Source organism: Pinus tabuliformis, chromosome 2_2 (assembly GCF_031772625.1).
Source record: "Pinus tabuliformis cultivar Carrire ecotype Pingquan chromosome 2_2, CPIR1, whole genome shotgun sequence".
Taxonomy (NCBI): domain Eukaryota; kingdom Viridiplantae; phylum Streptophyta; class Pinopsida; order Pinales; family Pinaceae; genus Pinus; species Pinus tabuliformis.
The window spans coordinates 146,930,088-147,506,803 of NC_142300.1; the positions used below are offsets into that span (position 1 = coordinate 146,930,088).

A 576,716-nucleotide genomic window follows, 5' to 3' on the forward strand; every position below is an offset into this window, starting at 1 on the left:
AGGTGTAGGCAGAGGAGAAGCGGTATGGGATGTAGAAGGCGAACCAACTGTAGATTCAGGATAAGTGATTATAGGAGAAACAGAAATAAAAGGAGGATTGGTCTGCTCATGCGCCGTGATAGTGGACCCAATATGGACAGATATAGTTTCGACGAACTCAGCAAGATTAGTAGCGTGAATATCTGACTGGAGAGATCTTAGGATGAAATTTTCAACCAATTTATTATGTCTCTCGATTTCAAGAGCAGCAGCAAAATCAGGGTTGGGCACTAGAGAACCAAGTGCACTTTCAGATTTGGTTTTGAACAAGGACAACTCAAAACTCTCGTCAAAATCAATGTCTTCAAGATACTCAAAAATAGCTGGACATGAATGAGATTTGAATATGTGTTTAGAATCTGAAGCCAGTTTGGATATTGAGGAACAAATAACCGATCAGCCTGTGAAAACTCTTAACTAATCATCCAAAAGTTCAAAGTTTACAAATGAACTGGGGTCAAATGCAATCGAAGTGTTCGTATTCACAAGCTCACGGAGATTGACTGAAGCAACGTTTATCTACTTCCGCTAATGCAAAGCAAAAGCGTTTCGAAGGCTACCTGGCATAACTTCAGGCTCCGTCTAAGACTTATGAAACAAACACATCAATCCAAAGACAAGTTTGTTCTCCCCAGTATGGTCGCCAATATGTTAGCGCTTGAATTTGGCCTCAGGCTGAAAAAACAAAATCCAAGGCAACATCAAACCACTTAGCCTCGTAGCTAGCCCTACAGGGCAAGAGAGGGCTCTCTCTGGATCTATCTCGGCAAAGATCTTCAAAGGGCAGAGATAACCGATAAAGAACACTGATTTTAGGCTAGTAAACTGATAGAGAAGGTTTGATTTTAAATTTTTAGGGTTTTGGTGGAAAACAGGGGGAGAGCAATTTTGGGTGCGGGGATGAGACACAGCTTTTGCAGAGGTCTTTTTGGGGCAAGGTAAGAGATTGTCTTGATGCCTTTGATTTAAGTGAATGGATAGGAATGACCGATGAGGAGCTAAAGAGAGCAAGAAACCATCAAGAGTTCTCTTTAGACAGAGGAAAACATAGATATTAAGCAAACTTCAAGGCAGAGCATATAAATTATGAATTCTACCTTAACACTTCATTTACTTAATGCGCAGAAAAGAGAAATAGGAAATTGATACACATAACAAATCTTACAAGTACATGAGAGAAGCACACCATCAACACAAATAACCATAGGAAACCCAAATAGTGCTGCAAAACCCTGGTCTTTCCTTTGCCAAAATTGCAGAGATACAAAGTGTAATACAATAGAAGTTTATCCCTCAAGAGTCCAACCATGAAAATGACTAAGAAAATACATAATATAGGCAAGCTAACACCTTTCCTTACCTCTAGGGGTCGAGCTCATCATCCTAGGAGCTGTTCCAACCAATTCTAAACAAAGCACTACAATCTAGGCAGTCAAAACAACTTGCCTCTATAAGCTAGGAAACCAATTCATTCATTAAATGTTTGCTATTTCATGAATGAATCTTCTAGAATAGGTAAATAAGTGTCATGTCAACATGAAAATACATTAATTACATCAAAGAGGGTGAAAAATCCCATCATAAGTCAAAACTGGTCAAAGCTGGGCGAATTCCTGAGCTGTAGATGAAAAATTGAGAAAATGTACTGATGCGTAGCGCCCCAATCCTGAACGCGTAGCGCGCCTTTGAGCCAACTTTTGAGGCACTTCCCGGCATCCAAATGAGGCAAAAGTAGGCTTGTTGGAAAGGTCTGAATGTCTACTTTCCAACCCAAGTGTAATTTCTCAATTTCGTGGTCATTTGACCCTCCAAAATTGCAATCTCCCAAGACTGCTTCCTATGTATCCAAAAAGTGGCAGAAAATTATTTTTTGCATGTTTTTTGACATTCTGAGGGCTCAAAACCTGATGAAATGTCTTGGTCATTGCTGAACAAGTGTAATTTATCATGACAAATCCAAAAATGCTGAGTTTTTGAGAAATGGACTTGCCCATCTTCAGGGTAGCGCGCGGCGCGCTACGCGTTCAAAGCAAAAACCTGTGTGGGGCACAAAAAAAGTCAAAATTGATCAAAATTGCTCAAAATTTCCTTAAATTTGAGCTGGAAGTGCATCATTGAGCACCATGCTCCTTCAAGGTAGCCTCAGCCAAAATATGAAGGGGATCGGGCCTTTTCCTCCGTTTTAGTGCCTAGGCCAACCGTCCTTTGAGCACCTTCATTCTGGCCTTACACACATGCATTCGAGCCCAATAGTGATTCTTCATGTGTCGGAGCATGTCCTTTTCCATGTTTGCCTTGGCCAGCAACTTCTCCAAATGAGTATTGACCCGGATGAGCATAGCCTCTCACTCAATGGGAGTCAAATCACCGGGTCTCTTGCGAGCCAAGTTGCGGTCTTTATGGATCCTCCGCAACTCATCAAGAGAGTGTTCATCCTCTAATTGCTTGTTGCGCTGCTCTAGATAAGTAATTGTCCAGTTTGCCATCTCCAATTTTTGCTGCAACAAGTCATTTTCAACCCTTAGTTGCTGGATGATCTCCTTTGACTCTAGGCTAGGAGAAATAATATCAAGGTCAACAACATCTATGCCTGGAACACCTAATGGCCCCTCATCAATCTTGGGCTGCTTGCCTCTCTCTGGTACCTGTGCCGCTGTCGAAAGCGAGGCCCCTTCCACCTGATGTGGAGATAACACTCGCTGTGCTGATGAAGAAGGCAAGACCCCTTCCACCTGATGTGGAGATAATACTCGTCGTGCAGATGCAAATAAGACCCTGTGGCCTCTCTGATATGTAACATAAGGAGGAGTGCTGACATGCCCGGGCTCGGGAATATCAAACTGATGTGAAGGCCCTCCCTCATCACAAACAACCTCAGGAGGTGGTTGTGGCACTGTGAACAAGTCACGAGAAATAAAATCCTCCCATGGAATACCCTGTTGTGCCAACTGATGCATGACCACAATCTTGATCAGTGCATAATGATAAATGCTCTTGTGTTGCTGTGCTGGGCTCTTTCTTTGCACCAAGGGCACCATCCTCTCTATATTTCGGCACATGAAGAATGGAATGTTCATCATTCGTACCCGGGTGAAATGCATCAACAAACGGATATGGTACGAATACAAGCGTGAAAATCTGCCCTCACAAGTGAAATAGCGACTGATGATCTTCATCATAGGTGCATACTCGTCTCTTAAGAACCTGAAGGGAAAAACACCAGTTAGGTACCTCATACATGTAGGTTTGATATATGGATCATAATGAAATCTGTTCAACGACTGGTGCTTGCTCCATTCTTCTCCAATATTGGGTATCCCTGTTGCTTGAGCAACAATTTCAGGTGACAATGTGAAGTCCACTCCTGCAAGATTCACATGCCCATTGTGCAAATGTAGGATAAACAAGCGGGCCAATTCCTTGTGGTGTTGAATTTGGGAGATTCTTTCACAATATTCATAGCATGGTAGATATCGGAAACATGACACTGTAAGTGGACAAGCTTGTAGATAAGCCAAAGAGGTGGGTTCCTCCCTGACATGCTGACCACCCTTACCACCCCTGTGATGCCTCCTTGGCACCTCTACCTCTGGTGTTGATTCACGGTCATCACTTTGCTCATAATCTGTTTCGGTTTCTGACATGGTTTTGGAGGCAAGTGACTGAAAAATAATGTTGACTGTGCACCCAATGAATTGTTGTTTTGACTTGTTTGAATGCTGAAAAGATTTGGAGAGAAAAGCAGTTTTGGTGGCTTGCTGGAGATTTCCTGAGCAAGAAATCTAACGCGTAGCGTGCCCAGCCTGATGCGTAGTGCGCCTCCCAACGCGTAGCGCCTGAGAAAAATTGAACTGGAAATTGTGCACTGATGCATAGCGCGCCCTCCAACGCGTAGCGCGCCTCTTCTGATGCGTAGCGCGCTGCTGCAACTGCTCAATTCACCCAATGACCTTTGAAATCGACTTGACAACTATTCTCTTGGAGTGTTGAGAGGAAAATGAATTACCAATGAGGGATGGCATGCTTTTATAGGCTTCCTTTTAATTTTTCACTTGCCCAAAACCCACTTTGTTATGTTTGAATGTTGACATTTTTTTGCTTTAATTGGCCCTGACCTTTAATTTCATTTCTTTGAAAAATTGGTTGAAATGATGATTTCTTCTGAAAAATTTTGCAGGGATAGCTTCTGGGATGCTTTGGCAAAGGAGACCAAGGCTGCACTTCGACATTTGAAGAATTTGAAATTTTGAGAATTTTTACAAAAATGAGATAATGACCTTGTTTTCAAAAACAGAGTTTTTGAGAACAAGGCAAAAATTTAGCTGTACAATGATAAGAAATGTTTAATGAAGGACATCCCTCTGGCCTACTGGTCCTTGATGACCTCTCAAGACAAAATTAGACTCAAACCCTAGACCTAAAACCTAAAAACTTAAAGCAAAATGAATGACCCTTTAAGGACTTTATTTATTTGAACAAACCTGGACCAGCAGTGCCAAACAAGAGGGGAATGACGACATAAACTCCTTCCACCAAGATTATGGCATGCCTAACAGAATGCAACATGATCACACTGATGAGACACCTAACTATGAAATGCAAAGAGCTTCGATCTCTGGTGGAGGGCTACTAGACCGACTCTAACAGGGTCTATGGTTTTTTGGTTTCCCATGGTTTCGTGCCCATGGAATTCATGTAATGGAGCCTTTAAAAGGCTAGGAGGAACTCATTATAATGGGTTATGGGATGTGAGCAGTGAAGGTTCACTTGGATAACTTGGCCAAGGATTTGGTCAAGGATCTAATGGAATTTCGTTAGTTGGATTTTTCCCTAGAATTGGGGTTTCCCCAAGATAAACATGGTGTTATGTTTGCATGTTTCAGTTTTGTTGTTGTTAGTAATTTTAATTTTCCCTCTCAATAAATTTGTTTCTCTCACGGTAATATTTTAACATTTGGTGTCAAAGCAGTTTTGTCTTCAAGGGACATCTTTGTGGCTAAGGGATTTTGCTCGGGGCTGTGGTAGACCCTATTACAGAGGGAGATCTATCGAATCAATTCTTATGGTGAAAGGAAATGACAAACAATGGAAATATAGAGATCAAGAAATTCAATGAACATAGTTTTGAGTTATGGAAACTCAAGATGGAGGATAAAGATCAATGGATTATTGTGGATCCAGGTACTAAATCAACGATAATGTCGACAAAAAACTAGACCAAGTTAGATCGGAAGGGAAAGTGTACAATATGGTTGTGTGTCTTAGATTCAGTATTATTGAATGTTTCAGGAGAAGATACAACAAAGTATTTATGGGATAAGTTAGGGAATTTATACTAGTCTAAGTCCTCGATAAATAAATTGTTCCTACAAAAAAAGGTTGTATAACTTGAGGATGAGGGATGGAGACTCGGTGGCAGAGCATTTGAAAACATTCATGACTATGGTAAGTTAGTTATTATCTATTGATATTAAGATTTCAGATGACGATAAGTGCATTACTTTATTATGTTCCTTACCAAACTCGTGGGATAGTTTGGTTGCTTCCATAGGTAGTAATTCAACTACGTTAAAATTTAATGGAATAGTGTCATCCTTGTTGTCAAAGGAGATGTGATAGAAAAACATGGAGAACCAAAACAAAGATGCCTTATCTATATGAGAATGTTCCCAAAATAGAAATATAAATAATTCCTCGAGTAGGAGATCTACATATCTAGGAAAATTTATAATGGTATGCTAGAAACACATAGAAGAAGGGCATTGCTAGAAAGATTGTAGATCCAAAACAACTGAGAAAAGAAAGGGATATGACGATGCTCCTTTTGCAGAAGCAAAAACCACCTCAAATGAAGTTGTGGATGTGTACTTGGCTTCTTCAAGTACACACATATATCATGAGGCATGGTTGATTGACTCAAGTGCAACCTTTCACATGACTCCCCATAAGGAGTGATTTTATGAGTACAAGAGATATGATGGCGGTGATGTCTTCCTAGGTGATGAAGGGAAAACCAAAACCATAGGAAGAGGAAAAGAAAAGTTAGATTTGATAGGTGGAAGGATTAGAACACTTCTTAGCATTCTGCACAGCCCAAGATTGGATGGAAATCTAATTTCTGTGAGCAAGATGGATGATGTAGGTGTTAAAACAGTGTTTGAGAAAGATACCCACAAGATGGAACAAGGAGCATTGGTGTTGATGATGAGAGTTCATATCAGAACTTTTTACAAGTTGCTAGGTAGTATTGTTATTGATGGATGCAATAGTTGTGTGTTTTCCTAAAATTGGAGCAAAAAATCTTGTAGTCTCTGGAGAAAAGACTATGTTGTAGCATCAAAGATTGGGACATATTGCACAGAAGGGCCTTCAAACATTACATGGTAATGGTATAGTAAAAGGTATGTCTAGTTGCTCTTTATATTTTAATTTCTATTAACATTGTGTATATGGTAAGTAGAATTAGGTGAGGTTTTCCTTTGGTGCTAAGAGGACATAAGGAATATTAGAGCTTGTGCACAATGATGTGTTTGGATCTGTGTTGATTCCATCATAGGGTAAATATGTTATTATGTTTTATTTATAAATGAATTATCAAGGAATACATGGATATATTTACTCAGGAAGAAATCTGAAGTCTTTGTTAGGTTTACAGAATTTAAGGCTCTTAGTGGAAAGTAAGACAAAGAGTAAATTAAGGTGTTTAGGACAAATAATGGTGGAGATTTCTATAAGAAGGAATTCAAAGAGTTCCATAAGAAGTGTGATATACCATAGAAGAATGATACTCCATATACACCTCAACAAAATGGAGTTGTCGAAATGATGAATAGGACGATGATGGAAAAGGCAAGGAGCATGCTTAGTGGTGTTGGGTTAGGATAAGAATTATGGGCAAAGGAAGTAGATATTGCATGTTACTTGGTTAATAGATCACCTTCATCAATGTTGGAGGATAAGAATCCACATGAGGTATGGACTGGTAAGAAACCCTCTCTCTAAAATCTCATGGTATTTGGCTATGATGCATATATACATGTTCCAAAGGAGAAAATAACCGAGTTGGATATTAAATCTGAAAGGTGCATCTTTATAGGGTATAAATATGGCTTAAAAGGTTACAAGCTTTGGAACCCATAAACAAAGAATGATGTGTACAATCAAAATGTGTTATTTATGTAAGTGAAGTATGTCATGTAACATGAAGTCCTACCAAGGGAAAATGAACTAGATAAGATAGAGTTTGAACTGAAGGATGAAGAATCAAACTCCATAGAAGAACATGAATCAAAAGTAGAAGAACCACACACTCAGGTTTTGACAAGATGAGTTCAGAAAAGAAGGCAATCAAAGAGGTATACTCCATCTGATTTCCGTTCAAATTTTGCTATATTTGTTATTGATGATGATCTTAGAATCGTTAGGGACACAATGGATTCAAGGGATGGAAAACTCTGGAAAAAGACCATGGTTGAAGAAATGGCAGCCTTGGATGAGAGTGAGGCTTGAGATTTGGTGGAGTTTCTAGTTGAAAGAAAATCCAATGGCAACAAATGGGTGATTAAGAAGAAGACGAATTCAAAAGGAAACGTGGAGAAATACAAAGCTTGATTATAGCAATAAGTTATTCCAAGGTGCTAGGAATTGATTTTGGTGATATTTTTTCTCTTGTTGCCTTGTGAGTTTCTATTATATTACTTTTATTTGTTGTTGCGCTTTTGATTTTGAGGTAGAAAAGATGGATATTAAGACAACATTCCTACATGGGGATCTAAAAGAAGAGATCTACATGAAGCATATAGAAGGCTTTGTAGTGGAAGGTAACAAAGAATTAGTATGCAAGCTAAAAAAATCCTTTCAATGGGTTAAAGAAATCACCAAGGATGTGGTATAAAAAAATTTATGCATATATTAAGGGACTTGGCTTCACAAGAAGCAAAGTGATTCAATGAGTATATTTTAACTCAGTTGGTGATCGTGTTATTTATTTGGTATTATATGTGGATGGTATGTTGTTGATTGGAAATGATAGAGAAATTATTCAGGGTGTGAAGACCTAATTGTCCTCTAAATTTGACATGATGATTTTGGTGCCACAAATTTTATTGGCCATGGAAATTAAAAAAGATGCGACAAAGAGGAAACTCTGGTTTAATCAAAGGAAGCATTTCAAGAAAATATTGCAGAGGTTAATATGCAGAACAGTAAACTGGTGAAGGTCCACACTCTTGTAGGTGTAAAGTTACATGCAAAATAGTATCCCAAGACACACGAAGAGGAAGAGAACATCTATTGTGTTCCATATCCAAATGTAATTGGAAGTTTGATGTATGCAATGGTTTGTACTAGACCAAACATGGCACATGTAGTGGGAGTATTGAGAAGGTTTATGTCAAAACCAGGGAAGGAGCATTGGACAACAGTAAAACAAGTTTTCAAGTATTTGTGTGGCACTAGTGATTATGGTTTGTTCTACCAAAAAAGACCAATATTATAGAAAAAGTGTTGAACATATGTGGCTTTGTTGATGTAAATTGGGATGGAGGTCTGGATCATAAAAGATCTATAAGTAGGTATTTGTCTAACTTATTTGGAGGACCAATGAGTTGGATTAGCAACAGATAATTTGTAGTAGCACTTTCAACTACAGAAGTTGAATACATGGTAGCCACTCATGCAAGCAAGGAAGAAATTTGGTTATAGAGATTGTGTTTAGGTACGGGGTTGGTATATCAAGCTATAAGGATAGATTGTGACAGCCAAAGTGCAACTTTCTTGGCAAAGAACCCTGGTTATCATTTGAAGACAAGGCATATTGATGTTTAATATCACTTTGTGAGGGATATGGTTGAAGACATAAAGGTGTTATTGGTAAAGGTGGACACTTTGAAGATTGTTGCAGGTGCAATGAAAAAGTTTGTGAGCACTACGAAGTTTTCTTGGTGTAGAGAAATAATGGGTGTTATTACCTTGAATTGGTGACTATATACTCATGTGGCCCCTTATGTACAAAAGAAAACAACAAGTGGGAGAATGTTGGGTATGTGTTATATTATTTTCACGACTATGCACATGCACAATTTTTCGCATGGTTTGTTTATAGTTATGCGGATGGTTTTACGCATGGTTGTTTTGCCCATGGTTTTGTAGATCTTGTCAAAGGGACTATAGTTATATTCTAATCCAGATTTAATGAATTGGAGATTTTATGAATGCTTTGACATGTATATATTGTATTGTAACATTGAAAGAAAAAACAATAAAAAAATCAATACCTAAAAAAGACTGCATGGAAAGTTCAAATATAAGATGTCCTATATAAGGAAAAAGTAGTAGAAGCCAATACCAAGAAAATCATAATGAAACACCAAAACAATGAATTATTAAGCAAAATTTGACTATGTGAGAGAATTATTTGCTTCCATTAGAGATGTATGTTCCTATGACCATGAACATTGAAAATACAAAAACATTCAACAAGGGTCAAGGAATAAACCTTTAAAAGGAACAAGCTACAATTGTGGGCAAAATTTTATAAGGGAAGGGAATCGATCATGACTTATCAAAAGTCTCCAAAGTTCATGAAAAGTACCTATGCTCAAGGAAGGACCCATGGGTGTTGTTTCTTAAGGGACCATGAAATAAAGTTAATATTGCACATTGTTGAGAGAAACGTGAGAAACAAGTTGCAACCATAATCGAAAATAAGGTTGGAATTGCATATGTTGTTAATTTAATGGAATACAAATGCCAACAAGAAATCATGTCACAATTAAGAGTAGGAATAATTAGGAGCTATAAAATGAATATACAACTAGAATAATATTGTAACAAGGGAGATTTAAGCTATGGATACCAAAGGGCCATCCAAAATCCTTCACAAACTTAAATTACTTGACATTAGTGGATCAAGGTCTACTGTAACAAAAATAACAAAAGTGGCAATCACAAAGTTCAAAAAAAAATTAGAGAAAATTAGAGTGCTTTGAACCCTTTTCATGAGGAATACCATATCGACCATATCAATAACAACATCTTCAACCCAAGGCCACGGTCAAATGTTTTTTCCCGTGTAAAAAACATAGAATCATATATGACGAATGTTTGTTCACTGTATATGATGCTTGCTCATTCCATAAAGGTTATGGGAGAATAAGGAATTTAATTGGTTGAGAAACAATTAAATATCTCCATTTTTTCTTTTTCTTTTTCAATTTATCCTCTTTGAGATCAAATCATGTTGTAATTTACAGGTACAAGAGCACATGTAAGGCCAGTTAAACCTAATTTACGTCGAGTATAATATGTAAATATACCAAGTGAGTGATAATAGATGGGAACATTACTATCGTAAATCCATGTTTCATTATCCAAGTGAAATTGAACCAATACTTCCCCATCCAGAATCTTAGCACTTTAAAGCACATCTACTACAAAAGTGAAGCTCAAGTACTTTGCATTAGAGATCTTTCGCTCAGGAAATAAAAAGAGCAAAAGAGCATAGAAGGAAAGTTGAGTTTAGAAAAGGGGATTTCAAATAGTCAACCTCATCAAAGAAGAGGTTCAAGCCAAACAACAAAAGTTTCACCAAAAAACTATTGGGTATGGAGAATAGAAGTCCTCCTTCTAACTTGAAGGGGCAAGATTTAGTCCATTTTTTATTGTTATTGCAGAGCACATCGTAGGTCCTTAATATGGAAAAAAATGTTTTATCAGACTATTCTAAGTTTCTTTCTCCGATTTCACGGTTGTTATCATTTAAGAATGAACCTATCTTGGAAGTTGGGTATTCTTAAAGGGCATTTTTAAAAACCTTTAAACAAAAATATACATGTGTATATTCTTCCGTTGTTTTGGACTTCTCCCAAACTAGCATCTAATGTTGATCCGGTGTAGCCACTCCTAAGGTTTGTTGCATTCATGTCCACTAGGTGCTCTAGATGGCAAGAATGAGAATGTTGGTTTTTGTGATGATAGATATTGGAACCCTAAAGAAGTTGAACTTCCATTCGAGAAGAAGGAAAATATGGCACCCCTCAAACAGAAGGAAATCAATGTCTATAGAAATACATGTAAAGCCACATGCAATGCAAAAACCCTCGAGCCAAGGTTGCAGAGGAAGGAAGGTCGAGATGACTAAATAGCTTGGTAGGCTTTGAGGTAGGTCCTGTGTTTATTTTTATTTTTTTTGTTGGGGGGGGGGGGGCGCTAGGAAAGAGGCATGTGGGCCTCATGCAAACCCCAAGCATGCATGAGGTCTTGGGCAGTGTATTTTAATAATTTATTTTATTTAACATTATTTTCATTTATTTATTTTGTTTTATTTTTATTTTATATATCACAAATATTAGTTATTAATTGTTTGATTTATTATATTTATTAATCACTTTATTTATTAAAAAAATCATTAATTAACTTTAACTATAATGTTATGAAACCAATCTTAATTTAAATTAACATTAATTAATTAACTAACTAACTCATTGACTAATAAAATTGACTAATTAAGGTTAATTAATTACAATAAAGGATCTTCAATTAATGTTAATTAAATAAATACTTGATTGAAATTAAGGTTATTAAAAAGGGAATTCGACACTCTAGGAAGGTAACTAAAAGTATTGGTAGATACAACATGGCGCCAACCTAGCTAGCACTAGGAGAAATTTAGTAGGTTGTATAGAGCTCTAACATGAGAGGATTTAGCAAGTCCATGAGATTTGCTCAATATCAGGAATGCTAGTTTATGAGCATGGTATTCACAGACATAAAAATTCCTCCTGCAACATGTGATTATTTCCCTAATTAGACCTCTTTTCATTCGGGATGGCTATACTCTTCGAAACAAAGGCCCGATTGCCTATGTTTTTTTTGCGAGTTAAATATCTTTGTATTAAAGAAAAATTACAATAGTTACATTGTTGTGGATTTTAAGCCACAAACCCTTAGAGTTTACCTTGATATCACAAAGGGTGTGAAACATAAATACATAAAAAATTTCCATAGAAATTTTGTTGGGGGCCAAAGGCAAAGTGCTGGACATGTCACCAAAAATATGACAAAGGGGAGAGTACATAGCCGGTTGCATATTAAACCATAGAAATAAAAAGCTAGAAAGATGAGATGCAAGAACACTTGCTCAGGGAGGCCTCAACAAGACAGGTTCCTCTTCCTCAATGGGCACCGATCCAAAGTACTCATCATCTTCGAGCTACGAACTTTCGTTAGCCTGGAAGTCAACTTCGACTCTTGGACTCTCGGTAGGATGCACTGACATGGATGGGAGAAATGTTGCAGGAGGAGCTAACAAGGGCTATGGGTCAGTCCCAAGAGGATATGACTGGGATGGAATGTCAATGGTTGTGCTTAGCAATGACGAAGGTGACACTGATAGAGAAGACAAAAGCAAGTTGATGTGGAGGGAGTTGACAATGTCATTGATAGCTACCTTGAGGTTTTGTTTGAAGTGATCTAGGTCAAGAATGCGTGCCTCCATTACCAACATTTTCTCCTCGTGGTCTCAAAGGGAACGACCCAGGACATTTCTCAGGGCCTAGGGTTGATCATCCATGAAGTGCAGCTCAACAACTTCCAGGTTCGTGACCTGTCAACTATGTTTGTGTGGGATATTAGGATCAAAACAATCGATGCCCAAGCCATGCCATTGTGGGAGTGGAGGCCTACCCTGACCATCCCCATCACGGCGAGGGAACCCATGTTCCCTGACCATCCCCACCACGGTGAGGGAACCCATGTTCCCTAACCATTGAACTAGAGGGTGTGGTATTGTAGACAGAAAATGGATTGTGTGAACACAGGTAGTAGATGAAAGGAGTGTGTGTGCAAGTGGTAGAGGGATGGAGTGTACAAGAATAAGAGGGAAGTAAATCCACAAGGGAGATGGAATCATAGGCCAAAGAAGGCGCAAAAGAGTAGACAAATATGAAGGCTTGCTGACAATGACGGATTCAACTTTAAGACAGAGAAAAGCTTCACCCATTGAAAAGGATCATATGTGTTTCATGGCTCTCCAACCCATGTATCATAGTTGTAGAAATGAATGACAAGATCAGCAGGTGGATTGAGGTAGTTAATGCCTTAAAACCACGAGATGGCCACCTTAACTCCTGGCTTCAATGCCTGGCAGGTTCATTAGTTAGTACAACATGTAAGTGTTGCCAAGGGGTGATCTTGAGGCTCATGGATTTGTGAGTTATGGGAGCCCTAAGGGTACGATACTGGAGTTGATGTCACCCGCATCTGGGGGGCCCAATTTCCTATGTTATTCTAACCTAGATAAAGGGTAAAAAACAAATTAAAATAAGAAAATATATGACATAATAAAATATTTACAATATATTATAAACCATTTATAAAAATTGTTTTGTGTGTGAGATGAGCTTTAGTGATTTAAAGAACAACATAAGGAAAATCACCCAAATGCAAAGCTTAATAAGTACAACAAATGTTTGGGATAGTGATTTCCAAGACTAATATGTGGGCTCAATAAGATATATTTGGGCTCCCGTGAAAAAGCTTCTCGATGATAGTGTATTTTTTTTATATTTTAAAATTTAATTTGAATAAATAAACTAATAGATTTGTTAAGAGACGTAAATCTATCTCATAAATGGGAGCAACTCGTCAAGTTATATTTTTTAACATCAAAAAGGAAATATCGTTCGTTTTACTTAAAGACTCAACATAAATCATAATTCTTTAAATAATTCAATACTTCATTACGCATTGTTGTTTTCGAAGAAATAACATAAAGTGTATTCAAACATTCATCGGGAATTGAAAATGAATGAAAATATTTATCAAAGTAATAAACAATCTTTGAAAGCACATGGTATTTCAAACATGGAGTTCAAAGACATGTCAATTTTGACTACAACTTCTAATTAAAATATCAACATCCTCAAGTACAAAGATTTCAAATCCACATCCTCAGTGGAAAGTGAATTGAATTGTATAAATAATAGAAAGAAAAAAAATAACATTCTTCCTATCTTCCTTAAATCGATTCCTAAAAATAAAAAATATATTAACTTAAGAAAAGATTTTCTTGCAATTAAATCTCAATATATGATCCTCTCCTTAATTGCCTCTTTTTTGTTGCTTATCCTCATCTTGAATTGTTGGGATTTGTTATTTTTCCAATGAAATCACTTTCGTACTGTTTTAAATCTATACTTATACATTAATCAATCTAAAATAATAAAATTAATTACAAATGAAAATAATAAACTTTGTTAAACATAATAAAATGAAAGTAAAATAAATAAATATATGTGTACTAATTTCTTTGATTTTTTTTAGGCATTGTCAATTTAATAAGATTAACTCTCTCAAATTATTATTCACCATTTTATCTTCCCAACGAGCTATCATGCGCTTAATTCAGTGCTATAGAACTCAAGATATAGTTTTGGTAAGTTAGCGCTCAAAAACCCTTGATCAAATTTGTGAATTGACCCTAGTTGTTGATTTAAATGCTAAAATAGATATCCCACATGCACTAGGGAAGAGAAAACATAAAGGGTTTATATTGTTTTTTTCTCCTATCATGACTTATATAAGAATTTATGGTAGTTATAGAGTGTGAAGCCCTTGCTAAAATTTTGCATGCACACATATGCATAATCATGGTAAATCTGGATATCGAGGAGTTCAGTTGTGAACAAATGTTCAGGTGAAAACTAAGAAGTTGTCTTTAAGTGTGACTTTGTGGAGTTTCTAGTGGGCGAAATATTGATTTGTGTTGTTTAAACTTGTTTTTTAACTGCATATATGGATTCAGTACCCTGAAAAACCTCTAGAGCACTTCAATTGTGCAGAGTTAACCAATCAAACTTGTGATTTCAGTGGATCCCTTTCGGATTCTATACAGATTAAATAAAAAATAAACAAAACAAAACAAAAAACTTTTCAAAAAGTTGGACTTAAAGACAACTCTCAAAACTAATCCTAAGGTAATAAAATAACAAAAATCAAATCTAAAATCAACAAAAATAATATAATAAAAATTAAAATTAAATTAAACAAATGTAAATTTGGCATCAAGAGTCAAGAATTATGATGCATATGAGTGATCTTGGAGAAATAAAACCAGAGTTGAACCAATTCGAATCATGATGCATATGAGTGATCGAGGAGAAATAAAAATAGAGCTAAACCAATTCATCCAAGACTTTTGAATGACTGGATTGAAATCTAGGTCACCACCAGGTCAGTTGACACACAAGCAAGTATAATAACAAGGTTTGCCATGTGGCAACAATGACATGTCATACACCACATAGAATGACATGGCACACCATCATTCCCTGTCATCATGTCATGTAGGCTTCCACGTGCCATACCACCTTATCAAACCACTAAAAACACAAAAATTCAAACTACCATAACTTTTGATCTGGGGGTTAAAATAAGGCAAACTTTACATTGTTGGAAAGGTCTCAACGAGACAAAGACAATGGGAATATCAAAAATAAAAAATAAAAAATAAAACAAACCAAAAATCCCTCAAAATAGGAAACCAAATGCTAACCAAGGTGATATTTCCAAAATTTTATATGGAGGACCCTTTGTTTTTTAGAAAAACAATTGGAGGTTGTTGAGGTAACAACACATAGTCAAAGGTAAATTTTCACATATCATATGGAACAGATGTGTCGGCCAAGTAGGAGTTGAAAATGTCCTAAGCCACACTAATGAATCTTGTGTGTCATGCAGACATTTGACCAGTTCATAATGGAGAGGATGTGAGGGAATTGAGGTCAAGGAGGGTCATCCCAAGGGCCACCTCCACCAAAACCACCATTAGCATCATTGGAGTTGACTCCCATCTTTCACTCCCTAAAGGCAAGTAATGATACTTTAAGAGGGCTCCAAAGAACTAAGGTGGAAGTAGAGCAGCCTCCATCAAGGGTAGGTAACCTCAAAGGATCAAAGGACTTCGATATAGGACCTCCAATCGAGGATATTACTAGGGAACTCCAGAAGATTAAGCTCCTAGAATTTGTTGGAGGTCATGCCAACAAGCGATTAGAAGTTCGATTGGAAGGAATAACAAGATGTTTCACACTAAGAGAGCATACTTCCAATTTGAGGGCTAACATAACAATATTTCAGCTTAGAAATAATGTCCTGAATTTGTGGGATAACTTGAGGCAACAATTGCACCTCACTCCTGACACTGTCACCTAGGAGTTATTTGAGGAAAGGTTGAGGAAGAAGTACTTGCCATTGTATTACAATGAACAATAAATAAGAGTCTTCCATGCTTTGGTACAAGGAAACTACATGATAGAAGAATATGAGATGAGACTCAAGGAATCGGTTAAGTATGTCTCCCATGTGACATTGATTAACACTGGCCAAATCACTTTATTTATGGATTGAACCCTAAGGTTAGGGCAATGTTTCATATGTGAAAACCATGCTCATTGTGTAGAAGAACTCTTCGACTTGAAAGTGGGGGAAAGAGTTATTTTCCACTATAGATAAGGTTTGTGGGGAACGCCCCTCAAACCTTCTCTAGGGGATAAAGTTCGAGACCACCACCATATGGAAATAGGGTTGTACCTAAAACAATGAAAACAAGGGTATTTCAATGGTTACCATTGTAGCTTCATTGGCGACTTCAAGGACTCATGCAAGTCGAGGACAAATTTGTGGAGCTGCAAGCAGGGGTAGGGGTCCTTCGGGAAGGAGCTCATTCTAGAGGGCTCGAAAAAATTATTTCAAAGTCTACCATGCATCACTTATTAGGGATGTGGGGGACCTCACTACTAGTGTGACTTCCTTGAGTTGCAAACTGGTAACACCCATAGAGAAGGAAAAACATGGATAGAAGGACTAGGCAACAACTATCATATTTATGCAACATTTGATAAGCACCAAGATGAACACCAATCCACTATGGTAGAAACCTCGAATATGATAGATCATGTAAAAGTTAAAATTATGCTTGATTTTGGTGCTACAAATAGTTTCATTTCACCATTTGCATTAGAAAAACATGGGTCAATTGTTTACCAACACGATGAATTTAAACAAGTCGAAATGACATATGGGGTTAAACAAGTAGTAGGACTAATGTTGACCAAAGTTGAGTAAACCTCGGGGTGTGTACAACTAAGTTGAAGGCATAAGTCACTACGTTTGGAACATATGATGTAATCAATGAAGTGGATTGGCTAAAATCTCATTGAGCTTTGGTAGAAAATTTCAAATGGAAAGTGGCATACTTAGATGATGAAAGTGGGTCAATTCAAATTTGTGGTATCAAGAGAGGAGTGTCCCTACGTTTCATCTTAATGATGAAGGTAAACATTGCCTTTGACAAGGCTATACATTTTATTTGGTCGAGGATGTAAGTGACAAGAAGGGATCCCCCATAGGTCAAAACCCAATTTTGTCTGAACTTGAGGATGTTTTCCTCAAAGAGTTTCCAAGATCACCCCATGAGAGGGAGATTGATTTCCCAATCAACTTAAAACAAGTGTGGAACCAATATTTGAGACACCTTACAGAATGACAACTCCAAAACTTTGTGAGTCGTAGATGCAATTAGAAGATCTATTTGATTTGGGATTTATTAGACCTATTATTTCACGTTGGGGTTTCCTGGTGATTTTCTTTGATAAGAAAGATGGTTCCTTAAGTTTTTGCATAGATTACAGGGACTTGAATATAGGCCAAAATAAAGAATATGCACCCAATACCCATAATAAATGAGCTTTTCGATGAAGGGAACATCAATTTTCTTGAAAATCAATTTGCGATGTGAATACCACTAGTTAAGGATTAAGGAAGTAGACATCCCAAAAATTGCCTTTTGGACCCAATTTAGACACTATGAGTTTGTAGTAGTGTCGTTTGGTTTAACCAATGCACCAATAGTGTCCATGAGCCTCATGAACTGTCTGTTTTGAAGGTATCTGGACCACTTTATGCAAGTCTTTCTGGATGATATTCTCATGTATTCAAAGAATGAAAAGGAGAATGAAAAACACTTAAGGGTTGTGTTGACATACTCAAGGGAAAATAAGTTGTCTGGAAAATTTTCAAAATTCTCTTTCTTTCAAAAGGAAATTCTTTATCTCAATCATCATTTTAAGAGAAGAGATTTCAGTTGATTTGGAAAAGATAAAGGCCATAATGGATTGGTTGATGTCGAAAAATGCTCACGAGGTTTGTAGCTTCATGGGGTTAGTAGGTTATTATCGATTATTTGTGGAATGGTTTTTGAAGATTACAAAACCCATCACCATATTACATCACAAAGGAGTTATGTACGAATGAATAGACGAATGTAACATTGCATTCATTGAACTGAAGAGATTACTAACCAATGCATTGATCATTTGAGTGTCTAACATGGAGAAGGACTTCGCAATTTGCACAAATGCTTCGAAGCAAGGATTAGGAGTTGTGTTGATGCAAGAAGGTAGAATAATAACTTATGCATCCAGGAAATTGAACATGAAGAGCTATGCTCTACCCATACTTAGAATTAACAACAACAATGCTAACTTTGAAATTATGGAGACACTACCTTGTTAGGAGAAGTTTTGAGTTAAAAAATGATCATGAGAGCCTAAAGCATCTCTTCACTTAGAGGGATCTAAATTATAGACAGAGGAGATGGACTGAATTCATGAGTGAGTACAATTGATATTTTGTACATCAAGGGAGAGGGGAATGTGGTTGTTGATGCATTAAGTATGAGACCACAAACCTTCTCCTTAATGCTCTTGAGGGTCAATTTGAGGGAGTGTGTATAGGAAAAATTATTTGAATATAGTTGGTATATGAAGTTTACATCGTTGCTCCATAGTGGGAAGCAAATAGAACCAAAGTTTGAGGCCTATGCCCTTGAGTTAGATGGACTAATGATACTTCAAGGGAGAATGTACATCCCTGGGGAAGGGAGTATGAAGAACCATCCTTGAGGAGTCACATAATGCACTATATTATGCACATCTTGGCATGAAGAAGATGTATGTAAACATGAATAAACTCTTCTTTTGGGAAGTCATGAAGTGTGACATGGTCTAGTTTGTCGCCAAGTGTCTTGAATGTCAGCAAGTGAAGGTTGATCATCACTGCCCAAAAGGACTCCTACAACAACATGATGTCCCTATGTCTAAACGAGAGGTCGTTTTTATGGATTTCATCGTGGGTTTCCCACTCACATTACAAAGGCACGATGAAATCTTGGTTGTAGTTGATAACTGAAAAATCCCATTTCATTCTAGTGAGAGACACTTATGATGTTATCGATGTGGCACACGTGTTTATAAATGAAGTTCTCTGGCTACATGGGTTACCCACAAGGATAATCTTCAATAGAGACTCTTGCTTTACATCTATGTTTTGATAAGTCTACAATTGTTGTTGGGGACTTGGTTGAACTTGAGCACTACATATCATCTGAAAACAAATGCGCATACTAAAATAGAAAATCAAGTTATGGAAAACATGTTTAAAATGCATGTTATGGATAATTAAACTCAGTGGGAAAGGTACCTACCACTGGTAGATTTCGCCTATAATAACAATTACCACAGTTTGATTAAGATGCCTCCTTATCAAGCTTTTTATGGGAGGCCATGCAAGACATCATTAAGTTGGGAAAGAGTAATAACAGGGCCAAAATTGGTCCAAAAAATGGAGGAACAAGTAAGGCAAATTCGCTAAAGGTTAAAGGAAGCACATGATAAACATAAGAGTTGTGCTAATGCACATAGGACCGATCAAAGTTATGAAGTGGGAGACCATGTTTTTATTCATATACAACCCCAAAAAAACACTATTAGGTTTGGGAAAGGGATGAAGTTGTCACCTCGATTTATAGGCCCTTTTAGGATCAAAGAGAAAAATGGACCAATTGCATATCATCTTTTACTGCCACCCCACTTGCATAAAACTCATGATGTTTTTTCTGTATCTATTATACGACATTATGTTTATGATGAATATCACAAACTTGAATAGTGAGAATTGTAGGCCTTGGATGTGGAAACCATTATGATTGAATCGTTACACATATTGGACCATCGGTCAAGGTCCAACGGGACAAGAATACCCCGAGGTTTGTGAACAAGGAGGATGCAAAGACTATACGTTGTGACTGCCCCTCATTTTTTTACCACTTATGATGCCCATTTTTACGTAGATGGATACCTATGTTGAGGCCCTATTTATATTTACATCATGTTTTGTTTGTGAACACTATTTAATATTGATGTGTTTCAGTTGGATAAATGAACTTATTTATATAAAACACTTGATGGATTATGTTTCTATTAATTGATGTATCCGATGTATGACTTATCTGATGTGTGATAAGACTTATCAAAGCTATGATTTACTTCCAACATGCTAACGTTAAAATAATAATTGGGTATGTGGATATCAGACCTAATAACACGATGATTGTGATAATATATGTGTGTGCATGTGTGTGTGTGTGCGTGCTTTGTTGTTATGTATATGCTTGAATGAGAATTAACCTGTAGATTGGAAGGGTCTACGTTGTAGCCAAAGATCCATGTTAGTGATTGGTGGATGTCAAGACAACCAATGAGGAATGGTACGATGTACATTGTTCTATAATATTTTGTATCTACTCAATGTGCACTATTACGACATGGGGTAAGGTGCAAATTGTAGGTGACATGACTGTATGGTTGAATCATTTGATGCTAAACATCCAAACCAGTGTTGCAATGTTGTCAATGTTAGGGTGTTGACCCTAGTTCTTTGAGGAGGGGTGGAGGCATTTCCCACCATGTAACATCAAAGTCTAGAACCATGTGAGGTTAATGATAGACACACTCCCCTAAATGCGTGATGATGATTGCTAGTTTCCTGTTGGGGAAGTTAGGTTGATATAGTCAACACTTCCACCATCTTGTTTTTATGAGTGGTTAAATCAGTATAGTTGATGACATTGTATATTGTGGCAGAGGATGGATAGGATGGGAGTGGAAGTAGGTTAGGGAGGATGTGAGGCGATAGGTTAGTTGGGGACTCTAGATGGGAGGTGATATCCTCATTTGATTTACTTACTATGACTATTACATCTCCTCCTTGTTTTGTCATACTGCTTCTTGACCACTTGTATGCTCATGACTCGAACTTTGAGACAAAGTTTTCTGAAGGAGGGGTGTATGTGGTACACACATCCTGATCTTATTAGCTTATATTAAGTTATTAACCTACTTGCTAAATGATTTACTTCTATGACTGGCTCTTATAAGTACTAATAATATACGTATGAGGTATGTGTGTGCTAGCTACATACCCACACCTCACACGAATACGCCAATATCTTGTAGCCTATTAGGCTATATAATTAATTAATGATTAAGTTTGATTAGTAAATAAGCTAAAATTAACCTTAAGCTTGATTATTAATCAATCTTATGGTTAACCTTAAACTTGCTCAACAATTAAGCTTTATTAGTGTTTACTTAACCCTTTAGGCTGACTTATAATTAAATTATATTTTAACATGATTATTTGATATTTAAATTGATAGGATTCTTGTGAGTCCATAAGGTTAATTAACATAATAAAATATTAATATTTTATTGTTAATATATTATTGTCATTATTATTTTATTATTTATCCCTTTGAGGCCTTGACATGGTAGTTTCCTTTAATTAATTCGAGGATAAGGGAAAAGTGGGAGGGGCTCAAGGAGAGGCATGGGGGGAGAGTTGCTGACATAAGAAGAGTGGGTGGTATTTTCGTTTTTTTTTTGGGGGAGGCATAAGTGCGGAAGAGAGTTGGGAGGTCATGGGTTTTTCTTTTGGTTTTTGTCATGCATTAAGAAGTGGGAGAGGGAGAACCAAGAGAAGGGATGGAATTAGGATAGGGAGAACTTGGATTTGGAAAATGGAGTTTATAGTTGGGAGTGTCTTGGATTGAGAACTCAGACACACTACGATTGTGGCAGGGCTTGGGCTCAGAGGGATAGGGAACATGTGGAGGTTCCTTGGGCTAGGAAGTTGGTATGCTTTCCTAGTTGGCATAATGGCATATTCAGTTGGGTGATCCCAACATGAGCACCAAAATTGATTGATCGTAGAGAGGTGTTTTCTTATTAATTGTTATTATAAAAATTCTACTTAATTTTCATAATCAAGATTCTTCTCAATTGTCATTGTAAAATTGTTTGAATTGCATTATTACTAAAATTGAAAATGAAAGGAAATTGAAAATGAAAGCAAAGAAACAATAATAATCACAGTAAATATGTTGTTGTTGTTGTTGTTTTTGTTTTTGCTTTTGTTTTTTGCTTCTTTTTTGTTGTTGAAGTAATTCTTTATACAAACTTAAGACCTCCTTGAGAAGGCGGCCTTACATCCTTAGATCCAATGACCAACTTGAGGTCAAATGTTGGTTTTCAGGTGCCTTGACATAGTTTTTAAACAACCGAGAACATATCGAGGAACAATAATATACATATAACATTAAAGTAAATTTAAATAATAATAATTCATATTCGCAACCATGGTCTCTCTCTCTCTCTCTCTCTCTCTCTATATATATATATATATATATATATCAAAATCCATTCTACCATATGAATTAAAATAATGATTTGTATTTTTTATAACAAGAACAGAGAATAACTATTATATTAAAAGACACTAAGCTACAACATTAGTTTAAATACATGATTTACATAAGAAAGTTGAAACTAATGGACATGGTGGAAATGGAGTGTATATCAAAGACCATATATCGAACTTTGACCTTGAAGACTTTGAACAAAATGCTACAATATCTACATTATTCCACTTATACTCACCAATAATGACCTAACAAAAAACAAAATTTACAAAGCATCCACCCCTTTTGCTCCTATTAAGAAAGGGGGGCATACCACTTTTTCCCCTACCACCAAAGTTCACCTCGATTTATCCTTTACTCTAAATTAGCCATGTGATTAGCCTTGGAGTTGTTTGACCTAAGAACATGGAGAAATTTCTTTTCGGGGATAAACTGACACAACTGATAAGTCTGCTTGAAAATATGACTTAACTTTGTATCTAAGAAAGAGATTCTGAATATAATTGGTGAATTATATTAAAGGAACCACAAAAAATAATCACATCCTAAATTACCAAATTCACAAGTTGCCTCAAACCCTGATATAAGGCATAAGCTTCAACAACATTGTTGGAAGTGTGACCTAAAATCCTAAGCATACCTATGTTCTTCTTGATTCTCAAGGAAAAAAACCACCCCCCCTTCTACCACCCCTTAATTATTCATATTCATAACTATTATATTTCAAAAATTTAATTTCATAACTATTATATTCATTTTTTTGTAAGTTACTAGTTATATTGATTATTCATAAATATTCTCTATTTAGAACCATTCAAGCCTTTATTTTAGCCATGGTTTTCCACTTAGAAAACCAAACTGTGAAAGAGAAGGATCTTAGTCCAAAAAAAAGACAATAATTTTGTACTATTCTCTCCATACCATAAGCAAAAAATATAACTCTTGTACTATGATTAACATTGTATTTACAACAAAAAATACAATTGTTCATAACATAGAAGCTACACAACTATGTATGGAGAACATAAATGAAAAGCATTGAAAAGATAAGCAAAAGGAGCTAACAACTATGTATGGAGAACATAAATGAAAAGCGTTGAAAAGATAAGCAAAAGGAGCTAACAACTATGTATGGAGAACATAAATGAAAAGCGTTGAAAAGATAAGCAAAAGGAGCTAAGGATGCCCATGTAGCTGCATGAATATCGAGTAGAAGTGGAGATGTCTATGAGGGTTGTCGGAGTGCCTGGGGAGGTAGGCCCTATACCCATGAGATGAATGCTTTCAATGCTAAGTACGTGTGCTCCATGGATTGATCCCAATGCTCAGTGATAATGTCATTGAGTTGCAGTAAAATCTCTTGGGGAACCTCGTGTTTTTCCCAACACCTGAGCTTTTATGTGCCAGTAGAGCTCGACCAAGCAGATATATCGATTTTGTCGACCACGAGTATGGCCCAGGTTTGGGATCCACTCAGTAGTTGACGTCAAAATCTTTGCATCGACGAACTCATTTAGCTCCTCCATGGCTAATGCAAAGGCTTTGTTTAAATGTATCTAAGAAGACTCCAAAGTGAGGGCATGGAAGTGTAGGGTAGATGAGAAGGCTCTACGTCAAATGCAGACTTTGCTAGCTTCTCGATTCAGGGAGCCTTTGTGGCTTCACATGTGCTTGTGGGGCATGTTGTGGTGTGGTGAGTGAGTGAGGTGATTAATAGAGGTGTAATGCTGAGATAGAGACCCCCAAAAAGCAAGAAAGCAATGCGAGGGGAGGATACTAAAGTCATAGAGTTGCGATTGTATGGATTCAGCGGGAGGTGAATGGGAGTGTGACCAAGGAGGAATGCATGGATTAGTGCAATTTGCAAAGGAAACATCAATGCGTAAATGAGAATGGGACCAATTCCTATTCAAGAATTTGAGTAGATAAAATTAGAGAATAAGAAGGTTCTAAAGAAAAATGGAAATATAAGCTTGAACTATGGAATTGAAAGACCTTTTACAATTAGAAACACAATGGAGGAATACCTAATTACGGGTGTTAAATAACCAACAAATTCCAACGTATTCGTTGCAGTTGAGCCGTAAATCTCCTTGTAAAATCTTAGTGATGGATTGCTATTGGAATTCCAATTACTCTTCGTTGGAGTTGAGAAATGTTGGACACTAGTAGAAGGTGGTGAGTTTGTCGCTCATTCTAGTAGCAGAGGTAGTAGGGGTTTTGGAGGAGCTTGTATTTAGGGGAGAGCCAAGCTCCACAACCACAAATGAAACAATAGGATGTTAGCGAGAGCGAAGGATGCAGAGGAAATTCCACTGGCAAAGGCTTCCAAGAACTAGAGCATGAAAACTAGAACAATGTTGGGAGGCTGGTCAACCGTGGGAGGCGTCATAAAATTGCATGTAGGGATGTGAGATAAAGAAACATCTAGGCTCTCAAATTGAATGAAGGGATGGGATGTTGATGGTGCCATCCCATCACCACCCGCCTCGCTTGTGTGCACCTTAATAGGGGAATAACTATTATATTTTATCACTTTTTTTTACTAGGTAATGTAGGTCTTGAGATGACTCGCATAATTTCTGGCTTGCGTAGTCGCAACCTAGAGGCATCTAAGCCATGAAAATCACTTGAGGATTGCATCTGATCTCGCACCAACCCTTAGCATGGCTAGATTAATTCTCACAGAGTTTTGAATTAGTGACCTTTTCACCATAGAGTGCCTTAACAAAACATCGTATCATTGCTTGCTCTATGCCTCATGGGCTTATATTTCATAACGATTAATATAAATATGCAAGTGGGGTAGACTTCAATTCTCTCCACCAATGAAAAGATAAAAAATAAAATTTGAATATATCACATAAATAAAAATTTCATTATCTAATATTTTATACTAACAAATATATATCATCACTAAAAGATAAAAAACAAAATTTTAATATATCACAAAGATAAAATATTTATTTATCTAATATTTTATATTAACAAATATATAAATATTTATAATTAAAATATATATAATACACAATATCCACTCTAAAATATTTATTTATCTAATATTTTATATTAACATATATATAAATATTTATAATTAAAATATAAATAATACAAAATATCCACTCTAAAATTATTTCTGTTTGGCTAAGAGCTAGTCTTCCTTAGATCTAAAAAAAAATAGGTTAATCAGAAGCATATGACATCAGTGAGAGCTTATCCCCTTAGGAACCACCAAGACTCATTCCACATCAGTGAGAGCTTATCCCCTTAGGAACCACCAAGACTCATTCCAGATGGCGTGATTTTCCACCAACGATTCATTCCAATGGCGTGGTTTCCCTTGAATAAGGATGATGAGCCAACCTGAACCAAATATGACTATCCACATTGCTAGTTAGACAACTGAGTTATGATAAACTTTTCCCATTGTAAAAAAAAAAATACTTAATATTCAATAATTCTAATGGCCTGATTTCCCTTGGATAAGGATGATGAGCCAACCTGAACCAAGACAACTGAGTTATGATCATCATAACTTTTCCCATTGTAAAAAAAATACAAAATATTCAATAATTCCAATGGGGTGGTTTCTCTTGAATAAGGATGATGATATGACAATCCTCACTGCTGGTTAGACAACTGAGTTATGATAAACTTTTCCCATTGTAAAAAAAATTAAAAAAATGCAATGATTAATAGAATAGTCTTTTTAAAAATTTTTTCGTTTTATTTTCGGATTTAATTTGTCTAGAATCAAATAGAGATTCATTGAAATCACAAGTTTAATAAGTAAACTCTTCATAATCAAAATCTATAATATGTAGTAAAAAACCAATTTAAACACCACAAATAAAGATTTAACTACAATTTTTTTGACTACTCAAAAAAGTCAGACTTAAAACTACTCTGTATTAATTATATAATTCCAAAAAAATCACATTTAATGATACTCCGTAATTAATTATATAATTCCAAAAAAATCACATTTAATTAAAATAATAACAACGAGATAAATTCATGTTTTGATCAACCGACAAAATCATTTCATCCAAATCAAAATTATTGTGGTTATTATGCTTGTAAATTCTCTAAAGATATTTACTTCAAAAACACTTTCAACATGTATGTTGATGGATGAAATAAATACGTGGCAGTGATGAGTCCGCCTCCGCATTATCCTCGCTAATCAGGTCCTAACACACCAACCGGTGGGTCGGGAGCCCACATCAATACCTATATTTATTTTCTAAGACTTCCTCACTTCTCCGTCAACACCAGCCAGGAGTAGTTAAGAGTGCCCGCCTGAAAAGTTTTATTAAAACCCCTCCTGGTTTCCTAAGTTGCATTAAAACACTTCTGGGTTTTCTAATTTGCATCAAAACCCTAGTAGAAGTGGGAGGAAGCCAGTCGGTGACGATTTGAATAATGGCGGCCATGGCAATCAGCTCCAGCTCTGCGACAGTCCACATTGGTTGCAGGAAGTCTGTTTTCGTCTCCAACGCATCGTCGTCGGTTCGATCTGAGTTGGCTGGATTGCGGCGCCTGGATTCCGTGTTTAATAAGGGTACCAGACATTGCTTATTTGCCCAAGTTCAGAGGAATGCTCAAGCCGTTGGCAATGGCTGTCGCGGAGTTGTCACTATGGCGGGTACTGGGAAGGTCAGTCTGTCAGATCTGAAACTGTTGACGCCTTTCATAGCTTCGCTTTGGATCGATTCGTATATTTGCTCATTTTTAGTTACACAGAACTAAGAGGGCTTTTGGTATTTATGTAAGGCCGTCTTTATATATTTTCTGTTCAAGTATATTGTTGTCATGTTTGAAACGGCTACTAGTTAGAGTAACTATATGTGAAGCCGTTAACGAAATTTTCTCTTTGGTCTAATTAATCTTATGGTCAACTATCGATTAAAATAATCCCGTGTGAAACTGTTGGTTACTTACGTAAAACTAAATCTTAATCGAACAAGCAGTGGGAGAAGGCCCTCACTGATAGGTTATTCAAGAGTATCTTTACTGGACTTGTGATTTCATCTGACTGGGTTCTCTGTTACGCCAGTGTCTCAAATCCTCTGTTTCAGTAAATTGTTTGTAACGACATCCGCAATAATCGTTGTCAGAGCACAGTTGTGCTAAGATCCATTCTTCACCACTTAGCCAATATAGCCATATTTCTCTTTGAAATGAAGATTCACTAATTCATCCTCTCGTAAGGTGGAAAGGAGGAAGAAAGGGTTGCGTGTGGAGATGGAATTGCGCCACAAGTGGAAGTATCAGGGGACTGCGTGGAAGGATATCAAGTACGAGTGCCTTTAGCTTGTGGGGAAGAGATGGTAGAAGAGAGGGATGCCAATAAGAGCTAGGAATAGGGGGGGCTCTTTGCACTTGCACTTGGCCTTGCATGAACTACCTATTTGCAAAATGATGAGAGTCCATTCCATCTTACAACCTTCATTAAAGTTGTCTTCCAGCTCGTCTCTCAGATTGTGTTCTCAGCTTTCAGGATTGGGGATTGGAGCCACTTGGTTTTATCATTGATCTTGAGTCATGGTCACTTGTTTTGGTACCCTGGCCACCTATAATGGTAGGCTACTAGGAAGGATGGTAGGGTTGGGTTACTATAGTGTCATTGGATGCAGATCATGGAATGTGCCAGGGGAAATCATACAATTAAAAGGCATTAATTACTTAGGGGATGGTTATCGTGTACTCAGAAAAAGGTGCCTTCAGCTGCGACTCTTGGTCAGACTTTACCACCCTCAGTTCTCAGCAATAGTCAAGAAAAAGGTGACCTCAAGGTTAAGGTTTGGAGAAAAAGAGGTTAGGCTGCTAGTAATGGAATTGCTGAAGCGTCACTCCTTCGATTTTGGAGACATGATAAAGAGTGGGGACACAATACTTGAAAATTGTAGACATATTGTCAAAGCCCTTATCGCATTTGCAATGGAAGAGAGAGGAACTTAGCGCACATGAATTCTCCAATGGTTACTTGAGTTGGATCCCTTGCTCTTACAACATGGACTGTTGTAATTTTATTGGATGGATTTAATATGTTGATTAGCTAACTTACGAAAAAGAAGGTTCTCCATTTCAAAATGAATGCATTCCCAACTTTTTATAGTATGGAACTATTTTGCCCGAAGTGGCCAAAGTTTTCATATAAAGTATGTATATTGCTTTGATCAGACTGACTGGCCAAACGATGTGGCATAGCTCGCACAACACGTATTTGGGAATGACCAAAAACCACATATGGTTATAGTATGACAGGAATATCGTAATATAGTGAGTTACCGACATGAGTGATTGGGTGAGTAACTCTGGATTTACAGGGAAGCAAGTACGAGGGACCTACTAGTGTTTGTAGTAGGAGCTAATGCACAGACATGGTGGGGGGGTAGTCTCCATTGTTCAACTTCATTTAAGTTATTGAATTTTGCATGGCGACCCCATGCCCTGATCATTGGTGTAAAGCATGAAGCTACCTTGCACTTGTGCAAGTAATATGATATCAAGCATATGCAAGACAAAGAAAATGAAAGGATTTAATATGTTGATTAGCTAACTTGCGAAAAAGAAGGTTCTCCATTTCAAAATGAACGCATTCGCAACTTTCTATAGTATGAAAGTATTTTGCTTGAAAGGGCCTAATTTTTACATATATCTCCTTTGTTTTGGATTTTAATCCAAGTTACAAAGTTAAGTTATTGATCTTTGATCCTTGTTGCACATTACATTTTATACATGGGCTTACTATCATGTCCAATGAGGGGGTTTCTAATTGAGATAAAGGCTTCAACATGAAATGTAAATATAATAACATGGAAAATTTTATGGTTATTTTTTTAATTTGAGAAGCAAAAATTAGAATCTGAATAATGGTGGAAAAACTTCCCTTGCACAAACAAATAGATGATTTTAATTTTAATAGTGGCAACTAAGATGACCATTAAATGTTTGCTTGTTTAAATTACCAAAAATTTGTGTAAACCAAAAATGACCAAAAAATGACTAAGATGACCAAAAATGTTTGCTAGTCAAGGTTCCTCAAGAGTCCATACTCTTTTGCAATCTCAACATTGAATATGTTTGTCAAATTGTATCAACTTGACTAAAAGAGTTTATCCATACGTTCGAGGATTGATAGAGGGAGAGAAAGGTATTTGAACTTGCAACCTATATTCTCACCCTCGTGGGGGAGGAAGTAGTCCCTCCTTACACCATAGTTTTTGGAATGAATTCCAGAGAAAATAATCGCAAACCAGGCAACCATGTGCAACCAAAAATTAATTAGTATATCTCAGCCATGACTAAGGAACAAGGAGGAAGGGAAGGAAATGAAGTAAGCCCAAGAAATTAGTGGGGCAAAATACTAGGAAACTCAAATTTGGGGAGACATGGACCTAAAATTGTGTTTGAAGGGCTTCTTCAATTTTATCTTTAACAATGTTGAAGACAGGGAAAAGATATTCTAGGGAGGACCTTATTTCCTCAATTTTGTAGGGATCTACATGAAGCCTTGGGTTGAAACATTCAACTGTAACAAAGAAAATTTCACCTCAGCCCTTGTTTGGCTACACCTATACTCGTTGTCGCAGGAATTTTGGGAACTAGACATTCTAGAGGGCATAGGAAATGCCATCGGCTCAGTTTTTAAGCTCCCAGACACAATTAGATTTGGCCGATACACATTGTATGTCAAAATGTATATATTTGGACTTAATTGAGGCTTTGCGAGCCAACATCAATATCTGCTATCACGACTTGTATGGGTTACAACCCATGGACCATGAGTAAATTCCTTTTCACTATTGAAAATGCCATGAATATAGACATTTATTCAAAGAATGCCCTTAGAATCATACAATGAAAGCAACTTACAGTAGCAAGGAGATGAGGTAGGATTTACAAAGGTGACTAATAAAAGAAAAGCAACAAAAAGAGGAAATGCAAACCCATCTTTCTACAGGGACCCAAAAAAAAACAGATTCTCGACAGTTCAAATAGAGGAAGAAATGTAGAAAGATCAGGAACAAGAACAAGCAGATACAATAAATCAAGGGTTGGAAGTAGAGAACACCAATAGAAAAGAATAAGGTGAGAATCAACAAATGCAACCCATATAAAAAAGCATTGAGGAAGACATGGTGATGATCAAAGAAGAGCAGGAAGAATCAGAGAATGAAGATCTAGAAGACCCAAAACTAAGAAATGTGAATCTCCAACAAATAGCTCAAGAATGGAGAACGAAAGACCTAATCAGTATTCCAAAAGAACAGGTGCAGTTGATAGAAAGGGTTTACTTCAAACAACAAAAGAAAGCAAGCAAACAACCCTCAGGTAACAACTTAAAGCCCAATCATTCTTCTTCCTAAAATAAATAAGAGCAATATAAGTAAGGAACATTTGAAAGGAGTTAGGGAAAGGGAAAAAAGGGGGTAGAAAAACTAACCAACAATTAATCAAGGAAATCAAATTAGGCCAATGTTGGAGAGATTCTGGCCCTTCAAACCACAATACTAATGAAAATCACGCCATGTAACATAAGGGGTCTCAATGGAAACTCTAAGTAGAGGCTCTTTAAAAACAAAATAAAAAATGAAATTCTTGACATCGTCATGATGTGAGAAAACCAAGTGTTCATCTAATTCTTTAAAAAACATATTTATATCAATTTGGAAAATTTTCAAATTGTAGACAACGATGTTATAGGAGCCTAAGGAGGTAGTGCAATGTTATGGAATCCAGAGAGATTAACTCTAGAAAACCAATTGTTCATCAAATTCGTTAAAAATCGTATCTATAACAATTTGGAAAAATTGTCAAATTGTAGCCAACGATGCTATAGGAGCCTAAGGAGGTATTGCAATGTTATGGAATCCAGAGAGCTTAACTCTAGAAAATTTCTTGTCCACCCAACATACTATCATAGCTTAGTTAAAATTATTAGGGTTTCCCACGAAAGATTATATCACTAATGTTTATGGCCCCAATTTTGCCAGAGAGAAAAAACCCTTCCTAGACAACCTACAAAATCTTGAAAGGATTGTTAATGATCGTCATTGGATCATTGGAGGTGATTTCAACTTGATCAAATCTTTGCAATTTTGGATTTTTTAAAAAACTAGTAATTGTTTCATAATTTTGTAAGTGTAAAAGTAGAAATACAAACAACTGATGCACTTGAAATTCAAATTGCAAATACACAATTTTCTAACTTGGCTTGCACAACAGAAAATAAATAAATCAGAAGACAAACACATCTCACACAAGACATACCCAGGAAACCTCAACTATGGGGAAAACCTGCAACTTTGTGTGTCTTCTATATATATATATATTTTGGTCCAGAAAAATTATAGCAAGGGAGGACTTCCCTTTCACCATAGGAAAACAATTGAATAACTGTGACACAATTTGGTCTCTCTTTCATACGCACTTGATATGTCATATAACTATGTAGATTTAGCTATCTGCAAACACGTGTGAATAATACAAATGCGCAAGATTTTCTTTTTGTGCATCTGTGCAAATTGAACGCTGAGTTAAGGTTTCTGAGCTTGAGGCAATTTGACCCTCGCTCAATCTCCTTCTCTTGGATGTTGAATCATTGCGATCCATTGAACCCTAGTCTTTTCTTCTTGCTGATCTAACACACTGTTCGTGCTTGGCTGACTTGCCACTTGCTCTATCTCCTCTTATAATTTTGACCCAAACCCTAAAGCAATTTTCAACGGCTGAAATTAGATTTTGATGAAGGGATGAGATTAAATCACAAGTTATCTTAGGAATTTTTAATTTTTTGTAAGTCCAACTTTAAGTAGTTAAAAAATCAGTATTTTGCTAGAGTAGCTGTCTTGTGGGTCCCTCTACTAGCCTTAACACATAGGCAAGCAAAACCCTTACTGCTTTACTCCAATCAACACTCCTTCTTAAAGAGGAAGGTGTTCTACACTACACCCAACTTCTATTTGAGGTAAACAAATTTGGTTCCTAGCAAAGCCTTGGTCAGGACGTTTGTTGTCTGCTCCTCTGTTGGTACATACTAGAGTGTAACTAAACCTCTCTGAACAATATCCTTGATGTGATGATAACGTATGTCCTGATGTGCTTTGAGCGATCGTGAAACATGTTGGGAATCACGATTGCCGTTAGGCCAAAACGTGCAGGTGTTAGTCAACTATCCCATCGCTAGAGATAAGGATCCATGAGAGGCGGTTAGTCCATGTCACGAAACACACAGGGAGCGTTGGTTTATCCAATGTCCAACAAAACATTGGATTCTCAGAGAGCTTGATGCAACTTTGATTGTCACTATGGATCCGGTGGACTCCAACTCTATCCCAAACAAGCCCACGAGAAGCTTCCTCAACCAAATAGCTTTTCCCCAACCAAATAGCTTTGCACCTTGCCAAATTGGCAGCCATACATGCGGCCTCGACTGAGCTCAATGCAATTGGTCTTTGCTTTTGGGTGAACCAAGAAACAAATACTGATCCAACATTGAATGTGCATCTCGATGTACTCTTCATGTTTGTGGAGCTCCTTGCCCAATCTGCATCAGTGAAGCCCTCAAGCCTCATCTCATCAATCTACCTATACCACAATCCAAACTCTACTTTTCCTCTGAGATATCTCAATACATGCTTGGCAACAACCCAATGCGCTCTGGTGGGTCAACCATAAACTGACTCAAAGAGTTAATTGTAAAGCATATGTTTGGTTGTGTGCTTTCCAAATACATCAACAACCCAATCAATTACTGGTAAAGTGAGGGATCCACTTGCTCCGATCTGGATACATGCACCTTCCTCCAATTTGTGACTAGAGGCGTGGTCATGGGTTTGCAATCTTGCATGTGAAACCTCCTTGGAGTCTTCAGGGCATACTTGCCTTGCCCCAAGAAGATCTTGCCATCACCTCCAACGTAAGGAAATATTGCATTAGCCCTAAATCTTTCATCTCAAACTCGCCTGCAAGATGTCTCTTACACTCCTGGATGAGCTTATTTGCGCCTGTCAAAATCATATGGACGCATACTTCTTTACCATAAATCTCTCTAGACCTGTTGAGTGGCTGCTTCTTGGTAACTGGAAGGCTCGACATAAAAAACTCTGTCATAAGTGCCATATTCTTGTGTGCCTCTCTGACCATCTTCTTTATTAAACTGAAGTACTAGGAGCACCAACTTGCTCCTATGCCTCTTGGATCAACTGATATGCCCATCTTGTTCTCCTTCTCCTTGTGTTGCGACTCACTGCCTGAGTGGGCTCCATTCTCTCCTTCACCTACGTGTCCCTCTCATCCTCATATTGCTCGGCCTACCCATCAACTCGTACACCTGTAGTCTAAGGTGCTGGTCGAGCCTCTTGCTTGGGAGCTTGCTGCTCCTCCTGTACTATATCTTGCTCACGTTTTGAGGACTTACACAAAGCCCTTCCCTCCTCAAACATACATCTCTCTTGATGTTGATTTTCTTGCGTGCTAGTATATAAACTGTACGCTTCTGATGTCTCACTGTAGCCTATGAATATGCCCTTCTTTGCTGTGGGTTCCAAGTTCCATCTTCTTCCTTTTCTCCTCTGGTACATGGTAGTACACAAGGCTGTTGAATCTCCATAAATGTGATACATCTAATATCTTCCTTGTAAATGCCTCATTTGGTGTAACTCGCCCCAACACTTTGTGAGGACTTCAGTTCTACAAGAAAACTACTATATTGCATGCCTCAAGCCTAAAGGAACTTGGGTAGCCCCTGGTCATGCAACATGGCTTTGGGCGCTCCAACTATGGCCCTGTTCTTGTGCTCTACCACTCTGTTTTGCTGAGGATTATATGGTGTACTCAACTCCCTCTTGATGCCCTCCTTGGCACACAACTCCTTAAATGTGTTTGAGGTTTTCTCCCCACTATTATCAAACCTTATGCCTTGATTTTCTTGCCAGTTTGGTTCTCAACCAAGGCCTTCAACTTTAGAAACTTCAAAAAGACTTCATCATTCTTTTTCATGAAAAATATCCAGGTCTTTCTCGAGTGATCATCTATGAAGGTGACATAATACTTGTACCCACTCAGGGATACTATATAGAAAGGATCACAAACATTTGAATGAACAAGGTCCAAGATACCCGTAGCCATGTTATATTTGATAGGAAAATAGTTTTTAACACACTTGCCAAGTGTGCAACCCTTGCACACCTCATGCTGATCCATGTTGCACTGTGGTAGCCTTGTTGCTATCTCCTTAAGAATCTTTAGTGCACTATGGTGCAGATGCCCCATGCGTTTATGCCACAATTTCCCAAGGTCGTTGCCTAAGTAACTGCCCCCTTTGCTGGTCAATGTTGCGACTATCTCAAATTGCAATTTGTACAGGCTCTTGTGCTTAACCCTAATATGCTTAGCCACCTTGGAGTTTGAGGGTTTTATAAAAACCCTACCCTCTTTGAAGGTCACCTCGTACCCCTTATCCTTTAATGCCGAAATTGAAACGAGATTCTTCTTGAGCCCATGTACTTAAAGGACATCTCTAATATACAGAGGGTTTCTAGACTCCCTCTCAAATCAAATTGTACCAATGCCTTCGATCTAGTACATGCCATCATTTCCCATCTCTATGTTGAACTACATGTCCCTTTCTGATAGTTTGTTGAAACATTTCTTGTTTCCCATCATATGATAGAATGCATCGCTGTCCACTTACCACAAACTGGCAGCCACTAAGCTTGCCATGCTAGCAATGAGTGAAAACTTCTCATAATGAGAAGAGTACTCATCTATTTTGTGGAGGCTCTTACTTAGTCCTTCTTGAACCCTATGTTCTTGTTAGGGCATTTAGTAGCATAATGCCCAAAACTGGTGGCACGAAAACCATTTGATCTTACTGAGATCCTTTTTCTTCTTCTTTCCCTTGGAGCTCAACTCTTCTCCAACACTGCTCTTCTTACCCTTGGATTTTTGCTCCCTTTGCTGGTTAGAGCAAATTTTTCTTCATCTTCCACGGCCTTAACACGCAACCCAACTCGTCTAAGGATCTCCTCTTGGACATAGTCTCCCCATAATCGGTCTCAATCTGGAAGCTTTTCTTTGGCTCAAATCCCATTTGTGAAGGCTTGCCATGGCTTAGTGAAAACCAACAGAGCAAAATTTACCAAATCTCTATTTGGAATTGTCTCAACCACACCAGCCAACTCTTCCCTCACTTTGGTAAACTCGGTGAGGTAAGACACTATGGAATCTGACTTGGACAATTTAATATTTCTGAGCTTGTCCTTCAATAGCAATTTTCAGGTCTCGCTCAAACTTTGATAGAGACCCATAAGTGCTATCCACATGGATTTAACTGTCTTCTTCTAGTCAGGTGAGGAATATTGTGGTCTTTGATTCCTACCAAGATGACTCTCCTTGGCTAGGCTTTCTTCTTGTTATGCTGAGCTAATTGCTGAGGGTCAATAGGTGCAACTGGGACATTATTAACAAATCCTTGTTAATTTGGCAGCTTAGTGACAAATTCCATTCATGGGACTAGATTCCTGTTTTTGTGAGGACCAATTTCGACTTTTGAAGCACTTGATTTGGACAAGGGAAAGTGTATTTTTGAATTGAAGCCCACATGTGCACAAAAGGACAGGGCGACTCAAAAGAGGAATTGGACACCCTTAGATGGTTTTAAATACAAGTCGAGTGACCCTCATTTGGACATCTTCATGATCATTCTTCTTTCTTTGGTTTGGCTTGCACAGGTTTGAGGTGGTTCATAGAGATTGGTTCGTACAGGTTTGAAATTGCAGGGTTTCGAAGCTCACACGTGAGATCTAGGGTTTTGGTTTCTAGCTGCAGGGATGACACAAGCATTTTTCAATTACAATCGCAGGCACATATGCCCATGAGTGTGGTTGGAGGGTTTTAGCCACACACGCATACACTCTTTGCCTGCGGTTAGAAACAAGCATTTGATTTTTCAGGCTTCTGAATCAGGGTTTTGATTATTAGCATTGTTGGGTTCATCTCTTGGATGTTGATTAGTTGATTTTGCTGGATAGTTTTGTGGTTGAAGATATGGATCATTGTATTGTCTCTTTGCTCAACATTTTGACAATCTAATAAGAAGAAGAATTTGAGAGGGTTTTCCCCATAGTGGGTTTTGCCTTGGTCTCCGACCAATCCTAGTGTCTCTATGTGTGAATGCTTTTCTTCTATTGTTCCTTTATGTTCCACTGCATTGATGATAATATTGTTCTTTATATATAATTGCATATGTTGTTGAATAATGTTGTAAAACTAAATAATGTTATAATGTTGTGGAGTGAATTTAATATGTAAATGAAAAAATGCAATTATTTAAAGCAAAGAACAATATAGCCCTAAGAGAAATTTAACATTGTACCAGAGTTAGGCTGAAGAAAAGTCATTGAAGATCACCCCTAAGAAGACACCTTTGATGGAAACAAGAGAAGATGAATGAGACCTAAAAGAATGCTAGGGTTTGAAGGAAATCTTGGGAAATCTGGTTATTAGGGTTTGATCGATTATTGTGAGGTTAGGGTTTGGAAGAAACCCTGGATTATGACAAATATTTGAGATATTCAATTTAGAAATCCTAGCATGATTAGTGTGAAGATGTTCTAGCACTTGTGATAGACTCAATATAGCACTAGTGGTATCTTGTCGTTTGATTGCAAAATGGGATGGTTGTGATCCTTGCTTGGTAAGTGGTGTCTTGCTTATTGCTCGACATAGGTTGGAAGATGTATACTCCCCTATGAGATGACTTGGGGTGAGAGTGTCCCACAGGACCTTCCCCACTGTCATATACATGAGGTTAGAGTGTCCCATAGGAGCTTCCTCATTGTCAATGGATTTTGGGTTGAGCCTGAGCTCCCTGATGTGGTTGTAGGTTGAGATGTGCTCCATGTATTTAAGCTATTTGATGTTTCCTGGGTTGTAGCATTGAGCTCCCCGCTAGCAGATGATTTTGGGTGGTATCTTGGACTGCCCTCCGATGTCAAATTCTTCTTCTAGATTCGAGAATGTTCAACATATGAGCTGAGATAAACAAGAGATAAGCAAGGATAAGCAGAGATGAGCCGACATGAGCAATGACGACATTTGATGACGAGAAACTTGAGATAGGATATGATTTGATGACAAGATACTTGCGATGGTTACATGATGCAGTTGGAATTTCTCTCTAGCTGAGAGGGAGTGTTAATTTGGCAGCTTAGTAACAAATTCCAATAATGGGACGAGATTTCTCTTTTTGAGAGGACCAATTTTGAATTTTGAAGTACTTGATTTGGGCAGGGGAAGGTGTATTTTTGAATTGAAGCCCACATGTGCACAAAATGACAGGTCGACCCAAAAGAGAAATTGGACACCCTCGGATGGCTATAAATACAAGTCAAGTGACCCTCATTTGGACATCATCATTATCATTCTTCTTTCTTTTGTTTGGCTCACACATGTCCGAGGTGGTTCGCAAAGATTGGTTTGAAATTGTAGGGTCTGAAGCTTGCACGCGAGATCTAGGGTTTTGGTTTCCAATCGCAGGGATGACATGCATTTTTTGGTTACAACTGCAGGCACACAGGCTCATGAGTGCGGTTGGAGGGTTTTAGTCGCACACACATACACTTTGTTCGTGCGGTTGAAAACTAAGATTTGATTTTTCAGTTGACCACGAAATTCAACAGTTGATTGTAGACAGTGACAATTGATCGACAATTGACTGTAGATAGTGGCAGTTGACCTGATGAATGGGGCAACTTCGTATCAAGCATCTATGGTCATTATGTAAAATTGAAGAAACCAAGTTTAAAGCAAAGAGTGATGTTGGACCAAGCGATCGAGTTCAAGCATTTGTTGCCATGGCTAGGAGAAAAGGAAATTTTGGAAAATTTGGTCCTTAAAAAAGAAGAAGATCGATATGTCAAAGATCTAATGCTATGGCTGTCAAGAATATGGGCATTTCAAGAGATTGTCTGAAACTCAAGAAGGACAACAAGAAAAGGAAAGAAAGAAATTAAGCCCATGTCACCGAAGATGTGGAAGGATCTGAGAAAAAGAAATCAAAGGAGGAGGAAGTGAAAGATCTCTACTATGATTAAGATGACCTCCTTCACTTGGATATTTTCAGTTTTGTAAAGATCACTATCATGGTAGAAAACATTACAAGTATGATAGGATGCATCATATTGGACACATACCTTCACTTGGATATTTTCAGTTTTGTAAAGATAACTATCATGGTAGAAAACATTACAAGTATGATAGGATGCATCATATTGGACACATACAATTGAAGCAAAAAGTTTGAAAGGATAGCTGAAGTAGAAGTCTACATGGATGTAGCAGTCATCATAGAAAGGAAGTAGCTCTTGGAAAATGTTAGTAGTATATATGGTTAAAAGAAAGTCATCTAGCATGATAGAATATAGAAAGAAACCATCATACATCATCATCATCATTAGAAAGGAGCATTTGTAGGATGAGGATAATCAAGATCCTTTGTTAGAAATTTCATTAGAAGGTTCACTTCTCTTAGAAGAAGCAAGTGTCTCACTAAGAATTCCACCTTGTATGGGATTCATTGTTTAGAAGGATGATGGTACGATGACAAAGGAATGCAACATGTCAAAATGGTTCAAGAAATTTCAAGCAAGGAAAGGAAGCTGCCAAAGGAAGTCTAGATGACCAAAAGAGACAAGAGGTATGTATATGATTGATAGGCTAATTCATGTCATCATATAGTTGTAGACAACATGAGTAAATTCTCTACCTCATGAGCATGATCAAAGAAAAATAATCCCTTTCTTTGAAAAGATGCATGAAGGCATGGTTCATGTATTGACAAGATGAAACCAACATAATATGTCTTCATATGGAATATGAGGTGGTTGGCAAAGATGAAAGAACTATGGATGGAAGTTCTTGGGGAACAATCTGTGAAGAAAGAAAGAAGAGATCATGAATGATGCAACTATAGTAACGTAAGAAAAAATAAGATATCAACATCTGATGACGAGAAGAATTGGCTATGACATCTCCATAGAGAAGGTATAAAGACCTTGATAAGGTCTGTAAAGGAAGCAAACCCTTGACATTGAAAGTCTTGGAGATATATTAGTGAATATGCAAGATGTTGATGTTGTAAGCAGCGAATGTCATGATAAAAGGCCATCATAAAAAGGTAACTTTGATTTGATGTTCATTTTGATTTTTGAACAACATCTGGTTGGGTTGAAATAGGTCTATTGAAAGAGAGTTGTAGATGTCGCTTACAACGGAGAATGGATGGAAGATCCTAAAATTATTGCTCACATTCCAAAATATAGCAACTTAGGAACACAATGAAATGTTGTTGCGGGAAATCACCGTAGAAATGGAAGAAATAGTTATGAACATGCCAAAAATAAAGCCTTAGGCCCACATGGGTCGACAATAAAATTCTTTCAAGAATGTCGAGACACCATAGGAAAATATGTCGCTCAAGTAGTGGAAGACTCCAATCAGTGAAAGATAGTACCCACAACTCTGGATGCCACTATTTTTAGCCCTCATTTCGAAGCACTCTCAACCAAATCACCTAACAGAATTTAGACCCATCTCCCTCTTCATTGTCATCTCCAAAATAATTTCCAAGTTATAGCTAATAAACTTAAGTCTCTTTTGCCCTTCATCGTTTGTCAAAAGCAATCTGGATATGTAGAAGACAAATACTTGACAAGTTTATTATTGCTTAGGAACAAATCCACTCTCTTTTTGCCAACAAAATTCCTGGCATGATCATTAAATTGGATATGTCAAAAGCATTTTACAAGCTCAATTGGCATTACTTATGTAATATGCTGAAAGGCTATGGATTTGCGAACTCCTGGGTCTCACGGGTGATTTATCTTATTTCCAAAGCCTTTTTGTCCATCCTGGTAAATGAATCACCTTCCCCCACCTTCTTTCCCTTGAGGGGTATTAGATAGGGGGACCTTCTCTCTTTTTATTTATTCCTTCTAATGGATGAAGGCCTCGACAGGTCTATTAAACTTGTTGTCTCCTCTGTCTCTCTCAAAGCCTTGTACAACAACCCCAATTGTCCACCTTCTAATCAATAGTTTGTAGATGATACCCTTCTCATGGTTCAACCTTCCATCAAAGAAGCCTTTGCTTACAAATCCATTCATTCAGACTTTGTTGATGCATCGGGAGTTGACATATATTTTTCCAAATTGCAATTTTTTTTTCAACACCTCGTTGCCTATCAAAACTTACATTTTCAAATTTCTTGGCATTTAGGGAAGTTCCCTTCCATCCAAATACTTAGGTGTCCCGCTGTTGAAAACCTACGATGAATCAAAATTTGGGATGGCCTTCTTTCAAAACTGGAAAATAAACTATCTTGTTAGGTATTTAAAGCTCTTAACCTTGCCAACTGACTAGTTCTTCTCAATTCTGTCCTTCAAGCCATTCTGTTGTATCACATTTTTTCCCTCGCTGCTCCTAAAACTATCCTTGACAAAATTTTCTCCATCCATTGGAGGGACCAAACAAAAGAAGAAATGGGCACTTGTTGCATGGAAAAAATTATGCAAATAAAAAATAGCAAGGGGTGTTGGTCTTAGAGATCCATAAATATCAAGCAAAGTTACTGGAGCAAAGACTTGGTGGAGAATCTGGAAAAGCAAATGTGCCCCTGATATTGATAACAACCAAAGGATCAAACTGCAATGACTGATAAAGGGCTCCTGTCTTTGGAACAATAAACATCTCATAAAAAACCACAATTTTTGGGAGATTTGCAGCGGTAATCTCGCACTATTCTAGGAGGACTCATGGCAACAATGACCATAATTGGAACAAAAAGAAGACATAATTGGCATCAAGGTGGAATTACAACAAGAAAACAAGGTTGAATTAAGGATTATTGGAACAACAAAATATAATAATCTTAATGGAGGCTACGGGACAAAAGAAGACAACAGGCCTTCAACAACAACCTCGAATCTTATGGAGCCCTGAATAAGGAATTGGAGCATATAAAAATTAAAAGCTTAGGTGGGAATGACGTTCTCAGGTGGGGTCAAAACCACAAAAGAGATTTTAATCTCAAAGAAGCTTACAACATATTAGCAGGTATAACAAGACATAATGAGGATAACAAATGGAGAAAACTATGCAAAGTGTAGCTTTGGCCGCAAAGTAATAATATTCATATAATTTCTATTAAATAAGAAAACGTTAACTTGGGATAGACTCCAAAAAGGAGGCTTTTATGGTCCCGTCCAATGTCACCTTTGTTGTTCAAATATAGAGAGTGAAACACTTGCTAAATGACTACCTATTTGCTTTAGAAATTTGGGATAGGGTAATGATCTTTTTCACGTAGGATGATAGAAGTAGAACCATCATATAATACACGCCGCAGGATTGGAGATCCATGCCTTTCAAGAATGCAATAATAAACAAAGCCTGGTAGCTTTTCCCGGGCTTCATAGTCTAGGAAATTTGGAAGGAACACAATCAAAGAATTTTCGAAGACACTAAACAACATTTGAATTGGGTTTGGCAAAAAACCATTTCATCTCCTTGTGGAGCACTTGGGAATGCGAATCTGCTGAAGCATCCATCCTCAAATGTTAAATTTAGGTATGTTCTATGCTTAGAGCAATTTATTTCAATTTTCATAGTTAGCTCAATATTTTTTCCAGATTAGCAATCACATCAATGTTAAAGTAAACTGCAGATAGAACATAAACATAAATCGCAGAAGACATGCCAAGACAAGAGGACACAAGATGTGGCACTAGCTAGGGACAAACCCCAATGTGGGGAACCCTTGATCAATTCTTCTTATATGTTCTTCAATAGTTCAGCAGAGAGAGAGAGAGAGAGAGAGAGAGAGAGAGAGAGAGAGATAGTACATTTACAACATAAGTCAATACTTCGACTTTCTAGATAATATAATCGATCATCTCTACATGAGATCAATTGAAGACATTCTGCTTCACCTAATTCTTCAAGGTGACTCCTTCACCTATCATTGTGCTACATCTCGTCCATATGCTGCACCTCATCGTGCTGCACCATGCTGCACTCATCATCACAGTGTTGGACCTAGTGACCATGCTATGCACTTCATGTTGCTGCTCCTGTCACTGTGCTACTCCAATTACAAAGTTGCTCTTATCACGGATCTGCACCCAATGCTTCACTCATCACTGATCTGCACTCAATGATGCATCTCGCTGCTGTCTCTAATACCATGCTGCATCCAACTGCTGCATCTCACTGTTGTCTCTAATACCATGCTGCATCCAACTGCTGCATCTCACTGCTGTCTCTAATACCAAGTTGCATCCAACTGCTGTCTCTAATACCATGCTGCATCCAACTGCTGCATCTAACCACACTGTCTAACATGCTGACCACACAAGTAGTCACATCAACCTTCAGTCCTTATCCTTGTGCAACACCTAGCACAATATGCTGCTGGCTATGGCCTGCGGCCTAGCCCAACAACAAGCAAGGTTGTCATACAATACCCAACTATTACCAATGTCTATCGGTCTGCCTTATTGCTGCACAATCATGCTCATAACAAATCTCAAATGTGTCACACTGTCATCTACAACAATGTGACTTAGATCTGACTTTCCTTGCAGCCTCTAAGGGTTCCTTCCTTACAGACTTATGGACCTCTTAAACTTCATCCTTTGGCTGATAGGGTCCTCTCCAATTGTGGCCAAGATGACCTCCTTGAGGGCTGAGACTAGGGCATCATTGGCCCTACTTGGACAACGGTTTGTAGCACAAATGACAGCTGCTAGAGACCCTTTATTTCGATGGCTGTAACCTTCACCTTTCACTGCGGCTAGGGCAGATAGATGCCTCTTTGAAATTGCGGATTAGATTGAGTGTTTGGACAGTGGATGAGAAACCTTTTAGGTAGCGTATGATGGCTCTCTTTGACTGCTAGAGATCTCCTAGAACTGTGGCCAAGTCTTTCCATTATCAACAACTAGGTTAAGGCTATAGTCCTCCTAATAGGACTGTGGCTAGGGCTTGCATTTACAGCAGTTAGGGCACATAAGAACCCTCTTTAAACTGCGTCCTAGAACAGTTTGATAGGGCAGCGTTAGGGCAACGTAGAACCTTTCTTAGAGGGCTGTCCTCCATTACAGCGTTAGGCTTCTATCATACCAGCGTTAAGGCTTCTCCTTGGACTGTGTTATGAGACCTTCCTCCCTGACTGCGTGAGCCTTCTTCTTGCTGCATATGAGACTTTTCCATCAGGGCAATGTAGAGCCTTGTCCATGACAGCTTCTAGGACATCTTCTATTAGGGTAGCGTATGACCTAGAGCACGCCTTCTGGATCTCATCTTCATCAAATCCAAAACAAAATGAAGAGAGATCACAAGAGTGAGTGTGTGAAATGACTTGAAGGCCACCTCTATTTATACTAAAACGTTGAGCACAAGTGGGTTTATTTGGTTGCTGGCCGACCTTGACGAATTGTCCCATAACACTAATAAATTCATATCTCCATGAATACTTGTCAGAATCGGATGATCTTTAGATCAATCCTACACCTCTCGATGAGAGGGATCCAAGAAAAATATCCACTGCCATTAATAAGATGACCCACACAGAGTTTGGCCCTAGTTGCCAATTTTAACATCAAACAACTAGGGTTGTATTAATCAATGGTTACAAAACATCCTTTTACCAACCCTGCAACCAACCAAGGCCCAACCATTGGCAACGCCTAGCAAGTAGATTCATCAATTTAAACTTTGATGTTGCCTCTAATGGCAATCTAGGACCTGCCAGCGATGGAGGGGTGTTTAGGAATGAAAAAGGGGAAATACAACACGTGTATGCTGGACCCATTGGCCATGACACCAATAATGCAACCGGGCTTTATATTGTTGAACAAGGGATAACTTTTGCAAACTGATTAAGTATAGATAAGCTCATTACTGAAGGGGATTAAAAAATAATCATCAACATGCTTAAGAGAATCCAAAATGGCTCTAGTCCAGCCAAAGTTACAAACAATTGGAGTTTGCTAGCTAGCTTAGAGGGCATAGCAGAGCAACTAGCAAATTTCGATGCACTTGACCCCCATCATACATTGTGAAATGGCAATAATCTGGCAAATAAGCTTGCAAATGTTGGACTATAATATAAATGAGAGGTCCTTGACTCAAACTAGGAGCAACTCACTTCAAAGGAACTAAAAACCATGTGTAATGAAATTGCATAACAAGACACTTCTCCCCATGGAGGGTGCTAATCCAACAAACAAAAAGACAACCATGAATGAATTAAGGTTTAAAAGAGGGGCGGCGGGCTACCCCCACCTAGTAGTCTTCATGTCCACCCTGCTGCCAGGAAACTCGTCTCAGACAAGGTAAGTTCTCATCAACTTTGTGTGCGAGTGTGCAAGTGCTCAGGGAGGTACACATTGGCACCAAGAATCATTCATTGCCAGTTTAGGAAGGCAATTATGGTTTTGTAAGGGCGAGGATGCTGATATAACACTGTGAAGTGGGAGGAAGTTAGATGTACAATTGACTGTAAGAAATTGGTAGCCATAACTGCTCTTAAACTATGGTGACCATTCCCTGATTGGAGCAATCTCGGGCTAAAAGGCTAGGCAACCAGGAATTGTGCAATCTCAAACTTTAATGCTCGCAATCTATCTTAGCGGTCTGAGGATTTTTGTGGTTGTTTGGGCTTCTCCTTTGCGCGAATCTTCATTACCTAGGCATAACCTTTTATTTCTTCTTCCTTACAAGTCCTATCAAGACTTGCATCATTTTAAGCTTTTGTTATTTACTTCGGCGTGGTGTTTTGGGTTCTACGTTTGAATCCCCTACCTTGGTGCTACTTTTTTGGGGGGCTTTTACTCGCCTGTTTCTTTGTGTATTGGCCTTGTCTTCCTCCCTGTCTATTCAAAATTTCCTGTGAATGTACAACTCCTCTCCCTGACCCTTTGCTTTTTTCTCATGTGTGTTGTCCATCAACCAACCTTGTTTATCCTCCCTCAACTTCCCCTGTTTTTGCTCCCTCTTCTGTCATGGTGCGTTGTTCACTGATTAGTCCCTCGAGACGAGGCCATTGTGGTAGGCCTAGTCCGACCCCTTCTCCAACTTTCAACTCCCCCTCCTTGCACAACACCCGCGCCCAAACCTCATATAGGGCCACCATGCAGGGGTATAGACTTATTATCTTTGAAGCCGTCCAGAGTGCTATTTAAGATATTGAAGACCAAGTTAGGCAAACTCGTATATTTGTTACTGACTCTCATATGGAGTAGGAGACTAGAGATTGGATCCCTGATGTTCTTAATTCCACTAGGGCAAGGGCATCAACTTACATGTAGATGGCTAATCTGTATTGGCATGTTAAAACTCTTGCAAAGGTTGTCACTGACAGAGCAGACACTTAGTAGGGGCTTATTATTTGTATGGTTGAACTCATGGAGAAAGTGGACATTGTCAATGGCAAAATCGATCTATTGTTCAAGCGTATGATTGGCTCCAACCCCACATCGTCAGATATTAATGACGATTCTTAGCCGTCTGATCAGAAATACATCCTAGTAGCATGAAAACATTTAGAGCTCAAACTCTATTCTGTATTTTGTCTTATAACATGATCTTGCCTATCAATCTATGCACCACTGTTTATGTAATACTTTCTTTCTGTTTATGGTTTATGTTTTCAGATTAACGGATTAGAAACAATAGGGTCAACTTAAAGTTTTGAGTTTATGCTACTGGTTTGGTTTCCTGAGGGACAAACCAATAGAGACTACTATCTATGATGTAATTTTGCGTTTTCTGAATTAATTAACATCTCTGATCTTACAAAAAAAAACTAAAAGAGTTTATCCAACTTACCTAACAAACTTAATGATGCCATTGGTTATATTCAAGTTTTAAAGGGATGCCTTTGTGCATGTTCATTGTTGAGATGGGTTAGTTCTACTTATTTCATTCTCCTTGCAAATTATCTATATTTACGATATTGCCCTATTGAAACATAAAAACTGATAGCTTGTTGGCTTGAATGTAAAAATACACAAGAGATATTTGTAATAATAATTTATTATATATAAAATTGTACAAGTGATGGACCCGCATTTATACACCTAAGCAGGTGTCCTTTCGTGACTGGGCATGTTTTTTAGAGATGCCTTTTCACTTAACTTGATGACTATTTAACCTAATCAATATTTGATTATTTAATATTTACATTTATTTTATTTATTTTACTTGTTTTGAATTATATTCATAACATAGCCCCCTTTCTTCAGAAGCGTTGTCCTCAAAGCTTTAATGTTGTCGATTTTCTTCACTTAGTGTCTGTCACTTGATGTATATAATCTGGGAAGCGTTTCGTCATGTAGAATCTGTAATATTTCCTTGGATTTTTTTTCAAAATATTATTTTTTTAAATATTATTTTTTTCAATTTTATTATTATTTCTTAATAATATTTTTTTTCCCTTTTTATAATAATTAAATTAAATTAATTTAATCATATAAATTGTTTATTATACATATAGTTAAACCATCATATGAACCATTTGTATATAGTCTCGATTCTATTGACGTTTCACTGGAGGAACACATCGCTTGACTGCAACCCAAAAGAAACTCCATTGACAGAGCAATTGTAATTTCGTTTGGATCCTCTTTTAATCGCAAATAATCATTATGGTCATTACCTGACCAACCATTTTGATCATTTACATATGAAATATCATTGATTAGCAACTCGAGATAGTTACTTTTTCCAAAACTATAATTTGGCTTTCAAAGTTTTTCTCTTTGGAAAGATATTGCTGGCAGCCCCATAATATGAATTGGTTTTTTGCTTGTTTGAAGCACATTTCAGTTTGGCCCATGAAGATACTGAATCTAATACAATGGCTACCACATCACCTTCTACACCTCTATTTTTAGCAGCTACTCTGCTAATGAGGATGTTAGGTGGCACACCTTCTAATGTGCAAAATCCCTCCAGAGGATTATGCATATTAACACAGAATTTAGCCTTAAAAGATTTCCCTTTCTCTAAAGCTTCATTAATGGCCTTAGTCATCTTTGATGTTTCATTCAATTCACCAGCTAAAGCAATGAATATTTCCATGCCATCCACATCCTCAAACAATATTAATGCCTTGCTCTTATTTTGTTTGCAATGTCTTTCATCAACACCATAAAGATGTTTCTCCTTTTTAGTATTGGTGGTTTAGTAGCAACAGAAATTGCTACAGCCTGATTTTCATTCTCATTTTTATCCAACATCTCATACAATCTACGGATATTCTGTGAGTTTGTTGTCTCTCCTCAATGACGTGGTGAAAGCGCAACTGTCACAACCAATGAAGTCCTTGCAATTCCTCCAAATGAATCACAAAGCAATTTTTTGGTTCGCAGCAAAGGAACAAGCAACGTCTCAATTTTGCTTGAAGGTCAGCTTCAGTGTGAACATCATCCTACAACCTTGTTATTAGAGGTGCACCAAATGGTTTCCAAAATCTAGTACTTTGAGTACTGAAGTAATCTTCCTCCTCCAGACGATCCATAAATTCCAGCAAGGGTGATTTGTCTTGACAAAGCTTGTATGTTGCAAGGTGTTGATCATCCTTGATAGGGGATAGTGGATCAAATGGATTTTCTAAGAAACGAATTATTTTATTATTATATATCTCTAACATTAAAATCTTCTCATCTTTTTGTAAGGAGCACGCAACGCTTACATCCTTCACAAGATCCTTGCACTTTCCCTGCTTGGGCATAGTAACAATATAAGGTTTAGGTGGGGTAGTACCATCTGTACTAAATACTGTTATTTGGCACAAATCAACAATGTCTTCTTCTTCATCTTTCTCATGGTTATGACATTGTTCATTTTCTAGTTTTCCTAGATGGTACTCATCCACATCAAGATCAACATCATCTGGATTTTCATCTTGATCAATATCATCTACATCAGAATCATTATCTTGATCTAGATCATCCTCATTCACATCAAGATCATCTTTATCTAAATCCTCATCGTGATCTGTATAAGCTTCATTGGAATTATTATCTAGATCATTTTCCTTGTTATTGTTTTCCTTTTGACATGCTTTAACTTCTGCATATGATTTTTTTAAACACTGAAATGCTTCTTGAACTTTACTAAAATTCTCCATGGATTCAGGACGTGAACGTAATGGCATATTGTGCGGTGAACTACGCTCAAAGACTCGCATGATTATATTGTGCGCCATGGCTCTCATACCACTGAAACATAAAAATTGATAACTTGTTGATTTGAATGTAAAAATACACGAGGTATTTGTAATAATAATTTATTATATATAAAAATGTACAAAGGATGAATGTTACGATGAGGACCCGCATATATATACCTAAGCAGGTGTCCTTTCGTGACTGGGCATGTCTAACCTTTTCACTTAACTTAATGATTATTTAACCTAATCAATATTTGATTATTTAATATTTACATTTATTTTACTTGTTATGAATTATATTCATAACATAGCCCCTTTCTTCAGAAGCTTTATTCTCAAAGCTTTAATGTTGTCTATTTTCTTCACTTAGTGTCTGTCACTCGATGTATATAATCTAGCAAGCGTCTCGTCATGTAGAATCTGTAATATTCCCTTGGGATTTTTTTTTTTCAAAATATTTTTTTTGAACAATTCTTTTTTTAAATAATTTTTTTTTTTCAAAATTTTATTTATTTATTATTTTTTAATAATATTTATTTTTTCATTTTTTTAATAATTATTTAAATTAAATTAATTTAATCATATAAATTGTTTATTATATATATAGTTAAACCATCGTTGAACCATTTGTATATAGTCTCGATTCTGTTGACGTTTGACTGGAGGAACACATCACTTGACCGCAACCCAAAAGAAACGATGTTATAACGCAGGTCCGTAACATCGATATGAACCGACGTTGGAACTAACGACTCTCGGAACCTTCACAAGCAGTTGACCAAAGGCATAAGTGATAAGCATAGAGCTGATGAGGTGGACGACGACTTGTCGGGACAAGCGAGTACAATGTGTAGGCAACGATAGAGGTGTCGTTGGTTTGTGTAGCGGGGACAGGGAGTGTCGGGGTTGAAGGAGGATGAGCTACGGTGTGGTGGTAACAGACGGTAGACCACCGGCTGCAGATCGATCTGACGGGATGTTTGATGGCTTGTTGACTTGAATGTAAAAATACACAAGAGATATTTGTAATAATAATTTATTATATATAAAAATGTACAAGTGATGAATGCTATAATGAGGACCTGCATATATATACCTAAGCAGGTGTCCTTTCGTGACTGGCTTTTCACTTAAATTAATGACTATTTAACCTAATCAATGTTTGATTATTTAATATTTACATTTATTTTACTTGTTATGAATTATATTCATAACAACTATCCTGTAATATTTACATTTCATTCATGAATCTTGTCATTTTTGCAAATTAAGCCCTTGAGGGTTTACATTGTGCTTTGTAAATATGACAATTTGCATATCATTGCCATGGTTTACATCTTGCCTATATCATCTTTGTACTGTGGTGCCTTACCTTTTTTACTGTATTGTTTGTAGTATTCATCTTTGGTCTTCTTTCTTAGGATCTTTATGTGCACGTAGTGGTCCTACATACCCACCCACTTCATGCCCTTTAGAGCAAACCACTTTTTTGTGCTTTCCCTAGTCGATAATCATTTTTTAATATTTTTATAACATTTTACTGTGTCACATGGAAAATACCTTTATATTCCATATGTGGAATATACATGTTTTGGTCCTTGAGGGACTATTCATTATTGACCAATGTTATCAAAACTAGATTGCTTACCGAATTGATGGAGGCCAAAAATGTGAATCGGATCGACATCGAGAAAAAAGAACAAAGAAAAAATGAACCAAAAAACCAGTTGATCAAAACACACACACACACACATATAACACATATATTCATGTGCATCCACATGAATCCATACCATTATACACGAATGCACCAAGTTTATCATATGTATAGCAAGTAAGGGTGCATATAACCAAAATAGCATTGAGAAGAATCCATCTTTTAACCAAAAATACATCAATAAAGAGGCTCTATATGGCCTCTAGAGTCCAAACACAATCATTCTACACCAAATACATATACATCATCAAAATCATTGCTTATATTGGGATTCTCATCATCAACATCACCTTCTAGGCATTAAAATAAGATAGAAAAAACTTAACATGTCAAATTGAGATTTTAAATTGAGATTTTGTTTTGAGTGATGGGTACATTTTTACTAGGGCCATGACAAGAGTTCAACAATTAATGCTACCAACATCAAGGTACATAGAGGGTTGGTGCTCTTGATTAAATGCTAGTTTCATATTCTCATACATGGTAGAGTCCAATGGAAATGTTGCAATCTTTCCAATCTTGAAAACTATAAAGTTTGCTAGATTTTGAGTGGGATCTAAAATTCTACTTTCTCCATATGAAATCCAACGAGGTTGGAACCACTCTCAAACATCTTGAAACAATTAATAGGGCAATATTGTCAAATACTAGGCTTCCCCACTTGTAAATTGTTGCTTCTCTGTTCTTATTTTTATTTATTTTTAAATATTTTAATGTTTTTTTTTAAACACTGTCGGCATCAATAGAATTTGTCAGAGGATTAGATCAAACATAAAAAGTCTAAGAAAAATAACTCTCAAACATGTGTTGAGAAATCAAAACAAAGAAGCGGATAACTATGCTAATAAAGCAATTGAAAGACTAGTTGGGACTGTCAAGGAAAACAACGAAGTCTACTGTTTAAACCTACCATGATTTTCACACCTATGATGAGGTTTGAGAAAGGAGAAAGAGGAAAGAAGCATAACCAAAGGAAAGAAAAAGATGAACAAATCTCCACTCCCAGAACGAGATTTTCTACAGAATACAAAGAAGATTTGCTATCAGTGGATTTCAAGTGCAATTTGCAAGACTCAGAGTGCAAAATCAACTCAATCCCCAAAAAGCTTCATAGCACGTTTGACAAGGATCACAGGTGTCCTTTTCCTCTGAGCAAAGACGAAAATAGTCATATCAGTCACAAGCTTCAGGATCGAAAATGTCAAAAAAGCGAAAGGTGTTTTATCATGGGCAACTGTACAAGCACAAAGGTGATCTACATTATGACAACCATCTTCAATAGAAGGTTAATCTTCTACTCTAAGGTCAATAAATTCGCTGAAGGGCTTAGCCATATTCGTCATCTAGAAAGCACAACCTCTTTACATTCATGCTATCTCTTAAGTGATCAACTCTCTGTGTCCCCTCGCCTGCAGCCCTCTTGATGATCCCATTACCAGCTTGAAGCTTTCAACAACTCGTCCACTTCATTCTCTCAACCCATCAACCTCGCAGTTCATTCGTATACCCAGGCTCAACCACCCTCAGTGTGTTATAACCTTGCTGTCACTAGTCGCTCTTTAGTGCTCTTCCCCAACTGATTGCACCTTCTGTATACTCCATTCTCATATTTCAAGCACTCGGAAGCTCTTAATAACATCTTCCCACTTCCTCGCTGCCCCACTCTGTACAATACACAGGTTATGGTTTTTAAGACATACCCCCATCTCGAGAGCAGCTTCATCTCCCCAACATCCTCAGTTCTCTGTTTTTTTGGAGTCAAATTTTCTAACTACTCTTTACCTCTCGCATAAGCAGCCTCTTTCAGCCAGCTCCTCATTTCAAGACAATTCCTTAGATCGTTTTTGGAACACAAAGCATGATTAATGCTCTTTTGGTTCTGCCAGATCTTTGGGGATCATTCATCAAGTGGACTCCACCAGCCATAGTTTCGCCATCAAGAACAAAGGAACAAACAGAACGCATCAAAGTAAGAGGGCGAACACTGGGATAAAAAAAGACACAGCCTCCACAACAACTCAAAGCAATACAATGACATGCAACCCATCAGAAAGAGCTGAAAAGAACGACAGTTGCCCAACCTGTATGGCCAATAGGTTCATGATTGGAAGGTTTAATCAAGCTCTAAAGGATCTCAGGGCAGAAATGAAGACAACCAATGTGTATATGCAAAGAGACATAGACAAACAGAGAGCTGAAATAGAAGATCTAAAAGACAATTGCAAGCATCTTAAAGAAATAGTTGAGTACATCAAAACCCTCAATCAAAGCCAACAACGAGAAACCTCCACCAGGAACAGTAAGAAGCGCCGTCCTCAACAAGAGGAATCAGTAAATCAGTTCTGGTGATTTTGTCTTTTTTTAATGCAATGAAAATATAGTTTTTTCCTAGGATTGTTTGTAAGGCAATATGCCATGTCAGTATTTGATTTTCATAGAATTAAGGCTGCAAGTGCAGATGCTGGGACTACGCTTTCATTTTGTGCACTACACTTGAACCAGCCTCCTTGTACATCCAGAAAGAGCCTGATTCAAGTGTAGTGTACAAAATGGGAGCACAATCCTAACATCCGCACTTGCAGCCATAATTCTATGAAATTCAAAGACTAACATGGCATATTGCCTTACAAACTGTCCTAGGAAAAAACTATATTTGCACTGCATTAAAAAAGATTTGATCACTAAAACTGATTTACTGATTCCTGTTGTTGAGGACGACGCTTCTTGTTGTTCTTGGTGGAGGTTTCCTCTTGCTGACTTTGGTTCAGGGTCTTCACGTACTCAACTATTTCTTCAAGATGCTTGCATTTGTCTTTTAGATCTTCTATTTCAGCTCTCTGTTTGTCTATGTCTCGTTGCATATACACGTTTGTTGTCTTCATTTATACCCTGAAATCCTTTAGGGATTGATTAAACTTTCCAATCATGAACGTATTGGCCCTACAGGTTGGGCAATTGTCATTCTTTTCAGCTCTTTGTAATGGGTTACAGGCCATTATATTGCTTTGAATTGTTGTGGAGGCTGTCTTTTTTGATCTTAGTGTTGGCTCTCTTAGTTTGGTGCGTTCTATTTGTTCCTTTGTTTTTGATGTCGAAATTTTGATTGGTGAAGTCCACTTGATGAATGATCCCCAAAGATCTGGGAGAACCCAAAGAGCACTGATTCTCCTTTGTGATCCAAAAACGATCCAAGGAGTTGTCCTGAAATAGAGAACTGGCCAAGAGATGCTACTTATGCGAGAGGTAAAGAGTAGGTAGAAAATTTGACTCCAGAATAACAGAGGACTAGGATGCTGAGGAGAGGACGCTGCTCTCAAGATGGGGGTATGTCGTAAAAACCATAACCTGTGTATTGTACAGGGAGGTGCAACGAAGTGGTGAGAGGAAGCTGTTAAGAGCTTCTGAGTGCTTGAGATGTGAACATGGAGTATACAGAAAGTGTATTCGGTTGGGGAAGAGCACTGAAGAGAGGCTAATGACAACAAGATTATAAAAAACTGAGGGTTATTGAGCCTGGGTATATGAAAGAACTGTGAGGTAGATGAATCAGGAGAATGAAGGGGACGAGTTGTTGGAAGCTTCAAGCTGGAAATGAGATCATCAATGTAGAAATTTCTGTTTTCCCACCCCGGTTTTCAGTTTCTCCTTATTTCTCCCATGTAGTTAAATGCCCATTCCCATAACCATACATTTAACAGACTGAAAAAAATAAATATTGCTGAAAACACAAATTCTAGAAATTTTTCAGAATGCTGGAAATTGCAGAATTAAAAATCAGCAATAAAAAACAGCCATTAAAACACATTAAAACATTGATATTTTTGGTCAACTTGACCCTGGAAAAACCCCCTACAACTCTTGGGGAAAACCAGTTTGAGAGCTCTTCTTTATTTCTAAAAATTGCCTTTTTACAGTGAGAATTATTCAGCAAAAAATCAGCAAGCAAATTTACAACTTATCTCCTTTCCCGTGCCTCACAGCAATCTGGAAATTACAGCAAACAGGACAGCGATAAATGCTGTACGACCTTCGTTTTGTGTGCAGAAAAATCAACAAACTGCTCCTCGATTTTTGTGCAAAAATCTGCCTTTCACTATGTGCTGAATCAGCTGTACAAATCTGCTCAACTGTTGCCTTGGAATGTGTGCCAAGCTGCTGTCTCCTTCTCCTCCCTGCTCAGAAATCTCTCTTGCTCTCTTGCTCTCATTCTCCCAATCTGCTCATGAAAGAATGAACGACCTTTTCCTCCTTTTCCTCCTTTAATATAACTCCAAGTGACTTTTGGGTGATCCAAGTGACTTTTGGGTGATCTCTAAATCCAATGGCTGAAATAGATTTAGATCAATGGCTGAGATTAAATGCTCATTTAAATCTCACTTTTTATTTTTTAATTCACCCCACTTTAATAAAGACCCACTTAGTCATTTATTTCCAAAGTCACTTTTCCTTTCTAATTTTTCATTTACTTTATAAAAGTTACTTTAAAATTAGACTTAGTAACTTTATCACTTAAAGTCATTTTTAAATTAGATTTAACTTTATAAAATTATAAAGTCACTTTAGGAGAAAAATTAAATTCTTTTGGACACTTTTCCTTAGGCCAAAGATCAAAGCCTAAGGGAACCACCTGTCCTCCGGTACCAAATTTCAACACTCCCTCTTACCGAGGAAGGTGTTCCTCACCACACCCATCTTGTCTCTGAAGTAGACATGCTTGCCCCGTGGTGAGGCTTTGATAAGAATATCTGCAACCTGCTCATCAGTGGAAATATACTCAAGTTTCACAACTCCCTTCTGAACATAGTCTCTAATGAAATGATATCTGATCCCGATATGCTTTGACCTGTCATCAAATACTGGATTCTCCGTGAGTTTAATGCAACTCTGATTATCACAGTAAATCACTGAAGGTCTCAACGGCTGACCAAATAAGCCAAACAACATCTTGCGAAGCCAGATGGCCTCACAACTAGTTAGACTGGCTGCCATATACTCTGCTTCCGCTAAACTCAGTGCTACTGACTGCTGCTTCCGGCTGAACCATGACACTACTGCTGAACCCAACCCAAAACAACACCCTGAAGTGCTCTTCCTATCAGAAGCACAACCTGCCCAATCAGAATCAGTGTATCCTGCCAATCTCACTCCATCTCCCTGCCTGTAGTCCAGACCATAATCCACTGTCCCCTGCAAGTACCGCAAAATGTGTTTTGCAGCCACCCAGTGAACCTTCCTAGGCTCACACATAAACTGACTCATCGTGTTGACCGCAAAACAAATATCTGGTCTAGTGTTGACCAAATACATCAAGGAACCAATCAGCTGCCTGTACAATGTGGGATCCACCAACTCGGAATCCGAAGCATGAAGCTTCTTCCAGTTGGTGATCATCGGTGTCGACATGGGTCTACAATCCTCCATGTGGAATCTGCTAAGGATGTCCACAATATACTTCCCCTGCCCCAGGAAGAAATGCCCCTCCTCCTGCCACACCTCCAAACCCAAAAATTAATGCATCAAGCCGATGTCCTTCATCTCAAACTCCGCCGCAAGATCTCTCTTGCAGTGCTCTATGAGTCTCTCTGTACCTGTAATGATCAAGTCATCCACATACAGCACCAGAATGAGAGGCTCCTCACCAATCACAATAAAGTAAAGGTTCAGATCTGCCTCACTCTTTGTGAAACCCATCCCCTGCAAGTATGCATCTATCTTGGAGTACCAAGCTCTGGGAGCTTGCTTCAGGCCATAAAGGGCCTTCTTCAATTTGCACACATGGGACTCCTTCCCATGCACCTCAAAGCCCTGTGGCTGCTCAATGTACACCTCCTCCTGTATGAAGCCATTGAGAAATGCGGTCTTCACATCCATTTGGTGGATCTTCCAACCCATCTCTGCTGCTATCGATATAATGGAGCGGATCGAAGTATATCGAGCCACGGGAGCGAAGGTCTCCTCATAATCAACTCCCTCTACCTGGGAGAACCCTCTAGCCACAAACCTCGCTTTGAATTTCTCAATGCTGCCATCTGGAAGTAACCACGGATTTGCCCTCAGGCCTCGGCACCACCTCCCAAACATCATTCTTCATGATAGAAGAATACTCCTCCTGCATGGCCTCTCTCCAGACCTGCTGGCTAGCTGCCTCCTCATAGCTAGAAGGCTCAGAGTCAAGGATGCTGGTAACCATCGCCATATAACTACAAAACCTCTCAGGTGGTCTACTCTCTCTGACCAGCCTCTTCGGCTCAGCAACAGATGTGGCATCTCTCAAGGTGTCCTGAAGCCACTTGGGCTTCCTCTTCCCTGAGCATGCTTCTCCCATAGGAGAATGAAACTCCTCCTCCTCATCACCATCAGTAGCCTGAACTCCTGACTGTCTGTCTGTTGTCCTCCTGCCTGCACCTGAACCTGTAGAAGCTGAGGTACTGTGTGAACTGTCCATCAGTGGACTCCCTAGTGAACTGCTCTGTGAACAGCTCTGCATGCTGCCCGGAGCACCACCCCTCTGACTCGATGAGCCACTGCTCACTGACGGACCTGACATCCTCATAGATGAACCTCCGGATCCTCCTGATCCCTGCCCACTGGATCCCTACGATTGACTCAACTGCTGCTGAGGGTCTGGCTGATCCAGATACTCTAACTCCCGTGACCTCCTAAAGGCCTTGTCCTCCTCGAACTTCACATCCCGTCTGACAACAACTCTCCTCTGTGCAGGAATGTAAATCCGAAAGGCCTTTGAGGTCTCACTGTAGCCCACAAAGATACCCTTCTCTGCGGTGGGCTCTAGTTTGGTCCTCTTCTCCTTGGGTATATAGGAGTATGTTATGCATCCAAAGATATGAAGATGACCAATATCAGGCTTCTTCCCAGAGAAAGCCTCCTCCGGAGTCATGTGCACCAAGGCACGATGCGGACTCCTGTTCTGCAAGTAAACAACTGTCTTGCAGGCCTCTGCCCACAAGAACAATGACAACCCCTGATCATGTAACATGGCTTTGGCAGCCCCTATGATGGATCTGTTCTTCCTCTCTGCAACCCCGTTCTGCTAGGGGTTGTAAGGAACAGTGAACTCCCTCCTAATGCCTGCCTCCGCACAATAGTCAACAAACTCTCCAAGGGTGTACTCTCCTCCATTGTCCGACCTCAAGGACTTGATTTTTCGACCTGTCTGAGTCTCCACAAGAGCTCTGAACTCCTGAAACCGCTTGAAGACCTCACTCTTGGTCTTCAAGAAATAAATCCAGGTCCTCCTGGAGTGATCATCAATGAATAAAACATAGTACTCATATACACTCAAGGAAACATGAGACATCCGACCGCTCACATCGGAATGAATCAAATCAAGTATCCCCGTCACTCTACTGTCACTGCTGGGAAAAGGGGATTTGGTAAACTTGCCCATCGCACAACCTCTGCAAGTATCAAAGTGATCAGTACTGAAATCTGGCACACCTGTAGTGATCTCCCGCAATGTCCTCAAGGCTCCATGATACATATGTCCCATCCTGCGGTGCCAAATCTCACACAGCTCAGAACTGCTAGCTCTGCTGTCGGTACTACTGCTCAATGCCAAAAGGGGTTGGAATGCAAACTTGTACACCTTTGCATGGCGTACACCTATCACTCTAGCTGAATCAGCTGGAGTGCCCCTGGGATACATCAACACTTGTCCTCCCCTGAACAGTACCTCATATCCTCTGTCCTCCAAAGCTGAGACGGATATGAGGTTCTTCCTCATCCCTGGCACATAAAGAACCTCTGACACCTTCAAGGGAGGTTTGGACTCCCTCTGAAATGTCACTGTCCCCACCCCGACTGCTCTAACAACTCTGTCATCACCGAGTACTACCTCAATATCAGTGCCACTCTCTGAAAGCTCTGAGAAGTACTCACGGACTCCTGTCATATGACGTGAAGCCCCACTGTCCACATACCAGATACCTGAAGATGCTCCGCTAATCGAGGGAAAAGCATGCTCCCTCTGAACCTGTGTGGCAGGTGATCCTACACTAGAGGACTCACACGTAGTGAACGCAAACTCCCGGTCAAAACGACCTGCAAAGTCCTCAATCTCTGCTGAAGCTGCCACGTCCTGGTTCTTCCCCTTCTTCTTCTTCTTCTCCGGACACACAACTGCATAGTGTCCCATCTTTTGACAATTCCAACACTTCACCTTGGAATAGTCCTTCTGTGTGTTCCCCTGTTTACCTTTACCTTTGGCTTTGCCCCCACCACTGCTTGTGGAAGCCTGCTTCTTCCCTTTGCCTTTCTTGCCTCCTGCCACCAGTGCTACGTCCTCATCCTGCTCAACTGGCTTGGCTGCCCCAAGCTGTCCTTTCCTGATCTCTGTCTGAATACAATCATCCCAAAACCTCTCCCATGTGGGAAGGGTCTCACGTGCACAAACCCCATCAGCAAAGTTCAACCATGAACGGGGGAGGCCATTCACTGCGATACGCACCAACTCAGTGGATGGAATGGCCTCTCCAATCGCTGCCAACTCATCTCTCACATTGGTAATCTTTGTGAGATATCCAGCTGCACTATCATTCCCCATCTTAATGTTTTTCAGCTTCTCCTTTAGGACCATCTTCCGGTTCTCATTGGTACTCTGGTAGAGATTGGACAATGCTGTCCACATCTCATGGGCATTGCTCTTTCCTCTCACATGAGGAATGCAATGGTCTTTGATTCCGTCTAGAATCAGCCTCTTACCCTTATTGTTCTTCTTTTTATACTCAGCCAACTGAGTAACATCAGTGGGCACAACAACAGGGTTCTGTGCAGTATGCACCATGATATCCCAGACTTCTGCCTCCTCAAAGATACTCTGTATTCTCTCCTTCCAAACGCTGTAATTTATATGCCCATCCAGCCTATCCTCCACCCTCAATCCCAATGACATCCTGCTGTCCTAAAACTGAAAAATAGCACTGCTGTAGTAAAGATAAAACTGTTGTTTATGAAAAAATCAGCTTGCTGGAATTTTCTGAGTGAAAAATCAGCAACTGTAATTTTTCCTTTCGCTGTCCCAAACTGCCCTTCAGCACTCAAGCTCTGATACCATGTAGAAATTTCTGTTTTCCCACCCCGGTTTTCAGTTTCTCCTTATTTCTCCCATGTAGTTAAATGCCCATTCCCATAACCATACATTTAACAGACTGAAAAAAATAAATATTGCTGAAAACAAAAATTCTGGAAATTTTTCAGAATGCTGGAAATTGCAGAATTAAAAATCAGCAATCAAAAACAGCCATTAAAACACATTAAAACACTGATATTTTTGGTCAACTTGACCCTGGAAAAACCCCCTACAACTCTTGGGGAAAACCAGTTTGAGAGCTCTTCTTTATTTTTAAAAATTGCCTTTTTACAGTGAGAATTATTCAACAAAAAATCAGCAAGCAAATTTACAACTTATCTCATTTCCCGTGCCTCACAACAATCTGGAAATTACAGCAAACAGGACAACAATAAATGCTGTACGGCCTACGTTTTGTGTGCAGAAAAATCAGCAAACTGCTCCTCGATTTTTGTGCAAAAATCTGCCTTTCATTATGTGCTGAATCAGCTGTACAAATCTGCTCAACTGCTGCCTTGGAATGTGTGCCAAGCTGCTGTCTCCTTCTCCTCCCTGCTCAGAAATCTCTCTTGCTCTCTTGCTCTCATTCTCCCAATCTGCTCATGAAAGAATGAATGACCTTTTCCTCCTTTTCCTCCTTTAATATAACTCCAAGTGACTTTTGGGTGATCCAAGTGACTTTTGGGTGATCTCTAAATCCAATGGCTGAAATAGATTTAGATCAATGGCTGAGAGTAAATGCTCATTTAAATCTCACTTTCTATTTTTTAATTCACCCCACTTTAATAAAGACCCACTTAGTCATTTATTTCCAAGGTCACTTTTCCTTTCTAATTTTTCATTTACTTTATAAAAGTTACTTTAAAATTAGACTTAGTAACTTTATCACTTAAAGTCACTTTTAAATTAGATTTAACTTTATAAAATTATAAAGTCACTTTAAGAGAAAAATTAAATTCTTGTGGACACTTTTCCCTAGGCCAAAGATCAAAGCCTAAGGGAACCACCTGTCCTCCGGTACCAAATTTCAACAATCAAAAGGACTGCAGGTGAGGGGAAACAAAGAGAGTTGATCACTTGAGAGATATCCTGAACGTAGAGAGGTTGTGCTTTCTAAATGACGAAGATGGCTGAGCTCTTCGGCCAATTCATTGACCATAGTGCAGAGGATTAAACTGCTATTGTAGATCACCTTTGTGCTTGTACAACTGCCCGTGATAGAACACCTTTCGCTTGTATGACTTTTTTGATTCTGAAGCTTGTGACTGACATGAATATTTTCATCTTTGCTCAAAGGAAAAGGACGCCTGTGAATCTAGTCGAACGTGCTATGGAGCTTTTTGGGGATTGAGTTGATTTTGCGCTCTGAGTCTCGCAGATTGCACTTGAGAGCCACTGATAGCAAATCTTCTTTGTATTTTGCATACAATCTCATTCTGGGAATGGAGATTTGTTCATCTTTTTCTTTCCTCTTTCTCATTTCTCATTCTTCTTCATAGATGTGGGAATCATGGAATGTTTAAACAAAATACTTCGTTGTTTTCCTTGAAAGTCCCAACTGGTCTTTCAATTGCTTTATTGGTGTAGTTATCAACTTCTTTGTTTTGATTTCACAACACATGTTTGAGAGTGATCTTTCCCAGAATTTTTATGTTGGATATGATCCTCCGATAAATTCTATTAATGGCGATACTATTGAAATTATTATCATTGACCATTGTTGCTATAATGATTGCCTAGTCTCCTATAATTATAGGATCTTTGATCACTAGTTTTTTTAACAATCTTGTGCCTAAGAGAAGGCTGTATGCTTCCGCCTTGTTGTTTGTAGTTTCTCTGAGACTCCATTCATATGTAGTAATTGTTTCCCATTTGGGTCTGTAAGTACTCCACCTGCCCCTGCTTTCCCTTGGTTATTTTTTTATGCCCTGTTGAAGAAAAGACTAAATATTTTTTGTTTTTTCTCCATTCTTCAAATTCTTTATCGTCTAGCCTTAACTTCCATTTCTTGGCTGTGAGAGCTCTTTTTTTGTTGGGGCTTCTGTATTTTTTTCTAACGTTGCTTTGCTGTACCAATCTTTCTCTTCTTGCTGTAGGCTGTTTTGGTCCACATTTGTCATTCCATTGGAGTTTATTATTTCTGATACTAGGCTCCATGTTTTTGAAAGAATCTTGCCTATTCTTGGATTTTGTTCTTTGAATATACTTTTGTTTCTGGCTAGCCAAATCTGCCAACACAGAATTGAGGGGAGGCATTTCCACATCCTGCTTATTTTGTCCTTGTATTCTCTTTGAATACGGGTAGCTCTTCTCCCATGTGTTATGATGCGCTGATAACTGATTTGAGAAATTGATATTTATTTCCAGCGGACTTGTTAATTGGGTCCAACATTTTCTGGCCACCCTACAATCCATGAAGAGATGTTGAATTGTTTTTTCGTCCATTTGACACATGACACACCTAGATGGACCTTGTATTCTTTTTTTTTTTTTAACTTTTCAAAGGTTAGAATTTCCCTTTGAGAAGAGTCCAAATGAAAGCTTTGATTTTAGGAAGACATTCTGTTTTCCAGGTTACCTTCCATAGACTCCAATCTTGTTGGTTTTGTTGTTCTTGGAGGATGTTATACCCTGATTTCACCATGTATTCCTCTCCATTTGGATCCCACACATAGTCATCCTCTTCCTCTCTGTTTATGGGAGTTGCCCCTGTAAGGTGAGATTTTAGTTTCTCCCATTGGCCTTTTAATTTTTTTGGAATTGTTGGTATTTTCCATTCAAGTCAGTTATCGTGATCCCACTCAGAGATTGAATATAAAGTATATATCCTTCTTTCTTCCATCCAACTATGAAGTCCTCGTAAATCCCGCTGGACATTTAGAGGCTCTCTTCCCGGTATTCGATCCTCCCAAATCGCAACTGTTTTGCGATTCCTTGAATTTTTAGAAATGTGGTTTCTAATAAGGGGAATTATTTTCTTTACAAGTTTCCAAACTTGTGTGCATGGCCTGACTGGAATAGATTCTGTTATCAGTTTAGTTTTGGGATGATTCATATATTTCATGACTAGTACTTTTTCCCACCATTGTTCCTTTCCACTTATCATTCTCCATATTATTTTTATCCCTAAAGCAATGTTCATTTGGCCTGGTAAGCAGATTGCTAGGCCTCCCTTTTTATAAGGAAAGGTGACTTGATCCCATTTTACTAGGTTGAATTTTTACTCTCTTGCTTTCTTCCTTCCCATAGGAAACTTCTTATAATTATTTCCATTTGCTTATGGGCACTTGCGGGGCCAAAATAATCACATATTGATAAATAGGTGTAGGACTGAGAGGAGTGCCTTAATCATGGTCACTCTTCCTGCCAAATTAAGCCACATCACTCCCCAATTCTGAGTTTTATCCTTCATTTTTTCCACTTGTTTGCTCCATATTTCCGCTTTTACATTTTCTTGAGCTAGAGGCAACGCAAGGTATGTAAAGTGAGTCCATCTTGTTTGTGTTGGAATTTCCAATATTTGTGAGATGTGTTGCATAGTTCTTGGAGAAGTATTCGAGCTATATATTTTGCATTTAGTATTGTTTAGCATTCCTTCGGAGGCTTGAAAGAAATCATCCAACAATTTTTAAAATCTTCTAGCTACTATGCTTGATGCCCCCCGCATGAGAAGGGTATCATCAGCAAATAGTGAATGATTTATATTTTTGACCCCTCTTGCTATTTGTATACCTGTTATTTTTTTTTCCTTCTGATTTTCCAGCGCTGCACTTAAAGTTTCTGCCATGATGATATAGAGGAATGCAGATAAATGACAACCTTGTCTTAGCCCTCTTGTGCTCTGAAAGAATTTGTTGGGCTTGCCATTTATTAGAGGTGCTATCCAAGGAGTTGAAATGCAAGCCTGAATAGTTTCTATTATATCTTATGAGAAGCCAAATTTTTTAAGTACTGTTGCTAGATAATTATGGTTAACTCTGTCTAAAGCATTTGCCATATCTAACTTTACTATCATTCATTTCTTTTTCCTTTGAATGGTACTGTGAATAGCTTCCTGAACAATGAGTACATTGTTTGTGATTTGCCGCTTGGGTACAAAGTCGCCCTGATTTTCCGATATGATTTCCGGAAGAATTTTCTTGATTTTATTTGCTAGAATTTTTGTGATTATTTTATAAGAAGAATTGCAAAGAGATATTGGTCTGTATCTATTGAAAGTTGTTGGGGTGGACTCTTTGGGTATGAGTGCCAAATAGGAAGATTTTGTATTTCCTCCATTTTTTTTTTGAAAGCATTCTGATGCTGTTTGTAGAAAGCCATTGTAAACCCGTCTGGCCCCGGAGCCTTGTCAGGATGAAGACTCCAAACCGCTTCCCTCACTTCATCCTGAGTAATCTCTTTATTTATTTTTGCGTTTTGCTGGTCACTTATTTTTTTATTTATGTGCTCCAAAAAGTTTTCATTATCTGCTTGCTGTTCGTTTGTTGTAAGTAGATCTTTAAAATAATTGTGAGCTGCAATTTTTAAGTCTTTAGCTCCCTTTAACTCTTGCCCATCTACCTAGATTTGTTCAATCTGATTTCTTGCTCGTCTGATTTTCATTGAATTATGAAAAAGACTTTGTTTTTATCTCCTGAATTCAGCTAGAGACATCTGGACTTCATTCTACTTTCTTCTTCTTCCTTTTTATTTTGCTTGTAAATTTCCCAGAAGATTTCCTTTTCTTGCAGATAGTCCTATTTGCTTTCCTCTTCGTTTTCTTTTTCTTTGCGAATGTTGTCTATTTTTTTTTGTAATTCTATTTTCCTTGCTTTGTCTCGAGTATCATTTTCTCTTGCCCAAATTTTTAGATGCAACCTTAAATTCTTTAGCTTTGTTTCCCAAACGTATTGGGGAGATCCAATGATATTTTTTGTCCAACGCTCTTTGATTTGGTTTCCAAATTCTCCATTGCTGTCGCAACTCGAGTTGTATCTGAAAAGGACTGGGCCTTGATTCCTCCAACTTACCCATGCTCAATTTTATCGACTTGTGATCTGAAGCTGATGTGTGAGCAATCTTGCTTTTCAGAGAGGTGAAATTAACGGTTATGTTTTCTTGTACTAAGATTCTATCCAACCTTTCCTTAATGTTACTCTTCATTATTCTTTTGTTACTCCATGTGTATTTCCCATTGATTGGAGGGTTGTCGATTGGTTTGTGCTGCTCCATTATTTCTTAAAGGGATTCTCTTGACGGATCTATATGATAGTTCCCTCCAATTTTTTCTTCAGTGTTCTTTATCAAATTTAGATCCCCTCCATGAATTAGTTTCTCGTTTTGTCTTTCTGCTAGTTCTTCTTTTGTTGAATTCTAGCAGTGGTCTTTTTCTCTGTAGTGATTTGGAGAGTATACATTCATGAAGCTATACAGTTCTTTTGTGTTGAGATTTCTCAAATCTGTTCTGATCCAATGTTTGCTGATTTTTTGGTTTATTAATTCCGATTTTCTTTTTTCCCATAAAGTACATATTCCTTTTGATGCTCCTGTTGCCTCTAGCATTGTTCCATCATAATTTCTTAATTTTTGAATCAATTTTCTATTTTCTTGACTGCTTGTTTTGGTTTCTTGGATCATGTAGATGTCTGGTTTTTCTTTGGTTAGAATATCTCTCGTTGCATTGGCTTTGAAAGGGGTGCCAAGGCTGCGACATTTCCATGGGACCACTATCATTATTTAATATTGTGCTAGTGGGGACCTCCCTTTCCTCTTTGCTGACTTTTTTCATTGTTTCCTATATTTTTTCCCAGGAAGGATTCCATTGGTTGTTGAGTTCCTAATGCCATTTCTCTAGCCGTTGCCTCGTCTCTTATTTCCTTGTTGGATTTTCTTCCCACTTTTTTTGCTGATCCAAAATTTGGGGATTTTCTTTAGCTTGATTTCTTGTTAATATGCGGTCCACTGAGGGAGGGGGTAGGGGGGAAAGAGGAATAGAGGAAGAGGGTATGGGGGCAAGGGAGTTGAGGCTATATATTGGAGATCTAGGAGAAGGTGGATCATTTGGGTCTTCCAAGGGCCTAAAGGGATTCACATGTGTGAAGTGGGGAGATAACCTTCAATGATGGCTGGGAGGTGGTTTTATTTGGTTCTTAAGGCTAGGAGGAAATTGATATTGGCTGCTTATTGGTGGATTTTTTCCTTTTTACTTGTTCCCAAGTGTTTTCTTGTTCTTCGACATTTTCATTCTCTTTTTTCAAGACATCTATTAGCAAAATGACCATACTCATGACATACCTTGCATTTGAGTGGTAGCTGATCATAGTCCAACTGTTGTATATGCGTCCATTGATCTACCTTGATCTTCATTGCCTCTGGAAGTCTTTTCCCAAGATCTACTTCCACACATATTCTAGCACATGCATGCATGTTATCCTTTGGTGCACATCTGTCTATATACTTGCCCATTGCATTTCCTATAACTTTGACCAATTCGTCTTCCCAACAACGTAGAGGAAGATGAGGGAGTTTGACCCAGACTGGGATTGTGCTTGGCACGTCTATTTTTGGATCGAAATCTGGCATCTACTGATTTAGATATAATACTCTGGAATCCATGAAGTATAAGACATTTTTGAAGATCAGGTTTCTATCTTCCTTTGATTTGAAGAGAAAGGTGTAGTATCCCCTTCCACAAAATCGTATTGCTATTTTCCCTTGAATGGTTGCATTCCAGTTTCTTTCAACCCATTTTAGTACTGATTTGGGAGACGACCATATCCCCGTAAACTGTCCAACTAGTCTGTGTTTTGCCAAAGAAAGAGCTGCTCTTCGAGGAAGAGCAGGTGGGAGAGAGATCTTTGGTATATCCTCAAGCTTCTTTACAAATTTGTTGATTGTTGGCTTGTTCCTTGGAGCTCCATTCGCAGTAATGAGGGACGCGAATGCTTCTTCGTTTTTTTCATTTCCTTGATGCCTGATTGAGAGGGGGTCACCCTCCTCAAAGGGGTGCATGGTCATAGAAAACTCAGTAGCAAGAGGCTACTGAGAGAGGCCTGCGAAAACAGGGAGGCGGCTAGGTCTACACAGCTCTCAGATAGACTCGTGCGATAAGACACTTTTTTTTTAATAATAATTATTATTATTATTAGAAATTTGTGTTTAAAGGGTCGTTAGTAGCATTGTACGAAATTGGTCCATGCGGTGTATAAAGGTTGGCTTGGTACCAAATTGGCCTTTTCCGATCTATGACAATAGTTTAGATCAGTTTTCCCTCGAAAACAATCTGTTGGTTGATTCAGTTTAGCATGGTTTGGTTCTTATAACACTGATCTAAACAACGAGTCTTGAAGCTATTACATCAAAGCTCATCATGTCACTTTTTAGAATTGAACTTGGGTGGGGAGGATCTTAATCACTCCTCCCAACCACCTGAGATAAACCCAATTGATACCCTAATCAATAATCGATCTTAATCTCTTTCATTTAAAAATTAAAGCTAGATCTTATGTATCTCTACTTCATTGTGTTCCCCACGCGTTGTAATTAGGCGACCACATCATTAGTTAAGTGAGATATTGATACATTAAGCTAACTAGCTTGATTACTACATCATGTGAGGCTCACAACAAAGTCTATTACATGAGGCATGCAACAAAGCTAGTGTTATCCTCATACTTACATAAACAATCAGTAAGTCTAGATTGAATCACAAGTATTCACAAAATAATGAAATTATTAATCATGAAAGTAGACTTACTCTAGATAGTCTACGTATGACCAAAGATGAGGATAATGAGAGAAGTTAGGGATGGAGATACGGTTCGGTTGTAAATAAACAATTCTTAAGGGTTTTTTTTTGGAATATATTTGAACCCTACTCTAGACCTCTCTATGTAGTTGTTTTGCTAAACATTTCAACAACCTTAAGGATTAAATGCTTCAAAATGTTCTTGCTACCTTGTAATGCATTCATATTTACTCATCAATAGACTAATTGAAATACCAATTTATTAAAATAAAAGTGGGTCACAAATGAAACACCATCAGTGCTAAAGCTAAAACCTCAAGTTGGTTACACACCAGAATGTGCCCATTAACTTGGTATATTAACTCCTTAGGCAAATGTATAACACAAAAGTTCTCATAGTACCTTGAAAAGAACATATTCAAATGTCCCTAGTGTTGAAGAAAAGTGTAACTAGGTTCGTTATTTGTTAAAGTAATTTTTATCTTTGTACTTTTCAAGAAAAAAAAAAGAAATACTATTTTTGTAAATTATATTAGTGAGTTTCATGCTCATTCCATAGGTCTAGGAAAGTCAAAGAGTCAAAATCATGTTAAAGAGCTCTTCTTGAGCGTATTTGTAAATGTATATGAAGCTACATGTCTAGAACAACCCTCCAAAACCAACACAATCCTCTTGAAGACAAGCAAACAGAACAATGAAAAAATCTGTCACGTCGGCCAACAAAATAATCTAAATTGAAGTCATGTCGGCTAACTAAGGAGACAACGGATAACTTGGTTATGTCGGCTCATTATGGAGGCATGACCACTATATATACCCACCTAGGGTCACCGCAACTAAGATGAACAAAAACTCGCACTTATCTCTGAAGCAATTCGTTTGGGTATAGGAATTTCGGAAGTTTGATATGTTTCGTATGGATCCGCATTACAGGTGGAAGACTACTTTGTTGCTTTGATGACAATTACGATAATCTCTCCACATAGTCTCGACATACTTGTAACGAAAAGATATAATTGCAACACATCTCTGTCAAGGCATCATATAGCTGTAATAAGAGAACTTTGATGATCGAACAAATACATACTCTGTCTCATCACAATCATAATTGAATATAGTCATAACGAATCTCAGTACAATTGTGATACGCATTGTCACGGTTTGGATGAAAGCCATGATCTCAAAGTGCAGAGATGATTTCAACAAAGAAATAGTGAAGGTCTCATGAAAAATGTGACAATAAAGGATGCAACAGTGATGAAGCTCGGGTGGGGACAGAGTATATAATCTCGAATAGATGGAAAGGATCAATGAAGCACTCATTGTCTCAGCGTAAGTTATAATCTTAGTTTTGATGCTAAATTACAAGAGTAAGTCCCAGGTTCCTTACGATTGTGATCTCAGTGAAACAAAATATTGTTGAAGAAGACAATCTCTCTATACACAATCCATTTACTATTTCTGTCTATGTTATTCGTTGGCAAGTTCGGGCTCCACATCACAGTGCCTTTCTACGTACTTCGTATGTGCAATGCTCATAGGTACAATGTCATAGCGATATACTTTTCACAATTTAGAATCTTGTCTATAAACATAGCATGATGCTTGATGCTTGGATTAGAGTATGAATTTGCTAATGATGAATGTAATAAGGTCCACTTGTAGGATGACAGTGTCACGAGCATGTCAATAATGTGTTCAAATATAGGATTCGAAATTACCAAGAAGATGAATTAGGAATCAAGATGATCTCAAGATCATAAAGCAGTTTCGATGACGACAAGATCAAAAATGTCATGCTGCTAGAAGGTCTCCAAAGAAGTCTTGGTAAAAGGATACTAGCAGTTCATGATGGGCAGCTCAAGCAAAAGAAGCATCAAGGTGAAGATCTCCTCTTCACATGCCAAGTAAGCATCTCTCATGTTTAATCAATTCTTGATTTAATGACTTCGGTTTTGACGGGAATGGAAATGCTAGAGGATAGTCATAATCCTCATGACAAGGTCCTTGCATAAAATAAGGATGATAGTTATGGTCCTCATAGATGAGTGAAGTCATTGAACAAGGTATCCTTTGAATTCATAAAGGTAGACATTAGAAAAGTTGGTAGAGGAACCATGAACATTATGTGAAAATTCACGTCACCAAATAGGATGGAAGCCAATGGTAAGAGGGAGTAGAATTCATTGAATTAGTCTCTCTATAAGTTTACTTTTGGGCTCCTAGATATTGCGTAGAATGTATATATTATAGATATGATATGACATCATGGAAATATTAGAAACATGATCTCGTGACATCATCACGAGGGTGACTAGAATCTCAGGTATAAGTAAGATACCTGAGTCATCAACTTTGGGTTTTGATGAAAGAAGGCAAGTTGTAGGCAACAACTTTGCAGAACTCCAACACTTAAAAGAAGGCTCATCATGCAATAAAAGTGAAACATCTGCTAGATAGGGATCTTTACGATCCTCAAGATTATCTGATGGAATCTTCACTAGAAGATTCACTAATCCAGGGATAAAGTAAGTGTTTCTATAGTAACTCCAACTTGTGGGGTTCATGAATAATGATATGATGATGTAAGAGCAGTTCAAGGGGTTGAAAATCTTTCAATCAAGGAAGCTGTTGAAAGAAGCCTAGACAACCTAAAGGGAAAATGAGGTATGTGTACTTGTATTTAATTTTTATAATGTCACGTCGTATGGTTGCAAATCAATAACTCTATCTTAAGAAGCATGATCAAAGGAAAATGATCTCCTCCTCTGAAAGGATGCGAATGTTGAAATTTGATGACTAAAAGTTTCCTGCAACCCCAACCTTGTTTAAATTTCACCTTATCACTCCCATTCACTTAAATGCCCTTTCCCATAAACATACATTCAACATATAGAACTCTGGAAATGAAATTTTCAGATTAAAACACATGGGACTGTCAACACATGCTGAAAATAAATATGGACATAAACAGACCATCAACACATAAAAATACACAGATTTTTGGTCATCTTAGACCCAGGGAAAACCCTGCAGTCTTCTCTGGGGAAAGCCTGTTAGAGAGCTCTTCAAATTTATTTATCTTTCAAGTTCAGGAAAAATACATTTGCAGACAAACAAAACAACAAAATACAACTTATCTCTTCAGCCCAAAATTGCTTGAAAACCGTGCCCAATTTGCCTCGATTTCTGTGCCCACTTGAAGCTGAAAATATGTATTGTATGAATACGGACTGTACTGTACAGACTCCATACATACTGTACTGTATGGATTCCATACAGACTGTACAGATTTCCATACCACTGTACGGAATATACATATTTTTCATTTTTTTCTTCTCAAAAACTTCTCTCGAATGACATGCAGCTCACAACGTTAAATGCTGTTCGTACTGCACCTTATGCTGTCTTCTATGCCTTGAGTTCTTTGCCCAATTTTGCCTAGAAATCACTCCTTCAGCGTGCTACAACAAATTTTTCCATCAGAACTTTTCTCCAACTCTCAGCCTCCTTTCTCCAATCTGCTCATGAAGAATGAATGTGGTCTCTCTTTTCTTTTCCCCCTTTTGTTTCCCTAAATGACTTTTGGGCAACCCTAAAATGTAATGGCTCAAATTTATTTAGATCAAGGGATGAGAATACATGTGCATTTAATTCTGACTTCCTATTTTTTAACTCACCCATTAAATAAAGTAACCACATTGTGCTTTGTCTAAAGTCACTTTGCACTTTATAATTTAACATTGACTTTACCACTTATAAAGTCACTTTCACTTTATAAAGTCACACTTAGGAAAATAATTATTTTGGACACTTTTCCCTAGGTAGAGACTAACCCATGGGAAACCAGTTGTCCAAGGTACATAAAAAATCAACAACGAAAAGACAGAAGTCACGCCAGATGAAATGAACATAATATGTCCTCATAAGAATTATGAGGTAGTTGACTACAATTACATTACTCTGATTAGAAAACCCCTGGGAATGGAATGTGTGAGGAAGAGATCGTAAGATATGCAACCCTGATAAAGACAATCAACATCCTAGGACCAAGAAGAGTTGACTAGGAAATCTCCTGTAAAGATACGAAGAGTCTGATGGAATTCTGGAAAAGATAGAGACCCTTGACATATATATATATATATATATATATATATATTGGGAAATGAGTCAACATGTATGCAGGATGCTGACAGAAATGATGTCATGATAGAAAGCCATCTCAAAAGGTATGATTTGATATATTGTTATGCCTTGATTGCTTGAATAATGTTTGGATGAGTTCATGCAAGGCTATTGGAACAAGAGTTGTAAGTGTAAGGACAACTAGCATTCATGTGGTGGATGGAAATTCCTGAAAGAAGCATTAAGAGAAAGAAGTAGCCACATGGAGAAGGTTCCAGATATGTACCAAGAAGGCCACTTCCCATGAAGAAAGGAATGACATGACAAACTAAGGAGGAAAGTGATCAATGGTTGTTGCTCTACAAGAAAGAAGCTCAACTAACTTTCATGACATCAAGGAGAGAAGTTGGTCAAGCAGCTGAAGGACCCACGAAGAAGAAGTTGCTAATGTATAGAAGAGTCCCTATCTAAGAGGAAGCTCCGACAGGTTCCCGATCAAGAGGGAGCTTGAATTAGATCACCCTTGATTACAAAGGAGTGACAATTGTGTTTTTCTATTTCACGTGTCATGCACGTGACCAGGACTAACAACTGTAAGTCTAGGTGAAGGCCATGGATGGAATTGAAGGCACATGATAGACACAACATTCTTGTCTTCACCTGAGAATAAAGATTGGAGGGTTGGGTAATCATCTGGCATCTAATATTCTTTGAGGATGTGTAGGTCATCCAAGAGAAGAGTAGGCAAGAGGACCGATATTCTTTAAGGGCTGGGAACCCAAGATAAGAATAGTCCTACAAGGTCATACTCAGTGAACACCCTGGTGGGTATGTACCTTGAGAGACAATGATGAAGGTGTCTATCAATCATTGGTCTCGCTAGCATTGTAGCTCATGGTCTCGTGGAGAGATGGAGCTGTTAGTCAAGGCCTTGCATTGTGACAATGCTGGTTGATATGATGCTATACAGATGGGATTACCAAGTACTGTTGTAAATATCTCCCTAGTTAAGAGGGAGTGTTGAAGAAAAGTGTAACTCGGTTCGGTATTTGTCAAAGTAATTTTGATCTTTGTACTTGTCAAGAAGAAAAAGAAATATTATTTTTGTAAATTATATGAATGAGTTTCCAGGAAAGTCAAAGAGTCAAAATCATGTTAAAGAGCTCTTCTTGATCATATTTGTTAATGTATATGAAGCTACCTAGTGTCTAGAACAACCATCCAAGACCAGCACAATCCTCTTGAAGACAAGCAAATGTCAGCCAGCAAAATAATGTAAATTGAAGTCATGTCGGCTAGCTAAAGAGACACAACAGTTCACTTGGTTATGTCGGCTAGCTAAAGAGACACAATAGATCACTTGGTTATGTCGGCTCATCATGGAGGCATGACCACTATATATACCCACCTAGGGTCAATGCAAATGGTTGTTGCTCTACAAGAAAGAAGCTCAACTAACTTTCATGACATCAAGGAGAGAAGTTGGTCAAGCAGCTGAAGGACCCATGAAGAAGAAGTTGCTAATGTATAGAAGAGTCCCTATCTAAGAGGAAGCTCCGACAGGTTCCTGACCAAGAGGAAGCTTGAATTAGATCACCCCTGATTACAAAGGAGTGACAATTGTGTTTTTCTATTTCATGTGTCATGCATGTGACCAGGACTAACAACCGTAAGTCTAGGTGAAGGCCATGGATGGAATTGAAGGCACATGATAGACACAACATTCTTGTCTTCACCTGAGAAGAAAGATTGGAGTGTTGGGTAATCATCTGGCATCTAATATTCTTTGAGGATGTGTAGGTCATCCAAGATAAGAGTAGGCAAGAGGACCGATATTCTTTAAGGGCTGGGAACCCAAGATAAGAATAGTCCTAGAAGGTCATACTCAGTGAACACCCTGGTGGGTATGTACCTTGAGAGACAATGATGAAGGTGTCTATAAATCATTGGTCTCGCTAGCAGTGTAGCTCATGGTCTTGTGGAGAGATGGAGCTGTTAGTCAAGGCCTTGCATTGTGACAATGCTGGTTGATATGATGCTATACAGATGGGATTACCAAGTACTGTTGTAAATATCTCCCTAGTTAAGAGGGAGTGTTGAAGAAAAGTGTAACTCGGTTCGGTATTTGTCAAAGTAATTTTGATCTTTGTACTTGTCAAGAAAAAAAAGAAATATTATTTTTGTAAATTATATGAATGAGTTTCTAGGAAAGTCAAAGAGTCAAAATCATGTTAAAGAGCTCTTCTTGATCATATTTGTAAATGTATATGAAGCTACCTAGTGTCTAGAACAGCCATCCAAGACCAGCACAATCCTCTTGAAGACAAGCAAATGTCGGCCAGCAAAATAATATAAATTGAAGTCATGTCGGGTAGCTAAAGGGACACAACAGATCACTTGGTTATGTCGGCTAGCTAAAGAGACACAACAGGTCACTTGGTTATGTCGGCTCATTATGGAGGCATGACCACTATATATACCCACCTAGGGTCAACGCAAATAAGATGAACAGAAACTTGCACTTCTCTCTGAAGCAATTCGTTTGGGTATAGGAATTTTGGAAGTCTGATACAGGGCAATGTTTTGTATGGATCCACATTACAGGAGGAAGACACCTCTGTTGCTTTGATGACAATTACAGTGAAGTATCTCGGCATACCTCTGAAGTTTCGGATGAAAACACAGTTAAGAAAGATATCTGAAGCTTTTTGGGTGGCACAATAACTTAGAATTTTGAGTGAGTAAAGTAATCATGTGTTTCTCGGATGGTCATCATGTACTATAGCAGTTCCACAGAGATGGCAGTTGTGGCACATTGATAAGTATGATCTCAATGCAAGAAAAGCACAGTCATAGTCTCAATGAAAAGAAGAAGAGGGATCGTGGTGATCATTGTTATGAAAAGGATCTAAATAATCCTACAGTGATACTCTGTCTCGAGATGCAATAGCAGTCAAGATCTTGGTGGTGCAGACACAGTGTTGATCTCGGAAAAGGTGCAGTGATAATGATGATCTCAGCAGTATGAAGAAGAGGATTGGTGTCTTGCTTTTGGAGTGGCTCAGTCAGTCAAGGGTCATGGTCTTGGTGTTCGTCAATTGGAATCTCTATAAGAAGAATTGTGTGCGGGTTTTCCTCTCCAAGAGGGAGAGGTTTTGGCCCTGGCAGAATGACAACATCTTGTGTTCTTGTCTCTTTGTTATGATAGCTATTCAATGATCTAAAGAATACACACTAATGTTAAAGAATATGCTAACAAGTTAAACATTAATAGTTATCATGTAAAAGAAGAATCTCATTAATCTGGTGCCCCAGATTCTTCAACACCTAGACTCAAGAGTAAACATAAGTTTGAAAACATCAAGCATTTGGAGGGAGACTAGCACCAGATGCAAATAATCATGGTCCTTGGCCAACCCACACACCTCTCCCTCTTGAAATCGCAAGTGAAAACATGGGGAACTTATTGTTAGAGGAGTGCCAACCCAATGTCTTGCCATCTCTTGAACACAAGGAAATGTGCCTGTCGTTGTAGTATTAATACTTCAATACTGAAATGCAATGTATGAAGGTCACATTATGTTAAGTCACTTAAACAGAAGTATTACTAGTTATGAATGATTAGGTAAGGCAGGCATGATTAACTACCTCATGAATAAATATATAAGAAGATCTTGTTAATTGTATGCAATGACTCTATTTACAATAAATTTTATATTCCACAAACATTTAGGAATGATAGAAAATAACTATTCCCTAAGGCAACTACTTCAGTTGGAAAATGATACTATTTTATGATTTTCCAAAAAATGTATGTTATTTCTAATTTAAGTTACCTGATGTTCATTCAGGAATGAGAATGTGTACTTTTATTCTTGATACCTGATTTGCTCAAATGACTACCTTTTAGGCAGGGTTGTATATGGGATAGAGCATGCTTCTTAATTTTTATTGTTGTTTTTGAAGTTTCTTGCAAAAATGACTTTTACATTGATATGCTGTTATTCCTTTGAAATGGCAGTTCTTCGTTGGGGGCAACTGGAAATGTGTAAGTATCTTCTCATATCTCCTATACCTCTTTACATTTTCAGTTTTATAATCATAGTTTGTGTCTAATCTGTGTATTAATGCTTATGGCAGAGCCAAGATGATAACTTTAGGTACTTGAGCATGTGGCCTTTCCTTTGCTGTCTACTGTTGTCTATGGTCATTTTTGCAAGAGTTGTTCATTATAGTAGCCATGTCCTTGTTCGCAAACTTAGATTCAATTTATTTACAAGTTCGCATTGTAATTTATAAATACGATGCATTTGTTTTATTTCATGTATTTCTTTGAGCATTAAATAATTCTTCTGTTAAGATCTTGTATGCAATAAAATCCTATGAAAAAGGGGATCCAATTTGTTTATAAACCTATATATATATATATATATATATATATCTATATCTTGAAGAGAAATCATGAGCTATTTGTTAATGTAAGGAGGGCATTGTTGTACTCTAATCGTTAATCTTTCTCTGTCTTGATGCAAGTCATTTTTATCATTTCTAATCCAGAATAGTAGACCGACTGTTATATATAATTTTATCCCACTATTTCTTTCTGCTGATAACTTATGATTGTTCTGTTGAATCAACACAATAAAATCCAGATATTAGGCATCTCTTGATTAAAGCATTTGAGCTGTTATTACCCAAATATGTATTGGAAACCTGCATGAAACTTTTATACAGCCATTCCTGTCACAGTTGAAAGTCTCTACGTTTGGACTGATGTTTTCCAGTGTCTAGGGGGGTGTCCGTAGATGATGTATTCTATTATCCACTTAAAGATTCCTGTATAAGACTTCAATTTGATTAGCATACAACACAGTTTCTGTTTTCACTTGCCAATAAGTAACCAAAGGGGAAGTAGTTCTTGAGAATGAAATTTATAATGGTTGAAATTAGATTTCTGAGAGTAATAGTAGCAATGGAATTGAAGATGTGAGATGAATGTGTGCGTTGAGTGAAATAATTCAAACAAATTCACTTCAATACACGGTCACACTGCAAAAAGAATTCTTCAATGGCCCCCAATACATTCAAAGAGTTAGAATCAAACATAATCGAACGAAAACACAAATTACCCAAGAAGTTGGTTGCACGCTAATGAGTGCTGAGTGACAGGCTGCCGTGAGTTCTTATGCTTGCGCTGGAGGTATTGGTCTAAGAGACTAGAACGTAGAAAGTTGAGATCTCCATTGCTACCAAATCATCTAAGAAAAATTGTCCAAGCCTTGTACTTGTGCTCCAATATGCATATATGAAAGAAACATTTCTTCTCTCAAACTAGTTGATCCAATGGCAAGGAAAAGTTTGAAAGCCCAAAAGCTTTTGTAAGTAAATCCATCTTGCTTTTCCTCTAGCTTTACTCATGAAAACTTTTAGTGTAAATTGTATTAAAATTTAATTATTTCACAAATTATGACTTCAAAGTCATAATCCTTGAAAATTTACCCAGATAGATGCTTTAGATACACGCCAAGTGTCACGTCAATTCAGAAGCCATTGACAAAGATGCTACAACTCCTCACTTTTCCATGCAAAGGAAGCTCTGACCACCCCTCAGTTGCTAGCTAGGAACCACAACCAATACATGCACCTCCCAAATATATAAACTTGATAATTATATACATGCCTAAAAATGAAGTCTTCCCCCAAAAAACAAAAAAGCACAGAAGTACAATTTTTGGCCAAATGACATAATGGGCCATAATAGCAAAAAGAGAAAAAGCAAAAAACACAAAAGCAGAGGAAAAAGTGCCATTCCAGTTGTGAGTGAAAAAAGTCCCATTGGACTTGCTTTTTCACTAGGATCAAGAAGTCGTCAAATCTGATGTCTGGGCCCCTGATGGTCCAGACTCCAAATATCGAAAAAGCAGAACTGCCAAAATACTAGTTTCCCGGAAACTGACAAAACTGTATATATAAGTTCCTCTGAACAACTGTTATGCCATAAAGCGTCTGGAAATAGACCAGTGTGACTAAGTCTCACTAGACCTTAACACTTCAGTAGCAAGAAGTACTACTGGGGTTAGCAGGACCTAGACCTGTTAGCTCCTTCCGAAGTCATAAATAAAGTGGAGATTATTGATGCTCAGCTATTTTTATTTGTCATGAATTTTCTGTATTTCTTCTAGAAAGCTTCAATTCTCTTTTGTATTTAACCTTTCTTATTCTTATTTTATAGCATGATGATTCCTTTCTTGACAAGTACGAGGAACTCTTTCAAAGGGATGTTGTAGTTGTTGATTGACACCTGAAAGTTGTATACTCTACAAAACTTAAAAGGTGCTTGATTTTCACCGATAGGTCTGGCTAGAAGAAGAGTGGAAAACACTGATGGATGGAGGGGCAGGACTCTAATGTAGGGAGTTGAGGTTTAATAACAACCAATGTCCAAATTTAATTTAGAATTTCCAATTTACATTGATATTCAAAATAATCACTAGTTTAATTTCCATTTGTAGCTGCTGTCACAAACGGAAACCTTTCATTAATGTGTTTGACTAACAATGGTGATCAAAGCATTAATTATAGGCTCTTGAATTTTCAACAAAGGCAATGTGATTTGCACTAAATTTGGGATGACAGCATGGAATATACCATTGAAAATAATCACAGCCATTACTGACGCATGTAAAGTTTAAATATTAGTCAAGGTCACCTAAAATGTAGAGGTTATCAGTGGAATTAGCATGCCTGAAGTTAATCTTATCACGTGATTGCATTGAAGATAATCTTATTGGAGAATTATTAGTATGTTACATTCATATAAACATCTCTGCACAGTACGTGATTTTATCTTATTTCTTTTATTGTATTCCCTTTATGCATAAAACTGCTTGGCAATGGTTATTGTATTGCTCACCATGCCCGCATCTGTATGCATGAAATATGTGACATCAACCCAAGAATATTACTATCAGAGCATCACAGGCAAGTACAAAGCAGAAAAGAGAAGAGAGAGAACGTACTTGACTTGGTTGTTTCATGTTCTACTGTCTGAATTCATGATCATAGGCGGGAGGCATAATTTGAATATATTATGTAACACCATTCACCTCACACTTGAGGTATCCCAGACCCAGACCTTTTGAATATTCAGCCTTAAGGCTGATTTAAAATATAAATTACAACAGCAAACAATGGACAATATTTCAACTCATTTCAGCCTGATTCCACTAGGCAATTTAAGAGTAAGGATACCGAACATATGCCAATTTCAGCCCTTAGGGTGCACTTTTCCAAGCATAAACTAGATCTGAGATCACTTTAATTACTGCAGATTTATCACAGTAAATATGTTCTATTAACTTCAGGACGTTTGTAAAATCATTCAACAATTTCACCCCTTCATATGGCAAATCAACATGAACAATAAGTTCTGGAAATTACTCAATCAAGAAGAGAATGAAAGCTGAAAATCAATTTTGCAGTTACAAAAGTATTGGACAGCTGAAAACTTTGTATATATGTATAAGCATGAAGTGCATGTTCACACCACAACTTTATTACAGAGCTGGAAAATCTTTAAAAATTTCCAAAATCCCAGCCAGGGAAATCACAAAAACCCAAGCACAACCAGCAAAGATCTAGAGTTTTTCAGACTATTGAGTTTAGAGGTCATTCAGAGCCTAATTATGTATTTTTTTGATGATATGTTTACATGGTACATGCATGAGTGGACTTTGCATATTTTATCTCTAATGGTTTGAAATCTTATACATATATATATATATTAAAATTTTAATGTATTTTTTAGTAAACCAAGTCGCTGAAATCAGATCGGTCCAAGTCATTCTGAGTTTGAGTTGACCATCGACTGATTCTGAGATTTAAAACATTGACAGCAGCACTAAATTTACCCAGATTTTACCATCAATTTTAAAGAATGCTAAGAAGCTTCTGATGTAATGAAATTAAGAAAAGAAAGCAAGAAAAGCTTATACGTTGGTTGAAAGTAAAGTTGTCTTGACTCATTTTAGGGTTCACATACTTCTCCCAATAATCTATAAAGTGAAAAAAATTCTCATTCTGAAGGATAAAAAGTTCAAATCAGTAGCCGGGGATGAAATAGAGCAAGGAGGCCATCAAAGATTGAAGATCTGCATCATAACCACTTTTTCTACACAAGCAAACAATTATTGTTCTTCTTTCCTCCAAAATTCTATTTTTCCTCTGCATACTCAAGAGGAAGATTATAATAATTGTATTATCCCAGATGCTAGATTGGCTCATGGAAGAGACTTAGGTACCCCCTGACATCCTATGTATGTCATTTGGAAGAGTTTTATGAGGGAATGTTGTAGAACTAGTGGTGGATTAATGCCCTTATAGAATTCTAACTCGGTTTTCAAGGAAAGTGGGAGAATGGAGTTGAACCAATCCCCCATTGCCGTTTCCTTCCTTACTAGTAACATTTTTGATGGTAGTGGGTAGTCGGTAAAACCCTAGATTGTGAGCTAAATTAGTGCAACCACTGGTTCCCATTTTTTTTACTTGTTAGAATGGAATATTTTTTTGTGTAAATCAAGTTCTAGCTTTGTTCCACCAATGAAATAAAATAAAAAGTTAAAGACATTGCTATTGCAATTATTATGTTGGTTTGCTATATATGGGAATTTTCTATACTTGTTGGACCAATAATAACAAAATCTAGCACCTTAGTGCAAAGCCTTCCACAAGGTGCTAAGACTGGTGGAACATGAAAGTATCACCATTGTCCCCTAGGCAACAACTTCCCTCTTTTTAGTGAAGGACAATTCATATTGAAGGGAGGCTTCCCTAGTAGCTTCTAAGGTTCTTAAGGCAAGAGGAAATCAAGTCTCTCAAAATATCACCACCGAGATAGGATATTCAAGGCAAGGATAAGGTGGTTAATAAATGCAATTTCTAGATTTTGAATGAATGAGAATCTAAGTCGATTTTAAAGGCTTAGCAACTCAATCTTGGTCAAAAGAGGATCGCCATCCACTATAGAAAGAATAAAAAACTATGGTTGTTGCAAAACTTGCATGAAAGATGGTAAATGTGCAATGAGAAAATTATAACGACAACAAATCAAACAACCCTTGAATGAGTAATTATTAATGAAATCAAGGCTTAATCAATGGATTAAAACTAACCAAAGCCGAAAATTGAGATGCATATGACAACCCTAAATAACAAGACGTCTAGCCCTAATAGAACTGTAAATGAAGTCAACAAAAGAAAATATGGTCATACAATTGATTCTAGGTTGTTTAGATGCACAAATACCCAAAACGTTTAGCTTATTTGTGGCTGAAAATCTATGTAAGGCTGTTGTAAACCCTAATTCAACCCTAAAACTTATAAATAAAGGTTTAATATTAGACTTTGTGATTGAATGTTGGGAGAAGACGAGTGCCTACTTATGTTTTGGGGGCATATGGGTTCAACTGAGGTCAACCTTGGGAGAAAGTAAGTGAATCAAGAGTGAAAGTTGTGAATCCAAGGTGATAACTAGTTCTATCCATTACTAACCCTAGAGAATTCACCTAGTATCTTACAAAATCTAAGAAATTCAAGGGAAGTTTCTCCACTAGAAATATTCCTAGGGTTTTTAAGAAGATTTATCTAAGAAGAAACCAAGAGAATGCACCCTCTTCATTAAAAAAGTTCAATTACACTTAATATTCATTCATGAACAAATACAACGAGATTTAGAGAGACTACCTACTAAGAAATCATTTGCTTCCATAAACCATAGCCATGAAAATCCATGAAAGTTGCAAGATCATCTATAATACTATATCTCTAGTAGAAGGTCATCCTTCCATAGCCTTTTTAGAAAAAAAGAAAGTCGACAATTAATGATATATCTCGGCAAGTAGCAATGATTTACGAGTGAGGAGTGGTCTGTTATTTATATGACAAATCGAGCAACTCCTCATCCCCTAAAATGTTGCGTTTTGGTAGCTGTGGTTGGTATTCAAAAGGAAGAAACTTAAAATTTGAATTTTTGAATTTAATTTGCCTCTAAAAGGTCGTGTCGGCCCCAAAGTACAGGTCAGGCCAACATAAGGAGACGTGCCCTTGAGCATCTCATGATCACTATTTATTTTACTAGACCTCCTCATTTAGAGATCAATTTGGATAATCACAAGATCATCTATTGTTTTGTTCACATGTGCAAAGAAGTTGAGGAAATAGACAAAGATTTACAAGGATGATATTTTTCTGTGGTAGCCGAATTTACCTTGCATTTAAGTTGCGTTGACCTATGTTGACTGAACCTTCTTCTAGGTAGTTGACCACAAGTTACCAAATTTTAGAGGACTTGCAGGAGGCCGAAATTCGGCCCTGTTGACTGAAGTTGATCGAATTTCAGATGAGTTGAGCTACTGGAGGTCGAAATTCGACCAATTTCACCAAATTTTAGCAGAGTTACAGGAGGCTAAAATTCGTCCCTGTTGACCAGAGTTCACCGAATTTCAGAGTAGATGCATGAGGCCGAAATTCAGCCCTGTTGATGAGAGTTGATTGCATTTCTGAGGTAGTCGCTGGAAGGTCGAAAATTTGGTCTATTTGGCTAAGTTTGACTTATTGATTTTGTGGTTTGTTTGACCTAATTCGACTTATGAATATCAAATTGTAACTCTGTTGAACTGAGGAAATTCTCCTAGACAAGATTGTTGGGTGCCCTCCCGAGTTTGGGTTTCCTAGGTGAAACTTTATCTCTTTGCGTTCTTGGTTGTCTCTTTATGATGATACTGTCATTATTGCACTAATGTTGAGATTTTAAATGTATAATTGCCCAATGATGTATATGACATAAGTGAATTTGGTTAAAGAAATAATTGGATGAAATTGTCAGAGTAGAAGATCATGAAAAATCAATGTAAAAGCCCAAAAAACAAAAAAATATTCTTTTATCTCTTAGAAACCTTAGAGATGAGGCAAGTACACAAAATATCCATGATATAAGAGTTGATTGGTCTCAAGTTATCCAACTTGAAGATGCAAATAGATTACAAAGATATATAAACAGATGACACGCCTTGTCGGCAATAAGCTTTGAGGACAAAGCTTTTGAAGAGGAAGACAATGTTATGAATAAAATATAGACAAATAATATAGATAATAATAAATAGTATCAATGATTAATTTAATAGTAATTAGTTATGAAGAGGCATGTCTCTAAGGGACATGGCCATTCATGAAAGAGCACTTGCCTAGGTATATAAGTAGACCCTTATTTTTAACAATCATCATCTCACTTGTATTCAAATATTCTTATATAATATATTATATGTCCCATTATGGACATTCTTATATACTTGATATTCTGTTACATATACGAAGTTTGTTCATTACATTGGTATTAGATTGCTTACGAACTTTGTTTGTTACAGATGAGGCAAGTACACATAAGATATCCATGATACAAGAGGGGATAGGTGTCAATTTCTCCAACAATGCCTCATAAATGAAGAATAACAATCAAAATATCAAGCTATCCCTCATAAGTGCGTGCGACACGGACATAGGCGAGGCATAAATGCTCTCCAAAGTAAGTGACTCACTCCAAGTCGTGTGTAAGGGGTCCAAAAGGTGAATCGTTGCCTTCTAGGGTTGGAACATTTCGTCATCCAAAATTAATAACATACCCCCAGAGGTGTGATGTCATAATCAAAGGTGTCCAAAAATCATGAAGGACTTCTATATCCATCTTTAGGGTACAATATCCATCATCAAAAGGTGCAACATCTTATCATAAGGGTGCCACATCACCTCCAATATGGGCTAGGACATATCAAGAAGGTGCCATGTCATTACAAGGTCCAACATGTTGAAAAATGTGTAACAAGGTGTGGTATTCATAAATATGAAATGTACTTTTGATTCTTGTATATTGTAAAATGAAAGAAAAATTATTATTATTATTTTTGGAGCACGTGTTTCATGCTGAAGGTCTTTTATTTTATAGATCAAGCCCCCATTGTGTGCTTCTAGGGTTTGTCTTAGGTCATGAAGTCAAAAGAGTCATTGTCATATGTTAATGACCCCTTCGGGCACATGCTAACTGTATTATTTATGTATTTAAAAGTGTCAGTATACCCTCCAAGACCAAGTCGGCCTAGAAGTTAAGAAGTCAACCTATTTTGAGGAACCACGTCAACCTTAGAAGCCTATAGAAAGGAGGCTACTTGACCTCCTTTGGACACACGTTCAATTGTCATCATCTAAGCGAAAAATAAGCGTAAGAAGGCTAGCGAAGGAAGAGAAGGACGAAGGAAGAAGTGTTTTGGGCTATTTCTCTCTCACACGTGCGAAGAAGGAAGGCTTGGGTTTGACTGCTTCAAAGTCGTTGTTGGAAGAAGAAACTAATAGGTCACCTTCTAGGAAGGCCTTGGAAGGCTAAATTTCACTCATACGTGTGGAAGCAGTAGCAATTGCAGGGGCTGAAAATTTCAGACTTACAGTGGAGCTCAAATTCTGAAGTTGGGGGTTGAAGTTGTGTTGTTGGAAGATATTTGACTGCGTTTGACGTGGACAAAGGAAGGAAATCATTAGGAAGGTTAGACTTGGTCTTGGAAGGGTATTGGTCTTGGTCTATGTTAGTTTTTGTAGCAATTGGAGGTGCTCGAGTTTCGTAACTTTGTGGAGAGGCTAAAACACACGAGATCTCCAAAACCCAGATATCGTTTATGGAAATTCCACCTAGAGATGGCTCAATTAGATTATTAGCCGATTTTTAAGTATTTCCTAAGTCTAAACCTAGGGAATATGGTTAATTAATCAGTATTAATTGTAATAAGGTGAGAATTCTCTAGAAACTCACATGGATCTACAAAATATTAATTTTGGCCCTTGATTAAGCTCTAATCTTAGCCATTGGTGCTCCAATAGAGGATTATAAGAAGAAGTTGATGGGTAGATGGAAAATATACTTGTGGGGTTCTATTTCTTTGGCAGTTCGATTTCCAGAGAGCTGCAGCAGTTGCCGAAAATCCAGAGAAGGACGTAGAAAAGTGAGGGGCAAAGATAGTGAAGTCGGAGGAACAGGTTGTCTCTGCACTTCCAACATTTGCCATCCTTTTTCCTTTCAACACTAGTTTATTGTTTTCCTTCATTTCACATTGGTGGTGGAACGTACTTGCTAGTGTTCTCTGACGATGGTTTACTTGGCTTCCCCTTGGAATAGTTGTTAGTTCTCTCGTCACTGGCATATGGTGCCTTATGGAGTTTATATTTCCGCTCAATAATTATGGCTGCGTGTCTGGCCTCCTCAATGGTTTTGGGTTTATGCAATTTTAATTCTTTGCGAATTTAGTCTTTAAGGCCACAACGATACATTTTTAACAACTCTTTATCTGAGAACCCTCTCTGCCTTACTGCTAATACTTCCCATTCGTGAGTGTATTCACTCACTACTCCTTTTTGTTTCAGGTGAACGAATCTCTTGTAGACATCATCCTCCTCGTCATGAAACCTTTTTAGCAGGGCATTTTTAAAGTTTTTCCAATTGAACGAGCAACCCATACATTTAGATGACCACCACAAAAACCAATCGTATGCTTCTGCTTCTAAGTAGTTGGATGTAGTCATGACTCTTTCTTGCTCATCGAGTGGAGGGTTTGCTAAAAAAATGGCGTCCATCTTATTTACCCATACGACGACGCCCTTATAGTTCTTACCATCATACTTAGGTAATTCATTTTTGATATTAAGATGGTTCAATTCAGAAGATTTAGTATAATATTGGCTTCCTTCGAAGTGAGTTTGTGGTATTCACTGCTTCTCATGCCTCAAGAACTCATGCTCTGGAGAAGTCTCACCTTCCGGAGTCTTGGGACTCTGTGTAGCTGAAGGTGGATCAGTCCCTCCGAAACGCTGGCTCATCAAGTTTTTTAAGAAAGAGATATCATTGGCCATTTGGTCTTGCTTACTAATTGACTTCTCGATGTTATCCAGGCGTTTATTTAACTTGTTGATGTCCTCTTGAATTTTTTTCATATCGTCATTGTTATTGCTTGCCATTTTGTTTCGTTTTTCTTGAAGATCCTATTTTTTTTTGTTATATATATATTAAATAATAATAATATTTATATAATTATAAAATATATATATATATATTATATGATTATAATTTATACTATATACTTATAATTATAGTTTTAAATTGTCAATGGATCAGTGTATGACCGAACGACGAGAACCACGACCGTTGACCGTAATTGGGATTTATAGGATGATTCTCCCATCGCCCTGGACTCACACGCGCAGACAACGGATTTTCCACGGTGGGTGGTTGCTCCACGCATAACCTGTAGATGTCACCTATGCTGTTTCTCCACACCGATTTAAATGCGTAGACATTGGGTTGTTCCATGGTTGTCGACTGTTCCACGCCTACCTGCCAATCTCCTCCACAACGGCTGGGAACTGCACGACTCTTCCGAGAGCAACAACAATGCAACAACAAAACGATAGAGCAGGCCGAGGATGGGAGGCCCGTAGGGCCTGATGGCCAGCAAGACGTCGGGGGTGTCACCAGACGAATTATGGCTCTAATACCACTGTTAGAAATATAAATTTCTAAATTGCCGATTCACTGTTGGCACTACACACAAGTTTCTAAATGTAATATATTTTATTAATTAATAATATTCGAATGATGAATATAAGGCTGAGGCGGTGCTCCTTTAATAGGAGTTGATTGGCCATGCCTAATTAGAGAGACATGCCCCTTGGGACTAATGTCTTTTCGTTTAACTCATTAATTGTTAATTAATTGATTATTATTAATCATTTATTTTTTAGATAATATTTTAATAATTTTTATGAATTTAAATTCATAACATTGTAGTGAACATAAACCGAGCTTTCTTCTCGGTCTAAATTTAACCTGTTCCTTTTAACACTCTGGATGAAAGAATAAGAACTCCAACACCTCTCTGTAGAAGAAGTGTTTACCACTTGTGATAGCGCTGGCTGTGCCAAAGTTTGTAGAAGTGGAGTAGCACCTCCATGCATGTGCCACCACTCAAGAGACGAAAATTTCTCTCGATCTCTAATTGCATACATGCTCCCAAATGGACGAGTGCGAAGTGTATAGTTGCTCAAATGTTTTTGTACCATGGCAACCTCCTCCTCATCAGGGGCTAATTTATTCAATGCTTTCATATAACCATATAGAACCTCTGGATCTTGGTGTGGTTTTTCCTGCTCCCCCCAGGTGCTGGTGTTGAAAGCCAAGATGGATGATAGTATTTAGGTGTTAGAACATATGCCAAGGCAGGTAATTGAACGTTTAGCATATCACATCGTTTTTCCACCTCTGCACTAATATAATTACACAAGGTGATATATCTAGTCCCAACAATGTCTTTAATTTGTCCCAACATGCTATCCATATGATCATACACCTCCCCAATTATTGGTCGATTTGAATCTACAAACTTGACCATGTAATAAATTGGGTGGGCGAATTGCAAAACATATTTAATATGTGACCAAAAGTAACTGTCAAGAATAGTGTCCTTGGCTAAAATAGCACTATCTCTATCAGTGTTAATTTCCTACCATGGTTTAGAGGTCACTTTATTAGTTAAAGCTTGTCTCACCTTCACTAGTCGCTTAAAGGTGAGGTAATAACTTTTAAATCTTGTTTTTGCAAGTTTAAGCAACTACAACTTGGAGTAATAGCCATAAAAGTAGTTTACCCTTGTATGCCTTGTGATAAATTTAAGGAGTTACTTCCCTCTCTTGTAAAGCTCATTAATCCATGCACACTCTTGATAATATCATGCACTAAAAGGTTCAATGTGTTCACCAAGCACCTGGACCAAAAGATGTGTGGACGAGTACACTCAATAAATTTTCCTGCCGCCTTACTATTTGTTGTGTTATCAATGTTCACATGAACCACATTATTAGGACCACCATCTTTGATTGATTGCAATAGGAGATCTGCAATGTTTTGGGCAGTTGCACTGATGGAAGAGTCATGAGATGTAACAAATACTGCACCACTAGTAGAAACACCAAGAACATTTATCAAATGTTGGTTTCTAACATTTGTCCACCCATTTGATACAATGGATACCCCACAATCCACCCTCTCATTTGTAAAACGTGTTAGAGCTCTCTGAACCTTTGCTTTTTTTATAATAATACTATTCTAGCTTTATAATAGTTTCGGCTCTTGTACCCTTTTGGGGCTTCATTGATGGCCTTAACCATATCATGCCAATAGGGAGAGTGAAGCACATTGAATGGTACACCGCAAGCACAAAGAAACTAGACTATCTTTCCATGCACATCATCCCTCCCAACAACATTAAGGAAATCCCATATTGTTCTCCTACTTCTAGAGGTTGCAGAAGTACCATGAGGAGATGCGCTATCAAGTCTAGAGGTTGCACTTGATTTAGAATGAGTTTTTTGTTTCTTTTTTTTTTGTTGTGCAATCTCCTCTATTTGGAAAATTGCTATCCCCATGACACCCTTTGTGATATCACTGTCCAAAACCCCACAAAGATGCCTCCTCACACAGGTATATGAAACACTGTATGGTTTTCTTCCATGACAACCGTGACAACCATTAGGGCTCAAAAACTTGTAGCTTCCACCACCTTTTCCCCCTTCAAGTTTGGTCACCTAATTCCACAAGGTTGTCAATGCAACTTTCCCCTCTACCATTTCAGTGTTCTCATTATTCCATTCCTCTTCATCATACATTGTGTCACTCATATGGGGACCACTATTCTCTTGTTCTTCTTCCCTTCTATTCCTACTCCCCCTTGCCATCATGAAAAGCAAAAGTGGAATGATACATAGAAGCCAAAAGAACACCATTTTGGAATATGAATATAGGTGGACAACCTGCAATGAAATGAGAAAGAAGAAAGAATGGGAAAGAGTGGAAAATATAACAACAATGACATAAAAATGAGGGAGTTTGGGGTTTGCACTTACCTCTTTAGCTCTTGTAGATGGAAGCCTTTCTTTACTCCTCGAAGCTCCTCCTTCACTTCCTCTTCTCCACTCTTCTCCAAGCTCTCCAAAAATACAAGAGTGACGAAATGAGAGGGGGGAATGAGCTTTATCCCCATCTATCATTTCCCTAACTCAACCTAAACCCACCCTCAACTCAAGTTATTTTTTTTCTTGGGTCGGCTGCTCAAAATCGCTTGTCGGGCATCGGATCTACTTCGGATCCGTGCTTGATCTGCTGCAGATCCGAGGTGGATCCGATGCTAGATTTGCGGTCCGGAAATCCGGAACTGCGGATCGGGCCGAAAATGGCTCCGAAATTCCAGGAACCGTTATTTTTAGCCCGATCCGCGGCCACGGGTCCGTATTGGACACGGATCTCGGTTTAGATCTGGGGGGGGGGGGCATTTTCTGCAACACTGCTAAATACATTGTCAAGAGGAAAAACTTCTTACTTCGTTCAGCTTGGTGACAAGAACTATCTTGTGAGAGGAATTGGATCATCCTCGCTAGAACTGGAGAATGGAGAAAATATTCATCTCAACAACATCCTATTTGTTCCAAGTTTTCATAAGAATGTACTTTCCATTTCATGTCTAGAAGACAAGGGAGATAGAATTGCTTTCATAGATGGAAAGGTTGTAGTATGGGATAAACACTCGAGTATCGAAAATGCATGGATGATTGGAGTTCGTGAAGGAAGACTCTACATATTATTGACTCCCCTCGCTCAAGCTTTGGTTCACGTTGAAGTTAGCCCATGTGAACTTTGGCATAGAAGGTTTGGTTACCTTCACTAGAAAATTCTTACAACTTTAAATTCAATGGTGAATGGCATCCCCGAACTCAAAGAGGATCATGAAGGAGTTTGCAAGGGATGCACATTGGTTGAAAATTCCTAGAGACTATTTGGAAGCAGTGGAAAAGAAATTCTGGATCTCATTCCGATATCTGTGGTCCCATGTCTCCAAAGTCTCTTGGAGGTCATCTATATTATATAACATTCATTGGTGACCATTCAAGGAAAACTTGGGTTTATTTGATGAAATCCACAGATGAAGTATTCGTCAAATTTCAAGACTTCAAAGCTGAACTGGAGAACCTTACAGAAAGGAGAATAAAGATAATAAGGTATGATAAAGATTGGGCTTCACAAAGAGTTTTGCTGATCTGAATCTCTATATCAAGGTTGTGAAGAATGAGATTGTAATCATTTATCGATATGTGGATATTCTTCTCTTGACAGGTGTGGAAGGTCGAATCCGAGAGTGCAAAAAGCAACTAGCAATTAAATTCGACATGAAGGATCTAAGGCAGATGCACTACTATTTTGGATTGAAATTTTGGCAAGGACCTGACGAGATTTATGTAGGTCAAGGAAAGTATGTGATCGAGATGCCGGAGAGGTTTGACATGATGGATTGCAAACATATGAGTACCCCCATGATCATAAACTTGAAGAGGCTAAGAAGTTATGAATCGAACCTTGTGGATCCGACCAGGCATAAACAATTGATTGTCTCTCTGATGTACTTGGTGAATACCCGATCAGACATTTGTTTTGCGGTAAATGTTCTCAGTCAGTTCCAAGTTGAGTCGAAACATGATCATTTGATAACAACCAAACATGTACAAAGATATTTGCAAGGAACAATCCACCACTGATTGAAATATGATAAGAGGAATGGTGTCCACTTGATTGACACTTCAGATTCCCATTGTGGAGGCAATGAGCAGGATCGACGAAGCACTACAAGAGGATGTTTTAGTTTGGCATCCTCCATATGAGAAGAAAGGAAGAATCAATTGCTTTGAATAGTGCTAAGGCTGAGTATATTGTAGCCTGTGAAGTAAGCACAAAAGCTGTCTGGTTGAGGAAGTTGTTGTCTGACTTGTTTGAAGGACCAATGGACCCTACAGTGGTACATTGTGATAACACCAACTGTATAAGGTTGTCTGGAGACCTAATGTTACATGAAAAGTTAAAGCATATAAATAACAAGTATCACTACATTCAAAGCTGGTTCAGGATAATGTGTTGCAGCTATGATATATCTCCACTAATGAGCAGGTGGTTGATATATTGTCAAAATCTTGTTAATATATGTCAAAATATTGTCATATGTTGAATCCCCCACTGGGCACATTGAAACTTGTAAAAAGACTAATTTTTGTATTAAAAGTGTTAGAATACGCTCCAAGACCAAGTCGGCATGGCCACTAAAAGGTTGGCCTATTTTGAGGAGCCACATCCACTTTAGAAGCCTATATAAAGGAGGGAACTTGACCTCCTTTGAACACACATTCACTTCTCATCATCTAAGCGAAGGAGAAGCAAAAGAAGGCTAAAGAAGGAACATAAGAACGAAGGAAGAAGTGTTTCGGGCTATTTCTCTCTCACATGTGTGAATAAGGAAGGCTAAGGTTTCAGTGCTTCAAGGTTGGAATACTCAAGTTGTTGGAAGAAGAGTCTAATAGGTCACCTTTTAGCCCTAGACAAGGAAGCAAGTCAAGCGAAGTTGCTGGGAGGCCTTCTAAATTTTGCTCAAGCATGTGGAAGTAGTAGCAGTTGTAGGGGCCGAAAATTCCACACCTACAGTGGAGGTTTGAATTCTGACGTTGAGGGTCGAAGTTGTGGTATTGGAAGAGATTTGACTGGGTTTGACTTGGACAGAGGAAGCACATCATTAGGAAGGTCGAACTTGATCTTGGAAGGGTATTGGTCTTGGTCTAGAGGTCTTGGAATTCGTCAATTGAAGAATCTAAATAAGAGAAGAGATTTACGGGTTTTCCTCTTAGGTGGAGAGGTTTTGGCCTTGGCTTGCAACTTATATCTTGTGTTCTTGTGTACTATTGTTCTTCTTGTTTTGGTAGTTATTTTCTGATAAGAACAAACATAATAATAAGAGAATAAGCTAATAAGTAAGAAAAAGTAAAAAGAAATCTCAAGCATTATCAGGAAAATAGAAATCATCCTAACTACTACCCTATAGATTTCTCACCACAACATCCTCAAATATGTATAGAACATCACATTAAGTGTGGAAAAAGACATTATCAATGTCCTCCTAGAGGACCGTGTTTAAGTATCATAATAAGGGTGTGGGGGTGCTTGAAGCATTCAAGTGTGACCATTTGGCATGTGTACAAGAGTCAACGTAACATAAAAGGTGAGTCATGTCCAATGTAAAATCCCTTGGGTAGATCACATTAGGTATCTTCAAACTTCACACTACCCTATGACTTTGTGCAATTGGCAAGTTTACGTATGGGAGGATCATCATGAACCCTATTAGTTGTGCCAATAACAATATTGAGGATCATCATAAAACCTTATAAGGTAGTGGTAGCAAATATTGAGGATAGATATCCCAGCATATTCTCATTAGGATGTTTGGATCACCTAATGAACCTTTTGACACATGATATTATTAGAATGAAAGACCATGATTACAAATATATTGGTGCTTTGTATAAGAGAGGGAAGAAGGGGATCAAATTTATTACGAGTCATACGATGGCCTACTTCTTTTTTCGTAATCACTCCAAGTTGGATTTTTTTTGCTAGTTTGTCTCTGACTTGTGAAACTAGGCTATTGTCTAGTGAAATGCGACCTAGTGGCACCTTAGCCATCAAATCACTCAGTGAAGTCACATGGGCTAGGCCATATCGACTCTCGGCATGGGGTTTTTTGGTGTCTTCTAGCAACCGCTATGAGTTTCAAACCATGGTTACCATACAAATTGAAACCCTTGAAAGCTAATTGCGCTAGTAGGATTCTAGAGTTACTAAAGATTGCAAATACTAGATTTGCTAGCTATTACATCACCTTCAGGCACGTTCTAAAGTGAAGAGAGGCATTGGCTAGTATGGTCTCAATGTGTACATGGCACGATTTGAAAGATAGGGTTGCATCTTCATCTGACAGACATGAATTTTACGAGGTGGAGGATATAGTGGTTGATGGTTAGTTTTGGCAATAGATTAGATATATTTCGTTGTTCACCAAACCCATTTATAATTTAATTTAGTGTGCGGATATAGATACACCGGTGACCAAGGACGTGTATGTGCAAATGGATAACATGCTAGGAAACATCAGTGACATTGTTGCGCTGAGAGATGCCATTTTTTATGATCGTATCCATAAATTTGTGGTCAAATGGTGGGATAATCTTTAATTTTCCATTCCATGCCCTATATTATGATTCTTGGTTTCTCTAGACTGCAACAAATACTTGGAGGTGGGGTTAGGAGAAAACAACACAAAGATCTAGATGTACAAATTAGGTACAAGTTGGTTCATGATGAAGAAGAATGTGCTCATGTATGAAGCTAATTAACCAAATAAACCAGTGAGCATGTAGTCTCGGAGATAGGTTGAGTTCTATTAAATGGTTTGTGAATGTAGTGAGGCTGCATTCACAAGTTGTTAGCACTTCTTCTGCATAGGGGTGTTGGAGCATCTATAGCCTCATCCAAAATGTTAAAAGAAACAACTTGAATGTAGATAGAATAGAAAGATTGTTTTATGTGCACTACAAATTGAGGTTAGTGTCCCATTATTGTGATTCAACAGAGGATGATAGAACATATGTGACTTAGGGCAACAATATAAAGAAGGATAATGTGGAGGATGGAGCTATAACTTTAAAGTTGTTGGAAGATGAACATTTTGGTGATCATGATGATGATCATATTCATGGAGCAGAGATGCCATAAATATCCACTAACAAGAGATGCCTTTATCTGCACAACATCCAATGTTACGTGGGTTCCATGCTGCTTCTGTTCATGTTCCACAAACACTTCCACCTAATCCTCTTATGTATAGATCATGAGAAAATAAACGAGAATTTTCTTGTGGCAAGAGGAAAGCTTAGTAGATACAATATTTCTTTATGTTTATACTTAATACTTTATCTTTATGATGGCTTATTTTGTAAACATTATTGATAGTTTCAATTTGATAATTGAGTTTGAACCTACCTTCGAATTGTTGATTGAATCTTACAACTCACGAGTAATGAATATGACACTATTTATTTTCGTGGTTGGTATTATCTTTTACAATTAGTTGATGACAAATTTCATATGTTGAAACTTGAAGGTGATGTTGTGGTTGATGATTGATCATTTGATGATAATGTTATTACTACTAGATGATTGATGTTATATGTATACTAAATGGTTGATGCTTTATTGATCATCACTAATCCGATAGTTAAAATATATAATTCTTAACATTTAAATTGATGTTTTAATGTTATTAGCAATTTATTTGACATTCTTCATGTTTTTTTGGAATATATATGCATCAAAATATATTAAAATATATATTATATAATAAACTCTCCCGAAATGATTTGTTCCCAAAATCCTTTTTGAAAATTGTACTCTATGTTAACAACAAGCATATGTTGAATGTTTTTGGAAATGATATGGATTTGAATGAATTTGAAGTGCAACATGAAGAAGATATGTTTATGGTGATGATGATTGGTTGCCTTCCTGTACTTGTGGAAGTAGTTAGTAGCAAGAAGATGCATAATCCTTTATTTTGTGTGATTCCGGGTGTGTATGGTGAATCCCGAGTGAGAAAAAGATCACTATGGGATGTGTATTAGCATCTAGTGTGAAAAACTGGTCAATTTCACTGCACTGAAGGGGGAACCTGGGATAGATTTGTCACAAAGAGCTTAGGTTTTCCCTATAAATTTGCTTTGATGGGTGAGGATCATTAGGGCACACTTATTGAGGAATGGGTTATTTAGATGTAAATAGTTGTAAAAGGCCCATAATCCTCTTGACCAAAACAATTGATACAAGATATCTTTCAGTGGTAGAAAGTTCTTTGAAATTGGATCTTGTGCCAACTTCATTGAAAACATCAAATTAACTTGTGGGAGCATGTTGTTTGTGTTGAACCAGTCTTTGTTCTTTGAATCAAAATGCCTTTTCCTTGCCAACAACCACGATTAATCACTAGTATTGGAAGATTGTAATCACATGTTGCTTCTAGAAATTGAAGTTAAGGTGGGGTTCCATTATATATTCAAATAATTGCTGCATTCTTATAATAGTAAAATGCCAACTACCAATGAAAATAATTACACAACTTCAATAAAAACCAACATTAATCGAAGAAGCTAAGGCATGTTGAGGGAACACAAAAACATTGGAAAAACTTTAACTTGTACAAGAAAAAATTGTATAATGAAGATATCTTCCATTACATACATGTCATATTTTGACACAAAGAGGGAATTGGGTACTTTAGAAGATGTGTTAGACTAGGTTGTGACTAGTAAAAGTGCCACACAAATATGGACTTGCAAACTTGTAGGTTAACTTAGGTTCCAACACGATGTTTCAAAATCATGAAGATAAAAAAATGCCCATACGAATAATGTGAGGGTTATCACCTGGAAAAAGCTAGTTTGATATTGGATTTTTTTTGGTAGATTTCCGACTAGATTTAAATTGGTAGGGCATGGGAAAATCTATATATATATATTATTTTATTCTTTTTATTTTTTTTATTCAGTTACTCACAATGTTGAATTAAGAGAGACCTTGAAAGCGAATAGTTGTTGAATATAATTACATGAAGAACATGTCAAATATTGTTATATGAAGAATGTATCCCAACAACCACAAATGCTAGGAAAGGGTACATATGAAAACACATGTAATTGATTTATGGAAACAAGTGAGTACCCAAATCAACAATGAATGGAAGGGATAAATGTTAGAGTTTGTTTAGTTAGAGATAAAAGGGAAATAATAACATACAACGTGAAAGCATTGAATATAAAGGCATAGTGTAACATGACAATAAATGAGGAACATGCTCAATAATGGATTATCATCTGTACCCATTTCTAGCTGTCATGAGAATCCAACCTAGGTCGATGATCATAGTGATTACAGGAGTTTGCAATTTGCTGTCTTTATATTGAGAATTATAAAATATTGTATTGAAAATATGGACTATTCTTTGGTTTGAAGTATGTATTGGGTACTTGCCCTAGAAGTACATAAGAGATCAAGTTTTGTTGTTAGAGCTAAATTTTGTCGAAATTCTATTGCGTGTGCAATAGAATACAATTTTTTGATTCAATAATTACTTTCTAATGATTTTCAAACAACTTTGCTCATGCCACTCTTATCATTGAATAATTACACAGAAAAACTCGACAATAAATGCAGCGTAAACAATAAAGATCATAGAAAGACAACCATTTACAATAGACAAAATATTTTACCTTGGGAAACCCAACCCTGAGAGAAAATCCAACAGTCTTTTTTTCTCGAGAAATATTCTTTTCAGCAAAGTTTACAAATCAGTCGACGCTGGTCAACACGACCTTGTGATCAAATTACATGTGGGACGTTAGCTTGTGGTCAACAAGCACGCGTGGATCTGTACGGACTGTGGTCAAACTTAGTCAAACAGTTGTAGTCAAACTCGATCAAAGTTCAGTCAAACAATGACGGTCAATGCTAGAGACCCATAAAGAGGCACCTCATAAGAAGAAACCCCCTCACTTGCGGAGCCTACATTACAACTCAACTCTGCGTGTCCCGAATTGGTCGAATTAGACACGATTCGGTGGGACACGTGTCCTTCGATCGTGTCTGGTCGTGTCCGAGGAACGAGTCCATATTGTCTTGATTCTGGGACACGTGTCACTTGATTTGATGTCCCATTAAGGTTGGTTTTGGGTCATTTCTCACTCACTCTTCTTTGTCTCTCTTGCTGTGGGTGTGTGGGAGCGAATAACAAAAGGTTTGGGAGCATTTTGGAGGTGATTCGTATTATTTATAGGCAGAGGGATGAGTGGTTGAAGGGAAAGACATAGATGTGGAATGTCTTTCCTGATGATATGTAGTGTTGAGTTGGCATTGGCCAACTTAGATCTTAATGAGCCAATGCTAGAGACTGTCACTTTTGGTGATGGTGATATTGTTGAGGGGTCATCCTCCACATCAATAGATGCAAAGATGACATCAGATACATAGGAGGAGGTTGTAGTAGAGGAGAGCAGTGGTGACAATTATGATTATAGTGATGGTGATTTGATGATGATCATTGATGACTCATGAGCTACCTACTACCTTGAGGCTTGTAGTTGTTTTGTATTTGCTATTTCTATTTTGCATTGGCGTTTGTTAAAATTGGCAACTAGGGCCAAACTCCACATGGGTCATCTTATTTATGACAACTGATATTTTTCTTGGATACTTGTCTTCGAGAGGTGTAGGATTGATCTAAAGATCATCCGATTCTTACATGTACGCTATGTCACAAGGTTCGTCGAACTTTAACCTTGAGGTTCGAATTTTGGCGAACCTTAAAAAAAAATTGAGGTTCGGCGAACCTCATCGAACCTCATAGCCATTGACCAAGTCCATAGATCAAAAATCATAACTTCCTGTCACAACTCAAGCTTGTAATTTATCCTTGCAGTTTCCATGTTTGTGATAGCTTTTTTGATGTTCATTGATGTTGATTTCTTACTATTTTATAGTATAATTCATTTTAAATTAATATATATACGAACCTAATGACGAACCTCATCAAAACATTCGAACTCAAACCGAACCTAATCATTGTCGAACCCGAACTCGAACCCGAGCCATGTGACATTGCATGTACAAATGAAGTTATGAATTTATTTTGATTATGGTCAAATTGTCAAGGTCGGCCAACATTCTTATGTGGGCTTAGAAGCTCAACAGTCACGTCTATTCATCCTCAACATTGCATATAAATAGAAGGTGGCTTAGCCTCATTTGGACACACTCATCTTCACACCTCTCTCTCTCTGTCTCCTCATTGATTAGGTACGGATTTGTAGGCCCCTCGCTCTTCACACCTTTGAAATTTTAGGAGAGCGAAATTTCAAGAGGCCGAAATTTGAAGAGACCGAATTTTTGGATAGTTTGACCAAGCATTGACCAGCATGCGTTGACTTCCTTTGAATTTGTTTTTTTTGTGAGGGCTATCTCTGTTTGTGCAGGCTGCATTTCTGGGCACATAAATCGAGGCTAAACATTGACTCTTGACCAATGTTGACTGCAACTAGGGCTGACCAAAGGTGGGCTGTTTGAGCAAACTTTGACTAGGCTAAATTTGATTGTTTTGAGGGCTGTTTTATCTTGTTGTCTGGAGGCTGAAGTTGACTGAAGTTGATTGATTCACTGAGGGTCAAATCTGCCTTGTTGACCAACGTTGACTTTTATGGTTAGGGTTCTTTTGCTGCTGTTATAAATTATCATATTTGTAAATTGTACTCTCTCTCAGCGGAACTATTGAAGACTAAAAGAAGATTTGATCAAGGGTTTCCCCAAATTGGGGTTTGTCCCTCGCTGGTGCCACATCTTGTGTCCTCTTGTCTTGGCTTGTCTTCTACTGTGTATGTTAATGTTCTATCTGCATTTTACTATCATGTTGATGTGATTGCTATTCTGAATATTGACACTGGACTAATAAAGAAATAGAAGTAAAATTGCTCTAAAGCATAGAACATACCATTGTTGCCTAAAATTAATAGCATTGCTACTACCTATGTAACACATTTTGATTTTGATGACATAATGAGAAAACTGCAGTTTCTTGTCTTTCTCCTATTGGATCATTGATGAATCTGTCACAATTGTATTTGTATGCAAAATGCCACTTTGTGAAACTTACATCTAGATGAAGATCTATGTTTGAATCAATGAGTTTGTAGCGTGAATGAGAATTTTTGTAAGAAATATCTAACTTTTATATATATATATATATATATATATATTAATAAAATAATATATAACGTGTCCTAATGTGTCTTGTTCTGGGCGGTCAATGTGCCTGTGTTGGACATGTGAATCCTCGTGTCCTGCAGGTCCCGTATCCCTGTGTCAGGTGACTTAGCAACTTAATATTAACTAGAATTGTTTACCCCACTAATGGGTGAAAAACCCCATATGATAAACAAATCAAACCCACTTTATACAATAATATATCACTCCATCTTGGAGCAAGCAATGTGAGCATCGTGGGCCAATCTCCCCTAGCCAATTCAACATGGTCCCATGGGAGAAACACTGCCCCTAGGCCATTCACACCTACCCAAATTAGCATGGCACCATGGGTGAATATATCTCATCTCCCCTAGTCAAGTCAACATGACCTTATGGGAGAATGTTTGCCCGGTTTTGCAAAAACATCAACAGTCCCTCTTAGGAGGGAGACATTTTGCATCACGCCAAGCTTGTCTTTGAAGTATACAAACTCCCCCTAAACAAAGGCTTGGTGAGAATGTCTGCAATCTGGTTTTTTGCAGATATGTTCTGGAGCTTCACATCTCCCTTCTGCACCATTTCTCGGATGAAGTGATATTTAATCTCAATGTGCTTCGACCTATCATGAAATACAAGCTTCTCCTAAAGCTTGACACAACTTCAATTATCACAATATATCAAGGTCGTCTCTAGCCCTTGATCAAACAACCTTGCAAGTAGCTTCCAAGCCCACTTTGCTTCCTGAATTGCGGCACTGGTTGCAATATATTGTGCTTCTGCTATACTGAGTGTGCGGTAGTCTGCTTCTTGCTAAACCATGATATCATAGATGATCCTAAGCTGAAGCAACACCTCGAGGTGCTCTTTTTGCCCATTGTATGCTTGACCCAATCAAAATCATTATATTCCTGCAGCCTCACTTCACTACCTGAGACATATCTCAAAACCATATACAATTGTACCACGCAGGAACCTCAACACATGCATTGCTAAAACCTAATATACATGCCTCAGCTCAACCATATACTGACTTAGGTTGCTCATTGCAAAGATCTGTCTTGGGGTTAACCAGGTACATCAATGATCTAATCAATTACCTGTACATAGCGGGATCCACCAAATTTGATTTTGAAGCGAAATCACTTAACTTTTTCAAATTTGTCACCATAGGTGTAGCTATGGACTTGTAGTCCATCATACCAAATCTCTCCAAGATCTGAACTATGTACTTACCTTATGCGGGGAAGATCTTGCTTGGCCTTTGCCACACCTCCAATCTCAAGAAATAATGCATCAAGCCAAGATCCATCATCTCGAACTCTGAAGCCAACTCCCTGTTGCACCTAATAATGAGCTTCTCTGCCCCAGTAAGGAATAGATCATCAACATATAACACCAAGATCTAAGGATCACTATCAACAACCATGAAGTAAAGGTCAGTATCCACATCACTCTTTACATCCATCTGATGTAATCTCCAATCCATAACTGAAGCAAGAGAAATAGTAGATCTTGTAGAAGTCTACATGATGACTTGAGCAAAAGTGTGATCGTAGTCCACTCGCTCTTTCTGGGAGAACCTTCTCGCCACAAGCCTTGCTTCGTACTTCTTGATGCTGCCATTTGCTGGATGCTTGATGTTATAGATCCACTTAGAAGTCACCACTGACTTCCCTTCTGGTCTCAGATCTATCTCCCACACAATGATGGACTGATGCTCCTGCATCATTGCATCCTTCTAAACTTGTTGGCTTGCTGTGTCCTCATAACTGAAAGGCTCAAAATCAATGATGTAGCTCATCAATGCCATATAACTCGATAACCTCTGTGGTCGTATGCTCTCCCTGAAAGCATCAATGGGAGCTACATTCGTCTTTTCATCGTGCAAAGTATCAGAAAGCCATGTCAACCTCTTCCTTGCCTCAACAACATCTCTAGGTGGGTCCACTAGCTCTGCTAACTCCTGATGGTTTGGAGGATGAACAACTAGACTAGAGGGATCTATAGTTGCATCCGTTGGAGCCTCCCGCTCCTCACTATCAATCTCCATATGAGACTTTCTAGACCCTCTGAAGGCAACCTCCTCATCAAAAGTAACATCTCGAGTAACTTCAATCTGACGTTGTCTTGGGATGTAGACCCTGTAGGCGTTCAAAGTGTCGCTGTATTCTACAAAAGTACCCTTCTTCCCAGAAGGTTCTAACTTCTTCCTCTTATCCTTGGGCACATGGATGTATACTGGACAACCAAAGATCCTCAAATGACTGACCTCAGTGTTCACTCCTTTGAACGCCTCCTTAGGAGTTTTGTCCTCCAATATTCGGTGAGGATACATGTTTTGAACGTAAATTCTAATGATGGGTGTCTCTACCCATAAGAACATGGGTGAATCCTGATGATGAACCATTTCCTTGACAACTTCCAAAATGGACTTGTTCTTCCTTTCTGCAACCTTGTACTAAGGGTTGTAAGGAACTATCTACTCCCACTTTATCCCTACCTCCTTGAAGAAATCACTAAAGTCCCTGGAAGTATACTCTCTTCCATTATATGACTTCAAAACCTTGATCTTCTCCCTTGTCAAGTTCTCTACATGGGTCCTAAACTTTTGGAACTTACTGAAGACTTCATCCTTGGTCTTCATGAACTAGATCCTTGTCTTCCAGGAGAAATCATCAATGAATAATACAAGTAGCCACCCAAAGATTATATTGTAATCGATCCACATACATCTGAATGCACTAGATCCAAGATCCCCCTGGGTCTACTATCACTGCTCATAGAAGATCCCTTGGCATTCTTGCCAAGTGCACATCCCCTACATACACCATCATGCTCTACTTGGAGCTTTGGAAGACATGTAACCATCCTCGTCAATGTTGGCAAAGCCTTGTAATGCAGGTGAACAAATCTCCAATGCCATAACTCATATAAACTGATACTGTCATGTACCAATGCCTGGGTTGAATTTCATAACAATTTTTACAGTCCTCCCTTTCAAACAGTAATCAATCCTAGTGAGTCTATGCTCGAGCCCTTAGGCCATACAAGAACTTGACATCTACAAATGCAACTTGATAACCTCTATCCTCCAATGTCTAAATAGAGAGCTGTTTTGTCTTCAATCTTGATACATGCAATACATCTCTTCTAGTTGAAACGTTGTTGTCCCAACATCTTTCATTGGATACTTGGTATTATCTCTAAGTTCAACCCGCAATGCTGAATCTCTTCCTGTCAGATTTGTGAGAGAACCTCAGGAACTTGTCATGTCCTTAGAGGCACAACTATCCACCAACCAAATATCACTAGTATCTGTAGACTGTGATAATGCCAGTAAGTGCGAAGATTAAAAATAATTCTTTCCAAAGTCCATTTGCAATCTCATCAAGTTTAGATTCCTTTGTTTTTTCTATGATGGATGCTCATCATCATCATCAACATCGGTTGGTGATGCATACTGCTTTCCCTTCCTTTTGTTCTAAGGACATTGGGAGGCATAGTGACCAGATGGATGACATTTGAAGCACTTGATCTTTGAAAGATCCTTCTTCTTGTGATCTTGAACTGGAGCTGATCTTCTACTTGTTTCTTACAAGAATTTCTTTTTCCTTTTCTTGCATGAGCTGCAAGGGCTTGGGTTTCTTGATCCTGAGGTCTTTGCAAGCCATTCGTGGATAAAAATCAGGCCTTCCCTTGGACTCATTCAATCCAAAGCTGATCAAACTCGGGCAGCTCAGCACGTGCACAAATGCCCTATACAAATAAATCTATTGAAGAGGGGAATCCAGTAAGAGCCACTGTAACAAGCTCTACATCATCAATGGTATCTCCAATGGCTCTATGTTGATCTCTCAAATGGGGCAACTGAATCTAAACTAGAAATCACGATACTATGGAGCTAATGCCTCAAGTCTAACTTCTTGCTAGTGTTCTTACTCTCGAATAATCCCACCAAGGAATCATACATTTCTTTGGAAATCTTCATCTTAGCAACGTGAGGAATCAAATGGTCCTATATGGAACCTATCAAGATTCTCTTAGCCTTTGCCTCGTTCTTCTTATGCCTGGCTTTCTCCTCAACTCCCTCTAGTTCTGAGATATTTTATTTCATGTAATTCTGAAGGTTTCCATCCAAGGCAAGGAGTATCTGGTCTTCTAAGATCTGATATTAGTAGTACCATCCAACTTGTCTTCTGCTGTGAGGTTGGGCACTGTCTTGACAAGAGATATGAAATCTATACAAGTCGGTGAATATTGAAATCTAGATCTGAAATCGATGGCTGATCTTCAACAAAGCTTTGATGCCATGTCAAAATTCTACATGTGCTGTAGAATAAAAGTTTATGATCTAATAAATTACTTCCTAAAGATTTTCAATTATTCTTTATCTCATGCCACAATTATCATGGAATAATTACACATAGAAAATCTTGACAGTAAATGCCGCGGGAACAATAAAGATCATAGAAAGACAACCATGCACAATAGACACAATATTTCTACCCTCGGAAACCCAACGTTGGGAGAAAACCCAACAATCTTTTCTAGAGGAGAAATTGTCTTTTTAGCAAGGTTTACAAATCAGAAGTTTATCTGGAAATCTGTGCCAACTTTACAAATCAAAATTATAGTCAAACTTGGTCAAACAATTGCAAGTCGATGTTGGTCAACTAGTCAAAAAATTAGAAGTCAATGCTAGTAAAACTCGGCCTTGTCGTCAAACTCGGCTTGTTGGTAAAGTTTGCAACCAAACTACAAGTGTGTACTTTGGTTAATGTGCAATCAACTCGCTAATGTGGATATGCACGTATTTTGGTCAAACTTAGTCAAACAACCATGGTCAAAGTTTGATCAAACAACTACGCTCAACACTTGTCAAAGCTTGGTCAAACTTCAGTCAATGTGGCATGGTCAGAGTCGTCATTCTTCACACGCGTAACCTCCGAGAGAGAGCAATGTTAAAGATGATCTCCAACAATATGTATGTATGTGTAGTTTGTTTTTTTGACTCACATTATCTTGCAAGAAAACAAGAGTGACAAAATTTTAGAAGGGAAATCATGTCTATATTTACTCTCATAGATGATTATATTATGTAAATTCAAAATCAACTTTTCTAGATGAGGTGGTCCATCCAAATTTTAAAATGAGCCTTTATGTTGTTAATGATCTAAAACTGACCTTTACATATGGAGCTATATGTACCGACATAAAGACATATCCTTCTCATCTTCATCATCATCAATAAAATTAGAATAGGAAGTTTTTTAAACAAAACTTGAGTGTGGATTGGAAGAAGAGATTTCCTTTTGGGAAATATATATTTCCTATATGGTTCATTTAGGGTTTCCTAGAGAGTTCGTAAAGGAGTGTGTTTTATGGTTTTTGGAGATTTTATCTTTCCCTTTTTCAAAGGAATGCAAAAATCATTAAGTAGGCTTTAGAAATGAATTATAGTGTAATTTGTCTTTATTTTCGATAGATTAAGTGTTCTTACACTTAATTTAGGTGCCACACCCTTCATTGGTGCTTTGTTGGGCTTATAAGCACCTCAAGTTGCACTCTTTAGTGTTTCCAAATTGTGAAATGTTGTATGGTATGACTCAAGGTATTTTTGGTCTGTTACTTATCTGTTTGGAGAAATTTTGGTGAACTCGACTTTCAGATAAATTTGCAAGGGTTCAATAGACAAAAAAATCGTAAAAATCAAGAAAATATTTTGGTAAAATTGGCAAACATAGGAAAAATTAAAAGATACGAAATGTTCATTTTTTTTTTTCAAAATTTTTAATATCTAAAGCATTCACAATATCAAATAAATGCATTGCCACATAAATATGAAAAGAAAACTAAGATATAAGATGTATAAGATCTCTATGCTACATCACACATCAACAATGAATCATGTCTTCAATCCTTAATACTGGTATTATGAATATGAATAGGGAATAATACAAATAATAAATAATATAATTGATATATAACATAATAATAACAATTAATCATAATAATTAATGATCATGAAAAGGCATGTCTAAAAAAACACAACATCTTATGAAACAACACTCCTACCTAGTGTTTACACAGGGTCCATCATTATATTCAAACATATTATGTTTGTACTCAAAAACATTTATATAAAAATATTATTTATCCTATGATGAATATTCTTATATTCTAGATATTCTGAATGTTTCTATGATAATGAACTTTGTTGGTATCATTTGGTGTCAATACCTTGTTTTCTGACACGAACCATTGGCCATATCGACTTTTTAGCCATTCAATAATTATTTTGGAGTTTCTCTCTATTCTCCAGGTTTGTGAAAAAAAAAACATTCATATATAAAAGGGTTGTGAATTATTATTAAAAAGGTGCATGTGAAACTCAAAAGTTCCAAAGATCGTTAAAGCTTCACGTAAGAAAAAGAAGAGTAGATAAGATAATCTTCATTTCTCATTAATTCCCATTGATTGTTTACAAGCTCAAGGTTTTGGCCATCCATGGTATTTGCACGGTATGTAAGTGGACATATATTTAAAAGTTGAAGGAAATTATATATTATATATAACGCCCAAATATATTTTTTGAAAGTATTATTGTAAGAGAAGCTATTTAAAGTTTCTAAATTACTAAACTGTCCATCAAAAGTATATATATATATATATATATATATATATATAAGAGAATTATAAGAGGTTTTTCTACCAAAGATCATAGCCATCATCATTACAATAAATCTGATCATCGTTTTAGAAAATCGCTATCATATTTCATTCAACATTGGATGTCGGTTACATATGACCCTTCCATGAAAATATCGAACCATAGTACTGTTATATTGTTAGAATTCCGTGCACCCTAGGTTTGGTCTATGTTTTGGCAGTTTCACACAATAGAAAAAACAAACACACTGAAATAAATTTAAAACTTTGACACAATGGAATATGCCAACAATTAGATCATACACAATACACATTATTTATGTTCAAAAATTATTTCTTATTAGTCCTTCAATAAGAAAATTGAGGGCTTTCGTACCAGGGAAAGTGGCCCTTTACAATCCTTCGTAAACACCAAATACACAAAGAACTTACAGTTCTTTTGTCTCCTCAAACTACTGTCTTAGGACACCTTGCACATCTTGCACATGTTAGCCCTTTTGCTAGGTCACTTTAGCACCTTTCCTAGACCTAGTGGTCGTCCCTCCTAGCTCCTTTCACAACCAATTTTCATAGCTAACTCCTTTAGGCGTATGCATCCATGAGGGCACACTTTGCCCTCTCACCAAGCATGGGCTTTCATAGCCCTTCCAAATGCCACAACAAACTGCTTCTTCATTCCTTAACCCATGTCTGCCTCAGAATGACTGCAGTTCCTTCATAACAATATTGTGGCCTTTCACACAAGCTTGCGACTAGCTTACTGCTACCTCCTGAGAATGGCTACTGCCTCTTGAGAACAATTTTTTGGCGCTTCACATAGGCCTTTGACCTCATCAAAACTGTGTTGTGACCCTTCACACAGGTCTGCAGCCAACTTATTGGGACCTCCTCCAAGCTCCATGTCTTCTCCTTGGTTGCATACCTTGCCACACTCGTGAAATAAATTTAGAGTCTCCACCAAATTCGTCCAACACATTGGTGTATTTATGGTTGTTACAATGCCATGTGAAGGGATGCATGCCAAAAAGCCGTAAGGGCTTTTCCAACTAGAAATACCTTTTGAGCTACCAAATTTCAGCATTCCCTCTTAGTAAGGAAGGTATTTCCACGACGACCGAGAAGTGGCCTTGCCTCCGAATATGATGCGTAACTACATCCTTCTGGAAAACCTGGATCTTCGAAGACACCATCCTCTTAGAAGCCTCTCACTCTAGAGCATCTCGCATGGCCCATTGGCCATCCAAACAGTAACTTTCTTTGTTCTTAAAAATATCCAGCTCGATGAATTTTCCTTGCACGTCATGACTTCTTTGCATGTGCCATGATGTTCCTTGCATGTTCATGACTTTCATTTCATGTACCATGACTTTCCTTGCATGTACTATGACTTCGTTGCAAGGTCCATGCCTTTCTTTGCAGGCACCACGACTCTGTTGCATGGTCTGCTTCTTTGCATGTGCCATGATGTTCCTTGCATGTTCATGACTTTCATTTCATGTACCATGACTTTCCTTGCATGTACTATGACTTCGTTGCAAGGTCCATGCCTTTCTTTGCAGGCACCACGACTCTGTTGCATGGTCTGCGAGTTTCCTTTCATGGCTTGGAAGACTCCACTTTCTCACTTGAACTTGAAGTTTAGATTTTCATTGGGCCGCTGACTCTCCCTCTTAGCTCACTGATTCTTCCCTTTGAAGCCAAACTCCCTCTGAGCCCACACAACCTTCCCTTGGCTCACTTAGCTTTCCTTCTCATAAAGTAACCTCATGAAAACCTAGGGACACACTGCAACTGCACTTGTATTCTTTCAAGGTTAGTCCCGAACTATGGTTGAACAATTGGCCTAATCCACCCTAGACCACCATAACTCAACTCTGCAAGCGTCGTTATTCTCTTGGGTCAAAAACCTCATATGCACATGGTTTCATTGCCAATGTGCAACTCTGCAACTCAATGAAGATACTATCTCACGAAACTTATTGAAGCATCAAAAACTGATAGCTTGTTGACTTAACGTAAAAATACACAAAGGTATTTGAAGACTATGTATAATATATCCGCGATTTTTTTCAATTTGTAATCTGATATCAGAAGTAATTGATTTAGTAAGTCTAGCTATATGTTGTGTAGTATCAATTATTTTCACAGAAGGTGGTAATATGATATCTTGAGCAGTTACATTTCTGGGTCCAACAATATAAATAGAAGCTTCTCGGATTCCGAATAATTTATTATATATAAAAATGTACAAGTGATGAATGTTACAATGAGGACCTGCATATCTATATAAGCAGGTGTCTTTTTGTGACTAGGTCTTTTTAGACATGCCTTTTGACTTAACCAATGACTGTTTAACATAACCAATATTTGATTATTTAATATTTACATTAATTTTATTTAGTTTACTCGTTATGAATTATATTCATAACATAGCCCCTTCCTTCGGAAGTTTTGTCCTCGAAGCTTTAATGCTGTGGATATTCTTCACTTAGTGTCTGTCGTCTCGATGTATATAATCTGGCGTCCTCTCGTCATGTAGCTCATCAGTAACATTCCTTTGGATTATTATTATTTTTTTTAATAACTTTTTTTTTTTAAATATTTTTTTTATAACTCTATTTTTTAATAATAATATATAGATATATATTTTTATAATAATATATATAGATTTTTTTATAATATATATTTTATATAAATAATATAGATATATATATATATATATATTTTATAAACTATATATATATATATATATATATATATATAATAAAGTTATAAATAATAAGTAATTATATAATTTACATGTCAATTTTTTATGAACCCTGTACTCACCCAACGGACGTTGTTCAACGGTCACGTTGCCTCGTTGACCTTTTTACGAATTCAAGACAAGCTTCGTTCTCCACGGATTGGTTGACACCCGACACAGTGGTCAGCTACTCTTTGTTTACTGCCACAGTTGTTGCGGAGTGTGTTCCCCACGATGGTGGACGACGTTTGTACGTAGCGCAAAATGTTGAGTGTGACGTTTGTACGCAATGCAAAATGTTGAGTGTGACGTCTGTACGCAATGCAAAATGCTCCAGTCAGAGACCTGTACCCCAATTATTGATTTTCTAATTTGTTGCTCTCTACGCCAATTTACACCGCAGATAGGTGCAAACAATAGATCTTGAAAAAACATGCTGTGGTAGACAATGCAGAATTCTCAATGTTGTGACAATTAGTTTGGTAAAAACTAGGGCTTGGATGGGCAAGGGATATAACATGACTGATAGTCATCGAGATGCCTTGGCACTGCTAGTGGTTCTACCATGTCTCTGACTGCCACTATCTGAAAATTGACAGCTATGTCTATCTGATGAATCATCCTCCCACAAAAAGTATCCATCTCCTTCCCTAGGTGACGTGTAGTGTCAGTCCAACAGATGCATACGGTTCATTTTCAGGACGAACAATTGGCATCCTATTTGTACATGCAACATCCTCATTCGCTCCATATTTAATATTCTTTTTGTATGAATTTTTGCTACTTAATGGTCGACTGGAAACAATAGCAGCTGAGGGTCCAACTTGCTCAGGTTCCATCCCCAACAAGTGCCCACCTAGAAGCGAAATTGGAAGGTTGAACTGAGAAAGGTTCTGAACATCTTTTACAACAATCCTATTTACACCATGCTCCATTGGCCACATGTCCCCTCTAAGACAAGATCCCTGCTCCTCAAATCCAGTGCTTGATCTTGAAGCATATGTAGAAGAAGATCTGGAGAATTCATTAGCAAAGGAACTATTCATTTGAGAATCATGACCTCTCTTTGTACTTGGAGATCTCCTATGATCATCAAAGCTTGTACAAATTCCCTGAGGTTCCCTGCCCCCTATTCCATCTGCTGAAGATTGTTGCTTATCATTATTTGAGGTGTCAACACAAACCTCGTTTCTGTTTGCCTGGCGGTGCATCCCAATTGCACCACTTGTTGTTTCCAGATTCAGATTTGCTTTTATATCTTGTTTTATCGTACATCAAAGAATGATCCAGGTCAAGAATATATGATGGAGATTTTTGCATTTTGTTGATAGGAGAAGAAAACCTTCCATTAGCCTTGGGTGAGCTCTGAACATGACTCAAAACAGGAGAAGTTCTATCATCATAAGCAGAAGATCTAGCACTTCCAAGAGGAGATTCATCTCTATGGCCATCCAACCGCTTTTCAACCTTGTTTTTGTAGTGCAATCTACCTGGTTCTCTAGAATGGCCATGAATCCGATTTAGGTTCCTTCTAAGTTAGACATTTCTAGTCAGTTGAGGCTTTTCCTCAGCCAACTGACCTTTGGACTTAGAATCCAAGTGCTCGAATATAAATCTGTATTCTTCTCTATTAGTGTCCGAATTAATTTTGCAGAACCTTTTGATCTGTTTATCATCTAAACTGTCACTTGCCTGAGAGCTCAAAAGAACCAAAGATGGCTTTTCATGTTCTAGATTATCATATTTATGACCTGTATCCAATCCTCTACCATCACCTTCACTAACTGTAATTTTATTTTTGCAGCCCTTGGTCTCTCTAGAGTCTTCATGATTACAGCTTTGTCGGCCTTGGTCATGTTGATCTCTACTTTGGCTGAACTGATCATCATGATGTGAACTATAATTTGGGTCATTATCATAATGCTTATTTGACACCCTACTTCTTCCTTTGGATTGTTTGCTGTCATATTTGTTAGTAGGAACATCTTGGGATGGTCGTCGTTCCCTGTGTTTAGAATCTTGAAGTTTATCATCCTTGTAACGGTCCTCTGTATGTTTATCTTTCTCTTCTCTATTCTTGTTGCTATTATCTTCCTTATTATTGATTTCCTTTTAACATGCTTTAACTTCTGCATATGATTTTTCTAAACGATGAAATGCTTCTTGAATTTTACTAAACTACTCAATGCATTCAGGATGTGAACATAAGGGCACATTGTGCGATGAACAACATTCAAAGACCTGCATGATTATATTGTGCGCTATGGCTCTGATACCACTGAAGCATAAAAAACTGATAACTTGTTGACTTAACGTAAAAATACACAAAATATAAAAATTGTACAAGTGATGAATGTTACAATGAGGACCCGCATATATATATATCTATGCAGGTGTCCTTTTGTGACTGGTCATGTCTTTTTAGACATGCCTTTTCACTTAACTAATGACTATTTAACATAACCAATATTTGATTATTCAATATTTAAATTAATTTTATTTAGTTTACTTGTTATGAATTATATTCATAACACTTATCAAACTACAATCCATATGAAGCTACCTCGTCCATGCCATAGCACACCTTGTTCAAGGCACTTGAGCTGTTGCAACTTACCTTCATAAATCAATGGAGGTCCATCAACGGTATTGACAATGCGTCACTCAACAGATTATTGTGCACATAGTTCTCCACCAATCCACCATAACTCCTATCCTGCCACCCCAAGTTGCATTAATACACAACTCCTTGTACAATTTGCTCCATGTCTCGCAAGGCATACCTAACCAACTCTCTTGGCAATATTGTTGCTTCTTGCAATAGTCTCATAGCTTCCTCCTAGATTTTGAGACTCGTGCATATCCTAGATCCAATTGCTCTTCTCTGCAAGCCAATGCTCTATGTTTTGGCAGTTACACACAATAGAAAACACAAACACACTTAAACTGCTTAACATTAAAATTTTTGGACAACAAAATATACCAATAATTAGATCATACACAGTTCACAATTATCTATGCCCAAAACTTATTTCTTATTAGTCCTTCAATAACAAGCATAGGGCTCGCATACCAGGGAAAGTGGCCCCTTACAATCCTTTCTAAAGTCCAAATACACAAAGAACCAAATACACAAAGAATAACTTACATTGTTTTGTATCTTCAAACTGTTGTCTTAAGGCACCTTGCATAGGTAGGCCTTCTGCGAGGTCACTATGGCACCTTTCCTAGGCATAATGACCCTCCTTCCTTTGCTACCTAGCTCCTTTTAGACTGATGTTCACGTCTACACTACTAGGTGCTCCTTTAGTAGCCTTCAACCAAGCTTAAACAACCACTAATTTTCCCAACCAGCTCCTTTAGGCAGAGGCATCTACGAGGGTGCACATTGCCCGCTCACCTGTTGAATTTCCATGATCTTGGGTCTAGGATAGAATCTTCAAATCTCTTGACGCTACCAAACCAAGAATCTCAACGTAACTACTTTGCACAGTGGAAAATATAAAGCAGTAAATCACACATACACAAGTATAGACAAATTTTTACAAAATATTGTAAAAATATGTACAACCCAATCTTCATTATATTAAACCAATCTGAATAATACAACAGGCTATGGAATACAAGATATAATGACAATCTTGCTGTAGTCTCTACATTATATCTTGTCTGTTAGAAAATTAGAAAGGCAGAATTTTTTTCTTTATATTGATAAATACTTGTGATATTCTTATGTTTTCTTATGTTCGTTTTTTATCTTTTAGTTCATCAATCAATTACAAAAGCGATAACATAAAGATCACATACACTAGATGTAGGCGGACAGCAAGGGCAAAGCCCTTATCTAAGGGAAAACCCAATCAAGAACTCTTCCTTAATTTCACGAGATGATCCAAGACTCTTGACATAGACCCATACTTCCTACACACCATGTCAACCCTTTCTTCCTTTTGTAGATGATAACCCGTTCAACAATAACTAGCAGTGGTAGAACTTCAATCTGGTAGAACTTCGACCCAACAATAGCCCAACAAGAACTTTGACCCAACAGTTAGCCCAACAACTACTTCAACCCAGCAATTAGCCCAACAACAACATGCACCCAATAGTTAGCCCAACAACAACATCGACCCAATAGTTAGCCAACAACAACTTCGACCAAATAGTTAGCCCAACAAAAACTTTGACCAAACACTATTTTCGTCCTTCCAACAAATACCGCAGCAAATCCACACGAGTGAGAGAGATACAAACCCAGAAACCTCGATCTTCCTTCTTCTAGCAAATCTCCTCCTTTTGCAATTTCAGACTTTTTAGCTGCTTCTTATGAATAGAACTTGTGTGAGATATGTCTTCGAATGAATTTGAACTGCTCCAATATATAGTCTTCTAGTGAGGTTAAATTACCTTGTTTGAGGCCGACTTGTTGCATAGATGACAAATAACTTATTTGACACAATATTTATTATTTTTACATGATTTCAAAAGCCCAAGAAGGGTCTCTTTAAATGGAAAAGGACTTTGATCTAAAACATGATGACCCAAGCATGAAACCCTTGCTTTAATAAGTCATATTAATAATAATAAAAATTTCTTTTTCTTTCTTCTGATAAATACATTTCATTATGACTAAAATACAATTATGAAGACCGAACCTAGCTACATTCTTCAACATTGTCCTGTCGGTCCTTCGCTCCCGATCTGCTCTTTAGTTGCCCCTTAGTCCATCAAGAGACAACATATAGAGTGTCAAGGAAGGTTGCCACCGATCACTGCTGCAAGTCGCTTCTGCTACAATGAACACGACTGATCCAATCTGCTCTTCTACATTGGCCAATACCTGAGCTCCAGCCGTCCAATCTAGTAGCCTCTTCTGTCTATTAAAGAGCCACACATTAGGCTCCTATCTTCACCCAACCTTCAACTGTCACACTTCCTTTAGGACTGTTTGTCAAAGGCTACTTTGGGTAGCCAACACGCTGCCCTCCACCAGTCCAATGGCACTGAATTCAGTCACTGTGAAATCTGCTCCTAGGATAGACTATCATCCACCAGGATAAGCCCTCCAACTGGCTGCCATAGGCTTCTAGTCAAACCGATCCAATAACAAGGAAATAACACCTATAAGAACATACCAAAGTACATACCTTTGCTCACTATCTAAGGGTTTGTTTCTCTGCTGTTAAGCTTGGCTTGGTTAGGGCAAGACCATAGTCATTTCAAAGCCCTCGTGTTCTACCCAAACTTGCTCTCTACAGTTGCGGTAGTCCTTCCTTGAGAGGCCGTGCTAGTATGTTGCAATTCTGGGCTGTTCTAGCCCTCAAACAAATCTCGACTCTCTAATCACTGGGGCAGGCTTAAAAATTGCTTCAAAGTCCTGTGACAACCTCTTTTGAGGACTGTCCACCCGTAAGCATGCCCCTTGTAGACCTTGACACCTACTCCTTGACCCTCCTTCACAGCAATCCTGTCACCAAAACAACCCTAACAGGCCCTCAAATCCTCGCTGGTTTCCCTCCTTTGCTTGCGTCCAAGACAAAATAGGTCTCCTTCCTTCAACGAGCTCTTGTTGTGTTGTGTTTCTCACTTTTGGGTGTGTTCAAATGATGTTTAATCACCTCATATTTATATCCAATATGAGGGATCGAACGAATTGCAACAAGAGGGCTTGCCAACATGTCATTAGGCCCCTTAACACTAGGTTGACTTGACTTCTCATGCAAACCCACACGCTTACTTCAAAAATTCATATCTCATCAAGGACATCTTGGAATTCGACGATTCTCGAAGCATTGGATTCTCCTTTCTCACCCTATCACATGTGCAAAATGCTCCATGGTTTTCGCCCGAATCAAGATGGGTGAAAACTTCAACCTTGGGTTCCAAGCCCACAAGTGACTCTTGTGGTGCTCCACCCTCCAAACCTTGAATCCTAGGGCTTGGAGTACCTCCAAAGCTACTCAAAACTCAACACTCCCTTTTAGCGAGGGAGGTACTTCCATGACTAGGAAGTAACTCATCATCATCATCACTACTCGCAATACTCGCCCAACCCTTGGCGCTCATCACTGTAGTAATCCCTGTGGCATGCACTACGCCTCTCTCGGAAGTAATGCTGTCACTGGAAGCATCTTGCTTCTTCTTCTTCTTCTCTTGTATAACTTTCCAATCCCTCCATGATTCCTTCTTGGAAGATGTGGAAGCATCCTTTCCCCCTTGACCACATGCTCTTCTGGGCTGCAAAGTCTCGCTCTGAATCTGCAAGCTCCCGCTAGAAATCGACTCCTTATGAGCCTTTGGAACCTTGACCTTCTTTTCTGCAACCTGTACAATACCTGCAGAGCTAGAGCCTCTAGGCTCGAGTCTTGCCTTCCCATCTTGGAACAAGACCTCAAACCCCTTCTTGTCGATCATCGAGATAGATATCACGCTATTACTGAGTCCTGGTACAAACAATACATCCTAGACCCGCATCACTCGTCTTGTCTCCATCCTGAATGGCACAACTCCCAATCATCGGATCTTCTTGTGACTATTGTCGCCCAACACCATGTGCAACTTCGAGTCCCACTCAGCTAGAGTCTCAAAAACCTCCTGTGACCCTGTCATATGTTTTGACGCACCACTGTACATGTAACATCCATTCTCATCTATAGTACCCTGCGAGAAATGAAAGATCATGGCAAAGTCCTCCTCCTCCAACCTCCTAGTGAGAGCATCTATCTCTGTAGAGGTGGCAACACCATCGACTTGCTTCCCCTTCTTCTTGTCGTCATCTCCCTTCTTCTTCTTCATTGTACATCTCTTCGAAAAATGACCCATCTCGCCACAGTTGAAACGCTTGACTTTACTCAAGTCCTTCTTCTGATTACCCTTCATTCGTGCTGCAAGTGCCATGACATCATCTGAAGCCTGCTTCTTCGGATGAAGATCCTCGTCTCGCAACTCCTCCTGAACAAAGTTGTCCCACATCCTATTCCATTGTGGAAACTTCTCTCTGGCAATGATCCCCTTGATGAAGGGCTTCCATTCCTCGATGAATCCTTTAAAGGCGATCCTCACCATATCATTTTCTGAAATAATCACACTGACGATTGCAAGCTTCCCTTTGACATGAGACTATCTCGTTAGATACGAATTCACTTCTTCACCCTGTGTCATCTTGGTGGACTTCAACTTATCCTCCAATACCACTACCCGGTTCTTGTTCTTGTTCTAGAACCAATTCTGAAGAGCCATCCACATCTCATGTGCAGTGTTGTTCTCGGAAAACTAAGGTATTAGGGGATCCTTCACACCATGAAGGATGGTCAATCACACCATCGTATCCAAATCCTCATACACTTCCAACTCCTTTGGGTTAGTCGGCTTCTTGATTGTGTTCTCAGCAAACTCCTAGATCCTGTTGACTTGCAAGACCAACTTGATCCTTTCCTTCCATGGACTATAGTTGGACAACCTCGCCAAACTGTCCTCATACCAGAGGCTATCCCGCAACTTTGACATTGTAGTGAGTCCTTCACCTACAATGTGACCATCTCCCTCGTAAGCTGTACTTTCGTTGTGCATACTCTGATTCACCGTCTTCCAGAGCAGCTCAAACACGCTCTGATACCATGTTGAATTTCCACGATCTTGGGTCTAGGATAGAATCTTAGAATCTCTGACGCTACCAAAGCAAGAATCTCAATAGAACTACTTTGCATAGCAGAAAATATAACGTAGTAAATCACATATGCACAACTATAGACAAACTTTTACAAAATATTGTACAAATATGTACAACCCAATCTTTGTTATATTAAACCAATTTGGATAATACAACAATCTATGGAATACAAGATAGAATGACAATCTCACTGTAGTCTCTGTGTCCTATCTCCCCTTAGTCCATCAAGAGACAACACATAGAGTCTCCAAGAGGGTTGCCACCTATCACTGTTGCAAGTCACTTCTATTACAATGAACACAAGCTGATGCAATCTACTCTTCAAGGCTGGCCAATACCTGAGCTCCAATCTTCCAATCTAGTAGCTTCTTTCATCCATCAAAGAGCTACTCATTAGGCTCCAATCTTCACCCAACCATCAACTGCCGCACTTCTTTTAGGACTGCTTGTCAAGGGCTACATTGGGTAGCCAACACGCTGCCCTCCACCAGTCCAATTGCACCCAATCCAATCATTGTGAAATCTGCTCCTAGGATAGGCTATCATCCACCAAGATAAGCCCCCCAAATATCTCCCACAAGCTTCTAGTAAAAAATATCCAAAACTAATCCAATAACAAGGATCCAACATCTATAAGAACATACCAAAGTACATACCTTTGCTCGCTGTTTAAGGCTATGTTTCTCTGTTGTTAACCTTTGCTTGGTTAGGGCAAGACCACAACCATTTCCAGCCCTCATTTTCTGCCCATACTTGCTCTATACATGAGTAGTGGACGATGACACTTGAGACAACACACGAAGACACATGAGTGGAGGATGCAATGGCTCTGATACCACTATAATTAGGCAAACACTACAATGAGGGCCCCCTTGTATAAATATTAGGCGAGTGCTTGGTTTACATGGAGAGACATGTCCTTTAAAATAGGGCATGTCCATATATTCCTTAACTAATTATGTTTGTTACATTTCATCATGAGTCATCTAAAACGAAATTAGATACATCAACTACTGATTTCCTCTACCCCCTTTATGGACAAAGGTACTGGCTTTCCCTGTTGAGGGAGGAAGTCTAAGGGCATGAATTGGGCTTTGGGATCCTCCTTTCCTCTCCAAGCCCTTCTCATTGTTTGCAAAATGAAGAAAAAAAGTAAAAAAATTGACTAAAACCAATGTTATTAGAACTGGACTGTTCATTGAATTGGTAGAGTCCAAAATTGGAGTTGAACGAGAACTGTAAATTAACGTGATAAAATAAGAGCAAAAAATTGTTAAAATTGGCAACTAGGGCCAAACTCCACATGGGTCATCTTATTTATGACAACAGATATTTTTCTTGTATTCCTCTCTCCGAGAGGTGTAGGATTGATCTATAGATCATCTGATTTTGACATGTACAATTGAAGTTATGATTTTGTTTTGATTATGGTCAAATTGTCAAGGTCGGCCCACAAACTTATGTAGGCTCAGAAGCCCAACAATCGCGTCTATTTATCCTCAACGTTGCATATAAATAGAAGGTGACTTAACCCCATTTGGACACACTCATCTTCACACTGCTCTCTCTCTCCTGATTGATTGGGTACGGATTTGTGGGCCTTTCTCTCTTCACACGTCTGAAATTTCAAGAGGCTGAAATTGCAGTAGAGCGAAATTTCAGGGGGGCAAAATTCCTGGAGACCAAATTTCTAGACAGTTTGACCAAGCGTTGACCAGCATGAGTTGACCTCCTTTGATTGCATTTTTGTGAGGGCTATCTCTGTTTGGGCAAGCCGCATTTTTGGGCACAAAAATCGAGGCTAAATGTTGACTGTTGACCAATGCTGATTGTAGCTAGTGTTGACCGCAGGTGGTTTGTTTTACCAAACTTTGTCTGGGCTGAATTTGTCTATTTTGAGGGCTGTTTTATCTTCCTGTTTGGAGGTGGAAGTTGACTGAAGTTGACCGATTTGCTGAGGGTCAAATTGCCTTGTTGACCAGCGTTGACTTTTGTGGTTAGGGCTCTTTTGTTGTTGTTATAAATTATCAGATTTTTAAATTGTGCTATCTCTCTCTGTTGAACTATTGAAGACTAAAAGAAGATTTAATCAAGGGTTTCCCCACATAGGGGTTTGTCCCTGGATGGTGCCACATCTTGTGTCCTCTTGTGTTGGCTTGTCTTGTACTGTTTATGTTTATGTTTTATCTGCATTTTGCTATGATGTTGATGTGATTGCTAATCTGAATATTGATATTGGGTTAATAAAGCAATTGAAGTAAAATTGCTCTAAAGCATAGAACATACCATTGTTACCTAAATTTAACATGGGATCAGAGCTGAGGTGAAGACAAAGCCCAAGCAAGAGTGAAAGAGCAATCACCAAAGGCAGTTGGACAAGGACAAAAGGTTCAATGGTTTCCTCATCCTACTTCCTGACTGAAGACAAGCTCCATGATAAATCTGATTATCATGGATGCAAGATGTCCCGTGATTTGACCATGGAAGAAAAAGAAGTGATGGACTATGTGTAGGATAAAATCCATGAACCTCCTTCAAATGCACCAACTGCTGCGAAGACCAAGTACAATAGGGTTGAAGTCAACGCAAAGAAGATTATCAAAGATTCCATTGACAAGCATCTGGTGGCCTACATCTTCGAATTGATGACCTCCAAGGAGATCTACGACAGGTTGGTCGGCATGTTCAAGGTTAGTAATGCTAATCAAATTCTATTTCTCAAGAATAAGTTGAAGGATATTAAGAAGGGCAAGGACGAGGATATGGAATCCTATTTCTTGAGGATTATTGAGATCAAGAATGATCTACTTTCGATTGGAGAAGTCATTCTTGACAGGGAACTTACTCTCACGACCCTTGGAGGACTGCCACCCGAGGAATATGTATTTAGAACCACTTTCCTCAACAATGATTGAATTCTAGGGTTTGAAGAATTGATGTCGAGATGCATACCAGAAGAAACAAGAATGGTGGAGCAAGAAATGCCTTCTAATAGAAGCAACCCCACTGCATTCTTCGCTCATGCCAAAAGGAGAAATAGTGCAGGCTTTAAAGGTCATTTCCATGGAAAGCCTAGATCTAAGGGAGGAAGGAAGGGAAGGTGCTTTGTTTGCAATAAGTTTGCCCACTATGCAAGGGAGTGTCCAAATAGAAGGGACGCATTGCGTGATGATGATCACAATCATTCCTGGGGCAACTTCAACAACAACGATCAAAGGAATGGCAGGTCCAATGGCAAAGGAAAAAGGTATGCGGGACATCAAGGAAATGGTCGAACCTCCAAGAAATCAAGGAACTCCAGGTATGAAGAATCAAATGTTGTTAACAATAAGCAACAAGAGTACTATCTTATATTGGCCCTCTTCGTTGCCTCTCCTCCGGACACTTTGGGAAACTGGCTGATTGATAGTGGTGCCTCAAGGAACTTCACCGGATACAAGGAAGCCCTCTCTAATCTGATAAAAAAGGAGACAAACTTGGAGATCATCCTTGGAGACGATGCCACCTATCCCATGAAGGGAGTAGGGAATGTTACCCTTCAATTGAATCAAGGTAACACAATTCATTTGCAAGAAGTACTATATGTACATGATCTCAAGAAGAACCTGGTGTCCATTTCAACCATGAAGGACAAAGGATTCAAGGTGGCATTCATCGATGGAAAGGTATGTCTTTGGAAAAGAAATTTTAAAGATGCTTTTACTCTTGGGTTCAAGGTTGACACTTTGTATCAAGTTGGAGGAAGTCCATTGGGAGCCATGTCTTGCAACACATCTCTACAATCTGAACTACGAAACCAGAGGTTTGCTCATCTTCATTACAAGGCCCTACTCGATGTGAGACAGATGGTGACATGTATGCTCGAGTTCAAAGTAGAGCATGAAGGTGTATGTTCGGGATGTGACAAAGGAAAACTTACAAGGGGACCATTCCCCTCAAGTAATAGCAAGACCATAGATATATTGCAATTGATCCACTCCGACATATGTGGTATGATGCCCATAAACTCTTTGGGAGGATACTTATATTATCTCACATTTACGGATTATTATTCTTGCAAGACCTGGATCTACTTCTTGAAGAAGAAGGATGAAGTGTTCACCTGGTTCCGACCCTTCAAATCCTTGATCGAAAACCAATCTAAGAAGAAAATCAAGATATTGAGGATTGATAAGTACGAATCCAATGAATTCCAAGATTATTGCAGAGAAGCTGGCATTAAGAGGGAGACTACAACGCCATACATTCCTGAGCAGAATGGTGTGGCTGAAAGGAAGAATCACTCTATTGTAGAAGCAGTTTGTGCCATGCTTTATGATCAAGGCCTTTCAAAGTTCCTATGGGTTGAAGCTGCAAATACCGGTGTGTATGTTCAAAACCGATGCACTCATCAAGCATTGGACTCCAAGACTCCTAAAGAAATATTCACTGCTAAGAAACCTGATGTCTCTCATTTTAGAATTTTTGGAAGTCTCGTATATTTTCATGTGTCGAAAGAGAAAAGAAGCAAATTGGGTGCATTTGGGAAGAAATGAATCTTTGTGGGCTGTAGCGAAAATTCTAAGGGATATAGAATTAATGTGGCTCGTGAAAAGGAACTTGAGATAAGTCTGGTTGAGGAAGCTCTTCAGTGAGCTATTTGGACATGTGCTAGATACCACCATGATCCCGTGCGACAACCAGATAGATATTAGATAGGACTTTATCCTGGATATGGTACAACGAGGAGCAATAAGGCTCCATCACATTGGGGTTGATGAGAAGGTCGCCGATATTTTGACAAAGACCCTAGGGAAGGTCAAGTTCTTGGCCTTCTGGGAACGACTTGGAGTCGTGGAGAGACCCTCTTATGAGGGTCCTGTATGAGATGGACATTGAGCTCTGGGAGCTCCGGGGGGCTTGGGGTACTTCTTGGAGCGATGAACAACCATAAGGTGAGTTGTTCAGCCTTCCCCTAGTGGTTTGCTGTGTACAGGGTGGGTGGTTCAGCCTTCCTCTAGTGGTTTGCTGTGTACAGGGTGGGTGGTTCAGCCTTCCTCTAGTGGTTTGCTGTGTACAGGGTGGGTGGTTCAGCCTTCCCCTGCAATACCCCTTGGCGACATGTAGGCAGGATGAGTGGTTCATCCTTCTCCTGTTGAGACATCCTATCCATGCAGTCTGTGACTCATGAGAAATACCTCTCACCTGGCCAATGAGTAGGGAAATGAGGATAGGGACTGTAGTACTACAGATAGACGCATCGTGTACTACCGTACTCCCTGTGCTAGGACGACCGATATTGATCTGGGATCAATTGGAACTGACCTCGCGTTAGTAAGAGTGGTTTGAGACACTCTCTTTTGATTGGAACTAACTTCGGGTCAGTGAGAGTGGTATGACACACTCTCCTTTGATTGGGAATGACTTCGGGTCAATAGAGAATGGTATGATACATTCTCGATCAGTTCTTCTTCTTCATAGTTCAGCAGAGCAGAGCAGTGCAAAGCAATACATTGATGGCAAAGATAGTATAGATTGGCAGATGGATTAATAGATGGAGTTCCTCCTAGTTGAGAGGGAGTGTTAAAATTGGCAACTAGGGCCAAACTCCACATGGGTCATCTTGTTTACGACAACTGATATTTTTCTTGGATTCCTCTCTCTGAGACGTGTAGGATTGATCTAAAGTTCATTTGATTCTGACATGTACAAATGAAGTTATGAATTTATTTTGATTATGGTCAAATTGTCAAGGTTGGCCAATTTTTCTTGGATTCCTCTCTCTCTCTCTCCTCATTGATTGGGTACGGATTTTTGGGCCTCTCTCTCTTCACACGTCCGAAATTTCAGGAGACTGATTTCTGGACAGTTTGACCAAGCGTTGGCCAGCATGCGTTGACCTCCTTTGACTGTGTTTTTGTGAGGGCTATCTTTTTTGAGTAGGACGCATTTCTGGGAATAGCAATCGAGGCTAAACGTTGTCTGTTGACCAGCGTTGACTGCAGCTAGGGCTGACCATAGGTGTGTTGTTTGACCAGGCGTTGACTGGGCTGAATTTGACTGTTTTGAGGGCTGTTTTATCTTGTTGTTTGGAGGCTGAAGTTTACTGATTTTCCGAGGGTCAAATCTGCCCTGTTGACCAGCGTTTACTTTTTTGGTTAGGACTCTTTAGGGCTGTTATAAATGATCAGATTTGTAAATTGTACTATCTCTCTCTGCTGAACTATTGAAGACTAAAAGAAGATTTGATCAAGGGTTTCCCCACATAGGGGTTTGTCCGTGGTTGGTGCCACATGTTGTGTCCTCTTGTCTTGGCTTGTTTTCTACTGTTTATGTTTATGTTCTATCTGCATTTTACTATCATGTTGATGTGATTGCTAATCTGAAAATTGATACTGGGCTCATCCTCTAAAACATAGAACATACCTTCGTTGCCTAAAATTAACAAAAATTGATACAACTTTTGGAAAAAAAACATATATATTCATGTGCATCAATTTGAATCCAAAACATACACAAATATGCAAAGTTTCTCATATATATAGCAAGTAAAGGTGCATATAAGCAAAAGAGCACCGAGTGCAATCCATCTTCGAAGCGAAAATACATCAACAAATGATCCAGGTGGATGTTGGTGGCCACCCACCTATCCCATTTGGACCCCCACAGCTGTCTCTTTCAGTTTTTCAGTTTCCTTAATTATAGCACAGTTTACTATTTTTAGCAGTTTTTCGGGTCCTAAACTTCCGGTGCCGTTTTGAGGCCCTAAACGACGTTTTTTGGGAAATCCACCGCCAACGATTTTTTTGATAAAAATCATCTTTTCCGTCGTAGTCCTCGGAGAGATCTTTCCAACGGGCTATCATGCGCGTCAAATGGAGATAATACGACCAATTCGCGACCCCGGGAAGTTGGCTGTCCAACTCACCCCAAAACGGGGCCCACAATTTGGCGTTTCATCTTCTAGGGTTAGGTTTTGGAATGTGAAGGGTTTTTCCATTGTTCCTCAATAATAAATAGGCCTTCGAGCCTCATTGTGAACACAGTTCGAAACAGTTCAGAGGCATGTAGCCGACACATGTCTTCTCAGAGATAAGCTACCATCACCCTAGCTGGGTTATTTCTATTTGTAAGCATATTTCGATATTCTCCATTAATGAAATGAAGTATTATTTCCGCTGCATCTCTGTTTTTATGGTTATCGCATCTCTGTATTTATGGTTATCTCTGTAATCTATTGCGTTCCTGCTTAAATCCGGATCAACAAAGAGGCTCTAGATGGCCTCTAGACTCTAGAGGCCAAAAAAAAATCATGCTGCAACAAATGCATACATATCCTCAAAATGTTTGCCTATACTGGAATCCTCATTATTGATATCATCTTCTAAGCATTAAAATAAGATAGAGAAACCTTAACATGTCAAATTGAGATTTTGTGAGTGATGGGTACATTTTTACATGATAGTGGAGTTCAAGAATCAATGTCAATAACATCGAGGTACATAGAGGGCTTGGTGCTCTTGATTAAATGTTAGTTCCATACTCTCATTCATGACAGACTCCAATGGAAGGTTTGCAATCCCACCAATCCCGAAGTCCTAAATATTGTTAAGTCTACTGGATTTTGAGTGGGATTTAAAATTCCACATTCTCCATATGAAATCTGATGAGGTTGGAGCCACTCTGAAGCATCCTGAAACAATCAATGGTAATGTTAAAAATTTAAGTAACATCACCATTAATTACATAGAATTAGTATGGCTGTATGGTTGAATATCAGGATGCCCCACTCATAAATTATTGTTTGCAAATAAACAATTGCGTTCCTTGGGTCCAGTTTAGTTCGGTTGTTATAACACTAATTAAATCACCCATGTTTGTGGCCTTCCGATTTTTTCGTTTGCTTTATGAAAAAGTCACAACTTTTTTTCCCTTGAAAAAATCACAGATATTTTTGGCTGAAAAGATCAGCCAAGCCAAAACAATTGGGATTGGTTTGGAGAGTTGTGTACCGGTGCAGGTGTTGGATGGACATTTCCTGCAATCTATTCTAAACCCATAAGAGCTTATACAAGGGAAAATTTCTCAAAATGGTCCCAAAATTTTGCTTCTCACTTCCAACTTTCTATTTGCCCTTTCTACTTCTGCTCTGATAGGTCTTACTTATCTTATCCCTCTCATAATGCTTTTCATTTAAAAAAATCATAGAACCTGTATTTGAGACTTTAAGCGCTAAATGCACAAGAGCTTATACAAGGCAAAATTTCCAAGAGCTTATACGAAGGGAAAGTTGCCCAGATTGGTCTCAAAATTTAGGTTAAACTTCCAACTTTGTATTTGCTCTTTCTACTAATCCTCTGATACATCTTATTTATTTTCTCCCTCTTGTATTGCTTTTCATTGAAAAATGATACTAGAACCTGTCGGGGGAATGAGCGTTTGTACTTTTACATATATGTTTTAGTGGCTTTAAGCAGTGAATTCTTTCGTTCATTGTCTGCATCTTGCATTTGTTTTAATATTTTTTAAAACTTGTTGACCATAGAAATTAGAATTTAGGGATACTTTTGAAGCATAAATTGGGATATAATTACTTTCCTATTGTAAAAAGCACAAGCTTTGTGATCTAATTAATGGAGTCAATATTTTTTATATTGTACATATTGTTATCGTGTTGAATTCATGTGATATAGAGTTTCCAGCTTCCTTCGTTTCTTTAATGCATAGGGGGTTGGTTTATTGTCAACTCTGATGTTTTTTTTCTCCAATGCAGTAAATCTTTTTGAGTGCTTACTTCCAGGAAAATAACTGGTTTATGGCAGAACTAATTGTTTTCCTGTGGGCTTTGAATGGGTTACAGAATGGTACAAAGGATTCCATTGCAAAGCTTGTTACTGAATTGAACAATGCAAAACTTGAAGATGATGTTGGTAAGATTGGTTTCTTGGTGGGTTCAAATATATGATTTGTAATTACTTTTATGTGTGTAAGTAAAACAACTTTAATATGTTGTTATATTTTGGTGATATTAGATTTACAGCCTGTCATAATGCTATAGTTTTGCAAGGATTGTTGATAATCTTGTGTCTTTCTTATCCTATACTGCATTATGAATGATACAAATTGTGTGACCTTGCAAATTTAAGCTATAAGGTTATGTATTGATTGTAGATTATCATTTCATTATCCCTTTGAAATCAGGATATTCTTCAGGTCCCTTAAGATAAGAGCTGTTATAAGCTAGCTGCAGAAACAAATGCACAAGTTTTATATGTCATTACTTTTCTACCTTGGCAACACTTGTTGGGCTTATATAATAGGTGCACTCTATGAAGTTCAACACTAGGAAGAAAAAATTCTTTCTTTGAGATCAGTGGCTTTGCATTAAATGTCCTATTTCATTTCATCCTTTATTTTAAACTAGTGGATTTGAAAGTACTGCTACATGGCTGAACCTGTTTCTGGATTTGCAAAAATATAATGAGTCTTTTAAGATTGTCTTGAAAAGGTCACAGTCCAGTATCTATAAAACTACACGGTTATAACCTAGAAGTAGAATTCAATCGTCTGTGCTTGACTTATGGATTGGTTTTGGTGATCTTGGTTTTGAAAACCATAGAAATCTGAAAAGTGGATTTTTCTGGAAATGATAACCTTGTCATGAATGCTTCCCTAGAATACTATTGTTTAACTAATAGTCACTTGATACCAAGCTTACAAATTTGAATATCATATTACTGATAAGCCATATACACACTTCTGGTGCTCCGTATTTTAGTCAGGATTGACAGGATTGCCATTTCTTAGAAATCTGAAAAGCATATTTTTCTTTCTATGTTTACATTGTCATGAATGCTTCCGTAGAGTACTATTGTTTAACTAATAGTCACGTGATACCATGCTTACAAATTTGCAGATCATATTACTGGTATGCCATATACTATATAGACATGTCTGGTTCTCTGGATTTTAGCCAGGATTGTCATTTCCCAGAAAGATTTAGATTCTGTTCAAGTGGGGTAATATGTTGGCAGGGTTGTCATAGGTGACTTCTATTTGGCTTCTGGATGTCAAAGTCTTGATTTACATGTATATTGATTTATAATGTAATATGTGCTGCATTTGAATGAAATATTAGTGTTGTATTTTAATTCTCAGTAAGTGCCTAATATTTCAGTGTGTATTGTTTTAACTATCTGTTCAAGAATAAAGTAGGGACAATGCAAAACTTTGTTCCTGTCTCTATAACAATCATAAGAATTGCCATAAACCAATTGGATTCAAGCGAGATTATTTTTGACAAAGTTTTGATGTGGTCAGTTGATGTACAAGTAGGTGGCTGGTTTTAGTTAGGAACATTAGTAAATTTCAAATATACTTTTCCCGTACTTGATGGGTTGGATGCATGCTACTTATCTAGAATGTGTCTAAATCTTGGTTATGGCCTTGAGTTGATGCCTATTTATGAAGCAGCGACATTCTCGTAGTTTGCTCAAGCTTTCGCAGCTTAATTTCATTTTCATTGAAAGTAGATGTTAATCCATGGTAGATGATATAATCTGCAAAACCATGTGCTCAAATCTGGTATTTAAGGATGTTAAGATGGGATAATTAAGATTGAGAATACATATTTTCTACCTAATAGGCTTTGTTATAAAGTTAGGTCTATCACTCGTGAGGGTATAAGGTAAGCTCAATACGAAATGGATTCCTTATATTCATTGTGCTAAGAGGATGCTACATACATAAAGCCTAAAAGTGAATACATAGTAAATAAAATAAAAATACAATAAAAAACAAATAATGATAATGATGATGATGAAAGCTCATAGGTTAATTAAGTGACATTACTTCTAATGAAAGGACACCCTCTTAGAAATATTTATACTCTGCAAAACCATGTGCTCAACTCTGGCATTTAAGTATTAACCCTAGAACCTATGGTTATTAACTATCCTCCAAATTAATAAATGTTATCACAAAACTAATAAAACTGATACGTACATTAAACAGCAATATGAATAATCTAATCATATTTATTAAAAGAAGATCTATAAATATAAATATACTCAACATACTGACAGCCGACATAAAAATGTATATAAATATGATAAGGCCATACAACACAAATATTTATAAATATTTATAGACCTTTTAATAAATATGATAGAGTTTGTTGTTAAGTACCATGTGCTTAACATTAATATGTCATGTATGTTAATATAGGATAATTAAGATTGAGAATACTTAAGTTCAATTTAATTAAAATTGAGAATACATATTGTCAATTAAATAGGCTTTAATGTAAAGCTCGGTCTACCACTTGTGAGGGTATATGGTCAGTACAAAGTGGATTCCTGATATTCATTGTTCTAAGAGGATGTTACATTTTTTTTTTCCAAGGAAAAAAAGCGAACTTTTTTATAAGGAATAAAAAAGTTACAAAGCATATGAGTTAACATTCTGCAAAAAACTGCCTGATAAGGAGCAAAGGCTCCTCTGAGAAAGATCATCAGCACCCCTACAGAGCGCTAACAAATTCTCCTGTACTCGGCCTGAACAGCCATAACCAAAAAGGAGCTGAAGTCCACAGTCTCTCCTGGGCAATGTTGCACGAAGCGGGAGCGAAGCGGAAGCGCGGAGCGCGGAAGCGTCATTTTCCAAAAATCTAGGAAGCGAAGCGTCCGCGGAAGCGTCTGCTATATATATATATTTTTTTATATTTTTTTGCATTTATACTCAAAACAAACATCCCAAATACCAAATTAATTGTAGAAGACATGAAAACATGCATATTTTTGCATAAATCAAGATAGATATGGCATCCATGATTCCATTGTAGTTACTAGTATGTACAACAATCATCTATATTCTAGCTATTACAAACATACATCAAATTTTTAAGCATATTATAAAACATAAAACATTTAAGCATATTATAAAACATAAAACATAGAGCATATTATGATTTATCTAGCAAGTGAGCAACTGTCAACATTTGTCATGTCCAAAATTCAAATAATAATGTTTACAAAATATGTCACTTGGTCACCGCCAAGCCAAAAAGGTTCAAAATTCAAATTCACAAGTCTACAAGTCTAATGAGTAATCTATGACAAAAAGAAGTAGATTGTGAATATATCTACTAATCTCTCCTCCTTCCACCACGAATAGAACGTGATGGCGGGCCTCCACGTGGTGGCAATGAAGAAGATGGTCCCTGTGTAAGTCGTGGCACTGGAACTGATGAAGAAGAACCCCCTGCTGTTGGTGTTGAACCATGGAACCTAGGAACCAAGGGACCAGATGGGGGTGGGGGTGGTGGCATATCAACACGGTCATCATCATCCTAGAATCGCTCAAAAAATTCATGCAAAAAAAAAAAAACACTAGTTAACAAAAAAATTAAAAACATGAATTAGAGAAATGCTTTATAAGGGAAAATTGGAAAATTCATACCACAATGGACATACCTGGATAAGAGCATCCTCTAATTGCTCTAGTCGCAACACTCCATCCTCCAAATTGGGCTCCTCTGGATTCTTGTCCCAAGTCAACAAGTCTTTATTAGACTTTGCATCTTCACAGTAATGGGACAACAATCGCAAGTTGTAATGAACATAAACCAAGCTCTCTGCCCGGTCTAAATTCAACCTGTTCCTTTTAACACTGTGGATGAAAGAATAAGAGCTCCAACACCTCTCTGCAGAAGAAGTGTTTACCACCTGTGATAGCACCCGCAATGCCAAACTCTGTAGAAGTGGAGTAGGCCCTCCATGCATGTTCCACCACTCAAGAGCAGAAAAATGCTCTCGATCTTGAATTGCATGCATGCTCCCAAATGGACCAGTGTTGCTCGTATAGTTGCTCACCTGTCTCCGTACCAATGCAGCCTCCTCATTATCAGGGATTAATCTACTCAATGCAGCCATATATTTTTCGTGAACCTCTTTATCTTGGTGTGGTTTTTTCCTGCTTCCCCCCCCAGGTGCTGGTGTTGAAAGCCATGATGGATGATAGTATTTAGGTGTCAAAACATATGCTAATGCATGCAATGGAATATTTAGCATTTCCCATCGGTTTTGCACCTCTTCACGAATATAATTGTACAAGGTGGTATCTCTAGGCTCAACAATGTCTTTAATCTGCCCCAACATGCTATCCATTTGCTCATACACCTCCCCAATTACTGGTCGATCTGAATCTGCAAACTTGATCATGTAATAAATTGGTTTGGTGAATTGCAAAACATATTTAACCTGTGACCAAAAGTAACTGTCAAGAACAGTGTCCTTGACTGCATTAGCACCATCTGTGTCAGTGTTAATTTCATCCCATGTTTCAGCACACACCAGATTAGTTAAAGCTTGTCTCACCCTCACTAGCCGCCTAAAGGTGAGGTAATAACTAGCAAATCTTGTCTTTGCAATTTTAAGCAATTGCAACTTGGAGTAAGTGCCATAGAAGTAGTTTACCCTTGTATGCCCTGTGATGAATTTAATGAGCTGCTTCCCTTTCCTGTAAACCTCAGCAATCCACCCACAATCTTTGTGTTTCACAATATCATGCATCAAAAGGTTCAATGTGTGAACCAGGCACCCAGACCAAAAGATGTGTGGATGAGTACGCTCAATAATTTTTCCTGCTAACTTACAATTTGCTGCATTATCTGTGATCACTTGAACCACATTATTCGGACCAACATCTTTGATTGATTTCAATAGGAGATCTGCAATGTTTTGTGCAGTTGCACTGATGGAGGAGGAGTCATGAGATGCAATAAATACTGCACCACTAGAAGAAACACCAAGAACATTTATCAAATGTTGGTTTCTAATATTTGTCCACCCATCTGATACAATGGATACCCCATAATCCACCCACTCATGTGTAAAACGTGTCAAAGCTCTTTGAACCTTAACTTTTTCTCTTTCTAATAACACTGTTCTAGCTTTCTCGTAGTTGGGGGCCTTGTATCCTTTTGGGGCTTCATTGATGGCCTTTACCATGTCATGCCAATAGGGAGAGCGAAGCACATTGAATGGTACACCGCAAGCACAAAGAAAACGGACTATCTTTGCATCCACATCATCCCTCCCAGCAACATTAAGGAAATCCCCTATTGTTTTTCTACCTCCAGAGGTTGCAGAAGTACCATGAGGAGATGGGCAACTACCAAATTTAGAGGTTGCACTTGATTCAGAATGAGTTTTTTGTTTCTTGTTTTTTCGTTGTGCAGCCATCTCTATTTGGATGTATTTTTGTCTTTGTTCACTTGAAATGTTTGGGCAAATGGTTACCCCCACAGAACCCTTTTTTTCATCACTGTCCAGCACCCCACAAAGATGCCTCCTCAGACGGGTATATGAACCCGTATATGGTTTTTCTCCATGACAACCATGAGGGCACAAAAATTTGTAAGATCCACCACCCTTTCCCCCTTCAAGTTTGGTCACATAGTTCCACAAGGGATTTGATGTACCTTTCCCATCTTGTGCTTCAGTGTCCCCTTCAAGTTCATCCCCTTCCTCTTCAAACCCTTCCTCCTCATCATACATTGGGTCACTACTATTAGGACCAAGTTCATCCCCTTCCTCTTCCCCTCTATTCCTCACCCTTGCCATCATTAAAACCAAGAGTGGAATGATACATAGAAGCCAAAAGAACACCATCTTGGAATATGGATATAGGTGGTGGACAACCTGTAAATAAAGGAGCAAGTAGAAACAATGGGAAAGAGTAGGAGAGGGAGGAGAAAAATACAATTTTTTTTTCAAAAAAACAAGGGAGTTTGGGGTTTGAACTTACCTCTTTAGCTCTTGTAGATGAAGTCCTCCAAGCTCTTGCTCCAAGCTCCTCCTCCTTCTCCTAGCTCCTCCTTCTTCACTCCTCCAAGCTCTCCTCTCTTCTCCTCTCCTTTCCTCTCTTCTCTTCTCCTTTCCTCTCTTCTTTTCTCCAACTCTCATAAACTCAAAGTGAGAAAATGAGAAGAGAATGGGGGCTTTATTCTTTTCTAAACTCACCCTAAACTGACCCTAACCCACCCCCTAATGCTTAGTTAAGTTAAATTTTAAATGAAATTAAAAAAAAAATATGTTTATTTTGCTGCCCCGCGGGTTGCGTGCGGGTTGCGCCCGGGTGGCGTGCGCTTCCGGGCAGGTTGCGTGGCGCCACCTCTTGCCCGAATCGCCTTCCGAAGCGCGATTCCGGGGGCAACGCAACCTATATGGCAGGAATCGTTTTTAAAACCAGGAATCGCGCCACCTCAAATTCGGAATCGCGCTTCTTTTGGAGATTCCGGAACGATTCCGCACGGGTCGCGGTTCCGGGTTAGGATCCGGGGGGGGGGGGGGCGATTCCTGCAACCCTGCTCCTGGGTCTCCTTTCATGAGGAAAACAACCCAGAAAAAACCCATACAGTAAACAGTTCACAATCCGCTCTATCAATCCAGAGCATAACAGTATATAAAAGGAAAAAACACAGTTGACATATGCCACCGATATCATATGAAACACAGATAATCTAGTGCATATAAGTGGAAAACAAAAACATTATATATTTGGAGGGAGATCCGACACACGGATCTGATCCTGAAACTGTTCTGTTACTCTCCAAGTGCCCACAGCTTGCTGCAGACCTTCTTTAGAAAGCCGATCTGCCTCCTCGTTGCAATCCCTGTAGATGTGGTCAATAGAAAAAACATTAAACTGCTGTTTTAAGGTTTGTATTTCTTCTAGTAAAGGCATCAACATGTAGTGCTGGCATCTATATTTCCCATTAACCCAGTTAACAACATTCATCGAATCTCCATAAATCTGAACTGTAAGAATATTTTTGTGGATGAGCCAACAAAGGAGCAGCTTTAAGGCAGTGAGTTCAGCAAAGTTATTTGTTCCCATCCCGATTCCCACTGAGGCCTTTAGTGAGTGAGAATCACTAAGATGTATACACAACCCAGCACCCGTGGAATTGTTTTGGGTCGCCCCGTCAAAGAAAGCCCACGGTATCCCATCTCTAATGCGAAGCTCCTTTCGCAGATCAATTTTTGCAGGATCCTCCTTTACAGGAATGCTATCAAGAATGGCATTGCTTTGAATGGCAATAGCAGCCACAGGGGTCGACATTTCTCTAAAAATACTACGATTCCTTGCAATCCAAATACCCCAGCAAATGATGGGAGGCAAATTCCTCAGGTTCCTCTCTTGAAAATGGTTCCACCAATATTCCCAAGCTGTGGTCATACTATCTCCCTCCCACCTTAATTTTACATTTAAGAGCCTTTCCGCTTCATTCCAGACCTGCTTTGTAAAAGGGCATGATAGGAAAAGATGGTGAATGGATTCTGAATCAGCAAAACACAGAGGGCATCTTCCAGGTCCCTGCTTAAACCGGGCTTGTAGAATTTCCCATGTAGGAATCTTATGATTTAAGGCGCACCAAAAAAAGATTCTAGCTTTTTTAGGACACTTAAGTTTGAACAAAGGCTTTGACCACCAAACAGGAGGATTCCAGCCTTTATTCTTCATCAAGAAATTGTAGCCAGCCTTTGGAGAATATAGCCCTGTCTCAGCATGTGCCCAAACCAGAGAATCCGGCCTGTCCTTTATTCTTACATTGGATCTTCTAAGCTCCTGAAGGAATAGCTGCCATTCATTTCTCCAGGTGAGATCTATTCCTAGATCGGCTTCAGACTTCCAAGCCTGCCCCCATATAGATGACTGCTCCATATTTGCAATCTGCCTTAAGCTTCTTATTCCTATATCATCCAGGTGAGTGAGCATTCCAGGAGAAAGAGCAAAACCCTCACTACACCCTACCCACGGATCCCTACCGATCCTCAAACTTTCTCCATTTCCAACCCGCCAAGCCAGACCTTGTTCAATTACCTTAAAAGCCTCAGAAGTGGCTTTCCAGATGACAGAACAGTTTCTTCCTTTTTTGTTTGGGGTTCTAATCCAATCTTCGAGTGGAGTAGGGTCAATGTACTTTCTTTTAACTACCTTCGTCCAGAGATTCTCCATGGAGATGATTCTCCAACCTGATTTAGCTGCTAAGGCTAGGCTGAAGTCAGTGGGACTTTTCAAACCCCATCCACCCCAGTCTTTTGGTCTTGCGATCTTATCCCATGCCACCCAGGGGAGGACAGATTCCTCTTTGGACCCAGACCACAGAAACCTACTGCAAATCTGCTTTATTTTGTGGAGAATCCCTTTTGGGATCCAGGTCAATGCTGCCCAAAAAACCGGTATAGCCTGAAGGACTGAATTTACCAAGGTAAGTCTTCCTGCCCTAGAAAGCCACTTGAAACTCCAATGGGATATTTTTTGTTCAATCTTCGCTATTAGCCAATTCCAGTCCTGCTTTCTGTAAGAGGATGGTTTAAGCCAAAAACCAAGATATTTGAACGGCTGCTCCATATTACAGGTTCCAAAGGGCAGGTGAGCAGCAATCATAGTCTCCTCTTGTCTATTGAAGCCTTCAAAGATTAATTGAGACTTCCTTTCATTTATTTGAAGCCCTGTAGCTTTCAGGAACTGATCAAGAATGCGCTTAATCTCTAAAATTTCATTTAAGTTCCCATTTGAAAACAAAAGAATATCATCGACAAAAAGCAGATGTGTAATGAACAGATTAACAGCAACTTCCAAACCTTTTACCAAACCTGAACTTTTTGCCTTTGCAATAAGTCTGCTCAAGCCTTCTGCAGCAAGAAGGAAAAGCAGGGGGGAGAGCGGACACCCTTGACGCAGCCCTCTTTGACTTTTAAAGAATTGAGAAGCAGCTCCGTTTATCAGGACAACAAAATTTACATTTGTGATACATCCCATGATCCAATTTATGAAGCCCACCTGGAAGCCCAGATGTGTCAAGAGCAACTTTAAATACGTCCAACTGACCCTATCATAGGCTTTGGATAGATCTATTTTGAGCACTGCCCCCTTTTTGTTTGCTTGCCTGATACTGTGAATAGTTTCTTGAGCTACCCCGATAGCTTCATGAATTTGTCGCCCGTCCAGGAAACCAAATTGCTCGTTTGAAATACAGCAAGATAAAATGGGTTTCAGGCGAACCGCAATGATCTTTGCTATAATCTTGTAGATGGTATTGCACAGAGAGATAGGCCTGAAATCTTCGAAAGAACCAGGGTCTTCTTTTTTTGGAATAAGGGCTATGAAGGTTGCATTGAACGGACCATAGATTTCTCCTTTCACTCTAGATTCCTCCACTACTTCAGTAATTTCTCCCCCGATAGATTCAAAAAAGTGTGTAAATAGTTCTATGGTCCATCCATCGGGCCCTGGACTTTTATCTTTCGCCATAGACTTTATTACACTTTCTACTTCCTCCTTTGTCACTTCTCTAAAAAGATCTTCAGCTTCTTCCTCCTCCACAAACCGAGGAAAAGCCTGGGCAGTTCTGATTATTTCAGGCAATGATATCCCCCCAGGATCGGAGAAGAGAGACTGGAAATGATTCTTTCCCATAGAAGACAGATCTTCAAATGATGAGGCCTCCCTGCCTTCAGAGTCTTTCAGCTTCCAGATAGTATTTGCATTCCTCCGCCCTTTTGCATAATTATGAAATTTTTTTGTATTTTCATCCCCTGCTTTCAACCAAATAGCTCTGCTTTTCAATCTCCACTCCTCTTCTCTATCCAATAAGATCTTCGCTCTTCTCTTTTCCAGAGCCAGAATTCTTTCTTTCGATTCCTGAGATGCATAAGCATCAGTCTCTGGGTCTTCAAGAACCCCCAGAGCCTCATCAATGCTGACTAGCTCTTCAATTTGTTTTTTCCTTCTAGCTGAAGCCCATTCAATAGCTGCTTTCTTAAGTCTTTTAAGATTATCCATGAAGCGACCTGCTTTATTCTCCGATTGCTCCGAACCCGAATGTCTCCAGGTTTCATTGAAAAGTTTTATGAAAGAGTCCTCCTGAAGCCAAGAGGCATTGAATTTGAAAGGAGCGGCCGGTTTTGGAGGGGGTTTTGAGAATTCCAGCAGGATGGGAAAGTGGTCCGAGTTTCCACCTTCACCCACCCATTGCCGGAACAAAGGAATATTGGACGCCAACCTTTCACTGATGAGAAACCGGTCCAATCTTTTCGCAATTCTATCATCCCCCGTTCTTCTGTTCCTCCAGGTTGGTTTTGCTTTTATGATATTTACATCAATCAGCTGATGAGAAAGAAGGGCATTTGAAAAGAAATCTGTCAGGGGATCCTCCCTCGCAAGAGGCCCCCAAGCTTCGGCGGTCCCCAAAGAAAAATTAAGGTCTCCCCCAATTATTAGATTTTTATCTTTAATCAGACCTTTTGAGAGGAGATCATTCCAAAAAGAAACCCTTCCCTGACAAGGGCCGTAAACATTAACAATCAACAAAGGGATATCAAAATCAGGGGAAACAACCTCCAATCCCAAAACATTTGGTAATCCCCAGGAATTTAACACCTTCAGTCTTCCTTTCTTAAAACCCATGGCAAGCCCTCCCGAGTGACCTGAAGCATCAGCAGCTATGAAGACCCAACCCGGTAAGATAGAACAGAGAGACGATTCAATATCCATACTTTTGCCCAATGTTTCTTGAAGAAAAACTATATCCGGGTTATTACGCGAAATTAGGTCTTTTAGAGCTAGTTTTTTGGGTTTACTAGCTAAACCCCTACAATTCCAAGAAAAACAGATCATTTAATAACCATCTCAGGGGGTTTTGCTGCTCTAAGCGCCCCAGGAATTGTCATCTGTTTCCCATCAGCTACATCATAAACGGCTTTAGCTTGAGTTTTTGAAAGCAGGGATTTTCGCCCTCTACCCTTCTTAGAAAAACTCTTAGGAGTCTCAGCCCCTAACCCACCTACAGGCTCCATAATCTCATTCGAACAAACCGACTTCTTGCTGAGTGATCTAAGATTATAATGGCGAGCAGCAGAAGAAGGCCCAGCACCCTTACCCAATGGGGGAAAATCCTCACAGTTCAGATTTAAGGAGGGCATTTCGGCAGAGAGATTATCAATATTTTGCATAACATCCTTACAATTATTTAACAGAGAACTACCCCCGACAATAGATTCAGATATAAAGGCAGGATTTTTTAGAGAGGACTGCATACCCGTTTGTTCATCTTCGTTGACGGCGGCCGGAACAGGAGTAGGAGGATCCAGCATCGGTTGTTCATCGGAAGAAACCAGCGGGCCTCCGTCCTCCTTGGGCTTTCCTTCCTCTGACTGATGCAGGTGCTCTTCCGCAGCAGTCCCAAATGGAATAGACTCCTCCAGCGGGCTCTCAACATGCCTCCTAGGCCCTTCCCACTCCTCTTCATCTCTTTGAGTCCTCCTCCTTCTCCTTCCCAACGGGCAGTCCCTCGCCAGATGCCCATACTCATGGCATCGATGGCAGCGGAACGGAAGGAGTTCATAATCCAAAGGCTGTTCTACGACATACTCCTTATAGCGCAAAGTTATAGATTTTGCCAGGCCATCCTTGGGGTTGAGTCTCACCAGGATTCTTGCCACTGCTTTCTCATAAGTATGAAGATACGACCTATCGGCATCCAGATAGGTACCCAACAAGTTCCCTATAGACTTGAAGACAGAATCCGCCCAGAGGAATGGAGGTAAGCTTGGAGCCCTAACCCAGACAGGGAACTCGTCGACCTTTTCTTTGGCGGCATCGAAGAGCGGTGTCCATCTTTTGAAGAAGACCGGCCGGTTCCCGTACTCCCAATTCTGCCCCTCGACCCATTCCAATGCCTCCTTACTGTCGAAACTGGCCATGAACCATCCTTTAACCAGAGAGTTTGTTATGAAAGAGGCCGCTGGGGTACCCAACCATTGTCTCTCCGCCCACTGCCTGAGGGCTTTGCCTGATACAGGCCGCCCTCTGATCCTGCCCACGAGCGTGACCTCAGCTACCTCCAGAACGTCTTCCACCTGCACATCCATACCCAGAACCAGCTCCGAAAAGCGCTTTGTCTTCAGAGGTTTTGTCTTCTTTCTTTTTTCCCCTGTCCTTCTCAACTCCGGCTCTGCATTCTTGTCACCGAGATCTGGGATTTGTTCTCCAGGTCCCCTTTGCGCCCCATCTTCAGGCCCTGCTGCATGTTCACCCCCATTACTTGTCGGGGTTTCTACCAGCCCTTCGATTGGACTGCCCACCTCCCCTTCCTCCGAGGGGCCCTTCTCTAGTCCTTTACCTGCCCCAAGAGATGAAGATACAAACCCCTGCTTTGCTTGCCTACCAGATTCGATAACCAAACCCTCCGACCCTACGATACTCTGAGTAGAGTCCTTAGAGAAAAGTCCTCTGTTAACAGCCAACAGGTGAGAACTTCCCCCGACCTCATTCCCAGAATCTTTGAGTCCCCCTACGGGCCTCCATACCCCTATGTTATGCACTGAATTGATGATATCCTCTAAACCTCCGGACGGACATAAAATTTTAGATGGGGATAATGACTTACCGATCGACGAAGTGAAACCCTTGTCTCCCCAAGTGCTCAGCTCTGCTTTAGGGTTTTCCTTCTCAGGGCCCTTGCCAGTGATGCCCAGGTTGCCTGACAGGTCCCAACTCTCGTCCAACAGGCCTTTTGCAAAACTTGAAACTCTTGAAACACCAGCCGAGACCGAAACAACTCCATGACCATCAGGCTTTCCAAATAGCTCACCGAGGTTCTGCGCATTAATTTCCTTCCCCCATACCGTGAGTAAGTCTTCAGGAGATGGGTCAAGCTCCACCGACTCATTTGCAATTACCATGGTAAAAAGCTAAAAGTCCGTAAATAGCAATGCCTCCTCGCAACCGTTACCCGAGAAAAAACGCTGAAAAACCGCCTGCAGACAAAGGAGGCAGGCTATGCAACTAGACCGGGACAGCAAGACTCCAAGGAAGTTTCACGGGCTTAAAATTCAGGAAACCGCTCTCACAAACCCTCGACCGAGACAGGAAAACCGCCAGCCTGAAAGAAAAGTTTCCTTAACCCAACCGTCACTAACTCGTTTGACCCACGAAAGTAACCAAAGCTCGATGAGTCCGCCAGCGCTGCAACCCCGTACCTGCGTGTCATTCTGCAGAATCCTGCATCACCTAGGCCTAGGGCCTAGGGTTCCCGGATCGAAACCTACCCTCGCCATCTACTCCAAATTCCATTCTCATTTACATACATAAAGTCTAAAATCTAATAAATATAATGAAAATGCATTAAAAAGAAAATAATAATAATAATAATGAAAGGTCATAGGTTAATTAAGTGACATGACTTTTAGTGGAAGGAAACTTGCTTAGGAATATTTATACAGGTTGTGCCACATTGTAAAATCATAATCTTAGTGATTCCTCTTCTATACGTCAAATATTTATTATTTCTCAGATTTCATTAAGCAAATGAAGTGAGCATTTAATTGTTCCATTGTTGTTATAGCGAATACGTGCTTGTACTGTAAATTCCATTCGTACAATTGCCACCGTATTGGTGCCTCTATACAATCGCGATTTGTATTGTCATTGCTTAGCTGCCATTTGTACAACCACTGGCATATTGTTTCTGTTGTACAGTTTTAACCAATGTTCCACCAAGACTCCGGGACGGGGAGACGCACAAGGGGGACGTGTGGGAGTACCCTCAAATTTTATTGAAATTTAGGGGGGACGTCAGGGTATATAATTTTTTTTCTTTTTATATATATATATATATATATATATATTTCAAATTCATATTCAATAATGAAAGCATAAATAGAATGATACATCCATTCTTACTAATACATACATGATTCGTCCATAAACCATGAGATTCAATTATGAAATACTCTCATCCATATTCATTATTCATTATTCACCATTCTAGAATATACATTGATTTAAAAATTAAATTCATCATTCTAGATTCTAAATTGATTTAAAATTAAAATTCATCATTTATCATTCTAGAATCTGATTAGTACTTAAGCAAAATAGACTATAATAGATACTGAAATCTAAAGGCTGAAATATTAAATTGATATAACTAAAACTCGAAATCAATGGAGTGACAAGTCTAAAAATCACTCTAAAGTACACAGAGGGCTTGGTGCTCTTGATTAAAGACTAATTCCATACCTTTGTACATGACAAAATGCAATGGAAACATTGCAATCCATCAAATCCTGAATTCCCGAAAAATTGTTAAGTCTGCTGGATTTTGAGTGAGATATAAAATTCTACTTTCTCCATATGAAATCCAATGAGGTCGGAACCACTCTCAAACATCCTGAGTCATTTAATGGTAATCTTAAAAATTTCAGTAAAAAGATGAAAATGAAAGATAAATGAGAATGTAACTTTTACTTTAAGAATTTAACATTTAACATTACCATGAATTCAATAGCATTAGTAGGGAAATATGGTTAAATACTAGGTTTTCCCTGTCATAAATCATTGTTTTCAAGCAAATTTAAGGGGGGACACATAGACCATTTTGAGGGGGGATGTCCAGGCGTCCCCCTTTTGGGGAGTTGCGTCCCCCACACTGGGGAAGCGTCCCCCTTGCGTCTTCCCAAAAGGGGGATGTGGGGAAACGTTTCCCTAGACGTCCCCCTGTCTCGGGTGCATGGGGTGGGAGGGGTGCGTGCACCTGAACCTGGGGGACGCGTCCCCATGGAACACTAGTTTTAACTGATTTTCATATAGGTGTTTTTTGTATGCTACAATTCCATTGCAGTCGTCTGTCAACAATTAAGAAATACAACCATTAAAACTATAATTATTTTTATCAAGCTATACAGTTGGTGCCATTTGAATTAGTAGCCATACGATCTCATTTACACATCACTGTACTATATAATTGAGTAATTAATTATTAATTTGAGCAATTCCATACCACAACGATCATATTTGGTCATACAATTATGAAAAATTCAAGAAAATTCTTAATCCACACAGCAACAACTTAACCAATCAATATTGTGCATAAAAGTAGCCCACGAGTGACCGAAAAAATTGCTGATATAAATTCATGGTTGGAGTGATTAGAATAACAAAAACATGACCAATTAGAGAAACAAATTGCTCAGAAGCATAGTGAGTTACAACAAGAACAAATTGAAAGAAAAAATCTAGTTAACAAAAATGATAATGAACTTAAGGACTTCATTAAAAATATTTCATCATAGGTCAATTCTCTAGTTAGCACCATACCGCATCCATGTTCTTGAAGCTCTTCTAGTCTATCCCAAAGTCCTTTGTCTATGACAATCCCCCAACAACTTCTCAGTCAAAAAGCATTTTCCATCATATATGAATTAACCAATTTTTGCATACTCAGTGAGAGAAAAACTAAAAGGATCAAGGTTTGATGTAAATGAGAAAAGAGGCGTGGCATGGTTTTAGCGGGACAGAAGAATATTTTGAAATCTAGCATATCTATAATGACAACATAAAAAATCAAGTATACCTTCATGCACCAAGAAAGCAATGCATATAATTTTTACATGTGGTGGAAGAAGACATCCTCTTTGATTGGTACATTCAAGGAGGATTTCTTTAAAATATTCTAGGGGATCCAAGATGAGGTCTTTTTTTATAGAACTTAGTAGATTGCAACAAAAGGAAAATGTGGATGAATCTTCACATGACCGGGAAACAATATTTATGTGATTTTTCGGGATATTTATAGACTATTTGGTTCAATCATATATAACCAGATTAAAGCTACACATATAGAACAAAATAAAATTACATGGTATTATGATCATGGAATAGGCATATGTGAGGCAAAATCTATAGAAAAAAAGTTTGAAAGACCATCATTCCAAAGATTCAACAAGACTTATTCACGACGAAAAAAGAGTGAATCTATGTACCATGAAGACAAGTGGTCACTTGGACACAAATGCAGCTCTCAAAAGTGATATAGATATGAAGTTGAAGTAGAATATGTCATCTCCAATAGCAATTTTGGAGGACAAAGTAAAAAGGAAAAATAATGATTATTGTTGATGTAATAGATGTGCATCCAATAACTTATAGCATTGCAAAATTATAGATGAGAAAGATGTAGAGATCGTCGCTGAAGATGAAAATTTACCAAAGGTGTCATTAGCATTAATCACATATAGTAAGGAAACTTGTAAGGAAGATGAATCAAAGGTCCTTAACAAAGTTATGGTACTCTAAGAAACGTTCAACCACCAAAGAATGTGATAATCCACTCCATTTGAGGAAGAGTGTTGTTATCCATAATAGTTAGGATGAAAAACCTATCTTATACCTTGTGGCAATCATGGAAGAGTGGAACCTAGGAGCCTATCATACTAATTTTAGGATTCATCAATGGCACGACTTATTTTAAGTGATGTAGTTCAACCTTTGTAATGCTCTTGCTACAGTTAATGCCTTCATGAACAAAGTATTTAGCGAGTATCCTTGCATTTTTGTTTGTCTTCTTTTATGATAACCTCATATATATAGTAAAACATTCATAGAGCATCTAGAACATTTGGATGTTTTATTAACTACTTTAGGAGAACAAAATGTCTATGTAATATAAACAAAGTGTGAATTTATCTAAACTTCCTTGGAATGTGTTGGCAATATTATTGATGTAGAGACACTTCATACTAATCTTGAAAAAAATTGTCTTTCAAGAGTGTTTGGACTTAGCGGGTTTCTACTGTAAATTTATATGTAGTTTCTTTATTTTGTCTATTGATCAACTTAATAAAGACTTATGCGAAATTAATTGCCTTGAAGCACTAACTCACAAAAGGTATACTAAGAAAGGAGTAGTAGTGAAATGATGGAAATGTTGGTTGAAATGATTGATCTGAGGTTTTAAAAATTTGAAATATTGCTAAAACGTTTTATGTATGCTTGATTCCTTTTTCTACAAGAATATGTTTTTTAAAATAGGAAAGGTGTTATCATCGTCTAAAACGGGGCGACATTTCCTATAACATAGGTTTAAAATTAAATGTTTTTAGCTATGCTTTATCTCACAATGTAGTGATATGATTAATGTGTGCTTGTGTAACACACATAAGGTGTGTATGATACACATACTAACTTATTATGATATTAATAATAATAACCCTTCACCTTATGACTCGTTAGTGTGTATAATTATCGTCTCGTGGTTATTGTAGAGCATCATTCAATCATTACTCAAGATATATGTTTATAATAGTAGACTTATGTATGTTAAATTAGTAATATCACCATTGTGCTTATTACATTGGTTCTTAGATCCAATCATAGGAATTTTTCATTGTCAAAAATCCATCACAAATCTTTGTCGAAATTTTCATTGGACATTTAAGCCATCCCGAGCCATAGATTTCAAAATTAGAGCAAGAAACTAAATTGTTACGAATTTAGAATTAAATTCTTTATTGGATGAATTATTTGAAAAAATGAAGTAGAATCATAGTGTAAACATACAAAAATCTGACAATCTTGAGAAGAAGATGTTCAAAATTGGTTGTTTGTCTCAACGCTATTAAAAAAACATCTTCAAAGGGTTCTTTGCTCGACCATTATCCTGCCAAAGTCTACCCATTTTGCCACATAATCAAATATCGCCCGATGATCTTGTTACCCACCAAAAGTGGGTGACCCCATAGGAGAATTTTTCTCCTAGATTATATCTTTAGCTGACAGCCAACAACGCTTAACAACCACTTGTGTAGCCAATATATTGTGCCATTTGATCTCTACTCCCTGAGCCAGTCATATGTCCCCACACTCATCTGTCGAGAGCATTTGTCTGAAGGTGGCAATCAAATCCTAAAGGTATGTTTTTCATTGTGCAATCGGGTGGTTATGCTTGTTTCTCCTTGGGCACTTTGGGCATGGATTATTGGGTGACTTGGAAGAAGGGTTTTGACTGTAGTTTTGTTCCCTCACCATAAATGGGGGGTTACTCTTAATCCTAGTCTTGTGGGATCACCCCTATTGGCTTATAGCTTCAAGAAGGGAACTATTTCGGAAACCCCGATTTTGGTAATGCGGTCCCATTTTCCCATTTCACTTTTTCACTCCCCTCTGCACATTACAAGCATTATTTCATTATCTTCCTTCTCTGGGTCTACATGACGACTGAGTCCACAAGGCGTTGGTACATCCCGTCCCCTTGTCCACATGTTTGGGTCGGACATGGAAATGTTTCCCTGGAGGTTGATGCAGCTATAAAAAAATGTTAAGAGCTTATCATAGCCACAAGTATGAAATAAAAGCAATGAATATTATAAAGTACAAAAGATGGTTGGGACTTCAAAATAACATGTGGGCAAAAGACAAACATGAGCTTTTCCCTTATCATTATGGCCCTTACGCTGGTTCCTAGGGCCCCATGAGTGCCCGCACATCATTGAGGAACCCATGCACATCCCCACTCCTGGTTGACGATGAACTGCCCCACCTTAAGGGGTAATAATTGCTTATATCATACATAGCTTGTTCTCATCTCCTTGAGCCTCGAGCCTTAATATGAAAATAAATAAAGAAAAGGCGAAAGGTAAATGAAGAAGGGTGGAAAAACAAAGGTCGCAGTAACTCATGCATCTACGACTGCTCCCTCCTACATCTATCCATCTAAATACCTCCTACATCTATACACCTAAATATGTGGGCATCCCTCATCATTACCGTCCTTGAACCCATGGCATTTTGCTTTGAGACGCCTGTGCTCCCATCCATCTCATCATTACTCACATGACCCCTATAAATTGAAGGATGTACCTTGGACCTGTCTTTCTCCTTAGGGGCTAGGAACACCTAATAGAGTTGTTTATTAGCCACTCCTACGTAGGGAGTTAACACTATCACAAGCTTAAAGCCCCAAATTTGCAAGGGAATCCCTTTATGAAGTCTCAATGTGCCCTTGATTAACAAGCTTGGTTCACTTAGATTCACAAATGAATTATTGTACCTTATGGTGAGGAAGCGCATTGGATCTTATATGTAATTGGCAGGTGGTTTCATCATGGGTTGGGCAACTTAATTGGGGCACAAGCCCACCAATCCATTTGTCTTGAGGTTGGTTGTTCTTAATAATATCATGCATCCAAAGGTTCGTTATGTGAACCAAACACCCAAACCAAAATATGTTGGGGTATTTATCCTCAATGATTGCTCGCGCCGCCTTTTACAATTAGAAGCATTATCATTGATGACTTTGGATGACATTGTGTGGCCCAATACTTTCAATTGTTTGAAGTAATGGTTCTGCAATGTTGATGGCGGTCTTGAACTTCTCTGAGTAATCGTACGCTGAAAGGAAGACTGCACCATTAACAGATACACCAAGAACACTTATCAATGGCTTGCCTTTTACATTTTTCCATAGCACTTATCAATGGCTTGGCTTTTACATTTTTCCAAAACATTTATCATTGGCTTGCCTTTTACATTTTTCCAACCAGCAGATATAATGGATACCCCATAGACATTCCAAGAATTTGTGAATTTGCCCAAAGCATGTGTTATTTTGGCTTTTTCATGATCAAGTCCCATAGTTCTAGCCTTGTAATATCCATGGCTGTTGTATCCTTTAGGGTCATCGATGGCAGAAACCATTTCATTCCAATAAGGTGAGTGAAGAACATTGAATGGTATCCCACATGCATAGAGGAGCCATTTTTTTTTTAATCCACATCATTGCTCCATCCTTGATCAAGGATATCTGATATGGTTCTACGTCTTAAAAGGATGTCTGTGTCAGTGCCTCCATATCCACTACCATGGGTGGTTGCTGATGGAGTTCTTAGTCTATGTGATTGTGGGCTAGTGGTGTCATGTTCAAAGTCACCCTTTGATCTTTTAGATTTGTATTGGGTTTCCTCCTCTTTCTTTATGTATTTGGCTCTTTGTTGTTGTGACACACTTCCACATGTTTTGATTCCTATTTGTTTATTTCCATCCCATGCCATTTCCCTATAGAGATGCTTTTTGGCATGGGTGTATGAAAATTTAGTGGTTGCACTCCCTTTCCTTCTTGGAAGCCTACTAACATATTTCCACAAGGGGGTTTGGTTTACTTTGGTTTTTTTTCCCTCATCATCTCCACTCATTATCCTCCTCCACTTACTCTTGGTACTCCTCTCGCGGGTTTCCAAATTCACTACTACCCATGTCTTCATCCTCTAAATCTCTCCTTCTTCTGCAGCCCAACACCGTCATAACAAGAAAAGGAACCAACATCAAGAGGATGCCAAGCCATATAGCCATGATTTTTGAAGTTTAGTGGAGTTAGAGTTTCTTGCCTGCAATAAAATGGAGGAATAAGAATGGGAAAGAGAGAAAAGGACATCTTTCATTCAACAATGAACATATAAAAAACATAAATGCTAGATTAGAGTCTAGACCCTACCTCTTTGCGTCTCCATTGGTTCCTTCAATCCTAAGCTCCAATCTCCCTTGCAAGCTCCTCAAGCTTCTCAAGCTCCCAAGCAACCCTCTCAATGTTCCTCTCAATCTTCCTCTTCATCTCAAGCTTTGATTCCAAAAGCCCTCTTGCTCTCTTGCAAATGGTGCATTGTGGGAGGGGAGGCATTTTATTTCTTTTGGCCCCTACCCCCTTCCAAGAATCACCGGCCGTGCGATTTTCGTCGCGGGGAGCAGTTTTTTTAAGTCAGGCGCTGTCACATTCACTTAAAAAAATCGCTCGGGGAGGGAGCAGGGGTGGTCAGAGAGCAATCACTCTCGTAAAAATAGGGAGAAAATTCTAGAAGTGTGCTCCCTATGTCGCTCTAGATTTGCAGCGAAGCATGCTTCAGGGGTGGATTTAGTTTGGGGGGGGGGCGCTACTCCGTAGGCCTGTTTGAAAGTCAGTTGGATGGAGCGAAATAAGCGCATGCCATTCCATTTTTACTTGCATTTCAGGATGATGTTAGGTGCATCCTAAAGTACCTGACAATGCAGTGACTTGAGAGCGTGATGGTCCAATGGGCATAGTTTTAGGATCATCCTCCAAGTGGAACAACTTCGATTTTTTTTGGAAATTATACTTCTTATATTCACATAAATATATTATATCAACAAAGTAAAAAGCAAAGGTGAAGGGTGTATATAATGACACTTACATCCTCTTTCTCAATGCTACTAAAGCATAAATAATGCTTGCATATAAGTATTCTTTTTTAAATAATACTTATATTCGCATAAATATATTACATCAACAAAGTGAAAAAAATAGTTGAAGGGTATATATAATGACACTTATATCCTCCTTCTTAATGCTACTAAAGCATAAATAATGTTCACATCATGCTCTAGATTCTTGGTACCTTTGATAAGCAAAGAATAAATAATGTTCAAATCATGCTCTAGCTTCTTGGCACCTTTGATAAGCAAAACACATTTAGCAAACAATTGCATGCTACCTCATCCTTCCACATATGGAATAGGTTGACAAAGATTTGACCTCATTTTGAAAGGCACGCTTAGAATGGTTTTTCTCAAAGGCAGTCATCAAGAGGAGGGTCCATTAGTTAGACTTCTACCCACCGCATGGCTTCTCCCGCTGAAATCGCTTTTTCCAAGATAAATTGCCCCTACACAACATATTTGCTCCCTTTGAACAATCCCTTTGGCAACATTACGAACTTGAAGAGCTATTGGCTTGGCTGGGATCTTACAGGGAGTCATAGCAAATTGATAAGTCTCCAACCCCCGATGGAGTCTCTCAAAGCATTCTTGGGATTTAGGTTAGTCAACCCTTGGTTAAAAGACTCGATCAATTGACTTAAGAAAAAGTACTTAGATGCAAATTTGCAAAAATCATCTACTCTTCACCCAAACAACAATGCGTCACATCACCCAACTCTTCTTTAGGTACTTCTTCTAGCCAACCCTCTACCTTGAGATTTCTCCATTTGGCCTTGGATACTAGAGGAGACAGATCTAGATCCAACAAACTGTCATGCACATTGCCCGTTGCTTATTTCCTTTTTCCTTATCATGGAATTACCTATATTGTACATCTCTCTCTCAAAGTGACCTCCAACCATGGAATTTGGATATTGTTTATGCATGATTTATATTAGATTCATATTCTTGTTTTCTGCAGTCTACTTTTACAGTAGCTTCTTTAGGGTCCCACTATGTATTGACATCATTGTACCAAGGAGTCTCTTTGACCTACTTTAGTCGTCACTTGTTGGACATTAATGATATTATCTATCTTATCTCTATCTCTTCGCTATGAAATCGTTCCACATGTCTTAGGCAATGAAACGCATAACTAAAGCACTTGGATAAATTATCCCAACCCCTATGCAATGAAATGCATATGCAAGAAAAGGGGTCTTGTGAGGCAAAATAAAAGAATTCAAGAGAAGGAAATGAAATTGATAGTAAGATGTAGTGTTGAGGAAAGGGTAACTCAATGTATAAATGCTACCTCTATAGAGGACCTCATGAGGATGAATATCTTATGTAACCTTGCATGTCAATGACAATATTCCCATGAAGTAAACCCAAATTCATGCCATCATTATTTACACCTACACCTACTCCCTTTCTTGGGTATTGGGATACATAATAAGGTTTTATGATGACCTTTCCATATCTCATGGCAAATTCTATAAATTCATAAGTTAGCAGGAAGTTTGAAGAAGATACGTAACACGATCTACCTAATGGCTTTTACATTGGACATGACCCACTTTTTATGTTGCGTTGACTCTTGTATGTATCTCAGATGGTCACACTTGGATTCTTGGAGCCCCTCCTCGACAATGATTCTTACATAGACGTGGTCCTTTGGATGACATTGATGATATCTTTTATACACTTGATTAAGAACGTTTCTTATCTAATTTAGGATGGTGGACCTTGTGATGACATGGCGCCTTCTTGAGAAGTCCTAGCCCATGTTGGAGGCGATGTGGCACCCTTATGATGAGATGTCAGACCTTTTGTTGATGGATGTTGCAGCTTGTTGATGGATATGGTGTTCCCCATTATGATTGGAAACCATTGATGATGACATCACAACTTTGGGGGCATGTTATGATACTTGGGATGAAATGTTGCAACCCTAGAAGGCAACATTTCACCTTTTGGAGTCCATACACACTAGCTGGAGTGAGTTGTCCAGACTGGGGAACATCTATGCCACATGTGTAGCCTTTTAGCATACATTTATGAGGGTTGACTTGATATTTTGATCATTATTCCTCATTTCTGAGGCATTGTTGGGGGTCTTGAGACCTATCCACATTTGTATCACGGATATATTTATGTGTTGTTGCCTTGTCTCTTGGGTTTGTAAGATGAGGAAGTGTTACATACAAGTAAGAGTAACACTCGTCCCTTGTAAAGGATTGCTACTTATGGAGATACATTACTATTTGTCTAGTAAGAGATAAAGAAATTATTTTATGTTTTTAGTGCTTCAATTGGACAAGGAAGTGTTAGATGTATCACTACACACTAGTTGGAGTAAGTTGTCTAGAATGGGGAACATCCATGCCACATGTGTAGCCATTTAGCATACATTTATGAGGGCTGACTTGATATTTTGATCATTATTCATCATTTAAGAGGCATTATTGGGGATCTTGAGACCTATCCACTTTTGTATCACAAATATGTTTATGTGTTGTTGCCTTGTCTCTCGGGTTTGTAAGATGAGGAAGTGTTAGATCTAAGTAATAGTAGCATGTGTCACTTGTAAATGATTGCCACTTATGGAGATACATCGCTACTTTTTTAGTAAGAGATAAAGACGTTATTTTATGTTTTTAGGGCTTCTATTGGACAAGGAAGTGTTAGATGTTTCACTTAATTAAGATCAACGCTCCTCATGTGTAAATCTTTGCTACTTGTGGAGATACATCAATACTTGTCTTCTTTTCTTCTCATTATTCTAAAAAGCTATGGAAGGATGACTATAGTGACTTCTTGTGGAGATAAGCTATGGAAGGATGACTATAGTGACTTCTTGTGGAGATAATATTATGGATGATCTTGCAACTTATGAATTTTCATGGCTAAGGTTTATTGGCGTAAATGATATCTTGATTAAGTGGTCTCTCCATATATTGTTGGATTTGTTTATGGATGGTTATTATGTGTAAATGTACTTTTCAAATGGAGAAGGTGCATTCTTTTGGTTTTTTCTTGGATACATCCCTTCCTAAAAGCGCTATGAAGATTTCATGCGGAGTCTTTCTTTGAATTTCTTGGATTTTGTAAGCTACGAGTGGATTTTATTGCGTTAGTAGTGTACAACCCTAGATATTGTTGAAAAATCGATAATGGCAACGTATTATACTTATTTTCCTTAACCTAAATATTTGCTTGTGAACTTATTAGCTTTCTTGTGTTCTTTTAGTTAGATCTTTCATCAAACAAATATCAAGAACATGAACTGCAACAGAGGACACAAAGATTATGCTCTCAGCGAAGGCAAAACTCCTCCAAGGGGAAAGCCCGAAAACTCTTCTCTTCTTAGAATTAGCTTCATATGTATATACAAAGACTCGAACCTTGGAGTAAGTCCTCTTCCAAGTACCAAGTCGACCTTCTTACAAGTCCTTTGATTATGCATAAACTAGCTTGAAACTGCAACTTCAACCTGCCAACTTCAATACTGCAACTTTGCCCCTCAGCTTCTCCGGAAACCCTAATCTAGCCTCCTTAGACCATCCTAGAGCAAGATAACTCTCCCAAGGTCAACGAGGTCAATATAGGGTTTCCTCCTTACCAGCTACAAGATTCTGTCCATCATCCTACTGCAACTCGGACTTGCAATTTCAGTCTCCTTCTACAACACTAGAAACCCTAGACTTTCGAACTTGTGAGAGATAGAGCCTAGAAACAAGATATTTTGTCCTTCTTTTCTGCTTCTCCCAGCTTCAGATCAAACCCTTTCTTGATAGATCAAACTTGTGTGAGTAAGTGATCCAAATGAGGTTGAATTGCTTCTTTATTATATAGCCTTCTCAAGGGGTCAAAGTCCCTCATTTAGGCCGACTAAAAAATAATTATTTTTACAAATATATTTTTACCCAGAAGGGTCTTATAAACATGATGTTTAATCCTTTGACTCAAGATAATAAATCCTAGGACCTAACAAGCCCTAGAAGCATGAAGAACATGCTTTTACCTAGAAGACCATCAATAATGAGCATCAAACCCATGCTTTGTTAATAATAACTTTTCTTTTCTTTTCTTGTTTGTTCCCATGCTTTGTTAATAATAACTTTTCTTTTCTTTTCTTGTTTGTTAAATAAGATACATATTGAAATGAGTACAACAATTATGAAGATTGAGACTAGTCACATTTTCAACAATCCCTCTTAACTAGGGGTGTATTCATAATTGTACACCCAATACAACATTATATGTCAAACTGAAGTGTTCTCAAAAGAAGAGTTGGATTGATAAGCCATGCTGTAAGAATGATCATCATGACCAAGATTGTCTCTGAGGCCTAACTAGAAAATCTCATCTTTAATCAAGAGCATTATGCTAGGAGGCTTTATGTGTGATACCACACTACCTCTACAAGGTACATAACCCATCCAAATGTATACAAGGTGTGTCCTTTTAGGACTATTGTTATCTAAGATCTCCATACTTGAGTCCTCAAAGAATATTGATCCTACTCTACCACTCTTCTCTTGGATACCTACCCCATCCTCAAAGAGTGTTGGTACCTTTCCTTTCTTGGATGTTATATCCTCAAGGAAACCACATATGCTTATCCAATCCGTCATCATTCTCTCTTCATCACTTGAAGAGGAGAATGCACATGTTATGTCCAACATCACTCCTTCTCAACTAGAGAGGACATGCCTATTCTCCTTTAATCTTGAGAGTAGAACCTTGCTCCTATTCAAGGAGACTACTTTGCTCCTCAAAATCAGAGGAGATCTAGACTTCCTTTCTATTTGGGAAGTCACCTTCACACGCCTTGCAACCTTTCTTTATAAGAGTATCAACTATTAGTTCTCCATAGTTGCTTGACTCCCTCTTTCCTCTGTATCATCTAGCTTTCTTTCTTTCAAGGTATCATGGAGTCAACTTCTCTCTTGTGATAGGTTCCAGACCAATCTTCTTGCTCATCACTTTCCTCTTCGATATGAAGGCATTATATTGAGCCTTTCGAAACTTCATGGATTCTTCTTGAAAGTGATCTTCCTTTGACCTTCATGCTATCTTCTCACACTGCCACCTCTTAATCTCAAGATGTCCACATCTTGACTTTATAGTTGCCAAGTACCAGATATTGGGCTTCTCTCAATAATCCTCATATATTTTCATCCATACAGTTGAGCCAACCTCAAATGTCACCATGCATCCTTGCAACATTCTACCAGGTAGCAAAATAATTATGTTGACCAAATAACCAATAATAATGAAAAACATACTTACCTCACCTTGGTGACCTTCTTGTTCCATCAAAATCCTTTTGGTCCATCTCCATATGAATCTTCCTTCATGTATCATAGTGCCCAAGGATCGAACTTGATTACCAAGTTACAACTTTATCTTCTGAAGACTATACTGAATGCTAATCATTATTATATATATTACAGAGAAAGTCTTAAATTCTTTTATACACCCTTAAGTCAAATTCTATTCCTTTCAAACATCATATACCTAAGCATATTTTATGAACAACTTTCTTTCTACATGATTCTATATGAATCTTATCCAAAGTTTTATATCCAACATGCATTCCCATGCTTTCATCCTATCATCTAGCTATTCATATTCCTCACAAAGAACCTGCATCCTGACCCATTCCATTCCTTCAGCCCTTTACGAATATTGATTCCACATTACATGGAATGTCTACGAACCTTGTCATGTTGCTTTTCCCAAAGACTTTCCAAAATGATGGTCTTTCTTGAATCATGGTGATTCAACTTGTTAGGGTCCCACCCTAACCCCCTTATTTATGTAGTGGGATCGAGTCATAGTAAAGAGTCAATAAAGCCCATATTAATAATTGTAAGTGGTTAACCCACAATTAATGACGAGACCATAGTTAGTTGCAAATGGGCCATGGTATTAGATAGATGGTATTAATAAAACCCATGGTATTGATCCATGGTACTGCATGTATGAGTCATATATAAAGGATAGAGACTCCCTGCGAGGAGCATCATGTCTTATTTTTGTATCGAGCTCTGCTCTATTGGAGGTTGCCACCTCGAAGAGGCCAGTGAACATTGCTTTCTGAATAATAAAATATTTGCTGTTGTCTCTCACTAATCTATGTTCTGGGTATCTTTCTTCGCATATTCTGTATTTGGGTATCTTTTTGCAGGTTAAGAGCATAACAAGTGGTATCAGAGCACTTTCCAGGGCCGGTGGGATGTCCATTTCTTAGCAATTTTTTTTTTTGGGCTAGAGACGTGTTCCGGCGTCTTTAAACCACGAGATCTGTCGTTGAGCGCATAAACCTGCGGATTTGGGGAGGGATGCATGCAAGAAATACAAGAGGTGGTCACGCTTGTTGGACTCCCTTGTAACCTTGTGGGTACCCCTTCGAGTAGTAGCGCATTCGACAGAACCGCGTACGGACTGTCTTCCAAGTACTTTCTGGGTATATCGGAGGCCCCTTAGCTCCTCTGCAACCTAACCATAGATAAACCGTTGGCCGTCTTGCTGCTACAGTACACCGAGAACAACACTCGAAGAGATTACTCGCCCGTATGATAGGGTAGTCGGGTTGTACGACTAAGGGTACGGTTGATCCTCCTTAGTTAGAGCCCTGAAACATTGGGCCGAGTACTACTGTCAGACCCTTATGTATATTGCGATTTGTAGCACCTGACACTCCTCGAGACCATAGTTCCCTTTTCTATCTTGGGATCACGCATCATCTCTGCCAAATCCTCTCGCGCAAAGGAGTGCAACAGCAACAGACATCAGTCCCGCAGTTTCGAGTTAGCAGACCAGCCATTCCGATCTATTAGAGCCATCAGATCCGCAGCAGAAATCTGTTCCGCCGCTCAGAGCTATCCGATCCGCCATTCAGATCTCTCAGATCCACTTGATCTGAGTAGTTGTGTGGGGTTCCTATATCGGGGCATGATTTTCGCAGGACTTTTGGCAGCATTGACATTTTGAGGATTCAGCTACTGCAGTATTCCTAAGGATGGAGTAAAACTCCGTTAGGAGTTTTCAGGAAAAAAAAAGTCTAAGATCTCCCGGTGGTACCATTCAATCCTTAGTGAAATTTTTTTGGGCGGTCCCAAATTTCAAGAACATCAGGTCGGTGCATGGTAGAAACTAGAGCTCAAGCTATGGACAATGAGAGGATGGACAAACTTGAACAATCCTTGCAATCCCTCCAAATTCAGCTTGACAGACTAACTAGCATAATCCCGAAGGGCAAGGAGTACGCCCATGAGGAGGCGTATATTGGCAATGGACACAGTGAGGGTGAGTCTAGCCACTCTCTTCACCTCTAGAGTCTGGGGCCCAAACTAACAATCTCGTCCGCGACCTCCCAAGTTGGATATGCATAAATTTGATGGTTCTCACCCGGCAGCATAGATAGTAGAAATGGAGTAGTATTTCAATCTGAATAACATCTTTAGATAATGAGACTCAGCTTATGGTGGGGAGCATGTACTTGGACAATGAAAGGTGGCAATGGTGGGAATGGCATCAACGTTGCAATGGAACTTTTGTGACTTGGACCACCTTCAAAAAAGCTCTTACAGAACGCTTTGACCAGGAATCTTCTTTTTTGGGTCGTCTTACTAAGCTCCGACAGACTGGCACAATGGATGAATATGTTACAGCCTTTGAAGCCTTAGCCTTCCACCCTAGGGGTCTCTAAGATGTGTTCTACACGGAATGTTTTATTAGCGGTCTTAAAGAAGCCATAAAAGCCCATGTCCTACTGCACCACCCTCCCACATGGACGGAGGCTTGCAAGGTAGCTCGTAACGTGGAACGTGCGTTAGCAGCCCAATACAGTCGCCCAATTTTACTGCTAAGGGTCGGCCCCCACAGGCTCACATCACGACTCAAACACTTAAGGTTCAAAAGGTGTCACCTGCAGAAATGGCCGAAAGAAGAAAGCAAGGATTATGTTACTACTGTGATGAAAAATACTCCCCAGGTCATAAATGCAAGGAGCCCAAATTTTTTCAAATTGATGCCACTGATTACAGCTCATCGGAGGAAGATCCACCACTGGAGGAACATGAGGCGGTAGAAGAGGACAACCAAAAGGACAATGTCCCTGATGAACCAGTTATTTCGCTACATGCTTTGGCAGGGATTTCTTCACCTCAAACTCTCAAAATCAGAGGTTTTATTAAACATCGCCTAGTAGTAGTTTTGATTGATAGTGGAAGTACACATAATTTCATCCATCAAAAAGTCGCGGAAGCAGTGCATTGTTTTGTACGGGCAGTTTCTAACTTCCAAGTCCAAATCACGGATGGGGGCACAATGAAATGTGAAGGCCGCTGTGAAAATGTCAAACTTCAAATGGGGGATTATTAGTTGAAGACCCACATGTTTGCCATACACATGGGAGGGTGCGACATTGTCCTCGGTGCTGAATGGCTTCTCACTCTTGGGCCAATCACAATGGATTTCCAGGAGTTATATATGAGCTTTAAGCTGAAAAACTCCACACATACCCTCCGTGGACTCCTGGCGGGAGCTCCCTCTATCATCAGCTCGCACAGGATGGAAAAATTGCTAAAAAAGGGCCATCATGGAGTTATAGCTCAATTTAATGCCATCCAGGCAGTGGAAACCAAGTCTCTGCCGATTCATCCTAAGATGCAACAGATTTTAAATAACCATCTGCCGGTCTTTGACAAGCCTCATGAGCTTCCACCCTCGAGAGGGGAACATGATCATAGCATCACCTTGGCTCCAGGGGCCCAACCCCCAAATGTGCACCCATACAGATATCTGTTCACCCAAAAGAATGAAATAGAAAAAATAATCAAAGAACTTTTGGAAGCAGGTGTCATTCGTCCCAGCATTAGTCCTTATTCATCACCGGTGGTCATGGTGCTCAAGAAATATGGGGAGTGGCGGATGTGTCCAGACTTCAGGGCCCTCAATAAGTTGACAGTCAAAGATAAATTTCCCATCCCGGTGGTTGATGATTTGCTGGATGAACTCAATGGGGCTCAATTCTTCACTAAGCTGGATCTTCGCTCAGGCTACCACCAAATTCGCATGAAGGAAGTTGACATTCCAAAGACTGCTTTCTGAACTCACGAAGGCCATTATGAGTTCCTGGTCATGGCATTCCGTCTTTGTAATGCCCCATCTACTTTTCAGAGCCTTATGAACCACCTTCACAAACCATATCTCAGGAAATTTGTCCTTGTCTTCTTCGATGACATCCTCATATATAGTTGCACTTGGGCCGCACATCTTCAGCATGTAGATCTACTCTTGCAACTGCTCCGCACGCATAAATTATTTGTCAAGATGTCCAAGTGTTCGTTTGGCATGGAAGAAGTTGAGTATTTGGGCCCCATTGTGGGGCGTGAAGGTGTCAAGGTGGACCGCAAAAAGATCCAGGCAATGCAGGATTGGCCTCAACCTAAGGCGTTGAAGAGCCTGAGAGGATTTTTGGGTCTCACAGGCTATTATCGCAAATTTTTCCGCAATTATGGTCGCATAGCGAAGCCCCTCACTCAACTCCTGAAGAAAAATTCATTCTTCTGGAATGAGGACGCACAACAGGCATTTACAACGCTTAAAAATGCCATGTGTTCCACTCTAGTCTTAGCACTACCTGACTTCACCAAATATTTTGTCATTGAATGTGATGCTTCGGGTACGGGTATTGGGGCGGTCTTAATGCAGGAAGGGCGGCCTTTGGCCTTCAAAAACCAACAACTAAGTGGGAAGAATCTGGGCCAATCTACCTATGAGAAGGAAATGATGGCCATTTTACATGTAGTAGAGACCTGGCGACCTTACTTATTGGGGTCGCCCATCTTAGAGAGAATCTTCATCAAGCTCAAAACCGCATGAAGCAACAGGTAGACCAGCATCGCTTAGAGCGCCAATTTCAAGAAGGGGATCAGGTCTTTTTGAGGCTGCAACCATTTAAGCAAACATCACTCAAAGACAAGGGTTGTCAGAAACTATCTCCAAAATTCTACGGACCATATCAAGTACTTCAGCGCTTTGGAGAAGTAGCCTACACGCTGGCTTTGCCCCCTACTGCCAAAATCCATCCAGTTTTCCATGTCTCATGCCTCAAGAAAGTGATTGGGAACAATTGTAGAATTCAAACCAGTCTACCTGAATTGGACGAGGAAGGGCCAATCTGGCTCCAACCTGAACAGGTCCTAGACACACGAGAAAGGCATCTGCGTGGCCCCATGATTAGGGAAGTTCTCGTCAAGTGGAAAGACCCCTTTTCGGAAGATGCAACTTGGGAACCAGCCACTATTCTTCAACAGTTTCCGCAGCTTTAGCCTTGAGGACAAGGGTATTCTTAAGGGGGAGGGCATGTTAGGGTCTCACCCTAACCCCCTTATTTATGTAGTGGGATCGAGTCATAGTAAAGAGTCAATAAAGCCCATATGAATAATTGTAAGTGGTTAACCCGCAATTAATGACGGGACACAGTTAGTTGCAAATGGGCCATGGTATTAGATAGATGGTATTAATAAAACCCATGGTATTGCATGTATGAGTCATATATAAAGGATAGAGACTCCTTGCGAGGAGCATCGTGTCTTATTTTCGTATCGAGCTCTGCTCTGTTGGAGGTTGCCGCCTCGAAGGGGCCAGTGAACATTGCTTTCTGAATAATAAAATATTTGCTCTTGTCTCTCGCTATTCTATGTTCTGGGTATCTTTCTTCGCATATTCTGTATTTGGGTATCTTTTTGCAGGTTAAGAGCATAACACAACTAAGTAGGATGACAACTTCTAACCTAAGTAACCTGACACGTGGATTTAGGACTTGTCGGATATGGGAATTTGAGTGTCGGATTCAGACAAGTTGAACCCTCGGAACATGACATATTCAGATACATTATATATATTAAAAATTTGATATTTCTTACACAAATTCTCATTGATGATACATATTCATTGATTTCAAACATAGATCTTCATCTAGATCCAATAGGTGAAAGACAAGATAGTAAGATAACGACGCTGACAACTGTGGTTTTCTCATTAAGTCATTAAATTCAAAATGTGTTACATAGGTAGTGTAATGCCAATGGCAATTAGAAATAGAAAATACAAAACAACTACAAGTATACAAGCCTTAAGGTAGAAGGTAGCTCATGACTCATGAGTCATCAATCCTATTAGTCATCATCAAAATCAGCATCACTGTCTTCATCATCATGGTCACCACTGCTCTCCTTTGCATCCTCCTCCTCCCCTGTATCCAAAGTCGTCTCTGGATCTGCTGGTGTGGAGGATGACCTCTCTAGAGTGTCACCATCATTAAATCTAACAGGCTCTAGCACTGGATCATTGAGATCCATGTTGGCTATTGCCAACTGAACGCTGCTGTCCAGACCCATATCATTAGGAAAGGCATCTCACATCTTTGTCTTTCCCTTCAACCACTCTTCCCTCTGCCTGTAAATAAGACGAAGGTTGGTGTGCACATACACCATTGTCTTTGCCTTGGACTACGCAAGCCTGCTCTTCTTCACACTATACAAATTCCCATATGTGCTCCAATTCCTATCGCAACAAGAGGATGAAGTCACCTGAAAGATGAGCCTCATGGCTAACTGCTGTAGATGAGGGCTTATTACCCCATGATTTTCCCACCAAGAATAGGGCTTCTTAGCCCCTTGTCTCTAATCACATCATATCCTGCAAATCGACCAGTGCTAGTTGAAAACTCTACAAAGGCATCCTCCACCTCATCAAGCAATGCTCTATCTTGAAAAACTCGCTTGAATGCATCTTTCCTCCCCTGTGAGATTTCACCATCCATGTGAGGAGGGAATCTGCGGGAAGGTCCACCATTCAGCCACTCATGGCTGTGGTATTTTGGGTTCAATGAGTGAGCCAAACAATGTAAAGGTGTGCAATTCTTGTCCCATTTGCTGACAAGAATATCTTGTAAGTGGTGAAGAAGGCCTCTAGTGATGTCTCATACTCGGGGCACTCATCTGTAAATTAATGCTCCTCACAGACTCAATCATGGAATCCCATCACTCATAAACCTCTCCTGGGATGGTTTGGTTTGTATCTGCAAATCAAAGCAAAGAAATGATAGGGTCCATGATTTGAATAACTAGATCTACCCTCTCCCACGAAGAATCATCTAGCACCATGTCCTTCACTCTTTTAGAGGCTACTTGATCTTTCTCCAAAAAGACCAAAACGGTGAAATAACCATGGCCCTAAGAGCGGTCTTGACCTCCCTCAACCTCTTCAACATGATGAATGAAGAGGCAAATCGTGTATCCGCAATCTTCAACAATGATAGATTGCTGTACTCCTTGTAGATAGTGAGGGCATTTCTATGATTTTGTACAAAGTTACAGATATGCCATGCATCCTCAATAATGTTACCAATCCAAAGCACATCAGAAGCATTGGATTTCAGTGGTAAGTTCAATGAATGGACAATGCAAGATGTGCAAAACACTTGTGGATATTTAGCTTCCACAATCATGCCAACAACCTTGCAAACAGGTGCATTATCTGTAATGATTTGCACACAAGAATCAACACCTACATCTTCAATAACTTTAATAAACAACTCACCCATATATTGTGCATCCTTGTATTCTCTAAGTGTATCCACTGCTTTCAAGGAAATTGGACCATTCAAGGAAGACACCATGAAGTTGATGAGTGGGTGTTGTGCTGGATCTGTCCATCTATCAAAAACAATGCTAACCCCAGATGTTGGCCATGATGCTTTTATAGGATCAAGCATTTTTTGCACCTCTTTTTTTGCCTTCGTCAACAATGTGGTTCTAAGTTTCTCTGAACCAGGAGGCACATACCATGATGGAGCCCCGTGAGATAGAGTTCACACATCTCAATAAATAGAGGTGTGCGTGAAACAATAAAAGATATGAAGTTTTGATAGAAAAAAGGCAATGGTGAGATCAAGCTCATCCCGTTTCTCCTTTTGAAAAATCCCATTGGACCAAGTGAAATTGCCTTTATTTTTTGCTGCTTGTGCCCCACTAGAACTCTCAAATGGGAATTTGTTGCTTCCTTTCCTCAAAAATGGAAGGGGGTCATTGTTATTGGTTTTTATTTTTATTTTTCAGCCACATTTGCCATACCAACAGTGAACTCTCTTTCCATTTCTTTCCTCTTTTGTAAAGGAACTTGTGTACAAGCTCTAACTCCACAACTTGGTAAAGCCAACAAATGGCCTTTCACACAAAAATATGTGCTTGTGAAACTACTGTGGCAAACGTTGCATCTCCAATTCACGTTGCCTACTCCCTTCATCTTGCTGCTTGGCCCATCCTCTCTTGACATATTTCCACATGGATATTTCTCAATGTTACCTTTAGGAGGAAGTCTTCCCTCAATATTACTTGCAATAGAGGGAATACTTGCAGCAAAATTTGATGAAATTGGGGGAGGAGTGGCATCTCCAATGGGGACATTCTTCCCCTTACTTTGTCCCCTACTTGCTGCCCTTGATTGAGCTATGAATACTGTAAAAAAAATAAACAAAACATGCACAAATTTATTAAAGAAATGCATATACAAACTGTTGTAATACAAATGCAAAAAAATAGAGAGGAAATGCATTGACTTGTTGCTTGAATCTCCTTGAAAACGCTCCAAACCCTTGGTTCCTTGCTCTAAACTCCTCACAACGAATCCGGTTTCAGAGCTTCTAACATAATGTTAGACAATATTTGGATGATCAATATGAAAAATGGTCTATCTGTCTGATTTTTGCAAAGCAACTTCATCATGTAAATTCTAGACATAATACTATCATATACTTCTTTTAATGATGCTTTATAAAAAATACTATTCTATAGGAAAGATTAATCTTCTCAGAGAACCTAGTAGTCAGTGAACTATCTTTAGTAGTAAAGATCCTTCACTTCTTCCTTCTTAGCCTTCTTCCTAGGGTCTCCCATGGTTTTGGCTACATTAGCTTCACTCCTTTCCTTTCTCTTATTGTTATGCTTGTTTGGATAGTCCCTTTAATGGTGTCCAAATTCATTGCATTCAAAGCATTGCACTTTGGACATGTCTTTCTTTTTGGACTTGCCAAACTTTTTGTTCTTCAACTTCTTGACTCGGGCTAGAAAGGCTTGAGATTGCTCATGTGATCCAATATCATCTTTGACTTTGATCTTAGATTCTTCCAATATGCATTGCGCCCACAACTCATTAAAGGGAGTTGAATCCTTCTTAGAGTAGATGCTTGTTGCAAAGCTGCCCCACTCTGGTGGCAATGCATTTAGTACGCAAATGGTTACTTTAGTATCAGTGATTGGTTCCCCAAGTCCTTTCAGGGGGTCTCTTAGTTGAGAGACTTCCTATGCCACATCCTCATCCTTTGATTTCTTCATTCTGTACAACTTGTTCCTCAATGACATCTTTTGATTTAAATTCATTTGTCGACGCATTTTGAACTATCAAGTGTGGTTCTTCATCAGGACAAGATGAAGAACCAGATCATTCCAACAAGTTAAATAGAGAGACCAACCGTTCAATGGCCAGAAAGAGACAACTACTATTGACAAAGGGAACGAGTACAATTGACTCACAACAACTACATTTGACTGGGCCAAGAGATGGGAAACATTAGTTAATTAGTTAAATAATTTATTTAAATATTTAGTTTGTTAGATCTGTTTATTTACAAGTAACTAAAAATCTCTGGCTTATATTTACCAGAACTAAATACCTTATTATCCTTTATTTTATTTCAAAATTGAAAACACTATATAAAGACTTATATTATTATAGGAAATATTAATTATTAAGGTTAAAAGAAGTCGTTTATTAATTTTGAACGAGCACGCTTGTAGGTTTCGAAGACGAAATCAGATCTGGCATTCCTTAAGAGATGCAAAGATTCCTCCATCATTCGGTCTTTGCCCAAATTAATCAACGCCTCAATACTCCTTGAAACCATCGTGTCTTTTTGAAGACCAATTTAGCCTTGTTGAGGTATGAGATTTGCAGGGTGAGAAGAGTTCTCGATCAACTTTCTGCCCGACTTCTATCTTCGCAACTAGAACTTTTTGGTACGATCTCCGCATCCCTGTGGACAAGGGTTGATGCGTGTTCAACTTTGAAATCTCAGCGTATGGAAGATATTTGGGGCAGAAGCAGTGTTCAAAGTTTCTTGAGTTGTCCAGGAGATCCGCTGCCCTCGACACTCATTCTTTCTCCCCAGGTAAGTCATCCAATAGCCAGCTTTTTGTTTGTCAAATCTCTGCCCCTCGGTCATGGGTTAATGGTTATTCCCTTATGGACTGCTCCATTGGGGATAAATGTGTTTCAATGTGTCCAGGTGAAGCGACTGACTCCCCTGTTCCTAACTCATCGCTATCTATTCCAACGCTTCGTAGCATGGAACGTAGTCTGTAGTCCAGTGATTTGATCTCCCCTCCTGTTTCATGTTCAAGTCCAGCCTCTTCCTTTGATAGCCGATCCAATGATTTGGTAGTTGATTTAGTCGAGATTGATCATTCCCCTAAGGTGTTTATCCATCCCCTTGGATAGATAGCCATTCAGAGCGAATCCGCTGGTCTTGTCGCCCCTTTCGTGTCTGAATCGACTGAGGTACATTCATCGTTCTCCCTTACGCGTCTCAACCCTTCTCATCATTGCTATGTTGACCGGTCTCCCTCCTTCCAATCTGCCCATGGTCCGTGCGAAACTGAGTCTTGTCTTTCCTCCCTGCGGGTGGATTCCTTTGGTATCAGGTCGTTGAACCGAAAGTGTGGTTTTCCTCCGTTGTCGAACCCTTACGGTCTTATTTCCCCTCTTAAGTTTGGTTTTGTTCTTGATATGGAGAATTTTAATTTTGATAGGTTACATCATTTAAATTATTATAATAAAAAGTTTCATAAGAATATTAAAAATATTAGTGCTCTTTATAATGGTAATGATATTATTAATTTCGATAAATGGCATCATTTAAAGAATAACAAGTTGCATAGTAATTTTAATAATATAAGTACTTATGATGATGATGATGATAATAATAAGAATTATTATTGTTATTATTTGTATCATGAAAATAATAATAATATGAATTTCGAATGTGATAGTAATAATATTAATAATGATGGAAAATATAATATTACTAATAATATTAATAGTAATGATAATAATATCAATGGTAATAATAATGGAAAATATAATAATAATTGTAATAATAATAATAATAATAGTCCTCCTCATAGAAATAAGGTTGTAAATCTTTCTAATTTTTCCTTTCCCTCCTCCGTCTATAGTCTTCTTGAAAAGGGATTAAATTTTGCCCTCGCTCCTAGAAAAATCCCTGTGGAAGACATTATGTGTGACATAGAATTTGGGATTAGGGGTTTACCTGATAATATCAAGGACACGATAAGATAAGACTGCGTTGTCATCCTTAGGAAGGCAAAGCCCCCTAGAAGGAACATTCGCAAGGATGAATTTGATGCCCTAAAATCCTTGAACCATAACAAGGACATCGTCATTCTTAAAGCTGACAAAGGTGGCGCTGTTGTTATCCTTGACAGAGAGGATTATCGCAAGAAGATGTTGGATCATATTTGTAATAGTGGTAGCTATAAAAAGCTTATCAAGAATCCCCTGAAAAGGATTTCCAGACTAGTCGCTCTAGCTATAAAGTCTAGTAGCAGTGTGGGTTCCTTGTGCCATAAGCTTATTGAGAGTAGCCCCATCACTCCAAGGATCTTTGGGCTTCCAAAAATCCACAAAGACAGGGCCCACCTGAGACCCATTGTCAACGCCATAGGACGACCAACCTACCTCGTAGCCAAATACTTGGCCTTGAAGCTTAAACCCCTTGTTGGCCTTATAGAGTCATTCGTCAAATACTCTTCTTTGTTTGTCAATGAGTTAAAGGCTATGTTGCACGAAACTTCAAAGAACTTGGCATTTGGGGCCGTACCTGTACCCGAAAGTCTGAAACTTGGCCGAAACTCAGCGGAAACTCGACCATCATGTAGGCATCTATTGGAGTTAATAAAGATTTGTTTTTCCTTTTAAATTGTCATTTATGGGTCTTATTCCCTTTTTTCTTCTAAGATAATGTGTTATTCATTTATTTATTTATATATATATTTTTTATATATATACATATATGACATTTCGGCTAACGTTTCGGCCGACGTTTCCATTTTTTGGAGGTGACGTTTCTAAACGTACTCGTTTTGAAAACTCCGAAACTTAAAGGGCATAAAGTTTGACCCCGAGGACATTCTTGGGAGTTTTGATGTGGTCTCCCTTTACACTTGCATCCCTATCAGGGAAGCCACCGAGGTCATGAATCGTCTCACTGACCCTGATACCACTCGTTTAGTTGAGATTTGCCTTACTTCCACTTTTTTCTGCTTTGAAGGTGAATTCTATGTGCAAACATGCGTGGTTGCCATGGGCTCCGTCTTGTCCCTTGTTGTTGCTAATCTTTTTATGGAAGACTTTGAATCCAAGGCTTTGGCCTCTGCCTGTCTCCTACCCAAGCTTTGGAAAATATTTGTGGATGACACTGGTGTCATCTGGTCTCATGGCCAAGAAGAGTTAGATCTGTTCTTCCAACATCTCAACAATCAATCTTCTTCCATTAAGTTTACTATGGAGAAAGAAGTTGATGGGTGCCTACCTTTCCTTGATGTTCTCATTTCGAAGAATGATGACGGTTGTTTCTCCCACCAAGTATTCCGGAAGAAAACTTATACTGAGCAGCATCTTCATGCCAACTTTCATCTTTTCCCTGCTCAAAAGTTGGGTGTTCTCAACACCCTAGCTACTCGTGCAGTGAGAATATCTGATGAAAGGAACCTGGATAAAGAGAAAGCCCATCTCTGTTACGAATATAAATTACATAAAATAAAATAAATATAAATAAATGTAAATGATAATGATTATCTTAAATAGTCATCAGTTAAGTGAAAAGGCATGTCTAAAAGACATGCCTAATAATGAAAGGTCACCTGCCTAGGTATAAAAGCAGGGTCTCATTGTAACATTTATCATCACCTATACATCTTTATATATAATAAATTATTATTATTAAATACCTCTTGTGTATTTTTACATTTAAAGTCTACAAGCTATCGATTTTTATGCTTCACTGGTATCAGAGCCATGGCACACAATATAATCATGCAGGTCTTTGAACGTTGTTCGCCGCACAATGTGCGATTACGTTCACGTCCTGAATGCGTTGAGGAGTTTAATGAAATTCAAGAAGTATTTCAGCATTTAGAAAAATCATGTGCCGAAGTTGCAACATGTTTTAAGGAGAGTTATGCAAAAATTGATAACAAGGAAGATGATAACAATGGTGAAGAAACGAAACAACAAAATGATGCAAAAGAGGCAACCAATAGAAGACAAGTAATCGGTCTAAGTGTCTCTGAAAGATCTCATGAACAAAAAAATCTAGCGGACAAGGATGGAGAAATTGAACAAGTTAGAAAACTAAGTGATCAAGGTGATGGTCACTGTGTAACTCATTCAACAATAGATATGCGTGATGTTTTTTTCGGTTATTGTGGAGAAGAAGAACAACAATATGAGGAAGGGAAAAAGGAGAAACGAGTAGGCCTTCCCTTAGAGATGGAGTTTCCATTACACCCACTGCTAGGTCAGCCACAACCAATGGATATTCCAGAGGAGGAGAAAATTAAGGCGGCTCAGAAAGTAGAGGTATCAGTTATGGAGCCTATATTTGTACAACTATCATACATCCAGTCTCAACATGACTACCTTATTGGTAGTTATTCTGTTGGAAGGGATGATGGGATACAACTAGCAGCACTGTAAATTCTTGTTGAAGTTGATCTTGTTGAGAATCTTGAATCATCTCCAAATTTGTTTGTGTTGGTTGATCGATACCTTCCAAAACAGTTGGAATCATTAAGGGAAAAAAATGAATGGGAGGAAAATGTTTTGGGGCACTACCGTACTGTTGTGCATTTATCCAAAGATGAAGCACGACAACAGGTGTTTCGTATTCTTTATGCCTTGTCATCTGGAGATTCAGTACTCTATAGTGTTAGAAAAATTGAGGACCCGATAGGGTTATTGCCCTGTCAAGTTATTTTTGGTATCAACAAAGGGGGTCCACTCCTTTGGACCAGTTCCAAAAGAATACTTACATTCTGTTGAATTTTGTGTCATCATTCAATTTGGTAGTATCTCTTCTATAGTTTTTTTCAAAATGAGAATTGCAAGAGCATTGCTCGTTTCCAAATCTAAGACTAAACAGTGGCTGGAGGCCAACCAACTTGCAGATGCTGATGAATTTGTTGACAAGAGGAAGGAGCTCGAGAACACTTGCAATCCTATCACTGCCAAGATATTGTCGTGGCTGTCACTTGAACACTTGCTCAAATTTAGCTGTGTCTCTAAACAATGGAACACTTTATCTTCGTCAACCAAATTCATAAGTGGTCTTTGGGATAAGTAGTTTCAAAAGGTTATTGCCAGGATGCCATGGCTGGCTTTGCCATTCGGAGACAAGACTATAAAGAAATTGTTTCGATACTGCCAAGTTTTGACTATGGCCGAGGTAGTTGTTATAAATTCAAATGAGAAATTACATTGGGAATTGTCGTTTACTCCATATCTTATCATAGAATTTAATGGAACCAAGAAAAACGCTCCATCGCCGGTATCCGTCGGTGTGCCGTCCACTGTGCTATTCGCCATCCACTAACCCCTTGTTGCGTGGTTCTCCATTCTCAACGTCACTGCTTCTTCTATCCACGTTGTCACTAGGCCCCGATCTCCATTGCTCTATCACCAAACCCCGATCTCCGTTGCTCTGTCACCAGCTTTGACGAAGCCTTATCAACAGGCATTCTCCACACCCGTGCTCTGTCTCCAGGCCCGAAGAAGCCTTATCAACAAGCATTCTTCCTGTCCGTCGCTGCACAAGTACCCAACGACCAAGCTGACCTACGATCTCTGCCACAAGTCCAGCCTCCGCCAAAAGTTGTTGCTGCCTGCATGCAGCCTCATCGATTGTCCCTGCGAGCAGTTGACGCGGCAACATGTGTTGGAGCGACACACGGACAAGGTGCCGAGAATGTAGCGGGCAACAATGCTCTGTGGACTGCTCATCCTTCTAGAACACCTGTCAACGCTATCCCGACAACTCTGCATATCCGCACGATTCTGCCTATCGTTCGATTCAACTATCTGCACGTTGAATGCCATTCCAACAATATTAAACGCCGCAATCTTCGCTGTCAAACACCGTATCCAAAGTCAAGTGTGACGTCCGTTGGTAAATCGTAACCCATCAATGGTGAAAACCGTAAGCATCAGTCACATCTATATTTTTTAAATTTTGATTCGTTAAAAAAATAACATTAACATAGTTTTACATGGGTTGATATATATATATATATATATATATATATATATATATATATATATCTATTTAATAATAAATAATCTTATATTTTTAATATGGTTATTTATATTAATATATATATATATATATATATATATATATATATATATATATATATATATATATATATATATAACTTATTAAAAAAATAAAAATTAGATTTTAAAATAAAAATAAAAATCGATAACCCTGGACTCAAATCAGAGTTACCATCGAATCATAGAAGATGAGCTACCAATGACGTAGTCAAAAGAAGAAAGTATCAATAGTCAAGTGTAAAGAAGACATTCGCGACATTCATGGTAGATAAGAGATCAAGTCTTTTCATCAACAAGCTTTGAGGACAAAGCTTCTGAAGAAAGACGCAATGTTACGAATATAAATTACATAAAATAAAATAAACATAAATAAATGTAAATAATAATGATTATCTAAAATATTCGTCAGTTAAGTGAAAAGGCATGTCTAAAAGACATGTCTAATCATGAAAGGTCAGTTGCCTAGGTATAAAAGCAGGGCCTCATTGTAACATTCATCATCACTTATACATTTTTATATATAATAAATTATTATTATTAAATACCTCTTGTGTATTTTTACATTTAAATTCTATAGGCTATCGGTTTTTATGCTTCAATCTCCTTAATGATTTTGTTAATATTGGGTATAGTAGGCACCAAGGTATGAAAGCTTTCCTTAAAGCTAGCAGAGGTCCCAAGGCTAAGAAAGACACAAAAGATCGAATTTGAGGGGTGCATCTCCCTTTCATCTAGGGGACCATTGACAAGATTGCGAGAATACTTAAGAAGCATAATGTTCCCTCCACCCTTAGACCCTTTAACACCATTCGTAGCTCCCTAAGATCGGTAAAAGACGGGTTGACCCTAGGGACATGAAAGGTGTTTGTGTTATCCCATGTTTGTGTGGGACCTCCTATGTTGGTGAAACTGGGCACTCTATTAATCAGAGGATTCATGAGCACGCAACTGAGATCAAACATTGGAGAACTCGGTCTTCAGCCCTGGCGGAGCACGCATAAAAGACAAAGCATCATATATGTATTGAGGAGGCCCATCTTATAGCTAAGATTACTCATTTTCATCTTCGCGAGTTTAGGGAGGCCATATAAATTGAAAAAATCCCGAGCAATCTCAACAGGGATGACGGCTAGAAGATTAGCAGCTGTTGGATCCCTGCCCTTTCCTCTTAGGCCCCCCCCCCCCCCCCCTGTTTTTTCCTTCTTCGTTCTTTTGGTGTCTTTTATGGTTTTACGCCCTCGTCTTCCGGATTGTTTAAAATACCCCTTTGTTCCCTGTGCTTCTGATTTTTGTTTTCCTTTATTGTTTGTCGCTCACTTCCTTGATTTTTCATTTTTCGCTAATATTATTAATGTTTTTAATTATTAGTTTGCTTATATTTTATTTAGCTTTAAATTATAAATAAATAGATGATAACACTTTCCTTATTATTTTTATTAGGTTAAATTTCTTAGTTTAACTTCTATTTATTTATTTATTTTATTATTATTTTTTTTAAATGATATACATATAAATAAACAAGATTTTATGACACATGATATTTAAATAAATTAAGTTTATATTTAAACATAACCAATAGTATCATGTAAAAGTTAAAACTTAGTAACTGATTAATCGATTAGTTGATAATCATTTAGGTTTAATCCCTATTTATAGTGTAATTTATTTAGAAACTTATTCATCTAAATATAAATAAATTTAATAACTAATTAATCAATATGCACATATATCCTAGTTTATCCCATAAGACTTTATTTAATAGTATAAATATAACTTTATAATTTATTTAGTTCTAAATTAAAAAGAAGTTACATATTTTTTAGATAAATAAACCTGGTTTACAAATTAACTAATTAATAAACGACTTATTTTAACCTTAATAATAAATATTTCCTATAATAATGTTTTCAATTTTGAAATAAAACAAAAGATAATAAGGTATTGAGTTCTGGTAAATATAAGCCGAGATTTTTAGTTAGTTGTAAATAAACGGATCTAACAAACTAACTATTTAAATAAATTATTTAACTAATTAACTAATTTTACTATCTCCTTGCCCAGTGAAAATGTAGTTGTTGCCAGTCAATTGTAGCCGTTCCCTTTGTCAACAGTAGTTGTCTCTTTCTAGCCGTTGAATGGTTGGCCTCTCTATTTAACTTGTTGACGTGATCTGGTTCTTCATCTTAGCCTGACGATGAAGCACATTTGATGGTTCGAAACGTGTCGACAAATAAATTTTGATGTGATTATCGCCGAAAACTCGTCTCAAAAAACTTGATATGGATCACATAAGCCTTAATTCAATCTTTTTTTGATCTGTTGTGCTTGGGAATATAAATTCACTAGCTTATTGTACATAGCCTTGGAGGTCTTCAAGTCTGCAATGAATGGAACAAGAGAATCTTTGATTGATTGTACTACAATCCTTTGTGTCCTTACTTTCACTTTCTTGTATTTTGCTAGTTCTGGTGACTTATCTTTTTCTGGTTTAGTATTTTCCCTAGTAACATATTCCATTACTTCTTGTTCTGTGAGTATCGAGTCAATTCTTTTCTTCGATGCTAGATAGTTTGATGCCCCAATGAGCTTGTTGCTCTCTTTGCAGAAAGAACCATATGACTTGAAGATTCAGGCATGATGTAATAATATGTTACTAGTGATCAACATTCTCGTTGATGAAGTCTTTAACCTTCTTTATTGCCTTCAAGATTCTTGAAGAGTCTTCAACAATGTCTTTGAAACAACTTCCAATATCCTTGATGCCTCCCAAATATATCTTCTTCTAGAGAGGGAGATCAACTATAGTTTTAAAGTCTTACTTTCAGATTTTCGTTAGATGCGAGGTTGATGTAGACTTGATCTCCTTGTAGAAACCCTCTTTCTAGATTTTTCAAGGAGCCTTCAATTCTTCTTGAAGTCTTCTTTTTCAGTTTTTCATAGAGAGTTTCCTTTATGCTTTCCCTTGACAAGTGATTCCTTCTTGTGTCCTTCCAGCTGCGTTCCTTGTTCACCTTAGCTCTGATACCATGTTGAAAAATTGATAATGGCAGCTTATTATTCTTATTTTCCTTAACCTTAATATTTGCTTGTGAACTTATTAGCTTTCTTGTGTTCTTTTAGTTAGATCTTTCATCAAACAAATATCAAGAACATGAACTGCAACAATAGAGGACACAAATATTATTCTCTCAGCGAGGGCAAAACCCATCCAAGGGTAAAACCTGGAAACTCTTCTCTTCTTAGAACCTGCTTCAAGTGAGATGCAAAATCCCAAACCCTAAACCAAGTCCTCAAAGCACCAAGTCGGCCCTCTAACAAGCCCTCTGATTCTGCATCAATCAACTCCAAACTGCAACTTCGACCTGCCAGCTTCAATACTGCAGCTTGTCTATCAACTTCGACCCTGCAACTTTGTCCTTGCAGCTTCTCTTGGAACCCTAATTGAGCCTCGTCATTAGACCTTCCTACAGCAAGACAACTCTCCCAAGGTCAACAAGGTCAATATACAGTTTCCTCCCTTCCAGCTACTAGATTCTGCCCTTTGTTCTACTGCAACTTGGACCTGCAATTTCGGCCTCCTCCTGCAGCACCAAAAACCCTAGATTTTTGCATGTGTGAGAAAGATAGAGCCCAGAAACAAGATATTTCATCCTTCTTCGTTGTCTGAGACCATCAATCTTTTTTTTGCTTCTCCCCGCTTCAGATCGAACTTGTGTAAGTGACTCCAAATTAGGTCAAACTAGGGAAGCCTGCCTAGTGTAGGATCTGTGATTCACTAAAAAGACGGCACTTCTTTTGCAGATGGTAGTTGTAACAGTTCCATATTCCACCAGCTTCTTGCACCTTGTGAAAGGCTTTGCACTAAGGTGCTAGATTTTATGGTAACAAGACATCCACTTCTATTGGAATGGTTAATTTCAATGGATGTTTCTGCTATTGGAGTGCATAATAAGAAATATGGAGTAGCCACATCTTACATAACTAAGTTTTGCATTTGTGATTTCACGAGTGGTATACAATGCAATAGTTAGTATGTGTAAATTAGATCCATCTTTTGCAGGATTGTATTTCTGACACGGTGTTTATCTTTTTCAGTTAACGTATTTTAAATCTTTAGAATCTGTTTCGTTTCTTTCTCTTATCTAGAGTTGTTGAGAGTGGGCATAATAACCTTTGCTTCATATACAACGTGTATCTATGGCATCTGACTGCCTATTTGTTTGTAAAATTGTATGGCATTTTGTTACAGATATTGTTGTAGCGCCTCCATTTGTTTATATTGACCAAGTGAAGAGCTCTTTAATTGATCGTATAGAAATTTCTGCCCAGAATTCATGGGTTGGAAAGGGTGGGGCTTTCACTGGAGAAATCAGGTAAAGCATATTGATTAATACAGTATCCTTCTGTAAACATTCTGAATTGTATATTGACATGTCTTTTGAGTTTTGTTATTGCAATTTTTTCTCCAGTCATACGATGGTATTCTCCATTAGAAAATGTGCTGTGATTAATGATGCAAGCCATTTGAGTGCTCATTCTTCTTCTTTCATTTTTATTGTCTGTAAGCTCAAAGCTGGCTTGAGGTTCACCCTTAATTACAGTTTTTCCTAGGTTCAATTTTATGAGGACATTCTCAAAACACCAGCATGTGTTTTATTTCTAATAAAAGAAAGACATGGTCATATACGGAACTGTAGTTTTACTTTTTGGTTGGAAGTGCGTCCGGAAATATGCTCCGAGGGGTTGCTCTGGACAGAGAGTGGACATCCTTTGGCTTAGGTGCCGTATATAAAGGGCAACTGTTTCAACAAAATCACCAGAACTTGCACAGGGCCATATTCCTTGGGATGTTGTTCCGGTGGAGTAGACCACAGTAACAATAAAAACTTGGTGTTGTTCAGGTGGAGTAGATTACAGTAACAATGAAAACTTGGTGTTGTTCAGATCGAGTAGATCACAGTAACAATGAAAATGAGGGGTTTGGTTTAATACTCTGTGGGCTTTACTGTCGAACTGACACATTATTGGCTGAACTATGCTTATTTTGTCTAGAGTTACTGTTTATAAGAGCAAGTTCAGTATGCATGCTTAACATGGAGGGTTTAATGGATAAACTCTTGATCCATGACTTGTCAGGAGTTCCCTGACATCAAGTATATTGCTGTATCATCCATATCTTGTATTAAAGCCATTGTTTTACTTGCTTTTCCTCATTGTTTTAGTTTCTTGTCCTGATAGATTAAGAAACTCTGTTTCTGTTTCACTGAAACTGTCTAGTATCCATCCTTGATAATATATATCAATGCATATGCCTTTTTCCAAAATGGAATGTCCAGATTTGTTTACTTTATCATGTTGTTATTATCATATCTTGTGTTGACAATGTGAAGAAGGGCTGGCAGTTTCATGGAGACAGCAGAATGCACTGCACTCTTGTTATAGGAATGTCTTCTCTAGGTGTGAGAGGGCACACCAAAGACCACGGAGAGCATGTTCTGATCTGTTGATTTAAAAGTTTATGGCAATCATCTTCAGCTCTCATGGACTATACCAAATCTCTTTTTGTCAAATTTTAGTACACAGAAATGGTTTGACACTTCAAATCAGTACTAATGTCAGAAGAATTTCTTTGGTGTTAGAAATTTTGCATTTTTCTGTAAAATTGTGTTTTGACAGTGACACCATTAGAAAATTAAAATTACATCTCCAGAATATTTGACACTTTGTCTATGCTCCCAGTTCCAACAATGAAAATTTCCTTTTGGAATAGATAACGTCAATGGCACTGGGCTGGCCTATGGGGAGTGGAGTTGAGGGAGTGGAGGGCCAGGCGGCTAAACCCTAGCCACCTCCCTCTGGTCTGTGCCTCCATTGATCCGTGCTGCTGGGGATTCCTTCAAATATTGGTGCTGTCAACGTTGCCGTTCTCGGGTTCTCTCTGCAGCATGGTGTTTTTTAGGGGTTTGCTTTTGCCAGGGTTTTGTTGGTGGTGCTGCTTCGAGGTCTGGGCGCCGCTGCTGTTCTGTGGTCTTGGTGTCTCCCTATTTTCATGCTGTCGCCGCAATGGGCCTTTCATCATTGCTGTGTTTATTGGTGTGAGCTTTGAGGCTGCTGTTGATTTTGATGAACTTTGAGGCCTTGTTTTTTGATGCCTCTTTTTCGGCTGAATGTTCAGGCTACCACGGTGGCCTGTGCTCTGCTTCATTGTTTTTACGAGGAATGCCATCAGTCCTGGTTCGTTTGGTGCTAATCTGTTGCACCCTTTTGGGTTTTAGGCGGGCCCACGTGCCCTGATTTCTTATATTTCTCAGTTAAGTGGCCTTTGGCCTGTTGTCCCTAGGGTTTTCTTCTTTGTCTGAATGTAAAGCAATTTTCGATGGCTCCTCTTATGGAGAATGCTATCTGGAATGTGCATGTGCATATGCAAAATGTAATTTTCTTCTTCTTTGATGAATAAACTTAAGTGTTGTTTTCTATGCAAAAAAACATCGATGGCATGGGTCAATATATCCATGGAAGTAGAAATTCCATTACACTACATATAGGACATCTATAGTCACAAGAAGATTCAACTAATCCACATGCAGCAGGATCTATAGTCTAATTGAGAAGCGATACAAAATGTTGCAATAATTATGATTGAGATTAAATCGACGAGGGTCCAGAAAAAGAAAAAAATCGTAAAAATCAGTGAAGGTTGCTGAAAAAAATACAAAAATTTCAATTTTCAAAAAGTTTATGTTTCTATTTTTGTTGATCGTTTTTTTTTTTTTTTTATTCTATTAATTTTATTTATTTATTTTTTATTTTTCGAAAAAATTGCCGATGAAATTGTTACGTGGAAAAAATTACGATTTTAACAACACTATACAAAACTATTTGAGAGAAGAGATGAGAAGAAGAATCAATGGAGCAAAGTAATTCTCGTTATTTTTGAATTTTTAAGTAGATCTCTTATCTGATAATTGTTTCTTATAGTTATCCTTTTGGGTTGATCCTTTCTTATATTTATTATGCATCATAAAACAAATATGTAGAGAACTACAACTGTAAAATATGAAGAGACAACCACGCAAGAAATTTGCCTTGGGAAAACCCACATGGGGAAAACCCAACAATCCTTTCTTTTATAGAATCAAGTCAATAAGAGAAAGACATCAATGTCAAACACTAGGACTTACTTGGTCCATCCTGCTAGTCAAGTAAAACAAATGGCCCAAGAAACTTGCTCCACAACTTGTACTTTAGTTCTTCATCACCAAGAGATAACTTTGTTGGCCTCAAGGAACTTCACTAACCTCGAAGAATTTCACCTACCTTATATTAAGTCTTGTATCATAGAGAGAGGGTTATTCCCTGGACTCAAATTCATTCCATCTTGCCTCAGACTTGTATTTCACTTGCCTTAGACCAATTTGATTTTCATTCATAAAAGAAGACGAATTAGATGCCAAATGGAGGAGAAAAAGTCTCAATATATAGTGTTTCTCCTTGCCAAATGGGTGCCTTTCCATATGAGCCGACTTGATCACTTGAAGGGTCTGACTTGACTAGGAGGAGGATGACATGGCTTCAATGGAGCCAAAACATTTAAATTTAAAATTCAAATTTTCATCTTTTGAAATGAGCATGAAGAACATGCTAAAAAATAATAAATATATAAATAAAAATTTACATTATGAAGACTAACCATAGTTACAAAATTCAACAATTATTTAATATCCCTAATGGGGAAATTAACAGCAAATACTAAGTAATGTGTTGAAAATTTGGTAGCTCAGGGATGGATTTTTAAAAATAGAAATTCTAAAAAAAAGTCTCAAGTATGACTTTCCAAAAAAAGTAAATCACCTTGCATCAATTGGTAATCAAGTATTATTGATGGAAAATCACTTGTGATCATCAATCAATCCAAATAGTTCAATGTCGACTTAATTATTATCATTAATATTAATATTTTTATTATTCTTATGATACTATTGTATTATTATTGAAAATAAATAAGTCACTCAATCATGCGTGTCAATGTTCTCTTACACTCGTTATTGGCATGGTATATTCCTCTTACACTCATTAATGCTCTTACACTCTCTCACACTCATTAAAGCACGCCATAAAAGATCTCTTACACTCTCTTACACTCAATAAAAGCATGTCATAAATGATACCTTTTACGCACTCTTTAATGCATATGTTACACTCTCTTAAAAACTAAGTTACAAAAGCATGCGTACCTCCTTAATGGCATGAGTTACATTTCTTAAATGGGCATGAGTTACACTCCTCATGGCATGCGAGTTACTCCTTTATGGCATGGATTCGTAGCTGCTCCTATATATATGTGCCTCATTCTTTCTCCATTCACTACTTGTGCATTGTGCAATGAGAGTACGAACTTGAGAAAGAGAGAGTTAGAGTCTAGAGAAGAATTGAGAGAGAGAGAGAGAGAGAGAGTGAGAGTCTTAAAGAGTAAGCACAAAACTTGGTGAGCCAAGGTTGATACAGTGTTTTGGTGTTAATTTAGTTGAAGGGAACGCTGATTCAATGTGTACATCTGCGGTTGCTCCCAATGAGTGATCTTCAAGCTATTTGGGTGACCTTACTCATTCTCTTGATCTCTCATTGTACTCTATATCTTTGTTGAACAATTGATTTCTAATAGAAGAAGAATCTCGTTGGGTTTTTCCCTTCTCGGTTTTGCCTTGGTTATTGGACTAAATTCTCTGTCTTATTATGTTCTTGGTTGTCTTATTTTGCGCATTTGATTTACGTTCAGTTTAAATTTGCTTATTTAATACTGCAACATAAAGAAGTTTTATAATAAGTGATTGTTACAACATAGAACATCATAATTTCAGCATGGTATCAGAGCTTTGGTGAAGATAAACTCCGTTTGAAACTCTCTATCTGTTGAAATATCTCTTGTTGTCCGCTCCATTTACAACTCTCTTTCCGCTATAATATCTTTTGCTGTTCACTCCATTTCTAACTCTCTTTCTGCTAAAATATCTCTTGCATTCCGCTCCATTCGCAACCCATTTTATAATAAAATATCTCTTGTTGTCCACTCTAATTAGAACCCATTTCTTGCTGTATCAAGTGCTGTCCACTCTATTTAGAGCACATTTTATGTTGAAATTTTATTGTTGAAATTTACTGTTTAAATTTTGCTGCTGAAATTTACTGCTACTGTTCTTCCAGGATTTCAAGGAACCCAAGATATGATAGTAATTTTGCATATAGTAATTAAGGTGTTGCGTGTGTTTAATAGTTGTGGTTTTGGTACTTGTTGATGAATGCAAAAGTAAAGTAGTTTTACTTCCACTTATGCATGTGCAAAAAAAATTGTTGTCTTGAAAAAAGTATAATGCATAGAAGGCTATGAAAGAATAACTGATAGAAATTGAATGTTGAAGATAGGGGGATTTTGACTCTTTCACGTTATATGTGAAAGCTCATTATCTTATGGGTTTTGGTCATTTTGATATTAGAGTTTACTAACAAAAGTGGTTGTAAGTAAGAATCATGACTTTTGTAGAAGATGGAATGATAATTTTCTAAGCCAACCTCTTTTGCAGTGATCAAAGATGGATTATAACTAATATTTTTGTAGGAAATGAAGTTGATATGTATAATTATTATTACATACCTTCACTCTAGGATTGAGATCTTGAAGATCTTTATAAAATCAGTGGAATACCTATCAATGCATTGATTCATGATGAGTAATCATCAATATACACCGTGGCACCGAAAGTTCATTCTTCATCACTATAAATATTACCTCATGTGAGAAAGTTGGTTTCCGAAATGCCTGAGATTATAGTGGATTATGATGGAGTTTGCCAAGTGGTGTTTAAGAAGATGCACTTCTTTTGCTAATGACATATGACCTAAGTCACCTGACACGGGGATTCGGGACACGTAGGATTCGAGATTCGTGGTGTCGGATTCGGACACGTTGACCCCCCGGAACAAGACACGTTATATATTATTTTATTAAATATATATATATATATATATATATATATATATATATATATATATTTAAAAAAATACATATATATTAAAAATTAGGTATTATCATATTTATTACACAAATTTTAATTAATGATACAAATTTATTGATTTCAAACATAGATCTTCATCTATAGCTATTACCATGCATAGTACATACAAAATTCAAATAAATGTCAGTGGTACTAGTCACATAAATGATAAATCTATTAAAAATTTAAATCATGATTCATAATTCATAACTGAAAGACAACTTACAACTACAAGATAGTAAGATAAACACACTGACAACTGTAGTTTTCTCATTAAGTCATCAAATCAAAATGTGTTACATAGGTAGTGTTGGTGCAATGCCAATGGCAAATAGAAATAGAAAATATAAAACAAATACAGGTATACAAGCCTCAAGGCATCAATCAGCATCAGAATCAGCATCACTGTCCCCATCATCATGGTCCCCATTGCTCTCCTCTACATCCTCCTACTTCGCTGTATCCATAGTCGCCTCTGCATCTGCCGGTATGGAGGTTGACCCCTCTAAGTCATCAAATCTAACAGGCTCTAGCACTGGATCATTGAGATCCATGTTGGCCAATGCCAACTCAACAGTGGTGTCCAGACGCATATCATCAGGAAGAGTGTTACTTGGGAGCGGGAGCGACATATTCAGAAGCTCTTGGTTTGGTGCTCTTGATTAAATACGAGTTCCATACCCTAATACATGACAAAATTCAATGGAAACATTGCAATCCCCCAATCCTAAAATCCTGAAAAACTGATAAGTCTGCTGGATTTTGAATAAAATCTAAAATTCTACTTTCTCCATATGAAATCCAATGAGGTCGGAACCACTCTCAAACATCCTGAGTCATTTCATGGTAATGTTAAAAATTTAAGTAAAATGATGAAAATGAAGATTAAGGAGAATTTCACTTTTACTTTAAGAATTTAACATTACCATGAATAGCATATCAATACTAGGGCCTAGACTTGATCATGAAGCTGCCAAACTGCTTTATTCCTTGCTCCAACAACACAAATCACTTGCCAACAACACAAATCACTTGCCAAATGACAATTTTAATGAGCAAACACGCCCTTTTCATTCTCGCGCTGAGCTTAGTGAGTCCTGGAAATCGGACACATGTCCTAAAATCGCGACACGCTTTTGAAAATCGTGACACGCCCTTGGACACGACGTGTCCTGTGATTTGGACACGAATCCGGACCGAATCGTGTCGAATTCGCCAGATTCGGGATTCGCGGGGGGTTTAGGACGAATCCGGTGACTTAGCATATGATTGATGGATAGTGGTAACTCGTAGAAGCCGAATCAAGAGGGAGCTAAAAGCTTCCTTCAATCCCCATTAAGAAAATAAGTATTTTCAAGTTTTATGTTGTTTCATTGTGTCACTGTTTTTGTTTAAATTTATCTTTATAGATCATTCGTTATTCTTCCTGCATGAGTATTTGTATGATTCTTTCACTAACTTCTTGATGAGGATGCGGTTAAGAAAAACAGATCCTGAAGATCATACGGGTGTAGAATAGTGCAAGAAGAGTAATCTCTAAGAGGAAGTTGGTGCAAGGATAATGAAGGAGCCACTCTCACATCTAGAAAAGAAAGAAGGACCTGCCTCATCACCAATTATGCTTTCATTATGCGTATTTACTTTGCTTCTATTGCTCTTGCTCTTGTTCTGGGATCAACAAGTACATTTGATGAATCTGAGAACCAAGTCTTTTGTATCGAGATTGAGGAAGATGTTGAGCCATCCCATGACTTGAGTGGACATAAAGTGGACAAGTGGACAAGAGCTCAAGACTTCTGCAAGAAAGCTAGAATCCAAAATGCGGCCACCGTACCATATAACCCAGAACAAAATGGGCACTTAAGGATCTTTGATTGCTCTGTCTACTTTCATGTGCAAAAGGAAAAGAGTACCAACCTGGAAGCTTTATGTACAGAAGGTATGATTGTTGGTTATTGTGAAAATTCTAAAGCTTACAAAATATATGTGCCTGGTAAAAGAACTGTAGAGTTTAGCAGGAATATAACATCTGATGAAGATGCAACTCTATGTAAAGCAATAAACACTCTTATTAATGTTGAAAGACGGGATGATGCCTTGGATGCACAAGATCTTTAGCCTGTTCTTGCTAATGAACCCGTGAATCCTATGGACTCCTTGGATCCTTCTCCATGCTCTATAAATAGATGATTATGGCTTCGTGACACTTAACAAGATGCTCATAGACATGTTGCTTCCCGAGGAACCTTCAAAGAAAGCAAGAAACCATGCCGGTTCCAGGGATATGTTGTAGCGATGAGCAACATTATTCAAGATGAACCATGCATTTTTGAAGAAGCTGTGAACGCCCAAGTGTGGAAAGATGCAATGGCTGAAGAATATGAGTCCATCATTCATAGTGATGTACGAGAAGTGGTTACAAGGCAACAAGGTAAATCTGTTGTGTCTTCTAAATGGATGTATAAATTAAACATGGTGTTAATGACATTATTGACAAATGTAAAGCTAGATTTGTGGTCGGAGGGTTCTCTTAGAAAGAGGGAATACACGATGACGAAATCTTTGTGCCTATTGCCCGTTATACAACCACCCGATATATTATAGCTCTAGCTACTAACTGAGGATCGTCCCTTCACCAAATGAATGTGAAGACTACTTTTCTGCAAGGTTTCCTGAAGGAAGAAGTATTTGTGGAGCAACCACAAGGCTTTGAAGTACATGATTGGAAAACTCGTGTGTAGACCGAAGAAAGCCCTCTATGGTTTGAAGTATGCTCCAAGGTCTTGGTATGCCCACAATGATAGCTTCTTGATGAAGCTTGGTTTTACTAGAAGTAATGCTGATCCAAATCTTTACTTCAAGACATTCCAAGCTATGCCTTTGATATTTGTATTATATGTTGATGATTTATTTTTGACTGATAGTGAACCTCTTATCCTCTAGTGTAAGGACTTAGCTTCTGAATTTGAAATGAAAGATCTTCACTTAATGCACTACTTTTTGGGTTTTGAAGTATGGTAGAATTTGGTGAGATTTTTCCTTTCTCAAGGAAAATATGTTGTCAAGCTGCTTGAAATATTTGGTATGACAAAATGTAAATACATAAATACTGCAATGGAGATGAACTTCAGGAAGCTATGCAATGAAGTTGCAAAACCTAATTTGGCAAATCCTTCTGAATATCATCAAATGATTGGGGAACTAATGTTCTTAGTGAACACTCGATTGAACATATGTTTTGTGGTCAATACTCTGAGCCAATATATGATTAAACCATCTCATGTTGTTAAAACTGGCTACTAGGGCCAAACTCCATGTGGGTCATCTTATTAATGGAAGCTGATATTTTCTTGGATCCCTCTCATCGAGAGGTGTAGGATTGATCTAAAGATCATCCGATTCCGATAAGTATTCATGGAGATATGAATTTATTTGTGTTATGGGACAATTCGTAAAGGTTGGCCAACAACCAAATAAACCCCACTTGTGCTCAATGTTTTAGTATAAATAGAGGTGGCCTTCAAGTCATTTCAACACCCTTGGGATCTCTTCCTCTATACTTGTCTTTGTGTTTTAGTAGGAGGAGAGATCTTAAGGGATAACGCTGCTCTAATCTAGAGGGCAGTAGCCGGAACTACCGAGAATAGTCGGACTTGCTGGAACTGCCGGGAAAAGTCGGAACTGCCGAAACTGTCGGGAACTGACGAGAACTGTTGGAACTACCTGGAAAAGCTGGGACTGCTGGGAATAGCCGAAACAATTGGGAAAGCTAAAGTAGAGGGCAAAAGTCGGAACTGACGGGAACATCTGGAATTGCCGGAACTGTCGTGAACTACCGAAACATGCAAGAAAGCTGACACAGAGGGCAAAAGCCAGAATTGTCGGAATTGCAGGAATTGCCGGGAACAGCCGGAACTGTCGAGAACTGACAGAACTTCCGGGAACAGTCGGAACTACCGGAACTACGGGGAACTGCCGGAACAACCAGAGCATCTGTCTCTGAAGGAGAGCAACATGCAAGGGACAACTAACTAACATTGGGACAATTGTATGGTACTTAGCAACAAATACACCAAGCATGCAATGTTACAGTTAGCATGCAAGGGACAACTAGCATGCAACAACAAGCATGCTAAGGACAACAAGCAAGCAAGGGACAACAAGCAAGCAAGATGCAGCCAACACATAGGTCAGTATGGCAATATGGTGCACCAATGGTACATAATGCAGTACAGTGATGGGTACAGTCATGATTAATGAAGCGTGATGCGATGCAGTATAGTGATGATGGGTGCAACATGGTGTAGCGCAGTGAGTTGCAACATGATGACGAAATGCAACACAACGATAGGTGAAAGAGTCACCTTGGAGAATCAGTTGAAGCCGCATGTCTTCCACTGATCTCATGTATCATCTTCTTAGAGATGATCTATGCTATTATCTAGATAAGTCAAAGTGTTGACTTTGGTTGTAAACGTACTATCTTACTCTCTTTGCTGAACTATTGAAGAACATATAAGAAGAATTGATCAAGGGTTTCCCCACATTAGGGTTTGTCCCTGGCTAGCGCCACATCTTGTGTCCTCTTGTCTTGGCTTGTCTTCTGCAATTTACGTTTATATTCTATCTGCAGTTTACTTTAATGTTGATGTGATTGCTAATCTAGAAAATATATTGAGCTAACTGTGAAAATTGAAATAAATTGCTCTAAGCATAGAACATACCTAAAATTAACAAGGTATCAGAGCTGAGGTGAAGACAATGCCCAAGCAAGAGTGAAATAGCAATCACCTAAGAGAGCTAGGAAATGACAAAAGGATTAGTGGATTCCTCATCCCTCTTCAAATTCACCAAGGGTGAAGTCGAAGCAGAGAATATAATCAGAATGGCGCAGCAAAAGTTTCTGATGGCCTACCTAAAGATCACTTCAATAGGAAGTCCGGATCTAAGGGTGGAAGGAAAGGCAGATGCCTTGGTTGTAATAAGTTCGACCATTATGCGAAGGAATGCTTGAGGTAGGGACACATCACTTGATGATGATAACAATCATTCCAGGGACATCTTCAATGATCAGAGGAATGACAGGTAATATAGGTCATCAAGGAAACGACTGACTCTTCAGAGAAAGCAAGGAACCCCAGGTATGAAGAATCAAATGTTGTTTATGATAAGATAAAGAAGAGTTATCTTGTGTTGGCCCTCTCCTTCAGATTCTTTGGGAATCTGGCTTATTGATCGTAGTGCTTCAAGGTACCTCATCGGATGGAAGGGTGCTCTCTCGAAGTTGGTAGAGACGGAAACAACCGTGGGATTATACTTGGAGTCGATACCACCTATCCCGGAAAGGGTGTAGGGAATGTTACCCCTCAATTGAATGAGGGTAATTCTATTCATTTACAAGAATCTCTCTTATGAACCTAATCGCAAGAAGAACTTGGTGTCCATCTTGGAAATGGATGTCAAAGGTTTCAGGGTGGCATTCATCGATGGAAAGGTACGTGTTAAAACATATAATTTTCAAAGATGCTTTCTCTCATGGGTTCAGGGTTGGCAATTTGTATCAAGTTGTAGGATGGTCCATGGGGGATCATGTCAATTGACATATCGCATCTATAACACTGGAGGTTTACGTATGGGGCCCTACTCGATGTGAGTCAAATGGTGATAGGGATGCTTGAATTCAAGAAGAGCATGAAGGTACATGTCTGAGATGTACCAAAGGAAAATCTTATAAGGGACCATTCTCGTCATGCAGCAGGTCCACAGGTTTGGAACATCCCGAGGAGTTTGAGATTCATGATCACTAATCTCATGTATATAGGTGGAAGAAAGCCCTCTATGGCTTTAAGCAAAAAACCCCGGGCGTAGTATGAGAGGATTGATCGCTGTCTGATGAAGCTGAGATTCACTAGGAGTGAAACCGATCCAAGCCATTACCCAAAGGTTGTGGATGATAGACCTCTCATACTGACACCTTATGAGGATGACCTATTTCTGACAGGTACAAACCCTCTCATTTGCAGAAGTAAGAGGGAGTTGGATTCCAGATGTGGAATGATAAACTGCAAGCTTGTGACTACCTCGAGGATCTTAACTTTCAGAAGTTATATGGTAGTGATGTCGGACCAGATTTGGGAAATGCCTATGAGTTTCATAAACTCATTCGCGTTGATGTTCATGGTGAACTTCCATTCGGACATATGTTTTTCAGTTAGCATGGTGAGCTCATATTTGGTTGAGCCTCACTAGATTGGTGCCAAGAATCTTCTGAGATATCTTCGGGGCACAATCTCTTATGGATTGAGATACACTGTCGGAAATATGAAATTGCATGATTATTCGAATGCTAATTGGGCAGGCAGTGTGGAGGAACACTAGAGCACTTCTCAGTGCTGGTTCTCTTTAGATTCTGCTTCGATATCATGGATGAGAAGGAAGCAAAAGTCCGTTGCTATAAGCACTGCCGAGACCGAATACATAGCCACGAGTATGATCTCTTGTGAAGTTGCATGGTTGTAGAAGCTATTAAGTGAGATGTTTGTACACATGATGAATACCACTGTGATTCTCTGTGACGACCAGAGGGGGGATTCGATTATTGAGGAATCACGTATTCGATGATTGCTCCAGCAGATAGACATCAGATACAAGCACTGTCGAGACCGAATACATAGCCACGAGTATGATCTCTTGTGAAGTTGCATGGTTGCAGAAGCTATTAAGTGAGATGTTTGTACACATGATGAATACCACTGTGATTCTCTGTGACAACCAGAGGGGGTATTCGATTATTGAGGAATCTCGTATTCGATGATTGCTCCAACAGATAGACATCAGATACTACCTTATCTAGGATACGGTAAGTCGATGAGCGAGGAGGCTCCATCGCATTGAGACTGATGTATAGGTCGTAGAAATTTTGTCAAAGCCCCGGGGAAAGGTCAAATCTGTGACTTTCCCGAACGATTTGGAGTCGTTGAGAGACCTTCTTATAAGGGTCCTGCATGTTGCATGCATTGAGCTTTGGGAGCTCTGGGGGGCTTGGGGTACTTAATGGAGCAACATACGACCATAGAGCGACTCACCCTCCCCTGGTGGTGCGCTGTGTACAAGATGACAGGTTCAACCTTCTCCTTTGATACCCCGTGGCGACTGTGGAAGATGATGATTAGTTCTCCTGTGGGCTGAGATGATTAGTTCTCCCATGGCAACTGTTGAACAGGATGGTTAGTTCTCCTGTGGGCTGGGATGATTAGTTCTCCCGTGGCAATTGTGAAACATGATGATTAGTTCTCCTGTGGCAACTGTGAAACAATATGAGTAGTTCTCTTGTGGGTCAGGATGATTAGTTCTCCTGTGGCGACTCTGGGGCAGGATGATTCGTTTTCCTGTGGACAGGATGATTAGTTCTCCTATCGAGGCATCCTACCCATGCAGTGTGGGACTCATGGGAAGTACCTCTCATTTGATGAATGAGCGGGGAAATGGGGTTAGGGACCATAGTAGTACTATTGATGGACACATCGATGTATCTACCTTACTCCCTATTCTAGGATGACCTCCATTTATATGGGATCAGTATGAGTGGTTTGAGACTGTCTTGTGATATTGATCTGGGATCGATAAAACTAACTTCGGGCCAATAAGAGTGATGTGACACACTCTCTTCAGATGAAACTGACTTCGGGTCACTAGAGAATGGTATGAGACATTTTTGATCAATTCTTCTTCTTCATGGTTCAACAGAGCAGAACAGAGCAGAGCAGTGTAGGGCACTGATGGCAGAGATAGTACAATCGGACATATGGATCAACCGATGGAGTTCTCCCTAGTTGAGAGGGAGTGTTAAATTGAAAACTAGGGCCAAACTCCATGTGGGTCATCTTATTAATGGAAGCTGATATTTTTCTTGGATCCCTCTCGTCGAGAGGTGTAGGATTGATCTAAAGATCATCCGATTCCGATAAGTATTCATGGAGATGTGAATTTTATTGTGTTATGGGACAATTCGTCAAGGTCGGCCAGCAACCAAATGAACCCACTTGTGCTCAATGTTTTAGTATAAATAGAGGTGGCCTGAATAGCCAGAATTGCTGGAACTGTCAGGAACTGTCGGAACATGTGGGAAAGCTGACGTAGAGGGCAAAAGCCGGAACTGCCAGGAACAGCTGGAATTGCCAGAATTGTCGGGAATAGCTGAAACTGCAGGAACTGTGGGAATTGTCGGGAACTGCCGGAACAACCTGAGCATCTGTCTCTGAAGGAGAGCAACATGCAAGGGACTAATAACTAACATTGGGATAGTTGTATGGTACTTAGCAGCAAATACACCAAGCATGCAATGTTACAGCTAGCATGCAAGGGACATCTAGCATGCAATAACAAGCATGCTAAGGACAACAAGCATGCTAGGGACAAGAAGCAAGCAAGGGACAACAAGCAAGCAAGATGCAGCCAACACATAGGTCAGTATGGCAACATGGTGCAACAATGGCACATAATGCAGTACATTGATGGGTACAGTCATGATTAATGAAGCGTGATGAGATGCAACATAGTGATGATGGGTGCAACATGGTGCAACGCAGTGAGGTGCAACATGATGATGAAATGCATCACAAAAATAGGTGAAGGAGTCACCTTGGAGAATCAGTTGAAGCCGCATGTCTTCAACTGATCTCATGTTATCATCCTCTTAGAGATGATCTATGCTGTTATCTCATGTTATCATCCTCTTAGAGATGATCTCTGCTGAACTATTGAAGAACATATAAGAAGAATTGATCAAGGGTTTCCCCACATTGGGGCTTGTCCCTAGCTAGCGCCACATCTTGTGTCCTCTTGTCTTGGTTTGTCTTCTGCGATTTATGTTTATGTTCTATCTGCATTTTACTTTAATTTGATGTGATTGCTCATCTGGAAAGGATACTGAGCTAATTGTGAAAATTGAAATAAATTGCTCCAAGCATAGAACATACCTAAAATTAACACTACATTGTTGCAAAGCATGTTATGAGATACCTGCATGGGACAATCATTCTGGTATTGAAATATACTGCTACTGATATAAGACTACATGGGTACTCAGAGGTTGATTGGGTTGGTAACTCTATTGACAAAAAAAACACATTTGGGTGCTGCTTCACCTTCTGATTTGCCATGACATCTTCGATGAGCAGGAAGCAAGAATCTGTAGCCCTCAACACGACTAAAGCTGAGTACGTTGTTGCTAGCATGGCTCGCTGTGAGGCAGTATGGCTGAGGAAGTCCTTTGGGGCACTGTTTCCGCATGTTCTGGATACAACAATAATTTATTGCAACAACAAGAATGGGATTCGACTTGCGAAAAACCCTGTGTTCCATGACACGTACAAATATATTGAAATCAAATATCACTATATCCAGGATATGGTGTAAAAAGGAGTAGTAGGACTCCATGATATAGCGACTCATGACAAGATGACCGACATTCTTACTAAGTCTTTTGTCGAAAGGGAAGTTCTTGGTTTTTAGAGACCAACATGGATTGACAAATGTGACCCTTCCTAACGAGGGTGGTCATGGATGATAAGCCTTGGATGTGTGAGATCCTTGTCACGTGTTGACAAGTGGATCCCCCCAAGCAGCGATGAGCCTTGGGTGTGCGAACACGTTGTCGTGCGTTGACAAGTGAACCCCCCCAAGCAGTGATGAGCCTTGGATGTGTGAGAGCCTTGTCATGTGTTGACAAGTGGATGCCCCCCCAAGCAGTGATGAGCTTTGGGTGTGCGAGATCCTTGTCATGTGTTGACAAGTGCATCCCCCCAAGCAAAGATGAGACTTGGTTGTGCGAGGTCCTTGCCATGTGTTGATAAGTGGATCCCCCCAAGCAGTGATGAGCCTTGGATGTGCGATATCCTTGTCATGTGTTGACAATTGGATCCCCCCAAGTAGAGATGAGACTTGGTTGTGTGAGATCCTTGTCAAGTGGGTTATCCCCGCAAGTAAAGATGTTACTTGGTTGTGCAAAATCCTTGTCATATGTTGGTTGTTGGCAATCCGCCCATGTGAATAGAGGGTGGTAGCCGAAGCTCCCCTATGATGATTATTCTTCATTAGAGTGAGACACCATTGTTCTAAACGATACAGAGTAGACATGAACAAAGATGAGCAGAGAAAGCGAAGATCTTTTGTTGCAGAAAGAAATTCCTCCCTAGCTGAGAGGGAGTGTCGAAAATTTGGCGACTCATGGATGAATTTCTAAAAATAGAAAGTCTAAAAACCGAATTTCTAAAACTAAGAAGTCTAAAAATAAAAAATCTCAAGCACGACTTTCCAAAAATATTAAATCACCTTGCATCAATTAGTAATCAAGTATTTTTGATGGAAGATCCCTTCTGATCATTAATCAATTCTAATAGTTCAATTTCAACTTAATCATGAATATTATTATTATTCTTCTTATGATACTATTATATTATTATTGAAAACAAATTGAAGTCACTAAATCATGGCTATCAATAATGTTCTCTTACACTCTTATTATTGGCACGACATATTCTAGGCATAACTACATGCAAAGTAGAGAACCTATTGTAATTAGCTCAGGGGACTTTCATGTGGGAGTTAACTTGGCTTTTACTAGTTAAGTGGACTAAACTAGCTTATAATAGTCATGTAGAGTAAACTTGATCCTAGAAAATAGGATATACTCCTCAACTGTGTTCTAATTACTAGAAAATAGGATCCACTCCTCGATTGTGTTCTAATTCCTAGAAAATAGGAATCATCCATATAATGCAGGAAATTGTTGGAAGTACTAAGAAGGGGTTGAATCAATATTTCTCTTTAATTAGTTAATCTTAACTTCACAAAGCCTTAATTATTATTAGCATTAGATAAACACAAAGCAATCACCAACACCATTCAACAATGCACAATAATAAAGACAGTATACCAGAGATTTTAGGTGGAAACCATTCTAGGAGAAAAACCACTGAACGCTTCATAATATTTGTTGTCAATAATTTATACCAAGATTTTCAGCTCCAACTGAAGGAGGCTCTAACTCCTTGGTTTGTTGGCTCCTATTTGAAGGACACTCCAATGCGCTGATTTATCAACTCCAATTGGAAGGACACTTCAATGCCCTGCGCAGGCTCCAACTTGCCTAGCACCATCGTACAGCCCTGAACTGTTCTCCGACTCCAACCTGAGGAAGACTCCACTCTCTTGGCTTGCACCACCCTACCACCCTTTTCAACAAGCGGACCACGTTTTACAATTTTCAGGTTGGATCCAGTTGTGCTCAATAAACTATATAACATCAAATAAACTGTTGGCTTTTGTTGTTTTATAATACTAACATATAGTTGTTAGCAAGTACAACAACTTCTTTTGTTCAATGATCAAAACCTAGCCCCAAGCTGACCTTTCCTGATCTCTGTTTTAATGCAATCATCCCAAAACCTCTCCCATGTGGGAAGGGTCCCACGTGCACAAACCCCATCAGCAAAGTTCAACCATGAACGGGGGAGGCCATTCACTGCAATCCGCACCAACTCATTGGGTGGAATGGCCTCTCCAATCGCTGCCAACTCATCTCTCACATTAGTAATCTTTGTGAGATATCCAGCTGCACTATCATTACCCATCTTAATGTTCTTCAGCTTCTCCTTCAGGACCATCTTCCTTTTCTCATTGGTACTCTGGTAGAGATTGGACAATGCTGTCCACATCTCATGGGCATTGCTCTTTCCTCTCACATGAGGAATGCAATGGTCTTTGATTCCGTCTAGAATCAGCCTCTTACCCTTGTTGTTCTTTTTATTATAAACTGTCAACTGAGTAGCATCAGTAGGCACAACAACAGGGTTCTGTGTGGTATGCACCATGATATCCCAGACTTCTGCCTCCTCAAAGATACTCTGCATTCTCTCCTTCGAAACGATGTAATTTGTATGCACATCCAACCTATCCTCCACCCTCAATCCCAATGACATCCTGCTGTCCTAAAACTGAAAAATAGCACTGCTGTAGTAAAGATAAAACTGCTGTTTATGAAAAAATCAGCTTGCTGGAATTTTCCTTGTGAAAAATCAGCAGCTGTAATTTTTCCTTTTGCTGTCCCAAACTGCCCTTCAGCACTCAAGCTTTGATACCATGTAGAAATTTCTCATTTCCCACCCCGGTTTTCAGTTTCTCCTTATTTTTCCCATATAGTTAAATGCCCTTTCCCATAACCATACATTTAACAAGCTGGAAAAAATAAATTTGCTGAAAACACAAATTCTAGAAATTTTACAGAATGCTGGAAATTGCAGAAATAAAAATCAGCAGTAATAAACAGCCATTAAAACACATTTAAACACTGAGATTTTTGGTCAATGTGACCCTGGAAAAACCCCCTACAACTCTTGTGGAAACCAGTTTGAGAGCTCTTCTTTATTTCTGAAAATGCCTTCTTCACAATGAGAAATATTCAACAAAAAAATCAGCAAGCAAATTTACAACTTATCTCTTTTCCCATGCCTCACAGCAAACTAGAAATTACAGCAAACAGGACAACAATAAATGCTGTACGGCCTCCTCGATTTTCGTGGCCACTTTCAGCATTAAATGGTGTTCTACGGCCAACATTAAATGCGCTCTACGAACTGCAATAAATGCGCTGTATGGCCCTCGTTTTGCTGCAGAAAAATCAACAAACTGTTCCTCGATTTTTGTGCAAACCACTCCTCAAAAATCGTGCCAAAATCTGCCTTTCATTGTGTGCTGAACCAGCTGTACAATTCTGCGCAATTGCTGCCTTGGAATGTGTGCCAAGCTGCTGTCCCCTTCTCCTCCCTGCTCAGAAATCTCTCTTGCTCTCTTGCTCTCCTTCTCCCAATCTGCTCATGAAAGAATGAATGACCTTTTCCTCCTTTTCCTCTAATCTAACCCCAAGTGACTTTTGGGTGATCCCTAAATCCAATCGCTGAAATAGATTGAGATCTAAGGCTGAGATTAAATGCTCATTTAAATCTCACTTTTTATTTTTAATTCACCCACTTTAATAAAGACCCACTTAGTCATTTATTTCCAAAGTCGCTTTTTCTTTCTAATTTTTCATTGACTTTATAAAAGTCACTTTAAAATTAGACTTAGTAATTTTATCACTTAAAGTCACTTTTAAATTAGATTTAACTTAAAATTATAAAGTCACTTTAGGAGAAAAATTAAATTCTTTTGGACACTTTTCCCTACGCTAAAGATCAAAGCCTTAGGAAACCACCTGTCCTCTGGTACCAATTTTCAACACTCCCTCTTACCGAGGAAGGTGTTCCTCACCACACCCATCTTGTCTCTGAAGTAGACATGCTTGCCCCGTGGTAAGGCTTTGGTAAAAATATCTGCAACCTGCTCATCAGTGGAAATATACTCAAGCTTCACAGCTCCCTTCTGAACATAGTCTCTGATGAAATGATATCTGATCCCGATATGCTTTGACCTGTCATGGAATACTGAATTCTCCGTGAGTTTAATGCAACTCTTATTATCACAGTAAATCACTGAAGGTCTCAACGGCTGACCAAATAAGCCAAACAACATCTTGCGAAGCCAGATAGCCTCAGAACTAGCTAGACTCGCTGCCATATACTCTGCTAACGCTGAACTCAGTGCTACTGACTGCTGCTTCCGGCTGAACAATGACACTACTGCTGAACCCAACCCAAACCAGCACCCTGAAGTGCTCTTCCTATCAGAAGCACAACCTGCCCAATCAGAATCAGTGTATCCTGCCAATCTCACTCCATCTCCCTGCCTGTAGTCCAGACCATAATCCACTGTCCCCTGCAAGTACCGCAAAATGTGTTTTGCAGCCACCCAGTGAAACTTCCTAGTCTCACACATAAACTGACTCATCGTGTTGACTGCAAAACAGATATCTGGTCTAGTGTTGACGAAATACATCAAAGAACCAATCAACTGCCTGTACAATGTGGGATCCACCAACTCGGAATCCGAAGCATGAAGCTTCTTCCAGTTGGTGATCATCGGTGTCGACATGGGTCTACAATCCTCCATGTGGAATCTGCTAAGGATGTCCACAAGATACTGCCCCTGCCCTAGGAAGAAATGCCCCTCCTCCTGCCACACCTCCAAGCCCAAAAAGTAATGCATCAAGCCGATGTCCTTCATCTCAAACTCTGTCGCAAGATCTTTCGTGCAGTGCTGTATGAGTCTCTCTGCACCTGTAATGACCAAGTCATCCACATAATGCACCAGAGAGGCTCCTCACCAATCACAATAAAGTAAAGCTTCGGATCTGCCTCACTCTTTGTGAAACCCATCCCCTGCAAATATGTATCTATCCTGGAGTACCAAGCTCTCGGAGCTTGCTTCAGGCCATAAAGGGCCTTCTTCAATCTGCACACATGGGACTCCTTCCCATGCACCTCAAAGCTCTATGGCTGCTCAATGTACACCTCCTCCTGTATGAAGCCATTGAGAAATGCGGTCTTCACATCCATCTGGTGGATCTTCCAACCCATCTCTGCTGCTATCGATATAATGGAGCGGATCGAAGTATATCGAGCCACGGGAGCGAAGGTCTCCTCATAATCAACTCCCTCTACCTGAGAGAACCCTCTAGCCACAAACCTTGCTTTGAATTTCTCAATGCTGCCATCTGCAGCATGCTTTACCTTGTAAAGCCATCTGGAAGTAACCACGGATTTGCCCTCAGGCCTCGGCACAACCTCCCAAACATCATTCTTCATGATAGAAGAATACTCCTCCTGCATGGCCTCTCTCCAGACTTGCTGGCTAGCTGCTTCCTCATAGCTAGAAGGCTTAGAGTCAAGGATGCTGGTAACCATCGCCATATAGCTACAAAACCTCTCAAGTGGTCTACTCTCTCTGACTGGCCTCTTCGGCTCAGCACATGATGTGGCATCTCTCAAGGTGTCCTGAAGTCACTTGGGCTTTCTCTTCCCTGAGCATGCTTCTCCCATAGGAGAATGAAACTCCTCCTCCTCATCACCATCAGTAGCCTGAACACCTGACTGTCTGTCTGCTGTCCTATTGCCTGCACCGGAACCTGTAGAAGCTGAGGTACCGTGTGAACTGTCCATCAGTGGACTCCCTAGTGAATTGCTCTGTGAACTGCTCTGCATGCTACCCGAAGCACCACGCCTCTGGCTCGGTGAGCCACTGCTCACTGACAGACCTGACATCCTCATAGATGTACCTCCTGATCCTCCTGATTCCTGCCCACTGGATCCCTGCGACTGACTCAACTGTTGCTGAGGGTCTGGCTGATCCAGATACTCTAACTCCCTTGACCTCCTAAAGGCCCTGTCCTCCTCGAACTTCACAACCCGTCTGACAACAACTCTGCTCTGTGCAGGAATGTAAATCCGAAAGGCCTTTGAGGTCTCATTGTAGCCCACAAAGATACCCTTCTCTGCGGTGGGCTCTAGTTTGGTCCTCTTCTCCTTGGGTATATAGGAGTATGTAATGCATCCAAAGATATGAAGATGACCAATATCAGGCTTCTTTCCAGAGAAAGCCTCCTCCGGAGTCATGTGCCCCAAGGCACGATGCGAACTCCTGTTCTGCAAGTAAACAGCTGTGTTGCAGGCCTCTGCCCACAAGAACAATGGCAACCCCTGATCATGTAACATGGCTTTGGCATCCCCTATGATGGATCTGTTCTTCCTCTCTGCAACCTCGTTCTGCTGGGGGTTGTAAGGAACAGTGAACTCCCTCCTAATGCCTGCCTCCGCACAATAGTCAACAAACTCTCCAGGGGTGTACTCTCCTCCATTGTCCTACCTCAGGGACTCGATCTTTCGACCTGTCTGTGTCTCCACAAGAGCTCTGAACTCCTGAATCCGCTTGAAGACCTCACTCTTGGTCTTCAAAAAATAAATCCAGGTCCTCCTGGAGTGATCATCAATGAATAAAACATAGTACTCATATCCACTGAAGGAAACATGAGACATCCGACTGCTCACATCAGAATGAATCAAATCAAGTATCCCAGTCGCTTTGCTGTCACTGCTTGGAAAAGGGGATTTGGCAAACTTGCCCATCGCACAACCTCTGCAAGTATCAAAGTGATCAGTCCCGCAATGTCCTCAAGGCTCCATGATACATATGTCCCATCCTGCGGTGCCAAATCTCACACAGCTCAGAACTGCTAGCTCTGTTGTCGGTACTACTGCTCAATGCCAAAAGGGGCTGGAATGCAAACTTGTACACCTTTGCATGGCGTACACCTATCCCTCTAGCTGAATTAGCTGGAGTGCCCCTGGGATACATCAACACCTGTCCTGCCCTGAACAGTACCTCATATCCTCTGTCCTCCAAAGCTTAGACGGATATGAGGTTCTTCCTCATCCCTGCCACATAAAGAACATCTGACACTTTCAAGGGAGGTTTGGACTCCCTTTGAAATGTCAGTGTCCCCACCCCGACTGCTCTAACAACTCTGTCATCACCGAGTACTACCTCTATATCAGTGCCACTCTCTGAAAGCTCTGAGAAGTACTCACGAACTCCTGTCATGTGACGTGAAGCCCCACTGTCCACATACCAGATACCTGAAGATGATCTGCTAATTGAGGGAAAAGCATGCTCCCTCTGAACCTGTGTGGCAGGTGATCCTGCACTACAGGACTCACACGTAGTGAACTCAAACTCCCAGTCAAAACGACCTGCAAAGTCCTCAATATCTGCTGAAGCTGCCACATCCTGGTTCAATATAGTGTCCCATCTTTTGACAATTCCAACACTTCACCTTGGAATAGTCCTTCTGTGTGTTCCCCTGTTTACCTTTACCTTTGCCTTTGCCCCCACCACTGCCTGTGGAAGCCTGCTTCTTACCTTTGCCTTTCTTGCCTCCTGCCACCAGTGCTACATCCTCATCCTGCTCAACTGGCTTGGCTGCCCCAAGCTGACCTTTCCTGATCTCTGTCTAAATGCAATCATCCCAAAACCTCTCCCATGTGGGAAGGGTCTCACGTGCACAAACCACATCAGCAAAGTTCAACCATGAACGGGGGAGGCCATTCACTACAATCCGCACCAACTCAGTGGGTGGAATGGCCTCTCCAATCGCTGCCAACTCATCTCTCACATTAGTAATCTTTGTGAGATATCCAGCTGCACTATCATTACCCATCTTAATGTTCTTTAGCTTTTCTTCAGGACCATCTTCCGGTTCTCATTGGTACTCTGGTAGAGATTGGACAATGCTGTCCACATCTCATGGGCATTGCTCTTTCCTCTCACATGAGGAATGCAATGGTCTTTGATTCCGTCTAGAATCATCCTCTTACCCTTGTTGTTCTTTTTATTATAAGCTGTCAACTGAGTAGCATCAGTAGGCACAACAACAGGGTTCTGTGTGGATGCACCATGATATCCCAGACTTCTACCTCCTCAAAGATACTTTGTATTCTCTCCTTCCAAACGCTGTAATTTGTATGCCCATCCAACCTATCCTCCACCCTCAATCCCAATGACATTCTGCTGTCCTAAAATTGAAAAATAACACTGCTGTAGTAAAGATAAAACTGCTGTTTATGAAAAAATCAGCTTGCTGGAATTTTCTTTGTGAAAATTCAGCAACTGTAATTTTTCTTTTTGCTGTCCCAAACTGCCCTTCAGCACTCAAGCTCTGATACCATGTACAAATTTCTCATTTCCCACCCTGGTTTTCAGTTTCTCCTTATTTCTCCCATATAGTTAAATGCCCTTTCCCATAACCATACATTTAACAAGCTGGAAAAAATAAATTTGCTGAAAACACAAATTTTGGAAATTTTACAGAACGCTGGAAATTGCAGAAATAAAAACAGCAGTAATAAACAGTCATTAAAACACATTTAAACACTGAGTTTTTTGGTCAATGTGACCCTGGAAAAACCCACTACAACTCACGGGGAAAACCATTTCGAGAGCTCTTCTTTATTTCTGAAACTGCCTTTTTCACAGTGAGAAATATTCAGCAAAAAAAATCAGTAAGCAAATTTACAACTTATCTCTTTTCCCATGCCTGACAGCAAACTGGAAATTACAGCAAACATGACAACAATAAATGTTGTATGGCCTCCTCGATTTTCGTGCCCACTTTCAGCATTAAATGCTGCTGTACGACCAACATTAAATGCGCTGTACGTACTGCAATAAATGTGCTGTATGACCCTCGTTTTGCGTGCAGAAAAATCAGCAAACTGCTCCTCGATTTTTGTGCAAACCACTCCACGAAAATCGTGCCAAAATCTGCCTTTCACTGTGTGCTAAACCAGCTTTACAAATCTGCTCAATTGCTGCCTTGGAATGTGTGCCAAGCTGCTGTCTTCTTCTCCTCCCTGCTTAGAAATCTCTCTTGCTCTCTTGCTCTCCTTCTTCCAATCTGCTCATGAAAGAATGAATGACCTTTTCCTCCTTTTCCTCTAATCTAACCCCAATTGACTTTTGGGTGATCCCTAAATCCAATGGCTGAAATAGATTGAGATCTAAGGCTGAGATTAAATGCTCATTTAAATCTCACTTTTTATTTTTAATTCACCCACTTTAATAAAGACCCACTTAGTCATTTATTTCCAAAGTCGCTTTTCCTTTCTAATTTTTCATTGACTTTATAAAAGTCACTTTAAAATTAGACTTAGTAACTTTATCACTTAAAGTCACTTTTAAATTAGATTTAACTTTATAAAAATTATAAAGTCACTTTAGGAGAAAAATTAAATTCTTTTGGACACTTTTCCCTAGGCCAAAGATCAAAGCCTTAGGGAACCACCTGTCCTCTGGCACCAAATTTCAACAGAGATGAGACTCACCCTAGGGAGGAGTCTACTCCTTTAGCCGCACACCATAGTAGGACAATATACTCAATGTGATTTGAACCTTGACCTCGTGGTTTTCACCCAATGAACCCAACTGTCTCACCACACACTACATGAATGTCAATAAACTTCCATGATAGTCTTCTAAAGGACAAGACTCAAGATTCTATGTCAAACCATAATAAAAGGAACCTTCAACAAATTTTATATTATGTGCATATACTAGAAGAAACTTCCAGAGAATTTGAACGTAATGAATATGGATAAGAGCACTGTGATGCATATGAGCACAAGTGACTTCAATGATATGAAGCTTTTGGCAATTTAAAGATTATGCACGACATTCAGGTCCAGATAAACTTTACTGTTTGTGCGCATACCCAAAAGGATTAGATTTAGACTTTTAGTGCACACATAAGGTTTGCAAAATCAGTTGAAATGATTTATGAACATATTAATACAAAGGACCCTACTATTGAAATATGTAACTAAATTTGGTCTTCATAATATGTAATGTACTCTTGATTCTTGTATGTTGTAAAAAGGAAAGGAAATTATTATTATTATTTTTTATATGGCATGGGTTTCATGCTCAAGGTCAATTTATTTTAGGGCAAGCAGCCATTGTGTGCTTATGGGGTATTTTGTCATAGAGTCAAGAAAGTCAATAGCGTCATTGTCATAGAGTCAAAAGGTGTCAAATTACCCCTACAAGACCAAGTTGGTCTTGCGGTGAAGAAGTCATCCTAATTAGGGTTATTCGTCCTTCTAGAAGGGCTATATATAAGAGACCATTCGACCTCATTCGGGGAATCAATCACTCACTCATCAAGGAAGCAAGAACAAGAAATAAGAAGGCAAGCAAGGTCTAGAAGGAAGAAAGAAGACGAAAATCTGTAAGTTTTACACACTCTCTCTCTCTCACATGTGCGAAGAAGGCTAGGGGTTCTGCAGCTACAAGGTCGAAGTCTTCAAGTCCTCAAAATGCTTGAATTGGAAGAGTAGTCTATTTGGTCACATACGATGCTTTGAATAGGAAGCAACCCAAGCGAAGGAAGGAGGAAGCCTAAATAATTGTTAAAATTGGCAACCAGGGCAAAACTTCATGTGGGTCATCTTATTGATGGCTAATAATATTTTTATTAAATTCCTCTCATCGAGAGGTGTAGGACTGATATAAAGATCATCCAATTCCGATAAGTATTCATGGAGATATGAATTTATTTTGATTATGGAATTATTATCAAGCCGACCTACAAGTCATGTAGGCTCAGAAGCCCAACAGTCGCATCTATTCACCCACCAACGTTGTGTATAAATATAAGAGGACTTTTCCTCATTTGGACTCACTCATCTCATCACATCTCTCTCTCTCTCTACTGCGCAGATACGAGTCTCTTCTCTACTGCGCTGAAATGGGCTCTCTCTCTCACACATGTGAAGCCAGAAGCTGTTGAATTTGAAGCTGCAACTGCAGAAGTAAAGATTGACTTGCGTGGCCTAGAAGATCTCCTCTTTGGAACTACGCTGTAGGTTCATCTGAACCTCCTTTGAAAGCCGCAACTTTTGGTGGTGGAATGAAGTCAATCCGACGAACGGTTTGCAAGATATCGACTGCCCTAGTTTGAAGCCGGAAACTGCTGAATCTGAAGCTGCAACTGCAGAAGTAAAGATTGACTTGCGTGGCCTAGAAGATCTCCTCATCTGAACTGCGCTGTAGGTTCATCTGAACCTCCTTTGAAAGCCGCAACTTTTGGTGGTGGAATGAAGTCAATCCGACGAACGGTTTTCAAGATATCGACTGCCCTAGTTTGAAGCCGGAAACTGCTGAAACTGAAGCTGCAACTGCAGAAGTAAAGATTGACTTGCGTGGCCTAGAAGATCTGCTCATTTGAACTGCGCTGTAGGTTCATCTGAACCTCCTCTGGAAGCCGAAACTTTTGGTGGTGGAATGAAGTCAATCCGACTGTCCGTTTGTGAGATATGGTCTACCCTGGTTTGATAATGAAGCCGCTAATGCTGATGCTACTAATCTAGGGTTTGCTACTGTTGATATGAATCAGATTTATTGTACTATTTCTCTCTGCTGAATTATTGAAGATAAAAGAAGATTTGATCAAAGGGTTTCCCCACACATTGTGGGGTTTGTCCCTGGCTAGCCGCCACATCTTGTGTCTCTTGTCTTGGCTTGTTTTCTGTCAATCGTTTAATGTTCTATCTGCACTTTACTTTATGTACATGTGATTGCTATTCGGTGGAATATAATAAGGAAAAGAAGTAAACTGTTATAAGCATGGAACATACCATAACTTAACAATTATCCTAATTCACCCACACGTGCAAAGCTGCAGATTCTTGCAGGTGGCTGAAAACTTTAGAATTGCAGTGAGGGATGAAAACTTTAGACCTGTAGTGAGGGCTGGAATTTGTAGCTAGTTGTCAAAGTTCTGCACTTGGAAGAGATTTGACTTGGTAAGAAGAAGCACATCCTCTAGAATGTTTGAATTTGTCTTGTTTGGGTCTTGGTGTTGGTATAGAGGTCTTGGCATCTATAAGAAGAGGAGATTTTAGTGGGTTTTCCTCTCTAGGAGAGGTTTTTTCCCTTGCTAGCAGCTTATATCTTGTGTACTATTGATCTAGATGTTTTGGTAGCTGTTTGATGATAAGAACAACAAAATAATAAGAGAAGAAGAAGCTAATAATAAAGAAAAGTAAATGAATATCAGAAGCAATTATCAAGCCTAAGAGAAATCACTTCAATTGTTGGCTATAGCCGATTGATTTCTCAACACCTACAGATGTATCACAAGAAGGATTTTCGATTGACATAGTGCGCGTAAAGTATGGTGCACAAGAAAAGATTGTGATGCTTGTCAAAGAAACCTCCATCAATTAAGACTATATGCCTTTACAAAGCATCAAATCTCACATCCATATATGCATTCAACATAATTTATGAAGTTAGAACACTCTCCATTCAACAATTCAACTCACTGTTCACATAAAGGTAATATGCGCACAATTTATAGATCAAAGACCAATTATTCCACATCCTGGGCTAGAACAAAAATAAATGCAGATTTCATTCAATATGTAGACAACCTTTACGTAGAACTACAGGTGTATTCATTTGCTCCAATTCAGATAGCAATCATAATTAAGAATGCAAGGTTAAACCTGTGGTAATTAAAACTGTGCCCAATGTGATTTCAAGCGTATTACACAGTGACCATACATCATTAATTCAAATTTCTCAATGATTGCGAAAACTCTATATTGTCCATTGCATTTACACTAATGCGCATAGCCAGACACATCACGACGCTTTTCCTATTGACTTAGCAATACATACTGTCCACTAATGGTCTTAGAAAAGGTGCGAAGAGCCACAAAAATAACTTTCTATTAGCCCAAAAAAAAGGGCCTTTAATATAAAGCAGATTTACCTAAGGAAGAATACTGACCAACGAGAGCCCTTGCCAAACCATAAACCAGAGAAATACCCAAAATATTTGCCCTCCTCAGGTTATGCGTGACTGCTACAGGTAATGCGTGACCGAACAAATGAGTATAAAATCAAGCGCTCAATTTTCATGCCTTTGTGAAGGATAATAGTGCCTTTATATAGATTTGGAGAGGCATTCACGGCGTCAACTGACCTGAATATTTACAGGGAAGCCAGAAGATTTCATTTTGAAATTTGAATTTGCTTCTGATTTACTTTCGGACCAATCCGATTTAATAATACTTTATGTAAAACCTTCAATAATAATCATGAAATTTCTTTTATGCCCATGAGTTGAATGGATGCCTAATGATACGCTGCCATATCATGTTTTTGTTGGGGATTTAACCACAAGATGGGGGCATCAACTTTAACTGGACATAATTCTTAAACTGTGAGGAGTCTCGTAACGTGCCGAATACCTTTGGAATCGACATGACGAGGACCATCCAATGATAGTGTCTTTGATCCCGAAAGACATTGTTAGCCTCGTCATTTGTGTCATCAAAGGCGGGGCTTCAAGGTCTCTTTAGGGCTTCTAGACCATTGGAACTTTAATCAATGCAATCCAGACAAATGTTAAGAGTGTTCAAAAACCTACGATGACATCAGTGACAACACCATTCAACAGGAATTAAGTTCTCCAACCCCAAGAAAATAGAATCTGACCCTAACCTTAATGAGTGAAGTGATCTTATCCCTAGAAAGGTGGAATTAGCCTAAGATAAAAGTGGAATATACTTGAGATAAATCCAATGAATCAAGGGATGAAGCTTAAGTGTGCTCAAATTCCTATAAAATAGGAATTTTCCCTATACTGGAGGAAAGAAATGTTGCAACTCCTACAAATAGGATCTAAACCTAGAATTAAGGAAAGAAGCACTCCTATTCCTTTAGAAATGGAATTTACTTATGTTAAGTTTAGGTATATTCTATGCTTAGAGCAATTTATTTTAATTTTCACTGTTAGTTCAATATCTTTTCCAGATTAGCAATCACATCAACAGTAAAGTAAACTGCAGATAGAACATAAACATAAGTCACAGAAAAACAAGCCAAGACAAGAGGACACAAGATGTGGCACTAGCCAGGGAGAAACCCTAATGTGGGGAAACCCTTGATCAAATCTTCTTATATGTTCTTCAATAGTTCAATAGAGAGAGAGAGAGAGAGAGAGAGAGAGTACATTTACAACAGAAGTCAACACTTCGACTTTCTAGATAAGAGAATCGATCATCTCTACATGAGATCAGTTGAAGACATGCTACTTCAACTGATTCTCCAAGGTGACTCCACCTATCATTGTGCTGCATCTCGTCCATACGCTGCGCCTCACCGTGCTGCACCATGTTGCACTCATCATCACAGTGTTGGACCTAGTGACCATGCTATGCACTTTATGTTGCTGCTCCTGTCATTGTGCTGCTCCAATCACTGTGCTGCTCTCATCATAGATCTGCACCCAATGCGACACTCATCACTGATCTGCACTCAATGCTGCACTCATCATCACTGCATCCAATATGCCGCATCTCACTGCTATCTCTGATACCATGCCACATCCAACTGTTGCATCTAACCATGCTGTCCAACATGTTGACCACACAAGTACTCACTTCAACCTTTAGTCCTTATCCTTGTGCAGCCCTTAACACAATATGCTGTTGGCTATGGCCTGTGGCCTAGCCAGTAGCAAGCAAGGTTGTCATACAGTGCCCAGCGATTGCCCTTGAAGAACAATGTTTACCAATCTGCCTTATTGCTGCACAATCATGCTCATAATAGATCTCAAATATGTCATGCTGTCATCTACAACAATGTGACTTATATCTGACTTTCCTTACAGCCTCTAAGGGTTCCTTCCTTACAGAGTTATGGTCCTCTTAAACTTCATTCTTTGGTTGATAGGGTCCTCTCCAATTGCGACCAAGATGACATCCTTGAGGGCTGAGACTACGACATCATTGGACCTACTTGGACAGTGGCTTGTAGCGGAAATTATGGCTGCTAGAGACCCTTTATTTCGATGGTTGTAACCTTCACCTTTCACTGCGGCTAGGGAATATAGATGTCTTTTTGAAATTTTGGATTAGATTGAGTGTTTGGACAGTGGATAAGAAACCTTTTAGGCAGCGTATGATGGCTCTCTTTGATTGCTAGAGATCTCCTAGAACTGTAGCCAAGTCTTTCCATTATCAGCGACTAGGTTAATGCTATAGTCCTCCCAATAGGACTGCGGCTAGGGCTTGCATTTACAACAGTCAGGGCACATAAAAACCCTCTTTTAGCTGCGTACTAGAACCGTTTGTTAGGGCAACATTAGGGCATCATTTAGGCTTATTCTTGCTGTGTAGGAAGGTCACGTTTAGGGAAGCGTAGAACCTTTCTTAGAGCACTATCCTCCATTACAACATTAGGCTTCTACCATACCAACGTTAAGGATTCTCCTTGGACTGCGTTATGAGACCTTCCTCCCTGACTACGTGAGCCTTCTTCTTGCTGCGTATGAGACTTCTCCATCAAGGCAGCGTAGAGCCTTGTCCATGACAGCTTCTAGGGCATCTTCTATAAGGGCAGCATATCACCTAGAGCACTCCTTCTTGATCTCATCTTCATCAAACCCAAAACAAGATGAAGAGAGATCACAAGAGTGAGTGTGTAAAATGACTTGAAGGCCACCTCTATTTATACTAAAACGTTGAGCACAAGTGGGTTTATTTGGTTGTTGGCCAACCTTGACGAATTGTCCCATAACACTAATAAATGCATATCTCCATGGATACTTGTCGGAATCAGAGGATCTTTATATCAATCCTACACCTCTCGATGAGAGGGATCCAAGAAAAATATCAACTGCCATTAATAAGATGACCCACATGGAGTTTGGCCCTAGTTGCCAATTTTAATAACCTAAGATAAATTGTTAGAATTGAGGGATGAACTTCAAGTGTGCTCTAACTAAGAAGCGAGGGAAGATGATACATGTGCACGAACACCCCACTTAAGCCCAACTTTGGTTAGTATGATGCATGAAAATTTAGGTCTTGCAATATGAAGCTATGTTAGGTACCCAAGTACAAAAAATTATCCTTGAAAAGTGAGGATAGTGGAAAAAGATAATGGGAAGAATTAAGATAATGGGAAGAATTACCTCCTTGGATGTGGCATTTGTAACAACTTGTTCATCAATGTCATGAGCTTCTTTTTCTTCATCTGAATCTTAAATTTAATTTGAGGAAATGAAAGAGGCATCTTTGAGATATGCATCAAGAAGAATTGGTGGATTTGCAACATGTTCTTCCTAATTTGCGTGCAAGCGACCCTTATCAAATTTGATACTTCTATTAATGATTTTTACTTTTCAGTGAAAGGATTTTGTAGCTTGTACCCCCAATGCTATTAGAATATCCCACAAAAATGCACTCTTGACTAAGGATTTCAAATCCTTTCTTTTCTCTGAACAAATGTGTGCCCATGCATGATATCCAAACACCCTCAATAGCTTAACCTTTGATTTTTTATCTCTTCAAGCTTTGAATGTGGTGACTTCCTTCGATGGTTTGTAAGGAACTTGGTTTTGCATATAGGTTGCATGAAGCATAAAAATTGATAGCTTGTAGGATTGAATGTAAAAATACACAAGAGGTATTTGTAATAAAAATTTATTATATATAAAAATGTATATGTGATGAATGTTACAATGAGGAACCACATATATATACCTAAGCAGCTGTCATTTCTTGTCCTTTTGTGACTGGGCATGTATTTTAGACATGCCTTTAAACTTAACTTAATGACTATTTAACCTAACCAACATTTGATTATTTAATATTTTCATTATTTTTATTTGTTTTACTTGTTATGAATTATATTCATAACTGTCCAAAATTCGACCTTTTGCAACTTCGTTCTTGATTTTCAGCCCTGCAACTCTTGCTTAGAATTTCAGTCCTTCAGTTTCGACCTCCTCCCAATGGCAACACCATAGGAACCCTAAATTCAATGCATTATGATCTTGGTCTGCCTGTGAAACCTTGCTCAACATATCTTGTTCATTGTTATGGTATTGCAAATCTCCTTGTTTCTCAAGGTAATCCTCATCCACATCATCTTCATTTGGATCATCATCTTGATCCATGTCATTCTCGTCCATATCAAGACAAACTTCATCGGAATCATCATCTTGATCTACATTAGCTTCATCTTCAACATTATAATTATCTAATGCTTCACCTTGTTTTGTTCCTTCACTACCACTATCGTCTTCCTCTGCATAACTTTTCTTTAGACATGCTAAAACATCTGCACATGATTTTTCTAATAGTTGAATTGCTTCTTGAATTTTACTAAACTGCTCAATGCATTCAAGATGTGAACGTAATGGCACATTGTACGGCGAACAACGTTCAAAGACCCGCGTGATTATATTGTGCGCCATGGCTCTGATACCACTGAAGCATAAAATCTGATAGCTTGTAGGCTTGAATGCAAAAATACACAAGAGTTATTTGTAATAATAATTTATTATATATAAAAATGTATAAGTGATGAATGTTACAATGAGGACTCACATATATATACTTAAGAAGGTGTCCTTTCTTGACGAGACTTGTCTTTTAGACATGCCTTTTCACTAAACCTAATGACTATTTAACATAATAAATATTTTATTATTTAATATTTACATTTATTTTAACTATTTACTTGTTATGAATTACATTCATAACATTGCATAGTTGATAACTTTGGCCCAAAGCTGTAGAGCAAGTGACTTGGATTGTAGCATGCAATTTGCCATTTTTTTTCAAACATTTCTTCTTTTCTTTTTCCAACTTCGTCTTGTTGCATAGGTTAGGGAGGATTATATTCCCATCTTCCTCAACCTCGAGCGACATTTTAGGGGGGGTAGGTTTCTTTTATAGGTATTGGGTTGTGAGGCATTCTTGCCAGGGTTTTGGTTCTTTAGACTGTTTGCACTTTTGTATCCAGGCCACAAATTTGTACTCAAATATTGGCATTTTATTTTGAATCCTCGATATTATTGATTTATTTTTCTACTACAGGAGTGATTTTTTCGCTCCCATTTTGTATTGATATGGATGTACTGAGCAATCCTATTTTATTTTTTGTGGTCATTTGTCGGAATTTTGTAAATTTAACCTAACTATATGATGTTGGTTTCATTTGTTGTAGTTAATGATTGATTCACTAGTAATTGTTGAAATGTTTTTGAGGTTTGTGATGGATTTCAATTTTATTCTTCCTATCAATATTTGGTTGCTGTTTTATTCATAATCTTGCTAATGCTACAATCTGTGACATTTGAATTAGTGATAGAAGAAATGTAGAAATTATTGAGTGAAATTGTCATTGTCGTGAAAGCCACAGGAAAGGTGGATTCAACCAAAAAGGATTGTGGCAAACTGATCATTGCAAGGTGTTACAAAGATGAATCCATTGAGACACTGCTTCAACTGTTAAGAAAAGTCAAAGACTAAGTGAAGTTGAACCAATTACAGAGCAATCTGTTAAATCCAAGGAAGGTTCTCTATTTCCTCATCAACGAGAAGCATTGAATTAGTTGAAGGAATCCTCACTGATCAAATGGTGATGGTTTGATTCTTGTTATTTTCGTGGAGTTCCTTGGGAATTGGTTGAAAAATACACAGATAAGTTCCCATCATCATCAAGGAGGAGGCTTCATTCTGGTTGGTGGTTACGTCTTCCCTCACTTTAGAAGCTGAGCACAAGTTTTATAGTTATAGATGTGCAGGAAGAAAGTTGAAGTCATGTCAAGGCAAGTCGATCTCATAGATGCCAGAACAAAATTAGGGTTCTTGGTCAAGTCCTCCATGTACAGGATCTTTGATCCCACTTGACGCCTGCAAAAGTACACATACAAAACCAATATAAATATACATGCGTCGAAGCTCATTTTTTGCATGAATTTTGATGATGGAGCTCTGAGATGAAAACTACACGTTGGAACAAGCATTCAGAGATTGAATTGAGGAAGGCACTTTGAGAATTGAAATGAAGCATTTTGAGGTTAAAAAGAAGCATTTTGAGGTTAAAACATAGTGTTTTGAGGTGAAACAAAGTTTTCTAAGTGATTTGAGGAGAAGCGAAGGGAATTAGCGAGGTTAGAACTTAGTAGAATTGTTGAAGAGTTCAGACTATGACCCGATTGCATAGTACATAGAAGAAGCTCTTGGGAATTGAACAATAGAGAGATATTCCTGTAGCCAATGGGGGTGCACCACTACCATTTTAAATCTCATGCCACACAAAGGAATTTTATTTGCCACTATTTGGCTAAATCTGAGAATAAATATGCGATTTGTTCACTATTTGTATAAGTACGAGAATAAAGGTGAGAGATAAGGTTCCCTACACCTCAACGTGTAATGCTTACTTTGGTTTTGAATATTAAATGGCTGTTCTGTTACAAAAAAAAGGGGGATGAAGGGGAATCAAACCCGGAACCTCATGGGTGTTGGGACTGTATGAGTAAAGAAGAATATTCCTCCAACATAGTTGAGAACCACACGATATTTCTCAAATTGTTAAGAAAAACGTTGGATTCAAACAAATACCAAAGAGCTACTTACTTAGCAAGTGTGTTGGACTAGGTGACTAGGTATATTGTGTAGGTATTTCTTTTCTTTGTAGTTTGTGGAGGTCAAGTACAGGCTAGGTGGCTGTAGTCAAAGTTGACAATGCAAATCTGAAGATTGTGTGGTGAAGTGACTGCCAATTGAGATAGAAGGAATTGTTAAAGACTAGAAGTAATTGATGACAAATCCACAATATAACTTAGAGTTCGATTGGTGCCCATAAAGTTTTGTTGAGTTGGTGCTTAGTTAAGGAGATTGGAGTCTATGAAGTTGATGAGTTGGTGCTCAACTAGGTGATTGGTGTGTCTTGTAGGTTGGTACCCACGAATTCACTGAGTTGGTGCTCACTTAAGACATGGTGTATCTTGTAGGTTAGAGCCTACAAAAGTTTCAGTTGGAGCTGATAAGCGTGTTTGTACTCTTTATATTAAGAAAACATTTCTTTTGGTTATAAATCTTTTAAGTTCATGTATTCAAATTCGAAAGTTTGATGTAGTGATTTGTTGAATAAAATTGGTTAATAAACGAAATACTAATTCACGCCCCTTCTAAGTATTTCTAACATAAATTTGGCACCTGTAGACCCCTTCCCCGATTTCAAGTTTGGTTTTCACATCAAGTTTAATGCCCTTACAATCATAATTAAAAACTGATATAAACTTGAGTTTAAATCTAAAAATGAAGAACAATAAATCTACGCTACTTTTCCATTCGCTAAGAAATTACACATGCATGCCTGAAATGTGGACACAATATTTTTGGTCAAATTGACCTTGGAAAACCCCAAAGGGAAAACCTGTGAAGAAGCGAGATTTTATTTTAGATCTGAGGATTTTTGGTATGACAGTACAATCAACAATTAATTCAACACAAACTTATCTCAAATTTGCCCCGTGTTGCCTTGAACACAATGTTGTATCTGTCCTTGATTTTTGTGGCACCATTGCCTCAAATTTTGTGCCTTAATAGCTTCAACTTGCATGCCACTACACAAAAGTCAATGATCTCTAATAACATTAAATGTTGTACAATATGCTCAATTTTCTTGCCCAAATCTAAGGTTGAAAATATTGCTCAACAACCTTGAAATTAATGTTGAAGGTACAATGCACCTTGTGCATTAAATACTCTGATCCCCCCCACAAAAATCATGCCAACAATCCGTTTTTTCTGCTGTTTGATTTCCTTGGATAAGTGTGCCCCTTTTTTTTATTGTTTGTGTCGCCTTCGCTGTATGATCGTCTTATTAGGATAGTCCGACACAGGAAATAATCAAGTATAACTTGGTATAGCGTATAGTTAGGTAAAGTGTGTTTCTTTGGTATGTACTTTTTGTAACTTATGATCCGATGGTCACAATATGTTCTAGACATGAAGCGATCCAACAATTCATTCTCTCCTCGGTATTACCGACACTTGATCTGTGGCTTAACGCTCGATTGGTCCATGATCTCTATTTAAAGAGCATGGAGGGTGATTTGTTAGGTGACCATTCATGAGAGAAGCTTATATAATGTTTATTTCTTTTACATTAATAAATTGTCTGAAGTGGTTGCGTTGGCTCAGGTCGTGCACTGTTTCCCTCTTTGAGGGTTTTAACCACGTTAATAATACTGGTGTACTGATCCGTGATCTGTTTGTGAGTGGTGTCCTTTGGTGTTCTATCTAAGGAATTTACCCTGTAAATTCCTACATGGGGTTAGAGCTATCTGAGGGCAACATCCATTGGTGATCCAAACGAAAGCCGATACAACTGCATTAGACTGTGGTTTCCTAGATCTACTGTTTTTGACCACTTTCGGGTCGAGGGAACTACTCTATTGTGTTAGGAGCATCTATTCCAGTGAGGAACCCCTTTCGTTTCACACGAAAAGGTTTCAGCTACGTCATTTTTAAGATCTGGTGGTATACAATGTTTATTTGTAGTTATAGTTATTTATCTCACTGTTTATTTCAATTGAAAGTCTATAAATTTATTATTATTATCGGATCTATACTTTTCATTTCTGCATATGAAATTTGCGCCATGACTTTGTGCGATCTGTGTAAACCAGAAACAGAAAGAAAAGTTTTTTCTCATGCATATGTTCTTTTCCGGCGCGCGTTAGTGTGATCTTCGGAAAACCAGACTTTAAGCCATAAGGCTTGGATACTTTTGCTTGTTCGTTTGGTTTGTGTGGTTGTTTTTTTGTTTTGTAGGCAAAAAAGAGGTTTCCAAGTAAGCACGCACCCCAAAGCTTCAGTGAGCAAACAAAAAACAGACCCTTCCTCGTTTCCAACATTTACTAACCTTTTAAACTAGCTCACTTGGTCTAAAGTTACTTTAGGAGAATAGAGGTCTTGGGTTCAAGTCTTTTTTTTGTTGAGTTATTTTTTCAAAAGGCACATGTAACTTATGTTTTAAAGTTACTTTATGTAAATGTGTTTTCACCCATTATAAAAAGCGAGTCACTTATAATTCTAAAGTCACTCTATTTTTTGTTGAATTGGCCTAATTTTTCGAGACTTTTTGATTTGAACACTCAATTTCAACATATACAACTTCAGTTTATTTTAAAGTGGAAAGTCCATGCCTAGTTATTCTTGACAATACCGACTACTTCCAATGGCTTCCTACATGGTGGATTTACTTAGTAGTAAAGGTATAGCCTCAGCCAAGAGTCTAAACCTCAAGATGAAGATATGCAAGCCAAATGGGAAAATAAGCAAGATCAAGCACGTGGGTTGATAGGGATGTCTATTTCTCCAAACCTTAGATTCCATATCGCAGAAATTGATACCCTCGATGAAGCAATGAAAGAGCTCAATAATGTTTTTGGAATTAAAAATGAAATTAGACCCCATCAACTCAAAAATGAGTTGCTTATGCTGGACCCCAATAATTTTTCTTCCATTGAAGATTTTTTGTTCAAGTTCAAGAGACTTAGCCTTCTCTTGGAAGGTGTTAAGGTTAAGAAAGAAGATGGTAGCATTATCTATTCCATTCTTATTAAGTTAGGATCAACCTACTCTGTGTTTGTTTCCACCTTCCATTCTACTAGAGAAGCCTTTATTTCTCAAGGACAAACCTACAAGTCCTCTTTTGATGCCTTTTGTGATTCTTTAATAAGAGAGCAAGAAAAACTCTTACATCTTGGTCTTCTTAATACTGAAAACTCTTCTAAGAAAGCCTTGGCAGTCCAACAACAACCAAGTTCAAAGAATCCTAAGAAGCAACATCCTAAAAAGAATGGTCCTAAACCAAACAAGGGTCCTAAGCAATTTCAGTCTCACAATGGAAAATCAATTCAACAAAATGATAACGCAACTAGAAACAAAAGGAAGAAGACTGATAGATATAGCAACTTTTGTAATCTTGATGGCCACTTAGAATCCAAATGCTTTGAGAAGATGGAAGGCTTGGAAGCAACAATGAAAAAGCATAACACCCATTTGGAGCACTGTTCAACTTCAACTTCATCTTCAAGAAAAATGCTTTCTGCATGTGGTTGTCAAGCATCCCGGTCTGGTTATGCACTAAATGTATCTTCTTCTTCTCATTCTCATGAGTGGCTCATTGATTCTGGAGCTTTTATCACATGGCCAAAAACAAAGCCATGTTTTCTTCTTTAAATGATTATAACACCAAAAAATATATGTTGGTGATGGCAGATCTCTTAGTGTTGTAGGGATTGGAACTATTCATCTAGACAATGGTCAATTTAATGATGTACTATGTGTTCGTACCTTATCCTGCAACCTTCTATTTGTATATCAGATAACTCATCCAAGTGAAGGTAACACCGTTGAATTTTCACCCCATGATGTTGTAATTAAGGACCTAAGAGTTCCTTGGTAGATTTTAGCTATTGATATTGCTGATGATTCTACATGGTTGTATAAGTTTAACAACTTTAGGTTATCAACTCTTCCCTCGGTATTTGTTGCTCATAATGATGAAGTGAACAAATTTTGGCATGAGCGATTTGGTCACTTAAATTATTGCTCCCTTCAAAATCTATGTATAGAAAATATGGTGACAGGTCTTTCTATGGTATCTTGCAGAGATGGTGTTTGTTCCGGAAGTGTACTGGGAAAACATGTTCGATATAATTTTGGAAAACTTGCCTCTTGGCATGCCTCAACCCCTTTAGAACTTGTGCATAGTGATTTATGTGGTCCACTTGTAGTTGCTTGATTCTCTGGCTATAAGTATTTCTTAACTGTCATTGATGATTTCTCCAAACGCACTTAGGTATGCTTCTTAAAACTCAAGGGTGAAGTCTTTAACATGTTCTTGGCCTTTAAGGCCTTTGTTGAGAAACAATCTGGACATCAAATTTTAAGCTAAGATATGGTAATGGCTAAGAATATGTTAACAACAAATTCATCAACTTTTGCAATGAGCATGGAATTCAATTGCACCATATGTTCCATATACTCCACAGCAAAATGGTGTAGCTAAAAGGAAGAATCACACCTTAAAGGAAATGGCTAATTGTATGTTTCAATCTAAAGGACTTAGTCTTAATTTTTGGGTAGAAGCAATTAACTATGCAAATTACATAGGTAAATCACACTCCTACTCAAGCTTTAAAGAATATCACTTCGGAAGAAGCATGGAGCTCAATTAAACTAGATGTAAGTCACTTTCGTTTTTTTGGAAGTGAAGCATGGACCCATATTCCAGATGAGAAACATAAAGCCTTAGAACTTGAGAGTGAAAAATGTATTTTTGTTGGATATTTTTAAGATGTCAAAGGATACAGACTTCTTCAACCTAAGTCCAAAAATGTTATCCTTAGAAGAGATGTAAAGTTTGTTGAAAATATATCGGCCTACAAGCCTTGTTCGGTAGATGTGCCCCCTCTCTCTATCCCTTCTACTTCTGAAAATATTCCTTCTTCAGATGATGACAACGAGGATGACAATCCTCGCCCACCTTCTTGGGAGCCTCCTTCAGCTCCTCAGCTTCCAAAATGAGTCTGCGCTACTTCGGATGCAGCAGGTGCTCTTCCAGGTGATCCTACGAATCAATATCGTACACTTTCTCAGTTCGATAGAGCCTCTTCTTTAGGCTCAAGCTTCAATGAATTATGATCTTGACACCTTTGCAGAAGCTTCAAGCCATCCAATTAGGGATGCAACTATGAATGAAGAATATTGTTCATTATTGGCAAATGATACATGGGACCTTGTTCCTCTTCCAAAGGGTCGAAAACTTGTTAGATGCAAGTGGGTTTACAGAACCAATTTTGGACGAGATGGAAACGTTGATAAACGTAAAGCTCGTCTTGTTGCTAAGGGTTTTTTAGAAGTTGAAGGGATTGACTATATTGAAACCTTCTCCCCTTTTGCCAAAATGAAGTCTATCCGCCTTGTTCTTTCCCTTGCTGCCTTTTTCAAATGGGAAGTCTATCAAATGGATGTTAAATCCACCTTCTTGCATGGGGACTTGCATGAAGAAATCTATATGGAACAACCTCCTGGATTTATACAAATAGACTTCAACCTTGTATGTTAGCTTAAGAAATCCCTTTATGGTCTCAAGCAAGTCCCTCGGGCTGGGCATGCCAAAATGGATAGTTTTTTCTAGATATTGGCTTTTTTAGGTGTCATTATAACAATACTGTCTACACCAAGAAAGTGGGTAGGTCTCTTATCATTCTTATTCTTTATGTTGATAATCTTATCCTTACTGGTAAGTCCAGCCTTAAAAGGCAATTTGAAATGACTGACGTAGGAGACTTGCATTATTTTCTTGGTCTTCAAGTCTTGCAATCCAAATAAGGTATTTGCCTTTCCCAGTCCAAGTATGCCTGTGATCTGCTACGCCACTTTCACATGGAAAACTATAAGCCAACCCCATCTCCCTTTCAGATTGGAGCCAAACTTTCAGTCACTTGTATTTCCCTTGTGGTTGATGCTTCCTTATACCGTCAGCGTGTTGGAAAACTTTTGTATCTGACACATACCCGTCCTGACCTTTCCTTTGCTGTTGGACATGTTGCTCAGTTTATGCAAAACGCACATCAAAGTCATTGGACAGAAGCTAAAAGAGTAATTCGCTATGTTCGAGGTACAATTCAGTTTGGGATTCATTACAATGCAAAGGTGTCTCCTCTATTGGTTGGTTTCACTGATTCTGATTGGGCTGGTGACCTTGATGATCGGAAGTCTACTGTAGGTTATGTCTTCACTCTTGGTTCTGGACCTATTACATGGGCTTGCAAGAAAGAAAGTGCCATTTCTCTTTCTTCAGCAGAAGCAGAGTATTGTGGCGCCATTGAAGCTAGTAAGGAAGCCTTGTGGCTTTGTTAGATACTGTCAGAGTTTGGTTTCTAGCAGCAACATCCAACTACACTTTGGTGTGATAATCAAAGTGCCATTCAAATATGCAAAGATCCAGTCCAACATCAGCGCAGCAAACACATTGAACTGGACATGCACTTGATCAGAAAGCTCATTCACGACCATGTTCTTGAAGTGCAATATTGTTCAACAGATGATCAAGTTGCAGACATCTTTACAAAGGCTCTCACGGAGGCGAAGTTTACTAAACTTCGTTTTATGGTTGGAGTTCAGGAAGTTGTCACTAAGGGGGGATAGGCTCTAATGCATCCTTACTTCTCCTATTGTGTCATATTTCTACATCCTTCAATCCTATTCCAAGTTGTTCTTAAGGGGGGATGTTAGGATATTCCGACACATAGGAAATAATTAAGTATAACTTGGTCTAGTGTATAGTTAGCTAAAGTGTGTTTCTTTAGTATGTACTTTTTGTAACTTACAATCTGATGGTCATGATATGTTCCAGACATGAAGTGATCTGACGGTTCATTCTGTCCTCAGTATTATCGAAAGTTTATCTGTGGCTTAACACCCGATTGGTCCATGATCTCTATTGAAAGAGCATGGAGGGTCATTTGTTAGGTGACTGTTCATGAGGGAAGTTTATGTATTTTTTCTTTCTTTTACATTAATTAATTGCCTAAAGTGGCTGTGTTGGCTCAGGTCGTGGACTGTTTCCTTCTTTGAGGGTTTTAACCACGTCAGGAATATTGGTGTACTGATTTGTGATCTGTTTGTGAGCGGTGTCCTTTGGTGTTCTATCTAAGGAACATACCCTGTAATTTCCTACATTGCTTGGGAAATCAGGCCCTTAGCTATATATTTCCCTGGGAAATGTGCCCTCTAAAGGCTGTGCGATCTGCCCTCTCAGTGACTCGTTCTACCTTCAGATCCTCCTCTGCAAGTCTTGCAAGTCGATCTGTTCTCCTCTCCTCTCTGTTTCCCTCTCTTCTCCAATTTCACACATGAAGAATGAATTGTGAATGCATGCAAAGTGCCTTTGCCCCTTTTTATTCTCTTAATGAATAGAAAGATCTGTCCATAATAACAATAGCCAAGATTATATATTAGCCTCTCTTGATCAAAGTTAGAGATCTAATTTCACATTGACACCCTTAGGTCCCCCTTTTCAGCGCTCCTTGTCAGTTTACAAATTAAAAAGTTTATCATGTGCTTTATAACACATAAAGTAACACTAAAACATAGTCACTTTAATAATAAAAATTACAATATACTTTTGTAATGTCATAAAGTGACTAATAAATCACATGACTTTAATGAACTCATAAAGTCATCTTTTCTCAAGGGGTTCATTTGACCACTTTTCCTAGGCTAGGCAAAAAGCACTAGTAAACACCTCCTTCGCACCATTTCTAACCAAAAAATACAAGGACTTGCATGATTCAAAACCAATTCATTGTCAATTTATGGCGGGTGATCATATGGTTACATGTCGACAAGCAATTCTTGAGAAAACATTATGGGCTGAAATGTTTTTGGGATGGGCCTTATCGTTACTTACACAGTTGGTTCCAATTAAATCCTTTGATCAGTAATGTTGAAGTTGGCATTCACGTTGTTGTTGATGTTAATTGGTTGTTGTATGAGCCTTTTCATCTTTGAGGACACTTTGATTGGTAAGCCATTGGATTCCATTCTAAAATTTCCATTGATGAAGAGTTGTTACAATTTTTCTTGTAGATAACTTTTGCTCTTCTGACTTTTCATCTCATGCAATGTTTTATTTGGGAAAGCCAAGTGATAAAATATTTTCATATTACTTGTGCATATACACAAGAATTTTCATATTTATCTAGTCCTATATAACCTAATTGTAAAGACCTAAACAATTATGAAGCCCTAATTTGCCATTGCAAAGCCCTAAATTATCATTCGTACAAAATTAAACACTTAAATTTATGAAGCAAGCAGACATTCTTGATTTTAGCAAATCATCAATAAGTACTTGTAATTTTGTTTGGAGTGTTCCTGAAATCGAAATTCTGTCTGATGATGTTTCTAACAGTTGTTGCTCCCGCTTCCATTATCAAAATGACCAAAACCTCCCAGCCAGACTGGGCACAACCTCGGTACCTAGCTTGAAGGTACTTCATAAATGAGGTACTATGCCCCCGTGCCCAAAAACTGAAGAAAAATTGACACTTCTCTCAGCCCGTGACTTTATAAGTAAATTCCTCCTCCCTGCACTTCATTTTCCCTAGTAAAAGTCTCACTTTTCAATCATACTCCCATGCTTTTTATTTATTTGGCTCATCGCTTTTCTTCCCTTTCTGTCTCTGTGTCACTCCTTGTTACGTGGAACTCTGCATGTCTTTGATCTTGTAATGATCTTTATAGATTTGATTGTGTAGGTTCTCTTTTAAAAGGATAGGCTACGTAGAATTCATTTGATTAGTTCAATTAGGGTTAACATTACTTTATTAATTTAATTTAATTCACCTTATTTATAATTTTAATTAAATTACATTATTATTTTATTTATTTTACTCCAATATAATTTGTAAATTAAACTAAATTTTGGTTTGGTATATAAGGCTGTTATATATGTATATCAAGTACCTAACTTGATATATTTATTATATTCTAGTGAGATGAAAATTTATTTCGATAATCAATTCATTACCCTAAATTAGGCATTTTCCAGTATTAGCCAATATGTCTACTAGTGTAATACATGCACATGCAAATGTAGCTATCATATGGATGCCTCGTAAGTATGCTAAAATCCACATTTTGTTTGTAGTTGTAGGTGGGCCATTACACTAATTTGCAATATAGTGTGAATCAATTGTATGGGTGGTAGTTGGTAACCTTTCTTTTAGTTGTGTGATTTTTTCATCCAAGGGTTTCCTATCCATAAATTAACATACTCCATCAGGCTTGGAATTTTCTCGAATGTAGCCGCTTTATGATGATTTCATGTGGTCACAGTGTCGTCATTAGTCATCCTTGTATTTCGAAGCTCATTCTTCAGATTTATGGATCGATCAACATTCTTGATAGTTTCGTGAGTTATTCGGGCATCATCCATCTTGGAGGTATCATGTTTTGCAATGTAGGGAATGAGATGATTGCTAATGGAGTCAACAAGTAGACTCATGGTAGTAATATCATACTCCCAGAACTTCTCTTTTCTAGTTTCATTGTTTAGTTCAATAGTCTTTCCTGCCACAATATCCAACACTTTGTTTTTGGCAAGAATAAGATATATTATGAGTTTCCAAGCTCTTAAGTTGGATGCTCCCTCTAGCTTGTTTTCAAATTTCATGGAGGAAGCCATATGAGCCAATATACAAGGACATTAGTAAGATGCTCTCTCTAGGCCTCCTGCAAAATTGATCTCAATATACCTTCCTTTCGTTACCAACGCTCTGATACCATGTTGATTTTCGAGTGCAATTGGGGTTAGGATAACTACTTTTGATGTAAATATTCTTTTATCTTATTTCAATATATCATTAACGTACTATACCAAGGAAATTCAACATCATAATAGTAGAGATCGCAATGCATAAAAGAGAGACAAGATTTACGCTAGGGACACGCACTACAAGGAAAAACCCAACAACCTTTTCGATAGAGAAATTATTCTTGTTCAATAAGAGACACAGATAGACCTATGATCAAACTTGGTTTTTCCTCCAAGTCAAGTTACCCAAACTGATCCTACGCTTTGCTTTGCCTACTTGATCCGAAAAATTCGGCCTCCGAACAATTATCCACTAGCCCTTAATTTCGCCCCCCTGAAGCTGCCCATTAACCTAGAAAAGTTTCGGCCCTTTTGAAGTTGCTACCTTAGAAAGATGTGAATCACAGAGAGAGACTTCTAGCCACGTGTGTGAATTGATGAGAGAGGAGAGAGAGAAGCTCAACCTTCTCTCTTTGTCGTTCTTCGTCCATCTTGACCTCATTTGCTTACCGAGAAGCTGTCTTGGGTGAGGAATCCGAACCAGCCAAATGAGGAGCTCGAGCTGCTTTTATATAGTAGTTTGTATAGGGTGACAAACATGTCTCTTCGCCAAGGTCGACATGACTTGGAGGGAAGCGGACTTGTCACTTCTAGAGCCAAAAATCTCAATTTTAAGAATTCAAATTTACATCTTTAAAAAGTCACAATTGGACTTTGACTCAAAATAAAATTCCTTTGACTCAAGCATTTATAAATATGCTTTACAATGATAAATATGATTACATCAAGTTGTTGAAGAAAATGTGTAACTAGGTTCAGTCTTCATGACATTGTATTATGATTTTTGTAAAACAAGAAAATGAATTTATTATGCCTTGCTACAAGGGTTTCATGAGCAAGAGGTTTATTTTATATATGGCTCCCATTGAGATTCTTAGGATTTATATTTGAGGTCAAAGAGTCCAAGTCATGTATAAGGAGCTCTTCTTGAGCATATGTAAAATGTATATAAGTCTAGAACAACCCTCCAAGACAAGCACAATCCTCCAAGACAAGCATTAGAAGAAGTCTGTCTACAAAATGATGAAGAGAACAATTAAGTCGGCCTCAAAATTAATATTAATGACAAGCTGGCTAAAAAATAAGGACACACGGTTCACCCTAACATGTTGGATAATTATGGAGACATGACAACTATGTATACCTAGCTAGGGTGACCACATAAACTCAAAAATTGTTGAAATTTGATGACTAAAAAAAGATTCCAACAATCCCAACCCGGTTTTAATTTCACCTTATCACATCCATTCAGTTAAATGCCGTTTCCCATAATAAAGATACATTCAACATATAGAATTCTAGAAATGAAATTTTTAGATTGAAACACATTGGGTTGTCAACACATGCTGAAAATAAATATGGACATAACGAGACCAACAACACACATAAAAACACATGGATTTTTGGTCATCCCAGACCCTAGCAGAATCCATTGAATCTTCTCCGGGGAAACCCTGTTAGAGAGCTCTTCAAATTTATTTATCTTTCAAGTTTAGGAAAAATACATTTGCAAACAAAACAAAACAACAAAATACAACTTATCTCTTCAGCCCAAAACTCCTTGCAAACCGTTCCCACTTTGCCTCAATTTCCGTGCCCACTTGAAGCTGAAAAATATATATTGTACAGATACGACTGTACCATACGGACTGTATAGATTTATGTATTGCTGTACGAACTATACATTTTTTTTTCAAAAACTTTTCTTGAACGTCGTGTAGCAGACAACATTCAATGCTATTCGTACTGTACCTTCCGCTGTCTTCTAAACCTTGATTTCCATGCTCATTGTTGCCCAGAAATCACTCCTTCGACTTGCTACAACAAATTTCTCCTTCAGAACTTTTCTCCAGTTCTCTGCCTTCTTTCCCCAAGCTGCTCATGAAGAATGATGCAGTTTGTCTTTTCTTTTCCCCCTTTTGTATCCCTGAATGACTTTTGGGCAACCCTAAGATCTAATGGCTCAGATTCATTTAGATCAAGGGATGAGAATAAATGTGCATTTAATTCCATTTTCTATTTTTTAAGTCACCCATTAAATAAAATACCCACATTGTTCTTTATGTCTAAAGTCACTTTTCACTTTATAATTTAACATTGACTTTACCACTTCTAAAGTCATTTTCATTTTATAAAGTCACACTTAGGAAAATAATTATTTTGCACTCTTGTCCCCACGTAGAGACTAACCCATGGGAAGCCACTTGTCCAAGGTACATTAAAAATCAACAAAAATCTCAGACAAGCTCTACAACTTTGGTCAAGTACAATACCTCTAAAATCTCGGTCATAATTACAGTGACACCTTCACATTCCTCTTTGAAATATTAGGCAAATTCAGTGTTACAGGAATCTTGGATGGGGATGATATTACAGTGTTTCTATTGGAGAAAGAGCCTACGGTTCTCGGATGGATATTGTAGGAGTATATACTCTCATCCTCAGTGTTACAATGACATGTTCATGGCATGATAGTGACAAGGATGATCTCAGTGGAAAGAATATAGTCATACTCTTGGAGAAGTTCTCAATGCAGTCAAGGATGATCATAGTCTTGACATGTTTGTGATGAAAGGATCTCATGAGTAACATATTCTATCTTAACATACATCAAGGTGTTGTCATATCATAGTCATAATCTCGTTCCTAATGAAGAGAAAGTCAAGACAATGATGAAGAAGGTGTAGTCATGGTGCAACAATGATCTAACTGAAGAAGCAATCATGGTACAACAATGATGATGATGATCTCAACAATGACAAATAAGAGGATTGGTGTCTTGGTCTTGGAGTGGCATAGTAGGTCAAGGGTCATAGTCTTGTTATTCGTCAATTGGAATCTCTATAAGAAGAAATTTTGTGCGGGTTTTATTTCCCAAGAGGGAGAGTTTTTGGCCCTAGCAGAATGCCAACTTATTGTGTTCTTCTCTCTTTATTTTGGTAGCTATTTGAAGAACTAAAAAAGACACACTCTAATAATAATAAGTGATGATTGGAATAAGAAGAAAATTGTAAAACACTTCACAAATAATTATCATGACTTGAAGAATCTCATTAACGCTGATTGCGCTAGATTCTTCAACACAAGTGACCACAAGTACATTATGAAGACCGACCATAGTTAGAAATTCAAGAACTATTTCACAACTGAATCATGTATAGAAATAAATTGTGGGCATCTCAAAATTGTGATGGCACTAATGAAAGTCCATGAATCAATGCATTTAGAGCTATTGCTCACTCAAATTTGATAGATTCTTGAACACAATTGTAAGCCAAGGCTTGCTCAAAACTTAAAGAAGAAACAACAAAAATAAAAAATATCATGCAAGATATTACATATCTACTATGTAGATAACAATCTGCAATTTTGATATAGTGCATGACTAAGTTCTTGGCTTGCTATATGTAGTTGTTGTTCCAAAACATAGTTAGACAAATTTTTTGCATGCCATTCATTCTGAAATAGATCAAGCATTTCGAGAATACTACTAGTTTGTAATGGCACCAACTTTACTGCCTTTGGTGTCTTGTTAGGGACCAATTCATTTGTTGAAAGTGATTCTTTAGTGATAGGACATGTACAATATTATGAGGTATGCTTTCCAACGAGCCTTTTCTCGAACAATAACCTTGAACGCTTGGAAACTTCCAACGTTTTTTCCCGAGAAAAAAATCGAACTTTTTATAATCAGAATTCTGTTTGCTGTATGATATGATAATCATAGAGCTCTACAAGAAGAGACTGCCCTTCTTGTCCAAAATTGAGAGAAATAGGTACCCCTGAAACCGTGAGCCTCCTCATATTGAGGAAAACAGCTCCTGTCTCAAGATCAGTCATAGCAAAATATACATTTTCCATATACTGAAAGTCTCCATAGAAAGATCAAAACAGTGCATCTATTTCCCGGGTCTCCTCACCGAGGAAAACAACCCAAACAGAAAATAGATACCAATGTCATGCAAAACTGAAAACAGTTTAATAAAAGCACCATAACAGCTGTAAACAAAACCAAGGAAGACGACTTTGCAAAGCCTGAGAAGTCTCAAAAAGTTAACAGACTAAGAGTAAGGAGGCTGATCCGAGACACGGATCTCTCCATGGTTCTCCTCCACTATTCTCCAACGGCCCAAATCTTGTTGCAGACCCTCTTTAGAAAGCCTGTCTGCTGAATCATTGCGTTCCCTGTAGATGTGGCATAGAGAGAAAACATTAAATGAAAGCTTTAACTGCTGAATCTCTTCTAATAAAGGTCTCAAGATATAATTTTGACATCTACTTTGACCATTGGACCATTTTATAACATTCAAAGAATCCCCAAAAATCTGAACTGTGAAGATGTTCCTGTGGATAAGCCAACATAAAAGCAACTTTAGAGCAGACAATTCCGCAAAATTATTTGAGCCAGTGCCTAATCCCACGGATGCTTTTAGAATCTGGTTTTCATTTAGGTGAATGACCAACCCTGCTCCTGCTTTATTGTTCTGGGATGCCCCGTCAAAGTAAGCCCAAGGAACACCTTCCTTGATTTGTTCCTCTCTGACCTGCCTGGAAGTCCTCTCCTCTTCTGATTCGGGGATGTTTGTGTAAATAGAGGTACATTGAATAGCAATAGTCTCGACAGGGGTTTCCTTATCCAAGAAGATGCTCCTGTTCCTGGCTATCTAGATGCCCCATGAAATAATGGGAGGTAAATTCTGCAAATTCCCCTCTGGATATAGGTGCCACCATTTATACCAAACATCAGAGAAATTTTCCCCTTCCCAGACTACATTCTTCTGGATGAGCTTCCCAACCTCCAACCACAATTTTTTAACAAAAGGACAATCTATAAAGAGATGCCTTATTGTTTCAGATTCATTTTTGCATAATGAACATCTCCCCGGTCCTGACTTATATCTGGATTGAAGGATGTCCCATGTGGGGACTTTTCTCTTGAGAATGCACCAGAAGAAAAGTTTGGCTTTTGCAGGGCATTTTAACTTCCATAAAAGCTTGGCCCACCATTCCGGATCCCCCCAACCTTTCTTTGACATAAGGAATTTATACCCGAATTTTGGAGAATAGGATCCAGATTCTGCATGGGCCCACACCAATTGATCCGGTCTGTCTTTCAGTCTCACATTTGATCTGGAGAGTTCTTGGGTATAGACCTTCCAATCGTTCCACCAATGGGGCAGGAGATCCAGCTCCTCTCCTGATTGCCATGCTTGACCCCAAATTGTTGAGTGACCATGTTTCTCTACCTGGCTAAGGAAAAGAATTCCTTTGGATTCTAGATGCTTGATAAGGCCCGGAGATAGCGCAAAATTTTGATTACATCCCACCCAGGGGTCTTTTCCTATTCAAAGATTTGCCTCGTTCCCAATCCGCCAAGTCAGACCTTGTTCGATAATCTTGAATGCCTCTATGGTAGCCTTCGAAACCACAGAGGCATTCTCTCCTTTGTTATTGGGATCTCTTATCCAATCTTCTAGAGGGACAGGGTCTATGTATTTCCTTTTCACCACTTTCGTCCAGAGATTTTCCATTTTAATAATTCTCCACCCTGATTTTAATAACTCTTCCAATATTTTGTGTGAAACTACAAAACAATTAAGTGCTGATTTAGGTAGTGCAAGTTTGAACCTCATACTGTAATAAATGACGAGCATTAACACGTTGCACTTGACTTGGAAAAGCCACCAAGAGAAATCAACCTTGGCTAACCTCAACCTTTCTCACACTTGCAACATGGTCATCGACTTGGATAGCGGCACCGCTGAGGAGGGGCTAGATTGAGTGCATGTTGTCGTATCTAAGCGGAGGGAAACAATCTTCTTTCAATCAATTCCAAGACTTACACTGGTAGACCTACAAAGAAACGATCTTCCCTCAACAAATTCCAAGATGTTGTTATGAACATAATAATAATAATAATAATAATAATAATAATAATCATAATAATAATAACGATAATAATAATTAATAAGTATAATTAATAATTATGAAAGGACATGTCCGTTAATTGGGATATGACTATTAATAAAAGATCATCTCGCCTCATATTTATATGGGGCCCTCATTTGTAATAGAATCATATTATTCTTTCATACATTATTCAATATATTATATTTTATCCTCAATGGATTACTTTATGTACCAAGTCTTCTTGATTATTTAACTGCGAGTCAAGATTGGTTATCACATTTGGTGTCGGAGCTTTGTTGTCTGATTCTAGCCTTTGGCCATTGACCCTTGGTAAAAATTTTTCTTGGTCTTTTACAACTTAGCTAGGATTTTAGCCACATTCCAAATTTTCCGAGTTTTGTTTGATTTGTTCATGTCTTTGACCACTTTTAGGTCCTTGGCCATTGTAAGCTCTGAAATTTTATTGCAAGAATAACTTATTCGTTTGCAAATTCAGAGAGAAAAAACCTAGTTTTGGAATTTTTTTTATAATTGTCAAGAGAGGTACACTTGCCAATTCCTATGCCACTACTTGTAGTGCGTTTCTACAATTTGCTACCATACTAGTCGCTAAAATTCTTCTGTCCACCGCTGACATACCATCCTATGTCGCCGCCTATCATTTTACTCTATTGTACACTTACTCGTTGATGTTTTAGTCATTGGTACAAACCACTGCCATTGATTCATTAGATTTGGCATAATCTGGTAATTGTTAGTCATACATAATTGTACAATTTAACTAATTTGCTATGGAATGAATTTAATTGGTCATAGTCGCTGTGCCTCTTACCATTACAATCTATAATTGGTCTTTATGTATGATCGAATTTTAGAGAAAAGGAATGCCTATGCATACGACTTTCTTTAGGGACGTGATTCAAACAACCATTGACATTTGCCACGACTAGCGAATGGAATTGTGGAAATTGCAAGGCTATCGAGGTAATTAAGAAGGAAGTCGTTTTGTAAAATTGTGCTTGTTGTTGCCTAAAGTGTACAAATAAGGCGCAATGCTTAGAACATGGGTTGTCACTCTGAATCCCTATTCACTCTGTTTAGACTCTCTTCTAGCTAAGTGAAGAGGGGTTAGTCCCTAAGGGTAGATGGAAGGGGGAAACTTGATGGAACAACAAGGAAAATTATTATTAGAGTAACTTGGTTGTTAATTAGAGCAAGCATGAGAAATTATGAGCAACGTATATTAAGTCAAATACGATTGAGATTAATAAGGAAGATGCAAAATATAAATGTAGTAGACCAACACCTTCAGCAATGCTCAATGTAAATGAAAGTACTTGCAAGGAGATAGATACCTCAAATCACAAAAATAACAATGCTGCAAGACAAGTTAGAAATGGCACAATATCAAACATGAGCAAATAAATATTACTTGCACAACAGAAGTAGCTTGTACTTTCAAGAAAATGCTCAAGATAAGAATGACAAAGTAAATAGGCAATGAGCAATATAACCAAAGATGAGTACAAGGACAATGATACAATATATAAGTAAAATATAATAACCACAATGATAGTTATGCCACAAGAGATGAAAAGTTAGAAAGATGGGATGCAAAATTAAACTAGGTGAAATGCAAGTTCTTGGTTACTTTTAGTTAAATGCCTAGTCTAGATGAGTCCTTTTCAATTGTTTTGAAGCTAGTCACCAACAAAAGTTGTAGAGAGAAGGTCTGGGGAAGAAAGCTAGGGCTTTATTAACGATACCTCCCATTGCTTCTAACTACCCAAGTGCCTCCGACGCTGCATAGACTGTGGCCCTGATGACTGCAAGTTCACTTGTATTAATCGTGTCTGAGGGTCTAACCTATCAAATTTGATGAAGAAGGTGGCCTTAAAACTTTCTATACAACCAAGCTTAGGCTTGGAGATAAATTTTATGATGCTAAGGCTAAATTTTAGGATGAAAATGCAATTGCTTCAAATGAGAAATACTATTCCACTTGTGAACACATTATGATAAACTCTTAGGATACAAAATCACAATGAGATCGACTTATAACGATGATTCAATGTAGCATGTAAAGATATCTCAATGAAAGAAAGTGATAGAAAGAAATGGCAATACACTGCCTTTAGTTTAGAAGTTGCTCTTAAATGTGACATGAGGTATTGATTAGATTTAAAGATATCGCTTCACTTATGATATATCTTTAGTAATGATACGAGCATCTATGAATTATAAGGCACAAGTAATTATTCCAATGATGATAAGCAACTTCAATATAACTTAGATCTATTAGCCAAATGAATATATGTCAATAGAAATCAAAGCTACTTAGATTAATTTAAATGAAGTGCTCAGGTAAATGTAAGAATAATTGAATTAAAACTAAATGGTTAGTGAGCTACTGTAATTAATGCAAGAAAATAAAAAATGTTAGTACAAGACGAAAGAAGCTCTCCATCATAAGGGGTGGGCCCCACACCCCCCATAAAATAAATATTCTATTAAAATTATTTGAAACTATTAAGGGCTACTTATAAATAAAACTTTAATGTCACTCAAAGAACAAAATTAGATCTCAGAATATTTTAATAATAAAACAAAGGGAATGGAATCGATTCTCACAAAATTCATCCAAAGTCAAGGAAGAAAATTGCACAATGATCAAATAAGGGACCTTGTCGCCGGTGGATAGAAGCTTCTCAATAATTCTTTAAAAAAAGTTGTTTTGCTCAAAATTTGAACAATTTATCTCCAACTAACCCTTCGAAAAATTTCAGATTTATTTTGCAGGATGACCAAGACAAATTGCACAGGGAAGGGTGGCCGTCTGTAGCTTATGGCTAGGCAGGGTATGTTCCAGAAGAAAACTCTTGGCTAACCCAAACAATAGACAAAGGCTTTATTTAATTTGTTTATTTTTTTATGTGGTTGATTCTTCAGAAAATTCTGATTTTTCTTCTCTGCAACAGGGTTTTCGCTCATGGAAATGTTGCTTATGACTCAGAGGAAAATGGCTTAAAGTGTAGCCGTCTCCCCTTCAAAAAATTCGATTTTCTCTCTGGGATGCTTAAGGGCTAAGTGATTTCCTTTGAAACTGGATTCATCCAAAACAGGCCACGTGTCCGAATCCCACGAATCTGACACGATTCGATGGGAATTCGAATCCAAAAACGGGACACGACGTGTCCTAACGAGACACGATTGAATCCCGGTCGTGTTCCGTTAGGACACATCATGTCCTGATTTTGGGATTCGAATCGCAAAAAGGTGAGGGTTTATGAGGTTTGTGAGGGTTTATGCAGATATAGACAAACCCATCCTAGGAGAGGTTTACGAGGGATGGGATTCCATGATTGAGTTTGTGAGGAGCATTATTCTACAAAATGAATGCCCCGAGTATCAGACATCACCAAAGGCCTTTTGTGGTACTATACAGGATATTCTTGTCAGCAGATGGGACAAGAATTACACACCTTTACATTGTTTGGCTCACTCATTGAACCCAAAATACTACAGCCATGAGTGGCTGAATGGTGGACCTTCCCGCAGATTCCCTTCTCACATGGATGGTGAAATCTCACAGGGGAGGAAAGATGCAGTCAAGCGGGTTTTCCAGGATAAAGCATTGCTTGATAAGGTGGAGGATGCCTTTGCAGAGTTTTTCCACTGGCACTGGTCGAATTGCAAGATATGATGTGATTAGAGACAAGGGGGCAAAGAAGCCCTATTCTTGGTGGGCAAATCATGGGGTAACAAGCCCTCATCTTCAACAATTAGCCATGTTGCTCCTCTCTTAGGTGACTTCATCCTCTTGTTGCGAGAGGAATTGGAGCACATATGAGAATTTGTATAGTGTGAAGAAGAACAGTCTTGAGCAGTCTAGGGCAGAGACAATGGTGTATGTGCACACCAACCTTCGTCTTATTTACAGGGAGAGGGAAGAGCTGTTGAGGGGCAAGACAAAAATGTGGGATGTCTTTCCTGATGATATGGGTCTGGAAAATAGTGTTGTGTTGGCATTGGCCAACATGGATTTCAATGATCCAGTGCTAGAGCCTGTTAGATTTGATGACAGTGATATTTTAGAGGGGTCATCCTCCAGACCAGTAGATGCAAAGGCGACTATGGATATAGGGTAGGAGGAGGATGTAGAGGAGAGTAGTGGTGACCATGATGATGAGGACATTGATGCTGATTTTGATGATGACTATGAGGATTGATGACTCATGAGTCATGGGCTACCTATTGCCTTGAGGCTTGTATACTTGTAGTTGTTTTATATTTTCTATTTCTATTTGCCATTGGCATTGCACTACCTATGTAACACATTTTGATTTGATGACTTAATGAGAAAACTATAGCTGTCAGTGTCTTTATCTTACTATCTTGTAAGTTGTCTTTCATTTATGAATCATGATTTATGTGACATGTATTTGAATTTTGTATGTACTATGCATGCTATAATGTTACTAACTTACTTTGTAAACAATAAAACTAACATCTAGATGAAGATCTATGTTTGAAATCAATGAATTTGTATCATTAATGAGAATTTGTGTAAGAAATATCTAATTTTTAATACATACATATATATATATATATATATATATATATATATATATATATATAATAAAATAATATATAATGAATCTTACGTGTCCTGTTCTGGGGGGGTCATCATTCCCGAATCCGACACTCGCATCCCCGTATCCTACGAATCTTGAATCCCCTTGTTAGGTTACTTAGGTGATCTCATATCAAGAGAAAATAATAGCCTCTAGGGCTTGCGACGAAGGAGAAGGAGGCCCATAATGCCTGTGACTACCCAAGAAACTCAATAAAGGTCCTTGCAGCCAAGACAATTTTGTTTTTTGCAACAATAGATTTTTTTTTGAAATATTAAGTTTTCTCCAAGAAAAATGATGAAAATTGCTTTCAAGAATGGTGATATTAATTTCCTCTGTAAAAGGAAACGGGGTTAGGGAAAATTGATTTTCAATAGATATAAACCCCTCAAAGACTGTGATTCCAACAAAATTATTCCAAATTTGCAAAATGAAAACCCAAGTAAGAAAGCCCATAGAGAAATTTTGTATTTTTTTAATAAAAAGTAACCCTTAAGACAATGCGATTTTGAAGCAAGGGAAAGCTTTAAAAAGCATGCGGCTTGCCCTAAAAGTTTGTAGTTAAATTTCTCAAGCCACAATAATTTAAAATAAAATAAAATTTAAACGCCTTAAAAAATTTCGGTTTAGAAGCAAGAAATGCCCTTCTCTTGCTTGCGGCCTTTAGGAAGAGTCTAAAATGGGCAAACGACCTTATATATATATATATATACACACCTTTAGGAAGAGTCTAAAATGGGCAAACAACCTTTTCATATATATATATATATATATATATATTCCTCGCCGCGATCGGGGTGATATATTGGAGATGATGAAGATGTAGTCCCACCAAGCTGTGATATATTGGAGATGATGAAGATGTAGTCCCACCAAGCTTACATATATATATATATATATATATATATATACACACACAATTTAAAAGGGCTTCAAAATAATGCCTTCGACTTTGATTTAAGTTTCAAAACCCCTTTTTTTTGAGAATCTCTGCAAATAAAGGTTAGATGGAGGATAATGAGAACAATGAAAACAAACTTCTCAAACCTTGCGTCTATGATAGAATAGATATCATATATATATATATATATATATAGATATATATATCTTTTTTTTTTGGTGAGATCTCGACGTTTGAGGTCAATTGGAGATGATGAAGATGTAGTCCCACCAAGCTTACAATATATATATATATATATATACACACACACACACAATTTAAAAGGGCTTCAAAATAATGCCCTCGACTTTGATTTAAGTTTCAAAACCCCTTTTTTTGAGAATCTCTGCAAATAAAGGTTAGATGGAGGATAATGAGAACAATGAAAACAAACTTCTCAAACCTTGCGGCTATGATAGAATAGATATCATATATATATATATATATATCTTTTTTTTTTGGTGCGATCTCGACGTTTGAGGTCAATAGTAGCCTGTATATATATATATATATATATATATCTTTTTTTTTTTGGTGAGATCTCGACGTTTGAGGTCAATAGTAGCCTGTGGCTTCTAAAAAATTTTCGTTCCAAGGTCTTTGTGGCCTGCAAACATTTGTTAGAAAATCAAGACCAAATTCCTATTCACACCCCTTTTCCAGATCCACAATAAAATAAAAACAAAACCCAACAAAATATATATGCAAAATTGATTTTGAAATATATACAAAGCTAGATCTATTTACAAGACATACACAAAAATATTCACAACTAATTTACTTGTGCTGATTTATAAAAATACAAGCTTTGCATTCGTTGATCTGTTCATCAAGCACAGTAGTTTAAGGGAGTAAATGAAATAGATAATTTTCCTTAAGCCCAAGTCTAGAAACCCTGCAACAAAAATCGTTAGATAAATCATTAAAGGAAAATAGAGTGGGTTTTTCCACTCCAATGCTCAAGAGTGGGATAGCTTAGCCGAAAATGTCACGTCACGCTTGAGATTTATTTTAAAACTATTTTCTACACAATTTAGAACAATTTTGTTTGGTCCACATGAGATATGAAAAATACAATGGAAGGCAGTTCTAGTAGTTAACCAAAAATGACTAGCTACGTCCATTCCTAAACCTTTCTTTAGATCCAATTACTAGTGCAAGATAGCTATACACCAACGATTCTAAAAAAGCAGATGAACATAATGAATGTAAGCACAAGTAGAAGTCGAAAGCCCAATGAAACAATATTACCATATTCATGGAAGAAAAACACCACAATAGTAAACCCCAAAGGCTTTTGCTTTATTGTTCCAAAATAGAAAGAGCTTTAAGAGTTGATAGCCAGAGGGTAGTGATCCAAGATCAAAGATGTTACAATTAGGAGCCTCATGCGCAATTTATAGAAAAATAGAGGGATCTAGATCCCCCTCCAAGTGGACAACGACTAGGTCCAAGAAGTTGCACAATGTTGACTTGATCTGCTACAGTAACAACTGCTAGATGCTTGATCCATGCCAAAATTAAATTCCTTCCTTTGATCTTGATGAAGAAATTCGAATTCCATAATAATTCCCTTTATTCTGGCCTGGAAAATATTATTTTGGCCTTTTTTTTCTCAAAAAATGTTTTTTGATTTTACCACCTTGGTCCATAAGTTCAATTTCTCTTAAAAATTGGTTTTTGCCTTGATGTAGGACCTTGCAAAATTATGTCAACCAACTGGATCCAGAGAAATTAATTTTCTTAAAAAAATAATTCTTTGTTGGCCCAAAATAATTTCTTGTGGGTTTTTCTTCCTTGGAATAGAGTTTGTCAAATTTAATGCTTCTTCGAGAAAGACCACCTTCTTAAAGAATTCGTTTGTCCACTTGGAGAGAATTTTATTTTCTCTCAATTTTATTTTTTTGACTATTTTTTGGATAATTTTTTGCCTTTTTTTGGCAGGAAACTCAAAATAAAAATAATTTGGGGGGAAAGACATAATTTCAACCCTCAAAAGGTGTCTAAACACAAAGTGGAGGTGTAGTGGTTCTAATTATGAGTACACTAGCCCCTTCAACTTTTACAATCATTTGATTTTACAATTCAGATCCAAATTATTAAATTTCCTAACCAACTGGAAATTAAAAAATAAAAAATAGAGACTTAGACTCAACCAAATTCTGCAAGACTCAAGACATGATCTAGTGTGATTAGAATCATAGTTTTAAAATTCGGCCGAATCGAATCCGAAACGGCCGAGTTGATCCGAGTCATTGAAGAATTTTATGACTCGGCAGAAAAACCAGTTCGGGAGGCCGAGTCATGACTGACTCGGCTGAGTCAATCATGACTCGGTCAACCCGGCCGTTTCCACATCTACTCGGCCGAGTCATTAAATCTAACCAGTCCCCACAAAAAACAACGATTTTTCTAATGTTTTTTGAACTTTTTAACATTTAGCTGATTGTTGGGGACTCCAAGGTGTTTTCTAAATTGCTTAAGTGCTATTTGGGGTCCATTCACCTCTCCTAGTATTGATATGCTACTCAAATTTCATGGTAATGTTAAATTCTTAAAGTAAAAGTGACATTCTCCTTAATCTTCATTTTCATCCTTTTACTTAAATTTTTAACATTACCATGAAATGACTCAGGATGTTTGGGAGTGGTTCTGGCCTCATTGGATTTCATATGGAGAAAGTAGAATTTTAGATTTCATTCAAAATTCAGCAGAGTTATCAGATTTTCAGGATTTCAGGATTGGAGGATTGCAATGTTTCCATTGAATTTTGTCCTGTATTAGGGTATGGAACTCTTATTTAACCAAGAGCACCAATCCCTCTTTGTACCTTGATGTTAGTGACATTGGTTGTCGAACTTCTCCAGGATTCGCTCCCAAACCAGGAGCTTCTGAAAATGTCGCTCCAGCTCCCGTTTTCGCTCTTGCTCCCCACTTTCGCTCCCGCTCCCAAGTAACACTGAGCCAGATGATGTTGGCAACTCTAGCAGTACCCAGTAGTACTGGTCACAAAGTTTTGTTGTAGAGGCCATTTATAGCCTCCTTGGTTATTTGTTTTTGTTTTGATCTCTATATCATCATCGTGTATGTAAATGGACAATGCACTAGGTGCCATTTTGATATAATGGATATATTCATAAGCCTACTTTGATAATATGTTGTCTTCTATCTATATTCTAATGCTGTGTTTGGAAACATGAATGAAAATCTTTAAAATTATGTTTTTTTATAAAAAATAAATATTTAATGTATTTTTTACAACGACCGAGTCATTGAAATCGAGCCGGCCGAGTTGATACCGAGTCGAAGTCGGCGTCGGAGTCGACCCTCGACCGAGTCGGAGTCTTAAAACATTGATTAGAATACATAGACTCAATACACTAGGACTCACTTAAGACACCATAATCGAGGCTCACCCTAGCTTTGGGGTATATTTGGGAGAAAAACTTTATTAATTATTTCATGCTTAGAAACACAAAATAAGTAACGAGGTTATAAAACTCCCTAGAATGAAACTCATTAGCAAAATTTCTTAAACTTACCTAGGTGTTCTACATGGCTTTATAGACATACTAGAATCGTTTTTACAATGGCCCATTGGGCTGTAGAATTTGGGTTTTTACATGAGTTGATAAACTGCTGAAAGATAATGATGCTCTTTGGTTACTTGATTACTCGAGCATGATGTCATGCTTTGAAAAAAAATGGATGCTGCTATGGGGTGGTTGACACAGAGTGGTCAACAACACCCTTGCGTACATGCCACCTAAATTCAATTAGGTGCCAAAATCTTTTATGAGATTTTTAAAAAACGGATTATTTATGTGTCTACTTAAAGTGAAAAGAATATTATTTGATTTATTTAGAGATATAAAAGAACATTTGAGAGATATTTTTGAAAGCTTATTAAAATAATAAAAAAAGAAGGCTACAAGGGAACTACTAAAAGGAGAGAAAGAGTGTGGAATATATTTTTTATAAAGAGGAAAAACATTATTGCTAAAGCTCGTTACAATAATTGGAAAAATTAAATCATTCATGGCCAAGAATGGATTTGATTCAAAAATGAAGAAAGGAAGATCTCCCTATAAAGGTTTCGAATCACACATTTTAGATTGTTTACTTTAAAAGGGAGTATGCGAGGAAATAATATTAATATTATTATTTGTACGAGTGACAAGGAAGAATATATCAATATTAATTTGGCAAATCAATTATCCATTGCAGAACCAAATATGTGAAAAGGAAGATATTTTTTGCAAGAAACAATACGTAATTAAGGAGTTACATGTGACAATTGATGATTATAAATGTATATCTCAATTCAGTGTTGTATGTTTTAAGAAAAGATTGACATAATTCTCGATTTACCCTAGTTTGAAAACATGGGTACCTTAATATTAAACATAGAATACATGTTTTTGACTTTTTTCAATAAGAAGGGGACATTCGGGGCATTACAATGAAGTCAAAATCCATAATACCTTCATCATAAGGCTTTAAAGATATCTCTAAGTTGTTGCTCCAAGAATATGAAAAGTCAATATAAAAAATGCAAAAATAATTTAATGAAGTTATCACAAATAAAAACGAAGGAGTTTCTTGGTTAAAATATCATAGTTAGAAATTAGTTGGGCAAGTCAAGAAGTTCAAGGCTTCAAAGCAGAAATTAGAAAAACAAAAGGAAGGCTTGGAGAAGAAACTCAATGAAGACTTATCAAAACAAGTGAATAAGATTCTCGTTTAAAGGGCCTTAATCAAAAGTCGCTGGAATAATTATAACATCAAAAAATGAGAAACACGAGTATCAAAATATTAGTAATAAAATCGATGATTCAGATGCTAAAGTACTTTCATGTCTTTGCCGTCATAATCAAAATAATTTTACACAAAATAAGAAAGTTAAAAATGATGAGAATTATTTGGAGAACAAATTGGGAGAACTTATTACAAAAGAAGTATTGAATTCTTCAGAAGTGACAATTTAAGTTGAGGAAAAAAAGAACAAATAGTGATCTAGATAACATCACAATTCAGAATGATCCCAATTTAATTGAAGTGAAGATATGCTTAGACAATGTAGTTCAATTGATGAAAATTCTAAGTGAAGACCCAACAGTCAACTAAACAATATTAGTATGTGAAGGAAATCATATACCTAAAGTAAATCAAGAATTCTTCGCAAGCATGATAATGGGAAATCAGGTCTTAAGAACTTGTTATTGACATCCAAACCATAAGAGCAAACATCCTAACCAGTCAGTGTATCAAGATCTCCTAGGACAAAAACCACTGCCTTATGTTCGAAAAAATGTTGATTTCTGAACAATTAAGTCTTATGAAAACAATTAATCTTTGATATCGAGTAATTGCAATGTTCCATAGAAGATTGAATTGGGATGGATAGATCAATTTTCAGTTCAACAATTTTTCTCAACACTCAGAAGCTCATTTTCTTGTATCATTGAAGAAGGCAATTTCAAGAATTGGAAAAGATGCGAATACATTAGAAGACAAAACAATATATGAAGCTTTTTCATCAATATACTTTCAGGATAAAGCATTTTTAAAGGGGAAGGCAATGTTATTAACATAATAATAATAATAATAATAATTATAATAATTAATGAGTATAATTAATGATTATAAAGTTAGTTTAGATTGGATTATCCCTGAAAGGGCATCCCACCTAGTATTTATACGATAGCCTAATTTATATCATATCATTCTTTCATATATTATTCAATATGTTAGATTTTATCCTCAATGGATTACTCTATATTCCACGTCTTTTTGTTTATTTAATTGTGAGCAAGGTTTGGCATATCATCGATATGCATGTTGGAAAATAAATGAACGATAGGAGGTCCCCCAAAGCACATGCACATCAAAGGTTCAAAGCTGTTGTCGTGGTTTGGTAAGAAATTTAGTTGCAATGCATTACATTCAAAAGTCTAGGTGGTCAACTATTCAAGTATTGTGGAGATCACTGCTATAATCGTTGGGACTATTTATGCTTGTAGTCTAGCTATTGTGCAAGTAGATAACATAGCATACGTTGTTGTAGATTGTGTTGCACATATGTCTCAATAGGTTGATGCACCCACAGATGTAGATATCTAATAAAGATACTTGTTTACTTTTAGCTTTCAATTTATGTCTATTTCTTTTTGGAATATGCACATATGCCAAACAACGAAAATTTTTGAATTTTTTTATGTATGGTTTCCTTCTTAAGCAAACTTCATAATGTTGGAAAATCAAGAGACTTAGAAATTATAGATATTTTCCTTAACTTGATATCTCCCTAAGCACCAAGTCAATCCCCCAACAAGGTCTTCGTCAAGGCAACGTCCATGAAGCATAAAAACTTATAGCTTGTAAGCTTGAATGTAAAAATACACAGAGGTATTTGTAATAATAATTTATTATATATAAAAATGTATATGTGATGAATGTTACAATGAGGACCCACATATATATACCTAAGTAGGTGTCCTTTCGTGACTGCGCATGTTTTTTAGACATGCTTTTAAACTTAACTTAATGACTATTTAACCTAACCAACATTTGATTATCTAATATTTACGTTATTTTTATTTGTTTTACTTGTTATGAATTATATTCATAACTGTCCAAACTTCGACCTTTTGCAGCTTCGTTCTTGATTATCGGCCCTGCAACTCTTCCTTAGAATTTCAGCCCTGCAATTTTGACTTCCTGCCACTGGCAACAACATAGGAATCCTAACTTCGCAAGTGTGAAGAGAGAGAGAGAGAGATTATCCAAGAAACTTCGATTCTTTCTTCCTCTCTTCGCCCTTCTAGCTCTTCTTCTCATTTGCTATTGCAAATCAAACTTGTGATTATTGTGTGTGCGAAATGAGGTCAAGCTCCTTGTATTTATAACCTCATTGAGGGGTCGAATAACCCCTCCCTTACGTCGACTTGTCCTTGACTTGGGGTAGACTTGGCCTTGGTGAAATAAATGGCTTTTTCTTGACGAAATAAATATTTTTCTTTGTTACAATGAGTTCAAATGGGACTATAATACATGACATTATTGCTTCTTTGTCGTAGAAAGACCAAGAAATACCTAGAAGCACAGAGAACATGCTTTTGACCTAGACTTGAGCATGAAACTCATGATTTACATAAAATACAATTTTCTTTTGTTTCTTTTTCTTTGTTTATACAAAGTATACAATTTCATTGTTACAAATAGGTCATTACGAAGACCAAACCTAGTTACAATTTCCAACACATAAGGGGTCTTACCACAAATCGCCTTTGTGGGGTTTTGATGCAATAAAAATATTGCTGTTTGAATTTTTTCATCCGAAACCTCATCAATAAGATAAGGCCCTTTCAAGATGCATCTACCCATCTCCATAATAGACCAATTCTTCTACTTTGCTACGCCATTTTGTTGTGGTGTCTTTGCAACATTTTTCTAAATTTGAATAACATGATATAAAATTCATGAAATGCATGTGATTGATACTGATCTTCTCATCACTTCTTAACACCTTAACGTGCCAACCACTTTCATTTTCATCGATGGCTTTGAAGTGGTTTAAGATTGCAAGAACCTCAGATTTGTATTTTAAGAAATGTGCCCATATTTTTCTTGAAAAATCATTAATGAATGTTATGAAGTACTTTGCACCTCAAATAAATTTGGTTCCCGTTGGATGACAAACATCATTATGAATTAGTTCAAATACCAGAGTTGCTGTGTTAAGTTTAGGTATGTTTTATGCTTAGAGCAACTTAATTAAATTCTCACAATTAGCTCAATATCTTTTCCAGATTAGCAATCACATCAATGTTAATGTAAACTGCAGATAGAACATAAACATAAATCGCAGAAAACAAGCCAAGACAAGAGGACACAAGATGATCCAGGTGGATGTTGGTGGCCACCCATCTATCCCACTTGGAACCCCATGACTGTTTCTTTCAGTTTTTTTGTTTTTGTTTTCGTAATTATAGCACAATTTACTATTTTTAGCAGTTTTTCCGGTCTTGAACTTTCGAAGCCATTTTGAGGCCCTAATCGACGTTTTTTGGGAAATATGTGAGCAACATGGGTTAACCGATGTTGCTCTTCCCAAAGTTGTAGTACTCAAATAGATCTTTCTAACGAGCTATTGTACGCGTCAAACGAAGATCGGGTGCGAAAGTTACGACCTTGGGAAATTGATGTACCAACTTACACAAAACGGGGCCCAACCTTGACGAATTGTCCCATAACACAAATAAATTTATAACTCCATGAATACTTATCGGAATTGGATGATCTTTAGATCAATGCTACACCTCTCGACGAGAGGGATCTAAGAAAAATATCAGCTGTCATAAATAAGATAATCCACATGGAGTTTGGCCCTAGTTGCCAATTTTAACACTGTGGCTTTGTTGTTATAAAATTTGACACAATGTTGCTTTCGTGCCTTACATGCTTCACATGGACGGATATCTTGCTCAATGTTATGATTCACCAAATTATGCTTTCAAAGAAACTTCAAATAAAAGTAGTTATGAATCCCATATCTAACATGCCATTGTTCATGTTTTGAAGTAGAGCGTGTCAAAAGGGCTTGTTGCTGCTTTGGAATAGCATCAAACCTGTACAAATCATTACATTGCAATCCTCTTGTAATGATGTTGTTATTGTTGTTATTATTTTTAATCAAGTATTGTTCTTATAAAAAATGTTGGTATAATTTTAATTAATGATTTTACTAAGAAAAACAGAGTTTGTCTTTAAACCAACGACATACAATATGTTCTATATATTTCTGATGCAAACATACAATGTCATTATTACAAATAGGTTATTATGAAGACCAAACCTAGTTACAATTTCCAACACATAAGGGGTCTTACCACAAATTGCCTTTGTGGGGTTTTGATTCAATAAGAATATTGTTGTTTGAATTTTTTCATCCAAAACCTGATCAATAAGATAAGGCCCTTTCAAGATGCATCTAGCCATCTCCATAATAGACCAATTCTTCTACTTTGCTACACCATTTTGTTGTGGTGTCTTTGCAACATTTTTCTGAATTTGAATAACATGATATAAAATTCATGAAATGCATGGGATTGATACTAATCTTCTCATCACTTCTTAACACCTTAACGTGCCAACCACTTTCATTTTCATCGATGGCTTTGAATTGGTTTAAAATTGCAAGAACATCAGATTTGTATTTTAAGAAATATGCCCATATTTTTCACGAAAAATCATTAATGAATGTTATGAAGTACCTTGCACCTCAAATAAATTTGGTTCCTGGTGGATGACAAACATCATTATGAATTAGTTCCAATACCGGAATTGCTACGGCTTTGTTGTTATAACATTTGACACAACGTTGCTTTCGTGCCCTACATGATTCACATGGAAAGATATCTTTCTCAATGTTATGATTCACCAAATTATGTTTTTGAAGAAACTTCAAATAAAAGTTGTTATGATTCCCATATCTATCATGCCATAGTTCATGTTTTGAAGTAGAGCATGTCAAAAAGGCTTGTTGCTGCTTTGGAATAGCACCAAACCTGTACAAATCATTACATTGCAATCCTCTTGTAATGATGTTGTTGTTCTTGTTACTATCTTTAATCAAGTCTTGTTTCTTATAAAAAATGATGGTATAATTTTAATTAATGATTTTACTAAAAAAAACAGAGTTTGTCTTTAAATATGTCGCCTTTTCCTTTTACCTCATGAGCACTATTGTCAACTAGAATAATGATCTCATTATCACAGGGATCTAAGTTAGCAAAAAACTTCTTGCTTACCAATCATTTGTTTGATGGCTCCTGAATCTATGTACCAAGCACATTGAGAAGCAAAGATGTTAGTATGAATAACCATAAATAGATAGTCAATGACATGTGAGTTACCTTGGATTTAGTTAATTGTTGTATGTATTCGTTCTCTTTGAATCATGCCCATTACGTGGTAGTGGATAGATGGTATGGATATTTGATGGGATTACAATTAGTTAGGGTTTTGCTATTGACAATCTATTTAAAGATATATATGGCTTTGGAAGGTTTGCAATGTGTTGTGTTTGGAGTGTTGCTCTGTGAAAGGTCACCCCACTTTATGAGGCAAGTGAACATTTCTTTTGTTTGTCTAATTATAGTAACACAAGGGCATCTTGGCATATTTATTGTGTCTTGTATTTGGTTTTGTACAATTGTAATAATAAGGGAGGGGGATTTTACTCGAGAAAATATGTTGAGGTGGATGGTGTTGAATTGTGTTGTCATTGATGTGAACGTCGGTCCTTGAACACTCTTAGTATTTGTCTAGTTTGCATTAATTGGAAGCTCCAAATGACATGAAACCCTGGAAGAGAGGAAGAGAAGCCCTGAATGCCCGAGGAAAATTGATGAAGAGGACAGTAATTTCGATCTTGAGACCATCATCATTTGGTTCTCCTCGTTGTGCCGATTCCAATGGTATGTGGCACAGCTCATAATCCATATGGTTGAGGAGATATGTCTTGTCAAAATTTGTGCCCCAGAATTTGGTCGAAGTCCCCAAAATGAAGATGATGTAGGTAGCTAAATGTTTGGCTAAATATTGAAGAAAAAACTTGATTAAATCCTAAAGGTCTTATCAGGTTCTAAAATAAGAATATTCCTATCCCAAATTGGCTAATTAAAGAAGGTTTATGGATAAAAAAAAGATTATCTGAGGTTAATACACTTGCAAAGGAGGTTCATTTTACCTTAATGATAATTGGTTTTGGCTCCAAATTTTTAATTTGAAATTTCAAATTCTTGAAAGCTCGGCTTCTTGTCGGTTAGGCCATGTTGGCCTCTCCTAGAAGCCTCCTCAACAAGTATATAAGCAGAGCTCGTATGGCCTCAATAGACATATCTTGAACAGACATCTTTGGAGAAGTTATCTGTGATGATCTGCGGCCCTTGAGTAGTTATGAGAATCTGAAGGAGCAGGACAAAGTTTGGAGCTTGTTTTTGGTATTTAAAGTTTAATTTTTCTTGGCTCTTCGCTGGGCTAGAGCATATGTCCTAAGTCTTGTGCGAGCACTTGATGGGCTTCTTTTTGGTTGAACCTGAGGCAAAATTCTTGGATCTGTGTGTGGTGGTCTATGGTCATTTTACTGAGGCATCTGTGTTGTGTTTTCAGCCCTACAAGGGCTCTCCTCTGAGACAATTTTCTAATGTTATTTTTCTACAATTACGCCGAAGGCCCTGAGGGTACTTGGCCCTGTTGAGAGACAATTTCAGAGGACATCCGCTTAATACCAGAGGAGATTACTACTGAGGTTCTTTTGAAGCTGGTTCCAGGGTTTTATTGCTGAGGGTATTCTTTGATTTGCGACTTGATCCTTATGCTTTTCTGTGGACACACATCACAACGAAAGACTGATTTGAGGTAATTTAGGTCTCTCTGATGTCTATTCTCTGATCCCTGAGTTTAGGGCGGAACTGAACCTTTTCAGACCTGCTAAAGGAATTTTGTTGAGGCACGGATTAGGACCGACCACATACTACATTCAACCACCTATCTGTTGACAGATTGAAGAATAAATTATGGTAAGTTAAAGCACTGTTTAACAGACATTCCTTGTATTTGTCTAGGGTTTCTTTTGGAATAATTATTAAGCCCTATCTCTGTGACAAGCCCGGGATGATCATCTTTCTAGTTTGAATGCATATTCCTGTCCGAAGTTACAGTTTGAAGGCAGAACAGAGGTTTTCATTTGGACTTCGTTCTATTGCTGTAGCAAGAGCAAAGCCTGATCAAGTCGTTTCAGACCAGATTTCTTAGAGGCATATGAAGTAACTCGGTGATATTGTTCGGGACAATTAATTGATTCCTGTCTCAAAGTGAAGAAGAACATCACAAGGAAGCGGGTTATTGAGGGGAACTTCAGGGATCCTTTCGGTGGCACACTTTTGCATCAGCAGGTTTGAACTTTGAGGGCATCAGTGATATCACTAATGAAAGGTATCCGTATGATTTAAAAGCTACAGAGGTGGTTCTGAAGATCTGTTGGAGTTGACCCATCTAAGGAAATCAAAAGTCCTCAACTGCTAAAATGGTTCCTATGCAGCAACCCTAAGTGAATTGCTGATCCTTGGATGTCTGTGAAGGTGAATTAGGGTTTCACAAGGAATGTATGATGTATAAGCTAATGTTGTGAGAAGACTTGTACTGTGTATGCTGCCAATGTTATGTTACTAGAAGTATATATATCTAGCGATAGAGCATTTGTGAATCAAATTCGATATCTGCTTGTATTACAGAGGTGTTACAGAGAGATATTGTGGACTGAATTAGTATGCAAAGCAGTGTGTAGAACATTCAAGGACCCAAACTATAAAAATGTTGTTTCAGTGATGAAATGCTGGTCTTGTTACAGGAGTTTGTTATGTTACCATTGTCAGGGCTGCAGGAGATGATGCTCTTAGAACTGTTGCACTTTATTGTTGCTGGAGCTTCTGGATGTTGTGACTTGCTAAGCAAAGATGCCTGATTGATTGTGAAAGCCTGTTCAAGTTGCATTGAGTCAAATGTACTGGTTAAAGCATTGTCTAGATACTGCTAGGCTTTCACCAGCAATCAAGGAGTCACAGTTTGTTGCTACTAATGTGACTATGTATGATTGTATAACAGCTAAGGTTTCACACTGAAAAGAATTGTATTGATGAGATCAGTTTTGTTATGGACTGTTGGACAAAAGGAAAGGCAGTAACAAGTACAGTGGTATATTGGTAGCAGTTGTAGCACCATGATGACAATAATCAAACAACAGTTACATCAGTATTATCAGAATGACATGACAAGAAAAGAGACAGAATAGCAGTGGCTGAGCAGCATATTCAGTGTAATCTATTTTATTCTTCTATCATTAGGGCTGCAGGGTGGTGCTAGGCAGAGAGTGGAGTCCATTTCAGGTTGGACCCTGCATAGGGCATTAGAGTGTCCTTTCAGTTAGAGTTGATAAAACCAGGGCTTTTGAGTATCATTCCAATTGGAGTATCCTTTCAGTTGGAGCTGATAAATCAGGGGGTTGGAGCCTCCTCCTAGTTGTAGCTGGAGAATCTTGGGAGTTGGAGCTTCCTATTGACGTAATCTTTAAAAGCCCTATATTAAGAAGTGTTTGCTGGTTTTTCTCCCCTAAGGGTTTGCCCTCAAAAATCTCGTGTATTGTCTTTGATATTGTGAATTATTGAATGGTGTTGCTTATTTATGTTTTAATCTAATGCTAATGATAATTATTGCTCTATGAAGTTAAAATTAACTAATTGAAGGGAAATAGTAAAACACTGATTCACCCCCCTCTTAATATTTCCAACAGAGGGAATGTTGTTTATGGTTCCGTTGGGCATTATAGTGTATTTCTCCTCGAAACAAGCTGCACAACCTTGTAGAGGGAAAGTGTGAACTCTGCTGATGAATTCCTTTCGCTGGTGGGGTATCGTATTGGGGTTTTGCTGGTCACAAACTTCTTGTCCTTGGGCTTGTTATCTAAGCAAAAGATCTGCCATTGTCGGTAATTCTTCCCTAGTTGTCTCCTCTTTAACTGATGGTTGAGACAAAGAACTAAGTGCATCTCATCTAAGGAGCGCACAACTAATTAAGCTTCAACTTTTGGGAGATCGAAAGGAGCAAAGCTGCTTGTCTCTCAAGCAAGGAGATCACTCAGCAAAAGAAGCAGTAGGTAATTTACTTGATTTTGTCATTGAAGCAGATGGTTCTTACTTTTGTATACTTGGTTGTGTTTAAGGTTTAAGGGTAATGTAACGAACAAAGTTCGTTTACTGATAGGAATGCTCTAATACAAATGTAATGAACAAGCTTCGTATACGCAATAGAGTAAGCTTCAAAATGCTTTGAAGACAAAGACATCCATTGTAGGACAAATAATTGTTTATTGAATATTATATAAAAGAATTGATATCAGATATATGAGATGATTACGAATGAGAATGAGGGCCTGCTTATATACCCTAGGCAGGTACCTCTTCACGAACAATCATTCCCTCGGGACATACCTCTTCATTAACTAATTGCTAGTTATTTAATCATCATTTATTGTTTTTATTGTTTACATTATTTATATTATTTTATATATATTTTATTCATAACATGTCTTCCTGTTCAAAAAACTTTGTCCTAAAAGCTTAATAATGAAAGGGCTTGATCTCTTTTCCCGTTTCGAGTATATTCTCGCCTCTGAACTTTCATCTTCGTTGATACTGGATGATATGATGCTCTAAGTGATAAACAAAATTGTTAGACTGAGAATGGATCTGACCATCCTAGATTAATCTTCTATGGAATCTTTCGATCACTAGAAATTTGTAATGAAACATTATCATAGGACTGAAATTTGCAAGCTTCAGTATTCTTTGGAGCATAAATTTGTTGTTTCTGTTCTGAATGGTTCAAATATATAGATTGACTTAGTTGTCTGTTGTTATGGTTCGAATGTCGATAAGGAGTTCTGCTGGTTGGATTTCCCCTTATCATGTGTGTGGTAATTTCCTCATTTACTTTAGGTATTGTTGTTGTTGAGTAGGTTACTGAATCATCACTTTGAATTTCAATTGTTTGAACTGCAATATTTGAATTGGTTTTAACTTCTATAGGTTTCTCTTATGCGTGAGTTGTGATATTCACTGGGTCAGAGTTCATATCTTTTTCTTCAACTTGGATTGAAGACTTCGACACTTCTTTCTTGATAAATTCTTCTAATTTGTTGTTCAATGATTTCTTATCATTTTTAGGTTTCTTAATTTGATTGAGTAGACTTTGATTACGATTTTTGAGACATAAGGGTTCCTCATTTTCTGAGTCAACTTTATTTTGGCATTCAAGCTTCTTGTTTTTTAAACACTTGATTTGTTCTAATAATTTTTTGTTAAGGTCCTTTAAGCATAACTTTTCTTCTTCTTTCTTTGATAGAATATCGTTGACTTTCTTGTCAAAACTTTCTTTCTCTTGTTTTAACTTCTGCTTCTTAGTTTTACACTTTTTGACTAGTGCAAGTAGTTTCTGGACATGATATTTTAAACGAAATTTTTCTTCGTTTTATTGGATATGTCCTTCTCAAGCTCTTTTTGCTTCTCCAATATCGAGTTTTGATTCATTTGAAGTATCAATTTCATAACATGCTTAAAGCCTTCTGATGAGGACATTATCGATTTTGACTTCGTCGTCATGTCTCGAAATGTATGACATAGTTTTTATTCTCTATGTTTAACATGAATGCACCCAATTCTTTAAACCAAGGTTGACTAAGAATTATGTCAACCTCTATGCCATACATTTTTATAACACAAAATTGCAATATGTACTCATAATGATCTATTGTTTCCAAAAAAACCTGGTTGTTTGCCTACGTTGGCATTTGAAATTAAAAGTCGATTCGCCCTTATATATATATTATTCTTCTTTATAGACCTCTATTAATTTTATTTTATATCAACTAATTCTTTAAACTTTACACCTTTGATATATTAAATAAAGGTTTATTTATTCCCCTTTGAACTCTTTTTTTTTCATTAAAACCTCACTTGAAATTTTTATTATTTTTTAATAGTTTATAATTTTTTTCTATATAATTTTTTTTCGTATATGTATAAACTTTTTTTTTGAATGATTAAATGTACATACCAAATTGATTTTTTAAATGATTCAAGAGACAACGATAAAAAGTTAAAACCAAAACTAAATGCCATCCAAATCATATTTATGTTCATACTAGCCCGAGAGCCAAAATATAGCAACAAAAATATAAAGCTTAAGATAATCATAGAGTACGATCTTCAACATCAAGGAGATCCATATAAGCTTGAGCTTCACAAGGGACTAGATCATCATCATTAGATGCAACAATTTCATCTAAAGGTGTGCCAACCAATCCTGCATTTGGTAAAGGATTGTCATCATCATCGTCAATTTGGGCAACATATTCAACATTCACATCCCATCGTGCAGTAGATCCTTCTAAATATTCAGGTAGCTTCCTTGAACAAAGTCGAAGAGTACTATGCACATAAACAAGTTTCTATGCTCTCCTAGAGGGAAGTCTATTCCTCTTAACAGAGTGTATGAAGCTATAAGTGGATCAATTCCTTTCAGCAGCTGTGGAATTAACAACTTGAGATAGGAAACGTGAAGCAAACTTTCGGAGCTCTGGGACCTGTCCCATCCACCATCCAAGGGGTTTCTTTTGAGCATGATGCTTTATGCCCCACTTTGCATCTTGCGTGAATGCAGGAGGGCTTAATGTACCAAAATCAATAAATTTCTCCCGTATCACACTTGCTTCATAACCAATATACATCTTAGTTATAACATCAAGAAACCCTTGTTTTACCTCGTCATCATAAATAGGAAGAATTCTATTTGGTCTTTCGATATACCACTTTGGATTAAGGCCATATGTAGCCATGTGAAGGGAGGTGTTGAGCTTAATCCATCTTCTCTTTTTCAACTTGTGGATGTCATGGAAAAACTCTAAAGAAGGGTTTTTGTGGCGAATGATGTGCTTTACCTTGCCCACCATGGTATCAATACATTCTTATATTTTTCCAAGAGCAAGATAATCTGAATCAGCGTACCTGATCAACTCCACAATTGGACTTGTGAAAGGGACGACATATTTACAATCAACCCACCAAGGTTAATTAAGAAGCATTTCTTTTATCTTCTTTGCTTGAAGGTGACTTAGACTCAGTCCATGCATTCCACTATGAAGAAGCAACAGTGGCTTCTAAAGATGCATAGACCTCAACCATGTGGTCAAGAAAAAGAAAGCATGTGGCATATCTTGTTTCAACAGGTTTTAAAAAATTTATCTTTGAATAGATCTTGTAAATTGGCAAGGAATTATAGTGGTTGCAGATGAACATTTATGCCTCCCTTGCATCTGAAATGATTTTTGCAATCCAATGTATTTTACCAATGTCTTTTAAGATATTGTTAAGGGCATGTGCACAACAAGGAGTCCAAAAGATATGCCTATATCCAATTTGGATCATTAATCCCGCTTCTCTACAAAGTACAAACAAGAGTTTCATCTGTGATGACATGTACCACATTCGAAGGACCAACCTCATCAATTGCATCATTCGACATTTCAAACATGAAAGTAGCATCTTTAGTTTTTCTGCTACAATCAATTGCTTTTAAAAAATAAGGTTCTGCTGGTGATGTGACAATAACATTCAACAAATGTCTTTGTTGGATATCTGTCCAACCATCCATGACAATTGAACAACCTGATTGAACCCAAGATTGTTTGAGGTCCTCCATAAGTCCATGGATTCTTGTCACCCCTCTATCTAACAATGAAGTCCTCATTTTGTTGTAACCTGGGGGTGCATATCTTGTTCCTGCAATTATGAATTTTCTCACCATTTCATTATAGTATGGTGAACAAGTTGCATTAAATGAAATTCCATTTGCCATAAAAAAAGCTTCTATGGCATCATCTGCTTCATCCCTATGCAAGACATTGTACATTTTTTGAATGGATTCACTTACATTAGTCCTCCTAGTACTAGAACCCCCTTGAGTAGGCTCAATTTGGATGTGACTTTGTTCATTCATACATTGGGATGAATCTTCATGTCTACCTCTCTTATTAGGAGATACTGTGCTACTATCACATTCATTGTTTCCATTAGCTTTCATGTGAAGCTTAGTCATCTCCATTCTTTGTTCAAGGCTGCAAGTGCAACCCTTCACTCCTAACCTAGGTATGCCCAAAAGATGATGCCATACTCTTGTATAGCTACCCTTAAATACATGATCACACAAAGTACATTGCCATTCCTCACAACCGCCACTATTTTTTGCCTTGTTTTGTGTTATCTTTTTCATGAACTTCAGTAAGGGCTTCTTGGAAATGTTGCTTGATTGAGTGTGGGTAGCTATCGTTGTCTCTGCATTTTTTTCTTCAGCTTGTGGGGCTTGTGGAGGTAGTGGGGTTCTCATCCTGCTTTCCCCACGTTGACTACCCAACCCTCTATCCATGGTATCAATACTGAAAATTTACATCAAAAACAAAAAGGATTAGAAGTAGAACTTACTAGGAATTTAAAATTGTTAAAAACTTAAAAGATATTAAAAATAAAAAATTTAAAAGATATTAATTAAATTTGTAAAATGTAGAATAAACAAAATTCATTTTTTCTAATATAATAAAATTTGAAAGAATTTTTTTATAAAAACATTTTAAAATTATTTAATTTAAAAACATAATAAATAAAAATAAATAACTAACATTAATTAAAATATTTCAAAATATTTCTAGAATTTATAATTTAATTAAGTTCAAGGTTATTGTAACTACTAACATTGTTAATGCCATCATGATTGTAGGTTCAAGTTTCAACCCAAAAATTAAAAAAACAAAGTAAATTACTAAATTGTATTGTATATTTCATACTGTTAAAATAATAAAATATTAAAAACTAAAAGATATCAATCAGACATGAAAGGCGGTGGTGTTATGAGTTTTGCTACCAAGCAAAAGTGCAACAAATTTACTTAGACGAAAATAAGTAATACTAATTATTAAAAATTTAAAATGATAAATGCAAACTTCAAAGATAAGGATCGCTAGTGTGCCGAGTCTCCCACATATTTCTACAAATACTACAAGAATCTCATTAAATATATATATATATATATATATATATATATATATATATATATATATATATATATATAGATATCTATATATATATATATATATATATATATATATATATATATATATATATATATATATATATGGCACATTCCTATACAATCCCAACCATTACCTGGAACGATAAATATAAGAATCTATCATAAGAGCTTCCATTTCACAGTTACATTATAAGTTCTATGTTTTAACAAATACATCCAAATGCATCCAAATATTCATGAACACATAGTCGATTTTATCTCTTTTTGGGGGTTCCATGAGATTGCGATCAAGTGGGTAGCTGTAGTTTCTATCTACATTCACGAGAAAAGAACAGAGATCTCACATCAAATTTGTTATATAATTTTCATTGGCGACTTGGGACTGAGTATCTCTGCCACTCATTTCTAGGAAACTACATTGAGTGTGCATTGAAATGCCCAAGTTGACAAGTAGCTTGAGAAATTCACAAGGATTGATACGAGCTTGTCCTGAGAACACAGATATGGTCATCTAATGATTAGTTATATTTTCATTGAATATTATAATTTCTAAGCCGTTGATAGAGTATAGAGTATAATTATTAGGGCGAGAGAAAAATTTTAGCAGATTTAAGTCTGCGATTTCACAGTATGAATATCAATTTTAATGAAACATAAATTGTTCAAGAGGTCAAAGAGGGGCCTCTGCTGGCCATCGCGTTTGCATAAGAGTAAAAAATATGCGAATTTCCAAGCATTTAATGGGATAGAAATTAATATTTAGAGGGAAAGAGCAATATGTAGTAGATTGACCATCAGATTAGTATTATCATAATAAGGATTAAAATTTCCAAGCCTTTAATCTAATGGAATAACATTTCCAACGATTTTTTTTCAATAAACTTAAAAACCCTCACAGGCTATACTAGCGCCAAGCAGTGAAAAAACTAAATGCAATGATTATTACTATTTATTTCAACAGTAGCGATGGAATCCCAAAAACTGAAAGCAAGTGAAAATTTAAAAAACTAAAAGAAAGTGAAATTCCTGCCAGACGTATTGCAGCAGCAGCGTTGGAATCCCAAATAATTAATAAAAAACTATGCATAAATGACAGGTACCTAGACAATGGCAGCACTTAGGCCTTTGAAGCACATGCAGCTGCTAGACCCTCACTGCGTCCCTCACCGCGTCGTTGCGTCCCTTACACACGCTACGCCCCTCACCCACTCTGAGTCTGAGAAATCAGAATGAAAGTATTGTAGTTTGGATGGCTTGACTTACTCTAGATGATTGATTATATAGAAAAGATACCAGTGATGTGCCGCCGAATGTTCGCGCCATTTTTTCCTGGGTTTTTGATTGGGCTTCGTGGAATGTGCAGTACACATGGCTCGGGAGCCTGTGGGAGATCTGATCCATCGAGGAGCTTCTAGACTCTCCTCGATAGATCAGACCTCCCACAGGCTCCCGAGTCACGCTCCACGCAGAAACCAATGTCCCGAACGCCTATTTCTGAACCATCAAGTTCCCAAAATGCTCCAAAGTAGCTAACTGTAGACACCTAATCATCAGGATTATGTGAATAACTGAAATTGATGTAAATAAATAATAGAAAATATGAAGAGTCACCGAGAGATGAAATGAACAGTCTCTCCCTCATGTATATAATAAAGACCAACCTGAATGAATATCATGAATTGTTTTGAGGAGTTACCTCTTGGTCTGACGTGGTATCAGAGCCAACATTTATTTTTAGTTTTCTGTTCCTGTAACTCCTTTATGCCATTTTTCTAGCATCTCCAGACTCTGTCATTTTTGTCAATTTCTCTGCCTGTTATCATTGTCTAATTTCTGCCCTTTGCGTGATAGTTTGGTGTACATTCATAGACTCCAAATGTTGTTCAAAGGAATGTTGAGGACTGTGTCTGAATGCTGCCACAGAGCGTAGGAGGAAGGAAGGTTGATATTCGGGCGACCTTGGTGTGGCTCTTGCAGCAGGCGGATGAACTGTAACTGATTACATATAACACTGTGGTTTTACATTAAACGTTGAATGCATTCATATCCTGCTGTCATAACTCAACATACCTCTCCATACTTTTGCACAATTAAACACAATGCCATCACCTGTCCCTGGCTCCTCTATTACGTTGAACGCTGTCCGGTTAATACACAATTTTTATATTACCACTTATTTCATAACCGTTGCTGTCATAATACTCCCCATATGACACTGGCTATTTAATACCCTTTATTACCGCTCAACTGTCATATGAATGCTGTAGTTAATGCTCTCCCAATCCGTTGCATACGTTGAATGAACTCCATATCCGTTTCATACATTGAATGCTGGTCCAAAATTTTTCGATGCTACGGGTGTTTTTTTAATATAACTGTGGTGTAATATTACACATACCACCAGTCCTCTGGCATGCGTTTGAATACCCACTGTGTTTCATTATAATGCTATGTTTCAATATAGGACTGTCATACCAATGCCCGTATTACGTTGTATTACATTGGTATTACACTGTCATATGCGTTTTAATACTATGTTATTTCAATATTCCAGAGGCATACCATATATTACTATTTTTAATATATCACGTGTCTCGTTAGTCATAACCCACCTCCCTCATATAAGCGCTCCCCCATTTAAACCTCTGTTATATACTCCCTCCCTCATATAATACCTCTGCTCTATATATATGAGAATTGTAATTTTTTTTTACAAAATTACCACCAGAAGTGCATTTCTTGCCAGCAGAAGTATTTTTACAGCACTCAGATTTGACAATGCATTCAATCATATCTATTGTGGGAGTAGTTATCACTGGCAAGGAGAACTATTCTGAGTGGTCCCAGAAGATAAAACACACCCTCATTTTCAATGAGTTATGGAAAGGAGTGTGTGTTGGAGACGGAGAAAAAGAGCCAGAACAACCTACCTCAGACAAGGAGTTCGCCATTTGGGAAAATAAGAATAGCAAAGCCTATGCATTAATTGCAGCATCTGTAAGTGAAGAGGTGAGTCGCCATATTTCGCCATTTTCAAATGCTTTCGAAGCCATACAAAAACTGAAGGAACTTTGTGACTCACACTCTGCACTTGAAGTTGTTCAACTCATGATTAAACTCTTCACTCTTGAATTACAAAATAATGATCCTCTTGCTCTTGCTTCTGAAGTAAAATCTATAATACATGATATCAAAGCCACTTAAGGTTGAAATGGATATTCCTCTGATCGTTTTTCTCAAGTCACTTTATCCTACTTACTCCAATTATCTTGAGTCATTGCAAGCTAATGGAAATCTCAAAGATATCACCTTTGACTCTCTTGTGAAAAAATTTGCTGAAAGAGAGAAAGCTTTTGGAAAGAAGACAACCCCAAAATCTTTTGAAAAGGTTGTGTGCCTTGCTCATAAAGAAAAGAATCTTGCCCAAGATTCTTCCAGAGGAAGAGGTGGTCGAAGAGGAAGAGTAAGATATTTCAGAGGCAGGGGGGGTAGACACTCTCAAGGAGAAATGCCAGATTTGCATTGCATACCCTGCAAAAGAAATGGATCACATGATGCCTCCACATGCAAGTTACCTTGGGACAAAATTGGGCAGAAAAGAAACCAACCCAAAGGTAAAACTAATGACACAGACAAAGGTAAAGCACCTGAATCCGCTCATTATGTTGTGGCACAATGTAATATTGGAGTAAATGAAGACTTATTTAATGCTTCACTTGCTTCTTGGAAAAATGATTGGTTGCTTGATTCAGGAGCAACTTGCCACATGACTCATAGAAAAGATTTTTTTTGAAGAATTTACCGACAATGTTGATGGAGTAGTATACATAGCAGACCAATCAAAACTCAAGCTATTAGGGCTTGGCAGAATTAGTTTTAAATATCCTGGTCTTCCTGACTTTCTTCTACATCATGTTCTATATCTCCCACAGCTGAAGAGAAACTTGCTATCCTTGGTCCACATCCGCCAGCAAGGTCACTCCATTCATATGTTTGATGGCAAGTCTGAGGTGAGAAAAGCATCTGACCACTCACTTGTCATGAGGGGGATAGAAGAAGAAAGTCTTCTCAAGCCGCATGGTACCTCTGCTCGTGCACAACATTTCTCATACAATTCTCATTATGAAGAAGTTACACTTCCATCATGTTTATTATGGCATGCTAGATTTGGACATTTGAGCTATGACAACCTTCGCTTGTTGAAGAAAAATGGTGTTACTGGTTTGCCTGCAATTCCTAGGGAGCTTAAGCAATGTGATTCTTGCATTCTAGGAAAGCATAGCAAACAATTTTTTCATGATTCACATTCAAGAGAACATAGAAAACTTCAACTCATTCATTCAGATTTATGTGGTCCAATGCCTGTTCGTTCTGCAAATGGAAATAAATATATGATGACATCTATTGATGACTACACCAGAATGTGTTGGGTTTATTTATTGAAGAACCAATTTGATGCTTTTCAAACATTCAAGAACTTTCATACGTGGATTGAAAATGATGCACAATCTCATATTGGCTTTATTCGCACTGATAATCGAAAAGAAAATACTTAAAATGAATTTGAAAACTATCTTCACCAACATGGGATCAAACATCAAACAATTGTGCCTTATAATCCCAACAGAAGGGTGTAGCTGAAAGAATGAATAGGACAATCTTAAATATGGCGCGCTCCATGATGTTTTTCAAAAATGTAAAGATGATGTTTTGTGCTGATGTAGTTCTATGTGCTGTATAAATAAAGAATATATGTCTATCTAATGCTATCAGAAACAAGACTCCCTATGAAATGTGGTATGGGCACATTTCTTCGGTAAAGCATCTCAGGGTCTTTGGTTCCACCTATTATGCCTTGATACAAAGGTACATAGAAACAAACTTGGTGCAAGAAGTCGTAAGTGTATCTTCTTCGGGTATTCAAACACCTCCAAAGCATACCGTCTCTATGATGAAGTCAATAAAAATTTTGTTGTATCTAGATATATAATCTTTCTTGAATCATCCAAAACAGACAATGTTAATGAGCGGCAACTTGATCGCTTGGATAGATTCGCAAATGCAAAATCATTTCAAGAATTTGATAATCAGATTTCACATCTTGAAGGGGGGATTCCTATACTAGATCAACCTGTGGAATCTTCTTCTGAAGCACACTCTCCCCTGCATGAAATTGCAACAATGGATGATGCTTTAAGTGATGTGATTGATAGAATTGGGAGTCTCAATCTTGATTCAGTCCCAACTCAATCAACGGAGCAACCTGGACTATCTGAGAAAGGTACCCCAAAGTGGCTGACAAAGACACTTGAAAATGTTCATCTTGATGAGGTTGGAAACACAAGAACTAGAAATTCAAACTGGCAAAATAGAGGTGGTGTAGATGACTCTGATTCACCTGTTGATATGGATGTTTCTTATGATTGTGAATTGAATTTGTCTACAGATTTCGAATCAGCTTCCTTCAAAGTAGCTGCTTCTCATGATGAATGGAAAGAAGCGATGCAAAGGGAGTATGATGCCCTGATAAAGAATAGCACTTGGAAGTTGGTTGATCCTCCATTAGGAACCAAACCAATTGGCTGCAAGTGGGTGTACAAGAACAAGTATAAAGCTAGTGGTTCACTTGACAAGCACAAAGCCAAGATTGTGGCAAAAGGTTTTGCATAGAAGGAAGGGGTCGATTATGAGGAAACTTTTTCCCCCACAGCAAAATGGGCTACCATTCAGACACTGTTTGCCCTAGTAGCTCAAAACGATTGGAAAGTCCATCAAATGGATGTAAAAACTGCTTTCTTGAATGGAGATCTAAAAGATAATGTTTTTATGTCCCAGCCTGAAAAATTTGCAGTGAAAGGACATGAACATAAAGTATGCAAACTTGAGAAATCCTTGTATGGCCTCAAACAAGCACCGCGAGCCTGGTATGAAAAACTCACTGAGCATCTTCTGAAAGTCAATTTCAAACATTATGATCTTGATGATGCAACTTTGTTTGTCAAGAAATTTGGCAAAACAATTGTATATCTTGTGGTATATGTAGATGATCTTTTGATGACAGGGAACAATGAAAGCTACATTGCATCCATAAAGAAGGAATTGGGGAAAAGTTTTGAAATGACTGATTTGGGCTATGTTCATTACTATCTTGGTATTGTAGTATCTCAACATCCGAAGTCCATATTCCTTTCTCAAAAGAAGTACATTGGAGATCTATTGAACATGTTTGGCATGACAGAATGCAATCCTCATACTACTCCAATGGAACAAAACATAAAGCTCACATCCATTGAAGGAAAAGAATTTGAAGATGCAAGAAAGTATAGACAACTTGTAGGGAGTCTACACTACCTAACTACTACCAGACCAGACATTTCATTTGTTGTTGGAACCCTCTCCAGGTTTATGCAAAAGCCTTGTGAGGGACATTGGTCTGCTGCAAAAAGAGTTCAAAGGTACTTGAAGGGAACTCAAGACTTTGGAATCAAGTATCCACAGGTGGACGACTTCAGCTTGATTGGATAATCTGATTCAGACTTCGATGGAGACAAAGAAACTGGGGTATCTACTTCAGGTTATGTTATGAGTCTTGGATCAGGGGCTGTCTCTTGGAGATCACTTAAACAATCAGTTCCACCAGATTCCACAACAGAGGCAGAATATGTGGCAGCAGCTGAGGCACAAAAGAAATTGTGTGGCTCAAGGAAATTCGTGAAAATTTGCAGGGAAAACAAGTACAATCGACTCCACTCATGATTGACAACACCTCGGAAATAAAGTTGGCCAAGAACCCAAAGTTTCATGATCAAACGAAGCACATCAATACTAAATATCATCTGATTCGACATCATGTTGAGGCCAAAACAATCCATCTTCGTGATTGTTCCACTAATGAGCAAATTGCAGACATCTTCACCAAAGCGCTTGGAAGGGAAAAGCTTGAAAGATTCAGAACGATGCTTGGACTCACCAACATCCCTTCAGATTAAGGGGGGGAATGTTGACACCTAATCATCAAGATTGGGTGAATCACTGAAATTGATGTAAATAAATAATAGAAAATATGAATAGTCAGCGGGATATGAAACGAACATGTATATAATAAAGACCAACCTTAATGAATATCATAAATTGTTTTGAGGAGTTACCTCCTAGTCTGACACTAACGACACTCCCGCCTATTTTGGAACGTTTCATACCAGCTCCCAAGCTCACAGGATCGCCGGAGCTTAGGGTACGTTCTCTCCAATGGCTGACCAGTACCTGTGCAACTTAGTTAACAGGTAAAGGAACACTACACAGTTTATAGAACCACTGTACTTTTCTAATAAAGGACTTTGATGCCTTCTCCCTTTACTTCTTCCTATATGGTATCTTGTACCTTTATTCCGATCAACATGATGTCCTTGTTGAAGATAAAAATCTTCCTCATTATGATCGTTCTTACTACAGTAATTGCAAGTCATAGAGCTTTGAGAAGTACGTTTAAGATTTGAAGAATTTTTCCTCCAATATTGATGCCCACTGTACCTTCCTCGTAAACGACATCTGTCATCACCTCTTCCTTTGTGTCTGGTTTTGGAAATTCAGACCTATATGATTTTGCAAATTCATTATTTTTTGAATTGAATTGTGAACCAGCCTCTATGGTTTGCAAACTGGTCCAATATCCCCAATGGGTTAAGCAGTCTTGACAAGCCATTTTTTAATAAAAGTTATGTTTTTATATTTCATGGCTGGTTTAGTGTTCTCCAATTTTACATGCCAGGGATTTCGAGGGCCTTTGTGTATCCTTTGAAGATCCATTATGTACATTAATGTTTATTTTTTATTTTCAGTAATCGCCAACAATGATCAGTGCTATATGTTCTAATCAAGTTTATCTTTTATTTTGCCTGGTATGCAGTGTTGAACAACTAAACGATATTGGTTGTAAGTGGGTGATTCATGGGCATTCTGAGCGTAGACATGTCATTGGCGAGGATAATCAGGTAATATGAGAATTATGTGTCCATTTTATTGTGTATAAAGTGTAGGTTGATTGTTTGAAGGCTCGTGACTTTATTTCTGTTAAGCTCTAATAAATAAGTGATGGGTTTGATAATGTGTAATATGAGATATATTTTTCCCTCAATGTTATATAGGTTAAACAACAGTTAGTTCCAGGATTTCAGTGAGCTTCAATTTTTTGAGAGGATTTCGGGGAGCTTCATTTTTTTGAGTGCTTTTCAATGTTTCATACACAATGCTGAAAGGTAGTATAGTATGGTTTAAGTGTTTCTGATAATGAAGTCTGATTTAGAACTTTAACCATGATTTATTTTGCAGTTTATTGGGAAAAAATCTGCATATGCAGTGATGCAGGGTCTGAAAGTGATTGCATGTATAGGGGAAAAGCTAGAAGAACGGGAAGCAGGGAAGACTTTTGATGTCTGTTATGAACAGCTAAAGGCATTTGCCGGTATATATATGCCCTTATATTTTTTATCGAACTGTACTCATTCGTATTGTATATTAGAAACTTTTTAGTCAAAATCCAGTATTCATGTGGCTAAACTGTATAGATTTCTAAGTGATAAATTGAACTGCAGATAATGTTCCTAGCTGGGATGATGTGGTTATTGCATATGAACCTGTCTGGGCCATTGGTACAGGGAAAGTGGCTTCTCCTCAGCAGGCCCAGGAAGTTCATGTAGCAGTCCGTGAATGGTTGAGCAAGAATGTTTCTGCTAAAGTTGCATCTCAGACTCGAATTATTTATGGGGGTAAGTTACTTGTTATTGCCTGAATGTTAGAAGTTTAAAGCTTAATGTACCTGTTCTGGTCAGTGAAACATGAATCTCCGATCACTTGCGATTAATCACGAGTCAAACTCTGCTCTTCCCTCAAACGATCCGGTTCAACTATGGGCGAGTCAAACTCGTGTTGACCATGTTTGACTCGTGGTCAACACGAGTTTCACTTGTGAATCACCGATTAATTGCGATTTAGGCGATTGAGGTGATTTTAAACCCTCAACTCGAGGGGCACAGGTTTTAACTTTTAGAGTTCCTACATTTTTCGTTGCGTAGTTTAGTTAGGTTAAAAATTAAAAGTCGGTCTGTAATTGATTTTTCTCACTGCTCAGGCCTACAACTCATACATCGAGAAGGTAATAGAGGCATGGTTTCAGTTTCAATTTACTCCATGTAATAGAGTCATAGTGTAATAGAGGCGTAGTGTGCAGTGTGCTCCATTGTAGCTTCAGCATGTGCTTGGTCAGAGATTTCAGTAGCAAACCATTATCGTATCATTTTAGAAGCAATCAACAGATTTCAGTTACTGCTTTTGTGCTGATTAGTATGCAGTATTTTATAAACTTTTAGAAGCAGATGCTTCTGGTTTGATGTAGTCAGAGGTTAGGAGTCAAGACCCAATACTTTGGATCATGTTTGGACTCATGACATATATGAGGTAGTTATTCATTCATGATTTTTTTGACATCTATTGATATTATGCATTGTTTGGACATGGCTTTATTGAATATCAATGAAAAATGTTTATGTTTGTTTTTTTTGTTTGTTTCTGTGTTCTTTTAATTCAATATATGTGTATATCTTAAATTATTGAATTAACCGATTTTTCCGCGATCCGATTAAAACTCTTCGCTCTTTTCCCTTGCCGATTTATTGCCGATTCCGAGTCTAGTAACATTGGTTCTGGTAGACATTCATCCCAAAGAAGCAATACAATGTAACTAATAGGAAAAATAATGTAGATGAATGTTTGATTGCACTTAGAATCTGGAAATCATTCTTTACAACTTTCTCCTCTTTCTGGTGGCCATGAATAATTGCTAGTTTTTATGGTTCATCATCGTTCCATTTATGTGCTGCTTAGAGATGGAATGCCTGAGACTGTTATGATCCTGTAGCAAGGTTTTGCACACAAAGTGCAGAATTATATGGAGATAGAATGTATATGTGTGTGTATTTGAATAAGAATATATGATATAAAATGAAATATGCATACATATTTGATAGAGATATATTACATAAGTATTATATAATTAGGATAAATAATAATTTATAATATATATCATTCTTATAACATGCCCTGCACCTTAAGAGATGCTTTGCCCAAATATCACTGGTATATAAGGGTGTGTTGATGCCAAAACATCTGATTTTTTCCAAGATTCGTTGTTAAGCTCTTTCGCTTGATGATATACCGTTGATACTCTGCTGGGTTGTGGAAACATGATAAATGGGGCCTGTGAAGCTTCATACGAAATTGTTACACTGTTAAAGGATTAATACATCCTAGGTTGATCCCACTGCTAGGGTACTCTTGTTTTAGCTATTCAAGCCTGACATATTCAAGTTACATATTCAAACCTTCTTCATATGTTTGTCTTGTTCTGCAGCTTGATAATATTTTGTCATATTTGGTTTTTAATTTTGATTGGTTTTGTAGAGGTCTTTCTCTGGATAGCTGGAATTCAATTTCTAAACACATCCTCTTAGATTTCTTACAATAGTGGTTTGTCTATCTCAAAGCTATCGTAATTTTAATTGGCAGGAAAATTGGGTTGAAGAACCAGACTACCAAAAAACATCAATGTTCCACCAAGACTCCGGTGCGGGGAGACGCACAGGGGGGACGTGTGGGAGTACCCTCAAATTTTAGGGAAATTTCGGGGGTGCGGGGAGTCGTCGAGGTATATATATATATATATATATATATATATAATTCGAGTTCATATTCATTGTTCACTGTTCAATAATGAAAGCATAAAAATATTAAATAGACAATTGAAATTTGAATCATTGATCCATCCTCATCATTCATTTTGATACATACATCATTCATATGACATACTCAAGTGACAAGTCTCATTATTGAATTAATTATTATTCATACATACCATGAGATTCGAAAAACAAAAATAAAAATCAATAATAAAATATTCAAATACATTGATCGATATCATTCATCATTCAATGGTTCATCATTCTACAATCTACATTGATTTAAAAACTAAATTCATCATCCATCATTCTAGAATCTAAATTGAAAGCAAAACATACTAGTATATTTTCAAAGTTTGAATTCTAAATCTATATAAGTCAAAGTTTCAAAGTTCAAACTCAAAAATAGTTAAGAGTGAAATGGAAATGACTTTGGGTTGAAATGAAATGAGATTTTAACTTTAAGGTTTAGGCTTTTAAGTTTTAGTTATTTAGTTTTAATTTTAATTTTTTTTTAGCCTTTTAACTTTTAGTTATTTAGTTTAAAAAAATAAAATTTAATGGTTTTGAGTTTTGAATTTTTGATTTTGAATTTTGAATTTTTAAGTCTTACTAGACAAATTTAAAGGGGGACGCCTAGGCACACCCTTTTTGGGGAGTCTAGACTCCCATACCGAAGGGGGACGCCCAGAAGCACCCTTTTTGGGGAGTCTAGACTCCCACACTGGGGAAACGCACCCCCTTGCGTCTCCCCAAGACTCCCCAAAAAGGGTGCGTGGGGAAACGCACCCCCAAGAGACTCCCCGTCCCGGGTGTGTGGGGTGTGAGGGGTGCGCGCACCCGACCCTGGGGGATGCGTCCTCGTGGAACACTGAAAAACATTAAGTATGTAAATTTTAGAATTGTTGCAAACACCAAAATATCAGTAAAATCGACAAACATCAGCTAGGCCAGAAAATCATGATTTCGCGATAAAATCAAGATGTTTGCAACACTGAATTTTAGTTAAACGATAAATATATTCTTGAATATCAATTTAAATCCAAAAAATTAGACCTTAAATATGCAATTTTTGTTCATGTTTATAGCGTGTAATGGTGAAGATCGCAAAATGTCATAGTGTGCGGCACAAATGTGAAACAAGATACACAAACCCAAGGCTTTAAATGATTGGAAACATTCAAAAAACATCATATTACAAAAAATAAGGACATACAATCAAAATTATCCCCGATATTGGGATTCTCATCACCGATAGCACCCTCCAACTCTAAATTGGCATCGTCGTTGATCCTCTAGGGACATAAATACTAGTGCTTCTTGGTACTTGTGAATCTAAGTCCACCTTGAAATCATCATTATTTTTCTCCTTCCAGGTTCCACTGTTCATTCCACAGAGGGATCAATATCCTCCAAAAAATTGGATCTATAGTAGGTGTTTTGTTTAGGTATTGGTTCCACCTTAGTCAAAGGTTTGTATTGAAAAAAGACGAGATCATTTAATCGTTGTTTAAAATAATTTCATTGCTTTGTGTAAATGTAGTCCAGGATAGAGCAATTGTGCTAACACCTTGAAGCATTACAAATTTGACTTAAGATCTCAAGTGCAAACTTTTATGATTGAGGGCGTCAATGATGAAGTTAGGAAATTCAAAAGATTAGTTTGTAACTTTGGATACAAATTTTCAATGCTTTGAAAATGAATAATTAAACTTGAAAACTTTGGAATTTCTTAGCTATTTTCATCTCGTGTAAAAACAACTAGTTTTTTTGGCAAGTGTACTTGCATTTTTACTTAAAAATTGATCTGGTAATGTATTTTCAATTGGATTGTTTGATTATGAACCACGTACTTTATGCAAATGTGCAATCCATCTTTGACGTGCCTAAGTTCATGTTGTCGAACAATGACTTTGTAATGGTACCTTGGGTTAAGGACCTAGTTGTATATATAGTATGATGGAGTTGGTTGTTTCGTTTATTATCAATGATCGTCAAAACGAAGAGATATTTTTTCCTATAATCTTTGTATGTAGTCGTTGTTTGCTTTTTGGTTTGATCCATGCTTTCATCAATGTAACCCATAGTCAATTTATTAACCATCTACCATTTGCAACACCTAAACAAAGGGGTTTGACAACTTTGACAATCTCTGTTTCACCATACCAAAAATTGGTGTTACATGCTTTCTTGCAAATTTCTTTTCAATCATCCTTGTTTTTGCATTGAGATCTTGTCTTCTCATTTAAATAATTTAATAATGCAACATGAAACCTTGGGAAATGAGACCTTGTAACATGAGGATATTTTTTTGCAAATGTCGTGATGGCAAGCCTAAAAATCTCCTCGCCCCATGCGTTTCTCCCCATTGTGCCGAGAGGCGCTCTCTATCATAGAGTGGTAGAGATGTGGTAATGTTTAACATTTTGACTGGGTCAAAATAAAATAAAAATAAAAACAAAGTAAAATCAAAAAATAAAATAAAATAGAATAAAAAACATAAAATTATCTAGCCCACTATGGTAGAGATGTTGTAATGTCATATTTATTGTTTTGACTATGTCAAAATAATGTAAAAATAAAATAAAATAAAAATAAATAAAATAAACTAAAAAACATAAAATTAATATTTACAATTAATAGTTGAACTAGCATAGATATTCACTCTAAAAGTGGTTTGCATTTCAAGAGATTTGATCCCTCTTGGCACTTGGTAGATCCAAAGTTCAGATGGATGTAGGTTGGTTAGGTTTAATGCTCACTTGTAGTTGTAGATGTATTTGGTAATGGATCAAGATTATCAACAACCTTGTCCAACCAATCTAATTTGCCTATATTCTCAAGCATGAGTTCTATATAGTTTGTAGCGAGGTATAAAATATGCTCAAGTGTTTAATCTCCAACAACCTAACAAGAAAAATATAGAAAATTCATTGAATCCACGTCTACAACCACCTCATCCAAAAACTGCATTGACAGGCATATGTTGATTTGGAAAACATTGTTCCTTGTGGGAAAGAAATAGGGAAATTAAGTATGGTACAATAACTTCCATTAGCTTGAACCATTTGACTTGATGTCACATCCCATTTTGGTCTATGTTTCTTAAAAATTCTTCTAGTGATCATTTGTAGACTGAAATTGTTGAGAAATCTAGGGTAGCTAGATTAAAAGATTTCTCTTACTTTGATAACTACTTGTGATGTCTTTTTACTTAACTTGATTAACTTTTTTTTTTAACTTGTTTATTATTGTGTTTTCTATCATCAAACAACTACCAAAGAATGAAGATCAAAGAGACAAGAGGACACAAAATGTAGGCTTCTAGTAGGGGCGAAAACCTCTCCTCTTAAGAGCAAAAACCCACAAAATTCTTATATCTTTATAGTACCTTCAAATGATGAATTCCAAGGCCTAAGACCCTTGACAAAGACCCCTCCAAGGCCAAGTCAACCTTTCTCCTTGATGAGCTTTATTTCCAACAATTTTGACCGCAGTAACTTCTTCAACAACTTTGACCCAACAGTTTCTTCTGCAACTTCGACTTTCTTACCAACTTTCCAACACATCGACTTGCCCAACAACTTTTGAGCACTTTGAGTTGCCCAACAACTTTAGAAACCCTAACATGAGAGAGAGAGAGAGAGATATCCAAAACTTCGATCTTGTTTTTCTTCTTCTTATCCTTGATTTTCGTCATTTTCCAGCATCTTTCTTGAGGAGTTCGAACTTGCTTGTTGTGTGTGCAAAGGAGATCGAGTTCCTTATTATATATAGGCTTTCCAAGGGTACAAATTGCTTCCTTGAGGCCAACTTGCTTGAGGCATAAAGACAAGGTCTTGGAGGGTTTTTAACTCTAATTTGAGTGAACTATATTTTCTTTACAATATGTAACATGCCCAAAAGGGTCTTCCATACATGACAATGGCTCTTATGACTTTGACTCTAAGAAAAGTCCTAGAAGCACCCTATGGGTGCTTGACCTAAAAATAAATTTCCCTTGAGCATGAAATACATGCCTCAAGAATAACAGTGATAAATTTATTTTTCTCTTTACATCGAATACATAAAAACATGATTACATATGTCATTTTTTTAAAGAAATGGATAACAATTTTTATATCAAAATCTGGAAACGGGTCAAGTCCCTTACATTGATAAGAAGCTCAGTCTTAGAAACATACAATTCTTTTTCAATGAGACCTTACTGCTACCCTCTTTATTTCTATAGCCTATCATTACATTGCTTATGCTATATATTTGACAAAAAACCCCGCAGAGTTTTACTATCTGGCATAACATATAAATTGAAAGTCAGGCTACTCACGACCTTCTTGTTCCGAAGCATCTTGAGCAGCTCCGAGTGACTGGATCAAGTTCGCATTTATCTCAGCATCAGGCTCCTGGGCATTGTTCGCTGCTTCCTCAGTTCCCTCCATCATTGGAACTGGTGTATCACGCAGACAAAAAACCTCCTTCAGAACACCTATAGCGGCCGCCTCAAGCTTTACCCCTATGTTATCAACTTTAAACTTCAAGTTAATCATCCCAATATTCAGAGTTTCCATGGACTTCTGCAACAATTCGATGTCTTTCCCTAACCCAACCAAATGAGACAACACCACAGTGATATGATCTCGAATCTCTTTCACAACTTGCTTGGATGATTTGTCAATCATCTCCAACACAGTTCCATTGCTCCCTGGATCCTCAGCTCCATTCCCTCTACCAGAATTTGCTGCTTCCATCTTCCTTGCTATCCTTGCTTGCACCGGAACAATTCTATTCCTTAGGTGCATTATGTAACTTCTATATATAACCAAATGATCGAATTGAGATGAGACTGCCATCTTTTCGAAATTAAATGAATTCCCTGCCTGTAATTCCGTCATGACACACTCCTTCATACAAAGCACCGATAGAATGTACTAAGGTACTAAGATTGATCTCACCTGCCTCCCCATTTAATAACTAGCTAGGAGATAACCACTTGTCTTGCAACATGACCTCTATTCTTTGCCATGACCATCTGTAATTTATTCCCCAGCTATGCTCGACACCTTCTCGCGGTGCCTTTGCCATTTTTGAGATATTAACAAAGGTGCCTAGTATTGTGATTATCCCGATGTTCCTTCTGTACTCCGGTAGATGATTAATTAAACCGTTCATTATAGGATGTGGCATGTTTTAATATCATCATCTACATTTAAAACCCTTTGGACTAATGTAGCACCAACAATAGCTTGAAGGTCTGCCATTTGATTATTCTCCCTTTATAGGTGGAAAAATTCAAATTCATCAAGCTTTTTGAGTAGAGTCACAATCCTTATTAGCAATGGAGAAGGTTCAAAGTTAAAAAGATGTTTGCTTCTAAAGAGCCTTATGCATTTTTGGATCACCACCATTGAGTCACCGATAATAATCAATTTTTTAATGCCTTTGGAGATGCTTATCTTCAAGTCTTGCCAAAGAGAGAGAACTTCAACTTTGGTTATTCAAGGCTTTCCCAAGTCCCCAAGTGTACTTTGTTTCATATTTTTCTTTGAGGTTATAAATCACCCCTCCTGCTCTTGCCTCCTCGGGTTAACGTTCGAAGCATTGTTGAAAAAGAGCTGAACCTGTCCTATATTTCTTTGCCATTCTTCAACGTTTCCCCAACCAGCCTAATACAATATGGAGGAAGTTTTTATTTATTTACTGGAGATGTGCTTTGAATTGATGGAAATTTTGAGCCAATTTTTTTCTATTATACTTTGATCTTTCAATTCTGATTCTTCGTATCCCTTGGAGGAGATCACCTCAAAAAGTAACTGCATTCCTTTGATGGCTGTAGATTTTGGAGAGAACTGTTTGTCTTGGAAGATTGATTGATTTCGGCAAAGCCAAATCGACCAACAAAGATATTTAGGAACAACAATCCAACATCGTATAAAAAGGGAGCTTGATTTCCTAGGGAAGGGATATTGAGATTGCCTTAGGATAAATACCACTTCCACTCCTCAGGACTAGAAGAGATTCGAAAAATAGGCATGAGGGAAAATTTCCAAGTATCCATTGTAAAGGGGCATTGGCGAAAGAGATGCTTGATGGATTCCTTCCACCTGCCACAGAGTACATAGCGAGAAGGGCCATGGATGTTTCTTTTTCTAAGATTCTCAACTGACAGGGTCTTCTTTTGAACCAACTCCTAACAAAAAATGTTGACCTTTGGATGCCCATCATTATTCCAAATCGACCAACAAAGATATTTAGGAACAACAATCCAACATCGTATAAAAAGGGAGCTTGATTTCTTAGGGAAGGGATATTGAGATTGCCTTAGGATAAATACCGCTTCCACTCCTCAGGACTAGAAGAGATTTGAAAAATAGGCATGCGGGCAAATTCCCAAGTATCCACTGTAAAGGGGCATTGGCAAAAGAGATGCTTGATGGATTCCTTCCCCATGCCATAGAGTACGTAGTGAGAAGGGCCATGGATGTTTCTTTTTCTAAGATTCTCAACTGATAGGGTCTTCTTTTGAACCAACTCCTAACAAAAAATGTTGACCTTTGGATGCCCATCATTATTCCAAATCTTTCCCCATATTCTATTTGGAGAAGGTGAGGACAATTTCTTAATGAGAAGATCATACCCATCCTTAACTGTGTATTTTTTTTGCCTTCCTCCAAACCAAAGTCGTTTAGCCAGTTTACTATTAGGTATAGAGGCAAACCCTTTTAGATGTAATAACATGGATTGCCAATGGTGCAACAAGTGCTTGGGTAAGTTCAGTGATCTCCACCTATTGTAATTTCCTTGATCGTCCCAATTTGGTATGTCAGCAAGATGGGTAAGACGTTGCCCTACTATCCATTTTGTTAAATCTATAAACCGTTGATCAATAACTAAAGGATCTAATAGGGGAGAGCACTCTCTCCACTGATGAATACGCTTCCCATTGCTTGATTTCCAACCCAGCTGATCCATCAGAAACAGGGTCGTCACTTTACATAACTTCCAAATTTTGGTTCCTTTCCCTTACCATGATTCTGCTTTAGGTCTAAGAAGTCGATTTTTGTGGAAATACTTCCTTGTGAAGGCCTTTTTCCACCACTCATTTGAGTCTGAAAGTAACCTCCAAACTCATTTTGCACCAAGAACCAGATTCATGAATTCATGGTCTTTGATTGCTAATGCACCTATATTCTTAGGTTGTCTTACCATTTTCCAGTTAACAAGATGGCACTTGTTTTCATTGTTTTTACGTCCCTGTAAGAGGAATTTCACAATTAGGCTACTTAAACTATGAATTATATGCTTTGGGGGTAACAAACCTGACCCTAAATACACTGGGAGAGAGGAGAGAACCGACTTGATAAGAGTAACTCTCCGAACAAGATTTAGGCACATAGCTCTCCATGATTGGATTCTTATTTTAATTTTATGCATGACAGAATCCTAATCCTCCCCAAAGACCTCGTTAAAGGATATTGGAATCCCATGATAGGAAAAGGAGTTTCGATCAATACCAAGCAAGAAACCCAGTAAACGGGAAATTTCAAGCAAAGTAGAACCTAGAACAATTCCAACCAATCAATTGACATTTCTTTTTATTAATTAAACCTCTAGACAAATGAAGGAGGCTATAACTAAGGGTGTCACTTGCAAACTGGGAGTGGTTGACTTCACGAACATTTGTAGCTATTCTTAATCCTAGAAGAGACCCAAATATCCTAGCAACCTCAAGATTCCTACTCAAAGGTTCAACCATTATTATGTACAACAAAGGCGACAAGGGACATCCCTTTCGAAGGCCTCTGGAAGCAACAGAAAAGGGGGATGGCCTGCCGTTGATGAGAGGGAAAATCCACGGGGATCCAATGCAAGCATTAATTCATAAAATGAAATCCTTACTAAAACCTAATTTCCAATTCAAGGAACAAAAAGGAATGATTTACCCGATCAAAAGCGTTGGCCATATCCAACTTAATAACCGTTCCAACTTCTCTCGCCTCCTTACTCGAATGAATAACTTCCTGAACTAGAATAATGTTATCTGGAATATGTCTCTACTGCATAAAACCACCTTGGTTCTTTGAGATAAAGGAAGAGAGCAAGGGTTTGACTTTGCTGGCAATGATTTTGGTCAAAATTTTATAAGAAGAGTTGCAAAGCGAAATGCGTTGAAATCTTGAGAAATTAGATGGATTGGCTTCCTTGGGGATTAGAACAAGAAAGGAAGAATTTGTGGTCCTGTCAATTTGATTTTTGATCTTGTTGTGGTTTAGCCTTCTAAGGAGGTCTTTTTTATAGTAGTCCAATATAATCGGTAAAAGCATATGGAGAACTAGTCACGACTGAGAGCTTTCTAAGGGTCCACGGACCAGACCGCTTTTCAGACTTCTTGTTTGCTTATTTCATATAAGAGAATTTGGTTAGCAACAGGAGAGATCACCTGTGGAAAAGCTTGAAGGAAGTCCTTTGCTCAGTCAAGAGGGATATGTTCTTTACTAATAAGGGATTGAAAAAAGATGAAGGCCTCTTCTTTTATTTCCTCAAAGGAACTTACCTTCGGTTTCCCCTCAGGCACAATTTCCTTTATTCTATTTCAAGCCTCCCTAGATTTGGCTTGCTTATGAAAGAAGGTAGTGTTGGAGTCCCCAACTTTTAACCATAAGCTGCGCGATTTTAGCCTCCAGAGATTTCTTCATGGAGACTAAAAGAAAATATATGACTAGAGAGTTCCTTTTCTTGCTGAATGTGTTTCTCCTCTAACTGAACTTCTTCCATCAGTTTGTAGTGTTCTTGAAGTTCTTGAACTTTGTTTGTCCTTTTTTTACCTGGAGGTTGATAGTTCTCCTTTAGCCATTTCCTGAGTTCCTACTTCACATTATTTAGCTTGGATTCCCAGAAAAGATTCGGGGAGCCCTGAGCAATGGTCTTCCATGCCATTACCACCAAATCCCCAACCTCTTCTGAGAGCCCCTCATTACAAAGACACCTAGTTACATATATCAACACTCCCTCTTAACTGGGGAGGTATTCATGAGCTATAAAAGGTACTTGGACATTCTCAAACTGAAGAATTCTCCTAAGAAGAGTAAGATTGATAAGCCATCTTATAAGCTACTTCCTTAGCTTATGCCAGAGCATCTCATCATATTAACCAACGTTGTCACATAGCAAGGCCTTGACTAACAACTCTATCTCTCCATAATATTAGAGCACAATGCTGGCGAGATCAATGACTGACAAAACATCACCATCATTGTCTCTCAAGGCACTCACCCCACCCGAGTGTTCACAGGGTATGGCCTTTTAGGACAATTCCTATCTTGGAATAAAACATCCTCAAGGAATTTCCTCTTTGACTACTCTTATCTTGTATGCCCTACTTCATGTTCAAAGATTATCAGAATCAGTTTCAGGTGCTTTACCTAATCGTCCATTCTTTTTTCACAATATGAAGACAAGAATGATGTGTCTATCTCTCCTCAACTAGGGAAGATATACTCATTCCTATAAAGGAATATACCGAAGCTCCGTCTTAACTAGGCACTTATTTCCAACAACAACTCTCTGCTATTTGGTGGAGATCATGGTAGAGCTCCCTCTTAACCAGGGACTTGTAGAGCTCCTCCTTTCAGTGTCATGAATTTCATCTTCATCATTATGGAGCCTTCTAGGCATTCTTCTTGGGGCATCGACCATCTGTCAGTTTCCTTCATGAACCATAGGGTTGAACCATCAGTCATGTCATTCTTTTCTTCATTGGAAAGTGATCTTCCTGTCCACTGAATTTTCTTCACATAACTACCTCTTGCATGTCATGTTTCTTTTAGGATCTTTCATCCATTCCCATGAGTATTTAGTTGTAGGTGGCATCTACAACTCTCATCCGGTAGCCCAATATCAACCCAACTAGATGTTGTTCAAAAATCAAATTGAGCATAAAATCAAAGTTACCTTATATGATGGCCTTTCATCGTGACATCTTCTTCCCTGCCACATCAACATTTTACACTTTCATAAACACATCTGAAAGACATCCAATGGTAAGTGTTTCCTTCTTTTACAGACTTTATCAGAGTCTTCATGCTTTCTCCATGGAGATGTCATATCAGATTCTTCTAGTCATTGGATGTTGATTCCTTATTTTATGTGACCATAGTTGCAGCATTTCCATGAATACTTCATCCTTCCCTCGCATATTGGACCGCAGGAACTTCTTTACATAGTTCCTTCATCTTGTTAGCCACCTCATATTTCATATGAAGACATGAACTAGGGCGTATGCCTTCATGCATCTTTCTAAAGGAAGATATCCTTCTTTTTCAATCATGCTCGTGAGATAGAACATATTCAACCATGCTATCTACAACTATATGGTGATGTGACTTAAACTATCAACTACATGGATACTGTGGGAATTTGTAGGGTACGTTCCTCAGACAGAACACCAAAGGACACCGCTCACAAACAGATCACTTATCAATACACCCGTATTCTTGACGTGGTTAAACCCTCAAAGAGGGAAACAGTCCATGGCCTGAGCTAGTGCGGCCACTTCAAGCAATTTATTAATAGAAGAATGAAAATTTACATAAGCTTCTCTCATGAACGGTTACCCTACAAATGACCCTCCATGCTCTTTAAATAGAGGTCATCGACTAATTGGGTGTTAAGCCACATATCAAGTGTCGGTAATACCGAGGAGAGAATGAACCGTCAGATCACTACATATCGTGACTGTCAGATTGTAAGTTACAAAAGTAGATAGTAAAGAAACATTTTTACCTAAGTCTACACTAGACCAAGTTATACTTAACTATTTCCTATGTGTCGGAATATCCTAACATCCCCCCTTAAGAACAACTTGGAATAGGATTGATGGATGTAGAGATATGACACAATAGGAGAAGGAAGGATGCATTAGAGCCTATCCCCCCTTAGTGACAACTTCCTGAACTCCAACCATAAAACGAAGTTTAGTAAACTTCGCCTCTGTGAGAGCCTTTGTAAATATGTCTGCAACTTGATCATCTGTTGAAGAATATTGCACTTCAAGAACATGGTCGTGAATGAGCTTTCTGATGAAGTGCATGTCCAATTCAATGTGTTTGCTGCGCTGATGTTGGACTACATCTTTGCATAGTTGAATGGCACTTTGATTATCACACCAAAGTGTAGTCAGATGCTGTTGCTGAAAGCCAAACTTTGACAGGATCTAACGAAGCCATAGGGCTTCCTTACTAGCTTCTACGACACCACGATACTCTGCTTCTGCTGAGGAAAGAGAAATGGCATTTTGTTTCTTGCAAGCCCATGTAATAGGTCCTAAACCAAGAGTGAACACATAACCTGTAGTAGACTTCCGATCATCAGGGTCACCAGCCCAATCAGAATCAGTGAAACCAACCAATAGAGGAGATGCTTCTGCACTGTAATGAATTCCAAACTGAACTGTACCTCAAACATAACAAAGTATTCTTTTAGCTGCTTTCCAATGACCTTCATGTGGGTTTTGCATAAACCGAGCAATAAAGCCAAAAGAAAAGGAAAGGTCAGGACGAGTATGGGTTAGATACAAAAGTTTTCCTACAAGTTGACAGTACAAGGTAGCATCAACTTCAGGGGAAGTACAAGTGACTAAAAGTTTGGCTCCAGACTGAGAGGGAGAAGGGGCTGACTTACAGTCTTCCATGTGAAAATGGCGTAGAAGATCACATGCATACTTGGATTGGGAAAGGGAAATACCTTCCTTGGATTGCAAGACTTGAAGACCAAGAAAATAATGCAAGTGTCCTAAGTCTGTCATTTCAGACTTCTTTTTAAGGCTGGGCTTCACATGGTTTATAAGGTTGGGATCACTACCAGTAAGGATAAGATCATCAACATAAAGAACAAGAATGATAAGAGACTTGCCCACTTTCTTGGTGTAGACAATATTGTCAAAATGACACCTAAAAAATCTAGTTTCTAAAAGAAAGCTATCCATTTTGGCATACCAAGCCCGAGGGGCTTGCTTGAGACCATAAAGGGATTTCTTAAGCCGACATACAAGGCTGGAGTCTGTTTGTATAAAGCCAGTAGGTTGTTCCATATAGATTTCTTCATGCAAGTCCCCATGCAAGAAGGCAAATTTAACATCCATCTGATGGACTTCCCATTTGAAAGAGGCAGCAAGGGAAAAAACAAGGCGGATAGAGTTCATTTTGGCAATAGGGGAGAAGGTTTCAGTATAATCAATGCCTTCAACTTGTGAAAAACCCTTAGGAATAAGACGAGCTTTATGTTTATCAACTTTTCCATCTAGTCCATACTTGGTTTTGTGAACCAATTTGCATCTAACACGTTTTTGTCCCTTTGGAAGGGGAACAAGGTCCCATGTATCATTTGCAATAATGAACGATATTCTTCAGTCATAGTTGCATCCCAATCTGGATGGCCTGAAGCTTTTGCAAAGGTGTCAAGATCATAATTAGCTGAAGCTTGAGCCAGTAAAGAAGAGGCTCTATCGAACTGACAACATATACATCGCTGATCTGTAGGATCACTGGCAAGAGAACCTGCTGCATCCCAAGTAGCACAAACCCATTTTGGAAGCTGAGGAGCTGAAGGAGGATCCTGAGAAGGTGGGGGAGGATTGTCATCCTTGATGTCATCACCTGAAGAAGAAATATTTTCAGAAGTAGAAGGGATAGAGAGAGGTGGCACATCCGCCGAACTAGGCTCATAGGCCGATACATTTTCAACTAGCTTTACATCTCTTCTAATGATAACATTTTTGGACTTAAGTGGAATAAGTCTGTATCCTTTGACATCTTCATAATATCCAACAAAAATACATTTTTCACTCTTAGGTTCTAAAGCTTTATGTTTCTCATCTGGAATATGGGCCCATGCTTCACTTCCAAAAACACGAAAGTGACTTACATCTGGTTTAATTGAGCTCCATGCTTCTTCTGGAGTGATATTATTTAAAACTTTAGTAGTAGTGCGATTTATTATGTAATTTGCACAGTTAGTTGCTTCTGCCCAAAAATTAAGACTAAGTCCTTTAGATTGAAGCATACAATTAGCCATTTCCTTTAAGGTGCGATTCTTACTTTCAGCTACACCATTTTGTTGTGGAGTGTATGGAACAATATGTTGCATTTGAATTCCATTCTCAGTGCAAAAGTTGATGAATTTGTTGTTAACATATTCTCCGCCATTATTTGATCTTAGCTTAAAAATTTGATGTCCAGATTGTTTTTCAACAAAGGCCTTAAAGGCCAAGAACATGTTAAATACTTCACTCTTGAGTTTTAAGAAGTATATCCAAGTGCGTCTGGAGAAACCCTCAATGAAAGTTAAGAAATACTTGTAGCCAGAGAATGAAACAACTGGAAGTGGACCACATAAATCACTATGCACAATTTGCAAGATACCATTGGAAGACCTGCCACCATATTTTCTTAACATAGATTTTGAAGGGAGCGATAGTTTAAGTGACCAAATCGCTCATGCCAAAGTTTGCTCACTTCATCATTATGAGCAACAAATAACGAGGGAAGATTTGATGGCCCAAAGTTTTTAAACTTATACAACCTTGTAGAATCATTAGCAATGCCAGTAGCTAAAATCTGTCTAGGATCTCTTAGGTCCTTAATTACAACATCGTGAGGTGAAAATTCAACGATTTTACCTTCACCTGTATGAGTTATCTGATATACAGATAGAAGGTTGCAGGATAAGGTTGGAACACATAATACATCATTAAATTGATCATTGTCTATATGAACAGTTCCAGTCCCTACAACACTAAGAGATCTATCATCACCAACATATATATTTTTGGTGTTACAATCATTTAAAGAAGAAAACATGGCTTTGTTTCTGACCATGTGACAAGAAGCTCCAAAATTAATGAGCCACTCATGAGAATTAGAAGAAGAAGATATATTTAGTGCATATCCAGACCGAGATGTTTGACAACCACATGCAGAAAGTGCTATTCCTAAGGATGAAGTTGAAGTTGAAGAGTGCTCTAGATGGATGGTATGCTTCTTCATTGCTGCTTCCAAGGCTTCTGTCTTCTTAAATCATTTGGATTCTAAGTAGCTATCTTGATTACAAAAGTGGCAATGTCTATCACTCTTCTTCCCTTTGTTTTTAGTTGCCTTATCATTTTGTTGAAATGTTTTTTCATTTTGAGACTGAAATTGCTTAGGACCCTTGTTTGGTTTAGGACCATTCTTTTTGGGATACGACTTCTTAGGATTCTTTGAATTTGGTTGCTGCTGGGCGGCTAAGGCTTTCTTAGAAGAGTTTCCAAGATTATGAAGGCCAAGGTGGAAGAGTTTTTCTTGTTCTCTTATTAAAGAATCACAAAAGGCATCAAAGGAAGGGGACTTGTAGTCTTGTCCTTGAGAAATGAAGGCTTCTCTTGTAGAATGGAAGGTGGAAACAAACACAGAGTAATCTGGTCCCAACTTAGTAAGAATGAAATATGTAAGGTTACCATCTTCTTTCTTAACCTTAAAACGTTCCAAGAGAAGTCTAAGGGTCTTGAACTTGGACAAAAAATCTTCAGTGGAAGAAAAATTATTGGGTTCCAATGTAAGCAACTCATTTTCGAGTTTATGGGCTCTAAGTTCATTTTAATTCCAAAAACTTTAGTGATCTGTTTCATTGCTTCATTAGAAGTATCAAGTTCTGTGATATGGAATCTAAGGTTTGGAGAAATAGACATCCCTATCAACCCCTGTGCTTGATCTTGTCTATTTTCCCATTTTGCTGCCTTATCTTCATCTTTCAGTTTGGTTTCTTGGCTTGAGGCTATTCTGTAAAGATCTTTACTTCTAAGTAAATCCACAATGTAGGACCACCATTGGAAGTAGTTGGTGCTGTCAAGAATAACCTGGGATGGACTTTCCATTTTACTGAAGCTATAGATGTTGAAACTAAGTGCTCCAATGAAAAGATCTCGAAAAAGTAGGCTGATTAAAAAAAAACGGCTTTGAAAATGGCTTCCGGATGAAGAAGTTATGGATTTTTGAAGAAAAGTTATTGAAGATGCCGACGAAGTGCGGAAATGAATGATAATGTTATATTTAAAAAAAATTCGCCCTGTTTCCAAACTTGACCTAATTAGCTCACTTTTAAAAAAAATTATATCACTCACTTTTATAAATAAGTGAAAGTCATTTTTACTATGGTACTTTATTAGCTACCCACTAAATTGTAACTTAAATAAAAAATAATTAGACTTTAGAATTATAAGTGACTCACTTTTTATAATGGGTGAGAACACTTTTACATAAAGTAACTTTAAAACATAAGTTACATGTGTTTTTTGAAAAAGTAACTCAACAAAAAGAAAGACTTGAGCTTAAGACCTCTATTCTCATAAAGTAATTTTTTTGGACCAAGTGAGCTAGTTTAAAAGGTTAGTAATTTTTGGAAAAGAGGAAGGGTTTTTTTTTTTTTTTTTTTTTTAGCCATCGAAACTTTGGGGTGCGTGCTTACTTGAGAAAGCTCTTTTTTGCCTACAAAACAAAAACCACAAAACCCAAAACGGACATACAAAAAAAACAAACCTTATGGTTTGAAGTGAGCTTTACCCGTAAGATAACATTTTTCCTCAATGTTTTTGATTTTCCAAGATCACACTAAGGCACGACAGAAAAGAGCATATGCATGAGAAAATAATTCCTTTCTCTTTCTGATTTGCAAAGATTGCACAAAGTCGCCGGGCAAAGAGCATACATAGAAATGAAAGGTGTAGATCCGGTAGTAAAAAACAAAGAGATAAATAAACCGAAATAAACAGAGAGAAAATAGCTAGAAGCTGCAAATAAACACTGTATACCTTCAGATCTTAAAAATGACGTAGCCAGGGCTACCGAAAACCTTTTTGCATGAAACGAAAGGGGTTCTTCACTGGAATAGATGCTCCTAATACAATAGAGCAGTCCTCTCGGACCAAAAGCAACCATAAACATTAGATCTAGGAAACGACAGTCAGAAGCAGTTCTACCAGCTTCAGATTTGGATCACCAACGGATGCAGCCCTCAACTTGGCTCCGATACCATGTAGGAATTTACAGGGTAAGTTCCTTAGACAAAACACCAAAGGACACCGCTCACAAACAGATCACAAATCAATACACTAGTATTCTTGACGTCATTAAAACCCTCAAAGAGGGAAACAATCCACGACCTGAGCCAACGCAACCACTTTACGCAATTTATTAATAAAGGAATGAAGATTTACATAAGATTGTCTCATAAACAATTACCCTACAAATAACCCTCTATGCTCTTTAAATACAGATCATGGACCAATCTGGTGTTAAGCCATAGATCAAGTGTCGGTAATACCGAGGAGAGAATGAACCGTCGGATCACTACATATCATGATCGTAATCATATAATGACCAATGTTAATTGAATGGGGTAGCTTCCTTCTTTCTATAGGTGCTTGATACGAAGTTGCCCCATCCCTTTGGTAGCGCATTGAGCGCAACTGTGGTCATTTCTTTATCTGACATTATTTCCCCCGACTCTTGTAGTTGGTCTCTTATATGTGACACCCTCATGGAGTATGAGGCTATTCCATCCTCTTTGATATCTTCATCTTGTATAGATTGGTTCTCAAAGATAGTACTTCTCCTGCAGTGCTCACGGAGAACAATTCTACCACCTTGTCATAGATGTCTTTTGACTTCTCCAATTTTGCTACATAGGGGATGAGAGAATCCTTGATTAATTCTATAAGGATTCTTCGAGCCCTAATCTCTACAAGCCCTAATCTCCCCCTTCACATATTTCGCTAGAGCTTGAGCATCTTCTTTTGGTGGTTTGACAATTGAACTCTTAATATATCCAATGACTTCAGTTTCTATGAGGATCAAATCTGTCCTCTTCTTCCATGCAAGCAAATTTATTTACCGCACCAATTTATTACTCTCCTTGTAGAATAAAGTTATTTTGATATTAGATTCAGTCATAGATATAAGGATTCTTACTTGTCAAGTGAGGATGCTCCTTTGATGGTGATATCTTCAACTTGATGCCTTCTTGATTTTAATGATGATATTTGCTTCCCTTAAGATGACAATGCTTCTTTCAGAGACGTCGTTCTTCAAATATGGTTGTGATGAGATTCTTCATTCAAATAAAGGGAGAACACCTTGATTCCTTTGATGATTATGGCAACACTTCCTTGAAATGGAAACTTCAGGATGCTTCAAATGTGTAGTTCTTCTTTGAGTGGAGGTAGGGTCTTGGAGGTCTTTCTCTTCCTTGTGATTGAACTATGTGTTAGCTTCCCATGAATACTTCAAGCCTAGAACCCTTCTTTGGATGAGCAAGGGTTTTTAGGTCTTCTATGATATTCCTTAGTTTTCTTGGCCCTGATGAATCTCTTCTTAATCGTTAGATGTTCTCTTTGATGTCTTCATCTCTCTTGATACTCCTTTTTGATGGTCCTTCTTCAAGTTGTCTTTCCTTGTCTTGTCACCTTAGCCTTGATATCATGTTGAGAAATCTAGGTCAGCTAGAATAAAAGATTTCTCTTACTTTGATAACTACTTGTGATGTCTTTTTACTTAAATTGATTAGCTTCTTCTTTAATTTGATTATTATTGTGTTTTCTATCATCAAGCAACAACCAAACAATGAAGATCAAAGAGACGAGAGGACACAAAATATGGGCTGTTAGCGAGAGCCAAAATTGTTAGAAAATTAGAAAGGCAGAAAGACTTTCTTTATATACATAATTACTTGTGATTTTCTTATCTTTATGTTCTTCTCATATCTTTTATTTCATCAAGCAATTACCAAATCAATAGCACAAAGAGAGCATAGACACCAAATGTAGGTGGACAACCATGGCAAAACCCCTATCTAGGGGAAAACCCTGTCAACAATTCTTTGTTCAATAGTTTCACGAGATAATTCAAGACTCTTGACCTAAAAAAAAACTCCCTCCCAACCAAGTCATCCCTTTCTCCCTTTTGTAAATGACAATCCTCCAGGAGTAACTTCGACCTAGGAGCAACGACTTGTAGTAGCAACTTCAACCCAACAACTGGTAGCAACAACAACAACAAAAAACAAGAAAGACTTCGATCACCTAAAGGAATCCACAAAAGAGAGATAAATAGCCAAAATTTTGATTTTCCCTTTTTTTTTCCTCTTTCTCCAACTTCACACTTCTTTTTCCTTCCTTTCTTTCTACGCACTTTTCTAGCTCTTTCTTCTGGATATTGAGCTTATGTGTGTGTGAGAATATGCTCCAAATGAAATCGCACTGCTCTAATATATAGGCTTTTGGTGAGGTCGAATTACCTAGTTGAGGCCAACTTGATGTGGAGTGGACGAATAGCGTACTTGACTCAATATTAATTCTTTTTACATGATTCAAAAGCCCAAGAAGGGTTTCTTTTAATGGACAATGACTCTCATGACTCAGAATAAATCCTAGAAGTCCTCAGTGGGGACTTTGACCTAAAACATGATGACCGAATTATGAAACCCATGCCTTAATACGTCATAATAATAATAATAATAATATTTTCGACATTCATTTGATAAATATATTTCATTGTGAGTCAAATACATTTATGAAGACCGAACCTAGTTACATAATTCAACACTCCCTCTTAACTAGGGAGGTATTCAACAAGTACAAGGAAGATCTCAAAACACATGAACCATGAAGAGTATAGGCTAGATTCCCGACCACGGAAATCTTTCCAAGGTCCTTCAATAGTTTAGACATTCATGGTGCCATGGACTAGATGCCTGACTAGGGCAATCTATCTAGGACGGACTAAGATGGACTAAAGTCTTAAGCCAATCTAGGTACCATCAGGCTTACTTGCTGACCATGAACCCAAGTATCCAGGTGCGTATTCGAGGTCGGAGCTCTATGACCAACGCCACCCTCCCTACTTCCAGATCCAAACATCAAGACAAAGTCTCGACCAGATGACCTCCCAGGCAATGTGTCTGATACACAAAGCCTCAACACTCTCGGTAGCAAATCCTCCCCGATCAAACAAATTGATTACAAATCTCTCTCGTGTAACCAACATGCTATCAAACCTCTGAAAGATTTCCCTCTACAATTACAACCCCAATCAGTGACAAACTTTCAAATATACATAAGTAAGCACAAACCTTTTGGGTCTTTCAGACAACTAGATGTAGTTTCTCAATTTATCACAGTAGGACTTTCAAGCGAATCTTGACAGAATATTCCTCAATCATACATCTTCCTTTCCTACTTCACATGCAACAACATTCTACAAACAAATCCTACTTTTCTTATCTTAGCAGCACCTCAAAATGCATTCTCTAATTTCTTCTTTCAAGGTGTCTATTTATCATGACTATGACATGCTCTCCCTTTCCACTAGGGGGATTCCTTTCATCCAAGATCCTTGTTAACTTAGGGAGCTCAACCTTTTTTCTATGACATCGAAGAATCTTTGATGGTTTGCATCCTTCCTATGACCATCATCATTCATATAACTTTCTTCATCATGCTTATCATATCAATTTTACTTACGAATATCTTCACCATCTTGAAAATTATGTACTTGCACAACTTAGATAGCAAGTACAACCAAATCTATAGAAGCATGAAGTTAACTATTTCAGAATCATGCAATAATTGAAGCATTAGACTTTATACATCACATACTTAAACTTCGTTAGGTTCACAAAAAACACGAAACACATACTTTTATACTTCAACTACATGCTAGGGTTTTGTCATAAACCCTAGATTTCATCATCAAGACTTTGAGCACCTCAATCAAGATAACAACTTTCATTATATTGAGGGCTTCAAAATTTCTTCTAGAGGCATGACATACCTTACTACAATATATTGCAAACCCTAGAAGCATTTCAAACAAATGTATTTAACAACTTTAGCACTCATATGTTAGAATTTCACTAGGATTTAGTTCAAGATCCTAGATTTCATACATGAGCCATTAAGCTTCACCAATCAAAACCAATCACAACTCAATTTCAGATTTTAGCAATTTTTCATAGATCTCACATTATAACACTTGTCATCATTTCTTATCAAATTGAACTTCTACTAATATTTAATTACAAACACCCTAGAATTCACAAACACTATCATACTAGAGAATCAAACTTCAACTATGGCTTAGTTCCAAACCCTAGGACTTATGACCATCGACAATTAGGTCAACATATATATCTAGGATTCCATCATCATGCACAAGCATATCATAACATGTGTTAGTCAAACCCAATGACACAAATATCAATATATTAAAGTTAGACATATACAAACTTGATCAGACTAGGGTTTTGATCAGACAAACACACATATACTTAGGATTTCATTTCTAGGATATTATACGGGTCTTGATAGACACCCTACCAAACCCTAATGATCTAGGGTTTCAATACATCATGCAACAAACCCCAATTTATCAATACTTCAAAGGTTTGGGATTTCATACATCATCATTCAACCCTAACAAGTTAGGGTTTTCATAACCATACCAGAACCCCAATCATGACATTACCAAAGCATGAAACATTTTCTTTAGACTTAAACAATAACCCTAAGTAGGCTGGGGTTTCACATATTATCATTGAGATACCCTTATGTTAGGGTTTGTAAAAAGAACCTTTGTATGGTTCCACAAGAATAATCAAAGATATGAGGAGGTAGATTTATCTATTGGTGAATAACCCAATCAAGAATCTTTATGATTCAGAGAGCTAGACACAATAATCTTAGTAATCAAAAATCAATATACCTTTAACATAAAGAGAGAAAAACTTATAGTGTAAGGCATACCTTTTATTTCTTAACAAACCTTGTAACTCCAGTGTTGTCTTGTGAGACCTTCCTCCATAATTCTTGAGCGTTCAGAAGTTTTTCCTAAACAAGGAAAATATGAATAGAAATGTGATTAGTATTTTATGCAAGCAAAACTAGATAAGTACGAGAAACTAAAAATGAAAAGTTAATAAGATACTTATCTTTGGAAGTTGGTGGGTCTCCCTCCAAGGTTGAGGGATACCTATAACCATATAAAAAACAAATCAAAAATGTTTTTCCAAAATATGTTAAACCTACAAATACTAGAAATAAAAAATGAAACAACTAAAGCTTAGAGAAAAAGACTTAGTAGTGTAAATCCCTTATAACTAGTCCTTTGACTTTATTCTTCTTTGGAGATCATTCTTCAACAACATCAGGTTGGTCCCTGCTCCTTTTCTTATTCTTTGGAATGTCAAGACAATAACTTTTATAGTGACCTATTTTATGGCATTGGTAACATTCTATGTTGCACGTCTACCTTCCTTCTTGACCATTTTGACTTCTTGGAGTTTCCTTTCTTGTGATAAGCGGTGTATGCAATTGAAACTTTCTCTTCTTCATTGTTGGTTATTGAAGAGATTCTCATCTCTTCTTCGCTGCAGGCATTCCATAATTGTTCAAATGACGAAGTTTCCTTCTAGCTATAGTGTCCTGAAGCAAATTCACTCCATGTAGGTGCCAATCCGAATAATGCAGTAATCACTGTTCTTTTTCCGGTACAATCTCATCTATGGCTTGAGGGTCATCTCTAATTCTAGATATCCTTACAAAGAAGGAAGCCACAGACACATCTTTTGTCATTTTTGTGGTCTTTAATTCATTCTTTAGACTTGCTACTTGACCGATGTTCTTGATAGTGAACAATTTTGACAAGGCTTCATACATTTCTTGAGCATGGTCTATCTTGGAAATGTATGGGACAATATTGTCCTTTATACCTTCTACCATCAGTGTCATAGCCAATATTTCTGACTCTCTATACTTCACTTTATCTACATCATTAGATCCTTCACTAGGTTTGTTCACTTTTCCTCTCTGATCAAATCCAAGACTTTGTTCTTTTCAAGAATGAGATCAATTATTTTCTGCTATGCCTTGTAATTTGATGTTCCTTCTAATTCCTTCTCTCCCTTTATTGTGTTAGACATTGTCCTTAAAGGTAGTAAGCTTCTTTCCCTATAAGATCTCCTTTTATGATCCCTAGCTCAATCCTTTTGAGGTTTCTTAGACTCCTTTCAGTAGATCGTCAAACTGCCTTTTTGCTTCTTCACCTTAGCTCCGATACCATGCTAGAAAATCAGAAAGGGGGAAATATTTTCTTTATATGGATAATTATCAAAAAATAGCACAAAGAGATCATAGACACTAGATATAGGTGGATAGTCAGAGCAAAACCCATATCTAGGGGAAATGTTAAAACCTAGTCAACAATTATTCCTTCAATAGTTTCATGAGATAATCCAAGACTCTTGACTTAGACAAAGACTTCCTCCACACCAAGTCAACCCATTCTTCCTTCTGCAGATGACAATCGTCCAACGGTAACTTCGACCTAGCAACAACAACTTGCAGTAGCAACTTTGACCCAGTAACAACAAAAGATAAGAAAGACTTCGATCTCCTAGAGGAATCCATGAAAGAGAGAGATAGATAGCCCAGAATTTCGATTTTCCCTTTTTCTTCCACTTTCTCCAAATTCGCACTTCTTTTTCCTTTGTTTCTTCCTTCTCTCTTTTCTAGCTCTTTCTTTTGGATATCAAACTTATGTGTGTGTGAGAATATGCACCAAATGAAATCGAATTGCTACAATATATAGGCTTCTATTGAGGTCGAATTAACTTGCTGAGGCTGACTTGATGTGGAGAAGACAAATAACATATTCGAATCAATATTAATTTTCACATGATTCAAAAACCAAAGAAGGGTCTCTTTTAATGGACAACGACTCTCATGACTCAGAATAAATCCTAGAAGTCCTCAATGGGGACTTTGACCTAAAACATGATGACCCAAGCATGAAACCCATGCTTTAATAAGTCGTAATAATAATTATAAAAATAATTTTTCTTTATTTTGATAAATATATCTGATTGTGGCTCAAATACATTTATGAAGATCGAATTCTTCTTTTGCTATAGAATCTTCAAATGACGAATTCCAAGACCTAAGACCCTCGAGAAAGGCCCCTACAAGACTAAGTCAACCTTTCTCCTTGATGGGCTTTCTTTCTAGGGATTTTGACGTCAACAACTTCAACCCTACAATTTCTTTTGCATTTTCGATCCAACAGTTTCTTTTTCAACTTCGACTTGCATAGCAACTTCCCAGCACTTTGACTTGCCTAATAACTTTGAAGCACTTCGACTTGCCTAACAACTTTCCAACACTTTGAATCTCCTAACATTTTTCGAGCACTTTGACCTGCCTAACAACTTTAGAAACCCTAACATAAGAGAGAGAGAGAGAGAGAGATCCAAAACTTCGATCTTGTTTTTCTTCTTCTTATCCTTGATTTTCGTCCTTTCTCAGCATCTTTCTTAAAGAGATCGAACTTGATTGTTGTGTGTGCAAATGAGGTCGAGTTCCTTCTTATATATAGGCTTTCTGGGGGTATGAATTGCTTCCTTGAGGCTGACTTGTTCTTTCATGTAGGCCGACTTGCTTGAGGCACCATGAGAAGGTGTTGGAGGGTTTTTCACTCTAGTTTGACTCAACCAAATTTTTCTTTTCAATATGTAACATGCCCAAAAGGGTCTTCCATACATGACAATGACTCTTATGACTTGTCGACTCAAAGACAAGCCCAAGAAGTACTCAATTAGGTGCTTGACCTGAAAATAAATTCCCCTTGAGCACGAAACCCATGGCTCAAGAATAACAATAATAAATTTATTTTTTTCTTTACATCAAATTCATAAAAACATGATTTCATATGCCATTATGAAAACCGAACCTAGTTACATATTTCAACAAAAACTCTATACGTAAAGTGTCCCTTTTAGATTAGTAAATCAAAGGCCTTCGAATCCCCCTTACCATATGCAACTATGCAATCTAACATAGGTTGGTATTAAGGTGAGTCAGAAGCACTGAAATGGACTCTTGCATCGTACAACCATTTAGCCATGTATTGGAAAGTTGATTACTTGTATTGCTTCTTTATCTATCAATTTTGGATCAAGTACTAATGGTAGGGACGTAGGTTGATGCAGGAAAGCCACATCCTTTTTATTAGGTGTAGTGTTTGATAAATTAAAGAAATATGTCTAAAACAATCTCAAATAGAAGGGTTTCAAGAGGAGCCCCTTCAGAAATAGGGTTGCTTGCAATTGTATTCTTTCAAACTCCCTCTCTAAGTGTGAATCTTTTCTTTAGCCTTTTTGCTAGGAATTCCTCAATAGAGACTAACTTTTCTGGTCTAATAGTTGGATCCAGATTAGACATGGTTTAACTTGTCACCATACCCTAGTTAAGTGTTGTTTCATTTAATGACTTCGCTTGTTTTAGTTTCCTTTTACCATATTTTCTTGTTTAAATTAATTTTTATTTTCTTGGTCAACCTGTTCACAAAATCTCCATGCACGGTCTTCTACATTGTTGGGGCTCCAACAAATCAACAATTTTATGAGAAGAATCAGGCTTGAAATAATCGTGACATACCTTGGAATGGGCACAACAATCTAGTCTTAAATCACCTTTAAACTTGTATATTATATGTACGTTATTGATTCATATGCTAAATGCATTGAAAGCAATTTGTAAAGAAAGCCAAAGAATGTCCAAGCTTTCATTGAATCTGCTCTCTTCAACCAACCTAATCTATCTCCAAGTTTTCTCAAATGATCAATGAGAGATGCGTGAGGCAAATAAGGGGGTCATTACCTAATGATAATTCAGGGTTTAGGAGGGGGAGATTCCCGTTTCTTTTAACTTTTTTTTTTGTTTTTAAAGTTGAATTGGTTTGCTGTTAGGTTTGATAGATGGAACTATTTGAGATTAGAACATATCGGTTTAACATTCTAGTTGGTTGTTATAGGATGGAAATGCCATGTTTATGTGATTTACGAATCAATTTGGGGTCTTTAGGTGGTGAAATTGTGTGGATTGGCAGGTTTCAATTTAACTTGATTTGTTCATATAACAGTGATGTATATTTGAGAATACCTTATTAGGAATTTTTTGAGGTATTGATTGTTTTGTGTTGATTCTTAATCAAATTGCTAATATCTTGTGACATGACTTGACTCGTTCATTTGTTGGACAATAATGTAATTATATTTATCTTATCTGCGGTGGAACCTATATTGAAATCATAAATTGATAATTGTAAAGGATTCTTTAAGAGAATTCACTATGTTACACTCATATGACACACTTGTTGATTTTTCATGATTTCCTAGAGCGATAATTAATTCTAATGATTACTTCATTATTTGTCTTGTATCACATTCATCATTATGTAAATACCCAAAAGAATTGTCAATAATAAAACAATAAAGACAATAGGGTCATGAAGAGACATCCAAACACAAGAAACACAATTTATCTTGGGAAAACCCTAAACCACGGGAAAACCCAACAATCTTTTCTTAGAGAAATTTGTCCAATTCAACAAGGAATACAATCTGAATTTTCCAGTCAAATCAAGTCAAATTGGCCAATAGCCAAACCCAGGTCAAGCCTGGTCAAACTTCCCTCAGTTAGCCTAAAAAATTTGGTCTACTGTGCCTCAAAGATCACAATCCGCCTTAGAGAATTTGTCCTTAAAATCTCCCACAGATGCATCATTTTGTTAGCGTTAGATTCGTCCTTTATTAGCGTCAAAAGAATACTTGTGATTCGAATTCGATGCCCAAATGGAGAGGACAAATCCCAATATATAGAGGTTGAATGAGCCGAATTGGTTTTGGGGAACATTTATTTAGTGGGACAAATTGGTTATTATTGTCGGAGTTGGAGATTGGATCATTGTTGAAGACATTTGCTGGAGCTAAAGATTATTGATCAAGGTCGAGTTGATTGGAGGGCCAAATTTATATTCTCTAGAGGCAAAATTTATTTGTTTTCGCTGAGTTTATTCACCGTTTGTTGGGGCGTCCTCTGATTGGGGCAGACTTGAAACCCACCTTACATTTGGAGGAAAAAAATCAAAATTTTTCTTCTTTTGAAGCCGACTTGGAATCCACACATATCTTTATCATTTCTTATATATTTGGAGGGCTAAAACTTGTTTATGAAGCCCAAGCATGGCTACAATATTCAACATTCCCTCTTAGCTAGGGAGGTATTCATAATTGACTTTTTCAGATGTTCTCTTGTTAAATAAAAAATAAACTATCCCGTGAAAATGTTGAACGAGCTCAACTATGTTGATGTATCCATCCACTTTATGTTTAATATAAGAATCAAGTGGAAAGCATCCCCGTATCAACATCAAATAAAGGAACTAGTCACCCTTTGGTCATGAGGTCACCAATCTACCATGTCGTAACTTGGAGTCTTGTTAGGAACCCAACCTGACCTGTGCTGAAAACCTCGTTGGGTCACCAATCTACCAAGTCGTCACTTGGAATCTTGTTAGGAACCCAACCTGATTCATGGTGAAACCTCCTTGGGTCACCAATCTACCAAGTTGTTACTTGGAGTCTTGTTAAGAACTCCATCTGACCCATGGTGAAACTAGGGCCTATTTACCATTCCCAGATGTCGTCATATGTTATCGTATGATAAAAATACTTTCTTGATGCTCTAAGACACAAGCTCAACCCACTAGCCAAACCCCATGGCAATATGGTAATAACCCAATGACCGGTGGAGCAATCTAGGCCTCGATGCTAACTAGGCCAATCTCCCGAACGGAAAACCATAGTTTCTTGGTCAAACCCTATGACTTAAAGGTGATTCTCCATCCCTTGATGCCACAACATCTACACTTCTTTCAGCCAAGGGAAGCATTCTTAATCACCGAAGATTGTCTCAGAAGTATGCCAACGATATCCAGGGACAATGAGAATGCCATTAACCAACTCGATAATGAGAATGTCAGGGTTTGTCCTAGTTTTGATGCTCCAAAATTGACCGCCAAATGCTTGGCCCTCCTTCACAAGCAGAAGATGTAACCTGTAGAAAATGTTGTGTTTGCTGCTTTGCCAAAATGTTGGAAATGCCCCCACAACACTTACCCGGAATCCACCTAAGGTTTCAGCCCCTAACTCCCTTCACTCCTCAACCTCCAAATGTGCCTCCTCCAAGAACTGTGTAGTCCCTATGCTGTTGCTACAAATCCTCTCCACAAACTCGCACTCCCTATTGTTGGTACAAACTGGTATAGGTAGGATTCCCTCCTTGGGTTGGCACTCGAAGTCCACTGAAACAAGCGTTGAGATCTCTGCTCGAAGACACTCGTGTGCTAAACAACATTGCAGACTTGGCTACATCTCAAGCGTGCTATGTCAAAGACATAATTTCTGAATAGATGAATGAATGACAAAAATGAGCGGCTCTTGCTCTATTTATCATAGAGCCTCGAACATGCCCATGTGGGCCTAGCTTGACTTTCCCCACCAACTTCGCTCCAATGAGAGTGTCTTCCACATGTGGGCCGTATTTCTCCATGGGGTGGCCCCCATGCTGCACTAGAGCTGCAATATTTGCCTTCCTTCCTAATGTTTGGGCCCGCACTTAATCACAAAATTCATGGGGGACCTGTGAACCGACATCTTGTAAGTGCAAACATGAAATAAGACAAAATTGGGGAAGACCGATATTTCCCTTAGCAATATTGCTAAGTGGGAATATCACATTCTCCCAACATAAATCATTGATCTTGGGAGAATCCTCTTGCCAAGAATTTGCTTCGGTCTTGCAATAATTCCATCTGCTGCTGGATCCTTTGGAACCTTCATGATGTACTTGCAATCCTCACTAGGAGACCATGTTGAAACACTAATGTTCTATGCTGCAATATTAGATAAGCAATTGTAGATAAAACATAAATCAAATGAACAATAGAAGACAACCAGGAACAAAATGAGACACAAAAAATAGGGGTCCAATGGCTAGGGTAAAACCCACAAGGGGAAAGGCCATCCAGATTCCTCTTCTATTAGAAATCAATTGTTCAACAAAGATACATAGTACAATGAGAGATCAAGAGGAATAGTAAGTGTAGCCAAATCTGAACAAGTTGTAGCATGAGTTGCAGCCCCTGATGGACCCCTCAAATCTGCCCAAAAAATTATTGCAAATTAACCTTGGCCTCTCTTTAATAAACTTAGAAAAACCTAGAAAGGGTTTCTCCTAGTTTTGATGCTCCAAAATTGATTGCCAAATACTTGGCCTTCCTTCACAAGCAGAAGATGTAACTTGTAGAAAATGCTGCGTTTCCTGCTCTGCCAAAATGCTGGAAATGCCCCAGCAACACTTCCTCGGAATCCACCTAAAGTTTCAGCCCCTAATACCCTGTAATGTTGTAAGGGTAGGTGGGATATCTCCTATGAAGACATCAAAATGTTAGATCTGTTAGTTAGCCAAATTTTTATGAACCATTATAAGGACTTGATAGATATATTTCTTGTTTAAGAAGTTGTGTTCCAAGATGGATTAGGCTCTAATTCCATTTTCCTCTAATTTGGTTGTCTGCACGAAAATAGTAATTCTCATATGAATTGGAACCATAATTTGAGGCCATATTTTGGATGGGCATTGAGCACAATGTTGGGTACATTACAAGAAGTGAGAAAGGACATCCTACTATAGCCTCAATAGCCTCCGCCATAAATATTTGTATTCTGACTCTAATTCAGATTGATTACAGGGGTCACAAGAGGATATGAAATACTTTTAGCTGCATGAACTGATGGGATCATCTTTTGGCATGATTATATCATCCTTTTCCTTTTATTTCCATACTTTCACCCTTTCTCTCACCTTCTTATGATCATAAGCAGAGACATTGTGATTTAGAACTCATTCAGATACACTTTTGTTATTGGCATCTTAATGAATATTGAAGTACATGTGGCAGAAATTGTGTTTTTTTTTTTGCTTAACATATAGATGAGGTTCTATAGATCAGGAGCAAATTACAAAAGTCAAAGAAATGGCATGCTATGAAAGACATTTCTATGAATTTGTGAATGCTATTGCTACCTAATGAGGGTTGTTTGTTCCAATCGTCAAGATTGGTGTTGCGAATCCATGTTAGCAAGTATGCCACTTGTCACTTGCTAGAAGTTCTTAAAGTTTGTGTTTCCCTATGTGTGTATGAACTTGATTATTGAAGAAAACTAGGAGTTCAAATATTGTAGAACTTCTTCAACACTATGCTATGTGAGCTAATCTAGGAGTTCAAATACTATAGAACTTCAACATCCTGTTCTATAGAGTAGGGCTTCACTCTGGAGGAAACAAGTGTTGCTTTCCATTCTTTGTTTGTGTTTATATACTAAATTTTTGCTTTCTGTATGGAATTGTTTAAATGTAAATTCTTTCGCAAGTTCAATTTATAGTTTGATTGTTGATGTTCTTGCAGAATTGGGTAGACATTCTCACTAGGGGAGAATGGCACATTTACCCATGGGGCCATGCTGATTTGACTAGGGGAGAATGACACATTTACCCATGGGGCCATGCTGATTTGGCTAGGGGTGAATGTTGTTGAGAAATCAAGATGCTTGTAGATTAGGGTAGATTTCTCTTACTTGATAATTACTTCTGAATGTTTGTTGGCTTCTTATTAAATTTATATTTTCTACAACAAGCAATTATCAAAAAGTACAAAACATGAAGATCACAAGAGACAAAGAACAAAATGATGTAGGCTCCAAGCCAGGGAAAAACCCCACAGGGGGGAAAACCCAAACGATCTTCATATAAAATCAGATCAAAGTGAGATGTCCAAAACCTAAAAACAAGACCAAGACAGCCACAATAATCCCAAGTCAGCCCTCCTCCAAGTCTCCTCAACAAGTCAAAGTCAATCCACAAGTCAACGCTGGTCAAATCTTGTCAAATCACAGAATTTGGACCTACAATTTGTTTGAAATACTAAGAGGGGGGGGTGAATTTCTTTTCAATTGTTATTTTTACCAGTTAAATCATCTATATTTAGAACACAAAAATGCAGTGTTCCACGGGGACGTGCCCCCAGGGTCGGGTGCGCGCACCCCTCGCACTCGGGACGAGGGGACGTCTAGGGAAATGTATCCGCACGTACCCATTTTGGGGAGACGCTGGGGGGGACGTTTCCCCAATGTGGGGGACGCGACTCCCCAAAAGGGGGATGCCTGGGCGTCCCCCCTGAAAATGGGCTATGCGTCCCCCCTTGAATTTGCTTGTAAACAATGATTTATGACAGGGCAAACGTAGTATTTGACCATATTTCCCTACTAATGCTATGTTATTCATGGTAATATTAAATTCTTAAAGTAAAAGTGACATTCTCCCTTATCTTTCATTTTCATCCTTTTACTTAAACTTTTAACATTACCATGAAATGACTCAGGGTATTTGAGAGTGGTTTTTACCTCATTGGATTTCATATGGAGAAAGTAGAATTTTAGATCTCACTCAAAATCCAGCAGACTTAACAGTTTTTCAGGAATTTAGGATTCGATGGAGTGCAATGTTTCCATTGCATTTTGTCATGTACAAGGGTATGGAATTAGTATTTAATCATGAGCACCAAGCCCTCTGTGTACTTTAGAGTGACTTTTAGACTCATCACTCCATTGTTTTTGAATTTTAATTATATCAATTTACTATTCCAGTCTTTAGATCAATTTTTCAGGAATTCAGGATTCGAAGGAGTGCAATGTTTCCATTGCATTTTGTCATGTACAAGGGTATGTAATTAGTATTTAATCAAGAGCACCAAGCCCTCTGTGTACTTTAGAGTGACTTTTAGACTCGTCACTCCATTGTTTTTGAGTTTTAGTTATATCAATTTACTATTCCAGTCTTTAGATTTTAGTATCTATTATAGTCTATTTTGCTTAGTACTAATTAGGTTCTAGAATGATAAATGATGAATTTTTATTTTAAATCAATTTAGAATCTAGAATGATGAATGATGAATTTAATTTTTAAATCAATGTAGATTCGAGAATGGTGAATAATGAATATTGAATATGGATCAGAGTATTTCATTATTGAATCTCATGGTTTATGGATGAATCATGTATGCATTAGTGAGGATGATGAGTATGGATCAATGTATTTCATTATTTAATTCAATTATGTATGTATCATTCTATTTATGCTTTCATTATTGAATATGAATTTGAAATATATATATATATATATATATATATATATATATATATATATATTAAAAGGAAAAAAAATTATATATCCCGACGTTCCTTCGTCCCCCCTAAATTTCCCTAAAATTTGAGGGTACTCCTGGAGACTTGGTGGAACATTGCAAAAATGGACAATAGGAATAAATGCTTTTATTCATATAATCTTTACAATAAATCAGATACAATATATATAAGGCTTCAATCTGTTGCCAAGCACCAACTTGGACCTTTTGTGAGGCTCCAACCTCCAGGGCACCAACCTTGGATTTAGGAGCACCAACTCCCAGGACACCAATCCTTCCAATTATGAGACAACAACCCCAAGGGCTCTGACCCTATCTTGTCAAGGAATGTTTGATAGTAATTCTCTGCTCCCAAACTCTTCTTTACTGAATTTTGTCAATTTGCAACTTCACTGTAGTCTCCATGCTATAACATCAATGACAATCTGTCTTCATATGAAGGAGTCTTCACAACTCTTCATACTTTCCACACAGAGTCTGCAAAGTTACATCATGATGATATGAAATAGCCATCTTGATCTCCAATACTGTCTCCACACAACTTCAGCGTGTCTACAATGAACTGCACTAAGCTCTGCACAAAAACCAACTCTCTGTTTCAAGCCTCTGTTTTCAATGTCACGAGAAATGCTTCCGGCGTGATTGCTTCTCATTGTTCTTGCTGTCGCAATCTCTTACTTCCTAGAAACAAATTCACATACGCTTCAATGCTGGTGCTGGCTATTGCTCCTTTCAAGTGAATTCATATGAAACTTTATTTTATCTTTTTCTCACAAAATTGTTCTTCAAGTTGCGTTATGTACCTGATTAATTCATCACTGGTCTGAGCCTTTCAAATGTTAACTCGATCAACAAAGTTGATCGTCCTTTAGCTTCCTCCTGTTCTGTTGGAACTTTGGCTTCCTCATGTCCTGCTGGACCTTCGACTTCCTCCTGTCCTGCTGAACCTTCGACTTCCTCCTGTCCTGCTAGACCTACTGCTTACTCTCTTTCTTCCAGTTCACCTATTTTTGAACTTTCCTTGTTCTCTGTTACAGATGCTTGATTCACCTGACCTTCGTCTCCTTTTCGCTCGCTTGATCTTCAGCTTCCTTTGTGCTCGCTCGGCCTTTGGCTTCCTTCTTCGATCGCTTGATCTTCAGCTTCCTCCTTTAATTGCTTGATTTTCGGCTTCCTCTGTGCTCACTCGACCTTCTTCACTCGCTTGATCTTCGCCTTCCCGCTCTTCGGCTTCCTTTGTCTCTTCGAGTTCACCAATACTCAAAATACACGTTCATTCGGAAGAGAGGCCGAATTACAAAGGTGTTGCATATTAAAATTATATCAGAGAGCCCCTTTTTCATATTCATACAATAGACTCATTATTTAACAGAGGATTTCATAGGAGAGGCTATACCGACAGTGGAGGTCCCACATGCCACATCATTCCTTTAATCGCAATTGCAACCTTCAGAGGTCTTGAAAAAGTCGTGCCCATAACATACTCTGTCCTCCGATAACAACATCATCGATCTTCACATATTAACATAGTTAAAACCATTGTAATGGGTGGTCCCACCAGCCACATCATCACCTTAATCGCAATCGCATTTTTTCAAAGGTTTGCACATAACATAATGATTCTGCTACTGTCGATGAAATGCATGTGATATGATATTTAAATAGTCGTCAATAGATCTGTCGGGTCCATAGCTCCAACGCAATCGACTGTCTGTTGGGTCCACAAGTCTTATCGCAATCGCATTTTACCATCGTTACATTTCTTCAAGACTTGCAATATACGACGGATGCGATATTTCTTTAGGACGTATCATAATGGTGCAGTGGGTCCGCATACATATCGCAATCGACAGATTTCAATGTGGCAAGGATTTAAAGAGGCTTGCGAGGTGGCAGATGCGATGTCATATCTAGGGCTGTTACTATAACCTGTTCTGGTTCGCATGTATTATCGCAATAGGGGTTTTAATGTGTCAATAACTTTAAAAGGACTTGCGATGTGGTAGATGTGATGTTGTCTTTCAGCGTATTGTAATGGTCTCGTGGGTTTGTATATATATATATATCGCAATCACAGATTTTGAGTGTGACATTCCTTTGCATTACATAACTTCTGATGCAGGTGCGATATACTATTAAATCATGTTATGGTGGTGCAGTCGGGTCCGTATTACATATCGCAATCCGAGGTTTGCGAGACTTTGACTAGTAGATGGATTAAGGCCAGCCTTAACCCCACAGTTTGACCGTGATCTAAGGGTTGACTTCCTTGATCGACGGCTAGGATTGAGTGCGGGACTTCAACCACGATCAAGGAAGTCCGTACTTTCCTACCCCCGCTCTTCCGATAGCTGTCTTCTTTACTTTTCTGATAGGTTAACTCCTCTGATGTTTCTCCGGTATTTCATGCGATATTACTGTTAACTCCTTCGTTAACATTGCTTATGCACCTCCGCCTATGTGTTCCTCTTTGCTCCTTTCGATATTTCAGATATGGCTCTTACTCTGGGCACATGCGATAGATCTGATTTGTCTTGACTTGTTGCTCCTATGGTTTCTCTTCACTCCTATGACTTCTGATACATTGCTCCGATAGCTCTGTTTATGATTTCTGATGGCTTACTGATGGCTTTCAATGAACTCTTCCTCTCACTTTTGCTTCATGATGTCTTCCGATAAACTACTCCTTGGATTGCTCCTGTTCTTGAGTTCCAATGGCTTCCAATGTCTTTCCAATGGCTTTTCTGATGGCTTTGCTCCTTAGCTTCTTGCTCCTATTTCTTCACAGATCTACTTTGCTTCTCCTTTGCTTCATATCATCATTTAGTATCCTAGAATATTGCCATATTGCCATCAATGAAAATCTAGATCAATAATCTTCCCCTTTGTCATTGATGGCAATATTCTTCTTCTCTCCCCCTTTGACATCAATGGCAAAGGAGTGCTCAGGGACTTCCCTTGTCGAACTGCTCCCCTTACCAAACTGCTTCTGTTCTTTGAGTAGTAGATATTCATGGGTATGTTACTGCTCCTGTCATAGTGCTCTTCTTTTTACTCAAGATGGAAGGATTGATGCCTTATCATCAACTAGCACATTATCCCTTCTTCATGTCTAAAAAAAACTACTTTATCATGGCTTCAACAATGCTCAAGGATGCTCCACTCCAATGTTTCCAAACAGATTGCAAATAGCCACACACCAAATGTTCATGTCCAAATGTTTATGCTTCAATCCATATTCTGTTGTCTCCACAGTCAGAATTAAGAGGCCTTCATAGTCTGAATCAAGAGAAAATGCCACTGAAATTGTCTTTCTTGCTATCTTTCCTCAGTTTAGGATTCCTTTGTATCTTTGTGCTTCTCCTTAAGTTATCGAGCTATATTCGACTGCACAACATTCTCCTTTCTATAGTCCTTTTGATGAGCCATCTTTCGTTGTGTTCTTGTAAAAAGCTCTACAAGTTATCTCCATTATCAGATTTTGATATCCCATCTGTGACTGCCTTTCAATTCTTTTCACTGATTGGCATCTTTTTGCAATGCTTCAGTTTTGTTAGATGCTGCCAACTGCTCTTGCTTCAAGCTTCATTCGCAGATGTATCTGTTTGTTTGAAGGTTGCCTTTATTTGTGTCCTTAATTTGCCTGTTCTCACATTAAATCCCTGAGTCGAGACATAAGCTTTTGTAATAACAGTAATATAATTATTTGCCCCATTTCTCTAGTATTAGATGACCTTCTCTACTGCTCCAATTTTGACTTAGTGATCAAGTGAAAGACATCTTCAACACTAGTCCAAATAATAGTTAAGAGATCATGTTGTTCAATGTAGTGCTCCTGAGAAATGATCTTTATCAAAGGATGATTATTAATATATCTCATCAAGAATTTCATAAGGACCCTTTCACGAATAGCTTCTGCAATAATGATCAAGAATCATAGGCTCCCCCTAACTGTATGCATCATCTCTTTTGGCAGAGTCTTCCCATCAAATGCTTAGATTGCCAAAGATCAGGCCAATAACATGTGTTGTTGGCTGGAGAGTTCAAGGAACTTTTGGATTGCATTTGCTTCCTTCTCCATACTTGTGTAACTTTCTTACCTGACATAATTCTAGCTTGAGAAGGTGCCCAAGTCAAGTTACAATTACGTGCCATATGACCATTGTTATGACACTTGAAGCATTCTATTTTGTTCATGAATAAGAAGTCATGACTTCTTGTTGCAAAATTTTTCCTCGGAGATTGTTGGGGACCATAATATCTATCTTTATGATATGTCCTACAATCTTTTTCCATGTGTCCAAAGTTTGTACAAGCATAACAATAACCAAGAAATAAACTTTGGTACCTGGGAGATGGAGATTTCCTTGATGTACTTATGAAGTCTTTCTGCCTTGGATCCTTTGATGATAACCATTGCTTCTCGCATCCTTGACATCATCTATATTTCTTCTCGAAACGGCATTTCTTTCATTGTTGCCTTGACTCTTCTCCTTGCTTTTGCTGGAACCGGGAGCATCAACATTTCTTTTTGGCTTCCTCACATCCTTTTTGTTTGAAGCATTATCATTCTTGCTTGAGGATTCACCTTCATAGCCAAGACCTGATTTATGAAATGGGGATCTTTGATGGCTAAGCATGTCATCCAAGGCTTGAGAGCTCTTCAAGATTTTGTCCATCACTTCAACCTTTTTCTTGAGGGAGACAATCTCTTCTTCCAATCTTTCAAAATCATTATTCTTCTTAGCAAGTTGTTTCTCAGTTTCTTCCTTCATATGAGTAGCTTCATTTGCTTCTATTTTAAGGGAGATGATATCTGACTTCATTTTGAAAATTTCTTCATTTCTTTTGCTTGATTGCTCTCCATTTCTTCCTTGATTCTTGTAGCTTTACATGTTTCGGCCTTGAGAAGGTTGTTTTTAGATTTTAATTTGAAGATTTTTCCATCCTTTGCTTTTAGTTGACACATCATGATGTTTCTCTCCTTTTTTGCTTCATCAACTTGTCCTTCTATGATTGCCAATGCTTCCATTGTCTTCTTAGCTTCTTGTGCTAACTTTCTTGCTTCTTGTAGTTGAGATTTGAGAGAGGAGACCTCTATCTTGTACTGACCAATCTCTTCTTCAAGTTTGTTCAAGCTCGTGTGCCTTTGTTCAAGTTGACTTGACAAGTTATCTTCCCATTTCTTTGCTTTATCCAATTGATTTGTCATGGATATGACTTCTTTATGATGTTTTCTTTTGCTTTGATGAATTCCTTCTTAAGCTTAGCAAGCTCTTCATCCGTTTCTTGTACTTGAAGCTTGACAAGGTCAACTTTCTTCCTTGTTTGGTCTTGGTCACCAACTAGTGTTTTCTACTTAAGTTCCTCGTTTTCCTTTTTCAAATTGATAATCTATTCCATGGCAGCCATAAGTTTAGCGAGGAGATCTTCTACAAAATCTTTTTCATTCTCTTCATCTTTTAGGTCTTCTTTAGCCTTGATGTCATCATTCTCATTTTCAGCTTCTATGATGGGTTCCAGATTTCCTTCTTGGTTTCCATCATCTTCTTGATTGGTGGTCATGGTTAATGCTCCTTTTGAGTGAAGGTCATGAAGTTTGTCCCATATACTCGTTGTTGACGAACATTTTCCTAAGTTGTTCTTTATTGAATCAGGTAGCCCATTCAAGATTGCCTTCATTACTTTTGCATTGTACTCCTTGGATTCTCCATCCATCATGCTATCAACAATCACTGAGTTCCAGATTTCAATGCCTTGAGTCTTTAAGAAGTTCCTCCTTCTTACTTCCCATATATTAAAGTTTCCATTGAACCATGGAGCCTTCTCAAATTGATTCTCTTGTATTTCATTGGTAGAGGGAGACACATCTTTAGGAGGATTGGAGACTTTCTTCCTTGGCTTCACTATTTGTGTTCTAAAGATCAACCTTCAAGCTGTTGGGCTTTGAGCGAAGGTACTGGCTCTAATACCCAATGTTGCATTAATCGTTATCGGGATAATATCGGTGCGAGGAAAAAATCGGAAAAAAATCGTAATTATCGGGAAAAAATTAGAAATAATCGGGAAAAAATCGTTTGTACAAAAATATTCATTTTTTTCATTTTTTTTAATATCTAAACCATCTACAACATAAAATAAATACATTGACACATAAATATGATAAAATAACTAATATATAAGATGTTTAATATCATTTCTAGTGCTAAAATCACACATAACAGTGAATCATGTCTTGAATAGTAAGTCCTGACTATCGAGTCCCAACTCAGCCTCAAAATATCAAAAAAAAATATAATAATGTATCTCATGAGTCCTAATGTCATATACAATAAAATGAACAAAATAACTAAAGTCTAATACTATTGATTTCCTCTGCCCTTCTTGCGAGAAAATGCCACAGCTTTCCCTTTCCCTCTAGATGTAGATGCTGGTGATGGTGGAGTTGGAAGTGGAGTTCGCTGTGCTCTAGAAGCTGAAGAACTATAAGTAGGAGCTATAGGAGGTAGACCACGTCCTCTACTGGTGGCAGGGGTAGCCCAGGCAGGTGGTGACGCCTCCTCCTCCTCCTCCTGCTCTTCCTCCTTCTCCCCCTCCACTACATCCTGCACTAACCAATCATCAGTAGACTCCATGAGAGGCCTCTCGGCCTCAACCCTCCATGCAGCAGTCGTGTCAATCCCATCCCAATGAGATGGCATCCATATCAGGTGTCCTCTCAAGTTGCCTCACCCACAATCTAAGATTGTAGTAGACGTAGACCATGTCATTAAGTCGCTGGGACTCCAACTTGTACAAAGATCATGAAATTCAAATAATAATTAATAATTATAAAAAAATATTGTTTAATGAATTCAAAAATTTATTTGAAAATTTGGAGTATTTTAAATGTTTAACCTGTTGCGCTTCTTGTTGTGTATATTTTCAAATACCCTCCAGTTGCGCTCACATCCTGAGGAGCTACATGTTTGACTGAGGATTCAAATGGCAAGCTTTTGCAGAAGGGGTACCCTGGCACCATACATTCTCCACCATGCATCTACTACAAAATTACAAATAAAATTTTAAATAAACATAAGAAAAAATGGAATTTTAAGAGACAATGAAATTTGAAACAAAGTTACAAACTAAAAAATACCTGGCATTTTAATTGTCTTATCAGTCATAGTCATGTCAAAGCCAAATGTGCCACCTGCCATCCTATATGTCTCAATTTCTTTAAAGATCTCTGTATGTTCTATTGGAGATCGCACCATCTTCTGGACAGAAGTGAAGAATCCATCCATGATCTCAGCATCAAATAGAAACCCACATGCGCAAGAAAATGCGGGGTTCAAGAAAAGCCTAGCAGCATGAATGGGACGATGGAGTGTGTTGTTCCATCGCTCATCAATCACTCCCCATAGGAGAAGTTGTCTCTGAAACGCATCATCTCCCTTATCATCATAGTAGGCCCGAATGGCTTCTTTGGCCTTGTCCATGGCCTCATACAAATAGCCCATTGCAGGATTCTCACCATGAACTAACTGAAGAACCTTTACCAAAGGTTTAGTAACGACGCACACGTCTTGCACTCCCGCTCAGAAGTCTTCCTGGTATGAAACTAGTTTGCATACGACCTCTCCCTCTAGTTTGCGGCTCATTGGTAAAGCACGCCACTCCTCTGAAAGAAACATTCTCTTCACATCCCACATAGAATTCACGAGGGATTGAAGAGATATGAAACTGGTGGCAACCGTGTAATGGCGGGGGGCACTAACTCTTTGTTGTTGGTGAATCTTCTCATCAAGCTAAGCACAGATGTATGGTATATATAAATTTTGTAATGCTTTTGGATGACTCAACAATATCTTTGACAAAGGGAATTTTCCTTGTCCTCGAACATCAAATCAATACAGTGTGCAACACAAGGTGTCCAAAATAAAGTAGGATGCTTGTCCATAAGCATCCTGCCAGTAGCAACATAATTTGCAGAATTGTCTGTTATGACTTGACAACATTTTCTGCACCCACCTCCAAAATAAACACATCTAGCAAATCACATAAAGTTCTTGCATCTTTGATTTGTGCAGATGCATCAACAGATTTGATAAACATAGTCCCATTTGGACAACTAACCAAGAAGTTTATAAGGGTTCTCCCCTTTTGGTTAGTCCAACCATTTGACATAACAGTGCATCCTGTTTGTGTCCATGATGCCCTAAAATCCTCCAATCTTTGGGTGCAGTCAAGCTTTTCATTTTGAAGAATCCGGCCTCTGAAATCATGATAAGAAGAGATTTTGTACCGTGGGCCAACAGTTGCAATAACATCAATAGCAGGTTGGAGAAATGGATTATTCCTTACATTGCTGAAAGGAATATCACTCTAAAGAAAAATTTTGCCGGCAACTTGTCAGCGTGTTCTTTCTAAGTTCTTTTTAGCATTGAACTGATAGATCGCTGTGAACCAGGTGTGGTTCGAGGAACAAAAAATGATGTGGCAGCTACCGGATTGGTTGATGCTGCAGTAGAACCAGTGCCACTTGCTTAAGCTGACTTTTTTAGTAGCCTCTTCACTTCTTCTTTGGCCTCTCTATTCTGGTCTAAAGTTTGTAATGCTTTCATGGCTCTTTGCATGAGTTCAGGATTTGTATTTTTGCAAGGCCCTACATCAAATCCAGGTATTTTTGCAAGGTGATACTTCAATCTGTACCCCCCCTCGGACATATGGTGCCCACACAACTTGCAAGTCAAGTTTAGTCTATCATTCAGACCATTAGGTTCACCATATTCCTAGAAAGGCTCCAATTTCCTTGGTATGTTTGTTTTTGAACTTTGAAGTTGAAAACTTGAATGGTGTTTCGGTAAAGTTGTGAACCTATGGGAAAATAATGATTACAATTTAGTATTTACAAGCTATAAACTTACAATTTAGTATTTTAATTTTTACATTGTACAAAAACTAAAAAAAATTACATACAATTTAAGAAACCCCATTCCAAACCCAACCAAAAAAACTAAAAAAACAATACATTGGACAAATGTCAAAAGCCCCATTCCAAACCCAACCAAAAAAGCTAAAAAAATTACATTGTACAAATTTCAAAAACCCCATTCCAAAGCCAACCAAAAACATTGAAAAAAAACAAAAACAAAGTTTCAAAACAAGGAAAACAAAAAAAAAATTGGTGCCCATACCTTTTTTATGGAGATAATCGGTCTCATCCTTAGCACACTCTTTGATTTTCTCCTCCACGCAGTTGATTTAGCTCCAAAACGGAAAGATCTTCAAGCCTTTCCAACTCTCCAAGTCTCCACAGCCCTCCACGCGCTCTGCTGTCCAAATGAAATAAAAGAAGTTCGTGTTTTTCCTTGTAAAACCGCGTTGCCACGACCCTCCACGATAATTACCAAAAAAATCGTGTATAAAAAAACGCGAATACAACTCTCCATATTCTCGTTCTGATGAAAAACTAGTAATAAAATGATAAAATCGCGATTTTAGCAACACTGGTGATACCAATTGTTGGAAACACTGAGAGGGAGGGGGTTGGGTGAATTAGTATTTCTTTTCAATTGTGATTTTTACCAGTTAAATCATTTATATTTAGAACACAAAAATGGACAATAGGAATAAATGCTTTTATTCATATAATATTTACAATAAATCAGATACAATATATATATAAGGCTTCAATCTGTTGCCAAGCACCAACTTGGAGTTTTTGTGAGGCTCCAACCTCCAGACCAACCTGTCTTGTCAAGGCACCAACCTTGGATTTAGGAGCACCAACTCCTAGGACACCAATCCTTCCAATTCTGAGGCACCACCCCCAAGGGCTCTGACCCTATCTTGTCAAGGCATGTTTGATAGTAATTCTCTGCTCCCAAACTCAGCTTTATTGAATTCTGTCAATTTACAGCTTCATTGTAGTCTCCATGCTACAACATCAATGACAATCTGTCCTCATATGAAGGAGTCTTCACAACTCTTCATACTGTCCACACAGAGTCTGCAAAGTTACATCATGATGATATCAAATAGCCATCCTGATCTCCAATAATGTCTCCACACAACTTCAACGTGTCTACAATGAACTGCACTAAGCTCTGCACAAAAACCAACTCTCTGTTTCAAGCCTATGTTTTCACTGTTAGGGAAAATGCTTCTAGCGTGACTGCTTCTCACTGTTCTTGCTATCACGATCTTTTACTTCCTAGAAACAAATTCACATACGCTTCAATGCTGGTGCTGGTTACTGCTCCCTTCAAGTGAATTCAGATGAAACTTTATTTTATCTTTTTTCTCACAGAATTGTTCGTCAGGTTGCGTTATGTACTTGATTAATTCATCACTGGTTTGAGCCTTTCAAATGTTAACTCGATCAACAGAGTTGCTCGTCCTTCAGCTTCTTCTTTTCCTACTGGACCTTCGGCTTCCTTCTGTACCTACCACTTACTCTCTTTCTTCTAGTTCACCTATTTTTGAACTTTCCTTGTTCTCTGTTATAGATGCTTGATATGCCTGACCTTTGGCTTCCTTTTCGCTCGCTCGATCTGCGGCTTCCTCTGCGGTCGCTCGACCTTTTGGCTTCCTTCTTAGATTGCTTGATCTTTTGCTTCCTCTGCGCTCACTCGACCTTCTTCACTCGCTTGATTTTTGGCTTCCCACTCTTTGGCTTCCTTTGTCTCTTCGAGTTCACCAATACTCAAAAGACACGTTCATTCGGAAGAGACGCTGAATTACAAAGGTGTTGAAGATTAAAATTATATCAGAGAGGCTCCCCTTTTTAATATTCATACAATAGACTCATTCCTTTAGAGATCACACATGGCACATCATTCCTTTAATCGCAATCGCAACTTCTAGAGGTCTTGTACAAGTCGTGCCCATAACATACTCTGTCCTCCAATAACAACGTCATCGATCTTCACATATTAACATAGTTAAAACCATATAATGGGTGATCCCACCAGCCACATCATCACCTTAATCACAATCACAGTTTTTCGGAGGTTTGCACATAACACACTGATTCCACTATTGCCGATAAAATGGATGCGATATGATATTTAAATAGTCGTCAATAGATCTGTCGAGTCCATAGCTCGATCGCAATTGGCTGTCTGTCGGGACCACAAGTCTTATCGCAATTGTAGTTTACCATCGTTACATTCCTTCAAGACTTTCGATATGCGACATATGCGATATTTCTTTAGGACGTATCATAATGGTGCGGAGGGTCCGCATACATATCGCAATCGACGGATTTCAATGTGGCAAGCCTTTAAAGAGGCTTGCGATGTGGCAAATGCGATGTCATATTAAGGGCTGTTGCTATAACTTGTTCGAGTTCGCATGTATTATCACAATCAGGTGTTAATGTGACAATAACTTTAAAAGGACTTGCGATGTGGTAGATGCGATGTTGTAGTTCAGCGTATTGTAATGGTCCTGTAGGTCCGTATATATATATATATATATATATATATATATATATATATATATCGCAATCGCAGATTTTGAGTGTGACATTCCTTTGCATTACATAACTTCTGATGCAGATGCGATATTTTATTAAATCATGTTATAGTGGTGTCGTCGGGTCCGTATTACATATTGCAATCGGAGGTTTGTAGGACATCGACTGGCACATGGATTAAAGACAATCTTAACCCCCACAGTTTGACCGTGATCTAAGGTTTGACTTTCTTGATCGATAGTTAGGATTGAGTGCAAGAGTTCAGCCATGACCACGAAAGTCCATACTTTCCTACCCCCGTTCTTCCGATAACTGTCTTCTTTACTCTTCTGATAGGTTAACTCCTTTGATGTTTCTTCGGTATTTCATGCGATATCACTGTTAACTCCTCTGTTAACACTGTTTGTGCACCTCCGCCGATGTGCTCCTCTTTATGGCCCTTTCCTCGCTGAGTGTTCCTCTTTGCTCCTTTCGATATTTCAGATACGGCTCTTACTCTTGGCACATGCGATAGATCTGCTTTGTCTTGGCTTGTCGCTCCTATGGCTTCTCTTCACTCCTATGACTTCTGATAGATTGCTTTGATAGCTCTGTTTATGACTTCCGATGGCTTCTTGATCTCTTTCGATGAACTCTTCCTCTCACTTTTGCTTCATGATGGCTTCCCGTAGACTGCTACCGATAAACTGCTTCTTGGACTGCTCCTGTTCTTGACTTCCAATGGCTTCTAATGTCTTTACCATGGCTTCCCTGATGGCTTTTTCCCTTGGTTTCTTGCTCTTGTTTCTTCACGGATTTGCTTTGCTTCTCCTTGGCTTCATATCATCATTTAGTATCCTAGAATATTGCCATATTGACATCAATGACAATCTAGATCAACATAATTCGGACTTGTAATTTCGCAGAGTAAACCCAAAAACTTTGCACGTGTGAACAGAAATAGGGCACATAACAAGAGTTTCTCTCTCCTTTGACTTTGCGCACTCTCTCTCTCTCTTGCGCCTTTGACTTTTAATGAATTTCTTCTTCTTGTACAGATTTTGATGAATGAATGTTAGTGATTTTTGTCCAAAGTGGTCGAGTTTCCCTCTATACATACACATCTAGGAGGTTGAATAACTGCCCATAGGGTCGACTTGGTCTTGTGGTGACAATTTTGACTTCTTTGACTCAAGATAAAATATTTTTCTCTCTTCCAAGAAGTCCAAATTGGTCTCTGACTCAATTACATTTGTTTGACACATAATTTATTACTTTTTAACTCAATAAATCCTATAAGTGTTGAAATTTGGTACCGGAGGACAGGTGGTTCCCTTAGGCTTTGATCTTTGGTCTAGGGAAAAGTGTCCAAAAGAATTTAATTTTTCTCCTAAAGTGACTTTATAATTTTATAAAGTTAAATCTAATTTAAAAGTGACTTTAAGTGATAAAGTTATTAAGTCTAATTTTAAAGTGACTTTTATAAAGTCAATGAAAAATTAGAAAGGAAAAGTGACTTTGGAAATAAATGACTAAGTGGGTCTTTATTAAAGTGGGGTGAATTAAAAAATAGAAAGTGAGATTTAAATGAGCATTTAATCTGAGCCATTGATCTAAATCTATTTCAGCCATTGGATTTAGAGATCACCCAAAAGTAACTTGGATCACCCAAAAGTCACTTGGAGTTATATTAAAGGAGGAAAAGGAGGAAAAGGTCATTCATTCTTTCATGAGCAGATTGGGAGAAGGAGAGCAAGAGAGATTTCTGAGCAGGGAGGAGAAGGAGACAGCAGCTTGGCACACATTCTAAGGCAGCAGTTGAGCAGATTTGTACAGCTGATTCAGCACATAGAGAAAGACAGATTTTTGCACAAAAATCGAGGAGCAGTTTGCTGATTTTTCTGCACACAAGACGGAGGCCGTACAACATTTATTGCTGTCCTGTTTGCTGTAATTTCCAGATTGCTGTGAGGCACGGGAAAGGAGATAAGTTGTAAATTTGCTTGCTGATTTTTTGCTGAATAATTCTCACTGTAAAAAGGCAATTTTCAGAAATAAAGAAGAGCTTGTTTAGATAATCTTCGGCAAAATCACATAATCAATCGTTTGTCGACGCGTTTCGAACCAACCAGTGTGGTTCATCGTCAGGACAAGATGAAGATCAAATCAGGCTTAGCTCGATTAAATAGAGTGTGCAGAGACTCCAACTGCTATAGGATAACGGCTAGTTTGACCTAATGAACCTGGTCAAACCACTCAAATAACTAATTAATATTTCAAGAAATAGTTAAAATAGGTAAATGAAGGAGTTTTTTTTTTTTTTTGTTAATTCAAGGATAATATTAATATTTTAATTCTAATGGTCATAATATATATTCAATATTATTCAATTATTATTTAAATAAATCAATTTAAAATTCGATATATTAATAACATTACTAAGAGAATATTTTAATTATAAGGTCATTATATATATTATTTAATTGCTTTATTACTATTATATTACTAAATAATTATTATTAATAATATATTTAAAGATATATAATTGAATATTATTTCAATTATCTACATGGTCATTATATAATATTGATTTATTATTATTCAATTGCTATCTAATTATTATGTAATAATGCGCTACTATTTATAATTTAGTTATAATGGATAATTGGTAATAATTTCTTAATGGCCCTTAGTAGGTTAGTTTTTTATTATTTAAATATAATGGTCAGTAAACCTATAATATATGCTTATTGAATAATCTATAACTACTCACTAACTAAACAGTTTCTTATCCTAAGTAACAACCAAAATTAAGGATAAGGTCCAAGAGTATTATTCCTTTAATGGTCAAATAATCCATATTAGTTCAATATTTTCTATTCAAAAATAAATAATTACTTATAGGGTTGAATGATTATTCTTAAGAATATAACTAAAATCATTCGTCAATCATAATTTAACCTTAAAATCTAAGGTAAGATTATTAATAGTCAATATTCAAATTTTATTTATTCAAAAATATTAAAGTTAATTCTGTTATAATACTATACTAAAAAAGGGGGTCGTTTTAGACATTAGTTAAAGGGAAACTCAATTAATCATAGAGATAATTATCAAGGTATAATTAATAAATTTATGAACATAATAATAATAAATGCCTTCATAATTAGGATAAGGTTAATACACTGATAAGCCCGACACTGATTCCTAACTCTAATAAAACTCCAAAATGATCGGACCAAATTTGCTAAAAGAAAATAAAAGGAAGGGGAAGAAAGAAACCTAAAACCAAAAGACAGGGGAATGGGGCGGCTGGGACCCAGCAACTGCTGATCTTCCATCCATCATCCCTATTAAGATTAATTGGCCTTTTCTCGATCTCCAGGGCCTCTCTGAATTTTCGATGGTGAAACTGCGCAACTTTGGCAATGACTTGAGCCTCCTCTATGCATACATGATGCATAGTCTTCCCAGCATGCTCAGCCAGGGCCGAGGACTTGGTCCTACCATGTCTTAAATCCGCCGAATGCTCGCTGATCCGTTGATTGATAGAGCGACCAGTCTCACCAATATAAGGGGTCCCACATGAACAAGGAATGACATAGACGCCCTTCATGTCCTTAGGGTCAATCGGGTCTTTCACAGACCTGAGGGAGCCACAGATAGTATTGAGAGGTCTGAAAGTTGCGGGAACATTATACTTCTTCAGAATCCTCGCAATCCTGTCCGTGGTCCCGTGCTGTTAGAATTTCGGATGAAGAGAGCTTGGAGTCGGAGAAGGCTCACCTCCTAGAAGTCTTTGAGAAGAATGGTTACAAGAGGCACCTCGGTCAGAAAGCCTTCCTCAGGGCCAAGAAGGAGCCTTCAATCCGAAAGGCTCCTAGTGATCATTTCTTGGGTGTGAATCTTCCTTACATCCAAGGAACCACGGACAGGATTGCGAGGATTCTGAAGAAGTATAATGTTCCCGCAACTTTCAGACCTCTCAATACTATCTGTGGCTCCCTCAGGTCTGTGAAAGACCCGATTGACCCTAAGGACATGAAGGGCGTCTATGTCATTCCTTGTTCATGTGGGACCCCTTATATTGGTGAGACTGGTCGCTCTATCAATCAACGGATCAGCGAGCATTCGGCGGATTTAAGACATGGTAGGACCAAGTCCTCGGCCCTGGCTGAGCATGCTGGGAAGACTATGCATCATGTATGCATAGAGGAGGCTCAAGTCATTGCCAAAGTTGCGCAGTTTCACCATCGAAAATTCAGAGAGGCCCTGGAGATCGAGAAAAGGCCAATTAATCTTAATAGGGATGATGGATGGAAGATCAGCAGTTGCTAGGTCCCAGCCTTATCTTCCTAGCCGCCCCATTCCCCTGTCTTTTGGTTTTAGGTTTCTTTCTTCCCCTTCCTTTTATTTTCTTTTAGCAAATTTGGTGCGATCATTTTGGAGTTTTATTAGAGTTAGGAATCAGTCTCGGGCTTATCAGTGTATTAACCTTATCCTAATTATGAAGGCATTTATTATTATTATGTTCATAAATTTATTAATTATACCTTGATAATTATCTCTATGATTAATTGAGTTTCCCTTTAACTAATGTCTAAAACGACCCCCTTTTTTAGTATAGTATTATAATAGAATTAACTTTAATATTTTTGAATAAATAAAATTTGAATATTGACTATTAATAATCTTACCTTAGATTTTAAGGTTAAATTATGATTGACGAATGATTTTAGTTATATTCTTAAGAATAATCATTCAACCCTATAAGTAATTATTTATTTTTGAATAGAAAATATTGAACTAATATGGATTATTTGACCATTAAAGGAATAATACTCTTGGACCTTATCCTTAATTTTGGCTGTTACTTAGGATAAGAAACTGTTTAGTTAGTGAGTAGTTATAGATTATTCAATAAGCATATATTATAGGTTTACTGACCATTATATTTAAATAATAAAAAACTAACCTACTAGGGCCATTAAGAAATTATTACCAATTATCCATTATAACTAAATTATAAATAGTAGCGCATTATTACATAATAATTAGATAGCAATTGAATAATAATAAATCAATATTATATAATGACCATGTAGATAATTGAAATAATATTCAATTATATATCTTTAAATATATTATTAATAATAATTATTTAGTAATATAATAGTAATAAAGCAATTAAATAATATATATAATGACCTTATAATTAAAATATTCTCTTAGTAATGTTATTAATATATCGAATTTTAAATTGATTTATTTAAATAATAATTGAATAATATTGAATATATATTATGACCATTAGAATTAAAATATTAATATTATCCTTGAATTAACAAAAAAAAAAAAAAAACTCCTTCATTTACCTATTTTAACTATTTCTTGAAATATTAATTAGTTATTTGAGTGGTTTGACCAGGTTCATTAGGTCAAACTAGCCGTTATCCTATAGCAGTTGGAGTCTCTGCACACTCTATTTAATCGAGCTAAGCCTGATTTGATCTTCATCTTGTCCTGACGATGAACCACACTGGTTGGTTCGAAACGAGTCGACAAACGATTGATTATGTGATTTTGCCGAAGATTATCTAAATAAAGAAGAGCTCTCAAACTGGTTTTCCCCAAGAGTTGTAGGGGGTTTTTCCAGGGTCAAGTTGACCAAAAATATCAGTGTTTTAATGGCTGTAGTTGCTGATTTTTCACTCAGAAAATTCCAGCAAGCTGATTTTTTCATAAACAACAGTTTTATCTTTACTACAACAGCGCTATTTTTCAGTTTTAGGACAGCAGGATGTCATTGGGATTGAGGGTGGAGGATAGGCTGGATGGGCATATAAATTACAGCGTTTGGAAAGAGAGAATGCAGAGTATCTTTGAGGAGGCAGAAGTCTGGGATATCATGGTGCATACCGCACAGAACCCTGTTGTTGTGCCCACTGATGTTACTCAGTTGGCTGAGTATAAAAAGAACAATAAGGGTAAGAGGCTGATTCTAGACGGAATCAAAGACCATTGCATTCCTCATGTGAGAGGAAAGAGCAATGCCCATGAGATGTGGACAGCATTGTCCAATCTCTACCAGAGTACCGATGAGAACCGAAAGATGGTCCTGAAGGAGAAGCTGAAGAACATTAAAATGGGTAATGATAGTGCAGCTGGATATCTCACAAAGATTACCAATGTGAGAGATGAGTTGGCAACGATTGGAGAGGCCATTCCACCCACTGAGTTGGTGCGGATTGCAGTGAATGGCCTCCCCCGTTCATGGTTGAACTTTGCTGATGGGGTTTGTGCACGTGAGACCCTTCCACATGGGAGAGGTTTTGGGATGATTGTATTCAGACAGAGATCAGGAAAGGACAGCTTGGGGCAGCCAAGCCAGTTGAGCAGGATGAGGACGTAGCACTGGTGGCAGGAGGCAAGAAAGGCAAAGGGAAGAAGCAGGCTTCCACAAGCAGTGGTGGGGGCAAAGGCAAAGGTAAAGGTAAACAGGGGAACACACAGAAGGACTATTCCAAGGTGAAGTGTTGGAATTGTCAAAAGATGGGACACTATGTAGTTGTGAGTCCGGAGAAGAAGAAGAAGAAGGGGAAGAACCAGGACGTGGCAGCTTCAGCAGAGATTGAGGACTTTGCTGGTCGTTTTGACCGAGAGTTTGCGTTCACTACTTGTGAGTCCTCTAGTGCAGGATCACCTGCCACACAGGTTCAGAGGGAGCATGCTTTTCCCTCGATTAGCGGAGCATCTTCAGGTATCTGGTATGTGGACAGTGGGGCTTCACGACACATGACAGGAGTCCGTGAGTACTTCTCAGAGCTTTCAGAGGGTGGGGACAGTGACATTTCAGAGGGAGTCCAAACCTCCTTTGAAGGTGTCAGAGGTTCTTTATGTGCCAGGGATGAGGAAGAACCTCATATCCGTCTCAGCTTTGGAGGACAGAGGATATGAGGTACTGTTCAGGGGAGGACAGGTGTTGATGTATCCCAGGGGCGCTCCAGCTGATTCAGCTAGAGTGATAGGTGTACGCCATGCAAAGGTGTACAAGTTTGCATTTCAGCCCCTTTTGGCATTGAGCAGTAGTACCGACAGCAGAGCTAGCAGTTCTGAGCTGTGTGAGATATGGCACCGCAGGATGGGACATATGTATCATGGAGGCTTGAGGACATTGCGGGAGATCACTACAGGTGTGCCAGATTTCAGTACTGATCACTTTGATACTTGCAGAGGTTGTGCGATGGGCAAGTTTGCCAAATCCCCTTTTCCCATCAGTGACAGCAGAGCGACGGGGATACTTGATTTGATTCATTCCGATGTGAGCTGTCGGATGTCTCATGTTTCCTTGAGTGGATATGAGTACTATGTGTTATTCATTGATGATCACTCCAGGAGAACCTGGATTTATTTTTTGAAGACCAAGAGTGAGGTCTTCAAGCGGTTTCAGGAGTTCGGAGCTCTTGTGGAGACTCAGACAGGTCGAAAGATCAAGTCCTTGAGGTCGGACAATGGAGGAGAGTACACCCTTGGAGAGTTTGTTGACTATTGTGCGGAGGCAGGCATTAGGAGGGAGTTCACTGTTCCTTACAACCCCCAGCAGAACGGAGTTGCAGAGAGGAAGAACAGATCCATCATAGGGGCTGCCAAAGCCATGTTACATGATCAGGGGTTGCCATTGTTCTTGTGGGCAGAAGCCTGCAACACAGCTGTTTACTTGCAGAACAGGAGTCCGCATCGTGCCTTGGAGCACATGACTCCGGAGGAGGCTTTCTCTGGGAAGAAGCCTGATATTGGTCATCTTCATATCTTTGGATTCATAACATACTCCTATATACCCAAGGAGAAGAGGACCAAACTAGAGCCCACCGCAGAGAAGGGTATCTTTGTGGGCTACAGTGAGACCTCAAAGGCCTTTCAGATTTACATTCCTGCACAGAGGAGAGTTGTTGTCAGACGGGATGTGAAGTTCGAGGAGGACAGGGCCTTTAGGAGGTCACGGGAGTTAGAGTATCTGGATCAGCCAGACCCTCAGCAACAGTTGAGTCAGTCACAGGGATCCAGTGGGCAGGGATCAGGAGGATCCGGAGGTACATCTATGAGGATGTCAGGTCCATCAGTGAGCAGTGGCTCGCCGAGCCAGAGGGGTGGTGCTCCGGGCAGCATGCAGAGCAGTTCACTAGGGAGTCCACTGATGGACAGTTCACACGGTACCTCAGCTTCTACAGGTTTAGGTGCAGGCAGGAGGACAACAGACAGACAGTCAGGAGTTCAGGCTCTTGATGATGATGAGGAGGAGGAGTTTCATTCTCCAGTGGGAGAAGTGCGCTCAGGGAAGAGGAAGACCAATTGGCTTCAGGACACCTTGAGAGATGCCACATCTGTTGCTGAGTCGAAGAGGCCGGTTAGAGAGAGTAGACCACCTGAGAGGTTTTGTAGCTATATGACGATGGTTACCAGCATCCTTGACTCTGAGCCTTCTAGCTATGAGGAGGCAGCTAGCCAGAAGGTCTGGAGAGAGGCCATGCAGGAGGAGTATTCTTCTATCATGAAGAATGATGTTTGGGAGGTGGTGCCGAGGCCTGAGGGCAAATCCGTGGTTACTTCCAGATGGCAAAGCATGCTGCAGATGGCAGCGTTGAGAAATTCAAAGCGAGGTTTGTGTCTAGAGGGTCCTCCCAGGTAGAGGGAGTTGATTATGAGGAGACCTTCACTCCCGTGGCTCGATATACTTCGATCCGCTCCATCATATCGATAGCAGCAAAGATGGGTTGGAAGATCCACCAGATGGATGTGAAGACCGCATTTCTCAGTGGCTTCATACAGGAGGAGGTGTACATTGAGCAGCCACAGGGCTTTGAGGTGCATGGGAAGGAGTCCCATGTGTGCAGACTGAAGAAGGCCCTTTATGGCCTGAAGCAAGCTCCTAGAGCTTGGTACTCCAAGATAGATACATACTTGTAGGGGATGGGTTCACAAAGAGTGAGGCAGATCCGAACCTTTACTTTATTGTGATTGGTGAGGAGCCTCTCATTCTGGTGCTGTATGTGGATGACTTGATCATTACAGGTACAGAGAGACTCATAGAGCACTGCAAGAGAGATCTTGCGGCGGAGTTTGAGATGAAGGACATCGGCCTGATGCATTACCTTTTGGGTTTGGAGGTGTGGCAGGAGGAGGGGCATTTCTTCCTGGGGCAGGGGAAGTATATTGTGGACATCCTTAGCAGATTCCACATGGAGGATTGTAGACCCATGTCGACATCGATGATCACCAACTGGAAGAAGCTTCATGCTTCGGATTCCGAGTTGGTGGATCCCACATTGTACAGGCAGCTGATTGGTTCCTTGATGTATTTGGTCAACACTAGACCAGATATCTGTTTTGCAGTCAACACGATGAGTCAGTTTATGTGTGAGGTGGCTGCAAAACACATTTTGCGGTACTTGCAGGGGACGGTGGATTATGGTCTGGACTACAGGCAGGGAGATGGAGTGAGATTTGCAGGGTACACTGATTCTGATTGGGCAGGTTGTGCTTCTGATAGGAAGAGCACTTCAGGGTGTTGTTTTGGGTTGGGTTCAGCAGTAGTGTCATGGTTCAGCCGGAAGCAGCAGTCAGTAGCACTGAGTTCAGCGGAAGCAGAGTATATGGCAGCCAGTCTAGCTAGTTGTGAGGCTATCTGGCTTCGCAAGATGTTGTTTGGCTTATTTGGTCAGCCGTTGAGACCTTCAGTGATTTACTGTGATAATTAGAGTTGCATTAAACTCACAGAGAATCCAATATTTCATGACAGGTCAAAGCATATCGGGATCAGATATCATTTCATCAGAGACTATGTTCAGAAGGGAGTTGTGAAACTTGAGTATATTTCCACTGATGAGCAGGTTGCAGATATTCTTACCAAAACCTTACCACGGGGCAAGCATGTCTACTTCAGAGACAAGATGGGTGTGGTGAGGAACACCTTCCTTAGTAAGAGGGAGTGTTGAAATTTGGTACCGGAGGACAGGTGGTTCCCTTAGGCTTTGATCTTTGGCCTAGGGAAAAGTGTCCAAAAGAATTTAATTTTTCTCCTAAAGTGACTTTATAATTTTATAAAGTTAAATCTAATTTAAAAGTGACTTTAAGTGATAAAGTTATTAAGTCTAATTTTAAAGTGACTTTTATAAAGTCAATGAAAAATTAGAAATGAAAAGTGACTTTGGAAATAAATGACTAAGTGGGTCTTTATTAAAGTGGGGTGAATTAAAAAATAGAAAGTGAGATTTAAATGAGCATTTAATCTGAGCCATTGATCTAAATCTATTTCAGCCATTGGATTTAGAGATCACCCAAAAGTCACTTGGAGTTATATTAAAAGAGGAAAATGAGCAAAATGTCATTCATTCTTTCATGAGCAGATTGGGAGAAGGAGAGCAAGAGAGCAAGAGAGATTTCTGAGCAGGGAGGAGGAGACAGCAACTTGGCACATATTCCAAGGCAGCAGTTGAGCAGATTTGTACAACTGATTCAGCACATAGTGAAAGGAAGATTTTTGCACAAAAATCGAGGAGCAGTTTGCTGATTTTTCTGCACACAAAATGGAGGCCGTACAACATTTATTGCTGTCCTGTTTGCTGTAATTTCCAGATTGCTCTGAGGCACGAGAAAGGAGATAAGTTGTAAATTTGCTTGCTGATTTTTTGCTGAATAATTCTCACTGTAAAAAGGCAATTTTCAGAAATAAAGAAGAGCCTTCAAACTGGTTTTCCCCAAGAGTTGTAGGGGGTTTTTCCAGGGTCAAGTTGACCAAAAATATCAGTGTTTTAATGTGTTTTAATGGCTGTTTTGGATTGCTGATTTTTAATTCTGCAATTTCCAGCATTCTAAAAAATTTCCAGAATTTGTGTTTTCAGCAATATTTTTTTTTTTGCAGTCTGGTAAATGTATGGTTATGGGAATGGGCATTTAATTACATGGAAGAAATAAGGAGAAACTGAAAACCGGAATGGGAAAACAGAAATTTTTACAATAAGCATGAAGAACATGCTTTGACTAGAAATAATAATAATCATAGTAATAATCTATTTTTTTTTCTTTTGTTTTTACATGAGATACATATTGATATAATGACAATGATAATTATGAAGACCATACCTAGTTATATTTCCAACAAATGGCCTTGGGGCAGTGCTTCTCCTATGGGGCCATGCAAATTTGGCTAGGGGAGATTGGCCCACGATGCTCGCATTGTGCTTAGGGATGGATTGATCTATATTTTATATAGTAGGTTTGAATTATTTATTGATTGGTGTTTTTGACCCAATAGTGGGATAAACAATTGTAGTCTAATGTTGAGTTGTAATGTAGGTTCCATAGGTGAGGGGTTTTCTTGTGATGAGGTACGTCTTTGTGGGTCTCCACTCAACATTAGAGTTCTATATAAATAGACGAGCATGTGAGAGGAAAATTAATTAACATAACAAGCTCATTGATCTTCTCTAGTGGAGGAGAAATTCGGCCAAGGAGAAATCAGTTCCTAGAGATCATGTTTTACTTCTCTTCATCATTTTATCATTCTTTCTGGAGTTTGCACGTGTGAGGACGAGTTTGACCAGATATTTGATCGAGTTTGAGTAGTCTGTTTGAGATAGCTTTGATAGAGTAGTTTGATTGAGAGTTGATTGCAGGGGCGAGGATGTGACCATCGGATTGATCACAAATGCACATGAAGATTTTTGACCTTAGACAGTAAATTTGATCGTAGTTTGCACGTGCAAATTGTTGACTATGGGTCGCAGTTTGACTAAACCATTGAGCAAGATTCAATTTCTATTTTTTGGTTGGCTTGACTAATGTTGATCGGCAATTTATTTGACCAAGTTTTACCAATTTTTGATTTGTATATTGGTATAGATTTCTAGACAAATTTCTGATTTGTAACCTTGCTAAGAAGACAATTTCTCCTCAAGAAAAGATTGTTGGTTTTTCTTCCAAGGTTGGGTTTCCCAGGTGAAAATTATTGTGTCTATTGTGCATGGTTTTCTTTATATGATTTTTATTGTTTTCGTTGCATTCATAGTCGATATTTTCTGTTTAATTATTCAATGATGACAATGGCATGAAAAATTGTTTCAAAATAATTAGGAAGTAATTATCTGATTAGAAAATTGTACATGCTATATAATTTCGACGTTGATGAGTGTGTTGTAGCAAGTAGTAATGTCATTGTTTATCAGATAATGTGCTATAGAACTTGGAATTATAAATAATCAGTTGTGTTTTCCTTTTAATTGGTCTCAATTTAATGCCTTTTAGTAAAATAGAATTGAATTTCTAGATAGTTGTTTATAGCATGGTTACAATGAGCAACTAGATGATTAACCCTTGAGCCTTGCATATATTTTGCGTGATATTTCATAAGCTTTACAAGACATGGGTTGATAATTAAGTGCACCAGTAAATTAGATGCACTAGTAGGAATTAATAGGGTAGATAGTAGTCTTGTCATTGCTAAACAATAATAGGGCTGAAGTGGTTGGTTCAATTAGAGCATCAAAACAGTAATGGCTCTTAAGGAAAAAATGAAGACGGAACAATAAGACCTCGCCAATGGGATGAGTTTATGTCTATGCTTTCAATTACCTTTTGGTTGGGAGGAGGGACACTAGTTTTACATAATACAATTGATGAAATAGCATAAACAATGATTGGTTGGCTACCTTGACTCATTTGTCATACCCAAACCAAATTTTAGGCTCCAAATAAATTCCTGCTTAATATGAGGGAATGAATGAGGGAAGTGTACAAGTGAGTTTATATTATATACAAGTGTCTTTCACTCACTATGTCGTGTGCTTGGGTTGCCTTGGTTTTAGCAAGATGAATGCAATTGACTGGTAGAGAATGAGTATAAGTGGCTAGTAGAGGGTGATTGTGATTAATATATGAAGACATGTACCAAGGTCGGGAATATTTCTCCATTCATATAAGGTCTGATGAGGATACTTTTATGATTATATTGTTGAAAGGACTGTTGCTATCTTTTTGCATATTAATGAAACTAGGGTTGCTTTGGTCATTCCACAAATCTGGCATGCCAAAACTGATTATTGTAGAGTCAACCAGATAAGGATTTCAATTGAAGTGAAGTATTCAATACCATTATCCAACGAACCATATATATTTGGCCTAGCTCATTGACAAGTTTAGAAAGGACTAAAAAAACCCATTGTTATTTGAATGGGTGTTAAATGATTCTTTGAAATAATTTTGTGCTCTTCACATTGTTGTGGTTGAAATAACCTTACGTTTCTCTTAGGAAGTAATTATAATTTGAATCTCTATTATAGAGCATTCATGTAATGGACTACCGACATGATAGCATTTGCGAAGGCAAAATATATTATAGTAAATGATCCACCAATTGTATGACCGTTATTATTTGTGTTGTAAACGAGATTACGTGATGTGGTTGATGGAGATTCACTTTCCAACCATTTACATTACGCCATTGTGTTGAAATTCTATGCCAAGTGCAGTAGAATACAATTTTTTGCTAGATAATTACTTCATAATGATTTTCAAATAATATTTTTATGCTACTTCTATCATTGAATAATTTCACTCAAAAAATATCAATAGTAAATGCAACAAAAATAATAAAGATCATAGAAAGACAACCATGCACAATAGAGGCAATAATTCTACCTTGGGAAACCTGACCTTGGGAGAAAACATAACAACTTTTCTTAGGAGAAATTATTCTTCAGCAAGGTTTACAAATGAACAATTTGTCCAAAAATCCGTGCCAATATCGAAGTCAAATACTAGTCAATACATTTGTTGGTCAACCCAACCAAAAAATAGAATTTTAATGCTAATCAACTTGGCCTGGTTAAACTGGCTTGTGGTCAAGCCCTTCAATCAATTACCATCAAACCTACAATCTATGGTCAAATCCCTGCGGTTAATAGTTTGCCTGTGTGTCCCTCCTGTGGTCAAGGCTCGGTCAAAACAACTTGGTGAACTCTAGTAAACTTGGTCCAAAAACAACTCAGTCAACTCTGGTCAAAGTTCAATCAAACATAGAACAAATTCACTTCTATGTTGACACGTAATCTTCATGATTGGGAATTTTATGTAAATAAATAAATTGGGAAGGTGAACAGTCATCGGGAGATGAACTGAACAATCACTCCCTATTGTATATAACAATGGGTTACCTATGGAATAAAACACCAATCAATTTTCCCGCCTTTGGAGAGTTACTGCCTGGCTTGACATGGTATCAGAGCCAAGTTCTAAAAATAGTTGTAACTCCCTTATCTCTGCCACTGCCTCTGTCCTGAAATGCTCTGCCTCCATTAAATTGCATTCACCTGATTACTCTGTCCTGAGCGCTGCTCTGTCTTGAGCGCTGCCTCTGTCTTGCGCCTCTGCCACGCGTGTGCTGCCCTGACATATTCTATCTATAGACTCTAAGCGTATTCAACTGAAGAAAGCGCAGAATCTTAGAAACTGTGCATAAACGTTTCTGTCCATAATGCGCCGCCCGGTCGAGTTCTACGGAAGATTCTGAAGCCGAGTCCAAAATACGCTGATGCTGCTCATTTCCTTTTTCCAATCTACCGAGTCTGCGATTCGAACCAATGCCTTAATGCACAGGACTATGACACTGATGCGTAGAAGAAATCGAGCAACAAGTAGACTTTGATCGATGTTGATTCTCTGCGCATGAATGTGTCCAGTTATATACCACATTACCTTGACTGTTTGCATCGAACGATTGAGTGGAAGCTGGTTGAAGTATCACCGTTAACGCTACGTATCTCTTCCCATATCGCCCGATCGATACCACGTTTGTAATATGTAACTGCGTTTTATCACACTGTCCACACAATCATTGGTAGTTTTCGCTGCCTCTCCACACCGTATACCTTGCTGCCATTACGTTGAATCCCACTGCGGTCCATACCATTATGTTGAAACCCGCTCTGGTTAATATCTCCTTGCTCCACAAATCGCCCGACTCCCAGTAAACCACATTGTTTCGGTAATAGTGGAAAGCAATAAACGTTACTGTGGCCTCCTAGTAAGTTTCCTTGGACCTATACTGCAACTGAAACATGTTATACGTTGGAGGGAAGAGTGAAGGTATACCCAGATGGCTACAATGACTATGTTGAGATTGGACCCGCAGATTTGGTTGTGTTCCCTAAGAGAATGAAATGCACCTGGGAGGTGTCTGAAGCAGTTGATAAGCATTATAGCTTTGATTAGCTGCCTATTGTGTCTCATATAAGTCTGTTAGTTATTGTATATTGTTCCTGACGTATATATCTACTCTTAGAAGAAAAACCAGCAAGTTGATTTCTTCATATGTCTTTTATAATGGCTAGTTTAATTTAAAGATGTAGATCAACCTCTGCATCCCAAATCTTTGGTTCTAGTTGGAAACGTTTGGCTGTTTATAATATAGCTGATAACATTGACCTTCTTGGTGGATCATGAATTTATCTGATAAAGGGAGGTTGTCTCATGAATGGATCATGACTGCATTAAAATAGCCTGTACATATGGAATATGGTGGATATATTATATGAGGATCCTTGAAGGGATTTGAAGAAACAATACATAAAAGTATTTGAAATTTTTCTGCTCTTTTGAGTACAATTTCACTGTATATCAGCAGAAGTATTTTTTTCTATCAGTAGAAGTTTTGTTTTACAGAATGCATTCAATCATCTCTATGGTAGGAATAGTTCTCACTGGCAAGGAGAACTATCCTGAATGGTCCCAGATGATAAAACACACCCTCATCTTCAATGAGTTGTGGAAAGGAGTGTGTGTCGGAGAAGGAGACAATGACCCAGTGCAGCCTACATCAGACAAACAGCTCGTCATTTGGGAAAACAAGAACAACAAAGCCTATGCATTAATCGCAACATCTGTAAATGAAGAAGTAAGTCGCCATATTTCATCATATTCAACTGCCTTTGAAGCTTTACAAAAGCTGAAAGAACTCTATGACTCACATTCTGCACTTGAAGTTGTTCAGTTCATGATTAAACTCTTCACTCTTGAACTGAAAAATAATGATCCTCTTGCTCTTGCATCTGAAGTAAAATCCATAATGCATGATATCAAATCCACTAAGGTTGAGCTGGATATCCCTCTTATTGCTTTTCTCAAGGCACTCTATCCTACCTACTCCAATTATCTTGAGTCTTTACAAGCAAATGGAAATCTTAAAGATATAACCTTTGACTCTCTTGTGAAAAAGTTTGCTGAAAGAGAAAAAGCCTTTGGAAAGAAGACAGCTCCTGAATCTTCTGAAGAGACTGTGTGCCTTGCTCATAAAGAAAAGCATCCTGCTCAAGATTCTACAAGAGGAAGAGGTGGACGAAGAGGAAGAGGAAGATACTTTAGAGGCAGGGGGGCAGACATTCTCAAGGAGAAAAGGAAGATCTGCATTGCATTCGCTGCAAACGAAATGGATCACATGATGCTTCTACATGCAAGCTACCATGGGACAAAATTGAGTAGAAAAGAAACCAACAAAAAGGTAAAACTGATGATACAGACAAAGGTAAAGCACCTGAATCCGCTCACTATATTGAGGCACAATGTAACATTGGAGTAAATGAAGATTTGTTTAATGCTTCACTTGCTTCTTCGAAAAATGATTGATTGCTTGATTCAGGAGCAACCTGTCATATGACTCATAGGAAAGATTTTTTTGAAGATTTCACTGACAATGTTGATGGAGCAGTATACTTTGCAGATCAGTCAAAAATCAAGCCATCAGGGCTTGGCACAATCAGGGTTAAACTGCCTGGTCTTCCAGACTTTCTTCTGGATCATGTTCTATATCGCCCATAGTTTAAGAGAAACTTGCTGTCCTTGGTTCACATCCGCCAGCAAGGTCACTCCATTCATATGTTTGATGGCAAGCTTGAGGTAAGAAAAGCATCTGACCACTCACTTGTGATGAGGGTGTTAGCGCTTGAAATTTCACCTCAGGCTGAGAAAGGTAAACCTCAAGGCAACATCAAACCACTTAGCCTCATAGCTAGCCCTACGGGGCTGGAGAGGGTTCTCTCCGGTCTATCTCGGTGAAATCTTCAATGGATGAGATGACCAATAGGGTAACACTGATTTTAGGCTAGTAAACTGATCAAAAAGGTTGATTTTGGGTTTTTAGGGTTTTTGGTGGCAAATTGAGGGGATGGCAATTTTGGGTGCGGGGATTGGACACAGTTTCTGCAGGGGGTTCTTTGGGGCGAGGTAGGAGACAATATTGATGCCTTTGATTGAGGTGGATGGTCAGGAATGACAGGTGAGGAGCTAAGGAGAGCAAACAATCACTTTGAATTCTCCTTAAACAGTAGAAAACATTGAAATTAAACAAACTTAAAAGCAGAGCATGACAGTCATGAATTCTTACTTTAACACTTCGTTTGCTTAATGTGTAGAAGGAAAAGAAAGGAAATGATTCACATAACACACTTACAAGTACATAGAGAAACACACCATCAATACATGTAACCACAAGAATCCCAAAAAAGACTGCAAAACCCTGGTCTTCCTTAGCCAAAAATTGTAGAGATACAGCAAATAATACAATGATAGCTTCTCCCTCAAGAGTCCAACCATGAAAATGAGCAAGAAAGTACATAATATAGATCATCTAACCTCTTTCCCTGCCTCCATGGGTCGAGCTCACTATCTTAGGAGCTGTTTCAACCACTTCTAAACTAAGCATTACAAACTAGGCAGTCAAAACAACTTGCCTCTATAAGCTAGGAAACCAATTCATTCATTTAATTTTCACATTTTTCATGAATGAATCTTCTAGAAGAGGTACATAAGAGTAAAAGTGTCATAAAAGTACATTAATTACATCAAAGAGGATAATAATCCACCCCAAAAAGTCAAACAGGGTCAAACTACATTTTTCTTAGCTGTACACTGAAATCTGGAGAAGTTTGCCTGACGGGTCGCGCGCCTCTGCCTGACGGGTCGCGCGCATTTGGGACCACATTTGGGGCACTTCCAGGTGGCCAAATTGAGCAAGAGTAGGCTTGTTGGAAAGGTCTGTGAGTCTACTTTCCAACCCAACTGGAATTTTTGAATTTGGTGGTCATTTGCCCCTCCAAAATTGCAATCTGCCAAGACTGCTTTATGTGTCTCAAAAATGTGGCAGAAAGTCATTTTTTGCTCATTTTTTGACTTTCTGGAGGCCCAAAACTTCATAAAATCTCAAGTCCATTGATGAGCATATGTAACTTCTCATGACAAATCTGGAAATGCTGAGTTTTTGCAAAATGTAGTTGCCAGGATGAAGGGTCGCGTGGGGGGTGAGACCCGTTAATGGAGAAAACCTGTAAATTGCCTGAAAAAACAAAAATTTACCAAAAATGCTCAAAATTTCTTGGGATTTGTGCTGTGGCCGAGCTATTTAGTGCCATGCTCAGTCAAAGAGGGTTTGGCTAAAATTTGGAGTGGATCGGGCCTTTTCCGTTGTTTTAGTGCCTTGGCCAACCTCCTTGGATCTAGCGATTGCAATTTTGACATTTCTCTAAAACCATGACACCTGTGCAAAAAGTGAAGGAGGTTTTTATTCTTTGGCATGTTATGGACAAAAACCTCTCTCAGTTTTCTAAAATTCATCTTTTATTGCTCTGGAACATCATTTGAGTGCGACTTGTCCCGATGTGTGAAACAAGGAATTTTGTCGAAATGGTGCAAAATGAAGGGGATAGGGGGCTATTAAATTCTTGGGGAAATTTTTGGGAGTGGGGAGGGATGTTAGGAAGCAGGGGAAAGTGGAATCTCACAGATTGAGCGAGGAGAAGGGGTCCAAAAGGGCAAAACACAGGCCAAACCTAGAAAATTGCCAGGTTGTAGCTAGAAACTAGGGTTTGTGCAAAAATGAGGAATTTGGGGGATCTAAGGGATGGGAAGCATTTGATAGGGTATTTTAAGGATAGGGGAAGGTGTATGAACATCTGGATACAAGTTTTGCCGATGACTTGACCGTCCAAGAGAAATTGGCTTTCAAAACCCTAGGAGAGGGAAATGACCTTGCCAAGGCACAACTGAAGCATGAACAAGATGTAAAATGACTCATTAGACACTGACATGATAATGACAACCCTATGAATGATGATAAACTCAGCTGAATGGTGACATGGACCAACATTTGGACAACTTTAGAAGGAGTGAAAGCAAACCTTAGACCTAATGCCTAGTGACCAAATTTGTTTGAAGACTCACTGAAATGACAAAATTTGACCTTGACACTTCAAAATCACTTTGTAAGAGCACATTTGATCACTGGAGGAAGGCTGGAAAGACTGACACTAATAGAGGGGAATAGAAGAGGAAAGACTTCTCAAACTGCAAGGAACCTCTGCTCATGCACGACATTTCTCAGATATTTCTCATCATGAAGAAGGTACACTTCCATCAAGTTTATTATGGCATGCTAGATTTGGACATTTAAACTATGATAGTCTCCGCTTATTGAAGAAAAATGGTGTTGCTGGTTTGCCTACAATTCCTAGGAAACATAAGCAATGTGATGCTTGCATTCTAGGAAAGCATAGCAAACAATCTTTTGTTAAGTTATGGTATGTTCTATGCTTATAACAGTTTACTTCTTTTTCTTATTATATTCCACCGATTAGCAATCACATATACATAAAGTAAAGTGCAGATAGAACATTAAACGATCGACAGAAAACAAGCCAAAACAAGAGACACAAGATGTGGCGGCTAGCCAGGGACAAACCCCACAGTGTGTGGGGAAACCCTTTGATCAAATCTTCTTTTATCTTCAATAATTCAACAAAGAGAAATATTACAAGAAATCTGATTCATATCAGCAGTAGCAAACCCTAGATCAGTAGCATCAGCATTAGCGACTTCATTATCAAACTAGGGCAGACCATATCTCACAAATCGACAGTCGGATTGACTTCGTTCCACCACCAAAAGTTTCGGCTTCCAGAGGAGGTTCACATGAACCTACAACGCAGTTCAGATGAGGAGATCTTCTAGGCCACGCAAGTCAATCTTTACTTCTGCAGTTGCAGCTTCAGTTTCAGCAGTTTCCGGCTTCAAAGTAGGGCAGTGGATATCTTGCAAACCGTTCGTCGGATTGACTTCATTCCACCACCAAAAGTTGCGGCTTTCAAAGCAGGTTCAGATGACCCTACAACGCAGTTCCAAAGAGGAGATATTCTAGGCCACGCAAGTCAATCTTTACTTCTGCAGTTGCAGCTTCAAATTCAACAGCTTCCGGCTTCACATGTGTGAGAGAGAGAGACCCATTTCAACGTAGTAGAGAGGAGACTCATATTTGCGCAGTAGAGAGAGAGGGATGTGATGAGATGAGTGAGTCTAAATGAGGAAAAGTCATTTTATATTTATACACAACGTTGGTGGGTGAATAGATGCAACTGTTGGGCTTCTGAGCCTACATGAGTTGTAGGTCGGCTTGATAATAATTCCATAATCAAAATAAATTCATATCTCCATGAATACTTATCGGAATCAGATGATCTTGATATCAATCCTACACCTCTCGACGAGAGGAATCTAATAAAAATATTATTAGCGATGAATAAGATGACCCACATGAAGTTTTGCCCTGGTTGCCAATTTTAACACTCCCTCTCAGCCATGGAGAACTTCATTTGCAATCTGTCTATCGTTCGTTACTATTCATCCATCAAATGCACTCCCCTGTATAGCCTGACCCTTGCCTTGCCCTGCTCTATTTTGCCTGTTCTGCTTTGTCTTGTTCTGCCCTGCATTGATCTGTACTGTTTTGTTATGTTCTGCTCTGCTCTTGCATTGTTCTGTTCTACTCTGCTTTTGTCTGAATTATGAAGAAGAAGAAATGATCGAGGATGTATCATACTGACTCAAAGTCAGTCTCAGAGTATGTACCACTGGTCCCAGACTAGTCTCAACCAACCCAAAGTCAGCGTCATAGTGAGTACAATTCCAATGGTCCCAGACCAATATCATCCTCCACTGACTCAAAGTCAGTCTCAGAGTATGTACCACTGATCCCAGACTAGTCTCAACTGACCTGAAGTTAGCGTCATAGTATGGTACAACTCATACCACTGGTCCCAGACCAGTATCATTGATCCCAGATCAATGGAGGTCATCCTAGCGTAGGGAGTACGGTAGTTACAACGATGCGTCCATCGGTACTACTATGGTCCCTAACTTCATTTCCCTGCTCATTGATCAGATGAGAGGTACTTCCCATGAGTCCCAGACTGCATGGGTAGGATGGCTCGACAGGAGAACTAATCAATCCTGTCCTCACAGGAGAACACATCAATCCTGCTACAATTGCCATGGAGAACACATCAATCCTGCTACAATTGCCATGGAGAACACATCAATCCAGACTGCCATGGAGAACACATCAATCCAGGCCTCACAGGAGAACTAATCATCCTGTTACACAGGAGAGCGAATCATCCTGTTCCACAAGAGAGCGAATCATCCTGTCCCACAAGAGAGCGAATCATCTTGTTCCAGTGTGCACCACCAGGGGAGGGTGAGTCACCCTGTGGTCATATGTTGCTCTAGTAGGAACCACAAGCCCTCAGAGCTCCCAGAGCTCAATGTATGCAACATGCAGGACCCTTGTACAAGGGTTTCTTGCTGACTCCAAGTCGTTTGGGAAAATCACAGATTAGATCTTTCCTCGGGGCTTTGACAAGCTGTATCAACCTGTACATCATCTTAATGTGATGGAGCTTCCTTGCACATCGACTTACCATATCCCAGATGATGTCTATCTGCTGGAGCAATTGACGAATACAGGATTCCTCAATAATCGAATCCCACCTCTGGTTGTTACAGAGAATCACAGTGGTATCCAATGTGAATCTAAACAACTCACTGAAGAGCTTTCGCAACCAGACTGCCTCTCACGAGGTTATGCTAGCAACAATATATCCTGCTTCGGTAGTGCTCAAAGCCATCGACTTCTGCTTCTTGCTCATCCGGGATATCGAAGCAGATCCCGAGGAGAAACAACACCCGGAAGTGCTCTTACGATCCACCACACTACCTGCCCAATCAACATCAATATATCCAAGTAGTCTCACATCTCCGGCAGTGTATCTTAATCCATGAGAGATTGTGTCCTGAAGACATCTCAGAAGATTCCTGGCATCAATCCAGTGAGGCTCAACCAAATATGAGCTCACAATGCTAACTGCAAAACATATGTTCGGACAGAGGTTCACCAAGAACATCAATGCGAATGAGTTTTTGAAACTCAGAGGCATTTCCCAAGTCTGGCCCGACATCACTACCATATAACTTCTAAAAGTTAAGATCCTCGAGGAAGTCACAGGCTTGCAGTCCATCATACCGAATCTTTCCAATATATTTACCACATATTTTCCTTGAGATAGGAAAATTTCCCTTGGCTTCTGCCACACTTCAAGTCCTTGGTCCTTCATTTCAAATTCAAAAGCCATCTCCCTCATACATTTGTGAATGAGAGGGTTTGCACCTGTTAGAAAGAGGTCATCCACATACAACACCAGTATGAGAGGCTTGTCATCTTCAACCTTAAAGTAAATGTTAGGATCAGCTTCACTTCTAGTGAATCCCAGCTTCATCAAGTAGCCATCGATCCTCTCATATCATGCTCGGGGTGCTTGCATTAGCCCATAGAGAGCCTTCTTCAACTTGCATACATGAGATTTTCAATCATAAATCTCAAATCCTTCAGGTTGCTCCAAATAGACCTCTTCTTTGATAGAACCATGCAAGAACGTGGTCTTAACATCCATCTGATGTAGGTTCCATCCTTGTGAAGCCACAAGGGCTATGATCAAGCGGATGGCCGTATATCTGGCAACAGGTGAAAATATCATAGTCTATACCTCCCTTCTGGGATAAACCACGAGCAACAAAATGAACCTTATACTTTTCCATACTTCCATTTGCTGCATGCTTTATCTTGTAAAGCCATTTTGAAGTAACAATTGTCTTGTCCAGGGTCTAGGAACTACTTCCCAGACATCATTCTCCATAATAGACTCATATTCTATGGTCATAGCATCCTTCCATAGTTAATGCTTGATGACATCTGAGAATGATGAAGGTTCATTTTGTATGATCGTGCTCATGAAGGTCAGGTATCCCTGATACCTGATAAGTTTCTTACTTTGATGGAAGGTTGCTCAGGGTGCAGCATGTCCTTCAGCATCATCAAGAATCCCCTTAAGCCATGAAGGTCTCTTCCTAGAAGAGGAATGCTCATGTGGATGAGAATCAATCAGATCCATGGGTTCTTCTACATCAGGGATTGATTCATCATCCTTTTCTTTCGGTTCCCTGGTGTCGGCTTCCTGAGAGCTCCTCAAGGTCAGAAGATTGTTCACCTTGCGGTGAACTTTTCTTCAGGAGTCTTGGAACCCAATGCTTGATGAGGGCATCGATTTTGTACATATACAGCGGTGATTGTAGTTTCAGCCCATAAAAACTTGAGAAGTTTTTGATCATGTGGCATGGCCCGGACAACTTCCATCATCGTGTGGTTCTTCCTTCCGACCACACCATTCTGCTCAGGAGTATGTGGTGTAGTAGTCTCCCTCTTAATGCCAACCTCAGGTATGCCTGAGTGAACCAATTGTAATATATCGGAGGTCTTGCTTTGGCTTGAGGGGAATGGTCCCCTTTTGAGCTTTCCTTTAGCACATCCCGGACATACACCTTCTTTCTCTACTCAGAATTTGGGCATCCCTGTTACCATCTGTCTTACATCGGGTAGAGCTTTGTAATGAAGGTGGGCAAACCTCCGATGCCAAAGTTCGGACTAAAGAGTTGTGTCACAAGACATGACACCTAGCGGACTTCCATCGACCTGATATAATGAATCTACACTAAACCCAAGAGTAAAGGCATCTTTAACATTATTTTTCCATATACGTACCTTGCCATCGCTGAAGGTTACCTTGTAGCCTTTGTCTTCCGTTACCGAGATGGACACTAGGTTCTTTTTGAGGTCAGGTGCATTTAATACATCCTGGAATTTCTAGCCTTCTTGAATGCTTGTCCTCTTCCTTGATTCCCAGCTCTCCTCTTACCTTTGTTGTTGAATTTGTCATTCCTTTGATTGCCATCAGAGGGATTTCTAGTTGCACCACTGCATATTGTACCATGCTGCTCTAATCATGATTATCATCATGTTGCCCATGTCCATGATCTCATGTTGCCCTTTGTGTCCATGATCTCATTCATCATGATGCTCATGATCTCATACATAGTGACTTGCTTTATCGCAAATGTAACATCGTCATTTTCTTCTAGCCTAAGGTCCAACCTTTCCTTTTGATTTAGTCCCAGAATTATTTCTTTTCTTTGCATGAGAAGAAAAGGCAGCAGGAGGACCTTTAGGCATGGGCATTTCTTGCACTTCTTCCCTTGTTTCTTCTTGAATGCATCTAGCCATTAATTCCTCGAAACCAGGAATTACATTATAGTTCAAAAGAGTAGTCCTAAACACATACCATTCAAATGGCAATCCTCCAAGAGTTGTGAGTGCCATTTCTCTGTCAGTAATAGTTTCCCCAATAGATAGGAGATCGTTCTTGATCTCGATGATTCTTAAGAAGTATGCTTGCATACTTTCATCTTTACCCTTCTTGATTTCCCTCAGCGTATTTCTAAGAAACAAAACTTGATTTGCATCATTAACTTTGAATAAACTCACCAGTCTATCGTAGATTTCCTTGGAGGTGTCCAGTTCAGAGATGTAGGCCACCAAGTGCTTGTTGATAGTGTCCCAGATGATCTTCTTTGTTTTGACTTCTCCATTTTTCCATTTGTTCCAGGCAGCAGCAGATGCATTTGATGAAGGCTCGACAATATTGCTTCTTACATGGTCCAGCACTCCTTGATCTTCAAGGGTTAGATCGATAGACATCTTCCATCAGAGCTTGTCTTCGGTGGGAAAGAGTGTTGAGGACCCCATAGTTCTTTTAGGATAGCCTTGCCAATCTTCTCTTCAATGTTTGCTCTTGCTCTTGCTCGGGCTTTGTCTTCACCTCAGCTCCGATACCATGTTAAGTTATGGTATGTTCTATGCTTATAACAATTTACTTCTTTTTCTTATTATATTCCACCGATTAGCAATCACATGTACATAAAGTAAAGTGCAGATAGAACATTAAACGATCGACAGAAAACAAGCCAAGACAAGAGACACAAGATGTGGCGGCTAGCCAGGGACAAATCCCACGATGTGTGGGGAATGATCAAATCTTCTTTTATCTTCAATAATTCAGCAGAGAAATAGTACAATAAATCTGATTCATATCAGCAGTAGCAAACCCTAGATCAATAACATCAACATTAGCGGCTTCATTATCAAACTAGGGCAGACCATATCTCACAAAATGACAGTGGGATTGACTTCATTCCATCACCAAAAATTTCGGCTTCGAGAGGAGGTTCAGATGAACCTACAACGCAGTTCAGATGAGGAGATCTTCTAGGCCACACAAGTCAATCTTTACTTCTGCAGTTGCAGCTTTAGTTTCAGCAGTTTCCGGCTTCAAAGTAGGGCAGTCGATATCTTGCAAACCGTTCATCGGATTGACTTCATTCCACCACCAAAAGTTGCGGCTTTCAAAGGAGGTTCAAATGTACCTACAACGCAGTTCCAAAGAGGATATATTCTAGGCCACGCAAGTCAATCTTTACTTCTGCAGTTGCAGCTTCAAATTCAACAGCTTCCGGCTTGACATGTGTGAGAGAGAGAGAGAGACCCATTTCAGCGCAATACAGAGGAGACTTATATCTGCGCAGTAGAGAGAGAGAGAGAGATGTGATGAGATGAGTGAGTCTAAATGAGGAAAAGTCCTCTTATATTTATACACAACGTTGGTGGGTGAATAGATGCGACTGTTGGGCTTCTGAGCCTACATGAGTTGTAGGTCGGCTTGATAATAATTCCATAATCAAAATAAATTCATATCTCCATGAATACTTATCGGAATCGGATGATCTTTATATCAATCCTACACCTCTCGACGAGAGGAATCTAATAAAAATATTATTAGCCATGAATAAGATGACCCACATGAAGTTTTTCCCTGGTTGCCAATTTTAACATCTTTTCATGATTCACATTCAAGAGCACTTAGGAAGCTTGAACTCATTCATTCAGATTTATGTGGTCCAATGCCTGTTCCTTCTGCAAATGGAAATAAATATATCATGACATTTATTGATGATTACACCAGAATGTGTTGGGTTTATTTATTGAAGAACAAATCTGATGCTTTTCAAACATTCAAGAATTTTCATAAATGGATTGAAAATGATGCACAATCTCATATTGGGTCTATTCGCACTGATAATGGAAAAGAATATACATCAAATGAATTTGAACACTATCTTCGCCAACATGGGATCAAACATCAAACAACTGTGCCTTATAATCCCCAACAGAATGGTGTAGCTGAAAGAATGAATAGAACAATCTTGAATATGGTACGATCCATGCTTTTCTTCAAAAATGTAAAGATAATGTTTTGGGCTGATGCTGTTCTATGTGCTGCATATATAAAGAATAGATGTCCATCTAATGCTACAAGAAACAAGACTCCTTATGAATTGTGGTATGGACATGTTCCTTCGGTAAAACATCTCAGGATCTTTGGTTCCACCTGTTATGCTTTGATACCAAAGGTACATAGAAACAAACTTGGTGCTAGAAGTCTTAAGTGTATCTCCCTGGGGTATTCAAACACCTCTAAAGCATACCGCCTCTATGATGAAGTAAATAAAAAGTTTGTTGTATCTAGAGATGTCATTTTTCTTGAATCATCCAAATCTGACAATGTTGTTGAGCGACAACTTGATCGCTTGGATAGATTCGCAAAAACGAAATCATTTCAAGAATTTGATAATCAGATTCCACATCTTGAAGGGGGGATTCCTATATTAGATCAACATGTGAAATCTTCTTCTGAAGAACAATCTCCCCTGCATGAAACTCCAACAACGGATGATGCTTTAAGTGATGTAATTGATAGAATTGGGAGACTCAATCTTGATTCAGTCCCAACTCAATCAACAGAGCAGCCAAAACAATCCATCTCCGTCATTGTTCCACAAATGAGCAAATTGCAGACATCTTCACCAAAGCACTTGGAAGGGAAAAGCTTGAATGATTCAGAATGATGCTTGGAATCACCAACATCCTTTCAGATTAAGGGGGGGAATGTTGACACCTAATCTTCATGATTGGGAATTTTATGTAAATAAATAAATTGGGAAGGTGAACAGTCATCGGGAGATGAACTGAACAGTCACTCCCTATTGTATATAACAATGGGTTACCTATGGAATAAAACACCTATCAATTTTTCTGCCTTTGTAGAGTTACTGCCTGGCCTGACATTATAAAACTTGTCCTTCTCACAAGTGTGGTTGTCCAAGAGAGAGAAAATGATGATGAAGAGGGAGACAAACTTTCTCTTTCTTTGTGATTAAATGAGACGCCACATCATCTTATGTATAGATGTCAAAGGGGTGTGACATCCCAAGGGGCTCGTCCCTTCACTCACTGGCCGACTTGACTTCTTTCTGGACTGACTTGAGTTAATAATATAAAAATTTACATAATACATCAAAAATCAATACCTTGCTCTTTCTATTGTCATCTCTCTTTTTGTAATGGTTTCTTGATAGATTAAAACACACATTCACTCCACTTGCTCTAAATCTATCCTTCTTTCGTGTCGTCTTCATTGGTGTTTTTAAGTGAGCTTCTTGGTAGTTGACGATGAATAGATCTGTAAGCCTGCAAGCAAGATTGAAGGTTGCCATAGTTACATTCAACGACTATTGGAATGTGGAAGAGGTAAGTGCTAAGCCCATAATTGGATTTTTCCCATGTTTCTAAACTTCTTTGTTTTTTGTATTGAATGTTCTCTTATTTTACTCTTTCCCATTCCTTCTTCCTCATTGCACAACAAGTAGTCGGTTATTCTGGAGAAGCATGATGGTATGTGGTGTACCGTTATGTTTCTTTTTTAATTATGAAGGTGTTGAAACCAAAATAAGAATGAAGCGGAGGAAGAAGTAGAGCATGGTGGTGGCCGATACTACAGAGAGGAGGGCATATAGGTGGATGATAATGATGTTAAGAGTAATGAGGAAAATAAGCTCAAAGAGAGTTCAACACCCTTTTGGAAGTAGGTGACAAGGATTAAGGAAGGGAAAGGTGTGAAAACCACTAAATTTTTTGTTGAATTTTGTAACTATGGTTAGTCTTCATAATGTATATTGTCATCATTTATGTCTTTATTATAAGCATGTTCTTCATGTTCAAAATAAAATTATATTATTTGTATTTATCAAAGAAAATTAGAAGGTATGTTCTTCATGACCTTAAAAGAAAACTTTGAATTTGGATTTTTTTTTATTTGGCTGCACAAAGTGACCAAGTCGGCTCTGCGCAAAGAGGCACCTATTTAGAGCCTTCACGAAGACTATAAGGTCATTCGACATCCCTCCAAGAGGTAATTCACATCTTAACACATCAAGTATGTTTTTGCTCCCTTAAAGCAAAGAAGTTAAGGAGATGAAGGCCGAAGACAAAAGAAGATTGATCTTTCTACTCCCACATGTGACCAGACATGGAATGAGAGACTTTGACTAAGTCTTTGACCAGGATTTCAAACAATTGTTTAGGAGGGTTGACTTGCCTTTTAGGTGGATTGTTGAGGTTGTCTTCCTTTTGGTCAGTGTGTTTATCATCTTGACTTGGGTGTCTCTCTTGTTGACTTGATTCTATAAGGAAAGGTTGTTGGGTTTTCCCCGAAATGGGCTTTCCCAGGGTAAACTCTTGTGTTCTTGTGTGGTTGTCTGTTTATGATCCTCTAGCTTTTTGTTTTACTATGAAGTTCTTTGTGTAATTGTTTTACTATGAAGTTCTTTGTGTAATTGTTTTATGATGAATAATAAATGTAAGAAAAGATAAATCTAAAAAATCATAAGAAACAATTATCAATTTAGAGAACTATTGAAATTTCAGCATTTTCGTCCTTCCATTTGTAACACAACTTACAAAAGTTGATATAGCCATTCAAGGAAGCAACTTTGCGAGATTCTGCAAAGTGATGAAAAGAGGATAAGAGTCAATACTTGTGAAAAATTGCTGATAAAAGATAGAAAAAAATACCCAAGAGAGGAGAAAGCACAAAAAACCAAAAAATCATAGGTTGGATTTGAGACCTCATATATAATGTTTGGTGGTTGATTTGCATCAACCTAGGCTAGCAGATCCTTGCCCATGCATTATGGGCATTGACTAATGGCAAATTTCTTTGACCAAGGTTGGAGGGATGATGTGGATGAATATGTGTTCAATTTCTATATGCAACTGGCATACCATTCAATTTTTTCACCTTATGAGCATGATATAATTCATTCCATCAACAATGCCTCGAAGTGATATAAGAGCCATGGGCATGATAAGTCGAAACCATGGGTTTTGATAAGGAAAGGGCGCCAATCCATAGTGTTTTGGGACAATTTACAAATGATATTACAGAATGTGGGGTATCCATTGTATCTAATGGTTGGTCAATTGTTAAATGTACGAAATTTATAAATGGTCTTCTTGTGTTCGGTAGTGGTGTGACCTTCCATTTACCCTTTCACTACTTAGATCATTAGAGGATATATTTAAATATTGCAAAGTGCTTAATTAAAACCATTTAATGCAATGGGCCATATAGTGATATTTTTTAATAGTAATGAGAATCTTTGGAGAATCAGTAATTTTGAAAGATCAACTGACAATATTACACCACATACAAGTATTCATAAATGCCACTAACGGGCTTGTTAAAACATGTCTCAGGAGACTTGAACACATGCACACGGGGAAACAAATTGTTCACCAAGCCAACGAGCTAAGATCCTTTGACCATATAGTGTAATTACTATTAATGTTTCAAATTAAAAGGTAGCCAGATTAATCATTGAGGATATGAATCCTAACATAATTTTGTCTAGGTGTTTGGTGCACACAATGAACCTCTTGATGTGTGATATTGTTAAGTTTAAGGGGCATGATTATAAATGGGTTAGTGCGTTGTACACGAAAGGGAAGACTACGATAAAATTTGTCACCAATCATAATCATGCTCACTTCTTCTTCATCAATTACTTTAATTTGGAGCTACATTAGACTGTGAAGGCTAACCTTGCTAGTTATTATCTCATGTTTAAGCACCATTTGAAGATAAGGTAGATTATCTAGTTTGGTTTCAAGGGATTGGGGGTAGGTTTTGAAGACAAGGTTGCATTTGCATATGACAGAGAGAAATTTCAAGAGGTTAATGGCACCATTTTTATGTTTTATTTTGGGCATAGGTTAGGTATGTTTGCCAACTCACCAAGCCTAATCAACCAGTGATTGGGGAGGTGTATAATATGGGTACAAGTTAGGCTAGATCAATGACATTGTAGAGCAGATATATATGATCGTATTCATAGAAATGTGGTCAAAAGGTGGGATAATTCGAATGCTCCATGTCATGCCTTAGCATATGTCCTTACATCCAAATATGATTCTTTATCCATGTTGGCCCAACTATTGGTTGGGGTGGGGTGAGGAGAAACCACTCATAAATCCATAGGTATAGAGTGAGTATACACATTCATTAGACAAGTTGGCACTTCTTTGTGGTGAATGTGTTGAAGTACAAAATGAATTGAGCAAGCACATCGATGGACATGGAATCTATTCTAGTATGTATCAACATGAAGATTGAGATAAGTTAAATCTATTGAATGGTGGAACATGCATGGTGCCTCACTGGCACATCTACACATTGGTGGTGAGTGTACTTACATAGGTTGCAAACCATTTTTCTATAAAGAGGTTGTGTAAAACCTACAACTTCATCGACAATGTGAAGAGAAATAACTCGAATTTACATGTTAGTGACATGTTTCATAATGGCTTTTGATGAAACCCCCCTGGAGCAAGTAATAGAGCCACTTATCCACTACTTTTAAGGAAATGGCTATAATGAAAGAAATGTGACAATGGCACACAAAAATCACGAAGGCGACCTTGTAGGCAAATAGAAGAACATAATGGAACAAAGGTTAGAGTACCTTATATCAAAGGAACAACTAACATATTGGCAAGAATATTGAAAATAAGATATGTTAAAGTTTTGTTCTTTCGATTGAAAGGATGTTAGATTCGTCCAAAGACCCCATGGACCCAAATAAGTATAAGGGTGTTTTAATTATGCATTGGTTGTGTGGTAAAACTTATATTCGAGAAACATGCCACTCAATTCAATTAAGACTAAAAGAACATAGCGTGGATATCGTATACAACCATCATGAAAAGTCTGCCTTAGTTGAGTACACCCATAAATTGAGTCACCATATTTTTCTAAGACCTGCCAAGCTAATTATGAAGGAAGAATAGTGCATGAGGAAGCTACATGAGGCTATCACAATTGATAAAATTTCAAATAATTTGAATATGGACAAAGTCCCAAGGATAAGTAATTGTTGGCTTCTTGTATTTAGCATTATAAAAAACAATAGTGAGCAACTATTATTTAGTCAGATTTTGAGAGTCTCGAGTCATATCCCCTTATGATGAGTCCAACAGTGTGATTTGAAACATTGAGATAAATAACTTGTAAATCAAGAGATTGTCTTAAAATAAAATTGAATGTAGACTATGCAAAAATCTTGGTTTGTGTTTAGAATGATACAACATATATGTTTGTGGCCAACAATCCAATTTGGAGGATGAAGTCATAGCTTTAGAGTGCATAGAGGTTGACTTTTTGGCGGCTTTAGCTTCATGACCATTGCATGCGTGTTGTGTCACTCGTGGTGTTACTCTCGTTGAGAAATCAAGGGCAACTTAGAGTGATTTCTCTTTAGCTTGATAACTGCTTGTGATGTTCTTTACTTCAATTTGATGTACTTGTCATTAGCTTCTTCTTTTACTTGATTATTATAGTGTTTTTATCATCAAACAGCTACCAAACTGTGAAGAGGAGACAAGATATAGGCTGTTAGCCTCAGCCAAAACCTCTTCCTTTGATAGGAAAACCCACAAGAATTCTTCTCTTCTTATAGAATCTTCAAATGATGAATTCCAAGGCCTAAGACCCAAGACAAAGACCCCTCCAAGACCAAATCGAGCCCTACTTTGATTAGCTTGTCCTTCCCAAAGTACACCCAAGTCAAACTTGCTTCAGACTTCAGATTTTTGGCCCTTCAGATTTTTGGCCAGTGCTTTAGGTCTGCAATTTTCCGTCTTCTTGAAATCACTGCAATTTTGCACACGTGGGAGGAATATGGTAAATTTGATCCCATTCTTCCTTCACTTGGTGTGCTTCTCTTTCCTTGATGATTTGGTCTTCAATCTTGATGCTTTTGACACTAAATTCGACTCCAAAAACAATCTTTCAAAACTTCGCTCTTAATTCTTTTCGTTCTCCTATTCTTCGCTTTCATTTTAGGTCATTTTGTTTTCCTTGATCGAACTTCTTGGATGAGATTCAAATGAGGTCGAGTACCTCTTATATATAGGCTTTCCTTGTAGCTGAATTGTCATCATGAGGCCAACTTGTTCTCTATTGTACGTTGACTTGACCTTGGAGGGTCTTTATGATACAAATTGACTTACATAAGTTCTTTTGACTTGATACAAAATGCCCAATAGGGTGTTTTACATGCAAGAATGACTCTTTGATTTCTTTGACTCTATGAAAAAGCCCTAGTAACACACAATGGGTGCTTGACCTAAAACAAATTAACCTAGAGCATGAAACCCATGCTGCAAAAAATAATAATAATATTTTTCTTTTCTCTTTTACATCAAATACAAAAATCAATAGTACATAAGACATTATGAAGACCAAACCTAGTTATACTTTCCAACTCATTCGCATATTCCACAGTTATTCTTAGTCCTATTGTTTATAGATGTTGGAAAATAAATTAGAAGCTCTGCATGGCAAGATGAATGAGTAGCCGCTAGTAGATTCCTTTTCTTTTCTATTTAGAATCCAATTTCTGGAAACTCCTTTGTCTTTATCATGGCCTATTTTGTAAAAATTATATGGTAATTGTTTAAACTCTGAACTCTTTGATTGCAAATTAAAACTATTTGTTCATGAATATGAGCTATTTTTCATTTTCTGGTTGATGTTATATGTTACAATTTTTTGATTAAAAATGTTATTTGTTGAAACTTGAAACTTTAACATTGATGTTATGGTTGTCCATTTAGTGATGATGTTATAAGGTATAACTACTGAATGTTTGATCTTATATGTGTGCTAAGTGGTTGATGCCTTATGATTAAATATTCACTAGTTAAATCTACTCCATATTTTTATGCCACAAATTTTATATTCAGCATTTCGTTTTTGAATATATATGCATCACAATATATAAAAACATATATTGTATAAAAACCACTCTTGCTTTGTTCTTCTTTTGAAAATGTATGCTTCATGCTTCCAATTCTTGCTTGATGCCTTGGTAGCTAGTTTGTCCTCACAAATATATGAGTTATTTTTTTTAATGATTCTTTAGTTGCCTTCAAAATATAATGGATGTAGGTTTATACTTAGTAGGAATTCTAAGAACTTTGGTGTAATATTTGATTATTTAAGCTATGTATTGTCTTTTCGAGACCTAAGTTTTCATCATTGTTATGCTAAAGCTCGATTATTAAAATTGTGATTCCAGTGTATAGTCAAACTATTGCAAAAATACGATGCTTCAACATCATTTACTATATTGTAGTTTTAGTTACAAAAATATCCCAATATTTATGATTTTCATTTCATACGTTGTAACCCCTTGCAATTGCATTCTAATTATGATATTGTTGGCAGGTTCTGTAAATGGAGGAAATTGTGTGGAATTGGCAAAACAGGAGGATATTGACGGCTTCCTTGTTGGTGGTGCTTCTTTGAAGGTAACCTTCAATTTAAAAGAATTGCTATTTGTTTATGCTTTGGATATTTGTTTTGTTGGGTAAAATTACAAAATAGACATGAGCAATAGCAATTATCTAATTAGTTGTGTATAAATTCGATTTCTTGAATCTTCTAGTGGTATAGATGGGTAAATTATTTCCATAAATGGATTTGTACTAAATAGCTTGATTTATCATCTTTGTGAAGATTCTTATCTTTGGTTAGGCTCTTTCCACAGGTAGTTGTTTTGCATCACCTCACTACTAACTGCAACACTTGCATATCATCTTTCCTAAGAATGTTGTTTGATATTTGTGCCTCTCGATTTATCCACAAGTTGTTCTAAGGTTCCCTCAACTCATTCCTAGCACATTAACACTTAAAGCCTAGTGCTACCACTAAATATACATGGGTTACCAAAGGATAATTTTTCTCACATGGTGCAAATTTCTAGCTAGTAGCCTCATGTGCCTCATGTATAGCTATCTCTCATATGCCTTTCACTCATTATTGGTCAACTCATTTACTTGATCAACATGCTTATTCGATGAAGATGGGCCTACAACCATGATGTATGTTAGCCATTGTTTCATACAAAGTGGTTACATTTAATGTTTTAGGCATCTATGTTTGGGAAGTCAGATAAAGGATCATGATGTTTGGGAATTATAATTGTTGGCTTATTTCACCTTGGTGGTCATCTTTTCCTTCTAGGCTAGTGTAACGACTCTATGGATTTTCTTTCACTATCCTAGAGGGTGTAACTTAACCCCTTCTGTCCCATAGCCTATACCAAGGGTAGATGAAGGTTTTACTATGATTGACCTGACCTCTAGTGTCCTATTATCCATGGTGTAACTAAACCCCTTCTATCCCATAACCCATACTAAGGGTAGATGAAGGTGTTACTATGATTTGACCTGACCTCTATGTTTTATTATGGAAATGGGGTCTGAAAATTTCGTCATTTTTCAAACTCCTCAAAACACAAAATAGACATCGCCATTGAGTTCGTCTTGTTGAGAGCTTTTCGACGATATAGAATTTCCCCCAATCCGACTCAGATCAAAATATATGGCTATTTAAAGATTCAGGGAATGCGTTGTTGTCAAGTCACCACATTCTGCCATGTGGCACTCCACAATGTGCCATGTCAATACACTACGTGGCTCCATGTCAGCGCACCACCTTGCGGTGTAGGCCATATCACCATACGTGGCCCCATTCCGGACCGTTTTCAAGGCTTGAATACATACATACATACATACATATATATGTGTGTGTGTGTGTGTGTGTGTGTGAAATTTGATGAATAAAAAGTTTCATGCAATTCCAACTCGGTTTTAATTTCACCTTATCACTTCCATTCAGTTAAATTCTCTTTCCCATAAACAGACATTCGACATATAGAATTCTGGAAATGAAATTTTCAGATTAAAACACATGGGACTGTCAACACATGCAAAAAATAAATATGGACATAAATAGACTAGCAACACACATAAAAATACACAGATTTTTGGTCAACTTTGACCTAGGCAAAACCCCTTCAATCTTCTCACAAAACAAAACAAAACAACAAAATACAACTTATCTCTTCAACCCAAAAATCCTTGAAACTGTTAGCGCTTGAAATTTCACCTCAGGCTGAGAAAGGTAAACCTCAAGGCAACATCAAACCATTTAGCCTCGTAGCTAGCCCTACGGGGCAGGAGAAGGCTCTCACCGGTCAATCTTGGTAAAATCTTCAATAGATGAGATGACCAATAAGGTAACACTGATATTAGGCTAGTAAACTGATCAAAAAGGTTGATATGGGGTTTTTTGGGTTTTTGGTGGCAAATTGAGGAATGGCAATTTTGGGTGCGGGGATTTGGACACAGTTTCTGCAGGGGGTTCTTTGGGGCGAGAGAGGAGACAGTGTTGATGCCTTTAACTGAGGTGAATGGTCAGGAATGAAAGATGAAGAGCTAAAGAGAGCAAACAATAACTTTGAATTCTCTTTAGACAGAAGAAAACATTGAAATTAAACAAACTTAAAAGCAGAGCATGGCAGGCATGAATTCTTACTTTATCAGTTCATTTGTTTAATGTGCAGAAGTAAAAGAAAGGAAATGAATCACATAACAAGCTTACAAGTACATTGAGAAACACACCATCAACACATGAGTCCACAAGAATCCCAAAGAGGACTGCAAAACCCTGGTCTTCCTTAGCCAAAAATTGCAGAGATACAGTGAATAATACAATGATAGCTTCTCCCTTAAGAGTCCAACCTTCCAACCCTTGAAAATGACTAAGAGAATACATAATATAGGCAAGCCAACCTCTTCCCTTGCCTCTAGGGGTCGAGCTCATCCTTCTAGGAGCTGTTTCAACCAATTCTAAATTGAGCACTAAAATCTAGGCAGTCAAAACAACTTGCCTCTATAAGCTAGGAAACCAATTCATTCGTTTAATATTTACCCTTTTCATGAATGAATGTTCTAGAAGTGTTACATAAGAGTAAAAGTGTCTAAAAAGTACAATAATTACATCAAAGACAATCACATTTCATCCCAAAAAGTCAAACTGAGTCAAATCTGCGTTTTCTGGGCTGTACAGTGCATTTTTTGAAAAAACTGTCTGACGGGTCGCGCGCCCCTGCCTGACGGGTCGCGCACCTTTGGCACCACTTTTGGGGCACTTGCAGGTGGCCAAATTGAACAAGAGTAGGCTTGTTGGAAAGGTCTGTGAGTCTACTTTCCAACCCAACTGGAATTTTTGAATTTGGAGTTCATTTGCCCTGTCAAAACTCAAATCTCCCAAGACTGCTTTCTGCAATTCAAAAAAGTGGCAGAAAGTCATTTTTTGCTAGTTTTTTGACTTTCTGGAGGCCCAAAACTTCACCAAATCTCAAGTCCATTGATGAGCATATGTAACTTCTCATGAAAAATCTGGAAATGCTGAGTTTTTGCAAAATGGAGTTGCCATGATGAAGGGTCGCACTGGGGGGGGGGTGAGACCCGTTAATGGGAAAACCCTGCAAATTGCACAAAAAATTCACAAAAGACAAAATTTTCTCCAAATTTCTTGAAATTTGGGCTGGGAGTCCCCAATCAAGTACCATGCTCAGTCAAAGAGGCTTTGGCCAAAATTTGGAGTGGATCAGGCGTTTTCCTTCGTTTTTGTGCTTTGGCCAACTGTCCTTGGAGCACCTTCGTTCTCGCCGGTATTTTTGACATTTCTTTAAAACCATGACACCTGTGCAAAAAGTGAAGGAGGTTTTTCTTCCTTGGCATGTTGTGGACAAAACCTCTCTCAGGTTTCCAAAATTCATCTTTTATTGCTCTGGAACATCATTTGAGTGCGACTTGTCCCGATGTGTGAAACAAGGAATTTTGTCGAAATGGATTGAAATGAAGGGGATAGGGGGCTTCTAAATTCTTGGAGAAATTTTTGGGAGTGGGAAGGGATGTTAGGAAGCAGGGGAAAGTGGAATCTCAGAGATTGAGCGAGGAGATGGGGTCCAAAAGGGCAAAACACAGGCCCAACCTAGAAAATTGCCAGGTTGTAGCTAGAAACTAGGGTTTGTGCAAAAATGAGGAATTTGGGGGATCTCAGTGATGGGAAACATTTGATAGGGTATTTTAAGGATAGGAGAAGGTGTATGAACATCTGGATACAAGTTTTGCTAATGATTTGACCATCCGAGAGAAATTGCCCTCAAAACCCTAGGAGAGGGAAATGAGCTTGCCTAGGTGTGACTGAAGCATGAACAAGATGTAACATGACCCAATGGAACCTAATATGATGATGACAACCCTCTGAATGATGATACACTCAGCTGAATGATGACATGAATTGGCATTTTGACAACTTTAAGCCCAAAAGCACAATGGAGACTTTTACTTGCAAATGAAGACCTTTTAAAAATACAATCATGATCTTCTTGAACTGTAGCAAGCAATAATTTTTCATGATGGAGGGCCTATCTTGCAAAATTTGGTAATTTGTGGCTCCTTGGTAAATTTTCAGGCGGTTTTACAAAGAGGGCGCTGACGGGTCGCGCGCCTCACCCAACGGGTCGCGCGCCTGGTCTGATGTGTCGCGCGCCTGTCAAGCTCACAAATTTCACTCAAACTCTCTTGCAATCAGTTGCTCTATCACTTGGATGCATAATGAGGCTTGATAGAGGGAGATTAGGGCTTTTATAGCCTTGTTTGAATTAATTTCATGTCACAACCCACATGGTTTCCTTTTATCCTGAAATTGGTTGATTTGATGCTTTTCTTTGATAATTTTTGTAGGGACATCATTTGAGGGATCTTGGCATGGGAGCCAGGGTGACATGCTGTCCTTGGAAGCTTTTTGAAATTTCATCACTTTTTACAAAAAATTGAAAAATGACCTTGGCTTTAAAAACAGGGTTTTTAAATCCAAAGTGAAAATTAACTGTACAAGATAGAAATTTGCGAAGAAACACCTTTAAAATCATCTCTTTGGCTTGCTGAGCACTTACTGACCTTCAGAGACATGACCTTGTAAACAAACTTGACCAAAACCCTAGACCTAGGAATTTGACCTCAAGCCAAGACAAGACAAGCTTGAAAGTGACTAAAGACTGAAATAACTTGATTCAGCTGCCAAGAGGGGGACAAAGACACCAGGTCCTCCATCAGGGTTATGGCATGCCTAATGGGATGCAAAAATTGACATTGATGAGACACCTACTTATGCAAATGCAAAGAGCTTTGATCGCTGATGGAGGGCTACAAGACCGACTCTAACAGAAACCATGCCCACTTTGCCTCGATTTCCGTGCCCACTTGAAGCTGAAAATATGTAGTATATGGATACAGACAGTATAGTACGGATTTCCTTGCCACTGTTTGGATTTTTTTTTTCACTTTTTTTGTTTATTCTCAAAAAATTTCTCTCGAATGATGTGCAACTCACAACATTAAATGTCGTTCGTATTGTACCTTCTGCTGTCTTCCATGCTTTGATTTCCGTGCACAGCTTTGACCAAAAATCAGTCCAACTTGCTGCAACAAATTTCTCCTTCAAAACTTTACTCCAGCTCTCAGCCTCCTTTCTCCAATTTGCTCATGAAGAATGAATTGTTGTCTCTCTTTTCTTTTCCCCCTTTTGTTTCCCTAAATGACTTTTGGGCAACCCTAAGATCTAATGGCTTAGATTCATGTAGATCTAAAGTCACTTTTCACTTTATAATTTAACATTGGCTTTAGCACTTATAAAGTCATTTTCACTTTATAAAGTCACACTTAGGAAAATAAAAATATGGACAGTTTTCCCTAGGTAGAGATTAACCCATGGGAAACCACTTGTCCAAGGTACATTAAAAAGCAACAATATAAAGCCATGCCAAATGATATGTGCTTGCCCGCTTGGATGATCGATAACCACAATCATAGGAGGGATTGACAACCCAGATTAAACGAGGATCACCCATTGGCATAAAAAACCCTCCCTTTTCTCTCTAAGCCCTTTGCAAAATCATTGGCGTGACGTCATGTTGACGTTTCCCTCCTCGGGACATAAACTCAGACCTCTTCTCATTGCGCTCCTTCGAAAACCTCTAGGGTAACGTCAACGCTTGGATGATGTCGCACTGACTTCTCCCTGCTCTAGGACATAAACCCCGACCTTTTCTCATTGCTTACGCCATCAAATCCAAGTCGCGTCCTCAGTGAGTGGCACATGTTATCCATTTTTGGCCCAATTGGCCCCACTAAAAGCCCCATTTAGAGTGCCATGTGTCACGCCATTATGGCGCCACACCACCCTTAGTACACATCAGCCGCCACTGTTGTAATTTATTTTGGCATTTTATGGTTTTCCATTGGCTCCCCACCAACCTTCTAAGTTTGCAATGGGAAAAACCTCAAGGTCCCTTACATGTTGGGTTACGAAGGCTCGATTACTCCAATGGTTTGGATTTAAATGTGAACCCCCCCTCTCCCCCTGCCCTTGCTGACATGGCAAGGGGGGGGGTCCGCTATTATGGTTCCTGCTCAAAGTTTGGAGGCCCCTATTTGATGACTATGCCACCCCTTGTCGACATGGCAAGGGGGGGGGTCTTCTATTGAATCTCCACCGCTTGTCAATGCGTAGCGGGAGTATGTATATATATATATATATATGTCCAAGGTTAGTTGTGAGCGAAGGGCAAGGGGGGTGGGTTCTATTGAATCTCCACCGTTTGTTGATGCATAGCCCTCCCTTATATATATCAATGTTTTAAAACTCCGACTCCGACTCCAACTTAGTCAAGGGTAGACTCTGACTCCGACTTGGTATCGGCTCGGTCGGCTCGATTTCAATGACTCGGTCTTTGTAAAAAATACATTAAATATTTATATTTTTATAAAAAAAATAATTTTAAAGATTTTCATTCATGTTTCCAAACACAACATTATAATATAGATATAAGAGAACATATGATCAAAGTAGGCTCATGAATATATCCATTATATCAAAATGGCACCCAGTGCACTGTCCAATACATACATGATGATGATATAGAGATCAAAACAAAAACACATAACCAAGGAGGCTAGAAATGGTGTTATCCTCCAAAATAGATTGTAAGTCATCAAGGAACTAATACAAGGGTCCAAGAGTGTTCCTCACTCCAAGAAAGTCCCAAAGTGCATGTGTACATCTTCAAAAGGTACATCCTCCACCATGATGTCATCTAGGAGAGACCCTATGTCACCCTTTTCAAGCATGTGAGTGACATGGCACCCCTAAGGGTAAGCATTGGCATCAAAGAGCGATGTGCTAGCCCTCCTAAGTCATCTCAATGATAACCATCCTCGTCTATGCTTTGGAAGAAGGCACCATCCACCAAAATAGGTTCAAGGCTAGCCAGGGGGTATCTTCAGTCCATTTGGGCATATCATCAAATAGTCCAACATCCAAGCTTTTAAGTTTAGTGTTTTAGCATTTGGAGGCTCATCAAGGGGTGTAGGATGACATGGAATCAACTCAAGGCTCGATGCTCATCTTTGGAGGGCCAAGGTTGGGGCCACAAAGTTAGTTTGCTTTAAGAAAGGGGCAAAGAATCTATTGGAAGGATTTGAAGAGGAATGAAGCTATCCCTTAAGGAATCTCTACTACATATGTGATACCACCTAAACAAACCTCTCAAGATCAAGCGAGATAAACTTATTTAGGGCGAAAAAACCATTAAAGTATCATCGTGAAAACCTTGTAGTCCCCCAAAAGCAAAAAAATAACAAAAAGAAATTGTTATTTTTAATTCAAAGGCCGCTGTCATCCAACTTAGGCGAGTAGGCTCAGACGCGGCCGAGCTGGCCGGGTTATTACCAAGCTAACAACTCAGCCGGCTCGGTAATAACCTAGCCGGCCGAACTGGTTCACTAGCTGACTTGACCTGGTGAGGTCTTGACTCGGACCAACTCAGTCGAATCGGTTCTGAGCTGGCCGAATCTTAAAACACTGATATATATATCCAAGGTTACTTGGGAGTGAAGAGCGACATTTTCAAAAGCTCCCAATTTGGGAGCGATTTTTAATATAATATATATTTTGGTGCATATAGGTCGAGAAAGCATGTAGAATGATGAGTTAGATATAAGAAAACATAAAAACACACATTGAACCATATGACATCAATCATCTAGAAGTTATAATCTTCATCAACTATATCCACACAAGTTAATAGCATACAACATATCGAATCTCACAATTCATCGATCTTTAAATTTCAAGCTTTGAAAATTCAAGATATAACACTTATCATCATTGATCACTAAAGTTGTATTTGTAACCATGACAACAAAAAATATCTAGCATGAAATGAAATGTTACAACTTTCAACTTTCCAAAGCATCATATTCATAATTCATTACCAATGAGTTATAGTTGCCAACTTCAAGCTTCGAACTTAAATTGTCATATATTATTTAAAAAAATATCATAATAAGTATGAAAGAGTCAACAATTCTAAACACTACCAAAAACTAGAAAAGACGAGTAGATCTATTATCTACTGCTAATGTTTGGGCCTGGTACCACGAGAAATGTGTAGTTTTTGAGAAGGTCGTGTTGGTCTTATGGGAGAATCGGGAGGAGGCAGTCTCGAACAACCAGAACTAGAAGGCACATGCCCTCCCCATGAGGATATAGATGGAGGTGGGGAAGACAAAGGGAAAGTTGTTGGAACTCGAGCACTGCGACTAGACGGTGGGGGTGGCATGGCTGTTGTTGATTCGTCATCGTCCCTCATCAGTTCTGTTTCCAATTCTTCTAGATGTAGAACGCCATCCTCCAAATTATCTTCGTCTGGGTTGTTGTCCCAAGTTGTATAATATGATGTATCCTCACGAGCCCGATCACAATAATGGCTCAACAACCTCAAGTTGTAGTGCAGATAAACCAAGCTTTCTGCTCTATTTTCATCGAGTCTGTTTCTTCTCACATTATGGATGAAGCTGTAGGTGCTCTCCGCAGAAGAAGTATTTACAACTTGTGAGAGCACATTTTTTTTTTGCCAATTTTGGCAAAATTCCCGGGCCTCCATATGCATCCCACCATGTGATAGCATAAAATCTATCCCTATCTTCCATTTAATGCAAAGAACCAAACAGTCCAGTGCTAGTGAAGTATCTTCCTAATTCAAGACGCAGATCAACACACTTCTCCTTATTAGGGACCAACTTGTCTAATGCTTTCATATATCCTTTTTGTACTTTTGGATCTGTATGAGGTTTGGCCCTAACCTCACCCGTAGGTTTAGGTTTGCGCAACCAAGATGGAGTGTGGTATTTTGACATAAGGATACACGCCAAAGCATGTACTGGAACATCGTTAAAATTGGCAACTAGGTCCAAATTCCATGTGGGTCGTCTTATTTATGGTAGCTGATATTTTTCTTAGATCCCTCCCATCAAGAGGTGTATGATTGATCTAAAGATCATCCGATTCCGATAAGTATTCATGGAGTTATGAATTTATTTGTGTTATAAGACAATTTGTCAAGGTCGACCAACAACCAAATAAACCCCACATGTGCTCAACATTTTAGCATAAAAGGAGATGACTTGAGAGTCATTTCACACACGCTTCTATCTTGATTTCTCTCCACTAGTCTTGGGTTTTAGTGGACGAGAAATCTAGGAGTGGAAGCCCTAGACACTAGAGGAAAAGAAGGCAGCCCTAATGCAGTCCAAGAAGGCAGCCCTAACGCAATCCTAGGAGGTAGCCCTAACGCTATCCTAAGGCAGCCCTAACGCAGTCCTAGGAGGTAGCCCTAACGCTATCCTAAGGCAGCCCTAACGCAGTCCTAGAAGGCAGCCCTAACACCATCCTAAGGTAGCCCTAACACAGTCCAAGAAGGCAACCCTAACGTAGTCGAAGAAGGGAACCCTAACGCTATCCTAAGGCAGCCCTAACGCTATCCTAAGGCAACCCTAACATAGTCCTAAAAGGCAGTGCTAACGCTATCCTAAGGCAGCCCTAATGCAATCCTAAGAAAATAGCTCTAGCCGCAGTCAAAGCAAGCATCATAAGAGCTCATCAAAGGAGCCCATGGAACTCTATTAAGGGACAAAGGTAACTATATGGAAGCCGCAACAAGAAGGCTAGGGTAGCGAGGGAGATAAGGGCTAACCGAGTTGCTGTTAGAAGGCCGAGGAGCTGAGCTTGGAGGCCGAGTTGAAGAAGGATGAACGCAGGTATGTTTGGGGTAGCGAAAAGGTAAGGGAAGATTGTTTTGAGTGGGCTGTAGGTGATAGCGTGGGACTGTGGTAGGCCACAATCCCTACACCTCAAAACAGGGACATTGTGAAGAGTTTGAGGGCTCAAACATGCCCAGAACAACAACGTGCTAAGGGAGGTGGACTCTGAAGGTGTGTTTCAATCCTTCAGGGTTGTTTGTGGACTGATAGATAGGTGTGTGAGGTTTGCTAGATACCCTAACCAATCACAATATAAGCAAGCAATGTAGGAAGACTTGGAACAACAATGTTGAAGGGAGAGCAATGCTAGTAAATGGGACAACTGGGCTACATGGTGCTGCTAAGACACATGGGACAACAACAAGGTATGGCAAGGCTATTGGGACAACAACAAGGTATAGCAAGTTGTGATGGGACAACAACAAAACAATGGGACATCAAGCTAACATGGAATGGCTATGTCACTAATAGTGGGACAATAATGTGCCACATAGGATAACAGTGGCTAGCATGGTGCAACAATGCAACGTAAGGTGCAACAGTGTTTTGTGTACAACATGGTCATGAGGTACAACATTGTGATGATGGGTGCAGCATGGTGTAGCACGGTGAGGTGCAACATGATGATGAGATGTGACACAATGATAGGTGAAGGAGTCACCTTGGAGAATGAGTTGAAGCAACATGTCTTAAACTGATCTCATGTATCATCTTCTTAGAGATGATCTATGCTCTTATCTAGAGAAGTCAAAGTGTTGACTTCTATTGTAAATGTACTATCTCTCTCTCTCTCTCTCTGTGTTGAACTTTTGAAAAACATATAAGAAGAATTGATCAAGGGTTTTACCACATTGGGGTTTGTCCCTGGCTAGTGCCACATCTTGTGTCCTCTTGTCTTGGCTTGTCTTCTACAATTTATGTTTATGTTCTATTTGCAGTTTACTTTAATGCTGACGTGATTGCTAATATGGAAAAGATATTGAGCTAACTGTGAAAATTGAAATAAATTACTCTAAGCATAGAACATACCTAAAATTAACAAACATTAAGTTTATTCCACCGTGGACACACAAAATTGTGAATCATATTGTGCAAGTTGGGATCTTTTTCCTGAACAATATCTTTTATTTTCCCCAACATGTTATCCATTTTCTCATAAACCTCCCCAATCACTGGTTTATCTGTATCTGCAAAACGAATCATGGTATAAATGGGCTTGGTGAATTGCAAAACTTCCCTCACACATGCCCAAAATGTTTAGTTTCCTCCACCTGTTCAAAACCTTGCTTGTCAACTGTTGTTGGAGCCCTGTCCTTTAATACCTGCTAATGTTGACTTGATAGCATGCTAGCCAATGACTCTCTTACCTTCAAAAGGCACCTGAAGGCGAGGCAATAGCTAGCAAATCCAGTCTTCACAATCTTCATAGGGTCCAAAATTGAGGGACTGCAGAAAAGCCTATGGTATTGCTATGTTTGGTAATAAATGTTATCAATGTCTTACCTCTCTTGTACAAATCACCAATCCATTGGTATTGAGGTTGTTTGTTTTAATAATATCATACATCAAAAGGTTCATTGTGTGAGCCAAACACTTAGACCAAAATATGTTGGGCTATCTATCCTCAATAATTGCTCCCACTGCCTTACAAATAGAAACACTATCAGTGATGACTTGGATGAAATTGTATCGCCCATTACATTCAATTGTTTGATGTAATGGTTCTGCAATGTTGATGGCAGTCTTGAACTTTTCTGAGTAATCATATGCTGAAAGGAAGACTGCACCACTAGTAGAAACAACATGAACACTTATCAATGGCTTGCCTTTTACATTTGTCCATCCATCAGATACAATGGATACCCCATGCTCATTCCAAGAATTTGTTATGTTACCCAAAGCATTTGCTATTTTTGCTTTTACATGATGAAGTCCCACAATTCTCGCCTTGTCATACCTAGGGCTCTTATATCATTCGAGGGCATCATTAATGGAAGAAACCATTTCATTCCAATAAGGTGAGCGAAGAGCATTGAATGGTATCACACTTGCATAGAGAAACCGATAAATTTTTGCATCTAGATCATTCCTACACCCTTTGTCAAGGAAATCTGATATGGCTCTACGCCTTAAAGGGATGTTCGTTGCCATGCCTTCATATCCACTGGTATGGGAGGATGTTGATGGAGTTGTTTGTCTAAGTGATTGTGGGCTATCATGTTCAAAACCCTTTGATCTTTGAGCTGATCTTTTAGCTATGTATTGGGCTTCCAACTCTTCCCTTGTGTGTTTGGCTTTTTGTGGTGTTGGCTATTGAGACATCTAGGGCATAGAAATTTGGTGATTTCTCTTCTATTAGTGACTTCTTGTGAGTGCTTTTTACTTCTTTAGATTAGGATCTTCTTTTACATAGGTTATTAGTGTTCTTCTTCATCAAACAACTACCAATGCATAAACCATAAAGAGACAAGAGACACAAAATATAGGCTATTAGTTAGGGCCAAAACCTCTCCCACTTGAGAGGAAAACCCGAACAAATTCTTCTTCTTATAGAGACTTCAATTGATGGATACCAAGACCAAGACCCTTGACCTATTTGCTACTCTAGACCAAGTCACAAGCCTTCCTTGATGAGACCCTTCTTGCAACAAGCTTGTAGCACTTCGCTCCTATAGTCAATGCTAGTCAAATTGTCTTCACTTACGGAATTTTCGGTCTTTTCAACGGATCTGCAACTCTCAGCCTACTTGTATCCTTGTAATTTACACATGTGGGTTGTTTGGAGGTATACCTTCTTCGCTTGACTAGGAGATTCTATCTTGTGACCTCGACTAGCATGTATGTTGGTATGGAGATCTTCTTCTTGGCTTTTTTGTCGACTGTGGAAATCCTATTTTAGAGCCCTTAATATCAGTCAAATGTGTGAGGAAAAATAAACAAAACAGTGCCAAAACAACTCATATTCCCCTTTTTTTTCCCACGCTGGATTAGAGGTTTCTATTTGGTTTTCTCGCACTTCCTGATGTACTTCAGATGCAAGACTGGAATCTGTGACTACAATGAAAGCCGCGTTGTGTATAAATAGTAGTTTGCCCTTGCAATTAGCTGACATGACTTAGGCCAACTTGCCTTGGAGAGCATCTTATTTTCATCTTGAGCCGACTTGAGGAAAACACTTATGCTTGGTCTGGGAGGGATATTTGACATTTGCATTGACTGAAATTGAATTTTATGACTAGATGACAAATCCTAAATTCCTTGCTCATGAAACCCATGAGACGAGCATTACAATAATTTTATTTTTCTTCTTTTTATCAATTACATAAAATCAAAATTACACGTCATTTTGAATACTGAACCTAGTTACACTATTTAAAACTCACTTTTAACTAGGGAGTTATGCATAATGGTACTTGGGCATTCGCAATCTGAAGAATTTCTCATAAGAATCAGATTGGTAACCCATTTGTTTAGCATCATGTCAACCATCATTGTCACAAAGCAAGGCCTCGACTAACAACTCTATCTCTCCACAAGATCTGAGCACAGTGCTGGCAAGACCAATGATATATAGACACCCTCATCATTGTCTCTCTTAGAACATACCCCACCAAGGTTCACAAGCTATGTTCCAGCAGGACTATTCTTATCTTGGATTCCTAGTCCTCAAATAATATCAGTCCTCTACGACTACTCTTATCTTGGATCCCCTAACTCATCCTCAAAGAGTATCGATGCCAAATGTTTACCCAATCCTCTGTTATGACTTCCCAAGTGAGGACATGAATGATGTGTCTATCTCTCCCTCTTAATTAGGGAGGACATACCTATTCTAATAAGGGAATGTATTGATTCATACAGAAGGAATGTACCCGGGCTCCCTCTTGGCTTAGGAATTTCTAAGTTTCTTCCAAGTAAGAAACTTGTTTCCAGACCCCCTCTTAATTAGGGACCTACAGAAACTCGTTAGTTGGAGATGACGGGAGAACTAGCTTCTTCAAGAACTCCTCTTCACGATGGGATGAACTTCTTTTCGTTATCTAGGAGTCTTCATGTTTGGGACTTTTACCTAGGGCATCGACCATCAATCACTTTCATCCATGAGTCAACCATGTCATCATCAGAAAGTGATCCATTAGTTTATATTTGACCTTCCTTCATCCCATGTTGCTTTCTTCATGCCATGTTTACTTAAAGATATTTCATCCTACTACATGTGCATCAGTGGTGCAAGACATCCATAGATCTTCCCTTGGTAGCCCTGTATAAACCCATCCAGATATTTGTTGAAAAATAAAGGAATGAACATTAAAATCAACGTTACCTTTGTGATGGTCCTTCATCCGACATCTTCTAGTTTGCATCGGCATCCTCCATACATATCGACACATCTCCCAAAGATATATATTGTCAAGGTAAGTGTCTCTTTCTTTTTTAGACTCCATCAGAGTCTTCATATCTTCCATGGAGATATCCTAGTCAAATCTTCTTGGTGTTTCAGATGTTTCTTTCCTTTACCATGGTTGCATATTCCATGATCTCTTCCTTCATTTATTCACACATTTCATTCCCAGGAGCTTCCAATCAGAGTTCCTCAATTGTAGTCAACCACCTCATATTCATTACTGCATCCCTTTGAGGGAGGAGATCCTTTCTTTTGATCATGCTCTTAAGATAGAGCATTGGTTCATGATGTCTACAACCATATGACATTACTTCCACAATATCAAATGTAAGCATACATACCTCATTTTTTCTTTGGTTCATCCAGACTTCCTGTAACAACTTCCTTGATTGGAAGAGCTTCAATCCCTTGATTTGCTTCACTTTTATGTTATCATACCATCATCCCATGGATTCCACAAGTTTGGAATTCTTGATGAAACACTTGCTTCACGTCATGATCGGTGAACCTTTCAATGAAGATCCCATCAAAGAATCTTGAGGATCTAAATTATCCCCATCAATAGATGTTTTCTTTTGACAGATGTATGATGACCTTGCCACTTGTGTCTTCAAAGAGATTCCCAAGAGCTATATCTTTGACTTCCGTAGATTATAACCATCTTTCATGCTTCTCTATGACGATGTCACGAGCTCTTGCTTTCAATGCTTCTATGATGTCTTGATGCATCCCATTATTTTACTCAGTGAATCATGATAGCCATATCTTACAACAGAGGGCTTACGAACTTGAAAAGAACTTATGTGAGGAAGACTGTCCCAGTAATAGAGATCTCTTACTTCATCATTTTTGGTCTTCTTCTTTTCAACGTCCTCTACTTCTTTGGTGATATGGGCTTCTTCTCTTCCCCTTTTGTTATTGTCCTTCTTGGTCTAGGACAATCTCTTTTGTAGTGTCCATACTCTTGACACCCATAACATTGAATGTTAGCCATATCCCCTTTCTTTTTCTGAGAACCAGACTTTCCACCCTTTCTCCTTGTCATTGTAGCATAAGCTTGATTTTCCTCACCTCCTCCCAAATTAGATTTGGCCTTTAGTCAAGATTCTTTAAGCTTGTATAGTGACCATAGATTCTGGAATGGAGTAGCTTCTTTCTTCCCATAAATACTTGAAGTAAAGCTACCCCACTCCTCTGATACTGCATTTAGTGCAACTGTAGTTATTTCTCTATCGGACATGACTTCTCCTAGATCTTGTAGTTGATCCCAGATTTTTGATATCCTCATAAAGTATGAGGCTTTTCCGTCTTTCCTTGACATCTTCAGCTTGTAGAGTTCTTGCTTTAATTAGATGACTTCTCCAGCAGAGCTTACAGGATACAAGTCTACTAGTTTGTCATAGATTTCATTTTGAAGTTTTGAGTTTAGATACATATGGGATGAGGGGATGCTTGATGGATTCTATGAGAATCCTTTGAGCCCTAACTTCCTATTTCATATACTCGGCAAGAGCTTGAGCATCTTCCTTTCTTGGTTTAGTGATAGATCATTTGACATGTTCTATAACCTCATTTTCAATGAGATCTAGATTTGTCCTTTTCTTCCATGCAAGATAGTTTGAAGCCCAACCAATTTGTTGGTTTCCTTGCAAAAAGACATTTTCACAAATTCATCTATGGACATAAATATACTTAGTTGATAGGATGCTCCTTCTCCTTGGTGGCTCCTTGATAGGATGCTGCTTCTCCTTGCTGCTTCCTTGATGTTGATGATGATATAAAGAATAGAAAACTTCTCTTTGACGAACATAGTTTTCTTCAAGAACGATTCTTAATCCCACAGAAAGTGAGATGATATTGCCTTTTGATCTAGCCTCCTTTGGATGAATAGTCTTCAAAACACGAACGATTCTTAATCCCACAGAAAGTGAGATGATATTGCCTTTTGATCTAGCCTCCTTTGGATGAATAGTCTTCAAAACACGAATGATTCTTAATCCCACAGAAAGTGAGATGATATTGCCTTTTGATCTAGCCTCCTTTGGATGAATAGTCTTCAAAACACTTTAACTTGATTTGTAGGTCTCTTCAACTTGAGAAGATGAAGGGTTTTGGCCTTCTTTTTTTAATGATGATCCCAATACTTATTTGTAGACTTCTTTGATCTAGGGTTATCATGATTCCTTTGACTTCAAGATGATCCTTGCTTTGATGCCTTCCTTGAGATTTAATCCTTGAGTGTCCCTTGATAAGATGCCCTTCCTTGACTTAGTCACCTTACCTCTGACACCATGTTTAGAAATCTAGGGCATAGCAATTAAGTTATTTCTCTTCTATTAGTAATTGCTTGTGAGTGATTTTTACTTATTTAGATTAGGATCTTCTTTCACTTAGGTTATTAGTGTTATTCTTCATCAAAAAACTACCAATGCATAAACCATAGAGACACACGAGACACAAAATATAGGCTATTAGCTAGGGCTAAAACCTCTCCCACTTGAGAGGAAAACCCGAACAAATTCTTCTTGTTATAGAGACTTAAATTGACGAATACCAAGACCAAGACCCTTGACGTATTTTCCACTCCAAGACCAAGTAACAAACCTTCCTTGATGAGATCCTTCTTGCAACAAGCTTGTAGCACTTTCCTGCTATAGTTAACGCAAGTCAAATTGTCTGCACTTCTGAAATTTTCGGTCTCTTCCACAGATTTGCAATTCTTGCACTATATGTATTCCCTATAATTTACATCTGTGGGTGTTTGGACATATCTACCTTCTTCGCTTGACTAGGAGGCTCTATCTTGTGACCTCGACTAGCATGTATGCTGGTATGTGGTATGTAGATCCTCTTCTTGGCTTCTTTGTTGACTGTGGAAATCCTTTTACAGATCCCTTAATATCAGTCACGCATGTGAGGAAAAATAACCAAAAGCAGTGCCAAAACAACTTGTATTCCCCTCCTTTTTCCCATGTTGGATGAGAGGTTTCTATTTCTATTTCTTGCACTTCTTGATGTACTCCAGATGCAAGAACGAAATCTATGACTAGGATGAAAGACGAGCTGCCTATAAATAGTAGTTTTCCCCTGTAAATTAGCCGACATGACTTAGGCCAACATGCCTTTTGGAGAGCATCTTATTTTCATCTTCAGCCGACATGAGGTAAATGCTTGTGCTTGGTATTGGAGGGCTACCTAACATTTCCATCAACTCATACAAATATAATATGCCCAAGAAGGGTGCTTTGTACATGACAATGAACAAATTGACTTTTATGACTAGATGGAAAATCCTAAATGCTCACAATGGGAGCCATCACTAAAAAAAATTTCCTTGCTCATGAAACCCATGAGACAAGCATTACAATAATTTTATTTTTCTTCTTTTTATCAATTACATAAAATCACAATTACACATGTCATTTTGAATACTAAACTTAGTTGCACTTTTTAACACTGAAACACTTACACAAGTTTTGATTCCTACTTGTTTATCTTCATCCCATGGCATTTTCCCACAGAGGTGCTTTCTAGCACGGTTGTATGACCCTGTGTAAGTTTATTTGCAATGGAGGCATGTAAATTTAGTGGTTCCACCCACTTTCCTTGCTTCAGGCCTAGAAACATATTTCCATAATGTGGTTTGGTCTACTTTCTTTTTTGTGCCCTCATCACCTCCACTCTCCTATTCCTCCTCACCAAGGTACTCCTCCTCTCCATGGTTGTCAAATCTACCAAAACCCACTACCTCATCCTCTTCATCATGATCAACCCTCCTTCTACTCTCCAACACCTTAATAACAAAAAAAGGAACCAACATCAAGAGAATGCCATGCCATATAGCCATGATATTCTTCGGCGGAGTTCTAGTTTCTTGCCTGCAATAAAGTGGAGGATTGGGAATGGGAAAGAGAGGAGAATATTTTCGTTTAGAAATGAACATATAAAAAACACAATTGCTAGATTCGAGTCTAGACCCTATCTCTTTGGCCTTCAATCCCAAGCTCTAATCTCCCTTGCAAGCTCTTCAACTTCTCGAGCAATCCTCTCAATCTCTTTCTCAAATTTCGTTCTCAACTCATGCTCCAATTCCAAAAGCCCTCTATTTCTCTCTCAATGTGCAAATGGCAAATAATGGTAGGGGAGGAGGGCCTTTTATGTGATTTTTTCCCGCCCCTTCATTGCACGTTTGCCGCATGCCTTTTTCGCCCATGGGAGCGATTTTTTAAAGGCGAGAGTGGTCAGGAGCATTCCCTCCCCAACCGTTCTTTCCTTAAAAAATTGCAACGGGAGAAGTCAGGGAGCGAATGCTCCCAACTGCTCCCTCTTTCGCACCTTATAAAACCAAGGAGCACAAATCTTTTTAGGGGGTGCGCTTCGGGAGCGGATTCAAGAGTTGGGGTGTTCGCTATTGAATCTCCACTGGCTGTCCATATGTAGCCCTTCGTTGTCGATTACTATATATATATATATATATATATATATATATATATATAATTCCATGACTCGATTAAAATTCCATTAACTTTTGTGCTAATTCCCGTCTCGTGATGTGAATATCCCGAGACATAAATTACTCGGGATTTCATTTGGGCACATGTTTTCTCCATTTTAAAATGTTGTGGATTGGGTTTTAATGCAATGGTTACAACCATGGACCCTCTCCAATAGTGCCCATGCTACGCATGAATTGGAATTTTGTCGTGGCTCCATACATGTATGTAAGGACGCTACATAGTTTAGGAATTCAACGTGGAAAGATAAGGTCATAAAGTTAGGGCTAGGCCTGCATCATTTTTATGGAGGGTCGTCCACCAACGCTTGGCATTACTCCTTTGCACAACTACTTCCTGTTAGCTGAGGGACAAATTCCCTCAATTGGACAATGTTCCTCATCTAGAGTAGATCCAAATTTCCCTTCAAAGAATTTAATTTGGTTAAGGAAAAGAATAATTTTTAAGGAGAAAACCCATAATGGCACCAAAACCAAGGTCCACCTAAGAGACTATTTTGCCCTCCTCCAAGACCTGTAAATACAATTCAAGTTGCTCTTATTTGGACATCATCTCATCACACATTCTTCTTCTTCTAGGAGGTTCAATACATATGAAAGTTGTAGATCTTCATCCACACGTGCAAAGAGGAGAGAGCAAATTACAAGAGGCTGAAATTTGTCTTCTACCAACACTTTGACCAACGTTGACATTTGGTGTTTGTGCCTTTTTGAATTGAATTTATGGGTTTGTGGGCCTTGTGTGTACACTTTGGGCACAACATTTTTTGGCGCTGTTGCTGGGGATAGAGTTTTTTTGTCCTTGGTCCTTGTTACCGATCATTTTATGGGTAATATCCCTCGGAGAATTTTTTCTCTAAGATGGTCCTCAGCCTGCAGCCATCAACTAGCTCATTGTGCCATTTCTCTGCCACCTAAGGCAACCACGTGGTGCCTTGCACATCTGTGATGATCATGTGTTTGAAGGTGGGCCTCCCGAAGCTAAAGGTATGCCTTGTGATTTTGAAATTGAGTCTTGTAGTTTTCTTATCGTGGACACTTCTGGGTATGTATTAATGGGGGATTCGACAAAAAGAATGGGCTAGGTCTGTGCTTTTGTCCCTTAGACCCCTTTTAGGACTTAAACCTTGCATTCTAGTCCCGTGAGATCTCTTTTACTGACCACTTGTTTCCAGGGATGGTATTTCATGGGAAACCCCGATTTTGGTTGCATAGTCCCGCTACTTTATCCACTTACATTACCCCCTTTCCATTTGTTATTACCCCATCCATCACTTCTCCCACTTGGATCCACATTCCTCCATCGGGTCCACATAGGGTCAGCTCACCCCTTCGCCTTGTCCACACTTTGGGTCATGGCTTGGAATGAAGCTCAGAGGTTGATGCAACAAAAAGGAAAATCAAAGCATATGTGGCCACATTCACTAGGAAAAGTACGACAAATTGCAAATGATGGCCTGGACAAAAGCATTTAGCACGTGGGCAAAATCCATTACTTGAAGCTCTACCACATCATCATGGCCATCACCCTGGTTCTAGTAGGTTCTATGAACCTCCCTCATCATATAGGAATCCATGATTGTCCCAATTCCTGGTGGGCGATGAACTGCCCAACCTTAAAGGGGGGAATTCATTGCTATATATTATACATCATGCTCTAACTCCTTGAGCCCCGAGCAATTAATCAAATAAAATCATAAAAAGGCAAAGAGCATAAAAAGAAGGGTGGAAAAACCAAGGTTGAGGCACCTCATGTACCACGATTGCTCCCTCAAATACCTTATAAACCCAAGTGTGGAATTCCCTCTTATTAGCTACCCCTATGCCCTAGCCTGTGACCTAGGGCTGCACCCTCTCTTTCCCTATTTCATTTACCTATTTGCCACATGCCACCACCTTTTGACAGATGTACCTTGACTATATTATCCCGTTTAGAATCAAAATCCACCTAATAGGGTACTGGGTTAACCCCACTGGGATTTTAGGAGACATTAGCACACCCAAAGCCCATTATGGAAGGGTAGGCCATTATAAGTCCCCACCTGTGGTCCATGATTAGGTAAGCTCATTCACTCGATTTCTCTAATGACTTGTTGTATTGAAAGCTTAGGGGATGTATTTGATATTATGCAAGATTGAAGATGGTTTCCATTTGGGCTTTGGTTTCTCTATATGGTGCCCTAATCCCCAAAGGGATACATTGGCAGATATAGGGTGAGCGTTGAGGGCCATGGGCCTCCATAGCAATAGATTGCACTTCATGGATCCCCACAACCATTCAAAGATTGCTCATGGTTTACTTATTGGATGAGGAGGATGCACTTGATCCATGATGCCCAACTGACCCCAGGTCTACACCACACACTTGGCAGATGATCCAGGACTTCTACGATGATGTGGCATCTCCTACATTGTCATTGTAGCACTTGAGGACAACCTACAGGCATCTTCGACTTGTTTGGAAGCCCATGGGGACATTTGTGTGCCCCCACAATCATTTGGAGTACCATAGGTTATTACAAGGGGCTAACCCCTTACCCACTGCTTTTGAGGGTTCTATTCTTTATTATGGCACCCATGGACTTCATCAGGCCTCTTAAAGGGCCCTACGACAACCAAAGATTATTATTTGTTCTCTTGAGTGGCTTATCTCTTCATTTGTGAGCTAGTTTGGTGGGCTAATGTAGGCTTATTAGCTAAATCGAGCTCCTAATTGGTGTATAAATAGGAGTTAGTTTGATTCATTTGTATCATCACTTGACTTGGGATCTCTTTACCTTTAGAGAATTTCACACTTTTTCCTTGGAGGATTATTTTGGATGATGGATGAATTTTGATGTATGGATTTGGGCTATTTCTGTCTTGGAGCTTCTTATTTGCAAATGTGATGGTGGTTAGGTATACTCTCTAACATTGTAAGTACAAATTTAACACTATTTTTCTTGTTGCTAAATACATTTGAGTTTCGTTATAATTAGGGCTAATTGCTGAATGTATGAAATGTGGAATTATGTGTCTATTTAGCTTAGTCTTTGTATGGGCCATTGTTAGATGAATGACACGTCCTAGAGATCATGTTATCTTGACAAGCTTGCACCATTTGTATGAAGTAAAAATGCTTGAAAGCCACTTTTCTTCCCTTTCCCCTAACATTGGACGCAGTTGACTTTTGGAGCCTCCTTGAACAAGAGACTAAATCCTTTTTCATTATTATCCTTGACTCCATATCCCCCAGTGAATTAGGCACTTCACCTAGGGCATCAATTTCCTGGGAAACTAGCCACAAGAAAATTTCGATCTCCTAGATACAACTGCGTCGGTGCGTCCCTTTTCTCTCCTCCAAATTTGAAGCAATTCTGACGTTTGAATCTTCGGATACCTCAAGCCGTAGCTCTAGGATCAAGTTTTGCCTAGGTGTTCCCAAGGCTAGAACCTAATAGGATCAATTTGACATCTTTGGAAGGAAATTCTTGTTTGATCCTTTCCCCTCACCTTGGCCAGGTTAAGAACATCATTGGTTGCCTAAATCCATCCCCTATCTGGGTTGGGTCCACTTGGCCTCGTGTGGTCCCATTCTTTAGCAAAGCCTATTTCTTAAGGACTACTTGAGAATCCAAGTTCTCAAAAGGATGGTTGCCTAAATCCATCCCCTAACCTGGGTTGGGTCCACTCGGCCTCGTGTGGTCCCATTCTTCACCAAAGCCTATTTATTAAGGACTACTTGAAATCCAAGTTCTCAAAAGGATTTTAGGGATTTGAGAACCTCCTTCATAGGTCTTATTGTTAATTTTAGGTATGTTCTATGCTGAGGGCAATTTACTTCAATTTTTCACTTTAACTCAATATCAATTCCAGATTAGCGATCACATTTAGCATGATAGTAAAATGCAGATAGAACATAAACATAAATTGCAAAAGACATGCGAAGACAAGAGGACACAAGATGTGGTGCCAACCAGGGACACCCTAATGTGGGGAAACCCTTGATCAATTCTTATTATATATTCTTGAACAGTTCAGGAGAGAGAGAGATAGTACATATACATCAAAATTCAACACTTTGTCTCGACAAGATACGAGCAGAGATCTTCACCATGAAGATAACATAATGAGGTAGCTGATCTGATCTTAGGTGAAGGCATACTGCTTCAACTACTCCAAGTTGACTCCATCACCATGTTGCACCCATCACTATGCTGCACCTCATCATCACGATGCTCTTGACACTGTGCTGCACCCAATCACTGAGCTGCTCCCATCACAGAGCAGTGCCACATCATCATGTTGTACACATCATCAAGAAGCTGCTGCAATGCATCGTGCTGCTGCTATACCTACATGCCAATCATCACCATGTTGTACCATTGTGTTGCACCATACTGCACCATGCTGCCCACAACAGTCACTGCATTCACCATCCATGCTGCATCCATCCAAGAATGCTGCATCTAAACATATTGATAATACAACCATGATGCATCCATTCCTCTTATTGTTGCACAATCATGAGGGTTGAGACTAGGGTGTCTTCTTGCCTATGTCAAGGCCTCTCCATGGATTGCGTTATGCCCCTTCTTTCTTTTTTGTTATGACACTACTAGGATAGTGTTTAGGCAGCGTTTGGATACACTCTTTGACATCTAGAGATCCCTTAGGACCGCGACCAACTCTTCTCATTATTTGTGGTTGGGTTAAGACTGTGGTCCTCCCAATAGGACTGCGGCTAGGGCTTGCGCTCACAACAGTTAGGGCACATGAAAACCCACCTCAAACTGCGGCCTAAAACAACGTATGAGGGATATCTTTTAGGGCCTAGATAAGGCAACGTGTAGATCTTTTATGGACAACATTTGGGTCTTCACCATGACTGTGTTTAGGCCTTAAGGTCATCTCCATAGGGAATTTAGGCAGCATCTTAGGATCTCTGCAATTAGGGTATGACAACATTTAGGGCAGCGTACTTAGGCTTCTTATTGTTGTGTAGAAAGGTTACTTGACTGCATCTAAATCTAGGATATGTCTTCTCCATGACAACGTAGAGCTAGGGCATCTTCTTTTTAGGGCTACGTAGTCTCTTAGGATATCTCCTCCCACCAAAACCCAAAGACAAGTGGAGAGGAAGAGATCACAAGAAGATCTTCATTTAACGACTTAATCTTGAGTGTGCAAAGATCTTTTTATATTCGAAAACTTGGGCATGAGGGGAAGTTCTCAGTTGGACCAGCCAATTCCCAAGGCATAAGATCTGAAGAGTCTTCCTGATTGGATCCCATGACTTATCTAACAAGAACTTTCTTGCAGGGTTCCTTGGCTAATGCCTCATTTAAATTCATTTACATCTTAAAAATCTTTTGAATATGGTGCTTCAGATGATAGATTTGCTTATAAGAGCTTCAATTATTGCATATCTATAAATTGTCTTCTAAATAATTCTTCTAACCCCTGTACATATCTTTATTTTCTCTAACCCTTATATAGATTTCAATTGTAAATTGTGTATGCATTTTCTAATTTGATTGCAAATCTGAAGAGAAAAATCGTCTCTATCATTAGATCTATTTGTTTGCAAGTAGATCTATTTTCAAATTTAACAGGGGAATCAAATTTTTTGCCGCTAGGGTTTTGAAAATAAATATTAAATAAATAAAAAATTCCTCAAGGGAATGAGGAGGAGCTTTGAGTCTTTGTGTCTTCCTATTCTCCTGGTTGTGGGTATTTTTGGAACTCGTGGGCAATATTCTTAGGCTTGACCTCCAATTTAAACAATTTTTTGAAGGTCATCTACATGTTGTCGAGGTTGAATCGAAATTCTTTGGGGTCGTTCTATCTGCCAGAGCATAACAAATTTTCCAAAGTCAATCCTGGAAGAGCGTAATAAAATTATAGAAAGAAATACAAAGTCGATTTGTCATTTCACCCTGATTTTTTTTAGGATTTCTAGCAAATCAGATTGATCTTTGAGAGCCATCCTCATTTCTTGGAACAGGACCAAATTTGTGGAAGGTTGTCTGTCTTCCTTAGAGCCATTTCCTCTTGGGCTCAGATATATTTGAAGCTCTTCTCTTTGTGCGAGAGTTCTTTGGACGACGATCAATCTAAACGAAACCCCCTTGTTGGGAGAGCAACATTCTTTTCTTTCAAGCCGAGTCGAATTCCTTGGATGTCGTCTGGAGTCACTCATCTCTATTGCAAAATGTAGGAAACAACCAAATAATACTTTTGGTGAGGGGAAAATTGATTTAAAATTTGAAATTTAAATCCCTCTGATTTTAATGCTTTGAGGCTTGGGAAATTATCTTATAGCCCTAGCATATCTCTCTTGGCTTGGACGTCACTTATTTTTTTTAGAGTGGATTTAACTTGGGAAAATCATTTACCTTTTGAGTTTTTTTTCTTCTTCTTCTTCTTTATATTCTTTCTTTCTTTCTTGGTTTTTGGTAAATTATAAAATCATCATTAAAATGCTTTCTCATTGATATCTGAAATAGGGACATTTAAAAAGTATATTTTAAGTCGGCCTAAGTTAAAATCCCCTCATTTATCCAGGGGAGCTCTTTGTAATTTTAATAAAATCAATTTTTTAGGGAGCTTGGGGCCCCACCCCTTAGTATCTATATCTCATATCTTTTGTAGGAGCTTTCTTTCTTTGCACTAACATTTTTCTTATTTATTAGAATATTTCACTAACCTTTTGATTTAGTTTCATAGTTAATCTAACTTGCATTAAATAACTTTGTTTATCATTGAATAAATTTCATTTGGCCAAGTTTATGGAAGTTGCTTATATCTTTTAAAATAACTACTTGTGTCTTTGAGTTTCATTCATTTGCTCTTGAGACATTCTTAAAGACATATTCTAAGTGAAGTGATATTATAACAATTCATTTCATATTAAGAGCAATTTCCATTTAAGCACTTCTGTTATTTATCTAATGCTTTGTTTTGTTGAGTGACCTCCATTTGCTTTATTGTCATAAACTAATCTCACTTTGTACTGAAATTATTTTTAATCCTAAGTGGATTGGTATTTCATTTCTTTGAAGCATAGTGTTATAAGTGTATCTCGTTGAAGCATTTGCAACATTTGCATCTCATCTTTCATTTGATCATTATAACTAGAATTTTGGGCTTACTTTATAATTGCAACTTGTATTTTTGTAAATCATAATTACTTGCAAATTGCTCTTAAACTGTTTATTGCTCATATTTCTAGTTGTTGTGATCTATCATGCTAACTTGCAACACTACTTATCTAGTAACTCAAAGCTTTTCATATTTGTGCAAGTGATATAATTTACTTTGAGCATTGTACATTAGACACTGATCTATATCTTTTAATTTTGCTATTGCCTCATTGTCCTTAATTACATCATCTTGTTAATATTTACTTTGCTCATTTAATAAACACACTTGCTAATTAATCTCAAAGTTGCCAAGAGAGGTATTGGTCTTGCTCTTAGTTTCCTAGAACTTGTTGTTTCAACAAGTTTTTCTCTTCCTTTTACCTTTAGGAACTACCCCCTTGACTTAGCTAGGAGAGAATCTAAACGGAGTGAGTAGGGATCATAGTGACAACCCCTACTTTGAGCGTGGTGTCTTATGTGTACACTTTGGGCGACAACACTCCCTAGTTGACTAGGAGTGATAAGCACATCATTCTTGTCTTCACTTGGGAAGAAAGAATGGAGAATTGGGTAAGCATCTGACATCTGATACTCTTTGAGGATGAGGTAGGGAATCCAAGATAAGAGTAGTCGTAGAGGACCGATATTCTTTGAGGACTAGCTATCCAAGATAAGAATAGTGCTGGAAGGACATACTTTGTGAACACCGAGGTGGAGTATGTGCCTTGATGATGCGACAACACTCCCTAGATGAGAGGGAGAGATAGGCACATCATTCTTGTCTTCACGTGGGAAGAAAGAATGGAGGATTGGGTAAGCATCTGGCGTCTGATACTCTTTGAGGATGAGGTAGGGAATCCAAGATAAGAGTAGTCGTAGAGGACCGATATTCTTTGAGGACTGACTATCTAAGATAAGAATACTCCTGGAAGGACATACTTTGTGAACACCCATGTAGAGTATGTGCCAATGATGATGTTGTTTATAAATCATTGGTCTCGCTAGCATTGCGCTTTGATCTTGTGGAGAGATAGAGTTGTTAGTCAAGGCCTTGCTATGTGACACTGTTGGTTGTTATGATGCTAAACAAAGGGGTTACCAATTCAACTTTTCTTATGAGATCTCTCTAGATTCAGAATGTCCATGTATCATTTATGAATACCTCCCTAGTTAAGAGGGAGTGTTGAAAAATGTGTAACTAGGTTTGGTATTCATAAATATAAAATGTACTTTTGATTCTTGTATATTGTAAAATGAAAGAAAAATTATTATTGTTATTTTCTTGGAGCATGGGTTTCTTGCTCAAGGTCTTTTATTTTAAAGGTCAAGCGCCCATTGCGTGCTTCTAGGGTTTGTCCTAGGTCAAAAAGTCAAAAGAGTCATTGTCATATGTTGAAGACCCGATCAAACACATTGTAACTTGTAAAAATAATTATTTTTGTTTTTAAAAGTGTCAGAATACCCGTTGGCCTGACAACTAGGAAGTCAACCTATTTGGAGGAAACACGTCCACCTTAGAAGCCTATATAAAGGAGGGAACTCGACCTCCTTTGGATGCACATTCACTTCTCATCATCTAAGAGAAGGAGAAGCAGAAGAAGGCTAGTGAAGGAGGAGAAGGATGAAGAAAGAAGTGTTTTGGGCTATCTCTCTCTCACACGTGCAAAGAAGGAAAGGTAGGGTTTGACTGCTTCAAGGTTGAAATTCTCAAGGTGCTGGAAGAAGGTCAAATTTGCTGGACGAAGAGCCTAATAGGTCACCTTCTAAGCCTAGACAAGGAAGTTAGTCAAGCGATGTGACTGGGAGGCCTTGGAAGGTTAAATTTCGCTCACACGTGAGGAAGCAGTAGCAGTGGCATTGGCCGAAAACTTCAGACCTACAGTGGAGGTTGAGATTCTGAAGCTGGGGATGGAAGTCATGCTGTTGGAAGAGATTTGTCTGGGTTTGACTGGGACAGAGGAAGCGCATTGTCAAGAAGGTCGAACTTGGTCTTGGAATGGTATTGGTCTTGGACTAGAAGTCTTGGAATTCGTCAATTGAAGAATCTATAAAAAGAGGAGATTTATGGGTTTCCTCTTAGGTGGGAGGTTTTGGCGATGACTTGCAACCTATATCCTGTTTTCTTTTGTACTTGTAGCGAGCAAAGTTCGTCTAATTAGAGGAATGTTTTGATACCAATATAACAAACAAGGTCTGTTTAGTAGGTTAAAGACTCCAAAAGACTTGGAATATAAAGATCACCATTAAAGATACAATAATATATGTTAAAATGTATGAATAAGAATGATGTTACAAATGAGAGTGAGGGCCTGCTTATATACCCTAGGTAGTTGGCCGTGTTGATATGTGTAATTGTGATTTTATTTAATTCATGAAATGGAGAAAAATAAAATTAGTGTTATGCTTGTCCCATGGGGGTCATGTGCAAGGAATTTTATTTTAGTGATGGCTCCCATGTGAGCCTTTAGGATTTGGCATTTAGTCATAAAAGTCAATTTGAGTCTATGTCATGTATGAAGGACACTTCTTGGGCATATTACACTTGTGTATGAGTCATTCAATGTATAGGAAGGCCCTCCAACACCAAGCAAAGTCTCCTCCTCAAGTCAGCTTCAAGAAGAATAATCATATCTCCTACAAATGACACGTCAACACACTCTCCTACAAGTTGACTTATTTCATCAAGAAACAACTATAATGAGGAGTGCTCGACATAATTTCAGAGGTGGATTTTCAATTATCACAATCTGAAGTGCGAGGTACAACAGGTCTGAATTTAAGCTATGTGAATGTGACAAAGGAGGAGTCGAAGAACTAGTGAGGAGAGAGGCAGAAGTTACGAAGTGTTCCAACATTATTTTGGGACTGTTTTGGGCTAAGGATCTCCACACATGCGAAGGTACAAATCTGTCTATTGCAACAAGGAGGTCGAGAAGGTTACAAGTATCAAAAGGTAATCAAGTTGGGTGAAGGACAAGTAAAAGAGAAGCCGAGTTAAAAGGAGGAAGTCTACTTCTAGAGCAAAGAAGATATAACGTAAAAGTTAGTCAAGCTAATGTGCTAAGGGTTCTTGAACTAGAACCAAGGAGTGCAACGTTGAGCCAAGGAACCGAAATTCTGAAGAGTAGCCAAGAAGGACGAAGAAGCAAAGCTTTGACCATTGAGGGAAGAATCTCATCAAGGGAATTTGTTTCATTGTCTTGGAGTGGAAAATAGGTCAAGGGTTTTGGTCTTGGTATTTGTCAATTGAAGTCTCTATAAGAAGAAGAATCTGTGTTGGTTTTCCTCTCAATTGGAAGAAGTTTTGGCCCTGGGGAATAGTCTACATTCCGTGTCTCTTGTCTCTTTATGGTTTATGAATTAGTAGTTGTTTGATGAAGAAGAACACTAATAACCTAAGTAAAAGAAGATCCTAATCTAAAGAAGTAAAAAACACTCACAAGCAGTTACTAATAGAAGAGAAATCACATAATTACTATGCCCTAGATTTCTTAATGCGGTATCGGAGCTAAGGTGACTAAGTCAAGTAAGGGCATCTTATCAAGGGACAATCAAGGATCAAATCTCGACATCAAAGCAAAGATCATCTTGCAGTCAAAGGAAACATCATAAACCTAGATCAAAGAAGTCTACAAAGAAGTATTGTGATCATCATCAAGAAGGTGAAGGCCAAAATATTACATCTTCTCAAGTTAAAGTGTTTTCAAGACTATTCATAATTTCATCCAAAGGAAGCTAGATCAAAAGGCGGTGTCATCTCACTCCTTGTGGGATCAAGGATCATTCTTGAAGAAAATTACCTTCATGAAGGCGAAATTTTCTATCCTCTATATCATCATCAACATCAAGAAAGCAACGAGGAGCATCCTATCAAGTAAGTATATTTATGTCCACATTTGAATCTGTCAAAATGTCTTTCTGCAAGGAAAGCAACAAATTGGTTGGGGTTTTAAACTATCTTGCATGGAACAAAAGGATGGATCTGAATCTCATTAAAAATGAGGCGATGGAACTTGTTAGAGGATTTATCACAAACTAGTAGAGGAAGATGCTCATGCTCTTGCCAAATATATGAAAGGGGAAGTTAGGGCTTAAAGGATTCTCATAGAATCCATCAAGGATCCCCTCATCGCATATGTATCTAAACTCGAAACTTCAAATTAAATATATGACAAACTGGTAGAGTTGTATTCCGTAAGCACTGCTGGAGAAGTCATCTCATTAAGGTAAGAACTCTACAAGCTGAAGATGTCTAGGGCAGATGGAATAACCTCATACTTTATGAGGATATCTGAGATCCAGGATCAACTACAAGATCTGGGAGAATTCATGTCTGGTAGTGAAATGATTACAATTGTATAAAATGCACTACTGGAGGAGTGGGGTAACTTTACTTCAAGTATTTATGGGAAGAAAGAAGCTACTCCATTCAAGAATCTATGGTCACTATGCAAGATTGAAGAATCTAGACTAAAGACCAAATTTGATGTGGGAGTAGGTGAGCAAAGTCAAGCTTATGCTACAATGACAAGAAGAAAAGGAAGATCTGGAAACTCTTGTTCTTGGAAAAAGAAAAGGGACATGTCTGAGATTCAATGCTATGGGTGTCAGGAATATAGGCATTACAAAAGAGATTGTCCTAAGGTCAAGAAGGACAACAAAAGAGGAAGAGAAGAAGCCCACATCGCCATAGAAATATAGGTGGCTGAAAAGAAGTAGTCCAAGAAAGAGGAAGTAAGTGATCTCTATTACTGAGATAGACTTCCTCACCTAAGTACTTCTCAAACTCCTAAGTCTTCTGTTGTAAGATATGGCTATCGCGATTCACTAAATGGGATGCATCAAGACATCATAGAAGCATTGAAAGCAAGAGCTCGAAACATCATCATAGAGAAGCACGACAGAGGGTTTGGAAGTCAAGGATATAACTCTTGGGAATCTCATTGGGAACTTAAAGGGTAATGTCATCTAGTACAGGGTTCATCATACATTTGTCAAAAAGAAACATCTGCTGATGGGGATATTTTAGATCCTCAAGATTCGTTGATGGAATCTTCATTGGTCATGAGGAAAAGCAAATGTGTCATCAAGAATTCCAATCTTGAGGAATTCATGGGATGATGATATGATGACATAAAAATGAAGCAGATAAAGGGATTGAAGGTCTTTCAATCAAGGACGCTGCTACAGGAAGTCTGGTTGACCTAAAGGAAAAATGAAGTATGTATGGTTATATTTGATATTGTGGATGTCAAATGCTCTATCTTGAGAGCATGATCAAAAGAAAGTATCCCCTTCCTCAACGAGATGCAGGAATGCATGGGGCACACATTCACAAGATAAAAACAACATAATATGTCCTCATATGAAGTATGAGGTAGTTGACTACAATTAAGGAACTTTGATTGAAAGTTCTTGGGAATGAAATGTGTGAAGAAAGGAAGGAAGAGATCATGGAATGTGAAACCATGGTAAAGGCAATCAACATCTGAAAGACCAAGAAGATTTGACTAGGATATCTCCATGGAAGATGTGAAGACTCTGATGGAGTCTGAAAAAGAAAGAGACCCTTGGCAATATATATCTTTGGGAGATGTGTCGATATGTATGCAGGATGTTGATGCAAACTAGAAGATTTCACGATGATCATCACAAAGGTGATGTTAATGTCCATTCCTTTATATTTGAACAAATATCTGATGGGTTTATGCAAGCGCTGTTGAGGGAAGATCTATGGATGTCTTCCACCACTAATGCACATGTAGTAGGATGAAAGATCCTTAAGTAAACATGCCATGAAGAAAGAAACATGGCATGAAGGAAGGCCATATATGGACTGATGGATCACTTTCTTATAATGACATGGTTGACTCATCAAAGAAAGTGATGGATGGTCGGTGCCCTATGTAGAAGTCCCAAACATGAAGACTCCTAGATAACGAAAAAATAGTTCATGACATCGTGAAGAAGGCATTCTTAAAGCATCTGGTTGTCCATCATCTCCACCTGAGAAGTTGTTGTAGGTCCCTAATTAAGAGGGAGCCTGGAAACATGTTTATTACTAGGAAGAAACTTGGAAATTCCTTAGCCAAGAGGGAGATTAGTTACATTCCTTATGCAGGAATGAGTACATTCCTTTATTGGAATAGATGTCCTCCCTAATTAAGAAGGAGAGATAGACACATCATTCTTGTCTTCACTTGGGAAGACATAATGGATGATTGGGTAAACATCTGGTATCCAATGCTCTTTGAGCATGTATTAGGGCATCCAAGATAAGAGTAGTTGTTGAGGACTTCATTTAACGCCTTAATCTTGAGTGTGCAAAGATCTTTTTATATTCGAAAACTTGGGCGTGAGGCGAAGTCCTCAGTTGGACCAGTGAATTCTCAAGGCATAAGATCTAAAGAGTCTTTCCGATTGGATCCCGTGACTTATCTAACGAGGACTTTCTTGCAGGGTTCCTTGGCCAATGCCTCATTTAAATTCATTTACATCTTAAAAATCTTTTAAATATGGTGCTTCAGGTGATAGATTTGCTTATAAGATTTCCAATTATTGTATATCTATAAATTGTCTTCTAAATAATTCTTCTAACCCCTTTACATATCATATAGCATTAAGTACATGAAATAGAAGCTCAAAAACCTAAATCTAGCCTAAAGACAGAAGTGAAACTTCACCTTTGAAACAAAATGTTGAAATGAAAACTACTTTAACAACAGAAATAAATAACAAGGAGTAGGGCTAGAAAAACCATACAGAGGATTCCATATGGCTCAAGGACTTCATTTAACGACTTAATCTTGGGTGTGCAAAGATCTTTTTATATTTGAAAACTTGGGCGTGAGGGGAAGTCCTCAGTTGGACTAGCCAATTCCCAAGGCATAAGATCTGAAGAGTCTTCTTGATTGGATCCCGTGACTTATTTAACGAGGACTTTCTTGCAGGGTTCCTTGGCTAATGATTCATTTAAATTCATTTACATCTTAAAAATCTTTTAAATGTGGTGCTTCATGTGATAGATTTGCTTATCAGAGCTTCAATTATTCCATATCTATAAATTGTCTTCTAAATAATTCTTCTAACCGCTGTACATATCTTTATTTTCTCTAACCCACCCTTATATAAATTTCATTTGCAAATTGTGTATACACTTTCTAATTTGATTGCAAATCTGAAGAGAAAAATCATCTCTATCATTAGATCTATTTGTTTGTAAATAGATCCATTTTCAAATTTAACAGCGGAATCAAATTTTTTGCCGCTAGGGTTTTGAAAATAAATATTAAATAAATAAAATTCCTCAAGGGAATGAGAAGGAGCCTTGATTCTTTGTGTCTTCCTATTCTCTTGGTCATGGGTATTTTTGGAACCCATTGAGGTTTGTGCATTCATAAGTGACAAAATCGAATCCTTCTGAGTCGTGTGCAATATTTTTAGGTTGTCTATAGGTTGTCGAGGTTGAATCAAAATTCTTTTGGGGTCGTTCTATCTGCCAGAGCCGTAATAAATTTTCCGAAGTCCATCTTGGAAGAGTGTAATAAAATTTTAGCAAGAAATACAAAGTCGATTTGTCATTTCACTTTTAATTCTTTTTCGGATTTCTAGCAGATGATATTGGTCTTTGAGAGCCATCCTCATTTCCTGGAACAAAACCAAATTTGTGGAAGGTTGTATGTCTTCCTCAGAGCCATTTCCTCTTGGGCATCAAATATATTTGAAGCTCTTCTCTTTGTGCGAGAGTTCCTTGGATGACGAGCAATCTAAATGAAAAATGCTTGCCAAGAGAGCAACATTCTTTTCATTGAAGCCTAGTCGAATTCCTTGGATGTCGTCTGGAGTCACTCATCTCTATTGCAAGTTGAAGGAAACAACCAATTAATACTTTTGGTGAGGGGAAAATCGATTTAAAATTTGAAATTTAAAGCCTTCTGATTTTAGAGCCGTAGCGTATCTCTCTTAGACAACCCTTGGACGCAACAATAAGGGATTCCCTAACCACAGTCAAAAGACGCTCCTAGCCACAACAAAAGACAGATCATTGAAGGGAGATCTATCCACGTTTAGAGGAGCTTATATACACAACCTAAAGAGGCTCCTATACGTTGCCCAAACCTGCCCTAATCCGCTCCCTAAAGAAAGCCCTATTCCCAGTCTAGAGAGACCTAATCCAAGGTCATCCATCCACAGTCTAAAGACCCTATTTCGCTGTCCAAAAGGAAGCCCTAGCTATAGCAAGGAAAGGACTGGATAATGTGGACATTTGAGGGATATTTCAGGTGTCCCTTTAGAGGATAGTATGACTGATTGGAGGAAGCCGAGACAAGGAGGGTTTGCTGGAAGGTACAACTACTATTTGAGGGTGACAAGTCCATACGTTAGCTCTGAATGTGCCCTAAAGGAACATCGTGATAGAAACAACTAGAAGGAGTATTCAATGTGGAGAAATAAGCCCTCTCTGAAGCTATTTTAGAAAGACAGTGAGGATATTTAGGAGGGCGAAATTAGGGGAGCTTAGGATCAGATCCGTTGAGGTATCATTGGAGGACAACGGATCCTATTTGTGCTACCTAGAAGCTACAGGAAGACTGTGTGTCAGGCCGCAGGCCATGACACCACAGTCAAGGATTTGATGACCGTTCGATAGGACTATCTGGACATATGAAGGCTGCCCTGTCTGCTGTTAATGCAACAAATAGATAATGATGGGCATCATGATGAAGTGTAGTGCAGGCTGTGCAAAATTGATAAATAAATGCTAAATGAGATGCAACATGATGGGCACAGTGAGGTGCAGTATAAGGCAGCACTTGTGGGTGCAGTATGATGATAAGGTACAACTTGATGATGCAACAATATGTTGTGTGCAGTATGGTAATGAGGTCCAACATGATGATTGACTATAGCACAGTGAGGTGCAACATAGTGAGGAGCAGCATGGTGATGGAGTCACCTTGGATCAATAGAAGTAGTATGCCTTCTACTCAGCTCATATCAACTACCTCATATGCTATCTTCGTAGAGAAGATCTCTGCTCTTATTTAGATAAGTCAATATGTTGACTTCTGATGTATATGTACTATCTCTCTCTCTGCTGAACTATTGAAGAACATATAAGAAGAATTGATCAAGGGTTTCCCTACGTTGGGGTTTGTCCCTGGCTAGCGCCACATCTTGTGTCCTCTTGTCTTGGCTTGTCCTTTGCGATTCATATGTATGTTTTATCTACAGTTTACTTTAATGCTTGATGTGATTGCTAATCTGGAAAAGATATTGAGCTAACTGTGAAAATTGAAATAAATTGCTCTAGCATAGAACATACCTGAATTTAACATGGTATCAGAGTCGAGGTGAAGACAATGCCCAAAGCAAGAGTGAAAGAGCAATCAACGAAGACAGTTGGGAAAGGACAAAAGGATCAATGGGTTCCGCATCCCTCTTCAAATTCATCGAGGGTGAAATCGAAGCAGAGAATATTATGAGAATGGCACAACCAAATATGGCCTACCTAAAGATCACCTCATTGGGAAGACCAGATCTCGTGGTGGAAGGAAAGGCAAATAACTAGTTCGGCCATTATGCCAAGGAGTGTCCAAATGGCAGGGACACGTCACTTGATGATGATAACAATCATTCCAAGGACATCTCCTTGCATAATACTTGGCCATCTTCCTTTGTATCTCAACATCTTTGTTTGCTTTGTCCAAGAGGGTCTCCAAGTGTGTGTTCACTTTCTCAAGCCAAGACTCTCTGTTCTCAGCTATGTCCTTGACCAATTGCTCAGCTAGAGTGAGTTGCTTCTCCAATTTTGCCTCTTTTTGTCTTTCAAGCTCTAAGGCTTTTTTCAATCCTCTTGTTCTTGGCCTTTTTCTTTGTCCCTGTTCATCATCCGGCTCTCCATAATCTCCATAAGCCTCATCAAGCTGAAATTTGGCCTTCTCAGCCTCCCTCTTTGCCTTGATGTACTTGGTTTGCATCAATTCTTGCTTGACCTCTAGCTGCTTGTTCTCTTGCTCATAAAAGGAGATGATATATTTGGCCCTTTGTAAACTAGTCTCAAGCTCCCTGATTTTGGCATCCTTTGCTTTCAAGGCAGCCTGAGTGATTTTGTCTTTCTCCTCATCACTTGAGTTCACAAGGAGAAACTCCTTTTCAGTGTCATGTTTTTCATGCTGCTGTTTGACCTTTGCTTCCTCCACCATTTTCTCTTTTCCTTTAACCTGTGATGCTGATGACGAAGGCAAGGCCCCTTCCACTTTGAGTGGGGTAAACACCTGCCTCTTTCCCCTTTTTCTGAACTAGTGTGACTCTTTTGCCATGTTTTTAAGGTGGAAACTTGAGGGACTGATATGTGGGTCAAGGTGAGTGAAATAGTGAGGGATATTGAATGAATTAAAGGTAAGGATGATTTGAGAGTGACAAAGTCTATGAAGTGTTGTAATTCTGATGAAATAGGTGATTTTGGAAACATATAAGAAAGGCTTTGCTAGGGTTTTAAAATTTAGGGTGCCAACTTGCGTAATTGATGGAGAAAAAGAGACACTGGGCCACCCACTTGTTGTATGCAGGTAATAGAAGCCTTTGTAGCTTGAGTAGATGAAGAAAAGTTGTGTTTTGGTGCTCCTAGGGTTTTGCAGGCTTTACTGGCCAAACACGTAGCACCAAGTGCCTGTGCGCAGCGTCCTTGATAGACACGCCCTTCAACGCACAAGCGCGCAACACCGTTGAAATTTTCTCTGGCTTGGTCCGGCAAAAGTGCCCTTCACTGCACAGACACGCAACACCATACTTAGGCGCACAATGACTCTACCCAGCGCCCGCCAACTTGCAAGTTGATTTTGACTACCTTCTCAGTGTCCAAATTGAGCCCATGATAGCTTGTTGGAAAGGTCTCTCTCTTGGATATACAATGTACCTATCAAGCACTGAAAATGATCAATTATAGCCCCTGAAAAGTCAATTCTCCCAAGATTGGTCAAAAAGTGCAGAATGAGGGTGCAAAAATGAAGTGTTCTCTTGCAGGAAACTTTTGGAGGTCTTCCTCAACTCCAAATTGAGATCATGATAGCTCACTAGAAAGATATTGCTCTCTAGTTATCAGATGACTCATGAAGCAAGTCATTTGGACAATCCAGCTACAAGAAAAATTGATTTTCCCAAAGTCACTGTAGAAATGCAACAACTCTCTTGTAGCAACTTTTTTTTTCTACATTTATCTAAAACCATGACACCTGTGTAAAAAGTGAAGGAGGTGTTTCATCCTTGGCCTATTATGGAAAAAAACCTCTCTCGCTTTTGCCAAATTCATCCCTGTTTGGTCTAAAACATAGTTTGAAGAAAAAAAGACCCTATGTGTAGCAAATGATTTGTCTCTTGGACTGACTTATTGAAAAATGATGGAGACATGATGTGTATGAGCTCGAATGGCATCATACTTGCTGCAATGACCTCTCTTATTCCTCGTATACTTAGATGTCTCTGATTCCATAGCTAACCCTAGCTCAATGGGTGAGGAAATTAGGGTTTAGTGCTTGTGGAAAATGATGATTTGGATACCCTTGGGAAAAGATGACTCCCTTTGGCATGCACTTAACCCTTTGAAACTTTACCCTTTCACTTGACTATTTCCTTTGAAAAATTGATCTTTTGATTGTTTGGCATCTTTGGAACATTGAGTTAACAACGTGGGATGGTGAAATTATTACATTTGAAAGACATAAAATTACATATTGAAATAAGCATTTCTCTTTACAAATCATCTTCACATGGTGAAGGGATGTTATTTGATCACCCTTTATTTGCTGGTCTTATGCAATGGAATGGAACCTTGGCAACCCTAATGATCTAATGAAACCTTGAAAAAACCTAAAAGACCTAATGAGACCTTGAAGGACTAAATTTTAAGATGACATAATGACCTCATGACTGATACAAATGGCATGATAAAAAAAAAAACTTTATGGATGATGTACAGTCAACAAGATATGAAACTATGCCAGCAAGTAATCACATTTAGGGAAGAGTGATGTTTTGGACTAGGACTACCATTAGTTACTAATTTTTTTGATGACCTAGTGGAATGATAAAAAAAAATTGAGTGTGACACCTAAAATGAATATGAAAAGAGCAATTTTGATCACTGATGGCAGTATGCAAATACTTACTCTAACATGAAGGACCCTTCTTGGGCATATTACACTTGTGTATGAGTCATTCAATGTATAGGAAGGCCCTCCAAGACCAAGCAAAGTCTCCTCCTCAAGTCGGATTCAAGAAGAATAATTATATCTCCTACAAATGGCATGTCGTCTCACCATCCTACAAGCCAGATTAGTTCAACAGGAAACAACTATAAATAGGAGTGCTTGTTATCATTTCAGAGGTAGATTTTCGGTTATCACAGTTTGAATTACGAGGTACAACATGTCTGGAGTTAAGCAATTGGAATGTGACAAAGAAGGAGCCTAAGAACGAACGAGGAGAGAGGAAGAAGTTATGAATTGTTCCAACATTATTTTGGGACTGTTTTGGGCTAAGGATCATCACACATGTGAAGGTACAAATCTGTTTATTGTAGAAAGGAGGCCGAGAAGGTTACAACTATCAAAAGTTAATGAAGTTGGGTGAAGGAAAAGTAAAAGAGAAGTCGAGTTAAAAGGAGGGAGTCTCCTTCTAGAGCGAAGGAGATATAAGGTAAAAGTTGGTCAAGCTAATGTGCTAAGGGAGTTTGAACTAGAACCAAGGAGCGCAACGCTGAACCAAGGGACCAAAATTCTGAAGAGTAGCTAAGAAGGACGGAGACGCAGAGGTTTGATCATTGCAGGAAGAATCTCATCAAGGAGGATTTTTTTCTTGGTCTTGGAGTGGCAAATAGGTCAAGGGTCTTGGTCTTGGTCTTGGTATTCATCAATTGAAGTATCTATAAGAAGAAGAATTTGTGCGGGTTTTCCTCTCAAGTGGGAGAGGTTTTCGCCCTAAAGAATAACTTACATTCTGTGTCTCTTGTCTCTTTATGGTTTATGCATTAGTAGCTATTTGATGAAGAAGAACACTAATAACCTAAGTAAAATAAGATCCTAATTTAAAGAAGTAAAAAGCACTCACAAGCAATTACTAATAGAAGAGAAATCACATAATTACTATACCCTAGATTTCTCAACATGGTATCAGAGCTAAGTGGACTAAGTCAAGGAAGGACATCTTATCAAGGGACACTCAAAGATCAAATCTCAACATCAAAGCAAAGATCATCTTGAATTCAAAGGAAGCATCATAAACCTAGATCAAAAAAGTCTACAAAGAAGTCTTAGGATCATCATCAAGAAGGAGAAGGCCAAAACCTTACATCTACTCAAGTTAAAGTGTTTTGAAGACTATTCATCCAAAGGAAGCTAGATCAAAAGGCAGTGTCATCTCACTCCCTATGGGATCAAGGATCATTCTTGAAGAAAACTACTTTGATGAAGGAGAAGTTTTCTATCTTCTATATCATCATTAACATCAAGAAAGCAACAAGGAGGAGCATCCTATCAAGTAAGTATGTTTATGTCCACATCTGAATCTGTCAAAATGTCTTTTTCAAGGAAAGCAACAAATTGGTTGGGGTTTCAACTATCTTGCATGGAAGAAAGGGACAAACCTTAATCTCATCGAAAATGAGGTGACAGAACATGTCATAGGATCTATCACAAAACCAGTAGAGGAAGAAGTGCAAGCTCTTGCCAAATATGTGAAAGGGGACGTTAGGGCTCAAAGGATTCTCATAGAATCCATCAGGGATCCCCTCATCCCATATGTATCTAAACCAATGTTGCATTAATCGTTATCAGGATAATATCGGCACGAGGAAAAAATCGTAATTATCGGGAAAAAATCGGAAAAAAATCGGGAAAAAGTTGTTTGGTACAGAAATATTCATTTTTTTTCAATTTTTTTAATATCTAAACCATCTATAACATAAAATAAATACATTGACACATAAATATGATAAAAGAACTAATATATAAGATGTTTAATATCATTTCTAGTGCTAAAATCACACATAACAATGAATCATGTCCTGAATAGTAAGTCCCGACTCTTGAGTCCCAACATAGCCTCAAAATATCAACAAAAAATATAATAATGTATCTCATGAGTCATAATGTCATATACAATAAAATGAACAAAATAACTAAAGTCTAATACTATTGATTTCCTTTGCCCCTCTTGTGAAAAAATGCCACAACTTTCCATTTCCCTCTAGATGTAGATGCTAGTTCTGGTGGAGTTGGCAGTGGAGTCTGTTGTGGTCTAAAAGCTAAAGAACTAGAAGTAGGAGCTATAGGAGGTAGACCATGTCCTCTACTGGTGGTAGGGGTAGCCCAGGCAGGTGGTGACACCTCCTCCTCCTCCCCCTCCACTACATCCTGCGCTAACCAATCATCAGCAGACTCCATGAGAGGCCTCTCGGCCTCAACCCTCCATGCAGCAGTGGTGTCAATCCCTTCCAATGAGATGGCCTCCATATCAAGTGTCCTCTCAAGTTGCCTCACCCACAATTGAAGATTGTAGTAGACGTAGACCATGTCATTAAGTCGCTGGGACTCCAACCTGTACAAAGATCATGAAATTCAAATACTAATTAATAATTATAAAAAAATATTGTTAAATTTATTTGTAAATTTGCAATATTTTAAATGTTTAAGTGTTAACCTGTTACGTTTCTTCTTGTGTATTTTTTCAAATACACTCCAGTTGCGCTCACATCCTGAGGAGCTACATGTTTGGCTGAGGATTCGAATGGCAAGCTTTTGCAGAAGGGGTACCCTGGCACCATACATTCTCCACCATGCATCTACAACAAAATTACAAATAATATTTTAAATAAACATAAGAAAAAAATGGAATTTGAAGAGACAATGAAATTTGAAACAAAGTTACACGAAAAAATACCTGGCATTTTAATCGTCCTATCAGTCAAGCCATGTCAAAGCCAAATGTGCCACTTGTCATCCTATATGTCTCAATTTCTTTAGAGATCTCTGTATGTTCTGTTGGAGATCGCACCATCTTCTGGACACAGGTTAAGAATCCATCCATGATCTCAGCATCAAATACAAACCCACATGCGTAAGAAAATGCGGGGTTCAGGAAAGGCCCAACAGCATGAATGGGATGATGGAGTGTGTTGTTCCACCGCTCATCAATCACTCCCCATAGGAGGAGTTGTCTCTGAAATCCATCATCTCCCTTATTATCATAGTAGGCCCGAATGGCTTCTTTGGCTCTGTCCATGGCCTCATACAAATAGCCCATTGCGGGCTTCTCACCATCAACTAATCGAAGAACCTTTACTAAAGGTTCAGTAATGGCGCACACCTCCTGCACTCCCGCCCAGAAGTCTCCCTGGTATGAAACTAGTCTGCATACGGCCTCTCCCTCTAGTTTGCGACTCATTAGCAAAGCATGCCACTCCTCTGAAAGAACATTCTCTTCACATCCCACATAGAATTCAAGAGGGATTGAAGAGATATGAAACTGGTGGCAAACCGTGGAATGGCGGGGCGCACTAACTCTTTGTTGTTGTTGAATCTTCTCAACAAACTAAGCACAGATGTATGGGTAGATATAAATTTTGTAATGCTTTTGGATGACTCAACAATATCTTTGACAAAGGGAATTTTCCCTATGTCCTCCAACATCAAATCAATACAGTGTGCAGCACAAGTTGTCCAAAATAAAGTAGGATGTCTGTCCATAAGCATCCTGCCAGTAGCAACATAATTTGCATCATTGTCCATTATAACTTGGACAACATTTTTTGCACCCACCTCCAAAATAAACACATCTAGCAAATCACATAAAGTTCTTGCATCTTTGATTTGTGCAGATGCATCAACAGATTTGATAAACATAGTCCCCTTGGGACAACTAACCAAGAAGTTTATTAGGGTTGTCCCCTTTTGGTTAGTCCAACCATCTGACATAACAATGCATCTTGTTTGTGTCCATGATGCCCTAAAATCCTCCAATCTTTGGGTGCAGTCAAGCTTTTCATTTTGAAGAATCCGGCGTCTGAAATCATGATTTGTATTTTTGCAAGGCCCTACATCAAATCCAGGTATTTTTGCAAGGTGATACTTCAATCTGTACACCCCCCCAGACATATGGTGCCACCACAACTTGCAAGTCAAGTTTAGTCTATCATTCGGACCATTAGGTTCACCATATTCCCAGAAAGGATCCAATTTCCTTGGCATGTTTGTTTTTGAACTTTGAAGTTGAAAACTTGAATGGTGTTTCGGTGAAGTTGTGAACCTATGGGAAAATAAGGAGTACAATTTAGTATTTACAAGTTACAAACTTACAATTTAGTATTTTAATTTTTACATTGTACAAAAACTAAAAAAAATTACATACAAGTTAAGAAACCCCATTCCAAACCCAACCAAAAACATTGAAAAAAAACAAAACAAAGTTTCAAAACAATGAAAACAAAAAAAAATCGGTGCCCATACCGTTTTTATACAGATAATCGGTCTCCTCCTTAGCACACTCTTTGATTTTCTCCTCCACGCAGTTGATTTAGCTCCAAAATGACAAAATCTGCAAGCCTCTCCAAGTCTCCACAGCCTTTCGTGCGCTTTGCTGTCCAAATGAAATAAAAGAAATTTGTGTTTTTCCTTATAAAACCGCGCTGCCCTGACCCTCCACAATAATTACCGAAAAAATCACGTAGAAAAAACGCAAGTACTACTCGCGATATTCTCGTTCTGATGAAAAATTCGCAATAAAACGATAATATCGCGATTTTAACAACACTGATCTAAACTCGAAACTTCAAAAGAAATCTATGACAAACTGGCAGAGTTGTATTCCTTAAGTAGTACTAGAGAAGTCATCTCATTAAGGTAAGAACTCTACAAGCTGGAGATGTCTAGGGCAGATGGAATACCCTCATACTTTATGAGGATATTTGAGATCCAGGATCAACTACAAGATCTAGGAGAATTCATGTCTGATAGTAAAATGACTACAGTGGTATTAAATGCACTACTAGAGGAGTGGGGTAACTTTACTTAAAGTATTTATGGGAAGAAAGAAGCTACTCCATTCAAGGATCTATGGTCACTATGCAAGATTGAATAATCTAGACTAAAGACCAAATTTGATGTGGGAGCAGGTGAGCAAAGTCAACTTATGCTACAATGACAAGAAGAAGAAAGAAATTTGGAAAGTTTGGTCTTGGAAAAAGAAAAGGGACATGTCTAAGATTCAATGCTATGGGTGTTGAGAATATGGGCACTACAAAAGAGATTGTCCTAAGGTCAACAAGGACAACAAGAGAGGAAGAGAAGAAGCTCATATTGCTTAAGAAGTAGAGGAAGTTGAAAAGAAGAAGCCCAAGAAAGAGGAAGTAAGAGATATCTATTATTGAGATAGTCTTCCTCGCCTAAGTTCTTCTCAAATTCTTAAGTCTTTTGTTGTAAGATATGGCTATCACGATTCACTAAATGGGATGCATCAAGGCATCATAAAAGCATTGAAAGAAAGAGCTCGAGACATCATCATAAAGAAGCACAACAGAGGGTTTGGAAGGCAAGGATATAGCTCTTGGGAATCTCATTTGGAACATAAGGGGCAAGGTCATCTAGTAGAAGGTTCATTATACATCTGTCAAAAGAAACATCTACTGATGGGGATACTTTAGATCCTCAAGATTCTCTAATGGAATCTTCATTGAAAGGTTCACTGATTATGAGGAAAAGCATGTGTGTCATCAAGATTTCCAATCTTGTGGAATTCATGGGATGATGGTATGATGACATAAAAATAAAGTAGATAAAGGGATTGAAGCTCTTTCAATCAAAGAAGCTGTTGCAAGAAGTCTGGATGACCTAAAGGAAAAATGAAGTATGTATGCTTACATTTGATATTGTGGAAGTCATTTCATATGGTTATAGGTTATGAAATTGGATTCGTTGAAATAGGCGGACGTGTCCCGAATTCGGCGAATTGGACACGGTTCATGCCAATTTTTTTGGATTTGTATTACAACAATTTGCATATGCATGCCTTTTACAAATTTGTGCATTTTTGGTTTATTTTTTTACAGTGTTCATGGCTCAATTAAGGGCAGCAAGGTAGGGGAAAAGCAAGGGGAAGAATGTCCCCATTGCAGATGCCTCTCCTCCCCCAATTTCATCAAAGTCTACTACAAGTATTCCCTTTATCAATGTAACATTGAGAAATATCCCTTGTGGAAATATGTCACGAAAGAGCTAGGGCAAAGCAGCAAGGTGAAGGGAGGAGGCAATGTGAATTGGAGATGCAACTTTTGCCGCAATACTTTCACAAGCTCATATTTCCATGTGAAAGGCCATTTCTTGGCATTACTAGGTTGTGGAGTTGGAGCTTGTACAAAAGTTGCTTTACAAAAGAGGAAAGAAATGGGAAGAGAGTTCAATGTTTGTATGGCAAATCTGAATGCAAAAAAAAAAAAACCAAGAATGATGACCCCCTTTCATTTTTGAGGAAAGACAACAACAATTTCTCATTTGATAAGTCTAGTGGGGGACAAGCAACAGAAAGAAAGACAATTTAACTTGGTCCAATGGACAAGATTTTTCAAAAGGAGAAATGGGACGAGCTTGATCTCACCATTGCCTTTTGTTTCTATCAAAACTTCATATCCTTTAATGTTTCACGCTCACCTCAATTTATTGAGATGTGCGAAGCTCTAACTCAAGGGGCTCCATCAGGATATGTGCCTCCTAGTTTAGAGAAGCTTAGAACCACATTGTTGACGAAGGCAAAAAAAGAAGTGCAAAAAATGCTTGAGCCTATTACAGCATCATGGCCAACCTCTGCGGTTAGCATTGTTTCTGATGGATGGATAGATCCAACATGACACCCACTCACCAACTTCATGGTGTCTTTCTTGAAAGGTCCAGTTTTCTTGAAAGCAATGGATACACTTGGAGAAGACAAGGATGCACAATATATGGCTGAGTTGTTTATTAAAGTTATTGAAGATGTAGGTGTTGATTCTAGTGTGCAAATCATTACAGATAATACACCTGTTTGCAAGCCTGTTGACATGATTGTGGAAGCTAAATATCTACAAGTGTTTTGGACACTTTGCATTGTTCATTCATTGAACTTAGTATTGAAATCCATTGCTTTTGATGTGCTTTGGATTGGTATCATTATTGAGGATGCACGATATACCCATAACTTTGTACAAAATCATGCAAATGCCCTCACTATCTACAAGGAGTACAACAATCTATCATTGTTGAAGATTGTGGGTACACAGTTTGCCTCTTCATTCATCATGTTGAAGAGGTTGAGGGAGGTCAAGACCGCTCTTGGGGTCATGGTTATTTCAGAGTTTTGGTCTTTTTGGAGAAAGACAAGAGTGAAGAACACAATGCTAGATGATTCGTGGTGGTTGAGGATAGATCTAGTTATTCAATTCATGGACCCTATCATTTCTTTGCTTCGATTTGCATATACAAACCAAACTATCCTAGGAGAGGTTTATGAGTGATGGGATTCCATGATTGAGTCCGTGTGGAGCATTATTTTACAGAGTGAGTGCCCCGAGTATGAGACATCACCAGAGGCCTTCTTCACCACTATACAAGATATTCTTGTTAGCAAATGGGACAAAAATTGCACACCTTTACATTGTTTGGCTCACTCATTGAACCCAAAATACTACAACCATGAGTGGCTGAATGGTGGACCTTCTTGCAGATTCCCTCCTCACATGGATGGTGAAATCTCACAGGGGAGGAAAGATGCATTCAGGCGGGTTTTTCAGGATCGAGCATTGCTTGATGAGGTGGAGGATACCTTTGCAGAGTTTTGCGCTAGCATTGGTCGATTTACATGATATGATCTAATTAGAGATAGGGGGGCTAAGAAGCCCTATTCTTGGTGGGAAAATCATGGGGCAACAGGCCCTCCTCTACAGTGGTTAGCCATGAGGCTTTTCTCTCAGGCAATTTCATCTGCTTGTTGTGAGAGGAATTGGAGCACATATGGGAATTTGTATAGTGTTAAGAAGAGTAGGCTTGAGCAGTCCAGGGCAGAGACAATGGTGTATCTGCACACCAACCTTTGTCTTATTTACAGGCAGAGGGAAGAGTGGTTGAAGGGAAATACAAAGATGTGGGATGTCTTTCTGATGATATGGGTTTGGACAACAGTGTTGAGTTGGCATTGGCCAACATGGATCTCAATGATCCAGTGCTAGACCCTGTTAGATTTGATGATGGTGATACTATAGAGGGGTCATCCTCCACACCAACAGATGTAGAAACGATTTAGAATATAGGGGAGGAGGATGCAGCAAAGGAGAGCAGTGGTGAGCATGATGATGAGGACAATGATGCTGATTTTGATGATGACTATGAAGATTGATTACTCATGAGCCATGAGCTACCTGCTGCATTGAGGCTTGTATACTTGTAGTTGTTTTGTATTTTCTATTTCTATTTGTCATTGGCATTGCGCTACATATGTAACACATTTTGATTTTGATGACTTAATGAGAAAACTACTGTTGTCAGTGTCTTTATCTTACTATCTTGTCTTTCCCTATTGGTTCATTGATGAATTGAATATGTATTATGAATTCAGAGTTTATGATTTATCATTTATGTGACATGTCACAAACTACAATTGTATTTGAATTTTGTATGTACTGTGCATGCAGCATGCCATAATGTTACTAACTTACTTTGTAAACAGTAAAACTTAACATCTAGATGAAGATCTATTTTCGAAATCACCTTTTCTGCTGTTGAGTATGAGCCAATATTGATGACTCTGATAACAATAGTCACATGTGTAATAGGGTTCCTGAAGCAATCATATCTCTTTGGTTTAACTGCTGGGCTAAAACTAAATAAGCCAGATTCTAGCTGTAAAACAACACTTAGCGAGTTCAGTGAGTAAGAATAACTCGAGCGACTGAGCAAGATCTTAGGTTCTTTTATTATCCTAGAGACTCATTGACTATTTTAGCCATGAATCAAGGAAAAATGTCTTTCCTGTTGTCAAGAAAGCAAACCTATGTCGACAATTAGAAGATGTGAGCAGTAGGTTTAGCAGAAGTGAACCTTTTAGAGAATTTGGAATTTTGAAATGAATATGTATGGTGAAGGAAACCAGTTATGCTCAATAATTTTAATATATATCAACAATTATTTTATTTTTTTTTTCCTGTAAAGTAGGGTCGAATAGAGAGGTACTGTTTCATTGTGATGTATCAGATGTAGACGAATCGTTCCTCATTGGGTATCACAATATAACTTTTGGTAGTTAAAGTGGTAATAGTTAAGAAATCACGGATACCCAAAGCAATTATGATTACTTCGTAATAGGCCTACAGGTTATGGCTAATCAGTGAGACGTCCAAGTAACGGAAAGAAACTTGATCTCGATGATGGCGATAAGTTTCGTGTACGTAATTGAATGTTAGGGTGATCACATACAACAAGAAGAAAAATATGACTAGACGGTATTCCTGTTTTTTGCGGGTACCTGCTTTGTTATGTTTTAGGAATTAAATTTGTTTGGATCTTGTGGAATTTTGTAATTAAATCTCTTTTGATGCATTAATGCAATATTCCTTCCATATTCACCCTGTTTTAGAATTTGATCGAATTGTTATCAGAGCCAGTGTTCTAGTATTTGTTACAAATTCATAACCTGATTAATTTTTCGTACTGACTATGAGAAATTGTTTACGTTCATTACATAAATATGATTTAGTAGCGGCTGCTAAGCAATAGTCAGTTCTTTATTTTCTGGATCTAGCTATGAAATAATTCTTGTAGAGAATTACTTTGCATTTCTAAATTTGGTGTTTACTGGTGCCAACAGGGGCCAGAATTTGCCACTATTTGCAACTCTGTCACTGCAAAGAAGGTGGCTGCTTGAGATCATTGTAGTTATTCTACTTTATTAACAGCTAGGCTTATTACAAAGAGACATAAAGAAAGTGGCAGAGGGAAGCTTGATATATTCTGTCAATATTAGAGCAGACACAATGTTCTCGTTTCAGCATAGTTACTGTATTCTGAGCAGTTATAATAAATACAGGAGAGCTTTGTGAGCCATAGATATCTTTCCTTTCAGTTTTGACACAAACCAATTATTAAAGAGTTGAACAATCTTCACGACTTTCTTTTTCTTTTGGATATGCAAGATAATTTTTTTTCCTTAATTCAATATGATAAGTTATTACAAGTTTCGTAAGCAAATTTTCCCACAAATTTTGGCATTACAGACATCTTTAAATTGCATCCGACACGGATAGTTGGACTCATTTTGTTAGTAACTGTCAGGCTCAAAAAATGGGAATGGTGAATTAGCAACATCATGGAAAAGCGAGTGTGTTAAAACACATTATTATGAAGTGAATATTGACTTTAGACTTTGGATATTGTACAAATAATATTGGTAATGGAAAGAGAGATAACCCATGGAAGATGAAAAGGAAGATTGCTATTGCCATAGAGATAAAAAGCTGGTTGGCAGTTCTAACGTCTGTTTTCACCAGTCTGAAATACTAAAGATTTTAATATATGAATGATAATCATTGTATCAATCACAATTCCGATGCATAGTAAATGCTACATAAATAATAATTTCTCATAATTCATCTAACATTTACAATACGTAAGGGCCTTGGTTTGGCTTCACAATGCAACTTGCAGGGTTCATGCTTCAGTGCTCTCACAATGAAATACACATGAAAATGGACGGTCCACAATTCAACTTGCACAGTTCATGCTTCAGTACTCGCACAATGATATACACATGAAAATGGTGGGTTGGTATATTTGTGATATTTATTAGTTGTAAAAAAAGGGTTTCGAGCTTGTAGACATATTATGGATGTTTAATTTTATATTCATTTATTTCCTTTTATGAAAGCATGGCTCAAGGCTTTTCAATAATATAAGAAGTCCGTATTATTTAGGGTTAATGCCAAATTGTATGTTTACTATTTGGTGTTAATGCCTTATTGTATATTGTGTGTGTTTTTTGATATGTTAGTACCATTGCATGTTAATATGAGGGTTAATACTTAATTGTAGGTATATTATTTCAATAATATAAGAAGTCCCGTAGAAGCTTGGGGTGAGTTTGGGTTGTTGAAGTGTACCGTTCATTTGAGTACCATCTGTATCATTTGGGGTCAATGTCCAATTGTATGTTTATTATTTGATGTTAATGCGCTATTCTATATTATTGTATATTGTGTGTTTTTTGATATGTTTATCATTTGAGGTTAATGCCCAATTATATGTTTATTATTTGGTGTTAATGCCCTATTCTATATTATTGTATTTTGTGTGTTCTTTGATATGTTAGTCCCATTGCATTTTTCTTAATATGTGGCTTAATACGCAATTGTATGTATATTATTTCAATAATATAAGAAGTCCCCTAGAAATTTGGGGTGAGTTTGGGTTGTTGAAGGCTACCATTTATTTGAGTATTATCCGTATCATTTGGGGTTAGTGTCGAATTGTATGTTTATTTTTTTGTGTTATTACCCTATTATATATTATTGTATAATGTGTTTTTTTATATGTTTATCATTTGGGGTTAATGCCCAATTGTATGTTTATTGTTTTGGTGTTAATGCCCTATTATATATTATTGTATATTGTGTGTTTTTTTATATGTTTATCACGTGGGGTTAATGCGTAATTGTATGTTTATTATTTGGTGTTAAAGCCCTATTGTATACTATTGTATATTGTGTTTTTTGATATGTTAATCCCATTACATGTTTCTTAATATGCGGGTTAATACCCAATCGTATGTATATTATTTGGTGTTAATGCCCTATTGTATATTGTATGTTTCTTGATATGCTAATCCCACCGCATGTTTCTTAATATGCCATTTAAAAATGTTGGGAAATGCCCTTAATAAGGGGCACTCAATTTGAGAGTGTAGGGAGTCATTGCATGTATTTCACTGCATAATATTATTTGTTGGTTTGTTAATGTGAGTGAATATCCTTCAATTTTAGGAGTTCATCTCAAAGAAAAGTTACAATTTTATTTGCGTTTGTTTGAAATAAGGAACGATTCAAGTTTTGAAGGTATAATTTCCTCATCATTAGGGGTAATTAGAGGAGATATTTTTGATGATTCACGTTGTAGATAATGGTTCTAGTGATGACTTTTAGCATAATCCCTAGGCATTAGCATGTATATACCTCAAAGCATGCTAAGCATCACTCATATGACGATGAAGGTTACCCATCATGAGGTACATTGGCCATTGTTTTATACACAATGTTAGTTTAAGTGTTTGGCATTTAAGTAAGAACTATGGTTCAAGTTAGACAATGGATCATGATGCTTGAAAATTATGCTTTTACTTTTTTTTCACCTAGAGGCCATCATATGTATTCTAGACAAGCGTTGTTTGTCTTGGGGAAAGGTGTATTACTAGGAGCCCTTGATATGGGTAACATTCATGTGTCATTTCCATACATAATATATGCCATTTGATTCACCTCTATAGTCCTTTCTTTTGGTTCGGTTGTTACATGCACCCATAAAGGTTCATACCTCATACCCTTATGGAAGAAGGGGTTTGGATGCCCTAGGTTGATACATCTCTATTACAAAAGAGTGAACATGATACAAAATTCAAAATGCAAAATAAAAATAGAAAGGAGATTAATGATAAGTCAAATGACAGAAGCTTGAGCATTAGCCGTCCACCCCACTATGATGTCATTGGCCCAAGTCTTAATGTGAGGTATGCATAACTAAAGATAGGACTTCATTATATTATATCAACCCTCATGCGATGAAATGCATATACATCAAATATGGGGCTCAAAACAAATAATAACAAAAAAGGACAAGGAAAGGGGTGGAAAGACAATGTCGAAGAAAGGATAGCTTAATGCAAAAGGCACTCCCTTGACAAAGGTGTTGATGGAGATGAACATCACCATGTCAAAGATTCCATTCCCATGAAGTAAACCCTAAGTCATGCCATTGCCATTAACATTTACACCTTGACCGATTTCTTGGGAAATACTCTATGCTTGGTGATTGTCCATCTTAATAGAGTTCTATGATGCCCCCCATACCTAAAGTTGGAAAATTGCATAAGTGGCTTTTGTATTAAATGTGACTCAGTTTTTGTCACATTAACTCTTGTATACATGTTGGGTTATCTCACTTGATTTTTTTGAGTGCCTACTTAATTATGATGCTTGTATAAACATGGGCTTTCACAGTATATGGATAATGTTTTTTACATCATTGAAGATAAAGATACCTATGGGAGGATGATGAGTTTATCAAGGGCATGTCACCCCTAGCTAGCATTGCACCCTTTGGAGGATGTTAAGTCTTCTCATGATGACATAACATTGGATGATAATGACATACGTCTTTGGAAAGGTCATGGAGCCACTTGTTTGGATTCATGCTCTGGCTTGAAAACGTTGCACCTTTATTATGATAATATCACTATTATTGAATAGATTTAGTATCATGGATGATGATTTGGCACCTTCTTATGACAAGACATAAATTTGGAGCGAGATGTTGCACCTTTTAGTGAAAACAAACCTTTTGGAACATTATTACACTAGGTTGGAGGAGACATTATCCTAATTAGTTCACTTTCCCATATGTGTGATGTTTATGGAACATTTGTTGAGGATGGCTTGATGATTGAACACTCTTTCTTTATTGTAGAGGCATTTTTGGGGGTTGGTCTACACCTATCCACCTTGTATCATGGATCTTTAAGTGGCTCTTAGGGGTTTTAATGGATATTAACTTTTGTAGATGAAGAGTGCTTTTCCATCTTATGAATAGAGGAAGCATTGGCCTCCTTTGGATCATTGTTAATTGTGGAGATATATCACTATGTGTCTACTCATATACTTAGCTTTGGATGAATAGCTAATGAGACCTCTTGTAGAAGTGATTTGTGGGCGATTTTTCATGTTTGATAAATGTTTCATGGCTAGGTTCTATGTATCAGTGATGATTTGTCAATGGTTCTTTCCATGTCTTGCAGATGTATGTGTTGAATGCATTATGTGCAAATGTGCTTATTTAGTGGTGAAAGTGCTTTCTCTTTGTATTATTCTTAGATATACCCTATTTTTAAAACCCTAAGAAGATTTCAAGTGGAGAATATTTCCTTGATTTTTGTTCTGATAGCTTGTAAAATGCTAGGGGGTTCTTTTAGGTTTAGTAGTGGGAACACTACTTATCACCCTAGATCTCCTTACATTTCCTCAAAAGAATCCTGGAACTATGCAATGCATAGTTTGGAAATCCAGTGACTGCGCATTGCATAGTCTCAGAGGCCAAGCACGAAGCTTGTCTCTTGAGAATGTGATTTGCACAGTTGTAATGGGCAATTGTTGCCCATGATTACATAGATCTATCTAGGAAGGAGAGAGAAAGTTGATAGATTTGATTGTTGGGGCAGGGACCCATGTAGATCGGGCTATAAGGGGAAGATAGATCAGTGAAAATTAAGTTGCAAAAACAAGCATGCAAAAGGAAAAATGAACATGCATAAAATGACCCAGTAGCAACAATTGTTGGTGGGCAAAAAGCATTAAGTCAATGCGGCACTTAGACAATTTGAACGATGGATTGAACTAATGCTTGTAAAAGCTAATAATAGTTAAAACTCCAACTAATATGAAAAGAAATAGGGAATGTAGCATCCATAGATGAAAAAGTGACAAAAGCGACATAACAAGCGATAAAAAGTGACACATGCAAAACTTACCCAAAAAGCGCCATAAACTTTGCCGAAAATTCCTTGATATCATTGGGAAGGCTAGAGCTCTAAGATCGAATGTGCAAATGAGCTTTGCAGGTGTCTATTATATAAATCTAGTCGGGTTAGGGTTTATGACACGCATGCCTAAAATCAAGGAAAAATGCCACTTGTCTTAAGATCAAAATTAACAACTTAGTGGCACTTACCGAACAACAATCCATATTTTCTAGGGATGACAACTCAATTTTTTCTGGGAAACTGCTAGTTCACATTGATAGAAAGGGTTGCACAATCAAGGGATTGCACAATTCCTTGCTTAAGTGCATTTCACAGTTTCTCACTGGAGGAGGAGGCTTGGCTCAATTTTTGAGCTCAGTGACTGACGGCCTTCCAAGATTGCACAATTGTGATCCTCAATTCCTAACACAATTTCCAAAGATGGTGGATTGCACAGTTCCATGAGGGAAGATCGACAATGGATGCAAGATTAGGGAAAGAGATGGCTTGTGTTTGAAAACGCTGAGTTAAGGTCAAAGCAACTCATTTCAAGCACTTCATGCAAAGATAAGTCTTCAATATCAAAGAGAATACTTAACAACAATGAAAGAGGGGTCCTTGTGGATAGAAGGTAGGCTCCAAAATCAAGGCATGGGCAAAATTTTGGAGGGGTGGTGTAGTAGCTACAACACTTGGCAACACACTAGGAGAACTTCAGCTCTCTGTATGGGTCTTATCTCTTGTAAATTAGGTCTAACTCTTTTGGAAGTATTGTTCATTTCATCAATCACCATAGTTTCTTTACTTAGTTTGAGTTACAAATATAGTCCCTATTGTTTTCTTCATCGCTGGCACACTAACAAACGCAAGTCAAACTTAGGTGTTTCAATTGGGGAATATGAGTATATAGATACATAAGTGGGAAAGGATTATCAATGTCTTGGTTTTCATCTCTGGTGTTGCTCCGCTGCCAGCAAGCTTGGACAGTACCTTGACGGAGTCATTTCAAGTACACAAACATTGCTCCGCTTCCAACAAGTTTGGACAGTGCCCCAACAGAGTTGCTTGCTTCACCTCCCTGCGCAGTAAGCCTTTCTCTTCTTTCACCTTTTATTTATTTTTTATATTTTATTCCTGACTTATTAAGAGTGGAAGAGCTTGTCTCTTCAGATAAGGATATATAACACCTCTGAAATACATTCCACTTATTTAAGTTTCCTCCCCTCCTTACTCTACTCGACTTAGTTGACAAGACAAAACTGACCAAACATAAAAACCGATTCGAGAAGATGGTACTAGTTATATATATTCAAGCATCATAATTCCACTAAGGCTCTCTCTGAGAAAGAACGTATTTTCCATTAGGGTATCATCGACTAAAAGATAAAGGGCCCATGGAAAGAGAAGGAATAAACAAAAATCCAAGCATTGACAGTCATACAATGTCCTCTTGAACTTCACCATGCTTGCTTCAGAAGCTTAACACGGTCTCATGCATAACTTTATTACAATGGAAAGGAAAGAAAGGGTGAGAAAAAAGAAAATCAAAGCAAAACAATTTAAATAAACTAACCCTAGTCCTAAACTAAGAAAAGCTAGGCTAGTCTCACATTGAAGCATAAGTTAACTTGTACGAGCAAGGGCATCCTCAACAAGAAAGATCATCAAGAATAACAACTGAAAAGAAATATAAAACGCGAAATGTTGCAACACCTGAAAGCTGATAGCACAAGCAGTAAAATATAACAACAAAGCATATGCCAGACATTCTGTTAATGCATTATGGTTTTCAGACACATCACAATAAGTTTTCATGCTAAAACGTTCTTTCAAACTATCAAACTTAGAAAACATAAAGAAAACAAAAAACTTGTGTTTTCCAAACAGGCTTGCCAAGTATGATTCCTCCAATGATTGAGCAATAGGTCATGAAAAACAAGTGAAGAATGTGGAGATTTTGAGATAGATTGATTTTCAACTTTCGCAATCAACTGATGAGGATTCTTGAAAGAAAAATAACCGTGATCATGTTTGGGACTAGCATCTAGATGGCGAGAACCTGACATATTCATCAGCGTAGGATGAAGTGCCTTGACAACTTGCAGTTGTTCCAAGACATTAGACGGTAGATCATCAAAGACCGATGGCTTAGAATAATCAACAATGGAAAATACAAAGTAATTAATAGATGAGTCATTGAATATATCATGATAGCCATGATCAGCAATTTCTTCGTTTCAAAGAACACAATCTTCATGATCTGATGAATCATAGAGGGGTAGATTGAAAACGAGGAATTTAACTTTCTATTTATTCAAACTAATCAGATGATGGATGAGAGAGATCGCAAAGAGAAATTTTTTCTCACCCTATTCTGATATAAAGCTAACATTGCACAATTCTTAACTGTGATCATTCTTGAAGATTAGCTCATCGAAAGATGTGACAAGTTCATGAAAAATGTTAGGATAATGAGGGAGAGGTGAGAGAGAAGCAAAATCATCTTTCATCACAAGTTCTTGTTCAAAATCAAGATCTCGCACATAGTCACAATGAATGGTATCGCAAGTTTCTCAGTTGACACTAACTCCATCCTAAATTTGATCCTCATGAGAACCAAAAGAAGTGATTACAACAGGGGGATAAGACAACTCAAGATCAAGAGGATCAAAAGAACCAACATATGGAGGATGAGGAGAAATAACATTACAGATAAAATCATATTCACAATCAAAACTTGCATTTGAGTTTTGAACATATGGGGTGGGAGGAAATGGTGGTAGATTAACAGATGGACTTTCAAGTTCTCCAACCTCAACCTACGTACATGGGGTTGTTTGATGAGAATACGAAGAGTCAATTGGAACAACAAATTCTTCCGTTGCAGATTTACGAGCTCCATAACCCATTATATGTTGGGAGACTTTCGAAAGATACATATTCTACTAGATTCGCCAAAATGTGAACAAGATACTCTAACTTATATTTCATAAAATTCCAATCAATATCATCCTCAGAAAATTTGTAACAGAAATGAATAAAATGATCATGAAAATATTCAAGGGATTCATCAAGTGTTTTTCTAAGATGAATGATTTTCTTATAAACATATTCATAGTCATACCTGTCAAAGGCACAATGAAGCTCTTTGACAAGATGTTCAAAAGAGTGAATGGAAGCGGTTGGAAATGTGTAACACCATTCTTTAACACATGTTTCGAATATAAGGATGAATAACCTAGAAGCAGTGTCCTCATAGTGAATTTCATAATAAGTGCAGAATTCAAGAAAGTGAGCGATGTGCTTGAGAATGGTTGTTCCACCCCCACCATCAAACTTGAGATTTGACAAGTCTTGAATTATCCCTGAGGGCACTTTCAGATTTGCAACTCTTGAAAAAAATGTTGGGGTCAAGATTTGGGAAGAATCCATTTGAAGGATAAGGAAGGTTCAAACAGACTTCAAGGAGTCAACTTGTCATCTTGCCCTCTTTCTAGCACCAAAACCTATTGACGGTGTTGGAAGTTGCCAATGGGTGCAAGGGGGTCTCCGCGATGTGAAGTCCCAATTAGACCCCACACCGTTTGGAGTAGGAGCCCCGACCATAATACAATTGGTTGTTGGAGTAATGGGTTTAAAGGGCATGTCTTGGCTGCGATGACCACATAGAATGATGTTTAAATAACTTAGGCGAACCAAGTGTATAACTTTATGAATTGTTAAGTGTAATGCATGAGAAGTTCTATCACACTAAAGGGAAAGAAAGTGGGGCCCTTGGACACCTGTAATAGTACTTTGCTTGAAAAGGACACATGAGTGGTAAAATAATCATAAGTTAACCTTCAAAACGATTCACAAGATAACCATGATCGAAATAACATAACAACACACATTAAACATGATTTATACTAAGGAAAACAAAATAGTTCATAAGCATTAGCGTAAATGAAATAACACATCATAAACATAACAAGAATAATCTTACTACATCCACGACATATGCATGAAGACACGCAGGCTCTGAGATTTTATTAAAGTGAAAGTTCCAAACATACATATAAATTTGACAAATCACTAGTCACAATAGTGGGACATGAAGCCAACACCCGCTCCTCCAAAGATAGATAATCTTTCTATGCTAAAGGAGAAGCCAAGGCTCTCATTAAAACTCCCTAACTTTCGATCCTCAGCCAAAAGACCGACCAAAATCCATTTACATGAGTTATGAGGATATATTTATAACATATGAGATGACTATCCATCTTCCTTTGTGACTCTTTGACTTCCCTCATGACTATTTGACTTCTTTTACATATGAACTTCAAATTCCAAAATTGACTTCCACTCACAAAAATATTTTAAATACAATATTACAAATACCCATATAAGAAAAAATTGGGTAGAGTCAACTAAACAAACCTAATAAGACAACCAACATATTAATCTTGACTTTGGGGAAACTCTAGCTCAACCACTTCAACTTGTAGCTTCTCGGTCACATAGCAATGTCAAGCTTTATACTGTGTGATGATTCCCCAAAACTTTGCGATGGGATTAGGCTAGAAGCAGACTGTAGCCTCCATTGTATTTGTTTACGCGGTCTTGGAGCTAGTCTTAGTTTCCTTCTTCAACACAAACAACATGGTGTTGATCTTGGTAGGGCCACCAATGTGCTTCTATAGATCATGCTTGTTAACCTCTAGATCTCCCTTGGTAGCAATCTGCCTAAACTGGTCCAAGTATTCATCAACTTCGTGTCTGACCTTATTTTTGGTTTCAGCTTTGGTGAGTATGCCAATTGAAGGGATCTTGTGTGACTTCACCATGAAATCCACATTGTGACACAATCATGCATAAGAGGCCTGAATGTTGGCAATGAAAGGGTTGAGTTGTTTGTTGCTTCGTATAAGAATTTGAACTTCTGCTTTCTCCAAATCAGACTGTTTCCTTGTCTTATTTACCATCTCAGGAGGTGCTCCTCTATACTACATTCCCCACTCATGCACAACAACAATGGTTGTATCAACAACCTTGAGAGATTTAACATTCTCTTTACATTTTTGTTGCATGTTGTGTAAGTAGAAAACTGCTTTGTGCACGGTGATTAACTCCTCATAGAGGTTCCTTTTGGTTTCTCCCAAAGTCAATACTTCACCAACTATAGCTTCCTTGAGTTCTTCTAAATACACTTGTGCGGGAGCTGCTTTCTAGAACTGTTCCTAGAGTTGTTCAATCTATGCCTTGCATCCTCTAATTTCTTTGCGATCTATCTATTCTCGGCCATCAAATATTTTGTATTTGACTTGGAGTCTCCTGTGAAGGCCAAGTTCGCTACAACAATAACTTTTGGATTCTTACTGGTATCCATCACTATCACCTTTTCTTTGATAAAAGCAGGATGTGTGAGATCATCTTGGTAGTTTCTTTCTTGCTTGTACGATCTTCTTATGTACCTCATCATATGTTACACTATATATATCCATCACCAGACCTTCATCAAGACGAGCAATTTCCTCTTCTTCACTTGGAGCTTGCCCTTTTGTGGGAGGAGGGGGAGACTAAGTGGTGATCTGCTGCGTGCAAGGCATGAGATCGACACCCTGATTTTACTGCTCCAGTTCTACCTCCATATCTTGGATCACTATCAAATATTCTATTTCCTGGACACATTCCTTGTCCTGCAACTACTTGCTTTCTTTTTCAAGTAGTTGATTTTGTTGTTCTTCTTCAACTCGCATTAGTGTTGTTTCTTCCTCTTCTTTTCTCCTTATTTATTCTTCTTGTCTTTGCCTCTCTTCTTGTTCCTTCTGTTATTGTTCCTCCTTCTGTTGCAATTCTTCCTCTTGTTTCTTCTGCTTCCTCCTTATTTTTGCTGCTATAGCCGCTTTCAAGATGATTGGATTTTCTTTGAATTTGCGGCTCTACTCTTCTGTTGGATTGTGCACAACCATCCTCTTACCCTTTTCATGCATTGGGTTGTGCCTCTTTGATGGTTGCTTCCAGAGTGGCTTGTTACTGATGGGTGACCTGTGATGTAGATGCAAAGTTGACTAGTGCGTGAGGCTTAGAGGCATTATAACAATTATTTATCCTTTCCCCCTCATGTCTGGAATAAGTCCCTCTTGGCCAACTGAAATGTATCTTTATGCAATGTTGCTTGCAAACACTCCTGGGATCATACGAATGGTATTCCATGAGACTGAATGTGAATTTCTTTAACTCTTTTCCCTCGGTCTTTGCAACCTTCGAGTTCTCAATCTCGTATGATCTAATTTTCAAAGGAAGAGTGGGCCAAGGTGCAATCTTCTTCCTCTATAAGGCTTCTGATAAAATTGTGGAAAGATGATAGGCTATTTCCTGCATGAACAATTTTTCGGTGGCATACATCAGTAGTAGATGTGAAGACTTCTGACCACCAAACACCTTGAGGTAAGTGCCATCCATTGGGGCAAATTAATTGGCAAGTTCTGCTACTGCTTCTATTGCCTCATAGGACATGCAATGTGGCTCTTCCTCAAAGATCATCTTGTACAGTGGTATGAGGAATATCAATCATATTTTCCACGACCCCTCTATAAATTCTCTCTAAAGGTAACTTGCAGTGAATATGTAAGCAACGTCCTTTGGTGATCAAGTCCAAATCATGCCAGGAAAAGAGTTATGAACACATATTGCATCTATCAAGTAAGCAGACATGTAAAACTTGGCTTCCTTACCCTTAAGAGGGTTCTTGGAATTAATCGCATGGATCTTCAACTGTTGATCCAACATGTACGACCAGTTAAATGCTTTCCCTTCATTCACAACCTGATGTAGCAAAAATTCCCAACCTTTGAGAAAGGTCTTAGTACTCTTTTGACCATAGTTCTGACAACATAGAACGATCAGGTACTCGAATGCTTTTATGAGAGATTTGGTCTCATAAGTGTTGTTGGATGTCTGATAGAATTTGGATGGCTCTTTCACCCAACCTTTGATGACATCTTTAGTGATCAGGTAATCGGTGACTGTATAGAAGTGAGAATCCATGTAAAATTTTGGCACAGGAAAATGATACATAAGCTGAAAATCATGTGCCATGAATGAGGCAAGCCTTTGTCTACTGGCACTACAGAGGATCATGCTCTTTTCATCTGTGTGTGACAAGATCCACTTGATAATATATGTGCAAGGAAAGGTCGGGAACCTCCATGCAACCTTATGCAATCCTAACTTATGGACATTAATATAAACCTGTCTATCTTCAAAATTTGCTTTGTAATTGATTGTCATGAACACATTTTACTATGTGCCATGTAATATCTGAATCTTTCTCAATGAAGAGTTGGGTGTCTGAAAGAAATGGCATGGTAATAGGAGTACTATCAGCTACTTCAACGATGTTTCTTTCTATGGTGTCTTTTGAGGTGGATCTCAGAGACTAAAAGGAAATATTACGCAATTTTTGGGTTGAGGGTGAGAGACTGGGATCATTAACTATGCATTGTGCAGTCTCAACATAAAAAGTGACAACTAGAGGCTTGAGACTGCACAATGTGCAATCCTAGATGGGCACGTTGAAGGAATAGATTGTGCATTGTGCAGTGTCAGTGGTCAAGGCTGAGAGCTAAGGCTTGGAATTGGGTAATGCGCAGTTGGGAAAGGCAGTGACTGCGCATTCCGTAGTCTCAGAGGCCAAGTAAAAAGCTTGTCTCTTGAGAATGTGAATTGCGCAATTGTGATGGGAAATTGTTGGTCATGATTGCATAGATCTTCCCGGGAAGGAGAGAGAAAAGTGACAGATTTGAGTGCTGGGGAAGGAAGGGATGTAGATCGAGTTAAGGGGAAGATAGACACATTAGGGGAATTTTGAGGTCTAAAATGGGCCTCCTAGGAAAAATGTACAAACAAAATAAAATTTATAAGAACCAATAGGATTCAAGATGATGATGTCAACCATGGTGGGATGATTCACCATTTTTGAAGTAAAAAAGTAAAAATATTAAAAAGTAATAAAATAATGAAACTACTTTTTCAACTCGTATTTTCAACTTATCTCCCTAAAGTTTTACTCAAATTTCAAACAGGAGTACTCGTTGGATACAAAATTTAATTCCTCATCTAAAAAGTACCCATGTTGCATACTTTTGATGGCCCTGCTACACGAAAAATGAGGAATATATGAAAAAACGTGATTGCAATCATGTTTTTCATGTATTTCTCATTTTTCGTGTAGTAGGGTCCATCGAAAGTATGCAACATGGGTACTCATTGGATGAAGAATCAAATTCTACATCCAACAAGTGTTTCGACTCGAAATTTGAGTAAGCCCATAGGGAGATAAGTTGAAAATACGAGTTGAAAAAATACTTTTTTCTTTTTTCCCTCTAAAATTTGATGATGTAATCTAATCTTATTTTATTATTTCCACTATTATTTTATAATTTCCTTAGGAGGCCCATTTTAGACGTCAAAACTCCCCTAATGGAAAATTAAGTTCCAGAAACAAGTATGCAAAAGGAAAAACAAATATGCATAAAATGACCCAACAACAACAACTACTGATGGGCAAAAAATAAGAAGTCGATGCGACACTTAGAAAATGTAAACAACAGGCTAAACCAACACTTGTACAAGCTAATAATAGTTAAAATACTAGCTAATATGAAAGGAAACAGACAAAATAACACCCATAGAAGCAAAATCGACAAAAGTGACAAAAAAGTGATAAAACGCAGCACATACAAAACTTACCTAGAAAAGTGTCATAAACTTTGCTGAAAGTTTCTTGATCTTGTTGGGAAGGCTAGAGCTCTAAGATCAAATGTGAAAATGAGCTCTAGAGGCATATGTCATATAGATCTAGTCGGGTTATGGTTTATGACGTGCATGCCTAAATCAAGGTAAAAGCGCCACTTGTCTTAAGATCAAAATTAGCAACTTTGTGGAACTTACCGAACATTAATTAGGCAATCCCTATTTTCTAGGGATGAAAACTTAGCTTTTTCCGAGAAATTGCCAATTCACATTGACAGAAAGGGTTGTGCAATCAAGGGATTACATAATTCATTTCCTTAGTGCATTTCGCAGTTTCTGACTAGAGGAGGAGTCTTAGCACAATTTTTGAGCTCAGTGACAACCTTCCTTCCAAGATTGCGCAGTTGTAATCCTCAAGGCCTTGCACAATATCCAGAGATAGTGGATTGCGTAGTTCCACGAGGGAATACTGGAAATGGATGCAAGATCAGGGTAGGAGATGGATTCTGTTTGAAAATGCTTATTTAAGTCAAAAAAACTCATTACAAGCACTGCATGCAAAGATAAGTCTTCAATATCGAACAAAATACTTGATGACAATGAAAGATGGGTCCTAATGGATAGAACATGGGATCCAAAATCAAGGCATGGGAAATTTTTTGGAGGGGTGTTACAACAACAACACCAGATCAAGAAAAGGTCAATGATAAAAGGTTGGTGATCTAGCTAATCTAATCTTGATTGAATCTGAAGCCTTCAAGGATCTTGGAAAGGTATTTCCACTTGAGTTTGTTGAAGGCCTTTCAGAGGTCTAATTTGAGCATCATACATAGGTCTTTTGATATCTTTAGGGAGTGGATGGTTTCATGAGAAACCATGATTCCATCAAGGAACTAACGACCTTCAACATATCTAGTTTGATATAATGAAATGAACTTTGGAAGCAATGGTTTGAGTCGAGCGACTATTATTTTGGGAATGGTATTATAAATGGCATTTCAAAGATCTATGGGTTGGTAACGATTGGATTTCTCCACCTTGGCCTTTTTAGGACCAACACCAGGAAGGTGGCATTAAGGTATGGTAAGACGAGATTTGTTTGTCAAGATTCTTCCACTACATGCCATACATTGTGGCTTTCCCTATAATGGGCTAGTAGTTTTGAACGAATTATGTCGTGAAACCATTTGGGCCATGAGCTTTTTTACCAAGTATTTCTTTGATATTTTCTTCCACTTCTTCAAAGGATATTTCTTTGAGGACAACATCATTTTGTTCCCTCGTTACTAATGAAGGAATATGCTTTGTGATTTTTTGGATCGCCGGTTGTCTATTGGAAAGGGGTTATGTGAGAAGATATTAATAGCATCTATTGAGCTTTTAGACTATATATTGGTGCTTCTGCAATGTAATTCCTTCCTAGTTTTTGAGAAAGGAGATGTGATTGTGGTGGCGATGTTGCAACATGGATTTGTGGAAAAATGATGTATTTTGTTCTCCCTCTCTGAGTGATTGTATCCTAGATTTTTGTTTCCATAGTAATTCTTCTTAATTTCATCATTCCTCAAGTTGGGTGAGTGTGATTGCTTCTTCTTTAATTAGAGCTTTTGATTTGCCATGGAGGATGGCTTTCTATTGGATTGTTTCCATTTTAATTTCTAGTTTCTACTTTTCTTAAAGAATGTTGCTAAATTTCTATTTGTTCCAGCCTTTGAGCTCTCGTTTAATGTATTTGAGATTCTATTGCATATTGTACATTAAGGTTCCTTCCGTAGTCACGTTTTCATTCCACCAGGTCTTGATTTTGTCTTGAAAATTAAGATGACGAAACCAAAATTTTTCAAGGTAGAAGGGTTTATTCTTGGGCCTAGTTTTAATATCAATATTCAGACATATAGGCCAATGATCCAATCTATGGATGGGGATAATCAATGCTTACTTAAAGATATCCCAATTCATAATTGATTCTAACACTAAGAACTCGTCTAGTTTGAAGGCCACTTGTTGGGTTCCTCCTCTTCGATTATTCTAGGTAAAAGTGTCATTTGTAGTGTCCAAATCCACCAGGTGGGAGGCTACAATGTGTCCTGAAACTAAATGGAATCAACATCAAGTCTTCTTATGCCACTTAATTTTTTTCTAGGGATTTTATCATATTGAAGTTGCCACCTAAAATCTAGGGGGAGCGAGATAACATATTATTGGTGTTGGTGAGAGATCTGAGAAAAAGAGGGTTGTCCTTTGGTTGTGGGAACCATAAATGTTTGATAGGTAATAGGTTTCATGAGAGCGAATAAGTAATTGGATCATGAGAATTCGATATGAAGCAATCACGTTGAGAATGAGAGCCTCCTGTGCATTCTAGATAATTTCCAGTCTACCTAAGTACCCCTAGGAATATAAAGTTATAGGTTTTTGCAATTTCTACCCCATTTGTTGGTTATCTTATTGATGAGACCACCTGAATATTTGGTTTCCTATAACAACATAAAGGTGAGATTTTCAAAGAACCATTTTTCTATGAAGAGCCTCTATTTTCATTTGCAATCTAGGCCTCTAATATTCCAAGAGATCATTTTCATGTTGGGGGGGTATTGGTAGAGGGAAATACCTCTATAATTTCTTTTATCCACCCATAGTTGACCGACATGTCTCCTAATTCTTCCAATATATATTGGTTTCTTTTCTTTCCATTTTTCCTTTCTTACTTGTGGGGTTTTGATGTTTCTTTCATTAACTGGGATTGGACTCTCATCATTCCAGCATTAGGTTTTCCAGAAGATGGTTTGGAGGCAAACTAGAGAAACTTAAAATATGATTGGCCCAGGATATTGACCTAATGCTCAGGGAATCTACTGGGATCCTTTCATTTCCAAGCTTAGGTGATTTTTGGGAGGTCAAGTGTATCTGTCTCTTGTCCTCAATGAGATCCAAGGAATGGGCCAGGCCACTCTCCATGATGATAAAGTGCAGGGAGGAGGTGGCGACAAAGGCATTGAAGAGGAAGGGGATGGCTCAGACATTGGGGTGGATCGGAGTCCGAAATTTTGATTTCAGGGTATGACATGGACACAGGAGGGTCAGGATTTTCCATAAGATACTAAAATAATATGCCCAAAGTTGAAGTCAATACTAAAAAACAAAGGGTTAGCTTTTTGTTTAAAAAATCAAAACATGGAGATTAAAGTAGTGAAGTATGAGAAATTGATGTCCTCAGAGGTATGATAAAAGAGGAGAGTTGTTCAGAATTTAGATAATGATGATTTAAATGGGGAAGAGTTTGTTATTAAAATAGATTACCCATTTTAATAATGTCCATAAGCCTTGTTTATTTTGGAATAGAGCTTCCATAATTTTAATTTATTTATCCGTAATTTTTAGGTGGGTGGTAGGGACTTAATTTTTGTGGAATATACCAAAATATTTTTAGTAGTATACAAAAATCAAAGGCTGAGATTTATTTCAAAGTAGTTATGTCTTTTTTCCCTTTTAATTAAATTCATTAATGAAAAAAATGTCATATGAAATGATTTTTTGGGGCATTTGGTATTGATAATTCATGGTATTCAAACAAAGCCTATTTACAAAATAAGAATATTGATGGTAACGTGGGGACAAATCTCCATGGTTAAGAATCTTGTTACATGTTTTTTTTTTAAATGTGTATATGTTTAAATTATATATCAATTCTTTTTATCATTAATAGTAATAATTATTATTTTAAATAAAGTTATAGCTTTGCTAATTCTTGTGATTTTTTTTATTTTTTATTTTAGCAACTTAAGATGTATGATGAAGTAATTGTTTTGATGTTTATTACGGATTGATGTCTATCAACTTCTACCAACCATTTAATTTATATGGCTATAATAGGTAACCAAAATCATTTTCTACCCTATGGGTATGAAAGTTAGATTGCTCAGTTTGATAGATTATTATGGTGAATCCATTTATATCTCACATTGAATGTAATAATATATGATAATGGTGGTAATCTTGTAATATTAAGAGATTGTCTAGGTGGGTTTGTTGGATTTTTGCATTCAAAATGAGGAGAGAACATATTTATGGGAACATTTATGGAGAGAGTTGTGTGCATGTTTGTGTTTTATTTAGTTTAGGTCAAAAGGGGTGAAACAAAGTCAAGAAAGGTGTTGTGGTGAAGGTGTTGAAACCAAAAATTTGGTCTGAGGAGTGAAACAAGACATCACATAATGCTTACAAGAGGAAAATATAATACACACATATTAGTAGGTAACTTTTTAATCCAAATATGTTATCTACTACATGTGAATGTACATAACACAAGATAAGATGATCATAATGGAGCATGATACCCTCTAATTATAGGGGTTTATACTATTTATACTATATTTTACTTAGCCTTAATTACATGTGCAAGACCACAAGGTCAACCATTAACAACCAATGTGGTCACAAGTTGGCTAATAAAGGTTCACACATATAACCCCACCGGGAATATGAGATGAATAATATAGGCTACATGCAAACATTACACATATTACACTAATATTATCCATAAGATTGACTTATAAGTATTAAACTTGATCCAAATATAATTATGGGATTTAATAAACCTGGCATTTTTCGAAGGTTTGGTGAAAAAATTGACGATTTGGTTCTTAATCTTATTATATTTGTGATGAATAAACCGATTTTGGATAAATTGTAGCTTATCATGTTAACAATCCTCAATACGCTTGGTCTTGAATGGTATGTTATATGACAAGCAATATGAATGGCACCTTTATTATGACATGGAAGTGCAAGAAATTTATGATGACAAAGTCTAAGCTCATCCATTAATGTCCAAATCCACACCACCACCCATCCAATATGACAACAGCTTTGTATTTGGGCCAAATGGAAGAGAGAGAGAAATTGTAAATAGATCATTACTTGATGAAGTAAACAAACTTAAACAATCGAATAGACATACCTTAAAATATATTTATTCATCAAAATCTATAACCTAATGTTATTTTGTGTGTCTTGTTAGCGCTTGGAATTCACCTAGGCTGAGATAGACAAACTCTCAAGGCTACATCAAACCATTTCACCTCGTAGCTAGCCCTACGAGGTATGAGAAGGCTCTCTCGGGTCAGATTCGGTAGATCTTTCAATATGATAAGCTGACCAATTAGGAATAAAGATTTTAGGCTAGTAAATTGATAAGGGGGGTTGATTTAAAGATTTTTTGGGTTTTTGGTGGCAATTGGAGGGAGTGCAATTCAGGGTGCGGGGATTGGGCTCAGTTTTTGCAGGGGGATCTTTGGGGCAAGGTAGGAGTGAGTGCTGATGCCTTAATCTGAGATGGATGATCAGGAATGATAGAGGAGGAGCTAAAGAGGGCAAACAACAACTTTGAATCCTCTTTAGACAGTGGAAAACATAGATATTGAACAAAATTAAAAGCTGAGCATGGCATGCATGAATTCAAACTTTATCACTTCATCTGTTCAATTAGCAGCAAAGAAAGAGATGGAACACATAAACACACTTACAATAACATGTAGAGAACACACCATCAACACAACAATCCACAAGAATCCACAATGATGTCTGCAAAACCCTGGCCTTCCTTTTCCTTAAATTGCAGTAATAGATGTACAATATACAATAATGCTTCTCCCACAAGAGTCCAACCATGAAAATGAGCAAGAGAAGGCATAATATAGACCATCTAACTCCTTTCCCCACCTCTAGGGGTCGAGCTCAGCTTCCTAGGAGCAGTTTGAACTAATTCTAAACTAAGCACTAGATAATAGGAAGTCAAAACAACTTGCCTCTAAAACTTAGCTAACTCATCCATGCATTAAATATTCACTATTTACATCAAGGAAGCTTCTAGAAGGGTTAAGAGAGATTAAATCTATCAATGTGCCATGAAAATTATCCATACATCCATCATTTACAGGTACAAATGATCAACCAAGGTAAAAACAGAGTTTACAGGCCTGAAAAGTCAAAACTGGCAATTTTAGCTCGAGTGGTCGCGCCCCTTTGCAGCACTTTTTGAATGGGTTCCAGTTGTCCAAATCAAGTGCAAGATGGCTCATTGGAAAGCTCTGTGTGTCTACTTTCCATCCCAAGTGGAATTTCTGGATTTGGAGTTGATCTGACCCCTCAAAAGTCAATTCTCCCAAGGTCACTTTCTGCAACTCAAAAAGTGGGTAGAAAGTCAATTGTATTTTGAGCTTTTGGAGGCCCAAATCTCAAAATCAAGTTGACCCCAAGTATAGGTAATTCTAGTTTTTGCATGCCCTTTCCAAAAATGTCAACTTTTTGTGATTCTGAGCAGTCCTCCCGAGTGGTCGCGCGGGGGGTGAGACCACTCCACAGGCAAAAACCTGTAAATTTCCAAAAATTTCCAAAATGCTCCAAAACTCTCAAAATTTTTTGATTTTGCTGTTGGATGAAGGCTAATGAGTACCATGGTGAGTGAGGGATGCCTCAGCCAAGATACGGAGTGGGTTTTTCCTTTTCTTCTTCTTCTGAGCCTCTGACAGCTTCCTTCGGAGAATTTTCATTTTAGCCTTGCAAACATGCAATCTTGCCCAATAGTGTGTTTTCATGTTGCGTAGCAGCTCTTTGTCATGATTTTCCTTCTCCAACAATCTCTCCAAGCGAAAATTTGCTTGGATGAGCAATGACTCCCTATCAGCGGGCAATGGGTCCCCGGGCCTCCTACGGTTCAAGCCTCTGTTACCGCGGATTCTCCATAATTCATCCAGCTCTTTCTCCGTCTCTAGCTATTTGTTCCGCTGCTTTAAATAAGTGATAGTCCACTGAGCCATCTCAAGCTTCCGCTGCAACACAAGGTTCTCCTCCTCTCTCTGCCTAATGAGCTCATAGAAATCTGAAGAGGAAGGAGAATGAGCATCAAGATCAATGAAATCAGGATGTGCCTCGCCAACTGCCTCATCCTCAACCATGGGCTGCTTGCCCTCTCGTACTGCCTCTGCTGCTGAAGGATGCGAGGCCCCTTCCACCTGGTGTGGAGATAACACTCGTTGATCTGAAGAGGATGACGAGACCCCTTCCACCTGCTGTGGAGAAAGTACTCATCGAGCTGCTGCAAATAAGGTCCTATGACCTCTCTGATAAGTGACCCGAGGAGAAGAAGCCATATGTCTCGGAATACTAGCCTCGGGCTGATGTGATGGCCCTCCCTCCTCGTGAACTGCCTCTGGCTCTGGTTGTGGTTGTGGCTGTGTGAAGAACTCACGGGAGATAAAATCTGCCCAAGGAATGCCCTGCTGGCTCAGCTGATGGGAAACAACCAGCTGGATGAGACCATGATGACACAAGCTCCTGAGCTGCTGAGCTGGGGTCTGCTTCTGGAATATAGAAACCATCCTCTGAATGTCATGAAAAAGGTAAATCGGGATGTTCATCATCCTCACCCTGGTAAAGTGCATCAGCATGCAAATGTGGCAAGCAAATACTCGTGAGAACCTCCCCTCGCATGTGAAATAGTGCATAATAAGCCTCATGATAGATGCATATTCCCCTCGGAGGAACCTGATAGGAAAGTTCCCTGACAAGTTGTGTATGTATGTTGGCCTGACATATGGCTCAAAGTAAACAAAATCCAGCCACTTGCGCTTTGGCCACACCTCACCCACATTTGGTATCCCGGTAGCCTGTGAAATAGCCTCTGGAGAAAACACAAAATCCACCCCTGCAAGGGTGACCTGCCCGTCATGAAGGTGTAGAACAAATAACCGGGCCAGCTCCCTATGATGCTGAATCTGTGCAAGCCTCTCGCAAAACTGATAGCATGACATGTACTGAAAGCAAGTCACTGCCAATGGGCAAGCCTGCAACTCTGCCAAGGATGTGGGCTCTTCTCTCTTGTGATGACCACCCTTGCCACCCTTACGAGGCCTCCGCTGTGTCTCAACCTCCGTGGATGAAGATCGGTCATCACCTTGCTCATTAGTCTCAGTGGTTGACATGATGTTATTGAACAAGGTGGAACAAATAAGCCAAGATGACTGCTGCCCTGCCTGCAAAAATGCTGAGAAGTATGCTGTTTTCAAGGGGAAAAATCATGAGGGAAATGTTAGGGGAGGGAATTTACATAAGGAAAGGGAAAATATATATAAACAACAGGGAATTTTGAAGGAAATAATCACATAATGTCAAATATGTCATTCCATCTCTCATCATTTGCAAATAAATACTTTATTAGGGAAAATAGGTGTTATGATCACCAAGGGAAAGGACAATATAAATTTTCATCATGGAGAGAATGAGGGCATGCGCATAGGGGAATAGGGTAGCATCAATTATGAACAATTAACAGGCTGCTCCTTTTTATTTTGTATTTGAATGTCTTTCATGAGCATACTCTGTTTTTCAACATTTGATGCTAATGGGAAACAGGGATTTTTACTTATTTGATCATAGAGGAAGGGAAAGGTTTTTATGACAGTTTTGAAAGGGAAATGGGATACTTTGTATCAAGGGAATTAGGGAGATGTATCATGCCCTTGTGCAAACCCTAGCACAGCAAACTGTTCATTTTGACCACTAGTACATTGATAAACTTTGTCATGGACACTCCCAAAGCTATCTAACCTCTGATATTTATACAGCAACATATCTGTTTTGCTCATGTCTTTTACTAGGCTATGCATAATTACATTACTCTGTTTTTTATGATATTCATGTGCATGCCTCTCGCCATCATATTTTTTCTTTTCAAAATGTTTCTTTTCATTTTTTGCTGTTTTTTTTTACATATATATTTGCTGTGTGACATAGTACTAGGGTTTTGGTAGGTTTGTATGGGAGAAATTAGGGTTCGAATAGGGTTTTAGGGAGGGATTAGGGTTTTTTAGGAAATTGAGCTGGGGTTTAGCATTACTTTCAAATGAGATTGAATAAATTAACACTCTGACATTTGTGCATAATGATGGGAAACCATGGAGGGAAATGAAGGAATAAAAAACCTTGAAGAACAAACAATAACCCTAGCATAATGCTTGCAAAACAAAAAATCACTTAACCTATCTTTTCATAATTTTGCATGATAAAAAATGACCATAAATAAGTTATCCATCCATGGCACCATCATAAACATTGTAAGGGAAGCCTACCTCACTCCAATCACGAGCCAACACGAAGAAATTTGAAGTTTTGATGCGTTTCTGGAGGGTTCTGGAGCAAGCTGGTCGAGTGGTCGCGCACCAGCCTCGAGTGGTCGCGCCCCCCTCGAGTGGTCGCGCCCGACCAAATTAACACAGGGAAATGTTGCTGGAGTGGTCGCGCACCTCCCAGGTGGTCGCGCACCCTGGTGGAGTGGTCGCGCACCCTCAAAAAGCCTGAAAACTGCTAAAACTTACCAAATTCGCCCTCTTGCCTCTCTCCTTGTGTTTTCTTGCCTTCAAATGCATAATGAGGCTCTTCAAAGAGGGAATTTGCCTTTATATGCTCACATTTGAAAAAATTAACTTGAAAAACCCACTTTATAATGTTTTCACTTTTGCATTCTCTTTAACACTGTTTTTGAGTTGATTTTGTCCTGAAATTAGCTTTTTGAGGCGTTTGACTCCGTTCTTTTTGCAGGTTGACCATCTGATGGACTGTGGCGAATGAACCAGGGTTGTTGCCGGCACTTTTGAAAACTTTTGAAAATTTCTTTATTTTTGCAAATTTCTCATGACCTTGGACTTAAAAACAGGGTTTTTAAATCCAAGGCATTAAATGACCTGTAGCTAATGAAAATAACAATGAAACATATGTACATACCTCCTTCTAGCTTGCTGGGCACTCACTGAACTTGAACTCATGACCTTGCAGTGATTTTGACTCAAAACCCTAGACCTAAGACCTGGGACCTCAAGACAAAAATAAAAACAAACATGACTCAATTTCATTGTGGTATGATCTGATCCAGCAAAGCCAAGAAGGGAACAAAGACCAGCCCTCCATTCAGTTTTATGGCATGCCTAGCGGGATGCAAAACTGACACTAATGAGACACCTACCTATGCATATGCAAAGAGCTATTGATCATCGATGGAGGGCTCAAGACCGACACTAACATGTCTAACCAAAATAGTTTACGCCAATATGAGTTCTAAATCCAAAACTAATAGGTAACCTTAATAAATCAAAGAACTCTCTTTGCACCTTACCAATGAATCTCCTTCAGACTTGTGGTGTATTTAGAAATGACATTGATAAAAAAAAGGTGACTTTTAGTTTGATATATGCAAAATAAATGAATTTTCCCACAATTTGTTGAAAGAAAGGGTTATATAATTTTAAAGAGGTACATTGAGAAATTAACTTGACTCGAGATGGAAATGGATGGAACAAGGTTTGCATTCTTCCATACAGTAGATCTTCACTAAATCAAGGGAATACTTACTCTTAGAAAGGAATAAAATCCATATGAAGTTACAAAACTTATATTCCAAGAAGATAAGGTAACATACCCATGTTCTTTTTCTTTCTTTCTTTTTTCTATTCTTTTCTTTTCTTTCTTTTTTTAACTCGAATGAGAACTTCGAGAGGATTAGTAACTTCGAAGAATCGATTTCCACAATTACACTAAATACAAAATTACACTAGATACAACTATTTCATAAATTCCACAAATGGGAAAGTTACAACATGTCTCCAGAGACTTGAACCCACACAACTGGGGAAACAAATTGTTCACTAAACCATTCGAGCTAAAATCATTTTTATAAGTAACAAACCCATGCTAGTGATATGAAATGTGATCAAATTTATTTTTTATGTCATGGATCATGTCAAAACTACTACCTATGAGAATCAAATCATCTATATATAGAACAAATATAAGAATATCACATTTAAAATTCTTAATATAAATATTAGTATTTTACTGACAATGGGTGAAACCATTAGAAATGAGCACCTTTTAACCTTCTCATAGCCATACTCTGGAAGATTGTTTAATCTCATAAAGATATTTATTTATTTATAGACAAGTGATGGATCATAAAAAATTTGGGGTTGACACATATAAATACCACCATGAGGATTTCCATTAAGAAAGGAAATATTTAGGTAAAATTCCTAGTGGAAACTAATAGAAACATAGTTTAAACGGTACCCATCTTGACAATATGAGCAAAGATTTAGTTTAAGTGATGCCTTCATTTTGAGATAGTCCTTGAGTAGCCATGTGAGCTTTATGCTTCTCAATACCTCCATCTAAAAAGAACTTGGTTTTTTAGATCCTTTTATGTCCAATAATGTGCTTCCTTTCTCAATACTTACTCTTGCTTTCCATGAGATTATTCATGGAATTGTGTATCATATGTAACCATGACCTTGCACATATAAGTGAATTTTTCTTGTTTCTTCTAATCAAATCATCGCCAACATAAAATCTAGACACCTTATGGAGGTTTGAAGACCACTTATTTCAACAAGTCTCCCCAATATGAGAAGATTTAGGCTCATAAAGAAAATATTAAGGAGGCTCAAAAAAATCTACCTCAACAAAAAACTATATAGACATTTGAAATAGGCAACACTATAGATTCGTTAGTAAATCATAAGAAATGTGGAGGAGTGGAAAAATCTAAGAAAGGGAAGACTTCTCTTCAAAGACAACATCACTTTGAGTGATGATCTCTTTAATGCTTAGAGAATACAAGTAGAATGCCTTCAACTCCTTACTATAACCAAAAAATACACACGTGATTTCATTTTTTATTTATTACTTTTCTCATTTTAATATATGACCCAATAACACCATTTGAAAACCATAAAGTTGAAAACAGTTACTTATCGCTTATCAATGCCTATTTGAGTGTCACATTTATAAAAAAAGATGGTAGGAATGTGAATCAAAATGTAAGCTTCCTAATCTAGTTCCTCGAGGACAACTTTGAAATATTTTTTTAAGGAATATGTTGCCAAGTGTCTAGAATAAACTTATCAAAATTATTATGGAAAAAATAGAAAATATTGACAAGGATAAAATTGGAATTATAAATATTAGAAAACTCAACAACTTGAGAAACATGGAAAAATTCAGGGAAATCAAAATTTTTTGCAACATCACTTAAATAAAAAAATTCCAGCCCATCCCCTTAGCATGGATAATTCACTTGATGATCTCAACAAGCTTTTTGTTGTTATTTTCAACAACAAAGTTGTTGAGGCTCTGATCAACACTCTTCAAAAATTTTCCTACACTTGAATTTTGGAGCTTATTGAGGATATTATGATATGCTAATTCATGGTACCTTCATGGTTGATTGATGTTTTCTAAGTGGTCAAGTATTCTTCTCAAACTCTAAGTGTCAAGTTCACTTGCTCACACATGCTCAATGAATTCACAAACATGCATCTTTTCATGCAAGCTTAGATAAGCATTTCATAGCTCTTAAAAGTAAGGCTTGCACAATCACTATTGACATTGGCTATGTAATCCATAAGAACATTATATTACACAACTTATATCGACAACCAACATGCCACACCACCCGATAGTCCCTCTCACTTTGGTTTCAATTCTACTTCTATTCCAGTGAGTTTTCTCAATTGTCTCTTTTGCGCACCTTTGTTTTTGTAAATGTCGCTTTCACTTTCATGGTTATCATTTTTTCTTTCTTTCACTTTAAAAAATGTATTTTTTTATGTTTTCTTAGCTCTGGAATGTGTCACTTTCAATTTATTTAGCTTTTGCAAGTGTCGTTTCAGTTTGTCTTACTGTCACAAGTGTCGCTTCTAGCAATTTTCACTCATGTATGTGTCACGCTTTTACAAATTATTAGAGGAATATCTAGTGCACTCTTATGCATTAGATGGTCCTATACATCATAAAAATATGCACTAGACACATTCCTACAACTTAGCGGACTTTCTAGCTGAATTCAACACTTCTATCACAACATGTGTTCTAAGTGTTGCAATGATACGTTTCAACTGTCGCACTTAGAAATATGTGTTGCTTTGTTGTCATTTCAAGGTGTGATTTGTGTTTGAGTCTTGTTCGAATGCTTTTCTCTCCCATACTCTACTTGTTTCACACTTAGTCATTCTTTAGTCATTCTCAAGTTCTTCTTGGTCCTCTTGCCCAATGTAAGTTATGAAAGTATCAATCCTTCACCAGGTGATGAGAATAGCCTATACATGAACCTCATTAATGAGATATTTCCCTCCCAGTCTTGTGCAGTGAGTCTTTCTCAAGGTCAGCTCCTATGATTGCACATTGAGAACCTTCAAAGCATAGTCACCTAACCCTTGTTGCATACACTGACTCGCTGCACTAAGATTTGAGAAATTATGCCTAGTATAGTGCATGGAACATTTTTAGTGGCCCTCTACAAAGAAAACTATGCAATAGAATGCATCTTCCCTCTCACAAGTGCATTAAACATCTCTTAAGAAAAGTGACTTACCTTCTAATGCATGCCTTAGCCAATTATGCAATATCCTCTTCCAGTGAGCCTTCTTAAGTGTGGGGCATATTTATAGGGGAAATTTAGCCATTATAGAAGAAAATTAAGCTACCATAGAGTGCCAGGTGCATTTCTACTAGATAGTCAGCCACTACAGTCCTCAATTGTGCTAGTAGAGGACCTGGCCCCTCTTTATAGTGCATGTCGCAGTTACTGTGCTTAGTCCTACTTCCACTGCTGACAACAAACCCTCACTTTTCCATGCCTTATTCTAATTGCCTCCCTTTGCATAGTTCACAATTGTAGTGAACAATCATCCACTATAGAATAATATTGCGCTCTTCCTAGAGTCTTCCTCTCATTCATGGCGAATGTCGTAATTTTAGTCAACAAGCCACCAACCATTGTCTACTAGACTCCCTCACTACACAGTCACTAAGTCCTACCCTGTCTACTGAGCGCATGTCGCATTTCTAGACCACAGTTACCACCTCGCCTAGTCACTGTGAATCTCAGCCGTGTTATCATTGTCTCCTACTCCATTAATCCTAGCGCATGGCACAGTTTCAATCAAGAAGGCTCATCACATTGTGTCTTGCACTTTCCCACTATGTTGAACCTTGAATAGCCCCTCCTCATAGTGCATGGAAAAATTATAGTGAAAATTGGTGCCATCCCTTAAAAACTACTAAGATCAACTGCGCCATCCTCATCAAGCCTTCCTCTTTCAGTCCTTTCACAGATCCACCACAAGCAACTTCTTCCATGACCTTAGTAGGGATAGAATAGATGATTTCAAGACTCATCTTGCCTTGCCATGAGTGATCTTCATTGGCAAGTGTACCACCTCAATCTGACAAGATGATGCTCAAGGAATATGTTAAGTAGAAGAGACAAAGAATCACTTGTAGAGAAGAAGCACAAAGAAGAAGAAACATGAGGACATGAAGAGATCCTGAACCAAGATAGATTGAAGACATTGCATGATGACTCAGAAGGTCCCAATATGGATCCAAGACCCTTTGGAGGGTGAAGATGAAGTATTGATCAGATCTATCATCAATATTGAAGACATAACAACAAGAAGAGCAGCTTGGAATGTCCAAATCATCATGAAGCTCCATGTCATCATTGTCAAGTTGTGGCTTGTACAAGTGTCATCACAATGTCATATGTGTTATTGTGTCTTTCCACATGATGTGGGACGTAATTATATATTATCAAAAGGAAAATGACAAAATGTAAATGTGTGGAAGTCCAAGAGTCACATGTGGAATATGAAAAGTTGCATGTGGACAAAAGAGTTAATAAAAGTTCAAAGGTCATTTAGTAGTCCAAGAGTCATAAGGGTAGCTCAAGAGTCACAAGGGGAGATGAAATTTCATTCCTCTTGTTATAAAAGAAATCTCATAACTCAAGCAAGGGGATTTTTGGAGGCTTAGGCTTTGGATAGCTAGCTTTGGCTTCTCTAGCTTGGCATAGGAGAGAAGATCGTTCCTTGGAGAAGCAAGAAGTGACTTGATGTTCCACTATTGGAACTAGTTTCTCATCATTGTAATTGTGTACTTGGATATTTCACTTAATGTTCAAAGCTCATTTTTCATGCATGTATCGTGAATGTTGTAAGACTATTCTGTAGATGTTTGTGGTATATGTTATGTTCATATGTACTAAAGAAATTAAACCATTTCATTGGCTTTGGTACTCATCTTGTTGAATGTGTTGTAGTTTCTTTAATGATCACTGTGTCTATGTGAACTATTTTTCTAGATAACTAATGAATCTTTCCTTTCCCTTGTGTCTCTCTCTTAGGTTAGTAATATTAATTTCCTTCCAGAGACTCATTGTTTACTCTCCCCTCATGAAATCCTCCTTTTACAAATTGCAATTGGTGTTTCATAGTGTCAAGTTACTTGTCGTTTTCAAAGGATATGTGTGTAATTTCTTATGTTAGTCATTGTAGCCAAAGAAAACCTTATATTTATGGTGGTCAAGTCAATACTTTGGATGGGGCTCCTATTCCAACTAATGTGAGGTCTAATTGAGACTTCACATCGGAGAGACCCCCATATATGTTGGCAGTATCCAACACCGTCAACAAAAGTATAATGCATAGTTGATTGAAAAGTAATGTCAAACTTGGTGAAAAATTATCAAAGGCATAATTAACATATTCTTCACCATTTCTAGTCATGGGAAATCTTTTGATAGATTAACTTTAGTGATTGTTTGCAAGAGTCTAGGACTCCTTAAATGTATATATGAGTTGACCTTTCATTATAAGAATTCAACCCATATACACAAAAAACCACATTACGTATGTATTTTTCATTTGAACAAAGCCACTATGAACAATGTGCAATTGAGCCACTTACCATTTTTTCCCTTCTAAAAGATGTCTCAAAGATGTGTTTTAAGAATGCATATTTCTCACAACATCTTTATGAGACACAAAAAGCAATTTATGAACCATATTCAATAAGATCATGCAATACAAACTTCAAAATTCAAGTGACTTAATATTTCATGCCATACAAAAACTCATATCATCCTTTTGATTAACAAGAGCATGACAACCTTGATATGAATAAGACGAAGTAAAATAAGAAAAAAAATCATCTTCATCACCACACCTAACCATGACAACATTAAATTTATTCTTAATGTCTTTCAAAAAAATATACTAGGTCGAAATTCAACATTCTTCCCTATGTTGGTGAGGTGGTAAACTAAAATAAAACATTAAATAAGGCTTGATATGTAATAAAGATAATTGGAAATGCCATTTTTAACTTCAATGCTACTAGCACTAAAAAAATAGCGTTATATTTTTCCCAATATTGACTATCTTATTACAAATTTTGTTCCATTTTATGCAATAGAGGATTAAAGGGTCCATATCCATACGATGAGTGTAATTGGGATCTACCTTCCAATCATTAGAGGTAATCTAAGCATATAATCTAAGCATATAAAGATCTATCAAATGCTGTAATAAGGGAGTTTCCATCATTTTTGTAATGTCTCCGACTAAAATTCTTGACCCACTGCTAGGTCATTTTAGCTATCTGCTAGGTATATTCACACCTAATGACATGTTGATGGGGTGAAAATGTGCCACCAATAGCAAGGGGATATCCTCGGTGTGAAGACCCAATTAGACCTCACATTGTTTGGTATAGGAATCCCATCTGGTATGTGGGATCGACTGCCACCATGTTTGTGTCTTTCTCTTGGGTCTTGAGTGAAGAGATGTTAATGTAAGGCGAGTGTGAAATACGTAAAGAGTGGGGATGATTCAACCCGAAAATGATAAACTTGAAGTACAAAGTATAAGAATATAACAACAAAATAACAAAAAGAAGTACATCTAAAAAGGATTTAGTTAACTAAAACCATCTAAGACATAGAAGAGTAAAAGAGTGCTAGAAACTTATTCCAAATTAGTTCACAACTAATTACTAGTGTAATGCGTGGAATGAAAGGGTAAATATTCAACAAACATATGAGAAATAAGCCATGAATTAGCTCACCAACATACAACTCATGTGAAAACAAACATGCACACATAATGGAAGTACCAGATAGTCATTACAACTAACATGAAAGTGCACAAGAATATATGCCAAGAGTAGAGTTTTTTATTGATAATGTTGTAATCTCAAATACATGTGCCACAAGTCCATTAAAATCCAATAGTGATGGTGGGTTTCTCATATCATCTCCAAAATAAGCTTGTAGCCTCACCACAACTTAGTCTAAAATCCCAAGAGCAAGAGAGCTCAATGCTACCTAAGTGCTAGAAACTATCTCAACTTTAAATGATTCAAGTGCTAAAAGCCCCAAAATAAGCTCCCAACCTTAACACAAATTAGTGTAAAATCCCAAGAGAAAGAATGCTTAGAGCTACCTAAGTGCTAACTATTTTCTCAATGCTAAAAGACTCTCAAGTGCTAAAAGCTATTATCTTAGATTCATGAGCATATATTCATACAAATAGGTAAGTGACTCTTTGCCTTCCCCATTATCTCTTGACTACCTCATTACCTTTCAAATTCTATTGAATTTTAATATTCTTATTGATTTTTACATGATTTTCGGTATTTCTCCCTTTTATAAATATGACACAAGATATTTACAACATGGAAAAAGAGAAATCATGAGGTTTCCAAGCAAGCTTTGATCCAAACTTCTATTTTGGTTGGGGATACAAAGATTGTTATTCAAAATTTCAAGCTTGTATGGGTCTTTGAACAAGGATTGTACCATCTACTTAGTGTGATGGAAGACCATTTGCTTGTTGTTGCACTAGTTTCCGAGTAGGGTAATTTTGAGGCTAACACCGTCACCCCACAACTACGCTGACATGGTGAGATACATAATGTAACTTTGTGCACTGTGGAAAACCATATGGAACTTCCTTGTAATACCCTGCCCATCTATTGAATGCATCTCTACCTGATCCATTGTGACCATTTTAATGACAAGAATATTTTGAATATTTCAGAATTACTTCCCTATTGTCCCCTTTTTAAACCATGTTGTCATCATATAAGCCAGACTTATATTTTTTCTATCTTGTTCAACCCACAATGTCTTGTTGTTCTTTTCCAATAATAACTCACACAGAGATTTAAGAGCTTCATGGGCAACCAATGTGAAAGAAATGTGGAATATGCTTTCAAAGTAGTCAAACTCCAACAAGAGTTGACAATAACCATTTATGTCTAATAGCTTTAAGGCCTCTGTTTTATTTTCACTAAAAATACCAAGTAATGTATCCATTAATCCCTCAACAAAAATGCTTAAGGTCTTCTGAAAAAATAGCTTAACTCCAACATACACCTCTACATGCACAATAACCAAGGGATGCAATAACTCCACAGCCACATAACATACACCTTTAATAGGAGGTGCCACTCTGTAGTGAACTCCATCATCTAGAAGATATGTTGTTGCTATTGTCCCAAAATTTCCTTTACATGATTATATTGAGCCATAAGTTTCTCTTCCAAATCAAAATACGTTGCAATTAAATATACTATGTCAACCTCTATTTCTTTATCTTCTTCTCTATCAGTTCCATCCAGACTTATGCTCCAAAATAAGCTTGTATTTGCGGGACAACTCAACTAAAATCTACCTTTTGTAGAAGCCAATATTACTCAGAACCATGAGTAAATTTTGATGTTGACTTGTAATCTCTACGCTTGGTTGCAAAACGGTGAATTTACTTCTTAATACTTGTGAGTGCCCATTTTCTATGGCTATAAGATCATTCTTGCCCCTGATTTGAGAGAACTCAATTGCAATTTACTGCAATGATCCTGCAAACTCTCAAAAATAATTAAAAATGTTGAATCTCACAAAATCTTGCATTTGTTGAACTTCATATTCATATTATGGGCCTTAGATTAATCACACTTTAAAGTTTCCACCGCCTCACTAATTTCATCCAGTGCAAAGACCAACATTTCACGAAAGAATATAGGGAAAGAAATAGCGAAAGTCGATCATTAATATAGATACTAGCACTCAATATTCATCATTAACAATATTTGATGTAGTCGTTTTTATGAAATGTATAAAAAAAAAAAAACATTAATAACTTTTTGTTCGTAATGCACTCAATATTCATCATTAACGATATTTGATGTAGTCGTTTTCATGAAAAACAAAAAGAAAGCAAACAATGTTTGCACCGCATTCATGGGTGCACAACATTTCTCTTCAAAGGAAGAACATGCTTTAGATGTTTCTCGAATTGCTTGTCTTCATCGTGCAGTAACAATTCACATTTGTTCTTCTCATTAACTGGAATAGCCATATAGTTGCTCAAGTCTTCTCGGACACATCTTTCAAATCCAGTCTCAAACTCACCGGTTTGAGTCAATACCACCAAACTCCACATCAACTGGTGATGCACCACTAATCATGTTTGAAACAAAGATTTTGTGCACTGCAGCATCTAGGATTGTAAATCTTGACTTCTCAGTTTCAAGATGAGCTCTACCAACCTCCATTGTCTTTCAATTTTCTCGTTCTTCTTCATTTGTGTCCATGATATATGCCATATACCATACCAGCTTTCTTAGTTCTTTTACTTTTCTTCTTTTTTCTATTTTTGAATTGTGCGTTCATCCACCATTTTAGATAGATATAGCATTTTCCCATTGGTGGTTCATGTGTGTCTTCTCTTCAAATTCCTCCTCTGATCGTTGAGAATCCTAAAAAGGTGCTTGAGCCAATGCTTAATGTCAACTTAACTTCTTTATTGTGTTCCATGTCCTTTAATTCCAATGATTTCAAATTAGATACCACCTTCTCTTCGTACCCATTTCAACTGTTGGGTTTCCTTCTTGTTTGATGGATCGACTTCATTATTTTCTTCATTGCGTACAATCCATTGGAAACTACAATCTAATGTAATAACCATAATAGTATACTTATTTGATACCTTTGCTTTCGTATCCTCTAAAATGAAACGATTCCTCGCCTGCCTCATTGGGAATGAAATGAAAACATTACTCTCTTTCCTGCTCTTCACATTATAGTTATGGGTCCAATCCGCAATACTTCAAATCCTTTCGTTTTTGGAGAAGGGAACATTGAACACATTCTGCATTTGGTTTCCAACATGGAAAATCCATCCAGGGGCCCCAAACCCTTTGGGTTGTCTGCAACATTTGGATCTTTCAATTGTGGTTGCATTGTTCAAACCATGCTTTCAGATAAAAGATGTGATACTGGTATGCAATTGTGGAGAGGCTCTGTGTGCAGTGATGGTAATTATTAGTGATACTTTATTGTTGGTGAGGGATTCCCTAATTACATTATATAATAGGATTGCTATCATTCCTTACTTCATCTCAAGTATATGATGCATTTTCTCTTCAAATAATGTCCTTTTATCTTGTCATTCACCAAAATAGCTACCATCATTGGAAAATGAATTGCAATCTACGTTAGTTGAAAAAGGACCAAAATTATCATAATTTCCAAACTGTATTTTATGCAATGAGGCCCTTAAAAAGACATGTACTGAGTCGAGTACATGAAATATTCCTGAGCCTGGATTGTATGCACTGCCAGAGGTACCAGCATTATGCTGATAAAACTCTTGATTACGACGCTTTGATATCCATTTGAATGTTTACCTTGTGCCGCCGCACAAGAAAGCTAAGCATCCAATGTGTCAGTGCTATGGCACGGGGAATGCCAGTAGCTAGCATTGTGGCACAAGTAATATAAGATTATTGGTGCATCTTATTCCTTGTTGGAGCAATTATGGCCTTATCAATGCCTAAATCCTTTCACACATAGTTGAGGTTTGTCCATACAGGTTCAAGATTTCATGTATCTCTCGCATTTTGCTTTGTTCCTGGGTAAAAGGGAGTGAATTCCCTTCATAGGTACTCCCATTTCAACAAGTTTTGCTATTGCCTCCAGCGCATAAGGACATTATTTTAAGTGATCCTTAAGGGATATGCCAGCAGTACTCTTATGGCTAATCATTCGATACAATTTCCCAGCAGTACTCTTGTGAGTGTTATGCACAATGTTCTTGCTTTGGTTGGTACGCCCTCTATCTCAGTAATGGTCATTTTGATTTCATGGAGAGTCATAAGTTACGTAGACAGGACTTGTCGATAGTGTCATGTTCCGACTAAGGACATTTTATTGAAGAAAGAATAATGATTTACATGGTAAATGCAATTGTTTAAAGGAAAGAACATTGCTTAACAAAAATTTCAAAGTATTATAGAGATACAAATCTTAAAGGATCCTCTCAAGATATAGGATATACATAGTAGCCAATTGTTGGTACGGATCATGCCACTTTTAAAAGTAGCCTACAGAAGTACGAGTCAAAAATAACTGAAGAACCACTTTGCGGTGTTGTTTTTGAGTATAGGCTTCATGTTCTTCGAAAAAAATATAAATTGGTTCGAAATATTTTACCCATAAAATGTCGAGCCTTTGTTTTTGAGATAGGCTTCATGTTCTTCTTCGAAAAATATATAAATTGGTTCAAAATATTTTACCCATAAAATGTTAGCCTTCCCTATTCCACTTCCAACATCTCTAATACTAGTACCAACTAGTCTCGCATCAATGATGCTGCTCCTTCAACTACTCTAACGAGAGCATTTATTGTGCTACTAATAATACCTACCTTTTTAAGTATCTTCCTTGCCTCCAACAATTTGTATTCTTCTTTGAATGTTCACAATTGATCTTCTTTGCTATATTCATGATAATGGACCTTGATAGTAATAGTTCCCCTATCATTTTATTCTTTGAATCTAAGTTTGTTAAGAGATGCCAAGAGTTGTAGCATAAGATCCTCCAGCCTATGAATATTTTACGACACTAATTTTCTTATCTTGACCAACTTCAACTTTATCTACAAGTGCTAGAGTCTTTATCCTCAACATCTAGGTCAAAAGCTTCATTCCACATAGGATTAAGAATGTTTTCAACCACTTTTATTTTCACTTTAAAGATAAACAAAACATGTAAAACAACATATGGATTAGATTTTCAAATAATCTACATGTTTTTCAACAAGTTTGCTCTTACTACTGTAACTTTAATTCAACCTTCTAGTCTAAGCTCAAGTTCACTTGTATCAATAATAGGTACTCCTCCAACTGAAACAACAATTGGGTCACCACTGAAGGGTATCTAACATAATTGAATCCACTATGTCTTCAATAATATCTAAAAGTATAGGCATAGTTGTTAAGCTCCCTCTGATTTCTTTTGAAGCATAATCAATTTTAGGCTTAGTCTTAGAAAGAAGTGCAACCACAACAACAAAAATGCAAGGGATATCTTCATAAAGTTGAAAGATCACATGCACTATAGGGAAAACTTGAGATCCTTTAATTGTATGCGCAGGACCAAGTATTTGAACTACAAGGATTATACTGGGATCACCACCCAAACATAATTACAATTCCATTACGATTTGATTTTTAAATCTCTTGACTCGTATAGCTTCAATTTTTTGGAGCTACATTCCCAAAAAAAGATTGTTGAATTTTAAAGAATTAATTCTTGTAGGTTGATACTATTTCAAGAGTCTTTAATGACCATCGATGATGCCATTGCAACAAAAGGCCGCATTTTGCTCAATTTTTTGTTAAGCCACTTCACTTGCTCAAAAAATGGAAATGATATTCATTATGGATAATTGTTAGTGCAAATCATTTTTAAGCCATCTCTATCAAGGTCCCCAAGAACTGCAATATCCACAACCCTTTTAAGTTCCACCAATATTCCATTCCTACTTCCACTGGAGACTACCAATGATACTCTAGTGCAATAAGCCTTCTTCGGGGAATCATTTGGATGAATTAAAAGTCATTTTAAAGTCCATGACAACAAGATCTCCATGAGTTTTACATTCTAGTTTGTGACTTGATTCCAATGCTTTTTAGCATTCCAATGAGTAGTTCCTTTGCTTTCAACATATGTTTGAAAAGAGATGTCTCAATGACCTTAGTGAAGCCACCAAGTTCCCAACACAATTTCAGAAGACCATGGTCATGTTTCTTTAAGGTTGAATTTAACAATTCAAACACCTACATTGAAATGGATATTCCAATGATGAATAGGAGTTCCATCTTTTATATAAGTCCTAGAATGAAAAATGAAGCATTGAAAGATAATGCACAAAACCAGGACAATCGAAAGAACCTATCATGACTAAGGTTCATTCATGAATTACATTTAATGATGGTTGGGGCATTTCTAAGAGTTCATCTAAGTAATACATAGAAACATCCATGAAAATTTGGAAAAGCAAGGGGAATCCAAAATTTAAATGTATAGGGTGAAAATTTTAGGGGGTGTTGTAGCAGGTACAATAATTAACGAACCACTGGTAGAATCCAACATCTTTGATTTTTTCCTTTCAAAAGCTAAATTCTTAAAAGTGATGCGAAGAAGTATTGAATGGATATTGTGGGTACCACTTTGAGATACCTAACTATTTATAGATGTGTCATCCGTTCATTTCATAATTAGGTCATGTCAATATTTACATACCAAAACAAGAGTTCACACATGTAATTATTTGACGATGACACAAATAACATGATAGTGGGTTTATTATAATCAAAACTTAAAATGCTTTTCTGGCATTGCTTCGCTGCCAGTGAATGTCCAAATCCCTGATAGAGTCACTCAAGAAATCACAAGGATTGCTTCACTACTAGCGAGTATCCATAGCCTCGATGAAGTTGCTTGTTTCACCTCTTTGTGTAGGAAACCTTTCTCATGCCTTTACCCTATTATTTATTTTTTCATTGCATGCAATTTTGCATAGTTTTTGGCATTTAGTGCCAGGGTGGATGAGGGACCCCAACTTATGTTACGAGTAGACATGTTCCATATTTTACAAAAACTAAATATTTTCTGACGTATTTTTTACCTCCTTCCATATCTCTAAATCACATCCTCAACTCATAGTTGGACATTAAAACACACAAACTCAAACACTTACGGCCAAACCAAAAATGAAGTTTAGGTTATAGATATAGGCCCTATGAACTTATTAGAGTTCCCCACGAGTATCGACTCGTATTTTCCTCATTAAAAGTTAGACTCCTGGAAAATATATCGAGAACATAGTTCAATACCAAGATTTGCAAGTGATTGCCTTATGGAGCAACCATCACAACCACACACACAACTACTTTTCAGGTTTCAACATTTGGGTTAGACGGGAAATGGAGCTATTTATGGTTTTATTTATATACAATTTTGAAAAAGAAAATAAAATGTAGGAAAACAATGCTTAAATAGAAAAGCAAAAGAGTAATGCAATGGAAGCAAAGGTTACGTGCAGTGAAAGATAAAAAACAATGTTGGAAAACAATGCTAAAATAAAACAAATTAGCAATGTAATGATGAAAACAAAACTAAATGCAATGAAAGAGAAAAATAAATGCAAAGGAATGAAGCTAAATGTATAATGCAATGGGATAAATTACATGCAGTGATAATATTGAAATTACATGCGAAAGGGAACTCAATGCAAGTTATGAAACTAGTTACTAAAACAAACTACCATGTGTAACTACTCTAGTAAGAAAACATAGTAAAATTGATCATAAACCTAATCTGACTCAAGAGGAGACCATGATCATGTGAGAATTGAACTTCCAATAGAGCCATTCGACTTTCTCTAACCTGCAAAAAAATATATATCAGCGATCATTACCAATATAAAGCAATGCACAAAAGTAAAGATATTTACCTTTGTAACATGCACAAGAAAGAGAAGGTCCTTCCTATTGACAAAAGAGTTTTCCAAAAATGATTCTTCTAACTAATCCATAATTATATCTTGATACACAAAATGATAAACTTAAAAACCCTAAAGACATTTGAAAGATGAGAATTTATTCAATGAAACAGTGCTATGAATAGAATCCTGTGGAAAAACCATAACATGACCTAGTTTAGGAATTTCATAAGGATCATGAGGTCTTAATATAACCATAAAAGGGAGTTGCAATGCCTCATTCCCGTGACAAGTCTCTAAACCCTCAAATGTTGGAAAATTAAATTTCAAGGGCTTGGTGAGATCAACAAATGTATGTGGACAACCATCATCAGATGTAGCAACGAGATCATTATTAACTAGATGATAGATGTTATAACCATTGGTTTGATTAAATGTTTTGACTTCTCTTGGGTGATCATTCAAAACACAAGACTCTTCATTGATCTTGAGTGGAGAAAAATCAATTGGAGGGTTATTGTGAATGGTTTTAGCGGTGTAATTATCTTCTTCCTATGTAGTGGATTGAATACCACAAGAAAAAACGAGACGATCTTCAATCGAGAAACCAAGCAATGTAATCTATGCTTGGAAAGAGAAAAGAGACACTCGAAATAAGAGAACAAACGAGACTCTTTCACTCATCTAATTGAAAATGAATCAAAAAAATCATCCTAGTCACTTCTGGGAGGAAGAAGAGAGTCTGAGGGTCAAGGCACATTGGCACTAGAATGGGAGAAATTCTTATTTTTTAACTCAGAGACTGGAGCGACTTTTGGGCCAAAAGTAGCATTGATCGGCATGACCGGCACAACTTTCAATCTAAAACTAGCACTGATTGGCTGATCGGCACGACTATTTGGCCAAAAATAGCATTGATCAATGGATTCAAAGAAAATATAAAAAATAACTTCACACAGGGCTAGACTTAACACATTAGAGGGTGGGCTAAACCAAGCAAGCACACAAACCAAGCTAAATGAAGATTTATAGTCATGGAGAAGACGGTTTAAAAGGCTTACAGGGTCGAAATCATGAGAACAAAACACACTGGCCAATATTTGGGGCAAACCCTAATCTTCACTTACAGGCATCGGCGTGACTAACTAACTAAAAACAAGTGCCAGAAGGGGGTCGGCGTGATTGTTTCTCAACATCTCGCGCTGATCGGTGTGGTTGTTAGCGAATTAAGTGTGCTGAGCGAGGGAGCCAAGAAAAAAAAAGTTGGGACTAGATCTGCTACTATGAATTTCAAACTCAGACCAGTAAGTAGAAGAAAAGAAAGAGAACCAAAGGGAAAAAATGGAACTAGAAAAGTTAACACGAAATCATGAAATCTCAAACAAGACAAACAAAAGGATTGACTCCCCAGTGGATCGCCAATTTGTGGTGAAGTAAAATTATGAGTGAGGACATAAACAATTCCTCTAGCCTGATAATGGGTCTAGCCACAACTGATACATTCTATGGAAGATTGCCTTAGGTTAGAACCAATTAAGAGGACCTACCTCTTAGTACGCTTATCCCATTTGATGATGTCCTTGCTTGCTTGCTCCAATTATCTCTCACTTCCTTCTTCAAACACCTGAAACAAGTAAACAACAGCAAACAACAATCGTGATAATAGACAACTTGTAATTCAACCTACTTAACAGTCAAGAAATATTAAGCCATAAACATGTAATATGACACATCATGTAGGAAATCAATCAATAGTTGCATATATATTAAATCAAGAAGAGATTACAACCATTGTCTTGATGTTACCGTTCTCCTCCGACGAAACCAGGTTCCCACACACTTCTGCTAGCATTCCATGATGGCCTCAACAATAGTAGTTTTAAGGCTCTTCCCTTTAGGCTTCACACTTCTCCCTCAAACAACTAGAGAGCTACAAATATGAATATTTTTTTGTTTACTCCAAACTTAATTAGCACTAGCACACCAACATTAACACTTTAACACTAACACTAGCTTGTGCTTGGGAAAAAGGGAGGTTTATATAGCATGAATGGATGGGAGATGTATCCTCTTCTCATGGGATAAGGTCTTATCTCTTGAGGTAGTTCCATAATTATAGGGGAAAGGAGCCCAAACTGACATCCTCGACCCCATCTGACCAAACCATTTACCAGACTTCTGTTACGAAGCTTCTAGAGCTGGAAGCTTCGGGTTTTTATTTAAAAAACTTTCCATAAGAGTATCGACGCGACTGGAACAAATATCAGTCACTCTAGTCGGCACTAGGGACAGTGTTAATCCCTACACATCACCGCGAGGAGGACAAGGGCCATTAGCGTTGGTCTTGTAAACTGGGAAAAACAAAAGATTTTGGGAAAATGGTGCAAAAGGGAATTGTTTTGCTCATGAAGAGGGACACAATGGGAGTTTCTTCATGAAGGGAAAGCATGTGGGGTTCATTGTAGAGGTCCTCTAGGATCAAGGAATGAGGAGTACATGGATAGTGACAAAATGTTGTGTAACACTTGGTCAACGACAATCCTAGTATTAAAGCTTCAAATTCTGCCACATTGTTAGTGACCTCAAAATCCAGTTTAAAAGATTGAGTGATGATTTTCTTTTCAGGTGAAATTAAAACAATTCCAACTCTAGATCCATCTCTGGAAGAGGCTCCATAAAAATACATCCTCCACATATCATATTTTGAATATTGGAGGATATTTATGGTATCTTCAATTATATTCTATACATTGCACTCATCATTTACAGCTAGAATGAAACACCCTAAATCTTAGTCCACATTATAGATAGGGTGATTTACAACTTGGATAGCATTACACACAGTATTTATAAACCTTAATTCTCTATACAATCTTAAATGTTCTCCCCCATAGATTGGAATTGCAGCATCCATTTGTAAACTCCCTCCAAGTTTAGCACACTAAGACCTTGATAGCAGCATACCAAACTTTGGGGGAATATCTATAACCACTATATCCATTACCACACCACACTTTTTATAGGAATTTGTGCTAAAGTCACTACCAAGTCTTTGATTAGTCCCAAACAATGCACCTTATTTAAATCAAATGTATAAAATTCATGGTAGGGACTTGTCACCTGCAACTGAAGTTGGTCCAAAACTATTTTTGGCATTAAATTATGGGATGCCCCAAAATATAACATGCAACAATAGAGGATAAAATCATGGATCTTTAGAGTCATATAGAAAGGAGGAACACTCTCATCTTGAACATCCAAACTTGGTCCAAAAATAACTGAAGGTTTTTCATCTTACAAACTTATTGCATTTCCTTCAGCATCTTGGTCTTAAATCATATCTTTTGTTTAGCTCAGCGATTAGAAATTCATAAAAGGCTTGGTATTTAGAAACTTTTAAATATTATATATTATGAGTTGCAAACTTAACATGATTCACAAGAACAATAGCATTTTCAATATGATGATCATCGAAATAAGTTGTCATCTACAATAGGTGTTATTTCTTCGACATCCTGATCATATATCATTAATGGGGGCTAAATTTGTTGGTCAGTATTCTATCTTTCCCACTATAATATTTATGGTTGTAAAGGTCTTCAATAGGGTCCTGGAGGTTTATTCATATTTTTTTGCACTTGTCTAGGTTGTGTCTCCATCCTTGAAATTCTATTAGACAGGTTTCTTAACATTGAAGTGATTTCGTCAATTTTATGTTCCTCTTCTTTAATTTTTGAATTTGAACCAGTTTATGTTCTTGCCTTCAAATTTATTTCTGCTTTCTCTACCTTTTCTCTTGATTAACTTGATGTTTGCCTGTTGGTCCCAACTTCAATTGCATTAGTTTGCATGTCTTCCAAGGTCCTAGATTTTCTTTCTCTCAACATTAAAGCAAAATCATCATGGAAAGCCTTAGAAAGTCTAACCTTTGCTGCAATGACTAGAGGTTTACAATATATAGGCATATTATTGTAAATTTTACTAAACATCATGATGAAATCTAACATGGGTTCATTAGGATTCCTTTTGAGGTCCTCAAATTCAGTTAAATAATAAAAAAATATCCTTATTTATTCCCCAGTGAATTGTGAAAATATTGGTTAACTTTTCCCATGTACGAATATAATTTGGTTGTAATTGTCTAAACCAAATTTTAGCATTTCCTTCCAATGATTGAACAAACAACCTCATATATACATATTCATATTCTCTGCAAAACCCAAAAATGCAAATAAATGATCTTTTGCATTTGGTCATGTTTCCCCATTGTACCTAAGCGGATGTTTTAAATATTCTTCAGGGAAATCATGAATTTGAGTTATTGGTGGTAGCACTAATGTTGCATATATGGCTTCTAGAATTGGTTCTATCCCCGTCGTTTGTTGTTGTGAAACTAATTGTCTAGGAGATAATGGTTTCTTGAGGAATGTCTACCCTGAAATTATAGGCTATTTTGGAAATTGAGGGGGAATGATTAACTTTTCAACTTCAAGAACAATCTTCTCTTGATCTTCAAATGCTAAAGGGTTTATATAAATTTTAAGCTCCTCCTTAGGTTGATTAGAAGTAGAAGGATGTGTATGAATAACAGAGGATATAAAATCTTTTGTTTTAAGCCTAGGTAATTTTAATTCAAGTTTTGCTTCTATATCAGAGGATTTTGAAAGGGAGATAGGAAAGTCAAAGGATTCAATTTGATGAACCAGTAAGGTAATTTGTATATCCATTCCTTTAGAAAAAAGTTCTAAGACTTGAGGAGGTATATCAAACAAATTAGAAGGTATATGGATTTCTTTTGGTTTTTTAGGATGTGAAATTGATTATGGTGGAAAATAAGTAGAAGTAGAAGTTTTAAGTCTACGTCTGAGGGAAGCAATTTGTACAAGTCTTTGTGGATCTGATAATGGAATAAAGAGCTCAAGATCATAATGATATCTAGTATGCCTACGTGAAGCCAAATTTTGATCTATGAAGTCATCAGGTAAAATATTTTAGCCTGCTAACCTCTTATTCACTGTTAAGAGGGAAAGTTTAATCATTGTCCCAGGGAAGTAAACTTCAAAAAAACTTCGTTCCTTGGCAACAACACCAATCTGATTTTGTTTCTTTGAAGACAGTTCTTGGCTGGAGAACTGTGCCAAAGCATCTAAATGAGGATTTTATTTGAAATGGATGACCAATGACTCAAACCATTTGCATGTAAATAATCAAAAACTTAAATATTTTTCAGAATGTCTATCATAATATTAACAGCATACAATCCTTTAAATGCTTGTGATAGATGAAAGAAGAAGATATCTCATAACTAAATATCATTCCTGAATACTTGAATTATCCAATATAGCATAGGCACATAGAAATATTTATGTAGCTAACACACACACACACACATATATATATGGAGAGAGAGAGAGAGAGAAGGGATCAATTTATTTATGCAGAAGTACTAATTTAAACAAATTGTTCAATTAGTTATTATGAGTATTGATAATAACTTTGTGGTGGATTGTCAGGGAGGTTAACACTCAACCTCGCCTTACCCAATACTTCTATGTTACCTCAGATATATGAAGAATAACATAAATGATTACATAGGAAAACTCACATGAACACAAATGTTGCTAAAAATTGAAACCATAATACTTTGATTATCTTCAAAATTTTCCAAAATACAACAATGTCTCTTGGTCTTGTCTAAGTATCAACCCTTCTGAATTTGAATTACAAAGTACATATAGAGTTTTTCCCAAAATCTCTAACTCATTACAACTTTTTAATGATAAAATAAATACTTATCCAAAAATATTTGGATATTTACGAAAAAAAAATACTTTAAAAAAATCATTGACTAGTTAAGTGGAAACTGCACATTAATCAAGGATCGAGTTTTCAAGTATTGGCTTTAAAATTTGCTTCTGCTGATTTTGTTCCTGATTGTTATGCACTTCGCTAAAATTGTGCCTCAAAAATTGTTTGTTGTTCAACTCATAAGTTCAACAAACTTATCCCACTAATCATCATTTGGACATGAAAATTTTATTACCTTTCTGTAAGCCTCATATTCCTCAATATATTTTTCAAAACTGAGTTTGCTGACAAAAAAATGATGAATTTCATGTGAAATAAACAAATCATCTTCTATAACTTGAAAAAACCTTTTACCACTAACAATTCCCTTAACTTTGGAAATTTTTTATTTGCTTGTTGCTATATCATGTAGCCTTTGTTGATATTCTTGTTGTTGGACCAGTTCACTGTGAGAATCCCTTAATGATGGGAGCCCTTTCTGTTGAAGAACAAAAAAAATTATGAAACTTCTTGATCTGAACTTCTAAGTTTTGAAATTTGTTCTCAAGTTCTAACATCAAGTTCCTTTTAGTTAACACCTTACTTACTTCAAGGGGTGCATCTATGCTAACTTCAATCCCCATGTCTTTCATCTCTTCCCTAGTTTTTTAATTTCATACTTTGATGATTCTAGTTGCTTCTCCAGGTTTATGATCTAGCTCTTCTTTAATCTCTTCAATGGTTGCTTTTGCCTTGTTCACCAATTGTTTGTGTTCAAAAATAATTTATCTATATGTCCAAAAATCTGAAATAGTTGAATTAATGTCTATTCAGATATGCTCCTTGGCTTCTAACAAATTTTGGGCACTGACTGATTCATCTATATATTTTTCAAGTTGTTTTGTAAGCTTGAAATTCTTCTGCACCTCTGAAATGTATGCATTATCTGCTTTAATTTTATTTTCTTCATCCCTTTGCAATGATACTTTCAACTTTTCAATTTCCACATTTCTTAAAGACAAATTAGCCATTGCTTTAGATAAATTCTATTTTCAATCTTAGTTGGCTAATCTTATTTCCACTGTTGAAGTCCCTACAGTAGCTAGTTGTTCTTTCTCCTTCATAAATTTCTCCATTTCTGATTCCATTTTTTTTATCTGAAGGTTTTGTTCAACAATCATTCGTAACATATTCTCTTCAACTTCCTGCAAGGTATTCTCTTTCCAAACATCCTAATTAGCATATTTTTCAATCTATGTCTTGGAAAAAAGCATATAAGGGGAAGACTTCTACTAGAGTCTAAAAGATGAAATCACTCCCAAAGGGTCACAAGGTTGGTTGAAACTTAATTTGAACTTCATTTGAGACAATATACTCTCTACTTCCTTATTAGTTGATATTTGATTTACTATGAAAGGACTAATTTGAGATTTTAGTTTGAATTATGCCTTTTGTTTCCTGGATACAAAATGAACTTCATCTACGTTTAGACTTTGTCTTGTAAAGTCCAAAGGAAAAAATCAAATTGGAAGAAATGTAGGTAGTTTGAAATGTAATGATTCACAACCATAGACTCTAATCTTTGTAAACTTCTAGTATTAAGTACTAGTATCTCACCTTTGACTACTCATTCAGATGTAAAATTCTCTTGATTTTTATGGATATCCTTGGAACTGCATCACCCTAAGAAGACATAATGATAAATACAGAAATTGATCTACAAAGTCACTAAAATAATAATCCTTTGAATTATTTTTGACTAGTGAAGTCCAGTGAATGACAGAATGTGGCCTTCCCTATGAATCTAGCTTCTGAAGCAGCATCTTGAACCTTTCATCTTGGTGATATAAGAATAAATAAACTAATACAGATTGGTGCTTGAAAGCTCTTTCAGCATTAAACTTCAGAAATTGTTCATGAATTTGATCTGAAATGTATTGGCTAAAGTTGAACAAAATGGAAGGCTTCTTTCTAGATGAAAACACAGACAGAAAACCTAGAATAACCTCATCAACCCATTCATCACTTGGATAACCTAATAAACAAAAAAGCATAGAAATGATTTGTCTAGACAATTCAGGAAACATGGTGGAGGAAAAAGGTGGGTTATGGCATGACAATTTGAATCCCTCTGGAAAAGTGACTCAAGAATATGGGCTCTTTGTTGAAAAGTGAGCTTTTGATAAATCTCCATTAGGGATTCAACTGAAAATGTGTGCAATGAAGTTGGAGGATTGACTTGCAGGGCTCGAAGAATAGATTATGGTGTGACATGAAAGAGTGTTTCACCATTTTTGGCTACTATTGTTCTTTGACTGGGAAAATAACGGTTTTCACGCCATGAGACAAATTTAGGAAAATGGTAGCTTTGGGGGAAGACATATTGAGGTAACATATATTCCCCAAAACTAAACTCGTCGTTGGCATCTTCAAATCTCTGGAAAGCTCAATTATGCAATTCAAGTAAATTGAATTCACATTTGGTTTCTGCAATTTTAAAATCAACATCTACTAATGGAAATTCATCTAAATTAGGGATTGGATGAAGCATATGGTTTTCAGTTGATTACTCATTTCCCTTCTAACTACTCATTTTGGATTAAGAAGGGAGCAGGAAATTATGAATACCCAGTGATTTCTTGGTTGCTTGATAGGGTCGACTACAAAATTATGAAAAAAAATTCCTACTAAGCACCTTTGCAAACATTGTTAGAATGAAGAAAATGATGGGGGGAATCAAGGATAATTTGGATTTAGAGAATGTTTGAATATTCATTAATGAATTGAATGATTGATGCATTGAAAACAGATATTGAAACATTAGCAGGAGTTAATTCATTGAGTTGGCGGTTATATGATGAAGGATAGCAAAGGAAATAGTCATAACTAGTTTGGCATCTAGTTAGCGGAAAGAGTAGAGAAAGGATAAGTTAGCAGGAGTAATAGAAGAGGTAATGGCTAGTTGCAAGGTAGTTTGTGGGGGTGGGTATAGTGGTAAATGGTTTTATTGGGGATGGTGTGCAATACATGTGCACTTGCCACGTCGCCTTTGGCGATTTTTCAAAACAATCAATTGCGGACCCCCATTAAAATTTGGGAATGCAAGGGGTCTTGCAATACGATTTCACCATTGATCATGGCGGGTAGGATCTGTATCATTGGAATATGTGAGGATGATATGTGTGCTAGTGCAACTTAATAAAAAAAATAAAAATCCCTTATTTTCTTGAAATTCAAACCAAAGCAGCATTTGGAAAAGATATGCCAAGTTTTTGTTACCAATTGCAAGAGAATAAAAAAATTTAATTTTTTCTTTATCTAAAAAAACATAAGGTGAAGAATGTTACAACATGAGCCATGAATACATTCACACATAAGGTCTTATTTATGTACAAAGAGAGACAAACAAGACATGACAGGAAAAAAACAATACAAGGCAAGGAAAGAAATTTGTACAAATAAAAGCATGCATCCTAGGGTTGCTACTGGAAGTAGTGTTTAATATCTCATCCATTGACAGGACGAGGATTTGTCCTCCCATATAAATATTGCAACTTTTAAGAATGGTGTCCAAGTTCTTTAGTGATGGTATAAGGCCCAATCCATGGGGGTTGAAACTTGGTGTGCTTTCCTTTCTCTTTGTGGGCTTTATCCCACTTCAATACTAGGTGGCCCACACCTAAATATCTATTCCCTGTAGATTTTTTATCAAACTAATGCTTGATTTGGTTCTGATGGATGGAAAAAAATTCTTTTGCTTTGATCCTTTCTTCCTTGGGCTTAAGAAGAGTGTATATCTGACTCTGAACAAGGAGATAAGGTTTTCCTTGAAATTATTTGGAAAGTTGCAAGGTAGGAAGGTAGATGTTTGGTCGTAGGATAGCCTCTTTCCTATATACAAGTATGGAGATGTTTTCAGACAGGTTTTGGGAGTGATATGGTCATCCCATACTGCTTTCACCAAAACATTGTCATTTATTTTGCTCAAAGAATACAGTTTTCTTGATAATACAGATTAAATTATTATTTGTGGACTTAGCCAAATTGTTTTCATGTGGGTAGTAGTTTGATGCATGCTTCAAAAAAAATATCATATTCTAATGTAGACTCGTAAAGATTTAACGAATAAAAATTAGTTGCATTATCAAAGACAAGCTATGTAAGAACGTCGAACATGGTTATGATATTTTTCTTGAGAAATTGGATGACTTTCTGATCATTGACTTGTCTTAATGGCACTGCTTCGATCCATCGAGTAAAATAATAAGTTGCAGTTGGAATGTATCGATGCTACTTTGACGAATAATTAAATATTTCGTTGATAACATCCAATCCCCATTGTTGGAATGGTTCTTCTACTGTTATTGGTAACAATGGAGCGGTTGACTTCTGATCATGACTAGCGCACCTTTGACATACTGGGCATTTGCAGGCATTGGCATGAGCATCCTTGAATAATGTGGGCCAATAGTAACTATCCCTCATAACCTTATGAGTGGTGGTGTCACCTGCACAATGTCCACATGTATATATGTTGTCTATATCTTTTAACACCCTGTCTGATTTTGGTGGATCTAGGCATCTAAGAAGGGCACCATTGTGGTGCTTTCAAAAAAGCACACCTTGTCCTAGTTGGTATGATAAAGCTTTCAGGCATATTTTCCTCTTATATTTGTTCGTTAAATGTGAAGGCAAGGTGTCATGCTCTAAGTATTACCGTGTGTCTGAATACCAAGATGTGGTTGAACTTGTAGGAGGAACCTACTCAATATTATACATTTATATTTGATGTTCCCAACCTAAAGGATCTTCTTTTGGTGAATTCATCGCTTCAACTACTAGTCGATAGAGATTTTGGCCCTTGACAGTATGAACCCTTTTGAATTCAAGATCATATTCTTGTAAGCATGTCATCCAGTTCGCCCTCCTTTCACCCAGTTCTTATTGTATGAATAATGTTTTGACTATTGGGTGAGGCAAATAGATAATCATATGAGATTTCGGGAGGTAATGCCTAAAATGCTTAACCACCTTGTAGATTACATATGCTTGCTTATCGATGGCGAGATAGTTCAATTCTGATCCCTGAAAGCCAACACTCACGAAGTATAACAAGAAATCTTTGCCAAAATTTGGACTATATAAGGTTGGACCCTCGACTATAACTTGATTGATCCAAGCAAAAGAATATTTTTCCCTCTTATCCCATTTTTATGAAGCGTCTTTCTTTATCATCTCTTGTAATGGTTTGACAATCTGTGCATAGTCAGAGATGAATTTGCATAGGAAATTAATTTTTCCCAATAAAGATTGCATTGCTCTCTTGTTCACAAGAAAAGGGATCTGGGTAATAGCCTTGACTCTTTCTGAGTCAATATTGATTCCACTCTTAGCAATGATGTGTCCTAAGAGATTACCTTTTGACACACCAAAGATGCACTTCTTTAGATTCAATGAAATCCCATACATATGACATCACTCAAAAAATTTCTTAAGATGACGAATGTGATTTTATCTCTCCTTCAAAAACACAATTACGTCATCCAAGTAGACAACTACAATTTTATTAATCAATCCCTGGAAAGTGATGTCAATGGCCCCTTAAACAGTAGTGCCAACATTGATAAGTCCAAATGGCATGTGTTTAAAAGAAAAAGGTCCCTACTTTGTCCTGAATGTGGTTTTCAAATGACCTTGTTTTGCTACTAGCACCTGATTATATCCAAAGAATCCATCTAGAAATGAGAACATTCCTGACCCATATATCATATGTAATATCTGGTCCATTGATGGCACAGGGTAATTTTCTATATATGAAACCCATTTGAGGTTGCAGAAATCAACACGTAGACATATCTCACCGGACTCTTTTCTGATAGGGGCCAAGTTGGAAACCCATGTAGAATGTCGAACTTTAAAAATGATTCGAGCATCCAACAATTTCCTTAAGTCCTTTTGAATCAAGGGCTCAATTGTTGGATGAAATTTTCTTAACTTTTGTTCGAACGGATTCACCCCTTCTTCAATAACAATGACATGTTGGATGATGTGTGTATCATATGTCTTTAAATCGTTGTATGTCCATGCAAATAAATAGTGTTATTGTTTGAAGATATGAATAAAACCTTGTCGTTCTTGAGGAGAACAACATGTACCAAGGTTTACATACTTCAGATATTATTTTGTTCTCAGATTAACTTGTTCATATAACAACGTTGACCTCTAAATCTTTACATTATTGGTCCTCTAAAACAATTTTGCAGGTCATAGAGTTTCTCAAGAGATAACACACCTTTCCGCATAGTACTCCCTTTTAATGTTTGAGTTTATTTCTGCAAAGCCTTCTCGTTCTCATCTTCTTCAATAGTCGCATCTTTACAAACATCAACATTGCCCATGAAGTGTAGTATCTGTTAGTCATCATTAAATATGTGAAAATTAGTAATATATTCGGGAACAAATGGATTATAAATAATTTCAATAGAAAAAACCATCATTTATTGGTGACATTCTAGCAGTTTCATTGGCTAATATATATGTGGTAGCATTACAAACTCTAGGAACATAAATAATATTAAATGATTTAAATAAAGAAATAAGTCTCCATACAACTTGTGAGTAGTTTTTCAAACTAGGTGAAACACATTGAATGGAATTTCGTACCTAACGAGTAAGAATCTCTAAATCACCAATTACCTTGAGTAACTCTACCTTGAGGTCGATATCTTTCTTTAATCCCAAAACGAGTGCTTCATATTCGATAGTTTTGTTTGTGCACTCGAACTCCAAGCAGCATGACAAAATGTACTTTTTATTTTGAGGTTCAAAGAGAATACAACTAGCTCTGGAACCATACAGAGTCTTAGAACCATCAAAGTATAAGGTCCACATATCAGTAGCTACTAGGCTTATTCCTACACTAGTAGTATGTACATTTATATTACAAATTTCATTTGCACCTGTTAGATTGCAAGTAAGAAGCTCCAACTGTGTATCTAATGGTACCGATGAAGGTTGCGCTTGATAATGCCTGTGATCAACTTCAAAGAAAAAGTTTCCAAAAACGATGTCTGCAAAGACGACTAGCTCATTGTATCCCTCAAGTTGTGTCACGGTATATTTCATGTACTTTTCACTTTCCACTCGAATCTGGTTTTTTATGCTCTTGTAGGGAAGCCATAAATGTGTCTAGTCTATTTAGAAATATCATTGCAATTTTCTAGACCAGTATCTACTCGGAAGCAAACCATAGGCTTCTCAAATGTGCACAATAGCATATTAATGCATTGGTGAACTCTATGTTATGATGACAAATGGATGATAACATTATTAAGTTCACCAATTGCCTGGACCAATGATTTTTCCATATATATGGTTCGAGCATCGGTATTTTCCCATCTAGCATTAATCTTTTTAGCAATAGATAAAGACATTACATTTGCAAATTCACCCGAATTAACAAGATAATTATTGTTGGGATGGGGTCCCCTAGGTCAGTTTTGGGTTAAAAACCCAAATTTTGATGTAAATTTTGACAAAAAGATGTAAAGTCTCCGCGAATTGTGGATGTGGAGTGCGTAGGTAGATAGGAGTCAAAAAGGGTTTTTACCCTCATTTATGTAAAGTTTGAGTCAGTTTTTAGATCTATCCTTGGTTCGCGGACCATGGAATTATATAAATAGGTGTGTCTTGGGGAGTCTAAGGGAGATCTATGCTTTTATATATGGGTAAAACGAATGGATTCCTAGAGAGTTAACGCAGAGAACTAAGTCTTAGAGGAGGAAAAGGCTCTGCAACTGAGTGTGCAAAGGCCTAGAGTAGTGTCTGCAGCTAAGTGTGCGAACCCCTGCAGCTAAGTGCGGAGGGAATTTTTGAGTCTGTAACCTTATACTAATGGTTAATAAAGAAGATTGTTGGAAAAATTCATATGTTTTATCTGTTTCCTTATTTTGTTTATGTTTGAGACATATGTTGTGATGAGATAATGTCTTTATGAAATAATGATGTATTGATGCACTAATCTACTGGATAAGTCTTATTAATTGAATGCAATACATGTTGAGTATTTACACAAAGGTTATAATACTTTATGTTAAGTTTATTAAGCCCTTAAGCAAATTTGTGTGGATTCTAATCTAAGGTTAATATATGATGTGCGTAATTAGATAACCTATCAATTAAAGGTCTGCAGAAGCTAATCATAGACCTTTGCGGAGGTCTAGAAGCCATTTGAAGGAAACTACACTGTCAAGCCCTAAGGGATTAGAGATCTATGCAAAGGAAAATCTAAACATAAAGAGGACATCACATTGATCTCTGGGTGCGGAAACTTGGTTCCAACATCCCCCCATACTGTTTCAGGTGAGACTTCAGTTTGCACTACACGGGTTGATGCCGAAAGGGCCAGTAGTGTAGGGTTTTGTTTGGCACAACTAACTTTGAACCTGGGTCAGGACCCCCTAAGCCAACAAATGGTTCTGTTTCTGGGACCGAGATCTGCATAAAACGATGTGTGATGTCGCATCGCTGGAATCCGACCAAAAGGGAAATCGAGAAGTGGTTGGATAGAAATATCCATGAATTCGCGGCGCAAGAAAACAGGTATCCTCTCCTGTCAAAAGAACAGTGGTTGGAAAAATATTTGTACACAGATATACAAGAAATTTTCTTATGCACTTTCCTGATCGAGCTATACAAGTGGATAGCTAAATTGGCAAACAACCAAGGAAGGTGGAGACTTGACGGTCCAATAGTGTGGACTCCGAAACTAGTGCGGAGGTTGGAATATTCTGAAGAGATCGTGTGTGTTGTTGATCACTGGCTTGATCGAATCATAGGAGAATTTTTTACAGAGTTTGCGGTTGATACTTCAGTCAACTACAGTGAAGCAAAGCGACGATTCGTCAAAGGGTCATGAGGTAAGTATCTAAGATCTTTGAATGTTTGGATTAAGATGTTGTTGTGTGAAAAATAGGTTATGCCATTACCTTGATGTTCAAAGCTACGCGAAGTGGAAAACTTTTCAGAGATCGAGGGAGAACAGGTCTTGAATATAGCATGTTGATTAGGCCTCCTTTGAGCGACGATGAGGAAATGGTACAAGCTTCACCGCAAAGTTCTTTACAACTGATAAGGTAGGGTTTTCTGCGAACTCTTCATCCATCCACTCCACCTCCACCTTCACCTCCAGAACATACAACTTCACCCACACCACCACCACCCCCACCTCCATTCAACATGTCGAACTCATTAATGTTACCGATTTTTAAAGTATAGGGAGTGAAGATACGGATCAGTCCTGGTTTGTCATGACTGCTATATGGGTCATGCAGGAGATCACTGATGACATTATAAAGAAAGCATATTTTGTTATCGCTCTACAGGATCGCGCGCTGACCTGGTACATTAAGTACTGCACTGATAACCCTTTGGCATCGTTAGTAGGCACTAAGGCCACTTTGAAAAAAGAATTCAGTAAACCTAAATCTGACTCGCAATCAATAGTTCGATTCAAGTAAATCACGATGAAGGCTGGTGAAATTCCCTCAGAGTTAGATCAAATATTGAAATGTCTGATCCACGAAGCCGATATGCAGCTCACAAATAGTCAGCACCGCGAGTGGTTTATAGCCTTGCTTCTACCCCACCTGAGGATTGCTTTATCGCAGCAAAATATAGGGACTCAGGCAGAAGCCCTGGAATCGTGATGAGATTGTATGAAACATCTATTTAGGATGCATCTTTGGGGGTTCAACAAATTCACTCGCAATTGCAGAACCTTTCCTTGGAACTGCAAAGATTGAAAAAAGAAAAGGAGGCTAGGCCGGAGGTGCATGAGGAAGCTTGGTGCCTCAATTGTAAGAGACAAGGGCATGATAAAGATCACTACCATGTCTTCGCAAATTATATCACGGGGGGTCAATGCCCTTGAGGCAGGAAGCTCCAACAGGACCAAGTACGAGACCCGCACTATGGTGCGCTATTTGTCAGGTGGCCAGAAAACACGTAACAGATAATTTTCATTTGCTGCAAAAGTTTGTGCATACACCACAACAACTATTCTGTGATTTCTGCAAATCAGTGGGCCACAATGAGCGCAACTGTCATAGGTATGAATTGATGATGGAAAGAACGCCTACCTATCGAATGCAAGCAAAAACTCGACCTCCAGATCAGGGCACTGTGGGAGCGTGCAGTGGATATCAGGGGCGTGGACGAGGCTGTGGAGGAGGAGGACCTGGTAGAGGTCTTGTACAGGTCATTTGCTATAATTGCAGGACACCAGGGCACTATGTGTGGGAGTGTCTGAATTAGACACGCCCGTCATGTCAATATTGCACTCAGCTTGACCACACAATAGAAGAATGTCCTGTGTTGATAACTAAGATGTAGGAGAAAAAGGCGCAACCTCAGCACCCTACACAGAACTTGCGGATGATGAGGGATGAGCCCCGCGAGGAAGATCCAAATGTCAATATCATGCTAAGAAGCGGAATAACGACTGGTGACGATAAAGGAAAACAACCTGAAGAGAATGGGTGGGTTCGCAAGGCCCCAGAAAAGGAAGTTGGCTTCAATCTAGAACGCATGAAGGAAATGCTTATGGAGGTGAAGAAAAGCTTCGTTGAGGCATCTACCTCAGGAAGTCGGGACAAACTACCAGAACTGAGCATGCCCACAGAGATTGATCCCTCTATACTCACCACGTTCCTGGAAACCTGCATGAAACTTTTGTGTGATAGTAAGGCTATTAAAGGCTTACAAGAGTTGATAAAAAAGTGTGTGGGTAAAGAAAATTCTCTTGATGGACACCGCATAGTCAGAAATATTGGCAAACATAAGGCAAGGATAGGGCGCAAGATGAGGCTCACCACGTAGATAGGAGATTATGAGATGGACCAGGTTATTTTGGATCTGGGATCTGACGTGAACTTTTTTCCTAAACAGACATGGGAGAGAATGGGAAGACCTGTGCTACAATGGTCTCTGATTCAACTAAGGATAGTGAACCAGTAGAAGATTATCCCTATGGGACGACCGCATGGAGTCACCGTAGATATAGAAGGTGTGAGCACGTTGGCTGGTTTTGAAGTGATAGAAATTGTTGATGACAACAATCCATACCTCGCACTCCTCGGGATCGATTGGGCTATTGATATGGGGTCATCAACTTTAAGAAGCAGACAATGTCATTTGAAAGGAAATCGCTCTGCGTTGTAGTATCGTTGGACCCTGTAGAAGGACCGCGCTATACTGAACCGGTCCGTGACTATGAAGAAAGTCATGATGACTTGGATCAGATTTACAAAATAATAGTGTGAGACAAAGAATGGATTAACCCAAAATCTAATGGACAAATTGCATGGGATCGAGAGAGTTCTTGTACCTCAAATTCAGATGAAGAATTGGAGCATTGGCAGAATAGGTTGCATGAAGTATCCACATTGCGCTGCAACATGATGATTAAATCACTGCGATGTGTGTCATCAAAGGTAAGAAATTTACCTTATTATGATGGATTAACTGATGTAGATAAGTTTTTGGATGCCTTTTGATGAGAAGTCCCTGAGGATCATCGCTTCAAAACACTCAATTTGGTGCTAAGCGCTACACCTACATGATGGTGGGGTATGCATAAGGATAGCTTTCAGGAATGGAGAGATTACAGGAGGATGATGAGGTTGCAATTTGGTCGCCCAAAAGTTTAGTTGACAGAGAAATATGATGGGAGAAATTATCTGCGCAATCATTTAGTGAAATGGACTAAAGTCTACAGAATGGAGCCGCAGCCAGAGTGGGTGCACTTATTTTGTCATACTCTAGATATAATCCCTATGAATTGGTACCTAGAGACTGAGCTCCACCATGGCACCATGGAGTGGGATATATTAAGGTAAGTTTTCTTAATGACCTTCAGTTTTGAAGATGGGTTCGAAAGCATTGATGAAGCTCTACAGGAGGTTAAGGTGACGATATTCAGAATTCCACAGGACCCTTTGGATTTGGTTCAACCAGATTGGAGCACCCAGCTGCACCATGCACTGGAATGCTATAATGTGACTGCTGAGGGGGAGGATGAAGATCCAAGAAATATTAATATCCTAGAGGCCGAAGGCCACTGCGAGGTTAATGGTCCGCAGATAGAAAATCGGACATCATCGCGCCACTGAAAATCAGGCAAGTGAACATGGTACTGAAGTAGAACCAAAATTTGCGAAGATCGGAGATTACTGGGATGAAGCCGCAATGGATAAAGTTGTTGAGCTACTCCACGAGTACCAGGATCTTTTTCCTACAAAATTTTTAGACTTAAAAGGCATCATAGGCGACTTGGGTGTAATTAAAATTACTTTGAAGCCGGACACAAATCCTATTAATAAGAGACCGTATCACCTTAATCCAAAATATAATTAAAAGGTTTGCTTAGAGCTAGATAAGATGCTAGAAGCACACATCATCGAACCCGGTGAAGAATCTGATTAGGTGAGCCCAATGGTGGTTTGGGAAAAGAAGCAGAAGGGAGAAATCAAGATTTGCGTAGATCTAAGAAAGCTCAACGATGTTTGTGTCCATGATCCTTTTCCCACACCATTTATAGATGAGGTATTGGACAATGTCGGAGGGCAAGAGGCCTACTCATTCACTGATGGGTTCTCTAGGTACCATCATATTAATATCACACCAAAAGACAGGAGCAAAGCAACCTTCGCGATAGAATGAGGTTGTTTCTAGTATACGGTAATGCCATTTGGACTCAAGAATGCACCGGTGATATTCTCTCGCATAGTCACCGCGATGTTCAAGGAATTCATTCACAAGATCTTGGAGGCATATTTTGATGACTGGACAGTGTTTGGGTCAGTAAAGCACCATTTAGCTAGTCTACGCCTAATGTTCGTTACATGCCAAAGATATGAGATCACATTGAACCTGAAGAAGTGCTTATCCCATGTCCCCTTTGGGATTTTTCTGGGTCATGTGGTGTGAAAGCAAGGACTAATGGTGGACCATGCCAAGATCGTAGTAATAGTCAATTTAGAGGCCCCGAGGAGTGTCAAATAGCTACGCGCAATGCTAGGCCATACTGGATATTATTGAAAGTTCATCAAGGCTTATGCTCAGATTACCGCACCTATGGAGAAACTATTGAAGAAGGCTGCTACATTCTGTTGGGATGAAGAATATTAGCGTAGTCTAGATGTATTGAAAGAAAATATGGTCACCACACCGATCTTGGTCTTCCCAGATTGGAAGAAGGAATTCCATGTGCATGTTGATGCCTCATGTATTACGTTGGGAGTAGTGCTAACACAATCCGGTGAAGGAGAGATGGATCACCCTATAGCCTTTGTGAGAAGGAAATTATCAAAGGCTAAGAAGAATTACTCAATGACATAGCATGAAGGATTGGCTATGGTGTACGCACTCCAAAAGTTTAGACACTATCTATTGGGCAGACATTTCAAGATGTACACATATCATTCTACCTTGAAATACCTGGTCAATAAGCCTATGTTGGGGGGGGGGGGGGGGGGGGGGGGGGGGGGGGGGTGTGGGGGGGGGCGAGGAATATGCCAATGGTTGTTGGACGTGTTAACCAGATTCGGATGCCCAAAAGTATTGATGAGTGATCATGTTATGACTTCCTCAATGAAATAATCAGTGCGTTGACCGAAGAGTTACATTTTTATCATCATAAAAGCACATTGTATCATCTGCATGCTAATGGGACAGTTAAGGCCTTTAATAAGATCTTGGAGAATGCACTGACAAAGATTTACAATGCACAGCGGAATGATTGGGACATTCGCATACCTGCAATGTTATGGGCATACAGGACTACTTGAAAAAAACTAACAGGTCAGATACCTTTTAGATTGGTCTATGGCATAGAAGTTGTGATGCCTATGGAATATATCATGCCTAGTCTATGCATAGTAGCTTTCACAGGGATGGAGCTTTGGAAGAGCAGCTTGTGCAGCTGATGGAGCTCAAAGAAGACAGATTCTTAGCTGGATTCCATCAGCAAGTGCAGAGGGAGCATGAAAAATAATGGCACGATCAACACATCAAGCTATAGACATTCAAGATGCACAGGATGGGGCCATATGTCATCAAAGCAATTACAGATGGAAGCGCAATTCAACTCCTGAAGTTGAATGGAGAACCTTTTCTAGGAAGGGTGAATGGAATCCGATTGAAGCCATATACATGAGATCCAACTTAATGAGTATATGACGGTAGAACAGTCTTAGTACTCCAGGAAGTTGCAAGGGAGCTCGGGACTATAAACTACACTACCTGGTTTGAGGAACTATGCAATAGGGGGCTGCATGAAAAAGGGGTACGTCACAGTATCAAAAGCTAGGTGAAGGGAGTTGCGCTCTGAAAGGAAATATCACGCAACACAGCCAGAAAGTGACCATTAGAGTCATTGTTCATGAGTTGACAGCCAGGAGATGGTTAAGAGGAGCAGGCTACCGGCATTTAAGGCTAAAACATTTGAAGGTTTGCCGCCAAACAAGCATTAATGATCGAATTTTGGGGGGAATGGTCAGTTTTGAATTCAAAATCCCCTACAAAATTACATGTGTCGGTTCAAAAGTGAACACTTTGCACACTTAGAGTTTTTGAGCCAAGTTTTTTGTTTCTTATGAGCCGCTCATTCTTTGAGGATTTGGTCACGAGCCCTGTGTTTGCCAATTTTCCTGAGTTAAATCATAAATTTATCCTGGAAACCATGTTGGGTCTGAGCCCTGTTGAAACTATGAGCACTGGGGGAGACATTGCATCCGAAGGAGCTGCTCTAGAGGTGGTGAGCATGGAAGCTCTGGCTCCTATGCCTACGGCGCCAAGGTCGCCCAGGCCGAAGCCCACCCCTGTTAAAGAGACCCAGAAACCAAAGAAAGACAAGCAGAAGAGGTCGGTGCCAGTGCGCGAGTCGCCTAGGAAACATACTACCACTCAGAAGCAAAAGAAGGACAAGCAACCTGAGAAGGTTGTGGATTTGGAAGCTGAACAGGGCACTGAGGATATAAACGCTAAGGGAGCGAGCCCATCACCAAATTTCCTGAATATATCCCCCCACGAAAAGGGAAGGTGAAGGTCCCCAAGGACCTAGACTCAAATAAGTTCCTTATTCATACACCCCTGTTGCTGGAGAAGATAACTTTTGAAGGACCGCGCCTTGCACAGGTTCCCCTATTAAAAATGGAGGATTGGGACCTGGCTGACCATGAGCGGTTCTCTCACCTCACGACAGAAAATTATATGAGGTGCGTATATTACTGAGACTCAGGTGTCACTGATTTGGAGACAGTTGAATGGATCAGCGGAGTGGAACAATTTGGGTTGTTGAACCTATTGTGGGTACCCCACTACCACCGCACTAATATTAACACCACCTGTGTGCAGCAACTACTCACTTTAGTGCATGATGGGTTCTTATGATTTGGCATGCCTATACCCATCACGGATATGCTCATCCATAGGATCATGCACCTGCCGCATGAAGGGTTGAATCTGGCCAAGGAGTTTGGCGGAAAGATAGGTGAGAGGGATTTGGCAAAGAAGATGAAAAAGAAGTTTGAGCTTATCAAGAAGTCACATGGCTATTCCATCACGTCCATCAACGATCCCATGGTGTAGATTTCCACCCAAATACTAGACAGAAAATTTATGAGGAAGTGTCACGCAGACAAGTTTCTGGTGCATGTGATATCATTAGCTGCACAATGGAAGGAGGGTGTGCAGCTTAATTGGTCGCGGTATTTATGTAGTGAATTTCTTGCAAATTGTCGCGAGGTAGAAGATGAGAGCAAGCCATTCCAGTACATGTGGTTGTTGCTCTCCATTGTGCTAGTCGCATGGGATCTGTAGGAGGATAGCCAGTTTCCTCCATTGAAGGAAGAATTGCTGGAGGCCGCATAATTCACCTCCCTCCTGGCCACTAAGGACCCCGCGCTGATCACAGAAACGAAGATTTTTTGGGTATTGATGGAAGCGAGCTTCCGCATGGCCATCTGTTATCGGGAAATCTAGTGTCCATGTAGAACTGCTAGTCCCACTAAGGCTGGTAGCTACCTTAGAAACAAACTAACTAAAACCACTTTCGTTTTCCTTTATGAGAGGTAGATAAGAGGGGAAATAAGGAGACCAACCTCTGTCTTACGCTTGGTTCCTTGCTTGATTCATCTCCCTTCTAATAGATCTTTGCCACTCGCTTCCTCGTCTACCCAGCTTCAAAGAGCACCAATAGAACCAAAGCAGCATAACACTATCCAAGAACATAGATCTACTATCATAAACAATATAGGACCAGATATATATTGACCACACAAATGCATATATCATCAATCATACAAGAATGTGGAGGAAAACTCGAATAGCTTTATTAATAATCAAGAATAGCAAAGAGGATTACAACCAATTGTTCTAACCCAGCGTCATCCTCTCAGCAAGAAATCCCTTCTTCACCTCATGAAAAGCTTAGATCACCCAACACTATGATGTTACACCAAGAGACCAGCAGCACTTCCTTACAAGATACAAAATTCCAGCCTCTAGATCTCTGGGATGAGGGATCCATATAGAGATGTTTGCAAGGGGGGTGAGTCAGCTTTTGATATTTGATTAGTGTCCTCTCTCTGATAGTTCTTGATTCCACTTGGAGATTGATGATCTCTTACTCATCCCTGGGCGAATGCAGAGAGGCAAGTGTCACAGGAGAAGTTTCTGGAAGATTCCATGATCCTCCACCTTGCAGATTGACCCTGCCATTTGTCCACTCTCGCCCATCGCACCCCATAGAAGGGATTTTCAGTAGCACCTCACCTCCCATGTGCATTTAGGTGGGATGCAGCGCACTTTGACCATGGAGCAGGTGAGATGGTCCAATTTTGACCAGTTCTGAGTAGTTTTTCATGGAGAACTTCTGGGAGATTATGTAATCAGCTGACCTTGTTCTTTTAGGGGTTGGAACAACACTTTTAGGAACTTAAGAGCCCTTGGTTTATGGACATTTATGATTGGGGTTGCAGTGCCCAAAAATGTCTACAACAGTTGACCCCCTAAAGCATGAGGTCATTAATCTTTTTGATGTCGGGTGAAATGGTTTATCATGAGGATCCAAAGTTTTTTCAAGCTGGAAGGCGACCTGTAATAAGATAAAATAAAACACATTATCTTCATAACATTTTCATGATCTAGCTGAGGTGGGAATTCCCATGCTCAGCTTTATAAATTCATTTTCATGTACATATGACAGACAATCGTCTTTGTGAAGACTGATGATTTTGGTAGAGCCATCATCTCTTGGATTAGATGATTATCTGTGCAACAATGAGGTACATTTGATGTTTTTATTTTCCTGAATATATATCGCAGCCCGGATGGATGAAACTAGATCTGGGGTCTTCAATCTCTTTCAATCTTCACTCAAAGTACAAGTCAATCCATGTGAGAGATGTTCTGTAGTTGAACATGGAAAGACATCGCCTGATTACCAGCCAATGATGTAAGCTGTTAACAGGCACGAGAGGAATCACCGATAATGATGATGACCCTCAAGGTACTACAGTACAATTCACGTGGTGTGAATAAGGGACTTGGTGTCGAACACCATGCAAAATCTTTCAGTCGAAGGCCATTGATGTAAACCTGTTGTCGGAAGTGAGAAACTTGCCATTGAGGCATGCAAGCTTCAAAGTACTGAAAGGGTTGTTCCTAGACCGACTTCCTAGATAATGAGCTAATGTCGACAAGAAGTGATCCGTCATATGAGGGCCTTAGTGAATCCCACATCAATGACACGGAACAGAGCAAATGATTTTAATGGAGGTGAAAACGATCTGATGACATAAGATTCAGGGTGGCAGTCATGAAAGAATGGAGTGTAAATGTATTGCAGTGGATGAGACACAGGTGAATTCTCTGAGTGACTTCTCTTGAACATATCGGTGACACCGACATGATGGATTGGTAGCGTTAACCCCAAATATGGATGGTTTGATGGACCAATGGTGATATGACCAGTGAATGGAACAACCCAACCCGACTCGGATGCGGAGTGAAAGTGTCATGTTCAAGAGCGACTTGCTACAAATAAAGTTTCTTCAAGTTTTCTTCCCAATTTTTCCCCAGTCATTGCTGACCAGTACCTCTTTATTTTTGTCAAGCTTGAGGAGGATAACATATGCTTGTTCTATAATCTACCCTTCGGGAAAACCCATTGCTATGTTTTAACGAGCCTAGCGATAGTGAAACTTGTTCTTGTCTGTATGGACAAGTTTGTCGCTATTCGGTTTTAACGAGTTTAACGACAAAGATAACTCGGTCCTTTTCAATTTTAGAGAGTCTGAAAAAGGGACGTAAATAAAACTCCAATAATCATTTTTTGTCATATAATCCCTTGAGTCCGAAAAAGTATAAAACAATACAAAAGGGATGAATTTTCGGTACTTTTAACGAGCCGAACAAAACAAGCGCTCGATCTTTTTGTGTAATAATCCCTCAGGTCCAAAAAGATTAAAATCTAAAGGAGGGATAGCACTTCTAGTCACTTTAACGAGCTGGAGAGGCTAATTGTTTGGCAATATTTTCATATTTTACGAGTCAGTTGAAAAGAGCTTAAAGGAGACTTGTTTTTTGAGGAACGAGTGATAATTTTGGGTAGCAGCTAATTCCAGGTAAGGTTTGGAATTTTCCAATCACAGCAGTGTCACAAGGATGGCTAACAGGATCACTCTTCGCAGCTGTTCCTCAAAAAGGGTAAAAAAATCAAATGGAGGTGAATGATCGGCCAAAACAGAGTGGAGGTGATGATGAGAACATGACCAAGGCTTCAAAGGCTGATGATAATACATTCACGATGGTTATTTACTAGAAAGTGGCTCATTTTTTAATGAGCTTAAACTCTGGGGGAACATTTTCTCATTGCTTATGTTTATTTTTTAACGAGCTTGAATTCCACATTAAAACTGCTCGATCCAGTCGTATAATAAGGATGTCTCATTTAAAAATGGCATTTTTTCAAAGCTTTGCCCCGCATCCTTTCTTTGTGCAAGTTAGGAAACGACCAATCCTACGAGTTTAAAGGGTTAGAGGACCTACAAATTTAAAAAATAAATGGTCGCTCTTTGCTTGCACGCCAAAAGGTTTGCATGCCCCCAGGTATAGCGAAAAATTTCCAGGTTACCAAAGATTGTTTTATCCATACTTCAGGCAAAACACTTCCTCGGCGATGTCTACTGAAATAAACAAAGGTGAGTGGCGCAACTGGCTCCACTCACATAACTTTGACAAAGGAATCTTATTCCAGTCTAATTTCATAAACTAGTCATATATCCTTCGCGGAAACCTACTCTATACCCAAGGTTTTCCTGTCGAAACAGGCCAAGGTGCATGCCCCCTAGGTTTCAGTCATGTCCTCTGAATCACTCGCACTCAACTGAAGGACGGACTGGGGATTGATGAGACATTCCTTGCGTGAAAATACCATTCAGGGATGGTATTTGACTATTTGCTATGTGTGAACCGGGGAATGAAAGCTGGTATACAAGCTTGACCACTCTTCCTTCATGCAGAAAAAACATTACTCTAAAGAGTGAGGAGACAATGGCTCCCATGCAATAACTATAGTCACGTCCAAGGAGTAGATTATAATCCAGGGGTCCTTGGACTACCATTACGTTCATGTGAACGGTTTTCCTTCTCAATGTTATCGGCACATTGGGAAGGATCCCTAATGGTCGACTGGTTCCTTTGTCAAAGCCTGTTAGATTTCTCATTTCAGGCAAAAGTGATGGCGAACCAAGCGCTTTCCAAGCAGTTGAGGAAAGAATACTCACAGAAGCCCCTTCATCTATGATGGTACCAGCCATGACCATTCTATATATTTGAGCAATGATTCGAAATGGTACACTAGTCGATAAGCGAGGTCTGCCTAGTAGATTCCAATCGAAGGAAACAACTAGGTTGCTTGGAGGTGGGACCGAATAGACGGTCGGATACGACTCTGACGAACTTCCTTCCTACGGTAAAGGAATGGGTAGATTGCTCCCATGTTCATCAGAGTTTGTGCTTACGAAGAGAATTTGGACGGTGTCGTTCTTGTTCTCTCCGGTGACTGTATCATCTGAAGATGGATCCTTTAAAGGTAAGACCGGGTCAATTGCTGCCTCGACCTTTTGACTTTCTTCTGGTGTGGATTCAGATGGTTTATCTTCAATGGTAGACGCTTCAGCCAACCATAATGGTGTGTCAGCTGGATTTTCAACTAGTGACGGACTCGGAAAGAGTTTCTTATATCCAGGAGGAAGTCGTAACGGTAAAACCGGACGGTCGTCCAAAACTCTTTTAGCCTTGTCTAAGAAGGGACAACAGTGGACGGCATGATCGCCTTCACACAGTTTACAAGGAAATTTACATTTTCCTTTTTGTCCAGGGGCTTCACTTTCACTAGTTGACAGTGTATTTTCAACATGATCATCAGAGGTTGATGACACTGGATTGTGCAAACGAGGAGACCAATCCCTTAAGATCCGAGGGATGCAAGAACAATCTCGATGATAGTGGTCTCCTTTGCAAATGACACATGGCGATTTAGGCCTGGATGGTGCAGTTTGTGGATTTTCGCTACACGATGCCTGGTTGCCCCTTTTCGCCTTTGGCTCCTTCTTCTTCTTCTCTTTCTTCTTCTTCTCCTTCTTCTTCTCGGTTACTTGATTTTTGGCTTTACCAGCTTCATCAAGTGAAGAGGAAGGAGGAGAGGGAGAATTGGACGAAGTAGAAGGTTGGGGGGTAACTCTAGTATCATTTAGTTGTTGATTTGATTGTTTAGGAATCACAGTGTTCTGAGCGACAGAGGTTGATAAGAGCCATACGGGTAAGTTGATTGTCAATCCTAGAAGCGACAATGTGGCCATATGGGGTGCACCAACATCTCCCCAAGAGGAGAAAGGACTAGGATTTCCTCCAAGGGGAAATCCTTGGTTGGTGGTATCCATTTTTCTCAACCTAAGACCAACGCGAGAAAGGTGATGATTATTCCGATTAAAATAAATTTTAGATGCTTTGACACAACTTGTTTTTTCAATTTTTAAGAGCCGAGAAAAAACAAAAGATGACTCTAGTCGCCTTCAATTTTTAATGAGCTTGAAGTGACAAGTGCTCAAATGGACCTTTTCCTTTAAGGAGTCTGAAAAGGAACGAAAGAGACTACTCTAGAAATCTAGACAGAGGGATTACCAAACCAATCGCAAAACTGCAGAATACTTTTTACGGTACGACAGTCAATCTTCCCGAATGTTGTGTTCAGTGCATTGTGATCGATAGGGCGGCAGACACGGCTTCCTATGGATAAAGGATAAATCCTATTGTGGTCTCCCAATATATACTCGACGATACGTGGGAGCACAAGTCTATACTGGCACTTATCATGTCAAAATGGAGGAATCACCCAACCAGCAATGAAAACAACAGTTACCAGGCTTTACGACGTCGGAATATGTCTCTAGCCTAGACTTCTAAATGTTGTGTGTTAGGTTCCAAAGCATTTTTAGATTCGTTAAATTTATTTTACAGTTGATCTTGCTTAAGAAATTTGCCTTTCAGGTTCACCGCGTGATGTAGATATACAATTTCCTAAAATGCAATCTAAGATGATAAACAATCGTTTAATCTTCTTTTTGCAATGAAAATCCTAGCTACTAAGGAAACAGAGATGATATTCTTTCAACATAGAGCAGAGAGCACACATTATATGCACTGTCCTAAATCAAACCAACAAACATTCTAAATGCAAATGCACATGCATGTATTTGTTTTTCAGCCTTCTTAATGTGTGAATGATAAAAAGAAAGCTAAGCGCAAATCTGAATTATTTTTCAAAGCGACATTACTAACAAGCTTCTTTTCAAGAAAAAATGAAGACAATGACAACACTTTGCGATTTGGAATTGAAAACTTGCTTTCAACACTTGAAAAACTATTAATTCAAATCAAATACAAGAGTAACAGTGTAATTGACTATCAATAACAACCGAATTCTCTTCTATGACTGAAAACGACACTTTCGACACTTCCAAATCAAGAAACGACAGTTCAATTACGCTACTTCTTTGTAAAAGAGAACTGAAAATGGCTCAAAATACATAAAAGAATTTACATTTCTTTGCACAATAGGAGTGGAATAATGGTAAGGGAGGGGGTTCCAACAGAGGTATACTGACTACAAACAGCAAAACTCCTGAATAGAGTTGAAAAAAGTGAACACAAAAACCAAAATCTAAGAGCAGAAGAGGTCTTGTCTGGTCAGCGCACTTGTAACATAGGGAAAGTGAGATGCAGCACACCTACTACACACGGGAAGTGCGATGCATCCAGATTCCAAAGAAGAGACAGTGCGATGGTCCAAGGACGAGACTTCAACTGGGTTCTGGGTCACAGTTTACAGCTTAGTTCAGGGATTTAGGCCGAGCAAGTGGTAATCAGTAAATAAATCACAAGGGTAGATCTAAAGAGGTTACTAGAGCCACCACAAGGGAAATTAGAGAGCTTCAATTCATAAACAAAACCCGGAGATAGACTGAAGCAGCATTGATCTACTTTGCACTTGCATAGAAAATGCAGTTCAAAGGCTAGCTGGCTTGACTTCAGGCTCCGTCTGTAAGTTTATAAAGCAAACAAATATAGACAAACAAGCAATCTATTCGCTCCCTAGTATGGTCGTCATTTTTTTATCGGGAAATCTAGTGTCTATGCAGAACTGCTAGTCCCACTAAGGCTGGTAGCTACCTTAGAAACAAACTAACTAAAACCACTTTCGTTTTCCTTTATGAAAGGTAGATAAGAGGGGAAAGAAGGAGACCAATCTCTGTCTTGCGCTTGGTTCCTTGCTTGATTCCTCTCCCTTCTGATAGATCTTTGCCACTCGCTTCCTCGTCTACCCAGCTTCAAAGAGCACCTGTAGAATCAAAGCAGCATAACACTATCCAAGAACATAGATCTACTATCATAAACAATATAGGACCAGATATATATTGACCACACAAATGCATATATCATCAATCATACAAGAATGTGGAGGAAAACTTGAATAGCTTTATTAATAATCAAGAATAGCAAAGAGGATTACAACCAATTGTTCTGACCCAACGTCATCCTCTCAGCAAGAAAGCCCTTATTCACCTCATGAAAATCTTAGATCACCCAACACTATGATGTTACACCAAGAGACCAACAGCACTTCCTTACAAGATACAAAATTCCAGCCTCTGGATCTCTGGGATGAAGGATCCATATGTAGATGTTTGCAAGGGGGGTGAGTCAGCTTTTGAGATTTGATTAGTGTCCTCTCTCTGATAGTTCTTGAATCCACTTGGAGATTGATGATCTCTTACTCATCCCTGGGCGAATGCAGAGAGGAAAGTGTCACAGGAGAAGTTTCTGGAAGATTCCATGATCCTCCACCTTGCAGATTGACCCTGCCATTTGTCCACTCTCGCCCATCGCACCCCATAGAAGGGCTTTTCAGTATGCATTACACCTCCCGTGTGAATTTAGGTGGGATGCAGCGCACTTTGACCATGGAGCAGGTGAGATGGTCCAATTTTGACCAGTTCTGAGTAGTTTTTCATGGAGAACTTCTCGGAGATGATGTAATCAGCTGACCTTGTTCTTTTAGGGGTTGGAACAACACTTTTAGGGACTTAAGAGCCCTTGGTTTATGGACATTTATGATTGGGGTTGCAGTGCCCAAAAATTTCTATAACACCATCAACCAGCGCCCAAGTTTGTCCCCAACCTTGTATGAGCAGTTGTCTGCATATGTTAAGTTCAAGGCATATTTCCACCACGTCTACATTCAGGCGCAAAAGGGCCCGCAGAAGAAGTGGTTCGATTTTTCATATTTGGTCACCGACGATGCCATACAAGAAGTGATCAAGCGCTGGCCAGCAAATTGGCACACCCCATCCGACTTAGATATAGGTACCAGCAAAGGCGCAGGGAGCTCAGTTGAGAAGAAACGAAAGGATCCAGTAAAATAGGCAGCACAAAAGTTGGTCATGCAACGGAATAAGGAAGCTAAAGAGAAGGCTCGAATGGAAAAAGAGCGCACTGCAAAGGAACAGGTTGAACAAGAACAGCATGACTTCGAACAAAACAGCAAATCCCCTTCACCCGAAACAAAGGAGGAAGAGCAGTGTGCACAGGGTGGTGGCAGCGATGAGGGAAAGAGCACCCCATTTAGGCTAAGGAAGCACAAAGAACAACAACAGTAAGAGGGTTCCACAAAAATATGAAGTTGGCTAAAGCACGGATGGATCCCATCATCTTGACAAAGGGTGATCTCGACGAGATTGGTGACAAGGTGTGAGACACTACAACCAAACTGTTGTAGCAATTCTAGCAATAGTACATGCAGTCATTGGAAAATGTCTAGAAGGATCTGCGCGAAGTGCAGATCCAAAATAGCAGAATACAGGTGGGCACAAGTCAAATGAGCATCGCATAGATGAGCCTAGCACCGAGGACAAGTCAGGCTGCAGAACTGGCAAGGACAGTGGACCTTAGAACAGTTTCTTTGCCAGAAGGGTCCCTAAGCATGGAATTGGCCGATGAAAAGATCATCATAAGTACCCTGAAGAACATCGGTCTCAATATTGCAGCACTCCCCAATGAATTTCTTCATGCGTTGCAGACAGGAGTGACAGCGGAACTAAGAACACAGGAGCAATGCGCTCTCAGTTTAATAAGCGAGTGTCGGGTGAAAAATGAACAAATGTTCGCTGAGAAGACGTAGGCCCTGAAGGAAAGGGATATTATCCAGGTGCAGAGCTCCCAACTAGCAGCCATGGCTACGGAGGCGCGCAGAACAGCATTGAAGTTGCACATACCTGAGGACGCACAACCCGAGCCCAAGATTTGGAAACTAGTTGCAGGTGTCCTCGATGTAAAAGCAGAGGTAGCGAGAGTTCAATTTGAACTCAACATGAAAATCATGGAGCTACAGCTCGAATCACAGCCCTCGACTCTTCCCGAGGTCAGGGAATAGCGCGTAGCCACCACAAGGAAGGGATGCCTAGTATGGATGTCGCAGTCGTTGACTGCACAACTTTGTTTGAACAAGAAATGAAGTTGGTGACGACCCTACAGGAAGACCCCAACCTACAAATATTGAATACAAAGATCTTCGAGCTCCAAAATAAATATGAGGAGGTTAGGGTGACGGCGCATTCAATTGCTACAATGCAATGTCTCGCCAAGTTGCAGAAGGGGAAGCAGCTCCTCGCACAGGTGGAAGCAGCTCAAAAAAAAGAGGTAGTATTTAAGGCCAGTTGGGTCCTTGGTTGCAAGAAGCCTACCAAGTCTCAACCAACATTCAGGAGAAGCTGAAGAACTTGTAGCTCACATAGTAGAAGATCAAGCTAGTTGGCAAAGGACCAGCGATGGAGTAGCTCATTGAACAAGTGAAGCACACAACTACACAGAGCGGTTTTTAGGTAGCAGTTGTGCAGGTGGAGCCGGGGATATTCACAGTAAGATCATCGCACCATCCGAGTGACTTGAGGGTGAGTCACGACCTTTGTGTTGGGGGCCTATTGGGATGGGATCCCCTGGGTCAGTTTTGGGTTAAAAACACAAGTTTTGATGTAAACTTTGACAAAAATATGTAAAGTCTCCACGAATTGTGGATATGGAGTGCGTAGGTCGATGGGTGTCAAAAAGGGTTTTTACCCTCGTTTATGTAAAGTTTGAGTCGGTTTTTAGATCTATCCTTGGTTCGTGAACCATGGGATTGTATAAATAAGTGTGTCTTCAGGAGTCTAAGGGAGATATATGCTTTTGTCTATGGGTACAACAAATGGAGTCTTAGAGAGTTAGCACAGAGAAGTAAGTTTTAGAGGAGGAAAAGGCTTTGCAGCTGAGTGTGCAAAGGCCTAGAGTAGTGTCTGCAGCTGAGTGCACGGACCCTTGCAGCTAAGTTCACAGGGAAGTTTTGAGTCTGTAACCTTATACTGAAGGTCAATAAAGAAGATTGTTGGAGAAATTCATACATTTTATATGTTTCCTTCTGTTGTTTATGTTTACAATATATGTTGTGATGAGATAATTTATTTATGAAATAATTATGTATTGATGCACGAATCTACTGGATAAGTCTTATTAATTGAATGCAATACATGTTAAGTATTTACGCGAAGGTTATAATACTTTCTGTTAATTTTATTAAGCCCATAAGCAAATCTGTGTGGATTCTGATATGAGGCTAGTCTATGATGTGCGTAATTAGACAACTTATTTGTTAAAGGTCCGCAGAAGTTGATCGTAGACCTTCACGGAGGTCTAGAAGCCATTTGAAGGAAACTACAATGTCAAGCCCTAATGGCTTAGAGATCTATGCGAAGGTAGATCTAAGACATAAAGAGGACATCACACTGATCTCTGGGTGCGGAAACTTGGTTCCAGCATCCCCCCATACTTCTTCGGGTGAGACTTCATTCTGTGCTACGCGGGTTGACGCTAAAAGGGCCAGTAGTGTAGGGTTTTGTTTGGAAAAACTAACTCTGAACCTGGGTCAAGACCCACTAAGCCAAAAATTATGCACATTATAATTAAAGATTTCAAATGTCAGAATCAATGGGGGGCATGGAGTGTTTGCATTTAAATTAACAACATTAACCACAAATTCGAGAATATCATGAGAAATGTTGGACATAACTTGAGTAGCTGAAACTTCGTTACCTAATGGAGACTTCGATGCAAATGCTCGGACCACCAGTTCACTCTAACTTGTTATGTTTGTGAGTTCAAATATTGAAATATTCGCATGAACTATCTTCATATCTTTCATAATATTGTAATCGATACTTTCATTCCTAACAAGTTGTGTTGAAGCATCGAGTGGTGTAGATTTATTAGACCTTGTGAGTGATGGACTTATTCCTATTTCTTGTGGAAGTGTTCTTAGAAGCAGGATCACTTTCAGAATTATTTTGCAATTTCTTAGCAGGATTGGTTAGTGGTAAAAGCCTTCTCAACAATTGTTTCTTAATCTCTAGCTCAGAAATAGGTCCTTTTCTCCTCAAATTATATTGACCAATTGTTTGCCAAGGAGGAGCCTCACTCAATGATGGTTCATCAACACTTTGTTTATCGGTGTTATAAATGACACTGAATGCATTAACTGCATGTCCAACATCTAAATTATCCTCGATCATGGTAAGTTCATTTGCTTCTTTAGTCTGCTTGAATTTTTCCTCTGCTAGTAGAGTATCTATAATATGGGCTACCATAGCATTCATGTTATGGTTCCACTATGGACATGTTTTTTTTTTTTCTTTTTCTTTTTTTTTCTTTTTCTTTTTTTTCCTGAATGAATGCCTCTACTAATGAAAGTTACAAAAATTATCCATGCCCCAATTTTCAACATTGGAACTCTGAGTATATTTAGTCAATTGATTATTGTTATTCCATTATTAAGTGACTTCAAAGATTTGGCCAAGCTTTCCATATCATTTAAATATTTCTCTTTGTATTTAGTAGAAGAGGCTTGATTTTTATTACCAGTATCCTTGAAGTCTTTGGAACCTTCATTATCATCAATGGCCCCAATAGAATGCAAGTCTTTCTTCACAACAATCACTTCTGCAAAGTTCAAGCCAACGTATCCTTTGCAGCTCTTTTGACAAACACAGAAATATTGGTAGGCAAGAAAGTTGTATAATAATCTTTAGTGATTGTATCATGTGGTTGAAAATATACGAGGAAATTATTAAATAAACGAGTAAACCTTTGATTAAAATCATTTTCTTTTTCCTTTTCCACCATATTAAGATTCCCAAGTTCTTTTAACAACATGGTAGGAGTTTTATCATTAACAATTTTTTCTTGAAACAACTTCTTGAACTCCCTCCAACTGTGAATTGTATTAGGCGGAAGACTCTGGTACCATACTGAGGCTCTACCTTCTAGAGTGTATAGGAAAAGTCTACAAGAAACATCATCAAAATGTACCTCAAGCATTCGTAAATGCATGTATATGTCATTAATATGGTCTATATGGTCTTCAGCTTTCGTCTTCTTATCAGGATCGAACTTTGAAAGCAATTTTTTCGGGTGTCTGTGCCTTGGGCCATCCAATCAAACTCTTCATCAGCCATGTCCTTTCCTCCTTCCTCCTCATCTATTTATGAATACGAAGAGCCTTCTCCTTCACAGTTCAATTCTTCATTATAATCAGGTTGTTCTTCTTCTCTTAGTTGTTCTTCGTCAAAAAACTAAAAATATTCCTCGTCCCCATCCAAATCCTCTTCAGTCGGTGGAAGGTCCCATTGTTGGTTTTTTCTTTCCACGGAATCGGCTAACTTTTCAAGGGTAGAAATAAAAAAATTATTCCAACGAAGAAACCAATACATCACTAGGGGTTGTTTCTTTCTTTTTTGGATGGTGAGGATGAATAGAAGCAACAGGAAGTAACCCAAGAGCTTTTGCAAATTGACTAGTAATAGTTCGGGTTGTCCGGAGTTGATTGTAAGTGACCTCAAAATCTTGTTCCAAAATAAGATGAGAAGTATCTCCTCTCTAAGGAGTGTGAGTTGGAGTAGAACCCAGAGCATTATTCCCTTGCAGGGAAGATTGTTTAATAGGATGTGATTAATTTTAAACCATAAAATGGTTGCCCTGCTTCTAGCGCCATAATGTTGAGGGTGTTGGATCCCACCAACATATAGGGGGTCTTCCCAATATGATGTCCCAATTAGACCTCACGCCATTTGGTATAAGAGCCTCATCAAGAAATATGGCCCGGTTGCCATTTTCTTAAATATTTTCCTTGGACGCAGTAGTTAGCAATAAAGAGCAATACACGTGTAATTTTGAATGAGCGAATCTGCCTTGTGAAGCGTTCAATTGTAAATGTATCAAGTTTCTTTTACTGGAAGGAAACAAAAGTGAGTCTTTAGGAGAAAAGTAATAGTACTATTCTAATAAATACACACATATACATATGAAAGAATTGTTAGTCGTCAAGAAAAATAGTTCACATATATGCAATGACCACTAAAACAATTACAACACAATTCCAATAATATGAGCACTAAATCCAATGAAATGGTTTAATTTATTTAGTACATGTGAATGCCAACATATACGGAAAACACCCAAAGAATAGTCTTAAGACATCCATGATATACACATGAAAATTTGTTGGCTTGATGAGATTCAAATATTAAGCGAAAGTTCCAAGATACATGATACAATGAAACACCACTAGCTCCAATAGTGGATTGTTAAGTCGCTGCTCTCTCTCCAAAAGAACTATCTTTCCCTCTAATTCTTGGTTGGAGAAGCCAAGGTGAAAATTCCTTTCTTTGAGTAATGAGGCTTCTTTTATAAGAAGAGGAATGACCTTTCATATCCCCATGACTCTTAAACTTCCCACATGACTCTTTGACTTCTAATGTAACCTTTAGACTTATCCATGTGACTCTTTTGTCCATATATGACTCTTGGACTTCCACATATTTACATTTACAATATTTACAATATTAAATCATCATTTCCACACCATCGTGTGATGACAACATGACAAGTCATTAACATTGATGACTTCAACCCATTGTGACTTGTACATAAAGTTCTTGGAAAAGTGACAACACTACCACTATGTCTTCAATACTCGTAAAATATCTTGCATTTTTGTTTCCTTCTACCCTCCAAAGGGCCTTGAAATATTTTGGAGCCTTCATGAGCTACTTTGATCATCAAGATCCATTGTTCTTTCAATTGTCACAACATGTTCTTTTTGTGCTTTTTGTATTCAAATAGCTTCCTTGGACATCATTTCTTGATAGATTTCCTCAAATATATTTTTCATGTTTTATTGAATACCTACAGGTGTATATCACTCATGGCAAGCAACCATTAGCACAAAAATATCCTATTTTATTATTATTAATGCAGATTTTCTTGCAATGGTTCAACAATGCATCGGGGAAAGAGAGATAGAGATTTTGGGCAAAGGGAACACTTGCAAGAGGCAAGGAGGGGATTCACTAATCATTGGGACTTTTCCATGCGCAGCTCTAGAAGAGGAGGAGGTCTGATAAGCATGGGGGTGCAGATTCAAGGGACAAGGAAGCATGAATTTTCATTGAGGATGTGATGTGCACTTGGAAGGGACATCCAAGGCCACAAGGAAGGCATAGGGCATAGTAACAAGGCACAAAAGAAGGCATGACTGCCCATTGAGAGTGCGCAGTGTGCTCAACTAGGAGACTGAGGCTTGACTAGCACAGGGCACAAAAACAAGCAACAAGGAGGAGGGTATGTTTACTAGGAATGTGTTGTGCCATGGAGAGAGGTATTATGGGCACAGGGTGTAATTACAACTAACAAGGAGGGTCTTCACTTAGCCTTAAGAGTGCCCATTTCATTCTTTCTAGCCTAGTGAGCAGGCTTGCAAAGTCAATAAATTATCTGAGTCTAGAATGGTGAAATTTGAAAACACACTAAGGTAGGAGTATGATCAAGCATGAAACAACTCAATTCATCAATAAAACTTAGATAGAACCAAATACTAATAAATATACATCAACATTCCAATTCACAAAAAAATTTCAAGTGTAACAGACGAAGTATCTGCGGTTGCGACAAAAAGTGTGGTTTTGTGACTAGAAAGTGTATAATGACTCTAAAGTGCATTATTGTTACTCTTAATGGTCCAATGACACTTATGAAGGAACATGGACACTTGAAATATGTGTAGAAAAATAGAGCGACACTTGACAACCATGAAAATCGACACTTCACATAATAGAAGGTAGGCTCCAAAATTTTGAAGGGTGTTGTAGCAATGACAACACATACCAAAAAGAAAGCAAATCAACCTTACTTTATAGCAAGGTTTTCTACCATAAGGGTTTCCTTAAAAAATCCTTGTGTTAATTGTGAATGGTGTGTGATTGTATTTTTTGTTCTATATTTTCCACATTCTATCTATTTCATACATAAGAAGAATAATCAGTAATGAGCAAATCTGGAATTTAACAAAATTTAACTTGCATAATGTATATTTCAATTTATCTTATAAAATTTATTGTGATCAGTTTCCCAATGGAATATCCAAGGAAGTCTATAAATCATATTATTATTGGAGCAAGTTTCCTTGGAGAATCTTGTGGAAAATTGTAGGGGATCTACAAAGCGGCTTAAGTAAAAAGTCATAGAACCTTGCCCACGGGCAATGAATTTATTCACAATAACCTTGATTCAACATAAGAAAGATTCACAAGGTTGGAAGTGTAGGTCATCAATATTGGCCACAATATGAACCTCCTTACAAAGTCTCTAGCAAACAACCTTGGAATCAAAGAAGATGGGGGTTCCAACTTAGTGTTCAAATTAGATGTGGAATCGGGGGATCGTTAAGGCCCTGAAAAGGAATCAAGCAAAGAACCCGAGAAAGAGCAGTTAAGTTTCCATGTTGTCACCTATTCATGATTCATATTCAAGTGGATGTAAAGGTTGACATAAATCCATACTAATGTGAGATCAAAGCCTTGAAATTAAATCACTAGTTGTAGCAATTAGAATTATATTTTAATGTTTACCACAAAATAAAGAGAGAGAAAAAAAAAATATTTGCTAGGTTGAAGTTAAAGGGCCATTCATTACCCTGGTGGGAAAGGCATATATAGACACTTATGATAGAGGGTGATCCCCAAAATATCTAAATGAGAGGAAATCAAAATCCTCACAAAGTCCCTATTCTACCCTATTGAGTATGTAGATGACCAATGGATCCAATGGCACTACTTCATGCAGAGGCGAGAACAGAGTGTATAGGAGTACACCACTAAATTTAGGAATATCGCCATCATGTTAGGTATCTCTCCAAGATCCTAGATGTACTCAAGTATTTGTGGTGTATACACAATTATCTGTGAAAGTAGGTGATGTTTTTAAAACTAACAATAATGGACGAGGCTTGAGTACAAGAATGATGCCTAGAAAGTATAGCATCAAAGAAAGGGAAATCAAGTGATTTGAAACAAACACAACACTATAAATTTTTCAATTAAGTGAAGAAATGGATTGTACTTAAGCATTGGAAGGAGATTGAATTCAATTATGTTGCACATGACTTGGAATTGGCAGCAATAATTCATGCTCTTAAGATGTGGAGACATTATCTCATGGGCCAAAGATTTGAATTGCAAATTGATCACTAATGGTTTGTGACACTTGTTTAAATATTTGAATTTGAATGCTATGATTGGAGTTATTAGCTTAGTATGGTTTTAAGATTAAACATATTAAGGTAAATGAGAACAAGGTGGAAAATGCTCTCAACCAAAGAGTGCATTTGATGCATGCTTCAACAGTAAGTGTGTGTAATACTAATATAGTAACCAAAGTTGTGGAAGTTGGGAATTTAGATTCACAATATTTGGTTGTCAAGAATAATTTGCAGCAAGATGAAAGAATTCAAAATATTTGGATTGTGAGTTTGGGAAAGATGGAATTCTTCTCTATAGAGGTCATATATATGTTCCAAAAGTGCAAGAGGTGAAAGAATTGATTCTGAAGGAAATGCATAGGGTGCCTTATGAAAGACACCTAGGCTATCAAAAACCCATTACAATGGTCGAAAATCAATATTTTTGGCTTGGATTAAAGAAGAATATAGCAAATCACATAGCAGCATGTTTGGAGTGTCAGAAAGTGAAGGCATATCATAAGCACTCAGTGGGCTTGCTACAACCCATACCCATTCTTGAGTGGAGTTTGGACATGGTGTCAACTGATTTCATTACAAAATTTCCTAGGAAAACAAAAATGCATGATGCAATTATGGTGGTGGTTAATAAACTCACCAAAACTACTCATTTAATTCTAGTGAAATTAGTGTATAAATCAACTAACATAGTTGATATTTTTATGAGATAATTTTCCAAGCTACATGGTGTTCCTAGGGCAATTATTTTAGATAATTATCCAAAGTTCACATCTAAGTTTTGGATGGGATTATATGAGGCTGTTATGAAACCAGATCACAAAAAGATAGAAAAAATAGATCAACGACTTAAAAATCAACCTCTTCGAGGGGGAAACCTCCTTTACATTACACAAATGAACAATTCTTGGATGATACAAATGATAAGACCTCCTTTATATATATAGGAGTCTAAGGGGTCCCAATATAATAAGAGCCTACATAACAATAATATTGTAGGGGCGCAACAATAACAATAGTGGGCTTCTATGGGGCATAATAATAACAACATGGGGACTATATGGGCAAAATAATACAATAAGGGGGTTGAACTAATAACAATAAGGGGTTACACTAGTAGTATAGGGACATAACATGCCCCTCTCCTTCAAAAAGTGGTGTCCTTAACACTTTAGTAGTTATGGATGATTCTATATAAAACTCACATCCTCCCATGTGGAATCTTCAGCGGGTACATTCTCCACTTGATGAGATACTCTAAAATTGATCGATTTGTAGCTATCAATTTCTTGTTTTTGTGGCTGATTTCAATTCAAATATGATTTTTCCTTCCTCTTCAAGTTATGGAAATATTGTTTGAACTGGGACCTTCTCACCTATAACCTTCTTTAAGCATGAAACATGGAAAACTGGGTGCACTCGGGAAGATGCAGGAAGCTCCAATTTGTATGCCATAGTACCAATCTTTTGTAACACCTTGTACGGACCATAATAATTTGGTGATAATTTATTATCCTTCTTAGCTTGCTTGAGGGACATTTGTTTCTATGGTTGTATTCATAGAAATACCCAATCACCTACATAAAAAATTCTTCCATTTTAATGTTGATCTGCCTGTTGTTTCATTCTATTTTTTGCCAAAGTGAGGTTATCCTTTCAGAGTTTGAGAACTTGTTGTTGATGCTCGATGTGATCTTCCACTTCTTGAACCTTAGAATTTTCTTTTAAATATAATGTGATGGATGGTGGATGATATCCATAAAGTGCCATAAACGGGGTCATTTTTGTTGCAGTATGGAAGGAAGTGTTATACCACCATTCAGCTAGACGCAACCACTTGACCCATTGTGTCTGTTTATAAAAAGAAATGAAGGTATCCTTCCAAACATTTGTTCACTATCTCAGTTTTCCCATCAGATTGAGGATGATAAGATGAGCTATGAGCTAACTGAGTGCCCAAATATTCCACCTCTTGTACTCTAAATAAACATTTGGACCTTTTTTCATATAATTGTTTCTCCTCCAATAGTTTGAGCACCTTGTCAACATGTTGAACATGATCCTTCCAAGACTTGTTGTAGATTATTATATCATCAAAAAATAATAACACAAATTTCTAAGGAAGGGTTTGAAAATGGAATTCATCAAACCTTCAAATGTAGAAGGTGCATTGGTAAGGCCAAAAGGCATGACCAAAAATTCATAATGACCCTCATGAGTTCTATATGTTGTTTTTGGAATGTCTTCAGCCTTCATTTTTATTTGATGATATCCTGAACGAAGATCCAACTTGGTAAAGTAAATCGCTTAATATAATTCATCCAATAATTCATCAATGACAGGAATGGGAAATTTATCTTTAATAGTAAGCTTGTTGAGATCCTTATAATATGGACACATCCACCATGATCTATCCTTCTTGTGTACCAATACCACTGGAGCAGAGAAAGAACTTTGACTAGATTGAATTATACCAACCTCTAGAATTTCTGCAACCATATGTTCAATTTTACTCTTTTGGGCAAATGGATATCTGTAAGGCCTGATGTTTGGGGAAACATTTCCTAGAATAAATTAATAGCATGATCATGATCACGAATAGGTGGGAGGCCTTTGGGAGTCTCAAATACCTTGGAATGATTTTCCAAAACGTTTTGGGGATCTGGAGAAATAGATGATTTCGATGTAGGAACCTCTAGTGAACATAATTGTGCAATTATGCCCCATTTTTATTTCTTTAGAAGCTTTTTCATGCTTTTAGAGTTGATTATCTTTCTTGGTTTCCTTGCAATACCCCTTAATTCAACTTCCTTTCCTTCCCAAAAAATATTCAAGAAAAGTTCTTGAAAATTAAAATCTATCGTACCCAAAGATTGTAGCCATTGGACTCCTAGTACAACATCTGCATCACCCATTGGAATGTAAAGCATTGGACTATTCAAGACATATTCTCCCATGGATAGCTCGATATTATGGCATTTTCCAGAGAAATTTATGGTTCCTCCATTTGCAACCATTACTTGACACTATGGTGTTGGATATAGGAAGCAATTCATTTCCTTGGTTATCTTACAATGAATAAAATTATTGGTACTACCCGAATCAATCAACACTATTACCTTTTTCTTCTTGATATTCCCTTCTATCTTGAGAGTTTGAGGAGTGGTAATTCCTGCCAATGCATTACAAGATATGGTCAGATTCATTTCTTCTTTCTCTGGGATTGGTTCCTAGTGTATATCCTCTTCTTTTGATGTTTCTTATTCCTTTTCTTGCTCCTCTTCCCCATCTATGTAAATTAATTTCTTCTCAACACTCTTATGACCTTTAGTGTATTTTCTATCACAATTGTAAAAAATCCCTTTTGCTCTTTTTTCTTCCAATTGTTTTGGTGTCAGGCTTGTAGGTGGTGAAAGGCTAGGAGCAATAATAGTTCCATCTTTATAGTCATGAGTGGTAGGCTTCCTTGTTTCCATAATTTTTCTTTCAATTTTTCTTGCCAACCTGTATGCCCTCTCCAATGAATCAGGTTCCCAAAGGTGAACCTCATGTTGGATGTTATCATTTAAATTCCATATGAAGACTTAAATCCTATGCTTTTTTGGAATATCATTTACCCTTATATTCAATTTTTGGAAGTCCTCAATGTGCTTTCCCATTTAACCCTTTTGTTTGAGATTTATCAATTGGCTAAAGAAGGTATTGCTCTTTGTATCTTCATAATGTGTTATCATTTCGTCCATGAAAATTGACCAAGTAACAAGTTGTTTATGAGAAAAAATCCCTCTATACCATACAAACTGATTTGGTTCTAAATATAAAGATGCAATATGTACCTTTTGTGTGTTTTTCACATTATGTAGATCAAAATATTTCTCCATCTATAGTACCCATGTTACAGGATCCTTGCCATCAAAATTCCTCATATCTATCTTTGGAATATGTCAGATCTTCAATCTAATGTTAGATTCTATGAAATCATGATTAACATTATTTTGTTTTCATCATGAGTTTCCTCTACTACCTTTTCGCCATTAGGAGGCCTTTCTTGTAGCAACTTTGTCCCACCTTTTGTCAAACCTTCCATGTATTTCTTCAAATATTTCATGTCTTTCTTCAAATATTCCATGTCTTTCTTCCAATATGATTCCATATCATCGATATCAACTTCCATGGCATAGATAAAACTATTTATCTTAGCTTCGATCTCATTCTTCAAAACATCCATCCAATTTTGATTACTAGGTGTTTTTGTTTTCTTGATTCGTGTCATTCTTTTTCTTGCTTTTAGGATCTCTATCTTGAATCTATTATATCTCTGAGAGTTCAGATCTCCAAGGTCTAGAATTTCGATCTGCGGTATCCCTCTGTGTCCTCCTTCCAATGCCACAAGTCTAATCAAAATTTGATTCTCCTGGAAAGAGTTATGCCCAATCTCGCAAGATGACCTAACTATATACTTTTTCAGTACAACGAACTTGTATGAAGTTCCACGTGTCACTGTTTCAACCTTTGGACCTAAAAACCATACACAAAGAAGTACAGTTTGTCCTCTTTCTGTAACTTCTTACTAAATTTCAATCTAATTCTCATAGAGAAAGTTATGACAATTTTCCCAACGTCACATGTTAGGGATGTAATTCGAGAGCCTGCAACAACCCTAAATGTCTTGGACCATATCTCCGAAAATGTAGTGAAACAAGATCTTAAATTTGGGCCTGAGCTTCACCAAGATTTCAAATCAAATGGGTTTTAATTCCAAAGTCTGAAGCTTCATAGAAACAAAATTATAGTGAAAATTTCACAATGACATGTTTGAGATGGAATTTTGGAGCTTGAAAAAAACCCTAACTTCCTCAGATCATAGCTCCAAAATTATAGCGAGACAAGATCTGAAATTTGTACCGGAGGTTTAGAACTATTTTGGCTCAAATGGGTTTTTTTTTGAGCTTTTGAAACTTCGTAGCAAAAATTCCATGATGACCTGTTTGGAGCAGCGAAACCCTAGAATCGAAAGCTCTAATACCAAATGTTATGAAACTAGCTCACAAAAAGATAGATCAATGACTTAAAAATCAGCCTCTTTGAGGGGGAAACCTCCTTTACATTACACAAATGAACAATTCTTGGATGATACAATTGACAAGACCTCCTTTCTATATATAGGAGTCTAAGGGGTCCCAATACAATCAGAGCCTACATAACAATAGTATTGTAGGGGCACAACAATAACATTAGTGGGCTTCTGTGGGGAATAATAATAACATCATGGGGACTGTATGGGAAAAATAATATAATAAGGGGGTTGCACTAATATAAATAAGGGGCTACACTAGTACTATAGGGACCTAACAGAGGGGCTAGGTACTAGTTTGAATTTCATTACGATGTATCACCTAGAGTCTGATGGACAAACTTAGTGGGTTGATCAAGTGATCGAAGATATGTTGCAAATGTATGTGATGGATAAACCATCTAGATGGGAGGAATATTTATATTTGGTAGATTTTTAATATAATAATGGATATTAGGCTTCGTTAAATATGAGTATGTTTGAAGAATTATGTGGCAGGAAGTGTTACACTTCACTGGGTTAGAAAAATTCAATAGACATAGTCATGGTTGCTTTGGAATTAAGAGAGATATGAAGGAGCAGGTTACAAAACTCAGGGAAATTTTAAATGTTTCCCATGACAAGAAAAAAAATTATGATAATAAGCATAAAATCCATCAAGAATTTAAAGTTGGATATCATGTGTTCTTAATAGTGAAACTGTGGAAGAGCCCAGTGAAGTTGGGCAGTTGTGCTAAATGGAAACACATTATTGTTGACCATTTGAGATCCTTGAGAGGATCTATTTTGTTGCATATATGCTTGCATTACATGCATCCATGCATATTCATGATGTATTTCATGTTTTTTTTCTTAAAAAGTATATTTCCAATACGATCACATGATTGATTGGCATATGATTTAGGTGGAACCAAAAGGAGATTTCTAGGTCCAACCAATACGTATTTTGGATAGGATGGTCAAACTGCTCAGGAATCTAGTTGTTGGTATGGTAAATGTATGATGGACCTTTCTCTATCTTGAAGAGGCTACATGAGAGCAATAATATGTAATGAGGAAGAGTATGCTCATATTTTTAACATATATTCTATATATACATGTATATATGATGCACTGAGGACAATGCATAAAATAAGGGGAGGGTGAATGTAATACCCCTGCTCGTTATAATAATATAAATAAATGTACATTGATGTTTATGTTGGTGAGTTGAATGTATATAATTGTTTGGTTGGTGATCCTGAGTTATTTTATGAGCCTATGTGCCTATATATATTTATGTTTATGGACTTTGGGGCTAGTATGCCCAAGTATATATATGTGTTGATTTTTGGCTAAGTGGTTTGAGTGCCAAAGTTATAAATACTATGTAACTTGTGTACATATATTATAATAATAATAAAATAATTTGGTTGTGGAAGCCACTCCACAGTAAAGAGTATAGGGGCCATGCAATTGCATGGTGATGAGTTCAGTATTGGGGGGAAAGGCCCATGTGGCTCCAGTGAGGCCATGCATATATAAAGGATGCATATTTGGCATGTGAGGGTGAATATTCATAAAAATTATTTAGATAATTATTTAGACCTACATGCATGCAGGGGCTTGGATTTGGACAATTATTATTGATTACAATCCAATTAGTAAGCCTTGTGCTTAGACTCTAGAACTGACTGGAGTTTTAATGAACTCATATTTTAACAACAAGTTAGTGATCCATTTGCTAAGGCTCTAAAATTACCTCGAAACTATTCGATTGAAGTGACCAATTGGTGTGCCCTGTGCTTGGGTTCTGTAACTGACCGGAAAGAAAGTCGGTTTATGGCTTGGAAGGGTGCCTGGAATCCCTAGAAGCAGCAGGAGCTCCCAGAAGCCCAGATTTGATATCGTTCCTAGTTGGTCGTAAGACACCCTGGTAGGTGGGTACAAGGGACTAGCAGGGCACAAAGAAGGGGAGTGCCACTTGGGTACAATTTTTGATGGAAGCGTGAACCTATGGTTGGAGCCATGGTTGTTGGCTTGGTACCTTGGTCATAGATATGTTGACTCTTTTTTGGTTTGTATTGTTGCTTGTGGAGTTGTAGCCCTATCTCAGGGGTGACTCGTGGTTGATATTTATGAACCATGTGGTTTATGGTTGGGTGGAACATGGATATCCCATAACCAATTGGATTTTATGTGCAAGATAAGTGTTTATATTTATGTACTATGTTGATTATTATGTTTATGGTGAATCCCTAGTTTCCGAGTTTTGTGTATTGATGTGTTTATGAGTTAATTTTTGTTGTGAATTTGTGTATTTATGTTTGATATGTGTTAAAAATAGTAGTAATGGAATTTATTATTTCATTCACGCTAACTGGGCACTGGCAAGTGCAAAGAGCAGCCATGGCAGAGATAGGGTTTTAACAGTTTAATAGTGAAAATTATATAAATTTGAGTAGTATTGATATATAACATTTCCCAAGGGTTTATGGGTAAATTAGAAGAAAAGTACAAGGCCAAGCATGATCAACGCATAACAAAGAAGTCATTTAGAGTGGGAGATAGAGTATGATAATAATGGAACAAGGAAATAGTTCACTAATGCTAATGAAATAGTTCAATTTCTTTAGTTGATCCGAATCTCTTCAGTTACCAGAATTAACCAAGATATGTTACTTTTGTGATGTTAGAAGAATTGCATATGAAAGAGCATAAAAACAACCATATTTGCATGTTGAAAGAAGAGGAAACATAATGATGATCAGCAAATCAAGAACACAACACATTGACAACGGAGTTCACCCAGTGTGGGTTACATCTCCGGGCCCTGGTATCAAGATTGGGAAGGCCGCTTCATTAAATGTTGCAAATGATGATGATGTACATGGCATGTTCTTTTTCATTACGAGGAAAAATACCCTCAACCTGAGTGGCATGTCTCTCCATGAGACATTCTCCCTACAGGAACTCTCACTTAAATGGGTCCTCCTCCAGCATGACAAGCTCATAACTCTCATATGATGTGGCAACAAGTATCCCTCAACATAATGGTAATCAGGGATCTCAACAATAACAACATCATCTCAGCAAAATAGAAGAAAAACATGACATAACTATATCATATACCTCCACTTCTGGTGATGGCCGAAAAATGAAAAGCTCAACTGTTGAAATGGACTACACCACTAAATTCTTGATGATGAGTGGTGTAAAATCGACTATAAAATTATCCAATTCTGACATCGTAAAATTTTGGGCCCTCGAGAATCTTGAAGATTACCTCAAAGATTCCTTCCTGAAGATGGCCAGAAAATCCATTGCACGATGAAGATTATGAGCACACCACTTTTCTCCTTGCAAAATTCTGTGAAAAATGACTATAAAGTTAACATCATTCTACCTTGATCAAAAATCAACCTCCACAGGAATCTTTAAGATTCCACAAGATTCTTCAAAGATTCCTTACTGCTAGACACATGCATTTCTATTGCTCATATGGAGATTCTGACTACACCGTTGGACTCTTGGTGAGAAAATGTGGAAAAATCACTATAAGCATGACAAATTCTCTCACTACCACATCTCGCCCTCAAGGGAATCTTTCTCGACATCTTGACATATTCTCTAGCTCATGGTTTTTCCATCCTGCAACTCATGGTTCCACTCCTGGTTATCGTTTCGTTGCTCAATGTTCTGTGGGTTGGAACTCCTCCATCGGTCGAATGAGACACTGAAGAGTTAAATAGAATATATCTGGCGGATAAACCAATGGAGGCCCATTGGGACATTGGTAACGAGCTATAATGAGAGCAGGGTGGACGGGGGTTCCAACCCCACTGACCCCCTATTTGATATGGCTCATTATATATCTATTTTTTAAGCCTGGCATTTATATAAATTGTTGGCAGTCACATGTTTTGGGCGGCGTTGTTACATCATATTTTGGGCATGTTGGAACTGTTATCCTCAGCGTCCTTTCCAACATTTTGGTTAATATAACGTTATGTATTGAAATGGTTTTGGGTGTGTATTTTCCATCAACGGTTACGTTTACTTCCATAGTAACGTGGTTTTTTTTTAGGGCACCATGGAGGCGGTTCGGTCGAGTGGTTGGGCGAGTTTGAGCCCCACCACCCACTTGGCACTTGTTGGTGAGTGGGGGCGAGTCCTCCGGGGGCAGCCCACCCGTACCATATTATCTATATATATATATATATATATATATATATATATATATATATAACCAAGGTCATGGGTGGCAGGGTTTGATCACTTTCCACCTCTTATACAATATTTTTAATACATTTCGATTGGGGTGGACAGGTCCAGCGGACCCAGCCCGCCCTATATATATATATATATATATATATATAATAAAACAACAATGGATATTTTAAATTTTGTTGAAAATAAGGGTCATTGGGGAAATTAGGTAGGAAACAAATTCGCCCATTCCAGTTTCCATATTCCATGAGCTAGATCACTGCAAAATTGTTGCCTCGTTAAAACCACTCACCAAGTTTGACCCAAACTTTGACCATGAATATCTAGAGCATAGGAACTCAGATTTGAGTGTCATTCACACCGTTGGAATGAGGGTGATGAGCACTATGATTTGATCCTAGTTTCACTTCGATATGAGGACTTTAATTTTTGAGCTATTTTGAAGCCACTTTTGAATCTGAGTGTGTCTGGAGCCACCTAGATCATTAGTACATGTGAATGCCAAGATATACCAAAAACACCTAAATAATAGTCTTAAGAAATCCACAACATATGCATGAAATTGTGTTGGCTCAATAAGCTTCAAATATTAAGTGAAAGTTCCAAGATGCATGATACAATGAAACACCACTAGCTCCAATAGTGGAGCGTTAAGTCATTACTACTTGGCTGGAGAAGCCAAGGTGAAAAGTCCTTTTTTGAGTAATAAGGCTTCTTTTATAATAAGAGGAATTACCTTTCATATCCCCATGACTCTTGAACTTCCCACATGACTGTTTGACTTGTAATGTGACAATTGGACTTATCTATGTGACTCTTTTGTCCATATATGACCCTTGGAATTCCACATATATACATATACAATATTTAGAATATTACATCATCATTTCCACATCATCATGACAAGTCATTAACATTTATGACTTGAACCCATTGTGACTTGTAAATAGATTTTTGGAAGAGTGACGACACTTCCACTATGTCTTCTATACTCATATCTTATCTTGCATTGTTGTTTCCTTCAACCCTCTAAAGGGTCTTGAAAGATTTTGGAGTTTTCATGAGCATCTTTGATCAGTAGAAGTTGTTGTTTTTTCAAATGTCACAACATGTGATTCTTGTGATTTTTGTCTTCAAAAATCTTCCTTGAACAACATTACTTGACAGACCTCCTCATAGATATTTTCCATGCTTTATTGAATACCTGTAGGTGTATATCACTCATGGAAAGAAACCATTAGCCCAAAATATCTTATTATATTATGCTTGATGCATATTTTATGATTATGGTTCAACAGTGCACTAGAAGAAGAGAGAGATATATTTTGGGCACGGAACACACTTGCAAGACGCAAGGAGGGGCTTCATTGATCACTAGGATTGTGTCGTGTGCAGCTCTATAAGAGAAGGAGGTCTGATAAGTGCAGGGCGTGGCTTCAAGGGACAAGGCAGCACGACTGTTCACTGAGGATGTGTTGTGCACTTGGAAGGGAGATCTAAGTCCACAAGGAAGGCATAGGGTGGAGCCATAAGGCACAAGGGAAGGCATCACTACCCACTAAGAGTGAGCAGTGTGCTCAACTAGGAGACTAAGGCTTGACTGGAATTAGGTGCAGAAACAAGCAATAGGGAGGAAGGTTTGTTTACTAGGAACGTGTTATGCACTAGAGAGAGTCCTTCTAGGCATAGGGCATAGTTCAAACTGATAAGGAGGGTCTCCACTTCGCCTTAAGAGTACGCATTTCACTTTTTCTATCCTAGTGGTGTTATATATCCATTTGGGAACATCAACCCCAACTTACAGATCGATGCTATTAGGGTCCATCAACCCCTAATGCAGTTTTTACATGCCCTAGTCATCAGAATGCCTCACTTCCCAAGAAGTTCCATCATTAAAAACATCCAAAAACTGCCTCTAAGAAGATCAGCGTAGGTAAGCCTTCATTAGGGTGCACTACAATGCAAACCATACACTGACAAGGTGCTATGCAATGCACTTGGTCCCTCTTTGGCCTGCGCTAAGCGAATTTGAGCGAACTTCCATGAGGGTTTGAAGATTCCTTATCCATTGGAAGCCTCTAGAAGTTTCTCAATGCCACCTACTCCTTTGAGTTCACATTTGGATGAGGAAGGGAGTTAGGAAACATGAATCCCCTATCCCTTCTTCCATGGAACTGATTTCTAAATTTAGAAAGTTATTAATTATCACCATTGATGGCATAACCTCCTTCATTCACCTATAAAAGGATACTCATTTAAGAGATCAAAGGCTGGAAATTGCAGAGAGATGTTTTTGGTATGAGTTTTGAGCTAATTGCAAGTATAGTATAGTGTTGAAGTGTCTTGCTTTTCATGAGGTGAAGAGGATGGGATTGAATTGGAAGAGTGTCGCTGGATCGAGCACATATGGGTTGTAATTCTTCCTCTTATCAATAAAGTCTTCAAAAAAATTTCCCTTATGTTTGTGTTATATGTTAATGCTTCCATATGTAAATCATGTTCTTGATTCCATGTTATTTATAAGCAATAGATCATTATCATTTGCTTTGATGGGTTATTGTTTATGTCTGTGTGCGGGTACTTCTCAAGTGACTTAAGTACAGGAAGGAGCAACGGAATCTGTCAAGGGAGATAAGGAACGAGTGGAAGCTACAAGTAGGTTCTCTATTCTCTTATTTTATCTATTGTTTATAGGAAAGGTAGAGATTACTTTGTCTGTTGTTTCTAGACCTACTACTAAGTCTAGAAGGTTAGGCGTTTGTCCAAGAACACTAAATTTTCCCAAAACAAATCGGCGACTCCGTTGGGAATTTGATCATCCATCTTAGTAGCTTATCCACCTCCTTAGACACCTTGATATAATTTACTTGTTGTAATTCAGCCTTTTGCATTGAATTTTGGTCAAAATTTGAGGTTAGATGACTCTTGAATGGCCTCACAAGAATTAGCGCAGGCTAGCCTTAGAGACAGTGCTATGCAGTGCAGTTAGGCCTTCTTTGACCTGTGCTAATTAACCTTGGAATATTTTAATCAGTGCAATTTGGCCCTCTTTAGCCTGTGTTGATCAGTGCAAATAGGCCCTCTTTGACTTGCGATGATCAATCTTGAAATCATTGAAATCGGCGTAGGCTTTAGTGAGAAACAGTGCTCTATAGCGCAGTTAGCCCCTCTTTGACCTGTGTTGATCAACCTTAGGTTAAATTCCCACCTTTTGATTGAGTTTTTGCCAAAATTCTTCTGATTTCTTGCTTGCTGAATATCAGTGATGTCTTATCTCTGAAAACAGCCTTTTCACCTCCTTATCCAGCCCTACTTTGATTGGATTGATTAATGTTTCTTTAATGTTGAGTCTCTAGTCAAACTTAGTTTTTTGTCATTGATCTTTGTTTGAAAGAAAGTGTCGTAAAGTCGTCTTTTCCTTCGAAAACTGAATAGTCGTAAAGTCTTCATTCATAAAAGATCGATTGATTTATATGTGCATATGGTTTGTCTTTTCGTTGAAAGTGTTGTAATTCCTCATTTCTTTGAAATCGAAAGTGTCATAAATTCTTCCTTTCCCTAAAAATAAATTGTCGCAAAATCGTCATTTTTATGAAAAGAGATTTTTGATCGATTTTGCATATTTCCTTTTTTCTCATCATAACATTAAGGGATTTGAAAATAAAAACATGCATTGTGCATATTAAAGTTTGTGAATTCTTGAAAAGAATGGTTTAGGGAATTGCATGTAGTTTGTGCTCTTTGTTGATTGATCAACTACTTGTTTGCTCTATCCCTAGTAGCTAGGATTTTCATTGTTAAAATTGAATGGAAAGAATGCTTATCATATTAGTTGGATTTTAGGAATTGCAAACATACATCATGTGGTGAACCTTGAAAGGAAAATTCTAAAGAAGATCAACTTAAAATTTATCTGAATTTACCTAATGGAGCATTGTCACCTAACGAAAAACATTTAGAGGTCTAGGTTAGAGACGTGTTTTGGCGTCGTAAAACAAAGCAGTTGACGCTAACCTATTTGCAATACATCCCGAGTGTGATACCTCATTCCACATACGTGAGTATATCGTAGCTCATCCACGTACCTTCCGGTATATATGGAGGTGTTACAGTACGTAAAGTATATGGGAATGCTCTCACTATGTGGTTTTGCATTAGACAACGCTTATACGAATTGGGCCTCCACGTGTTATAGACATTTTTGTGCCTTACAGCATTGAGCATGAAATGTCCATAAACTAAGGGATCCAAAGTCCCTAAACATGTTGTTCCTACCCCTAGAGGAACAAGGCCGACTAACCACAGCAATTCACAGAAGTTCTCCACCTGAAAACACTCAAAAACAAGCCAATTTTGGATCATGTCAACTGCTCCACTGAGCATCTGCGCTGAATGTCAACTGCTCCATTGTCTACCTGCGTTGAATGTCAACTGCAACAAAGGCTACCTGCGCTGAGCGAGTTTGGACATGCGGCAGAGTCATTCCTCAAGGTGTCAATGCCCAGGAAGCTTCCAAAATGACACTTGCATCAAGGAATTTGACTGGTGATGAGTAAGAGGTTCCAAATCTCCAAGTAGAAGCAAGAACCTCCAAGTGGACTCAAGCACTGAGAGAGGGAGAGGACACTAGTCACTTCTCAAGCTGACTCATCCTCTCTCCAATATCACTATATATAGATCTCTCCTCCATGGGATCTAGCGGCTGGAATTTGGTAATTGAAAAGAATTGTTGTTGGTTTGTGGCTGGAAACATTGGGTGTGTTATGCTTTGAAGGGAGCTGAAGAAGGAATTCCATTCTGCTGGGAAGGAGATGCTGGATTGGAGCCCTATGGGTTGTATCTCTTCTTGAACCCTGTTACTTATCAATAAAGCTATCTTGATTCTTTCCTATATGCTGGTGTATTTTGTATGATTGCATTAGTGTATTTGATTTACTTCTAATCCTAAATCATTTATGAATATGTATATTTGTCTTTGTATTGTGTTCTTCTCTTGTCGCAAGTAGCTGTTCTCTTGTCACAGGTAGTTGTTCTCTTGTGATCTCGTGGGATTCAAGTAGCTGTTCTCTTGAGCAAGCGAGGAGACAAGTAGCTGTGGACACACAAAGAGAAGAGGATCTAGTTTGAGGGACAACCGGAAGATAACAGTAAGTCTGCCAAGCTCCCCTCTTTCACATTTCATAAAGGAAGAAATCATGATAGTTGTATTCGTTTGTTGCTAAGGCGCTGTCACACCTTAGGTGGATAGGATCGTCCTACATAGGCATTTTTCCCCACAACAAATTGACGACTCCACTGGGGAAGAACTTGTTTATTCATTTCATTTGTGTTTCCGTCATTTGTTTACTTCATAGACTTGACAGCAACTATTGAACTGCATCTTCCCCGGATGCAAAGTAAAAAGTTGCTGCTTTGATCCAGTTGTTGGACTTGTCTATGATCTAAACTAGATCCACAAATGATTTGATGATCCTTGTGATAGTCTTTAGTACCCTATCAAAGTATCCCTCTATTTATACCTTGCTTGTTGTTATAGACATTTTTGTGCCTTACAGCATGAAGCATGAAATGTCCATAATCTAAGGGATCCAAAGTCCCTAAACATGTTGTTCCTACCCCTAGAGGAACAAGGTTAGCAAACCACAGCACTAAATAAAATTTCTCCACCTGAAAACACTCAAAGACAAGGCAATTCTGGATCATGTCAACTGCTCCACTGAGAATCTGCGCTGAATGTCAACTGCTCCACTATCTACCTGCGTTGAATGTCAACTGCAAAGAAGGCTACCTGCGCTGGGCGAGTTTGGACAAGTGGCACAGTCATTCCTCAAGGTGTCAATGCCCAGGAAGCTTCCAAAATGACACTTGGATCAGGGAATTCGACTGGTGATGAGTAAGAGGTTCTAGATCTCCAAGTGGAAGCAAGAACCTCCAAGTAGACTCAAGAACTGAAGAATAACTGAAGTGAGAGAGGACACTAGTCAGCTTCATGCCAGCCTCAAGCTGACTCATCCTTTCTCCAAAACTCCTATATATAGATCTCTCTCATGAGGTCTAGGGGGGCTGGAATCTTGTGAAGGTAAAGAATTGTTGTTGGTTTGAGTTTAGAACTATTGGGTGATTTGCTTTGAAGGAGGTGAAGAGGAGATTTCTTTCTGCTGGGAAGGTGATGCTGGATTGGGCCTTTTATGGTTGTATCACTTCCTGAACCTTACTTCTTCCATTAATAAAGCATTTGAGGTTCTTCTATATGCATGTGTCTCAACTGTATTGTTATACTTGTGTATTTGATTTATTCTAATCCTTGAATCAATTATGAATGTATGCTTCTTGTAGTTTCCCTCTCTTGCCATTTTGCAGGATCTTGTTGTAGCTGGGCCAGTGAAAGAGCAAGGAACTGAGGGCAAGCAGCAAAGAGAGAAGATTGGATCAATCATTAGCGAAAGACATCGGTTAGTGGATCTCTTTCTCCCCTCTTTTACATCTCATAAAGAAGTAATCTCAGATAGCTTTGCTTTGATTGTTGCTAAGGAACTATCACCCTTAGAGTGGGATAGGGTCATTCCGTATTGGATACTTTTCCCAACAACAATTTGGCGACTCCACTGGGGATCGTATCTTGTTGGTTGTTTGTGTTTTTGCTATTCATTTCCTAAACACAGGGAGTACCGAATCGAACTGCATTTGGATCTTTCAAATGCAAAGTAGAGGGCAGCTACTCTAGCTCAGTTTCTGGGCATGTTTATGATTTGAAGAGCTGATCCACAAGGACTCTGAACAGCTCGTAGTGATAGCTTTTCATCCTCCTTTGAATCATCCTTTAGTATGTACTTGATTGGTAGCTTTGATTTGGCCAAAAACTGTTGATTTTTGAGCAATCTGTAACCCGGAAACCAAGAGAAACGAGAGTTTCTTTCTTCATTGCAGGCACTGTGAAGGCAGTCTGCATTTCATCGCAGGTCCTGAAGGGGCTACCTGTGCTGAATGTCAAACTGACAGTGTTCTACCTGCGCTGAACCAGTGTGGCCTTGTGCAACTGGGGTTCTCTGTTTTCTGTTGCCCTGTTTTCATCCCTGTTTTTGCAGCCTGTTATCAGTCAATGTACCTATCTGAAACCACCTTTCTTTGCCACTATTCCGCCTCGGTTGTATAAAGAAAATGTAGTTTTTCTTTGTGTATTTCTTACATCATTTGCAGTTTCCCATAACGAAAGTGAACTAGTCTTGTTGTGGCCTCTTAGATCTAGACATGTGATAAGTGTCGTTCTGATCTTAAGAGTTAGTTTGTTTGCTGTTCATAGCTGATTGAGCTTTTTCTTTCGTCATATGGTTTGAATTTATGTATTTCTAGTGTTGAAACAAGTAAATCTTAAGGTGTCTTTTGATTTTGGACAAAATCTTGTTTGCTTTCACTTGAAATTGAATTCAAAGTTATACAACAGCTTTCTTTTTGTAGTACACCAACATTAAGAAAGAGAAAAGAAATACCTGCATTGTGCATGTGCATTTTGACAGCTTGCATGTTGATTTAGGAGAAAGTGCATTAGTGTGTGCTCTATGATCCATGTGAAAAGATGATGTCTTTCTTTTCCCTCAGTAGTTAAGATTTTCATAAGTTGAAAAGATTGAAAAATCTTGCTTCTCATCTTTAGACTGCATTTAGGAATTTGTATCATACATCTCGTGGTGAACCTTGAAAGGCAAACTTTAAAAAGATCAACTTAAAATATATTGAATGAACCTAACAACGCTTTGAAACATAACGCAAACACATAGAGGTCTAAGCTAGAGACGTGTTCCGGCGTCGTTAAACGTAGTGACTGTCGATCTCGAAGAAGGTGGGTGATTCCTCCTGAGAGTCGGTGGCACTAATACGGACTTGTGCTCCCACGTACCGTCGCGTATATATTGGGAGACCCCTATAGGCATATATCTTTTATCCTTAGGAAGCTGTGTCGGCCGCCCTACTGATCGCAATGCAGTGAACACAGCATTCACGAAGATCGACCACCCGTACCGTAAAAAGTATTTTGTGGTTTTGCGAAAGGTTTGGCACACCCTCTGCCTAGATCTCCAGAGCAGTTTCTTTTGGCCTTTTTCAGACTCTATAACAGAAAAAGTCCACCCGAGCATTTGTCACTTCGGGCTCGTTAAAACATCGAAGGAGACTAGAGTCATCTTTAGCTTTTTCTCGACTCTTTAAAAGTGAAAAAGCAAGTTGTGTCTAAGCGTCGTTAAAATTTATTTTAAACGGGATAATCATCATCATTCCCTCGTTGATCTTCGAAGTTAGTCTTTTGGCATCGTAAGTTCTTGTAGAATCGCTAAGAAATCTTTTGGATAGACTAGATATGTCTGAACAACCGTCAACATCTAGGACTGTGTCGTCTGACACAGCAGCAGCAGAGCCTCCTGCTGCTACTCCAATGATGTTCGCTGGTATACCATCTGTCCCGGAAAATTGTCAACAACAAGCCGGAGTCCAATCAGGGACAACGACATGGTTAGTTCTTATTTCTTCATCCGGATTATCATTTGGTATTTCTTATGTTGAAACTCAACAAATTGATCCAATGTGTCTTCAAAGGCCAATTTACCCTTTAAGTACTGGATTTCCACCATATGGAGGGCAGTATGCTCTTTCATTGTTCCCTCCCAGAGAACAACCATATGGGAGTTTACAACAAAGTTCAGGTCAAACTGGAATTACATCCAGCGGTTGGGTACCAATACTGCCTCAACAACCAGGGGTTGTATATTCAATGCAACCAGTACACCCTGTGTCGAATATTCCCACCATACCTGCTATAGTGAATGTGTCGCAAGTACAAGCTCCACCTGTTGTATGTCAACCCCAAGTTTCTCAGGTTGCAATACAACAACCTCTTGTCTCAACGAATCAATCACAATCTCAGGGTAGTGCCTCCTTATCTGGAGCGACTCAAGCTCAAACAAGTACTGTGACTCCTCATCCTGGTCAATCATCCAGTATTGGTCAACAGCAAATGGTCCAACAACCAGAGCTGGTTCAATCTCAACAACCGCCATTCCAGCAATCATATCAAGGACCTGAGCAACAAGTCTTTGTAAGTAATGGGCAACCATACTATAATGGTTATGCCCATCAACCTTGTCAAAGTTGCCAGCATTATGCTGGTTTGCAAAGACCCATTGCTCAGGCGATCCCATCTTATCCTGGGTATGCTTCGCCTAACCTGAATCAACAGTTGCCCTTTGTAGCAACTCTAGAATTACCAGATCTAAACCGGCTGACGAATGATCCAATTGCTTATGCCCCTTGGTGGCCAGCGATTCCACATAAACTTCCGTCAGATATTCCTAAATTTAATGGAAATCTAGGTGAAGACCCATTGAATCACGTCATGACTTTTCATCTGTGGTGTTCATCGAACACCCTGAACGATGATTCGATAAGGCTTCGCCTTTTTCAGAGGACATTGACGAGTCCAGCGACTAAATGGTATATTGAATTACCTAGAGCTTCTTTCGACAATTTCAGTTCCCTAGCCACGACTTTCTTAACCCATTTTCAATTACCGATAAGGTATGAAACTGGAACGGAAATCTTAACCAACTTCAAGCAGACGACAGCCACACATATATCCGATCATATACATGAGTGGCGTCGTCGTCGCAGGATGGTAAAGACTTACGTTCCAGATCAGCTGTTAGCTGAATGGTTTATAAAGTCGTTACTTCCTGCCATAACGGAAGATGTGGCCAAGGGGGGAGTCGTAACGGAGGAGCAAGTTATTGCTCGTGCACAATATCTAGACTTAGTATATACTCAGTCTGGCACGCTCTATGATAAAATACCTGACGCCCCTAGACCGGAATTTTCAATTCCTCCTCCTCCTAAATCAAATAGTGACTCTCATGCCGGCGATGGCGTGATTGGCGCAACAGACATGAAATCGATAAAGGCTATATCTAAAAAGGCCCGTATGATTTCCGGTCAAAATGCAAATGAGGAACTTCTTGCCTCGGAAGTAAGTTCCGTGTCAGACGACAAGGGCAAACGACTGAAGCAACCAGGGGGCAAGAAGAAAAAAGGGAGAAAAAGGAAACCCCCTACGGGGTGTCATATATGCGATGAGGAACATTGGACAACAGATTGTCCATACAAAGCTGAGCTTAAAAGATTCTTTAAGAGTTCGAAAACCTCGGCCGTGTTGACTGATCCGTTTCCAAGCCCGAGAACCGAACTGGTTGCTAATCAAAATGCTTCCCGATCCCAAGTGCTTATGTTGTCTGTATCAAAGCAGCAAAATGATGCTTTGACAAGGAATAAAGATTACGGGAATCCACGGCTGTTGAATAACAAGGCTAATGAACAACCTAGTAGTTCGACGACAACTTTAACCAAAGTTGTGCCACCCATCATTCCTGAACCAATGATAAAGTTGCCAAAGGGAGTAGTACACAAATCGACATTTAATCCTCGTGCCAAAATAGCACAGAATTATAATATAATAGAGGACCTGGCTCAATCGTCGTCCGCTATGTCGACACTTGAGGTACCGCAAAATTGCCCCTCCCAAGAGCAAGCTTTATTATCAACAATAGGTGGGATTGGCCCAATGGATTCCAATCTTGTGGCCTTTGATCATAAAGGATATGACCCTCAGTTAACAGCTCAACTAGCTTTCCTTATTCAAGTGAAAGCCCTCAACAAAACTGTTCATCGAACAATTATTGATGAGGGAGCATCTACATGTCTTATGTCGATGAGTTGCTGGAAAAATTTAGGCTCGCCACCCTTGTCGAAATCATCAACTACGTTAAAAGCATTTGATGGACGATCATACACTCCATACGGGATTTTAAGTAACTTGCAAGTTGAACTGGGGGGCAAAACAGTAGGAATTGATGTTGAAGTAATTGATGGAAACCTCGATTACAACATCCTACTGGGAAGGCCCTAGATATATGCCATGGCCGCAGTTGTGTCGACCTACTTTAGGAAGATTGCATTTCCCTTTCAAGGAAGAATTACAGTCGTCGACCAACAAACTTTCCTCCCCGACAGTTCACAAGCTACGGGAAGCATTCCAATGATCCATGGAAGCGATCATTCGCTTCAAAATATTGGGGTAGGCCTCCTAAAAGACCCTGCCTTAATGGGTACTTTCGCCCTACCGCCTCCAAGTAATCTGGCGGGAGTGGCCACGGTGGAAACCTACAAAATGAAATCTTCTGTATCTAATGGATTCGGAAGATTCCTAAATATTTTGTCGGCATGGATCATCGCCCTAATAGAAATACTGTAAATACAGTGGGTTTCGAGGACAGTTCTAATCTCGTGTCAACCTCGTTAAAAAATGAAACAAGGAGTCATGAGGATAGTTCTTTTACTGTGTCAACCTCATTAAAAAATGAAACAATCTCCTTTCCAAATCTCAAAGGTAAACCTTCATTCCAACCACCAAGTTGAATGCAATGAAGCTTGGGGGGCATGCACCTCGATTTGCGTTGTTATGCTGGGGGCATGCAAACTTATCAACGAGCATTTTTAGCAAAGTTCATGCTCGTTAAAAAATAAACGCACAATCGAGCAGTTTTAGCATAAAGTTCATGCTCGTTAAAAAATAAACGCAAGCTCGAGCAGTTTTAGCATAAAGTTCATGCTCGTTAAAAAATAAACGCACAATTGAGCAGTTTTATGCGGAATTCATGCTCGTTAAAAAATAAAACATAAGCATTGAGCAATGTTTGGTGCATTCAAGCTCATTAAAAAATGAACCTATTCCGGTAAATAACAATTGTGTATGTAACCTCATCTGCCATAAAAGCCCATGGTCGTGTTTGCACCTGTCACCTCCACTTTTCATTTGGCCGATCGTTCACCTCCATATGATTGTTTACCTATTTTGAGGAACATCTGCGAAGAGTGATTTCACCTAGCCATCCTTGTGACACTGCCGTGATTGGAAAATTCCAACCTGTACCTGGAATCAGTTGCTATCCCTGTTTATCACTCGTTCCTCAAAAGACGAGTCTTCTTTAAAGCTCTTTTCAACTGACTCGTAAAATATGAAAAGATTGCCGAGTTTTGGCCTTCCAGCTCGTTAAAGGACCGGAAGAGCTATCCCTCCTCTAGATTTTAATCTTTTTGGACCTGAGGGATTATTGCACAAAAAGGTCGAGCGCTTGTTTTATTCGGCTCGTTAAAGTTATCGAAAACTCACCCCTTCTGTATTGTTTTACACTTTTTTGGACTTAAGGGATTAGATGACGAAAAAGGAATTTTGGAGTTGACTTTATGTGCCTTTTCAGACTCTCTAAAAATGAAAAGGACCGAGTTTTCCTTGTCGTTAGACTCGTTAAAATGATTAAATAGCGACAAACTTGTCTTTAGACGAGAACGAGTTTCCCTATCGCTAGGCTCGTTAAAACATAGCGATGGGCTTGCCCGAAGGGCAGGTTATAGAACAAGAATATGTTATCCTCCTCAAGCTTGACAAAAATAAAGAGGTACTGGTCAGAAATGACTGGGGAAAAATTGGGAGAACCTCAAAGCTTTAATGGTAGCAAAGTCGCTCTTGAACATGACACTTTTCCTCCGTACCACATCGGGTTGGGTTGTTTCATTCACCGGTCTCATCACCATGGTCTCGCCAAACCATCCACATTTGGGGTAATGCTACCGATCCATCGCATCGGTGTCGTTATATGTTCAAGAGATGTTGTTCAGAAAGAGTCAACCGTGTCCCATCCACTGCCATACATTACCCTTCATCCATTCATGACCGCCACCCTGAATCATATTTCACAGATTGTTTTCACCTTCATTAAAATCATTAGCTCCGTTCCGTGTCACTGATGTGGGATTCATTAAGGCCCTCCTTTGACAGATCACTCCTTGTCGACATCAGCTCATTATCCAAGGAGTTGATCTAGGAACAACCCCTTCAGTACTTTGAAGCTTGCATGCCTCAATGGCAAGTTTCTCACTTCCTGCGACAGGTATACATCAATGACCTTCGACCGAAAGATTCTGCGTGGTGTTCGACGCCAAGTCCTTTATTCACACCACGTGGATTGTACTGCAGTACCTTGAGGGTCATTATCATTATCGGTGATTCCTCTCGTGCTTGTTAACGGTTTACATCATTGACAGGTAATCAAGCGATGTCTTTCCATGTTCGACTTTAGCGCAATTCTCACATGGATCGACTTGTACTTAGAGTGAAGATCGAACGAGTTTGAAGACCCCGGATCAAGTTTCATCCATCCGGGCTGCGATATATATTCAGGAAATATAAAGACATTTGACATGTACATCATTGCAGCAGATGATCATCCTACTCAAAGGATGATAATTTTCACTAAAATTATCAGTCTACCATCAGACGATCGTTTGTTTTATGTACCAAAATGAATTTATAAAGCTGAGCATGGGAATGCCCGCCTCAGCTAGATCATGAAAGCAATATGAAAAATAATGTATTGTCTTGTATCTTATTACAGGTCACCTCTCAGCGATTGAATGAACTTCGGATCCTCCTGATAAAGCATTTCACTCGATAAACGACCTCATACTTTAGGGGGCAACTGTTATAGACATTTTTGTGCCTTACAACATGAAGCATGAAATGTCCATAATCTAAGGGATCCAAAGTCCCTAAACATGTTGTTCCTACCCCTAGAGGAACAAGGTCAGCAAACCACAACACTGAATAAAAGTTCTCCACCTGAAAACACTCAAAGACAAGGCAATTCTGGATCATGTCAACTGCTCCACTGAGCATCTGCGCTGAATGTCAACTGCTCCACTGTCTACCTGCATTGAATGTCAACTGCAAAGAAGGCTACCTGCACTGGGCGAGTTTGGACAAGTGGCACAGTCATTCCTCAAGGTGTCAATGCCCAGGAAGCTTCCAAAATGACACTTGGATCAGGGAATTCGACTGGTGATGAGTAAGAGGTTCTAGATCTCCAAGTGGAAGCAAGAACCTCCAAGTGGACTCAAGAACTGAAGAATAACTGAAGTGAGAGAGGACATTAGTCAACTTCATGCCAGCCTCAATCTGACTCATCCTTTCTCCAAAACTCCTATATATAGATCTCTCTCATGAGGTCTAGGGGGGCTGGAATCTTGTGAAGGTAAAGAATTTCTGTTGGTTTGAGTTTAGAACTATTGGGTGATTTGCTTTGAAGGAGGTGAAGAGGAGATTTCTTTCTGCTGGGAAGGTGATGCTGGATTGGGCCTTTTATGGTTGTATCACTTCCTGAACCTTACTTCTTCCATTAATAAAGCATTTGAGGTTCTTCTATATGCATGTGTCTCAACTGTATTGTTATACTTGTGTATTTGATTTATTCTAATCCTTGAATCAATTATGAATGTATGCTTCTTGTAGTTTCCCTCTCTTGCCATTTTGCAAGATCTTGGTGTAGCTGGGCCAGTGAAAGAGCAAGGAACTGAGGGCAAGCAGCAAAGAGAGAAGATTGGATCAATCATTAGCGAAAGACATCGGTTAGTGGATCTCTTTCTCCCCTCTTTTACATCTCATAAAGAAGTAATCTCAGATAGCTTTGCTTTGATTGTTGCTAAGGAACTATCACCCTTAGAGTGGGATAGGGTCATTCCGCATTGGATACTTTTCCCAACAACACTTGTGTTTCTGATTTGGCCTGAAACAGTTGATTTTTGAGCATTTTTTGACCCAGAAACCAAGGGAAACGAGAGTTTCTCTTTCAGCGCAGGCACTGTGAAGGCAGTCTGCATTTCAACGCAGGTCCCGAAGGGGCTACCTGCGCTGAATGTCAAACTGACAGTGTTAGACCTGCGCTGAACCAGTGTGGCCTTGTGCAGCTGGGGTTCTTTGTCCTCTGTTGCCCTGTTTTGATCTCTGTTTTTGCAGCCTTTAACCAGCATAGGTACCAGTCTGATAAACCTTTTCTTTGCTCGAATTCCGCCTCATTTTTGTACAAAAAGATTGTGAATGTTTTTATATGTTTGTGGCGTCATTTACAGTCTTCCTTTGCATGAGTAAAGTAGTCATCCTGTAGCCTTTGATTCAGATCTGATTGATAGTGATCTTAGAAGAGAGTTCATTGGCTGTTTTCAGATTGATTATAGATTTACTTTTGCTTATTGGTTTGGATTTGTCTCTTTCAAAGTGTCAAAACAAGTCTTTATTTCGAAAGTCGCAAAGTGATTGTAATCTCTTCTACCCTTGTTGATTTCGAAGAAAGTGAACTTGTTTGTATTGATCATTGTAAAAGCAAATTCAAAGTTGTGCAAAAAGCTTTCTTTGTAGGCATTTATACTAAGAAAGTGGAAAACAAACACCTGCATTGTGCATTTTTCATTTGATAGTTTGCATGTTGGATTTAGGGAAAGTGCATTAGAGTGTGCTGATTGCTCTTTGAGAAAAGATAGTGTTATTCTTTTCCCTTAGTAGCTAGGATTTTCAAAGTTGAAAGATAATAAAGCTTGCTTATCACCTTAGACTGCATTTAGGAATTTGTTTCATACATCTCGTGGTGAACCTTGTGTAGAGCCTCTACTTTACACCTACTTGTCAACCATTTCCCTCAGTTTTTCCTCATCTTTTCTTCACTTTTGCCTCATTTTCACTGTAAAACCACCCAGATCATTACATTAGGTGTCATTAAGCATGATCAAGTGAGTTTTTCTAATGGGTGACTGTTTTGTTTAGATTTTGACTTACTTGCAGGAATTCCGCAGCTGTCTGGCAATCCCGCAGCCATTCAGCGATCCCGCAGCCATCTGATGATTCCGCAGCCTTTTTGTTAAACTCAAGGTTCCACGTGTCAGTTTGCCAAATGAGCCACATGGGCACTTAGGTATCAACGTGCTCGAGGTTCCTGTGCCATTTGTTCAACCATCCACGTCATCTGTACCTCCGGTCAAAACTGGTCAAGTTACGGTCAAATAAAGGCAGCTTAACGGTGATTGTAAGCTGTTAGGTCACGTCAGCTCAAACGGTGACTTGTCCACGTTTTGCAGGCGGTAGGGGACATGATCCAACACTGGATTCATTGCCCATGACGACAGAACCTCCAGCTCATCCACGCAGCCTTATGATGTGTCAATGAACCTTAAATACGCATTACAGTTAGTTGTTTTTCAGTTATTAGCTGTATGTGTTAGGCCATCCTTCAGATGCCTATATATACTTGCGTCTGCGTACGCTTATTTTACTTTTTAGCTGCTGTACTTTCTGAACTTGTGATAATTTTAAGAGCATTTGTAAACTCTGTTTTTATAGTGCTGTTCTAGCACTCTGTTTTGTACATTTCTGCAAATGGAGCAATAGAAACAGTGCTGTTTTGAAGCTTTCAGTTCCTTAAGTCTTCTTGTGGCTGAATGAATGGAGGGCCCCTGTTCATGTTAGCCTCTGTAAAGTATTTTATGTTCAGCATTTCTTTATTTTCTCATTCAGCATTTCTTTAAACATGTATAGTTTGATTGATTTGATTTCTTTTCTTTCAAGCTGATCAGTATTATTTCCTTGCAGGTTTTTTTTAGCCCGGGATTTGTTTTTATGTTTGTGTATTTGCTTTACAAACTAATGGTATTTGAAGTTGACAGGTTCAAGTTGCTGCCTTTGTTTTTGTAGCTGATTTTTAGTCTTATTTCTCAAAGTTCTGCTAACACATGAATGATCTTTTATCATAAATTGTTATCTTTTAAGGATCAGAATACCACTAACTTGCAGTTGGCTTTGAGTGCTTTTTAGACTAATCTTTCACTACTTTCTAATCATACTTTGCATAGTACATATGGCAGAAGTAGAGAGTTAGAAAGAGCAAAACGTTATCACTAGTCTTTAAAGTAGATTTTTCTTATTTTTAATCACTTTTCTAATTCAACTTGAGCTACTTCCTAATCGTGCTTTACACAGCACTATGTGTTTGAAGCAGGGAGTTAGGGAGAGATAATCATTATCTTTGGTTTTAAAAGTGACTTTCTTTTCTTTTATTTGCAGCAGCATGGATGGTGTCTAGTGCCATTGGAAGTGGTTATTTGCTTTCAAGTTATTTCAAGTTATTTATTTCTTTCAAGCATTTCCTTTCAAGCAAGTAGTTAGAGATCACTAATCACACACTCTCACTCATTTAGGATTCACTCCACACACACTATCACTCATCTGTTTATAAATCACCACTCCATCTTAGGAAGATAAATTAACCACAAACAACACCCCCAACGATAAAAAAAAAAATCTAAGAGGTTGCTTAAGTACATATAGTACACCTTCACTTCATCAACTTACGAGCCCCGGGTTGACAATTAATACTAACAATTTAGATAACACTAAATTGACTAAACATTTTGGCGCCGTTGCCGGGCAAGTGAAATTAAGTAGCCATATTCTTAAAAAAAAAAACATAAAATTTCAAGAAAAGAAGTTAATAGCCTATCTAAGTATGCTCTCCTCTTGCACTTCAAAGTGATCTGGAGGATCAGAAAGGAGAAATTTATTGATTTAATAGTTTCTTGAGTATGCTCTCTTCTTGCACCTAGAGTGACCTGGAAGATCAGAAAAAGAACTATTAACTTGACTTGAAGATAAAATAAAAAATGACATGCATAGAGCTAGAGATTCTAGGGGAAGGTTTTTAGCTAGAGCTCGAAGTTCAATTTTTACAAGTCCATCTGCTTCAAGAGATAGACAAGAGACACCTCCCTTATCTCCAACCGAAACTCCTAGTCCTAGAATTCCTGGAATTCAAGAGCCAAGAGTTGACTCTCCTACACCTTCTATTGAGTTTGAACCAGGAAGAGACTCTTCTCTTTCTCCTACAGGAAAACCAATTGTAATTGAGGAAATAGACTCACCTGAAGAAGAAGGAGAAATCTCTTCTCACTCACCCTTTGTAGAAGAACCAGAAGATTTTGAAATCCCTAGGAGAATCATCATGGCAGAGGATGAAGGAGGTGGTAGAGGTAGAGGTAGAGGAGGAGGAGGAAATAACAATAATAATGGAGGAGGTAGAGGTCCCATTGGAGGAAATAGAGATGGGGATAACTCATTTGGGTTTCCCATTGTTAATGAGGATTCCCGAGCCACCATGAAAAACATATCACCATCCGTCCTCCCAAATTTTCATGGGTTAAGAACTGAGGACCCTGAAACATTCTTGTTTGAATTTGAAGTTGTGTGTCGAACCTATGACTATCTGGATGATACTCAGAAACTCAAGCTGTTCCCATCAACATTAAAAGATCAAGCTTTGAAATGGTTCATGGGGTTACTTACTCAATCCATTAGGACTTGGGATGAAATGAAACAAACCTTTTTGGATAGGTATTTGGACTATTGTATGCCTACTAATCACAAGGACGAGGTTTTTAAAATGATGCAAAAAGAAGATGAGAGCTTAGAAGATTTACTTGAGAGATTTCAATATAACTTAAAAAGAGCAAAAATGAGTACCTTGGATGAAGAGACCTTAAAAGCCCTCTTATTAAAAGCCATTAGGGATGAATGGATAGATATCTTAAACATGATGGGGAAAGGGGATATTTCTCAACTTTCTCTCAATGATATAGCAGAACTTTGTATCCATCTCTCAAGGGGCAAATCAAAAACTCAAAAAGGGCCTAGAGATCCTTCTCTCCTTAGGGCAAATAAATCTGCAACAGGATCAGTGAGTAGGGCTGAAATCGGTAATATGCTGGATGAATTTAAAACTGACATCTTAGGGAGTCTTAGTGAACAAATTGATACCCTTAAGATTCAAAATAAACAAAAAGCAGAAGCTGAGGCTATGACTATCTTTTGCCCGAAGTGTAGAAAGAAGCATGCTTTAAGGGAATGTCCCTTGGAAGCACAAGTTGTGGAAACATGTGTAATTTGCTCAGAAACCCATGAGACCAAGGATTGTCCTTCAATCCCTGGGCTCAAATCAGTCTTTCAAGAAGATCCAAGTACGCTTGAATCTCTTTGTTTTATTGCAAGGAGACCTTGGCAAGGACAACAGAATCAAGGGTTTAACAACTCTATGAATTCTCAATCCCAACCAAATTGGAATCCTTGGCAACAACCTTGGCCTCAACCACAAAATGCTTTTCAAGCATGGTTGCAAAGCATGCAAAATCCTTATGCGAGATTTGCTCAATTCTATCAATATCCTCCATCATTTCAGAATCAGCAAGCTCCCCAACTTCCAAATCAAGGTCAACAATTATCATTGCCATACCCTCAACAACAACAACCTCCTCCACAAAATCAAAATTCTCAACTCTCCCAGCAGAAGCCAAATCAACTTCCCTCTCAGCCATTACCCAATCCAAATAATAGGAATCCTCAAAATGCTTATGTGATAGAAGGTCAACCATTCCCTACCTATATGGTTGTTCCTCTCAATGAAGTACAACTCAGATCAGGTAGAATCCTAGATCAACCTTCTACAAGTGTTCAACAGCCAAGCATTTTGGAGGAAGAATCTCTTAAAGCTAATAAGGGTTCTGAAGCATCCCTTCAAAATCCAAACATTAAAGAAAAAGAATCAACTCCCTTAGTTGAGCAACCTACATCTTCAACTACACCGCCTTTCCCTGAAAGGTTACAAATTGACCAGGGGGTGGAAAAACAAATTTGGTTGCCTGACTACAACTTTCTAGATGAATTGAAAAATGTCTGTATCAAGATTCCCTTGTTAACAGCCATTAAGGAAATTCCCATCCTAGCAAAGACAATAAAGGAGTTGAGTTTGAAAAAAACAGGAAAGAAAACCAGAGATACCAAAAGGATACATCTAGTTGGAAAAATTGCAGACATTATGATGGGTAAGATTACCATGCAAAAGTATGTGGATCCCGGTAGCCCTATTGTTAAAACTCATATTAATGGGGTTGAAATCCCAAATACCTTGATTGACTTAGGAGCCGCTATCAACATCATGAGTAGACAGACCATGGATCAGTTAAAGCTTCCTAACCTTCTCTTTACACCCACTTTGCTGCAACTTGCAGATAGATCAATCATCAAACCTGATGGTGTATTGGAGGATATTCCAGTCTCACTAGATTCTTGGGAGTATCCAGTTGATTTTATGATTTTAACTCCCAAGAACAATCTAGGAGGACATCCTCTTATTTTAGGAAGACCTTGGCTGGCCACAGCTGATGCTTTCATAAGTTGTAGGTCTGGGGACATGTATATATCAGATGGTAATTCTACCAAGAAATTCAACTTGTATCCTCCCGCAAAGGCAATAACAGAAATAGGAGAAGATGAGTGGATCAATGATGAGGATACTCTTCAACCTGTTCTAACCATCTCTGAGATTAGTGAGGACAGTCAAATTCTAAATACATTAGAAAATTTTGAGACACCTTTAGAATATGACTCTACACAGTTTCAGTTAGATGCAGACATTGAATATTTCTCCTCTAGACAGATGTCTCTCTTCTCAATGGAAGAGTTTGGTAGTTCTACAGTTGAAATCTTTCCAGGAAAAACATTAAACATTAACAAGAACTTGGAAAGATCACAACAAGAAGAATTAACTAAACTGTTGCAAAAACATTCCACTGCCTTTGCATGGGAATACACTGACATGAAAGGAATCGACCCTAAGACTTGTATTCATCACATTTATATTGAAGAAAACAGCAGACCTATTAGGCAGCCACAAAGACGGATGAATCCAAACCTTAGGGAAATTGTGAAAGAAGAACTTCAGAAATTGCTCAAGGTAAACTTCATTTACCCCATTTCAGATAGCCAATGGGTTTCTCCCTTGGTTATAGTGCCCAAAAAGAATGGTAAATGGAGAGTTTGCATTGATTATCGAGAATTGAACAAGGCAACCTTAAAGGATCATTTCCCTCTACCTTTTATTGATCAGGTACTAGACACTTTAGCAGGAAAAAAGTATTTCTCATTCTTGGATGGTTTTAGTGGTTACAACCAGATTCAGGTAGCACCTGAAGATCAAGACAAAACCACATTTACTTGTCCTTGGGGAACTTTTGCCTACCGAGTACTCCCTTTTGGATTGTGCAATGCACCCGCTACATTTCAAAGGGCTGTACTAGGAATCTTTTCAGATCTGATTCATGATTGTGTAGAGGTATACATGGACGATTTCACAGTTTATGGTAATACATTTGAGGAAGCTTTAGCAAATTTGGAAAAAGTACTGGTAAGATGTAAGGAAACAAATCTTTCTTTAAGTCATGAAAAGTGTTTTATGATGTTTACTGAAGGGATTGTTTTAGGACATCATATTTCAGGAGATGGAATCAAAGTTGATAGATTTAAGTCGAAGTCATCTCTAAGTTACCTGTTCCAAATTGCCAAAGAGATGTTAGAAGTTTTCTTGGGTTTACTGGTTATTACAGAAGATTTATTGAAAACTTCACTAAGATAGCATCCCCTCTTTTCAAACTCCTTACTAAAGATTGTGAATTTAAGTGGGATCCTGAATGTCAATCTGCCTTTGAAGCTTTAAAGATTAGAATATCTGAAGCACCCATTCTAAGGGGTCCAAATTGGAAACTCCCTTTCCACATTTCCACTGATGTTTCAGATACAGCTTTAGGAGTTGTTTTGGGACAAAAGGATTTGATCCCTTATGCCATTTATTACACAAGTAAGAATTTGACTCCTACTGAGTTAAATTACACTGTTACTGAAAAGGAATTTCTAGCCGTTGTTCATGCGATAAACAAGTTTAGACATTATATAACCGGCTATGAAACCTTTGTCCACACTGATCACTCTGCCATTAGATACCTCATGAACAAACCAGTCACTAATGGTAGAGTTACAAGATGGCTTTTGCTTTTACAAGAATTCAACATAACTGTGTTAGATCGACCAGGTAAACAGAACACAGTGGCTGATTTCTTGTCTAGAATTCAAAACACTAATGAGGATTCTCCTGTAGAGGATAAATTTCCAGATGAGTATTTGTTTGCAGTAACTACCAAAACTCCTTGGTATGCTGATATTGCTAATTATTTAGTTACTGGAAAGCTACCTTTATATTTATTTCCTAATGAGAAAAGAAAAATCATTCAGGAGAGTTCACATTATTCTTGGATTTCTAATGAATTGTTCAGAACAGGGCCAGATTTTATGATCAGAAGATGTGTACGGGAGGATGAAATGCCTGACATCCTTAAGGCATGTCATGACGAACCTTGTGGCGGACACTTTGCTGATAAGAGGACAGCCTATAAAATCCTTTCTTTAGGATATTATTGGCCTTCTCTCTTTAAGGATGCAAAGCAATATGTTAGAAGGTGTGACAGTTGTCAGAGAGTTGGGAGACCAACTCTTTCAAATGAAATGCCACTACAGCCACAGGTATGCATCGAACCCTTCGAGAAATGGGCTCTAGATTTTGTTGGACCAATTAATCCGCCATCCAAGCAAAAGAGATATATATTGGTTTGTACTGATTATGTTACTAAGTGGGTAGAAGCTAAAGCATTGACTTCTGCTACTGAAAATTCAGTTGTTCAATTTCTTTTTGAGGATATTTTCACTCGTTTTGGTGTCCCAAGAGAAATTGTAACAGATCAGGGGAGCCAATTTACATCAAGGATGATGGAGAAGCTGATGGAGGAATATAAGATCAAGCATAGAACATCTACTCCATACCATCCGCAAGCGAATGGTCAAGTAGAATCTACCAATAAAGTTCTTGAAAGCATCATCACAAAGACTGTTCATCTTCATAGAAGAGATTGGGCGGAAAGGCTTCCTGAAGCCTTATGGGCCTATAGAACTACATGGAGGAACACCACAGGACATTCTCCCTATGAACTTGTTTATGGGAAGGAAGTCCTGTTCCCCATTGAGTTCCAAATCAAGACCTTCAAGACAGCAGTTCAATTGGGGATGAGCTTATCAGAAGCCCAGAAGCACAGAATGGACCAGTTAAATGAACTAGATGAAATGAGACAAGATGCAATTCTAAGGACCGATCTAGTTCAGCACCAAAGAATCAAATGGCATGATCGACATATCAAAGAAAAGAAGTTTCAAAAGGGTGATTGGGCACTCTTGTTTGATTCCAAATTTAAGGACTTCAAAGGAAAATTTCAAACTCATTGGCTTGGGCCATATGAGATTGATGAAGTCTTTAATAATGGAGCAGTTAGAGTGAAGACTATTGATGAACTTCAAACTCCCTTTATTGTGAATGGCCACCGGTTGAAAGTTTACCACAAGCCACTCCCAAAAGAGGAGTTTGTTAAGTTGTTCCAAGGCGATTCTGAAATGAGGCTGGTGGAGAAGAATTCTTCTCCTCCATCAGCCTAATCTCTGTTTCTTTCAATTTCAAAAAAAAAAAAAAAAGAATAAATGTATGAGCCTGAAAACCAATCTCTGATTGGCAGTCTCATGCAGAAAACGTGAGGTGAAAATCAGGGTCACCTGACACCTCATGTTTTCCAAAAAAAAAAAAATCTCTCTATCTCTTTCATCTCATTTCGCCATTTCATCCATTCCATTTCACCATCTCATTCCATCTAACCATTCTCACTTCACCTCACTGCTTTCCACCCATTCATCCGTTCATTCCATTTCATTTCATTAATAAAGGTTTTTTTTTTCAGGCAACTAAGGTTATTTTGTGCAGCTGGAGAACACCATTGCAGTTCCCGCAGCTATTTGGCAATTCTGCAGCCGTTTAGCCTTTCCGCAGCCCTCTGCACCTGCACAAAGAAACACAGTCTGTTTGAGAAATTTTTACAGTTCAAAAATCACCAATAACAAGGAGGAAAGAGTCATGTAACAGCAATAAGTTAACAAAGGGTTAATGGCAAATCATCGAAAGGCAAACCAAACGCGGATCTGAGGTATGTTTTAAATCTTAAACTTACAGTTATTTCATTACGCAAAGTTTTCTGGGTTATGTCTTTTTGCCACTAATTGTAATGATTACCCATTTTCCCTACCATGCGACCATATATCCACGTATCTCCCAAGTCTATTAGTCCTTGATTACCACGATTTTGAAAATCACTTACGGCTGCTTCTGTCATTAAGGCTTTCGTACCCTAGTGACGTAGCCTAATGTACTACGACTCTCTAAGTCCTCATCCTGCAGCCATGTGTAAACCTACAGCCGAAATCTAAGGATCTAGCCGTTTCCATTCATTATTTCGAAACCCTCCTACGCTCATAACACTCCATTTCACGCTGTTCCATTCTCTCATTTCCTTCATTCCGTTCCACTCACTACGTTGCCTCCATAAACCATACTCTGTTTTTTCCTCTCTGCTAATTCTGAGAAACAGTGAATACATATAACCAGTGAACGTATGTTACGGTTGTATTACGACTGTTAAACCACCGTTCCACTGTGTTAAAGCTGTTAATCCACCATTTCACTATGTTCAAGCCGAGAATTTACTGTGTAAAGCCACCATTGAAGTCGTGTTTTAGAACAGAGCCGTAGAGTCAATGGGGAAACTTTTAAGGGCTGAACCAGAAGGTTCAAAATTCCTGGAAGCATATCCTCAAGTTAAGGAGGCGTTGCAGAAAGCCAACTGGCTACAGTGCATCAAGAAATTTAAAGGCTACCACAAGGAGGTTACAAAGGCCTTTGCAAGGTCATTCAGAGATAAAGACAGTCAAGTGGAGGTGGGTGATTTAACGTTTGCAGTCAGTGAGGGCAGCATAGCACAAGCTACATCTCTCCCACAAACTGGAGAAAGGTGGTTTAAAAACCGTTCAGTTCAAGATCAACAATGGAAGCAGATTTTAAAAAACCCAGGTATGGATACCAGTGTCTTCACAAAAGGAATTCTTGTCACTTATGTTAAGGAAGAATGGAAAATTTTATTGTTGTTAGTGCAAAAAATTTTCACTTGTGAAGGGAGATTTGGGGTCTTATATGTTTATCATGGTAAAGTTATGCTGCAATTTCAAGGAGAACATGATATAAATCTTCCCTACTTTCTATTCCAAAGCCTTAGAAAAATGTGTTCCATGGCCCAAAGGAATCCACGAAACATTGAAGCACATCTCTGTCATCATAGTCTTGTTAAAATGTTAGTGGAGGAACAATTAAAAGCAAAACGAGACACCTGGGAGAAATTCCTTTTGAGAAATCATTTTGAAGAAGCTGGAGAAACCTCTGTGCCTAGAAAAAGTAGAAGAAAAAGAAAAGAGAATACCCCTGAAACTGATATATTAGAGGGAACTGTCCAAGGACAGATTGAAGAGGAAACTGAAGTACATTATTCTGAACATGAGATTGAGCCTGAACCTACTGTGGACAGTGATCCAATAGCTCAAGGGATTATCACACAAACCCTCTCAGAACTTGCCCAAGAAGCTGCCCAGAAGAGAAAAGAAAATAAGAAGAAACAAAAGCAAGACAAGGGAAAATCCATAATTCAAGAAACTTATCAGACTCCAGAGAATTCTAGTGAGGAAGATAGTCAGCCCTTAGCACAAAGGTTGGCCAAACTCCATGAAAAAACTGCCCTTTCCAAGAAAGTAAAAGTGCAGAAACCAAGGAAAAAGGCACAAAAAGAAACACAGAGTGTTGCCAATGTAAGAAGGAGCAGCAGATTGCAGAATAAAGGGAGAGCCACAAGGACACTTTTCATTGATCTAAGCACACCTGAGAAGGGTGCTATAAAATCAGACCTTGAGGATAGTCCACAACGTGATGCAGCTACTCCTCCAAGAGAGGACAGTCCATTTCAGCCGGAGTTTGAAACTGAAATTGAACATGAACACAGTCCAAGGAAGTCACCAATTGTTGACCCAGCTCAGCAAGAGGTGTACAACTATTTTGAAACATTGGAGCAGAACACTGCTGGCCCAAGTAATATCATACCTCATGAGCAGCAAATAGACATACTCAAACAAGAGATCTATGAACTTGAGGTGCTAAATCGCCACATTAAGCAGGAAAATGAAAAAATGAAGCAGTAAGCTGATATTGACAAAGCAATCCAAGATAACACCATGCTTCACATGGGCATGTGGCAGAAGAAAAACAGGAGACTCAAGAAGAAATGTAGAAGGCTAAACAGAGCCTTAATCAATTTGAAATTCAGATGCATGTTCAAGAGACCAAAAGTCAATGTCTCCACACAGAGGAAGAAGAGGAAATTGGATGTCTTAGCAGAGGCATCCCAGCAGGTGGATTGAGCTGTGTTTTCATTGCATGAGGACATGCAATACCCTCGTAGTGGGGGTATGTAGAGCCTCTACTTTACACCTACTTGTCAACCATTTCCCTCAGTTTTTCCTCATCTTTTCTTCACTTTTGCCTCATTTTCACTGTAAAACCACCCAGATCATTACATTAGGTGTCATTAAGCATGATCAAGTGAGTTTTGCTAATGGGTGACTGTTTTGTTTAGATTTTGACTTACTTGCAGGAATTCCGCAGCTGTCTGGCAATCCCGCAGCCATTCAGCGATCCCGCAGCCATCTAATGATTCCGCAGCCTTTTTGTTAAACTCAAGGTTCCACGTGTCAGTTTGCCAAATGAGCCACATGGGCACTTAGGTATCAATGTGCTCGAGGTTCCTGTGCCATTTGTTCAACCATCCATGTCATCTGTACCTCCGGTCAAAACTGGTCAAGTTACGGTCAAATAAAGGCAGCTTAACGGTGATTGTAAGCTGTTAGGTCACGTCAGCTCAAACGGTGACTTGTCCACGTTTTGCAGGCGGTAGGGGACATGATCCAACACTGGATTCATTGCCCATGACGACAGAACCTCCAGCTCATCCACGCAGCCTTATGATGTGTCAATGAACCTTAAATACGCATTACAGTTAGTTGTTTTTCAGTTATTAGCTGTACGTGTTAGGCCATCCTTCAGATGCCTATATATACTTGCGTCTGCGTACGCTTATTTTACTTTTTAGCTGCTGTACTTTCTGAACTTGTGATAATTTTAAGAGCATTTGTAAACTCTGTTTTTATAGTGCTGTTCTAGCACTCTGTTTTGTACATTTCTGCAAATGGAGCAATAGAAACAGTGTTGTTTTGAAGCTTTCAGTTCCTTAAGTCTTCTTGTGGCTGAATGAATGGAGGGCCCCTGTTCATGTTAGCCTCTGTAAAGTATTTTATGTTCAGCATTTCTTTATTTTCTCATTCAGCATTTCTTTAAACATGTATAGTTTGATTGATTTGATTTCTTTTCTTTCAAGTTGATCAGTATTATTTCCTTGCAGGTTTTTCTTAGCCCGGGATTTGTTTTTATGTTTGTGTATTTGCTTTACAAACTAATGGTATTTGAAGTTGACAGGTTCAAGTTGCTGCCTTTGTTTTTGTAGCTGATTTTTAGTCTTATTTCTCAAAGTTCTGCTAACACATGAATGATCTTTTATCATAAATTGTTATCTTTTAAGGATCAGAATACCACTAACTTGCAGTTGGCTTTGAGTGCTTTTTAGACTAATCTTTCACTACTTTCTAATCATACTTTGCATAGTACATATGGCAGAAGTAGAGAGTTAGAAAGAGCAAAACGTTATCACTAGTCTTTAAAGTAGATTTTTCTTATTTTTAATCACTTTTCTAATTCAACTTGAGCTACTTCCTAATCGTGCTTTACACAGCACTATGTGTTTGAAGCAGGGAGTTAGGGAGAGATAATCATTATCTTTGGTTTTAAAAGTGACTTTCTTTTCTTTTATTTGCAGCAGCATGGATGGTGTCTAGTGCCATTGGAAGTGGTTATTTGCTTTCAAGTTATTTCAAGTTATTTATTTCTTTCAAGCATTTCCTTTCAAGCAAGTAGTTAGAGATCACTAATCACACACTCTCACTCATTTAGGATTCACTCCACACACACTATCACTCATCTGTTTATAAATCACCACTCCATCTTAGGAAGATAAATTAACCACAAACAACACCCCCAACGATAAAAAAAAAACTCTAAGAGGTTGCTTAAGTACATATAGTACACCTTCACTTCATCAGCTTACGAGCCCCGGGTTGACAATTAATACTAGCAATTTAGATAACACTAAATTGACTAAACACCTTGAAAGGCAAACTTTAAAAAGATCAACCTAAAATAAACTGAATGAACCTAACAACGCTTTGTAACATAACGCACAACATAGAGGTCTAGGCTAGAGACGTGTTCCGGCATCGTTAAACATAGTGACTGTCGATCTTGAAGAAGGTGGGTGATTCCTCCTGAGAGACGGTGGCGCTAATACGGATTTGTGCTCCCACGTACCGTCGCGTATATATTGGGAGACCCCTATAGGCATATATCTTTTATCCTTAGGAAGCCGTGTCGGCCGCCCTACTGATCGCAATGCAGTGAACACAGCATTCACGAAGATCGACCACCCGTACCGTAAAAAGTATTCTGTGGTTTTGCGAAAAGTTTGGCACACACTCTGCCTAGATCTCCAGAGCAGTTTCTTTTGGCCTTTTTCAGACTCTATAACAGAAAAAGTCCATCCGAGCATTTGTCACTTCGGGCTCGTTAAAACATAGAAGGAGACTAGAGTCATCTTTAGCTTTTTCTCGACTCTTTAAAACTGAAAAAGCAAGTTGTGTCTAAAGCGTCGTTAACAATTTATTTTAAACGGAACAATCACCCTTTAATCCTGCGTTGATCTTTAGGTTGAGAAGATGGAGCACACCAACCAAGGAGTTCCCTTGGGTGGAAATCCTAGTCCCTTCTCCTCTTGGGGAGATGTTGGTGCGCCCCACATGGCCACATTGTCGCTTCTAGGACTGATAATTGGCCTACCAGTTTGGCTCTTTTCAACCAATGTCGTTCAGAATACCACCATTCCTGAACAGTCGAGTCAACAGTTAGATCAGACAAGAGTTGCCTCCCAGCCTTCAACTTCATCTTCCTCCCCTCCTTCCTCTTCGCTTGACGGAACTGGTCGAATTAAAAACCAGGTTCCTAAGGAGAAGAAGGAGCCTAAGGCGACTGGGGGCAAACAAGTGTCATCTAACAAGAATCCACACACCGCACTCGTAAGGCCTAAATCGCCATGCGTCATATGCAAGGGAGGCCACTTCCATAGAGATTGTCCCTGTATCCCGCGGATAGTAAGAGACTGGTCCCCCCGTTTGCACAATTCGGTAGCATCGACCTCTGATAGCCATGTCGACTGCTCACCGTCAACTAGTGGGAGTGAAGCTCCAGGACAGAGTGGGAGAGCTAAATTTCCCTGCAGACTGTGTGAAGGCGATCACGCCATCCACCATTTTCCCTTCTTAGACGAGGCAAAAAGAGTTCTGGAAGATCGCCCAATTTTACGAGCGCATCTCCCTCCTAGATATCAAAGACTCCTGCCAAGTCCCTCACTAGTTGAGAATCCGGCTGAGCCACTTAGGTGGTCAGCCGAAGCACCTGTCATTGAAGAAGAACCATCTGGATCCATGCCTGACGAAAGTCAAAAGGTTGATACGGCAGTTGACCCGGTTTTGCCTTCAGAGGCTCCATCTTCGAATGACACCATCACAGAGGAGAATCAAGACGACACCGTCCAGATTCTCTTCATCAGCACTGACTCTGGTGATCAAGGGGGCAATGCCACCATTCCTTTATCGCAGGAAGGAAGTTCATCAGAGCGCTATCCGGCCGTATATTCGGTCCCACCACCAAGCAACCTGGTTGTGTCCTTTGATTGGAACCAACTAGGCAGACCCCGGTTGCCAGCCAGTATACCATTCAGAATTATTTGTCAAATATACAGAATGGTAATGGTTGGCACTATCATTGATGAGGGGGCATTTGTGAGTATCCTTTCCTCTATTTCTTGGAGAGCGCTTGGTTCGCCAGCACTCTTACCTGAGATGAGAAATCTATCAGGTTTTGATAAAGGAACCAGTCGACCTTTAGGGATCCTCCCCAATGTGCCTATAACATTGAAATGGAAGACCGTTCAAATGAACGTGATGGTCGTTCAAGGACCCTTGGATTATAACCTACTCCTTGGACGAGACTATATATATTGCATGGGAGCTATAGTCTCCTCACTCTTTAGAGTAATGTGTTTTCCGCATGAAGGAAGAATGGTCAAGCTCGTAGACCAACTTTCGTTTCCCGGATCACACATCGCAAATAGTCATGTGCCATCCCTAAATGGTCTATTCACGCAAGAAGTGTCTCAACCCACGGTCCATCCTCCTGATGAGCGCGAGTAATCTGGGAGGATATGACCGGAACCCAGGGGGCATGCATCCTGGCCTGCTTCGGCAGGGAAACTTTGGGTATAAGGTAGGTTTCCGCGGGAGAATATGACTAGTTCGTACCCCGTCCGTGGATGGAAGAGGGGTTGTTCTAGAATAAGATTCTTTTGTCAAAGTTACGTGTTTGACAATGGTCATTCACCCTTGTCTATTTCGGTAGACATTGCCAAGGAAGTGTTTTGTTTGAAAGAGTAACGAGACAATCTTTGGGTAACCTGAAAGAGGTAAGCCTCTCTCGATTAAAACAAATGTTTTGGTGGAGGGTAAGTAGAGGTAACCTTGAAACTCTGTTTTATACCTAGGGGCATGCAAACCTTTTGGAGTGCAAGTAAAGAGCGGTTATTTATCTGTTTTTTGGGTTAGTCGTTTCCTAACTTGCATAAAGAAAGGAGAGGGAGCATAGCTTTGGTAAGGCGCAAGCTCTATAAAAAATGGGATCTTTCATGAGACACTCTTATCTTATGACTGGGTAATCGAGCAGTTTTAGCATAAAGTTCATGCTCGTTAAAAAATAAACGCAAGATCCGAGTAGTTTTAACGCGGTCTTCATGCTCGTTAAAAAATAAATATAAGCAGTGAGTAGAGTTTCCTCCAGTGTTTAAGCTCATTTTTAACTAAAAAATGAACCTATCCCGGTAAATAACCACTATGATCGTAAATTTATCAGCCATAAAGCCTGGGTCATGTTTGCACCTGCCACCTCCACTTTTCATTTGGCCGATCGTTCACCTCCATATGATTGTTTACCCATTTTGAGGAACAGCTGCGAAGAGTGATTTCACCTAGCCATCCTTGTGACACTGCCGTGATTGGAAAATTCCAACCTGTACCTGGAATCAGTTGCTATCCCTGTTTATCACTCGTTCCTCAAAAGACGAGTCTTCTTTAAGCTCTTTTCAATTGACTCGTAAAATATGAAAAGATTGCCGAGTTTTGGCCTTCCAACTCGTTAAAGGACAGGAAGAGCTATCCCTCCTCTAGATTTTAATCTTTTTGGACCTGAGGGATTATTGCACAAAAAGGTCGAGCGCTTGTTTTATTCGGCTCGTTAAAATTATCGAAAACTCATCCCTTCTGTATTGTTTTATACTTTTTCGGACTTAAGGGATTAGATGACAAAAAAGGAATTTTGGAGTTAACTTTATGTACCTTTTCAGACTCTCTAAAAATGAAAAGGACCGAGTTATCCTTGTTGTTAGACTCGTTAAAATTATTAAATAGCGACAAACTTGTCTTTAGACGAGAACGAGTTTCACTATCGCTAGGCTCGTTAAAACATAGCGATGGGCGTGCCCGAAGGGCAGGTTATAGAACAAGCATATGTTATCCTCCTCAAGCTTGACAAAAATAAAGAGGTACTGGTCAGCAATGACTGGAGAAAATTGGGAAGAATCGAGAAAACTTTGATGGTAGCAGGTCGCTCTTGAACATGACACTTTTCCTCCATACCACATTCGGGTTGGGTTGTTTCATTCACCGGTCACATCACCATGGTCTCGCCATACCATCCATATTTGGGGTAATGCTACCAATCCATCGCATCAGTGTCGCCATATGTTCAAGAGAAGTCGTTCAGAAAGAGTCAACCGGGTCCCATCCACTGCCATACATTATCCTTCATCCATTCATGACCGCCACCCTGAATCATATGTCACAGATCGTTTTCACCTCCATTAAAATCATTAGCTCTGTTCCGTGTCACTGATGTGGGATTCGTTAAGGCCCTCCTGTGACGGATCGCTTCTTGTCGACATCAGCTCATTATCCAAGAAGTTGATCTAGGAACACCCCCTTCAGTACTTTGAAGCTTGCATGCCTCAATGGCAAGTTTCTCACTTCCGACGACAGGTATACATTAATGACCTTCGACCAGAAGATTTTGCGTGGTGTTCGACGCCAAGTCCTTTATTCACGCCACGTGAATTGTACTGCAGTACCTTGAGGGTCATCATCATTATCGGTGATTCCTCTCGCGCTTGTTAACGGTTTACATCATTGACCGGTAATCAAGCGATGTCTTTCCATGTTCGACTTCAGCGCAATTCTCACATGGATTGACTTGTACTTAGAGTGAAGATCGAACGAGTTTGAAGACCCCGGATCTAGTTTCATCCATCCGGGCTGCGATATACATTCAGGAAAAATAAAGACATTTGACATGTACATCATTGCAGCAAATGATCATCCTACTCAAAGGATGATAATTTTGCCAAAATTATCAGTCTACCATCAGACGATCGTCTGTTCTATGTACAAAAATGAATTTATAAAGCTGAGCATGGGAATGCCCGCCTCAGCTAGATCATGAAAGCAGTATGAATCATAATGTGTTGTATTGTATTTTATTACAGGTCTCCTCCCAACAGATGGATGAACTTCGAACCCTCCTGGATAAAGCATTTCACCCGATAAACGGCCTCATACTTTAGGGGGCAACTGTTATAGACATTTTTGTGCCTTACAGCATTGAGCATGAAATGTCCATAAACTAAGGGATCCAAAGTCCCTAAACATGTTGTTCTTACCCCTAGAGGAACAAGGCCGACTAACCACAGCAATTCACAGAAGTTCTCCACCTGAAAACACTCAAAAACAAGCCAATTCTGGATCATGTCAACTGCTCCACTGAGCATCTGCGTTGAATGTCAATTGCTCCACTGTCTACCTGCATTGAATGTCAACTGCAACAAAGGCTACCTGCGCTGAGCGAGTTTGGACATGTGGCAGAGTCATTCCTCAAGGTGTCAATGCCCAGGAAGCTTCCAAAATGACACTTGCATCAAGGAATTCGACTGGTGATGAGTAAGAGGTTCCAAATCTCCAAGTAGAAGCAAGAACCTCCAAGTGGACTCAAGAACTGAGAGAGGGAGAGGACACTAGTCACTTCTCAACCTGACTCATCCTCTCTCCAATATCACTATATATAGATCTCTCCTCCATGGGATCTAGAGGCTGGAATTTGGTAATTGCAAAGAATTGTTGTTGGTTTGTGGCTGGAAACATTGGGTGTGTTATGATTTGAAGGGAGCTAAAGAAGGAATTCCATTCTGCTGGGAAGGAGATGCTGGATTGGAGCCCTATGGGTTGTATCTCTTCCTGAACCCTGTTACTTATCAATAAATCTATCTTGATTCTTTCCTATATGCTGGTGTATTTTGTATGATTGCATTAGTGTATTTGATTTACTTCTAATCCTAAATCATTTATGAATATGTATATTTGTCTTTGTATTGTGTTCGTCTCTTGTCGCAAGTAGATGTTCTCTTGTCACAGGTAGTTGTTCTCTTGTGATCTCGTGGGATTCAAGTAGCTGTTCTCTTGAGCAAGCGAGGAGACAAGTAGCTGTGGACACACAAAGAGAAGAGGATCTATTTTGAGGGACAACCAGAAGATAACGGTAAGTCTGCCAAGCTCCCCTCTTTCACATTTCATAAAGGAAGAAATCATGATAGTTGTATTCGTTTGTTGCTAAGGCGCTGTCACACCTTAGGTGGATAGGATCGTCCTACATAGGCATTTTTCCCCACAACACCACGTACCTTTGGGTATATATGGGAGGAAACACTAGCTTGTTATCCATCCTAGGGTAACTGAATCGGCCACCTTGTAAACTGTGACACATTAAACGGATATTGCCTACCTGTACTTCTTGGTTTGCCAAGAGGTATTCTGCAGTTCACAGTTGCTTGGTAAACCTTTTGCCTAGATCATCCCTCTTTTGTTTTGTTATGTTACTTTGATTAAAATAAAATTAATTGACAGCAGATAACATCCTCCATGCTCACTCCTTATTTTCTCTTAGGTTGAGACATATGGCGACAAATCTAGAGTTCACCAATCAAGGAATTCCTTTTGATGGGAATCCTAGTCCTTTTCCTCCTTTCGGAAATATTGGTGCTCCATATATGGCTACATTATCCCTACCGGGATTGACCATTGGTTTGCCAATATGGTTGTTTTCAACCTCCTTGGTTCAAAATGTTGTGATTTCTCCGCAAACGAGTACAACTCCAATTGGACAAAATCAACCTCCAGTTGATCCTAAATTTGACCCTTTGCCTTCTTCCTCGGTTGTTTCTTCCTCCCCTACTTCCTCTTCACCTGGTGAAAGTATTGGTACTAGTAACGAGGTGGCTAAGAAGAAGAAGAAAGGGAAGAAGAAAAAGAAGAAGCAAATTCAGTAGAGGGGCAACCAAGCAACCATTGCTTTGAATGCAACATCTGATGAGAAACCATTCGTCAAGCCTCACAAAGTTTGATATCCATGCAAACTGTGTGCGGGAGACCATCTTCTTCGAAATTGTCTTGATATTCCTCAGATCTCAGAAGAATGGTATTCCCGTTCACATCATCCTGTGTCATCAACTTCTGGAGATCATGTTGGTGACACGCCATCAACTAGGGATAGTAAAGATCATGGAAAGAAGGGAAAAGTTAAGTTTCCATGTAGGTTATGTGAAGGGAATCATCCCATTCACCTTTGTCCCTATCTGGACAAAGCCAATAAAGTGTTGGATAACCGTCCTGTTTCACCGCAACGACTTCCATCTGGTTACAGGAAACTTTCCTTTAATCCTTCATTATTTGATGAATTGACTGACCAAAATCAGTCGTCGGTCAAGCCCACTCTCTCTAAAAGTGAATCCTATGAGTCTATACCTGACCCAAATCAACAGGTTGAGGTAACAGTTGACTAGATTTCACCTTCAGCTAATCATACCTTTCTCGAAGAGAGTCCAAATGATACCACACAAGTTATTTTTGTTTCTTTAGATTCTAAAGAGCTTGGGGGCAATCCTCCTGTTGCATAAAGATAGGAGGACAATCCTCCCGCTCTCATAACTCAAGGGGTTAATTCTCCTGTTTCTACAGTACCCCCTCCAAGTAGTCTAGTCACTTCCTTTGATTGGAATCGAATAGCAGGATTCTACCTTCCTTCTTATGTGCCTTTCTAGATCCTAGTATAGGTTTGTAATATGATTATATCTGGCACTATTATAGATGAAATTTCATCAATGAGTATCCTTTCCTCAATTGCTTGGCAAGCGCTTGGTTCTCCACCGCTTGTGCCAGTTACCCAGAATTTGTTGGCTTTTAACAGAGGAACCAATCAACCATTAGGGATCCTCCCTCAGTTACCCATTACTTTGGGAGGAAATTTTTTTTATCTGAACATGATGGTAGTCCCAGGCCCTTTAGATTACAATTTACCTCTTGAGCGCAACTATGTTTATGGCATGGGAGCTATTGTTTCAACACTCTTTTGAGTGATTTGTCTCCCGCATGAAGGCAGAATTGTCACCGTTGACCAGCTTTCATTTCCCAATCCAAATATGGCTTCCAGTCAACCATCTTCCCTAAATGGTCCTTTTGTACCAATGGTATCATCCCCGCCATGAGTTAATTATGTGGCAACCTTTTCCATACCTACATCAACTGACAATCAATTCACTGATGTTGTACATCATGTACTGGGGGCATTGGAACCAGATCTCTCCTTCATGACCTCTTATGGGTTGTGATCGAAGAATATGAGGATAGTTCCATATCTTGTGTCAACCTCGTTAAACAATGAAACCAAGGAATACGAGGACAGTTCCTTGTCTTGTGTCAACCTCGTTAAAAAATGAAACAGGCCCACGAGGATAGTTCCTTGTCTTGTGTCAACCTCGTTAAAAAATGAAATAGGCCCACGAGGATAGTTCCTTGTCTTGTGTCAACCTCGTTAAAAAATGAAACAAGGGGTCTGAGGATAGTTCTTTTACTGTGTCAACCTCGTTTAAAAATGAAACAAGTTCATGAGGATAGTTCCTTGTCTTGTGTCAACCTCGTTAAAAAATGAAACAAATAATATGATGATAGTTCCTGGTCTTGTGTCAACCTCGTTAAAAAATGAAACAAGGAATCCGAGCAAAGTTTCTTGTCTTGTGTCAAGCTCATTTAAAAAGAAACAAGGTCGCAAGTTCCAAGTCGAGTCTTTGATTAGATCTCGTAAAATCCCAGTCGAGTCTTTCACTTGATCTCATAAAAGGACCTTCATTCCATCCACCTGATAGCCATAATTAGTCTACTTCAGTGAATGTAATGAAGCTTGGGGGGCATGCACCTAATGGTAAAGTTAAGTTTCCTTGTAGGTTATGTGAAGGGAATCACCCCATTCACCTTTGTCCCTATTTGGACGAAGCCAAAAAGGTGTTGGATAACTGTCCTGCTTCACCGCAGTGACTTCCATCTGGTTACAAGTTACTCTCCTTTTCATCATGTTGGGGGCTTGTAAACCAATCTCAAGCATAGTTTTTCATTTCAAGCTTGTGTAAAAATGAAACTAAATTCAAGCATAGTTTTTCGTTTTATGCTTGTGTAAAAATGAAACTGAATTCAAGCATAGCTTTTCATTTCAAGCTTGTGTAAACATGAAATAGAATCCAAGCATAGTTCCATATGGTTCAAGCTTGTCTAAAAATGAACCCATTTCCATTTTAACCCTTGTGATTTCCATTCTATCATCCTTTCCTATCAGATGAGCCTTGGTTGTTTCATTTCATCACCACCATCTCTTTGGCCGATCATACGCTTTCACTTGGTTGTTTTACCCTTTTTGAGGAATAGTTGCAATGAGTGGTCTTATTAGCCAGCCTCTTCACATAAATCAACATGTTTTGAGAAGTTCCAACATCACCTAAACCAGTTGCTACCCAAGACACCACTCGTTCCTCAAAATGGAGTCCTCTTTAAGCTCTTTTTAGACTCTCTAAACATGAAAAAATTGTCGAGCGCTTGTCCTTTCCAGCTCATTAATGGATTGGAAATGATATTTCTCTTGTATATTTTACACTTTTTTGGACTTGAGAGATTATTTTACGAAAAATAACTTGTGGAGTTTCCTTTTCGTCCCTTTTCAAACTCTCTAAAAATGAAAAGGACCAAGTTGTCTTTGTTGTTAAACTCATTAAAAAACATCAAATAGCGACAAGCTTGTCCATCTAGACAAGGCCGAGTTTCACCTTCGCTAGACTTGTTAAAGCATCAAATAGCGATGGATTCGCCCGAAGGGTGAAATTATACAACAAGAATATGTTATCCTCCTCAAGCTTGATAAAAACTAAAGAGGTACTGGTCAACAATGACTGGGGAAAAAGGGAAAAAGTCAAGAAAACTTGATGGTAGCAAGTCGCTCTTGAACATGACACTTTCACTTCATCTTCGTGACTATTTGGGTTAGGTTATCTACCTGATGGTTATCACACCGTTGGTCTATCATACCATCCATTACTTGGTTTTGGGCCAATGCTGCCAATTCATTTAGTGTCACCGATATGTTCAAGAGAAGTCATTCAGTTCAAACTTCATCCTTTGCAATACCGTAAACCTTGTGTCGTCAGTCGATTTTTCATCTCCACAATCATTTACCTTGTTTCATGTCATAGATGTGGGATACATCAAGGCCCTCCTATGACGAGTCACTTCTTGTCGACATCAGCACATCATCCAAGAAGTTGACTCAAAAACACTCCTTCAGTACCTTGAAGCTTGCATACATCAATGGCAGGTTTCTTGCTTCCGACGATAGGTTGACATCAATGGCCTTCGACCGAAAGACTTTGTATGATGTTCGACACCAAATCATTTATTCACACCATGCAAAATGTACTATAGTACCTTGAGGATCATTATCATTATCGGTGATTCCTCTCGCGTCTGTTAACAACTTACATCATTGGTTGGTAATCTGACGATGTCTTTCCATGTTTGACTTCAGAACATCTATTCACATGGTTAGACTTGTACTTGAGCAAAATATTGAACGGTATTGAAGACCCCAGATCTAGTTCCATCCATCCGGGCTGCGATATTTTCAGGAGTACTAAATCAAATGTACAATGGCCTTACATTCATGGTCAACCATTCATGGGTCTATATCTGTAGATGACTATATTTGTACATGTAATGAAAGTTTATAAGTTGAGCATGGGCATGCCTTCCCTTAGCTAGTTCATGAGAAAAATCAAATTATCATGATATATGTATTGTAATTGACGCAAGTCACCTTCCATTTCGAAACCTCCTCTCCTCGTGATAAAGCATTTCACTCGTCATATATATTTTTGACTTCATGCTTTAAGGGGAAACTGTTATAGATCCATTTGGGCACATCAACCCCAACTTATAGATCGATGTTATTAGGGTCCATCAACCCCTAATGCAGTCGTTACATGCCCTAAAGAAGTTAGTCATCAAAATTCCTCACTTCCCAAGAAGTTCCATCACCGAAAACATCCAAAAAATGCCTCTAAGAAGATCAATGCAGGTAGGCCTTCATTAGGGTGCACTGCAATGTAAACCATACACTGACAGGGTGCTATGCAATGCACTTGGTCCCTCTTTGGCCTGCGTTGAGCGAATTTGAGTGAACTTCCGTGAGGGTTTGAAGATTCCTTATCCATTGGAAGCCTCCAGAAGTTTCTCAATGCCACCTACCCCATTGAGTTTGCATTTGGATGAGGAAGGGAGTTAGGAAACATGAATCCCCTATCCCTTCTTCCATGGAACTGATTTCTAAATTTAGAAAGGCATTCATTATCACCATTGATGGCATAACCTCCTTCATTCACCTATAAAAGGATCACCCATCTAAGAGATAAGGAGCTGGAAATTGTAGAGAGATGTTGTTGGTATGAGTTTTGAGCTAATTGCAAGTATAGTATAGTGTTGAAGTGTCTTGTTTGTCATGAGGTGAAGAGGATGGGATTGAATTGGAAGGGTGTCGTTGGATCGAGCACATATGGGTTGTAATTCTTTCTCTTATCAATAAAGTCTTCAAAACTATTTCCCTTATGCTTGTGTTATATGTTCATGCTTTCATATGTATATCATGTTCTCGACTCCATGTTATTTATAAGCAATAGATAATTATCATTTGGTTTGATGGGTTCTTGTTTCTGTCTATGTGCAGGTACTTCTCAAGCGACTTAAGTACGGAAAGGAGCAACGGAATCGGTCAAGGGAGATAAGGAACGAGCGGAAGCTACAAGTAGGTTCTTTGTTCTCTTATTTTATCTGTTGTTTATAGGAAAGGTAGAGATTACTTTGTCTATTGTTTCTAGACCTGCTACTAAGTCTATAGGGTTAGGCGTTTGTCCAAGAACACTAAATTTTCGCAAAACAAGTGGGCAGGCTTACAAAGTCAAAAAATTGTTTATGTCTTGAAGGGTGAAATCTTGAAAACACATTGAGGTAGGAGTATGATCAAACGCAACACATCCTAATTCATCAGTAAAACTTAGACAGGACCCAAGACTGAGAAATACACATCAATATGCTAGTTCACAAACAATATCCGAGTGTAACAGACGAAGTATTTTCAGTTTCAACCAAAAGTGTTTTTTTATGACTAGAAGTGTATTATGACTCTAAAGTGAATTATTGTTACTCTTGGTGATATAACGACACTTAGGAAGGAACATATAAACTTCAAATATTTTTAAAAACATAGAACGACACTTGACGACCAAAAGAGACACTTCACATAATAGACGGTAGGCTCCAAAATTTGAATATAGAAAAAATTTGGAGGGTATTGTAGAAACGACAACACATACCAAAAAGAAAGCATATCAACCTTACCTTCTAGTTGGGTTTCTACCATAAGAGTTTCCCAAAGAAAATCCTTGTGTTCATTGTGAATGGTGTGTCACTGTATTTCTTGTTCTATATTTTTTACATTTTATCTATCTCATACATAAGAAGAAAAATCAATAATTAGCAAATCTAAAATTTAACAAAATTTAGCTTGTATAATATAGATTTAAATTTATTGTGATGAGTTTCCTAATGGAATATCTATGGAATTTTACAAATCATATTGTTATCAGAGTAGGTTTCCTTGGAAAGTTGCAGGGGATCTAGGAAGTGGCTTGAGTAAAAATTCATAGAACCTTGGCCACAAGCAATGCATCTATTCATAATAACCGTTATTCAACAGAAGAAAGATTCATAAGGTTGGAAGTGTAGGTCATAAATATTGGATGCAATATTTACCTCCTTACAAAGGCTCTAACGAACAAGCTTGGAATCAAAGAAGATGGGTGTTCCAACTTAGAGGTTAGATTAGAGGGAGAGTCGGGGGATCATGGAGACCCCAAAAATGAGCGAAGAAAAGAACCCGAGAAAGAGAAATTAAGTTTGCATGTTGTCACCTATTCACAATCCATTTTCAAGTGGATGTGAAGGTTTACCTAAATCCATACCAAGGTGAGATGAAAGCCTTTAAATTGAATCACTAGTTGTAGCAATTAGAATTATACTTTAGCTTTCACCACATAACTAAGGAGAAAAAAAATATCATTTTCTAGATTGAAATTAAAGGTTCATGCCCTTCCCTAGTGGTAAATCCATATATAGACGCACATGATAAAGGGTGATCCCCAAAATAACTAAATGGGAGGACTTCAAAATCCTCACAAAGTCCATATTCTACCCTATTGAGTATGTAGAGGAGAAATGGATCAAATGACACTACTTTAGGCATAGACAAGAGCATAGTGTACAAGAGTATACCACAGAATTTAGGAATATGGCCATCATGTCGGGTATCTCTCCCAATATCCTAAATTTACTCAAGTTTTTGTGAGGTATACATAGTTATCTACGAAAGTAAATGATGTTGTTCAAACCAACAGCAATGGCCGAGGCTTGTGTACAAGCATGGTACCTGGAAAGTATAGCATAAATGAAAGGAAAAAAGTGGTTTTAAATATAAACAACACTAGAAAGCTTCCAATGAAGTGAATAAAATGTGGAAATAGAGAAAGGATAAGAATAGAACAACCATTATACATTAATGTGAGGATCCTAGCAATATTTGCAAACATTGCAACATTGATGGTCACACTAAGTATTTTAAGTTGCATATAGGGTTCAACCTAAGGGGCCATAAGAAGTATGGGAAGAAAAAGGATCTTCTCACCACATATTCAAGCAATCAAGAGTAAATAATCTCTATTAAGGATGAGAAGATTGCATGCACCTTGGTGTAAAAGGAGGTGAATCTGAGTGACCTTCTATTCAAAAATGCAATATGGAAGCTTATTACTTTGGATTTTCCTTAAACTTCATACTTATTTGTGAACTTTATTCATTATTCTTGTGTTATTTATTATATCTTCTTCATCAAAAAAAGATCAAAAGAAAAATAAAGACAGTGGACACAAATATTAGGCTCCAAGACAGGGGAAAACCCAGAAAACCCTTCTCTTCTTATAGAATATTCAAATGAGAAAAAATGCCCAAACTTTAGACCAAGTCCTCCTCTAGCACCAATTCAACCAGAGATAAATCCTTCCAAAACTACACCAATCTCGGAATTTCAACCTCTCTAGCAATAAAATTTCAGACCTGAAGTCACTACATGAATTTCGATCCCTACAACTAATTGATAAACTTGCACATCTAAGAGAATATACTGAAATACATGTCCTTTCTCCTTCACTAGGTTTTTCTTCTTGAATCCTTGGCCTTCACTATTCTTTCTTCATCCTTCTATTGCATATCGAACTTGTTGGTGATGTGTGTCAAATAGGGTCAAATATGTCTCTATTTATAGCCTTTTCCATGAAGTTGAAGAGGAATACAACATTCCATCGAAAAATAGATGGGAAAACATAAGTTATCAACAAGACTTTCATACAAATTTTGAGGTGTTACAATCATAAGAATTTGAATACCTAGGATGAATATCTAGTCTATATACAACACTCTTATAACAAATCAATTCACACTTCTACTAGTAAGTACCCATTTGAAATGTCTTTATATATTTGCCACCTTCACCTTTAGATGTTGTTGTTGTGTAACCAAATCACAAAACAGAAGAAAATATAGATCGATGACTTGAAAATAAGCCTCTTCGAGGGGGAAACCTAGTTTTACATCATATAAATGAACAATTATTGGATGATACAAATGACAAGACCTCCTTGGTATATATAGGATTCTAAAGGGTCACAATATAATCAGGGCCTACATAACAAGAATAATGTAATAAGTAAACAATAACAATAGTGGGCTTCTATGGGGCATAACAATAACAATATGGGGGCTACATGGGGCACAACAATAACAATATGGGGGCTACACTACTATTATAGGGACCTAACCTTCCCCTCTCCTTCAAAAAAGTATTTTCCTCAACGCTTGAGTATTTTTGGATGCTTTTGTAAAAAATATTCATCCTACCATGTGGAATCTTAAGTATGTAAGTTCTTCCACTTAAATAGATACTCTGAAATTGAGCGATTCCATAGTTGTCGAGTCCCTGTTTCCGTGACTTCTTCAGGATCCAATATAATTTTTCCTTCCTACTCAAGTTTAGGAAATATTGTTTGAACTAGAAACTTGCCACCTATAACCTTCTTTATGCATGAAACATGTAAAATTGGGTGTACTCGTGAAGATGCAGACATCTCCAATTTGTATGCCATAGTACCAATATGTTGCAACACCTTGTAAGGACCATAGTACTTGGGTGATAATTTATTATCATTCTTGTCTTACTTGATGAACATTTGTTTGTATGGTGTTAGTCGTAAAAATACCCAATCACCAACTTCAAAACTTATTTCAATGTGATGCTGATATTCTTGTTGTTTCATTTGATTTTGCGTCAAAGTCAAGTTATCCTTTATGAGTTGAAGAAGTTGTTGTTGATGCTCAATGTGATCTTCCACTTCTTGAACCTTATAATTTTATCTTAAAGACGATGTCATGGAAGGAGGATGATATCTATAAAGTGTCATAAATGGGGTCATTTTCGTTGCAATGTGCAAGGAAGTGTTATACCACCATTTTGCTAGAGGTAACCACTTGACCCATTGTGTTTGTTTATCAAATACAAAACAACGAATATATTATTCCAAACATTTGTTCACAATCTTAGTTTTCCCATCAAATTGTGGATGATAAGATGAGTTATGAGCTAATTAAGTACCAATATAAGAATAATATTTTTTCCAAAAATTTCTATTGAAAATGGGTTCTTTGTCACCAACATTTATCCTTGGGTCTCCATGTAGGATTTGCATTTTTTCCAAAAATGCAGTAGTGATTGTACTAGATTTGAAAGGATGAGATAGTGCACAAAAAAGTGCATACTTGGCAAGTATATAAACTACCATTGTGATGACACTCTTTCTTTCAAACTTGGGTAAACCTATGATAAAATCCATCGAGACCTCTTCCCAACGCTGGCTTGGAATCGCTAAAGGTTGTAATAGACTTTTGGTTTTAATTGTCTCAACTTTATTTTGTTGGCAAACCAACAATTCAGCCACAAACTTCTAAATATCATATTTAAAGCCATCCCCAAAAAAATCCTTCTTGACCATGTGGTAAGTCTTTAAAAATCCTAACTGCCCTCCTAAAGGTGAGGTGTGCAATTCCAAAAGAATCTTTTGTTTGAGTTGGAGTTCTTACACAGATATAAGTGATCTTTGTACCATAATGAATAATTTTTCCAGATAATTGTATCATATGTACTGGGATCTTGCTACAACTTTTGAATAAGTGTCCACACCTCTTCATCTGATCCGGATTTAAACAGGAATGCAACAAAGTATAGAAATAGCGATAAATACATAGATGCAGTAGAAATAATACTTCATTTCATTAATGTAAAATACTGAAATATGCTTACAAACAGAAATGGAAATAAACTAGCTCGGGCGATGGTAGCTTATCTCTGAGGAGAGATGTGGCGGCTACATGCCTCTGAACTGTGTTACCATAAGGCTGGAAGGAGTATTTATTGTTGAGAAACAATGGAAAACCCTAAACATCCAAAAACCTAACCCTAGGAGATGAAGCGCCAAACTATGGGCCCCGTTTGGGTAAATTGGTACATCAACTTCCCGAGGTTGTAACATTGGCATACAATCTTCGTTTGACATGCACAATACCTCATTAGAAATATCTATCGAAGGAGTACAACTTTTGAGTGAGCAACATTGGTCCACCACCAATATTCCTCCCGGTTTTCCCAAAAAACGTCGTTTAGAGCCTCAAAACGGCTCTGGAAGTTCAGGACCCGAAAAACTGCCAAAAATAGTAAATTGTGCTACAATTATGGAAATTGAAAAACTGAAAGAGATAGTTGTGGGGGTCCAAGTGGGATATGTGGGTGGCCACCAACATCCACCTGGATCATTCATCCCCCCTTAGGAAGCAATAGTCCCCATTGCATTGAGTGCCTCCATGAGATGCAGAAACTTCTACTGAACTTGGTCCCTAGTGAGTTGTTTTGCAACCTTAATGTTTCCAGTAATGGTGGGAAGCATGGTCAAGGGAGGTCCACATTGAACACTTGGTGCAAGCCAGGGAATGGGGGAATTTTGTGCTCCAAATCACTGTTTCCCACAACCTTGGTAATGGTGTAAGGACCATATCAAAGTGGTATGAGATTCTGATGGGCTCTTGTAAGGCGTTCTTTCTGCAGATGCAACCAGACTTTGTCGCCCACCTGAAACTTGTGTGGCACCCGATGTTGATCATGTCGCTTCTTGTACTTGGCATTTTCCAAAATGGAGCGGTGATATATTGGCCCGTTGGAACAAGGTGCTCTGGGAATTAGATCAAACGAATGCTTGACCTGATAGTGCAACAGTACCCCTGTGGGTGAGGAGAAGATGTCCCTGTCTTCTTTCATGACCATATCCACCTGCTTCTACTGCATGGAGGAACCCTTCCTGGGGGCCATGGATGTGGCTACAATCTTCCCCTTACTTTGACGGTGAACCAGATAGAAAATAAATTTCCTAGTCTGGGAGATGATCTTATTGCCTTTCTTAACAGAGATCAAAGGATTGGCGGTAGGTGGGGCTATCTTCGTATCCTGTATAATGTATTACACAAAGAAATAATAACAGCGCGAGGCCTTGACTCATACACAACATGTTGCTTCCACAAGTATGGTTGGACTAATAATACATCACAAACATCAAGTGGTGCAACATCACAAAATACCTCGTCTGTGAATGGCTTGATGATGTAGGGAAAGCGACACTGCTGGTGGACTCAGAGATCTCATCCTTGGTGAAGCCACCCAATGTTGTATGGTTGTGGGTGTGGTATGGTTGGTAGTCCCAACCGTTTCACGACCTCTACTGAAATGAGTTTCTTTTAGCTGCCACTATCGACAATGAATTGCAGTGGTGAACCCTTCACCAACATTTGTGAGTGGAAAAGATGCTCCCCCTCCTCTGGATATTCAAGCTCATTCTTCTGGATCTTAGTGGTGGCAACAGTGGCACTGGGCTCAGCGTCAATGATCTGCTTCCCTTTTTCATTCCTCTTGTCGGGTTCTGACTCAAGGTTGGAACATGCATCTGATTTAGAAGCCTTCAACTCGGCCACCAGCAACTACTTGGTCCGACACTCACTTGAGTTGTGAGTGGGGCTCTTATGGAACTCACACCACTTTCCTGTGTCCTTCTTTGACTTTGTGGTGTTTTTCTTTTCTTACGGCTTTGATGGGTTGTCTTGGGTCACGCAGCCTTGGCTTTTCCCTTTGTTCCTCGATTTGCAGATCCAAAGTCTCGCTTCTTTTGTTTAAACTTCTGCTCGATCTTGACAGCATATCGGTATGTCGTATCGAGGGAGGAGATGTTCAGGAACTACATCTCGTCCTGGATGTATCCATGTAGGTAGCCGCGGTATTTGAGTACTTAATGCAGCTCAGAGTCCTTGATACCCATCTTTGTATGAAGGGTATGAAAAATATTTGTGAACTCCAGCACATCTTGGTCCCTTCCCTGCCACAGTGTGGTCCACTTTATGTATTTATCCTCATAGCTTTTGACAAGGTAGTACTGCTCCTTAATGGCATCCTGGAATGAATTCCAAGTGGATGCGGCTGAAAACAGTGAGTTCGTACTTCCATCCTTCTGCTCAGAGTAGGTTTCCCACCAATCCTTAGCGTGGGGTCTGCTTTAAGAAGAGTGAATATAATCGTTTCCCAACTAGAAAAATAATGAACATAAAAATAACCTTCTAGCATATTTAACCATTTATCTATGGAATTTGCATCTATCTGACCCTCGAATATGGGGATTTCAAAGTTAACTTGTACCTTAAAGGGTGTAGCATTTCCAGAGTAGCTGTTGGAAGTGTTGCCCATGGGTAGTCGTTGAAGGATCTGGGCAATGTTGTCCATCATTGCATTCCTTTTTCACTCGAGGGCTTCTTCAAGCAATATTTTGATAGGATCTCATGCCCCCTCATCTTTCTTTTCATCTGCCATGGGAGGCCATCAGGATTTGCGAGGTTGGTCTTGCAAAGGTTCGACAAGTTCAAGCACTAACTCCTTATATCTTTACCTCATTAGGGACATGCAAAGAAAAATAGAGAAAGAGAAGATCGCTCTGATACCACTGATCCAGATTTAAATAGGAACGCAACAAAGTACAGAAATAGCGATAAATACAGAGATGCAGCGGAAATAATACTTCATTTCATTAATGTAAAATACTGAAATATGATTACAAACATAAATGGAAATAAGCTAGCTCGGGCGATGGTATCTTATCTATGAGGAGATATGTGGTGGCTACATGCCTCTGAACTGTGTTACAATGAGGCTCGAAGTCCTATTTACTGTTGAGAAACAATGGAAAACCGTAAACATCCAAAAGCCTAACCCTAGGAGATGAAGCGCCAAACTATGGGCCCCGTTGGGGTAAATGCCTTTGAACTGTGTTACAATGAGGCTCGAAGGCCTATTTACTATTTAGAAACAATGGAAAACACTAAACATCCAAAATCCTAACCCTAGGAGATGAAGCACCAAACTATGGGCCCCGTTGGGGTAAATTGGTACATCAACTTCCCGGGGTCATAACTTTGGCATACGATCTTTGTTTAACATGCACAATACCTAGTTAGAAAGTTCTATCCGAGGACTATAACTTTTGAGTGAGCAACATGAGATATCTCCCCATGTTTCTCCTGGTTTTCCCAAAAAACATCGTTTAGGGCCTCAAAACGGCTATGGAATTTCAGGACCCGAAAAACTACTAAAAATAGTAAATTGTGCTATAATTAACAAAACTGAAAAATTGAAAGAGACAGTTGTGGGGGTCCAAGTGGAATAGGTGGGTGGCCACCAACATACACATGGATCATCCTCCCCCCTTATGAAGCAATGGTCCCCATTGTGTTGAGTGCCTCCATAAGATGCAGAAACTTCTTCTGAACTTGGTCCCTCGTGAGTTGTTCTGCAATCTTTGATGTTTCCAATAATGGTGGGAAGCAAGGTTGAGGGTGGTCCACATTAAACACTTGGTGCAAGCCAAGGAATGGGGGAATGTTGTGCTTCAAAGCATTGTTTCCCACAACCTTGGAAATGGTGTAAGGAACATATCGGAGTGGTATGAGATTCCAATGGGCTCTTGTAAGGTGTTCTTTCTGCATATGCAACCAAACTTTGTCGCCCACCTGAAACTTGTGTAGCACCCGATGTTGATCATGTCGCTGCTTGTACTTGGAATTTTCCTATCAGCCCATTGGGACGAGGTGAGTCAGATCAAATGAATGCTTTACCTGACAGTGCAACAGTACGCCTATGGGTGAGGAGAAGATGTCCTTATCTTCTTTCATGACCATATCCACCTGCATCTGCTGCGTGGAGGAACCCTTCTCGGGGACCATGGATGTGGCTACGATATTCCCCTTACTTTGACGGTGAACCAAACAGAAAATAATTTCCTAGTCTGGGAGATGATCTTACTGCCTTTCTTAGCAGAGATCAAAGGAGTGGTGGTAGGTGGGGCTACCTCTAGTATCCTGTATAATGTATTACACAAAGAAATAATAAAAACGCAAGGCCTTGACTCATACGCAGCATGTCGCTTCCACAAGTATGGTTGGCCTAATAATACATCAGAAACATCAAGCGGTGCAACATCACACAATACCTCATCTGTGAAGGGCTTGATGTTGTAGGGAAGGTGGCACTGCTGGCGGACTCGGAGATCTCATCCTTGGTGAAGCCACCCGATGTTGTATGGTTGTGGGTGTGGTATGGTTGGTAGTCCCAGCCGCTTCACAACCTCTACTAAAATGAGGTTCTTTTGGCTGCCACTGTCGACAATGAATTGCAGCGGCGAACCCTTCACCCACATTTGTGAGTGGAAAAGACGCTCCCCCTCCTCTGGATCTTCAAGCTCATTCTTCTGGATCTTATCGGTGGCAAACAGTGGCGTTGGGTTCTGCGTCAATGATCTGTTTCCCTTTGTCATTCCTCTTGTCGGGTTCTGACTCAGAGTTGGAACATGCATCTGATTATGAAGCCTTCAACTCGACCACCAGCGACTGCTTGGTCCGACACTCACTTGTGTTATGAGTGGGGCTCTTATGGAACTCACATCACTTTCATGTGTCCTTCTTTGACTTCGTGGTGTTGTTCTTTTCTTACGGCTTTGACGGGTTGTCTTCGGTCACCCCGCCTTGGCTTTGTCCTTTGTTCTTCGGATTCACAGATCCAAAGTCTCGCCTCTTTTGTTTAAACTTCTACTCGATCTTAACAGTGTGTCGGTATGTCGTACCGAGCAAGGAGATGTTCAAGAACTCCATCTCATCCTGGATGTATCTATGTATGCAGCCACGGTATTTGAGTACCACATGCAGCTCAGAATCCTTGATACCCAACTTTGTATGAAGGGTATGAAAAATATTTGTGAACTTCGACACGTCTTGGCCCCTTCCCTGCCGCAGTGTGGTCCACTGTATGTATTTATCCTCATAGCTTTTGACAGGGTAGTACTACTCATTAATGGCATTCCAGAACGAATTCCAAGTGGGTGTGGCTGAAAATAGTGAGTTTGTACCTCCATCCTTCTGCTCATAGTAGGTTTCCCACCAATCCTTGAGGTGGAGGGCTGCTTTGAGAAGAGCAATTGTAATCTTTTCCCCACTGGAAAAATCATGAACAAAAAAATAACCTTCTAACAGATTTAACCATTTATCTACGACATTTGCATCTATCTAACCCTCAAATATGGGGATTTCAAAGTTAACTTGTACCTTAAAGGGTGTAGTATTTCCAAAGTAGCTGCTGGAAGTGTCGCCTCTGGGTAGCCGCTGAAGGATCTGGGCAAAGTTGTCCATCATCGCATTCCTTTTTCACTTGGGGGCTTCTTCAAGAAATATTTTGATAGGATCTCCTACGCCCTTGCTTTCTTTTCATCCTCCATGGGAGGTCATTGGGATTTGCGAGGCTAGTCTTGCAAATCGACCAGTTCAAGCCCTAACTCCTTATATACCAACCTCACTGGGGACATGCAAAGAAAAACAGAGAAAGATCAGACTGCTATAATATCACTGATCCGGATTTAAACAGGAACGCAACAAAGTACAGAAATAGCAATAAATACAGAGATGCAGCAAAAATAATACTTCGTTTCATTAATGTAAAATACTGAAATATGCTTACAAACAGAAATGGAAATAAACTAGCTTGGGCGATCGTAGCTTATCTCTTAGGAGAGATGTGGCGGCTACATGCCTCTAAAATGTGTTACAATGAGGCTCAAAGGCCTATTTATTGTTGAGAAATAATGGAAACCCCTAAACATCCAAAAACCTAACCCTAGGAGATGAAGCGCCAAACTATGGGCACGTTTGAGTAAATTGGTACATCAACTTCCGGGGTCATAACTTTGGCATACGATCTTCGTTTGACGTGCACAATACCTCGTTAGAAATATCTATCTGAGGACTACAACTTTTGAGTGAGCAACATCAAAAATCAACCCATGTTGCTCCCGATTTTCTCAAAAAAACTTCTTTTAGGGCCTCAAAACGGCTCCGAGAGTTCAGGACCCGAAAAACTGTCAAAAATAGTAAATTTTGCTACATTTAAGGAAATTGAAAAACTGAAAGAGACAATTGTGGGGGTCCAATTGGGATAGGTGGGTGGCCACCAACATCCACTTGGATCATTCCTCCCCCCTTAGGAAACAATGGTCCCCATTGCGTTGAGTGCCTCCCTGAGATGCGGAAACTTCTACTGAACTTGGTCCCTGTTGAGTTGTTTTGCAATCTCTGATGTTTCCAGTAATGGTGGGAAGCATGGTCAATGGCGGTCCACATTGAACACTCAGTGCAAGTTAGGGAATGGGGGAATGATGTTCTCCAAATTATTGTTTCCCACAATCTTGTTAATGGTGTAAGGACCATATCGGAGTGGTCTGAGCTTTCGATGGGCTCTTGTAAGGTGTTTTTTCTGCAGATGCAACCAGACTTTGTCGCCCAGCTGAAACTTGTGCGGCACCCGATGTTGATCATGTCGCTACTTGTACTTGGCATTTTCTAGAATGGAGCGACGATATATCAGCCCGTTGGGACGAGGTGCTCTGGGAGTCAAATTGAACGAATGCTTGACCTGACAGTGCAATGGTACCCCTATGGGTGAGGAGAAGATATCCTTGTCATATTTCATGACCATATCCACCTGCTTCTGCTGCATGGAGGAACCCTTCCCAGGGGCCACTGATGTGGCTATGATCCTCCCCTTACTTTGAGGACGAGTCAGATAGAAAATAAATTTCCTAGTCTGAAAGATAATCTTACTGCCTTTCTTAGCATAGATCAAAGGAGTGGTGGTAGGTGGGGCTACCTCCAGTATCCTGTATAATGTATTACACAAAGAAATAATAATAGCGCAAGGACTTGACTCATATACAGCACATCGCTTCCACAAGTATGGTTGGCCTAATAATACATCACAAACATCAAGCGGTGCAACATCACACAATACCTCATCTGTGTAGGGCTTGATGTTGTAGGGAAGGCACCACTGCTGGTGGACTCGGAGATCTCATCCTTGGTGAAGCCACCTAATGTTGTATGGTTGTGGGTATGGTATGGTTGGTAATCCTAGATGCTTCATGACCTCTTCTGAAATGAAGTTCTTTTGGCTGCCACTGTCGACAATGAATTGCAGCGGCGAACCCTTCACCCACATTTGTGAGTGGAAAAGACGCTCCCCCTCCTCTGGATCTTCGGGCTCATTCTTCTGGATCTTAGCAGCGGCAACAGTGGTGTTGGGCTCTGTGTCAATGATCTTCTTCCCTTTGTAATTCCTCTTGTCAGGTTCCGACTCAGGGTCGGAACATGCATCTGATTATTAAGCCTTCAACTCGGCCACCTACGACTACTTGGTCCGACACTCACTTGTGTTGTGAGTAGGGCTCTTATGAAACTCACACCACTTTCCTATGTCCTTCTTTGACTTGTGGTGTTGTTCTTTTCTTGCGGCTTCAACAAGTTGTCTTGGGTCAAGCTGCCTTGGCTTTGTCCTTTGTTCTTCGGATTCACAGATCCAAATTCTCACTTCTTTTGTTTAAACTTCTGCTCGATCTTGACAGTGTATTGGTATACCGTACCGAGCGAGGAGATGTTCAGGAACTCCATCTCATCCTGGATGTATCTATGTAGGTAGCCACGATATTTGAGTACCACATGCAGCTTAGAATCCTTGATATCTAACTTTGTACGAAGGGTATGAAAAATATTTGTGAACTCTAGCACATCTTGGTCCCTTCCCTGCCACAATGTGGTCCACTTTATGTTTTTATCCTCATAGCTTTTAACAGGGTAGTACTGCTCCTTAATGGCATCCCGGAATGAATTCCAAGTGGGCGCGGCTGAAAACAGTGAGTTCATACTTCCATCCTTCTGATCACAATAGGTTTCCCACCAATCCTTGACATGGGGGGTTGCTTTGAGAAGACCAAATGTAATCTTTTCCCAGCTGGAAAAATCATGAACAGAAAAATAACCTTCTAACAGATTTACCCATTTATCTACAGCATTTGCATCAATCTAACCCTTGAATATGGGGATTTTAAAGTTAACTTGTACCTTAAAGGGTGTAGCATTTCCAGAGTAGCTATTGGAAGTGTCGCCCCTAGGTAGTCGCTGAAGGATCTGGGCAAAGGTGTCCATCATCACATTCCTTTGTTGCTCAAGGGCTTCTTCGAGCAAGATTTTGATAGGATCTCCTGCCCCCTCATCTTTCTTTTCATCCGCCATGGGAGGCCGTTGGGATTTGTGCGGCTGGTCTTGCAAAGGTTCGACTAGTTCAAGCCCTAACTCCTTATATCCCGACCTCATTGGGGACATGCAAAGAAAAATAGAGAATGAGCAAACCACTCTAATACCACTGATCCGGATTTAAATAGGAATGCAACAAAGTACAAAAATAGCGATAAATATAGAGATGCAACATAAATAATACTTCATTTCATTAATGTAAACTACTGAAATATCCTTACAAACAAAAATGGAAATAAACTAGCATGGGCGATCGTAGCTCATCTCTATGGAGAGATGTGATGGCTACATGCCTCTCAATTGTGTTACAATGAGGCTCAAAGGCCTATTTATTGTTGAGAAACAATGGAAAACCATAAACATCCAATAACCTAACCCTAGGAGATGAAGCGCCAAACTATGGGCCCCGTTTGGGTAAATTGGTACATCAACTTCCCGGGGTCATAACTTTGGTATACAATCTTCGTTTGACGTGCACAATACCTAGTTAGAAAGATCTATCTGAGGACTGCAACTCTTAAGTGGGAAATATAGGGCAACAATCCATGTTTCTCCCGGTTTTCCCAAAAAAATGTCATTTAGGGCCTCAAAATGGCTCGAGAAGTTCAGGACCCGAAAAATGCCAAAAATAGTAAATTGTGCTACAATTAAGGAAACTAAAAAACTGAAAGAGACGGTTGTGGGGATCTAAGTGGGATAGGTGGGTGGCCACCAACATCCACTTAGATCATTCCTCCCCCCTTAGGAAGCAATGGTCCCCATTGCATTGAGTGCCTCCTTGAGATGCGGAAACTTCTACTGAACTTGGTCCCTAGTGAGTTGTTCTGCAATCTCTAATGTTTCCAATAATGGTGGGAAGCATGGTCGAGGGCGATCCACATTGAACACTTGGTGCAAGCCAGGGAATGGGGGAATGATGTGCTTCAAAGCATTGTTTCCCACAACCTTGTTAATGGTGTAAGGACCATATCGGAGTGGTCTGAGCTTCTAATAGGCTCTTGTAAGGCATTATTTCTGCATATTTAACCAAACTTTGTCGCCTACCTGAAACTTGTGTGGCACCCGATGTTGATCATGTCATTGCTTTTACTTGGCATTTTCCAGAATGGAGAAGTGATATATCGTCCCGTTGGGATGAGGTGCTCTGGGATTCATATCGAATGAATACTTGACCTGACAGTGCAACTGTACCCCTGAGTGTGAGGAGAAGATGTCCCTGTCTTCTTTCATGACCGTATCCACCTGCTTCTGCTACATGGAGGAACCCTTCACCAGGGCCATGGATTTGGCTATGATCTTCCCCTTACTTTGATGGTGAACCAAACAGAAAATAAATTTCCTAGTCTGGGAGATGATCTTACTGCATTTCTTAACAGAGATCAAAGGAGTTGCGGTAGGTGAGGCTATCTCTGGTATCCTGTATAATGTATTACACAAATAAATAATAACAGTGCAAGGCCTTGACTCATACACAGCATGTCACTTCCACAATTATGGTTGTCCTAATAATACATCACAAACATCAAGCGGTGCAACATCACACAATACCTCATCTGTGAAGGGCTTGATGCTGTAGGAAAGGTGGCACTACTGGCGAACTCGGAGATCTTGTCCTTGATGAAGCCATCCGATGTTGTATAGTTGTGGGTGTCATATGGTTGGTAGTCCCAGCCGCTTCACGACCTCTGCTGAAATGAGGTTCTTTTGGCTGCCACTGTCGACAATGAATTGCAGCGGCGAACCCTTCACCCAAATTTATGAGTGGAAAAGACACTCCCCCTCCTCGAGATCTTCGAGCTCATTCTTTTGGATCTTAGTGGTGGCAACAGTGGCGTTGGGCTCTACATCAATGATCTACTTCCCTTTGTCATTCCTCTTGTCAGGTTCTGACTCAGGGTTGGAACATGCATCTCATGAAGCCTTCAACTCGGCCACTAGAGACTGCTTGGTCTCACACTCATTTGTGTTGTGAGTGGGGATCTTATGGAACTCACACCACTTTCATGTGTCCTTCTTTGACTTCGTGGTGTTGTTCTTTTCTTATGGCTTCAACAGGTTGTCTTGGGTCACCCCGCCTTGGCTTTGTCCTTTGTTCTCCGGATTCGCAGATCCAAATTCTCGTTTCTTTTGTTTAAACTTTTGCTTGATCTTAACAGCGTATCGGTATGTCGTATCGAGCGAGGACATGTTCAGGAACTCCATCTCGTCCTGGATGTATCTATGTAGGCAGCCATGGTATTTGAGTACCACATACAACTCAGAATCCTTGATACCCAACTTTTTGTGAAGGGTATGAAAAATATTTGTGAACTCTGGCACATCTTAGTCCCTTCCCTGCCGCAGCATGGTCCACTTTATGTATTTATCCTCATAGCTTTTAACAGGGTAGTACTACTCCTTAATAGCATCCCAAAATGAATTCCAAGTGGGTGCAGCTGAAAACAGTGAGTTTGTACTTCCATCCTTATGCTCACAGTAGTTTTCCCACCAATCCTTGACATGGGGGCTACTTTGAGAAGAGCAAATGTAATATTTTCCGAGCTAGAAAAATCATGAATAGAAAAATTACCTTCTAATAGATTTAATCATTTATCTATGGCATCTACATCTATCTGACCCTCGAATATGGGGATTTCAAAGTTAACTTGTACCTTAAAGGGTGTAGCATTTCCAGAGTAGATGTTGGAAGTGTCGCCCCTGGGTAGCCATTGAAGGATCTGGGAAAAGTTGTCCATCATCGCATTCCTTTATCACTCGAGGGCTTCTTTGAGCAATATTTTTATATGATCTCCTACCCCCTCATCTTTCTTTTCATCCACCATGGGAGGCTGTCGAGATTTGCGAGGCTAGTCTTGCAAAGGTTCGACCAATTCAAGCCCTAAGGGGCGATCATAACTTATCTCTGAGGAGAGATGTGGCGGCTACATGCTTCTGAACTGTATTAAAATGAGGGTCAAAGGCCTATTTATTTTTTAGAAACAATGGAAAACCATAAACATCCAAAAACCTAACCCTAGGAGATGAAGCGGCAAACTGTGGGCCCCGTTTGGGTAAATTGGTACATCAACTTCCTAGGGTCATAACTTTGGCATACGATCTCTATTTGACGTGCACAATACCTCGTTAGAAAGATCTATCCGAGGACTACAACTTTTGAGTGTGAAACATAGGTCAACGACCCATGTTGCTCCTATTTTTTCCAAAAAAAAACGTCATTTAGGGCCTCAAAACAGCTCCGGAAGTTCAGGACCCGAAAAACTGTCAAAAATAGTAAATTTTGCTATAATTAAGGAAATTGAAAAACTGAAAGAGACAGTTGTGGGGGTCCAAATGGGATAGGTGAGTGGCCACCAACGTCCACCTGGATCATCATCATTATTCCATTTATCTCTTTCTTCAGTTATCTAATCAGGTTGGGTCATATAAATGACACAGAGCAATGCTTCCACATCCTCATCCCTCATTGTAGAGAACGGGTGTAAAATTTGAATTGACCTATAAGTGTGAGGAAACCTTCCAATGATTAAAGGGTCTATTAACAAGTGCTATGGTATTGAGATTTTCAGACCCAAATGAAGATTTCCTAATATGGGCATATTTATGCAGAATGGGCATGTGGTGTGTTATGAGTCCAGGAAGCATTAGGAGATTGAAAATAATTATGTTTCACGTGACTTGGAATTGGTAGCAATAATTCATGTTCTTAAGATGTGGAGTCATTATCTCATGGGCCAGAGATTTGAATTACAAACTGATCACTATGGTTTGTGACACTTATTTAAACAACTAAATCTGAATGTTATGGTTGGAGTTATTAGTTGAGTATGATTTTAAGATTAAGCATATTAAGGGAAATGAGAACAAGGTGGTAGATGTTCTCAACCAGAGAGTACACTTGATTCATTCTTCAACAGTAAGTGTGTGTAAGATTGATATAGTAAGTAGAGTTATAGAAGTTGGCAATTTAGATCAACAATATTTCTCTATCAAGAATAGTTTGCAGCGGGAGGAAAAGCAATCAAAATATTTGGACTATGAGTTTGGGAAATATGTAATTATTTTCTATAGAGGTTGTATATATGTGTCAAATGCGCAAGAGGTGAAATACTTGATTCTAAAGGAAAGGCATAGGGTGCCTTCTACAAGACACCTAGGCTATCAAAAGACCATTACAATGGTCAAAAAGCAATATTTTTGGCTTGGATTTGTAGGATATGATGATAGAATTGCAACTACTCAAGAATTTTAATCTAAATCAAGAGACACAATTCTACTCTGCTGATCTGCGGAATTTAATTCACAGTTTAGAACCACAATTGCAAACATGCAATAAGAAAAAAAATCACACATGCACATTATTTTTCTAGGGGAACTTGACTAGGAAAACCCCCTCAAGTTTCTTTACATTAATGAGATGAATAGAGAATGTATTACATTTGCTTGCTCGCTTTGATCATAGCCTGCAAGTGAATAACCTATCTCTCTACTCAATGAGAATATCTGACCCAAGATTAGTCATTTTTTGCCTCTGCTTGAGCCCCTATTTCCTTGTGCAAATATTGAGGAGTTAGCCCTTATTTTTTATGAGTTTCCTCCAATTGATTGCACAATTCCCAAGGTTGGATCATCTGACTGCATGCAACACTTGTACACTCAAACTAGTTTACAATTTCTTGTTACAGCTCCTTGGAATCTCCACCACAAGTAAGGAACTTGAATTCTCTGCATGCACTAATTATTTTGAGATGGTTGATCAGTGAACTGGATGATCACTGAGTTAGACTATTGTCCCACTGCACAACTAACCTTCCACTAGTTCCATCAACTATTAGAACTAGTTTAACTGAAAACAACTGGAAAAAATTGACCTTAATTACTACAAATTAGCAATCACACATGCTTAACTGAACTCCAAGCCCTCTAACTTGAATTTACTGAGCTAAGTGAGTGGCAAGAGCCATGTTGCCTCAGTTGAATGCCTCCAAGCTGTCTGTTGATGTGGAAATTCAAATTTTCTCAATTTGACCAAGGAAAGTCAAATTGAGACTTTCTTGCTACTCTTATCAACACTCCCTCTTAGAAAGAAAGGGATTATCAACCACCCCTATCTTGCACCTGTGGAATATGAACTTCCCTCTTGACAAAGCCTTTGTCAATATGTCAGCATCTTGTTCCTCTGTCGAAATGTATTGTAGCGACATCATATGCCTCTACACGCAGTCCCGTAAATGATGATACCAGATATCTATATGCTTGGATTGATCGTGAAATACCAGATTCTCAGAGAGATTAATGAAACCCTAATCATCACAATAGATAGTAGTTGGATCCATCATCTGACCAAACAATCCCATAAGAATCTTTCTCATTCAAGTCGCCTCACATGTTGCTTGACTTGTAGCCATGTATTATGCTTCTACCAAGGTGAGTGCCACAAATATTTGCTTCCTGATGTACTAGGAAACTGTTGCAAGCCCAACACTAAAAATTCCACCTAATGTACTCTTTCAGTCGAATGGACTCCCTGCCCAATCTGCATCTATGAAACCACAAGGCTTCACTCCCTCTATCTGTCAGTACCGCAATCCATACTGGTTAGCTCCTCTGAGGTACCGTAAAACATGTTGTGTTGTCTTCTAATACAATTTGATCGACCTAACCATAGCTTGGATCAGTCGGTTGACTACATAGAACATATATGGCTATGTGTTCACAACATACATCAATGAACTCACTAGTTGTTGATAAATGGTGGCATCAACTTCTTCACCTGAAGTGGCATCCTCCTTCCTCCAATTGGTTGCTAGAGGTGTCTCCATGGGTTTATAACTCTCCATGAAAAATCTATGCAATGTCTCATTTGCATACTTGCCTTGAGATACAAATAATTCCCCATCGCCTTGCCATACTTCCACCCAAGGAAATAGTGCATGAGATCGATGTCCTTCATCTTAAATTCCCTGGAAAAGTCCTCCTTGCAAGATTTGATCAACTTCTCATCACATGTTAATATTAAATCATCAAAATATAAAATAATGATAAGAAATTTACCTTCTGCCTAAATATGATAGAGGTTCGCATCCACTTCACTTTGGGTGAAGCCAAAACTAGTCAGATAACTGTCAATCTTGGTGTACCAAGCTCGAGGTGCATGTTTGAGATCATACAAGGCTCGCTTGAGTTTGCACACATGAGACTCCTAATTAAATGTCTCAAAACCTTCTAGTTGCTCGATGTACACCTCATCCTCAATAACACCATTGAGAAATGTTGTTTTTACATCCATCTGGGGAATCTTCCACCCCATTTGTCCAACCAGTGCAAGAATTGATCTAATGGATGAATACCTTGCTACAAGAGAAAAGGTTTCCCCATATTCAATTCCATCAACTTGAGAGAATCCTTTGGCCACACATCTAGCCTCATACTTCTCTATAATTGTGTTTGTTGCATGCTGAACCTTAAAGATCCATCTCAAACCCATAAAATATTTATCTGTCAGCCTTGGGACCACTTCCCAAACATTGTTCTTCATGATGAATTCATACTCTTCCACCATTGCATAAACCCAAATAGGTTTCTCTATTACTTCCTCAAAAGAGGATGGCTCAGTCTCTACAAGCTCAGTCATTAATTCCATGTATCGACCCAATGTACCTCTCAGGTGACCTCCTTTTAGTATGCAAATTCGAAGGAGCTCCCACATTCTCCCTCGCATCCTGCACTAATATATTAGCTTCCCTAGTTATTTTTATGCCTTCTTTGGATGGTTCTTCTTGAGTGGATGTCTCCACTCTGCCTCCTCTTTACTCCTCAATTTGTGATTGCTTCGCAACATCCTGAGGCTCCTGCTTTGGAGCTAAAATATCCTCTTCTGGTGGGATCTTAAGCTCCCTCTCAAGAGATAATTACATTGCTTTCTCCTCATCAAACTTTAAATCCCTTCACACAATTGTCATTTTGAGGGAAGGTAAGTACACATGGTAATCGTGTGGAGTTTTGGTGTAACCCACAAAAAATCCCAACTCCATTGTTGACTCAAGATTCTTCCTTGAATCTTTGGAGACATGGCAGTAAATAGAGGCTCCAAAATCCTGAAATGAGACACATTCATCTTTCTCCCCAAGAAAGCCTCCTCCGATGTAATCATACCAAAAATTTGATGGGGACTCTAGTTCTGCAAGTGGACTGTTATGTTACATGCCTCTTCCCACAAATGCAATGGAAGGCCTTGGTCATGTAGCATAGCTCTCACAACTCCAACAATGCTTTGGTTCTTTATCTCACTTATCCCATTCTACTGTGGGTTGTGGGGTGTTGTCAGCTCTCTTTGAATGCCTTCTTTTGGATAGAAATTCTAAATCCATTCGAAACATACTTACCTCCATTGTCACTCCTGAGAGCCTTCACCTTCTTGTCAATCTCTTTCTCAACCAGTGCCTTGAATTCTACAAACTTGGAGAATTTCTCATCCTTCTTCTGCATGAAGAAGATCCAACACTTCCTTGATAAATCATAAATAAAAATAACAAAGTATTTATGTCTGGTAATGGAGTCTGTTGAGAAAGGTCCACAAACATCATTGTGGACTCTTTCCAAAACTACATGTGATTTTTTGTCTCGGTCATCGAATTTGGACTTTACATACTTCCCCAAGGTACAACCCTTGCAAACATCATGTTGTTCAAGTTCTCCTTTAGGGAGGCCAGTGATTATTTGTTGCATTATCTGTAAGGTACCATGATGCAAATGGCCCAATCTCTTGTACCAAATTTCATCCACATCATGGCTCTACAATTTCTCTGCCTTACTACTTAATGCAGCACAATCTTCCACATCAAGTTTATACAGTTTCTTCACACGAAGCTCGATCTACTTCACCTATCTAGTGGCTTTGTGTCTCAAGAATGCTTTCCCTTTGCTAAATTTCACATCATAACCACGATAGTCCAAAACTACTATAGAGATGATATTCTTCTTTAGGTATGGAACAAACATGACATCTTTGAGGCAAAGAGGGGATCATGACTCCCTCTTAAAGGTTATTATACCAATCCCGGTAGAATTGTACCTTATGTTGTCCCCAAGATCAATATTCATGTGGAGATATTTCTCCTCTAGGTCATCACAGTGTTGGCCATGCATGTGATAAGGGTGAAGTCTAGCTCAAACTATGAAGCCAATGATTCACCTGTTTCTCCTCCTGAGTTCTTATTATCAGAATTTTTGTGTGGATACTTAGTAGCATAATACTTGAATTCATCACAATTGAAACATTTTATTTTGGATAAGTCTTTCTTCTTGCCCCCTAGGCTAGATTTTGGTTTGGTTTGATATCTCTTCCCTTTTCCCTTCTTTCCCTTTCCAACTAATGCAAAATTTTATTCATCCTCTCCCTTGGATGAGGTTACATCTCTAGTATTCTGCCTAATCTCTTCTTGTACAATCGAACCACAAGCATTCCCATTCAGTAATTTCTCCCTCCCATTCACCGAGTCCTGGTAGTTATGCCAGCTTTTGGGAAGGCCTAGAAGAACTAGGCTCACCAGGTCATCTTCTGCAACATTCACATCAACCCCTCTAAGATCATCAAAAAATTGTGTAAATCGAGTGAGATACTATGGAATAGTCTCATTCTTTTGCATCTTGAGATTTCAAAGTTTGTATTTGAGGGCCAGTTTTCTATGGTCACTATTATTCTTGAACAGTGTTGTCAATGCCTTCCACATTGTGAAAGGATTTTATTTCCCATGGATATTTGAGACAATGTTGTCTCGCACTCCCTCCAATATTATTCTCCTCGCCTTCGCTACATCTTCCTTCCATTAGGCTAGGTTATGGGCATCAATTGATCATGCTTTTGAAATGTTTGTCTTGACATATTCCAGCAATTCGTTGTCATCAAGCACTTCCTCCATGCGATCCTTCCAGGCAATGAAATTTTAGATGCCTTCCAAGGCATACTCTAATCTCAGTCCATTGAAGGTCATCTTCCCAACTCTAAAGAGATCATGCTACATTAAAGCTGCAAATTCAAGCCTCCTAAGAAACAGCTTCGAAATTCTTGTTCTAATTTTAATCCTACTCTGATATGGTGTAGAAATATGGTGATAGAATTGCAATTGCTCAAGAATTTTAATCTAAATCAAGAGACACAATTCTACTCTATTGATCTACAAAATTTAATTCACAATTTAGAACCACAATTTCAAACATGCAATAAGAAAAAAAACCACACATGCACAGTATTTTTCGAAGGGAACCCAACTGGGAAAAACCCCTCAAGCCTCTTTGCATTAATCAGATGAATAGAGAATGTATTACAATTGCCTGCTCACTTTGAGCACAGCCTACAAGTGAATAACCTATCCCTTTCCTCAATGAGAAGCTTTGACCCAAACTTAGTCAATTTCTGCCTCTACTTGAACCCTTATTTCCTTGCACAAATCCTTAGGAATTATTCCCTATTTTTTAGGAATTTTCCTCTAATTTATTGCGCAATTCCCAAGGTTTGATCATCTGACTTCATGCAACACTTGTACACTCAAACTAGTTTACAATTGCTTGTTACACTACCTTGGAATCTCCACCACAACTGAGGAACTTGAATTGTATGCATGCACTAGTTATTTTAAGCTGATTGATCAATTAACTAGATAATCATTGACTTAGATTGTTGTACCATTGCACAACTAACCTTCCACTAGTTCCATCAACTGTTAGAACTAGTTTGACTGAAAAAAAATGGAAATAACTAACTTTGATTGCTACAAATTAGCAAACACACATGTTTAATTGAACTCCAAGCCCTCTAATTCAAATTTATTGTGCTAACTGAGTGACAAGAGCCATGTCACCTCATTTAATTGTCTCCAAGTTGTCTGCTAATGTGGAAATTCGGATTTTCTCAATTTGACCAAAGAAAAGTCAAACTGAGACTTTCTTGTTACACTTCTCAACAACATTAAAGAAGAATTTAGAAAATTACATAGAAACATGTTTGGAGTGTCAGAAAGTTAAGTTTGATCACAAGCACCAGACAAGCTTGCTACAACCCATACATGTTCTTGAGTGGAAGTTGGATGTGGTGTCAATTGATTTCATTACTAAATTTCCCAAGAAAACAAAAGGGCATGATTTGATTTTTGGTGGTGGTTAATAAACTCACCATTAATTCTAGTGAAATTAGTGTATAAAGCGGCTAACATAGCTAATGTTTTTAGGGTAGTTCCCAAGCTACATGGTGTGCCTAAGGAAATTATTTCAAATAGGGATCCAAAGTTCACGTATAAGTTTTGGATGGGATTATTTAACGGGTTAGGTACTAATTTGATTTTATTACAATGTATCACCTAGAGTCTAATGGACAAATTTAGTGGGCTAATCAAGTGATCAATATGTTGTGAATGTACATGATGGATAAACCATCTATAAGGGAAGACTATTTACATTTGGTAGAGTTTGCATATAATAATGGATATTAGGATTCATTAAATATGAGTCTATTTGAAGCATTATGTGTCAAGAAGTGTTACACTTCAATGAGTTAGAGAAATCCAATAGACAGAGTCATGGTTGGTTTGGAATTTCTCAACAATATGGAAGAGCAGGCTACAAACATCAGGAAAAAGTTAAAAGTTTCCCATGACACGTAGAAAATCTATGTGAACAAGCATAGAATTCATCAAGAATTTAAAGTTGGATATCATGTTTTCTTAGGAGTTAAAGTGTGGAAGAGCTCAATGAAGTTGGACAGTTGTGCTAAATTGGCATCACATTATTGTGGACTGTTTGAGATCCTTGAGAGGATAAGTTAGGTTTCTTTTAGGATTGCATTACTTGCATCCATGCATATTCATGATGTATTTCATGTGTATTTGCTTAAAAATTATATTTCTGGTATGAATCAAGTGATTTATTGGCATATGATTCAGGTGGAACCAGAATTAGATTTCTAGATCCAACCGATATGAATTTCATACAGGATGGTCAAACTGTTCTCAAAACCGATTTCTTAGCATGGTAAAGGTACAATGAACCTTTCTCGGTCTTGAAGAGGATAAATGGAGAAAGAAGATGTAACGAGGGAGGATTACGCTCATCTTTTTGACATATATGTTATATGTCCATGTATATATGATGCATTGAGGGAAATTCATAAAATAAGGAGGAGGATGAATATAATACCCCTACTCGTTATGAGAATATAAATAAATGCATAATGGTGTTTATGTTGGTGAGTTGAATGTATATAATTATTTGGCTAGTGATTTTGAGTTATTTTGCAGGCCTATATGCCTATATATTTATGTTTATGGATTTTGGGGCTAGTATGCAAGTATATATATATGTTGATTTTTGGCTAAGTGGTTGGAGGGTCAAGGTTGTAAATACTATGTAACTTTTGTACATATATTATAATAATAATAAAATAAGTTGGTTGTGGAAGCCACTCCATGGTAAGAGTATAGGAGGCATGCAATTATATGGTGGCAAACAATAGGGTGATGTGTTAGGTATTGGGGGAAAAGGGCACCTAGGGCCCACGTGGCTTCAATGAGTGCCACGACGCGGAGTGAGGCCATGCATATATAAAGGATGCATATTTTGCCTATGAAGGGGAATGTTCATGAGGATTATTTAGATAAGTATTTAGAGTTTCATGCATGCAAGGGCTTGGAGTTGGACAATGATTCTCCATTATGAACCAATTGGTGAGTCTTGTGCTTGCAATTTAGAACTAATTGGAGTTCCAATGAAATCATTTTTTAAACAACTAATTGGTGAGCCCTTTGCTTAGGCTCAGAAATTGGCTCAGAACTATTCAATTCAAGTGATTGATTAGTGTGCCTTGTGCTTGGGTTATGGAATTGACTGAAAACCAAGTCGGTTTATGGCATGGAAGGGTTCTTGGAAGCCTTGGAAGCAGCATGATCTCCTAGAAACCCAGAGCTGACACCCTTCCTAGATGGATATAAGGCACCCTAGAAGGTGGACACCGCCAAGGGACTAGCAGGGCACAAAGAAGGGGTGTGCCACTTGGGTGCAGGTTTTAAGGGAAGCGTGATCCTGTGGTTGGAGCCATGGTTGTTGCATTGGTACCTTGGTCATAGATATGTTGATGTTTTCTTGGTTTGTATTGTTACTTATGGAGTTGTATCCCCAACTCAAGGGTGACTCATGGTTGGTATTTATGAACTATGTGATTTATGTCTTGGTGAAACATGGACAAGCCATAACCAATTGGAATTTATGTGCAAGATAAGTGTTTATATTTATGTATTATGTTGATTATTATGTTTATGGTGAATCCCTAGTTTCCTTGGTTTGGTATATTGATGTGCTTATGCATTAATTTATGTTGTACATTTGTTTATTTATGTTTGATATGTTTTAAATGTAGTAGTAATGGCATTTAGTATTGAATTCATGCTAACTGGGAACTAGCAAGTGCAAAGACTAACCATGGCAGAGTTAGGGTTTTAACACTTTCATAGTCAAAAATTTATAAATTTGAGTAGTATTGATTATGTAATATTTCCCAAGGGTTTTGGGGGACATTATAGGAAAATTACAAGGCCAAGCATGATAAACGCATAACAAATAAGTCATTTAGAGTGGGAGATAGAGTATAACAATTGAACAAGGACATAGTTCACTAAAGCCAATGAAATAGTTCAGTTTCTTTAGTACATGTGAATACCAACATATACCGAAAACACCTAAAGAATAGCCTTAAGCACTACAACAAAACAAGCAATTTGCGCCAGATTTAGCACCAGATTCTAGTGCATTTTTTTCTCAATTGGGATGAGCAACCTGGCGCTAAATCTGGCTCTATTGTACAATTTTTAAAGCGTCCTTTTTTGCACCAAATTTTGCATCTTTTTTACGCCAAATTTTCCATCATTTTCTGCATCATATTTTGCACCAAGATTTTCATTTGGTTTTACAACAGGTTTTGCTTCTAGTTTTGTGCCTTTTTTTGCATCATTTTTTGCTTCCTCTTTTGTGGAATTCTTTGCTTCTATTTTTGTGTCATAATTTGCATCGATTTTTACACCATCTTTGACATCTTATTTAGCGCATTTTTTTACATCCAATTTGTGTCAATTTTTGCATCTGGTCTTATGCCATCTTTTGCTTCTAATTTTGTACTTATTTTTACATCTATTTTTGTGCCAATTTTTCTGCCTTTTTTTACACCATCTTTTCCATCCAATTTTGCACCATATGTTGAATCTGATTTAGTGCCAAATTTTGCATGCATTTTTGCACCATTTTTTGCATCCACTTTTGCATTTTATTTATCTCCCTTTTTTGCATCCTATTTTGCACCATATTTTGTATTTAATTTTGCATCATTTGTTGCATCCAATTTAGCATCATTTTTAACACCATTTCTTGCATCCAATTTTTCATCCTTTTGAGCATCTAAATTTGCATCCTATGTTGAACCATATATTGCATCCACCTTTGCATCCCATTTTGTGTCTATTGTTACGTTCACTTTTGAGCCATTTTTTCGTCTACTTTTGCATTTGTTTTTGCACCAAGTTTTGAATGATTTGTTGCATCATTTTACATCCAATGTTGCATCTCAATTTGCATCCAAAATTGAGCCATTTTTATGCCCATTTTTGCACCATTTTTTCTTCTTTTGTGTCCAATTTTGCACCATTTTTTATGTCCAAATTTGCATCCTTTTTGGTATCTAGTTTTTCATCCTTTTTGGCTTCCAAATTTGCATCCTTTTTTCTGCCACATTTTGTGTCCACATTTGCATCTCATTTTGCACCTAGATTTTAGTTGGAATTTTCATCTAGTTATGCATCATCTTTGACATCCTTGGTTTCACCATTTTTTAGTCCCATTTTGCATCTTGTTTTGTGTCTTTTCTTACATCCTTTTTGCATCCTAATTTTACACCATTCTTTGCATCCTCATTTTGGTGTCCATTTTTGCATCCTTGTTTGCACCCAATTCGCTATCCTTTCATATGCCCTATTTTGTTCCCTTCTTTGTGTCTAGTGTTGCACCCTTTTTTAATTTTACTTTAAAAACCTTTTTGTGTCATTGTTTGCATATTGTTTTGATGGCTAGTTTAACATCCAATTCTACTCCCAATTTTTCATCCATGGTTAAATCCACTTTTGGCTTCTTGTTTAGAGTTTTACTTTTATTTCCATTTATGACCACCTCTATGGGTTCATTTTACTAAGTTCATTTACATAGTGAAATATATTAAATTTTCTAAATATCATTTTGCTGTAGGATTTAATGCATGGTTAGATGAAAACAAAACCCTCTTAGTTTATCTCAGAAACCTAGGACAAACCAATTAAGAGAAAGGTTGTTCTAAGGCTTAGGATTCTTAGTAGATCAAGATGTAGAGTATAGATTAAGAAAAAGAGAATGAATTCTTGTGAGTCCTCGCATGCAGGTCTTCTTGGAGTTTTTCGTATAGCCAAGAAGCGCTCCTAGCTGGCTCCAAAGCTTGGTCCTACACATAAGAGAGAGAATAAAGCAACCTTCACAACATAATATCTTAATAATAAAAACTATAAAAAACATATAAATATTATTGAATAAATAAATATAAACCAAAAACCCATGCATACATTAGTTAAATAGAAGAAGTAAAGAATGAATAGAAACATATGGAAGGAAGAACAACTGATCTATATGAATAAAGGAGTTGAAGGAAAGTTACAACAATCAGATATAGTTGCAACATCACCTCCCCCAACTCATAGCTCCAAAACTCTCCCTCTCAAGACAGATCTCAAGAGCGTGACAATACAAAATTCCCATCATTTTTTCAATGGCCAAGCCTCTAATATATAGGAAAGTGGAGGCTATGAAGATTTCCAAAATTCCTCATTAGTTCAATTTGGGAAAAATCTTTTGGGTGAATAATGTTTCCTCATATAAAAAAGGAATTTTCCACTTTTTAGATGCTTTTGTGCTTAGGAAAAAGCTTCCCCATGCTTTATGGCTCTTTCCCACTTTTGTATGCTTTTATTTTTTAGGAAAAAGCTAAAGATGAGGATAAAGAGATTACATTCCACCATATGTTTCCGAAAGTGACCAAGAATGTCAAATTCAAATTCTAGTTTGCTTATGTTTTAGTTTTTTTTTAAATATATATTTAGTTTTAGTATTTTTTTTTCTAGAGAAATATATTTAGTTTTTGGTATATTTTTCTATAAGAAAAATTATATTTTGTTTTTATAAAAATGGATTTTAAACATTCCATTCATGCTAAATTTGTGATTTTACGATAGGAGTTTAAATTATATATAGTAAAGTAACTTAATGTCATGTGTCGTGTTGCTGAGATGGGTGTTATACATCTCTTTCTTGCTAAGTTATAGAATGTGCTTGGGTTTTCTTAATGCAATAAAACTAATTATGTTCTTCATGATATCTTGAAATGTTCATCTTGAACCAGGCTAATAAAACAATAAAGTTAAAATAGGTTTTCCTTTGTCCTTTATAGATCTTTGTCCCCATTAATCTTGGTCTTAATAGATTAATTGTCTTGTGGTGGCCTTGAGTGGTCACTTCCATTAGTTGCATGCTTTGTAGTTTTCAGTTAGTGACATTTTTTACGCTTGATAATATGTTATTTAATTTATCAAAATGTGTTATTGTCCATATTATTGTTAAATATTAATATTAAATATGCTGATTTTTAAGCATTTTTTAGCAAAACTTTCCCAAAATGTTTATAGATTGTATTTTATAATGCAATGATTCTTTGCTTGATGAAATTGTTTTGGATATTTTTTTTAATGATTCATTGATTGATGAAATTGTTATGGATATTTTTTTTAGTATATTAAATTGTATGTGATAAGGTCAAAAATCACCTCTTTTTTAGATTTTCATTGATCAATTTCCCTTAAGGCCATCAAGTTCACCATTTGGTCCCAGGTTAAGGAAATATAGGAGTCATGAAGTGGAATTGTCCAAGCACTTAAATCTTGAGACATGTTTCTTTTTAGTCACTTTATACTTTCTTTCTATGTAAATTTTTGATGAAAATAGTCTTGGAACATGAGGGGCGTCAATAGTAAGCGAAAACAAACTCCTAAAAGAAAAATGGTATGCAAAGCACCCATAAATAATGTTGATATAAGAAGCAAAAATATTAAGTGAGGTTCAACCTCATATAATTAGAAAATGGGGGAGGAATTTCCAAGTAGTAGTGATTGATGCTTAGAGATACTTGGGTGGAATGGTTATTATTTGAAATGATTAAGACATCAACGTTACCAATATGTTTACCTCTTTTCGCATTATGACAATACAATTTTAGTTAATTGACATTGAGGACTACTACCATGTATCCAATGTTTATGACTCCAATATCGCAAATGGAAAACCTCTATTTCTCAATTCTATTTCTAGCACAAGTAATTTATACTCCCCATCTCCATGGATTGTTGGGAGTGACTTCAATATTATAAGTGTCTCGAGGAAAAGAAAGAATGAATCGAAATGTTTAACAAGATATTTTGTAAGCTATACCATTAAAGCCACAAAGTAGTCTCCATTAAAGTTGTCAAGAAATGAGTCTCCAACCCACACATGTGGATCAATGAGATGTAATACATGTGTGTGTGGTTACGAACTCAATACACCTCTATAATAACTCCACAAACTTATGTATTTCACTCTGTCACATAAATTGACAGTAGTGTGACATAAGTAAACCAAGAGTAGACATGAAAGCCTTAGGAAACAAACATTCCTTAGATCCTCAATTAGGTGCTTAAATGATGAAGTGAAAATGCAAGGAGAAAAGAAGAATTCATGATTTAACCATCACATACATGTGATCAAGTGTGACTAGGAGTGTATATATTCATATATTTTCCAAAGAGGGAGTGAATACATGAGTTACCATTTATTGGCCCTTATTTTTCTTTCTTTTTCATTTTCTTATATATAGGACTTAGGGAATAAGGTTTTCATAAGTTTGGCACAACTCATAGATATAAGATTTACATGAATTTTCACTTCAACCTTAGAGTTTAGACAGATAAATCAATATAGTGTATGTTTAATGATTTTGGCTTTCACTTTTTTATTGTATTTCATCACAAATACAAAAGGGGAAATATTTTGCCACAAATCTATGAATGCTTAATCATAAAGTCGTCATGTGATGAAAACAAATTAATTATGTTATTCTCTACGAAAATGATGGGTATTCTTGAGAAAATCTTATGCTTGTGGATGTTTCCTCCCTGGTTGAGAGGGAGTGAGGGTAGACACCATGTTATCCATGTGTCATGTACTATGGCTAGGATTAACAATCGTAAGCCTAGTAAAGGCACTAGTAGGGATAATGGTGGATTGGATAAACATCTGGGACCAATATTCTTTGAGAATTTGGACATTGACTAGGACTAATCGCCATAAGTCAAGTACATTAATCCAAGATAAGAATAGTCATGAGGATTGACATTTTCTGGTGTCAAATATTATGATAGTGGATTAGGAAATGATCATGTGAGGACATACCTGGTAAACATCTTGGTGGGGTAAGTGCCTTGAAAGGCAGTGGTGTCCAAATTTATGCCTCCCAACATTGTGCTCTGATCTAATGGAGAGATAAACTTGTTAGTCAAGGTCTTACTATTTTGAAAATTTTGGCTATGATGATGTAAATCATCATTGATGCTTATCAATCTAGATCCCTTCTTATATGAATATTTCAACTTGAGAGTACTTTTTTGTCTCATTATGAGTACCTCGCTAGTTTAGAGGGAGGGTCATCATCTTCATTATTGCCATCATCACCACCATCAATGTGACCATTATTGTCATCATTTCATTATCATCATAATCACCATTCATGTCTTCTTCATGATCATCATCATCATCATCATGATTTTGTATATTGTCGTCAATTTTTCATAATTATAGGTATCATAAGAAATATCACCAACCTTAAGACACATGATATATGAAAGAAAAATAACCACTTTATTTTTTAGAAATGATTGATGATCATCAACATCACTACCATTATCATCGTCATTATAATTGTCATCATCCCCATCATCATAACTAATATAAGTTTTATCATAATTTTTGTCATCTTCATCATGAACATCATAATCATCATTCATGCCATTATTGTTCTTGATTATGACCAAGATGAAAATAATGATAATGATGATCAAATGATGATGACTTGGAAGATGACGCCAAAGATAATTATTATGATTTTTACCATGATAACATTTAAAAATTGGGAGGAATGGCCAAGGTCATTAGCATCATCATCATTGTCATTGTAACTCCCATTGTCTTTATCATCATTGTCATTATCATAACAATCGCAATTCATGTCATCGTCATCATCTTCATTATCATCATCGTTATAATTATTGACATTGTCATCAGTTGTTCATAATTTTCAATGTCATAAGAAATATAATCAATGCAAAAGATATGATGTGTGTTGGAAAATGGATGCAAAAGTAAACAAAAAAATGGGGGTAAAAATAGACGTAAATTTGGATGAAGAGTGGACACAACATAAGTAGATGCAGAACAAGACAGAAAAATTGAACAAAAGTGGATGAAAAAGTAGATGCAATAGTTCATACAAACTTGAACACAAAATAGGACTCAAACATGGATGAAAAAGTGGAAGAAAACATGGGCACAATAGTAGGCATAAAACTTAGCATGAATTGTGGTGAAACAAATGTGGATACTCCAATGAATGTAAAAAAAAAAGGGACACAAACTTGAATGCAAAAAGGAGGAAAACTTGGATGGAAAAAGGGATGTAAACATGGGCCAAACATGGGTGCAATAGTGAACACAAAATTAGTTGCAAAACTAGACAAATCAAAAGTGGATGTAAAAGTAAATTCGAAATGGGATGCAAAAAACATAAACAAGATTTGATGCAAACTTGGACACAAAAGAGGATGCAAATATGGATGCAATAGTGGAAGAAAATGTGGGTTGCAATGATAGGCATAAGATATGGCACAAATAATAGCACAAAAAAGGTGGATGTAATAATAGACACAAAAAATATGCAAACTTAGATGCAAGACAAGATGCTATAAGGGATGTAAAAGTGGATGCAAACACGGGTGCAACATGAGAAACAAAATTGGATGCAAAATATGGATGAAATGGAAGTACATGCAAAAGAAGATACAAAATGAGATGCAAAACCCAACACAAAAGTGGATGCAAAAATAGATGAAATATTTTATGCAAAAGAGGATGTGAAGATGGATGCAAAATTGGAAGCAAACGTGGGTACAACAGTATGTGCAAAACATGGAACAAATTTTGTCACAACAAAAGTAGATGTAATGATAGATGCAAAAAAAGAAGCAAATGAAGATGAAAAATAGGATGCAAAAAGGGATGTAAAAGTGGGTGTAAACATGGGTGCAACAATGGATGTAAAATAGCTTTTGCAACTTATTTGAAAGAGCAATTTTGTCCCAACAATTAGACTTGTAGCATAAAGAACATGGTTAATACATATGATTCGACCAAAAACTAGTTACTACCAATATTCAACCAAAAAAAATATTATTGCATAAAAATAGAATTAAAAACAAAAAAAATAAAAACAAAAATTTCCCAAATTAAAAATAAATAAATGATAAACTTTTTTTTACCAAAATTTAGTGATTTTTTTAGTGCTAATACTAACATCACCATTACAACAAGATATTTTTTTAGTGCTAATACTGCCATTACAACAAGATATAAGAGGGATATAATGCAAAAAGTTTAATAATAATATGTATGTAGAAGATGGTCTTCAGACTGGTGAATTCATGATAATCAATGGGACTACAGTCAAAATAATTGGATGTTATTTACTTTTTTACATAGATTGTCAAAATAATTGCATAAATCGATTTTTTTTAACCAAAATTTAACAAAAACTTTGCTAGTGCTAACATTAGAACCACCATTACAACAAGATATCTTTCTAGTGTTGACAACACCATTATAGTAAGATACCTCAAGAGAGACAGAAAATTTAAAAAGTATGATAGTAATATGTATCCAGAAGATTGTAGTGAAACTAGTAATTGTTCATTCTCATTATCATAATCATTGTCATCATCATCACCATCATCCTTGTCATCATTATTGCCATCATTACATTATCATCATAATAACCATTCATGCCATCATCATCAGCTCCATCATCATCATCATTATGGACATTGTTTGCAATTGTTTATAATTATAGACGTTGTAAGAAATATCATCAACCCAAAAAATGTGATCAGTGCTAGAAAAGGGTTGTTTAGGGCACATTGATATACGTAAGAGAAATAACAACTCCATTTTTGAGAGATGATCGATGATCATCATCATCACCACCATTATCATCGTCATTGTCATTTTTATCATCCCCATCATCATCATTAATGTAATTTCTATCAACATTGTTGTAATCATCATAATCATTCATGCCATTATTGTTTTTGATGATGACCTAGATGAAAATGATGATGATTACACCAAAGATAATGCTTATGATTATGACAATGACAACATCTAAAATTGGGAAGATTCGCCAAGGTCATTAGCGTCGTCATCATCATAATCATTGCCATCATCATCATTAATGTCATTGTAACCACTATCGTCTTTATCATCATAATCACAATTCATGTCATCGCCATCATCTTCATTTTCATCATTGTCAATATTATTGACATTGTCATCAATTGGTCATAATTGTCAATGCCATAAAGAATATCATCAATGCAGAAAATATGATGAGTGTTGGAAAAGGGATGCAAAAGCGAACATAGAAATGGGGGCAACAATAGAAGTAAAATTGGATGAAAAGTGGATACAACATAAGTAGATGCACAACAACATGAAAAACCTAACACAAAAGTGGATGCAAAAGTAGATGCAGTTGTCAATGCAAACTTGGATGCAAACATGAAGGCAAAAGTGGAAGCAAACATGGGTCCAATGGTAGGTGTAAAACTTGGCACAAATTGTGGTGAAACAAATGTGGATGCAACAACGGACACAAAAGTAGATGCAAAAATGGATGAAACAAAAGTGGATACAATAGGGGATGCAAAAACATACACAATATCTTATGCAAACTTGAACACAAAAGAGGATGCAAATGTGGATGCAAACGTGGAAGCAAATGTGGTTGCAATGGTAGGCGCAAGATATGGTGCAACAAAAGTGGATGTAACAATAGACAAAAAATATGCAAAATAAGATGCAAAAATGGATGTAAAAGTGGAAGCAAACATTGATGCAACAGGCAAAACAAAATTGGATGAAAAAAATGGATACAATGGAAGTAGATGCAAAAGTAGATACAAAACGAGATGCAAAACCCAATGCATAAACCTGACACAAAAGTGGATGCAAAAATAGATGCAATATTTGATGCAAAAGAGCATGTGAAAATGGATGCAAAATTGGAAGCAAACGTGGATACAATAGTGAGTGCAAAACATGGTGCAAATTATGGCATAACAAAAGTGGATGTAATGATAGATGAAAAAAAAAGAATCAAAGTATGATGCAAATGAAGATGTAAAAAGGGATGCAAAAAGTGAAATTTAAAATGGGTGTAATAGTGGATGCAAAATTGTATGCAAAAGTGGATGCAATAGAAGTCGATGCAAAAGTAGATGCAAAACGAGACACAAAACCCGATGCAAATCCTGGTCAAAAATTGGATACAAAAAGGGATGCAAAAATAGATGTAGTAGTTGATGAAAACCTAGATGCAAATGAGGATGCAAACGTGGATGCAAAATTATAATCAAAAGTGGGTGCAAAAGGAGGTGCCAAACTAGGCGCCAATTGTGGCACAAAAATATTAGATGCAATAGTGGGTACAATAATAGATGCAAAAGAGGATGTAAATATGGATGCCAAACAAGATGAAAAAGTGGATGCAACAAAAGTAGATGCAAAATTATATGCCAAACTAGACACAAAACTCGATGTAAAACGTGGCGCAAAAGTGATGCACAAATGGATGAAAAATGGATGCAAAAAATGATTTTAAAAAGGATGCAAAAGTCGATGCAAAAGTTGATGCAAGTGTAGGTGCAAAAAGTGGATGCAAATGAGGATGCAAAAGTATGTCAAACAAAAATAGATGCCAAAATTGTTGCAAAACCTGGTGCAAAGGATGACATAAAACTTGGCATAAAATTTGGTGCAAAACGTGGTGCAAAACCTATTGCAATACCTGGTGCTAAACTTGGTGTAAGATTTGGTGCAAAACTTGATGCAAATTTTGTGTCAAGTTTTGCACCATATTTGATAAATGGATGCAAATAGCACCAAAAATGGGCTCTAGATGCAAAAAAAGAAGTAAAAAGGGACGCTAATTGCTGGTTTTGTTGTAGTGAAGACATCCACGATATATGCATGAAAATGTGTGGGCTCAATGAGCTTCAAATATTAAGTGAAAGTTCCAAGATACATGATACAATGAAACATCGGTAGCTCCAATAGTGGAGCGTTAAGCCACTACTCACTCTCCAAAAGAATTATCTTTCTCTTTAATCCTTGGTTGGAGAAGATAAGGTGAAAATTCCTTTCTTTGAGTAATGGTACTTCTTTTATAACAAGAGGAATAACCTTTAATATCCCCATGACTCTTGAACTTCCCACATGACTCTTTGACTTCCAATGTGACCTTTGGACTTCTCCAAGTGACTCTTTTGTCCATATATGACTCTTAGAGTTCCACATATTTACATTTACAATAATTACAAGATTACATCATCATGTGATGACAACATGACAAGTCATTCACATTGATGACTTCGACCCATTGCGACTTATACATAGAGTTCTTGGAAGAGTGATGGAATTGCCATTATGTCTTTAATTCTCATAACAGATCTTGTGTTGCTGTTGCCTTCTACCCTTTAAAGGGCCTTGAAATATTTTGGACTCTTCATGAGCCACTTTTATCATCGGAATCCATTTTTCTTTCAATTGTCACAAAATGTGCTTCTTGTGATTTTTTCCTCAAACAAATTCCTTGGGAGACATTTCTTGACATATCTCCTCACGGATTTTTTCCATGCTTTATTGACTACCTGTAGGTGTAAATCACTCATGGAAAGCAACCATTACCCCAAAAATATCCTATTTTATTATGCTTGATGCATATTTTCTTACTATGGTTCAACAATGCGCCAAGGAGAAAGAGAAATATTTTGGGCATAGGGTGCACTTGCAAGAGGAAAGGAGGGGCTTCACTGATCACTGCGACTGCGCCATGCATAGCTCTAGAAGAGAAAGAGGTTTGATAGACATAGGGTGCAACTTCAAGGGACAAGGAAGCATGACTATTCACTGAGAATGTGTTGTGTGCTTGCAGGGTGCAGTCACAAGGCATAAGTGAAGGCATCACTACCCACTTAGGGTATGTAGTGCGCTCAATTGAGAGACTAAGGTTTGACTAGCATAGGGCGTAGAAACAAGCACCACGAAGGAGGGTTTGTTTACTAGGAATGTGTTATGCACTAGAGAGATGCCTTCTAGGCACAGGGTGTAGTTCCAATTAACAAGGATGATCTCTACTTAGCCTTAAGAGTGCATAGTGCGCTCTTTCTATCCTATTGGGCAGAATTCCAAATTCAGAAAATTGTCTAATTCTGGAAGGGTGAAATCTTGAAAACACACTAAGGTAGGAGTATGGTCAAACATGAAACATCTCAATTCATTAGTAAATCTTATACAGGACCCAAGAGGTCTACAACATTCCATCCATAAATAGATGGGAAAACATAAGTGATCAACAATAATTTCTTACAACTTTTGAGGAGTTACATTCAGAAGTATTCAAAGACCTAGGATGAAAATCTAGTCTATATACAACACTCTTATAACAGATCAATTCACGCTTCTACTAGTAAGTACCCATTTGAAACTTCTTTGTATATTTTCCACCTTCTCCTTTGGATGTTATTGTTATGTAACCAGTTCACAAAATAGAAGAAAAGATAGATCAATGACTTGAAAATAAGCCTCTTCGATGGGGCAACCTCCTTTTATATCATATAAATGAATAATTTTTGGATGATACAAATGACAAGACCTCCTTGGTATATATAAGAGCCTAAAGTGTCACAATATAATTAGGGCCTACATAAAAATAATAATATAAAGGCTCAAAAATAACAATAGTGGGCTTCTATGGGGCACAACAATAACAATATGGAGGCTACACTACTATTATAGGGACCTAGCATGCCCCTCTCCTTCAACAAAGTGTTGTCCTCAATGCTTGAGTAGTTATGTATGCTTGTGTATAAAATATTCATCCTCCCATATGGAATCTTCTACAGGTAAGTTCTTCCACTTAATGAGATACTCTAAAATTGATCAATTTCGTAGCTGTCAGGTTCTTGTTTTCATGAATGCTTCAGGCTCCAATTTAATTTTTCCTTCCTCATCACGTTATGGAAATATTGTTTGAATTGGAATCTTATAAGCTATAACGTTCTTTAAGAATGATACATGGAAAATTGCATGTACTCATGAAGATGAAAGAAACACCAATTTACATTCCATAGTACCAATCTTTTGCAACACCTTGTAAGGACTATAGTACTTAGGTGATAATTTATTATCCTTCTTATCTTGCTTAATGGACAGTTGTTTGTATGGTTGTAGTAGTAAAAATACCCAATCACCTACATTAAAACTTCTTTCATTGTGATGTTAACCTACATATTGGCTCATTCGATTTTGCGCCAGAGTCAAGTTATCATTTAAGAGTTGGAGAACTTGTTGTTCATGCTCAATGTGATCTTCTACTGCTTGAACCTAAGAATATTCTCTTAAGACAATGTGATGGAAGGAGGATGATATCTATAAAGTTCCATAAATGGGGTCATTTTTTTCAGTATTGAAGGAATTTTAATACCACCATTCTACCATAGGTAATTGGTTGACCCAATGTGTTTGTTTATCAGATACAAAACAATGAAGATATTCTTTCAAACATGTGTTTAGTATCTCAGTTTTCCCGTCAGATTGCGGATGATAAGATGAGTATGAACTAATTGAGTACCAAGACAAGAAAATAATTTTGTCCAAAAATTTCAAGTGAAAATGATATCTCTACCACCTACAATAATGCTTGGGTTTCTATGTATCTTTTGAATTATTTCCATAAATGCAGTAGCGACTATACTAGCTTTGGAAGGATGAGATAGTGCACAAAAATGTGTGTACTTGATAATTCTATCAACTACCACCATGATGATACTCTTTCCTTCATACTTGGGTAAACCTGTGATAAAATCCATTGGGACCTACTCCCAACACTGGCATGGAATGGCTAAAGGTTGTAATATACCTGGGGTTTTAATTGTCTCAACTTTATTTTGTTGGAAAACCAAAAATTCTAACACAAACTTCTGAATATCATATATAAGGCCATCCTAAAAAATTTCTTTCTTGACCCTATGGTATGTTTTTAAAAATCCTAAGTGACCTCCTAAAGGAGAGGTTTGCAATTCCAAAAGAATCGTTTTTTTTTATTTGGGAGTTCTTATACAAAGATAAGTGATATGTGTACCCTAATGAATCATTTTTCCATCCAAATGTATCAGATGTACTAGGATCTTGCTGCAACTTTTGAATAAGTGTCTAGACATCTTCATCATTCTTCCATTCATATCTTGCTTCAATTATCTAATCAGGTTGGATAATAGAAATGGCACAGAGTAATGCTTCCACATCCTCATCCCTTCTTGGATATGAAACAACATTTTGCTTCCCTTTTTTGTAGATGATTTCAAAATAATAAACCAACATCTTTGTGACCCATTTTGGTGCTCTTCTGAAGATATTTTTTGTTCCAAAAGTACTTAAGGCTGTCATGATCTATTTTTCCTTGAAGTGTCTTCCCATTAGGTAAGGGCGTCATTTCTTCAGACCATGTAATATTGCCAACATTTCCTTCTCATAAATAATTTTATGTAAATACTTTCCCTTGATTATATGACTTTCAAAAGCAATGGGTCTTCCTTCTTGCATTAAAAAATAACCAATTCCATTTATTGAGGCATCACATTCCACAACAAAGGTTTTTGTGAAGTTTGGTGTAGCTAAGACCGAAAATTGGGTCATTGCCTCTTTAATATGTTCAAACGCCTTAGTTGCCTCTAGATTCCAACAAAATGCATATTTTTTCAGTAATGTTTTTATAGGTGCTGCTATTTTCCCATAATTCTTAACAAACTTGCTATAATACCTTGTCAACCCAAGAAATCCTTGAAAAAATATTTAGGGCTGTGGGAATTTTCCATTCCTTAATGGCTTTAATATTGTTAGTGTCAACGTTGACACCCTCATGGGATAAATTATGATCCAAATATTCCACCTATTGTACCCCAAAGAAACATTTTGAGGGTTTTTCATACAATTGTTTCTCTTCCTATAGTTTAAGCACCATGTCAACATGTTGAACAATATATTTCTAAGGATTGTTGTAGATTGTATATCATAAAAAAAATACTAACACAAAATTTCCAAGAAAGGGTTTGAAAGTGGAATTCATCAAACCTTGAAATGTGGAAGGTACATTAGGAAGGCCTAAAGGTGTCCCTAAAAATTCCTAATGAACTTCATGAGTTATGAATGTTTTTCTTGGAATGTCTTTTGTCTTCATTCTAATTTGATGATATTTGGAACGAAGATCTAACTTGGTGAAGTAAATTGCTCCATGTAATTCATCCAACGATTCATCAATGATAGGAATGGGAAATTTATCTTTAATAGTTAGCTTATTGAGCTCTCTATAATCTGGACACATACACCATGATTCATCATTATTTTCCACCAATATTACTAGAGAAGAAAAAGAACTTTGGCTAGGTTGAATTATACCTGCCTGTAGCATTTTTGCAACCATACATTTAATTTCACTCTTTTTGGCATAGTGATATATGTAAGATTTGATGTTTGTTGAAACACTTCCTAGATTCATGGTGAATAGCATTATCATGATCACGTAGGTGGGAGACCTTTTGGAGCCTCAAATATCTTGGAATGATTGTCCAAGACTCTTTGGAGATCTGGAGGAATGGATCATTTCAATGTTTGAACATCGAGTGAGAATAATTGTGTAATTACGCCTTATTGTATTTTCTTCAAAAGTTTTTTCATGTCATTAGAGTTGATTATCTTCCCTAGTTTCCATATGATGCCCCTTAATTCAATTTCCTTTACTTCCCAGAAAAATTTTAAGAAAATTTCTTGAAAATTAAAAGCTACCATCCCCAAATATTGTAACCACTAGAATCCTAATACAATATCCACACCACACATTGGAATGGAAAGCATTAGACTATTAAATATATGTTCCCCCATGGTTAGCTTCATATTATGGCACTTCCCTGAGAAATTTATAGTTCCTCCATTTGCAACCATCATGTAACACTGTGGTTCTCGATAAAGAAAGAAATTCAACTCCTTGGCTATCTTACAATGAATAAAATTATGGGGTACTACTCAAAACAATGAGTACTAATACCCTTTTATTCTTGATATATCCTTCTACCTTGAGAGTTTGAGGAGGAGTAATTCCCACCAATGCATTACAAGATATTGTCATATTCATTTTTTCTTTCTCTAGGATTGTTTCCTGGTGTATATCCTCTTATTTTGATCTTTATTGTTCCTTTTCTTCCTCCTCTTCACAATCTGTGTAAAATAATTTCTTCTAATCACACTTATGGCCTTTAGTGTATTTTCCATCACAACTATAACAAATTATTTTGCACTTTTTTCCTCCAATTGTTATGGTGTCAACCTTTTAGGTTTTGGGAGGCTAGGGGCAACACTTCCATCTTTATAGTTATGAGTGGTTGATTTCCTTGTTTCCATAGTTTTTCTTTCAACTTTTCTTTCCATCCTGAATGCAATCTCCAATGAATTAGGTTCCCAAAGGTGAACCTCATGTTGGATGTTATCATTTAAAGTTCCTATGAATACATCAATCATATGCTCCTTTAGAATATCAGTACCTTGATATTCAATATTTGGAAGTCCTCAATGTGCTCTGCCATTAAACCCTTTTGTTTGTTATTTATCAATTGGCTAAAGAGGGTATTTCTCTTTGTATCCTAATAATGTGTTATCAATTCCTCCGTGAAAATTGTCCAAGTGACAATTAATTTATGAGAATAAATCCAATCATATCGCAAAAACTAATTGGGCTCTAAATATAAAGATGCAATGTGTACATTTTGTGTGTGTGGCACATTATGTAGATCAAAGAATTTCTCCATTTGTAGTATCCATGTTATTGGTTCCTTTCCATCAAACTTCCTCATATAGATCTTTGTGTTGAATGGTGTTTTCATTGATGTAAACATCTATTATTGAAGGTTCTTAATATTTTTCTAGATTGCATCAAGTTGGAAGGTCCAATGGAAGGATGGTTGGAAACCCTAGCTCTAGGTTTTGGATTCTCTAAACGATGATTACCATGCACTTGTTGGAGGTTATGGAAGAAGTAGATCACTAAATTTTCCTTGGAGATCCTCACCATTAGATTCTCCTCATTGAGTTGATTCTAGTGGTATGTGGCACACCACGTGGTTCTTCATAGTTTGTGAGTTATGCCAATTTGAGGATGGAGAACCCAAGTTATGGGTAAAACCCAAAAAGATGTTGATGTGACACCCTATCATTGGTAAAATCAGAATATGGGATTTTCACCAAAAATTCTTAGGTCAAATTATTTCACAATAGGTATCAAATATTATTCTTGGATTATTAAATCATGAAAGGGGTCTTGACTTCAAAGTAACATTAAAACCCTAACTCCAAAAAGGTTGTGGCCTCCTCTTTTGGGATTTATTTTAAATAAAATTCAAAATTTTCAAATGGATTATGCCCTTAAAGTTCCTCGAACATCTCTTTATTAGAAGCCCCTTTCTATCCAAAGGAAAAACAATAGAATGTCATTAACCTAAACTCCTAAGGTATGCACTTAAATGATGATTTGTTAACTAATTGACTTATAGAATTTGTTTCGGCCTCTATGGAGAGAAAGAAACATTAGACGAGAGACTTTTATCCTTGCGTGAAGTCTTGCATTTTAGAATGCATTGGATGTTTATAGGAGGAAGGTTTCACCAGACTTGGAGTCTTGGGAAAGATTTGATTTATGTTACATTCTAGGATTCGTTACAAGAAAATGGCTATCTGTTCAGCCACAATTTGATGTAATCAAATGATTATTTCTCTTGTAGCTCTCAATTATTCTTAAGGGTAGGTTTCTAATGCAAAGTATGGATAGAATTATGGTGCGGATCTCTAAGAGTAACTAAAATTATTATGATGAATTTGCATCGTAATCTTGGACGGTGAAAACAAATGTTTGATACATATCTTGTTTATCTGAATTCTACTTGGAAGAAAATGATTATTTGAAAGTTTTAATTCTTGAAGTGTTATGTAAATAGTTCTATCTATATAAAAATTGCTTCTATCGTTGCCTTGAGAATTTTTAGAATTTATACTTGTGGCTTGAATCCCTTCTGATAAAAGACTATGTATTTTAATTCAGGGCTCACTTAGATGAGCATAAGTAGCTTGCATCCAAGATATCACTAAGTCTTAATGACCAGCTCTTTAAGATGCATGTGTAGCACTATCGTAAAGCACCAGAGTAAAATTTGCGGCAGCAAGTTTGGCATATTTTGTCGATATATCTTGAAGACTAAATACATAGGTTACCTGAACTATTTTGGAATTTGGTGTTGTGACATGTTTTGTGACTAAATTCAAGGAATATATATATATATATATATTCTAGCAGACCTATTGAATCGACCCATGAATCGTCTCTATTTTTTATCTAAATTTGTGGCATATATGTTCATGGGTCTCTAAGATAGTGTGTAATATTGCTAGAAAGTTGTTGGTGTTATGTGTCTGGCTATTGACCAAACTGTATTAAGGCAATTGCACGTGGATTGACTTATGACATGGATGGTACATGATTACACGATGAACATGCTGAATTATTTGACTTAGTATGTTATGGTGTGACCTTGACTGCTACAACAATGGCAAAGAGAGTGAAGCAAAGTGGTGCAAAATTCATATTTGGGTTGTTCAGTAGCCAGGGTTTAATGTGCATATTGGGCAGAATCATTTAAGACAATTGATATTGATAGCAAGGCTTTGACGTGTAGTTTGAGCAGAGGTAGATATTGCATTGTAGTTCTTTTGATGGTGTTGGACCCGCCAACATGTTAAGGGATCTCCCCGGTAAGAAGTCCTAATTAGACCTCAAACAGTTTAATATAGGAGTCCCAGTAGTGGGTCATACGGTAATGCCTTGATCGCGATTTCGCACAGAGGCAAGTAAGATAACTCTATTGGTAGCAAGGGTGTGACAGATGTAGTAAGCCAAGGAAGGTGCATGAGAGGTTCTAACACACAAGGGTTGAGATGAGTGTGCACCTTAGAAACTCGTGATGGCACGGAGTTAATAAGGGAACACATGAGAAAAGATGCATCAAAACATGGAAGGAAAGTTAGCTAGCAATCCAAAGTGATGGTTAAACCAACAGCACATTTTAGAAAGATTCATGCATACATACGCAGAAAATGCTATATATGCATGCATAAGAAAACAAATACATATATCATTTAGAGTAAACAGATAGCTGAAATACAATACAACATATGCATGAAACGCATTGGCTCTTGTTATATTAAGAAGTGTAATTTCCAGTCATACAATACATCCATGTCCAACCACTAGTTCCGGCTGCAGAACGTTACAGCCACAACCGCCTGCTCCTCCAAAGAGATGTACTAGCTCTATGCAAAGGAGAAGCCAAGGCTCGTTACAATATTGTCCAAGCTCTCTCTAATATAGTCCTATCGGAAGCTTGTCTAACCAAAAGCCTTTACAATGAGTTATGAGGGACTATTTATAACAAAGGGTGGGGTGACCCTTGACATTCCTCTTTGTGAGAGTTCATCTACCTTCATGACTCTTCATCTACTTTATGGTTGTTACATCCAACTATGAACACTTGAACATACACTTGACAATATGTTACATTACAATGCACATGAACCCATGTGAGACAAAAATGGCTTAAGCAAGCCATAATAGACATCATTATAACTCGGACAACCGTGGGAAGTCCAACTCTTCAACATCCTCGCGATGATCAATAACAGTGTATTGATGCCAAGATCGGTAGTCCGTGATGGTGTCCATGTACTCCAAGGTGACATCTTTCTGGAACCTAACTCTTGCCTCCATAGCATCCGGGTACACTGATCAAGCTCCTTTTTCCAACTCGTCTAAAAGCATGTGCATCATTGTATTCAACGCGGCCGGACCAGCAACATACTTGTGCATGGTGTATGCATTGATCGACAAGTCTGGGCTAGTGGCTATGCACATCAACTCATCAAAGTATGAGCTAAGCTCTAGTCGGACCTGTGCCTTTGTCTTCACCTGGGTGAGAGTCCCAATAGATGGGATTGCATGTGCGCACACCACAACATCCATACTCTTGAATACACATGCATGGGAATCCTGTAGACTAGTGATAAGTTGTTAGAGCTCTTCATAATTCTGGATCACACTCTGGATGTGTGCCTTCAGCTCAACCGCTCTGGGCTTCATCATCTTAGGCAAGTGAAGTGGGGCTCCCTTGTATCTCATCGTCCACATTTGCATGTAATCAACAACAGCATGCATGTTGGACAAGATAAGTGCTCTTCTAACACATCGTTGTTGCCATCTGTTAAGATGGACGACTGCCTTATGCACGGTACCAAACTTGGAATACAATGCCCACATAACTGTGTCAAAGGAAAATACTTCATCTAGTATTTCCTTCTTCAGTTCTGTCTGGGTGGATGCTATCACCAACTCTCTGCCTTGCTTGCCTATCTGTAGCTTCTTAGCCATTCACTCATTCTCAACTATCAGAAAGCAGACACTTGAGCTAGTGGCTTCGGCATATGCTCTAGTGGCATCGTCCAAAGCTTTTGGATGTTTATGCACGTTAGACATGATCACTCATTCCTCATACTGTGTAGGATATGTATGATCTTCTGGAGTTGACACTCTGCGGGATTGCACAACTCTATGTTGAGACTCGTCAAATGAGATATTATGCATCTCTCCTTCCGGCTAAGCTCCAAGGATCTCAGTGTCTCCTTGCTCACTTGAGACCCACTGATATTTTGGATGCAGTGAAGCTGGTAGGTTGACCTCTTGGTGGCGAGGCATGAGTTTGATGTCCTATTCTAACTCTTGTTGCTCCATGTCTGTATCTATCTGTTCAAACACTCGCTCTATTTCCTAATCAAAGTCCTTCTCCTCCAATGGTTCACTCTATTTGTCTGATGCAAGCTATTCTGATGAGTCCACTACCAGTACGGGCATTATTTCATCCATCTGCACATGTTGCACCCCTGTTGTACCGGTTGTTGTTGCAATTCCCTCTCCTCTTTGTGCAAATCCTGTTCCTTTCAGAGTTTCTCCTTTAACTCATGCAACTCCTTCTCTGTTTCCTCCATTCTCCATTTCTCTCTCTGCCTTTGCGCATTTCGCTTGTCGCATTGTTGCCTCTTTTCCTCTATGGCCATATTTTCTTTCTCCACAAGTGGATCTGCTCAGAACTTGTAGCTTTTCTCTTCCTCCATGCGATCGACAATCTTCCTCTTGCCCTTGTCGTGCACTGGTATGTTCACCTCTACTGTTGTTGCTGCTTCTGGTGCTCTCCGGGATGTTGCTTCACGTTGCTTTGCTAACCATTCCACAGCAAAACTGACCGGTTCATTGAGTCTGGAGGAGTTGTAACAATATCTACATGGGTCCTCCTTCGCCTAATGACATGCCTCGTGGATCGAATTTAACTGTACTCTCGTGCAATGATCTTTCACTAGACAATGTAGGTCATACGGATTGTAACTTCGGAGGTCGAATGGATACTTCTTCATCTGCTCTGCTTTGACATCTGCATGCTTGAAACTCTGGATCTCGTATAACCTAATGCATAGTGGAAGAGTGGGCCAAGGTGCCTTCTTCTTCTGGTGCAACCTAGCTATCAATCCTGTCGAGATGTGATATGCTACTTCCTGCATGATGAGTATGTCCAAGGAAAACTTTAGAAGAACATGTGAAGGCTTCTCCACGTTGTACATCCATATGAAGGTGTCGAACGGTGAGGCATACCAATCAACAATGTATATCAGTGCCTCCATTGTTTCCTTCAAAATGCAGCATGGATCTTGTTCGAATATCATCTTGTAAACCGGGGTGAACAAATGATCGAACAGCTGTGATAACTCGTCTAAAGCTGCATTTGAACAAAATCTTACAATAAGTGTTCACAGCAGTCTTCGTCGATGACCATGCCCACTTCAAGCCCGAGAAATCCTGTCGGGCACAGACCACATTCAAGATGTAGGCGGACATGTAGATTTCTGCTTGCATACCTTTGGGTAGTTGTTGAGCCTTCATTACCTGTTCCTTCAGTTGATGAGCCAACATGTCAGACTAGTTGCATGGTTTTCCCTCTTTGGCCAGTCAGTCCAACACGACCACCCAACTCTGTGGGAATGTTTCATGCTTTCTTGGCCATACAGTCAACATGCAAAGATGACCAAGTATTGATACGCCTTCCGTAGTATCTTCGTCTTGTAGATCTAGTTGGGTGTCATCCTCAATCTAGCCAGATCCTTTACCCATTTCTTTAGAATGTCTCTGGAGTTGGCATTGCTACTGGGTAAGCTGAAGGGAGTCTCCATGATAGTCACGGGCTTTGACATCTAATACATCTCATCATAATCCTATGCCCTGAAGGCTACAATATTCATCCCACTCACACTGCTCAAGGTCATCATCTCAGGATCAGTGTGCAAGACAATCCAATGTATCATTTCCGCGCATGGGAACGCAGGGTATCTACATGAAATGCGGTACAAGCTAAACTTGTGGATGTTCACGTATACCTGGCAGTCTTTGAGGTCTTCCCCAAATGTGCTTGCAAATGCATCATTGACCTCTTTCCATTTCAACTTGATTTCCTTGTCTAGAATCAGCTTGGTATCTTCATAGATCGGTAGACTTGCGGACACTCGCTCAACTGCTGCTCAAGTTGCACTTCCGTCAGTTTCCTTTGAACATGCTCCCTTAGAGGCCATTGATCCTGAACTATTAAGAGGTGAATGAACACCTGCTATATATGGAGACAAAGAAACATGCAATGCAAGAAATCTATCAATGAAAACCAAAGCAAATTTGGAAACGACATAACACATACCTAGGCATTGACTAGCAAGGATTGTACAATTTCTTATGGGAGGCTGGGAGACTGGCTACCAGACTTGCAGAAAAGTAGTCTGGGCTATTTTGGAGGCATGACTGGCTCCTGGAATTGCACAATGCGCAATCCATGCTGACTGTTGACTGCTGGAATTGCACAATGCACAATTTCAGCTAGCAATGGTTGCAGGCTCAGTGACTGCATTATGCAATTTTTTTGGGCCAGTAGCCACTATCCCTCAGAATTGCACAAAGTAGGCTTGGGGAACAGTTACTGTGCAAAAATGTGGATTTCCTAAGGGGAAGATAGAGCCTTCCCTCTCAAGATTGTGTAATGTTGCCTTAGTGAGGCAGGGTCTAGGCCAAGGCTGCCTAGACCCGCCAACGGGAAACTCAAAGAAAATGTGAAAGTGAATGCATGGCGATACTTAGTGTAAGTAGAAGCAAATGATCATGCATGCAAACACTGAATGAAAGATTCAAAAAATAGAACAGCATGCATGTGGGTGAAGCGAGTCGCTGAATCAGTGACTGTTTGTGCAAAATAGTTTCATGCATGCGACAGTAGTGAGATGCTAATGAAAACAGAAACAGTAATAGTACAAGATAGTATGCATGTAAACAACAACAAGCGTTCAAAGAAATCAAGAAAACAACACTCACACAAGCGAAAACACAAAAAGCGACAGAAATGTTGCAAAAGACAAGTTGAGACCACTTACCCGTGAATAGTTGACCTAGATGTGTCAAAGAGTCTTGGATATGTTGTGGGATGTCAGAGGTCTAAGATCGATGTGAAGAAATGAGCTTTGAAGCGTCGAATAAATAAGTTTGAAGCTCATGACGCGCATGCCACAAATCTAGGAAAGAGTGACACATGGAGGAAAGATTCTAAAACGATCTTTGCATGTAACCTCCAACTGCTCAAAATAGATCCATGAATCAAGGGATGGTTTTTGCATGTTTCCTTTTGTTATTCTGGGAAAAATCAACCCATGCATGCAAGTCAAGTTTCCTTGGTCCTGGGTGGAACTTGTCAACCCATTTACACATGCAAGAGCCTGGTCAACTGTTGGGAATAAATACGCCTTTTTGGAAGGGAGGTGGGATGGCTACCCAAGAAATTTGTGCAATTTCTGGGCAGAGCAGCTGACTACTACCCAGGATTGCCCAATTCTTAGGCTGAGCAGCCCTGCTAGGAGGAGTTGCACAATTTTCTAGATGAAGCTTGACTAGAAGATTTGCGCAATTCTGGAGCCCAACAAGCTGCCAAACCTAATTGCACAATTTCTAGAGGGAAGGTTGGTTGCCCTCCAGAATTGCGCAATTTCTTGCGGAAGTTGTTTAGCCTGCCGCTGGACCAAGTTCGGAGAAACAACCTGTGAGGGGAATGAAACAAGCTTTGATCAACAGGTTGTCTTTTTGCAAGAAAATCACTAAATCTTGTGCACTTGACAAAGCAAGACATGGTGCTATGAAAGGTTGGTAGGGAGGCTCCAAAACGAAGCTTAGGAAAAATTTTGGAGGGTGGTTGTAGCTGCTACAACACTTGGTGACACACTAGTAGAACTCTAGCTCTTTGAATGGACCTTGTTCATGAAAAACAAGTCTAACACCTCTGAAAGTATTGTTTAGTTCTTAGTTCGTCTTGTTTTCACACTAGCCTGATTGTAAGATGTAGCATCTGCCAAGATCTTGGTCGATGGACACACATTCCAAGCCAAGGCAACACGGTTGTTTTGATTAGGGTTGAGGGGTATATTGGTGCAAAAGGATTATAATCGTCAGAGTCTTAGTTTCATCTCTGGTGTTGCTCCACTGTTAGCAAGTTGGGACAGTATCCCGGCGGAGTCATGCAGGAACACAAGCATCGCTCCGCTGCCAACGAGCCTGGTCAATACCCCGATGAAGTTACTTACATCACCTCTCTATGCAGGAAGACTTTCTCTTCTTTTGCCTTATACATTTTTCATTTTTCCACTTTTCACTTTTTCCTTTTTTTCATAACTGTGCATAACACTTATTCACTTCAGAGGTGGAAGAGGGATCCCGACTTATTGAGAGCAGAAGAGGTTGTTCCTTCATAGAAGTAGTTTATTATATACCTCTAACATTCTTGTTAAGTTTTTCCCCCTCACCTTACTCTACTTGACTAAGCTGGCAAGGGTTAACCCAAAAACAACTTACTAGAGTAGGTGACACTAGTTAGCGTGCAAGCGTTGTGTTTTCACTAAGGTTCACCTCGAACAGTACGTATTTTCCTTCAACGTATCATGGACTAAAAGTAACGAGTTCTTCATATAGAGGCAGTATGAGAGATAACCAATTAGTGATAGTTTCACAAGGCCTCTTTTATTTTACCCAGCTTGCTTCGAGAGCCAGAAATGGTTTCATGCGAAACTAACCTACGAACAAAACAAGGAAACAAACAATAAAGCAAAGCATAAGCAGAAGCAGATATGAAAGTAAGGTAAGCAAACAAACAAGTGAAGCAGGTAAATAAACAAGCATGCAAGCAAACAAACTGAAAGAAAAAACTACTCCTACTCCTAAGCTAACAATGCATGGGCCTGATCACGTGAATTGATATTTCCAATGCAGCCACCGGTGCATTCTTTGACCCATGTTGGTGAAGGCTTGGTCTGCGAGGAACCCGGTTGTGTGAACCAGCAAACAAGAAATATATAACAATGAATACAAACACACTTCATGCTTAAAAGTTTCCATAGGATATAAGTGAATGTAAGTACATGACAAGCAGTTCGTGGACTTATCATGGTGTTGTGTGATACTGCATGCATCTTTGAAGCATACACATATTCTTGACTATGACATGCAAGCAAATGCAAGAAACAAAGACAACTTGCTTCGCGCATGTGTGCTTGCATTGTAAGATTCCTCCAATGCATGAGCGATGGGATCATGCAGTTCGAGTGGAAGAAGCATGATGTGTGTGTGAGATTGATCTTCAATGCATATAGATGAGTGGTGAGGAGCCTCGGGTAATCGAAAATTTCCTGATCGGAATTGAAACCAACCCCAAGAGAGCGAGGGCCTGACATAACCATCAGCTCAGGCTGAAGTGCCTCGACAGTCTTGGGTGTTTCGACTTCATAATTAGATATATCATCATAAACCGGTGGCTTTCAAAAATCGACTGCGGTGGAATCATGATTGTGATTGAATATGGGAGTAAATGGATCACGATAGCCACAATCATAAAAATCAATGTTTTCATCAGCATCCTCATGATCTGATGAATCAAACAAAGGCGTAGATGAAAAGCAAACCAATTCATCCTCTGTGTTTCTGGAAAAGGTAGATGAAAAATCAAGTGGATTTTCAATGACTAATTCATCCTCTCTGTTGTCGAATGATGTACTGACATGCAGTGTGTCCTGCAAGTGATCAACAGTGGGTGCATCCGTAGATGAAGATACGCATGCGAAATGATGGATGGCAAGTTCACCAAAAATGTCAGGAAAGAACGGAGGGTGCTCGGGCAGAAGGGGGTCATCCTTTGCCAAGTGTTGATTCCCGAGCCCCCATCCATACTCTTCATGAATGACAGTGGATTTTGGTTGTGCAACACCAACTCCATCGATGGCTTGATCCTCGTTCACAACAAATGTAGAGTCCGGAATGGAAGAACACAAGATAGTATCAACTGGAGGATTAGCCAAGTACAAATACAGAGGTTGTGGAACAAAATGCATATGACAACTCGATGGACTCACAACCAAATCTACGTGAAAATTGAGTGGAGTGATGTTGGGAGGATGTGACAGTTGAATAGATGTTTGAGCATGATCTCCCGCATCACTCTGCAATGGCGAAGCTTTTTGATAAGGAGACAGAAGACAGTCACTTGTCATAGTGACCGCATCCATTTTTAATTGCGTAGCTCCATCACTAAAGAATACTGAGCAAGACTTGATTTCAAACTTCTTCTTGGGATGAGAAAAATTCTTAAGGAAATACTCGAATCGGTCCCAAAGATAAAAAAAATTCATCTGGCTCTTCAGAGCTGAAACCTGCAAATCACGGAAGCGTTGCCAAAAATCCATAAGTGATTCATGCAGAGCTTTCCGTTGTTGTAATAGTTTTTGGTCAAGATGTTATGGATCAAAATGATAGAAAGTGTCTTCAATGAGATAAAATAAGGGCTCAATTGAGTGGACGTTGTCAGTCGGTAGGCTACACAGCCATCGATGTGGAGATTTGAAAAGTGTGTATGCAAGCAGCAAGCTGGACTGTTCGTTAGAACATCCATCTTCCTCGTGAAGCATGGAAAGAAATTCATGCAGGAACTTAGGCCAGGCCACTTCACCTTCACCATCATACGTGTATGTGGACAAGTGATAGAAAAACTCCCTCGTGATGTTAAAAGATTCAGCATGCGAAAAACATCGTGGAGGGAGGAGAGTTAAAGACTCTATGACAGATATGCAAAGGTTCAAAACAGGATGAGAGGACACAACCTGTCACATGTCCCTCCTTCTAGCACCAGAAATGTAGATGGTGCTGGACCCGCCAACATGTCAGGGGATCTCCCCGGTAAGAAGTCCCAATTAGACCTCAGACCTGTTTGGTGTAGGAGTCCCAGTAGTGGGTCGTACGATAATTCCTTGACCGTGATTTCACACAGAGGAAAGTAAGATAAATCTGTTGGTAGCAAGGGTGTGACATATGTAGTAAGCCAAGGAAGGTGCATGAGAGGTTCTAACACACTGGGGTTGAGATGAGTGTGCCCCTTGGAAGCCTTTGATAGCACAAAGTTAAGAAAGGAACACACAAGCAAAGATGCATCACAACATGGAAGGAAAGTTAGCTAGCAATCCAAAGTGATGGTTAAACCAACAACACAATTCAAAAATATCCATACAAACATACATACACAGAAATAGTTATACATGCATGCATAAGAAAATAAATACATATATCATTTAGAGTAAACACATAGTTGAATTATAATACAACATATGCATGAAACGCGCTAGCTCTTGTTATATTAAGAAGTGTAAGTTCCAGTCATATAATACATCCATGTCCAACCACTAGTTCCGACAGCAGAACGTTATAGCCACAAGCGCCTGCTCCTCCAAAGAGATGTACTAGCTCTGCACAATGGAGAAGCCAAGGTTTGTTAAAATACTATCCAAGCTCTCTCTAAGATAGTCCTATCGGAAGCTTGGCTAACCAAAAGCCTTTACAATGAGTTATGAGGGACTATTTATAACAAAGGGTGGGTTTAACCTTGACATTTCCCTTTGTGACAGCTCATCTACCCTCATGACCCTTCATCTACTTTATGATTTTTACATCCAAATATTGACACTTGAACATACACTTGACAAGATGTTACATTACAATGCACATATACCCATGTGAGACAAAAAGGGCTTGAGCAAGCCATGAAAGACATCACTATGACTCGGAAAACATGGGAATTCCAACTCTTCAACATCCTCGTGATGATCAACAGTAGCGTACTGATGCCAATATCGGTAGTCTGCGATGGTGTCTGTGTACTCCAAGGTGACATCTTTTTGGAACCTAACTCTTGCCTCCATATCATCTAGGTACACTACTCGGGCTCCTCTATCCAACTCGTCTGAAAGCATGTGCATCATTATCTTCAATGTAGTCAGACCAACAACATACATGTGCATGGTGTCTGCAATGATAAACAAGTATGGGTTGGTGGCTATGCCCATCAACTCGTCAAAGTACGAGTCGAGCTCTAGTCAGACTTGCGCCTTTGTCTTCGCCTGGGTGAGAGTCCCAATAGATGGGCTCGCATGTGCGTGCACAACAACATCCATACTCTTGAATACACATGCATGGGAAGCTTGTAGACTATTGATAAGTTGTGGGAGCTCTTCATAGTTCCAAATCTAACTCCGGATGCATGCCTTCAGCTCAACTTCTCTGGGCTTCATCATCTTAGGCAAGTGAAGCAACAATCCCTTGTATCAAATCATCCATGTTTACATGTAATCAACAACAACATGCATGTTCAACAAGATACGTGCTCTTCTAGCACATCATTGTTATCATCCATTGAGATGGATGACTACCTTATGCACGATACCAAACTTGGAATACAATGCCCACATAACTGTGTCAAGGGACAATACTTCATCTAGTATTTCCCTCTTCAGTTATGCCCAGGTAGACATTGTCACCAACTCTCCACCTTGCTTGGTTGTCTGTAGATCCTTAGCCATCAGGGAAAATTTTAAGAGACCCCCCTAAATTTATATGTATAATAAATGGGTGAATCTTCATGGTATATAGGAAAAATGGAAGGCGATTTTATCAATAATATAATATGTATATATAATTTTTTAACGAATCTCTCACCAGGCATGGCGAATATTTTACTCAATTATAAAATCTCGTAAGATCTTGGCGAGTCTTTCACTAAATAATAAAACTTTGTAAAGTCCTAGTGAATCTTAGCATTGTGAACTCTTAGAGAAATTTTTGAAAAAGTATAAAACCATATATGACAAGATCCACATGGTGGAAATATCACTATTTTTTTTCACATTTCCACGACATGGAACTTGTTTATAAAATTATTAAAATTCCAACCAAGTCCCTTATAATATGCAGGTAAGATTATAACAGAGTTTGATACCTCTACTATGCTTGTCTTCATTCAAGTGTCATAGCTACTATACTTAACACTGTGAATCACAACTCTCTCAGAACTCAACTCTATAGTGTAATTAAAACCTTTCGAAATTGAATCTGACAACTCTATAAAAAGGATTTGTGAAATAGAAGCTTTTTTGAATGAGCCCACTAACTATCACTGCTAAACAATCAATCTAGACTATGAAGTCTTCCATCTTGATCACAATCGTGCTCACGATCAAGGGAGTGCGACCACCTAGCCTGGCATAATGGCCATCATAGCTTTCAATAATCAACAACCACCTTGCAAGGACATCCTAGCTCATGTCTCATGAATTTTATTCATCAATCTTAACTGATATAAATCTTATAAAGATAATATTAGAATCCTCTCCAGATTCACTATCAATACAAGGGTAAAGGAAATTTCTAGCTCAATGCACTAGCCAATACCAACTTTGGTATTTGTGACCCCTTTGTGGGGATGCACCTACCCTACCCCGTTGGGTTTCTACCTTGTAACATAGTTCAACAAGACTTTCCAATCTTCCTACTCCATTAGACACACTTTATATGCTCTACATAGTGAATGGAAAAGAAGCATTATAGAACACACAATTTCACAGAAGGAAGAAAAATATTAGCTAGTTCAATATCAAAATCTTAACCACTGATTAATAAAGAATAACAAGTAGTGTAATGAATTGTTCTGAGTTATTTATTTACAAGCTATAAAGAATGTAGTGGAATGGAAAATATTACTTAGGCAACCCTTCAATATTTTATACTAATATGTCTGTGCATGTACATATGAAATTAAGAGCATTGTTGAATACAAAGTTTCCTTTTCTCTTGCCTCCATTTTGACAAATTAGTGTGAAATTAGTGTCACTTTGAATCTCTTTTCCTGTGTCGATGTTTTGACAAATCAATGTGAAATCAAAGTCACTTTGAATTTCCTTTCCTACGAGGGATCACATCCACAGTTGATTAGTAAAAGATAATCTACTATATATTATGTTCAATAAACTGACTGCAATCTATAGTGGAAACGAGACCTCAATTCTTATTCTGAATTTGAATATCCGAGGACAACATAAGAGATAAAAATGCATATGGCATTAGTAGCGAGAAAACAATCACTCCATCATTACAAGACCACCTAGATTTCGGCACTTAATCTAGATAATGGCACTAGTTGCAGTGCTTATTTGCATTAACACCATGGAAAAGCAACAACAATGTTTCAAAGCACACTTACTGGAAAAGTTGTAACGTTCTGAGAATATTTAATGATAGCATCTGAACCTCGTAGCTATGGTGGGGAAACTAGGGAACCCAAATCTTGGAAGATATCTCATACCAAATCTGAGAAAAAATAAAAAGGGAAAAAATCAAAATCTATAAATCAAGCAATGAATTGTTTACAAATCAAATACAATTCCTTTAACTAACAATTAAATTGTGGTGATATATTTAAATATTTAGTAAGATGGGAACTTCAAACCATGGAATATTACCTTTGTCATTACTGTCATCCCTCAGTGACTGAGATTACAAATCAATACTTATGGAAAGATTGTAAGAAATTCTGTGAAATAGTAAAGCGTAACCTCTATTTTCAAGCAACAAAATCAAGACATTGTTACATCAAGAGCCATAATTGATACATAATCAATGAATCAAGTCCTTGTATTGCACAGGCTTGTTTCACAACCTCTATTTTCTCAATAACAAAATCAAGACATTGTATGTGGTTATTGCCAAAAGGAAATTGCGTTCTAATTTGGAAGAGGATCGTATCAAAAGACATGGATTTATTCAAAGTTACAAAGCCTAATGGGTTACTGAAAAATAAGTTGGAATATGGGATCATGATACTTAAATTGAAAAAATATGCTTTCCTTTTAGAAACATTACAATTATACAATGTTTTTTGAAAGCATTAGAATTTGAAATTGGGCCTTTCTATCAAGACAAATTTTCATTAACAGAATGTACTTTCCTACCTGAAACTTTGTAGACATCCAAGAAAAAGCATAAGAGAACTTAGCATAATGTACTTTCTTTCCTTCCTTAACATTCTTAAAGAGTTGAGGTTCCCCAAGTCATCAGGTAACTTTCAAAGGAAATGACAGTTAGTAATAGTCCAATTCATAACTGAAGATGTGTCACAAATACGAGGGGGCATCTCCTCCAAATCACAAAAGTGCTCCAGGTTAAAATCTAACATTATTGGAAGCTTAATGCTCGACTGGGTGTTAATGAACCCAGACATTTTTCCAATCTTCACTAAAATCTTAAAGATAGCTTCTCTAAGTTCTACATGACTTTACTATGCTTTTGAAGTGGGGGCACATGCAGCCTCTCCAAGTGAATAGTCTTAAACCAAGTGAAGATAAGGCTGATAGATCATTCAGTGTGAATCTCTTTAACCCATAATTGAATACTATGTCTCTCTTGAACCCATAATTGAATACTATTAGGATTTTCAAATTTTTCATGGAACTAAAAAATGTTGGAAGAAAGTATTTTCTTCCATAAAAGAGTAAAACTAAAGCCTCTACTTGAGGACAATTGATGTCGCACCACTAATACTTCTCCATGGAATCTATATAGGTAAACCAAAAATGCAGAATTCCATTAGAATATTGTGTTTATTGAATACACAAATGAAATCATTGCATTTCTTTAAAATATCTTTTGAAATCAAAATTACCGAAATTACATATCGATAACCTAGTGGGTGTAGGATAAAATTCACCCATGTCATTAACAGAAAGCATGAGAAAAAACCTAATACTATATATAAAACCAAGAAAAATTCAAATTCATCACTTCTAGGGACCTCGTATCCACACTGCCAATACACAAGTATGTTCCTGTTTGTAGTTAGAAAAATTACCCAAATTACAATCTGTTTACTCTAGCCTATGTTGGAAAGTTATAGAAGGATGATTAGTGCAATCAATCTATTTACTGCAGCCTATGTTGGAAAGTTATAGAAGGATGACTAGTCCAATCAATCCATTCCTTTTAGCCTTGGATTTGTTTCATTTTAAAACAGAAGTATACAAATATACTTGTCCAATGTCTATGCTTTAACCATTCACCTTAAGATGTTTTTACAATATAATTTCCTAAGTCTACTTAATATCTTCATTATCATAAAAACCAACCTATATTCATCTTAACTCCACATCTACCACTCTTAGGGGGTGTTGAGGCCCCGAAAATCGGGTCGACAACAAGGGGGATACCCACCCGGTCCGGACCTTGGTTGGCAGCTCCTTATCTGTTTGGTATAGCGGGTCCGACTGGGGATAATGGGACCAGTTTCCCAATCTAAGGATGTGTGTGTGTGCAGAGTTGGATGATGTTGATCTAGTAGTTCTAATCTAAGCTATTTTAATCTAATTCTATGATATTGTAATATAATGAAAACAGCACATCTAATCTATGCTAACCCGAGGTGTATTTCTTCTATTATGTGATCTAAATAGATTTCAAACAATAACTGGTAATAAAGATCATTCGGCTATCATAAGAATGGAGATCAATTAAGATGAACCACTTTGCATAAAAAGTTAGGCAAAACAGTTGTGAACAGCATATCGCATAATAAGTTATTCATATATCAAACATAAATAAATGACTCCACCGTACAAAAGTGCCAAATGGTAACTCATGCATTCATGCAATAACATATAAACAACTAAAACTGTATATCACTTTAAGAATATAAGCAGAAATGGCCAAGAGATAAAAGTACCATTTATGACTGGTCCTACTCATAAGCTTCAAGCAAAAATGATTTATCTCTACTTGTTCTAACATCTACTAAGAGTACAGAAGTGCAACATCAGTAGCAGATATCAAATGCAAACATTAATAAACCTCGATCCATCCATTCATCAAAACCTCCTTTAAGGGTGCAGAAGTGCATGTTCTGAGGACAAGTTTTTGAAAAAAATTTGGACCCTTCTCCAAATGCATGAGAAGGGTTAAAATACTACCTCCTAATTCTAATAATAGTTTATTTACAAAATTTAGGATGCGGTTTTCAAATGACCGTCCTTTTTCTAATCTAATTTTAAAGAAAAAACAACATTCTAAATAAAGTTACTTCTTAATCTGATCCTTAAAACTGCATGCATTCATCATGGGTTTGAGGAGAGTCGGCTGGCTGACTTCTGTTTTGAGCTGGGCTGAGAAAACAGAATCTATGAGAGCTGGCACTACTTTCTCGTCCGCATTTACGATACATTTCACAGTCATTTGCTGACTATGCGGCTTCACCAAGTATGCCCAGTAACACTCCCAATTTAACCTGTCTAGTGCTTGGACCGCTTTTTCCTTTTCTTGTGCCTTCTGTTTCCATTCTGCTTCTAGTCGCAGTTTATTTGGTAAATACCCTGGGGTGGTATATGCGATTAAGTTTGCTCTGTGCAAATTTTCATTTACACAGTCGACAAGAATGCTTGTTGTCGTGGCCACTGTTTCTGCTTCTTGTTCTGCTTCCCTAATTTGATCGTCCCATTTGTTGAAGAGAAAGTCTTTATGATTTTCATTTATCTTGGGTGCGCCTGCTCTTTTTCCCTCGTCTTCTTCCTGCCAAGCCAAGTACTTCATCACTCGTTTGTCAATCTAATCATAGTCACTTCGCAAGTCTACCACTTGATTGGTGATTTTATCACTCAGTTCGCAATAATAACTCCATTGTGATATCTTTTGTCCCAACTCTTCCTGTTGCTGCAGTAGTTGTTCGTTCAAGGCAATAGACTCTGAAATAAAATCTGTAATTTTGGGGTCGTCTCTGTGCATCTCCTATACATCCTGCAATTGTTTTCCCTTTTCATCCAAACTTCTTTGATAACTTATTTTCATTTGTTGGAAGTCTTCCTGCAACTTTTCAAGTTGTTTGCGTACCTCATTATTGGCATTGGCTTGTTGCAATTGTAGTTGCAGTACCTGTATCTGATTTTCTTCCTCTTTCAGCAATTGTTGTACTTCTGACGCTTTGTCAATAGTCGCAAAGGCATACGCCCCTGCGATCTAAGACAGTTTGGTGAGATTTTCAGTTGGATTATTGACAGGATCTTTCCACAGGACGTCTAAATGCTCAGCATCCTGAGAAAGTGTGTTTTCTAACTTTCTCGTTTTTCTTTGCCTTCTTACAACTGCTTTATGTTGGGGACTGTAAAATATGTCCAGTGGGGGAATTTCTTCTACATTCAGTAGAAGCTTAGAAGATGGAGCGATAGGAATATGCTCCGTTTCTGTGACATTGTTGACCATGGTTGAGCACACTTCTTGTGTTACCTGTGTATTTCTCACAGGTGTTTTTGGGGCCTGTCCTTCAAGATTGATCAGTTCGTTGAAGGTTTCCCATTCTTTGTCTAATTCTATTGTGATGGGTGGTGCTTCAATGATGAGAGGGGGAACATCTCTTGACGGGGAGGCGATAACTTGCTGTTGTGGAAATTCCATTGACTGAGCGGTGTCCTTAGCTGACTCTTCGCCTCTATCTTGGTCGTTTTCGGATTTTTTAGAATGCTCAGGCATCTCTTGTCCACTCTTATATTTAGATCCGGAAGCGCTTGAATTCCCACTAAGGCTAATGCTTGGAGTAGGTTCTCTGGCAGGTAGTTGCAGCTTTTCTAGAGGAACAGTGGCTAGTCTTCTTTCCCTGTATACCGAATTTTTGGAGGTCATCTGGAGACAATCGCGATTGAGCTTCTCGCAAAATTTCCTGAAGTGAGCTTTTATTCTGAAATAAATCATCAAATAAATCCTTCTGTCCAACGAATACTTTTATCTTGACGTTCGTTGTGAAATCTTGGGCAACTTCATTTGGGTCAAATGGCCTTGCCGGGAATTTAAATAATTGTAGACACATCATATTCTCCACTTCGGTGAACGCGTGACCTACATCGAACAATGAAAAGGCCCCACAAGCTACAAGAAACTGGGGCCATATGGCCTTCTTTTTGTCTTTTAGGTCTTTGGTTAGGCCGCCTTCCGAACAGGTTTCATATGCAATTTCTCGAGCCAGCAGTTTGTCAGGAATATACAAAGGTAGGACATGAGGAGGGACGGTGCTTCCAAATACTCTAATATAGGTGAACCATTCTTCTTCGAACCATCTTGCGATGGGGATGATATCTATCTGTGCCTCAGGTGAGCACCTCGGGGGTTCTTTATCATACATCATTCTATACATGGGTAAGATAAGCCCATGACAAATTTGGTAGAAATGTGGAATGAACTGAGAATCCCATAATATCTTATGATAAACATGGATGGGTAATGGGTCTTGAGTTGTCCATTTCCAACCCATAGAGGGAAATTTAGACACATAACAAATAGAATCCATAACATATGCGGATAGGTAAAAAGGAGGATAGATCCTTTAAGACATGGATCTCTTAGACTGGTAATTGATAATAGTCGTGAATAGGTTATCAGAAAAGATCTTGGCCCAATCTATAATAATGGCATTTTTGGCAGCATCAATCAATGGTAACCATTCAGATGAAAACTTATTGATATCTGGCATCCCAAATAATCTACAAAGCATGGCCGCAGCAAAACAATACGGAGAGGTGAGGGAACCAGTGTTGTACATACCGTTTTTATCCTTTTTGAGCGGTTCATCTTTTCTGGACCAATCTTTAGTGGTCTCTGATAGGTTTGGGTTCTCCGCCACAAATTTTTTTAATGAATTGTGCATTGTAAGTCGCCTGTGGTTCAGGAAGATGATACATGAGCTTTAAGTCTTGTGCAGTGAATGACCCGATGAACCCATGTCCTTGAATCTTGAACTGTCTATCGTTCATTTTTTCATTGTCAAGTATCCACTTGATCATATCCGTATATGGGAGAATTTTAGGCCTTGCTGCTATCCGATGAAGGAATGAGCACACTAGTTCTTCTAAGGATGCTTCGGAAGAGCCCTGTGAATCTGCGACAGCGATAACCTTCATTATTCTGGGGTTTTCTTCTTCAAGCAGTCTGTACATGCTTTCCCACGTCGATATCCCTGCGTCTCTGTTACAAGCTGTGTCTGTATATAAAGGTGCCATCTCCTTCACCTCAGAGCCCTCAGCCTTACTTTTCTTTCCCATTTCTTCCTGTGTATGGCTTGGTATCGCCTTTCGTTCTTCGTTCCTGCAGCTCACAAATGGAAACGATTGATCAAGAAAGGTGATGGGAGAGTCTTAAATGCAGCAGGTATATCAAATATGCCACCTTACGTGAAGTAATTCTTTGCAAAAGCACGCGTCTACATTTAATAGATGACAACTAATTCCTTTATTATCATTAAAAGCGCATGATATTAAGTCAGATTATGGTAAGTGGCTTTTCTTGAATAGCGCGCCCGAAAGATTCGTGATGGAGTGATTTTGTGATTTGGTTCGCAATCGTCGCAGATCGCGACATCGCATTATCGCACCATCGCGCTCTCGCACCTACGCAAAAATAAAACATCGCAGAGTTGATTTGGCTTAATATTGCAACCATCGCTTTATCGCGATATCGCACACATCGCAGATCGCATAAGTTTTATGTTTGCCATATTTTGTTAGCCCATTTCCTGCGATATGTGATCTTGCGATCGGGTTTATCGCAAATCGGAAAATCTTGAAGTCTTTCTCATTAGCATTACCTTATTGCGATGCGATATATCGCTTTAGTACGAGAATCTTGCACATACCAGGATTATACCCAAATGGAGGTGTTTTTCTGTCATTTTATGATGCGACTTTTTAAAGATTTTTCTTATCATAAACTTAGGTTTTAAAGTATTCAAAAGATCTTCCTAAGCTTACGATGGTAACCTTATTTTGAAGAAAGGAAAATTCTTGCTTTTCCTAAAGTTTTAACTAAGGGTCCCCATTCATTTAGTATTTTGGACAACACTTTAAATGAAAAAGGGGGGGGTTGTTGTTGGCCACAACAATTGGCGATTCACTTGGGAGAACCAGTTATCTCTGATTTTCTATTGAACTTTTCAAATTTCCAAAACAAAAATTTTTGGAAAATTAAACTTTATTATAAAAAGATAAAGTGTATTATACCCCCTAATGTCAACGACATTTCATTCCAACCTCTTTCTACTTTAATTATTTGCTTCCTCAGCTGGTCCTTGCATTTACATCAGCCATTACTTGGTCTTGTAAAAATAAAATAAGGTCTTCCCTGTGTACCAGTTTTTTTTTTAAATATGCTCATTTGCCGCAGGTAGAGCCTTTGCTGCCAGCAGGCGTTCATAGCCTCGACAGGGTTACCTATTACCCAGTAATGATCCTTTCTCCTGCTTAAGGTGATCTACAACTTTCAAAGAAAAACCCATATTGACACTTTTTCCTTTGTTATTCTTAAAGAACAATGTCTTGGTTTGGTAGCCAAATTATGACACAGTCATTCACTTGATTTACACTTTCGCTGAACAAGTTGGCTCGTGATGAGACCCCTTGTCTTTTGATTTCAACAATCTTGAGTCATTGCCCTATTTTGGTGGACAGTGTTTGGCAAAGTCAGCAAAGTTATAATATCTGTGATCATGATAAGCCGGCTCGTGTATCCTTGGGTCGTTTCTCTAAATGCTGCGATTTCCTTTAGCAGGGAGGAAGTCATTTTTTTTTCCTTAAGAAAGCCCTGGACGACAATAATAGAGTTTTTTGGACATGGCTGATCTACAGGGAATCCTCATTTTGTTATTGATACCTTTCATTGTACTGATATAAAACAATTTCTTCACTAAGATTGCTTTCGTCAAATTTTTGGAAGTTGAAACTAGTATCATATCCAGTTTAAAGTTTTTAACTGTATCTATTAATAATAAAGATCAAATTTCCAAAAGATTTACTATTTATATGAGCAGAAGTTCAAAATCTGATAGAGAAATGGTGTCTTTAGTAAATGTCAAATGCTGTTAACCACAGGCAAATTTTATTAGGGAGGAGAATATTTAAAGAAATGAGAGGTAACTATTCCCTTGGATTATGTACATGATAGGGATAATTTCTTCTCTTATTTTGCCCATCAATATTTAAAAACTAAATTATCCACTTAACAACCTAGCTAAACTACCCCTACTCCTATTCTAACTATAAACAGAAAGATTAACTAGGTAAAATGATATTTCCAGTGGAACCATCTTTTCATTTTTATTCCTACACGTATGTACCTTTTAAACATTAGTGTTAAGAATAAAACTTTTCTTAGACTATGAATATTGGATGTAGGATTAGAAAGTGTAACTTCAGTTGGAATTCCGCCTGAAATTTCTTTCTTATGAAATCTTCTGTCTAATTGGATACCTATTGGATCATAAAAATTGGGATGAATTTCTGTTATGGATTGGTGATCATGTAATAGGAAAGATGACAAGCCAGATTGCGAATATGATTTTTTAGTTTTAATGGCCTGTAATCTACTATGCGTAAAAGTCAAGCTTTTAGCAATTTCTCGTAAAAGGAAAGTTTCCACATATAAATCACTAAACAAATCAATGAAGAATAGGTGGAAATATTTGGAAAGAGATTTATTAATTAACGCAAATTGCTGGCAAATTTCCAAAAATATTTTTTTTGTTGATGATGTTTTGGATGACACAGAAGTTTTTTCTAGAAGGTTGATATTGATTGATCGTGGAATTGAAAAAGTTCTGTATTTCCTTGACACAATTTAGTTTTCCACAATGGTAATACATCTTTCGAATGTTCTTTGATAAGGTGCTCAATATACCATAGTAATCTATCAAAAGTCTAAAAATTTAAAATACAATCCGATTTTGTACAAAATGAGTGCAAGCGAAAAAGAATGCAATGATTATCTGTACAGCTAATGTTACAGCACAACTGGGATTGACATGAAATATCTTCTTCTTCACAAGAGCTGGCCAGAATTATGGGATCTGAGTAATTTCGAATTATGTCTTATGAATCAGAAAACAAGTTATGATTGGGAACAGGCATAAGGGTTTGCTCATGATACGAATCATAGATCGGGATATTGTTTTGGATAGTAAAATCATGCAAATGATCTGTCGCTCTGGAATGAGGATCGACTGATATGATTCTTGAATTAGAATATCTCTCATTATCTGAGCTCTGTTGAGTTACTTGAGATAAATCAACATCATCATCATAGTAGCTATCATAAATGACTTTACAGGTCCCTCTAGATTTTTCTTTTTCATCCAATATTTTCAGAAAAGGAAGGTCAAGTCGTTCTTGTTTATTAATGACCAAAGGATGTTCTATAGTTGCCTCTTTATTTTGAAAACCTAATGGTGATTCATTTGAATAATCCTCTGTACTTTTTGAGATATCATTAATACTGAGGGGGAAAAATTATCATCACTAAATACATCAGGATAAAGAGAAAAATGTGATTCTGAAACAATGCATTTGAAAATATCATCGTGAAAAATTTCTTGTTCATCACATTCACCGTAGACATCGGGCTTTAGATCATACCTTTGCGTGTTTGTATTTTCCGAAAGAGAATTAATTTGTTGTTCTAACCTTGGCGTCTGCATTTGTTGACTTGCGATGATATTATCGAACCTTGTCTCCAAGTTGTCTTCTGGTTCCAAGGCAGGCTTTCTTGCAACTTCTTCACTTTTATCTTCTTGCGTTAGAGCAGGCATGTTTCCTAACCTTTGGGAATTTTCTTCATCATGAGTGATTCACACATTTAAATTGGAATTTTCATTCCTATTAGAATAAAATAAAACAAGACTCGAACTAATTTCTGATGGATCAGACATAGGAGGTAGGGAATGCTCAGCATAATCTGAAGATTCTTCATTCATGAGTTCATTTTCAAGATCATATTTTAGACAATCAAGATGAAATAGCATATTAAAATCCCTAACAGATTCATCTTCTTTTCGTAGATACTCAATCTCATCATATACCTGATCATAATCATAGCAATCAAATTTACAGATGAAAGCTTTGACAAATTGGTCCCAGCTGTGGATTGAGGCAACTGGGAGGGTTCTACACCATTTTCTAGCTTCCGCCGTGAATGTAAGAGTAAAAATTATGCATAAAACGCCTTCATCAATTCGTTGAACGTTCGAACTTGAAACTCTTTGAATAAATTGAAGAGCATGATTAAAATCAGAAGAAGTATTCTTACCATTGAATTTTACCTGAGACAAGAGTCTTACCACTTCAGGTGGAGTGTTGGAATAGGCATGAACATGGATGCAACTCCAAATGGGACGTTTGTGAGCAGCCATCCTAATTCAAATGATTACGATTTCAAACCATTCCAACAGACACTATGTTTAGGCCCTCCTTCTAGCACCAAATATGTTGAGGCCCAGAAAATCGGGTCGACAACAAGGGGGATACCCACCCGGTCCGGACCTTGTTTGGCAGCTCCTTATTCGTTTGGTATAGCGGGTCCGACTGGGGATAATGGGACCAGTTTCCCAATCTAAGGATGTGTGTGTGTGCAGAGTTGGATGATGTTGATCTAAAAGTTCTAATCTAAGCTATTTTAATCTAATTCTATGATATTGTAATCTAATGAAAATAGCACATCTAATCTATGCTAACCCGAGGTGTATTTCTTCTATTATGCGATCTAAATAGATTTCAAACAATAACTGGTAATAAATATCATTCAGCTATCATAAGAATGGAGATCAATTAAGATGAACCACTTTGCATAAAAAGTTAGGCAAAACAGTTGTGAACAGCATATCGCATAATAAGTTATTCATATATCAACCATAAATAAATGACTCCACCGTACAAAAGTGCCAAATGGTAACTCATGCATTCATGCAATAACATATAAACAACTAAAACTGTATATCACTTTAAGAATATAAGCAGAAATGGCCAAGAGATAAAAGTACCATTTATGACTGGTCCTACTCATAAGCTTCAAGCAAAAATGATTTATCTCTACTTGTTCTAACATCTAATAAGAGTACAGAAGTGCAACATCAGTAGCAGATATCAAATGCAAACATTAATAAACCTCGATCCATCCATTCATCAAAACCTCCTCTGAGGGTGCAGAAGTGCATGTTCTGAGGAAAAGTTTTTGACAAATTTCTGGACCCTTCTCCAAATGCATGAGAAGGGTTAAAATACTACTTCCTAATTCTAATAATAGTTTATTTACAAAATTTAGGATGCGGTTTTCAAATCACCGTCCTTTTTCTAATCTAATTTTAAAGAAAAAACAACATTCTAAATAAAGTTACTTCTGAATCTGATCCTTAAAACTGCATGCATTCATCATGGGTTTGAGGAGAGTCAGCTGGCTGACTTCTGCTTTGAGCTGGGCTAAGAAAACAGAATCTATGAGAGCTGGCACTACTTTCTCGGCCGCATTTATGATACATTTCACAGTCATTTGCTGACTATGCGGCTTCACCAAGTATGCCCAGTAACACTCCCAATTTAACCTGTCTAGTGCTTGGACCGCTTTTTCCTTTTCTTGTGCCTTCTGTTTCCATTCTGCTTCTAGTCGCAGTTTATTTGGTAAATACCCTGGGGTGGTCTCTGCGATTAAGTTTTCTCTGTGCAAATTTTCATTTACACAGTCGACAAGAATGCTTGCTGTCGTGGCCGTTGTTTCTGCTGCTTGTTCTGCTTCCCTGATTTGATCGTCCCATTTGTTGAAGAGAAAGTCTTTATGATTTTCATTTATCTTGGGTGCACCTGCTCTTTTTCCCTCGTCTTCTTCCTGCCAAGCCAAGTACTCCGTCACTCGTTTGTCAATCTGATCATAGTCACTTCGCAAGTCTACCACTTGATTGGTGATTTTATCACTCAGTTCGCAATAATAACTCCACTGTGATATCTTTTGTCCCAACTCTTCCTGTTGCTGCAGTAGTTGTTCGTTCAAGGCAATAGACTCTGAAATAAACTCTGTAATTTTGGGGTCGTCTCTGTGCATCTCCTGTACATCCTGCAATTGTTTTCCCTTTTCATCCAAACTTCTTTGATAACTTATTTGCATTTGCTGGAAGTCTTCCTGCAACTTTTCAAGTTGTTTGCGTACCTCATTATTGGCATTGGCTTGTTGCAATTGTAGTTGCAGTACCTATATCTGATTTTCTTGCTCTTTCAGCAATTGCTGTACTTCTGACGCTTTGTCAATAGTCGCAGAGGCATACGCCCCTGCGATCTGAGACAGTTTGGTGAGATTTTCAGTTGGATTATTGACAGGATCTTTCCACAGGACATCTAAATGCTCAGCATCCTGAGAAAGTGTGTTTTCTAACTTTCTCATTTTTCTTTGCCTTCTTACAACTGCTTTATGTTGGGGACTGTAAAATATGTCTAGTGGGGGAATTTCTTCTACATTCAGTAGAAGCTCAGAAGATGGAGTGATAGGAATATGCTCCGTTTCTGTGACATTGCTGACCATGGTTGAGCACACTTCTTGTGTTACCTGTGTATTGCTCACAGGTGTTTTTGGGGCCTGTCCTTCAAGATTGATCAGTTCATTGAAGGTTTCCCATTCTTTGTCTAATTCTGTTGTGACGGGTGGTGCTTCAATGATGAGAGGGGGAACATCTCTTGACGGGGAGGCGATAACTTGCTGCTGTGGAAATTCCATTGACTGAGCGGGGTCCTTAGTTGACTCTTCGCCTCTATCTTGGTCGTTTTCGGATTTTTTAGAATGCTCAGGCATCTCTTGTCCACTCTTAGATTTAGATCCGGAAGCGCTTGAATTCCCACTAAGGCTAATGCTTGGAGTAGGTTCTCTTGCAGGTAGTTGCAGCTTTTCTAGAGGAACAGTGGCTAGTCTTCTTTCCCTGTATACCATGAATTTTTGGAGGTCATCTGGAGATAATCGCGATTGAGCTTCCCGCAAAATTTCCTGGAGTGGGCTTTTATTCTGAAATAAATCATCAAATAAATCCTTCTTTCCAATGAATACTTTTATCTTAACGTTCGTTGTGAAATCTTGGGCAACTTCATTTGGGTCAAGTGGCCTTGCCGGGAATTTAAATAATTGTAGACACGTCATATTCTCCACTTCGGTGAACGCGTGACCTACATCGAACAATGAAAAGGCCCCACAAGCTACAGGAAACTGGGGCCATATGGCCTTCTTTTTGTCTTTTAGGTCTTTGGTTAGGCTGCCTTCCGAACAGGTTTGATATGCAATTTCTCGAGCCAGCAGTTTGTCAGGAATATACAAAGATAGGACATGAGGAGGGACGGTGCTTCCAAATACTCTAATATAGATGAACCATTCTTCTCCGAACCATCTTGCGATGGAGATGATATCTATCTGTGCCTCAGGTGAGCACCTCAGGGGTTCTTTATCATACATCATTCTATACATGGGTAAGATAAGCCCATGACAAATTTGGTAGAAATGTGGAATGAACTGAGAATCCCATAATATCTTATGATAAACATGGATGGGTAATGGGTCCTGAGTTGTCCATTTCCAACCCATAGAGGGAAATTTAGACACATAACAAATAGAATCCATAACATATGCGGATAGGTAAAAAGGAGGATAGATCCTTTCAGACATGGATCTCTTAGACCGGTAATTGATAATAGCCGTGAATAGGTTATCAGAAAAGATCTTGGCCCAATCTATAATAACGGAATTTGTGGCAGCATCAATCAATGGTAACCATTCAGACGAAAACTTATTGATATTTGGCATCCCAAATAATCTACAAAGCATGGTCGCAGCAAAACAATACGGAGAGGTGAGGGAACCAGTGCTGTACATACCGTTTTTATCCTTTTTGAGCGGTTCATCTTTTCTGGACCAATCTTTAGTGGTCTCTAATAGGTTTGGGTTCTCCGCCACAAATTTTTTAATGAATTGTGCATTGTAAGTCGCCTGCGGTTCAGGAAGATGATACATGAGCTTTAAGTCTTGTGCAGCGAATGACCCGATGAGCCCATGTCCTTGAATCTTGAACTGTCTGTCGTTCATTTTTTCATTGTCAAGTATCCACTTGATCATATCCGTATATGGGACAATTTTAGGCCTTGTTGCTATCCGATGAAGGAATGAGCATGCTAGTTCTTCTAAGGATGCTTCGGAAGAGCCCTGTGAATCTGCGACAGTGGTAACCTTCATTATTCTGGGGTTTTCTTCTTCAAGCAGTCTGTACATGCTTTCCCACGTCGATATCCCTGCATCTCTGTTACAAGCTGTATCTATATATAAAGGTGCCATCTCCTTCACCTCAGAGCCCTGAGCCTTACTTTTCTTTCCCATTTCTTTCTGTGTATGGCTTGGTATCGCCCTTCATTCTTCGTTCCTACAGCTCACAAATGAAAATGATTGATCAAGAAAGGTGATGGGAGAGTCTTAAATGCAGCAGATATATCAAATATGCCACCTTAGGTGAAGTAATTCTTTGCAAAAGCACGCGTCTACATTTAATAGATGACAACTAATTCCTTTATTATCATTAAAAGCACATGATCTTAAGTCAGATTATGGTAAGTGGCTTTTCTTGAATAGCGCGCCCGAAAGATTCGTGATGGAGTGATTTTGCGATTTGGTTCGCAATTGTCGCAGATCGCGACATCGCATTATCGCACCATCGCGCTCTCGCACCTACGCACAAATAAAACATCGCAGAGTTGACTTGGCTTAATATCGCAACCATCGCTTTATCACGATATCGCACACATCGCAGATCGCAGAAATTTTATGTTTGCCATATTTTGTTAGCCCATTTTCTGCGATATGCGATCTTGCGATCAGATTTATCGCAAATCGGAAAATCTTGAAGTCTTTCTCATTAGCATTACCTTATTGCGATGCGATATATCGCTTTAGTACGAGAATCTTTCACATACCAGGATTATACCCAAATGGAGGTGTTTTTCTGTCATTTTATGATGCGACTTTTTAAAGATTTTTCTTATCATAAACTTAGGTTTTAAAGTATTCAAAAGATCTTCTTAAGCTTACGATGGTAACCTTATTTTGAAGAAAGGAAACTTCTTGCTTTTCCTAAAGTTTTAACTAAGGGTCCCCATTCATTTAGTATTTTGGACAACACTTTAAATGAAAAAGGGGGGGGTTGTTGCTGGCCACAACAGGGGGATGAAATCTATTTATCCCTCTGAGCACTTGGTAGACCTAAAATTAAGATGGATCTAAGATGACAGAATTTCCCCTTTAAATAGTCTATGCTCACATGAATACCATGGTATTACCATGGGTTATCATAAACCTAGAGGTTAAAAATTACTATTAGTAATTTATAAAAATTAATAAAATTAATAGTTGATTTTTGTTTTATTTTTTATTTTAACCAAGCTAAAATGTTTAACATACATTAGATTACAACATCCATTTTTACTCTTGATCCACCAAGCCCCGAGAGAGATGAAATATTTTTTCACTCTATGCTAGTTTTCATATCACGATATTTGATACCTCTCGCGGATTAGTAGATCCAGAGTAAAGATGGATCTATGCTGGTTTAATTCCCCCATTTAGGTGAACACTATGGGTCAATACCATGTGCCATTTTGGTGAATATAATGGGTCAATACCATGTGCCATTTTTATTTTTATTAATACTAATATTAGGGTTAATAATGTTTTTTGCATGGTATTAATAATAATCTAGCCCATGGTATTTGTCCCATATTATTTTGCCCATAGGTTACACCTAAATATAATGCATTTTTTGAGTGTTTGTAAATATAAGGTGACTTATGGAGTAAATATAAAAAAATGTTTTATTTGTTTACCATACCTCTCGTTTATTTATATTTTTATTAATTTACCATACCTCTTTTACAAATATGGTATTTGGCCCATAGGATTCACTTAAATAAAACCTCTTTTTTGCGCCTTCATAAATAGAATGAGGGTTATGGACTAAATATAAAAAGAGGTTTTATTTATTTACCATAAGTCTAGTTTATTTATATTTTTATTTATTTACCATAGCTTTTGAGTAAGTATAAAAAGGTGTTTTATCTATTTACCATACCTCCACTTTACTTATATTTTTATTTGTTTACACCCTTGTATGTATATATGGTGACTTATGGAGTAAATATAAAAAATATTTTATTTATTTACCACACCTCTCATTTATTTATATTTTTATTAATTTACCATACCTCTTTTATAAATATGGTATTTGGCCCATAGGATTCACTTAAATAAGGTTGTAACTCCTAATTTCAAGGGCTAAATTTACCTTTTTTACCCTCTCCCTTAAAATAAGGTGGGTTATTTGAGGTGATTTGTAAAAATGTACTATGATACAAAATATTCGCCCACTAAAAATTTAAAACCCCTTAATTTCGCCAAAGGGCGAACATTCGCCCCTAAAATTTTCCATGTTAGCCATTCGCTCATTCTCGGCTATGAGAAAGTGAACACTTGAGCTGGTGGCTTCGGCATATGCTCTAGTAGCATTGGCCAAGGCTGATGGATGTTTGTGCATGTTAGACATGATCACTCATTCCTCATACTATACAGGAGATGTATGATCTTTCAGAGTTGACACTCTGTGGGATTTCACAACTCTATGGTGAGACTCATCGAATGAGATGTTCTACATCACTCCTTCCGGATGATATTCAAGGATCTCAGTGTCTCCATGATCACTTGGGACTTGCTCAGCTTCTGGATGTGATGAAGTTGGTAGGTCGACCTCTTGGTGGTGAGGCATGAGGTCGATGTCCTGCTCTAACTCCTGTTGCTCCATGTCCGTATCCATCTGTTCAAGCGCTCACTCTATTTCCTGAGCAAAGTCTTGCTCCTACGATGGTTCACTCTGTTTTCCTAAAGCTAGTTGTTCTAATGATTCCACTACCTGTACGAGCATTGTTTCATCTGTCTACGTATGTTGCACCC

General features: G+C 38.2%; 1 protein-coding gene across 1 annotated transcript; it reads left to right on the top strand.

Moving 5' to 3' along the window:
* Positions 1-26,892: 26,892 nt before the first annotated feature.
* TIM (triosephosphate isomerase) lies at positions 26,893-380,324 on the top strand. Its single transcript, XM_089404394.1, has 9 exons — positions 26,893-27,295; positions 75,562-75,588; positions 124,264-124,333; positions 170,200-170,323; positions 252,852-252,936; positions 253,274-253,406; positions 253,537-253,710; positions 332,244-332,326; positions 379,959-380,324. The coding sequence occupies exons 1-9, from the start codon at positions 27,062-27,064 to the stop codon at positions 380,013-380,015; spliced, it is 987 nt and encodes a 328-aa protein (XP_089260520.1). The 5' UTR covers positions 26,893-27,061; the 3' UTR covers positions 380,016-380,324.
* The last annotated feature ends 196,392 nt before the right edge of the window (positions 380,325-576,716 follow it).

Excerpts from the sequence above, each read along its gene's own strand:
- TIM (XM_089404394.1), top strand. The coding sequence starts at position 27,062 with ATGGCGGCCATGGCAATCAGCTCCAGCTCTGCGACAGTCCACATTGGT. Across the intron at positions 124,334-170,199 it reads AAAACTTGAAGATGATGTTG|ATATTGTTGTAGCGCCTCCA; the intron begins GTAAGATTGGTT and ends ATTTTGTTACAG. Across the intron at positions 170,324-252,851 it reads GCTTTCACTGGAGAAATCAG|TGTTGAACAACTAAACGATA; the intron begins GTAAAGCATATT and ends CCTGGTATGCAG.